Source organism: Cyrtonyx montezumae, unplaced genomic scaffold (assembly GCF_038088225.1).
Source record: "Cyrtonyx montezumae isolate F1298 unplaced genomic scaffold, pur_monq_1.0 scaffold_0, whole genome shotgun sequence".
Taxonomy (NCBI): Eukaryota; Metazoa; Chordata; class Aves; order Galliformes; family Odontophoridae; genus Cyrtonyx; species Cyrtonyx montezumae.
Genome location: NW_027071824.1, coordinates 48,660,994 through 49,237,709, shown reverse-complemented (window position 1 = coordinate 49,237,709; position 576,716 = coordinate 48,660,994). Strand labels below are relative to the sequence as shown.

At 37.7% G+C, this 576,716-nt stretch overlaps 15 protein-coding genes across 20 annotated transcripts; 8 read left to right on the top strand and 7 right to left on the bottom strand.

Annotated features, from left to right (window-relative positions):
- Positions 1-158,582: 158,582 nt before the first annotated feature.
- FRK (fyn related Src family tyrosine kinase) lies at positions 158,583-205,314 on the bottom strand. The gene is made up of 8 exons (XM_065734673.1): positions 204,249-205,314; positions 185,792-185,913; positions 178,032-178,195; positions 177,322-177,490; positions 167,815-167,973; positions 163,973-164,154; positions 161,810-161,975; positions 158,583-160,007 (listed from the first exon to the last, which is right to left on the bottom strand). Exons 1-8 carry the CDS (start codon positions 204,677-204,679, stop codon positions 159,799-159,801), a joined length of 1,602 nt encoding a protein of 533 aa, XP_065590745.1. The 5' UTR covers positions 204,680-205,314; the 3' UTR covers positions 158,583-159,798.
- Positions 205,315-220,751: 15,437 nt separating this feature from the next.
- NT5DC1 (5'-nucleotidase domain containing 1) lies at positions 220,752-347,062 on the top strand. The gene is made up of 12 exons (XM_065734685.1): positions 220,752-220,885; positions 222,310-222,401; positions 224,041-224,112; positions 225,541-225,647; positions 227,892-227,971; positions 235,104-235,185; positions 304,705-304,879; positions 310,136-310,233; positions 328,639-328,757; positions 329,971-330,129; positions 335,626-335,794; positions 346,821-347,062. The coding sequence occupies exons 1-12, from the start codon at positions 220,793-220,795 to the stop codon at positions 346,937-346,939; spliced, it is 1,365 nt and encodes a 454-aa protein (XP_065590757.1). The 5' UTR covers positions 220,752-220,792; the 3' UTR covers positions 346,940-347,062.
- COL10A1 (collagen type X alpha 1 chain) lies at positions 240,110-246,319 on the bottom strand. Its single transcript, XM_065736895.1, has 2 exons — positions 246,178-246,319; positions 240,110-242,175 (listed from the first exon to the last, which is right to left on the bottom strand). Exons 1-2 carry the CDS (start codon positions 246,317-246,319, stop codon positions 240,293-240,295), a joined length of 2,025 nt encoding a protein of 674 aa, XP_065592967.1. The 3' UTR covers positions 240,110-240,292.
- A 10,278-nt stretch (positions 347,063-357,340) lies between the features above and the next one.
- On the top strand, positions 357,341-389,068 carry DSE (dermatan sulfate epimerase). Of its 3 annotated transcripts, XM_065734585.1 has the most exons (6): positions 357,341-357,450; positions 368,099-368,567; positions 380,208-380,461; positions 382,926-383,165; positions 384,986-385,193; positions 387,143-389,068. In XM_065734585.1, exons 2-6 carry the CDS (start codon positions 368,152-368,154, stop codon positions 388,902-388,904), a joined length of 2,880 nt encoding a protein of 959 aa, XP_065590657.1. In that variant the 5' UTR covers positions 357,341-357,450; positions 368,099-368,151; the 3' UTR covers positions 388,905-389,068. The 3 variants fall into 3 exon arrangements, with proteins under 3 accessions (XP_065590657.1, XP_065590665.1, XP_065590676.1); XM_065734593.1 differs by lacking the exon at positions 357,341-357,450 and having other exon boundaries at positions 368,095-368,567; XM_065734604.1 differs by lacking the exon at positions 357,341-357,450 and having other exon boundaries at positions 368,476-368,563.
- Positions 389,069-400,668: 11,600 nt separating this feature from the next.
- Positions 400,669-402,938, top strand: CALHM6 (calcium homeostasis modulator family member 6). Its single transcript, XM_065736883.1, has 2 exons — positions 400,669-401,305; positions 402,443-402,938. The coding sequence occupies exons 1-2, from the start codon at positions 400,754-400,756 to the stop codon at positions 402,857-402,859; spliced, it is 969 nt and encodes a 322-aa protein (XP_065592955.1). The 5' UTR covers positions 400,669-400,753; the 3' UTR covers positions 402,860-402,938.
- Positions 402,939-407,444: 4,506 nt separating this feature from the next.
- Positions 407,445-426,824, bottom strand: TRAPPC3L (trafficking protein particle complex subunit 3L). Its single transcript, XM_065734783.1, has 5 exons — positions 426,702-426,824; positions 422,644-422,741; positions 420,020-420,119; positions 409,008-409,193; positions 407,445-407,969 (listed from the first exon to the last, which is right to left on the bottom strand). The coding sequence occupies exons 1-5, from the start codon at positions 426,741-426,743 to the stop codon at positions 407,853-407,855; spliced, it is 543 nt and encodes a 180-aa protein (XP_065590855.1). The 5' UTR covers positions 426,744-426,824; the 3' UTR covers positions 407,445-407,852.
- Positions 409,870-413,744, top strand: CALHM5 (calcium homeostasis modulator family member 5). The gene is made up of 2 exons (XM_065734743.1): positions 409,870-410,476; positions 413,261-413,744. Exons 1-2 carry the CDS (start codon positions 409,937-409,939, stop codon positions 413,648-413,650), a joined length of 930 nt encoding a protein of 309 aa, XP_065590815.1. The 5' UTR covers positions 409,870-409,936; the 3' UTR covers positions 413,651-413,744.
- A 4,993-nt stretch (positions 426,825-431,817) lies between the features above and the next one.
- CALHM4 (calcium homeostasis modulator family member 4) lies at positions 431,818-433,572 on the top strand. Its single transcript, XM_065736867.1, has 2 exons — positions 431,818-432,375; positions 433,174-433,572. The coding sequence occupies exons 1-2, from the start codon at positions 431,818-431,820 to the stop codon at positions 433,570-433,572; spliced, it is 957 nt and encodes a 318-aa protein (XP_065592939.1).
- A 1,904-nt stretch (positions 433,573-435,476) lies between these two features.
- On the top strand, positions 435,477-443,943 carry RWDD1 (RWD domain containing 1). The gene is made up of 7 exons (XM_065734755.1): positions 435,477-435,591; positions 436,504-436,569; positions 438,121-438,251; positions 439,231-439,374; positions 440,341-440,473; positions 442,005-442,067; positions 443,459-443,943. The coding sequence occupies exons 1-7, from the start codon at positions 435,519-435,521 to the stop codon at positions 443,566-443,568; spliced, it is 720 nt and encodes a 239-aa protein (XP_065590827.1). The 5' UTR covers positions 435,477-435,518; the 3' UTR covers positions 443,569-443,943.
- Positions 443,944-448,126: 4,183 nt separating this feature from the next.
- On the bottom strand, positions 448,127-454,224 carry LOC136047575 (amine sulfotransferase-like). Its single transcript, XM_065734795.1, has 7 exons — positions 454,090-454,224; positions 452,029-452,199; positions 450,931-451,139; positions 450,171-450,297; positions 449,448-449,542; positions 449,014-449,194; positions 448,127-448,267 (listed from the first exon to the last, which is right to left on the bottom strand). The coding sequence occupies exons 4-7, from the start codon at positions 450,193-450,195 to the stop codon at positions 448,143-448,145; spliced, it is 426 nt and encodes a 141-aa protein (XP_065590867.1). The 5' UTR covers positions 450,196-450,297; positions 450,931-451,139; positions 452,029-452,199; positions 454,090-454,224; the 3' UTR covers positions 448,127-448,142.
- Positions 454,225-459,493: 5,269 nt separating this feature from the next.
- Positions 459,494-467,191, bottom strand: ZUP1 (zinc finger containing ubiquitin peptidase 1). Of its 4 annotated transcripts, XM_065734533.1 has the most exons (9): positions 466,899-467,191; positions 464,923-465,039; positions 463,929-464,038; positions 463,457-463,625; positions 462,419-462,607; positions 461,926-462,094; positions 461,105-461,256; positions 460,567-460,787; positions 459,494-460,271 (listed from the first exon to the last, which is right to left on the bottom strand). In XM_065734533.1, the coding sequence occupies exons 1-9, from the start codon at positions 467,071-467,073 to the stop codon at positions 460,224-460,226; spliced, it is 1,350 nt and encodes a 449-aa protein (XP_065590605.1). In that variant the 5' UTR covers positions 467,074-467,191; the 3' UTR covers positions 459,494-460,223. The 4 variants fall into 4 exon arrangements, with proteins under 4 accessions (XP_065590605.1, XP_065590626.1, XP_065590614.1 ...); XM_065734554.1 differs by lacking the exon at positions 460,567-460,787; XM_065734542.1 differs by lacking the exon at positions 459,494-460,271 and having other exon boundaries at positions 460,418-460,787; positions 463,457-463,627; positions 463,952-464,038.
- A 17-nt stretch (positions 467,192-467,208) lies between these two features.
- KPNA5 (karyopherin subunit alpha 5) lies at positions 467,209-486,065 on the top strand. The gene is made up of 14 exons (XM_065734520.1): positions 467,209-467,296; positions 468,722-468,855; positions 470,545-470,646; positions 470,725-470,824; positions 471,806-471,900; positions 472,642-472,773; positions 473,757-473,845; positions 474,720-474,819; positions 476,383-476,546; positions 477,598-477,676; positions 479,065-479,190; positions 479,677-479,804; positions 480,709-480,887; positions 482,634-486,065. The coding sequence occupies exons 1-14, from the start codon at positions 467,293-467,295 to the stop codon at positions 482,819-482,821; spliced, it is 1,620 nt and encodes a 539-aa protein (XP_065590592.1). The 5' UTR covers positions 467,209-467,292; the 3' UTR covers positions 482,822-486,065.
- A 1,238-nt stretch (positions 486,066-487,303) lies between these two features.
- FAM162B (family with sequence similarity 162 member B) lies at positions 487,304-490,392 on the bottom strand. Its single transcript, XM_065736854.1, has 4 exons — positions 490,227-490,392; positions 489,729-489,840; positions 487,554-487,662; positions 487,304-487,402 (listed from the first exon to the last, which is right to left on the bottom strand). The coding sequence occupies exons 1-4, from the start codon at positions 490,348-490,350 to the stop codon at positions 487,304-487,306; spliced, it is 444 nt and encodes a 147-aa protein (XP_065592926.1). The 5' UTR covers positions 490,351-490,392.
- Positions 490,393-493,852: 3,460 nt separating this feature from the next.
- GPRC6A (G protein-coupled receptor class C group 6 member A) lies at positions 493,853-505,413 on the bottom strand. The gene is made up of 6 exons (XM_065736845.1): positions 505,220-505,413; positions 503,091-503,394; positions 500,841-501,668; positions 497,839-498,051; positions 496,393-496,516; positions 493,853-495,367 (listed from the first exon to the last, which is right to left on the bottom strand). The coding sequence occupies exons 1-6, from the start codon at positions 505,411-505,413 to the stop codon at positions 494,250-494,252; spliced, it is 2,781 nt and encodes a 926-aa protein (XP_065592917.1). The 3' UTR covers positions 493,853-494,249.
- An 18,946-nt stretch (positions 505,414-524,359) lies between these two features.
- Positions 524,360-559,010, top strand: RFX6 (regulatory factor X6). Its single transcript, XM_065736832.1, has 19 exons — positions 524,360-524,546; positions 524,687-524,843; positions 526,528-526,651; positions 528,041-528,102; positions 534,176-534,253; positions 537,542-537,569; positions 542,232-542,339; positions 544,918-544,995; positions 545,089-545,202; positions 547,157-547,206; positions 548,004-548,163; positions 548,934-549,078; positions 550,206-550,315; positions 552,017-552,134; positions 553,283-553,405; positions 554,739-554,948; positions 555,448-555,957; positions 556,872-557,090; positions 558,284-559,010. The coding sequence occupies exons 1-19, from the start codon at positions 524,360-524,362 to the stop codon at positions 558,448-558,450; spliced, it is 2,748 nt and encodes a 915-aa protein (XP_065592904.1). The 3' UTR covers positions 558,451-559,010.
- Positions 559,011-576,716: the final 17,706 nt, after the last annotated feature.

The window sequence follows — 576,716 nt, the reverse complement described above, 5'->3', positions numbered from 1 at the left end:
ATGTCTTTTCTAACAGAATGCATCTAAACTTTATATAAATAGAGAGTACATTACTAAAACTCAGCCTGTCATTTAGCTCTTTTTGCTAATTTGTGTCGCAACCTAACTTTGCTAAATCATATTTCTTCAGAATAAAGTGCATTGAATTCCCAATTCTTTGTCTGATTCACTCATACTTGATTTTGAAAACTCTAGGCTCTTCTTGTCCACTTCCACTAACCACCATCTTTTTCTAGTTAAACTGGATTAGTATCAGTCAATACCCTGACTTGGTAAAATAAAGCTGTCTTGTTTACAGTGCACTAGATTAAAGATAGAAGAGAACTCTCAGAATTCAATAGTAGCATGTTAGTTACCATCAAAAAGACACAATACTCACATATTTTATAAATGACCTACATCAGTGAAAGCCATTGGTCAAGACTGAGGGAATCACAGTGGCAGAACTGCAATATATTTGACACTGATGCAAAAAATGATACAACATAAAAAAGTAGGTTTATTACAGAAGTCACGTCGTTTATGTGTGTCAGGAGGTAAGGTAAGGTAAGATAAGGGCTCTGTGATAAATAGGTATGATTTTAATAATGCTCTAATATTAGAGCATTACCCTATTGCTCTGAAGAATGAGGTTTTGCATGATTTGCTCAGAGGTCAGGTACTTGACTGTGGAGGTTAATAGCCTTAGTATGACTGTTGTCTAGTAACAAAAATAAAGGATTGTGTTTGATGACCCTGCCAAAATGTGCACAGATTTGTCACTTGTTTTCACTTGAATTGGGAGGAAAAAGACAACTGCAGTCTTTGCTGAGCTGAGGAGGGGGGGGGGGGGGGAAGGGCAAATATCTATTTCCATGACAGCCAGAATCAGATTCTGGATATATGAAGTATTCACCAGGCAGAGCCAGCAATAAAGATCTTTTTAAGAGATTTAATAACAACTAAGTAAGCTTCAGACTCTTGTAAGACACCTAATGATATAGAGTTAGTACACAAAGGAAATCAGACTTTTATACAAACATTGCTGAGAACACCTCAGTAGAGAATATAGGTATTGTTTTTCAGGTTTAAAGTTCCTGAAGGAGTCATTTTCCTTGAGAGATTAAATCTGTAAATTCAGAGGCAGAGTCAGTGGCTGGTTATTCAAAAAACAGATTAAAAATGATTAATGACAGTAAAGGATTTATGCAGAAGGATGTAGCACAATACACACAATCTTTTTCACGTTTCAATTTTGCCTCACTTGTCGACTCTTAGTTAATTGAGTTACCATCATAACAAAGGGAGGAAGGGTATGTAATTTGTTAGCCACAGCCGCATGGGTGCTGGCCCTATTTTTCATCAGTACATCTTATGGTACTTAAGAGACTTACTCTGCACATTTAATAGAAAAACCTAATTGTCTGATATTTTTATATAGTCTCTATACAAGTGTCTTCCAGAGTCTGTATTTTGATTCATAGTATCAAATCACACAATTTGCTACATCCCATGGGCTGGAAGATATGATATCTGGAAGCACCCAGGGGTAACAGACATTTGCCAGCTGCCTCATTGCCACTAGCAAAATCCTAACAAAATCATTCTTTAATTGAAGAAGCGGTGAGATTGAACAGCATGGAGCTGTTACATGCAAAGATACAACGTATTCCCAGCTGAATTCCCTCGTGGGATTTTGCAGAAGCAACTCCCCTGTATTCCATTGAACACTGTATCTGGTCACCCTGCTGTACGCTGCTCAGGTTTCCAAACACTGTGATACTACAGATAAGCAAAGAAGAGGGAGGTGGTGTGGAAATGGCAGTGGATTATTAAATCTGACTTTACTGAAAGGACTGCATTACTGAAATTTCCAAAATGATGAGAATTCCTTCCAGGTGTTGTATGTAATTTTGCATTTCTGGAATCTATGTAAATAATAATCTTTGTTCAAACAAGGCATTGATTTGTATTTTCTTAATGACTGTTAATTAAATTTCCACTGTTGCTATGAAAGGAAGAAGAATAACACCCTTAGTGTCACAACACTGCTAGTATGTTTGGATTGATAAATGTCAAGATTATATTAAATGATAACAAGATTTCTTGCTCTGTTTTTAACTGCAGAATCTGTTGTTGAACTCCTACACCATGAATTTATGCTGTGGGCTCTAGTATTCTCAGTTATGTAATACAATAAAGTACAATAATTAGTGAACTAGAAATGAATAAAAGGAATGGCTGGGCTGAGGTGTTCTGGGGAGGGTTGTTTTTTGTTTGTTTGTTTTTATGCAAATGGTAATTTTTTTCTTTCCTCCTTTTCTTCACTGTTTACCATGTTTTAGTGCTTTTTTTTTTTTTTTTTTTGAGAAATTGAAAAATAAGGTTACCTATTTTGTCTTCTTATTTAAATGGAATGTTAGAGTGGTATTATAAAAGTTTTGTGAAACCTCTTTTTCAGTTGTTACAAACTTAATAAGCATAGTAATATTTAGATACCTCTTCCCAAACTATAATCTCAGCTAGAAAAGCTAAAATGGATGAAAACGTGAAGAGAAATTCTGAAGGCTAACTTTCTAATAGAGAAACTCAGAAGTGAATAATCACATGTATAAGATAGCATTGGAACACACACTAATATATGTTGGATGGGATCAAAGTACGTAAGCTGCTGCACAAACAGCTTAGATGAAATTTTTCTAGCCCATGAACAGCTGAGTTTTGAATACTTACAAGAGTGCAATGAATAAATACACAGGAATACAAATGAATCTTCATCATGATAGTATTTTGAGATCCTATTGTTCCTTAGCTTTCTGGTGCAATAGCTAAGTGTCAATTGTTTATGGGCTGGTTTGGCTGGGTTCTGTGATTAATGGGGTGGGGGACCCACAGACCCACAAGACAGAAAAGGGAGAAGGGAGAAAAGGGAAAGTGTAGTGAGATGGGCCTAAAAGCAAAACAGCAGCAATGATCTGAGGAGGAAAACTAATTTACTAAGTAAGATATCAGAATGCAAAATAACACCATATAATACAGTATAATTGGAATTGAAGCTAATAAAGCAAATAAAGTGAGAGAGAGTCCAAAACTGAAGGCCTTACTCTAATGCTAAAGGTGAGATGGCTAAGGAGCACCTACTGCTGAGATGAACAGCAAAGAAAGAGGCAGTCTCAGGACTTGCAGTTTTATCTTCCCCTCTGAGGAGAAGATGGGAACAAAAAGTCCTCTAAGGTATGTAGTTCCCTTCTGAGAACCAGGTACCTGGAAATTCGGCAGTCCATGGAACTGGAATATTAATTCTTTCTATTAAAACTTTCAGTGCCTTACATGATGTTATGATGTGGAATACTGAAAACAAAAATCATAAAACCATGACACTAGGTATGTCATGTCTCATTTACCAGGTACAGTTAATAGCTGCAAACTTACCTAACTCTTTTTTACTCCTGCCATATCCTTCAACACAGAGAATAAAACAAGATAAGGTTCTTAGATACTACTGGTGTGAAGTCAGCGTAAATGCCGATGTAAGGTACAAGGCAAATGAACAAACACAAAATCATAATGACTATTCTGTCAGATGCAGATTTGTTAACAAGTCTAATGGTCTGTGGTAATGGCACATTACACTTTCTCCAGGCAGTTTCTACCTGACTACAGAGACCTACAAGGTGAAGAATCAGATAGATGCTGTGATATGGAGAACATCCAATGCACACGGGCTTGCCTCACTCCATCCCATGACTTAAAATTAGTGGTGAACTGGGACATTCTTAATGACTTCTATCTGTTTGTTTATGTCAGAACATTTTTTATAGCAAACTGTAGATCTCTATCAACCCACGGCCTCACTTCTCATGGAAAGGTTTGGAAAAATAAAAAGATACAAACAAAGACAAATTAGACTTATGGATCTATGTCAAATGATAACCCTCAAAATCTTCCATCCACATATGAAAAAAGAACTCTGTAACATAGCAGCATAAAACAGTACATGACTAGTATTTTAACATGTGCATATTTCCTTTATGCCTACCAAAAGCAAAAGCATCTGTTTCTTTACATTTAAAAACTAAAATATTTTGAATCAGAAGTACAGACAGATTTTGTTTTTAGCAAATCTAAACAACCTACTTAGAATTTTGTTGTTCTATGAAAAAAAGATTATCCATTTGTGGAAAATAGATTAATGAGATAATCATTATTCAATATTTACCTTTAAAAAAACTTGGAAAAAATATTAAAATATTAAAATGTAATATTTAACAGTATGGAAAATGAATTTAAAAACTTTGATACTTCATAATATCATAGAAATATTTTTGAAAGGGACATCTAGAGGTAATTTAGCCCAATATTTCATTCAAAACAGTGCTATCACCAACGCTGCTCTGGCTCACCTGGAGTTTTGTTTGTATCTCAGCCCTGCACACATTCAAGAACAGAGACTGGCAATATGTGCTTGCAGCCCAGAAGTCCAACTGTGTTCTGGGTTGCATCAAGAGAAAACATTCCTTGTCTTTAGGGAGAAGTGGGTACCTGCGTTTCAGTCTGAGTTCCAGGTAACCAAAATAATAATAATAATAATAATAACTGAAAGAAGAGGCAATGGGTTAGACTACCTCTGAGTTACAGATGTTGAGGAGATGTTGTCAGTGGGTTAGAGATAATGTTTCTAAGAAACTTTATGGCACTACCAAGAATGGTTTGATATTTCCATTTTCAGCTCCCCTTCCTGGTATTGAAGCTAACTACTATTTAGTTTCCTCTTCATCAGACTAAACTCACATCTCGAAGATTCTGGCAATGGATGCGGCCCTAATCACTGATCTGAGAGTCCCTGTCTGAATTCTGGGAGGTCTACCACTGGGCATTATTAGTTATGCAGCTCAGAATCCTGTTGTAAATCAGTGGAACTTATTAGCAATGTCCATAGATGTCCATAACACCCAGTTTTTATCAGTATGACCGGTAATCAAGCCATTTATGTTCCATCCACTACTAAAAAATATACATATATATTCTTGGAAATAACAGTCAAGGATTTGAGTATAAAACTTTTTCTTCATCTATGCATTTCAGTAATTAACTTCACACAGGGTTTTTTGTTTGTTTGCTTATTGTTTTTGTTGTTGCTCTTGTTTTTGATGTATGTGTTTTTGTGGATTTTTTTTTAAGACCACTGAATAAATTTTTGATTCAAGAAGGTCCATCTATTTTATTTTCTAAATTGGACTGAAAGCCATATTTCAATAGCCTTGATGTTTACTGTGAAAGAGAATGATGTCTTCAATAGTCTTCTATAAACTAAGGATTGAAGAAGCAATTAAACAAAAATATTAGAATAGCTGAACAGATTTTGGTCATCAAAATCACTTTCTCCACTACAGTGCTGTGTAGTTGATCCTTGATCATAGATGTTACTGTTTTTGTGAAAGATAAGTTCAATGCCTGTGCTGGTCAGCCTTGGCTAGATAACAAGCACATAGGTAGTAAACCGCTTTCCACAGATTGAGATAAAGAATTCTTAAATTTATCTCAACTTCAATATCACACTCAAGAGAATTAGAAAAGAAGTGTAGTAACTATATTTTTCCCAGTATGTGTTTATACTGCTTATAATAATCACATATGAGGGCTGCTCTGAAAATAATGCCTCCCATCCTGGGTTTCATCAAGAGAAGTGCAACCAGCAGGTGGAGGGAGTTGATTCTGCCCTCTACTCTGCCCTCGTGAGACTCCACCTGGAGTATTGTGTTCAGCTCTGGGGACCCCAACACAAGAAAGTCATGAAGCTGTTGGAAAGGGTCCACAGGAGGGCTATGAAAATGATCAGAGGGCTAGTGCACATCCCCTCTGAGGAAAGGCTGAAAAAGCCGTAGCTCTTGAGCCTGTAGAAGAGAAGGCTCCAAGGGGACCTTACAGTGTCTTCCATACTTGAAAGGGTCCTACAAGAAAGCTGAGGAGGGTCATTTTATAAGGACAGGTAGCAACAGTATGAGAGGAAATAGTTTTAAACAGGAAGAGGGTAGATTTAGACTAGATATTAGGAAGAAATACTTCAATGTGAGGGTGGTGAGACACCAGAACAGGTTGCCCAGTGAGGTTGTGAATACCCCCTTCCTGTAAGCATTCAAGTCCAGGCTGGGTGGAGTTTTGAGCAACCTGGTCTAAAGGGAGGTGTCCCTGCCCATAACAGGGGGGTTGGAACTAGATGATCTTAATAGCCCCTTCCAACTCAAACCATTCTATGATTCTATGACTATAATCTATTTCATTATGTTGACCTACAAGGTCAAGGATAGAGTTTGGTGGTATGGCAGTCATTTATAAACCTTCCCATCAACATTCCATTACTTTTTTTTTTACAGTGTGACAGATGACAGCAGAGGAGCAGTCTGACAAAATGTCATCTGTTATGGAAGCACGCATGAAGCAAAGGTATGTCACTAAATTCCTCCATGTGGAAAAAATGACACCCATTGGTATTCACTGATGCTTGCTGAATGTTTATGAAGACCACGCAGTAGGTGTGAAGACAGTGAGATGGTGGGCAGTATATTTCAACAGTGGCAACAGCGTAGTGAAAGACAAGCCGCAGACGGACTGTGGAACCTGGACGGGCAGCCATACAGATTCTGAAGAGAACAGTAAGCAGGCTCTTGTTCATCAATAGTGAAATTGCATAGCTAATAGCAAGTATGTTGAAAAACTTTTGTAGCTGAGAATTTGTTCCATCAAATAGTGTTGCTATTATTATTCTTCATATCTGTTGTAGTTCCCATGGGTATAAATAGGCATTATTTTTGGAGCAAAAAAAACATCAGATCTTTTTTTATACATCAAATTCCAGTGAAGAGTTCCCTAACTTGGTCTAATGCCTTTATTTTTCCAACAAGAATGTATAAAATTATGAAATGTAGAAGAAATCAAGTTTTCTTCAAAACAGAATTCATTTCAAATAAGAAGTTTAAATGAGAAGTCTTTTTTCAGTGACTTGAAAGTTACATTGAATGAAAACAGGGATGTAGTACAGTTTAACATTTAGATTTCTTTCAAGTTTGGAGAATAAATTTAGAATGATGTTGCTCTAACTGAAGGGTCTGAATTCAGTTCAGAACTATCACCTGAATTTAAGTGTATAAATGAAAGTACCTGCAAGTTCATTAGATGTGTAAGGCCCTTGTATGATCTGCAGAGGTCTCATCAGTTTTGCCAATGGAGCGGTGTAGGGTGAATGCCCTGAAAGAATAGTAACCCCCCAAAAAATAATGAAGGTATATTTTTGTATGGCTTATCCAGATGGTATAAAGACAACTGGCAAATTAGGAAGGGCTCACCTGTCACTGATGGTCAAGCCTTGCCTCGAACTCCACAGGTGAGGGATCTCCAACAAGAGATCCTTCCTTAGTGGTGGTCAGCCCTTAATGGGGTTTGGGAGATGTGGAGCCAGACTCCACCCCTTCTGGTCACACAGATCCATTGCCTCCACCTGTGCTCCCACATCTGTCTCAGCGCTCGCCTCAGGTGATCAATAAGTGGTTCAGGCTGTGATTCAATAGTTCCCATACAAGCTGCAATTCAACTTAAGCTACTAAAAACCCATGGCAGGATTCCTTTCCATAAGTAATATTTGAGTTGCTTGATATATCTAATAGTGCCATGCAGGGCTGGAAAATCTATATACTTTTGGAGAAAGTGCTGGAAGCTAGGACATTCCTATGTAACCTAAAGCATCTGAAACAATTTTCTTCTTTGCTTTGAAGTGAATGCATTGTCCATGTGTATAAGACAAAGTTGTCACATGTTTAATGCTGTTAGAAAAGCTTCTGAATCCTCAGAAAGCTGTAGAAGCACCAGAGTTCCAAGGCAGATCTATGACATGTATTTTTAATACTGAAAATACCTCGAAGAGCAATGTTCAAATCTACATGGGAACAAAGTTTTTCTATAGATTTCAGCAGCTTCATAGGAACGCATGTATAGCCATATATCCAAAGCTGAACTTCATTCTTGGGACATGATTTTTTTTTTCATATTTCAAGCAAATTTTCAAGCTCTTTTAAGAAGAGACCCATCTTCCAGTTTCAGAATGTGTACTAAAAATCACAGTGGGGAAGGAGTCATTTCTTATGGTTGACAATGCATTATGTAGGGGAAGCAACTTGCTTCATGAAGATGTTAATTAGCATGAAGAAAAAAATAGTAAAATACAATTTAAATCAGATTAATACTTTTTTTAATTACCCAGATACACTTCCCTAGGTGGTTATATTTCACATTGAAAAATAATAATAATAATAATTTATTAGTTAAAAATCACATATTCTAATGAATTCAAGTTCTTAAAAGTTTATTGGATGCATTTTTCTCATATCTTACATAGCAAAATTCAAACAGAGACATAGTTTACAAATTATCTGGTTTCCAACAGAGCCATTGAATTTTCTGCTGATACAACTTTGTATATTTTGGTAATTGCTTTGGAAGAGCTTTGTGTTTGAGGTGAATAATCAATGAGATCCTCTTCTAATCTGAAGATAACAGCAGTTTCTTTCCTCCAGATGTGGCCTCACAGGGGCAGAGGAGAAGAGGAGGATCACCTCCCTTGACCTGCTGGCCACACTGTTTTCAGTACACCCTAGGATACTACAAGAAGGCCACAAGGGCACACAGATGGCTCATGGCCACTGTTGCCCGCCAGGAAACCCAAGTGCATCTCCAAAGAGCTCCTTTCTATCAGGCCAGCCCCTCACCTGGAACGATGTGTGTCATTTTTCCTCCCCAAGTGCTCCTCTCCACACTGTCTCACTGAACAGCAGCACAGCATTTGAGTGTGTCAGCTACTCCTCCCACCTTTTTATCATCAGCAAATTTGCTGAGGATACATTCTATCTTTTCATCCAGGTCACTGATGAAGATGCTAACCAGACCCACTACTTATCCCTGGGGATCAGTGCCACCAAAATGCCTCCAACTAGACTCTATGTCTGTGGACACAACCCTCTGAGCTCTGTCAGTCAGCCAGTTAGTCCACCCTACTGTCTACTCATCTAGCTCAGAGTTACTAAGCTTACTCACAAGGATATTATGGGAGACAGTACTAAAGCCTTGCTAAAATCAAAGTAGACAACTTGAATTGCTCTTCCCTTATCTACCCAGCCAGTCATGACATTGTGGAAGATTAACAGGCAGGTCAAACATGATTTTCCCTTAGCAAACCCATGTTAACTACTCCTGATAACCTTCCTTTCCTCTACTTGCTTTTAGATGACACCCAGAATACATTGGTCCATTACATTCCTAGGTACAAAAGTCACAGCTTTGTGTCATTCATACTTACATGAAGGAGCAACAGCGGATAATAGTCCACGCTCCTGCCAAGCTATGGTACCTTCCTGGCAGTGCCTCAGATCTTAACTTCTAGGACGCAGCATAAATATCAGGACTTCCTGTCAGAGAAGCAGAGGCGATCCTCAGTATCTTTTAACAAGGAATCACTCATGACAGGCACACAACATTTCTTTTTACAATATCCTCTGCAAGCTGCCAGAATAGTTTCTTCTTGCAGATGTGGGTTGTGGGAATCATGGATGTCTCTAGCTGTAATTGCTTCATATCTGTTTTTGTGATAGCTGGAGAGTGAGGACTAGACCCCCATTTTCACATGCCAACTTTACCATGTAGATAATAACTTTGCAAAATATGGCTAACAAGAATAGTAACAAGAATTGTTTTTTTATTGTAAGTATCATCCTGTGCAAGTTTCTAGCATCGTATCTGTAGAACTATTAGGCCATGGCTTGAACTAGAGATTGATTACCTGGTGAAGGGGTGTGACTAGCCCAGGGAGCACAAATCCTTTACACCAGTTCTCCCTATGTGACCAAAAGGGGTGGACCCAGGGTGGAAAAAAATCTCATAATAGCTATGAAACGTATTTAGAAGCAATTTCAGAATATTATTGGAAAATATATGTACAGGAGTGTAAGATGTTGTTTGTCAGCTGTGAGCTTTATCTGGTTTTGTATGATATATTAAATAGTTCTCAAAGGATAATCAAGTGATTTTTTTACTGAAAAGCTGTTTGCACTAGTCAAGAAACTGTTCTGTAGCATTCTTGCTAGGGTAAAATGGTCTTTCTCTTCCTTTTCCTCTTGATATAAGCAGAATAATTCCGTGGGAAAAAAAAAAAGTTAAAGTTTAAAAATGTGACTTCTAGAATATTAAAAGCAAAACATCACTAGTCTAGCATAATTTAAAATATAATTTTGTGAATTATTAGAATATTATCCTTTTCCCATAGTAAGTAGAACATAATGTTATGTCTATGATAAAAAAAATTGAATTTGGAGGTAATGCTGCTTACCTCTGTTTTCCACAAACAATAAATGTTGCTAAGAAAAAAAAAATCCAAGACTTTCATGCGTTTGTATGTGTATTAACAGGTTTATGAATTTATAATATTTTTGTCCAAATTAATAATAAAGGGGATATAATTTTAAATGTGTTATGCCAATAAAATAATATAATCAAGGTCAGAAATTTTGTCTGAAATCCTTCTTAGAAAAATTGATAGTCACTACTAAGACAAATCTGAATTACTGTGCTTTCTTTACTTCTGATTTCTTCATGGTGCTTAATATTGAGAACAGTACTAATACCAATAGGATTTGGATTTAATATTTTAATGTGGAAGATGCACAAATAGCATTGTTTACTATTCATAAACATTGCTGAGTTCTTCTAACAGCTTTTTTTTCAAAACCTGTCTTTATAATGTATATATTTATTTTTTTAATTCTTGATTTGAATTGTAGTAGGTAAGTACTTTGTTCTTAATTCTTAGAAAACAAAATTATATATATTGCTAACTGGTATTTATTATGTACTCTTACCTAAGTTAAGCAGGCTATTATGAAATTACTTGTGTTCCCACTGCACCCTAATATCATTTACAGGCTTCCTGATTTCTCAAGGAAATATAACAAGCTTGTCTAGAAATGATGGAAGAGAATCATGGTACAATTTCCTTTTGGTAATCAAAATTATTAATGTTTGCTGTACTATAACATGACACAAGCAATAAATATATTGTTTAAGATACCATTTTGGCTTGAGAATGTTACCTGATGAAATAATCCATCTAATATTCATTTCTAATGCATATATGAAGATAATAATCCATAAACTGTGGATTTACGTAAGAAATGTAAAACACATTTCCCCATAGAAAGTAATTCTTAAAGTATTCATATTTGAAAGCATAAAAGTCCTGCTATGTTTGAGTAATCCAGCAGATGAAAAATGATTCTGATAATCACAGCTGCTCCCTGCTATAAGAGTAATGTAAGGCAATAACTTACATAATAAGTACACCTCTGGACATCTCTTAATTTTAGATGGAGATTATTGCCACAAGTCCATGGAGCCAGATGGGATCCATCTGAGGGAGCTGAGGGAGCTGGCGAAGGTGATTGCCAAGCCACTTTCCTCTATTTATCAAAGTTCCTGGCCAACTGGAGACGTCCCAGAAAATTAGAGGCTTGCCAATGTGACTTCCATCCACAAGAAGTGTTGTAAAGAGGATCCAAAGAACTACAAGCCCATCAACATGACCTTGGTGCCAGGGAAGGCTCATCTTTAGTGAGATCACATGACATGATGACATGTGCAGGACAACTTGGGGATCAGGCCCAGTCATGGGCATGGGTTCATGAAAGTCAGGTCCTGCTTCTACAACCTCCATCTGTGACCAAGTAACCTGCCTGGTGGATGTGGGAAAGACTGTTGATGTAGTCTACCTAGAGTTAGCAAGGTCTATAACCCTGTTTCCCACAGCATTCTCCAGAAGAAAGTACTGTGCTTACTTTTGGTCCCCTCACTACAAAAAAGACATCAAGTCACTGGATCATGTCCAGAGAAGGGCAGTAAAACTGCTGAGGGGTCTAGAGCACAAGTCTTATGAGGAGTTGCTGAGCGAACTGGAATTATTTAGTCTGGAGAAGGGGAGGCTCAGGGGAGATATTATTGTTCTCTACAGCTACCTGAAAGGAGGTTGTAGAGAAGTGGTGCTCAGCCTCTTATCCCGTATAACTAGTGATAGGACTCAAGTCACTCCAGGGAAAGTTCAGGTTGGATATTCTGAAAATTTGAAAAAATTATGAATATTTTTTACACCAAAAGAGTGGTCAGTCACAGCAATGGGCTTCCCAGGGTGGTGGTTGGGTCACCATCCCTGGAAGTGTTCAAGAAACATTTAGATGTTGTACAAAGGACATGGTTTAGAGGGGAAATAATGGTGGTAGGTGGATGGCTGATTATCTTGGTGGTCATTTCCAATCTTGCTGGTTCTATGATTCTATTCTTATGATTCTGTGTTGAAGAAATTAAAATATTTCATATACCTTCTTATTCTTAATGTTTGCAGCATAAGGCATTGGAACACGTTTTCTAAATTATGTGCCTTATGTAGGACGTTTCTAGTTGAAATATCACAAAATCTTTAGAAAAGAATAGCATAAATTATTTGGATCTGTAAGCACAGAATAATCATAACTCTCATTCAGATCAGAGGATATAGAAAGATTGTATTCATAGCAGTCTATAATGATAATTTTCCATAGGGAAATATGAAAATTGTGCAGAGGTATGCAGTCATTACTTTATCTTTTTCATTTAAAGAAACTGCATTAACAATAACACTCAGCCAGTTATTTATTTCCATAATTAAGAAAATAAATTTTTTAGTCAGAACTCATAACTGCAAAATTATCATAGCTAAACGGTTGCATCTGACATTGCAGTGTGGAGTTGGAAGAGCTTTAAAGGCAGTCATAAGACTCTACAAATGAGATCTTCTGCAGCTACAGGTGTGTCCAGGTTGTTCCGGAGATACTGGTATTGAATCAGTATTTCTTATAAACACCAAAATTTGATGGGATCACACCCGTAACAGTCACTGGAGAAAAATAAAATCTGGTGACAAGAAACATATTTCACAAACTTTGTGTTTTCTTTGGATGACCTTCCTCCAAGTTCACATGCAATAAGCATAAGAGGACAAGTCTTTATACCAAGAACTAAAACACATGATCACAAGATGACCGGCATTCCATATTTTTTCATATTTTATTGTCAGGGATGTAATAAATCTGGGTAAGAATAATAGTCTTAAGTTATGGAGCAATGTTGCGTGAAACCATACTTAGTAACAGAAACCAAGACGACTGGACCAAAACGGCTGGATCTGATTTCAATGGAACTGGACATTATCTGAGGAACTGAATGTTGTGAGAGAACTGAATGTTATGGAAACCTAATCTAAGGAATTGGATGTTATAGAAACTACTAAACAATGTAAACCGTGTGATTATTAATCACTATAGCTTTTATGTAAGCTTGCTTTAACCAATCACGTAGCTAAAAGATTGTGTGCTGTAAACCTAATCTTAGCAACCGAATAACTATATAAGCAGATATGTAACCAACAATAAATCGAAGCTTGTTCACATTGAACATGTGTATGCTTCCCCACGACACTCTGGGTTAACCCTGGGACAACTGCTGCAAACCTAGTTTGCAACATTTTATAAAGTAATCTTGTTTACTGTTCTGATTTATTTATTTAGCTAGTTAGTTATTGATATTTTCTATTGCAAAACCTTTCAAGACAAAAAACATTGTTCATTAGACATAGTAACATTTCACATGGATTGTTGTTAGGACTGGGTCACTCATTTCAAGAGAACTGACTAAAATATTCACTGAATATTCCAGTGGGTTACGTTTCTCTGCTTAGTGTTTATATATAAAGTTGTCTGTTATATACCTGCTAGAGAGCTATTTCCTAGAAATCTTCTGGATGCTGGAAGCAATTGATGGAGAAAGAAAATATCGTTTGTGCCTTGATGCAGATTTTGTTCACTCTCACCCAATTGTTACTGAGCAACTCTTTAAGTGAATAAAAAACAAAGAGCATTTTTTTTTCTTAGAAAGACCATTCCTGGTAATGGCAGACAAGGCAATATATTGTATGAGCTTACAGAATAAGCATTCATGAAGTGACCTTAAAATCCTAAATCCTACAGAAATATTCACTCTATTCAATATGTATTGTTTATTTTTTGTTTGTTTGTTTTGTTTTGTAAAATAAGGAATTCATCTATTTTGTTCACTAGAGTAAATTGCAAATCTCCCAGTGACTCTAATGAGACATGAATAAAGTCTCCAGTTAGAATTTTCACAGGTATGCACACCTTCACAGTTCTTAATACTAATATTCTTCCTTAGCATTTGCAACTAAGAATGTAAATGTTGCTGCTAATAGGTATTTCAAGCTGGATTTGTTTTATGCAAATGGTCTATAAATGTGGACATAAAAATTATTACAGTCTAGACTAGAGTAAGTGAAAATTGTAATAAAAATTGCCTCAGCCACACTAGTAACACATAGAAATTCATGCTGTATTCATGCTGAAAGTATTCATTTATTCAACTTACAAGGTTTCATTGTATATCTATAATAATATTTTTAGAACACTTATGATAAAGTTTCTTGCAAAATTCCACATCCTCTAATCAATGTACTTTTTTTCCTATTACTTCCTTCATTTGTCCATAAAGATTATGAGAGTAGCTCTTGTTTTTTTGGTAATCCAATTCTTGTCTGGGTTCATTAAATCTTAATATATTCTAGCTAAAGAAAATCAAGCAAAACCCTAATCTGCATAAAACATGAGGCTGCATAAGGCAGACTTATTCTGAAGGGGATTCAGACATCTATTATTGACTTTTGCAACTTAAATTTTTCTGGTGTGATAGGAAATGCTTTACCAGTTCAAACATAAAAGGTAAGAAGAAGCACAGTGTTGGAAATGGCAAATGAATTTCTTATTTCTAAGCACTACAGAAATCAGATATTCCTTTGGATTTGCAGGCACTGTATGTGTCTTTTAAAAATCAGTGACTGTGCAAGCATAGGCAAGGATCAGAATTTGGTTTTGCCTTTAGTAGCTTTATTTAGTAGCCAAGAGGCAATTTACAGAGCAATAAATTAAACATTAGCTATTCACAAAGTCCAAGTATATGAGAATAATTTGAAATATTCTACAATTTAGCTAAAACGTATCACATCTGTTACAGCTGGATGTGAATCCCAAATTCGCAACTTACAATAAAATATAGCAGATCTAATATTTTTACTTGGACTACCACTTGGCGTGGTGTTATTTTCTTTTTTCCAGAATAAAGAAATCAAGAACATAATGTAATCTGAATGCCTAGTGTTTGTATTATTTAATTTATTTTGAATTTCCTATGCAAAGTAACTTCAGAGCAACCGTAATTCCCTCCCAGAAAATAAATTTGAAATTCTGCTTTTAGTGTAATGGATGACACATCATAGAGGTTACTCAATAAATTGTGAGATTGTAAAGCCTGAGATTTTATATGTTTGAACAAAAATGGGGGAATCTGATAGGACAAAACATGACAATTGATTCAAAGAATGCGAATCACTATTTATTCTTTGTCTAAGTCCTAAATTTGGAGCCATGCAGTAATCCTGAATGTTGACATATTTCAAAGTGATAAAAATCGGTATTTTTTTTTACAGAACCATAATTAACTTCTCCCATCCAGGCGTAATAACAGTTTCACTTTAGAATGATTGCAGAGATTGAAGATATATGTGCATAACATACACATTTGTTATCAGACCATAACGAATATATTGTATGGAGGTAAGCCACTCATTATTGGCTCTGGACAGGTTCTTTATGGTTTTTTGTTTGTTTGTTTGTTTGTTTGTTTGTTTTTAATATATCTAGCTCAGATCACGGGTTCCTACACTTGCTGAGTTCAAAAATATTGCATTCAGCAGATGAGATTTCATTTGTCACATTTAATGAAAAGAATAGGTTCTGATTTCACAAACCTTTGAGCCAACGTATCTAATATTACTAAATTCAGCAAGCCATTGATTAGACCAAATCACTGGAAATATGGAGATGAAGAAAGAAAAGGAGCACAGATGTAATCTGGGGAGCTGAGAAGTTGATACCCTTTTTAAATCTCATTAAAAAAACAACAACTCTAAGGCATATGTAAATTTGAGATAACACAACTCCCTAGTCAAAGTACCTTGAAGGCATTAACTTCAGTAATTCATATCTAACTCCATAATTATTAAGCTAAATGGAATATTTTCAGCATTTGATATTACAAGTGCCTAGGTGTTTTCAAAGTAATCTTCAGTTTTGTATATCAAAAATATAGCCTTGATTAAAATCTCTTTGTGTGTTTCCTATTCTTTTTAGAGATAACTTGATTGGGTGTTTTTTTCTTTTAGCATATCAGTACTTCTGGCCACCTGTCATCCAATCAAAATTAAAAACAGAGCCTGATCAAATGACACTCTATGGTGCTGTTCAGGCAGCTTCATTAGTGCTTCAGTTTATGGCAACTCAGTGAGCCACGCTGCTGTAATTTCTGGCAGTTTATCGAAGCCACTTTGGAGGTACAGGACGTGGGGTACAAAATTTTGCACAGTTGCAAAGTTTTGACTGCATGAATTATACATGAAGTTTATTTCTGTTGATGTTCACTGCTGCTAGTAGAACCATGATTGTACAAAACAGCTTTTTATTTGAAACAAGTAAAACCCAACCCACCAAGTACTAAAAGCAGTATCATGGAAGAAAATACAAAAATTTAATAACACAAACAAATAAGCAAAAAATGCATAATGTTTATTTTTCTACCTAACAAAAGCAGCTGAGAGCTTTCCAGCTCATTTTGAAGGCTTTCTGGTATTGAGAACAAAAATTACAGGAAGGGGAAAGGTGATATATAGAGAAAGAAACCTTCGAGTCTATGGCTTCGATTACTGCACACATCAAGGGTTTCTCCAGCATGAACACAGCAAGAATTTCTGAAAGCTTTCAATGTCACTTTGCCAAAGATGTCTGTTCTCCTCACTAGCTGTCTGTCTGCTCTGTCACATGTAACACTTTTATTAAAGCTTTGGAGCTTTTTCTTTCTTTCTTTCTTTCTTTTTTTTTTTTTTTTTTTTTTTTTTGCCTTTTCTCTCTGTCTTTCTGCCTCTTCAGATGACAGGAAAGAAATTTCAAAGACAAAAACATGAGAGGTAACATAGAAGGAGATCTGATTTTCAGTATTTCCACTTTTCTCAGGTGACTGGTGACTTGATAACTCTTTTTTCCTTTTTTTCCTACTAAAAGGAAACATGTTGATGTTAATTGTTCTGAAAACACTGCTTGGTGCAGTTCTCCATAGAAATTTTTAATCCTAAGCAAGTTAATTTATCTATGGGAGATACCTGCACAGTTGAAACTCCCATTGACTTCACAAATTACATCCATACAAACTCCTGAAGGGTGAAACTTGTATAAAAAAATAATAAAGCTGATCAGGACATGAAATCATGGCCAAGCTTCGCACAGAGTGAACATGTATTTCCACTTACTTTATCACTAGTGCATAGTGAAGTAGCAGCAAGTAAAGCTGCACCTGTCATACTCTGGGCCATATTCATTCTTGCTTCCACTGTAAATTAAATTAGTCAAAAATGTGAAGGATTCTGATTACTCATTCCATATGCCTAACTTGCCTTTTCTATCAGTGCTAGAAGGAATGCACTGCTCATAACTATTGATTGTAATGTCTTAGCAAGACTACCAGAGCCTCAATATGACAAAAAAAACTAATGCTCACTGGGTGATATTTGTACCTTAAAACACCTGCAATAGTAATAAAAAACGTAGTGTGAGGCAATTGCATATCTCAGACATTGAATCACTGCCTTTTTTAGTATGCTCATTTCTTTGAACACTCCTTGCATGCTATGTTAGACCAATCTCCACAGCTTTGTCAACAAAATGTTTTACATCATGTCATTGTGCACAGAATGTATTATGGAACTTCTGAATTTATTTAGCTCTGGACTTTTCACAAGGATACTGATTCCTATTCACTGGAACCACTTTCACACTACAAATGATTCCAGACCTGAATCTGAGAAATTACATAACAAATGTGCAGTAAAGCTAGTGCGCTTCCACAGTTGCCACAACCAGACCACTACACTATTGCATGACAGAATTAACTTATTTCAGAAGTAGGTACACAATCACATTTCTACGGAATTAGTTAGAATATGATGCAGATTCTCTCTTAGATTACTCTGGCATTATGATTTTACTCCTGTTTTACATCACTTGCATTTTTCAGAGAATGTTTAGTTTGACACAATTAGAAAAGTGTGGAGATACAATTACTGACCCAGAAAAAAAAAAAAAGCCAGAGTAAATAGGCCCACTAAACCTTACTGAATAAAGATGAAAAAGAAATTCAGGCTTGTCTTGCTCTGTAGCAGCACTTCTCTTCATCTTTCCAACCTCACACTAAGAGACTTATACCTATATTTATCATTTATCTACACACATTTTTCTACACAGTGGTCTGAGAATGTTTGTAAGCACAGAAGTATATATTAAATATTCTAGAAATTGTGACAACAAAGACCTTCTTTAAGAAACCTCAATCTATATCTTCTCACACCAGGCAAGGAAACTTACCTCATTTTAAGGCATTCTTACCCTTTTTCTCTACCCATTCAGCAATAAGGACACTATTACTTTGATAGTGGGATTTATACCAGAATAAAGTGTTGTGGGAAATTATACATAACTGTAAAGAAACTTATAGAATCTACTGCAACACATGATCCTCCTTGATTACAATGCAGTTATCTGCAGATAGCTCAGTAAAATGCAGAAGCAAATGTGCTTATTCTGCAGTGAGTGACAGGGTGTGAAACATGCACTTCTTGGGGGCTAATAACTTATTTTATGTGATGAACAGATGACCAACCTTTCTGTAAATTAATCCTATGGTTGACATTTGTTTTACAGTAGACTGGACTATCATGAGATCAATCACAACAAATCCATTTCAGTGTGACTGCATTAAACCACAATCATATTTCTGTTGGAAATCCGTCCAGAATCAGTTGTTGATTTGTTGAGGACATTGATGACATTGAGTTCCCTTGGCTTTCCTTCTCTTCCCTTCCTCCCCTCTACTCTTTTTATCCTGGATATGATCAGATTCTACTTTACCCTTCAGAGAAAACAATCTGTATCAAAACTTGTCTCTGCTGCAGATGCAAAGCTGCTTACAAGGAAGCAGAGTGTGTGATATCCTTCATGTACTGAGCTAATGACCTGTATTTTTCTCACAGCTGTAAAAATGTCTCAACTGCAAGAAACGTAGGAGCAAATGAATTAGAAGAGTCCTTCATCCAAGGTGAAAACCACCATCCAGATTATAACTTCTACTTTTAAGGCTTGGAACAGTATAATTTAGAGATGACTTGTTGAGAGTTTGGTTTTAAATATGTTCTGTGTGTGAACAGGAAACTTACACTAATCTCTCTCTCTGATCACAGAAATCTGCCTTCCACAGAAACCCAGGCTGAAATGGAGCTTTGACATTTTTGTTAACCTGGAGATCTGAGAAAGAGAGCTGCCTCCATTTCTCAGTACAGGCAACTTCATTATTTACTAGGTTGTCCTTTAGGCACAAAGAAGAAATGTCTCCTTAATCTGAGATGAATTCCATTTAAGATTTCTTCCAGATGTTGTTTGGTTCTACACTACCTGCTTCTGTTCTTCTGCCTTCAGGACAAGAAAGTCAACCTTCAGCAACTGGAAGAAGCCAGACATAACCAGTAGCATTGTCACTGTCTGTGTACTGACCAGATTTACTGTGCTAACATTATGGTGAAAGAATGTGACTGTGCTTTTGTCTGTCTTTTTTCTAAAGTATATGAGGTATAGGAGAAAGTAAAAAGACTTCTTTCAGTAGGAAAATTGTCATTAGAAAACTGGTTTCACCTACATATGTTCTATTAACCATTTTTATTTGTATAAAAGCACTAATATTTCTTTTAACGCCATGGGATTTCTTTTAATGTCCATGCATAAGTGATGGGACAAAATAAAAATTCCTTCTAAGCAGTAACACTGTAAAAAATTCTACAAAACATCTATGCAGTGGCTACAGTTCATGTAGATAAATGTAGGACTTCCCATTACCTAGGAACTGTTGGGAGTTTGGCTGTGGCAAGATTTGTTGAGAACTATCTTGGCTGCACATGCTGAGCTCTGAGCTACTGTAGCTGTTCAAGTTGAGCCAAGCTAGCCTGGGCATGCTTAGGGGAACTGCAGCCACTGTAATTCATTTCACCCTTGAATAGCTGTAGATGAAGCTCACATCACTGACATCATTATGATGAGGTGTCTAGCAGATTACATTATGGATTTTTTAATTATTTTTTTTTCAGTGTGGAAACACTCATTAAAAATGAGATCACATCAACGCTTCAAGACATTTAAAATTTTAAGTAAAAATAGTTGCAGATATTGAGGATGATGTAAGCATAAGACAAGAAGGCCAGCAAAACAGTGAATCAGATAATCAAACCAATATCTTCAGTCTATAAATCTCACTAAATAGAAAATCTCTAATTTTTTCAAGTGTGATCTTAACTCGGGGAAAGAAGTAGAAGGACTCCCGCACAATGCTGTATAAAAATAGTTTTCACACCTCTACTGAGCATGAAGCAATTACTGAAGCAAATATTTTGATTTGAAAAAAGCCTGAAGAAGCAACGTGAAAGCAATCTATAGGTCACTGCATCCTCTGTCTTGCTTTTCTATGTTTCTGTCTATGTAATACACTCATAGACAAGGAGAGATTTCATGGAAAGATGAACTGACAGAGATACATATATGTTTGCATACTTCATATGTAAGTACAAACGACAGATGGTATTTTTTATTTCAGGCCATTTTAACACAAGTAATTAAATCAAACAATTTATTTTATCTGCTTTCTACAAATCTGGTTGATTATATACAATACAGTCACATATTATTCAGTTTATTTTAAATGAACTCTAAAAACCAATTCCTCCACGAGTCACAGGTTTAGGAGCTGGTTCGTAGTTCTTCTGTTGTGGCTCTAATTGGATTTTACTTAATCAGTGGCCTATACTGGCATCTTTAAAACATACACTACTTTAGGTCTGCAAGAACAAACTTTCATTTCCTTCTTTCTCTTTTCTTCTTTTCTTCTTTTTTCCTTCTGGGTGCAGAGGCTGAATGCAGTCTCCTAGATATGGTATAAAAAATGTCTAGGAAACAAAAAATTGCATATCCAATCTATCAGTTACATTCATGTTAATACAGCACAGACTTGTTAAACTACTTAGCTGCCCATGACCATTATCTGGCACTTGCTTAGTTTGCTGATCTAAATCTGTAGGTCCATTCCCTGGAGCTACTGTTTCTGAATTCCACCATTGTAGCATGTCCTTGTTTTAATATCCTTTGTAGGTCTGTTTTGATATGCAGCTCAATTATGAATATGCCTCTTTATTCTTCAGTTTCCTGAAAGGTCTGCCTGTTTTCCTGAGTACAAGCATGAATCATTTCTGTGCTTGGAGGAAGTTGTTGCTAGAGATCTGCAAGTTCTCTTGAGCTCTTCTGCTGTCCACAGATGCTTCTCACATTATCCTATCCACCATTTCCTGGCAAGCCAAAGCCTGCTATAGGAAAGCTCAGTCTCTGTATTCTGCTACTGTTTTCTTCACTTCTTTCAGGATTTCTCTCTCTCCTATTTAATATTAACTATATTACCAGAAACAAAGAGAGAATTAGGAAAGTAGAGCACTACTTTGTGGAGTTGCCTGCTTTATACTCATTTTGCAAAAATGTTAATATAATTTAGTAAAGAAGGTGAATAAACCTTGACTAGTTAATGCTTAATTTAACTGTACTGTGACAAAAACTTTGACACAAGGGTTGCTTTCCTTGGTGTATCTAGAGTAAGCATCTATGGATCATTACTGAAGGATAAACTGTTGAAAAGATGACTCATTAGTGAAAACGACAGTGTGATCCCTTTTTCATAATATTCTTTTAATCATTGCTCATGTCTTGTGCTTAAATGTCATTTTGTCTGTTAATCTAAAATTTATTAGAAATATTCAGGTCACTTAATCATCATTTCTTGTGAGGATTATTGAACTTAACCTTATAGGAATTTCCTTCCTTTGAAGCGTGATCATAGATACATAATGGTATTAACCAATTATACTTGAAAGGTGCATATGAGATCATTGGGAGTGTCAATACTGACTTTACTCCAAGCTGTTAAGAATGAGTTATTCTACTTGATCTAATGATTTTTATCACAATTCTAACCAGCACATTAATAAGAAGTGCCCAAATTAAAATGCCAGACAGATCTAACCTTTCCAGATTAAGTATATGTATTGTTAACTTAATCACAAAAAGTTTTCTTCAAACTGCTACCAGTGTTGAAAGAAATAATGGATAACAAATAAGAATATTTTCTCACCTTATTTACCAAAATGATAGAAAAAAATAAGGAAAATGAATTAATTCAAAGTACTAACAACTAAGCATTACTTTGGCATAGCAATTAGATTTGTTTTTCTTCTTCACAGTAGAGTCTTAAAGGCTCTACTGTGAAGTTCAGTTCACCCTAAGGAATATTCTTTTGCTTATGTTTAGCTGTGTAGCATCATTTGAAATGTTCCTGGATATTCAAGATATCCACAAAAAGTCTGAGTGGCATGACAGAAGAGCCATGGTAGAGCATTTTCCTTCTAGAGCAGCATCTAAAGTGAGTGGGACATATCCAAGTATCCCAAGTGACAGTAAACATTTATTTTCTGCCAACCATAATGACTCCAGACATGTTTAAGATGTGCTCCATAACAACAAGTAGTTAGAGCATTTCCTGTCACTAACTTGATTCCTTACAACCGTAATTACTCTTTGACAACTGATGTCATGATCTAACGATTAAAACAGTACAGAAACCATTGCAGTAGACATTTTGAAGATTATGATAGAGGAAACAGCTGACATAAACACATGCTAGTCTCTGTTGCCATTAGTGCCCAGAATCTATCCATGCAGATTTAACTTGTTAATATGAATTGTGTATTAGAGGTTTCTTATCAGAAGAGAGGAGCTTTGAATGTATTGGATATTCCTCTGTAGAATACAATCAAATCTTAGACATCTGCTCCTTGCATTGACACTTCCATGTAGACACTTCAATTTATATGTGTTGGTCTGAACACTGGCTCCTGAAGTCCTTCAGTCCTTCTTCATGACAAAGTTTAAACAGATTTCTAAGAATAGGTGTAGTAAAGGCACTCTCACTGACCCACACTTTTTCTTTGACATTTCTTGTGAGTTAACTCTGTTAAGCTACCAAGCCATTCACTCCTCCCTCTCCACCCTACTTTCAATAGGACAGAGGAAATGAAAGAAAGAGTAAAAATGAAGGGAAGAAATATTTGTGGATAAATATTATTTGATAAGTGAACTAGAAACAAGCAAACAAACAAACAAACAAACAAATAAAAAACAAAAACAAAACACAAGTGATACAAAGCTATCACAATTTGACCAAGACACAGGTGGTTCCTGAGCAAAAAGAGAAGTAACTCCTAAATTAGTCCCTTTCCCTTTTTATTTCTGAACATGATGCTATATGGAATAGTTCTTTGGTTAGTTTGGGTCATCTGCCTGGTTGGATCCCCTTCCAACTCCTGCATACCATCCCGAGGTAGACAAACAGTAGACCTTGATGCTGTGCCAAAACTGTTCAGTTATAGCTGAAGCATCAGTGTGTTGCTACTCTGGGTCAAAAATATAAAACATGTCACCAGAAAAAAATGTTATGAAGATAATTAACACAATCTCAGCCAGATCCAGTACCAAAATTTATGAAAAAGGTAATATACTGATACACTCCTTTTCATGAACAGCCATGTCAGATACATGGCTGTGTGATCAGGTAGCTACCTTCATATAGAAGATGCTTACACACTTGAAAATTGAATGCTCAAATCAGCCATGTTATGGCAATTTACTCTTTACTTCCAAATGATTATGAATTTTTTACTTCCCATACATTTTCCCAGCTGTTAGATGACAATATTGAACATCAATTACTGATTTGTTAGATTTCATTGGTGAAATAAGGTATTCATATCTTTGCACGCTAATCAGATAAACCTGTTTTATCATCTGAATAAGTTTCAATCTCTCTTCTTCATTTTCACTAGTCAACAAATACAAACAAGAAACAAACCCACAAGAACAAGTTTTGCTTTGTAGTGAACTTGTAGCATTGTTCTTTGTACTCTGTGAAATCTGGCAAGTAAAGCACAGTTACATCCATGAAGTTACTGGATCTGTGCAAAACTCAGATTATAAACATTGTTTAAACATTATTAAACATTGTTAATCACCTTAAAATTCAGCAATGAGGAGGTAGTGAACCATTCTTATCATCTGTTGTGAGAAGTGTTTATGTGCTAATTATGAGACATAATAACACTGCTATCTAAATCAGAAGTCCATAATACTAATGAAAAATCCCAGAAGATATGAGCAATAATTAGAAATTGAGTTCATAATACAATGTGCCTATTAATATTATTCATGTCTGTAATAATTTTAAAGATTTAAAGCTTACATATATCATTGCTGTAGTAGATGTCAAACATTCAGCTAAAAAATAGAGCCATTCAAAAAGTTATTTGAAATGTATGGAATGTTGCCATTTTGTTTTGTTGCTTTATTGTTTGTTCTAAATAGAATTCTGAAATGAAATATTTAGAAATGAATTTCTAGGGTTAGCGTTTTGGTATTATTTGTGAAAACCAAATGCCTCAAGTCTAATCAGCAATTTAATTGTTTACATTTAATAAAAAAGAAGCGATATGATGGATAATGCACTGGAAAAAGATACTTGAGTATCATGTTTTAGTTATATGCAATATAACTAAAACCCCTCTGAGGGCCATCTAGTCTAAATCCCCTGCAATGAACAGGGATATCACAGCTAGATCAGGATCCCCAGTACCTGATCCATCTTTGTCTTGAAAGTCTCTGTACATCAACCACATCAGTAGTAATCCTGTTCCAGTAGCTCACCACCCTTACTATAAAAAATTTTTTTCCTTATATCTAACATAAATGAACACTTATATATTAATACTCAATCATCCTGAACTTAACACAACCATATCTTACTTTCAATTTAATTTCAATTTCAAACACATTTATAAATCACTTCTAATTAGTCCTGTTCTTCTAAATATAATCTGCAATTATAAGATAAACCTACCCATTGAGATTCATTTAACCTTAGAATGTTTTAACTGCAACTTTAATGATCTTCATTTAAGTGGTCCCCTACAACCACTGACATTATTTTCTGCCCAGATTCTCAAGTCTGCTCAGAACATTCTGATAGGGCAATTCAACATGGGAATAACTGGGGACTTAATTCTGGCACTCTGGTTATCCTCCCTTGTCTCTTAGCTTCTATAAAAAACATACATACATGAACTGCTTGCTCAATCTTCTGCATTTACATTGGAAATCTAAGTGATGTTGGAGTTACACATGCCATTTCAAAGGTTCAGACCTTAGTGCAAATACATAGCCTGTGAGGCACCCCTACCCTGTTGGATTTAGTGTGTAATGATTGGTACCTCTGCATGCTGTTCACCACTACACAGTACCATAAGTTATTATGGTATGCAGCAAAAATATACAATGGAAGGCACTTCAAGAGGTCAGCTAGTCAATCCCCCACTCAAAGACATGCCAAATTGCACCATGTCACCATGTCATGTGGCACCAGGGCCACATCAAGTGTAGCTCTGAGTACATCAAAGTAAATATATAAAAATATGTAGAGAGGTTCTGCAGCCTCGCAGGCAACAAATTTATTATTATCTTATCTATACCTCACTAATCTGGATACAAAAAGAAATATTGGGCACCCTATCAAAGACCTTGTCAGAGTCAATTGACAAAATCCACTGATTTCCTGTGGTTCACAAATAGAAAGCAGTCAGATTGGTAATGCACAGCTTGCCCTCAGTGAATCTGTATTCAGTCATTTCTTTGTCTTTTTAGTATTTTGAAATAAGTCCTCTCAATCTGAGTCTGTTCCTGGAACACAAATGGTGACATCTGTTCTCAACATCAGTTTGAACTGTGGTTTCTCCTTTATAGGAACATTTCACATCATTTGTCAGGTGAAAGGGCAATGCCCTGCTTTACAAACTGAGCTTTACATGAGAGTTTAATTCAGGCACTACTCACAGATTTAAGGAGAATAAAAAAACTTAAAGAGTCAGTAAGGTTACTGAATGGTTACGTAGAAAATAAATTAGAATTCATCTACCAGCCTCAAAGACAGTAATCCACTCTGGAGCAACGATTGTGGATGGTATTGTCTCAGTGATTAGGAATTATAATATCTGTTAATCCTTCCATTATAAGTTCTTTAGTATTTTCCATACACATTTTCAAGTAAACTTGGAAGAGGAGATTATCACTGGGGGGGTGAGTTGTAGAGTTTGTCCTAAACTGTCCTATTGTAGTTAAACATGAAGTGCCTGATTAAGCTTTGGAATGAAGAGGCGAAGTCTGGAAAACTGGAAAACGGTGGAAATTTAAAAAAATAAAACAATAATAAAAGTTGTTCTCCTTCAGAGAGTGACCTTGTTTTAATGTTCTCCATGCCATTCACCCTCCATAGCTGATCAGCCAATTCCATTTATCATTATAATTAGGCAGCATCTTGCCAGTTCAATCAGGCTCAATTACTTTAGGCCTCATTAGTGACTGACACACTATAACAAGTGCATCTTAGAATGAGCAAGGTCAGATAAAGAAAGTACAGTATGCAGCCAGCAAACACATTTAAAGACCATGACAATACAATGCTTTGGACATTGAATACCTTTGCATTCTGCCTTTTTCAGAAGGTATGAAGATAATGAAGCTAAAAGTAACCTTGCTGAGCTTGCATTATTGCAGCTTCTGTAAGTTTCTACCAACTCTACAGCTGAACAGCAGCAATAAGAGGAAAAGTGTCAAATGGATCAGGAAACAGTTTGAAGATGTTAGCAACACCTTAGTTTAAGTTTACTGCTTTTACTGTAATATGTACTTATCTAGAATTTTAGAGTGATGAAAATCAGAAGAAGATATTATATTCTAATACTTAATATATTCTTATATATTTGGATATACACAAATGGCATTATATTAAAGGGAAAAAGAGACATACATGAACCGGAAACCAGAGCTTTTTTCACACAAGGAAGTTTAGAGTTAGTCTAGAACTTTCTTCAAATATGAATAGTGGGGAAATAATCCACATTATTTAAAGATGATATTTGAAATATTTTTAAATTTTTTGTTCACATTGTATTTATGGAGTAGGAAATATTAATCATGAGTCTTGTGGTGTAATGTAGCTGTATATCTTTTTACATATGACCAAAAGTTCTTATTCTCCATTGGATGTGACAGAACTGTTCTGTAACTAGGCACTGCTACAAATGCAGACGTAGTTTTATTAACCAAAACTAGAGATTGTTTCTTGTTGTTGTTGTTTTTTGTTTGTTTATTTTGTTTTATATTGTTTGGTTTTTAATTTACTGCATTGACATCTATAGTTTACTCATTTGGCTATCCCTCTTCTGTAGCAGAAATTTTTATTCAAAATTTTTGGAACATCTTACATTATGTGAGCCCAAAAATACTGATAAAGAATACAAGCACCAAGATTTATGGGATATCAATTTAAAATCTTTCAAATTTTGGTAAACATTGTTTCAAAGGTTACCTATATTTTTAGGTTATAGTTCTGAATTTTAGATAAATGTATCAAGTAATTGTCCAGTCATAATATTTAAAATATTTATGCAAAATACCCCAAATACACATATTATGTTGAAATATATTATACAACAGATAAATGAAATAACATCTACACTGGTGTGACCAGCATACATCCAAAACTACAGAATCTGATTCTCTTAACAGATATGTTCTGGGTCATTATATCTGGTTCTTTTTTATTCTCTTAAGTTCATAAGTTCATAAGGTTGGAAAGGACCTATAAGATCATCTAGTCCAACCATCCTCCTATCACTATCTCTACCCAACTACTAAATTAAGTCCTTTAGCACCTCATCTAAACGCTTCTTGAACAGCACCAGGGATGGTGCCTCAACCACCTCCCTAGGCAGGCCATTCCAGTGCCTGACCACTCTTTCAGAAAAGAAATGCTTCCTCAGGTCTAATCTAAATCTTCCCCGGAGCAACTTGTGGCCATTCCCTCTCGTCCTGTCGTTATTTATCAGGGAGAAGAGGCCCTCCCCCTCCTCACCACAACCCCCCTTCAGGAAGTGGTAGAGTGCAATAAGGTCTCCTCTGAGCCTCCTCTTCTCCAGATTAAACAATCCCAGCTCCCTCAGCCGCTCCTCATAAGACTTGTGCTCCAGACCCCTCACCAGTTTTGTTGCCCTTCTCTGAACACGCTCCAGGGCCTCAATGTCCTTCTTGTAGTGAGGGGCCCAAAACTGAACACAGTACTCGAGGTGTGGCCGTACCAGAGCTGAGTACAGGGGGATGATCACCTCCCTGCTCCTGCTGGCTACACTATTTCTAATACAGGCCAGGATGCTGTTGGCCTTCTTGGCCACCTGGGCACACTGCCGGCTCATGTTGAGCCGAGCATCAACCAACACCCCCAGGTCCTTTTCCTCTCTACATTCTTCAAGCCATTCTGCCCCAAGCCTATAGCATTGCATGGGATTATTGTGGCCAAAGTGCAGGACCCGGCACTTGGTCTTATTGAACCTCATCCCATTGAGCTCAGCCCAGCTGTTCAGCCTATCCAAATCCCTCTGAAGGGCCTCCCTACCCTCAGGCAGTTTGACACATCCTCCCAACTTTGTGTCATCTGCAAACTTACTGAGGGTACACTCAATTCCCTCGTCTAGGTCATCAATAAAGATATTAAACAAGATGGGCCCCAAAACTGACCCTTGGGGGACACCACTCGTTACAGGACGCCAGCTGGACTTAACTCCATTAACCACTACCCTCTGGGCACGGCCCTCCAGCCAGTTCTCCACCCAGAGAAGAGTGAACCTGTCCACACCACGGGCTGCCAGTTTCCTTAGGAGAATACTGTGGGAGACCGTGTCAAAGGCCTTGCTGAAGTCCAGGTAGACTACATCAACAGCCTTTCCCTCATCTACCTGTCTGGTCACCCAGTCATAGAAGGAGATGAGGTTGGACAAGCACGACCTGCCCCTGGTGAACCCGTGCTGGCTGGGTCTGATCCCTTTATTGCCATGCACGTGTCGTGAGATCTCCCTCAAGATCATCTGTTCCATAACTTTCTCTGATACCGAGGTCAGGCTGACAGGCCTGTAGTTCCCCGGGTCTTCCTTACGGCCTTTCTTGTAGATGGGAGTCACATCGGCAAGCCTCCAATCTTGTGGGACCTCTCCAGATAACCAGGAATGCTGATAGATGGCAGAAAGTGGCTCGGCAATCACCTCTGCTAGCTCCCTCAGAACCCTTGGGTGGATCCCATCTGGCCCCATGGACTTGTGGCAGTTCAGATGGAGGAGTAGATCTCTGACCACCTCTGCTTGAATCACAGGGGGTGCATTATGCACCCCGTCCCGGACTTCCAGGTCAGGGCAAGTACCATGTGGATAACTGTCCTGTCTATTAAAGACAGATGTGAAGAAGGCATTGAGAACCTCAGCCTTTTCCTTATCATCTGTGGTTATATTGCCTGCCTCGTTGAGTAAAGGAGGGAAATTTTCCTTAGCTTTTCTCCTGCTGTTAATATATTTGTAAAAGGGTTTCCTGTTCTCCTTTACAGCAGTAGCCAGCCTAATTTCAAGCTGGGCTTTAGCATTTCTAATTTTCTGCCTGCAGATCTTGGCCAGTTCTCTGTAGTCACCCCAAGTAGCCTGACCCATCTTCCAGAGGACATAGACTCTCTTTTTCTCTCGGAGTCTCAACAAAAGATCCCGGTTCATCCACACTGGACTGCCTGCTCCTGTGCCTTTAAGATTTCCATCTTGAGGAGCATCCAGAATATCTGGATTTTAAATAATATCTGGATTTTAAATCCAGAATATCTGGATATTAAAGAATATCTGTGTATATTGCACCTACAAGTGTTTAATTTCATAAGCTAGCAGTGTGCTATGTGAAGTGTTTCTTTCATTTATTCTTATTTAATCTATATATTTATTTATTTATTCTCCTTGGCAACTATCAGCTTAAGAAGATGAGTATAAATAAATAGAAACAACATCCTACTCTTCCTTTCTTCCCTTTCTGAACATGAAACAGCAGAGCTGTTTTGTATGTTCATAAAAACTTCAATGACTGAAATGGAATCAAAGGGGTGAGTTTTCTAAGTAAATCAGAAAGTGACTCTGACTGTGTTTATTCTCATCTCTTGAAGCAATGTGTTCCCCAGCCCAGGCTGACCTTTTATTAAATTTCTACCTCAGATATTCATGAGATTATCTATAGTGATCAAAATATGCATAACCTCGGTGGACCAGAGCTGTTGCTGACATTCAGATTTGCCACTGTCAGAAATGCTCCATGTAATTACTTCCATACAAAGTAGGTCAGGAGGCTAGAAAATGGTCTTACACCTCCAGCCAGTATCACGGCACTACTCTGAAGTAGTGGGCCATTAACCTGTATCTGCAATGGCTAGAAAACTGAAGCCATTTATACTCTGACTGTTTTCTTTTACCACTTTCTTCAAAAGGGGGCATCACAGAAGCGCCTAGTTCCAACCCCCAGGCCATGTGCAAGAACATCATCCACTAGATTGGGCAGTGCCAAATTCCCATCCAAACTGGCCTGAAAGACTTCCACGGATGGGCATTCACTTCTCTGTGCAACTTATTCAAGTGCCTCATACCTTCATAGTAAATAATTTCTTCCTATTATCTAATCAAAATCTATCTTTTTTTCAGTTGAAAATGATCACCCCTTGTCCTATCACTGCACTTGCTAATAAAGAGTCCCTCTCCAGCTCTCCATAGAGCCTTCTCCAGGTTGAGCAACTTCAACTCAGCCTCTCTTTAGGAGGTGTTTATTCATATGTATAGACTTATGTAAAAACCGGAGAAAAAAAAAAGAGAGAAAAAATAAAACTGCCACCAAAATCTTTAGAAAACAAAATATTCCTCTATATTCCTCTATCATGGGAAAGAGAATTAGAAACAAACTTGTGGAAAGCATTAATTTTCACTATACCAACTCTGGGGAAAGTTTTCTCTGTAACATGTTCCACTCCCAAAACTCTCAAGACTTTCATGATTTACAAATAATACTGGTTACTTCTGCTTTCTTTAATTTTTTTTTATATATATATTATTGACTATATTATATGAAAAAAAAATTTTAAAAAGGAGAGTATATCTTCCATGGCTAGCAATAGGGTTGCTAGAGGAGGAAAAGGTTCTTATAAACTAATCCTGCTAATTTGATAATAATTTATGAACATGTGGATGGAAAAGTAAGACTTGGATAACACTGAGGAAAATCACAGAGCAACAGAATACAAATGAGATAAGTGTATCTTTCAAATTGTGAAAAAAACATTAGATTTTATACAGGAAGTTCAACATTTAAAATTGACAGATAATAGCCCCTATTCATCTATTACATATTACCACTTTAGGGGCATAGTTAACTCGCTTTTTCAAATGTGAATAATATATCTCTTCAGGAATTCACAGCTTTCTGGAACTGTGGAAGTTTAATTTATAGGGATTAACACATTCATGTCTCCAAACTCTTGCTGAGATCATTAACTTGCCCTTATCAAAGCAGTCACAAAGAATTTATGTTTGGAAGGTTTTTGCAGGTCTGTTATTTTCTCTAATTACTCACATAAAGCAAACGACAAAGTCATAGGTTCTGAACTCTTGCTATCAATGATTCTGTTCACCTGGTGTAAATATTCTAGAAACTGGATATTTGATATATCCTCCATTTAATGAAATTAAAGGTCATAGCCACATATAGGTGAATTGCTTTATGAAAAAATTCATAGTTCTTTACAGTAAGGGATGCTTTGTTCTTGTAGAAGCAATCTTGGTTTACAAAGCAATTTATGTCTCAGAAAAATTGTGGGAGGTGCAACCTTTACATTTACTTGCCATTATTTCTGTTGTATTTTCCTTTCCTATCACTGCCTACTCACAGTTTAATTCTACATCAAGACTAACTGAATATGTTTGTACCTCTTTATTTTATAATTGCCCATTGATTTTTCTCTCCTACATGCTGCATGCTATACATAGAGTCCTAGATAAAATTTGAGAGCCTAAGTGAAATGGATTCAGTAGTTTTAGCTCAATCTCCAACTACCAGTAGATAAAAACATATGCAACATTGCTCAGTTGACACAGTTTCTTTCATCTGTGCTGAGGAAATGCACTGGAACACATCCAGTACTGACACTAAATTGATTTGCACTCTCAAGATGCTGGCTACTCCTGTCAGAATTGAGTTTGTTGACAGATGGCAGGCAGCGTGAAGAAACTTTCTGTGGAATTGGTTATATGTTACCCAGAAAAGGGTAAAAAATCAAATAGGGATATGATAGAAGGAGGGCCGAACAACCTAGTATATTACAGCCTCAAGTTTCTTCTGTTTCTAAGAAAGTCTCTGATAGTCCCATTAAAAATATACATATATCTAACACTTTTTTGAGATCTTTCTTATTTTGCTCTTTTTAACATCATTTTTAGAGAGATAAATATCTGACATACAGAAATGAAAATGTGCATTTGGGAGATAATTAGTATTTCATACTATTTTGTCTAAATGCAACTAGGGCCAATATATTTTACATAGTTACTAATGATAGACTGAAGACATTACAGATTTCTCTATTGCCTTTGTCATTAATGCCATGTATTACACTCACAAACAAATTCTATAACTCAAGAGTTAACCCCAAAAGTGTCAAGGGCAAAATTATTCTCAGAGTTGCTGTTATAATTTTTGCTGTTAAAAGTAAGAAAAGCTAACAGACAGATTCATCTCCCAGTAGTGACACAGATTGTGATGTCAAGTCCTGAAAACTTATTAAACTTATTTTAAATTTCAGCTAGGGAAATGACATACTAAAAGCAAGGTGTTAAGTAACAAGAGAATTTGACAATAGTGACGAGGGGCTAAGACATATTCTAATAATACTTTGGAGAAAGACCATGAATTGTTATCTGGCTTAATTTTGTTTATACCAATGATTAGTGGAGCTGTAGAAAGAAACATATAGACCTCACCCATTTAGTTCCTAAATGTATTATGAGGTTTGAAAAGTGTTGGAACAAACTCAAAGGCTACAGGAGGGGAGAATCTAGTTATTCAAGATAAAGTAAAAAGGTAAAGAAGAGAGAGAAAAAGAATGAAGGAATAGTGAGGTGAGACTGCTACAAGAGAATCTTGTCCTCAATACAAGAGAATCTTAGGCGCATTATAATGACAAAACTTTTCAAATAATGGACTAGATCAGCATTAAGATCTATATTTAATGAAGGAGTAAGACAGAAACTTTTGAATTAGCGATCATGACATTTATAAAAAAATATGCATCCATTATTTATTTTTTGTAATGCTGATGGAAATCATACAGGAAAACAGGCAGGCCAGATTGACTACTCTCCCTCGTGGGCAACTTTCCTGACAGCTAGCTGCCCGATAAATGGAGCATCAATCTTTCCAGGACATCTGATATTTCAACTGTTTACCTGGTGAGCTGCTGGCCTCCCAAACTTTCCAACTTGCTTCTCCTTAAACTCTCCAGCTGGGATCAGGGTTACCTGGCATCACAGAAAGCAAGCCCTCAGACAGAGGTCTGCACTGGCTGGGATCCAGTTATCATAGAAACTCTGAAAAGTTCCCAGTGTTTCAGTATCTTGGACAATATCAATTCTTCACCACTGCTGAACCAGAATAAGACAATGTTAGCAGTGTGACAATGTGAATTATACGGTTATACTTCATTGTTGTTGATGTTTGCATGGTTTCTTTTGTTTGTAGGAAGTTTGTTTTTGCTGATGTTGCTTTTGCTTCTGCCACATTGTTCTTCCTTTAAAAAGTGCTTCAATCTCAAATCAGAATAAATAAAAGGAAAAATATCCTTGATTTTTTATCCAAGAAACCATTTTCTTACCAGATGAGTAATAATGAGGTCATCTTGGTTAAAAAAAAAAAAAACCTGAAAAAATCAGAAGCAAGAGGACCTTCTACATAAGAATTTTAGTTTTAACAGTTCAGTTTTTAACAGTTTTTATTTCTGAGATTTTTTTTTTAATTTTCTCCTCAATTAAAAAAATCATTTTATTAAATATAATTAGCTTTGAAAGGCCTAAAAATTGTGTGTTTAGAGGAAAGAGGTGAAAAATTGTTCTTGCAGAACATTATTTAAACCTATTCTCAAGCATATGATGAGGAAAGCAGTTGTTTTTGTAAAGGTAGCTATTAGTGTTTCAGGTCATTTGCTATTTTGAATCAGTGTCTGACTCTGTCTGAGAGTTGCCAAAATTGCTCCGAACAAACTTGGAGGGGGTGAGATCACTAAATGCAGAATTAGCTCACATTTTCTGAAGAATTTGAAGGTCTGCATAGACATTAAACTCAGAGTGATAGTTGATATTGATTTCTGACTAGAAAGGGCAGCTGCAAATGAGAAAAAGCACTACTGCTCCTTTTAAGCGTTATTCTTTCAACACAAACACAAATTAATGTGTGATTTTCTAGCTTCTCTTTTCTCACTTTTTCAGTATAAAAAAAATGAAGGGGAAAGTACTTGCCATTTTCAAATTATTTAATTATCTGGTATTTTTAAACTGGAAATACATTTTTGTAGTAACTTTTTTATGCCAGGTATCATACTTACATACACACAGACAGAAGATTCTTCAGAATTCATGGCAACAGTTTATTGAACTTATATTTTAAAAAGAAAAAAACCAAGAATTAAGTTTTCAAATATGGGCATACAGAGACATACTAAAGCCTCCAGGGAAGTAGCTGAACAGATTTATCTAGGTATGTTCGCATGCAATAAGAATTAACTGAACGGCAGGCAGGGCTCTCTCTCAAAAAGTAATAGATACCTACATATATTTAGGCAATTTAATTCTATTAAAATTCAATTGATAAAAAATTGTAGCAGAAATATTTTCTTCTTGTAGATTGTGTGAATCTACCTAAAGTGTAGAAATATGGTAGGAGGTTTATGGTCGTCAAGTCAGAAATGTAGTCTTGTAGAAATGTGCTTCCTCTTATAAAACTCTGATAACAATATCTTATGGCCCTATATGCCTCCTAAATCATCTACAGAATTTAAACCGCATATTCCCATAAGAAATTGTAAATCAATAAACATAAAAGTGGCAACTAGCAAGGCATTGAGAAAGGAATGGGAATCTTCATTATACCTGCAATTAAGTTTACCTTTTGCTGTGGTAATAAACAATGCAAATTACATATTAACTTCTGGAATTCCCTTCCTTGTGAAAAACAGACATTTCCCAGTGAAATGAGGCCCTCAACTAGTACAGAGGTAAATATTTGTATATTGATACATGGTACGGAAACACTAGCATACCAAGGCATGAAATCCTCACCATCAAATGAAGCCTAGGAAGTTAAAGTTATTATATGAACAAAAAAATTGAGCAAAAAAAGCAAGTCCACATTCAGCAGCCTTAAGATAGGACAGCCCTCACTGAAGAAAAGCTTCTGTCATATTAATGCTATGTTTTGTAAGGAATTCATATGAAGGCTCCTGGTTTGTATCATTCTGTGTGTTTCAGAATGTTGGGAAGAATGCTTGCACAAAAGAATAAAGGCTATCCTTATAAATAAAGCAGTTTTCCTCTCTCACTACAATGCAGAAGACTGGAGTGCTTTATAAGAACACAACATGTAGTCATGTAGGAGCACAGAACCGGGAATGATTGTTTGTGATTGCAGTTTTTTATATAGTGCAGCTGCTCTAAGGTATTTTAGAGTATATGGAATGATTGAATTGATAGTTTTAAAAATACTGTATTTAAATCTTGACTGCTTTCTGAACTTAAAAATAATTTGATATCTGCAAGGATAGAAAATGGTTTGCACTTAGTGAACACAGACACTAAGGTGAAGTAATTATGAGTTAAGAAGGTGAGTGGCTCAGGAATCTGACTGTGAAGAGGCACTTTGCTGAAGAGTCCTTTGAAATGACAGAAAATTGTCTCAGTCTTATTTTTTTCCTGAATAAAAATAACTTTTCTCATTTTCTTCATGAATATACATGCAAGCTTCATTTTAATAACATGCCTCCCAGAGTACTTGGGAAGAATTTTTTTTATTACAAATTCCAAGCTTTCAAGTCCTGAGTTGAAAAAGCAACAGACAGAAGAATTTCCTCTATCAAAATTTACATTTAAATTCATTTACAAAAAAAAAAAGCCTTTGTATGTGCAAGAGGTTTCAGTAATTGATGACATTCTGTTGTACAAGAACACACAGCAAGTAACTGCCTCGTGATATCTAAGCTGAATCGTAGGCGAATGGTTATGAATATTCATTAACTCCTTTCCTATATTTTAAAATACATTTTGTAAGGGACTAAGCAGTTGCAGTACCTACCAAAGTCCTACAAAGTTGATAAGAGCAAGCACTCTGCTGAGCTGGGAAACATGAATATCAGTATTAAAAGCAGGATAATATACAGCACAATATTACATCCCTTTACCCAATTGTGAAAAAAGGACTTCTATTAGAGCTGGTAAGAGTCTGGGACATTGACAGCACTAGAAGACCTGAAGGTATTTCAGCTTCTCTTGTCCTTTATTTTTCTAGTCACAGAATTGAAAGACATGTAATTACTACTTTATTACATTATTAACATATTTTAATATGTTAATCAAAATGTATTTGTATTTTGTTCTACATGAGTGTTTTCCATTTCTATATCTCTGCCAATGACTTCTGTTATGACAGATCTTGTGTGTGCTTGTGTCTATTTTTCTATCTGTATTACTTTGTTTTTAACAATTAAAAATAGGCCAGAGGGGAGAGCTATGGAGTTGACTGTGCTTGTGGAAGAGAAGAACCAGGAGGGACAGCCAAGAAATAAGTGAAAATGGAATGCAACTACAGAAAATTTGACTTTGGTGGGAGCTGCTGAGGCAGACGCCAGTGTCCTTATGTATACTGACTATGTTTGAGGGACTTTGGATATTGCTAAGGAAAGTAAGAACACGAAGGAGTGCCAGATGGAAGTCAGAAAGAAAGCAAGGGAAAGAAAACGCATAAAACATCAAGAAAAATAAGAAAAAGAGTTGGTAGAAAGCCAATATAGCCTTGAGGAACAGAAGGAATTTTGTTGAAGTTGTTTGGGTACTGACACTAAGACAAGGCCTTTTATCTGCATGTCAGACATCAATGGTATACACTAACACTGTAATGCTCACTTTTCATTTACTTTTGCCATTCACTCTTAATGTTTGCATCTTTTTCCATTTCTAACAGTCAGTCATAATTCTTTCTGTGTATTTCATCATTCTCTGTCCCCATTCTCTCCAGCTCCTTCTCTGTTATTGTTAAGGATGATCAGTAGAATTGAGAAGGAGCTATTCTTGCAATAGTAGATTATGAAGACTTCCCTGAGCTAGTCGTTCACTCTGTTGGTCATTCCACAGTTAATATTTTAATATTCTCATTCTCCTTCGCAAATTCTCACTGATGATCTCAACTTGAAGTTTTCAATTGGAAAAGTTATAGCATCCACAAGTTACTACGTTGCATACAGATAAAGAAATAAGTTTGTGAATATCGGGCTTACATGATCATTATGTGCATACTGAATAGCTAGATACATACAAATAGAAATGAAAGACTCCCAGTCACCATAATAAGCTAGGCTCTGAGATGACAATCTACCTGAATAATGTGTTTCATTCCTTCAGAAAAATGATTATTTTTAAAAAAACATGGAAGAATTAAGGGGAGGTTTCTATTGCTATGTAGAAAGTATCTCACAAGTCTGAGAGAAAATATTCAGTTTGGCATGAAGGTGCCTACTTCAAAACATAATGCGTAGGCAAAATTATCTGTCTTACTGATCAGAGAAATGTCTTAAAATTTTTGCAATTGATAAGTAAACCTACTGAAATAATTATGATAATATGATAATATGATTATATGAATACTATCATAAATACTTGTTCAAATGATTGTAAGATAAAATGATGTGTTAGGTAGGCCCCAAATGGCACAAATACAACAAAACTGGATTTGCATAAACAAAGGATACAGCCATTTAATATAGAATAAAATGTTTTTTTTCATTTTGCTACTTTTTATATATCTATTCACACAAGATAAATATATATATGTGTGTGTGTGTACACATATATGTGTATATCTTTATACATGCCGAAATAAAATATAATATATATGGTGTAGGGGCACATATGAAGAGATAATAATGGTGATATTTATACATTTCTCCTTGATGTTGGCAAAAGCTGCACCTGAACATAGAATTCAGCTAGAATTTCCCTATCACTTCGCAGTCCCATATTCCACAGGAACACAGTTCTTCTAAACATCATAATCATACATTCTAATATATATGTATATATATTACTCCATACATAAAATTCTGAAAAATATAGTATATGATTTATTTACATTTATTTGGGAATGTTTTTCACACTACAGCAGTCACAAGGTCCCAATTACATATTTTTACTGCATATCTAGATTTCTATGTCTGCATATATAATTTACAGACTGTACCGAGTACTAAACAGAATTGTACCCCAAAATAACAATTTTAGCTTTATCAAAGAGGACACCTTGTTTGTTTGCTTTTATTTTCTTTGATTATTGGATTCTTGTTCCATCTTGTCATTGATTCTTGTTCATTGAATTCTTGTTCATGAAAAAATATTCTCTGCATGACAATTGAAGCTGTCTCTATTAAATGTTTTAGTTAAAGAACAGAAAAAGAAGAGTCTGGGGGAACTGCTTGGAGGGCCACAACTCTAAGTCCTAAAGTTATGGGTATAAGGAATAATATATTTTGCTGAATTACAAATATTCTTTTCCATTAGGTCAATTTTATCTTTTTTAAATTAGTCAATCTGTATTAAATGATGCTAACTTGAAAGTCTTTTGATGACATACCTCAGGAAACGAGTATCTCCAAAATGAATACTTAAATATATAGCATGCATATGAGACTGTATCAAGAAGTTTTTGTCCTATTTTTACATGACAGCAAGCTACATATTCTAAAGTGAAAATCTGAAGTGAAGCAGAATTGCATGCAGGCATTAGGCCAAAACTAAACTGTGAAAATTTAAACTCTTGTGTAGGCTACAAAATTACTTGCTTCCCTTGATGATGTGATTGTAAGACTTCATGTTTACCCCTCACTTTTAGTGCTATCTTTATTTCAAGAGACCATTAATTCATTAAGATAGCAGCTGCTCTAACATTCTTATCGTTACAAATAATTTCTGGTGTTAATTGAATACCACCTAGCAACATTAATCTGCTGAGAGTTTAGTTCTACCTTAACTTTTTCATATGTTTTCATCTTCTATAATTTTCTTTCCTTTTGCTCAGGGAGACACTGTTAGATGTCAACTTTTAGCCACATGCATATAACAGAGATGAAAATTTAAATATACTGACTATGCTAGAAGCCCTAAAAGACAGAAAACTTTCATAATATTGATCTGAAAATAACCATATGTTGGTCACTCTGAAAATAATGCTTCTTATTCATTTCCATGGAACCTACAACAGATATGAAGAGCATAATAAAAATGTTGGATAGACGCTCAGCTATAAAACATTGTTTTTCAACAAAGCCACCACCATTAGCTAAGCATTTTTGCCAGTGGTGAACAAGTGTGCATGCTGTGCTCATACATATTTGCACCAGTGGAAATAACCCACTGTTGCTCTCACCACTGCTGAAGCGTACCAATGCCTCACTGTGCTCACATCCACTGTTTGATCTTCATCAACATTCAGCAAGCATCAATGAATGTCAATGGGTACCGTCTTTTGTGCATTTTTGAGGATTTTGCAGAAAACAAACAAATGAACAAACAAACAAATAAATAAAAGCCCTGATTTTCTATTCTTTTCCCTTCCTTTCCCATTCCAATCTTTTTTTGTTGTTGTTTTGTTTTTTTTCTTAGCATGAATTACTATTTCACTCCAAAGGGTTTTTTTTTTTATGCAAGCTATATATTTAGGGTCATATATGGACTTGTTAGACACCTCACTGATTCTTTATTTTATTGTTGATAGACTTAATTAAAATGCAGTGAGTCAATTCTGTGTGCAAAGTAAAGACAACACAGTTTCTGCAACTCTGTACCATGAACAAAGGGGAATTATTTCAAAGAAAATATCAAAAACTCGTATTCAATCTTGCCCTTTTTCAGTGGCTAAATGAAGGGCAGCACCATGGGCAAAGAAATTATTTCCTGTCCTGCTGTGTACGAGTGTCAGGTGCTACAAAAAGGTGTTATGACTGACAAACAGAATAACTAGGGCTATTCCAGAAAAAAAACACAGCAAAATATTCATGAGCACTTAGTCCTCTTACAGTGGTTATCTGCCTTGTAGACACTTAAGGTTGTTCACTCTTTACTGAGCATTACCAGAATACAGAAACCTTTACTGAACAGCATAATTTTCCTGATTGCCTGCAAGGGCTTGCTCTCTTCTTTCCTGATATCATTCTCCTTATCTCTTCTTTATTTTTGAAAAACAAAGGACTCAGGCAGAACTGGACCACGAACAATAATAAATGTAGAAAATGACTTCATTTTGTGTGCATACTACCTCTAATTTTTTTTTCATAGTTTATCTTCCCTTCTGTAGTTTCTCAGTTTGACACTTCACAAATGGAATGACCATGTTTCACAAGGAGACCGAGGCATCAAATGTATTAGCTAGGAGTCCTTAGAAGTAAAAAATGAATGAGCCCTATATTAGTTATTATAGCCCTATATTAGTTATTATATTATATTATTTCAAAATTATGATATAAGCATAGCAGTAATATGTCTGGTTTGAGTGGGCTGTCAACTAATCAGAACATGTATTGTCATATGATATGATGCCTCTTGCTCAAATGGTAATCAGAAACCTTAAGGAGAAACTGAAATTTTTGCAAGGGGGTTGGTGAATCCAAAAATATGCTGTCTGGAACATCTATAAGGAAACTCAGGGAAAGTGGGAGTTATAATGAGTAAAGTAAATGAGGATATATGAGGGATTGGGGAGGACAAGCCTATGCAATCCATGATTCTTCACTGCAACTGCTTGCAATGGAATTTCTCCAGAAATCTTAAGAAAATGATAAACTCCGCAGGAAGAAGAAAGTGGAGAACTTGAAAATCTGAATCTGATTCTTGAGTCTTTGGCACCATGCAGTGAAATGACTGCACTTGCTTCCAAATATAAGCATTCATTTGGAGATTATAAAGGAAAACTTTTGAGATAGTTTTCAGCTTTTCCAAATGTCAAACTGATAAATTAGCAAAGATACCCAGATCTAGAAGCACAATGACTAAGTGCTCATAGGTAAGTTATGAAGAGATCAAGAGACAAGCAGAGGTAAACTTTCAGGAAAGTCTTCAGCAAGAAAATACTCTGTTGCTGCAAGAGGAACCAGGTTATCAGAACTCCATCTGTTCCATGGCACAGAGTATGTGACATCTGCTCAGGCATGCTGAACCCTCCAGTCTGCCCGTACTGTCAAGGAAGGGCATCAACAAGGTAAATGTAGGAAAATAAAATCAATGCAGTACGTTAAGATGATGAATACTTCCATGAAACTTTACAATGAAAAACATTCAATAATGACATCCTGTCAAGAACTTCAATTTCATAAAGGTCTTCTGTGGTGTAAATTTAAAAATATATATAATCATCAGACATTTTGAAACCCCAAAGACATTCTGATTCACAGGAATGTCAGTGTCCTCCACTTTACAGTCCCCTAAGTAGATTAGTCAGTTTATCGTTAATTACACCGATGAAGTTAGCTGTATAGACCTATGCCTACTCACTTCAACACCCGCTCTTCTATGGAAGTACTCCACACTCTCAACATAGGTATAAACAGGAGGGAAGAGCATGGTGTCTACCTCCAACTCAATCTGTAAAGATGGCAGGAGAAGAAGAGAGCAGTATACAAGCTCCTAATCTGGAACCAGGCTGCTTTTAGTCCAACATGACCTGAAGTCATGTTTCAGAGGCAGAGTTTTTGAGAGTCTCACTTAGGTATAAAGTAATTAATAAGACAGATATTACTTCAGTCCTACTAGCACTGCAAGCAGGTTCCTCATGGTGCCAGATAGGCAAGAGAGTTTCCACTGTAACATCCCAAATCTCTAATTCATACAAGTTGATCTATATCAGGCACAGTATCATGGTGCTGTTAAGGCACAGAAGCAGTTTGTATAAGATATCCAAAAGCAAGTTCAGGTAAACTCCAAAAGCAGGTTTATCTGCTTAATATGGATTTCTATATTAAGTTTTTCCAATATTTATTAGCTTAGAGAAAATGGAATTGATTTACTGTTGCCTTAAAAAACAGAATTGATTATGTTCTTCTGCAGATGTGTTTAAATGACTTCAGTGACTCATCAAGATAATGCTTTAGCACTCCCACAAAACAAGTCTTGATGACTACACAACATAAATACATTTTGCATCCTTAGTACCTTATGCTGAGAGTTTAGTAGGAAGAAACTGGAAATCTTATCTCTCAAAAAGTGAAAAGAAGAGCTGAATATATTCCAATATGAAACAAAAGATTATCAAGCTCTTATTTACCTATGATTATTGATTTGCTGGAGTATTCATACTGACATTCATGATGGATACAGTTAATTTTTGCTATTTTGGATTTATATTGCATGTCATTATTCCTATCATTAAACATAAACATAATTGTCATAAAAACAGAAATGTGTTTTCCCTGACATTTCATTCTAAAATATAATTATCCAGACTCCCAGCTGTTAATGGCATAGAATTCTAATTACTTCAAAATGAACCTATTATTCATAAACTCCAGGTTTCTAACACATGTTTACAGTAGATGGAAATTATTACAGAATTTATCACTTATTTGCCATAGGCTTATTTAACTACTCTGTTCATTAGTACAGCTTTTGTCCTCATCCACTAAGGAATCATAAAGTAATAAAGCCCCCCCCCTTAATTAGAAAGATGAGTAAAAATTCTCCTTCAGTGATAACGGACACTCAAATTTTCCGCCTGTGAATAAACTACATCCATGCTGTCCTGTTATAGAGTCCCTAAGATTTGGAAATCATATCAATTTAGTTGGAAATGACTGATTCTGAACAAGGCAATCCTCACATATTCTCTTCATACAAAATATGTATGAAGAATAAAAAAAAGTATAGGGTAATGCAAATATATTCATGGGAAATTAAGATAAAAATATCAAATTGAGTAATTATTTTCAAAAATTTCCAGGATAAATTATAAAAGGAAGGCATTTCATGCATGGTCTGCTTTCAAAGAACAAGCCTTGAATGTGAAGAACAAATAAAGTTATCAGAATGTGGAAATGGTAGTTTTATTGTCATAGGAAACTATCCTCTAATATATCCATAAATCTTGAACAACTGCTGCTGTCTTCAAAGATTGTATCCAAGAACAGGATACCTGTGATAGATAAGAACTGAACATAGAAAAAAAGGAAATGATGAGTTAAAGAGAGACAAAGTAAAAGAAAACAGAATACTCAGAAATACAAATATGAAAAACTGTAAGACTGAGGAGCAAGAAAGGGGAAAAAAATAAAAATAAGAATAAAAATAAAAATAATAATAAAAATAAATAAGAGAGAGAGAAGTAGAACATATCAAGATTTCAAATTTAGGTATTATTCCACACTATTTAATATAATTGTTTAGAGAACGAAACAATGAAAGAAAAGTATCAATAAGATGTTCATGAACAGATAACAAAAGAAAATACAGTCAGTACATCAAGTCTCGAATAAAATGGAAAAACAGGAAACTAATATATCTTGACTATCTTTTGGAATCCAAACCTCACACTATAACTCTTTTCTGAGAAAGCATATTATTGTTATAAATTACAAAGCCTTCTGTAATATCTTCTTAAATGTTTTGTAGCATGGTAAATATTTTGAAGATACATTAATTCTCAGCTGATACAAATGTAGATTAATTCTCCACTCACAATGAGCTTATATAGTGGATGTAAAGAATACATGTATATGGTTTTATCATTCTGTTTATGAAAAAAAAATGAAAATGATAAGTAAATTAAAACTGAAGTTCCTGGTAAGTGTACAAGGATGGAAGTTCAGGGAAATATGTGAAACAGCAAGCACAAAAAAAGTAAGTTTCCAGAAAATTCTTAGATAAAAAAAGAAAAGGGAAAAAAAGAAAAAAAAAAGAAAAAAGAAAAAAAGAGGAAGAAAAATAGACAAGATAACCAAAGATAATAGTGGTACACTGGATAGAAAATAACATGCCAGAGTTTTCTATGTTTCTAAGCACTGTTAAATACTCTTATGTTTATTTCCCTATTTTATTAATGGGGAACAGAGGGGAGCTATAAATTGATGAGTCAGTGAAGAGATTCTTGTGGAGCCTTAGCCAGACCTGGTAAGAAATGGGAAGCAAGGCATCACAGATAAGTGCAAACTGACTTGGAGATACCTGAGAAAATCTTAGGATTAGGTATAACTTAAGGCTATTTTAAGGAGTCTTACAGAGTGTCCAAAATGTAGTATCAGATATTTAGGGAAAGGATAATTAGTGGGGAAAGATATTGAGGTGGATCTGGATCTTCGGTGCTTGCATTTATTGCTGCCTATTAGGGAGTAAACAAATCAGGGAGAATAAATCCTTATTTCTTAAAGTCCACTGGATCTGGGTCCCCTTAATATCAAGTATGGAAGAATAGTACTTTAGAGGCTTGAGTTGCTGTTTTAAAACTCAAACAAACTCCTTTCAAGAATGGTAGATGATGAAGGTGTACTCCTTTCAAGATGATGAATGATGTCCCAGACAATTACTTTTCTACCTAATGCATATATCAAAGCAGGTCACAATAGTTAATGGATTCTTCATGAGATCATTGGAAGGACATTAAAATTCTTAATCCTAATCTTAGAAAAGAAGATCAGAAGGCACAAAGTTGGAAGATTATCTTACACATACCATAGGAGAGTAAGTAGAGCTCTTGGGCCCATTTTTGGTGTCCACCAGAGAATGAAATTAATTTTCAGGGAGCATAAGTAGTTCACTACTTCCCATCTTCTAGACATCATTAAGTTCTTCCTCAATTATACCTTTCAAAAGGCACACTTTCTTGATGAAACCAAGACCTCTGCATTTTTTTAACACAATCTACTGACTTCATTTTTCCAAATCTATACTAAACTATAAATTACATATTTTTTTGGCTTAACACTTACTCCAACTTATTACTTAGCCAAAGCCCTCCTAACTAGGAAAAAAACGCTTCTGTAAATGTTATACTACTGATCTTTTATAATTTGTGACATTTATTTCACTGATTTTGTTTCCAGTATCTGTAGTTTCCAGTATCTGTGAATTTTTAATTTTGCAGCTTCAAATTAATAGCGTATACCTAACTCCTAAGTTGACAGTCTAAAAAATGTTCAGCTGTATAGATATCCTTTGTGCTGTTCTTATTCTGCACTTGTCTTTGTTCCTCTTCAAATAGTTGAATCTGTTTTTCCAAAACCCCTTAGTTTTTGCCTCCTTTCACATATTCTGATTCTCTATGTGGTTTACAGAGATACTTTCTGACACACTTTCGTTATTAGCCCTGTCTTCTTACTTTAATGAAAATGTTATAATAACGAATGTTTTGAAAATAGTTGTTACACTGTATCATGCTTTTCTCCATAATTAGATGGTTTAACTGATCCATCTCAGCAGCACAGGTTGATGATTACAGGGCACGGTTGAGCCCATTTTAACCAAGCCATTTAAGGTTGAAGGGGTCAATCACTTTCTAAAAGTGTTAATTATTATGTAAACAACCGTTGAGAAAGTCTAAATGAATTGACAAGGCACCTAATTTAAAACACAGAGGAGAATGCTACACAAACTGTCATTGTGGGATACTAGCTTACTTTAGCTATCAATGTATCAAAACATCTCACTCAGTGCCTGTGTCTCAATACCAAAACAGCCTGAGATGTTTCCTCCTCTTCTTGTATTCTTAGCTTGTTCATCTTTTAGAAAGAAAAATGTTTCCGATGAACAGTAATGTAAATGTCTGTAAAATGCTGTCTATTCACGCATTGCTCTAGATGAGGAAGAATGAGTAAATACCAAGCAAAAAAAAAAACTGTGAAGAAAGGAATGGAATCCTCACTTTGTATCTTGTTCTTGGTGCCTTCGGGGTTTATTCTGCAGAATTTAATTTATAGATAATGGAGAATTTATTGTTGCATGAAGCTTACTAAAAGACGAAGTGCACAGCTATATCCTATTATACCCAAGAAGCGTTCTCTCTCCACCTATATTACTGTTATGGGAAAACTTTACATGTGTAAAAGTACTGATTTAAAGGAAAATATGCACTTTTCACTGTCTTTAAGTGAGCTGTCTACAACACTTTCTGAAACATCATCATAGTAAATGCCAGATCTTATTTAAGCTTTTGAGCATTAAATAAGTCATATCTATAAACATGTAGAGAGATTGTGGGAATACAAGAAGGTATATTCAGAGCAGAAGCTGTGGAGCAAGATAAGCAACATGAGAAAGGAAGGCTGAGAACCAAGGACACTCCAGAAGAAGAGGAAAAATAGTTCAAGTAAGCTGCATAATGGCAGACCATGATTGGATAAGCACCTGCATGCGCAGTTAAGGAGTGTTTGGGAAGTATTTTACTGACATGTAAAAGCTGGTGGGAAAGCTGAAAGAGAAAACTTGTGAATGTTTATAAAGGATGTTAGAACCTGTAATGAACGATCTGGATCTTCCATATCTGAGTCTGTGCCTCAGCCGCTGCAAGAGATATCATGCAGTTGAAAAGTTTTTTTAAGTGGTTTTGTATTAGATGTTTGAGTAACTGTGAGCATCAGGAATGTTTAGGAAGCATCAGGTTTAGAAAGACTGAAGTAAATGGTACAGATAGAAAGATACAAAATGCAACAGAAAAAGAAAAAAAGCAACAACATTTTCAGAGTAAGCCAGCATACAGCTTGGGCTATGCTTGAACTTCAAGTTAGTTCACGTTGCTTATATAGAAAATTATTTTGAAAGATATTTGACTTTCTATTTCCTCAACTATATTTTCCAGTAATTCTTTTGTTCATACTTCAGATTTTAAAAGAAATTACTATCATACAGAGGTGTCGATGGATTTATTTATTTTTCCTTAAAGGTTTATATATTCAGAGCTCAGAAATGTATCACAGCTTTTATTGTAAATATGACATAATCACAAGTTGTTCATCAAGATATTGAGGTAGGCACTTTTTTGAATATCTAAATCTAAAGAACTCAGTTTTGAAATTTCAATTTCTTTTACAGAAACAGTGCAAAATGTCAGTGGAAGCCCATTCACTTGGATTGCATGGTGGGTCCAGCAGCATTGTCTTAACATTTAATTTTCAGACTAATATGTTCTAAAAACATTTCTGCAATAAGACAAACTGTTAGATATGAAAATCTCCTTTCAATTGGTTTACATTTCCGTAAGTTCTACTCCTGTGAGCCATGTCTGAGAGCACGGGTCCCAGTCAGTTTATATTTAAAGGTCTAAGCCTCACAGGAGACTGTTCATAAAAATACTTCCAGGGCTGGAAGGAAAAGCATAGCTGCAGTAGGGATAGGGGCCTTAGCAGGTGAGAATCATCTATCTTTTAAATATTTTGAGTAAAATTTTCTAACTCTCCTGAACCTGAAGATGTCTTGACTAAAAACGTTCAAATGTTCTGTTTTCAAGTTTTAGGTCATTACTCCTTGTCTTATCACTGCACACCACTGAGAAGAGCCTGGCCTCATCCATTTCCCTCCCACCTCTCTAGGTATTTATAAACATTTATCAACTTTATAAACAGCATTTTTTTAAGTTTTAACTAGAACAAGGATCAGAAAATGTGTTTGCTGAATCACAAATTCATTTTATGATTGAAATAAGACTTTTCATATCACTTCACTTGTAACTATTAGATTTTAGGTGCTTGAAGTAATTTTCAAGGTAACTAATAGCATCCGAATATGGACTTAACCAGGATATCAGGAAAGTATAGCAGTGCCTTCAGTCTGTTGCTGAGTAAAATGAAATGGCCAGTATCTCTTTCAGAGATCTTTATGAAGCTGTCATTTCTGAGACTTCTTCATTCAAAATTAGTCAATGAAGGAATTCCTGAGTTGATTAACAATTTTGGGACTATAAGAAGCTTTATTTCTAGCTAAGAATCTTCTAACTAAAAACATTCTGAAACACACTATTGTGTTCTACACAGTTACTATCTCTACGTGACCCTTAGCATTTTGTATACCTAACTTTCATTTACAATACTGTATGTCATTCTTGTTAGTATCATAAGCAGCCTGATAATCACTGTTTATGTAAACCATTTAATTTATTATTAGTACTTATCTGACTCTTCAGTAAAAATCAGATGAAAAGCCAGCTCCCAATGCCTATGAAGTCTCTTTTCAATTAAATCAGAAGATGCTTAAGAAGAATATTTAAAGAAAGCTGACGCAGTTTTGAGATCAAGCTACCTGAACCACTGAGTATGGTTAATTTTGCTCCTGTTAATATAGACAAGCTTTCATAAATGCAGGATAATACAGGAAAAGAAAGACTAAGACCTTCTTAATGTCTTTCTATTCTTGAACCTGGGTGTTTATTCCAATCTTCTTCTTGCTTCTGTACTCAAAAATAACTCAAAACAACTTTCATTTTCCTGCATTTGTGTATTATGTTGTCTATATTTTCATTATTCTCTCTTGAAAACTATGCATTCTCAGCACATGCTAGGACAAGATCATTCTCTTTGCTGCACTAGAGTTTGGCCTTTTCATCCCAGATGAGGATCACCCCTCAAATTTGTAAGCTTAATTGTAAATGATCTGGTATTTGTATATACAAACATTTTCAGTCTTTTCCACAATTACATAAATCCAAGTAATTTAAAAAAAATAGGCATATCATCCACTAGAATACAGGAGGTACTACGTAGTGCCTCAGCTTTACATTTTCCAGGACAAAAAATAATTCAAATTTGATAAAATTAAGTACATAAACTACAGTATACCTTTGCACAAGCACAAAAACAGGGAAGATACTTTCTGAAATATTCAGATTATACCTGAGAATAAAAAGGCTTAGGGGAACATTAATGCTGCTTACATGAATATGGAGCTTAGATATTAAAATTCATGAGGACCTGTCAACTGAACTGGTGCAAACTCTACTTTCCAGAAATACGTGATGACTTTGCAAGCTGGCAAAGAAAGCTCATCCTAGCGCTATTTCGTCCCTCAGCATATCAAACAGGCTGTCTTTCACCAATATGGAGCTATATGCAAAGTATAATTCTACACTATTCAGTGAAGGTTTTCTCCTGAGCACAGGGAATATGCCTCTTTCCCTTCTTCCCAGACACCAGAAGGCCTAGGATTTGGAATGACAGTAAGCTGCCAACCAAACTCTGTGTTTACTCAAACATACGTTGTCTTCTCTTCCAGATGACTTGTAGCGAAATTTAACAGGCGTTATCCATATGTTCACATTCGTATTCCATAAAATACTTGCATGGAATATCATCAGGCCCCTTTCAGAAAGCTCTAAATGGCTTCCCTAACAAGGCAGACATTATTAATACAATATAGAAATTAACCAGCAGAGTCACCAGCCTGTTAATCAGACTTTGTCAGCCAGGGATTAAATGTAAGGACCTAATGAAATATGGCTGCAGTGATGAGTGATTAAAACTGTCGGCCATGTAGAGTTTATACTTTATTGAGTAAGCTGCTTTGAAAAAAAATATTTAAAGCCTACAACTTTGTTACTAAGAAATTTCTTAAAAAAAAACAATGAATCACTGTTCTCTTCTGCAGCAAATCCTGTGCATAACACAATAAATAAAATGCAAACATCTAGTATATCTGAAATCACAGATGGTAAAAATAGTGGACTAGAAAACCTGAAATATTTTTAATATAAGTTTTATTATGTTAAAGTATTACTTCTCACATCTTGAGATTTTGCTCTTTTTTCCCACATACAAGAATCATTACTTTTCCATCTCTGTCTAAGTTTTCAGCTAAATTGAGAACGTCAGACAGCCCATCCCATGTCATCAACAGACTGGATTACCACTGTTCCTGTGGTCAACAATCACAGTTGAATTTTATGGCCAGTGAAATAGAGAGCTACAGTGCTTAGCCATGTACTGAAAATGTCCATGAAACTTGATGGCCTCAAAATGCAAGAGAAAGTTCTGAATTTAAAAGAGATATTTTAAGTGGCAGAATAATGACAAACAAGGAGAGAATACCTGATTTGACCAAGGGTCAGAAAAAAAAGACATCGAGCCTCTTCTATGACATTTTTCTGGGAAAAAAGTCTAGTCATACCAAATAATTTTCATCATTTCCATCTCTCAGTGAATAAACACCTAGGAAAAATAACTGTTACTGGATTTGTCCATCTTAGACGTGCAAAGTTCAAAAATCCTAGAAATAAATAATTGACATATGAAAATTCGAAAAAAAAGCTTTACTGGCCACGACCCTTACTCCAAAAATGTAAACTTTTATTCTCACTTTTTGAATGAGAGGGATTGATGTTCTCAGATTATTCTCATCCTTCTAAGTTTAAACTTAAATGTTTGTAACTGTTTGTAAAAAGTGTGTGTTACGGCTTACAACAACCAAAGTCCGCTTGGAACAAACTTTCACATGGCATCATAAGGAAAATAAATTTGCCAATATTAACAACATCCCATAAAAGCATTTATTTCAGGTGTGATGTGAATGAGGTAGGCTGTATTTACTCACAAAGAATCAGTGTGAAAAAATAAGTAGCTGAACAGAATGATTTGACATGCACCTGAAATACAGTAAGCTAATGAATAAATAATATGGTCAGTATTGCAAAACTTGATTTGGTATGTGTTCTGTAGTATTCCAACTTAGTGTAGAGAGGATATAGGCAGTATGCAAAGATAGTCACAGTTCTTAAATGTTAGCAGCTTGGATTGCAGACAACTTGAATGTGATCAGCAAAGAGTGATGAGGAGACAAGAACTTTAGCTTGTCAGTGCTCAGATGCTGCCTTGTCACATCCAGATAATTTGTATAGAAACAGATGCACACACACTATCACTCCTGTTAAAACATTTAGTTTATATTTCCTGTTCCTACGATCAGAGCTTTAATCTTCAAATATTGCCTATATTTTCTAAATGCAAATGCCAAATAACACAACAACTAGCAAAGTACGTATCTTTGTTTCTCTGTAGTTTATTCAGTGTGATTTCTCTAGTACTTTCTTTTAAAGTAAAAACCCTGCATAGCAAGCCAGCAGCTCACTGCTGGGATGGCACACCAACACACAGAAAGGAATTCCTGAGTTTCTTCATCGAAAGCGTGAATATCCAAATTAGTAACAAAATGTACTGAGATGCTTATTTTTCTAACATAGAACACTGTTCACTGGACTTCCTTTACAAACAGTGCAGAAAAGGGGAATGAACAGAGAGGAGGAAGAAGCAGTGTGTTAATAATCAGTCCTTACCAGAAATACCAGATTCAGCTAGCAGTTCTATTGTATCTTAGTCCTTGGATAGAAAAATGATCAATAAGAGGGAGAAAGAGCAGAAAGATAAGTGCAAAAACATGATCTGGCTAATCACAAGTGAATGGTCATATTTTGATATATTCTGGATGAAATGCTATAAAAACATATATGTCTAAAAATGCAAACATACAAATATGAGCTTGTAATAGATATATACATAACTTATATGTTATACATATACATGTTATATATAACATGTATACAGACATACATAAACTATTTTTTTTTATTTCTGCAGGAAATGCAGTATCACCCTTCTGAAAAGCAGAAGGAAAAGTCATACTCTTCTACAAGGAAAATGGCAACTAGTCTTAAATGCAATGAATACTAATACTATTATTAAATTTTCTGTTATTTATAACGTGATACATCCTACAGGTTTGACCCAAACTGGTTTCAACGGTACTAGGCATTATAAAAATATTTCATTCAAAACTGTCTTCACCAATTCAACCAGTTCAACAATTACTAGGTATTGGCTACAGCTAAATTTATTAACAAAACCCACTTAGAGAAAAAAAAAAAAAAAACAACAACAAAAAACACACTGATTTGCTATAAGAAAATATACATTCCTCCTGCAAAAATCTTGCCTTAAGGAACATAATTCCTGGTACAACAAGTGTGAAATGTTTGAACGTCCATGTAATGACTTGAGTATGAACCCATCTCTAATGAAGGACCTGGTACTTTCAAGGTTCTGGTTCTCTGCTAGTGAATTCTGCAGTAACCAGGCCACACTAGGATCTTGGATGATGATCAGTTGAAAGAATACAGAATATTGAAGACTGCCTACAACATTACATACAGACTTATTCCATTTCTAGACATCTACACTTGAGGAATATACAAACTGTTGGTCTTCCTTGAAAATGTGATGATATTTGATGAGCAGCATTGTACATAAACATTGTTTATGGTAATGTAAAATTCAATGTGATTGGTGTGTAACATTAAATTTGATGGCTTAGTTTATCAGTATCTTCAGATGACCTGAAATTTTTGTGTGATATGATTCAGCCAAGAATTCTCACGAACTGCTATTACAGATATGTTCTTAAACTAAATTAACCATAACTGCTTTACATTCAATAAAGGCTGTTGCAGTACTGAGAGGATTTATGCATTTAATATGACTAATGCTGCTGGGGGGTCATCCTTTTAAATCTCCTGCAAAGGAGCAGAAGAAATCCAGTATTAGTTTTAATCAGCCTTCAGTATAACAAAATACATCTTTGATTTAAATACATTCTCTAATAGATTATCAATTCTTGGCTTTAGTAGTACTGAGAATGAGTACAATAATCACTCTGTTTCCATGCAGATATTTAATATTTTAAAACATTATTTACTGGCAAGATTATGTTCACTGGTCTACACTAAAGAAAATTTAATCTAAAGCTTAAAAAAAAATCTGTTTTATTATTGATGTAAGGAAACAGAATGAATGTTTTCCAGACAAAAACATAGTAATAATAAAAGTGGTTATTTGCATTAACACCTGACAACAATCCAGGAACACTTCTACAGTGCCTCCACCATGTATTTCCACCATCAACTGCCCAGGAAATGCTAGGATCTAAAAGAGACACAGAACAAAGGGAAGTATGAAAGATTATGGTACATGAATAATATGAGCTTTGGAAAATTCTCTACTGTATTTCAGCTGTCTTGCAATCTGAGTTATGGAAAAGTTGATGTTTTTAATCACTTCATGAACCCAGGAAACAGCAAGAAGTTAGGAAAGTGAGAAAGACAGCTTATTTCAGACATAAAACAGATAGTAGGCGGAGACAGTGAGCAGTCAGGTGGTAAGACCATAAGCAATCTGCAATAGGGGAAAGAGATTCTATGGTACTGAGAAGACAATGTAAGAAAATTGTGTAATATCATTATCAGAATTTTAAGTTTGGACACAAAAAAAGAATATAAGTAATGTGACTGTCAGATATATGGTGGTATTAGAGTCTTTTCTTCCTTTTAATGCACCTCTTTTTTAGTAATTAGAATAATAAATGCAGTTAAATGTACTTATATTCTTATGTAAGGAAACAGATAACATTTTCTTCATGAAACAGTACTAAAATTCTAAGCCAAGATATCCAAGTGAATATGAAGCGGTAGAATGCTGAAACAGAAGATGCCTATAGGTATCTGACGTGCTGTATCCCCATTGTTTAATGACAAAAATAATACTGACTATGGAAGATTAGGATAGCTATGAGATCAGTTAGGAAAATATGTATTTTTAAAAAGCAGTTAATTTTTCCAAAGTGCCTTCATATAGACATCTAAACAAAAGATGCAGCATTTTGAGATGTCTTCAGTAAGGTAAATTCTGCAGTCACCACAGTCAGCAAAGGATCCCAATTTTTCAAACACTGAATAGCTAATTTTATTGCCTAAAATGATGAAAATTCACTTTAGGAAACTCCAAGTGAGAAAATCTAAATGAAGAGCATCTTTGCTGAACTTTGCCATATATTACATGATGTGTAATATACATAGTACACAGAAGAAGATAAAATAGTAAAAGCGAAATTAATTATGGGATTGTTATTAAACAGAAAAGTAGTACTTTTCAAACAGCCTAGAATTATGGATGAGCCTCTAGTTCCCCATTCTTTTTCTCCTATTAAATTCCTGCTTGTGAAAACATCACAAACTGTGAACTACTTTAGTACTTAAGTAGATATTAGAAAGTGTCTACGCTGTAAAAGAAATTATGAGTGAAAAGAGAAGAAAGTGTGAATGAATAACAAATAGCTATTTTTATTAAAAGTCCTAGGGAGAGTTTTTCTCTCAGACTGGACAGAATGTGAGATTAAGTCATGGATTAAAGTGATCCAGCCAGCACTAGGACAGTCTATCCAATGCTAGCAGTTGGAGCAGGAATATACAGAAGATCATGACATCAGTGTGAGGCTAATGTTCCATTCCAGAGATTTCGGAGTAAAATCACCATCAGCAGGCATATCAAAATCTTTTGTGTCACCAAAGAAAATACCCAGCTTGGCAAAGTAGGTAGTGAATTCTACTTCCGTCACCAACTTCCCACAGGCTGAGTTAGAATGAAGGTATTTCTTATGGGAGTTCAGAGTCTTTGATTTTAATAAACTTTTCTTTATTCTTCCTGGAAGTGGAGAATAGAAGTTTTTGTAATGTACTTGCAAAAGTACTGCATTCCAAAGAAAAAAAAAAACACAGTTTTTTCCACAGTGGTTTCCTATATACTCGTTTCCTCAATAATTTCATAGAAATCTTGTTTCTTAAGATAGCATGAGAGCAGTAATAAATTATTCTGAATTCTTTTTTTTCTGAGCACAAGTATATTCTGCTCAAATATATGTACTCAATTTGTGGTTAACCCACCAAAAGTGCCAATGAGGACAACAGAAGGACTGCAGAGCTGGTTCTTTAAAAGCTTCTATGGACAGTTACCATTTTTTATTAGCAATAATCAATACCAGTAAAACATAAAGCCTCCCCTCTCATGCATGACAGTTGAACTATTTTTCAGGTGCACTATTTCTATATTTCTAGTGATGGTGAAGAGAAATAGTTTGAATTTCAGATCTCAGTGGGATACTTAGTAGAACTAGCAATTAGGAAAAAGGGAGCAGATCTCCTGTGAAATAACCGAGAGTTTTTGAACATGGATCCCCATGGTGCTCTTCTTACTGTCACTTTTCTAAGCTGAACTGCAGTTTAATGAGACCAAGTTTAATTTTTAAGCATTTAATCTGAATCAGGTAACTGATAAAGAAGTCTATGTCATATCTTTCCTGTGTCCCATTTGGGAAGCCAATCAATCAATTACTGTTAAACGGCACATGTTGCAAAGATTTGAGATCGTCTCTTAAACTTACTGAAGTAACACTTAACAGCATCTCACATATTTATTGGCATTTCTGAGGTTCTTACATTGCTTACTTGTTTGCTTCATACAGATTCCCACAAAAATAAATTTTTCATAACTGCAAAATGAAAATCAATTAACAGGAACAGAGAAGTGAACTACATTAATATATGTATCTATGTTTAATAGCTATGATACAAGGTATTCTAGCTAAGTACATGATTATAAACCAGAATCTTCCTCTGCACAATGGAGAAAGATGATCTATTCCATGACACATCTCTAGTTAAAATTTTGAAACATTTTGTTAAGCTGCAGTAAAAGCTCAGTAGTTTAAGACATGAAGTAGATTGTTGAGATCATTCTTAATTTGTATTTTAGTTGTTTTTAATGTAGCTAACCATGACACAAATGTGCTTCTGATGACATGCAAGGGTAGGTGCAAGTAGTATTAAATGATCTGCAGCAATTCAGATTTTTTTTTGTATGAGTCTCTCATAAAGACCACAGAGACTTATATCTGGTAAAGAAAAGGATCTCCAAAACAAAACAAAAAAAATCATTATTCCCACTTTTTTTTTTCTGAGCTTCTCTGCCTCTGCAGTTCTGTGTGTACATGCACAGGAATTCTCTTACCATAAAGCATGGGATTCTTTGGGAGTAGAACTGCTCTAGTAATTTACTGGAATTGTTCCCATCTCAGACACTATAGAGGTTTTTATATGAAAAAAACAAAAAACATTTGCTTTACAATAGCAAAGACTTTCTGTCATATTTATTATACCAGTAAGAAAGGAAAATCCTGTTTTTCATTAGAGAGGGTTGATAAGGACTGTTGTGCTGCTAAACACATGAAAAACAAACATATCTTTCAGATTAATATAAACATTAAAAATATTGTTGAAACTAAATGAGATCTTTGTACTTCAAGCACAGAATATAATACATCAGTATCATACAAATGATGTGTCAGAGCACAGTAGTGGAATTAGTAATAGTTTTCCTTTAATACACTGATGTAACCCTAGTAAAATAACACTTATTAATGAACTGCAGTACTTTTCAGTACTGTGATTGGTGAATGCCAGTATTTCCCCACAAAATCAGTCCTGCAACATCTAAGCTGATAATTTAAGTCATTCTTCTTAGAAGGACATGATGAAACCTTGACATATACAAGTAAGGAAATGCATCTTTTTGATTATTTCCTCATATTAAAATTCAGAGATGTAATATTGGAAAAATTCAGTTTACAAGGTGAAATTTAAAGCCAGTTTCTTGGACCTTCATTAAGTTAGAAAAAGTGCAAATCATTCTGAACCCTCTGTTTCCAGATGCTCGATAATAACTTTTTTATTAGCTGTATTACATTTATCAATATGCCTGCTTCCAGCACAGTGGAGAGCTCGCACATGATGTCTACATTCACAGTATCAAGCTTCTCAACCCTGCAGCAGATTGTGACCACACAGACTGGTTATTGATAACAGTCTGTGGACTTTGCTAATTCCATAATGCTGTGCAGGGATTTCTTGTGGGAGTTCTAGCTACTGAAGCCAAAAACTAAATCATTCTAATAATTTAATCATGTAGAATGTAATTTCAGTGGCCATTAACATCCCTAAATACTGTTTCTTTTGGTAGCGCAGACAAAGGTTGCACTGAATATCATGTTTGCTTATGTACTGTGCTGTAAAAGGATGGAGGTGAGGTTTAAGTATGACTCCCATTCTGAGATTCAAATTAATTTATTACAAAGGCAGAAATATCAAATACACTTTCTATGCCAAAGAATTTATTATTCTGTGACTCCATTATGCATTCCTTTGTCCTTCTGTTTGAGCCTGGAAAACTCAGAACTAGGGTTTCCTTGCAGTCAAGCACTAAAAAAGAATATTGTGTCTGGATGTGTCATGAACACCCTAAAATATCTTAACTAAAGACATAAGGACATAAGGAACTGAGTATGATAGAGAAATTACCATTAACATTTCTATGTCTGTTTTTAACAAGTTTATTTCCATACCAACTCTTGCTTTTTCATCACTCTCCAAAAGAAAAGAAAAGAAAAGAAAAGAAAAGAAAAGAAAAGAAAAGAAAAGAAAAGAAAAGAAAAGAAAAGAAAAGAAAAGAAAAGAAAAGAAAAGAAAAGAAAAGAAAAGAAAAGAAAAGAAAAGAAAAGAAAAGAAAAGAAAAGAAAAGAAAAGAAAAGAAAAGAAAAGAAAAGAAAAGAAAAGAAAAGAAAAGAGAAGAAAAGAGAAGAAAAGAGAAGAAAAGAGAAGAAAAGAAAAGAAAAGAAAAGAAAAGAAAAGAAAAGAAAAGAAAAGAAAAGAAAAGAAAAGAAAAGAAGGAAGGAAGGAAGGAAGGAAGGAAGGAAGGAAGGAAGGAAGGAAGGAAGGAAGGAAGGAAGGAAGGAAGGAAGGAAGGAAGGAAGGAAGGAAGGAAGGAAGGAAGGAAGGAAGGAAGGAAGGAAGGAAGGAAGGAAGGAAGGAAGGAAGGAAGGAAGGAAGGAAGGAAGGAAGGAAGGAAGGAAGGAAGGAAGGAAGGAAGGAAGGAAGGAAGGAAGGAAGGAAGGAAGGAAGGAAGGAAGGAAGGAAGGAAGGAAGGAAGGAAGGAAGGAAGGAAGGAAGGAAGGAAGGAAGGAAGGAAGGAAGGAAGGAAGGAAGGAAGGAAGGAAGGAAGGAAGGAAGGAAGGAAGGAAGGAAGGAAGGAAGGAAGGAAGGAAGGAAGGAAGAAGAAAGAAAGAAAGAAAGAAAGAAAGAAAGAAAGAAAGAAAGAAAGAAAGAAAGAAAGAAAGAAAGAAAGAAAGAAAGAAAGAAAGAAAGAAAGAAAGAAAGAAAGAAAGAAAGAAAGAAAGAAAGAAAGAAAGAGATGCACAAAAGGAAAAAACAAACAAACAAAGATTGTAAACGTTAACATTAAAAAGTAGTGATGGATTTACCTTGCCTGCCTGTAAATTTACTGAGTAATGTTCCACATTACTACTACCTTTCCTCACCAGCTGGAATGCTTCCATTTCCTTGAGCTTCTAAAAAGTGATGAAAACTAGCAAAGTTCAGGTGGATTACTCACCATTTGAAGCACAAGGAAAAACATCTTTAAAAATATAATGGGCCCCCTTGTTAAAGAAAGTAATTCTGCAATTTTTCATTCCTCACACTGTAAAGACTTTCAGGTTATTTTTTTATTTTTCATTAGCCTTGGTCCAGCAATAATGTTCTTTACTCTGAAGGAGGCTTTCCATAGTTTCCCAAACTTGCTGTCTGAAAGCTAAAGTAGAATGAAAAATGTACAGTAACTCATGTCTGTATTAAGCTTTGACACTGTATCATTGTTAAGAGTCCTCATTAAATGTAATTCATTGACACCATGTGTAGAAGCAAAATTTCCTCCAGAAGAATTTCTGTAAAAGCCTTTTACAAATGTTGTAGAAACAAATATAAAGTTGGAAGAATCATGCTTAAGCTAACATCAAAGAAAGAAGTTTGAATGAGATTCAAACTGATAAACAAAGCTCTGTGAACAAATAGGCTTACTACTTTTTATCTATTCAACTGAATAGTTATTCATTCAATGAATGAATCTAAAAACTATTATTGATCCATTGGGCAACAGCAAGTCAGCTGAAATGTGTCAGAACACCATGAATTGGGGGAATTTAAATCAGTTAGAAATTACCCCAAATATGAAGAATGTCTTGCAGATGTCACGTATACGCATAGTGGAATTCAAGTTGGAACAATAATATTTCATGTATCATATTTCTTCTCCAGTATACAGTGCACAAAGTATGAAGGTCACAATGGTTTTCCAGGCTGAGCTGTACTTAGTCATGAGAACCTATTAAAAGCTCCTTATCCTCTCCTCGAACTGCTCACTGTACATAGATATTAGTATTTTGTTGCAGCTAAACCAGACAATTTGGAAACCAGAATTCTTTTTGTATAACAACAGAGAGCAAAATCTTTCGTGATTTTTATATCATGAATTAGTAGAAGTTCCACCCTTATCATTTCCGTGCCCAGAGACAACCATAGAATCATAAAACCATAGAGTATTTTGGGTTGAAAAGGACCTTAAATATCATCTAGCTCCAAAGTTCCTGATGATCATGTACATTTCACAATTTGCTTGTCAATATGTAATTGCTAGATACTCTGGAAAGTCGTTATTTAGATGTTTCAAGAAGGACATACAAAATAAATAGGTGCCTTGAACTGTTCCAGTTCTGCCAAGGAATTCTCTGGCATAGAACCAACTTCAATTGATTTTATTGTGCTATTATAAGATAGACTCTTTAATGTCTAAGAAAGGTTGAGATATCTTGTATTCTGTTGAAAGCACAATTAATCCATCCAGGAAGAGATTAATACTTCTAAATTGAATAGATTAGAATTTACACGAACAACTTTACACTACAGTAAAAAAAGTATTGATTTCACTAGTTAATTGATTCAGTCTTATTAAAAAACAAACAAACAAACAAACAGCAACATTGTAAAACTCTAGTGTAAATTGTATGCCCAAGACAGCAGATGACCATTTCAAGTGTAAATTTATCACATTCTAACTTTTGGGGGATTAACTTTGCAGTGTTAACACACGTCACAGTTGTATTTATCTGGACAAACAATAATGATTTCTCCAAATGTCTATCAAAGCATCCTGCACAAAGATGAACGGATGCATTAGTATTTAGTTCAGTAGTATGTGGGAAAAAAATGAAAATCTGTCAGATTGTACTGAAAGAAATAAAGAAAAGTATCAGTAAGATATGGAAAGAAAAAACCCACGCAAAGTGAGTGGAGAAATTCATAATGTTAAAGAGAATTGACCAAAAACAAGCAAACCTCTACAAACTACTACAAACTACTACAAGCAAATTAAATACTACAAAGGCTGCTCTAAAGGTAGTGCCTCCTATTTTATTATGTTGGCCCATGATGCCGGAGGCGGATGTTAGTATGGCAGTAAAGGTTGAACCTTCACACCAATATTCTGTTACAAGTTGTTGCTGTGTGACAGATGGCAGCAGAGAGGCAGTCTGACAAAATGGTATCTGTTGTGAGTGTGGATATGTAGCACAGATGTGTCACTCAATTCCTCCATGTGGAAACAGTGTCAGCCACTGACGCTTATCAACATTTGCTGAATGTTGATGGAGACCAAACAATGCATGTTAGCACAGTGAAGCAGTGGGTGGTGCACTTCAACACTGCCAACAGCAATGTGAATGAAAAGCCATGTTCTTTTTGGCCATTCCTAGCTGTCACACTTATTATTAAACAAGGAGTGTCTACATCAGCTCATCCAAACAAATTGACAGATTATAACCAGAGAACTGTGTACAGAGCTGAATATCAGCTTCACTGCTTTGGAAGCAATGATGATAATGTTGGAAGATCACAAAGTTTGCATCAAGTGGGTTCCACAAGTGCTCACCCGGGAACAGACAAAATACCATATGCAAGTTTGAACCAATAAAATGCTGAAGGAGACAGTTTCCTTTATCACATCATTACCAGTGATCAGATGTTCAGTTGCCACTATGAGCTGGAGTCATAATGGTGGTCCATGGAATGGGGACATGTGAATAACCACTGAAGAAAAAGCTCAATTCTCAGCCTTCAGTAGATAAAGTGACATGCACTGTCTTTTGGGACAGGAGAAGGGTCATCCTTTCAGATTTCTTGGAACCCAGGAAAGTCTCCAACTTCCAGAGTCAGGCCAGAGAAGACAGTCTTTCTTTTGGAGCAAAACGATACCAGACCCCATACCAGTTTAAAGACCATAGTGCATCCAGTGCAGATCTTTACAAGCATGGCATGCAGGCTCTTGTTTGTCACTGGAAAAGATGCACATCTGATGGTGGTGACCATCACTGCTGAAAAAAATAGTGTTTTATAGCAGAGAATTCACTCTATCTAACTGTTCTATTTGTATCTGCTATAAGTTCTATGGAAATAAATAGGGGGAATTAGTTTCAGAGTGACCTACTTATCTCCATATACTTATCTCCATATCCAAAAACTTATGTCAAATAATATTTTTCTATTACCATTTCCAATTATCAGTTGGATTCTTTTCCACCTTTGCTGTTAAGAGAGGGAGAAAGTTCCCAGAGATTACATGCCTATGAAAGAGAAGAAGCTGATCCATCCATGACTCTTATAAAGCCTGGGTTTGCATTTTGGCCTCTCTCAAATTGCTTTCAGTGCACTGACCAATACAAAAATTTTAATTTTAGTTATTTAATGGATTTTTCAGATCCAAGTCTGGAAAACAAGAAAATAGCCCTGTTGATTACCTAAGCATTAGCATCACATTCTCTGATCTTCAAATGAGTTTTTAAAGTTCAAGTTATCATAAACTAATATTACTGTTAGAATTGGTTTACTGGTTTAAATAAATAAATAAGATTTTTACAAAAGAAAGAAAAAGAAAACAAAAAAATCCCTTTCTTCCTTCTCTCCCCAGGTACAACAGACATCCTGAAATTTGTAAGCTCGTTAGTCTTGCAGAGTTGGCACAGCACCACCAGTACTCTGCAGTCATCCAGATGCAAAATCCATGGGCAATTGCACTTGTGGTTGTTAATTGTCCTTAGAGTTTGTTACACAACTATAACATCTTCTAAGGGTTTGCAAGGTGGAATTTAACAAGCGCTGCAGGCCTTGCAATACAAAATTTGTAGAGATGTTGAAGCACATTTCTTTTCTGAGTCAAATATAAAAATACAACAGAAAGGATATCTCTATGGGACCAAAGCTTCCAAAGTATTTTCAATTCAATTTACTTTCAGTAACCAATTTCAGGCAGACTAATACAGAGAATAATAGACAGTGCACCCAGAAATCAGTTTCTAATCTGCCTGAGTTTCTAGCAGTGAATTTGCTCAAATGGAGTGGTTCTTTTTCCTTAGCTGCAGTTAACTGTGTAACCCCTTGCCCCAATGCCACTGACAACCCATGGTAAACATGGAGAACAGCTGCTTTTTTGTAGTGCTGCCAGTATGTTCTGTGGTGGAAGAACCCCGTATAACAGTAAAAAAATACAAGGAATAAGCAAGAACTTTTCTGGAAACAATTGCTGAATTGAAAAAGACCTGCTATTGATCATTTAAAGCTTTCCCTTTACCCAGAATTAAATTGAATTTATCAAGTGAAGAGGGAGAAAATTCTTTCATTGATGAATTGGTCTGAATAATTATCATGTGGATATTCCCATAATATCACACTCGTTTAGTTCCAGAGGTATTTACATAGTATCTGAATAGTAACAAGTAGTTGAATATGAGAAAACACAACAAAAACTTATCTGCATGCATTCATTGGCAAACTAACCTTACTTAAAATTTATCTTGAAGTTTGAAGAAATTCGAACAAAGATATGGTTTCTATGTATTCTAGAGATACAACAAATAAAAGCTTTGTATCTGTTTTGTTAAACAAGAGATGGTATTTTCCTACTGTGTCAAATTTTCGTGTCTCACACTCACATTCAAGGCCGAACTGGGACAATATCCTCAAAAATCAAATGCTGTTTCATATTTCAGTTTTCGCTAAGCCCCTCTTTAAAACTCATGGAATTTCACAACATACATAATGTTCCAGGTGGTAATATTTCCATAAAAGTTGTGAAAACAATTATTCCTGCTGTCTAAAAAAGTTGAAGAATAAAACACATTGGAGCACGTCCAAAGAAAGAAATGAAGAAAGAAGGAAAAAGAGATTACCCTAGGACCCAGTCTAAGCTCATGTGGATCATCTGTTTGTAGGATCATTTGTTTGTATGCATGTTTTTAAGTATGTGGTAGAAGCTCATGTAATATATGTGTCTCTCTCCAAAAGTAATGTCACCTATTCATTTCCATATCTACAACAGATGCAAATAATACTAGTTAGTGAAGAAAAATCTCCGCTACAAAACAGTGCTTTTCAAAATAGTCACCACCATTAGCTATACATTTTCATCAACTATAAACAAGTGCCTTCATGCTGCACTTGTAAAAATGTGCGCCAGCAGAGGTGATCCACTGTTACTGTTACCATTGCTGAAACACACCAGCCACTGTCTCACATCCACTGTTTAGTCTCCAGTTCAGCATCAGTGAATGTCAGTGGGTGCCATTTTTTCTGCATGGAGAAATTCAGTGACACAACTTTGCTCCATACAAATCACACAAACACAGAATTGTAGGGGTTGGAAGGGTCTTCCAGAGATCATGTAGTCCAACCCCCCCTTCCACAGCAGCTCCCTAGCCCAGGTTGCACAGGTAGGTGTCCAGGCGGGTCTGGAACGTCTCCAGAGAAGGAGATTCCACCACCTCTCTGTGCAGCTGTGCCAGTGTTCTGTCACATTTGTGTGGAACTTCCTATGCTTCAGTTTGTGACCATTTCCCCTCATCCTATCACCACACACTGCTGAGAAGAGTCCAGCTTCAACCCTTTGCCTCCCACTCCCTAGATATTTATAGATGTGGATCAGATCCCCTCTGAGTCTTCTTCTTGGTCACCAGGGCACAATGCTGGCTTGTGGCCAACCTGTCATCCACCAGGACACCCAGGTCCCTCTCCTCAGAGCTACTCTCCAACCTGTACCAGTGCACATGGTTATTTTTCCCTAGGTGCAGTTCCATTTCGTCAGAATGTCCCTCTGCTGCTATCTAACACATAGCAACAAGATCTAACAGTATACTGATGGGAAGATTCAATCTCCTGAGGTGCCATACCACCTCAACATTCACCTCCAATATAATGAGACAAGGTAATAAAAGAGGAGTCATTACTTTTGGAGCAGCCCTGATACATATATATGTGTGTGTGTGTATTTACATAGGAGATTTATCTACGTATTTTTTCAACTGCATTTTAGAAACTTTAGTTCTGTTAAATGTTGTTATACTATCGTTCTCAGCAAAACCAGACAAGGTACTGTGACCTGGATTATGAAAAGGATGCAAATAAAGACAAATGCTATGTAAGTAACATAATATATATGTGAAAGTACTGCTAAAACATCCTTGAAAATATTTTCCAGAAATAGTTTGGCTCCTGGTATCATCTAAGATCATTTTGATTATTACTGTTTAAATCTGGGCAAATCCTCTGATATTGCATGTTGACTTGAATGTAGTATTGTCAGAATTATGGTATTAATTCACAATAATAGTAAAGAATAAGGTTTTAAATCTTGCAAACAATTAATAGTATATTCCCAGTTTTCTCATCAGTGAATATGCTGTGGTATATCACTTAAGATTAAAGTACTACATACTGGTTAATATACCATATTTATTTTTACTGCAAATCTACATTAATATTCAAATATACTCAAGATGCACATTACAATGCTGTTGCTACAATTTTAATAACAATATATCAAATTATTTATTATTTCCCTTTTCCTGTAAACAACTCTGCATCCCTGAATACTGCATTTGTTTCCTGGCCAGTAAAATCTTACACATGTATCGTGTCTAGAATTAAAAAAGTAATGCCAAAAATTAGGATTATCAGCTGAGATCTTATTAGAAGAAATTTTTTCAAGAAAAAGCAAATGTGAAATAGTTGACATCTTCCCAGAAGTTCGTATTGTAAATCATATTTTTAAAAAGGAAAAAATAAGGTTACTATAAATTTTCAGGATGTCACAGAATTTTCTTCCAGTGTGCCCTATTCTTCTTAACTATTCTGCCTGTAGCCAATAAAAATAGTGAAAATGTAATGTTGACAAATCACTGGTCATCTTTAAAGTCCCTTGGTCTACTTTGGATTACTCCTCTAAAGTGGAGTAAGAAATAGAATAACAGTGCTGATAATGAAACTTAATGAAAGCAACATTTTTGCTTCTGATTGGTACCTGAGAGATAATATATGGGTCAAACTGACTGTGGTGAATAGTAAAGGCACAAGGTAAATTATTCACTGTATTCACTGAGGAGTGACTAACCTACTATTTATATTCTTTCTGAAGAGATCATTGCATCTCAGGCACAATTTACTAGGTACTATTTGCATTTAGTGGACTCCAGAGTATATATTCTGCTCATCTAAAAAGTCTGATAACTGAAATTACTGGGTTATGGAGTGGGGAATAACCAAAGATGACTTAACTAACAGGGTTACCTTAGTCACAAGCAGATGTACTTAGGTTACATATTTGTATTCAACAGGCAAATGCAAAATATTCAGACCTATCAATACTCAGCAAATGGAGGGATGAATTCACTTTATTGAATGTGCAGAAAATATAAAATAAGGAGACCAGACACGAATAACAAGACATCTTTCATCTATTTAATTATTTTAAATCCATTCCCTTGAGGAAAAAATAAGCAACAGAAAAAAAAAAAAGAAAAAAAAACCAACACTACCATCAACAAAAAAGAAAGCATAAATGTATGTGGCTCAAATTTTTCAGCATTTTCAGAAAAAGAAATTGAATCTGAAGGATGCACACACACCTCGTTAGAGAACGCTTGTTAGTTTTTAGTGAAGAAATCAAGATGTTTTGCCAGTTTTTCCAGTTCTACTGTTATTCTGATTGCATGGAGAATGCTTCCTGGAATATAAAACCTCAGCTATAGAATTTAAACATCTATTTTACTTATTTTGATATTTTAAAAGTATTTAGAAATGAAATATGCTGTAATGATAGTTTTGGCTCTATTACCAGTTGTACTCAAGTTCAGCTTCGCAGTTTTATTCACTCCCTTGAATCCAATAGGAATGCTTGTGAATCCAGTTGAAATATAATATGAAGAGTTCATCATTCCTAAAGTTAGTATGAAAAATTTAGGAGTTGAAGTATTCTACTTTTTGATTTTCAGTGTGCCTCTTTCTGGATAGAGATAAGCAAACAAAAAAATCATTGGATAATTTCAGATACCTCTTTTACTTAATTTGGAGTCTGAAAAACTGTTACAAGACTGATGTTACAAGCAGTCTGATGGTCTTCCCTTATCATGCTACTTGGGCTAAGTTCCTTGAAAATCTCCAAGCACTTTAATCAGAGGCAAGTTACTAAGATCTTAATAACAAGGTAAGGACCTTCCCCAGCTCCTGGATCAGTCAGTCCCTTCTCTGTCACTCAATCCCACTATGCTTGAGCTCTGAACATGGCAGGACTGAGTCTTTTTACTGCTGGGAAAGTTTGGAAGCCAGTCAAAAATCAAGAGGCACTTGCTACACTCAAGGAGTTCATTTTCTTTGATCTCGCCTGATGTTTCCAGATCAGAGAGAGGCAAAGAATGTATTCCTAAAAAAGAGTCCTTGGTATTGTGTCAGACATCTGCGCAGTTCTTAGCGTGTAACTACAGAAAGAAGTGTCTAATTCAGTACCTATGATAATCTAGGAAATTATAATCCTAACAACAGTATGGGGTATGGCATTAGACAAATATGTTGGGTGACTTCTACTAAAAGGCACATAAAAAAACTTGCTTTTTTGCACACTGATTCCTATATGTGCTTCATTTGTACTTCAAAATGTTGAATATGGATTAGATTCATAGGCAAAAATACATTTTTCTAAGAAAGACAGTCAATGAATAATCCTCTTTTTTTTTTTTTAACCTAATAACATTTTCTAATCTTATTTAAATGTTTCAGAAGCTAAATCACAATGATCTGGAAATACTCTATCAGTAGCTACTGCCCTTTTCATCTTAATATGAAACTTATGAATGCTCTTCATAATCCAGTCAATATCCTATACATTTTCCATGAACTATCCTTAAAATAGCAGTTGAATTCCTAAATACAGCTTTTTAAAAACCTTATTGCAGGCGAGGACTTCAAGAAAGACTGCGTGTTCCTCAGTATTTCATTAACACCAGGCAGTGTTGTGCATGATGTTGCTTTATGTAAAGTAACAGAGTATTCCTAGTGTTCAACTGCTTCTGGCCTGGCTTACACAAAACTACTTTCTTCATCAAAGCTAGATACCTGTCCCTAGCTGGAATAATTGCTAATAGACACTGCATCCTTACAAATTGAAGATGTTCTAATACTGATCTGATATTTTATTCCTATTCAAGAGCATTGTACAGAGTGTCACAGACAATGCAGTTGTTTTCAGCAAAACAAATAACTAAAACAACAACAAAGCAAAAAAAAAAAAAAAAAAAAAACAACAACCAACCATATATTTGATATACAAGTTATTCACTTATGTTGTAAGTTTTGGATGTACAGAAGTGCTTTTCTTTCTGATTATACAGCTTATATCACTATATCTTCATGTATTCAATCAGACTTCGAATAAATCTTGCAGATTTAATAAGAAATAGTTTCAACAGCTTGGTTTCATCAGCAAACTTGCTGAGGATATATTCAATCCCACTGTTTGTCATTAAGATGTTGAAGAATGCCAGTTCCAAGATGGACCACTGGGGGACGCTACTAGTGACCGGTGCCATATGGACACAGACAATGACCACCAAATTACCTTTAGTTATGCTTAGAAAAATAAAAATAAGACAATAGGCATATCTTTTAGCAAAATTCTTAATTAAAATGGAGAAAATGCTAGCAACTGATATGAATTGTGTGAAGAGAGATCTTCCTGGGAGTTAAAGATTTCTGTAGTTCTGATGAGCTTCAGCTCTTGTTTCAGCTCTGTTGTCTTCTTTATGACTACAGTTATATTTCCATTAGGGAAGTGGCTCCTTAAAGGCTGAGTATTCACTTGTTTATATTTATTCCTTTGTCATTGTTCCTCTGTTGCTGTTTTCTCATTAAAAAAAATAGGCTCAGTCTAAGAAATACACAAACAAACCAACCAAATTGGACAAAATGAAATAGTAAGAAGTAAGGCAAAGAGCAGAAGGGCATCATTTTATTTTTTGCTTCTTCTGTTTCTTTGAAATGGTTTTCCAAAATGGCTTTCCTGAAGTAATTTTTTTCTTTATAGCTATAACTGAGGGCACTTTGTCAGCTTCCCCTATCTTTTGTGCAGGTTTATATTTTTTCATAAGCAGAGTTCTAAAAGCAGGTACAGCAAAATGTCAGAGCTGCAGTTATTGTGTAACTCTGGCAAGTTGCCAGATTATTTACTAGTAACTCTGTTTATTCGCTCACATGGGAAAATACATCACACCATGTCTTTGAAATTGTATATACCTGGAATAAATATATATAAACAATGAAAGTAATAATATTTAGCAATTACTGTTAAATATATATATATATATATATATAACTGATTTTTTCAGGTGGTATTTTTTTTCAAGACATTCTATAAGCATTCAAAATATGTCACTAAAATTCCATTATTCAGTTGTGTTTTCTGTTAAAGATAACAAATGAAAGATTATCCCTGCACATTAGAACACACTGTTTGTATTGATGTAAATGATGCTGCAAACCAGAGCATTGCAGAGTGATGTAATAACATCACTTGTATCTGACACCAGATAAATATCACATATATCTCACTAACCAGTGTGAAAGAACAGAGCTGTTATATTCTGAACCAAAGATTTCCCAGTTCAGGCACTGGATCACTAACATCTCTGTGACAGCTAATAAATGCTTTAAAGCAGCAATTCATATCATATGAACAATAATTACTTGCACAGTATCCCTGCTCAGGACAAAAGGACTTAATCAGGAAGACTGAGTATACTGGTGTGCAGATCAGTAAAAGCAGTTAACTGTAAACTCCTTTTAGCAGAAAAATAAATTAGATATCTTTCAAGTAAATAACACGTATTTCAAGATCATTGGATACTATGTTAATGTATGATTAAGTGCTGAGGTGGTAAACAATTTTTTCTCTCTGTCTGAACAGGGAAAAATGAACTCAAGCCAAAGGCTCTATCTGAAAACAACCTGTTCTTCAGTATATAAAATTCACCATGTCTGTTGTGAGCACAAATACCTCAACAAGCTGAAGTATGAAATAAGCATCTCACAAATTCTTAACTGAAATAGTAAGCTAAAATCCATTATAAAAATGATGCTATTACAGTGATGTCATTGTACATTGCTAATGTCACAGTTATACCTTAATATCCAAGGTATTATAAAGCTTAATTGTACAATCACTACACAAAATAGCATTGTGCAGTGATTAGCTCAGTTCTGCCTCAGCACAAGCAGAGCTACGTTTAAGCAATCGTTTTTCTCAGCACATTTCCTCCTATTTACAACTGCTAGTAACACCTACCTGAGATAATTCCAAAACATTTGAGGAAAAATGAGAATTATAGTGATAAACTAGTGCAAACCAGAACATCAGCCTAAAGATAATGTATTATTCAAGTTCGGCCCTGAGTAACTGGAATGAAAAGACAGAGACAAAATGGATACCCTATTATTAGAAGTTCTTTCATTTGAGCAGCAAATGTATATTTGTGCCTGCATGGCCTCACTGCTGTTTTGGTGAGGAAGCAGCTCAGAAAGGAACAGTCACAGCCCCCCGCAAGAAGGCTGCTCATGTGCTAGGCTCAGGCCCACTCTGTACCTGCTCCAGTTCAGCTCATTTGCTTAGGCCTGTTTTGATTCTGCCTTTGCTCTAAGCTGTAGGTCTGCTGCTTGTTCCTCCCTAGCTTCACGCTCAGTCCCAGTTCTACAGCTACGAAAATCTCCATTCAGGGCTAACAGACACTGAAGCTTAAATATTACTTTTTCAGGCATCTCAAGGTTTTTCTGTGGTTAACAAAAGTGCTGAGGCCTAAGAGTTGCTGCTGTAATCAGGTCATTCCCCAAGACTTAATGCTGCTAAATCACAGTCAACATCCCTTTTGCCAAAACTTTTTTGCTGACAGCAGATGCCAGAGAAAGAAATATGTTTATTTGTATTCCAGCTTCTTCCCTTATATGTAATGAACACAAACAGCACTCCATTATTTGCCTGCTAATCCTTCTCTGGAAGTTAAGCAAGACCAATCCAGAAGCAGTTAAATGTGTCTAAAATGAAGTTTTCCTTCTGCATGGATGACTACCTGTTTTTCCTATTATATCAACTTTTACAACTACAGTTCTACAAGTTTTTGAAACATAAGGTTCTCAGTCCATTACTTACTTTCTTTGTCTGTTCCTTGGGCCAGCCTTTTCTCTCAGTTAGTAATGTCTGGAACTGCACTGACACACTGAGAACTGAGGAAACAACATTAGAACCCAAACAGAATCCTTTTATTTCTTTGAACTTTCATGTCAGAGACAATTTTCTTAAAATCATTTAAATATTACAATTACTCAAATTGTCAGAAGAGTAAAAGAACGGTCTCTCATTCATTGTGTCAATGTGATTGTTTTCTTCTTTTTTTTCTTTTGTTATAGCAATTACATACAGAAAGAAATTAATACATGAAGAAACTGTTAACAGATTGTTTTTGACTAGTCAAGGATCATAAAATCATAGGATGGCCTGGGTTGAAAAGAACCTCAAAGATCATCTAGCTTCAACCCCCCTGCCTTGGGCAGGGTCTCCAACTACTAGACCAGGCTGTCCAGAGCCAAGTCCAGCCTTCCTCCAGAGATGGTGCATCCACAGTCTCTATGGTCAACCTGTTACAGTGAATCACTACTCCGAGTGAAAAACTTCCTCCTAACATCTAATATAACTGTCCCCTGTCTTAGTTTAAAACCATTCCCCCTTGTCCTATCACTATCAACCCATGTAAACAGCACATTATTGTATCTATACACAGCATTTCTCTGCCAAAATAACCGAGTTCATTTTTCTTCAAAATAGATTTTACATTCAAGCACAAACAGTACAATAAAAACTGCAGCTACTACTGAACAAATAACCAGAATCAAAGTGACAGCAGCATACTACTTTGAGTAGATCAAGTCTCTTCAGAAAAATAAACCTTAGAAAGGTTTGTCATTAAGTTAAGCAGCTATACCTGGGAGACTGTAATGAAAGTATAAAAGCTAAAATAGGAAAACATAAATATACTAGAGTGTTTAGGTTTTCCCAAAACTTGTCAGGCAATTGAATCCCTCAGCACATCTAAAAAGATACTACATTCTGTATGTAATTGCTCTAACAAAAGAAAAAAAAATGAAGAAAACAAGCACATTGACAGCTTACAATGAATGAGAGACCGTTCTTTTACTCTTCTGACAATTTGAGTAATTGTAATATTTAAATGATTTTAAGAAAATTGTCTCTGACTTGAAAGTTCAAAGAAATGACAGGATTCTAACTGTTTGGGTTCTAATGTTGTTTCCTCAGTTCTACATATATAAATGGAATAGACCAAGGAACATTCCTGTCTTTTCTTATTATCTATTAAATTATCAGTTCAAGATACCAACTTAGATACTTCTGTGCTTTGAAGAGGGGGAAAATAGGATTTGTAAGGAAAAAAACCACCACAATCAATGTTTCCCAATTAAAGACTTTTCTGGCAATACTACAAATAACACTTTAGTTGTTACACATATCTAATTTAGTCAAGGGGGATCTGATACTTTGGTACAGCAACATTTGGCACCACTGATGCAGTCAAGGTCAAGACACTACCAGTATATGGCCTTTAACAGATAGATATAATCATTTTGTTTTTATTTTTTCTTTTACAAATTGAATTTAGTGCTGCTTAATGAAGACTACATGTCATTCTGGATATGAAAAGGCTTGATCTACAGCCTGTAGGGAGTCTTTCCATCAAGCTTACTTCATTTTGGGGGGGGATCAGGCCCTAGGTCTTTTGTTTACTTTTAGCCAAAAGCAGAATATTAGTAAGCAGTCCAATCAATACACAACAGATTTGTCCTCTGAAGATCACCTCTAGGGAGTGGCCATTGTTTTCTGGCTTTTGCTGAGATTGACAATTTTTATGTCCTTTTCAGGGACAGTGCACACATCCATAGGGAATTTAATATCCCTTGGAAGCTCACAGTTCTCGGCTTAGTGATAAGTTTCAGATGCCTGCATCCAAAGGAAACGTCCCCATTCTGAGGAAAAAAATAAGTGTTTTCAAAACAAGACAATTTATTAATTGCATACTGCGTAGTAGTATTAAATAGAAACAAGAAAATGAAGTTTTTCTATATTTCTTTACTGTCTTGTCTGTTCATCTCTCACTTCCAAATGTACCACACAGGATCATCTCTCATTACCTACAACCAAAGTATTTAATGTCTGGTCTTGTGACATTTATTCTCACCATTTCAATGCCTTCTTAATTTACATTGTACCTACAAGAAAATTTAATTGATACTTTGTACACATTGTAGAGGCTATTCACACCTGTACCTATTGTCATGTCCTGCCTGTCAAGGGAGGGAGAAGTGAACAGATTTGCAAATCCCCCTAGTTAGATTAAGTTGAAACCACAATCAAGGTCTGTACATAAGAGGAAAAACATCAGCTTCAAAAAATTTCTATAAAACAGTTAAACAGTTTTTCTATAAGTGTTGGCATTCCACAATTATATCTACTGTGCAGTTTTATGGGAAAATCAAGTGACGCTTGTGTTAATTTTAATAAAGATAAAAAAAAGAAAGGCCTTGTTCAAGGCCTGTCAACAGATATGCTCCACACAGTGAAGAAACCAACAGCAGTAGCAGTGAAAAGAGTGTAGGCCAGGACCCCAGCCTCTTTTTATAATTAAAAAAAAAAAAAAAGAAAGTCTTGTCCTAGTCCTATTATTTGGAATTGTAGTTGGCTCCAGTCCCAGGATTGGTTGAGACACCAAACACTAGCCAAACCACAAAGGTGATACCAGACCTCCTCCCTTGTTTTCCTGTTTCTCAGGCACTGTTGTGGCATTTCAGGCATTTCAGAAGTGATTGAAACATTTCCTGCGACATTGCCTGGGCTTGTCCCTTACACCTATATCAGTCACATGATCATTTTCTCTCCTGAGAAAAATCATGTGTTTCATGTACACAGGTTAAAAAACACAACTAAGGAAATTGAATCGATTTTCCAGTGGTTAGCAGAAAAAGAAAGAAATGAAAAAAGAAATGATGAAAGAAAGGGAGAAAGAGAGAAAGACAGAGAGAGAAAAAGAAAGAAAGAAAGAGAAAATGAAAAAAAAGCCAACATTGTCTGCAAGGACTGAAACTGAAACTTTATACCTACATTTTTTAAATAAGCATGGCTTTGGAAGTGGGGTGCTGTCTACAAATCTGCTCCAGTGTACCAAAGACACTGGCGTTAAAGGCTAGGACACACTTCATTTCTAAGAGTGCAGCGGAGCTCAAAGAGTTTTGCAGCACTGTTTTTTGCTCAGTGCCTATTTGATGTGATACATGGGGGAGAACACATACCTTGTAGTGACAGTAGCAGATGCTCCACAAGGGTGTAAGATCATCAAATGCAAGGGCAATTGGTCATGCCACAGAGAAAGCATCATCTGTGCCAGATATAAAGCTTTGTTAGACCGTATCTCTTTTGAATCAGTGAGCTCACTGCTATATACCAGCCCAAAAAGAAAAAAAAAAAAAAAAAGACCTACTACTGAAAATTGAATTGATAATAGCATATGTCATTAACGATAGCAGTTTCAAGATTTGCAGATATATAACCACAAATAAGAAAGTGAATGATGTGGAGATTTTTCCATCTTTTTATTTTACATCAGAAATAGCTCTGGAAATGACTTCTGTAGAAAGGAAAGCTTTCTTTGAATGATAGTATATAAAAATTCAACACCTCATTATTGAAGCAATGATATTATCTTAGCCACATTTATGGTAATTAATCTTAACCAACATAGTTATTCTGCATTAAATAAAGAAAATATTCCTTGTGCAACATTTTTAAGTACTTATTTAAAGTATTTGTTGAAAATATTATATGTTGTTTAAAGATGAGAAACATAAATTCAGTTTTAACAAGTAAATAGCAACAGATGCTTGGAATGGAAATTAAAATCTTAGCAGCTACATTCTAACCAAAAGTTACTGTCAATTCTTTTTATATCATTTTATTCCCCACTGTAGTGTTATCACTGATATTGTGTATTCTATATGTAATAAAGCCTTTGATTTCTAATTTTTATCTCTTTACAGGCTTTTGAAATGAAAGTTTGGGCTTCTTTTTTGCCAGTTCTGTGCTGTGCATACAAAAACAGAATTGTCAATGTAGATCACTCTGAAAAAGTAATCTGCCAGTACAGTCAGCCTATAGGCTATTCAGACTGGAATGCCAGGGGTTTTGTTTTGAGGTACTTCCCTGCCATGTATGCTCACTACAATGAAAATGAGTAAGATGAGAATTTGAAAAAAAATGACAACTAATACATGGATTTCTTCTTTTGCATGGACTTTCCAAGGCATCTAGTGACAGCTGTATAGATTCAAGTTATTTTTCAGTTACATGAATAATGAAGGATATGAAGGAAGAACTACTGCAAACCACAGAATTTAGGGAGCTTCGAGAAGCAAATCACACAAAATTCACAATCTTAATTTGTAAGCTTATTGGTATTCCCTCAGTAGGGGCACTCTTTATAGCAGTCAAGGCCTTTTGAACAATGTGATACATTAGAGCTAAATTATGCACTAACACTGATTTATGGGAAGGAGCTGCACTAAATTAAGTAGAAATTCTAAATTAAGGAGAAAATCGGAAATTAAAAGGAAAGGCTAATTTATTAGGGAATCATTTACTAACCTCCAGCATTATGGAAATAATTCTAAAAGTAAAGCCTCAATGGAAAAATATATAGCAAATGCATGCAATCTTTAAATACATGAACTCCTGGAAAGTTTAACAACTCTCCAGAGCAGTTGTGCTTCCCCATCCCCACACATTAGATAATGAAGTTCAGTATCTCCAACTAAGAGTTTTAAAGAGATGAAAGAGGAGATCTCTGGAAGCTATTCTTAATTCTCAATAAATCTTGGAGAACTGAGGAAATTCCAGAGTGGAAGAATTCTAATTTTATCCCAATATTTTGAAAGGTTACATAGTCACTCAAGTAATTATGACCCTGTCATCATAGCATCAGTTATAGGCAAAAGGATGGAACAATTAATAAGAATCTCATTTAATTAAAAATCTGAAGTAGGATCATAATTTAATTGATATCAATCAGTTATTGTCAAAATAACGTAGAATGAGATTTTAGATTTGGAAGTGGCTGATAAAAGCACTAGTTTTGATTTAATATGCCGCAGTAACTATGTAATTTTACTTGCAACACAGAATTAATATAATATAAAATCAATGGGGTATAGATTAAATGTCAAATGAATTAAAAACAGGCCATCTCATCTCTAAAAATAAATGTAAAGGAAAAAAAGTATATGGCTTTTAATGAAAGATTAGTCAGCCCTACTTTTTCGCCAACCATCTCTGAGAAACTATACAACTGTTTGCATTCAAGTTGGCAAATAATAATAATAACAATAATAATAATTTTGTTGGTAAATAAGGGTTATTTATGTGTTTGTGCTGGAAATTGAAAAGATGTTTCTCAGCTTGCAAAATATTCTCTGCCATCACAGGAAAAAATAAAAGTTAAAGATGAATATTCTAACACGTTACAAAAAGAAAATGAAGATTAGGTTGGCAGCAATACAAATCAGAGCAAAGATGATTTGCTAAATTGTTATTTTAATTTCTAGGAAATAGTATTCTGAGTTCACATATTAGTTCACAGATTTGCAAACAGAAGCAATCCTCTAAGAATGGGTTCTTCCTCCCTGAAGAAAGAAAGAACTCACCTCCAAAGATACAACAAACTGCTAGCCAAGCACTTTATACTGCAGTGTCGAAGATGTCTAAGGACTTACCAGAATGCCTGCAGCATTTTCTTGTAGCAATGAGAAAGCTCATTTGAGTAGTGATACAGCTTCAACATGGAACAAGGGAGCAAACTCAGCCACAAGATGTGAAATCAATTTGTAATGAATTTCCTAGAGAAATAGGCAATTTACTAAAGGGCACAAAACACTAACTTGTTAAGAGGTGCATGTGAAAAATCCAAAGAGGATCGTTCCTCTCCATTCTGTGGGAAATTACATGTAGTACAATAATGCCAGGAGGCAGGGGAAGAGCAAGCAGCCAGCATGTTGAAGTAGTTTGCCTATTCTGAGTATAAGGAAACAAAATCTGAAGTTGGCAGAAGATGATAAAGAGAAGGCTTTTTGCATTTTTTTATTGCTATGATCATTGTCAGATGAGGTCTTTATCTTCTGTGAATGATGGCAACCTGGCCTATAAAAAGTCAATTTCATTAGGGGACTGGATGGACTGCATTTAATGGCATCACTCACCTGTTGATTTTCCACATTCCCTGAGGTACAGACTACATAAATCAGTAATATCCCTGAATTGAGGCAGAATATTTGCTAGTTATTTAAAAATAAGACTTTATTATGCGAGGAGTTATTTTATGTATGCTCATAAGGGGAACCTTAAACACAGGAATTTGTTTCTGAGTTGATGATGGCTTAATTTGTGGTCAGTCAGATGCTACTCAGAGATGCAATCAAGGGGTTTTTCAGGGAGTGTAAAGCAATGGTACCACTGAAAGATAAGATCTGTGTAACATCTGTATGGAGCCGTATAAATAACTGCATCTGAAATTGAACTTTCCATGGGAATCAAAGTGTCTGTTGAGATTAAAATCAGACCCAGTGTTTCTAGCTTTTCACTGCAAAATTTTAGTCATTTTGATAATGTCAATTTTCCTACAGGTTTAAGTACAGGGTAGTATGACGTATTAAATTTTAAAAAACAAGAATGAGAGTGCTTCCCAAAAAGATTTTACAAAATGAGCTATATGTTCCAGTGTAATCGTAAACACACTCAAAGTCATTGTAGCACATAGAAGCATTCTCTATTGCCTGTACTGGAAGATGGGCATGATTTTGCTGATTTACAATAATCTGCTTTATAGCTTTATATCTTTGAAATTCTGCTTACTTTCCTTTTAGTGTAGGCTAGTTATATATAGAAAAAGAAATTTGCTAACTGCATTGGTTAATTTTGAATTGTGTTTGCTAAATTTTGAGACAAAATAAGTGTAGACCACTGTATATTTTTCACATAAGTCTTCCAAAAAAATTTGTATTCCAGTGAAAAGATGTAGAAATTTACATTACTTTAGGGTTTCTGTTTCAGAAACTCTAATTACAATTCAAGAATGTCTTTAATATCCTCTCTAAATAATGAAGAGTACTACTTCTTAATCACTGCTGAATGGATTACAATCAGCATGTCTAGACAATGTAAGTTCATGTTTATCTCCTAGGAAAACTAGCAAGCAACAATTATTCAGCTCGTTCATTTATCCATTTTTGTAAGCATTTATTTATTAATTTAACAGGGAATGCTTTGAAGGCTCAAAAGATTACAGAACTCAAATTGCTCAGATTACAAATGCATCGATAATACGATACATTGAGTTGCTTTAAGGTATTCTGGAGAGGAAAAATATCAAGCAATGAGGCAATTAGTTGGAATTTTTCTTCTTTATGTTGCATTTGTTTATCTTATTAAAATCTGTCATGTGTACGGAAAATAGAAATATTTCCATATTTCCTGATCTTGTGTATTCGTTAGATTTTTATCTATGGTGTCCTAACATTTTTCTATAAAGGCGTGAGGCAGGGCCTAGTATAAATTCCAGTTATATTTTATTGATTGCTCTCCACAAAACAGCTTTGCACAGGGAAATAAATTGAGTTAAATATACTGTAATCTAATACAAAGTTCATTTTTGAAGTTAAATAGCTTCTTTTAAAGGTTATGACAAAGAATCAGAAGCAAAGCCTCTTGCAGTTAGTCATACAGCCAGCTTTTACTAACTATTCCATTTTGTACAACTTGGATCACTTACTCCTTATTGAACCTCATAAGTACTAGTGTTGAGAAAAAAAAATAGAAGAAAGAAAAGAAAAAATATTAAGGTTCTATAGCTAAATTTTTGTACCCAATTTTTTGGGGTAAAATCTATGAGCATTCTTTTTCACTTTTCATTGTTCTGTGGTGTGATTTTCTCTCCTTACTTGAGAATATGACATAGATGCACAGAAATCATTTCAAAAACAAACAAAAAAATGAGTACCAGAATATGAAGTGTTGTTTACCTTAAGACTACTGTAACAATTTGTTATGTCTGTTCTATCTATTATAACAGAGATATTACAGAGAGAGCAGAGTAAAGAATAGCAAGTTATATGACCTTTTTATAATCCTAGAACAACTTCTGTATAGCCTATATCATCATCATTTTGCTGGTAATTCCTCTTTTTCACTCAACTAATTCATAGGTCTTTTCAGCTCCATACTTTACTGGTGTATTGGCTCAGTAAACATGATTTGACACTACATTAACACATTTATCAGTTCAGTTCTGAAACATAATGTGTCCTTTCTGTTTCTTTCCTTTGGCATGATTATCCCTTTGGTCTCTTTCAGTCAGCTGTTCAAGCTGTATACGCTCCTAACTTTTTGACCACTCTCGTCCTAGTCACTTTTGGGATCCTGGAGTAAAAGTAACAGCCCTGACCTCGTGAAAGTACTGTTCAGCAACAAAGTAATGGCACCTTATCACTGGAGTTCCAGCACAGGCACTAGGCAGTCTAAGTGAAAAAACATCCTCCGTTAGAGAATAAAAGAAGTAATTAAGTACAGCACCAACAATAAAGTGAAGAGCATGAGTACTTCTTGGCATCTGGCATGGCTATACTTCCGTTATAGCAAAGGATGATACTGTGCCCCCATGTAGCTCTCTCTGCTTTGATTGGTTTTGCCTTGAGGCTCACGCAAGCAATTTCACGGGAAAATGAAGGTGTTTTATTTGCGTCACACCAATAGGCAGCAGTATTTCATAAGGCAAATGAAAGATTGCCTGTGATATCTGCAGTTTAAGTATATACCTAAGGACCGGTCACAACACTACTTGTTACAAAAAGTAGAGATAACTGATCCAATATCTCAGGTACTAGCAGCAATTTCACAGCAAAAACAGGGGTGTCATGTGTGCACAGATCCCATAATAACTTAACAGTCTCCTTCCGAGAATAGTGCCTCCTTAGGCACGGTGATGGACGCAATTTTTTTTATCCCCAAGGTAAAACTTAACTGAACCTTATAAATCCCTCATAGTAGTGCCAGACATACATGAAACCATGAATCCCTGAATCCCTGAAAAACTGATATTAGAAAGGACTTGTGATCATCTATTATAACCTCCTATGTTCAGACAGAATAAACCACACACAGTTGTCTAGTGCTATCCAGTCAAGTCTTGAGTAAATTTACAGTTGGATACTCCACATCATCTCTGGATAACCTCCACTGTTGGACCATTCAGAGTAAAGAAGTGCCTTTGTATGTTCAGATGGAGTTTCTTGTTTTTGATTTGTTTTGCTTGTTTTTTGTTTTTTGTTTTCTAATTAGGTCAGTGGTATCAGTGGGCACCACTAAGAAAAGTCTGACTCCCTCTGCTTCATTCCTTCCCATCCTTCTCAGCATTTATTTTTATGCTTCCCTCAATGTCTTCTCACTAGGCTGAACAGTTCCAGTTCTGTCTACCCCCTAGTCCTTTAAGAAGAAGGGAAATGAAGGAGATTGTAGTATTAGTCACATAAGAGCCAGAGGTTGTCTATAATATTTTGCTTTAAGATGGTTGTTGATAAGTCTTTTACTTTCCAGTACTGTGGAATAAGGAATCCAAATGAACCTCTAAATGACAATTTGTGCATCCTGCTCTACATTTTTTCTCTGTCCATGTTCATGCTCCTAGTAAATGATTAACATTTTCAACAAAATATAAAGTGTATTTGTGTGTGTGTGTGTGTGTGTGGTGTGTGTGTGCTTTTTTAAGAGATCTGAATCATTTTTGCTATACTTCTGGCAAACTTCATTCACTTCATCTTCCTGGCATTTCATTATATTTTACGATTACAAAATCAACTCTCCAGCAACAAAGCGAAACATGGCTCTTTGAAATAAATGTTGTCATTAACAAGCTATGCCAGGCACAGTGACAGATTTGCAGCTGTAACGAATAACATTTCCCACAAAGTTCTCCTGTCTGACAGAAAATCTGTGACATTACTGCAGGCAACAGTATTGGAAGCTAAAAGATTGATTGATGAAAGAGGATAATTGAAACCTCAGTACTGTCACATGCATGTCAACCTAACAACCAAGCTACCACTCTAAGATAACCTTTATCATGAAACAACTTTTCCATGAATAATTTCCCCCAACACACACTGAAAACATGGAATATTTCTAGGTGACCATGAGTTTTTTAATGCTAATTTATCCTAACTGATAAATTCAGTCTGGGTTTCCAAAACAAAAATTTGTTTTGTTACTTCTGGTAACTCAAGTTCCTGGAATCAGTTTGAAGTTGTTAGCAGAATTTAAGAATGTTTGTATCTAAATTATTAGATGACAATTTTATTACTGATTTCAATATTAACTTCTGATCACGCTTAAATTTGGTGCCATTTTTAAAATTAGATATCCAAACTGTATGTGTATATATATATAAACCTAATATTTTTATGTCAGAAACTGAAATTAATTTTCTCAAATGTGGCATGAAAAAGTACTTCTGATCAGTTGTTTACATTTTACACTCATGCTAAACTTAATATATTTTCCATTTATTATAATTCTATCATTTATTTACCATTATTCTACTTATAAATCTGACAGGAACAGGCCTTACCAACAGGCTGAACTGTCAGACTCTGTTGACAAACTTGTCTGTCTCTTCCTATTTTTGTCTGTTGATGATTTTCTCTCTAGATACATCTTTCCTCAAGTTTCCCTCAGGTCTTTTTCAGTCTTTATAAGATTTTTCTTTCTCTTCTCTCGTTTCAATTGTTCTTACAATCTGTGGACTGATTCCTGCAGTTCCTAAGCATTCATCTTATTCTCCAAAGCCGCTTTGACTTCAGTAGGGGCAACACAGTTTCACCCCATAGTTATGGACTTTTTCCCATGTCTATTTTCTGTTTTACTTCATTGACTGGAAATTTGATTCCTTTTTTTCCCCTGCATTTGATTAGCTTTTTCATTCTGCTGCCTTTATTCTTTGCTGTTTTTCTATCTCTGACAGAATAGGAGAAGTAAATTATGAAGCAGTCCTCTGTTTGGGTAGGGCCTCTAAGAGCCTAAGACAAATACTGAATGTATTCAGAAAAGTATTAGAAGCAGTAGAGAAATTTATTTAAATGTAATTTTCCTACTTTCTAACATCAAAAACAAGCCACCCATTAAAATATGCATTAAATTTTAGATAGTGCTTTTTATTATTTTTTGGGGGGGTATTTTTAAATTTCTTTGCTTTTTTTTTTTTTCCTTAATATCTTATGTTTCAATCTGTAGTCACCGAATCACAAGACTGTAGATGAAGGAAAGGACCTCTGGAGATCATCTAGTTTAACCTTCTGCTAAAGCCTGTTTCCTAGAGTGGATTGTACACAAAAATGTCCAGGCAGGTTTGGTTATCTGCAGAGGAGGAGACTTCTCTAAGCAGCTTGTTCCAGCACTCTGTCACCCACACAGCAAAGAAGTTCTTTCTCATGTTCATATGAAACTTCCTGTGTTCCAGTTTGTGACTGTTACCTCTTATTCTGTCACTGTGCATTACCAAAAACAGCCCGGCCCCATCCTCCTGACACCCACCATTTAGATATTTGTAAGTGCTGATGAGATCTCCTCTGAGCCTTCTCCAGACCAAACAATCCCAGTTCAGAACACTTTCCTCATAAGGGAGTTAGTTTCTCCAGGCTCCTAATCATTTTTGCTGCCCTCCACTGGACTCTCTGTAGGAGTTCCCTGTCTTTCTTGAGCTGGGAAGTCACTGGACACAGTACTCCAGACACAGTACTCACCAAGGCAGAGTAGAGGAGGATCTGCTGACCTGCTGCCCACATTCTTTTTAATGCACCCCCTTCTTGGCCACAAGATCACACTGTTGTCTCATGGCCACTGTTGTCCACCAGGACACCCAGTTCTTTTTCCAAAGAGCTCCTTTATAGCAGGCCAGCCCCTAACCTGTACAGATGTGTGTTGTTTTAACTCCCCAGGTGGAAGACTCTACCCTTGCTCTTGTTGAACCTCATCAGCTTCCTTTCCACCCAACTCTCCAGCCTGTCTAGATCTCACTGGATGGCAGCAGAGCCTTTTGGTATGTCAGATTTCTATCATCAGCAAATTTGCTGAGGATGCATTCTATCCTTCCATCCAGGTCATTGATAAAGATGGTAAACACCAGACCTGGTACCCACCCCTGGGGAACAATGCTACCTCCAGATAGACTCTGCACCGCTGACCACAGCTCTCTGAGCAATGCTGATTAGCTATTTCACTGTCCACCCATCTAGCCCACACTAAGCTTACCCAAGAGCATGTTATAGGAGACAGTGTCAAAAGTCTTGCCGAAGTCCAATGAGACAATATCACTCTCCCCTCATCTACCCAGCTGGTTATGGCATCATCTTGACCAGATTAGTCAAGCAGGATTCTCCTTTATGAGAATATTGGATGAGAAGGTTATTAGGACTAGTTCTAATAACCTTCTCATCCAATTGCTTGGTGTTGACATCCAGAATAAGTTGTTCCAACATCTTCCAAGGGACAGAGGTGAGGATAACTGATTCATTTTGACTGTATAGATTTCATTTTATTCAGTACATTTTTTGTTCATATACAGGTAAAAACCTTCCTAAATTTAAACAAAAATTTAATTTATCTAAATTGAAAGGTGACAATAGAAATGTAAAAAAGAAAGATTACTTTTTAGAGCAAATATAAATTCAGTAATTTTACACTCCTATAAATTTTTGTAATGTTTCTATATTTCAGAAGATTGTCTGAATATTTTTTTTAGAATAATCTACATTAGTAAACTCAGAATAAATCTTAACAAGATTAAAGTGCTGATGCATGGCTCAGTCTCATCTGGCTTGTGTTACTGGACATTGTCTCCTAATATCTCAGCTGAACCAATTCTAATGTTGCAAATCTGCAGGTGGAGCAGAAGGCATCCTCCTATGGCCACCAGTCCCCAGCACAGGCTCACACCCTAAAAGTCTCCATTTACCAACCAGACAGAAGCAAACTATTTTATTCTCCTTTGGTACTACTTACGGTTCAAACTTTTGAATCTGCAGCATCTCCAAGAAGATCCAGTGGCTCTCTTTATTGCCATTATTATGTAACTCTGATGTTACACATTGTGCTCAGCTCTTCACTAAGATCCTTTGCCTAGTGACACAAATCCTCCATCTGAGAAGTACTCAGCCACACAGCTCTCCAGAGAATGTAAGGTAGATAGCACAACAGGCAAAGCAGGAAATTCATGTCTTTCCTTGCAGAGGATAAAGAGCCTTCCTTGAATTCTACTCTTCTCTCCAGTGACTTGTTATATGGACCAGTAGAATCTTCTAGGGAATATCTCGTTTCTGTGAGTGAATTTTAATTATTCAATTTCTCCACAAAATGGTTTCCAAATTACAATAATACATGAAACTGAAAGTATACTTGGAGATTTGTAATTTAAAGTAGGAGACTGCATGTGAAAAACTGTAATTCTACGCAATTGCTATGAGAAAACATACATGCCATGTTTTTCCACAATATAGCTGACTACGTAGTAGAATAATCCTTAGAAAACTTCATTTTATGATGTGTTCCTATCAAAAAGGAAAAACTCTGAAAAGGGGAGTGAATGAGACTTTCCCCATTGCCTTCCTACTAAGAGTCTTGTTCAACCCCATTCTCTATATTCCCCTTACAGTTCAAGTGATTATCCAAATCTTATGCCATCTGCTCTTTGCTAGCCCTCAAACAGGTAAAAAAAAACAGGCAGCTTTCTTAGAACTAAAATATGAAATCTAAATGCTATAAGAGACATAGTGTTCCTCTACAAAAACTGTAAGTTATGTAAGAAGAAAAGTAACGCAATAAATAAATAAATAATATTTGACTCTGCCAGAAATTAACTCTTAATGCCATTATTGTAATTTAGCATAAGGTCAAAGGAATGAAATAGAGATTTTAAATTAGTATTTTTACTGCAGTGATAGAACCACTGCTGTGACCCCTAATCTGCTCACACTGACAGACCCATTATCTGCAATTATTCTTTATTCAAGTGTAAACTAGCATTATGCATAGAGCTGTTGCTATTGTAATAAAATTCTAAAAAGCACTGTTCTGTAAGAAGCAGCTGACTTCACCAAGCTACAGAGTCCTACTGTAAAAAATGTTTCCTTCCATAAATTCTATCCTTTTCAAGAAATAAAAGTCACTTGAGGTCTCTCTTTGAATTTAATTGAATAATAAAAGAAATAGAAGGAGAAAATGAAAGAAAAAGAGAAAAAGGCAGATGGCTTTAGAACTCAGGAAAGATCTACTCCGCTGTTAGCACATCTCCTTCTAAGCCTTCTCCCCAGAAGTACCACATATGTAAGTGAACTTACTGCTGACAGCTGAGGAACAAGCTCTTTCATTTCTGCAGATCAATAGTATGGTAGTGACATCACTGATGAATTTGCCTGTATTGTTATCAAGAAAACTGAAGCTTTGGATTGCTTTTTTATGTGGTGTCTGTGTCAGGGTTGTTATTCATAGACAGAAAGATTTTGATGACAGCGTGTACGGACATTAAAAAATAAATAGATTATTTTCAAAAAATCTATCAAAATCTGACAAACATACTGACAGTAAAAACAAGTCATTGAGAAAATCCATACAGAACAGAATCTACAGCATGGGAGCAATGTTTAGGAGTAAATCCATTTGTAGTCATCCTGCTGTTGTATTCTCTCCTCAAGAGTGGCCTTCTAGTCAATGTTAGTAGAATGACTCACCACACTGCTCATACAAACTAGCTTTGCAGCCAGTGTCCCCATTAAAAAGCGTTTAGAAATAGCTGGAATATTTCTTCTGGAATATATCCACAGGTGTAACAAGCCAAGAGTTTGTTTAATGGGTTTAATTTCTGCTTTGCTGATGCATGTTATCATGCATTTTCCAGCTCTATGTGGTCACAGGCTCTCAGCTAGTGCCTGATGGGTGCAACACATCCTCTTCCACCATGCCAGGAGAAGGGTTCACTGGTGAATGTTCCTCTCCTAAGTACACTAGTGGATTCCTGGAGCTTCTTAACATTTTTTGCAGCTTACATTAACTATTTTATCTTTGACTTAGTTCCTGTGAAACACAGAGATAAGCACTAATAAGAACATTAAGGAAGAATAAACATCACCCCAATGTAGAATTGTTCACTAGAAGTAGATATAGTCTTGATTATTGAAAATAAAAGTCATATATGTTCCAAGGTATAAGACAGACAGAAATATAGAGAAGTGCAAATAATGTCAGAAAAAAACTCTTTCATATAGCATGCAGCTTCTGATCTTATGAGGCCCACTCTACCTTGGTTTTAATATTCCTTTTCTGTCACAGCAACATTACTGCATTTTTAAATATGAACCTAAACCATATAATAATCATTTAGACATAGACTTCCTCCCTGATATCAGAGCAATCCTGTCTGAGCAGAAGTTGAGCTTGTATCATAGGTATTTTGTTAATATATGTTGCATTAAAAATAATGCAGGTAAAAAGATTATAAGCAAGCTCTGTAAAAATTAATAAATTGAAGAATTAAGGTTGCTATTTGCCCTGTTCTAATTCAAGCTTTATAGAGACTGTTTTTAAATTCACACTCTGAAGACACAGCTTTTTCCTGATTTTAGCCTTAGTGATCCCGTGGGAAAGGTGAAGATACAAAGGGGGAGCCCACCTCCTCACCCACACTGCTGTCAGCAGTGGCAGTGAGACCCTTCCAGCCGTGGAAAGGCCTTGAGACACCACTGTTGGGAGAAAGGCACTCGCATGCACACAGAGCTTGTTCCTTGGGAAACAGTGCAGAAATGATGTAGGCTTCATGAAGGTGTTGGCTCTGAAGAGACTGAATTATCAGCGCTAATAAGCCTCATCCAAGTAGCTTATAACTCAACTACTCACTTATTTGCACCAGGTCAGCAGATAACGCATATAAGATCTCAAATGTCAAATTCAAACACACTGGATGCACTAAAAATTTTCAGTGAAATAGAAGTAATGTATTTAATGAGGGAAGCAACATATTTGTGGAATGGCTTTCAAAAATTCCTGCTCTGAACTAACTCTTGTCACAGAGGATTTCAACCCAGATTTCACTTCAAGGTTAGTAGTGCTGATATAAACTAAACATGATTTTACACCAAAAAGCATCAAGCAGCATACAAAGGTTGAATCTGTCAATAACATGCTATCAAGGTAAGAAAACACATGTAGAAAACAAGGGGAATTAGGGATCCTAGTGAATTCTCAGGTTTTCTTTTCTAGAATATAAGGCCCTGAACATGACAGAAACGTTTGGACTTTAGTGTAACATACATCCTACAATTATTAATGTCATCTACTTTAATTTATTCATCCAACAAGGGTAATGGACAGTGAAAATTGGCAAGATATCGATAGAACATTCAGCATGCTGTTTTTAAATGTCTACCAGAACAAACACGATTCCTATTTAATTAATGTAGAGCTGAATCTATCACACCCATCACCCAAGCACCTTTGCTGATAAGCAATTTGTTTGCACTGCCTTCTCACAGGAGAAAAGCTATAGATAAAGTAGCCATGCTGATACGTGATATCATTTTAAAGGGAAATAGCTCATACTGCAGAGGCACTCTGAATTGTTCCATTTCATTTTTCTTGCATTTTCAGATGATAAAGGCATTTTTGGGTACGTTAAATACAAACCATTCACATAAAGGAATATGAAATTCAATCTTCCTTTGGGATAATATGATATGATTTCACAATTCTTTAAGTAATGCCTAAAAGGTCAAGCAAGTGTGAAAATTGTAAAGGCAACTCATCAGAAATGGGATGAACAGCAGTAGCCAAATGGAAAAACAGAAAAAAGGTATAAAAGATGCACTGAATAATTTTTATGATAGGTGTAATTTCTAGTAGATTAACTGAGTAATTTATACATGAACCTCTGTGAAAATAAAGAATAATCTTTCTGTGAACTTCAACATTATTAGTGCTTGCTATGGTGGCAAGGACAGTCTCTGAAGGGAGCCTAATGCAGTCTTCACAGCTCTGTTTGTAAAGCAGGGAGTATAGAACAGCGCAAAACTGAAGCAATGACAGATCTGATTATAAGTGTGATATCTATTTTTATAATTATTTTTCATAAATATTTTCTCTCTTCCATTACCACTTTCATTTACCATCACCATTTTCATTCACATTCACCATTAAAATAAAGATGCAAAAAATCATTTGCTTGACCTTTTAGGCATTGCTTAAAGAATTGTGAAATCATATTGCATTATCCAAAAGGAAAATTGAATTTCATAGTCCTTCATGTGAATGGTATACATTTAATACATCAAAAAATAACTTCAAATGAAAAGATTAATCAAATCTTTTCCATTGACTTTGTTTTAGACTCTTTCTTTTTTTATATTTTCCTTGTATTGTTATTTCATCTTCCATCCTAAAAAACAATCATGTTAACCCGTACCACCTGGTATTAGATTTGCCTCAAATATACTGGAAGAAAAAAGGAAATATAAACTCATATTTCAAGGACTTATTACCTGACTGATTTTACTCAAAAATAATTAATATAAATATATTATTTATATGATATATATATATATCAAAATCTTAAAGATCTGATTGTTCAGAATAGCAGTTTATTTACACCTTTAATTTTTAGTGTCTTCTTATATCCATTGTGCTTTTGTTACAATTCTTTTCTTCAAAAAGCTCAACAGAGCAGGGTGGATTTCTGAAAAAGTCACCTGCAGAAGCTGAGAGATCAAACTGACCAAGATATTTTCCTAATTACTGGAAATGACGTAGATGCAATTTTAAAGATAGAGGCTATTGAGGATGCTAAATGTGTGATTTGTCTGTTACAGGAGTTGGGTGAATGAGGCCTTAAAAGGTGTTTTGTTGCACAGTTAAAAGAATATAATGTCTGGTCTTCTCTACTCAGCCATTGCATAATCTGGAAGCCCTTGGGCTCTGGGTGTCTGTAGGAAAAGCTCTCCAACGACCACTGCTACATGTCCAGATGCTTCAGTGGCTGTTAACCTTCAGCTTTCCTTCACCTCCCCCCTCACCCCATCTATGTACCTTGTCCAAACTTTGAAGGATGAGCAGTATGCTGTAAGCATTCTCCTAAATATCTTACTGTTCAAGGAACACAGACTATCACAGCCTCTCCTCTGTATAAAGGGATTGAGTCCAAACTGAACCATACATCATCTTCCCTAGGAAAATGGCAAAACTGCTGAAATAAAGACACTTATTTTTATGCCAATGGGCCAGAATATCTGACAGCCACAGAAAAGGTTAATGTAACAGAATCATTCCTGAATAGCTGAAAACTGTTCCTTTTTCAAACACCGAACAGCAACATGAGAAACATTTACTTACTGACATTGCATGACAGGACAAGAAAATCATTTCATATCACTGTTGTGTCCCAGGGGACTGCTCTGAAATCAATGATTCTGGCAGCCTTCATACTTTTGGTGCTCATCCAACTTAACCTTAATTATACATTTTAGCTATGCAGCTTAGTGTCTAAAAGTTATAAATCTTGTGAAACAACACAAAAGAGTACAATTATGTGAACTAAATACTGCTTGGAAAATATATGATTGACTGATATTTATCCTCCAGCTGGGATCTGATAGCTTCTTTGAAGGAAGACAAAGTCACTCAGTATGGCACCCTTATTCCCTTCTCTACTTCCATGCCAGTTGTTTCCACCAGCTGAAGGACTGGAAGTTACAACACAGCTGCTTATTGCACAGAACAAAACAAAACAAAAAAATCATTTAAAATTTTCTTTGTCCTCTTTCCTCATGAGGAAAAAGAGATTTCCTGCAAGTCCTACAGGTAACTTCTTTTGAACCAATAGAGGCAGGAGAAAAAGGAACATCCAATATGATAGAAAAGCACATTGTAAATAGAAAGCAAGCAATACGTATATCAAACAGCATATATCTTGTAAAATATACAGTTCAATATTAAAATCCTTGCAATAGTCTTTTAAAATGTTGTGTTCTTCCCTAGAAGAGAAGTTCTAAGTCCTAAGTTCTCCCTTACACTTAGGAAAAACCCAAGAACAGAAAATTGGGAATGTAGATGTTGCAGAAGAACTGGTTGATGGTCTTATAATCTGAAAAGTAACTATTCAATCAAGTGATACCCTTTTCATGTGGTAAAATTCTTATAATTGCTATTCCTAATAACACAATTGGACAGGAGGAGTGATTGTCTCACAGAGGGCTTTAAGTACAGCTTTTAATAAATACTATGTACAAACTGTTAAAACTATAAATCATTGTGATTTCCCTACTGATCTGGTAAAAAGAGATTTTCTAACAGAGATTTATTTCTAAATCTTTATTCTTTTGTTCACTTTCTCTCCCCAAGGACTGGTTTGGGGGGTTGGACTAAATGATCTCTAGATATCCCTTTCAATCCCCACAATTCTGTGATTCTGTTACTAACAAAAAAAATACAATGAGCAATATTAATGCTGACATTTTTTCTAAGTAAATAGAGCTATAAAGAATAAAGACTACTAGCTGCTCTGAAGCAAAGGTGGAACTCTTAAAGGCTGAAGGATTCATACAGATGCCACAAAATCAGTGTCATGCAAGAGGGGTGTGAATAAGAAAGGCTTTCCATTGTCATCACATTTTTTTGAAGTCAGTTATATGGATATTTGGAACAGTTTTTAGTTACTTTTGGTTACTCTGGAAACTGAACTGTGGACCCTGTTTTATGCACTATCTACACCATTTGTCTTTACTGCTCTACAGTACCCTCAGTTCCTCATCTCTGGGGTGGTTTTGAGTTCTGGAAAAGCAGAACTTGGCAGAAGCACCTGCCCCAGGATTTCCCCTTAGGTTAGACAGGGCTCTGATTGTTATAAATAAAATAAAATAATCACTATTTTTTGTTTTGATTTACATTTTTTGAATAATAATATTATATTTAACAGCTGGCTGGTATTCAATAGAGCCAAGGGCAATAAAGCAGTGGGGGATCTGTGTACTATATTTAAAGGTTTTTTAAAGTTGTGTGAGCCTTGCTCAATAAATTGGAAAAGACATATAAGATCATCCAGTCCAAACATCCAACTATCACCAATAGTTCTCACTAAACCATGTTCCTCAGCACAACATCTAAATGTCCCTTGAATACATTCCTTGGAGTTGGTGACTTCACTGCCCCTCTGAGCAGCCCATTCCAGCACATGATAACTGAGAAGAGAGAAGTATTTAACATATTTAACATACCCTAACATCCAGCCTGAATTTCCCCTGGGGCAACTTGAAGCCATTCCATCTAGACCTATTACTAGTTACAAGAGAGTCCTGTGAGGCCAGGATAAACTGTTTCAGTCTCAAAGATGGGCAATTGAGACATAGGAAAAGACTACATAGTGGTTTGCCAAATATTATGTTTCCTTCTATGTTCATTACGTTAGTAATCCATTCCCCTCTTTTCTGCCCAGTAAAGTAAGAAAAGCCTTCATTTTATACCTTATGCACCTTATGCACCTTAATAGTTCTTTATTCTTCAGCTGAGATCATGAGTTATTTGTTCAAATATTCCACATCACAACATAAATTTGTAGCAGATTATCAGTGATCAGTGGTTAGTGGCTTGTTCGCCTAGGTACCCTGCAAATCACCAGATGGCTAACTACAGAAGCATAAAGATGCAATTTTGTTTCAGTTCTTCAGCAACTACAATTTTAAAATGTTTGCAAGTGGTGGCACTCAATATTTGCATGTAGTAGAGTTTCAAAAATAACTATTTCAGATTCAGATTTGTCAGAAATTCTAAAGACAAAGCTCTGCTCTCTCAAAGCCATTAAAGTTGCATTGCACCCTCTCTTTTAATAAAATCTTTAGGTGATCCTACAAACTTTTAAGATTCCTCCCAAATGCCACATTTCAAGGAATTCCATTTTAATGTTAAGGGATTTTAATAAAGGCTTAATTTTTACTATCAGCTTCCATTTAAAACAACAATCTTTGTTTCTTTCTCTTCGCTGATGTTTCTTAATATTTTATGACACATAGCAGTAGAAGGTTGTAGATTCTAAGTTGTTTTTTCCATCTTAGTTATATTCATCTGTTACTTATTTCATTTCAATACTGACATTGTAAGCACTTCAAAAAAATTTGGCTTGGCCAACATCTTTCATCTCTTTACTCTTTTGCTGATCTGCTGTGTTTGTTTTCTTTTTCTGAAACGAAGTATGTTCTTCCAGCTGTTGCCACAAAAGACAGAGGAAGTACAAACCATGTTTCTCTTTGTTGGCCCCAAAAGTCAAAAGTATCTAGAACTGCCGTTGAACTTTCAAGCAGATAGTGCTATTAAGCCTAAAAACCTTATATACATTGTATATTATTTCATTTCTTTAATAATTATCTCTTTCCTCTCTAATTAAATAACTGTTGAGAAAAATCTTGAGGCTTGCAGATTGCCTTCATTGCTAAGGTCACTGTAACACCAGCTTCAAAGTTACTGTGGGTATCCAAAACTGTAAATCTTGTCTGTTTTTCTATGTAACCTTTCCAAGTCACTGTGGGATTATATTTTAAACATCCTTCTAAACTCTTATCAGGATATTTTATAGTGTCATTTAGAAACAAAGTTTTATGTCAAGGAGCACCATCTATCCATTATCTTGTTGTTATCGTTGCTAAGTCATAAAAACTTTTAAAATGTCAATACACTCTAAATTTGGTAGGTTGTTAGAACTGAGATGAACTGTAATCTTTCTGTTATAAAATTCAGTAAGTGGACAGATGTGAGGCTGCCACAGCTCCATACTGCCATGTTCATCCAGTAACAAGGCTGAGCATATACTCCCAATAGACGCTGAGTTCTATTATTGCCTAATACATGCAATAACTAATACAAATTCAAATGGCAGCCATTCACAAAAAGAAGGAAAAGAAAGAAAAGAAAGGGAAAGAGGAAGGAAGGGAGGGAGGGAGGGAGAATGTTCTAAGTTGCCACTCTTTAAGACCTTCTGCTTCTCCTCTTCCTCTTGAAGGTGATAATTTCCAGTGTAGTTCACTAGTAATAGCTAATATGCACTTTCAGTGCATTAACTCATCTTCTTTGAAAAGAAATGTACACCATGTTTTTCAATCCCATCTATTACTCACTCAGCATTTTCACAGGAACCAATCACCTTGCTGCCAGAGCAGAGGTATGTGGAGGAACTATTTTCCTCTTCTGCCTCCCCTCCATCTGAAGATTATCTCAGTCTAAATCTAGCTTTCAATAAACTGAAAATTCTACCAACTTTGTTTTTAGATCATGTTGGATAAATTGCAAGCTATCAAGAAAGAACAGTGTTAAAAGCTATTTTTCTGTCACCTGGGTATTATTATAGTCCTTCAATGAAATACAAGAGCTAGCCTTACACTTAGTGTAAACAGCATATACTGCTGAGTGCACTGCAATGTGCAATAAGCAAGTTAAGCTATAGATGCCACTGACAGTGAAGTAGTTCATGTAAAATTCTTGTTTTAAGTAAGCATTCTGGAATCATTAAAACTATCATCATATCCCTTAATAATTTCAATTGATTTGTAAGGAAATTCTTTTTCTTTCTGTAATCAGTCTCATTCAGTATCAGCTCTGCACCATATTCTGCTCGGTGGTTTCATAACAAATGCATGACAATAATGCATCAGTAGAAATGCTTTAGTCTGATGGACATATAATCCATGAAAAAATATATCTGAGTTATCATTGTCTTGGAAAAGTTAGATATTAATGGCACCAAGGGAGTTATTATGATCCAGTTTGCTAAAAAAGAGTATTCAGATTAGTTAGATTCAGGGCCATTCTACTCTAAAGGCTGACTGACTCTTCATCTAATATGATAATCTAAATCCCTTCATATAAGGTTAATTTGAAATATTATGGAGGCTTATTAACAGTTTTTAGGTATATAAGTGTGCTGAAAATGGCTAGATATTTTGCAAATTTTAGTTAAAATCACAAATGCCAGGATGAAGTCTGATACGAACCATTTCTGATTTTATTTCGTTACTATTTTAATTCTTTTTTCTTATTATTTTAAAACATGGTCTGAGAAGAATTTAAAATTTTATAAAAACTATTATAGATAAAAAATATAGTGTATTTAATAACTGATTTGCAAACAATCTAATACATACTTTCTACAAAACCCCTTGCGTACCATTGACTGTGCAAGAGGCTGATTTCTGGAAAAGGGCTATAAAACTCTGCAATTATAATCAGGTTATGAATGATGTTCTCACTTAATTACAAATCCTGATTAGGGTCTTCAGTGTTAGGTTCTTTTCAATATTAAGATTAAATAATGAGCTCCATAAAAGCTATCCAGTTTGCCTGACCTTTATCTAACACTGGAACAGTGTAAGTGTGCCTTTTATGAGTCTGTTAGCTCAATCTATGTGTCGACTGCATTTGAATTCCATTAAAATATCTGCTGCCAGAATACAGTCTAATAAAATAAGAGATGGGCACAGACTGGCAAAAAAGGCTATTTTCACTGTCTTGTGACCTAGAAAAGTATCCTAAGGGAAGACAGCTAAGTAAATTAGGGAATTTTCCGACATATATCTAGGATTTCTAGTCAGAGATGCTTGAATCTAACAACAAGTAAGGAGGCAGTGCAGAAAGTTATAATTATTCATCTATAATAATCCTCCTTATAATTAAAATCTATTTTTAATCTGATTAAATTCGTTGGTTTAATTTTCAGATTCATAAATTCACACATTTTATGAAACTCACAAATTTAATACTGTAATCTGTCTACTAGAAAAAGTGTCCTTGAGTTTTTTATGAGAATTCATAGAATACTAAAAAAAAAAAAAAAATCTATCAGGAAAGGCATTTAATCCAGTTCTGCTGTTTTCCACAACCAATTCTACAATAAAACTTAGCTTGCAAGAACTTCGCGGAAAATGAACTATGGGGTCACAAGCAGGTAAGTACTGCCAACAAAGCTTAAACATGCTCAAATGGTATCCGCTTCAGAAATGATACAATTTCATCACAAATATTACCAATATTACCAACAGTGAATATAGAAATAATTCTGCAGAAAATGTAATGTAAAGTAAGTGCAGAGTTCCAAATCTCAAATAGTTATTTTCAAATGCTACTATCAGTTTTTCTGAGGATTAGGATTAAAGGTTCTCTTAAGGTTTGTTAAGTTTCACTGGTCCTGACTTCCCTCTTGGTTGAAAAGTAGCAGTGAATATGACATCTGTCAAACTGCAAAGTCTGGCCAGCAAAAAAAGGAAGAAGAGCAGCACAAATCAGTTGGATTTTTCATTGTGTATTGCTCAGGTGTGTCCAAAACTGAGATTTTTTATTTTTTATTTTTTGCATTTTCCTTTCCAATGCAACTGAAAACATTTTATTTAAATGTGCTTAATGTTTCAACAACAATAAAAATAAAATAACTTTATATTTTTTCATGATAGTTGGAATTTTAAAAGCAAAAATCAAATAATCTATTTTGGTGAGGAAGTATAAGCCAGCCATAGCACAAAAAAAGATGATCAAGGTCATGTTTTAGAAAGTGAGAGAAACAAAATAATGCTCTTAATGTACCTAGCAGTAAGCAGAAAATGGTTTACCCTGCCAAATAAGAACTTGTAAAATCATTTTTGATAGAAAGGTTGGCACTAGGCAACAGAAAACAGTTTTACCCATTAATTTAATTGGTTCAGACCACTAAAATATGAAAAATTATTGTGTTTTCCTCATGACAACCTGTGCCAGCTCTTTGCTTAGGCACAAAATATTCATTGTATCTAAGCCTTTTATTTCAAAACATATTTGTGGTTGTAAAACTTTGCAGTGCCTTGCAATTGCAAAACTTGCAATTTTATCCTGTAGTTCTCAAGATTTATAGTCAGATGTTATGTCTTAGCTAAGATGTGCGCTGGAAAGCAGATCCTGCCATAAAATTCAGGAGAAAAAAAAAGATTGTATAAACACACCTCACACTTGTGTGGATAGCAATGCTAATAATGAGTTAACTTCTGACATATTTACACTTTCTGAGACAGTTGTACTTTAAATTAATCTCTGACATGTTCACACAATAACAAATTTGCTTTAATTATGAATTGTGATTTCTCTTGAATAATCTTCTACCTGGGAATGCATAATCATACTGATTCAGTTGACTAGCAGGCTTTAAGATATATTTAACACTCCACCAGCCCCAGTAAAACTTAGACAATCTTGAAGATATTCAACAGTTTAAGAAGATCCATAGGTAGACTTAGTGTTATCATGGTACTATTTTCAGTTTCTACCTGAAGGACTCCAAGTATTGCCTGCTGTAAGGGAAGATCAGATTCAAGACTATCTAAAGAACATGAAGGTGCACAAAACCATGGGACTCAATGAGATTCATCCTCGGGTTCTGAGGGAACTGGAAGATGAAGTGGACAAGCCACAATCCATCACATTTGAAAGGTCATGGCATTCTGGTAAACTCCCCACTGATCAGAAAAGGAGAAACATAACCCCTATATTCAAGAAGGGAAAAAAAGAAGATCCAAGGAACTACAGACCAGTCATTCTCACCTCTTTGCCTGGCAAGATCATGGAGCATATCCTCCTGAAGGCCCTACTAAGGCACATGGAAAATAAAGATGAGATTAGTGGTAACTGACATAGCTTCACCAAGGGCAAGTCATGCCTGACAAATTTGGCGGCCTTTTATGATGGAGTTACAGCATAAGTGGATAAAAGAAAAGCAACTGATGTCATCTACTTGGACTCCTGCAAAGTATTTGGCATTGTCCCACTTGACATCCTGGTTGCCAATTAGGAGGAAAATGGATTTGATGGATGGACCACTCGCTGGACGAGGAATTGGCTGGATGGTTGTACTCAAAGAGCTGCAGTCCACTGCTCAGTGTCCAAGTGAAGACCAGTGACATCCCTCAGGGATTGGTGTTGGGAATGGTGTTATTTATCATCTTTGTAGGCAACGTGGACAATGGGATCAAGTGCTCCCTCAGTAAGTGTTGACTCCAAGAACAGAGACGACTTCAAGCTGAGTGGTGCAGTTTACGTGCTAGTGGGAAGGGTTGCTATCAAGAGGGATCTGAACAGGTTTGAGAGGTGGGTCCATGCCAACCTCATGAAGTTCAACAAGGCCCAGTGCAAGGTCCTGCACCTGCATGAGGGTAATCCCAAGTACAGAAACAGGTTGAGAGTAGAATGGCTTGAGAGCAGCCAAGAGGAGAAGGATTTGGGAGGTTCATAGGTTCATAAGGTTGGAAAGGACCTACAAGATCATCTAGTCCAACCATCCTCCTATCACTATCCCTACCCAACTACTAAATCAAATCCTTTAGCACCTCATCTAAACGCTTCTTGAACAGCGCTAGGGACGGTGCCTCAACCACCTCCCTAGGCAGGCCATTCCAGTGCCTGACCACTCTTTCAGAAAAGAAATGCTTCCTCAGGTCTAATCTAAATCTTCCCCGGCGCAACTTGTGGCCATTCCCTCTCATCCTGTCATTATTTATCAGGGAGAAGAGGCCCACCCCCTCCTCACCACAACCCCCCTTCAGGAAGTGGTAGAGTGCAATAAAGTCTCCTCTGAGCCTCCTTTTCTCCAGACTAAACAATCCCAGCTCCCTCAGCCGCTCCTCATAAGACTTATGCTCCAGACCCCTCACCAGTTTTATTGCCCTTCTCTGAACACGCTCCAGGGCCTCAATGTCCTTCTTGTAGTGAGGGGCCCAAAACTGAACACAGTACTCAAGGTGCGGCCGTACCAGAGCTGAGTACAGGGGGATGATCACCTCCCTGCTCCTGCTGGCTACACTATTTCTAATACAGGCCAGAGTGTTGGTTGATGAAAGATTCAACATGAACTGGTAATGTGTGCTTGCATCCCAGTAGGCCAACTGTATCCTGGGTTGCATAAAGAGAAGTGTGATCAGTAGGTCGAGGGAGGTGATTCTGCCCCTTCGCTCTGCCCTTAGGAGACCCAACCTCAGGCACTGCATCCAGTTCTGGAGCTTTAACACAAGAAGGACATCGAGCTGTTGGAGCAGGTCCAAAGGAGGGTCAAGAAGATGATGAGAAGGCTGAAGCACTTCTCCTGTAAGGACAGGCTGAGTGAGCTGGAGCTCTTCAGTGGAAAAGAGAAGGCTCCAGGGTACCTTACAGTGGCCTCCCAGTACGTGAAGGGGGTGCCTACAGGAAAGCTGGGGAGAAACATTTTATAAAGGCAGGTAGCAATAGTACGAGGGGAAATGGCTTTTAACTGGAAGAAGGTAGATATAGACAAGATATTAGGAAGAAATTCTTTAATGTGAGGGTGGTGAGACACTGGAATATGTTGCCCAGAGAGGTTGTGGATTCCCCCTTCCTGGAAGCATCAAGGTTGGGCTGGATGGGACTCTGAGCACCCTGGTCTTGTGAGAGGTGGCCCTGACTATAGCAGGGGCCTGGAACTAGATCTCAAGGGACCCTTCCAACCCAAACCATTCAAGGATTCTATGATTCTAAGAGTGCAACATATAAAAGAAAAAAATGGTCAAGATGTCAACATGTACAAGAGCTCTGCTAATATTATAAAGATACTTCATGGCTGCCAGCATTGCTCTAATTCTATATAGAACAAGTCTAACATCCTAGTAACCTATGATCAAGGAAACAGAAAAGTAAAGCCACCTTAAAGGTTGGCTCCGGTATATCTGTGCTGATGAAGCATGCTTATGATTATGAAGATGGAGAAAAGGCTATTACAAAGAAGTAAGTCATTTGGGATACCTTTTCCTCACTTTTGACCCCTATGACTTTCAGGGAAACTGAAGAATTCTTTTCTTTACTGTTTGCAATTTTCCTATCATGGAATCAAACGTGAACAACATTGAATTATGAAGTTGAATGTACATATGCTTTAGTTCCAGTCTTTGTCCTGCTCTTACTCATGTATAGACCATGTGATATAGCATAAGTAGGTCAGTCCAGACACAGTCCCACTGCCTCCCAGTGAGTATGAGTGTCTTCTGAAAAAGGAGGGGAAGCAGTGGGAGAGACCTGTTTTCAAATGATGTAGTCTTCAAGACATCACTGTTCTTTTCATAAGTGAAGATGATGAAAAGTAATACTCCCTGAAGGCCAGAATATTGTCATAACATCTTCCTAGAAAACTTCCTAGTAAAAAGAGATCTTTAAAACTCCAAAGGGGTCAACTTCCTCTCTTAGTGAATTGATAAAGTACGTATCTTACTGTGACAAAAACTTGTCATGAACTTTGAACACAAATGAAAGGAAATATCTAGATAATCTGTGAAAACCTAAATACCATGGAAAATACATTTTCATGACTGCAAATAAAATGAACACATTCTTTATAATTAGCAATCACAGTGGCACCAGTATCAAGTACAAAAGCAGAAGAATGACTATTTGTTTTAAAACAACCTTGCTTAATCATCCTGTGGTTGCTCAAAGAGTGATGAGACCTTTTATAAAATCATTAGCAGAGCTGCCTTGGTCAGCACTTTAATGAGAGCTTCTATGAACTTGGGAATTTCAGTAAAGGTAACATTTGCATCAAAGGATTTTCTCTTTTGTTTACTGTATGATCATTTAAGAGAATACAGATCACTTACACTGGCATTAAAAGCTTTTCATTCTCCTTCAGGTTACAGGTATCATTCATGCAAATTAATTCATACTGCCATTAAAAAGCCTATTAATCTCTTTAACATCCAAGAGCCTAGTAAGTTAATCATTCTTAGCTTTTGCTATGTTAGAAGAAATTGCTGGTTTGGTTTTTCTTGCTAGTAGCCTACCTATTTTATGACTGAATTGAGGTAATGCATGATTCCAGAGAAAAAGGCAAGAGTGATACAGATAAGTTAAATTGTTTCCTTCTTAATTTATTGATCTTTAATTTGAGGTTTACTTAAGTTCCAACATTCTTTTTTCTTTTTGGTTGTAAATGCCATTTCTGTCATTGCACCATAATGTAACTGAGTTATAAGAGGTTTACTTAAGAAAAATTCCAAGCATTACAAAAGAATGTAATAGAATAGAAACATTATCTTCGGTAGAAATATATTTACTTCTCCGTGTGCTCCAATTAAAGAAATTGTTATTTGATGTGAATAATGATGTAAAGGAAAAGATGCCCAGCAAGGACAAATTCTATTTGAAGAGGAACGTTAGACAGAGAAGGCAACAAAAAGAAATTCTAAAAGACAGCCGTAATCTTAGTTTTTTTCTGACTTGTCTTTGCTAAATTAAGCACTTCCATAAGAGTAACATACTACTCCATATATGAGAACAGTACAGTTCTGTTGCATAGAAGAGATTATTAGTGTCTCATTAAATAAAGTCTCATTTTCATATGTATTTAAATATACATAGTTTATTTAATGATGGTGACTACGTTGAACAATAGTGGTTTTTACATGAGAATTTTCTCTTATCAAATAGTGATATTGTGCTCTTTATATCTGTTGTAGTTTCCATGGAAATAAATAGAAGGCATTACTTTCAGAGCAACCTATGTACCATAGTATGAGCTTGAAGAAATTATCTTTATTGTCATAGGAAGACTAATTTAAAATAGTGTTCTGTGCTGCTTCTTCTATGTTTTTCATAAAACAGCTTTCATAAAAGGTACAGAAAACAGATAAACCTACTGCTAGTGACCCATATGGAACATACTTTTCCTGTCCTCAGAGTTGCTTACCAAAGCCATCAAAACCCTGCAGTTTCTAGTAGGATTTTGGTTAAAGATACCCAGCCAAGCTGTTTTAACATAGCAATGATGAGTGATTCATAATACTACAGGTTGCCCCACTCAAATGAAATAACAGGAAGACAACTGAACGTGTTATTGGCATTAGAAGGACAAAGACAAAATCATTCCATGAAGTGAAAAAAAAAGGGGGGGGGGGGGGTTGGGAGGAAGAGAGGAAGAAGGTTACTTCCATTCCATACTTCCATCCATTGTTGTCACTACTAAATGTTTATCCTCAAAATCTCTCTTTGCTTCTTTCCTCTTCCTTGCCCTCTCTCTCTCTCTCTCAAGGCATATAGCCATTTGGCAGCTTGAAAAAATGGAAACACAGAGGCAGAGCAACTTGCCAAAGGTCAAATAGAATACCTGTGGTGAAACAAAGAATCATAGCCAGGTCTCCTTGGTGTCAGATTAATGAAATAAACACTGAGACAATCTCTCTCAACCTAAGCTGTTCTAGGTAAAGTTTCAAGCAACTTACTTTCAGTGCTGGAATCATTGTGGCATAGAAATTAAAAAAGATTCAGCACCAGCAGTCTTACTAAGATATCTGATAATAATCTATATAAAAGAAAATGAATATACATACAAAGTTATATGAATATACATTTTTATGTTCACAGGTTTGTGCACAAACAAAAGGTAAAGAAGTTAAAAATAGTGCTAAATAGGGAAGTGAATACTGATTCTGTGACAGTAATCCAAAGAAATATACTGCGTATCATCACATTAGGAAATATCGATACATTTCATATAAGTTGATATAAGTCCTTTTGAAACTTGAATAAGAACATTTAATTTATTTTAAATAATCAGTGAAATAATTTATTTATATGAAATCTCTTTCAATCCAACAGCACAAAAATCTTAATTATTTTATTCTCAGCTTTAGTGTGAACCAAACTTTCAATGGGCAATTACTTTCTTACATTCCACTAACTATAAAAATGTTTATGGTGTATTTGATCTAACTGAATGTGACAGAGACAAACATTCTGATTTACAGCAGCTCCAAGGCTGCCAACCTGTTCAGCATAATAATAGAGATTTATTGAAGGAAAAATAAATAAATAAACAAATGATAGAAAGAACAAGTAGTAATCCAGAAAATAAAAGAACAGTAAAGAAAAGAAAGGTAAAAGCTAAAATTCTCTGTGTAGTAAAGATCTTCCATGAAATATTGCCCAAGCCACTGAAGTGTCATGTCTGATTAAATAAATGGTACGTTATTTTTAATGTTTCTTTTCCAAAAGATCCTAAGATTGCAGTCAGACCATTACCTAACCTACTCCATTAGGCTTCTTTAATCATAGACTAAGAATATGACTTAGAGCCTTTGAAAACTATAAAAAGAATACAAGTGACTCCTTTGGCCTATAGATCTAGGCAAGGATATTATTTCTAACATTGATTCCACTCCATAGTTGGTGACCACTGATGCTGGTAATTTCCACGTATCTTCATACCTCTTGTCAAATTTGCTATAACTCATTGAAATACCTGTATCATGGTAGATGCACTTGTACAGAAACTAGGCGTGAATGTTACCTTTTTGGTTCTCACTATTACACTAACAATAAGCCCTTAAGATATACAGAGAAACAAAGGAAAACTTGAACTTTCTCATCAGCTTTTTTTCCTACAATTCAAGAGAGAAAAATGTCACCACAGTTAATAGCATAAAGTCTCTGAGTGGCCTGAAGCAAGTCTCTGAAGCAAAAGCACCTGTCAAAACTGCAATCACAGAAAGGGTCACCAGAAGGACAAACACTGTATATAATGGTATAGCAGTTCTTTGAAAATCGAGTTTAAATATGCTGCAATTCCACTACTATACACATGTAAAGCCAAGGATATATTTTTTTTATTTTTTAAGCATGGAAATAAAGAATATCTCTATGGATATGAAGTCTGTGTGACTTGAATTGAAACCCATTACACAGTCAGCAAGTTACATTACTGAATACCCAGTTGCAGTATTGAATTTGTGATTAAACATGAGTTAAACTGAAGAAAAAATGCTTGTGGAATTTTAAACTCACATGGAAAAGAATTCGATTCTTTTCCTTCATGTTAAGGCCAACCTGCCTACTGGATTTTCTCACCTCTACTGTGAAATCAGAAAGAGTCAAAGTGAATCTGTTTTCAGCAATAAAAAAAAATCTGCTGCATTTCCACAAGAATTCTTCTTTAGTTGTCTGTGAACAAAGGATGCACACAAACACTCTGATGGAGATTCCCACCCAGCAAAAGCTTAGAAAGGAATTTGGAGTAAAGAGAGGATAGACAGCGCTGGTCAGGCACCAATACATGGCCAGACAGGAATACCAGCAATTATCTCCTCACCCTTCTGTTTTCCCACACTTGTGTCTCCCCTTGTCACCTAAATCTGTCCTGCCTTAGGCCAGGAAGAAGCTGGGTCAGAGTTACCAGGAGACTGGGACATCTGTTCTGCTATGAACAGACTCACCTGAGGCACAAATCCCAGGTCCTCAGAATCTGCTGGCAGATTGAGAACTGAAAAAAAATGGATCAGTTTTGTCAACAAAGTACTTCTAGTACTTTCTTTTTCTTTCTCATGGAGAATTGTTGATGTATTTGGCTATAGCAATGGGGAAATCAGGAACCAGCTATTGTGACAACACTGAAAAACTCTGTAGACCAGAACTGAATAAAGATTAATGTGAGGTTTTTTGCTTGCTTCTGTTCTTCATAGACAGAGAATTTGAGAACATTTTCACAAACTTATAATGCAAATATTAACTAAATCTATAAAAAAGTTATTTAAAAAATAACCTCAGTGCTTGGTCTAAAATGAATTTATTCTACAGGAAATAGTAATACATATTAAAAAAATAATGTGGCCAACTCAATAAAAGATAAACTAAGTAATAATCATAAAAACAAAAAAAAAAACATTGTGTGATTGCAAGTTTACACTTAAAATCAAGTTCTGAGGAGAAAATTTTCAGTAAGAATAAATCTGCTTTGCTATATGAGGATACCAAGAGCAAGATAAGAGCCTGCTGTTTCCTTTCCCTGGGGCCCTTCAGCCATGTGGTGTAATCTCTGGCTGCTGGGAAAGAGCCATGGGAACAGTCATTAAATCACAAGGTTGGAAAGGACCTACAAGATCATCTAGTCCAAACGTCCACCCATTACCATTGCTACCACAAGCTACTAAACCATATCTCGTAGCTCCTCATTCAGATGCCTCTTGAACACTGCCAGGGACGGCGACTCCACCACCGCCCTGGGCAGGCCATTCCAGTGCCTGACCACTTGCTGAGAGAAGTTTTTCCTTATGTCCAATCTAAACCTCCTCTGGTACAACTTGTGTCCATTTCCTCAGGTCCTGTTTGTTGCCTGGGAGAAGAGGCCATAGTTTTAAACTGGAAGAGAATAAATTTAGACTAGATATTATGAAGAAATTCTTTAGCGTGAGGGTGGTGAGACACGGGAACAGGTCGCCCAGGGAGGTTGTGGATTCCCCATCTCTGGAAGCATTCAAGGCCAGGCTGGATGGGGCTTTAAGCACCCTGGTCTCATTGGAGGTTTCCCTGGCTATAGCATGGGGGTTGGAACTAGATGATCTTAAGGGTCCCTTCCAACACAAACCATTCTATGATTCTGTGATATAAAAAATTGTTTCCATTTTATTTTTTCTCATCTACATATTTCAATATTAATATGGCATGTTATATGAATTACACATATTTGTTATATTAAAATCCATTATTTACTTTCACAATTTATTTGTTCTCAGTAATAGGCTGATAAATCTCACCACTATCCAAATTAGCAAATCAATGTTAATAAGAACAGAAATTCCAATCCAGCTCATTATCCTCAAAAATAGAATCTTCAAATAGTTAACATATCATTTTAGAAGTACTTTCTAAAAGGGCAGCAGGCATAGGTTACATAACACTACCACTGAACACTCTGAAAATGATAGATTAGCTAATACCAGAAAACAGCAGTCGCAATGTTTTGTTTTTTTTTTCTTCTGAAATAGTCTGAATTTGCAGCCCCTAGAGAAGACATTAAAGTAACTTAGTGGTGAAGCACATAGATAGCAGTGGTGAGGCACATGTGTAAGAGGGAACATTAACATTTTCTAACCAAATGTAACAGACACTTTTGGCCGTAGACGTTACCTCTGGAGCCAGGAAGCCCCTGCTTTACAGTGCCCAGTTGCACTGTGTCAGATTTGGCAATCACATTTTCTAGTTAGAGAGTTGCCAGTACTGATTGTTTTTTCCAGACAGGTGACAAAGTAAGATTATCTCCAGTTTCCCTGGACTGTAGAGGAACTAAATATTTCAGTGTGAAATAACATTCCCCAGGAATGTTATTCCCAGGTGTGAAATAACTCTCCCAGGAAGATGTAGCGATAGGGACACTCTGTAACAACCATAGATCTCCTTCTTAATGAAATATAGTTGCATTTAAAAGTCAATATGCAGCTGGCAGAATCCATGAAATGGAGGCACTTTATCAACATCCCAAAGAGAAGGCCAATGATTGCTATGGGAACAATGGGTTTTCTATTGCATGAGTAGATTTAAATCCTGAGAGAACAGTCCAAACAAGATAAAAGTTTCATAAATCATCACACTTTGGCAGTTCTCAGTCAATGTTTGAGTTCTGTCTACATATCATATTGGAATCTGTTTTTAGTGGTAAGTTCAGATGGAGACTCCTACCTTCTTATATAGAGGCCGTGATAAACATACTCAGCTTTATTAACAGTGCATTACTATTTGCTTCCTGTTAGTAGGGGTAGAAAAAATCTTTATCACATTTATTGTGCTGTTGGCTGACAGTTGGCTGCCAGGCACTTTCTGTGTGAGTCAGGGGTCAAGAAGGCAGTCAACTCCTTTCAGTGTGATGTTGTGAACTGAATCTGATCTTGAGTACTTCTTTTAAAGGTGAATGACATAGACCAGACACACAAGGAATAGATCCACAGGTGGCAGCTCCCCTGATTGTGAACTGCACTTTACAATCTAACAGACTCCTTTCCAATGTGAACAGTGACTGAAAATGAGCAAAATCAACCACTTTTGAGCAAACAGCTTCTTAACAACCTATGCAAAAGAATGTAACATACCATAAAAGAAGTATAATCTATTTGTAAATTTTTCTTTTCCTAAAAGCCACTCTTTTACTTAATATATAATACTTAATAAATAAGCCCACTTATTTCCAGCTTTTGACTGCAAGAAGCAGATTGCACTGTCATTTCCCTCCAGACCCTTCTGTTAGTTACTCTAGTACTGTCTTCCTTTCAATTTGTGACTTTATGGAGTATGGCTTGGTTCTTTTATTTCAGTATTTAATCCTTGGCTAAATAGATCTTAAAGGTTTCTACATATCTTATATCAAAAATTAATACAACTATTTTAATGAATATAACTATGCACCTTAAAACATATTTATTCAAAACTAGTTTGTATGTTTTCCTATTATCTTTAGCTTTAGTTGTTGCTTGTTTGAGGTATTTTGTGGCAGTACAAGAAAACATATGTATAAGCAATATTTTAGGATACAGTATATGCAATATTTTAGGATACAAGCATGTAGTTATAAAGTCCTCTGAGATCTCTGTCAATAACAGCTAACTCAGTTAGTTCTGTAAATCTTTCTCATTCCATAATAAAAGCACCTCTTCACATACTCCCCTTGTATTTTTGTTTACATTACTCAATTTCTGTTTAAGAGGCACGATTAAATCCAGATTAGTTCAAAAAACTACTATCAAAAAAATACACTCACAACTATTTTTTTCCAAATCCAACATCATCTTAAATTACTTTACCCAGAGTGGATTAGTGGGTATAGTGACTCAGCTGCCTTTTCTGTTTCTCCATTCTGTATTATTGTCACACTCCCCTGTGAGAGGGTCTCATCACACATGCTGGGTTTATTAAGTGGATCTTGTCAAGTGAGTTTCAGTCATGCCTAAAGCTCAGAATCTTATGGCAGTCAGCATTCCCCTGGATTGCCCTGTCAGCACAAGAGGGAATAAAATCTCCAACTTATATTTTGGATCTGGGGCATTGGATAACTCTGAAATACCAACCTGATGCTCAAATTCTGTACATTCTAAAATGGAAATGTTATTTTTGCTAGTTTGTCTTTCACCTTACATATACAAATGCCACTCTGAAAGCAATGTCTATTTTATTATGTTGTCCTATGTCGTCCTATGTCCTATGTGGATATTGGTGGTATGACAGTATAGGCTAAACCCTCCCAACAATATTCCATTATATTTTGTTGCCATGTGACATATGGCAGCAGAGGGGCAGTCTGACAAAATGGCATCTGACATGGAAGTGGATATGAAGGTGCATCAACGAATTCCTCTATGCGGAAAAAATAGCACCCATTGACATTCATTAACTCTTGCTAAATATCTACGGATAGTGAACAGTGGTTGTAAGCACAAAGAGGCAATGGATGGTGCATTTCAGCAATGGTGACAATTATGGTCATCTCCACTGGTGCAGATTTTTATGAGTACAGCATGCAGGATCTTATTCATTGGTGAAAATTCATAGGTAATAGGTGAATATATTTTAAAAACAGCATTTATTAGCTGAGAATTTGCTCTATCAAAGTGTGTTATTGCACTCTTTGTATCTGTTCTAATTTTGTTGGGAAAAGTCATGCTAGGAAAACTAAACATTCCTTTTTTAGAGTTTGCAGTTAGTGTATCAAGTTGATTATTTCAGAGGTAGCCAGTGCCTCAGATTCAAAATATAAGTGGGAGCTTTCATTCAGTTTCTCATCACTTTTGCTATGACTTCTATTTTAAGATGAAGAGAAAAAATAACAAGGAATATCTCATCCCGGATTTGTTTCAGTTAGAGAGAGAAAGAGTAGAATCTATTTCATTTTGTTTTACTTTCAGGTTAAATTCAAAATAGAACTATCTACTAAAATGTTTGACTAAACACTTGCTTTAAAGTAAATATAGAGTTAGTAGTGATTTTGCCAATTAAATACTTCCAGCTACTGCTTGAAGAGTTTGAAAAATATTCTGAAGATAATTTAACGTACAGTAGGCCTCAGATTCTCTAATTGGAATTGTTTCCTTTAGACTACTCAGAAGCCAGAAAGCTCTTCTGGACCCAGTCCTTCATTTCTCACTCCATCTATGCTCTGTTACACATGTCAAAAGTCCTAGAGCATGGAGAATTTATTCCTGTCCTTTCTGCCTAATCTCCAGTGGTTTATATGACTCAAAGCAAGCAGCAGAAGAAACTGATTCTAAATATAAATAGCTTCCTAAATCCTTAGCTTCCATTTTTGTGCACAGACACAACACAAAAGGTCTGTCTCCAGATATTTACTGTTTCTTCCACAGTTTTATGTAGACAAGTTCATTTGCATAAAAACTTGAGCTTTAATTTTTTAAAAAATATTTTACTCCTGCATATTTCTTTCTGAAATGTTCCTATTCAATTATGACAAATTTATGAGAATATAAACAGAAGAGTATTTTATTGAGTTAATTAATGTTCTTGATAGAGAAAAAAATGTAATTAAAGACTTTGAGATGCATTCTGTACTATTCCTAATAAAAGTTTGCACCCCTGTTGACTGAATTAGGACCAAGTTTCAAGAAGTTGCACTAACAAAAGGACATGATGGGAGAGAGTTAGACTCCAAAAATCTATTGTAAAAGTTCTAAGCAAAAGCTTTAATTTTAACTCACTAATAAAGAAAAACAATTGTAAAAATATATTTAATAATAATAATATCAAGTCTTCACACAGAAAACCTGACTCTCTAAGTGTTTCATGTGAACAGACATAGAAACATCACCTACCTTGCTAGTCTGAATAACACTCCAAATGAACTCTTCATAAATGACATAAACTCCCTATATAAGTTTATTGCCAGTCAGAATCTGAATAATTAATATTTTGTTTCTCTTTATGGCCCACTAACACAGCACAGGCATACTCACAAACACATGCGCACAGTCATAATGTGTATCTGTGAGTATGTGTGTATATAAATGTGTATGAATCCCTTACTGAATTATACCATTGCAATGGATAAAGCTTGAGTTTTACACTTCAGCTTCTGATTCTAAGTTTTATGAAAATTGAGGAAGAATGGAATGGCAGGCAGAGAGTGGATGAAGGCATTCAAGTACAAGACCAGTTAATTCACTCCTTAGATACAGTTCCATTGTGCTAGGAAAGTTCATGCTATTTTAGATGAAACTATGACCAGTTTCCAGATGATCTGGCACAAACATTTTTGTAACATCACATCTACCTATCTATGCTGTCCCTTCTCCCTCCAAGTCAAACTACTCATTGTTGCCTTTTCCCTTAGCTGCTGTTGTTGCTATTTATTCCAGACCCATGTGGCCCTTGAAGGACTTAGAAGACAGCTTTCCCCCTTCATTCATTGAGTCTCCTGTGAGGCTTGGAGCAGAAAAGCACTATTCATTCCCTTCCAGTAACTCAACAATGTCTTTATGGGTCTTGGTTACACCATCAGATTAGAGGCAATAGCAGGACAGAAATTCCCTGCAACTGTTTGAAAAGGCTGGAAAATATTTTACTGGAGAACATTCTAGGTATAGAGGAAAATAAACCTCTGGATAACTGTTAATAACTATAACAGTTTTTATTCTAGAAAATGCATCATATTACATGAATTACATGAAATAAATATTAATATCTTTATGGTTGCCTCACTCTCTTTTTCAATTTTTGACTTAATAAAATGTGGTAAAAATGAGAATACAGAAGTTAATTACTACAATTACAATTGCTTTTGTGTCTACTGTGGCTTGGACAGGTATCCCCTAGGGGTTGGTATTTGGATCCATCCTGTTTTATATATTTATTGATGGTCTGAATGAGGGGATTGAGTACATCCTCAGTAAGTCTGCATAGGACATCTAGCTAGGAGGAAATGTCAATCTGCCTGAAGGTATAAAGGGCCTACTGAGGGATCTGGACAGGCTGATCCCTTCTAGCCTGAGCCCAAAAAGATCAAGTGCCTGGTCCTGTATTTTAGTCACATCAACCCCATGCAATGCTAGAGGCTTGGGGTAGAGTGCAGAGGAGAAGTACCTGAGGGTGTTGGTTGATGCTTGGCTGAGCATGAGCTAGCAGCATGTCCAGGTGTCCAAGAAGATGAATGGCATCCTGGCTTGAATCAGAAATAGTATTGCCAGCTCCAAAAGGGAGGTGATTGTCCCCCTTTACTCAGCACTAGTGAGTACTGTGTTCAATTTTGGGCTCCTCCCTACAAGAAAGACACTGATGCACTGGAGCATGTCCAGAGAAGGGCAATGAAGCTGGTGAGGTGTTTGGAGCACAAGTCATATGAGGAGAAGATGAGGGAACTGGAATTGTTTACTCAGGAAAAGAGGACACTCAGGGGAGACCTTATCACCCTCTACAGCTACCAGAAAGGCGGTTGTGGCAAGGTAACTAGGTGTAACTAGCAATAGTTGAGGGCATGGCCTTGAATTGTGCCAGAAGAGGTTCAGGTTGGATATTAGGAAAAACTCAGAAAGAGTGGTCAGGAACTGGAATGGAGGTGATTGAGTCACCTTATGAACTTATGAACCATCTCTGGAAGTGTTCACAACAGATGCAGATGTGATACTAAGGGGCATGCTTTACTGGGAAAATATTGATGGTAGCTGGAAAGTTGGACTAAATGATCTTAAAGGTCTTTCACAAACTTAATGATTCTATGGTGCTTTGACAATGTGAACTCAGGCTCAGCTTCATACAAGCTTATTTCTAGCTGTAACAGAAGTGTATCTGGTCCTTCATAGAGCTGTGCAGAGAGGCACTTCTAGATACTGGGAGATGGCTACAATAAGAAAACATACAATATTTAATGTTTCTTGGAAACATCACCAACACAGGAATATATTGTTACTCAGTGACATTTAAGCTTCGTGCTTTGAAGATGATCAAGATAAATAGCCAACACCATGTTAATCTTCAAAAAGAACCTGTTCTCATATAATGAAAAATTCTTGCTTTCAAGTGATGAAGTTTATCCTGTAAATTAAATCTCTAAAGTAATAGAAGATGTAACCTGTGACACTGGTGGGGGAAATTAAATTAGAGCCACTAATAGCAGGTCAACACTGTCTGAGGAGAGGTAATGGAAGTGACCACATGAATGATAAGCAAGCCTTCACTAGACTGTGACATCTATCTCACAGAGACTGTGTCAAATATTCATCTGAGTGGCAAGCAATTCACAATTCAGGCACTAACATGTCTATAGTGTAGCCTGACACTGGTAGAGCCAGGGCATGCCAGTCTTCCTCAGTAAAATGTGCTAACTCTATAACTAAGACCATTAAGACAAGTAAAAATCCTTACCTTCAGCCTTGAATCTCTCATCAGATCAATCTGCCACTGTTTTGGATAATCTTTTTATTTTGTTTATTTTTTGAGCTGGATAATATTTTCTGAACTAGTTCAGCTCCCATTCCTCCCAGTATTGCTAATTTACTGTCATTCTACCCTGCAACAGTAAAATACAAAGGATATAAGGTAAGAAAACAAAAACGATAGGTTCTGTTTCAGAATTGGAAAGCTCCAGAGTATGTGGTGTTTGTGGCTTTTTCCTAAACAATTTAATATCACTACAATAGCCATTGGCAAAATAGCAGGGTAAGATGCTTATCTGAAATTGAATCTTGTATGTCATACCAAGCTCCTCTATCTCAAGGGCCAATTTATTTCCTAATACCAGAGCATCATCACTGATTTTTAGGAGTGAATGTAACAATGTAGTGAATATAGTAAGGCCAGAGAAAACACATGGACTAAAGGACAAGTTCATATTCTGCCACCTCTTTTCTCTGTTTTAAAAAAACGAACAAATAAACAAAATAAACAACATGGTAACACACACACATCCCTTTATTTTCAAATATTTTCAGTAGGAATTAAGAATAAAGACTTTAGGCAAGGAGTAGAATGACAAACAGCAAAGTGCTTATCAAAGTAAGTGTGTAAATAAATAAATAAATAAAACTTTCATCATACAAGTCAGTCCTGTCAAAATAAGAAACAAGGCTGAAGGAAATGTCTGATTACATTATCCATAGGATATATGTGATCTTAACATTTTAGTCAATATATTAAAACAAACAGCATATTAAAATGAAAATTTCCCCAGAGTTACTTATTTGCAAAGTGAAATAATGAACTTCATATTCTCCTCTTGCTCACACTACTTGTTTCCATTTAAAAGGCAATTAGGCTTACTCGGTATGAATGATCATTTGGAAATATTATTATGTGGCTTAAAAATCCAGAGGTATAACTAGAGCGATAAACTGCTATTAAAAACTACAGGCAGAATTCTCTGGTGCTGCAGTAGACATAAGTACTCAGAGTCTGACATTTCCAAACAACATCCTGGCACAACAGTCAGCCTTCAGAGGCAGGACATTGATCTCCTCAGGTCTGCAACACCCTTCCTCACATCTGAAACCTTCCACTTGTGGACACACCACAACTCTCTGAGCACACTGCGGTCTCTTTGGAATAGATTAAATATTGGCATCAGATCCAAAAACCTCTGATAGTAACAGAAATGCTGGAGAAATTACATGTTGAAGATGAAAAAGATGAAAATAAGACATACAGTGTGGGGCAAAGGGTTGGACAAAACCAACAACCAAACTAACAAATAAAACTTAATTAAAATCCCCCCAAGTGTTACATTCTGTTTTGTCTATAAGCTGGATTTCAGAGCTTGATGATATAACAGTTCTTTTAATTTCATTTTTTCAAGTTTTAAGTATCCAGAAGTTGTAAACTTCATGTGCAGTGTTTTCAGAGGGGGAAAAAGAAAGGTCTTACATCTAGTAAAATAAACCAAATAAAAAAATTATCCAAACATCTATAATAAAAAATTCAGAAATGAATGACTAAAGACAGAAAAACTGAAGCATTAGTTTATTTTGGAAAATTCTAGGCATCTGAACTGAAAGAGTATCACCCTAAGGGGGAAAAAATGAGAGCTGGAAACCTTCTCAAATCTTATAGGAATGTATGTTCTAAAGGCACCTTTAACCTAACTCAGCTCTGACTGCAATCAAGTCATCTGCAACCACAAAGACACTTCACTAAACGTCACAAAAACTTATTGTGGAAAGAACTTTCATTGCTTCTCAAACATTTCAATGAATTTTAAGGTGTATTTAGATAGTCACTCACTCTTCACTCGAAAAATATCCTGGCTACATTGTAGTTGTATTTGGCTGCCAGTAAACTTACTGACTCATCTCAGACATAGGCACAAGTAAGAAGCCTGGCAATACATATACAGTCTTGCCAGACACAAGTCAGAGTCATGACAAAAATGAACTTAACATGGAAAAGCTCTGAACAGGCCATCTATTCCTGCCCTTTCCTCTGGGGCTCCACAGCCCTTCCCAGAACTCCACATCAATTGCTGAAACCATCAGCCATGTTCCAGCTGAGCCAGTCGCATGCTCTTTACAGCCATGGCCCCACTCAGGACTATCTATGAGCCCACAGGCCAGCTTGGTCTCAGACCTGGCAGCTATACATAGTGATGATCCTCAGTGCTTGATTCTGAGGAGCTACCAGTCTGCAGCCTCTCCAGACTCTGAACAGGTTTTTAACTGCAAAAGTCCTTATCAGATAGCCTTTCCCTAGACTCAAGAAACACTTTGCTGCTGCTGCTTCCCAGAAGTTTAGAGCTTGTTCCATGCTTCATTCCCTTCATCAGATAAAGAAAGCAGGGCTCACCCTTCTCTGTTAAAAATGTTAGGAAAAAGTACTTTTCCGTTAGAAGCCTGTAGTAGAAGATAGAATTAAATTGGAAATTGGATCCCAGAGAGCTTTCTTTAAATTCTTTTTTCATTTTTTTCTTAATGTTTTGAACTTTTTACTGATTGTAATATTCAGTACCTGAAATTGTGCTGGAGCTTGCACCTATTCCACAGTACTCCACCTACATGGTTTGATAGTGATAGGACAAGGGGAAATGTCCTATGGACTAAAGGACTTAAACTATTTAAGTTAAGACATGGAGGATTTAGGTTGGATGTCAAGAGGAAGTTTTACCCTCAGGTGGTGGTGACACACTGGAACAGGTTGCCCAGAGAGGCTGCAGATGCCCCAACCCTGGAGGCATTCAAGGATGTGGCTCTGGGCAGCCTGCTCCAGCGTTTGATGAGCCTGCCCACAGCAGGGGGATTGAAACTAGATGATCTCTGAGGTCCTTTTCAACCCAGGCCTTTCTGTGACTCTGATGGCCCTTGTCTGCCAGGAGCCTGTATGAAAGCAACTCATTGCAGGCCAGAAGAGTTTGAGTAATATTTTACAGGAGTCAATTTGGAACAGACAAATTGTTGGATACAGAGAAGAAAAAGGGATGAATATTAGATTGTTTATTCTCAAAACAAAATAAAGGTTATCTGGAAAGACAGGCTATGTACGCAGACTCCCATACATCTAACCTGCTTTATTGATGAACAGAAATGATCACAAAAAACAAATATTTAATCTAATTTATATTCATTTCTCATTAATCCCAAAAGATTCACCTAGGATACTCAGTCAAAGCAGACATGATTCTAGTCTGTAGTCAAGTAAAGCTTTTCATTAAAACCCACTGGCTGAGTAGAGATTAGTAAGTCATAAAGGTCGTGTCCTTCTCTCCCTTGAGCTGGAAAAGTTTGGTGTACAGATATAAAAATGTTCCAAATTCCAAGGCTATTTGTTTCACAAAAATAAAAGCTTTGATCACAAATCAACCTACTGGGAGATGGTAAAGAAAAAATACATCACACAAATTAAAAGAAATTGAAAATAGTTTTCCATGCCTCCTTTATCACCTATATCCAAATTTAAACTAGAAACTGAGCAACAAGGAAAATGATTCTGACATCCCTTATATCATATCTAGTTACTTGAGTATGTTTACGCTTATGAGATCATACTCATTTTTAGTGAAATTTAGGTAAGATTTCAGTTAAAAATTAAGTTAATTCAGTAAGTATGAGAATGTTTAAGGATTCCCTCTTCTTATCATGTTGGGCAAACTACATTGAAAGAATCTGAACACAATGTGACAAGGACCATGACAGTCACCATGTGGAGGAGACTCAGTGGTGAAAGCGTGTGGCTAGGTGCACATGAGGCAGGATTCCTCTGTTCACTGTGAATGTGGCCCTAGGTGAGTATGCTATTCATATCCACATCCTCAGAACAGTGTAGTTCCAGAGAAGTTAGTAGTGATGCAGATGGCATCGGCTAGCCTAGAATCCGATTCATACCTATACATGTTTGTGTTTAAGCACATTTGTATGTATGTCTGCAGATATTCATGGTCTGACACAGGTTTGTCTGTATAGGCTTATAAATATATACTTGTACATATGTAAACAAATCAGATACAAGATATACACAGACATTACATATGCCTGAAAGCCTGCTCTCCTGCACTAACACCAGACTATTCCCAGTACTACTTTTATTTGCAGCAGTTCTCTCAACTCCTAAAGACAATTAGGGAGGAAAAAGTTGCACATTAAGTGGTGCCATTATGAATTCATTTGCTAGGGTTCTTTTTTTTTTATTAGCACAAAGGATGATGGATTAATCTGGTATTGAAGTAACTCTCATCTCTGCCTCCAATAAGAGTTCCCTCATGACGCACCATTAGTTAAATGCACTATCACAATAAAAATCTAACCAAAAAGGACCCCTTATTTTATTTTAAATAATGAGCCCTCAGAGAAGCTGAATTAGAACTATAAATTAAGAAATGTTGCATTATGGTAAGAATATATTATTTAGTTATCACTGGTTCACTACAGCAACAGCCAAGCTCAGTCATTCTGTCTCCTAATTTGATTGTATTAATAAAATAAAATAAAATAAAAATAATAAAAAAAGCCTTCTGTAGCCCACGTGTCCTTTCCCATGTATCCCAGATGGATAGAAGGAAAAATCAGCATCAGAAGAATAAATGCCAGCCTCCTACTTCTGTGTCACTAGCAAGTATCATTAATAAACACCTGTCTGTGTGCCGAAGACTTTAATAGACATATTATGTAAGACAACTATGAAGAACATTTGTAATATATCCAGCCATTAATTCTCCTTTCAACATAACCAATTGAATCTCTCTCCTTCAGCTTGCTTTCTGACCATCTGACAATCCATATGCAAATCACACTTCTACCCTTTTAACTGACACTTTCCTCTTAAGCATCATAAAAAATGTTTTAATTCAGAGAGATTCGATTTACTATGCAAACTTCCAGTATAACAAAAATGTTCTCAGGAGTTCTCACAATTTGTGGTAAACACACAAATACTGTAGAAATTCAAATTGCAATTTCTCTGACTCATGAGTCAAACTCTTCAGTTTTGGGGTTTTTTTTTTGCTCTTCTTGATCCTTCTATTTTTCATGCTTTACTAATATATGTATTAATTTATTTTGAGAGAAAACAAGCCATTGACACTGAATTTTTTCCCCTAAATTTGTCAGTTGGTAGATATGAAAAGTGAATATTTGTCCCAACCCACTCTGATTCCGATAGTTTTTCAATAGAAAAATTATCTAGTTCAGCAAAGAGATTAAATGAGACTATGAATTTCTACTTCAACCCACAACTGCTCTCCCACAAACTTCTGTAAATATGTTATCTAGTAACTAATACTGACAACAAGATCATAGATTACATCTATGCAAGTGAATTGAAAATGTAGCTATGGGTTCCATTCTTAAGTTTTCCATACTGCTAAATGCCTACTGCACTGTGAAATACGAGTGTAGTATTCTCTTTACATCCAGGATATTTCTAGATAGTGAATCACTGTTAACAATTATGTCTACTCTGGAAAGGAATAAGAGAACTTAGCTGAGTGAATGCAAACTCTGCAATGTCAGGCAGCATCAGACCCATCAAATGATCTTAAGCCCATTTGATTTATTTTCTGATTGCAAATGTAACTAAAGAATTACAGCAGTGGTATACATCTTCTCAGGAATTGAATATTCAGGAATTTCCAGTAACATGATTTTTAAGTGCTTTAAAAAGCAGTGGTACTTAAAAACCAAGATACATTGGTGGAACATTCCTATCAGTTTCAGGAAATCTAATCAAAATTAGAGATAAAAAAGACATAAGCCACTAGAAAGACCAACAGTACAGCTTATAGACATGAAATAATGAAGTTCAGGTCCCTATTTTGAACCATTTTTTTGTGTCTTTCAGTAATTCATACTGTAGAGCTATTTTGAAGTAGTAGCTATTCTGAGACAAAGCAGTGTTAGTCTTTCACTTGTTTATTGTTTGTTTTGTTTTTTTAACCTGAAAGTTTAGGCTTCAGTCCACAGAGAAGGGATTTTTTTTAAATATTTCCTTCACAGTTATAACCATAAGTAATGATATTTTATCCATTCTATTCTTTGACATCTGCTAAATACCAACTCAATCATTTGTTATTCTTTTATAAATACTCAGGGATTAAGATCTCCTTCATCAACACACAATTTTGATCTTTTATTGATTTTACAAGAGCTAAGTATAGCTATAATTAGAGGCCACTGATGAACATGGCATATAACACAAAAAAGCAAACAAAACATAAAAACACTTAAAATGTAAGCTATATCCAGTTTCTTGAGGAAATCAGAAAGGGCGTTTTAACTTTAAAAAGATGAACAAAGAGTGTATGACGGATCTGAGCTGCAAAAGGACTCTAAGCCAGGTATAAAGTAAACAAAGGCGGTGACAGAGCCTTTACTGGAGATACAGGTGCTACAGAACAAGATACTAGAGAAGGGAATGAACTCACCCCTCCCGTTTGGGGGTGAGGAATGCAGTCGCCTCTCATTTGAACTATGGCTGCCGGAAGGAAGAGAGCAAGGGAGGAGGGGACCAACCTGCGCGGGCTCTGAGCATATCTGCACTCCCGGAAGCACCGGCGAAAGGGAGGGAGGGAGAGGACTGGTGGATCTGGGCTCCTCCGTTCGGGTCACTCAGGTGCTCATTTACTGTTTCAGGCTGTGACCAGGCAGTCCCGTTGCAGCAGGTCATTGGTAAAATCTGTAAAAGTATGGACCATTCCGAGGGAATTTAAAGGTCAGGTTGGATGGGACTCTGAGCAACCTGGTCTAGTTGTAAATGTTCCTGCTAATTGTAGGGAAGCTAGGCTAGATAATCCTTAAAGGTCTCTTCCAACTCAAGCAGACCCTATGGTTCTCCGATTCTATGAATGTTTTGCTCCAAACAGATGCTGTTTCAGTTGTCTTGGGATCCAGGGTACAGGCAGATGGCTTCAACTTTTCAGGCACAGCCAAATTTATATAATTCAACATACACAAAAATACACACCATTGAAATGATGGACATGCTCTGGTGAGGTTGTGTGATGACTTGTACTGCAATACAACTAACATTTCTAAATTTATAATGTAACAGGAGTGCTGAAGAGTGTAAAATGCACAAGTTTGTGTAGCAAATTATTATTACTAAGGTGTCAGCCTATTGCACTCTTTTAGACTCTTCTTTCTACCAGAATCTATAGTTGTCTAACCTCTCCCTTATTGGAAGTTTTAGATATGGCTTTTGTAATTGAACTGACTTCAGCTGAGGTCCATGCTGTTGCAGCATCTTCACACTCATTCTGAGCTTATGGCTGTTGATAATTACAATATTTTCTAGATATTCTCATGCTATTGTATCGTCCTTCTGTTATACAGCAGATTAAGAGGTTTTTTTTCGTAGGTCAAATTTTCACAACATTTGATACCTCACCATTACCTTTGATCAAGTGTCAGAAGATTCCTGCTCCATTTGCCAGAATATGAGGCCATGAAATATGGATGAAGGCAGGAATTTTTACTACTTGGCATGTGCATGTTTCTTCCTTCTCTGTGCAATTTTTTTCTTTTTTTTTTCCTTTTTTTTTCTAGCAGAAATGAAAGAAGTTCAGATCTGTTCTTTTTGTTCTCTTGGTTTGATGCTCTGAACAGAAAAAATGAAAAGACTCAATTTAATACTTCTGTACTAGATTTAGCACGGTTTTCAGCTTGTCACTGAACTGATGAAAGGCAGCACAACTACACACTGTTCTCAACTGAGCTCAGATAGGTTTGTTCACTGGAGTTCAAATCTCCTGCCAGCAACTCACTGCAATTGCAAATTATTCTCCTTCCATATTCAGTTTCTATGTGTAGATTAGCCCATGCCCCTTCTTCTGGGCTGTAAATTTGCCAGTTTTAAGGATTTAATAGTGAGGTTGTGGCAGTGACAGCTCTATTTGTGGCACACTTCTGCTCCCACACTTGATAGAGTTTTGGTGCTCAGCCATAAAGTTCAACTCTCTAACACCTTATCAATCAGCGTCTGTGTGTAATCCACTTCAGGAAAGATTTAAAGGACATAGTGCAGGTTCTTCACAGTGAATATAATAATTGGAAGAAAGAGCGGGCTTTATATTGTTCCTCTAATACATCAATTCTTTCAAAGGAATGTTAGCTTTTTACATTAATTCACATATGGTACAAAAGATTTTCTTTCTGTCGCTGTTGGTACAGTCCCATAAGCATGTGTAATTCAGTTTAATTCAGCCTGGCTGGCTGAGATCTGTTTTTTGATTCCAAGCAACTATAGTGTCAAGGAATGGTAATAAGAGCATTCTTAATCTCCAAATCATAAAGAGAAGACTGGGCTGAAGTGTTTGCAAAAGGTGGTAAAATCATCTTCCATGATACCAACTTTCAGACATACCAAATACTGAGCAATTCCTATTGCTCAAGAATACATAGCTATGTGTTGTAACAAAGGATACATGACAAAACTGCCAATGCTAGGGAGCAGCCCTCATAAACTGGAGCTGTAGCTTGAAGAAACATACAGAATTTCAATCAAAACCTCTTTACTGACTGTTCCTTCAATTTTTGTGCTTTTCACAGTCCTTATTAGTCAAGGTTATATAACTCCAGATTTAAGGGAAGCAAGGCAATCAATTCTGCAGTTAAAATGACTGAAAGACAGAAAAAAGTCTGAGAAGAAAACAAGACAATAAAGCAAGCTAGAGAATGAACACAGAGTTTTTTACATTACAGACTAAGCTCAGACAATTTAACTCCCTGTTTTGCCTATTTTATGTTTCTGCTTGACCAGGTCTGCCACAGTTAGAACCTTTGGTGAAATCCCCGTGTATTGCTGTGCATTCTTCTCTGTTTTTTGTTGTTGTTTGGTTTGATGTTTTTTTCTTGTTTTTCTTTGTTTTGCAGGGCTGTTTTTTCTTTGCTTGAATACAGCTTCTTTAATATCCTTAAATCTTTAACACCATTTAGAAAAATCTAAAATTTTGTTCTTGTGAATAAGCATCCGCATTGGAAGAAGAAAGAGTCAATGTCATGTCCCATAAACTTTTAAAGGGTAAGAGCAAGGTATACATAGATAAGTAAGGGCATAAATTCAGAAGCAGCTATGGAATCTTGAGAGAGATACGGAACAAAGAATCTGAGAGCAACTAAGTTACAGATCAGCTATTTGTCTGAACAGCCACAATTTGAGACCCCACAGTGGAGATTCAAACACTATTTCAAAAGAGTTAGAGTGTGGTATCATAAATAAGTCACTGATATCCCAGGTATTTTTCCCAGCTATTGCATTCCTGCAGTAGGGTTTCACTAATTTCCAGTGAGAAATACAGTGCTAATCTAGAAAAGTTAACTTATGAAGAATATGAAATATTAAAGACGCAAAGACACAGTGTGAGACACAGAGGCCCACAGGAGAAATCCTTAGCACATCTTGAGTAGATTGACCACAACTCTGTTTCATGTTGATAAATCCCATTCTTGAGGAATATCAGCCCATTAAATCTATTAAGATTGAGATCATCAGTGGCTATTTCACATTTTCATTTTTCTTATTAAAAAAAACCCCACATAAAACAGTTAACTTGTGCCTTATGCACATGTCCATGTAGCACTTTGGTGATGCTGTGCAGAAAGGAGTGTGGCCCATTGGTAATTTGAACTATATCTTCACTGTAGCATTTCTCTATTGCGCTCTGGTTGTTCCCTCGGATGCAAGTATAAACCATGCATTTGAAATTTTAAATCAGTATTATTTTACACACTTCAGTGAAAAATGTGGAGTTTAGTGTGCGAGTGATGGAGCAGCAATCAAAGTAATTTCTATAGTGAAGATCATAGAGTAAATTTTTACATAATTGTGTCAACTCATTATTTTTTACAATAAAATTGGTTATATTAGTCTTTGCTTTATTTTCTGTGTTTTTTAATATTCCTGTTCCCCTCCCATAAAGTAATCCTCACCAACACTGTCTGCCTACTATGGGCAAAAGGGAGATTTAGAAATAGAAAATACAACTTATTTGTACATTTTAGCTCTGACCTGAGAGAAACATCGCTTAAATCAAAACAAACCTTTTCCTGTTAACAGCACCCCAAGTGATACCTCACATCAACAACTCAGATGAAGAGAAGAAAAATTGTAAGCTCTGAGTGATGCCTTCCTGAATAGAGGCTCACTAACATCAAGCAATTAATCAGTTTTCTCCTCATTGTTATGCGCTTTGTGTTTATGAACTGTTCAGTCCTTCAAACAACTCAGAGATAGTGAATGTATTAATAATCAATCATCAGAAGTCCCTCATCTCTGCAGTTCTCCTTCAATGCATTCTGACACCTTCACCTTGTCTCCCTGTCTCCATGAATCAATTGTGGTGGCAGTTTGCAGACTTCACCCAGGTGACACAGCTACTTGAGGTTCTCAACAGAATGGAAAAGAAAAATGTTTAGAAAAGTCAGATTGAAAGAGATTGAACAGAAAGCTCTGGGTTTTTATTAAAAGGAATTGAAATTCAAAATAAAACAGAGTTGTGCAGTTGCTCTGGCTGCTTTCATAGTAGAAGAATTCTAAACATAAGACACAATTTTTCCTTGTTAGATAACAGAGGATAAACAAGATTCTGGAAGAATGCAATCCATGAGGCTCAATGCATCTTTTCATCTTTTCTTTATTTGAACCCAGCAACAACAGCTCTTTCTAGATACTTATGGATACTTAGGATGTCTTTTACATTGTCACACTCATTTCTTCTCTTTTGTTATTATACTTTCCTCTATTTTGAATCAATAGCATTGGATGTGTTGATGTTGGAAAACCTCTTCAAGAATTTAATTTCCCTTCCATATATGGCTATATTTTTAATATAGTAGAAATACACAGATACACTTGAGGAGGAATCTATCTTCATTTTCTTAGGTATTAAAGACTCACATTTCAGCTTCTCTAAATATCATGTCATTTATTATACTATAGGTCCTAGTGCAGTTCTGTAAGATGCTCATTCTCTCCATCATTACACAGTTCTTTTGTTTTTGTTTTGTTTTTCTTCTTTCCTTGCTATTTCATTTTTTAACAATACATTGTCAATTTAACTTAGCCTTTTCTTTTGACATTCTTAGTAAAGAAATGTTCATATATTTTTATCACTCTTTCCAAGTCTCTCACTATAATGTTCTCTCTTCTGCTCAGGCTGAACAGAGCCACTGGTGATCTGCTATCATTTACACACATAAGTACAAATTCATTTGTTCAAGTATGATGCAATCATGAGTATGTGCTACAAGTCCAAATTTGCAGTGCACTGTGGCTGATATGACTTTGCTGCTTCTGCTGCAAAGCTTTTGTGATTAGTTAGCAGCTCCTAATGCATAGTATCTCTGTATGTGGCTCAGTGCACTTCCAAATAAGTTTCTCTCCTTGTGGTATTCTCTCTTCTTTTTTTTTTTTTTTTTCCAGAAAATGTCCTTAACATTTTAACTGTGTGTTACACTCAAAACCTGAGGAATTTTTCCAGAATGTAAACATTCCTCTGTATGGATAAATCTAACATAAAAATAGATAAGTCACTATAGTTAACATATCCTTAGAGCTCTGGTTCAGTCACATGCTGTCAGCCAGAAGCTTCATGAGTCCTGTAAGTAATAGTAGGAAAAACACCCTCATCTCAGGGAATTTGTACTTATTTGTACTATTTTTTTTTCCCAGTGAACTTGTAATTACTAGCAGAGTTATTAAGAAAAAGGAAAATTAAAAAGTAAACTCTTAGAGAAACATCTTCTCAAGACTGAAGCCAAGCACTTTTCCTTGTTCTTTCCTCATCTCACCATCCATTGTTTTTGCTACATATTACAATGATTCCCTCCCAGCTTCTTCAGCACAGAAATTTTGGGTGGTGTATAATGGCTTCTTCTGCTTTTCAGTTTCTATGCTGTTTTTCTTTTTTTTTTTTTTTTTGTTCTGATTCCTCCATGCTCTTTTATTGTTTTTTTTTCTTCTGATCTGTGCTTCTCAATGTCAATCCATGGGTTCTCAGTCCTTTGGGGTGTCCCTTCACCTGTGAGGGTTATACAGTGTGGGCCACAGTGAAATGGCTTGAAGTGCCTTCAGTGGCTCCTTTGAAGGGCATACCCCTAGCCACATGCTTCACCAGCAGTCCCTCCCCTCCATGTCCCCAAGAGAGTCTTGTCACATTTCTCCCAGTGCCTCTCTTTGAATATTTTCTCCTATGCCTCCTCAACCCTGCAGCTGCTGCCCTTTCTTAAGTATGCTTGAGCAGATTCCCCACATGCTTTGCTGGTTGGCTGAGTTTCTGGCACATGATGTGTTGTGTTATATGAATTGTTATATTTCTGAAATATATAATATCATAGAGGCATTTCACATCTCCTTTTTTTCTTTAATTTGCTGAGATAAAACTGCAGAAAGTCTCCAGCAATAAAAGTAATATTATGTGAATTAGCCTTCAGAGATTGCTTAAAGCATGATGCTGAGTATACCCCTGTTTACAAATCGCAGGCTTTAACATTCATTTCACAGGTATTTTAGATCCTAGCCTTCTCATGAAGTCTACATTTAGATCACACCAATCAACATTTTCTGTGAAGATACACTTTTTTGATGTGAATAAGTATTTCTTTAGTTCTATGTCACTTTAAATATTCTTTACTTAAATTTATTGAAAAAAAAGAAAAAAGAGGGAAAAAATAAACATCCTAATTATAACCTAGTAAGTTATGCAAGGGAAAAAAAAGTTCAGTGATGAACTTTCTTTTCCAAGCTTCATCTCTAATAGTCATTATTGGCTGTTTTCATACAGACTGCTCAGAATGAAGCCCAAATCACATCCCATGGCACTTACAGAGGCAAGTCTGCTATCCATCACTACTGCAGTCAGAGCTGTAAACTCAGGAATGTCAAATTCACACAAAATATGTTCAACATCTCTCATCAGTCACAGTGTTTGAAGGACAGATGCAACAACGGCCACCTGGTCAAAGTAGTTAAGATGCATAGGAAATAAAATTAGTTTCAAGTTTCTTACTTTTCACGTTCTCTATTATGAGAGATTTTTATGTTCGTAAGATAGGCTTTTTGTGTCTTGTATTGACTTTTGAAAGTAAGGATCAAAAGAGGATTACATTCAGATACCCATTGCTTTTTTGCTAATGTCTTAAAAGGAAAGGGAGGGGGTGAATCAGCTCTAGCTCCTTCTCCAAATCTCTTTGAATAACTGGATGGAAATCCATGCTGAGAAAGCCAGTGGACAATTTCTATTTTACATTAGTAAAAATATTATCTGTCATCCTTTATCATACTGGGATGATCATTAAGCCAAGTAGGCAGGCTGTTAATGTTTACAGTGTGTAATGTTCTCCAACAAGATACACAGAGTAATAGGAGAAAAACAAATTTAATCCTGTCCTAGTGCCAATGTAGATTAATTTCATTCAAATAAATGTGTTTACGAAAATAAAGAAAAATTGCTTCTGCAAACAGCTGGTTCAATTTGACTTTTTTTAATTCATCCAAAAAGAACAATTAAACTGGGCGCAGTAATTGTTCTTCTCCTCTTGCTGATGTTTTACTAATTGCTAATGTTGGTGTGTAAATACCAATTAAAACTGTTCTGATTTACTCTTTTTAGCTAGTGTTTAGATTTTAAGGGGAAAAATGGCTTTTTAAATTTACATAGACAATGTGTGTCCTTTGTGATTTTCACAGCCTGTTTCAGTTAACAACAAATGGAAATAAATACTAAGCAAAATCTTCTTGTCATTTCTATAGAACCAACAGCCCTATTTACAAGGTGTTTCCAAATACCTGGTATTTCAATGTCTTCTTTTTAAATATTTATCTGTTATCCATTTGCTTCTAATCTTCTTGCCTGTTTGGTCACTTGCTTGTGACTTCCCTTGTATCAGTCTCAGAATAGTGACAGTAACATGGGAAGCGCTGTCTCACCATTTTACCACAATGTTAATTACCAGTGATTTGTGTGAAGCATGACAGTAATTACAAAAGGGGTGACAAAGAAGACTGTAATTCAAGTGGGTCTAAAGAAAGTATAAAAATACCTCCTTGGGTTTTATGTGTTTTACTTGACCCAAGCAAGCATCATTCCTGTAAGTCATCATACCAAATTGTTTTCTTTTGACATTCAGAAGATAATTTAGCAAGTTAGTTTGATGAGGATGATTGACTACAGGTATAGTACCAAGTAGACCAAACCAAAGGTGAAATAAAAGAAATAAGAAGTGGGAAAAATAAGACAACATAATTGCATTAAAGTCTCAGATTAAATACTAGATTACAAATAAAAGCTGTATATGACACATTTAGACTTAACTACAAGGTGAAAGCTAGAGAGAACTTCTCTTCTGATTTACTCTTTCTCTCTTCTGATTGTTGTATTAAGTTTACAGCAGTGAAGCTTCATCACAGTACATTCCTGGCCTGCAGGGCTTAGCATGCCATGAGCTGCCATGAGCTGCACAGAGATTGCAGGCTCAACCATCTCTGTGACAACCTGCTGCCTCTGTATAGGGCATCAATGGGAATTGGTAGATAGCAGCAGAATGAAGCAATAGAATCCCAGCAGCTCATTTCATGCTGATTTCCTCACAGCTATCTGACTGAATTCTTTTGACTGGTTCCGTAGGTCAGGGTCATTTCCAAACTCCAGTCATCCATTGGGGTTACAGCTGTGCAAGCATGGTCTGTGCATTATAGCTATGCTCAGTGTAGCTCTTTAACCAGAATGGAAAATAGAAAGAGATAAAAGATGTATTAGATGCCTCTGTTCACAGGAAAAAGACAGAACTCTCATGTTTCTGTCAGGGGCTAAGCAGAGCATTTGCTCCAACTTACATTTTTACAGTTCACTTCTAATGCAGCCTTCTTGATGCACTTTTTACTAGCATTATGATAACTCAAGAATAACCCCACTGAAGTTTTGATTTTCAGTTTTGCTACCCCTATGAAATATACCTTTTGGAAGAGGAGGTCTTACATAGTGACCTTACAGATACTGATAGTAAGCTTGTTCCTTTTTGTTATTTTCAATGAAGAAGAGAATATACTTTGGAGCAGAACTTGAGATTCTTTTTTCATAGTTTGGACACCTAGGTAAAAAAAGTTGTTGATTTCCATATTAGGATCTCCATATATAAAAATATCTATATATAGCAAATCATTAGGAACTAATTCCCAAGCTAGCTAGAAATTCATATCGTTTTAGGTAGCTGGAGCTGATAAGGCTCTTCACCTAAAGTATGGACAATATTATACTGCAGATTTTCCCAACATTTTGTGAAATCCAATGTTAGCAGCACAATGTATTCAATGTTTTGAGATTATTCTTGTCCAAATTAGAAAGTTACAAGTATTTGAATAAGGAAATTTCAATTATAATAAACATTCCATAAATCTTTTGGTGTCATATGTGGAGATGGAAAGTTGTAGCAATGATAAAATAAAAGATATGATTGCTGGGTACAGTGAGAGACTTACCACTGAATCTCATTCAACAGAGCTGATTTATTTCTTTCTATCTTCTCTGCCCTAAAATCTGTTTTAGCTTGGAGAAAGGCTGGCAATGATGGTGAGAGCATGGTTCAAAGTGATCTATTACCCTAGAACATCAAAATATCTTACAGGACTGTCTAGCCAAATCTCCAAATCAAAGTCTGTATTTTCTTTCCTGCAGGTTATTCATGTTTCTTCGTAGTAAAAATGTGTCTCTTTATTCTATTTCTTCTGGTTTTTTTTCAAATAAGAAACAATCAAATATTTTGGTAGTCCTTAGCCAAGTACATCAGTGATTCCTCAAAATCATGTTTGTAAAGCTGGAAGTAATGCTATATATTTATTAGGTCTTCTTTCTGTCTACACTTGCATGTCTTTCTCCATCTGGCCTTCCATTTGCAGCATGTGAGAAATGTAACACAAAGCCTCCAGGATTCTTTCTTTCCTCTTTTGTGTTTCACCATCACAAACATTTCTGTACAAATGTAGAAATCCAAATGTTTTCTGCCACCGTGTAATTGCTTCTTCTCCTCACATGATAATTTTGTGTCTTTTTAGTATGTTTTATTATGAGGTGCAATGTATTTTTTTGGACACTCCTGTGTCATAGTGGACTGGAATCCACTTGCTATAACCTCATTTTATATTTCACCTTGACAAATGCAACCAGAGGACATTCTGTGGACATCATGACCCAGAATAATCTTGGTTGAAAACATATGATAGTGTAGTCACTGGTAATTTAAAGGAAGTGCATAAATGATGCTGTGAATTGGGCCATTTTTTAAACTTGATTTTTTTTAAATGAATTTAATACAAATCTGCATGGAGGGTTCCATTTAATTCTCAGGCATGCCTCAGGCAGGCCTGCCACCCATGTCTAGAGTTACAGAAACTGCATATGAAATAAAATTTTAACTAGGGGAAATCAGCATCACATCATATCACTGTTCTCTTCCTCGAATTTTTGCCATCTTTTTCACTCATTGGTGAGGAAGGTTAATATTAAACATTCTGTTAATGGTTGTCAAATCAATCATGGTTTTCATTGAGTTATGCTAGAAAGAAGCAACACACTTTATAAGAAATCAGAGAAGGGTTGAATGAGATAATGTAAAATCACTTATACAGCAGCTCTGGAGATAGAACCCCATTTAAAATTTAATGCAGTCATTAACCTGAGTGCGGGAGGAAGAGGGTAATGGATGGTCTATTGCTTTTACCTACAGGACAACTTTCTGAAGTGAACTATCTCCCCTGGGGCAACAATCACAAATGCCGAAAATCTGTAAAGAGGGTCACAGATGAAAGGACTTTGTGCAGGCTGAAAATTCCCATGAGAGCATCATGAGCACCATAGAAATGGCACAGTGTAAAACTTGCCAAGCTGTGCACAGCCATGGGCTATTGCTATCCAAATGCTCAATTAGTTTATTATGGCAACAGACACACCATGCTGGTAAAATAACCAACACATCTGCAGAAACTACAGAAAATAATCAATTATTGAAGAAAACTATCTACAAGTAACATTACTCTTGCCTTTATTGTTTTTTTTCTTCTTTTTTTCATCCTTTCTAGAGGACCAGATGTTAGAGAATACCCTTGAGAGTCAGAAATCCATGAACTAATTTTAACTATGAGAAACACAGGGATGTTTTTGTTGTTGTTTGTTGGGCTGCTGCTGTTTTTGTTTTTTTGTTGTTGTTGTTTTTCTTTTATAAAAAGAATCACAAGCACATTAAATATTTAAAAGTGACCTTCTAAATACTGAAGATATTTCCTGTGTGGTTACAGCACAGGATACAGTAAGTTTTTGTGCAGAGCAGAAGAGCTATATACTAACCATTAGAATTTAGAATAATTGAGTCAGGGCACCTGCCCCACTACCTCTGTTACAAGGACAGTTCACACCGCATGTGAATTTACCCTGAAGGCTAAATGGTTTGCAGTGCAATAATAGTTTACTCACCAATACCACATAGCCTATTACCCACCCTCCCCATCATGTGGGCCACCCTAATCCTTTTCCCAAAAAGAACTGGTTATCCAGCCTTGAATTGCACTTCCCTGCCTTCATGATAATTAGAAAAGATAAGTCTTCTCATCTCCCTTGATATGTCAGTTCCTGAGCACACTTATGATGTGGGGAACTTCTGACATGCTTTGCCATCTTTTCACAGGTAAAAAGAGCAGTTAGATGATCTCATATAAAGAGGGAGCATGAAGCCTGATTTGTATAGGTTTCCTCAGTGTTGCTCTGAGCTGCTTTTCCAGTTTATACACAGTTGCAAGTCAGCACAGACAAAGCATATATCTGGCCTAAGAGAGGGTGATAAAACTGAACATTCAGAAGAAACTATACAGAGATACAAGATTTTTTTGCTCTTTTCCTTTGTGATCCCACATTTATAGCACTTAGAGTATACATAGCAAAGCACCTTTTTTATTATTTATTTATTTATTTAGTGAAGAAAGGCCTCTTCTTGAAGATTTTCTTCCTCGGATTCCACAACATGTATTTTGAAGTTTCTTCATTCTTTTTAAGTCTAGATTTATTTATTTATTTTTTTACTTTGCTATTTGCAGATGTCATTGCATTGTTAAGCTTTCACAATAACCAGTAAATCAATTTCTGATATTGCTGAGAATTCATACAAATCAAAAAAAGCTGAAGTTGGATCCATTCATTATTTCAGATCTGAAATCTGGTCTGCAGGCATCTCTAGATGTTTCTAGGATTTTCCCTCACAAAGGTTTCACTCTATTTTTCATTCACAACTCATGCTGGATTCGATCAAAAAAAATATTAAAAGCAAATTCACACTAGTAGGAACATAGCAACTTCAGATCATAACTGAAGTACCTTTGTCTTGTGAACAGAAATGTGCTGTTTTTCTTTAATGTTGCACCATGATTTATCTATCACGTGTATCATAGATGAATGTTAAGACTTTCCATGTAAATAAAAAGACAGTATACTTGCTACAGGGAAATTATGATCTGAATCAAGTCTGTGAATGAAAATCAGCCGTGTAATTCAGAGATAGAAAGAAGCAAAAGACAAGCAATATTGTTCTCCAGGGAGAGTCCATTATTAGGGATGAGTAAATCATTACTGCATACTTACCTTTAGCTCAATTAATTTATGTTTATTAAGCTAACAACAACATTATGGATAATATAGCAAGTTAGGTGACAAAGCATAAATACTTATGGCTGAGAGATCATAGCAGAAAGCCAGTAGCCTTCTCTAGTTCTTGATTTTTGTTTTGTAAGTATTCTGGAGCCTATGAAATTTTGCCTTTGCCGGTATGGTGACACAGATGAGTCACTACTGTGCTCTTCTGATGGTGAGCATTGTTTTCATGGGTGAACAGGTACCGGCTGTCTACTGAAACGACTACTGTTATTGTGTGATGCTCAGAGTCAGTGTAAATCTTGTGTATTTATGTCTACAGCTGTAGCCCTAACACTAGGCACCTCAGACACTTTGGGCATGTATCTGTGCAGGAGAGGAGAATCCTTCTGCAGATGTGACTACTGGGTTGATTTGTAAAGAGAGCATCTTGCTGATGGCTCTATCTCTGTTGGACCCAGATCTCTGCAACAGAGAATGCTGATGAGTTCAGACAGTTTTCATTCATCTCACAGTTGAAAGATGAGCATCTGAGCAAATTCATCACACAGCTGCTTTGATCTCCTGATACTACACTATAGAGTCACCAATTAGTGATGAAAATTCTGTCTTTCTTACATTTGACATTTTTGTCTCTGATCTTTCAGATTTTGTTCTTGCCGAACTGCACTATTTACCATTTTGGGTATTAAGAATAGCACATTGAGCCACAGCAATATAAAAACTATAAATCATTTGAAAACATTAGGATATGTGAATGAACTCATATATTTTTATAATGGCTTAGTGATTCTAGAGTGCAAAATAGCTATATTTCTGTACCTTTAATTTTTGACCATGTTTGAAGTATTCTAAAAGAGACTGAATTCAGAGCCACTGGGAAAGTAGCCTTCCCCGTGAAAGATTTTTCTATACTAGTAATTAAAATATATATTGAATCACTAAAACAGGCTGTTGGATCACAACATTGAAGAAATCTTCTAGTAGGTTCAGCTGCATTATCCATACTTCTGGTAAGCAATGAGGACATTGAGATGAAAAACTGAACTCTTAGTAGCTAGCAGGAGAAGAAAAAGCGTGGCAACCAAAGCAGACTGTTTTATATGTTGTTTTTGTGGGTGATGTTTTTTTTTTGTGTGTGCGCACATTGGTTGTTCTTTTTTTTTTTAGCCATACTTGAAATTGATTATATCTTCTAATGCTGATAAAGCGGGAAAACTTTTTTATTTTTTGCTGCTCTCACTTCGTTTCTCAGTTCTCAGTTTTGTCTGCGTAAATATGAAGTGCAAGAAAGCTTTTAATGCATAGGGATAGAAACAATAACAAGAGTGCTTAAAATAAGACTGATAGAAGATGGTTATTTTTACATTTGATTTTAAAACTAAAAGGAGTTGATAAAAGGACAGGTAGGTAATGTTTATAGGGATTTGGGGGGCCCTGCATGCTTATGAAAAATCTGAAGGGGATTGGTAATTGCTGGCATAGATTCACAAAGGAAAAGTAATGCTTTGCCAACCTGATAACCTGATATGATGAGATGATGCTTGGTCATCTCATCATATGATGCTTGGTAGATGAGAGAACATCCATGTAGTGTATACAGCACAGCTTGACATCCCATGCCCATAACATGCCCATAAAGAAGCTGATGAATGTGATCTGGATGAACAATTAGTAAAGTTGATTGAAAACTGGATTAACTGTCCAGACCTAGAGCATGTTGATCAGTGACATGAGGTCCATCTGGAGGCCAGTAACCCAAGGCTCAATACTGAGTTCAGTATCATTCAACATCTTCATTAATGATCTGGGTGATGGGGCAGAATGTACTCTCACAGAACACACTGTAAGCAAATTTAGTAATGAAACAAAACTGACAGGAGTGGCTGACAAAAGAGGGTCACGCTGCCATCCAGAGGGATCTCAACAAGCTGGAGAAATGAGCAAAAAGGAATTTCCAGAAGTTCATCAGAGGAAAGTGAGAAGTCCTATGCCTGAGAAGTAACAATCTCATGCATCAAGACACACTGGGGATCACCCAGCTAAAAGGTAGCTCTGAGGAAAATGTCCTGGGTATCCTGGTGATAACCCAAGATGAGCATGAGCCAGCAGCTTTCCCTGCCACAAAGAAGGCTAATGCCAGGGTTTCATTAGGCTAAGTATCACCAGCAGGATGAGAGAGATGATACGTTGCCTTTAATCAGCCACTGGTGAGTCTGTACCTGGAACATCTTGGAATATTATGCCCAGTTCTAGGTTTCCTATTATGCAGTATGGAATTCTTGCCATAATTTTCAAAGCAAGCAGTCCTAGTGATTAAATTCTTGAATTACAGCTCCTATTGTATATAGCAAAGACAAAGATAGACATACTAATCAAAAATATGCTGCTTGAAAATGGATTGTGCTAATAGTAGCCCTTCTATTTTGTTAATAATTAAGAGCATAGAATACAACCTCAAGAGGAAAAAAAGGATATGATTGAAATAAAATCGTTATTTTATCATCGACTAAAAAATCAATAGCAGTATATCATTTTTAATAACAGCAAAGTTTCACTGATATTGCATTGGTTTTATCAACAGAAATATATGCCATTATTATCTCTTACATACAAGAAAGAATCGATCTGATCAATTTATGCTAGGATATGAGTATTAGCTATTTTAATTGCTTGAATTTTTACAGCAATACAAGTTCCACAGATTATTCACATAAATAAAAACACATTATCTTTCAGAAATAGAACTTGGCCTTAGACAAACATCATTGCATCCTTTTTTTGGCCAATGCTAGTAATAAATTAAATGTGATACATTCAATATAAAGAAAAATGGAAGTGCTCATAGAATGGATGTTAAGTGATGCATATATATTCAAAAATAAGTATTGTGGTAAAAAACCTTACACTACTAACTGATTTTTTTTCAAGGGAATAGTTAAACAACATTTCCAATAAATTATGTATCATGCTAACTTTTTAACATGTATTTGCATCAAATTTGCGAAAGAATATAAAAACTTGAGTAAATGCTTTATTATTACTGTTTTTAATGAGGCCTTTTAAACAGGTGTTCACATCTTGAATAGTGTAATTAAACAAAAAAGAATCACAGAATCACAGAATCACAGAATTGCAGGGGTTGGAAGAGACCTCCAGAGATCATGGAGTCCAACCCCCTGCCACAGCAGCTCCCTAGCCCAGGTTGCACAGGTAGGCGTCCAGGCGGGTCTGGAACGTCTCCAGAGAAGGAGACTCCACCACCTCTCTGTGCAGCTGTGCCACTGCTCCGTCACTGCACAGGGAAGAAGTTCCCTGTCCCATTTGTGCAGCACTTCCTATGCTTCAGTTTGTGGCCATTTCCCCTCGTCCTATCACCACACACTGCTGAGAAGAGTCCAGCTTCATCCCTTTGCCTCCAGCTCCTTAGATATTTACAGATGTGGATCAGATCCCCGCTGAGCCTTCTTTTTTCAAGGCTGAAAAGACCTCTAGGTCTCTCAGCCTTTCCTTATAAGGAAGGTGTTCCATGCTCTTTACTATCTTTAAAATATTTTAGTGATGCCCAGACAAAACCAATGGAATAATGAGAAGAAATAAGAATTACAGGAAGGATAATAAACACTATTCTGAGGATGATCTTAGTAAAACAAATTTTGAACTCATATTTTGTATGTGATAGGAAAGAGCTTAAGGCCTTGATAGACTAAATGTTTGAGCACCTTTCTAATTCCTTTGAAACCAGCAGGATTTGAATACACAAATCTTTAAAGCAAAACAGGTATGTGATGCATTTTGTCAAGTTAGAGCATGTATAGATAGATTCTTCTTGATTTCTTAGAACACTCTTGAGAAGTTGTAGTATATTGGAGCAGTTTTCTGCATTTACAAGGTTGCTCTTGGGTCATCATGTATAGCTCCTGTAGGGGATCTGTTTTGTCACAGCCTGAACAGATTAAGCACCAGGTGAAGAGGGTAGCTAGCAATTCAGCTGTGCTCCCCACTGGGCCAGAAGAGGTGGGCCCAGGTTTCATCCCTCCTCTCCCCACCCTCTACCCTCAAGCTCATTTAAGGGTGAGCCTCCAAAGGGAATGTGTCTTCTGGATGAGGGCTACCTCTTGAGAAGGGGGGGTGTTCTGTAGCTGGATGCCCTATTGTCAGCTGGGTAAGTCAACTTTTTTGTACCTGTGATAACTGATGTTCTTAATGATGTTTTGCCTATCATTGTAAAGAGCTTATAAGAAGCAGTTTTACTGTTTCAAATTACCATCATCTCTGTTAGAGGATCTGTATGCACAGATAAGAGATTTGGTGGATATTGCTTGTTTCCCAAGACCAAGTGCATGATAGACATGTATCTAATTCAGTACATCAGGAATTGTCTTTGTCATACTGTATTTTGTGCACCCTTCATTGTACGAGGAGCCCATTGCACTCTATTTCCCATCCTACTGTAATTAAGCTTAGCCAAGCGATATTAACATTGTAGAGTAAGCATATGACACGTAGTTCAAGTCCCAGTGGAGGAATAAGCAAGTAGCTAGTTTCCATACAATCATATGGAGCTCTAAGACAATACCTTGTGCTGAGTACATTAATCTGTATTTCCACAGGATGGCAAAATCACAGCACTCCAGTCTATTATATTTCAACAACTTCAAACTTACTGCTCTACCAGTCATATTTCTAGATCTAAATTCAGTTCAGAAATGAGCAGGCACCAGCTTTTGGAAGACATTTATACCAGATGTGTACAGAGTCTGTGGAGTAACTGTTGTATCAGCAAGTCCATCTGCTGTTTGGTCTACTTCTGTTTGTCATATGTGGCATCCTGAACATCAGCACAGCCTTCAGTCAGGGAAGTCAACTGTGCCAGAGTGCTCTTCAGGTATTCTGGCCCAGCAACTGCAAGGGAGGTCTGAAAATCATAAAGTGCAATTAAAGAATAACTTACTTGATCCTAAAGAATCATATTACAAAAGCTTTATGCACAGTTAGACTGGCTTTAGAAGCTCTTGAAGAAATACTCTCAGGTTTCAGAGTTCTTATCCATCTTTTTCTGTACTACCTTTGCATTACAATGCATGTATTTAGGTAATGTAAGGAAGACAGCATGCTTCATCTTGTTGGCTGGAGGAAGGGCCTGCTTGACCATGAAAATTAATTTCTTCACCTACACTGGAAACACTTCTAACCGCAACATGCATCCAATTCTAATTCAAGAAAAACATAGGTATCTGAGAAGTATACATCAAAGAAATTTCCTCTTCTACCATCACTTTTCAATAATTCCTATTCAAGACAGCTCTGCCTCACCTCTTCCTTGTGGAAAGGAGGAAAGACAACACAAAGTCCACACAATAACTGCTTCTTATGCATTTTGTTGTACACTCTGCCATTAGCGTATTTCACAAAAGAACAGCTCTACTGTGACCAAAAATAAAACCAAAAACCCTCCAAAAAAAAAAAAAAAGAAAAAAGAAAAACTGCTTCCACAATGCTATTTATGAAAACAATGAAAATAACAATTTTATTTTCCAGGCCTAGATCGTTTTGGGCATCTAAGGCACATTTATACTTTTCTTCTTTAGCACGCAATTTGGATGTCTCTCTAACCTTTAGGTAACAAAAGTTAAAGAAGATGGAGAAAGTCCTCAGTGCTGCAGTCAAAATTCCCTAACGAAACTCTTATTAGATGAAGCATACATCCAGAGGATTGCACAACTTTAATATTATGCTGGTTACTCTGGAGCATTGGCTTGGAGTACACCAGAAAAAAACCCAAAAAACTAGTCAAATAAAAGGGCAAGGGAACATTCTAACCCAACTCAATTTGAACTTAACTATTAAGTTTCATTTCTCCTGGGGCCCATTCCAATCTGTTCCAGTTATTCCATTTACATCAACCTCTGCTGTGTCTGCTGAGACTTATGGTTTAAGGATACCATTAATTATGTAGCAATCTGTCTTAAACCCTTACAGACAAAACTGCTATTCCAAGGTTCCTTAGCAGTTTAAAATATGGAATACAGCCCACAATCAAGAGCATTATGGAATACAACAGAGACATGGTGTGTGTCAAAAAGACATATTTTAAACACTGAAAAATATGCTATTTCAACAATGTTTCTGCTATTACACCAAAAAAAGTTAGTGTGGATAGTAAGAGTTTGGAAAAAAAAATACCAATCTTTTTTAAATAGTCTTTTGTTAGATAAGTTAATTAAGATAAAGAAATGCAAAATATTAATTATATTCTTTCTTTTTTTGATATGACGAAAAAATGCTGAGCAAGTCAAATTCTTTTTAGCAGACACACAGACTAAACTTGAGCCCTGCCTGATGAATTAAGTGTCATATTGAAATACATATAGGGAATGTAAGTTGGAAAGTCTGCAAGCACACCACTAATACTGTTCAAAATAGATCGGTTGACCATGCTATATAGCAAATCTATCTAACATGCTAGAACAGTGCAATAATTAACTACAATTTAATGGTCAGTAAAGAATTAGGCACACAATAAGCTAACTTCTCAGCTACGCAATTTGGCACAAATGTAGGACCTCGCCTGATCTATTCCTCATAATTCATTGCAATTATAACAATTTGATGAGAAATCAACATCCAAAGGTTGTTTCATTTAACCCCTACCAAAGGCAGGATCATCTGTACCAATGTCATACTTAACAAAAGCTTGTCCAATTTATTTTCAAAATTGTTCTGAAATATGAATTCAGAATTGCAAAATGGTTAAGGTTGGAAGGAAAGCTATCTGATCCAAACTCCTGCTCAAGCAGGTACACTTAGAGTAGGGAGTCCAGGACTAGATCTAGGTAGCTTTTGAAGATCAGCAAGGAGGAGACTCCACAGCCTCTTTGGGCAACCTGTGCCTGCCATTGTTGCATCACTCATGCAGTAAAGTATCTCCTGATATTTAGATGGAATCTCTTGTATTCTAATTTGTGTACATTGCATCTTGGTGATGGGCTTCACTTACAAGAGACTAGTTCCATCCTCTTTGCACCTTCAGATATTTCTAGACAATGATGAGATCCCCCTTGAGCCTCTTTTCTAGCCTGTATTGTCCTAACTCTATCTCAGCTTCTCCTCATAGGATAGGTGTCCCAGCCCCGTCACCATGTTGGTGGCCGTATGTTGAGCTGTTTCTTGTATGTACATGTCTCTTTTACACTGGGAGCACAGAACTGAACACAGTGCTCAAGGTTTGGCATCACCAATGCTGAGTAGAGAGCCTATCTTGACCTTGCCTAATTTGCCAAATAATACCATCAACCTTCTTAGATACAAGAATATGTTGCTGGTTCATGATCAACCTGGTGTCTAACAGGATTCCTAGGTCCTTTTCTGCAGAGCTGCTTTGCAGACATAGGTTGCCCCAGGAGCAGAACTCTGCACTTTTCCTGTTAAGGACCTTCTGCATGGCAACATGGCTATTTGTTAAAATACTCCCTCCTGTTTACTGTCTTCTGCAAATTTACTGAGGATGCACTCTGCCCCATCATCCAAATTATTAATGAAGATGTTAAACAGCTCAAAATCAATGTTGTATATTGACCCAATAATTGTCAAACCCCAGCAGCTGCCTTATTTTTAAACCAGAATTTTTCTTTTCTAGAAGTCTAAGTCTTAAATGCTGAATTGAGATCCTCCTTTCCTACAGACATGGGTCAAGGAAAAGAGATTGTAGGGTTTTTTTTGTTCTGTTTTTTTTTATTATTATTATTATTATTATTATTTTTATTTTTTAGTCATATTCTCCTTTTCAGTCTTACTGATCCAAACCATCCCTGATATTTCTTCCTTTTTGCATCAGCTAGAGTTTATCTGTCTTTTTATTCTCTCTTTCAAACTTTCTCACTAAATTTTACTCATAGTGAAGAATTACTATGATTGCTGAATGCATAGATAATTCTGTATAGCAAAGTCTGAGATCTCTAAAGATATGGAGATTTGGTTTACTAAATCAAGCTGTTTGACTGAGAAGATTCTCTTACATTTTGATCTGAAATAAGCAAATAAATCTGAGTACCTGTGCTTAGGCATCTTTCAATAGAAAATATAATTGCACCTGATATATTGCTATTTTAGAAGGGTGAAATACATTCAAGAATGTCTAATCAATCTCAATACATGTGGGAATTTAAATATGAGAGTGTGGATAAAACGACATCATTCTGATTTTTCCCAAAATAGAGTAGAAGTCCTATTATTCTTTACAATGTTCTGATGTGATTTGATACTGAGCATCTTCTGATGCAGTTAGTTTTCTTATTAGAGATTTCAAAATCCTTTCAGATAACACACCATTGCATGCTGAACCTGGTGATAAATTTCAACAGAGTGAATTTCATCTTGGAACAACAGACAATGAAATTTTCATCGAGGCTATGTAATAGGAAAGCATAGTCTATTATATTTTATCATCTGAATCTGTCTTTGAATGTAGAAACAGGGAAATTAAAATAACTTACTAAGCATACTTATTCAACAGTGCAGTTCTAAACTTTTGTCTTTGCAGTGTCACTGCCACACTTCAATCCCTCCTTTCCATCAGAAATGGAATTTAGGAATTGATCAACTGAATTTTCATGTTGCTGGGCATAACTACTTATTCTCAATGATTGTTTTTACATTGCCAAATATGATTTAATTCCTTTCTGCTTTAAGCAAATTGAACAAGAGTACTGTTTTGTTAACTTTGCTGATCACAGAAATATACCTTGATAGCCATGTTTTGCTTTTGTTAACAAGTCAACTGTGGAGGTGTTTGGAGTGAAGGATTGAATATCCTGGCAGTGTCGCTCATGGGATCTTTACTTCACAAACACAGTTTATTGAAGGAGGATTTTTTGATCCGATCTTCACTCTAACTTTCTGCTATTGTTCATTTAATTGCAAAATTTTCACTTCTGTTATCACACAGCTACATGTATCTTGAGATACCTTTAATAACTCCCATCAATCTCTCTGTATTCATCCAAGTTACTTACAATATCACCCTAACCTCCAGCTATTAAAGCTAGAGTGAATATTTCAAAAGCAGTATCTTTCTCTTGGTCCCTAAGCTAGCTCTGACTGTACCGGTCATCCTCAAGAGTACTGCAGAGCTTCAGGTTCTCAGTAATATTAATTCCAGCCCTAAAGACAGTGAACATTTACTCAGCTTCGGTGCTGTGTTTATTCGATTTTCATTTCAGACAAAGACAGTGCAATGCCATCTCCACATGAAGCCCACTAAGTGCTGTAGATATGCTCTGGTTTATTTCTCTTTAACCACAGTAGTATCCCTAAAATTCAGATTCAGTTAGTGAACACTGTGAATCCACATTCTTCTTGCAGTTCCCAGGTTCAGATAGAATAAATTCCAAACACAGTTCTTCCTATGTCTGTGCCACGATTCTCTTGGAAAAGAAACCTGAAAGGTATTCCAATTGGTAAGAAAAGTGCCCAGGGTAAAAGTCAACCACTACATGCCTTTAGATTTTCCAGGCTGAACAGGGAGGTATGGGGCTGCAGGAGAAGTTGTCTCATAAGCATAACTTATTCCTATGTTCCTTGGTATACTTGTACTTTCCACGCACCTCTTAATTAAGAACTTCTCTCACTGTAAACACCGTAGCACTTATCTGCACATGTCAGTGCCTTATTTTCCTGTCTTTCCTTGAAACATTTTGCGTATTCATCTTATCAACAATAGTTGTTGCAGCCATAAAAAAACAGAGGGAGAGAAAGGATAAAAAGAACTCTACATCTTAGGCTCTTAAACTTCAGTATGGTTTCTTTCTGTTTCTATTTTCTTTCTCCTTCTTTTCAGGCAAAAGGAACAGTAACATTAGACTAGTATGATCTGCAGTCCATAAAGTTGGATATTATTGTCTTAAAAGCTATAGCTTTATTTAAGCTTCAACGTTTTGTTCCAAATATATATTCTCAACTTGAAAATCACTAATGAGAGAGAGTCATTGTTTTTGTAATTTATTCAAAAGGGTTTTTAACCTTCCAATTCTTCTGCTTGAATTTCCATGTCTAGAGATGAAGTGGAAGTTTTCTTCTGTCATTCAACTCTGAGATCTTTGTGTAATAACATTTAAAACATTTTTTTTTAATCTTTTTGTGGCAAATACAGAATGCTTTTATGGATTCACTGTGGTGGAAAATCCAAAATGGAAAGTAGCACCTAAAGCTGTAAACAAGTGAGAACTGACAGAGGCAAAGCGCAGCTGAACTACTTCTAGTAACCATGCAAACCAGTAGCTTACCTATGTGCTTGAGGGGAGGAGAATAAAGGGTTAAAGGTCTATTTCAGTCAAAAGCTGATTTGGTTCTACATCTGATTTGTTTCGTGTTACTATAAGCACTGAGGAATTCCAAGCACCTGAGAAAGAGAGGAGAAAAATTTCACAAGTTCTCCAGTTACTATTATAATTTCCTAGAGGAACAATCCTAGTCCTTGTCTCCTCACTTGACACGTCAATGTTGTTAAAATTTCTGCAAGTTATTTCCATTAAAGCCTCATGAAGCAAGTATTTAAAAGATTCAAAATGTTTATTGAAGAGAAATCTGGATTTTGGGGACATAGGATTAAATCCAGCTTCCTTGCAACTGGGTCTTTACATGATTGAAAGAACAGAAAAAGCAGGAATGGTCTGGGATCTTGTCAGGCAAGTTCATTTGACACAGTATCTTAAAAATATATTCACCTTCCCTAGTGTATCTATCTCTGCCAAAGAAATGTACCTAAACATGAGACTGTCTAATACTCTTCAGGTGCATTCTGTTTCCTGAGTGGGCTTAAGGAGATTCACTAATGGTCACTGATGACAAAGTACTTCTGCACCTCTGTCAAAATCTGCGTGACTTATCTGGTTCTCACTACAGATCACCTGCAGCAGGAAACTAATATTTGTGAACTTAATGGCTCCATCATGTGTCCTCCAGACGACACTGCAAGGACATAACTCAGATTTGTCATTTTTCTTCATTTTAGAGACATATCTCTTTTAGGAAAATGTACTTTGAAATACAAAAAACTGCAGTACTTCTGATGACTGTACCTGCACTGCCTAGATAGAACACCTGTTCTTTGTGATAAAAAAATTGAACAGAGTAAATAGAATATATTTTTTGCTATGCATTCAAAGCTGAACTAGATCTTTTTATAATTTGCCAGTGTTTTAGAATAATGATGATTACAGTTAACAAAGAGATGGCTGCTACATTCAGCATCAATCCTTATTCTGGTTCTTTTTCATTATCTTGCTATGCTGTTGTGCAAGTCACATAATTTTATGCCTCAGTTTGTCTACAGTTAGCAGTTTGCTACAAAATAATTAAGTTTGAAGATATATTCATACAAGTCATTATACAGATTTGCAAGATTTCTAAAGAGTTCACTACATACAGTCACAGTGCTCCCCAATAAATCATCTAGATAGTATCTGTAGACAGTGTTCTTTAAGTACTATGTACTCGTTAAATAACGTTAATTGATATTTCTTGCAGATTTTAATGCAAGAGAAGTAGAATCATTGATTACTTTGTGATGCATCTTTCTGCACTATGTGCTTTAACAAGTGAAAGAGTACAATAGGCAATTACAGCTCATAGGAAATGTTCAGGAAGTACATTAGTTGCCATTTTTGTCTGGCAGAACATGGTTAATGTTATATTCTACAGGCAGAGCATTTAGTAATTAATGTGTAACTGCAACTAATTAAGTGTGGGACTCACCTGAAGGAACACATATGTCAACAAATGCAGAAATAGAAACCCAAGATAGTCTCACTGGAGTCTTTTGTGGTCATAGGAAAGATGGCATATTTAGGGTGTGATCCATCCAAACCAGTCAAACTTCACCAAAAAAAGTGCAATTTAAAGATTCCTTCCCTTCTATCTATGGTAACGCCAAAAAGAGTGGCAATGACAAGCTGAAAAACAGACATTGAGACTACAGTTAGCTAAGAGCAGGTGAGCTGAAATCTCCATCTGAACTGAGTGTATACACATACAAATTTGATTAATGGTTCTTCCAGAGAAGTACTGAGTGATCTTCAATAATTTATGCACTCTGTGCTGCTGTTTCTTCATTTGCACTGAGATTATCGTGAGATTTATTCAATATGAAGACCTTTACACTACACAAGTGAGGGGAAATATTTAATCTCATGCAATAATGTTACAAGTCACCAATGTGAATGCAATGTTCATTTCTTGTTTAAAAATGTCTGATTTGGTTTCAGACAGGGAGATGACAAAGATAAAATGCTAACTGTATTTATTTTTTATTAGATTGACTTTCCTCACTGAACATTTATAGTCCAATCACAACAAATAAATTTTCTCTAGAAATATTAAAATACATTAATATTAATGCCATAATATTATTTTGATTCTCCATCACTACTTTTCTATACTAAGTAAGTCTTGTTTTTTCATAGTACGTCTCCTTTCAATATGCCACAGGTTTAAAATAAAAGACTGGATCTGAAGGCAATCTATAAATGTTAATGGTGGTGTTGTGTCATTTTTATCCCCTTCCAACAAAATCTCTTAATTACATATTCACCCAGTGACATAATGAAGTATAGCAATAATTGGAGATAGGGATGTAGTCTCTTACTTGGCCTAGAGCCAGGCCTACAGCCATACTGAGATCTAAGTGTGGAAAGCAAAGCATGCACTTTAGAATATGTAGTAGTCAGAGCAGCGATTTGAATGCCAGTAATTAGTTTGTCATTGCTAAACATAAGTTTAAGAGGATACTTAAATAAGCATAATATAATTTTAAATTATAAAAAGTTTATAGAACTTTATTAGAATTCATTGTAATTGCAGTAAGTGCTCCTGCTTCTGACTATTCAGATTCTATGACTGGCTAACAGTGAACAGCATTACTCATTCCAAGTTGTATAAACTACTACATAAAATCTGGAACTGGCAGTGTCTGAGAGGTGTGAGACTCAGAATACTTTGGCAACAGGAATGTCTTTGAAGATATATTATCTGAACGTTGAACTTCACTGACGAGCAACAGTGTCATTCTTAAGTCCACAAGAAGAGTTGCTAATAATTTACAAACCTGTAGAGCATCCAGTTATAAGACCTTAGCTTACAGGGAAGATAGGTCAATTTTCTGCTAATAAACAAGCCTATAGGAGAAATATCAAAAATTGTAATGTCTTGGGGAGATGGATTAGTGTGTAAGGAAGAAAAGAGATCACACTGATCCAGATGGAAACTACAATGACTAGAGAAGTCCGGACTGCAGTGGATAGGAAATTTCTAACCTCATTTTTTTCATTAACTGATTTGTGCTAAAAAACTAGTAATTGTGATAGATCCTGGGATACGAAGGCACTGTATTGCAGTGGGGAACATATATGTCTCTCTTTCACAATTAGATATCATTCTGATAGTATTGCTTTCTGTCACAGATTGTTTAGTGGTGACTTTTCAAATGTGTTGCACTGACAGCCATGTCTCTTCCCAGGGCAATTTCTAGCCTTAACCTAGTGGTCAAGAACATTTAAAGAACAATCTTTTTGTCACTGTATGGGATCCCTCAGCCTCGTGTGTTTTCAACTTTCATACGAACACTTTTACTTTCCTAGCTTGCAATTAAAATGATTGTCATTAACATAAAATAATTTCATTGCATTATACTGTGACAAAAATTTTATTTAAAATCCTTAATGCAGTGTGATTTTGAACAGGCATCGCTATCATTTATTGCTTGCCATTGGTAATGGGGTGAGTTTCTTCCTTTTTGCATAGAACTAAAATATGTATTTTGGGTCGTAAGTGAAACTTCATGAGGAAAAATCTTTCTGGGTAATGTAGAAGAGGGAAAGTAACTTTTCTTCCTGATGTGAAATAATGGGAAAATCATTTTTTAGAATGTATCTGTCTGACATCATTGAATGGTGAGTCTTTTTCCTTGTTTCCACAGTTACCTTTTTAAATTTCTCTTCAGGAATGTCAAAATAATATGCAGACTTACATAAATCTGTTTATGATTGTTATTTTTATTGAAAAAAATTTACTTGTGCTCACACAATAAATAAAAACTAGATCTTCATCACCGAGTTAAAAATACAGTAAAGTGAAGTTGGAAAATAGTCACACTTCAACTAGGCATAGAAACAGCATTCTACGCTCCTCTGAGAGCCCTTCATCATGTCTATGCTTACGTACTCTGGTTTCCATTAGATGTTTCTGGAGATGTGCAACACATCTGTGTGTAAAAGGCCATTAAAGCATTAAGAGCAATAAGGGGCTAACCAGGCAGTAGCAGAACACAAATAGCTTGCGTATTACAGAAATGAAATGGTGTGTATGGTCTAAATTTAAGCACTGGGAGCTCTGAATCTGTTCTTTCGCCTTTGATGAATTTTATGACTTTTAAATAATAAGTCCAGTTCAAATTAGTTCACCTAGTTGAGATAGCTGTGCAATGAATGTACAGTAGCCTACAGGAGTTGACATTTCTTCCATAATGAACAGCTCTGTGCCTTACTGTCAAAGATGCATTAAGAGAGATAGTCCCCAAAGAAAGTAATGATATTTTATTTAGAGCTTTGGAGAAGATTTGGACAATTTACAATATGTATCAATGGAAGCAGAAAGAATGTCACTGCCTTCAGCCTGGTCACTGAGTTGAGTCCTCTGGAAGGGAAACAGAAGAGACAAACCTTTCAATCTCTTGCCTTTTTGCCACCTTCTTTTGCATACCGTGCCCTTGATAAGAGATCTTGTACTTGCAGAGCTGTGCACTCTGTGTGTTCAGCTAGCATCTGAACTGCAAAGCCTAGGGTGGGTTCTAAACAAGTAAATGAGAAGCTATTTAGTATTTAAGCCTAGAGTTGAGGATTGTATGTGACATGTAATGTTTCTCTAAAGAATTTTGGTTGTTTAGTGCTAGCCTAGCAGTAGTGTTTGATCAGTTGGGAACAGATAGTGTTGAGACATAGGCAAGTAAAGGTTTATTAATACAGCACTTACATTACCGTAGTTTTAAAAAATAGACAAAGCAAAGAAACTTTCTCAAGCCATTACCTGGTCTCTATATCCAAACTATTTTTCCCAGCATAATATCTGACATAAAAATTACATTCATAGATTCTAGGACCACTTTGCTTATGTACTTAGATCTAAATCTAACAGCAAAACCCCAAAACAATGTACATATTTATATCATTGTAAAGCTACTAGAACAAAAATCAGTTCTCTCAGGGCCTCAAAATCAAACACCTAAGCAGGTGCTAAATTTACTACTAGAAGCATATTGTTGCTAAAACACAAAAGCTAGAGAAATTAATTTTAGTTTCCATCACGACACACATGTATTACTACAAACAACTTACAAAGAGTGAATTCTCCTTCCAAATTGGATGAGCAACTAAGGATTTGCAGAAGTCCAAACAATCTCCTCTGGCTGAAAAGTAAGGAATAAAATATGAACAAATACTCTGTAGTATTTGTTCATATTTTATATAACATATACTCTCTAGTATTTTGTAAAAAGAAATAATTTTGTGGGAAAAAAAATTATTTTGTAAAAAGAAAAAAGAATAAAGAAAAAAACACCACCACCAAAATAAATAAATAAATAAATGAAACAAATTATGATTAGAAATTAATGCATTTCATGCTTCCACTCAAAAATCATTTTTCACGTGTATTTGTTACCCATTTCCTCATTCTTATATTGATTTCAGTATTTTTTTCTTTTTCAGACTTTAAAGGCTTGAATAGGACATATTTTGTCTTGAGATAAATATAACACTGCACTTAGATTGATTTTACTTAAATGAAATTTTCAACAAGTCCTTAGTTCAAGTTAATGTGGAATTAATCCATCATTATTGCTATTTTTTTATGTTAACTATCCTGCTTCATGCACAGTTTCTTAATTTGTAATCATAGCTCTAATGGAATCACTTTTTAAAAAGGGATTTCATTTTAAAAAGTAAAATTAATTAGAATTCCATCTTTAGCCTATAAATCTAGAGATTATTTGTGGATTAATATAACATTCAGTATTTCAGAGATTTTATAGATAGAAATAATTCATTTGAATTCAGTATCAAGAAGCACTTGGATTTTAGTAATATCAAATAATGGTATTTAAGTGTTGAAATATTATCTTCTCTATTCTTGTTTCTTTAGGTTAGTGACAAATCCTTGTAGAGACTAGCTGTGTGAAGTTCCTTAAAAGAAAATGATATTCTCCTTCTATAGAGATTTTAATATTTTCCAGTTGTAGTAATTCCAATTACATTGCAATAGTTGTAATGAGAGGAAGTTCTTTCTTTGCTCAGAAGCAAATTTCAAACTCTTTGACATGCTTTGAATCTGCTTTGGCAGGGGGGTTGGACTCGATGATCTCTTGAGGTCCCTTCCAACCCCTATGATTCTATGATATAAAAAGAATTTAAATTAATTTCTCTTTCAAGTGAAAGTAAGCATCTTAACATATGAAGGTAATTTAGATTCAGTATTTCACCATACTATTATCAAAGCATATTGACATTTGAGGATAGAATATTTTTGTTTTGATGGATGTTTTAAAAATTCTGATTCTTGAAATGAAAAAAATGAAAAATATCAGAATTAACATTTCTGATTTCTGCTATGTAATACCTTATTATCCTCTTTAGCCAAATATATTTGCTGAAAAATTGCATAGATCGCTTCTTATACAGAAAATGTACTCTAGGCTTAATACTGGATAAATAAATATTTTAAATATTGTTGGCATTGTAGGTTTGTCACCTGGAGGAAAGAGGAGAAATTCTCAGCTGGAGACATCCAAGCTCTTTGGGCTTATCTATGACTCACTCTTCAAACTTGCACCTAAAATAAAAGAAAAAAAATGTTATTTATGTTTATTCAAGGGCACTGTGAAGGGCAGCATACTGCACAGCCAGTTGAGTAAATCCAACAACATTAAAGAGACGAGAAATGAGAAGCAATCATTTCCCTCAGCATGTTTCTTCTTTATATGCCAAGCACTTGCACTGAATGCAAAAGAGCTTAGAGATGATCCTTCAGTACAGATACCAAAAGTTGTAAATCTTCTGATTAGAAAAATCAAAATTAAGTGCTTCAATTAAGTACTTCCATTGCCTCAAATGTGTGGCCTTCTGTTTATGTTTATTTTTAAGGGCTATTCTATTTGTTGAATTGAAAATGAGTTACAACACTAATAGTTTCTCGGAAAATCGTTTTTTATCAAAATGTAGCTCATATAAAATGCTCCCAAGAAAATTAGATGCAAAAGTTGTGGATCTGAATTATTTTTATAAACTGAATGACAACATACAATTGTATCTTTAAACCATAACAAAAATTGCATTTGAATGTAATAAAAAATAGTAAGCAGTAAAATGAGTGTTTGAAATGAAAGATTGAGTTAAAAATAAGAAATACCTAAAGATTTATGGAAAGATTAAAAACAAAAAATTAATTCCCAGTGCAATATGTGAAGGCAAACTAAGTAATAGTAGCTATCTACTGAACTCAGTGAATAACAAGTGTAATCATTACAGAGACTGAGATTTCTTTAACGTATAGAAAACACCATTAAAATTGTCCTTATTCTTTCAGCTATTTGTTCATAGGTTACAAAGTAAGAAAAAATTAAAAATCTTTGGCTAAAATGATCAAAACTATATTTTTCTATTATCATACAATATTATATAGATACTATATAAATCCTGCACCCAGAACTGAAGCAACTGACCTCATATTTTCAATGATATCATGCTTTTTACTCGTATTTATTTCTGTGAATAGAGTTAAAAGATCATTTCTCCTTTTTTTCTACCCAGAACTGCAGTGGAAATTCTAAACACAGATCAATTTCAGTGTTTTTGAATCATGAAGGTGCTGTGTTACTGCTAACTCTCCGCAGTTTTCTTCAATATTACATCATTAAGAAATACTTTTTTTTGTCTTAGTATGTTTTAAAACAATTTCCCAGTAATTTGCTTCACACAGCAACATGAGTATCACCCTTCTGTTGTGTTTCTTGGCACATTATCATTGAACCACGTAGCAAAATTTTTGTCTAACAGTTTCTTTTCTTATGTATCCTATTAAGAGCTTTGTGTTTTTTCTGGGCTACAAAAAGTGAAGGCAGTTATTACTATTATTCCTGCTACAAATGAAGTATTTGTATTCTTCTGCATTCATTAGTGAAAGCTGTTTGAAAAATCTCATGTTTATATCAGAGCACACCTCTACTTTTCTGTTTCTACTTGACTTTGTGCTACAACAACCCATTTGTTTCTGAACCTTGCATTAAGTCACAAGCGCAGAATCACACTGGGCACAAAGGACAAGATAATCTGACTGTCATTTAAACTGCAGCAGCTGACAGCACTTCTGTGCTAAATTAATGCACTTTACAGTGATGCATCAAGCAGATCCAAGGGCAGAATACAGCCCTGAGGAAGCAACAGTTTTGAGAAATGCAAGATGCCATCTGCAATTTCTTCCTTGTCCTAGAGACAGAAAGACACATTATTTTTCCTTTCAGTCTCCGCAGTTCCCCTGCACTTTCTATTTTTACAAAAACTATCATCATGAGATATATCAAACTCCATTCACTCCATGCACCCTTTGCTTCTTTTCCCAGCCGCCAACCTGACATGCTGGAGAAAGACTGCCAATTCATCCTGTTCAATAGCCATCTCTGTGAGTCGTAACACAGGAACTCCAGATGGAAGACAGGGCAAACATCTCCCTCCAAAGTTAGCATCATTTCAGTTCCCATCAGTCAACCAGCAGCTGGGAGTGAAGAATCATTTCATTGCTTTCCCTCTTGTCAAAGACTCAGCACATTTTCCTTTGCATCCAGTCCTTGGGGAAGGAAAAGCCTGAAGCCTCTCACAGATTTCCCACATGGTTTTCAGCCAAACTTGCTTTATGAAGAGAATTTTGTCTTAGCACTCTGACTTGGCATTTTTAATCTGGAGAATGAAACCTTCTGGCTTGTTAATCCAAGCATGTGGAGTGCAGGTGAGATCTCATCAGGCTTGCCTCCATCCAATAGACAGAGGAGCATTGCATGCATTATTCTAGCAGCAGAGTAGCAAGTGGTTGGCAAGCCAAAGGCACGTCTGGGTTAGCATGTGGGAAGCAAGCACACTGAATAAATGTGATTGCTCATTCCCATTCTGCAGTTGGTAGTAGTCACAGGAGTTGGCTGGTGAGCTGTGACAATGGTGAGAATGGAGTTTCTGCTCTGTAGCAGCAGACATGGCAGGAGGTGGCTGTTCCTTGAGCCAAGATGAAAATTGAGAGTGAACAGTTGGAGCATGCTGGCAGCAGAGTTTTGGCGTGAATATGGTTATATGGTGCCAGCATGACCTGCTGGATGGTGCACTTAGCCATCACCTGCATGTGAGCATGGCTGCAGCAGCCAGTACCTTGAAAGATACGAAAGAAACCACTGTATAGCATGCATGATGTCTTCTAAACAGTTAAAAGTACCAGCAGTAAACACCAGGGAACACTTCCAACTTCACTGCTCAGAATTACAAGGACTGGCAGATACAGACCTTCATTTCCCTTGAATAAAGGACTCTCACCCCCAAATAAGGATGATTTCTCCTACAGGAGATCATGGACCTGCCTCATTGGGGATAGGGATGTGGTCTGAAGGCGAACAATGAGTACAGTTCTCAGGAATTACCTTCATTGCCCAAAATTTGCATCTTTCTGCTGTGACCAGACCTGGAAGCCTGAAGTCTCATTTTGGAGCATTTTTTTTTAAGCTTTAACCCAGGCATTTTTGCTGCAGATTCAGTAACAAAATGGAGATAAAACAGATCTACAGCACACATGGCATTTCTATTTCAGGGGCCTCCAATGAAAACTCAATCAAATGTATTGTTCTGATTGTTACCCTTGGCTTGCTATGTAGTGGTGTTATTTTCTGTGTTACCTGGGGAAGAGTGGGCATGATCACTTTACGCCATTTCAAATGTACTCATCTGTTAAAAATCTCACTCAAAGACAATTGGCATTGTAGCTCCGGGGAGAAAGAAACAGTGAGAAGGCTGAAGAAAGCCATAAGCTGCAGAACAGAGAGGAGCAAAAATCAGCCCAAGAGAGAAAAAGCAGTAAAGACAAATTCAGCAGGGAAATGAAATAGCACTATGCACAAATTATATATAGAAACAGAGAAAAAGGAAATCTGACTCTGTAGGCTAGCCTTTTGTGAACATTACTTTTATCCCTAGCTTCTATATAGGTAGAAGACCTTGGTTTTGCAGAAAACCATGCATTAGGAAAAGAGAAATAACCTATGGGGAAAAAAGAAAGGCCATAGGGCTAAATCATAGGAGTCAAGGATTTGAAAATCTGAACTAAAGGTACAAAGCCAAAAAATACAGTGACAAATTCATAAATTATACATAGTTGCTTCATTCAACATAAGACATTGTTCACTGTCTCTAGTCCTAGGAGATGTTTTATTCACCTAAAAATCTATCTTCAGTCTGTTCAAAATAATATTTTACTTCTGAGATACAGGGATGTCATTAAATAAAGGGCATCTGACATTGCTGTAGGGCTTCCCAGTTGAAAAAATGCTCTATTGACTGAGAGAATTTGGCACCCTTGTATTGTTACTGTCATCTAAAGTAAAATATATATACCTTTTTTTGCACCTTTTATACTTAGAAGTCTCCAGGGAAATCAGGTAGATCACAACTGAGCTAAGATTCCAAATTGTCAATCAGAAGCAAGAGTTTTCAATATTTTAAGTAGGTGAAGCAGATCACTCCCAGTTTTGACTGAAGAAGTGGAAGTGGAAGGAAATCCAGCCAAATTACAGCTCCTACTCCTCTGATTTCACATCGCAGCCCTGGACAGATAACTTACAGCATATTGAAAAGATTCTCTAAGATTGTTATAATGCCTCCTCCACCACAATCTCCCTTTTTTCCAAATTCAAAATCACCAGAGGCCCCCGTGCAACCAAGTGATAGAGCAGGCTTGTTTATAGCTGATATTCTTCTGTTTTGTTGGAAGATGTTCTGCTCATTTTTTAACTTTCTTCTCCCAGCCCACCTGTCACAATTGTCATGTTAATGTTTCATAGGCAGACTATTCCTAGCCTCTGCTTAGAAACAGCAGCATCCTTGAATAATTGATGCCAGTGTGTTTCTGCTCTAGTTTTTTCTGAGCTCCAGTAAGCTCCACAAAGGAGAGGGAGGAGGAATCAAATAAGAAAATGCTAGTAAGTATCTGCCTCTGTGCCCAGTGTTCACTTCCTTCTTTGGAAAGACAGGAAGGGAAATTCTCTCAAAAACGCTAAAGGCCAAATAGAAGTCAGAAACTAGAGGGCTTTCCACCAACAGCTGAAAGGATCACTGCAGGTAAAGCCAGATTGAGCAAGCAAGTGCTTGTCAATATTGTGCTTAGCAGCATGACTGAAATATATTTGGGTGAAACATGGGGCAAAGGGGGAATTTGATCTTATCAGAGTCGAACATCCAGGATCTTAGTTTACTTCACAAGTTGTTCTGTAATTCAAATCACTTAAGCCTTCTCTGAAGCAAATTAAAGTAGATATATGGGTAAATAGATGGATGGATGGATGGATGGATGGATGGATGGATGGATGGATGGATGGATGGATGGATAGATAGATAGATAGATAGATAGATAGATAGATAGATAGATAGATAGATAGATAGATAGATAGATAGATGACAGATAGATAGATAAATCTATAATAAATACAGTCCACGAAGGCTGCAGGACTTCTGCAGTCTCCTTTCTTTGACACAGAACACAAGAGTGGGACAGAGGGGAGACCAAGTGGTAGAGGTCTGGCTGGAAGCTCCCTAGCAACATCCCAAGACAGCAGATACCTGATGGCAGCCAGGTTCCCCCATCAGCAGCCTCATGCCACCAGCCTGCTCCCTGGATTGAAGCAGGTATTACAGACAATGCTGGCAAATGCTGTGTGTGCTTCACTGCAAGCACCAAGATTCATGGTGATTGTCCCACTGATGCCCTCCATTCCTGCAGGGTTGCCATCTGTGTGAAGAGAATATGAATCAGCAGAGCTTATCATTTTAGGATTATACTCCAAAAGACTGAGCTTCTCATTGGCATTTCCTAAGTATAGATATAAAAATGTTGATTATTTTGTAGCTTCCAGCTTGCCACATGTCATGGTTTTATGATTTTTTGTTATCAAGGAGATACTGTGTTTTCACCTCACTGTCTTGGAAACATCTAGAGGACATGAGGACACGTAGAGGAACCTGTCATGCATTCATTACTTCGGTGCTGGCTTTTGAGCAGAACACTTTATCTCAATGTGTATTCTCTCTTTTTGTCTTTTTATCTCACCTTCGTTGACTTAAGACAGATAATTATTTTCAATGTTTTACACTGCAAGTCACACACAATCCTGCAGCAGACCATTCCTAATGTATTAACTGAACCCAGTAACTGTGTATCTGCAGTAATATGGTGATAGCTTTTCAGCTGAATGTTTGTAGTGTATCAAAATTTTGAGTAACCTGTGCTAAGTAAGGAATTTGAATGCTATTTTTAAGCTAGCCCAAAACACTGCTCAGGAGGCTATTTATTTAAGTTTCATCCTTCTCTTTTGAAACAAAGATAGCGAACTTGGAAGTGTGGCTCTGTTAGCCTTGTCATTGCCAATTGCTCAAAAATATCTTTAAAGTGCAGATAATGTATCTTCCTTGCACTTGTTGATACTTATGCTAGCCTACTTGATATAGCTCTCCAGCTTAGCAGGAGTTGCTAACAGTGTAGCCAAACATTAAAAAAACCTGCAAAAACAGACTCTGTGATACATTGCTTCACTTTTCTGTGGTAATGAACTGTTAATGGATCATAGTTTGCTACAGCTATATGTAACCAGAGTTATCTTGTAATGTAATGCCTCTTGTGTTGTACGCCCAGCCCAAAACTATATATTTGCCTGACTAACAATCATGCAAAAATAGAAAGCTGCAGTTTCCTAGTTTTGAAAAGCCTATCTGAAGCACTGGGAGGTTTCTTAACTGCCTTCATAGCCAGAGAAATTTTTTAATGTTGAGAAAGTGCAACTGTAAATTTTAATTTTAGGAGGAGAGAATGTTAGGTTTATTCATGAAATATAAAAGATAATAAACAGATCAGACTTTTTAGCCTTAAGAAATAGCACCATTATAATTTATGTATAAGCCATATGGTAACTCCAAATTAACATTTGAGACTTGTATTGTATTTAAATTCCATTGCTCTAAAGTATACTTGGAATTCAACGTTGAGATTACAGTTATTCCGCAGATCAGGATAACAAAGGGCTAAAGTAATAAACAATTTATAACTTTAAATATGTTTCCCTTAGTAATGATCCAGAGTCCATCCAAAATAAATCTTAATATCTCATTAAAACTCATAATTTAGCTGTATGAAGAATTATATAATTAACTCATGGTTATTCTCTAATACTCTGCATGTTTTATCTCTGCCCTTAAGAATCATTTCATGTTGTAATTGATGGCTGGAGCCACTACTCTTATCTCAAGGATGATAAAGAAAAACTTCACAAAATCATCTTAGAGCTTTGGGAACTGTAAGAAGTTGTGATATGAACTTATCAGGCCTCCAGAAACCACAATATAGATAACTCTCTAATCATTGTATGAGATAGGAGCTAGCAAACACCCTTCCTCTGTTATTGCAACAATTTATTAGAGGAAAATCACAGCTACATTGAATGCAAGTAAAGTGGAGTCTGTAAGTGTTTTCAGAAGTCAGACGTGCAACGACATGAACACTTGTAACTTTGGTGTCAGGTTGGGACATCAGAGATCATAGAATCATAGCATCATCAAGGATGGAAGGGACCTCAAGAGATCATTGAGTCCAACCCCATGCTATCAAAATTTCTTCAAGTTGTTTCATCCTATAGCAATCTATAGCATTATTGGGCTATACAGAACTACAGTGCAAGTACAGTGAGAGATGAGCTTAATACAGAAATGCTTCCAGCTTTTGGCTAATATAGCCATTTGAATACATCTACTCTGCTGGATAGGGTATTTGAACAGGTCTACAAACAATACATAATTTAAATTTTGAACTATCAACATTGCATGCTGCTTTGCAGTAGTATGTAAAAAGAGGTTTTCTTAAATGTCACCAAGAGTAACGAAGTTCCATCTCAGTTTTGTTGTCATGCTATTCCATCAAGGAATTTCTTTTCCCACCACCCTTTCTTACAGTATAGATCTCTTGTTCCTTCTTCAGAGAAGACTGCTATGAGTTTTGAAATGTAGCAACTCTCATGCCTCCTCATCTCTTCTAAATTCCAGTACAGTATAAATCAGACTATAGTACTATTCATTGCTCATTATTTAGGGGGGGTCCCAAAGACGTTTATTCAGCCATTTCTCATTAACAGAAGGAAGTCTGTCAACTACAGTGGCAGTGTAGTTTATTATCCTAATTTATTGTATGAGCATGTATTCGGGTAATAAAAAAATGGAAGAATGGCTTTCCAGAGCTGACCTGAATTCTAGTGGAAATTGATGTATGGACAAAAGGCAGTTTGTTAAGGGAACAGGCAGTCTTGATGGTGGGACAATGAGAAGATTGTTAATATACAACTGTTAAGATAATAGTGTGATTTCAAGCAACACTGCTGACTTCTGAGAGCTAGTGGCTTGTACTGGTTTCAGCTGGGGCAGAGCTAATTTTCTCCATAGTGTCTGCTATGATTCTGTTTTGGCTGAAGGGGAAAAACAATGTCAATAAAACACCCATGTTTTGGTTGTTGCTGAGCAGTACTGTACAGAGCCCAAGGGATAGTGCATACTATAAGACATAATGTGAAAAAACTACAAAACTGGGGAGAATTGGCTGCAGAGAAACCAAGAGTATGATGTGGAACTATCACTCATGTCAGTTCCAAATCCAGGACTACTGAACAAATGAAGTTTTTGTAAGGTAAAATTACAAGGAAAATTTTCTTACACTATAGAACCTATGATCACGTAAGGAATGTTATGGTCCAAAGCCAGCCTAACAGTGGCTAATAGCCCCTGCTACATTTCTGCATGGTGTGGTTGGCTGTTTAACAGGTGCATAGCTAATAGTACCTGTGAAATTTTTGAAACTTTTCACCTTGCTGGAAGATAATTCAGTTCTAGAGTTCTGGGAGTTCTAGAGAAGCTTTAAAGTTAAGTTTTTCTTCATCTGAATTCTGAGATAAATGTGGAACTGATATTCTGGTAATTGCTTAGAACAGATGGATATTTGTTTCTAAGAAGCTATCTAGAGGAATGAAAAAGCTGAATGCATTGCATTCTATTTCTGGTCATTTTTAATCATTGACTGTGTGCTTTGGAATATGAACAGGTTTTGTCGTTTAGAAGAGAAAATTAATTGTAGTGAAAAATCACCTGAGTGAAACTTCTAAAATGGTAATAAATAAATAAATAAATAGATAGATTAACAGAGTAAAAGTTATAAGGAAAAAAACAAACATGACCAGTGAAAAAATCTTATTGTGCTTCTAAGCAGAGAGAGTTACCTAGCTATACAGAGAGACAGCAAACAAGAATAAAAACATTTTGGTATTTCTATGTATATATATTTGCATTCTATAGCACATTAAAAGACAGAATCCAGTCAGTATATTTAAATACTTATACCAAAATAATTACAGAAAAGAATATGATGCAACAGTTTTCTTTCCTTTGATAGTGTAAATAGTACAACCAGGTTATCTGAGGAGTCTAAATTCAGCACCAACTTGGCTCTGAAATAATTTTCCCACGTATTTTTCTGAAGATCTGAATGTGACTGTATGATTAACTTCCTACATTTCTTTTTTCTTCGTCATTGTTCTTTCTCATTTTATTTCCTTCTCTCTTTCTTTCTTTCTTTCTCTCTCACTCATTTTCTTTATTTCTTTTTGGTTGGCTGAATTTATTAGTTTTATTGTTTCTTTTGAAAGACAGTTTTGAGGAAAGTGTTCAGGGCTTAACTTTTTATTTCTTTTTTTTTTTTTTTTTAATAAAAGAAAAATTCTCAGCATAAGTAAGAAGTCCTTTTGCTCTGCGGGTGTTCTAATCTTCCTATAATAACACTGATAAAGAACTGGCAGGAGTGTGCAAAGGGGGAGCTGTGTGTAACAAACAAATACGTTGCTATGCACCTCTCGTCTCATAAATCAGCCTAATTTTAATAGTATTTACTTTGTTGAAAATACTGATGGGAAGCAAGGTACAATTTTTATAACATTCTTCAGTTACAGTGTTACGTAGAAGCAAATTGGCTAGAATTCATTTCTAGGATGCTGAATTCTTCAACTACGTATTTTAGTGTCCTCTGCAACTTCATAAAGGAGTGAATTGTTCAGTACAACATGGCTATGAAGGTTAAAATGCCTAAGTACTTTTCAATGATTTCTCTATCTTGCTTATATATGTCATTTCTCATATTTATGTATTTATTTCTTTGTCTGTTTGTCATTCCTGAAAAGCATGAAACTGAAAAATACATTACGTGGATCTGCTAATAGTAAGCATGGATAGAAGTCATCTTCATCATTCAGTATTTTGTTCAAGTGTTTGCAGAGCTCTTTTGAGCAAAATTTCTGGCAAATAACTGAGGCAGAGGTCAGTCAGAGGCTGAACATCAGCCCAGATGTTAACAGGCAGAACAGAAGCCAACCCAGCTTTCTTACAGATTTACCAAAATCTCTTAGGAAAAGTTGTACAGCATTTTTACCTGCTCCAAGATCCATACACTGCAAATAGCTGAAAAATGAGTTGCAGTGGCCGTGGGAACACAAGGTGGGCAGGAGTCTACACCACTTTAAATGACTAAAATATTAGCACACAGAAGAGTATTAAGGAGGAAATCATTTAAAGGAGTCATGCGCCATTTTGATGCACAGATAGTTTACTGAGTCTGCACCACAGTGAAGTGTTGAGCTCTGTTGGACCAGTTCCTTTCATAGTATAAGTTACAAATCCACACAAAGTGAATTGCAGCTTGCAGTCAAACTATTCAGGAGGACAAGTATGAGATATGAGTGATGGAAGGGTTCCTGTTGTTGTGTTTTGTATATCTGCGTATGTTCCAGAATACAAATAAGGCAAGAAAATGTTTTCCAGTAGGAGTCAGAATTAAAAACCAGAAAGTCCTCAATATTTAGAGATCAAAATGCAACTGCAAGGCTCCATATCTTGTTGAAAAGTTGAGCTTTGAAAAAAAAAATAGATATTCTTATTTTGTGGTTGGAAATGTATAAGTTGTCTTCAATAAAACCATATAAAACGATTTAGTTCCCAAAGAATAAATGAATTACATAAATAAAACAATACATAAAGATGTTTCAGTTCAACTTAAGTGAAGTGAATATCTCAAGAACTGGTCTATTGTAGAAAATCCAACTTATCTCTTCCTGATCCTTTTATGCTATCTAAACATAGGAATTTGTCAGCTCAAAAAAAAAAAAAAAAATTAACCTTACTTGTTGAGGGCAGCAAAGTGGCTCTAGCAGGGCTCACTCTCTCTCAAGGCAACTTAAAGGAGAAAAATAAATATTCTGGCCCCATCACTTATACATCTTCCTGCCTTTCCCTGATTTCCACTTCTGCTAAGAAAAAGAAGAGTTGGCTGGTCACTGGCCACACCAGTGAGGTATTAATGATGGTTAGGCTTAGAAGACAAATTTCACCTTTCACTCCTTCACCTACTTTATGTCAAATGAAGAAGCAAAATATTGCTTCTGTGCTGAAAACAAATGATTTTCTTTGATGTGATGTATATAATGAGACTCATCAAAGTGAATCCACATCCTGCTTTCAGCTAACATTGTTACAAGACCCTTCTTACTCCCACCTGAAGACAGGAGCCAGCACAGAACATCTGACAAGTTGGTAAAATTTGAAATTCTGAAAGCTTTTCTGTTTCCCCATTGCTGCTGCAGCTCGTTTGTTTGTTTCCTGACAAATTATCTTTGAAAAAAAAAAAGAAAAAAAGACTCCTCTGAAATGCAATCATCTAGCACTTTAAGGCTTCTGTTTCTTTTATCAGCTTTTTTTGTTTGGTGTGGAAAAACTTTTCTTTTTGCAATATTCTTAATATTCCCAGTCTGGGAAAAAAAAAAAAAAGGAACTTGAACATCAGGACTCCAAGTATTATGCAGAGGTCTTTCTTAATAACTGTGTTCCTACTCTTACTATATGGAACTTCCATGTGGGATTTGCTAACTTCATATTGTAACAGGGCCAAACACAGATCCTGGCTAGAAGAGGAAAACAAAGATTGATGGAGATTTTATATCATAAATGATATCTTGCTTGGGCCAGGATCCAGAGTTAACATAAGTCCAGAGACAAACGCGGACGTTATTACTGCACATGACTTTGCCTGTGTCTCCTCAGAAAATGCAACACCAACTCTTATCAGGATGGATTTTTCAAAGCCATTTAACTTCTTTCTGAGTGGCAATGACTTTCAAAAATCATATGAATGTCGGGACTGCTAAGTAATAACTGTTGAATTCTTTACAAATGTAATTAGTATATAGAGAGATACTAGGAGAAACACTATGAACAGAAATGGAGGAGAATGGACAACACTAGAAAATATACAAGTGTAAGAAAGACAGAGGAAAACATAAATAAGGAAAGGTGTTCTGAATAGAAAGTACATGAGAGATGTGTATGGAAAGGAAAAAAAAAAACAAAAGAGTTCTGTCTTCCAAAAGCAGAGGAGAGGAATAGGAAATGAAGAATTGGAAGCAAAGCACTGAGATGAATGGGTTTGAAATATAAAATGAAGAAAGGAGATGATAAAGAAAAGAGGTAATAAAAGACATACCACTTTAAGGTAATTCATCTTTTATTTATACCCTTTCTTGATATTAGAGGAAAAATGGTAACACACTTGTACTAAGCTCAAAGTATGTTAACACTTTACAGCTCTTAATTCCTGGATTATGTTGTTAAATAATTAACTGATAAATCATAAGTAAATAATTAAAAATTGGTTCTCTAAACCTCGCAACTGAGAATATAAAAATGTCATAGTGATATTAAATTTTAGGAGAACTGATATTGAAGTTAATTAGAAAATCTGGAAAAAAAAACTTCTGAAATCCGTAGCTGTAGACATTGCTAGCAGAAACATCTGGGTTCTATTTCCCCATAGAACAAAATAAAATAGATCATCAATTATTTAAATCTCCTGTATTAAACTTACATCTGGAGAAGATGGAAACATGAATTGCTAGTTCTTCTGCAAATACCTAAATCTGCTGTGGGCTTTGTCCTTTTGGAAAAGATTGTTATAGGTGAAGTATCACTTTAAAATGCTAAGGCAGTCATGATTTCATTTTAAAATATTTTTTTCCAACTTTTCCAGACTTTAGAACTAAAAAACAAGTCCCTACACTTCAGTAGACAATAGTAACTCAAATACTAACATTTAAAACAAACAGCTTCAGGAATCTACTAATAATTGTGTTTATTATTGTAAAAGAACAGTATACAAACTAGTAAAAAATCACTATTTCCCATCCAATTATGAAAATAGTCTCCTCCCATAAACATCTCTTTTATTTTCTCATACAGCAAAAGCAAGAGTACCTCAAGTCTAAGCAAGGCAACTAATCTAGATCCCACCATCATGAAAGTCACTGAATTTCTATATTATTTTTGTACGAGCGAACATTCAAAGCACAGATCCTGCTGTGCAGAGCAATCAAACATCTTCACAAGGACAAACTAGGAGGGATCAAAAATCTAAGAAACAGTAAATACGTAATTATTCCAATAAGGAAATTATAAAATGTGACGGTTTTACTGAACAAGACTCATTTCATTTATTCATTCTTTTGAGCTGTTATTCAAAAAATAAATAGAAGGTAGTTTATATTTTAAGATCCCCCACCCTTCCTGCTTCCTGATGCTAAGTCTTGCAAAACATTTGCCACCAGTAAAATCATGAGGTGTCTTCATGTGCCAGCACAGGCATGAAAATGTACCAGCTCTCCTTCTCTTCTCATTCAGCACCCCATCTGGGGTTAAATGGATTTTCCTTCAGTCACATTCACTCAGTTCCTGCCTTGTAGTTCACTTGATGGTGGCATGGGTGTCCATATAGGAGTCATTGTCAAAGTAGTCCTCCAGCTGGCAGTACAAGGCCTCAAATGTGGGCCTCTCACTGGGCTCTGTACTCCAGCATTTCAGCATCAGTTCATATAGTGCCTTTGGGCAGGTCTCAGGCTGAGGGAGTCTGTATCCCTTGTCCAGCATCTGGATCACCTGGTGTCCTGTCATGCCTGCCAAAATTTCAAGGCAGAAAGAGTTAATGAGATTACCTGTGTGTACCTGTCTCCCACTGAGACAAGACAGCAAACCACACTCCCCACCTTCAGGACCTGTAATGGCAGAGTTGGGAGCAGTCAGGCCCTGTGCAATGGTAAAAGGCCACAAAAACCACTGGAGGTGCCCAAACTGCAGTTAAAAAGCACATCCATCGCATTCCAGGCCCTTCATTTCTAACTGCTGGTACCCATCTGAGGCATTTCAAATGGGTTTGTCTGGGTGGGAGGCTTCTGCTCTGTTACCAGCTTTTGTCTGAATTATTATGACACCAATTTAATTTCAGCTAAAGCTAAATCCCTCTGCTCTCAGCAGCTCCAAAACCTCCCAAGAAAACCTGTCCTACTTTTGAGTTTTCCTCATATTTGGAAAGTTTTCAATAACATCAGTCCTAATTTTCCTGTGGAGCAGATGTCCCATGGTATTCTGCGCTGTCACCATGGGTCATGGAGAAGCAGCAATTCCCCCTTATCTTTGCTATATCTTTTTTTGTATTAAGGCTATTGTCCCATTCCCTTTCAATTTTCTACTCTTTAAACTAAATCCTCAGTTGTGTAGTCTTTACTTCTTTTTCTTAGATCTCTGAATTGTATTTCCTCTATACATTACCCATTGCCACCATGGTTCAACATAACTTATCTCTTAACTGATTACCAAGGATGAACTCCTGAAAGTAATATCAAGAATGCAAATAACTATTTTTACTGTGAAGTTAAAGGCAAACTATGCCTTTCACATGGCATTCTTTGTGTGCTTTGCTAAGCATATTTTCAGATAATGCTGAGAATCATGGTGTTACATATCCTTTATACTTTAATTTGTTTACATTTATGTGTGCACATGCAATTTATATGAGAATGAGTTGAGGATTTGATGCTTCGGTTTTGTGGGTATTTTTTTTTCCTTTTCCCAACATGCCTTCACAGGAAATGAAGCTGGGAGTCAAAAAGAGGAATAAACTTTTCTTTTTATGGTAAATACCACTTATAGGACCCTACGAAATGTATTTTATGGTGACTGCATCAGCTCATAGGCCTGTCAGGTTGTGGCCTAACTATTTTTTGCTTCAATCTTCCCCTTGCATTCTCCTCACCAGCACAAAATGCATCAGTCAGTCATTTCACTAATATCTAGTGTTACTGGAGCCATTTTTCCTTGAGCATTCCACAGACTGCTAGGTATACTAGCTGGTCTCACACCTTTTGAATCTACTTTTGTGTTTGGTGAAATTTTATTCCTAGTTCTTGTGATTCATTTATTTACAAAGACTTTCCACTGCAATAGTCAAATATGAAGGAAGGGAGGAAAATCACCTATTCATTGTCTGATGGCTTCTTCCTGAAGTACCTGTGCAGTATTTCACCTATAATAGTCTATTCTTTCATGTGACATTCACAGAACAAGAAAAGCAAGGGTGCAGGTAGGTGGTGGCAATAATTTTTCCCCTTTTCCACGTTACATCATTTTTGAGGTGGTGCTGGATGAAAATAAGCAATTGACTTCTGTGTCTGTGAAATGCAGGTTGACTCAGCTGAGAGGAGGTTTGAATGGCTGCTAATTACTGCCCTTGGAAAGCTTCCAGAGAGCATGGGGCAGCCAGGTCTGGCACACTGAATGGGCCTCGTCTGAACAACCTTTCTGTATTTACAGAAAAGTTCAAGCCCTTCAACCTAGTTGTAGTACAAGCATTACACTATTTTATGTCATCCTTTAAGCAAGAAAGCAACTAGAAATCATTCTGTAGGTAAAAAATACTTACCAGCATATGGCATCTTCCCATATGTGATTATTTCAAAGACAAGTATTCCAAACGACCACACATCTGACTTAACACTGAATTTGCTATAGCGGATTGCCTCAGGGGCTGTCCACTTCACTGGGAGTTTTGTTTCAGGCCTAGCTTCATATATGTTTTCGTTTTCTACCTGTCATGGGTAAAACAAAGAAGCCTGATTTAGGAGCAAAGCACTTAAGCACCTGACCAAGCTAACCTTATGTTTAAACTTATCAAATGTTTGCCTTTCATGGTATTAAAGCATGCACTTACAGAAGTCTTTTGTTGAATAGGGCTTTACAGTTTGCTGCTGCTGTTCACTGGAGGTCTTTCTAAATCATTTATAATTTCAAGCAAGCACGCAGCACTGGAGTAGTTTGTGATTAATTATAACCCGCTACTGTGAGTTCTGGATCTGGCATGTAAGATTTCAGAAGTCTGTCAGAAGTGGCAGTGTATGGATCTTGCTGACACAAGAGACCAAATGTCTCTGTGTCTGTCACCAGTAAAGAGAGAAGGGAAGAGCAAGAGCTAATGAATTTTGGAACCTTTGTTCTTTGATTTACTGCGGTGTTGAAGGGCCATTATCTTTGAAAACAATCACTTAAGCAGGTTTCAAGACCAAAGAACAATCTCTGAGTGATTCAAATGAGCGTTAGCTTACAATGTCTGCAATTAATTCATGCAAAATAGAGAAGAAATACATATAGAAAAAGGAAAACTATTTGCTGGTAAATGTGAGTTAATTTTACTTGGTAGTAGAATCATTTGTATAAAGTTTTATAGCATGGACATCTAGGCTTTGTGAACATTTATCCTCTTTTTAATTTTAAAGTGCAGTTTAACATACATCGGCCACATTCAAGTCTCCATTAAGTTTTTTGCATATAAATTCAGGCAAATTTATACACTAATTTTGGGGGCTGGTTTTTTTTTTTTTTTTAATATAGTGTCTTTATCAGCTCCAATACCCTAAAGCATTAAACAAATGGTTGTTGTCTCTTGTGTCTATGTACTGATACACTCGGCATTCTGGCTTAAGAGACAGCATATTCCTAAGTCTGCCAAGGTGATTCTATGACAGAGTATTTTAGTGAATATATTATTCTAACAAGGAAAGTCAACCACTGTAAAATATTACCTATAGTCAGCACTTTTCATTTAAAAACATATATTTGTCATGATAAAAAATGTGCAATTTGATTTTATGCACAACTAGAAAAAAATAAAATTAAGCAAAAAGTACTTTCAAAATCCTTTGATGCTGTTATCAAGAAATTATTTTACAGTTCAGAATGTAATAAATATGAACTTAATTTTCTTCTGCTTGAATAGAAAAAAAATAGAAGCAGAGGGTTTTTTTATTTTTATTCTGTCTTTTATTCTTAGTGGAAGAACATAAAACAGTAAAAGCAATAATAAGATTTCAGAAAATATGGGCTACATATTGAAATCCATAAAATACTGGAAATCAGGACTTCCCATCTCAAATCCTTTTCAGAAGATAAAAGTCTCAGTTATCAACTACAGCTCTTTCTTAAGATGCTCCTCATCAGCATTACTTGGTATTCCACATCCTCAAATGGTAAAGAGAAAAAAAAAAAGTAGAACATAATGGAATAGAACTTGAAACTGCGTCAGATTTAAATTTCTGAGACACATTACAAAATTCACAGTTAGTTGTGCAGATTAATAAGATCCGTTTATGACTGTTACCTGCACTCCCAAGCATCATAAAGGCAGTGGGGGACTAAAAACAGAGAAAATAACTGTGAATATATTTTTATGTGTCTTCCCTTACAGGCTCAGGAGTATAATTTCTACAGTCCCTCATCATATGCCAGACACTAGTGTTGTGTGTGAAGGCTGTGCAGCAAAAGGTATTGCCTGCCAAGCTCCTTCCTAGGTGGTTGGGAGACACATACCAGGATGCCATCTTCAGAATGACAGAATGGCATATGCTAGATTTTAACCTTTCATGGAATAATGCAATTAGAAAATACAAGAGGAGACATTAGGAATCCTTTTCTCTCTGGACATGCTTTTTTACCTCAATCCAATAATTTAGAATCTACTGTACATCCCTTAGTTGACTCCTAACTTTCCTCCAGAGGTCAAGTAGAGACAGTTCACTCTCTCAAGACTCACCTTAAAAACTCTTGCAAGTCCAAAATCTGCCACTTTGTAAACACTGTGTTCACCAACGAGAACATTCCTGGCTGCCAAATCTCGATGGATGTAGTTCTGAGATTCAAGATAAGCCATACCAGAAGCCACCTGAGCAGCCATGTCTATTTGTTGTGGCAAGGAGATTTGGGAGCCTGCATCATCTGTTTTAAAAGAGACAGACAAGCATAATATTTGTGGTATTCAGATATAAATAACAGTTTACAGGTTCGAATAGCCAAGACAAATCAAGATAAACATGTAGCGCAATAGCCACATGACAGATAATAGTGAATGGCACTATTTTAAGTCATACAGCTAGTTTCATGGTAGTAACAAGGCTGTCCTATCTTGTCTGAAAGAGTAGATACAAAATACCTAGTTGTTCTAAGCTGACAAGGAGCTAGTGACAAAGAAAAAGACATCTGCTGATAGCAATGCAGATGTTTGTCTTTCTGAAAAGTGCCCAACCCATCCCAAAATGCAAGTATGAGTTAATGTCAGTACACACTGGGTGTAGCCAGAGCTGACTGAAGAGTGAAAAGCACAAAAATAGCCTTTCTGAATGTTCTCCAATGACTTTTACTAGCAAATACACCATCTGCTGTCAAGCGTAACTCTCATTTTCACTTTCCAGTCCACTTAACTGCTTCATGCTGTTATCACTGTTGCTGCTACTCAACAGTAGGACTCTTCACGCTGCTTTCAAGCTGCCTATTTCTCTGCTAGAACTTTCTGAAGCAATGTGCATGCCACGCTACCATTGTAAAATCAACAAGTCCCAGAAATAGAGATTTGCAATTAAAGATTGGCTGTTCAAACATAGTAGCAAAAGAAACTTGTTTCCACAAATGAAGAAGGAGTCTTTGGGGAGAGGAAAAATGGCAGCCATAAATACTAAGAAAGGTAACAAAAAGATGTCACTGCAGTGTAACACTTTAAAATCCAACTGTGGCATTTTGAAAAAAGATGAACTCATCATAACAAATAATTTGCACCCAAGGTAATCTAGCTAAGCCAAATCAGTATTTTATTGAGGCATGACTGACACTCAAACCCAAAGCCTGCAGCACTGAAACATGACTGCCTACTACTGTAGCAATACTCAAAGCAGCTTCAACTTTCTGTTTCAGAATCTGAATAACCAAAACAAAATAGGTGTTCTCTGCTACATACATTGTCAGTTCCCATTTTTCATTGAAGATGGTGACTTTTCCTTACTGCCACAGTGTTAGAGAAATAAAACATTTATCAATTATACTTTGAATTGACTCGTAGCAGAAGTGTCTTGGTATTGTTTTGCATAGCTTCCTCCAGTTCTGGCATTTTACCTGACCTAACCTTCCAATCACTTCTTATGAAGAGTGTGAAATACTACTGTTTACTAATCTATTTCAAGATCTCCAGGTCTTGAATTTCTGCTCACCCAAATGTTCAGAGATAAATGGGTAAAAGGAATGAATTTTAAATGATTTTATTTGCTCTGCATGTTTATCTTTCCTTTCTGAGTCTAAACTCACTGTCATTATAATCTTCCACTGAGATTATTTACTTTTACTGTTGACTCAAATTCTTTTCCTTTCTCACATGTATGCTGCTCTGACCTTTAGAAGAGAGAGAAATACCAGGCTCTGTAAAAATCTATGGCTTGACCATCAAGAAAACATATAATCAGGACACAGAGTAATGTAGCACTCTGAAGTTTTGCAGTTCTGATAATTGACAGACATCAATACTCATATCTCTGTACAAAGATAAATCCACAAATGAATCTTAAGTTGTATTTAATCAGACAGGAGCTAAAGATGTACCAGTACCTGCTTGGGTACCTGGGTTTTGGAAACTAGCTTATGCGAGATGATTTTAAAACTCTCTTTCTATGTTCCCTTTCACACCGTTCCTTCATCTGCTCAGACTGCAATATTACTCCTGGCGAAAGCAGACTAAGACACAGACAGATCTGAACACAGGTTTGCCCTTGCTCTGCTGATGCCCCAGGCTGGCCTGACACAAGTCTGCTCTAATACAGAGAGCATAGGAATGTTATGGCAGAGAACAACTTCTCATGTTTAACGAGCTGCTTCCATGCAGAACAGGAGTCAGAGCTGCTAAATCCTCTCTGTGTTTTGTTTTGTTTTTCCCTCTAGGACATACAGGTGCAGCGTGTTAAAGGGCAGATCCACCTTTATATGTGGAATTGCTGATGGAAGACTTCTATTGGGTACTTTCAGGGATTCCAGGCCAGGTGGATCCCCGTAGTAGCTTTCAGCATGTGAAATGGAGTGAAAGAGGCTGCAGGTTCCCTGTTACCCTCACTGCAGTATTGCTACAGAAGTTTCCAGACCAGAGCCAGCTTCCATCTATGAGACTGGGAGCAGGTTGGAGGAGTTTACAGCTGTATTCATAAATAAAATGTAATATTTCTACATTCCTTCCTACTAATATTTTTGACACTACTATCTCTCATATATGAAATGTTTACTAGAGAAAATATCAGACAGCTCAGGGTCTGTACCTCATTCTAAGCAATCAATCACAATACCTCATTTAGGAAAGACAGGTAAATATTCTCATTGACAGAATCTTAGCAATAAATATATAAATGCACAACTATTTGCCCAGTTGAGAATATTTCATTGGTAATAATTCACCAAATTTCAGACAATGTCTCTGCCAGAAAAAGCCCAAGGGCTATGAGAATTGACAGGCACATTCATATATTTATGACAATTTCATTCACATTCAATAACGATAATGAAAATTTTCAATTGCATTTTTCTCATACTGGTGGCAGCTCAATAATCCTGCATAGCAGTGTTCATCAAAAAGTATTGCAAAGTACATTCACAGGGTGTGCAGGGAATTCACATGCCTATGGTTATTAGTGTCATTAGTCATTAGAGTGGAACGTGATAGCCACCATGCAAGTAATACCAAGGTTCTTTAAAACTGGGAAAGCGTATCTAGCATCTGAATTTTAACCAGAAAAACCATCTCCGGGCTGTTCCTTTCTTTGACTTTTTTTTTTTTTAATCAATGAAGTACATAGAAACATCAGTCTTTTGGAAATGTTTTCCTGGTTCTTGAAGTGGCAGTGCGTCACCTTAAATAGTGTCTACAGTAGTTCCTAGGTCTCTACCTTATGAGCTAGAGACAAAGAGATTTATCAAGATCTTGAAGATCTGTCTTCAAGAGATCATCACAGCCTTAGAGACATTTAACATTCAGTCATCAGGTAATTAAAATGAGGAACAGCACTGGGATCAGGCATTTCTCAGTAGCTGGGGTGAACTTACAGAGCAATCAATTTGTTAGTCTGTTCCAGACTGTAGAACTTCATTTGTAATTATTATTTGCCTTCAGAAGAGCACACTGAAGTGCTACTAATAAAAGACTTGATAACATTAGTAAGGGACAAACTCACAAGGGAAGAGTATCCCTGCTTGATAGTAGATTCCAGAGATGTTAAGTACAGTTTGTGGAAATGCTTCAATTTTGCATCAAGTATGATGGCCTTTCTTTTGCCTTGCTTATCTTTTTATTCTGTCGATGGATATTTCCCATCTACTTGTAGAACTGGTGAAAAAAACGTATCTTGGGTGATAAGAATCAATTTTGAATTTCATTTGAACTTTTGAACTTCTCAAATACTCAGCATGTCAAAAATTCATAAACCTTTTCCTCTTTTCTCATCTCCAAATATAACAAATAATGCTGTTTTTCATGTTAATTCAAGTGTTGTACTTCTATCTTTCATATTAGTGTTATTTACCCAAGTGAAAGCTGTGAAACCCCTTGAAATGAGTTTATAGTCATACACTTACTTTGAAGGTATTCTATAAGACTTCCATGTTTCATCAGTTCTGTAACAATATAAATTGGATCCTCCAAAGTGCAAACAGCATAAAGTTGTATAAGCTTTGGGTGTCTCAAGTTCTTCATTATTTGTGCTTCCCTCAGAAAATCCTTTGGATCCATTGAACCTAAAACAACACATAACAAAACATTAGCTAAGGTTATAAAGACATTCCTACCATCCTGGCAGTCTTGAGGGTATAACCAGAATTGTTTTCTTGAAGTACATTAGCGTCTCAAGTCTTCACAGTTTCCAGAGATAACAGACAGCTAATCAACAGTTAATGAGTGAAATATGCCAGTTGCACAGGAACAGAAAACATATGTGTTCTGGCCCCCAGGAATAGAAAGGCTAAGATCAACCTCCCACAGGCAGAAAAAGGTGAGGGTAGAATGTTTAATGATGCAATTAAAACAAATAATTATGTTACAGCTTGTAAACGAAATGCCCAGAAACTGAGGTAATAGTGATGAACACAGGACTTCTGAAAGAAAAACAGGGATGCAGTAAGAATCTGCTGCACTATTTTGATCAGCTACAGCAACCAAACAATGAAAGCACTGAAAGCCCTCTATTATATACGGGACAGATCTGTGCAATTTATATACATACATGCAAATGACTACTTATAATGTTGACATAATATATAAGTATATAAATAAATATGTATATTTTCTTAGTGAATGTGTAAAATTAATTGTATACTACCTTTAATGTCTAGTTATCTTAATTGCTAACGATCCTAAACTTTTAAGTATTACATAAGGTCATACTACCTTTGGTTCTATTCATGTATGCACTGGATCCATTTATAAACTAAGTTGAGGAAAGAATATAGAAATGGCTCAGGGAATGAATGTAAGTGGCAAAGCTAGGCTTAGATTTTGTACGTCCTGAGTGGGGGATGGATTAGGAAGAGAGATGCATAAATGTTATGTTTATGGATTATCCAGTAGTGATTAGGTATTGTCAAAGGTTTGAGGAAGATGGTAAATAACACCTTCTTCATCATTCTTGTAAAAACAAATGTGAAATTATCCAGCCACTCAAATGTTTTCTTCTTACTAAATCAAAATATACTCAATAAGAAGAGACTGAGGTAAAGGAATTGAAAAATAAAATAACAGCTATCTAAACTTAGTCTGTTCTATGTCTTGTTTAAAAACAGTTTTCTTAGTAATACCAAGGTATTTTAAAACTGGGAAGCAAACCAGGCATAAAAGAGTATGAATCTTTATTTTATTTTCTTTAACATTAATATTAGGTAACTGACAAGGTTCATTTTGGAGCTCGGCTCTGCTACAAACATGGATGTTTAAATGGAGTGAAATGCTGTGAAGATGCTAAATGGCTCAGCCATAAAACTCCACCAGAAAATCTGTTCTACAGAATAACTGGTATATCAGCCTGGGTCACTTCACCCAATACATACCTCGAATGCTGCCACCTGAGCAGTTCTTCAACCTATTTCCCAAGAGATAACAGTGATGTGTGGTTTCACATCCTTGCATCAATGCAACAGAAATGACTGAAAAATGCTGCTGATAGACATTGTGAAAAAAAAGCCACTTGACACTGCAACCTGCGAGAGCAAAGGCTGTTGCAAGGAATAAGTGGTTCTCTTCCCTGGTGTTCTCATACTTTGCTAGGCAATCTCACATGCCCCAGTTTGACAATATTTTATAGGATGTCATTAGAAGAGGGTGGTGAAAGGCAATGGATTTCCATGCCATCAATAAGTGGATGGCAGCCAGTAATAGATCTCTTTTGCTGGTACAGGCTATACCCATTTCTTTTTGTCATTATCAGAGGAAAATAGGAAACAGGATGAACAGTAGATTACTGATGGATGTTCTCTATAAAGAAGAGATTAAGAGAATCAGGTGGAAAAAAATTAATATCTGAAATGCTACACTGTATTTTTTTTTCTATTTACAGCAGCACAGTCTTTATTTGAATTTACCACAGATCCTAGATCTCCAGTCAATAAAAACAAACAACAAAAAAGAGGTAGAGTTCTTTTTATAGGGCTTTTGCTCACTTTGACATTTCTTTTAATGCTGTAATGCATGAGCTTTCACTTTTCAAACAGCATGAGTTTATCATGGAAATCAATCTAAAACCAAAAGAGAAGTTATGTGACAGCATGCTTCTCCTGCCACACCCCTCTTCTTCCCCCAGCTTCCTACTTCAGTCTGGCCTGGAACAAGAAGACAATATGGAACAGTACTGTCAGTAAGCAAAGGAGAACTGAATGTACTAATAACAGACACCTGATTCAACAGCTGAGAAACAACTGAGCTCACACCTAAAAAGCAACCTGTGACTATGAGTCAATCATCTTATTCCACAAATAACTTGAGTAGTAATGCATTACAAGGTTATGCCTCCTTAGGGATTTTTTATATGGAGATGCCTTGATGATACAGTTCCTGAGTAAGTGATTAATAGTTTTGGTTTAGGCTTTGTTAACTTTGAGGGGATTATATCTTAGATTATGCACAGGTGATTCCTCAAAAATTACTGTTTATCAAGTCTGGGCCTAGAAGAAGCTTCTGCTATTGCTAGGATCTTTGTTACTGCAGTTCAAGGAGTTTAGAAAGCAATGGGTCCATTCTGAACCTTATGACTAAGTGGGAAGGTATCTTGTGTGTGGTTTAAATCTATATTCTGCAGTGGATAATCAAATGTATGTATCCATCCTGAATCTTGTTAGGTTGCTCTTAAATCACTATGCTTTATCTGTATTATGCCAATAAATATGTTCCTGCTTATTTTTCCAAGTGAAGTATATGGTGCAGTTGTTTTCATTCCTGACGAACTTGTGAGGTATTCTGTCTCTAAAGGTGTATGCATAAGCCTGAGAAATGACTTAGTGTCAGTGCTAATATTTGGTGTGTTTATCCTTAAAAGAATGAAGTATGGCTAACTGGGGGTCTATGAAATCACTTGTCTGTGATGGATCATTATAAGTGATTCTTCACATTATAAAAAATAATAGCCTGATTTGTTTCTGATGTAAAACTTTGCCTGCAAGTTATCCCTCAGTATTAAACTTCTGTACACTCTATGCTAACTTCTATACTATAAACTTCTTCCTACAAATTCAGACAAAGCAACATGTTTTTCATATATGGCAAACTCCAATAATGTGATCAAAAGGGAAGAATTCTGCTATCTTAATAACAGTAAATCCTTTTCACCCTGTTCATTAATATTCATAATAATATAAATTATAGTATTAAAGAGACAAGTTCAGTATTTCCTGCATATTCTAAGGACTGCATGTAACCTTCATTTTTCTTATCTAGTATCTCTAAATAGCGACCGATAGCTCTATAGCTAGATAATGAATGGTTTGAGTGCCAGCTACAAAAAACAAGCCTGTTATAGTAGAGACAAGAACAGTACATTTCTTTGAAGATGTTTGTGGAAATGAAACGTATAAAATATAAAAGTCAAATGGAGTTTCAAATGATTGTGTTTTTTTTAAATCTGTAGTTGAGTTACATGTCTCTAAAGTGGTATCCATTTTTGCCCATAATTGGCAAACATACTATGAAGAGCAAAGTACTGTAGGTAGAAGCCACTTGATCAGAAAGCAGCTAGTTAATGTCTTTTCATAAGACAAATTTGAAAGTACTACTTGAAGAAAGTATGCATTAGATAATTCTTTTTTGTTTTGAATGAGAAACTCGTGGGTAAACACCGAAGTCCTTCTTAGAAGCAAATGTTAGCATGTATTTATTTGATGTACAGTCTAATGTGTTTCTGTGCCAGAAATCTCATCTAATTTAAGCCCACTTAAAGCAGGTATATCAGTATTAATTATTTGTTCTAGAGTTGAGGAAGCTTCATATTATAAGACAGACATTGATTACTTGAAAATAAGATGGAAGTAACTGACCTTTCCCTCTATCTAGTTTCCACTGGCCTAAAAGTAAGTGGTCCTTAAATATTTGATAAGCCCTTCTGGACAGACTTTGCAACTTCTGTTAATCCTTCAAAAATGACTTCAAAGTAACCTTGTACTTCAGAGCAATGTTATCTTCTGTATGTTTACAAACAGTGATCTTGTGTAGAGTTTACACCGAGCATTATTGTCATCTGCTGAATTAGTTTATGTATAATAAATAACACTTAAAACTACAAGTTCTTAATTACATGAGAGAACAATGACAGCAGAAGACAGGCATCCAGCAACCCCTCAGGTAGTGTTCTCAACATACACAAGAGAAGTTATAAGGTAATGTAAGGGTATGTACTAAAATAAATAGAAAAAATAGTATATTTGTTCAGGGGAACAAAAAATTTCCTGCATGTAAAAAATTTTTACATTGTATATGCATAAAATATATTGCATAGTAAAGAACTGAGAATATTACTAAAGCCTCTCATAAGATTGAAAACACAGAGACTATTTTGAGAATGCTTCCTAAACAAACTCTGCTTGGGAAGCTTCCATGAGAAGAAACTTGGGAGATGTTTTACAATATGATAGTGACAAATGTATCTGTCAACTTGAGCAGGCATAAGGAACTTTCTCAGATATGATTAACTGGTGATGATAGATGTCTGCTTTACGTGCTGACAGTTGGAGAAGCAAGCTAAGCCCATGCAATAAGTTCTAGAGAATCCATCATGCTTAGCATGGGATGAAGTGCAAACCCCTGCTGCAATATTTTCCACTTAAATAGAAAAAAAAAACAACAATGTCACAGTGAGGAAATAAAAGCAAAAATGTGAAATGACATGCACGGGGGCCTGTAGCATGACAATGTTTTGCAGAGCCAAGAACAGAAGTAACTGCTGGCTTGTAGACCATTTTTATATCTCCAGTCTCTATACATCCTTGATTGTTGGTCAGCAACTCAGAAGTCAGAGAAGATGTTGCTTAAAACAAAGACGTTCTTATTTTCTCTTTGTGCTTTTTCATTTATAAATCTACCACTTTTTTTGCATGATAAAATGTTACACGTACAGCCAAAGTGAATGAACTGAACACCAGACAACTATCTGAGTGCAGGCATCACGTTACTACTGCTTTTTCTTATGGCCCCAGTGTCAAAGATCTATTAATTCTACGCCTTTTAGATAGAAGCCACATATTTTAGTCATTGCAGCCTACAAAAACTAATGTTTCCAACTTAGTCCCAGCTGAATTTTGTGTGTTTAGAGGGCTGCTGAAACACTTGAGCAACTTGCTTCTGGAAGCACAAAGGAGGCTTACAAAATATAATTCTTCACTCACTGTGGAAAAGTTGTTCTCCATAGTGCAGTGGATGCAGAAAAAAACCTACACTGCTGATTCTTTTATTTTTATTTTCTTTTTTAGCTGAAGCTTTATGTAATTGGATCCTCAGTCATGCACCTGCAAAATTTGCAGCTTGTACTGCTTCTCATTTTAGGTTTACTGCTAAGAGTGTTTGTAGACATCTGAAGATATATTCATGGAAATCTCCTCTGAAAGTAATTGCTTTCCATGAGCCAGCAATGCGTCTAAATTGCCAAGAAGACCAAAGATATCCTAATCTGCATTAGGAATACTGTTGGCAGCAGGTCAAGGAAACCCTCCCCCTTTACTTAGCCCTGGTGACACTGTACCTGCAGTGCTCTGTCCATTTCTGGGCTCCCAAATACAGAAGACATCGACATACAGGACAAAGTCCAGAGAAGGCCCATGAAAATGGCTGAGGAACTGGAGCATCTGTTTTATGAGGAAAGGCTGGGAGAGCTGGGACTGTTTAGGCTGGAGAAGACTGGGAGGGGTTCTTACCAATGAATACAAATACTTTAAGGGAGGGTGTCAAGAGAATAGTGCCAGACTCTTTTAAGTAGTACCCAGCATCACAGTATAATGTGCATGAACTGAAATACAAATAGTTCCATCTGGATATGGGAAAAAACTTATTTGCTGTGATGCTGACAAAGCAATAAAACAGGTTGTCCACAGAGGCTGCGACATCTCCTTTTCTGGAGATCTTCCAAACCTGCCTTGATGCTTTCTTGTGCAGTGTGCTATGTAGGACCTTGCTTGAGCAAAGATGACCTCCAGAAGTCACTTGCAACTTCATTCGATGTCTGTGTATATACTTATTTGTGACACATACAGGAAAGTGATAAAGCATTATTTTTGTGTAATCGATCAGAGGGCAAGTGGACAAGAAATCCCATCACAGGCCTTCTGAGGGAGCACCAAAAAGACAAAGAAAACCAGGAACTCTTCTGTTTCTTTCCACCACGCACCTGGAGAAATACCCTGAACAATGTGTTCAACTCTCCTCAGCAGAAATCTCATTAAATAGTAAGTAAATAACTTCCTACTCCACTGAAAGATTTTTTCTTATCAGGACCAGGTCCTAGTTTGGAGATGAAAGAGACCACTATATGGAAAATTGTGCAGATCAAAGGAGGGAGAAGATCAAATCATTGTCTATTTAAGAAATGATTGCTGCTACATCCTGGCTTGTAACTACCTTACTGGTGTCTCCTATTTCTATGCCATTCTCCACTTTATGTTTAGTGAAGTAAGGCTAAAGCTGTGGCTAAAATTGCCAAAAACAATGAGGGAATCAATGACTACTGCTTATGGAATTGTAGAAAATATCTGCATCAGTTCCTCCTGCAGCCTCATGAAGACAGAAGAGTTTTAAGCACATCCTTTCATGTATCCAAACCTCTCATCTAGGTAGGACTTGTCTGCCCTAGTTCAATGTAACCCATTCTGAAATCAATGAGATTGCTACTGTTGGTCTTAACAGGAAGCAGACTAGAGGGAAAAAAAAAAAGATGGAAAAGATGTTGATTAATCAAGTCATTTTACCCAGCTAAACTATCATAATACAGAGAGTATCACTATTGAAGGGGCTTCTTCATTTGTAATATGCTAGACTATGAGTAAACAATTTGGCAGATAATATGTTTACTCTAGTGTAAAATCTTAATATTTAGATAACAAATCTATCATTTTTATTATCTTACAATCTTTGGTGAATTAGAATTCTAGAGAACATATTTTTGTAGAAATAACATGTTCTCTCTATTCTTTATCAGTAAGACATATAATGGGTAGTGAATTGATTAACAAAGAATGGATCTCCAAAGTTCAGTTTGGCTTTAAACATATTAAAATCTGCTTCAGTTTGTTAACCTTATGGTTTTATTTCTCTAGTTTTTTTTCTTTTTCTTCACATGGCGTATTAGTAGCAGTTCTTCATCTTATTAATGTAAAAAAGCTAAAAGACAAAAAAAGAAAAATGTAATCAAATTGCAGCTGTAACTTGGCAGTAGTGTCCCATTCAAGTTTCATGCATTTCTGGGGAGTCTCATCAGTTCTGATTGAGTGCACTTGTAAAACAGGAGTTTGTTTTGCAGAGAACTGAAAATATGTGCTGTTCCCATTATACAGAAGGAGAAGATGAAGTAGAGTTTTGAAACGAGTTATTGAGAAGATGAAATGATTAGTTTAGCTTTGCAATTTGCATATGCAATACTAGGTAAATGTCAGCTGCACTTTCCTCATAGAGAAAATAAGTAGAAATGTATGAACTGCAATTTGTGCAAAATCTTATTTTGTTTAACAAGAAATAAATCCTTTCCTAGAACGCTAATTGCCTCATATTTTCTTGAAGAGGGAAGAAAATCTCCGAAAGAAATCTTAATGTCACCAGAACTTTAGATTAGTCTTGTTCATTCCAGTTTAGTTAATTTCCTTTCTTAAATACTATTTACAAGATTTCATGCTTTAGAAAGAACCCTTCAGTCTTTTGCAATAAAACAAACTTGTCCATATGTTTCATTAAGTCTTTAAAAGAAAGTAAACTAACATGAACAAATTAGTTTGCCTTAAGGAGAAGAAAAGCAAGAATTACAGTGGACTATTAAACAGATAGCTAGCATGTAACAAATGTGAAGATATTCCTTGTCTTTACACAGCTGGAATTGTTCTTTCTTTTGGCATCATACCTAGATGAAACAAATCGTTAACAGACAGAAAAGGCCCAGTGAAGATGGTCTTAAAAAAATACTCGAGCTACTTGAAAAATTCTGCTAGTATTGCAGGATGAAAGACACTGGTCAGAATCAAGGAGAAACAGCCTGGGTTCAGACTTCTTGTTTCAGATGGATCCCTGCCACAGAATGGCTTAGCACTGGGAATGTCTTAGGACAGGGAAATGAACAGAGATTTCAAGACAGTTTCTGTGTTTACTAGATCAGCAGGGATATACATCAGCTCACTGAAAAAGTATGCTGTTCTTTACACTAATTTTAGAAGGTCTTTAATATGAACATTTTTTCTGCTTTAAAAGAAAATAAAAGGTTCTTACATGCTTTCAATTTGCAAGTCCAAAGTTAATCAACATATAATATAAGATGGTCCTAAAATGCACTTTTAGATTCTTCCCTTTTCAGGAAATCATTCAAGTCAAGTAGGGCTCAAGAATATATAGTTGTTCTTCTGAACCAAGGATCTTAATCTATTTTGCTTCCTGAAACAGGGTCATTAACTCACAACAAGAGCTTTTTCAGTTTATGAAAGCAAATTTTAATGTTATCTTTTTAAAAATGTAAATGCCACTCATGCTACCTTTCTTCTCTATGGGATTCTTGCCATCTGCTGGCTGATGTTTTATGTTGTCAATTTAAAATGCATAAATTACTTTAAGGTAATGAAAAATAATAAAGAATAAATGTTAAAAGCTGTCTTAATCACAAGGTTATGTTATATTCAAATATTTATTTATTTATTGTGTCAAAACCTGAGAAAATGCATTCAGTCATTATTAATTCTGAATTACTTCTTAAATACGATGAGCTTAACACAGTTAATATTCCATATCACCAAAGGAAGCTTTATATACTAGGAAAAATTCTAGTGATGACAAGCTAGAAGAAAATGGATTGCTTTCCCTACAGATCATATGTTGTCACTTAATTCTATACCAGCAATATGATATAATACCACCAAAGGTATATGGTCTTGCTGCATTGTTTTTTTTATGTAATATAAGAATTTTTATGTAATGTAAGAATTTTTGTAGCTCACACAGAAACAGAAAACTATATTAAGTTATCATTCCAAGCTATAGAATCATAGAATGGCTTGGATTGGAAGGAACCCCAAGGATCATCAAGTTCCAATTCCCCTGCAACAGGCAGGGCCAGCAACCTCCAGATCTGGTACAAAACCAGGTTGCCCAAGGCCCCATCCAACCTAGTCTTGAACACCTCCAGGGACAGAGCATCCACAGCCTCTCCGAGCAGCCAGTTCCAGCACCTCACCACTCTCTCTGTCCCCCTGACATCTGAATACCAAACACAATCTGGACACTGACATTTATTAGCCTATATGTTTAAGTGCAATGATTTTAAAAAGGCTACACAAAGGGATAGGATCTATTTTCAGTAACAGTGAAAAAATTAAGAAGCAGATTTAGCAACATTACACATTAACATTTAAGATCAATTCACATACCTGGTTTTAATGTTTTGATTGCCACTGGGGTGGTATTATTCCACAGTCCTTCCCATACCTCACCAAATTGACCAGATCCTAACTTTTTCAAGAATTTCAGAGATTTTCTGTCTATCTCCCACTGATCAACAGTTTTATATGACAAATCAAAAGTAGTAGGAATTTGTACCTGGTAAAAATAAATAATACATTTAGATTTTGGGATTTTTTCAACAGAATATATCATTTTTCTAACAATGTCATGTTAAGTTGAAACAGACATGTGTGTTTCCTTACAGCACATGTGCAGTAAGTTGAGAACATAAAATAAAGTTGGTGTTTTTAGCCAGAAATAAAGAATATTCTAAAGAAAATACTGACATTGAAAGTAAAAATTAGAAGTCATCACCTAGTGAGCTTACTGAACAATCATGTAATTCTTGCCAGAACCATGTGGTTTCGACTCAGTAATTACTTACAGAAAGCTAGAGTTATGAATCTGTAGATTTCATCACCATATACATCTATTAATAAATGAATTTTGAACCTGTACAAAATTGCATGGTATTAACACTGCCACATCAAGAATGAAATGATACTGCTAGCTAAACTTTCTGAAAATAAACACATCAACACCATTCCAGTTATGGAAGCAGATATGGGACTAGTACTTTCTAAACTATACTGATGACTTAGCTTACGAAAAAATGTGTAGACATATTCTCTCTTACCTTTGGACATGGCTTTCCAAGCATCACACAGAGGCCATCACTGCTCTTACTGTAATAGTCAACAAATTCATTCAGAGTTTTAAAAGTTTTCAATCTACTCAAGAAAAAGCCTTCTCCATTCAATCTTCTGATCCTGTAGTGCTTCACAGATACACCATCAAAAACTAAGAAGATTTAAATATATTAAGTTTTCAGGTATTAAAATAGTAATACAGTATAGTTTATGACTAAATTAGCATAAGGGACATTAGTTTCCAACGGTTGTAGTGAAGAAATTAAAATAAATTATTTTAGTTTCAAGCATGGCAATGGTACAAACTCTCTTCCAAACCACAGTTCACTATTTAGATAACTTAGCATATCCAGTCTGACAGTCTAACTATTCAGATTTGGAGGTTCTTGTTACCTCTCTCTGATGTGACGCAAAAATATGTGAAGACATAATATTGAGGCAGTTAATGTTTTCCATCTTTTAGAACAACAAATATTTCAAGAGAATCTAATTCAAAGTAACCATTTGATCAATTTTTAATATTTCCTTTAACAGTATTAGCATTCCAAATAGCATCTTCTGGATAGGCAGGCATTTTTAGAGAAAGAAAAACATATGAACCATGCTCCATGATTTTCTAGAAAGCACTCATATTTTCTACGGGGTTTACTGAGTTTTGTGTGTGGTTGGAATATGTAAAAATAAGACCAATAATGCTCTGCTTTGAGTTGCTGATAACTACCCTTACCATTTAAATGTGGTTTACTCTCATACATTTCTGTAAACAAGACGGCCTTTATCTTACTTAGGTGCCTCTCCTGATGCTCAAAGTGTCCTTTCCTGGGATTATCACAGCAGACTTCGTCAATACCAAAAGGAGGGCTAGGTTTCTCCAGGGTGGGTCTAGTGAGAGGGAGGAGCAGCAGTAGACCAGAGATGGAGAAAAATGCACTCAGCTCATGCATTGGGTAGGATAGTTGGTTTAACTCCTATCAGTGCCATAGCTGTTATCTCTAATCTAAACAGTGCTCTAAAATGAACCTAGCTGGTAATGAGAAGTTCTGACTATATAATGCATAATTTAACAGGGAAGATGTTTAAGCACTAGGATATATATTTTTTTGCATTTCAAGTGGAGGAGACATGCATCAGGAGAAGGTTTCCTGATTTCAGGAAATCAGGGGAGTTTCAGGTGGAAAAAGGAACTGAGCTCAAGGCGTTACCGAGGTTCAGTGACATTAAGAAACAAGTATTTGAAGTGTGGATGGGGTTTTCTTCTCTTTTTTTCCACTGGTTAGTGCTTGTGATGGGACACTGGATGCCCAAATTAGAACAGGGATTACAAGATTAAGAAGCAAGACAAAATGTAAAATATCTAGTGAGTTTGGGGAACGACAAAGAGGAGAAATATTGGATCAGGACTAAAAGTGAAACATCACATTTTGGAAAGAAACAGAAACAGGTAAGAACATGAGAAGAATCAGAGGCTTATCATTCTCTTCCATTCATGAAACATGGTACTTTTATATGGTGATTAGGAGAGTGTTCTAAAGGAAAGGAGGACATTCCATTTGCTGCACCAGTCCTCATCACCCAACACAACTGTTTTTCCATAGGTTGGGTGGAATGGTTGAGATATTGTATGTCCATAATCCCCTACCACACCCATTGGTACCATTGTTGTCCTATTCTCAGGGCCCTCACACAAGATGAAACTGAAAAGGAAAGGAAAGTACAGGGAAAAGATCTGCTGTTTACGTCTATATTTGAGAATTTAATTTTTAATCACATTAGTAAAAGCGTACACAGCTACATATTGCACATAGAAATAAATATTTTATATTACTGGTTGTTTTCAATTAACAAAGGTGCTATAAAGTATATTTATCTCACAGTTTCTTTGATTAAATAATAATAAAAAAAATTCTCCTACTGTAATTACTGTCGTGTATAATGATTTTTCTACTTTACTCTGCAGTTGTCAGGCCCGGCCACCAGAGGGCATTTAGGAGCTGTTAAATGTGTTAGGGGATTTAATATCTGCCACAGGTAATATTTTCAGAGATTAATTACCAGTTTACAATTCTGCATAAGGACCATAAAATAGAACATTAGTAAATAAAGCTCATGAGAATAAAGATAATTACATCGGCATTTTTATATGGCTTTTTTTTTCTTTTTCTTAGTTCGACACATGTAATTACTGTTCACTCAACTATAAAATGTATGTACATTTTTGTAGTGTATGATTTGAAAATCGTGCTAAAGGAAATTCAGTAAAAACAGACTGAAAATGTATTGAATTTTTCAAAAAGTAATGTGAAGTTAAACTGGCCAAATAAATTGCTATTTGTGATTCACTGAATAAAAAGCCAGCAGGATGATTGTTAATCCAGTCCTAGTAGTACAAAAGTGATATTACATAGCTGACTATCCGTTTTATTTATTAGCAGTATTGTATTTATTACTTGCAAAGCATCTAATATTAATGTAAAAGTTGGTTTGAAATGTGTGCTCTATTATTTTTTAAAGGGAACTTGTATGAAACTTTACGGCTACCCATATAGAGGTCAGACCACACCAGTGCAAACTTCTGACTTTATGTTTTCTAAGTCTGTGAGTAATGGTTACTGGACAAGAACCAGTTTATACTAGATTGTGTAGATTGCAAGTGCTTTGACATGGTTAGTGATATTTTGCTACTACTCAGATTGTATTCCTCAAGGTCACATCAAATCATGACTCACTGAAGTCTGCTCTTAATATCAAATTGAAATAAAACAGTGTTTGCCAACAAGTAGGTCTAACCTTCTTACTTCAACAAAGGAGTGGGATCTGAACACGGAAATAACGAGAAATAGTATTCTATGCATAGCATTTATAAATGACCAAAGAGAAAGTTTCTTTAAGGGTGTGAAGAAAAATTGAGTTAGCCTACTGTATAATATTTGATTGTCTTCATATTCTTGTAAAGTTGCTGGTCTATGGTAATTTCATAGTTCTTTTTATTTTCTCTGGGTGAAGTTGCAACGTGTGTGGATAATTCAGAGAAAAATTCTGGGCTGACAGACTTTTCTTGTGATAAGCAGCTGAAGGGAAGGCTGGTGCAGTGCTTGAGAGAGGATTGTTCACTGGTATCCCAGGGCTGAAGCTGGCTGTGTGAGTCCTGCACATCACACTGGCAGAGCAGCAGCATAGCACAGCTTCTCTGCTCACACATGATAGAAAGCACATGGAACTCTGGGAAGAGGCAGCCATAACCCCTTCACGCTTTCATTCTTCCTTAGGCACAAACCAGACTTAAACAGGGTGGGACTGTGACTTCAGCTTCAAACAGCTTGACAGTAAGTAGGTTTGAAGGCTGCAGAGAATTTCTCATCAATTTCCTTGCCCTTTCTGAGATAATTAAGGCTCTCTTTAGATTTCTTCATGGTTTTGGCTTAAAAAAAAACATTCTCCTCTCCCTCCTTCCCATCTACATAATTTTAAGCAGAAATACATTTTGCAGCCCCAAGGAAGATAATAAAATAATTTACTGCCCAAGGTAGCAGAACTAAATTTTATGGTGATATCAGCAATGTCCATAGCCTCACCAAATGAGTAATTGGGACACTAAGACATTATTACTGCTAACATCCCAACAGTTCTCCCTGAGCACACATAGTAAAGAGTAACCAGCAGGAAGGGAGAGTGGGAACTGAACCAAACTGGGGACTACAGACCTTACTTCTCTCCTATCCTTCCCCAGAAGGAGAAGGCATTTTAACAACAGGAACATGGCTGGGAGCTTACTGTTGTGCCCCAGGTGAGGCTGAGAGGAAGGTGGCTGCTTGGATCACTCCCACCAGGACAGAGAGGGTACACTGACTGCTTCAATAGCATTCTGCTACAGCCATGGTTTTACCACTGCAATCAATTTTCTCCCTTAAATTATTATGGTTGTGTTGTTGTTGTTGTTATTTGTTTGTTTCTTAGGCCTAAAGGCAATCTGGACTAGTGGATACCATACAACCTTTTTTTAGGAGCCAGAAGAGAAAAAATGCATTGTCATTTAATGCAGTCAGTCTCTTAGATACCATTATTCAGTAAGGGATGAAATAGAGAACCTCCTGCTATCATTGGCAATGACACTCAATTAAACTGAGCACATCTAAATTATGGCTTTTAATTAAAAAGAGGCAATGTATAAGATGGCACCAACATGTTTAAAATTTAATATATTTCACACCAGATGCTGGAGTCATCAACATAAAAATCTGTCTATAACGTGCATTTTTAAAATGTGAAAACCTATTTTTAAAATGTCAACCACTTTAAAATGATAGCAACACAGTGCCCTATCTAGTTTGATATGCTTTCCATTTAACTATTCACAGCTAAGAAAAAGATTTATGAACATCACTTTTTGTTATTACTTTAAATAGTCATTTATAATTAAAATATTTTACAAAATGTGAGTTATCCCATTAAGACAAACTAGAAGTGAAAAGTGTCCTTTCAATGAAAGGCAAGGTTCACAGTTTGTTTGTTTGGGATTTTTTATTTCCTGTTTTGTTTGTTTGTTTTCTAAAGGTATACATTTATTTCTCTTATTAGCATTAGTTCTCTTATAGTTTGCCATATGTGTACAATATCAGACACAAATATCATGAAATCAGTGTTTGGAAGAATCTCTTCCTTTTCTGTTCCCTTTCTGTTTTAGATTTATTATATTTAAATGTAAGACTGGACACAGAGAAAAAACTTTCTGATTGACTTCAGTTCTGAAAGATAGGTTATCACTTTTTAACCGTTATCACCACATTCTGTGGAGTGAAATCAAAGCAGCAATAGCAAGAAGAGCAAAGTCAATCAATCCTACAGAAGATGGTATCTTGGGTTGGTTTTTTTGTTTGTTTGTTCATTTGTTTTTTGTTTGTTTGTTTATTTGTTCTGTACAGAAAAAAAAATAGATAGTAGAGATATATTCCGAAATACCAGGTTGTGATTTCTCCCTGATCTGTATAACAGCTACCACAGAGATAGAAGTTACCAGAGACCTCCCTATTCCTCATTAAAACATTGTTATGGTGCTTCAGATTTGAGGATTTAGTAACTTCTGATGGAATAAATAAGAGAGATTCAGAAAAGCTGCTTATTTTTTAGTATCTGGGGAACTAAACAACTTTCCATCCAATTTGCTTTTCCCATAGTACAGTTCAAATATTTACTTTTGGGAGATCCTGTATTAGATCTCTCAAAGTAGAAGTAAGTAATGAGATTATGGACATACAATATCTCAACCATTATGTGTATTATTATACTGGAAGAAAACAACTAGCACAACACAAATCAGGAACCACTTAGCCAGGCCTGTTCAGTAAGCAGTCAATAATATTTAACTTCTTCATGATGAAGCAGCGTTTTGAGGCTAAACTACATCCCAGTCTGGGAAGATGCTAAAAGGTCTAGCAGCAGTAGTAAATTGTTTCATTAATACTCACTGTCTAAAGACTGTGACAAAGATAATTTTCTTTCTATGCCTAAAAGACCACGAGTATTTAATAAATCTGAGATGGCACTTGCATACATACTCAGAGAACAACCCACATTTGTGCTCGAAGGAGGGCTGCCTGCTGTAGCTGGAGCCTTGCCTCCACATACATAATGTTCTTCAGTTCTTCTTACATCTAACAAACCAGCATGGAAGAAATCCAAATCGATGGTTTCATATCTTTCTGTTATAAGCCATTATCAAAACTGCTCCCAAAGAGGCTTACACAGAAAACTTGAAAAAAATCTGCTAAAAGCTTACTTAGTTGAATCAAAAATAAAAATCAAATACCTCATAATACCTTTCCAGGGAAAAGAATGAACAGCAGTATCAAAGGATGGTTTCATCCATCACAAATTCTGGACTAATATCTATTTTCATTCTCTTTGATTTTGCACTGTGATACTTCCTTTGTAAATAAGGGACTGCTGCCTTCATCTTGAAGAATTATCTGGGAAGCATGCTAAGGTATTAAGATTTTGAATCTTTTCTAGCAGGCTACAGTTGTAGAATAATAATAATAAATAAATAGAAATACCATTTCCATCCTCTAGATGCAAAAGCACAAGATTTTTTACTGATGTTTAGTAAGGTGTCATGTATTCAAATGCCAGCATCAAGCAGATAAAACAAGCATAGCTATCTCTCCCTTCCTAACCATACTATTAAAGGTCTAGCTCAGTCCTTGGATTAAGTCAGTTCGCTGGAAGCTAAAACCATGTAAGATAAGGAAAAGTTAGCACAATAGAGAGAAAGCATTTTGAACAGTCTGTGGCTATAATACAATCTTTGGATAAAAGGGTGTGCGTACATTGAGTCAGTTCTTTCACAGTTTGGAGGCAACCTAATTCCTTGTTTATGTTAGTTTTCATATCAGTGCTTCTTAGCAAGAGCAAACTTCCTTGAGGGCCAGCTGAAAAATGTGGAAGGAGTTCTCCCAGAACAGAAAGTATCATATTTATTTCATGAACCTCTCTCTATTGCAATCCATGAGCAACATATATTTCCTTGTCTTTTGCAATAAAAAGTAACCTTCCCATACTACCACAAGACAGTGCAGCTATACACACTTTCTTAGTGATGCAGAAAGAGAAACAAAGACTATGTCAAAAGTTCATTAAGCTGCTCAATGCATTTTTAGTTATGCTTAGAAGGTGACTAGCATAAACATTCAGGTGGAAGAGAAGTAAATGTGAAAGCATCTGCTTATACAAGAGGCCTCTCCTTTTACTGACGTAATTCTTCATAGAATCATCATGAAATCATTTGTGTTGAAAGGGATTTTTAAAGGTCATCTAGTTCAAATTGTCTGCAATGAACAAGGGCACCTACAACTAGGTAATTTTTTCAGAGCCTCGTCCAGCCTAACCTTGAATGTCTACAAAGATGAGGCATCCACAATTTACTCAGGGACATCAAGATTCTGTACTATCTTATAGAAAAGAAAAACGTAGAGCACATCAGAAAGTTTGAGTGTAGAAGTTTGTTGTCTGAAGGACAAGTTTAAACTCTTGATGCACACTAATAAGATAGGTTTGATAAAAAATATCCATAGAAAATAACCAATTTTAATCATTTCCTCTATGACAACAAATATATATTGCACACAAAAAAAAAAGATGGAATGTGTATGTATGCAAGAAAATAAAAAAAAATAATATTTTTATTTGAAAGTCTTTTGGATCAAAATAACAGATGGAACATATTATTGTCCTTTTAAATCATTATAAATCTAATTTATTACCAATCCTTACAGGCAACTTTTCAATGAAACATAACTGATTCTGAAGTACAGCTTTGAAAATCTTTCTATCATTTTGCCTCTGAAAACAAGCAAGCATGACCCTAAGGTAGCAAAATCTTATTCTCTTAAAGAGCAGACATTTGCTATGATATGCTTAATTTTTATTTTGCATACCAGTCAACTCTACCATGGTGTAGAGTAATAAGGCATTTTTGACATTTTTAACTATGAAAACAACTTCAAGGCAACTGAAGCATTGGAAGTACTAAGCAAGTTATTTTTTGCTCTGAACTAATTAATAAAGAAGACCTATAAAAGTTAGTAAAACCCCAACTGACTCTTGCCAAGTTTCCTTTATATATTTTCTGTGAAATAAATATTATCACATATTTTGATTTCATTTAAAACTATATTGTTTAACAAAAAAGCTAAAGTCCAAATGACCTCAGAAAATTTTAAACCATAGCTTAAGATGTAAAGCTGAAATATACCTGAAAGTGAGTATTCGCCTTTTAGACTTTCACTTTCTCGGATTAGGAAGGCTCCTGCCCGGTTTCCAGGATATAACAGTTGTCTCTCAGCATCTGCTCTTTTGATTGGGCCAAAAAACCATCTAAACAAATAAAAACAATTAATTTTACCAGTCAGTGAAACATACTAGAAATACAATTTAGGTTTTATGAACTTGCTGTGTGTTTACTAGAGGTTAATGTGTGGTATGCTGATTAGAATTCCAATTCTAAGAGTGAAAGATTACAGGAAAGACTATAAACCACATACAAATTTCTTGTTAGAAAATAATGCTTCAGCATATGAGTAAAATTTGGATTCTGCAGCTGATGAAAAATACTACTGATTTCAAGAAAAAGAAAATTCAAATGTGACAGACTGGCGTTGTCTCAAGAAAAAATCATCAAGAAATATTTCCAATGTTATCATAACAGAAAGTGATGCCAAGTCAGCTGATGCCATTCGAACAATGTAGAGAATCAAGTAAGCACCTAATCCTGACATTTTAAAAATCAAGATTCCCCAAAGCTGCAGTAAAGTTCCTAGCAGCCACCCATACTAGGACCCCCGCTATCCCACTTCCCTGTTGATATCTCAGATGAGTTATTGATGGCAATATGATGGCAATTTTTCAGCTCTGATGCTGTTCAACCACAGCAACAACAAAAAACACTCTCAAGTCACAGCAAACATCAGAGCATCTATATTCTGTGAAAATTATTCCTCTCTACTCCTTTCAAAGTTGCAAGACTTTTCCTCTATCACTAACACTTGTAGTTTCCACAGTTCTGTGCAAGCAACAGGAAAGTAGTTAGCACTCTTGCTGTGTGGTGCTGAGTGTAAATTAAACTGAAATAACAATGAGTCAGCATTTTCAACTGGGACAGCACTCAGCTTCCATCCAACAAGCATACAAACTACTTCCCAAGATTAACTCTGCCCCTTATTTGAAGTAAATGGTGATATATAATTATCAGAATTATGCCACACACTCACAGGCAAGCTCCTTTTAAATTAATCAGAGATAAACCTATTATGCAAACTTTAAAGATAAATCAGTGTATCACATGACGCATAAGTTGCCTACTCAGCTACTTGATTTGTCAGTTGCTAGTGAAAAGTACTGGAAGAGTCATCAACAAATTAGCTTAGTATATGTAATGCTTCCAATCACCAAGAGAAATGAAGGAAATAAATCATAACATTGGGTGAAACCTTGGCTGAGTAGGCATGATGAATTATAAATGGTTTTGTATGAATATAGAAGAAATAAAAAGAGGTAAAACAGACGGTGCTAACCTATGCCAAGTGTGCTTTGTTAACAAAAGAAAATGAAACATGGATACTTTAGACTTCATTCCTGTCTTCTGACTTGAAGCTGATTTGGATAGCATAGGCCTTAATACATATTTGGCAAGAAAAGGAACCTAATTAAAAAGCTAGAATGCTTTAGTAACCATTTTAATTAGTAAACGTACAAATTCAATTAGTTTAATTAATTCATTAATTATACCTTAGAAAACTAAGTAATCAATACATGTTCAAATCCTTGACTAATGTTCACATCAAAGCACTGAGAAGACAGAGCACAAATTTGACACCACCAAATCCTGAAGAAAATTTATCTGCTCTAAAAACTAGAAGTTAGAATCTCTCTGAAATTTCTAAATACACATTCTCAAGAATAGCAGCCAAAAACTATGAAACCATATTATTTTAAAGAATTTGAATTGATACAGAGTTTTGAGTGCAGGGGGATGATCACTTCCTTCTGAATATGATATTCTTAGTTCAAAGTCACTGAGTTTATAACAATAATCCAGTACCAAAAGCAGTTCTGTTTGTATAAAAATAACTCCTTAAACCTAAAGAAAATAAATTAATTTGCTATTCACTTCTTTAACAAAAGTACTCCAAATTTAAAGTCTATTTTCATTATAAATTGAAGTTTAAGTTCCTTTTAAAAAGGTTTAGGGGCTTATTTCTATTGATTGAGCTTATGCTTCAAAAGGCTTAACATTTTACTTTATCTAAAAGCATGTATTTCAGAGGAAAAAGTACTCTAAGGGAAATAACAAATCGAAGTATTTGCTCAAGAGATTATTCTCTGGAATGGGAAAGTCAGACCAAAACAATACCCTATTCTTAGTAAATCTATTCGTTTTTTATAGCTCAAAATTAGATGAAGGTTTTGAAATAGAACTCTTGGAAAAACATAACTGAAACAGCAAGCACCATCCGCTACTCAGGTTACTTGACCAGCACATTCTCTGACATCTGTGTATCTCCACTGACACTAGGCAGTTATGAATTAGCAATTCATACATAGTTTCATTCTGAATATTCAGTCATAATTTGAATTAAGAATACATGAAACAAATCTGTTTGCAGCCTCCACCACAACTAGCTAATCCATATCAAACCACTTTTCTTGCCCCATTCCAATTAATGCCCTAGGATTTGTCTCTTTCCTAATTCTAATTCAAGATGTGGGCCAAGCCTTAGCCAAAGATACCATCATGGGCCAGATAATATGTCCTGAGAGGACACATCTTTCTACAGCCTCCACTTTCTTTGAGTAGCTACTGTGCCACCTTTCTCCAACTCTAGTACTTGTCTCTCTCCTAATTCTACCATTTGCTTTTGCATGGGAGGAACCACAGCCAAAGACCCCTCCAATCATGGTTGAAGTGAATTTTTTTTTTAATTTGAGAAATGTTTTGGAAGCATACCCTTTCTCTGGGCATCCCCTTTGCAAACTCACACCAACAGAAACTCTAAGCTAATAAAAATAGAGCGCCATCTCCACTTGAGAAGTGACCAAGATCTTTTGAATTAACAGTTGCCATCCTTCACTTTGGAAATTTCACATCTCTCACTTCTCTTTGTTAGCCACACTGAAGACCAGCATATAAAATGTGATGTGGAAGTTCAGACTATGGCTCTTATTATCAGCAGGGCTTACTAGAGTACAGCTCCCCAGCTCTCTGCCTTCACCCAAGTTACACAGGAGCAAAGCAAAAATCAGCTCCACAGCATCATATTGAAGGGGCTGTATTTGTTTTAATAACTAGCTGTTTGGGGGATAAAAATGGATTGTTTGTTTTTTATTCAAGGACTGGAAGTAAAATAAAGCCAAAGGCAGAGGTCCATAACACATTCTGAATTTTATGAATGGTCAACTAAAAAGGAAAATTCTGAGGGCTGAATCAGCAGTTAAGTAGAGAAGGGCTACGTGGCAAGACCATTCAAAGTGTGGAGGCATAACAGAAAAAATAGCAGGAAATCAGTCACATGAAATTGGTTTTTAAAAGCACTAAATATGCTAAAATTGACATCATGATCCTATCCTTGGTTAGTACTTTGTGGCATAAGAGCATCTCACTTTTCATTTCTCTTAAGTGTTGGAAACTGGAATTTACACTCTCATGTAAGGGTAAATCTCATGATACCACTAAATCTCAGCAACTTGGAGGGTTTGTTTTCATTCCTGTCATTCCTTCTCAGAAGTCTCTATTACAGAAGAGGATAAACAGGATAGCTGGCGGCTTTCCAGCACACTAAATAATATGTTAACTGTATTGATAGTGCTAAGCTATGAGGAGATTTCTGAGACTAAGAACAAAGAATTGGTGTTATTAGAACAGAAGAATTGGATGAAAATAGAGAAAAATAGATTATGTTATATATAGTAAAAACAAATATATCCCAGTTTCTTGTGGAATGCAGAAAGCTAATGCAATATCTAACACCAACTGCGGTGGTCTCTAAATTATACATTTTAAATGCCTCCGCATATATATTCATAGAAAGTTGTGTACACAAAATAAAGAATTCTGTAGTAAGAAGATGGTAGTTTTCATCTTGCTTTCCTGGCTCTGACTCAGCCATTTTCAGGATGATGCAATATATCACTGTTTAATTACATCCACTGCTTCTCATAGTTTAAATCTGAGTGCTGCTCACTGAATAGTTCTATCCTTTATTTTGTTTAGTCAGTGTATAGAGTTCACTTACTGTAAATTTTAATCTCTGCTTTCAATAAAAGTAATAAAACCACACAAATGGCTAATTTCCTAGAAGCCTCTGTTATAGTGCTCATGATTATAATATTTGCACATTTTACAAATATTCATTTATTTATTTTGTGGCACTTTTGTTTGAAAACTACTATTTATAGTGGAGAAAAACCATGGAAGGGGACAAAGGCAATAGGACATTATCATAAACCCTTTCTACTGATTTTGTACATCCAATTTGAAATGTCTAGGGCCTACTTTTCAGAGAATTCAGCATTGTACTTTATGTAACAGTTTGTCCAGAGACAAATATTTGTTAACTTCAGGAATTGTTTCACATGAGAAAAGGAGAGATGTGTAGAAAGCAAGAGAGGGAGATCTGCTGGGTTCTTATTTAATTCCTTTCATCATATGACCATCCTGTGATCGCTGCCCTTACTCAGCACACAGAAACCTGAACAGGCTTGCATGTGCCACTCTACACTGCTGTTATCTGAGCAAGACAAAGAGTACAGCTGAGACAGCTTTTAATCCATGCCAGGTTTGCAGTCTGCTGTGGGTAAACATTCAGTGCAGAAGCTGGGACAGAAGTTTGCTAAGGGAGCCCCCAGCATGTCCTCTCTGCTGAGAAGAAGGCTCATTAGAATTTGACAATTGTTATCTGTTTGGTTATTTCAATATATGCAATTTTATTTCCAAATGCTTAGTTAGTTTGAAGCACAATTTTCTTTGAGAGCAAAAAGCATATACTTTTAATATAGAATAGCATAGCATAATGTAGCTTAGCATAGCATAGAACAGCATAATTCGGTTGGAAGGGATCTTCAAAGATCATCCAGTCCAAGTGTCTGACCACTTCAGGACTAAACGTAAGTTACTGAGGATACTGTCCAAACACCTCTTGAATACTGACATGCACAGGACATCAAACACCTCTCTAGGAAACCTATTGCAGTGTTTGACCACCCTCACTGTCATAACTTTTTTTTCTAATCACCAATCTTAGCCTCCTCTTATTCAGTTTGTCCCATTCCCATGTGTTCTGTCATTGGATGCCACGAGGGAGCAGACAACATAACCTCCTGCTTCTCCTCCCCAAGGAGATGCATAGACTAGTGAGGTCTCCTCTCAGCCTTCTCTTCTCCAGAATGGACAAAGTGTTCTCAGCCTCTCCTCACAGTACAAGTTTTCCAGCCTTTTGATTAAGCAGAAGCTGAAAAATCTAAAATTAAGTTTAAATTCTTTTATACACCAAACCCTGATTCCTTGCTACCTTCCACAGGCCTTCCTGGGATTATTTTTAATACCATGTATCTCTCATTGCCATTCATTATCAGATACTGAAGGGTGCATGGCACAAATATAAGAGAATGGAATTTAAAAGTGTTGGTAAAGGAATGCATAGAGCGATGTATGAGAGATGGAGGAAACAGGATATTAAAAACTGAAAGTAGAGAGAACCATAAGTTATCATCAAGGAGATGGAGGAAAAGAAGGGAGAAACTCAGAGCTAACAGAAGATGAAGAGAAAATAAAGACATGACAAAGCTGAGGATTTTGTTTAATGCTCAGGATCTATAATCTGCTGCTGCCTAAGCTGCTCAGGAAATGTTGGTCTCCAGCTTATCCTGCTCCTATTTGGGGAAGCAGTTTCACAGACTAACTCCCACTGTAAGTGTTGCTCTTTACAGATCGTTTCCCTTTTGCTTTCTTAGCTTCATCTCATCACTCACTTTTTTACTTGCTAAGAGAATACTTTACTATTCACTTTAGTCATGTGTTGACTAAAGCTCAATGTTAAATGGATTGCTTTAAATCTTCCCGAAGTACTGTCATCAACCAATGAGTCAGAATAAGACTTTAAAAATGTTTGTAACAACAGCTTTCTACAGTCTACATATGGAAATGGATTAAAATCTTAGCATACTGCATAAACTTTCTTAGACAATAATTAAAATAAAAATATGTGTAAAATGTACCTCTGCAGTGACACAGCTCAGTTCTGATTACTTATTTACAAAACTCAGAAAGTAATTTCCTCCAAGGGAAACTAGAAATTCAGGTTTTCAGGGACACTTAGGTAGGGCAGCACTTTTTAATCTTACGCAACCACAATGCGTTTTCTTCACACGTAAAGATCTGAGTCATGTATATTGCTCAGATCTTTGTTGCTGAGTAGCTTATCAGAAGTGAAATGAAGACTATCCGTATGTACTTTGTGATGGACAGGAAGCTTCTGAGTCTTTTAAATACAACAGTGGGTGGAGTAAGTTGGATTTTCATTCCATATGGAAAAACACAGAATACATGAATATTTCTGAAAACAAACAAACAAACAAACAAAAAAACAGAGGCACATTTCCATGTTATCTAAATGGAAGAGCTCTATCAAAACCAACAGCGTAGAATTATTTCATTGCACAAGTGTATAGAAGTCTGCCTGTACTTTTGAAAGTGACATTTTGTGAGGCAATGCATATTAATTCCCATTTTACTTTCCACACTTTGAGATCAGAATTATAAGTGCTCTTAAAATAATGATTACAAAGAAGAATACACAGTTTTGGAAAATAATGGATTACATTTTTTTCTTGGCTTTTGGGTAACTTTAGGCTAATGTTCTCGTCAATAGGTTATTGCTGATGGATTGACATCTTTTCATAAATACTATATTTATTGTAGACTTGCTTTAAATTGGTGAGATGAAAAATGTAAGAGCTGATAACTCAAGATGGAAGGAACTTGGAAGGAAGGAACTTGGAAGGAAGGAACTCGGAAGGAAGGAAGGAACTCGGAAGGAAGGAAGGAACTCGGAAGGAAGGAAGGAAGGAAGGAACTCGGAAGGAAGGAACTCGGAAGGAAGGAACTAGGAAGGAAGGAAGGAAGGAAGGAAGGAAGGAAGGAAGGAAGGAAGGAAGGAAGGAAGGAAGGAAGAAGGAAGGAAGAAAAACAAAGAAAAACAAAGAAAGAAAAAAGAAAGAAAGAAAGAAAGAAAGAAAGAAAGAAAGAAAGAAAGAAAGAAAGAAAGAAAGAAAGAAAGAAAGAAAGAAAGAAAGAAAGAAAGAAAGAAAGAAAGAAAGAAAGAAAGAAAGAAAGAAAGAAAGAAAGAAAGAAAGAAAGAAAGAAAGAAAGAAAGAAAGAAAGAAAGAAAGAAGAAAGAAAGAAAGAAAGAAAGGAAATAAAGTTAAACTTTCCTGTGCTTTCCTAAACAGAACACTATAGTTCATTTTTGAAGGTACTCAAATGGAATAATTTTCAGATCCAAAGTTTTTTATTTCTGCTCTGAAATGGAAATGAAGTTTCTACTGAAACAAAAACTGTTTTTCTTTTCTTTCTTTCTTTTTTTTTCCCAGAAATAATTACATTATCTGAAAAGAAGTACAGCCAAACTACATTCTCCATTCACTTTCAAGCCATGAGAAGAAGGCAGCAGGGGTATCAAAAAAGTATTCTAGGTACCTGAAGTCTGTTATGGTCTAAGAAACTGCTTTGCTTTGTCATTGTTTTTGTTGGAAATAATAAGCTGTGCCTGAAAGAGCACGTCTGTCAGAGCTGTAGGGACTTTTACAGTAAGGAACTGCGTGGGATTGTTTGGATAAGGTAATGTTCAACAGTGTGCAGTAAAATCCTCCACAGAGATTGGCGTTTCCTCTTACAGTCTAGAACAAACTTATTGTCTTGTAAACATAAATACAAAGATTAGTCAGATGTGATTTTATAAAGGTCCACAACACATGGGTTATGCATCAGTTTCGTAAGTACTGCAGTAGGACATAACTACACTAGTGTGTACTTCTGTTAAAAGAGATTATGTATCACGTTATGTTAATTTTTCACTTCTCAAAAATAACAGTCGATTGTGCAGCAAATGTGTTTCTGAATTTGCTCTGACACCTGCTTTAGGGAGCAAATCAAAGCAGGGACTGGAGCAGAGAGGTCATGCCTCCTACAGGAAAGCATGTAGGAAATGAAAAGTCTTCCTTAGGGCAGCAGAATAAGGAGAGATGAGAAATGTTTCTCAAACTCTATGAATGTAGTATGTGCTCCAGGTTTTCCTGTGTTTTAATAGCTGATGGATCCCAGCTGCCCTGTCAATTGCTCTGTGGCAAACCCTGTTTGTGAATTAGATATCTCTAGGCATCATCCTGGCTGAAATCTTCAACTTTTCACAGTAGTTTTTATCCTCACCCCTCAGCATGCCTCCGTATCAACAAATTGTGTGAACACTTGGGAGACATCCCTCAAACTCAGGGTAACAAGGAAGGGGTGAAGTTGTGCACCTACTCTGCCCCACATTGGAGTCCATTCCAACTTCTGAAATGGACACCAACACATTCACAGAATCACAGAATGGCTGAGATTGGAAGATACCTCTGGTACAACCCTCTGCTCAAGCAGGGATGACTAGAACATGTTGCACCAAATTACATCTTTGTGACTTTTGAATATATCCATGAAGGAGACTCCACAACTTCTGTAAGCACCTTGTTCCAATGCTCTGTCACCCTCACAGTGCTTCCTCATGTTCAGAGGGAGTCTCGCAAGTTTCAGTTTCTACCTGTTGCTTCTTATCTTGGCACCACTGATAAGAGTCTGGCCACATCCTTTTGACAGCTTACCTTCATTTACTTATACATACTGATCAGATCCCCCCAAGCCTTCTCTTTTCCAGGCTCACCCACTCCATGCTCACAGCCCTCCCTTTTTTCCCCAAAGATTTCCACTGGCCCCTCCAGGCATTGAGAAAGGTGTCTCTTAGGGGAAAGTATGGCTGCTGCAAAAGCAATCATTGTGCCTTCAGGTCAGCAAACCATCACATCTTTAGCTCAATAATGATGGGAAAGTGACTATTGTGTAGCAATAGTACTACAAGGCCATATTCATGGTGTCTGCAAATAAGCATAGCTCAACCAAGTCATTGAACAATAAGATCAAAATAAAAAACAATGACCAAATAATAGTCCAATTGAATTAACGTTAACCTCCATAAATAAATCTTATCCTGAGATTACTGAGTAATTAATTTCAACACTCTAATGCATTCTTTGTAATATTGGTCATCTGCCTTCAGTCTGCTCTGAAGTTCTGCTATATGAAGAAATTAATGGTAGATAAAAGTGATATATTACTTCTTTTCCATGTTTTAGTTATAAAACTTACTGGGATTTTTTCAATGTAAGTTGCTAAAGTCAATTACTGTATTGAAGTTTGTTCCCAGTAATGTTTTTGTTCCTGGATAAGGGAACATTTTCATTTAAAACTTGTTCTAAAACACTTGTCTTTGGAATAAATGAAAGGCTACTGTTGGCTATAATGGACATTGGTTTAGGCTTTTTGTGTGAAATATGGCCACATAATTACTTAAAAAAAATCAACAACACCCAAATAGACAAAAAAAAAATGTATTCCTCAGTTCCTATTTTCAAGATAGCATTGTAAAACCTTGCATCAATGCTAGTATCTCTACACACTTGTTAATATATACCTGAATACAAGTACTGATATACTGTTATATTCTCTAAATTTACCAATACCTCTGCTTTTCATAACAACTTTGAAACAAAGCTGAAACCATGAGGTAGTCTTAATGTTAAAGTGGTACAGAGAACACTAATAGCATCTATTGATTTAACATTAAGGGAAACTCGAAAGCACAAGAAAATTTTCCATCATACATTCACTTAAAACATTATTGCCTTCAAAGCCACTGAATTGATTTTCTTCAGAAAATAACTCTTGAAAAATTATTTTCTCTTCAAACAAGGAAAATCATTGCAGCACAGAAATAAAAGAGAAGCCTTCAGAAACAAAAAGACCCCTCTGGCTGTTAAAGATCATGATGTTAATCTGTCCACAGATTTTGTGCAGAGCTCTCTCTTGAGCATTCGCACAGGCACATACTTCCATACCCTGTTGCCAGTAGCATGCTTCTGTGTTCTTTTAGTTCAGTTTACAGTGGAGAGAGATCAGGTTACTCTGTTTTCAAGGAAAATCAGAAAAGAACTGTGCAGTCTGGCACTCAAGATGATCCCAAGCCAAGGAACATGGAACGACAGAATGGTCTGAGTTGGAAGAAACCTTAAAAATCACCTGGTTCCAATGCTCCTGACATGAGCAGGAACACCTTCCAATAGACCAGGTCACCCAAAGCTGCATGCAGCCTGGCCTTGAACACCTCCAGGGATGGGGCATCCACTGCATCCCTAGGAAGACTGTTTCAGTGTCTAACCTCTCAGTAAAGAATTTAATCCTCATATCTACTCTAAATTTGCTCTCTTTTAGTGTAATACTGTTACCCTGATATAATATCTCTTACATGTGGATGACAAGTTTATTAACAAACTATTCTACTTGGTTTAGGGTAATTTTTCAAGGTTGAGAGATAAGGACTGTACCATTTTAAAGATACCTCTGACTTTCAGAAGAAAAGCTAGCATATCCAACTCCATATCAGTGTGACATCTGCAGTGTGACATCTGCATATATGGCCCAAGATGCATAAATATGGTTTATTTCATAAGAGAGCACAAGACTACGTCAGAAAGCTATTTCATTCCTAGGTGACTTTTTAATCATTTTTACTCTGAAATTAGAGCAAGACTGAAGTTGATCTTTTCTTTTTTACTGGAATACAGAGAACTAGTAACTATCTACATGGTGAATAGGGATGTGGCCAATCACACAGATGGTCACAGAGAAAGCACTACCGTCAACAGGTCCCATGTGCAGGACTCACACAGAAGATAAATGCAAGCAGCCTCATCACCTCCACTTCCTGGGCTGGCAGACACTGGGTCACTGACGCTGGTGCACAGGACAGCATTCCCCAGGTTCACCACCACACGTTACTCATAGCAGACCTTTTTACACCCCTTCCCACCACTTCCTACCTTTCCACCTCCCCAACATCCTTCCCCTGCACAGTGCCTCGCTGGTTGGCACAGTCCCACCAAACTCTCTCCAATCTCCTGGACCCCCAAGTTTGTATCTCATCACTTGCAAAGTCCCAGCTTGCCTGTTTCTCGGTGGCCCATCAATTAGTACAACTGATGCCACGTACCGTTATCAATTAGCGCCACCAACCAGATTTATTCTCCTCACCACCTCCCTTATCATGTGTTGTCTTGGCTGCTTTGACCAGATACAGTCAGAACAGCAGAGACTCCTTCTGCATACTTCACAGAGACTTTGCTAATTAAAATGACTGATACTTTCCAAAAGGAGGTTGAGTTTGGGGAGTTCTCATCATTTCTTATATTTGCAGTATACGTCAATTCCTAAATGTAAGCCTTTACAATTTTTCTTTTTCTTCTTTTGTGCTGAAGCTTGAAAAGTTGCTGAAAAAATGGCTTGCGCTATAAATACAAAAATAATCTTTTTTTTTTTTTTCAGGAAACTAGCAATATATCTGCTTAAATGTGAGAATGCTAATGAAAGTGCTTACCAATGTTATTGCAGATACATACATCTATAATGTAAGAAATGACAGATTAGAGAGTAATCTGCATAGAAGCAAAGAAAATGTCAATTAGTGCAATCCTTTCTGGATCCATCTCGTATTATTGAACACATTGCTCTATTTTTCCATTTTCATTGATTAACATAAGTTTACAAAATATATTTTTGTCTTGTTTAAGTGATAACAAGAAATTTATTCATGATCAGTATTTTTTTTTATTTTCTGAATTAAAAAACAAAACAACAAAAAAACAACAACAACAACAAAAAACACCTGTTTCCAGACGAATCCTCAGCATATCTGGAGAACTGAAAACTACAAAGGTGTCAATTTCGATTCTAATTTCTTACTTTAATGGCTTTCATATGCAGTTTCAGGGTGTAAACCTAAATGTCAACATTTAAGAACTCCCATGAAGAATAAGTTTCTTAACTAAGGAGCTTAGTGGCTTATTTTTCAAGTTTGAATGCAAGATGTCCTTACACATGCATCATAAAATATTATTTGAGCAACACTGCATTTTGTTGTTTTTTTTCTCTTACACATAGTAGTAAACTTGTAATAATATTTTGTCTTATTTTAGTATCACCTAATAAATTATTTCTTTGCTATGTGGACTTTACTTGCCTGACTTGAAAAGAAGCAAAATATTATATTACAGAAAAATGTATTAAACATGAGCAATCATACTTTTCCACTAATCTATTGTAAAGAAAATGCACAGGTAAATTTTGTATTATCTAACTCAGGCTACTGGAAGGCTGCGTCTTCATTATAATGTTCGCAAGAGCCTTCTCTGCTAAACTTTTATGTTAGAGGATGCCAACTATTAGATGACACATTCTGGTCTAACTTCCGTTATATTCAGTAGGATCTAAGATGAACTTAACAGTAAATTTCTCATAGTAAAGTAAGTGACGTCTGCAGCACAGGTTGACTCACAAGCGTTGTGATAAACAGAGAAAGGCAGGTGTGGCTTACAAAGGAATGGGCAGGTAAACCTCCCAGCACTGCTACTTCCTCTCATGCCTCATAAGTTTTGAGAGCATGTTGGTGGTTTTTTTTGAGGCATTCCACACTAAAAAAATTACCAGATGGGAAAGAAAAATAATTAGGCATGGCAATGATATACCCCCTAACATGGCTTATAAAACATTTCCAAACTCTGCTGAAGTACGAAGGCAACAGATCACAGAAAGTAGACAGGATTGTGCACTTTTTGTAAGATCCTTTCCAAAACAGAATAACTGGGATAGAGGGGCCACTCGTTGGACATCTTGTATGCTTTTATGATTTAATCTGTTCAGTACAGTTCCCACACATCTAAGAAAAGCTCCAATCTTCTATAACCAACAGTGCTTTTCACTTGTTACAAAACAATTCTTCACAGAGATAAGTGACCTAGATAGTTTAAAACAGTACAGGTTTAGGATTTATCCTGGCTTAGCTTCTGCTTACTGTTTTTCCCTCCTAAACCCATTCAGAGATCAGGGAGCTCCGCACAGTTACGTGCTTTGTTACTCAGACAATCACCAAAGACAACTACAGAGAAAACTAACCACTGTATACTACCTGAAGAATGTTTTTGCTAACAGCTTCACTCAAAATCTACTGATCTAGGCTAGAACATGTTAACAACTATTTCTACTGAGACTGAAGGAAAAAAAAAACAGCATCAAAGAAGACTGTTAAGTTCCTCTGACTGGGATATTGTCTATGCTTTTCAAAGGCATAATACAAGGGCTATGTGGGTTTCATTGTGCCATAAAAAAACAAACTGGCTATTTTTTCAGTTTTTAAGGATATTGTTTCAGGTCTCAACATCATTCACTGTCAAATCTTTCACAACATGGCCACAGAAACTACTATATTCTGATATATAAAGTACACAGTAATTTCAAATAAAGATGAAGTAGGAATGGATTTATTCATTTCTCCATTTAAACAGACCATGTTATATATTTAGAATACCATACTGACACAAAATAGGTGGCCTAAAATGGACAAATTTGTATAAACTGCTCATCTCCAATGCCAGAATCCCTTTGATCTTTTTAAGCAATGATAACATCTTTTATGGATTACACACAGGTGTTTAAATATCGCTGATACTTGATAAAATCTGACATGTTGCATACTTCTATAAGCAGTTTCCTTTAGGTTATCATTGTATATTTAAGAAAAAAAAAACAGAGCTGAAGAAAATGATAGGCTTGAAGACTGCATGGCAACTTTGAGACAAGACCAATGAAATTAATTGATTAAATTCAGGATCTTGTTCCGATATTAAACTAAGTAAGTTCAAGAACTTGAAATTCTGGGTACGTATTTCAGATGCTATGAACACATGGTGAAAAAAGATCAAAAGCATGATCTGGCTTTGCTGTATATAGCCTGTATCAGCCAGCTGTTTTTCATGGTCTTGAGAGCATCAGCCTTTAAGCTTTCTGCACATGTGCACACAAAAGCACATACATTTGAAGTATGCTCAAGGAAATACCTGGAGTACATTAATTGAAAGAGAAGTCTGCATTCTTCATGAATAACAAGCATTTATGTTATTTACAATAAATATATATTTTGGTAATAAATAATCTTTTTAGATTTTATACATAATGTGATACCTTCTGAGAACATGAGAAATATAACACTGTCATGCATGTTAATGAACATATAATCACAGAATTGGAATCATTAAGGTTGAATCACCTAATTTTTGAATCACTTCAAAAACAGACTCTAGACATTGTAGCTCTAAACACTACTTTGAAAAATGACCCACATGAATGAAAAGAACCCCACAAGCCTGAATTTGCAGAAAGTTTGAATCAGGTCAGCACAGTGAATGATTTCCTGTTCATGTACAGTAATTCAAACTCTGTCAATGTATGAAATAGAAAAAGTCAAGTCACAGAAAGGAAGGAATTACAGAGACACTGATAAAAATAACCTATAAGTCACTTCTGCTTTCAAAGGGTAGTATAGAAAGCTCATTGTGGAATTGACTAGCAAGGTTCTGTTGATTATGTCAAGGGCCCAGTTCCCCACCTCTCTTAAGGGATGAATGATTCTGAAACAAGTAAACGTTAAAAGTAATTGCTGTGCTCTTATTTGACCTAATCGACTAGGAATTTGCATGAATTTACTTCCCTCAGCGCAGCAGTATTATGTCAATTACATTGGGTGAACATATGGAACAAAGTTGACTTTCAATAAGCAGTCATCAAGTCCATCAGGATAGCAGGTAAGAAAAAGCCCCCTTTAAGTACACTCTACCTTTCTTCCAGAAAAGAAGAATTCACATCACCCCAACAGTTTTCTTTACTTCTTTTGATTATTATTTTTTCTTCATTAAAATTAACTGTCCAGCTGGACTGTATTTGCTGCAAGTAACTATTGGCACTATGTTTTTTTCTTGTTTAGTTAAAACAAGTGGCAGTAATAAAATAAGGGCAGGTGAATGTGTTACTATGGCTCCTGTTTATAGAACAAAATAACAGAAGGAACACAGAGAAAGTAATGTCACACTCCTTGCCAAGGAAAAATTCCCAGACATTTCATTAAGGACACAAAATGGTCTGCGTTTGCAGGGAACAAGCAATCATCCATCATTAACTTCTACCCGGATGGACATCACAAAATCAAATGTATTTACAAATCCCTAACTAGCTCTGCTATACAGATCATGACAAAATGTTAATCAAAAAGGACTAGACATACTTCTATGTTAGTAAGCTTGATGTCTACAAGCAAAATTGAAATTATTAGGAAAAGAAATGTAAATGTTCTGTTTGAGAATATATACTGACTAAACATACGTAGTGACTCTGACAATTCTGTTATTCCATATTTTATAGAATATTTCATGTCCTTATATTCCTTTATTTGAGTTTATGGGGGGTATCTGTGCAATACACACATTGAGAATCAATGTTTCATGAACATTCATATAAAATCAACCTGAAATCAGCTGCTAAACAACGTGGTCAGTTTGTTTTATTTCCCAGTTTTCCAAGAACTCGCATCATGAAACAGAGATTGTGTTTATAGTAGGTGCCTTTCAAGAGAACATATTTTATAAGCCAGGTTCACTTGCTAAAGAAAATACATAAATCTCTGATTTATAAACATAAAGAAAATGCAAAATGACAGTATAAATGTCTTTGAGCAGAATGATCTGTGTGCCTATCAAGAAATTATGAGACTACCTCAATATATCCACGGGAAAAAAAAGATTAAAAGCTACTTTTCCCTCTACTATTGAAGATGTGCAAGTCATGTTGAGTAAATTTTGTATCTTTATACTGAGCTGTCAGTAATGATATAACAAATTACATATTTTAGTTTGTTCTTTTTTGAAAGATCATCCCTTCCTGAGTTCTAGAAGCTCATCATCTATTGTCATCAAATCAACACTTGTTATTGTCTGCAAATGTGCATCTTTCCCTAGCTTACTTACAGACATTAATTTACAAAGTGGAGACTCAGAAACTCCACTGATTTCTAATCAGAAACTAAACTAATTTCATAAATCCCTCAATTTGCACCAGACATTAAGCTAGGCAATTTTTGTAATGATTAAATCTCTTTCCCTTAACAAGATAGTCAGTTTTTCGTGATCTAGTAAGTTGGCACTATACTTGAAAAATAAACTAAAATGTCTGTTCTCTGCAGACATTCAGCTAAATGCTGCTAGAAATTTGCCTTTTCTACATGATAGAGATTGTAAATCTTCCATTCTATATCAATTCTGAGCTGTGACCAAAAAGAACTATACAAAGGATGGAAAGATGGAATTGAAACTTTCTGTTTCAACAGATGTCTATGTCATGGCTGTAAGCAATTGGCCAGTACTAAAAGAGAGAGAGAATTAAAATTTTAATGAAAAGGTGAAAGAAGTTAAATTTTGGGCAGAGAATGAAATTAAACATTGAATTTTAAATAAAGAGACGTTATAATAACATTTTCATCATTTTTGTACTTTAAGCAAGGGTTAACCCTTAAAAACACCATCACTACTCTTGCTCTTATTATTTCAATAGGATAACAGAGGTGTGAAATACACGGGGTGGGTGAAATGGAGGTCTTAGAGGGAACTGTACCAAGAAATATTCCAACTAGATACAAGTCTAAAAATCATCACCATGAAGGTAAAAAGCTTGACAGGAAATAGCTCTAACCGAACAGGTCTAACTTTATCTTTGCCTTGTTTGAGCTGGGGTGACTGATTCAAATGTCCAGATCAGAGCCTCTTTACAAACTGAGTTAGACTATGATTATAGGAAAATAGTATTGCTTGACAGAATGCAGTGTTGCATATTTATTTTTGTTGAAGGTTGCTGCAACCAACTGACTTAGAAGGAAATTTGAGAAAAGACAGAAGATTTAGCCGGAATTGTTTTGTTATGAAATTAAAAACTTTTTAAATACTTTGGAGGAATGACTTCATCTGACAGCTGTAAAAGCTCTCCATTTCCTCCTGTCTGCCATTCTAAAGGTGTATAAAAAGAGTAGAAGAAAATAAAATTGAGTCTATGCACAGGAAAAAAGAAAGCAAACAGGGTTATGCAGTAGTGCACTTTACCTTAGTTAACACTACATACGATACTGAAGATATAGAAAGATAAGAGGAAGCCTAAGAGCTGAGACTTTGTTGTATAACTGAGGAAAATGACTTTTGAATTACTAACTGCAAGTGGCAATCTTAGATGAGTTGTAATAAAACTACTTGGAAGAGAGCAAAGTGCAAGGTGAGTTGAATCAGAGCCTACCGCCATTTCTCTAGTGGTTCAGAAAATGTCTTCCCTGCAGATTAATTTCTGAAATTGGAAGACTTTTGAACATGACCACTGAAAGTGTTGTCTGCCTGAATACAGAAATAGCAACAGCTGGTCATACTCAGGAAATTAAGGTCTTCAGGTATGGGAGGAATCATACAGTTGCCCTAAGGTTCCTCTACCACAAATCCTACAGTGGATAAAAAACTGGCATAATCATATGTGAACCAATTTTCCTAGCCATTGGAAGTACAATGGGCAGATCAGATTGGAGATGATATTTCGGGTCCAGAAGAGATTTAACTGAAAAGCTGCAATATGATTTCTTTAAAGTAAAAATGAATTATAATGCCACTTCTGTTGTCTTTTTCCAAACCAGTAATTTTTTGCCAAAACACACCTCTTGTGTGGCATTCAGTGTTATTTCATGCTGCCTCTGATTGCAGAATACAAAAGTGATTCTGCACCGCAGACTAACATAGATCCTACTCATCTTCACTAGAGAGCTGAATAACTGATTTCATGTATTCTTTCTTTTGTTATTCTTTTGAATAGTAAATAAGATCAGACTAGTTTTGAAGGAACAGAACATAGGCTGCATAGTTAAACTCTGTGGACCTTTAAGAAATGCAGTCAGTTCCTTTGCTTAATCCAGTTTTTTCCATTTCCTGTACTTTATTTAACCTTGTCCGGAGAGTGATTTGTTTACAGAGAAGAAACAAACCATAAAAAACTTGTATGTTAGAGACTCACCTAACATTTGCAACAAGATTTAAAGTGGAGCTTCCTTAAACTGTAACTAAATGTTAACTCCACAACTGGTTAGGTTGAGGGCTGTTTGAGCCAAGGGTCATATCTTGAAAGCAGCTGATCCACAATCAGTGTTGCATGAATAACAATATGAGCCATTACAGTGGTAAACCAGACTGAATATTGCCAAATGCTTCTTCATTGGGATATACATTATTTAAAACACTACAAATCCCTCTACACTCTGCCTTTTTAAATTCATTTTCTTTCAACCACAGTATATTTTCCTCATACACATGGATCTGTACTCTTGCTGACCACTGGACATTCATTGCTGCAAGGTACTACTCAGAAAAATAGCCCAACTGACTGCTCCAAACCCACTTCACCTTACAGAAAATATGCTGTGGTGCGTGTTACATGGGTTACTCACGGCTCAGCTTCAATGCTCTGTACAGCAGCTATGTAGTTGGCAGGGATGTAGCCCTGGAGCTTGCGGCCAGGACAGACTGACCCTTCTGGCAGGAGGAGCCTAGCATACCACCAGCCCTCATGGGATGCATCCAGCACTTCAAGCTTATCCCCAGCTTGGAAGCTCAAGTCATCCTCTGTGCGAGCGTTGTAGTTGAAGAGTGCCACAAAATTGCAAGTGTTTACCAGATGCTGGCCAGGCAGTGGAGGTAAGGGCTTCCCTTTTGTCTTATTCACTTTGTCCTTCTCTCCTGCCTGTGAGTCAATCCTTACCACAGCAGGGTTGGCAAAGACCTGGCCAACATCTGCATCCCTCTCATCTTCATTCCCTGAGAATAAGCAAGGGATATATGGCTCCAAACAGGTGCAGTACTTCTGACAAAGGTTTCCCATTCTGTTTCCTTGTGCCTTCCTGCTGCTCCTTTCAGTTTTCACAGCTGCAATATCCTTAAAGCAATGTTTGCCCCATCAACATTTTAGCATTTCGCAGGATTTCTTTCCCTCTTCCTCCTTTGGCACAAGATGATACAGTTCGTGGGACAGCTGGAAGCTCCTCTCTGAGCACTGCTGAGAACTCATTCAGGCAGCTCCTGATTCAGAAGTGAAACCTGAGAATTCAAGCGCAAGAGCAGATGTGGAGGGAATTTCTGACTTCCTCATCGGAACAGGAAAGCAACACACGAGCTGCCTTTGGGCTGAACTCTTGGAACAGCAGAACATGGATCCTCCTCTGACACAGCAAAAATACATTCAGAAAATCTAGTCTGTTCTGGGGAGTCTTCTCAGCTCTTTATGCTTGTGATGGGGCTTTCTTATCTCTTATCTCTTTGGTAATGATTAACTGAGCTGACCTGCCTGTCTCCTCAGCCTCCAACACGGGCAGCCCGATTATTTCTTTTTGCTTCCTGGTCTGTGCTGGCTTCTGCTCACACAGCAGCCTTATGCCCGCCCAGAGACCTCACCTGGAGCACACCTGCTGCTTCTGCGCTCTTACACACCCACTCTTATTCTTTTTTTTTTTTTTTTTTAATCTGTGTTTGGAACTTCTTATGAGGGAAAAAAAAAAAAGGTGATTTTACTACATTCTTTATTCTGCATTTTGAGGAAACAAAGTGACGAGACAATTGCTGTAGATGGCTAGGTAAATTATACTAACAACATATAAAAATAATGTGTTTCCAGCCAGTGAGCAAGCCAGCAGAAACTAAGTTAACCAGTATGTTTCCCTTCCTAAACCACCTGTAAACTGTCAGACAGAGTGTCTGGTTGCTGCTGTGGCAAAGCAGACTGGGGAGCAATCAGTCACATTTTAACCATGCATCCCAGGCTTTACAGCGGCTGGAAATCAACAGCCAGCAGTACATGTACAGCTTGTAGAGAGGGAATGAAGCAGAGAGGACAGCCTGGTTATAACACACACTGGCATTTCAGTATGAGGTCAAACAAAACCCACTCACTTACTCATAGTTTCCTGGTGATAAAGAAACTCGCTTCATCAAATCTTTTTTAGTTTGGTCAGGAAGCATAGAATCATAGAACAGCTTACGTTGGAGGAAACCTCAATGTTCATCTAGTTCCAACTCCTAGTCATGGGCAGGGATGCCAAACAGCAGAACAAACTGTCCAGTATCCCATCCAACCTGGCCTTGAATGTCTCCAGAAATGGGGCATCCACAACCTTTCTGGGCAAACTGTAGTAGCATTTCACCATTCTCTTCGTAAAATGGACCTTTCTAACATCTAACCTAAATCTACCCTCTTTTAGTTTAAAATAATCCCCCCTTGTCCTATCACTATCTACTCATGTAAAAAAGTCGGTCTTTCTCCTGCTTGTAAATTTCTTTTCTGAAATCTCCTGCTTGTAAATTTCTTTTCTGAAAGAGTGGTCAGGCACTGGAATGGCCTGCCTAGGGAGGTGGTTGAGGCACCGTCCCTGGCGCTGTTCAAGAAGCGTTTAGATGAGGTGCTAAAGGACTTAATTTAGTAGTTGGGTAGAGATAGTGATAGGAGGATGGTTGGACTAGATGATCTTATAGGTCCTTTCCAACCTTATGAACTTATGAACTTATGAACTTGTAAGCTCCCTTCAAGTACTGGAAGGCTGTGATGAGGTCTTGCCAGCTTACTCTTCTCCAAACTTTTTTCACAGGAGAGGTGCTCCAGTCCTCTGATCATCTTTGTGGCCCTCTTCTGGACCTGCTCCAAAAGCTCTACATCCTTCCTGTACTGGGGACCCCAGGCCTGGATGCAGTACTCTAGATGGAGCCTCAGGAGGGCAGAACAGAGGGGGACAATTGCCTCTGCTGCCCTGCTGGCCACCCCTCTTTTGATGCAGTCCAAGATACTGTTGTTTAGAAATCAGACAAAATAGAAATGATGAATTAAATAATCTCTGTTTCTCTGGTTTGCATGTTAGACAGATATTTTTTCCTGTAACATTTTGTGGTTCTTGCAACATGGGCTTTAATCTGTACTTACTGGACTGAACCCTTTCATAATACCAAGGGAGCCACCTGCATTGTACAGAATCAAGTTCATGTGCACCACTTTCCAGGAGCAAGACCCATCTTTACTCAAGTACCAATACACATTCACATTCAAAATCATACTGCATTCACTGAGACCACCCATATAAATAAAAACAACCATAGCTAGAACGGGGTTTAAGCCTACAAACATTTGTGTATATGAGTATTTTATCCCAAATAATCTCTAGCATTAAATTAATCTCACCCAGTTTCTGGCCTTTCATAAACCAGGCAAACTTTTGCTAAAAGGGATCAATAATTATAAATTAGATTACTTTCTTCCTCACACAGAATCACAGAATTGTAGGGGATGGAAGGGACCTCCAGAGATCATGGAGTCCAACCCCCTGCCACAGCAGCTCCCTAGCCCAGGTTGCACAGGTAGGCGTCCAGGCGGGTCCTGAATGTCTCCAGAGAAGGAGAGTCCACCACCTCTCTGTGCAGCTGTGCCACTGCTCCGTCACTGCACAGGGAAGAAGTTCCCACACACATTTGTGCAGAACTTCCTATGCTTCAGTTTGTGGCCATTTCCCCTCGTCCTATCACCACACACTGCTGAGAAGTGTCTGGTCTCATCCCTTTTCCTCCCGCTCCTTAGATATTTATAGATGTGGATCATATCCCCTCTGAATCTTCGTTTTTCAAGGCTGAACAGATTCAGGTCTCTCAGCCTTTCCTCATAAGGGAGGTGTTCCATGTCCTTCATCATATTTGTAGCCCTCTGCTGGACTCTTTCGAGGAGGTTCCTGTCTTCAGGATTAGTTCTATTCATGAAACACCTAGATTTTAATAAATATTAATGGGATTCATTAATAAGGTTAACAACTCCAGAAGAAGAGAGCAAGAGAGAATAACAGAACTGTTGAGAACTGCTGAGCAGATCACAGAGCACATGTGGGGCAGCATTGTGCTGTTCCATACTGGCTGAGCTATGGTGGCCACAATGGAGTGTTGCCTTTGTTCCCATCCCAGTGATTTTATTAAGAATTCTCTGCATTTCTGAAAATAAAGAAACACTCTTCATGTTTTAAAAACAATATAATTTTATCACAAGTGAGAAAAAAAGGGAACATCTAATAAAAATGTTCTTGCTGGTTTTACTGAAAAAAATAAAATCTGATAAGCCTCATAATCTTAATTTTCATGCTCACAGATTTGGAACAAATGAGGATAATACATGATTATCCTCAGCTTTTCGATATAAACTATTGTCTGAGTCCTGTGCACTGGTATTACTATAATATAACAAGATAATCTTCGAGACACCTATTTGAGGGTCAAACCAATCTGTATTACTTTCTGGTCCTCTGAATATTTACTTAATCCATTTTAGAGGCTGACTGTCAAACCAGAAATTGTCTAAATAAACCAGCTACTGGCTGTGAATTTACCGTGAAAGACTTAACCAATTATGTTGATTATTGACAGGAATGTTTTGAGAAGAACACAAGATTTTCATCTCATTCTTATAGCCTACAGTAACTATAGAGAAAGCTGAATAAAATGGCACACTTACAGTCTGGGTACTCCAATTTAGTATTCTGCTCCCTATACTAATATGTTTTAAAAGCTCGTTAATATAATAAGTATTTTCTTGAAATATGCAACACCTTAAAAAAAAGATGGGTCATTTATAATCTGCATATGACAGGACTATACAAACTTCAGTCAAGTAGTACATTTCTCTGCCAAACTGCCCTACTGCCCAGTGAGGTTGTGGAATCCTCTTCTATGAAGATTTTCAAGACCTGTCTGGAAGCCTACCTATGTGATCTATTGTATGGTACCTACTTTAGCAGAAAGGCTGAACTTGATTTCTTGAGGTTCCTTCCAATCCCTGCAATTCTGTAGTTCTGTAAATTATGTAATTCCCCATTAAAATAGATCTCATTGTTCCACAAAGAAAAAAGCCAATTCTGATGCTATAATTTTGAGGATGACAGATATCTGAAATTACTTTTTATATCCTGTAAGTCTCTTACAAAGCCCTAGGTAACTAAGACTCTTGCAAGGGGCCTCACTCCTGCATAAAGGATTAATTTGCAGACCTCTGAATACATTAAATCAAATTCTAATTAACTTTGATCAATATTCTTTAGGCCTTGTTTATTCTACAAAACAATCATGTTTAAACACAGTAGTGAAACATATTTCTCTTGGTCGCCTGAATAGATAGAAAAATAATGTGCTAATATGATGTATTTTAGTAAGCCTAGTGCAAACTTAACCTGAACCACATTAATTGAAGTGCTCTTGGAATGAGATAGTGCTCTGCATGAATTAAGGCATCAGACAGAGTTGCATTAAAAAGTGTACAAATAAAACCTGAACCCATGGTATTTCAAAAGACTTGTTTTAATAGAATTTTTATTTGTACATAATGCCTTCAAAAGCTATTTTGTATTAGTATTCATTACAGATATTTCCTACTCTTATTGAACTCACAGAATCACAGAATTGTACATTCTCTGCATGGAACTATTGGTATAATTACATAATACCTTGAAGATTGAGGAAAAAAATGAACTCTCCTGTATCTCATAAACACACAGCTCTATACTTCAGGAGGGAACCTCACTGGGTACTAGGCTTTGGCATCAATGATACATGCTATTTAAAATTATTCTCCTATGCCATGCAGAGAAGAATTACAGCCAGATCTGTACTCTCTGCTGGGGAAAATGAATATTCACTATGTCAACCAAAAATTTTGTTCAGAAATACAAGTCAGTTCAATCAGGAAATTGAAAAAGATAGCTTTTTGTCCTGTTAATAACATGAAGTCACAAAAGAAGCAAATATTTTCATCTTAAATTGTTTTAAATTTTTGTATAAACAAACAAACACACTCCACATTGAAAACTGAAGAATAAAGATATGAAATACAGAATTTGTAATTAAATAGTGTATAGCACTATTGCCCACAGCATTATTTTTTATGTTACATAACCTTATTCTAGTCACTATTTATGCTGTTGCATTAATAGGTGTATAATCTAAATATTTGTCACAATATAACTGTTATAGAAAAAAACCTTATTCACAATGATAAAGCAAGTTGAATACTCCAGCAAAGTGAAATACTCAAATAATGTGATATTTAAAGATATCAAAAGAAAAGCTATTAAGTACTGCTCTGAAAACTACAACTTTGGAAATAATTTAAGTGATTAAACATTTTAAAGTGGTACATTTTTTTTAAAGACACTGATAGGAATAAATCACAGTGATTTTTTCATTACAGCTGCCTTTTCAGCAACATTTCTTTCCATTTCCACATTAGGATGGAACACATTACCACCACTTCATAGTTTTTTTTTATAATCCTTTTAATCGGCACTTCCATTTTGTTTCTGTAATTTGCAAAATGCCATTCTTTTTAATGAAAATAAATTATGTGAACAATCTTACTCTTGACAAAATTGTTTACTCTTGATGATTAATCATGTTCCTGATTTGTGTATTATCTCAAACCATAGATCTATGAAGAGTTATATTTAATTCCGTATTTTCCAACCTTAAATCTTTTGCATCTGTAATGAGAAAATTCTAGCTGTATATTTTCATTAGGCTGATCCAGTAATCCATCTCTACTCTGCAAACCATTAAAAGTACATTTTCAAGTGCTCTGTTGATGTGAGTTGCTTGTTTGTTAGCAGAATGGGGGCCTAAAACAGGCTATGTCTGACAACAAATAAAAACAGAGGAATAAGATTCTGTCAAAGAGTGACAGAATAGAGACTTTTTCTATTTATTCAATCAGATCTCGCTCTGCTTAAATGCAATATGAGTTGTACCATTATCCTAAATGGAACTAGACCTGACCCATTATTTTTTTGTTTGTTCCACAGTATTCTAAATGATATATAGCATATCATGTTAAAAATTTAAGTTCATTTACTTTCTACAAAACAGTCTTTCTGAATAAAATCAGTCTGTAGCTTTCTTAGGCACAGAAAAGAATACTAATGAAATCTATCTCTAAGTGGGAAAAAGTACTGAGTAAATGACAAAGAATTATCAGTAAATATGACTTAAACATTATTTCAAGAAAATGTATTCCAAAACTGATCTTGCTATGGTCTATAAATTTAAAAAATGTATACATTTATTGAGGTTTTTATCATGGGTCTAGCTCATCTCTCACATAACTTTGTATTCAGTGCTATGGATGACTTGACTTACCATCTTCATCTTCAGAAACTAGAGTTGCGTCAAGAAGCAGAGAAGTCTGAAAAGGAAGAGATAGAAAGCGATAGTGTATCAAAGTATTACACACATAATTTCACTTGTAAATGAGATGAGTTTTCAAAAATAAAATCAACAGCCTCTCCTGACCACTTCAAGTGGGAAAGAGCACCTTATGAAGAGCTAAAAAAGTGCAATTAGAAAATACTGATATACTCCATAAAGAAGCACAACTTGTAAATTACTTTAAATTACTGAAATGTTACATATAAGCATATATGAATGAAAATAATGAACCCTGTACACTGTTCATTCACCATTCATATTAGATCAAAGTACCTTATAGCAACCTCAGGGTGTGCAGTTACATGTTTTTCATATGAAAAAGAAAGTGCAAGCAACACAATCCTGGTGTTTACTTCAAATCTATATTGGGAAGCAGCAGACAGGGAAATGGTTACATTCAGGAAACAATCGTAGACATCATAACCTAGTCATGGCCAAAGGTACAATCTATTTAGAAGGAGTTATCTTGAATATCTATCTTCAGAAGCACAGGTACAATCTGAGGCTGTATAACACCAAGATTTAGGTGATTAATTTCACAGAATCACAGAATTGTAGGGGATGGAAGGGACCTCCAGAAATCATTGAGTCCAAGCCCCCCGCCCATGCAGGCTCCCTAGCCCAGGTTGCACAGGTAGGCATCCAGGTGGGTCTTGAACATCTCCAGAGAAGGAGACTCCACCACCTCTCTGTGCAGCTGTGCCACTGCTCCGTCACTGCACTGGGAAGAATTCTATATTTGATTTTATGTAAAAGGGCTCAAAATTGATGTAATGTCCTTCATTCTTTCTTACTCTGAAGTCAGTGGCTATATTCTCACTGTTTCTTTCATTCTTAGTTCATGCATCACCATTATTTTTGTATGAAGTTTTGACATACAAGAGGGATGCTCCGAAAGTAATGCCTCCTGTTTCATTATGTTGGCCCATTACAACAGAGGCAGATGTTGGTAGAATGGCAGTAGAGATTGAAACTTTCCTCCAATATTCCATTACATTTTGTTGCCTTCTTGCAAATGGCAACAGAGGAGCAGTCTGACAAAATAGTGTCTGACATGGAAGCATGTATGAAGCAACGGTGTGCCACTGAATCCCTCCATGCAGAAAAAATGTACCCACTGACATTCATCAACATTTGCTGATTGTTTATGGAGACCAAAGAATGTATGTGAACACAGTAAGTCAGTGAGTGGTGTGTTTCAGCAGTGACAACAGTGACATGAAAGACAAGCTATGTCCAGATGGCCATGCACATCTGTCATACCATGAAATGAAGACTATCTCAACCTGCTCATTCATGTGATTTGAAGGATTGTGACCAAGAACCTGTGTATGGAACTGAATATCAGCTTCCATGCACTGGAAATGATGGTGGCAAAACTGGAATATCACAAAATTTGTGCCAGATGGGTTGTATGAATGCTTACAGAGGAACAGAAAGAACATGAATATGAAGCTGAAGGTGACAGTTTCCTGGATTGCATCATTGCCAGTGATGACATATGGTATCATTGATATGGGCCAGACCCAAAACAGCAGTTCATGAAGTGGTGATATGTGAATTCCTCATAAAAAAAAAGTTCAAGATTCAGCCCTCAGACAGTAAAGGGATGTGAAATATCTTTTAGGATAGGAAATGTGTGATCCTTCTGGATTTCTTTGAACCCATCCAAACCTTCAACTCTTGAATGCTACATCATGACAATAAGCAAAAGTTTGTTCTTCCAGAGTCAGATCAGAGAAGAGACAACCTTTCTCCAGCAACATGATAATGCCAGACTCCATACTGATTTGAAGACACTGCCAGTCCTGGCTGAACTGTCCTACCATACCCACCCTATAGTCTGGATTTGGCACCTTCTGACTTCCATCTGCTCAGGCCAATGAAAGATATCACAGCAGCTGTGAAAGTGGGTCACCTCTGCTGAAGCAGATTTTTGAGCATGGCATGCAGAGTTTTGTTCATTGCTGGTGAAAAAGCATAGCTTATGGTGACAATGTCAAAATATAGGATTTTGTAGCTGATAATTTGCTCTAATGAACAGTGCTATTGTGCTCCTTGTATCTGTTGTAGTTTCTATGGAAATAATAGGAAGCATTACTTTTGGAGTGATATATGTGTTTAGAAATATTCTTTCTGTAATACACTATGTATTTTTTTACTATGTTTACATTGCTGTAGTCTCAGTTTGCTCAAAATATAAAGTTTTACAAATGAAACTGAAGCAATGTGAAAATATATATTCTCACTCCTTTACTTTTGTTTCCATACTCTTTTCTACCTCTCATCTTATACCTTCTTTTCTCTCTTCAGTGTTCTTTCTTTCTCAGATGTCTACTAAGATGCTATACCAGTAATAAACAGCATGGAAGACATGGTCTTTTTTAGTCTAAGCTAAAGGGCTAGGAAGTAAGCAACATTAGTGATGCTCACTTATAATAAGCACTTGTAACAGATATTTCTGTTGCTGTAGATATAACAGTATAACCTCCTTCTTTGACAGAACTTCCCTAAATTAATATTCCTCTCTTTAAACAATATCAGAAATCCTCCTTTCTCTGAGAATAGCGGAAAGCTCAACATAATATAGGTAAATGTGGATATTGTTTTCCAAAACAAAAAACAAACAAACAAAAAAAAAAAACAAGAAGAGATGACTGACCTTCTCAGACTTGTGATAGATAAGCAAATAAGTAAATAAATAAATAAATAACAGACTGAAAAATCTTTTAAAAGTTACATAAAAATGATAGAATCTTCTGAGGCTTAGTGTATATTTAAAATTTTAGAATATACTCTTCTAGATCCTTTTCTTCTCCTTGCTATCAAAATCCAATATACCTTTTTTACCCCTTTATCAGATAATTACTAGACACATTCTAGTGGCAGATGTAGATCAGTAAATATCAAATGCAATTTATATTCAAAATATGTTCTTACATTTGAGATTTTTAAGTGTTGCTATCAGCATTTTATTACTGTCGCTCTGAAGAACGTCACTCTATGTGTCCAGTACACTCAGTAATGAACACATACAGAAGAAAATCTTTCTTAAATAAAACATTAATCACTCCTTAAGAAAGATGATTTTTTTAAAACATGAATAAAAAAATATATCCCCACTCATTACAGTAATAGTTTGGAATTTGATCTTGAAAAGCTTAATGTGGTGATGATTGTAATGAATTATGTAGCTCATGTATTATTTTACACAGATTGCTGTGTTAAATTAATTTGGGTTTGTTACAGCTCATATTGAGATATGTGTTTAGTTTTTTATGTTGTGTTTCAGGAAAAAGAAGTAGCAATTTGATAATGAATGAATATCATCCACTTTGAGAATGAAAGATACAGGGTTCAAAATAAGTCATCTTTTAAGGAAGGATCTTAAAGAACTAGACAAAAACAAAAAGATTGTGGGAGAGCAAAGAGTGACAGCTTTCAGATAGGTAGAAAGCTGATGCACACAGATGCAGTTCCTACATCTCTAGGAATACAACCAGGTGTAATAAAAAAAAGATGCTTTACAGCAATAGGAACTTAGTTTTGACAGTCGAAACTAAATGGGAAGAAACCTCACAATATTTTGTGTGTAGGAGTTGCTAAACACTAGAAGAAACTGTCTCAATGGCTCTTTGCTCTTTTTTAAGAAGAGGTCAGGCATTTGACTATTAGGAATGTTTGTAGACTGACTGATCTTACCGCAGGGCAAGAAGATGATTGTCTTTAGGTCTTTCATAGTTCTATTATCTTTAAATCTGTAGTTTTATGATTGTGGCATTTTCCACTAGCTGTACACACAATGATGTATCTCAGACTTGTCTTTTAAGAAATCTTTAGGAAAAGTGTCAGGCTTGAAACACATGCCTGTAATGTACTCAAATGATGCAAGAATCCTGGTCTGAACCAGATTTATTCCAATTTCACAGATGAAGAAAATGAAACCAAAAGAGACTAAGTTGTACATGCACATGAATACACTGTGAATCAATAGCAGACAGAGAAGTTAAAAATCTTACTCTGAATTTTATGCTTAAAATTGCAAAAATAAAATAAAGGCATGTTGAAAAGGAAAATACAGAAGAAATTTAAAAAAGTCCCATAGATCATAGGAGCTGCATACTTCTCTAGTCATAAAATACATACTTTGGAAGTATAGTGTGGCATAGTTTCTAAAAAGTGCATATTTTCATTACAATTTCTTTTGACTAAATGAAGTATCCATCCAGTTCGAAAGGAAAAAAAAACTGCCTAAGTACTGCTAGACAGCTGTTCAGAGTCTTTTAATATATAATTTCTAAGAGTTTAGCAATCAGCTGTGGCTATTAATCACCCTGACAAAATCACTGATTTTAATTTCCTTCTTTCAAGTTGCATGGAACAGTCTGAGTTAAATTACAAGAACTGAGAAGGCCAAAAAGCACAATAAACACACCTTAGAGGACCTTCTAGTCCTTGAGATATGAAAAAAGACTCTGAGCATCTGGAGAACTACTGCCTTTTTAACTTTTAATTAACTTATTATTATAGCTTTTGGGAACTTAAACAGCTTCGTGAAAGTAAAACTGAAGTCTGAGGGAAGGAAGTAAAGCAGAGTGGTCTGAGTAAGGATCATTGGCAAATGAGGCCAGGGAGGTCCTCACTGCACTGTACTGCTGCCCCCTTTCGGACAAAGAACACGAAGACTATGAGGAGGCTGCTCAGAAGCCTAAAAACTCTATGAGACGAGTAAGGTTTAACTGTAGAGTTTTGACAGGATTCTTTTGCCTTTTGTATGTCACTGGACTCGACTTGTTTCTTTCATACTCTCAGACACAAAATCATTAAGGTTGGAAAAGACCACTAAGATCATCCAGTCCATCCCAAACCATCCAGACCATACCCACAAACCATGTCCCTCAGTGCCACATCTTCCCAGTTCTTAAGACACCTCCAGGGACAGTGACTCCACTGTGTCCATGTGCAGCCCATGACAATGCCTGAACACCCTATTGGAGAAGAAATTTTGCCTAATATCCAACCTTGACCTTAGGGCCTTTCTCTCTTTTCCTATCACTGTTACATGGGAAAAAAGGCTGACTCCTGTCTCTCTACAGTCTCCTTTCAGGTAATTGTAGAAGGCAATAACACCTTCCCTGAGCCTTTTCTTTTCCAGTTTAAAAAATCCTAACTCCCTCAGACACTTCTCATAAGACTTGTGCTCCAGACCCCTAATAGCTTCATTGCTCTTCACTGGACACAATCCAGGGCCTCATGTCCTTCTTGTAGTGAGGGACCCAACACTGAACACAGTACTCGAGGTGTGGTCTCACCAGAACTGACTACAGGGGGATGATCCCCTCTGTGCTCCTGCTGGCTCTGTTTTATCTGATACAAGCCAGGATGTCACTGGCCTTCTTGGCCATTGAGGCACACTGCTAACTCATGATCAGCTGGACATTGACTAACACACCAAGAACCTTACCTCCATGTAGCTTTCCAGCCACTCTACCCCAAGTCTGTATTGTTGCCTGGGGTTGTTATGGCCCAAGTGAAGGACCTGACATGCGCTCTTGTTGAACTTCATCCCAGTGGCCTCAGATCAGCTATCCAGCCTGTTCAGATACCTCTGCAGGGCATTCCTACCCTCAGCCAGATCAACACTTTCTCTCAACTTGGTGTTGCCTGAAATCTTATTGAGGGTGAACTCAATCCCTTGTTCAGAAACACATTATTAACCCTGCTCTCTGAACATACAAAGTGGTGGGAGCCGGACCTGTGCTGAGGCACAAAGAAAGGCAAAATCACAGAATCAGGGTTTGGAAGGGACCTCAAGGATCATCAAGTTCAAATGCCCTGCAAATCTGTAGGTACCTTACAATGGGTAGGGTAGGTGTCCAGGTGAGTCTTGAATATCTCCATAGAAGGCAGATCCACAACCACTTATCTAAGGGATGAAACACCTCCCCTATGAGGAAAGGCTGAAAGAGCTTCAGCTGCCCAGCCTGAAGAAGAGAAGGCTCTGAGGTGACCTGACAGCAGCCTTTCAATATCTATAGCGGAGAATCTATATTCCCACAGTATTCTCCTAAGGAAACTGGCAGCCCGTGGTGTGGACAGGTTCACTCTTCTCTGGGTGGAGAACTGGCTGGAGGGCCGTGCCCAGAGGGTAGTGGTTAATGGAGTTAAGTCCAGCTGGCGTCCTGTTACGAGTGGTGTCCCCCAAGGGTCAGTTTTGGGGCCCATCTTGTTTAATATCTTTATTGATGACCTAGATGAGGGAATTGAGTGTACCCTCAGTAAGTTTGCAGATGACACAAAGTTGGGAGGATGTGTCAAACTGCCTGAGGGTAGGGAGGCCCTTCAGAGGGATTTGGATAGGCTGAACAGCTGGGCTGAGCTTAATGGGATGAGGTTCAATAAGACCAAGTGCCGGGTCCTGCACTTTGGCCACAATAACCCCATGCAATGCTATAGGCTTGGGGCAGAATGGCTTGAAGAATGTAGAGAGGAAAAGGACCTGGGGGTGTTGGTTGATGCTCGGCTCAACATGAGCCGGCAGTGTGCCCAGGTGGCCAAGAAGGCCAACGGCATCCTGGCCTGTATTAGAAATAGTGTAGCCAGCAGGAGCAGGGAGGTGATCATCCCCCTATACTCAGCTCTGGTACGGCCGCACCTCGAGTACTGTGTTCAGTTTTGGGCCCCTCACTACAAGAAGGACATTGAGGCCCTGGAGCGTGTTCAGAGAAGGGCAACAAAACTGGTGAGGGGTCTGGAGCACAAGTCTTATGAGGAGCGGCTGAGGGAGCTGGGATTGTTTAGTCTGGAGAAGAGGAGGCTCAGAGGAGACCTTATTGCACTCTACCACTTCCTGAAGGGGGGTTGTGGTGAGGAGGGGGTGGGCCTCTTCTCCCTGATAAATAACGACAGGACGAGAGGGAATGGCCACAAGTTGCGCCGGGGAAGATTTAGATTAGACCTGAGGAAGCATTTCTTTTCTGAAAGAGTGGTCAGGCACTGGAATGGCCTGCCTAGGGAGTTGGTTGAGGCACCATCCCTAGCGCTGTTCAAGAAGCGTTTAGATGAGGTGCTAAAGGATTTAATTTAGTAGTTGGGTAGAGATAGTGATAGGAGGATGGTTGGACTAGATGATCTTACAGGTCCTTTCCAACCTTATGAACTTATGAACTTATGAACTTATGGAGCTACAGGAAAGAAGGGGACAGATTCTTCAGCAGGGTCTATGGTGATAGAACAAGGGGAAAAGGCATCAAGCTCAAAGAGGGTAGATTTAGGTTGGGTATAAGGAAATAAATCTTATACAGTGAAGGTGGTGAGGCACTGGAACAGTTATGTGTGCATCCTTGATCTGGCCATGGTACCATCAGACTTTAAGCACTGAGCTGAAAAAGTAATTTGAAAGGATGTTGTTAACAGATTAAGATGGGTCAAATATTATGAGGGATTTCAATCAAACACTTCATTGTTCTGAGAAAGGTGCTAGTGTGGGCTGTCAGGACATTTGAAGGACTCATCTGAAAGCAAGAAATTGTGAGACAATACAAAGCTTTTCACACAAAAGAGAAAGAAACAAACCTTGGGGTTGTGGGTCAAAGTAAACTATTAAGAGCTTCCTTTTATCAGGATGGTGCTGAGATACTGAAGATGAAGGTGATATTCTTTCATTTGTCTTCTCCTTTCCCAGAAATGAAAACCTATCCTCTTAATCAACATTTCCTATTTTTTCTTTTGTCACAGTTCTAATTTAACCTTCAGCCTCATATACCTGAAATTTAACTCGATGAGTTGCTCCATTGCTTAAATGACTGAAAGGCACTTTAAAATTAAAGTGCTTTTGTGCTGTAAATTGTGAGATAGCTTCTCATTACTGCAACTATTATCGTGCACTACTCACAAAATCTGAATGTTCGTGATTGCTTTTGATAGTGAGTAGAGATCACTCCAGCTGTTCCAATACAATAGTGTGTTAAATTGGTTTTGTAGTGAGCTTGCATAAACATAAAATGTTTAACATGCATGGAAAGCAACACTATAAATTTAAAATGCTATGATATAAGCAACATTTGGTAAGCTTCATCAGGCCTTTTTGGGGAAAACAAAACAAACAAGCAAAGAAAAACCACCTACTGGAACAAGAGAATTCCCGAAGTGGGATGTATTGCTACAAGTCTTCAAGTCAGACAGACTGCATTAATGTGAGGTTAGCATTAGCACTTGAACCTACTGAAGTCAATAGAAATTTGTCACCACTGACTTCAGTGAGGCAGGAATTTGCTCCATGTTTCCTAAGAGGGCAGCTCTGGGTAGAAAAATGACCTCATGCTCAGAGTTCCCTCATCCTGACGGCTGTGACCACTGCTGTGTGCAAGATCCTAGATGAATATCTCCTCTACATGCTCACATTTTACACCTGTTCCTTTGGAAAACACACGTAAATATACACATATTTTTATGTATTTGAGCATATATATCTGAAATATATGCGTGTGCCACTATGTAGAAGGGCTGCTCCGAAAGTAATGCCTCATATTTTATGATGTTGGCTCACTATGTCAGAGGTGTTGGTAGTACACCAGTAGAGGTTGAACCTTCCCACCAATATTCTTACATTTTGTTTCCCCATGACAGCTGGCAGCAGAGAGGCAGTCTGACAGAATGTCAGCATCCACTGAAGCTTGCTGACTGATTGTGTATGGAGACCAAGCAGTGTACATGAGCACAGCAGGACACTGGGCGATGCAGTTCAGCAGTGGTGACAACGGATCACCTTTACCAGTGTAGTTTTTTATGAGTGTGGCATACAGGCTCTTGCTCATCACTGACAAAAGTGCACAGCTGATGGTGGTTAGCTCTGTTTAAAAAACAGCATTTTGTAGCTGAGAATCTGCTCTATCAGATAGTGTTATTGCACTCCTTGTATTGTAGTTGCCACAGAAATAAATAGGAGGCATTACTTTCAGGGCAGCCTACGGATAGATAGATAGAACTGTATACATACAACATACGGAGAATTTGTAATATCTAGTGTATATGTATATTAGAATGGATATTAATGTCCATAGGATATTCTGAAATCCTTTGAAAGAAGCTGCAATAGCATGGTTGAAGGTAACATCACACAAACCAAGTCTTTCTTGCTCTGACACTATACGATTAGCATTAGCATACTAGTATTTTCTTGTATTTTGATGATATCACTGTATCTAGACAGTGAAATGAATTCTAGGGAGGAATGCAGAAGACCTGTGTGCAAGTGTTCAAGAGCAGCTACTTAATCACCCCACGCCTTGGCCTAGAATAGGCAGTACATGCAGGTTCAACCACAGGGAACAGAATTAACTCATTGCAGCTCTCATCGGTTTTTTTCCAAACGCAGCATTTCCTCACTCACAGCGTACCGCCCTCGGGACGCTCACTGCGTGCAAAGCCCTCCACCAGCCGCAGCTACCTTAGCGCTCAGCGGGATCCCCGCCGTTCTCAAACGCATGAGCGAGAAAGGCTTTGTGTAAACTTCAGCGGCCGAACTCAGAGCCGCCATCCCTCCGCCTTCAGCCGGGCCCCGCGCAGGTGAGGGCGGGCTCAGCGCGGCGGGGCGGAGCCGGGGCGGGGCGGGGCGGAGGAACTGCGGCCGCGCTGCCCCGCGCCGCAGGAAGCACCGCCCGTGCGCCTTCCTCCTTCTCTTCCTCCTCCGCCCGCCTCCCGCGGCGGCGGCGGCGGCGCGGCCATGCAGCAGTACTTCTCCCTGTCCGACTGCGAGGTGATGGGCTTCGATCTGGATCACACGCTGTGCCGCTACCACCTTCCGCAGACCGCCACGGTGAGCGCGGGCACAGCGCGACCGCCCGAGCGGATGGGAGGGTGGGGTTGCGCGGGGCCGGGGGGAGTCCGGGGTGCGGGGACAGCCCCGCGGAGGGGCGGAGAGCCGCCGGGAAACGTGAGCAGAGGGGGGAAGCGGGAGCGTGTCGCTTTGCCCCCGCGACAGGCCTCAGCCCGAGCCGTGAGCCCTGCGGTGGCTTTGCCTTGGAAACTGCGCCTCCGGCGAGCTCTCCTGCCTGGAGCGGTGCTGGGGAAGGCGGAGTCTCCCCGCCTGATCGCGAGGAGTTGCAGGCAGTTAGAAATGCTTTGCGCGAACTTTCTCGTGCTTAGAACAGCGAGCGTAAGGGCGTTCAGCATCTGCCTCTGTGCTGCTGTCCGGCAGAGCCGGAGCCTGCTGGTGTGAGCTGTGACTTCTGCCTCAGCGCTGCCTGGCCCCTTTCAGCACTTTAAAATCACAGAATTGTAGGGGTTGGAGGGGACCTGCAGAGATCATGTAGTCCAACCCCCTGCCAAAGCAGCTCCCTAGCCCAGGTTGCACAGGTAGGCGTCCAGGTGTGTCTTGAACATCTCCAGACAAGGAGACTCCACTATCTCTCTGTGCAGCCTGTGCCAGTGCTCCGTCACTGCACTGAGAAGAAGTTCTCACACACATTTGTATGGAACTTCCAATGCATCAGATGCTGGCAAGGAGCATCAGAAGATGCAGCTCTTACTGTTTGTCTTTCTCACTATTCATAGTCATTCCAAGAGCAGCTTTTGGAGATCAGCTTTAATGAAGGATCTATGAGAAAAAGAAAATGATTGCTATTTTTTTTGTTTCTGTTTTTTTGTATTTCACTTAAAGACCAGGCATCAGCTGTGTAAATCTACTTGTGCAACTTTACCAGCACATTACAGTAAGAAATGGCTGAATGTTGTACTACACTTTAACAATATTCTTTCTGGCCTCATGAATAGTTTACTTAGTACTTGTTGCTTTCTTCAGAATATGTTTTATCAGGGATGTTTAAAATGTCTGCTGTCCGTTTATTGACAGGTTCAGATGCCACTTGTTGAATCAGGGTGACCGTGAAATAAATAAAAAGAAGACTTGGAAAGGGAAAGTACTGACTGGCCTTGGGTGCTTGCAGTCTTTGTTTACTAGCTGTCTTGAAGCATTGTGACAGTAGGGTAGTGTGCTGTACAGTTGGCTATGGTAGAAAAATGGCCCCAGAACTCTTGCATGAGCTTCTTGAGCTGTTTTCCAGCCAGCCAGGAATAACCTCAGGCACTACTGGGAAGATGTTGTAGGGCAGGATCCCCAGGTTCCTTGTTTGCCTCTTCTTAGGTGGTACTAAGGTTCACACCTTTCCAGGGGAACACTGTCCTTAGGTACCTTAATCAATGTAATAATGCCTTTTTAATTTTTTTTTTCCCCATCTATAGCTAATATATGATAGTTTTGCTCAGTATCTGGTAACGGAGAAGGGTTATGACAAAGACTTGCTGACTCTAAATCCAGAAAGCTTAGACTTTTGGTAAGTATGCTGAAAGTAACATACACTTTCTTCGTAACTTCCTTTATTTATACTGTACTTTTACGAGGCATGGAATACAGCCTCTTAGACAATTATTAAGTCTGTCAAACCAAATAGGTCATTTCAGGATTTTTCCAACAAGTATTTAAAGCTACAAATATTTTTCATGAGATACTTCTAACGTGTTTTGAAGTGACAACTGAGTATTCAAGCTTGCTTTGTGCTTCCTATTAATTCCCAACTGTGGTTTAACTTGCTGAGATACACCTTTTTCTTCTATAGCTCAATTGGTAAATACAGTGACAATCAGAATTTAGTCATACCTCCACGTTTCTCCTTACAGATGTGGTTTTTCTTTGTGTAAGGCAGAATAATCCCAACATTCTTCTCAGGATCTGAGGAAAGGCGACGTGCCAAGAAGTAGCCCTTGAGTGATGCTTTAGGCACAAAGCTGTAATGTCAGAGGCTAAAATGCAAGTTTCTGGTCTGAATTCAGTGGTAACTGAGGTGGAACTTTGATGTGAATCACTGATGTTCTGTAGGTTATTATCTGTGGCAGGAGTGTGAGGGTCAGGTTGAAGGTCAGGTTACTGCTGTTGGTTTTCGTTTTCTTTTTCCTTAAGAGAAGCACAGGTGTTTTGTTTTCAAGTTGTTTTACAGCTCATTTTTTGAGTGGTGAATTTCCACACGTGTCTGATTCCAAATCTCACCTGGTAATCAGAGTACCTGTATTTCTCATATTTTGATATCTCTGAGGCATGAAATCCATCGTTAAGATCTAGATATACCCACCTTGGTTCCATCCTGGAGCTGGGGGTGCCTAAGTATGGATCTGCAAGCCCACGGTGCTCATAGCATCCCACTGGTGCTACTCACCCAGGTGTCATCTGTAAAAGGATACAGACTGCTTGATGTGTTCGTGGCATGTTGTCTTTCCTTTGGGTACCATGTAACACGTAATGAAGAAAGCATTACTTTTTTCTTTTCCAATATTATTTTGGATACTGAACTCTGATCTCATTTTTCAAACAACCTAAGTTAATGTGAATTCATTTTTCTGAAAGGTGTGAATTTGCTAGATGAGTTAGGAACTACAATGGCACATCTATTCTACACAGCGTAGCTAGCCTTCACCCTGTGAGTGCACACTAGCCTGACAGTGCCTCTGCTTCACACACTCTTTAGGTATTCTGTTGTCTCGTTGACATTTTATCTGTCTCTTTCTTAATATTGGTGTTACTGTCAAGGGAGTAAGGAAGGGTGGTACAATCAAAATGCGTATTTAATTTTCTTTAATAGAAATAGTGGTTTAAACGTCATGTTTCTTAGTTGTATATGTACAGACCTTAATCTTCCAACCCTATCTATATGAATAATCACTGTGAACTCACAGAACAATGGAACTGGATTTATTTAGTAGGAATTTGCTATGTAAGTGAAATCCAGCCCTCACTGTAATGATATGTATTTGCATACGTTACTTTAAAACATGGGAGTGCTTGAGGGGTTGTGACTTGCTGCTTTTAAGTGGCATTGTTATATAGCTTTTGTAACAGCATTTCACTGTTCTGATACTGAGAAGCGTTCTTCTGAAAACATTTTTCTTGTTTCTTCCTCTAAAAAAACCAATTATTTTTAGTTGTAAAGGCTTGGCGTTGGACCTTGAAGATGGAAACTTCCTGAAGCTTGCAGAAGATGGAACAGTTCTGAGGTAGTACTGACTATATGTTTATTATTAAACAAACAAACATTTTTATCTTCTTTTTGAAAGTCATCTCAGTTTTATTAAACATTTAAATACTGGTTTCAGTATATATTTATATAAAAAATTAAATACTCTTGGGTAACCTAGTGTTCAGTACCTCTTAATGTTATAGACCTAGTATTTTCATAATATTTCCATATTAGCTTCTAGGAAGAATATATAATTTTTGATAAACATCTACGATTGAGTGCATACTGATCTTGAAACTAAATTCACTTTTTTCAGTGGCTACCAATGTACTCTGTCCAATTCTGCTAAGATCCAGGGTAAGGTTTTTCTTTGAATTCTGAGTAACTTGACTCAATCAGTGCTAATGACTAATGTTAATGACAGAGCAATTGTCTTTGTACCATACATATTCAAAATTCTTGCAGATGTGCTACGTGTAACTTAAATAGCCTGAGGTAGATTAAACACAGAAACTGACACACTCTCTTGGAAAGGTTTGTCTTTTTTTCCTCTTAAAAGTTAAATTTTCCCTTGAGTCATAATTTTAGTACATCTTTACTTCCTCCTTCCATTTATTTATTTATTTTTAACATGAGATTGAAAATGCTAGGGAAAATCAGATCTTTGGAAGGTGTCCCTGCCTGTGGCAGGGCAGGTAGGAACTAAGTGATCTATAAAGGTCCCTTCCAACACAAATTGTTCTGTGATTCTATTAAATAAGGAAAAAAATATCTGCAAGTCTTTGTTAGACTCAGAAATTCAGTTAGTATTGTGAATTTCAAAGAGCTACGCATAGAATTCAAGATGTGATGATATATTAATGTAAAGGGAGGAGTGTTACAGGATTAGTTATCCTGGCATTTCCTGTGTTTCCTTCAAAACTGTGATGTGTATGTTCTTTTAGAGCGTAGTTTGAGTGTCAAGTTAGTAGATTTTTAATTCCTGAAAAGCCTTGTATGCATTTCTGTATTACGTAGCCGCTTTGAGGGTTTAAACTAGAATTCTACTACAGCTCTGCCCTGCATTCTGTGAATGTTATGAGGCTTCATAATGGTGTATAGGCTTTTTGCTCTGTGTTTTATTGTGCAGTGTATATTGATAGTTCAAGTATAATGTCCTCATACAATTGAGAACATTCGAGCAACACAGAGTGATTGTGTTAGGAGGTGAGGCACAGTAGCCATGCCCTCAGACAACCAGACCTTTTTGAAGTAGAACTTATATTGGGGATTGTAGTGTATAAGTATAGTGATAAAAGCTTAAATCCTAGGAAACTTCTAATTGGTAACTCGTTAGTTCTGATGTGAAGATAAACTTGCATGCACTTCAGTGTTCAATAGTAATTTATTATATTGTTTCTTAATACTGTATAGAAGTAGTCCGAATCTTTTTAACTTTTTTTTTTTTTCATAATGTATCAAACAGGGCAAGTCATGGCACTAGGAGTATGACATCTGAAGAGATCCTGCAGATTTATGGAAGGAGAGAATGGAAGCATTTTAGTACAGTCAGTGGAATGCTTTCCCGCTCAGGTAGCTATAACTCAGAATGTACTGGTCTGTGAAATTGCTTTGGCCCTTTTGGTGCTTATTGTAGTGTTAGTTCATCCTATAATTATTAATAAATAAATAAATACTTGAGCTGAGAATTACTGGAATAGGTGAATGTTTGGGGCAAGGGTTGTTTTTATATTTTTAACTTCTAAAATTTCAGTTGCCAATTATAAAGCAAATAATGGACAAGCTAACATGTTCTGGTTATAGGGATGAGTGTGTTGCTTCTTGATGAAGTAGTTGATAGTCTCAATCTCATTTAGGATAAGTTTAGAAAATTTGAGGTTCTTTCTTAATTGCTGACTCATTGCTGTCAGTATTCTTACTGGAGGCCAAGCTGGAAGTGCAATGAAAAGAATAGGTATGGAAACAGCTACTCATCTTGTGATGACAATTTCTTAATTTTAAGATGAGGTCATGTTGTGAAGGCACTGCGATTAAGTTTTCATTTTTACTTGCCACCTTGAACTTCCTATTGAATTTTCTTTAAGGTTACTAAATGTGAATGATGCACAGAAAGGTAAAATCCTCATTGTTTGTTGCATTGTCCTGCGTAACAGATTTTTTTTTTGTCATTTTGCTGTCAGAAATTCATTTATCATCCTTATGCTAAACTACAGGTAATCTTATGCAGTTGGGTAGAAAAGTACATCAGCTATATAAGCGAAAGTAAACCTTTTGTATTTGTTATTCAGTTGTCTCTTTTGTGAATATTAATCTTTATTTTGTTTATTTGTGTAATATACATAAGAGACGGCACAGGTGAGATAATGAATTAAAAAAAACAACATCACCTGTTAAGTCATTTTACTCCCTGAAAAGAAGTGCTCAATGTGACCTAAGTCTGGGAGGATTATTTGCACACTTCGACTATTTTGTTCTGTTTTGGGGCCTCAGAATAATGTGAGCATGCTTCCTGTTAGGCTAATATTCTGTCTTTATAATCGTGTCCTTAGAAAACACATCCTAAGGAAGTCATTCCAGCCTCTGTATTAGGTGGTTCATCTCAAATGCCGAAGCACGTCTTGAGGGTGAAATTAGTCCACAGGGGATCCTGTCTCTTTGCCCAGACACTTGAGATGAGAGTGTCAGGAATTTCCTTGGAAATTCCAATTTAAACAATGAAACAAAGACAAAATCCCATGTTAATCAGTTATGAGACACTCCTACAGTGTGCCACTTGTAGACAAATGTAAGATCTGAGTAGCAAGGAAGTTTAGGTAAGCTCTACAGCTAGAGCAGCAGTTTTGTTGAAATCTGGAAATCCTGGAAAGCATTGTTGAGAAACACTGAAACAGGTTGCTTCTATTTTCCTGTTTTGTTTCAGTAATGTTTAAATAATCCTTTTTGGTAAATAAAATGCATCTGTCTAATTAATTGTTTTGATTCATTCAGCTTTGATTTGTATTTTACAAGATGCTGCTTTCAAAAACAGTTTATTCTTTACATTTTATTTCACTTTATGACAAATTATATTGTTGTGAGATTTTCAAAATAAAATTGCTCTGCATCACCAAAGTGAAGCAATTCAACAGTCTCATGACAGACCAGGTCAGCGTTATCAAAAGGAAATAATTAGTATGTAAGATCAGCTAGGGGAACATAGTGCAATTCTTGGTAGCTCAGAAGAGGTGGGAAAAGAATTTTGAAAACTAAACTACCAAATGGCTTCAATTCCCATTAATACTCCAAATTCAGAAGTTATTTAAGAAGGGCTGTAGTCAGTAAGAGTTGATCTCTTTCCTACCTGCAAGTTTGATGAGTTGATGGTTGAACTGGATGACCTTAGTAGACCTTTCCAACCTTAATGATTATATGATTCTATGTAAGACCTGTCAAATATTTGCTGAAACAACTTTCCAAACTCATTGTATTTCTTACTGTTGGAGAAATCGATATTTTGGAAGAGTTGAACAACACTGCCTTGACTTTTAAGACTCATTGTTCTCTTCCATCTCTTTCACTGTAACTTACAGAGTTTTAAAATGTTTACCTAAAATCTTACTGCTTTGGTGCAAGTTAACCATTGTCAATTGCCAATCATGAGAATCAGAAGTAGAAATAAAAGCTAACAAATGTGCTAAGTTGGGAAACAGAGAATGTTTTTTATCACTAAAATTCAAGTAGCCTTTTATAATATTTTGTAAATGTACTTTTTATTTATGATGAAACCATACAATATGTATTTAAAAAGTAGAGTATTTGTGTTTTGTTTTTTTCCAGCCAAATACTATTTGTATGATAATTATTTTGACCTACCAGGAGCCCTCCTGTGTGCAAGGGTTGTGGACAGTTTAGATCAGGTAAGAACTGAACTTTTTGAAACTAGATGCTCCTTTATCTTTCTGCTTCACGTGCTGTGTGAATTTAATAATGCATGCAAGTAATACATTCAGTGAGGTTCAGGTCTTTAGCTCTTCTTTCTAGTTTGGAATTTTTCATGCCAGACTTAGCAGTGTATTAAAGCTTCTCCCAAGTTACTTGTGATCTACTTGGCATGGTCAGAGTAAAGGCACTTCCACCAGAGGGCACAAATAGCTAGGATATGTTCTTCTCTTAGAAGTTTGTTCTGTGATACATAGAATATTGCTCTTCAAAATCTTTAATCGTACTTGATGGTATGTGAATTAAATCTAAAGGATAATTTGGTTTGCTAGTTTGCAAGAAATGCTAAGTAGTTGAAACCCTATTTCCAGCCTTTCTTCTTAAACTTGTTTTGTGTCCCAAGTGTGATGATCAGTGTACGAAGGCATAAATAAATCTATGGAATATTGTGATTTTTCCAGTTGTTTTTTTTCTTTAAGCAATAAATTAAATTTCAAGGTGGTAAATGGAGTTGCTTCAACTTTATTTTCAATGCTTCTTAGATATACAATGTAGCTTAAATAGTATCTGTGATGTTTGATGTCATTTGATTCATTTGGGTCAAAGAAGAGTTGAAACTTGAGGGTAGCTGTAAAAGAGGGCTTTTTTCATTAAATAAAACACCTTGATGTTGATGAGATACGGATATGATCTTCTGTCTGAAGATATTATAGGAAAGCAGCACTAGAAATTGGAGACACCAAACTTTGTCTGCGCACTGGAATTCAGAATTATGAGATGGGTATCTGCAGTCCCTTTGACTATCACTTAACTTGATGATTTAGGCTTAGCTCCAAAGTAGCATGCTGAGCAGATTGCTGCTTAAGTCCAACTACTGCATGAATAATTACCTAAAACTAGCTTATTGGTAAACAACGAGGACAGGTATGTCATAAGAGTTTTAATTTCATGCCTGATTAATCTTATTCCCTCTCCATTCCCAGCTTGGAATCCCCTCTCAGATGTCACATTTGTATTGTGCTGCTTAATTTTACAGTTAGTTTTTACTTGGTACAAGTCACTTGATGTTGAGGGAGAAAGGATTGTGCTAAAATGTGGCTCAACAGTGCCCCCAGATACCCCTAAGCAATAGATTTGCAGCATTGGAAGTTGAAGAGGTGATAAGGGGTGAAGTGCAGGAAGATTCCCGCAGGAGGTCACCAATGGCAAGGCAGTCACCTCCGTGCATTGAGACTGCTGCTACTAAGAAAGAAAGGAAGGTGATCGTAGTGGGTGGCTCACTTCTAAAGGGAACTGAGGGCCCCATTTGCAGACCAGACCCAAACCGCAGGGAAGTGTGCTGTCTCCCTGGGGCTCGAATCAGGGACATTACTAGAAGACTCCCGGACTTGATACGCCCCACTGACTACTACCCATTACTAGTAGTTCAGGCAGACTGCAATGAAATATCTCAGAGAAGTCTGCGAACTATGAAAAGAGATTTTAGGGGATTAGGGCGATTAGTTCAAGGGGTGGGAGCACAAGTGGTGTTTGCTTCCATACCTTCTGGGGCGGTGAAGGACACAGAATGGGCTAGGAAAACACAAGTGATGAATAACTGGCTGAGAGGTTGGTGTAGAGATAGGCACTTTGGGTTTTTTGACCATGGGACAGTTTACTCGGCTCCTGGCTTGTTATCTGTTGATGGGACACACCTATCCCAAAGGGGGAAACGAATCCTAGCACAGGAGCTAGCCGGACTCATTGAGAGAGCTTTAAACTAGCTGTGACGGGGGAAGGGGATAAAACAGGGCTCTCCAGTAAAGAGCCTAAGGAGGCTGTGCTGAAAAAAGGGGTGAGGCAGATATCTCAGCTGAAGTGCATCTATACCAATGCACGCAGCATGGGCAATAAACAAGAAGAGCTTGAAGCCATTGTGAGGCAGGCTAACTATGACCTTGTAGCTATTACAGAAACATGGTGGGACCTCTCCCATGACTGGAATACTGGGATTGATGGCTACAAGCTCTTCAGAAGGGATAGACAGGGAAGAAAGGGTGGTGGCATAGCTCTCTATATCAAAGAGTGTTTTGATGTTGAAGAACTAGTGGTTGGAAATGACAAAGTAGAGTGTCTATGGATAAGGATCAGGGGGATAGTCCTTAGGAGTGACATCGTGGTGGGGGTCTGTTACAGACCACCTAGTCAGGATGAAGAAATAGATGAGATGTTCTATAAACAACTCGTAGATGTTGCACGATGGCCAGCACTCGTTCTCATGGGGGACTTCAACTTCCCTGATATATGCTGGAAATACAATACTGCGCAGAGGAAGCAGTCCTTGAGATTTCTAGAATGTGTGGATGATTGCTTCCTGACTCAGCTGGTGCAAGAGCCTACCAGGGGAGATGCCTTGCTTGACCTACTTTTCACTAACAGGGAAGGACTAGTAGGGGATGTGAAGGTTGGAGATTGTCTTGGCCAGAGTGACCATGAAATGGTGGAGTTTGCTATTCTGGGTGCCGTCAAGAGGGTGACTAGCAAAACTATTACCTTGGACTTCCGGAGGGCAGACTTTGACCTGTTCAGGACACTTGTTGCAAGGGTCCCTTGGGACTTGCTCCTGAAGGGTAAAGGGGTCCAGGAAGCCTGGATGCTCTTCAAGATGGAAATCTTAAAGGCACAGGAGCAGGCAGTCCCGGAGTCCTGTAAGTCAAGCCGGAGGAGCAAAAGACCAGTGTGGATGAACCGGGATCTTTTGTTGAGACTCCGAGAGAAAAGGAGAGTCTATGTCCTCTGGAAGATGGGTCAGGCTACTTGGGGTGACTACAGAGAACTGGCCAAGATCTGCAGGCAGAAAATTAGAAATGCTAAAGCCCAGCTTGAAATTAGGCTGGCTACTGCTGTAAAGGAGAACAGGAAACCCTTTTACAAATATATTAACAGCAGGAGAAAAACTAAGGAAAATTTCCCTCCTTTACTCAACGAGGCAGGCAATATAACCACAGATGATAAGGAAAAGGCTGAGGTTCTCAATGCCTTCTTCACATCTGTCTTTAATAGACAGGACAGTTGTCCACATGGTACTTGCCCTGACCTGGAAGTCCGGGACGGGGTGCATAATGCACCCCCTGTGATTCAAGCAGAGACGGTCAGAGATCTTCTCCTCCATCTGAACTGCCACAAGTCCATGGGGCCAGATGGGATCCACCCAAGGGTGCTGAGGGAGCTAGCAGAGGTGATTGCCGAGCCACTTTCTGCCATCTATCAGCATTCCTGGTTATCTGGAGAGGTCCCACAAGATTGGAGGCTTGCCGATGTGACTCCCATCTTCAAGAAAGGCCGTAAGGAAGACCCGGGGAACTACAGGCCTGTCAGCCTGACCTCGGTATCAGGGAAAGTTATGGAACAGATGATGTTGAGGGAGATCACACGACATGTGCATGGCAATAAAGGGATTAGACCCAGCCAGCATGGGTTCACCAGGGGCAGGTCGTGCTTGTCCAACCTCATCTCCTTCTATGACTGGGTGACCAGACAGGTAGATGAGGGAAAGGCTGTTGATGTAGTCTACCTGGACTTCAGCAAGGCCTTTGACACGGTCTCCCACAGTATTCTCCTAAGGAAACTGGCAGCCCGTGGTGTGGACAGGTTCACTCTTCTCTGGGTGGAGAACTGGCTGGAGGGCCGTGCCCAGAGGGTAGTGGTTAATGGAGTTAAGTCCAGCTGGCGTCCTGTAACGAGTGGTGTCCCCCAAGGGTCAGTTTTGGGGCCCATCTTGTTTAATATCTTTATTGATGACCTAGATGAGGGAATTGAGTGTACCCTCAGTAAGTTTGCAGATGACACAAAGCTGGGAGGATGTGTCAAACTGCCTGAGGGTAGGGAGGCCCTTCAGAGGGATTTGGATAGGCTGAACAGCTGGGCTGAGCAAAATGGGATGAGGTTCAATAAGACCAAGTGCCGGGTCCTGCACTTTGGCCACAATAACCCCATGCAATGCTATAGGCTTGGGGCAGAATGGCTTGAAGAATGTAGAGAGGAAAAGGACCTGGGGGTGTTGGTTGATGCTCGGCTCAACATGAGCCGGCAGTGTGCCCAGGTGGCTAAGAAGGCCAACAGCATCCTGGCCTGTATTAGAAATAGTGTAGCCAGCAGGAGCAGGGAGGTGATCATCCCCCTGTACTCAGCTCTGGTGCGGCCGCACCTCGAGTACTGTGTTCAGTTTTGGGCCCCTCACTACAAGAAGGACATTGAGGCCCTGGAGCGTGTTCAGAGAAGGGCAACAAAACTGGTGAGGGGCCTGGAGCACAAGTCTTATGAGGAGCGGCTGAGGGAGCTGGGATTGTTTAGTCTGGAGAAGAGGAGGCTCAGAGGAGACCTTATTGCACTCTACCACTTCCTGAAGGGGGGTTGTGGTGAGGAGGGGGTAGGCCTCTTCTCCCTGATAAGTAATGACAGGACGAGAGGGAATGGCCACAAGTTGCGCCAGGGAAGATTTAGATTAGACCTCAGGAAGCATTTCTTTTCTGAAAGAGTGGTCAGGCACTGGAATGGCCTGCCTAGGGAGGTGGTTGAGGCACCATCCCTAGCGCTGTTCAAGAAGCGTTTAGATGAGGTGCTTAAGGACTTAATTTAGTAGTTGGGTAGAGATAGTGATAGGAGGATGGTTGGACTAGATGATCTTATAGGTCCTTTCCAATCTTATGAACTTATGAACATACGTGTAGTGTGCTTGCACATTCAGTTCACAAGCTGAGGCACTGTCCCTGGATCAGTGCTGTTTTAATCCAGAGAGAAACCCATGCTGTTTTTCAACAGAGATGCTAGAAATGGGTCAAACATCCCTTTTGTCAGTTTCTTGAATATTTAACTGCAAATTGGCTCAGTTTCAGTATAGGTACTACATCAATTTCGTGAGATGTTACCATCAGCCAGGTGATGAAGATACAAGGCAGGATGTTGTAGGCTTCTCCAGCACTTGTGCTCTGGACAAGCCCTGCAGTTGTTAAGCTATTTTCATACGGTATCAAAATCATCCACATTTTAATTTCTTCACGCTCCTAAACAGAAGTGGAGGCTTCTATTCCCTCTTCTGGCAACTTGTATTCGTAAAGACTACTTTTCCTTAAAATGTCCAGATCCTGGAATGCTTTCTGGAAAGTTTCCTATTGGAAATAGAGTGCTAGGTTCCAGTTCAAAATGGTTTTTGACAAGAGTTGGATGCTGTACTGCTCTACTCCGTTAAGGATATGCATACATTTGATATGCCCACTGACAGAATTTATGTATGTTTTCAGGCAAATGAGAGGAACTTCTCAACATTTTGCACCTTTACATTTAAGCTCTACACAAAATACTCTTTTGTCTGATACTTCAGCTAATGAAATCTGTATAGGCATGCTCACAGTTACCTCTCTGCTTCCAGGGAGTTCGTCAGTTTTCTTGTATTTGCAGTAGACTAGTTTTATGGTCATTTTGGTCTTCTGTGAAAACAATTGTTTAGAGGGAAGCATAATACTTTTAAATTTGTATCCACTTGTCTTCAGAAGGACACTCTTAGGGAACTGTTAGCTTGTTGCACTGATTTTTAGAAGAAACAAACAAACAAAGCAGTGAAATGAAGAACAAGGCATGAATTGGCAACTTGGAGTGTATGTGGAACTGTCAGATGAATCTAAGGGCTGGTGGTAGTGTAGGTTACTGCTGTCACCACCATACAGGCATTCCCTGACATCTCATGAATTCAGCTTTGAATAATGACCGTGGTTAGCAGCTATCCAAACTAACATACATAGTACCTTTTGTACCAATCCTTTTTATTTATTTCTGTAGTAGTTTACTAGAAGAATGGATTTGGGAATGGAGGGGGGAAGCAATAACACCATCATTCCTGCTCTTAATCTCTAAAGCTGGTGGATCATAAGTAGACTACCGATAGTGCTTGTCAATCACACATGAAAGGCCTTGTTAGTGCTACTTGATGGAGGTGAAATTAAGGGCAGGCCTTTCTTCTTGAAGTCTCTGTGTCGGATTAGGCCTGAAATAGCAATTCACTACAAATAAACTGCATTTCTTTAGACATTCTATGTTCATTTTCAGTTTCCAATTACGTCCTTCTCTAAAAAAATGCCTTCTGTTTGCAAAAGAAGATATTATTTAGCTATTAGTGCAGGAGTGGGCTGAAAGGTTTAGGACACAGGACAAAGCTGTGAAATCTATCAACAGTTGCATCAAAACTGAAGCTAAACTAGGTGTGCAAAGCCTGGAACAGCACTACAAAAATATTTTCTCTGGTGTAGAAACTGATGTGCTTTATTGCTGCCCTGTACTTTGTAACTGAGCACCTCTTACAGGCTCAGTAACTAATTCTCTGCTCTATAACGTGACTGGCTGCATAATTACACCTGTGTTTAACTCAACATTTTTTTTGTGTTTGTAGTGTTTAAGTCCCAAAGCACTTTGAGCTGTTTCAGAAGCTGTTTTTCTCTTTTAATGAGACACTGGGAGGGCAACTGAGGTCAGCAGAAGTGCTTCTGCACCTGGACAGCTTTCTAGGAAAAGTGAGAAACTGATCATGTTGCAGATTTTTTTTCCATCTCCTTCCCCCAGAGCAGGGGTTTGGCAGCCTACAAAGTACAATGCAGTGTAGTGCTGCTCAGCCTGGCTTCTGCCTAAGTATTTTATGTGGTGTTTTGGGTGGAGCTGTTGGCAGAAGAACTTTGCCACTAGATTATAGTGAAGGTTTTTCGAGTTGAAATGGTGCAAGGTGATATGAGTGCCAGGCTGCGGTTAATGTCAGCCTGCTAGATTAGTGCAATATCTGTAGCTCTAAGCATTAATTTTTTCCAGAAGTCATCAGAATAGCTTATTCATTAAGTTTCTGTTCTATCTAATGCCTCTCTTTGCTGTAAGGTTTTAGACTTCTTATAAATATGAGAAATTCAAAAGCTGTTATTCAGAGTTCACAGCCAAGTTGAGTTCTTAGTCCTGATTCTTATTATCTAGGAATGCTCTACTCCATTTTCAAAATACTTTTATTTATTAATGGCATTCCTGCCATTGTTTCAGTATGAAAGCTTGAAATGGCTGATACTTGATATAGTGACTAGATTCCTTTGACAATTACAGCACGATGGTCAGAAAAAATATGACTTCTGGAAGGACATGGTGGCTGCTATCCAGCATAATTATAAAATATCAGCTTTTAAAGGTAAGTAGGTTCACTGAAAGCTTACTATAATAGACAGAAATATTACATGCACTTGCCATACATTTGCAAGTACACTGTAGATTAATTTCAACACAGCTTTTTAATTTTCAGGCTTCTAAGATATTATATTTACACACTTATTGTGTTATGATTAGTATTATTTTGTTCAGCTCGAGTTGTTTTGATACTTTTAATAACACTTTTGTTGTATTACTTAACTGACTTTAGAGGAAAAATAATGGATTGATACATTAATGTCAGCATCCTTGACTGTAATTGATTCTATTCTTGGTTTTCTTGTATTTATGGGTAAAATTAGAAATAAACTGAAATAAAAAGGAACTAATATTTGATAGATTTGTTTATAGATTTTTCTTTATCCCTTTAGTTTTGATTAGAATTCATTGTGTTGCAGTTCTATTTTTTATATAATTCTGAAGTTTGTTTTAAAATATGGATCATGCATAGTTAGTTTACTTTTATAAAAATAATTTTTACAATATATTGTTATTTGGGAACATAATTTAAGGCCTAAGCTTCAAAATGGTATAAATAGTTAATTTTATGAATGTAGGAGTGTCTGCTTCTGTGTACATGAATACATTAAAGTATATACCTACACACTGTACCTATTTGTATATGTAAGGATGTATTGCTCATACAGGTTTGTGATGTGACTTATTTCTTTTAAACTGCTATCAGACCAGGCACGTAATTTAATACACACAGTTCTCTGTCATAAAGGTTATGAGGCCATGCATTGCAGCAGTAAAATGTGAGAAGGTATTAAATGATAAGCATGTTTTTTCTGGGATGGAATGGAGATAGGTGGGGCTTTGTAAAATCAAAAGTAACACAATACAAATGATACACAGTACAGTGAATGAAAGTGCTAAGCTCTGTCATGCATCATTTTGAAAGGCCTTGCAGTGGTTTTATTTTCAATTTAATAATGTGATCCAGTGGATGAAGCACTGAACAGGGAGTTGAAAGTATTGGATATTATTTCTTGTTTGACTTTGCTTCAGGTGAATATCTCAGCTTTGTCTTTTTCATAAGGTCCCTCCTCTGTGAAATGGGAATAATGGTACTAATCTTCTGTGACAAGTTAATGCCAAAGCCTTTTTTTCCTCTGGTGCAATCTTAATGTTACTTTCTGAGGAAAATTAAAGCTGGCTCTATCCCAATTTCTATATACCAGGAAGCCCCATGCTCCTTCTTAGCCCAGAGCCTGGCCTAAAAAGCACAGTGTCTTGACTCAACTCTATACCTTCAGTGCCCTGAAAAGTTTAACCCTTTAGAGAAAAGCAGCGCTCGTTTACTGTAGTCAAAGTAAATTTTCTAAAGCAAGCTTATTAAATGGTCAGCTAAGGAGACGTCAAGTTCCCATGTTAAAATAGCATCTTTCTGGTGCCACTGTTGGTGATGGAGCAGAACGACTAACAATTTTATTTATTTGAAAGTCGTGTTTGCATGTCACTTTGTCTCTGGTTTGTTGTCAGTACGCCCTTGTTTATCTTTGTCCCTTCTCTTTACCACATGATTTCTTTGATCGTTAGTCAGGTGTCTGGTGGATTTTGTTTCTCATTGTCTTAGCCATGGTGATTGCCTTAGATAATGGCCCAACTATAAATATTTTTGGATGGCTATTTTAGATAGCCATGATTGTCATGACTCAGCTTATGAAGGATATCAACTCACTCTGCTACTTATTCTTAAAGAAGTGAAGAACTGAGGCTTGCAGAAGAAGCCTAAGAAAGTTCAAAGTCGTTTTGAATTTTGTTTGAATTTTGCTTTCCAAACTCCAAAAATTTCAAGTGGTCTATTAAAAAATAAAATTAGTTTAAAATGTGATGTCAGAGAGCAATGAACACAGGCATTTTTATTTTCAAATAGTCTACTTTTTATTTAACAATACTTGCAAGAATGCTCTCTGAAATTGAGTAATTTAAGCCTGTCTCAATTAACAATCTTTTTGCCAGTCACAATTGCTGGAATATTTTCCATCTTTAATATTTTATTTTTTTTGTCCACTTAGTTTCTATTCTAGTCTCATTATGGACATTTTTAAAGAGCAATTTAAAGGAACTGTCACATGGAAATTCTAATTTACATTATGTGAATAAGTAAAAAAAAAATCAGACTTGGTGATTTTGATAGAAAAATTGATAGTATCTGCAAGAGGAAGTTACCTGTTATAACTTCTTAGAGCATAATTTTATAAAATGTCTTCTCATAAAGAATACTATCTCTTGCATGATTCTTTCCCCAGCATTTCCCAAACACTACTAGTAACTGTAGCATCTATGATTATATAGGGCGAATGATACACTTATATAGTCTTACAAACTGATTGAAAATGTTACATTTCGTTGTGGAAGTAGAAGAGTGGTGCCTGATATAGCAGCTAAAACTTTATAAATTGCCCATTCAGAGTCTTGGTGGGATATGCTGTCAGCTCTCAAGGGTACATATAAGAAAATTCTTTGTTTTAAAAGGTGTACAGCAGAGAAAGTGCTAGATTTAAAAACCTGTTAATAATAACTTGCATTTTGAGTTTTGTTGTCTGTTTTTTTTAGGAAATTGATCAGTATTCTGATGTGGCATGCTTCTATACTGAGTGTGTTACTTCAGGGAGGAGAGCTTTTTGGATCTTTATGAAATACTTCATTCTCTCCATGAAATGTGCATACGGAGAGGTTTTTGATCACAAGTTTATGATATAACTCTTTTGTCTAGGCAGAAGATAATTGAATAGTCAGTGATATCTGCATAATGTCTTTTATATGCAACTTCAGAAACAACAAATAGGAAAGCTCCTTTATGATCAGAAAGGCCTAAATCTTCAAAAAAGACTGTAACATTAGGATTTCTAATGTTGATGTAGTCCAGTGAAGAGAGATTACTATTTTTAATTGTGAAAATGGCGGCAAGGATATAAGCTAGTAAATTTGTTAAACGTATGTACTGGGATTTCCAGGTATAACATGTATACATTTTCCATGTATAACATTTATAATGGCACTACCTACTTGCCTGTTTGGCTGCCAAAATAGGATGATCTCATATTACTCTCCCTCTTTAAGCATTTAAAAATATAGTCTAAGCCATTGGCATCCTTATCCAGTAGCACCTAATAAAAGGAGCAGAACCAATTCTGCGGAGTTACATTCTTAGAAGTTCTTTACAGTTTCCAGAGTATTTAGTTTTGCTTATGATATATCAGCCTAAAGGTGCTCTCACTGTTTTTATTCATCCCAGTTGTTTCCAAGTACTTAAACTGCTGTTTTCAAATGTGCACGGTGTAACAAGCCTCAGGTTTTTCTTTCATGAAGAAATGATGATATCACAAAAAAGAAAAATCGAACATAGGCCTATTCACTTTCAGTGCATGTGATTAAAAATGACCGTTATTAATGAAAAAAATAAAAATAATAGTTTGAGTTGATAAGCTTTGGATATATGTACCAGTTAAAGCATATCAGTGGTAACTTGTCATTGGAGAAATGTGTGATTGAACTATTCCTTTTTGATAATGTGTCAGCACTTTTATTAAGATAGCTTCCGTTATACCATTAACTTTTTATTGTGCTGTAACAGACTAATATACTATATAGTATTTGAGAGACATTAATGTATGTAGGCATGGTAAGCAAATAGTAGTATGTCTTCTAACAAATTCACAGTGATCATAAGATACTTTAACCATGTAAGTAAAATATATTTCCAAGACTATTGTGTTTTAAAGACGTACAGTATTTGGAGATAAAAACAGCTTAGGAGCAAAGTTTGTTTCCAGTTCAGGAGTGGTAAAGCTGTTCTGATTTTTGTATCAGCATGCATGGATGTGAAGATGTGTTCTCCTGAATTTGGTGGCAGTTTTACTTACTTCAATTATCGTAACTTTACAGAACGTTAATTAGAACTTAAAAAAGCCATTGAACTAGTTTTTTTTACTGTAGTTTACAACGTGTCAAACAATGCTGAGGTGGAAACCTGAAGGGAGGGTGCAAAGATAGAATCAGGCTTTTTACATTGGTGCCCAGTGCCAGGACAAGAGGTAGTGGGCACAAAATGGATCACTCAGGATGTACCATCTGTGTTTCAGGAAACACCTCTTTACTATGCCATGCTGTGAATGTTGGAGAGCTGGAAAAGATTGCTGAGTGAGGTTGTGGAATCTCCTTCCTTGGGAGATCTTCAAAAGCTATATGGGCATGATCCTGAGCAACCTGCTGTGGATGTCCCTGCTTGAGCAGTGGGGTTGGACCAGATGACCTCCAGAGGTCCCTCCTGACTTTAACCTTTCTGTGATTTGTACCCTTCAAGTCAGGTTGCTTTTTTCTATTGTGGAAGTCTTAGATCTTCAGTAAGAGGTTATAATTTATAAATCTACCTTTCTCCAAGGGTAACTTTTCCCTAATAGGGAAAGCTGAACTGACTTAAAACTGGCCTATTATGCATTGTAGTCAGGTTTTATTTTCTTGACTCTTGTTTTTCAGCTTAAAGATGAAGCTAGTTGATAGAAGACTAATGGTGAAGAAGTATATTAACTGGTTATTATGATGACCATGTTGCGTCTGAAACAGTTTACTTTTGAATTAACTAAAGGTATTATTCAGTGTACACTAGTGTGGTCTAGAGTCTTGGAACGGCTACTTAGAATCACAGAATCATAGGGGTTGGAAGGGACCTCAAGAGATCATCGAGTCCAACCCCCCTGCCAAAGCAGGTTCCCTACACCAGGTGTACTGCAAAGAGGTGTACTTTACATGTTAGTGAGAAATGACAGTTAAAAATTCAAATTTATTCCCCCCCCTTTTTTTTTTTAAGGAAGATAGACAGGTGTATTATATTAATTCATAAAATTTTAATGTTGCATTCAATTGGACAATTGATCATTGTTCAAAACAAATTTCCCATGACAAGTTTCTAAAAACATACAGTATTTTTCTACTAGTTTTGAACCAATCTCTTTACCTTCTCACTCTCTCTTCAGTTTCTATTGCAAAATTAAGTTACGTGACCAGGTAAGGACATATCAGATCAGTGCCCAGTTAAAATGTCCTGAAGTAGAATATGTCAGGACATTGTAAGTGGGATATTGTTAGATTTGAGCAAATAGGAAACCTGAGAATGAAGAATGAACATACTCAGAGGAATAGAGACCATTGGATTCTGAATTTGGCAGCTGGAGCCACACTTGATCATTCTCCATGAGATCAATGACAGCACTGCCAGAGGCCTGGTCAAGATATCCTTTCTGGTATTCATCATAAGTGTACATGACTGGGGAACCATTTTTATAGAGTGCAACCCAAACATTTGTTCCTTTTGCATGTACATGGTAGGAGAAATAGTACAGTCCAGGGATCCTGCAGGTGAAGATTCCTGTCCTGGGATCGTAGTGTTGCTGTCTATTGTACAAGATTTTGTCAAATTTGATAGGGACTGTTGCTCCAGGGTAGGCTTTCGAGAGAATGGCAGTGAAGGCAGACACTGGCATTCCTGTGAGAGCTTGATTTACTCCTGCTTTCATGAAAGACATTCCTGATAGTTCTCGAGACTCTCCTTTAACATAGCCTTTTGGGGTTGCAGATTGGCCAGGGGGACCAGGAGGACCTGGGGGACCTGGCAAGCCAGGCTCTCCACTATTGCCTTTAGGCCCAGGGGGTCCAGGTGGTCCCATGGGTCCTCTTAAGCCTTTTGTAGCAATACCTGCTGGGCCTGGCTGTCCTGGTGCTCCTGGCTCACCTTTTACACCAGGGGTTCCTGGCATGCCAGGGGGCCCAATGGGGCCTCTGATCCCAGGTATTCCTGATGGTCCTCTTGGGCCTGGTTCACCATTAATACCTGGCACTCCCTTAACTCCCTGTGGGCCAATTGGACCAGGCAAGCCAGGTAAGCCCGCATGGCCAGTGTCTCCTTTTTGTCCAGGGAGACCTGGATGTCCCTTAGGACCAGCAAGACCCTGCTCGCCTGGGTGTCCTGGTTTTCCATCTAATCCTGGTAGACCTCTTTCACCCTTGGCTCCTGGGAATCCTGTAGGGCCTGCAGGGCCCATGTCACCTTTGGGTCCGGGTAGGCCATTCTCACCAGGCAAGCCTTTGTGTCCTTGAGGGCCCATATTTCCTGGTTGTCCGGCAGGACCTGGTTCTCCCGGCACACCAGCTGGGCCTTGGTCTCCTTTAGGTCCTGGAAAGCCAGGAGGTCCTTCAGGTCCTCTGTGTCCCTTCATCCCTGGCAATCCTGGCTTTCCAAATCCTGGAAGACCTGGGGATCCAGGCAAGCCTGCAGGTCCAGGGAATCCTTTGGCTCCAGGGATGCCTGCTGGTCCTGGTGGTCCCATTGGCCCAGGCTTGCCAATGCCAACTTCTCCAGGTTCTCCTGGTGGACCCTGGGGGCCAGGGATACCAGCTGGTCCATGTGCCCCTGGTAGACCTCTGTCACCTTTCATACCTGGCTGACCTGGAAGACCATTTTCTCCAGGCTTCCCTATCCCAGCAGGGCCAGGAGGGCCTTGGGGTCCCTGTGGGCCTGGAAGACCCCTGTTACCTGGGCGGCCTGGAACGCCAAATCCCATTTCTCCTTTTTGTCCATTTATACCAGGAATACCTGGCTCTCCTTTCTCACCAGGGAGGCCTCTTGGCCCTTGAGCTCCTGGAGGGCCTTGTGGTCCTGGCTTTCCTGGGACAGACAGTCCTGAGGGGCCAGGATTGCCGGGGGGTCCTTGTGGCCCTCTTGCTCCTGGGGGCCCAACAGGTCCAGCTTCTCCTTTTTCACCATTTAATCCTCTTTCTCCTGGCTTCCCTGGTAGACCCGGCATGCCTGGTTTTCCAACAGTAGAGAATCCAGGTGGTCCTGGAGGACCAGGAGGACCTTGGGGACCAGGGCTTCCAAACCCTGGTTTTCCTGCAGGACCTGGTTGTCCTCTTGGTCCAATAGGGCCTGGGGGACCAGGGGGTCCTTGTTCACCCCTTATCGGCACACCTGCATGAGAAAAAACAAAGTCGTCCATAATGTTTTGTAGAATCTTCTAAATTGTAAAAGTCCTTGCAGATTTGCACATTTATTTCATGGTGAAAAATCAGCTTCATTTGGATTTCACAGAAATCAAGTTTTTTAACATCAGTGTTGTTGACTCAGAACTTGAGCTGACTTTCACAACAGAAGTGACCTAAGAGTCTCATATGAATACATAACAGGTGCAAATATGTTGGGAGTTGTAATGTGTGCCTTTTTTCTAAAACTACTTTGTGCCTTTTGTCTTTACCTTCCACAGTGAGCCATCACTCTGGTGTTGTGTTGTTTATGTTTGTTTTATCCTTTTGTAAATAAATGAAATATTTTGAAGTATTGTTATCTTAAAGATTTTGTTGGCTGTAATAATTTCACATGGTGACAAGATAACTGATATTTCACTGTAGTGTAGTCAGAATCTTTTTTGTCTTAGCTGTTAACAGCAGGTGGAGCCACTTAGCCAAATGTTACAAATAAACATGCTCAAAACTGTTTACTCTGTACTTTAGGACATTTTGTTGCTTCCTGTTGGATTTAGGATGATGATTTTAAGATGTTATGGAGAAAATTAACATAGATATTGTGAGCCTATTTCACTTTTTTGGAGCAGCTGGTATCACTGTAGAAAAAAAAATACAGTAGTTATTTGTTATGTAACCTGTGGCTAGTTTTGAACGAAAAAACAAGATGGAAGTAGAAATAATATTTTTGTTTGTTTTTTGAAAGAATAATAATAATAAAAGCTTTGTATATGAAACACATTTGATTTGACATTGGACCTGCAAGGTTTCTCTCTTCCTGTATTACTAAGGAAATTGTTATTACCTATCAACTTCGGATAGTACATTTTCTTTTTTGCTGATGCATAAAGGCAGAACAAATGCATACTGTTCTGTTTTGCATACATTCCTATCTCATCTGTCTTAAGTCAGAGTTAAGAAAATATGGGCAAATTAAAGCTTTCATGGAAACACCTAAATAAGTACTGAGCTTGTCAATAGCATGAATTCTACTTTACTGAATTCAAAACCCAGCATTTATGCATACAGTTTGCTGGAAGACAACAGTGACCCCAGCCAGATGTACTTTTTTATAACTCAGGGAACTATGTTCACACCTACCAAGTATATTCTGTTCTTTAGGAGACAGAGTGAGTTGAATTTCTGCAGTGAAATAACATTCGTGTTATTCAGCGATGTTCAAGTGACATGCTGTTTTTACACTTCCCCTAACTGGTGGAAATGAGGAAGCAATTGCTTCAGGCATTGGTTTTGGAATGCTTCTCTTTACTGCTTTTTAGTATGTTTTAGGTGCAATTTTGTCAGTCCTAGATTTGTAAAGTGATGTGTGCTGCCTTAGGCAAAAGCTTCAGTGTCTTTTGCAAGTGTTAGCATGGAGGTTTTCTATTAGGAGCTGAACTATTTCAAAAGTGTACTGGTTTCAGATTTAAATATCTGGTGATTGTCCTTTCTAGAGATAGCAGAAGAGAAGTAATTGTTTTAATGTGGTATAGGTTTTACCAAGAAAATTGAAGCAGTGGTTGACGACTCATTTATGTGTCTTGGATGTATAAATCAAGTTACATCAGGAATGTCTGTCAAGTGCAGTGAAACCCTATTTTTAAACAGAATTAAGTTTCAAGGCTTCATAACCTGCAGTGAAGGGCTATTAGTTTAAGCACTGCTGAATGGCCAGGTTTAGTTCTATGATTATTCTCAGCCAGGACTTTTCACAAGGAGTTCAGAGCAATGTGCAAGTTATAAAGCTTTCTACCATTTCTTCAATTTGTATAAAACTTCATTAGATTTCAGTTGCTAAGATAAGCATATTCTGGAATTTTGTCCAATGTTATTTTTTTTGCTAATCTAAAATTAAAGAAAATACTATTTGGTTTTTTTGGGGATCTAGTAGGTGCTTATACAAGAATGTCTTTTACAGAGCTGTCATTTTTAATCAAGTGGTGGGAAATCTTATGCTTGGAATTTTTCTATGTTTTAAAGTAAATGCAGAGAGTATAGAAATATTACATCCTAGTTCTGTGTTTATGCTATGTAAGTACTGAGTGCTGATATAGAAGTGGGAGCATGCAAATAAACTGAGGCAGTTTCAAATTCAGAAAATTTTTCCCTGCTATTGACTACCCGTGTCTCCCTCCATGATTTGTCTTTCCTGTAGATTCTGCTGTGGCTGTAGTAAAGATAAATCTCTCAGTCCTTACATTTGTTGCACAGCAGGCCCTCACACATGCAGTGAGCCAGGTTCTGTACTGAATCTGTATACAGAAGTTGCTTGAGCCTAGCAGAAAAACAACTCTATGAGCTTTACAAAGGCAGTTTTAGTTTACTGTTCAGGCAGGTCTGCTAGAATGTGAACTTGGCACCTACAGAAATGAGCATAGCTTCTGTTAGGTGCTAGTGACTACCTGTCCTGGGTCACTAGTTTAGGCCCAGACTGAAATTTTGATTCTGGGCTGCTTTTTGACAGTGCTATACGAAACAAAAAGAGCACTTGGGTCACTAAATCACTGGAAGATGAGTGTGGTGAACAAATAGGAGAAGTAAGCTATATTCAGTATCTTTACATTTGCTACTTGCATCAGGAACAACTCACTAGATAATATAGTCAGAGGTATTAATTTGTTTTTATAGTCTCTTGTTTAATTCTTCAATGACTCTCTTGGATTGTAACCAGTGATTCTGTAACACAGTGAGCCCTCTAACGTTTTTCTGTAGGATGCTTGTTTTCCAGACTGAAAAACAGCAGTTTATTGTCTAGCCTTTCATTTTGCTACTTAGTCACCAAGATGAAGATTTGTCAAGTGACTTTGTATGACTGAAATCCTAAGTCTGTAAAATTGTAGGCTATTGCTGCTTTTGAGGTCTGCTGTATAATCTTTGCTCTCTTTCCTAAATGGATAGCATCTTACAATTATCACAGGTCTGTATAATCATTATTTAGATTAAGAGGCTTCACACAGATAAAATTCTCTGTTAGTGTAATATGGAAGTTTAATTCAGGGCTGTTTCTTTCCCATTCCCTTTTACCTCGTTTTCTATCTAATTTAAGCCTTTCTTTTTGTCTGAATTTGATATTTTATTTCTCCCCCCTCCTTTCCTAGAGTTTAAAAAAAAAAGAAAAAAATGTTGCCTTCAGAAGAATAGAAATAACTGAAGTATGGTCGAAGATAATAAAGTACACAGTATGCTTCACATGAAAAAGAATATAGTAGTGAATAAAATCATGGGAAAATGCTATGTGCAGGTGCTGGGAAGAGAAAGTGAAACTTTAACCTTGTGGAAACTCCAGCTATTAAGTCATAGCAGTAGCTGTTCATGTACCTAAATTCAGTCTGGAGTGCTGGTAGGATTCCAGAAATTCCATGTGCTGAAGTCAAGGGATAAAGCTGTACTAGTGTTTTGGTACAGCCCAGAAGAGCATTTTCAGTGGGTAAATTTCCCAGCCATGCTACTTTCACTTGTTTCTAACTGCAGAGCATTTTTTGAAAACGTCATCTGGAGGCAGTTTGGGTGATACCAGAGCAGTATCTTTGAATTCGCTGTGTGCTGCTCTTGTGTATCCAGTCCATAGGATTTGGCTAGAGCTACTCTGAAATGAAACCTCATAAGTGAGGGTAATGTGAATGCTATGTCCTGAGCAGCTACTCTTCTGCTCTCCAGGTCTGTTTATGTTTTCTAATGCAGACTAAAAACGTTCCTTTTCTAATGAGGTGTTTCTGTTCAGTGTCCCTCCAGCAGTTATTGTGTAACAAAAAGTTTATGCAAGTGTGCATTTTTTTCAGTGGAAGGCAACTTCCTGTGCCACTGCCAGTTCTTTCTTCAGTGATGAACTTATTTTAATAAGCCTGAATTATTAACTAAATGCCAATTGTACAAACAGTAAAATTCTGTTCATGTGTTGACCCACTAGAACTTATTTTATGTTAATTTATTATAAAAAAATTAGTAAACTTACCTTGACTCTTTACATTGAATGGTAGAAAGTGTGGTGGCCCCTTGATGCTGGACTGTTTCTGGTATCGCTCAGAAAAGTATCCATCGCTTCCATGGACAATGTTTAGACAAAACAGCAGCAGTAAGGATATTTGTAAATGCATGTTTCCAAATCCGTCCTCTGCTAGAAAGGGGAGAAAACATTATTTTAATTAGAAATTGATCAGTGCCTTTTACATAAATGAGTTTTCTTAAGCTATTAGTATTAAAAGTTTCAATATTTTGTGCTTAGTTTTTCCTGCTTTTATTGTCTGTGAAAAGTGCTATAAGGAGAGTGGAATCAGCATTGCTAACTAAAGATTTTGAGTTCTTGTATGTCTAAGATATATGTAAGAGATGGCTTAGAGGCAGGAATCTCACTTTTAGAAAAATAATCATTTTAAATAGGTGGCAGCCTACTTAAAACCACTAATTTCAGAAGTGGTAGTAATTTTCCTAATTACACCGGGGCCCAAAAACTAAGTTCAGGAGTCACATATATCAGAGCTCCTGGAGTGAAGAAAATGTTTCATTGGTAATACATAGGCAGTATACAGTGATGTTATTGCCCCTGTCTAACACTATAGTAAATTCCATGAAATGAAGTCCTGGCTCCTTAAACATCCATGGCAGAAATCTCACATTGCCTTCTTTGAAACCAAGTTTTTGTTTGCAGCCTTTGGATTGAATAACCTCAGTGACTGTAAAGATATTGTCACTGGCCGTTAAATGTCAACTCTCTTGCAACCCCAACCAGCAAAAAAATATCCTATAGACTTTAGCATTAAAACCACATAGAAGGAAACGAAATGATAACATACCAAAATGTTGTGGAGCTCCAATGCAAGGCAGTAGAGTGGCAAGTCCCCTTCTAGTGAGGAGTTCTTCTGCCACTGGTGAGTGAGCAGAAGCTGATGATTTCGAGTGTCACCCTTGAGTATTTATACGATTTTCACCCCAGTTTGGTGACTGCTGGCCATGAGCTCCTCCCCAAGAATCAGTAAGCAGTAATTATCTGTGTGTGTATGTGTGTTTTTTCGGGGTGGGGGGAGCTATTTTGGGTAGGGATTCTAGGTCCTGTTAAGCCTTTTTTTATTTCTTCTCATGGATTTCTTGTTGTTGATGAAATTGTATTGCCTGTAGTTCGTATTTTCTAAAATTTTGCATCCTTTCTGGTTTTAGAAATGAGAAAGGTAACATTGGAAAAGCTTGTAAGTAAGGTTTATGATTTTAGGTGCTTCATTTTGGTTTTTCGGTAAAGGTTTTAAGTAAAGAATTATGTATTTTGAACTTTGAGGCGTTACATTCAGGATTAAATCCTCTGAAGTTTAGAGATTAATTATGTGAGTAGTTGTTCACCAAGGTACCAAATTGAGAGCTTGAATCAGTTAAGATGTTAATTTGAGAGTTGTGCATGAATCTGAAGATTATTTTTAACCAGTTATTGTATTCAGATATTGTCTTCAAATTGTATTTCTAAGCTTCTAACTGTTTTGATACTGAAAGTACGATATTACCTGTTTTATGTATGCTGCAACTAATGTTTCTGACATTTAAGCTTACATTACGCTATGAAAACTATTATATTCAGTTGTAATAAATGTACTGAAATCTCCACTGCTGAAATATGCAAGCTTATCCAAGCTTATGCTTGAGTCTGATGGGACTTTTTTGATCCTTTCTGTTGTCAGTAATTATATATATTTTGATTTTAGAACGTGCTCGGTCAGCTGTAGCTACTGCTTTATTTTGACCAGGTGCATTTTGTTCCTGTTAAATTACTTCAGTTTAGTAAACTTGAGCTATTGCTGTTTTAGTGTTGGTGGCTCAATCTTGATTACAGCTTTTGGGTTATAGTTTGATTCTAGCCATTAAGAAGTTTGTTAAACTGGTATTACTTAATAGACTGTATTCAGACTTTGTGATTTCTTTCTGAATAAATAATGGAAACTGACAGTGCTTTAGTATCATCCTTAATTTTCAGTATTGAACAGTCAGCAGTTTTTAGTTTTGATTTGTTTGTGAAAACAACATTTAAGAATGGAAATGAGAGAATGAACAAACCTTTCTTGTATAGGACGAAACCATGCAACTAAATATATACTACATTTTTTTGTTGTTTTTATCAAATATTCTCAGCAAAAAGTACCCACATTTAAGCTGTGTTAAAATTTCTTTTCAACTGAAATTTTATTTTAAACATTGTTACATCACGTTCAGTCTTAGCTTCTCTTGCACTGAAGATTGGTAGGGGGAAAAAGGGAGCTGTTTTTACTAGAGTTAACTGGGCATGTGCTACAAGTTGCTATGATGAAGCTTACTTGTAAAGTTGTATTTATTTTATCATTTGTGGAAGCCATCTGGAGATTAATATCTATACAGAAGAATACATATGCACCTATGTGCTAATACCAATGGGAGAAATATTTTAATTATGTAAAGGATGCTATATAGACTACATACTATAAATACTACAGGGATATATTTCACCTTAGGAATACTAGCAAATAAACTGTGTAACCGTGAGTTCTCATGCATGGTAGGTACAGAAGGGACACCTGTTACCTTTCCAGGCAGTAGACTGAGCTGGTGGCCCTGAACTGTGCAGCTATCTTGTAGAATGACAGGTTAACGTGGGCTGAATTTTACCTGCTTTGTGTCTTTGTTTAATTCCACACTCTACCAGTGACAACTGTTTTGGCTTTTATGTATTGTGGCAAATATCCTAGAACACAAGTTACTGTACTGAAAGAGACCAATGGACCATCAAGTCTATTCTACTTAGAGTTGTGCTAATACATTTGTTTATTGGAGGACTGTATTAAAGTTGTATTTAAGGACTGCTGCAATATTCAAAGTATTATCAGACAGTTCTTTTCTTCTGTTTTTCTTCCTAGCTATCCTCTAAACAACGGTATGTTCCATTTTTGTAAATAAACCCATTCCTCTGAAGAGATCTTCAGACTGTTTTCCCCATTAAGCTTGTGTGCCCAATCCATGGTTTTCAGAGAATATTTGTATGAATGAGATGACATTTCTATTCTCTGTGTGCATGTAGTTGCTTTTATTGTTTTGAAGAAGGAAACCTTGTCTGCAAGTTGTTTGTGTAACATCTTAAGCTGTGTCATTTAAATATGGGTCTCTAAAAATTCAAGTGAGAATCCAGACATTTATGTTTGACAGAAGCAGCAAATATATGGTCTTAGAGTTCATTTCATCCTTGCAGAAAAGCAACTTCAGTCTCTTCTATTTTTTTTTTTTGGTTCACATAAATCCAAAAATAACTTTTGATTTTAAAACATTTAAATATATAGCCCTCAGTGGGAAGTGTGGTTGTTGCTAATTTGACAGTATTTGGTTAAGTTAGGAACAACAGGCAACAGTTCTGTGCACACACCAGTTCATGCTAATTTCTAGCCTAATTCATAAATACCCCCAAGGCAGACACACTTATGCTACAAAGGCACCAATAACGTACACTCCTATTTGTTCAGCAGTCTCACTTCCTGCCTTGTCTCCTCTTGGGGTGTGAGGTGAATAATCTGTGTCTTTGTGTAAATAGGGATGATTATGGGGTCAAAAGGTACATACAGGCAAAACTGTTGTCCTTTAACATTGAGCTCCACCCTATTGTACTATCTTGTGCTTCTACTTGGGTTTGAGGTTTTTTTTTATTGTGGTTGTGGGAAATAGAGGTGGAATTGGAATATGCTTCTTTTGTATGTATTCCTTGTTGCTATGGGTGTTTCCTGTTGGTAGAACACTAATATGCATTTAGCTCTTAAGTATGCCTTCAAAGGTTGGCTTTTTTTGTGTATATTTGCACGTGCAAAAATATGTATAGTAGACACACTCATATATGCTTATTTACAGTAACTGGACATTTTTTTTTAAAGGTTATTTTCATACCTCTGGTCAAGGTATAACCATGCAGACATTTTTGTTCTGTAGCTATGCACTTTCCTTTCTAGTGTAGGTGTCTTCACTCCCTCCTCCTCCCTCTGTCCCTCTACTGTAACAGTCAGGAATAACAGTGGGACACCTTTAACCATTTTGCCATTCTAGGACTTGCTTTTAATTTGGTATTGGCCTCTTCCTTCCATGTGAATGTAGCCATTGTAGTATTTCTTCAAGATTAGTCTTTAACTATGGCGTTGCTGAATTTAACTGCAAAAAGACTCAAAATAGAATTTCTGTGGACTGTATGCAGTAGTAACTGAAATCATGGAGTCCTTACTGCTGTTTAGTCATGTTTGCTGGCTAAGTGTTGCCTGTTCATCAGCAAGCACATATGCTTTCCAAAAACCCGTTTCTTTCTCCCACGGAGTCAGCAGAAACACGTCATAAAGTTTTATGGGAATGGCACTATGCTTCAGGAAGTGGGTACTGACTTTCACTGCAATCCTGCAAGTTATTCAAAAGGTTACACAGTGTGCAACATCGTACAAAGAAGTAGAGTGGAACATTGTAATTAAGCATAAACTGGAATAAAACAACCACATAGACATGCAGATGCACAGAAGCACATGAAGGGGGGAAAAATAAAAAATAAAAAAAATCAAGACACAGAGAAATGCTAGTCCAGGTTTTAAAAGTAGGAATTGGCAAAATATGTTCCTTATGCTGAACATTTTCAGTGTGATTACGTTTATTGTTTTGACTTAAAGATACTGAGCTACAAACTAGTGCTTTCTGTTGTAAGTCAGTTCCAATGTTGTTATCCACCTGAACTGAACTTAGAAAAATCTGCCATAGTCTGTGGTGAATTTTTCTGTATAGAAGTGTTCTACCAAAAACTTGTGTAAGCTTTAGTGGCCTCTAAGTAAGTTGTCTCTGGGGAAAAAAATCTTCAGCTTCCAATTTAAATTCTATTAACACAGGCAGTCAGGGATTTCTAGAAGAAATTTGAAAGCCTGCCATGAAAAAGAGAAGCAATTGATTTTCTGGTTTGCGCTTCACTTATGATGCTGTGGATACTCTGAAGTCATCTCTGCTTCGTGGGTTAAAACTGTACAGCTGTCCTTTTCCATCACAGAATCCTGATCAGTCTTCACACATTCATGCAGTAATGGCCAGGTGAGCTGTAAATGGATGTGCAGAGGAACAAAATGTTCTATTGTACCTTATTAAGTGGAGAGCACCAATACAGAACTTTTTCTTCTCCTTATTGTTCACAGTCAAGCACACTGAAAGAAATAAGAACAGGATTGTTTTTTAATTTGATAGGTGTTGGAAGTCTGGGTGGTTCTTCTTTGTTGTTGTTTGTTTTAAATGTGTAGCTTTAATTTGTTTAATTTCTGTAATCATGGTTTCACTTCATCATTGCTGCTACTTTGTATTTATACAGAGGCTACTTTATATTCCAACATTAGCTGTTTGAACTGAGTAAGGTAGAAAGCAACTTGGTGAAGAAATTATTTACCTCTCCAGTTGCAAGGCGAGTAGAATTTCATACCTCACTATATTTGTGGTTCCATTTCATTGTGCTTGTATAAAAATAAAATAATTTTCAACCATCTTATTAGAGAACTTATGATATTTGAATAAAAAGTACTAAAAAGAAATACTGCGTTAGGTTAGGTGTTTCCAGTTCCTCATATATGCTGCTGGCCTGACCTGAGTTTTTATTCATTTTCCCCCTCTTTTTGAAAGTAAAAACAACAAATGTTTATCAATTGAATGCATTAAATTAAAACTCATACCAGCATACCAGGTATGAGCTTTAAATAAGAACTGATTAGTTTTTAGATACTGAAAGCAGAAAGCTGTTTATATATGTTGATACTCATACTTTTTCTCACAAATGTATTTCTGATTGAGTACATTACATTCAGGAAATGGCAAGAGTTTCATCTTTCTGACAGTGCAGTAGAGCAGAAAGAAAAATCCACTTAACATTGTGCATAGTTTTAGGGAAAAAAATCAAAGGGTCTGAATGCTGAGTGATCTAAGCAAATAAGAGAATTTGGCTTTGGATTTTGTGGAAAGGGCACTACAAAACTATTTCTGATGCTGTTTAAACAAAGCCATTTAAATAAATTTCCTGTTGCTTTTTACTCATGAATGCTCATTTTCAGCTTCTTCTGTGATGCTGACTGCAGTCTTGGTGTATTAATATGAAGCTTTTCTGTAAGCTGAATTAATAAAATTGATTTTGAGTAAAATGCAATCAAACTTTACTGGGAATGCTGGAAGGAGGGAAGTTTGTTCTTCTATAAGTCCAGATCACTTCATAGGACGTGTTAAGTGATGTAAAGCACCTGAAGTGCATACTTGAAGTAGTGTAAGTGTTCTTTTTTGTTTGGTTGGTTTTGGTAAGTTTTTGATGAGCTTGATGTTTTACTTTAGTTTTTCAGCCCGTTGCCAACAACCTGATGTGTGACAGCAGAAAGAACATCCAGTTAAAACATACAAAATTGCTAAGTAGTCACAGTGTTGTTGTTTTTTCCTTTTTATGGGGGGAGGGGAGGAAGGAGGGATGACACTGTAGGGAGATCATTTATTTTATTTTAATTTATGCTTTGCCTTTCTCTGATTTTTTATTAGTATTAGTATTTCACTCTACCTCAGTAACTGTTGGGCTCAAAGTTTCTTTAAAGTAAGGTAAAGTAGAAGGACTGGCAAAAGAAGGGTGAGAACCACTCTTACTTTCCCAAAGGTGAACAAATTCAAGCAGCTTCCTCTAAAGTAGGGGAATCTTCCAAATAGTGAAAAATAACTGAGCTACTTTTTTAAGCATGCCCACTGGAGCAGACTGCTGAATAATCCTATTCATTGACCTTACCACCTGCTGTGGTTTGGACAATTGGCATAGAGTTGTTTTTAAGCCTTCATGTTAAAAACAGGTACCAAAGATGGGGAAAAAAAATCCAGACTTCTGGAGGCAGAACAAATAGAAGTTGTCTGACTTTACTATAAAAATAAGAGATTTGTTTATTTTGTTAACAATGTTAGGCATTTTAAGTATTGCTGTTTCCCTTTCATTTATTTGAATTGAAACATGGGGTAGTTCAGTTTGTGGGTGTACACAAATTTTATAGAATACTTTGTTTATACAAAAAATAAAAATAAAAACACAGTCTGAGTGTATGGAACCTAATTATTCATTATGATTATAAACAGGACTGGTTTTAGTTTGACTAACCTGTGATAGGATTTGTAAAAGCACTGCATTGTCATCAAGGACAGTCATAATTATCTGCTTATAATGAAGGGTTGGTAAAGTGGTTGCTTTGAATGTTACAGAAGATGCATTAGGGCTGCAGTTTTATAGGTGACACTGTATTACCTCATTAAGTCTCAAATTTTCAATTTTTCTTTTATAGGAGAAAAGTAAAAGTGTGAAGATTTTTTTCAAGTAATTTAGCCAGTAGGACTCTCACATTCAAAAATTGGTGGACTGAATTATGATTTTGTAAAAGTGGCTCTTATTTAGAGGTAAGGAGCATATAGATACTTCACAAACTAGCTAAATTGATCCAGATACCAGGGATGGATAGAGACTCCGAAGCTCAGGATAGGTGTCCTGGACAAAATGCAGACTTGTTTCCAATGGTGATGCTTTCTGACAATGCTGTTGCTGTGGTAAGTGGTGTGGAAAAAAATCCATAAAGATTGAACTCTTGCTGGAGGTGGCATTAAATGACATCAGTACCTTTGGATGGTGAGGCATAAGCAAGTAATGGTTGTTTGAATTATATGTGTTTGATGTGCTCCAGTGTGAATGTGCTTGAGCATTAATGAATTACTGAAGATCAGAGAAGTGAGAAGCAGGGAACTGAATTCATAAATCTCAGGTCACCTTCCAGGTTGTTAACTTATGAGCCATTTTCATCTGTGTGGTCTATAATAGCCAGTTTTTGTTCCTGAAATAGTTTATTTGGCAATAGCTTAGTAGGGGATGTTAGTGAAGGTAAATTTACTGGGGCTCAGTTGAGCAGCTTATGGAGCATAAGCAAGGAGTAGGCTGCTCTGCTGTCAGTAGCTGCTTCCAATGTCATGTGCTACTGCAGAAGACTGATGCTCAGTTTCAGGGAAGGTTTTCTAATGTGCTAGCACTGCTGCAAGTCTGGATTGGAAGATGTTTTCCACCAACCAGCAGTAACCAGGTTAAAATCAGGACACGGTAACTGGGGTAGTCACAGAGGATAGGAGGGGAAAGGAAGGAGTAATTTATCTGTTCATAAGAGTATTGGAGTCTGAAGTAGGTGATTATCTCACGCAACAGCTTTCTTAAGGAATACTTGTAGAACCTGTGGATTTCTTGAATAACAAGCTGTAAGTGGATAGAGGACACTGCAGCTCCTGATACAATAGCATTTACATAGACATCATTTTGTCTGTTTACTTCTAGCTGTGGATATCCTATTCATTGCACAGGAGTTGGACTATATGGCTTTCAGAGGTCCAAGTCTAAAGATTCTATGATTTTTTGAAATAGTGAAGATTTCTGTGTATTTCACCATCCTAGGTAAATATGTAGGTGAATCTATGTGGTGCGTGCATTCAAGAAAAACAAATGCAGCTGTAGTTGAAGTGTAACTGAGCTGGAAATTAAACCACCTTAAGCGTAGGCTCCTTAAATGGGCACAACTCCCAGCCTATCTGGCTATATACAGGCTGTTGGACCTTAGTGCTGGAAAGCTGAAGTAGTTTTACTCTGCTTAGCAGCCTGTCTGCAACCTGGATTGAGTTGCTACAAAACCAGTTAGAAAGGCAAGGCTTTGTGGTCAGCTTGTAGTCAGCTCTGAGCTGCTGTGGGCTTGAGCAATCTCTGTCTATGAGTATTATAGTTTCATTTCATTTTATTATACCTACTGAATGAATGTAGTATGACTTTGCAGTTCTTGAAAGTCAACTTTAGAAAAAAAATCTTTAGCAAAGGAATTCTGTTACTGAGGTTGTATTCTACTTTTCTTATTAGAGCTTAAAAAAGATTTAACTGTTGCAGCTATAGCACTGAAATTGTAGGCTCATAGAATGGTTTGGGTTGGAAGGGATCTTTAAAATCATCGAGTTCCAACCACCCCTGCTGGAGGCAGGGACACCTCCCTCTAGATCAGGTTGCTCAAAGCCCAATCCAGCCTGGCCTTGAATGCTTCCAGGGAGGGGGCATTCACAACCTCCCTGGGCAACCTGTTCCAGTGTCTCATCGCCGTCACAGTAAAGAATTTCTTCCTTATGTTTAGTCTAAATCTACCCTCATCCTGTTACTACGTGTTACATCCTGTTACTACTACATAAAACATCCCTCCCTAGTTTTCCTGTAGGCCCCCTTCAGGCACTAGAAGGCTGCTAGGAGGTCCCCATGGAGCCTCCTTTTCTCCATGCTGAAGAACCCCAGCTCTCTCAGCCTGTCCCCATGCTCCAGCCCTCTGATCATCTTCCTCTGAATTGTAAGAGAATGAGATAATCTAGATCATCCTGAAGATGATGTAAATTTCTGAGTGTGCTCTAGGAATCCTCTTACTGTAGTGAGCTTCAAGTATCGTGGTGTTCTTTGCAGATTCACCTTAGCCACTTCAACAAGCAGCTGTCTTCCCTTGCACTTATTTTAGACTGTCCAGATGATGCGGTAGATTCCAGTTAGAAAGCTAGTACTATTACATATTTGCAGAGAAAGAAAATGAAATGTGATGATCAGGAAGGATATTTAAGATGTATAGAAAATAAGAGGATATACAAGGGCTGCTCTGAAAATTATGCCTCCTACTTTTTGCTGTTGGCCCACAATGCTAGAGGCAGACATTGGTGGTATGACAGTACAGACTGAACCTTCCCAGCACTATTCCATTACATTTTGTTGTCACGTGACAAATAGCAGCAGTGGGGCAATCTGACAAAATGCTGTCTGACATGGAAGTGCATATGAAGCTAAGATATGTCACTGAAATCCTCAGCATGGGGAAAAAATGGCACCTATTGACCTTCACTGACACTTGCTGAAAGTTTACAGAAACCAAACAGTAGATATAAGCACAGTGAAGTGGTATGTGATGTGTTTCAGCAGTGGTGACAGCAATAGTGTGTTGCCTCTGCAGCAGATATTTATGAGCACAAGAGCAGGCTCTTGTTCATCACTGACGAAAATGCATAGCTGATGGTGGTGACTATGTTGAAAAAGTGTTTTGTAGCTGAGAATTTTCTCTGCCAAGTAGTATTCTTGTTTTCTTTGTATATCCTGTATTTTCCATAGAAATTAATACAAGGCATTACTTTCAGAGTGAGCTTAGTATATTAACTCTGAGGGTTCTGAGGCATCTGTGCTAGTCTGTATTATTTTTCAACAAAAATAATATAATTGAAGAAGAAAAGGAGTACAATGCGAAATCTGGGAAGCTAGGTATAAAATGAATGCTAGTATTTACTTCTTGCTTTTGTTACACTATATTCATGCTACTTTCATCTTGTCATTTATCATTAAACCTGATTAAACAATTAAGCATTACCTTCTTGACAGTGCATGGCTTTATTGGGTTATTTGGTTCTATACTAGTAGCAATGTAAAATTCTGTCTTTACACTTCCAATCTCATCCTGTATATGAAATGTTTAGAAAATATTTTTCATATTTTTATGTAACTGAGAAATAAATATTTCATTTGGCTGTAAAATCAAAAAGGATCCTTATTTACAGGAGATCCATCTGCCAATTTAGTAGGAAGTTACAGGAACGAGATTTGGAATTTGGTTTTTACACTGAACTCTTCCATTTACCAAGTTGAAGTATTTATATACAAAGCTGAATACCTTTAAACTCTCTCTGTTTGGTTGGGTTTTTTTTCAGAACGTAAATATAACACTGTTTGCCAGTTTAAATTTTAGGTCACCAAGAATGCATTTTAGGACATTGAGAGAGTGTATTGTTTCAGAAAACAAATGTCCTGTGTAACCTATGGTGGGAATGTATTTGCTTACATAAGTATTAGTAAGTAAATTAAAATTAGTAGCTTTTTTTTTTTCTTAGTTCCTTTTTATACTTTTCTAAATCAAGAGCTTTTTTTGGAATGCCCTATGTGCACAAATTGTATTGGGTTTTTAAGTGGGATTCCACCTTGGGCTGTGTTGAGGACCGCAGGATGTTTATGTGGACTTTACTAAGTTTCTGGCAGACTTCTTTCTTCCAGACCTTCATTGCAGTACTTTACCCCTGAGGCACTCTCGTCACTTAGAACTGTCTTTTTTGTTTGTTTGTTTGTGCACCAATAGTTTGCAGGTACTTCAGGGGAAATATATTTAGGCAAGTCATGCAGTGAATGTCAACTCTGCTGAGAAACTGGGAGCTGGCAGAAGCATGAGAAGAATTTCTTTGAAATGTGAAATAATCCCTGGACAACCAAAAGACTATTTAATATTACCATACAACAGTTGTAATAACTTTTCCAATTTCTGGGAATCAGGAGTGCTAAGAAAAGATCAGAAAAAAATAGCATTGACAAAGAAATGTTAATTTTACAGATGTAATGGGAGTAATGGACATAATTCTGTCATGTTCTCTCTAGAATTGCTTTGGAATGTTTGTATTTATACTGGATCATCTTCTGGAAGTAGAAAGGAAGACCTCACTGTGAAGATTGTTTTCTTAGGTAACACAAATCTGTGGTTTGTAGAGAACTTGATTAGAAGCTGTTGCAGTGGTCTTATCTTTCAGTCAGTCGCTTAGAAATAATTGATTTTTGAAACTCAGGGTCTTATTCAACCGGAGTCAGAAAGTCATCCAGTAAAGGATCTGAATACCTACCCTCAGAGAAGCCTCTCTCCTGAGCTGTTAACAGCTGTCCATAGGGCTGTTCATCTTTACATTAACTGTAGGAGCAGGGTGATGATGCTTCGAGTGTCTTGGTGCACTGTCTAGTATCTGTGGGCAGTTAAATTTGAATACTTAAATGTGTACAGCTGCAAAAACCCTGATGATTATAAGATGATATCTGCTGAAAACAAAATGTTTTTTGCTTTCTGTTATAGTTCTGTTCAGGAATGGATCATAGTATGCCAACTCTCAACAAACCTGGCACCTATTGAAATTTAATTGTTCAGTGGCTAGTAAATACCCATTTTTCTGGAAGTGGGGTCTACAGAGATCTATTCCAACACTGATCAGCCCTCTGATGTTTTTTTTTGAATGATATTTATGGCCTGAATCTGTATTTAACATAAGTTAATTTTTAGGTTGTGTAAGATATCAGTCCTTAGTTTCTGCAGTCAAGCTGATGGTCTGTCCAAACCTTCCCAGCTCCCTGTTCCTCTTCAGCACAGCACTTACATCTGCTTAGGCATTTACATCATGTGCCTGCCCTCTTTGGTTGTATATGGAAGGCACATGAGTATATCTTTTGTTCATCATCTCTGCTTTCACTGTCTTTAATTTTGCCATCCTCTGAGAAATTAAACTAGTGCTTTGGAGAAGTTTTAATTTACAAGCACAGCTGCTTCCAGCTTGCTGTATTTTCCCCACATGATTTCTTCTTTTTCAGCCCAATCAATTACAAATTTTGCATCTACAGAATTTTTTGAAGGTAAGTATTACGATGTTCCCAGCACCTTTTGAAAAACATGGTTTTACCTTTGAAATGCAAAAGCAATGGCAAAGATAGTAAGAATTTCTTTTTTAATTTCTGTTTTCACAAGATCTGGCATTTGTCTTATTTAGTCTGTGACAAAATATTTGCTCTGTATTTTGGTTACTGTCCTTCAACACTATGTCTTAGAATTGTTCATATACTCTGTAATTTGAAGCTGAGTGGACTGTTGATTTTGTACACTTCTATATACATTTCAGAATAATCTTTAAAGTACTAAATTGGTTGCAGGTATCAATGCCTCTATGGGGCATCTGTATGAGGAGGAAAAAATTTCAGTGATGTTTTTGGGATCTAATTATTACAGCATTTAACTATAGAGAAAGGATCAGACTTTTAAGGCTGTTCAGATATGACTCTTACTCCTTACATAATCAGAATTAGACATCTTTTTATAGGGGTAGGTATCCTTTTTTATAGACATCCTTTTTCTGTTCTTTTTTTTTTCTTTTTTTTTTTCTGCCCTTTGTTTCCTCATGGATATTGTCATTAGGCAGATATTAATGATTTTCACACGTACATCCTTCTAGCTTTTCTTTGTGCCTTCATGCTGGGAATCTTGGCTACCAATGTAATTTATTTGAACACTGCTGTTTTAATAGTAGTAAATCAAATGGTAAGTAAAAGTAAAGGTGATCATATGTCAGTAGATGGAGTAGATAGTTACCTTTTCACTAGAAAAGTAAGTGTTACATATTTCATGCCCAGAGCATTTAAGCAACGTATTTTAGAAATGAATTTTTTTTTCTGCCTCTCAGTTATTTTTTCTGTGCATTTCTTTCCATCTTCCACTCCTTTGGTCTTGCAGTCCTCTGTGCATTTGATGCTTCCTTGTACTGTTTGCTGTGTTCTATCAATGGCATTTAGTATGGCATGAACAAAAGAACTTGCTGCTGTACCGTCTGTCAGCTCTTCAAACTTCAGGAGCTCTTTTGAGACAGGCAACATGAGTAGAGTGACAGTCTTTTTCTGAAAAAACAGGCCTGAGCTGAGTAGGTGATAAATTTTCAAAGTTTTCTGGTTGGAAAAGAGACTTCAAATACTGAGTAACTGCTGCATTGTGTGGTATACTCTTGCTGTGAATGGTCTGCGCCCATTGACCTTTGCTCCTTTTAAATAGAATAATTTAACTAGCACATGGTTTAGAACTTATTTTAGTCTATTTAAGCACCCATTCAAAAACAGTATATCCAAAATTCAGTATTTAGCATCGTACCACAGAAGAGGCTGGTCTGTCTGATGAGTCACTTTAGAATGTGTTCCTATGAAATTGCAGCCTGAGTCATGAGGATGATTAGAGACCTGGGGCACTTGTACAAAGAACAGCTGCTGGAACTGTGTTCATTCAGCCTGGAGAAGGCTTCAGGGAGACCTCATTACAACCTTTCAGTACTTAAAGGGAGTTTATGATCAGGAGCACAGCCAATTTTTTCTGCAGTCTGATAGGGTAGAGGGAAATGGTTTTAAACTAAAGAGATTTTGGTTGGATGTAAGGAAAGAATTTTTCACTTAGAGGGTGGTGAGGCACTGAAATACATTGCCTAGAGAAGCTATGCCCTATTCCTGGAGGTGTCCAAGGCCAGGTTGGATGTGGCCCTGGGCGGCCTGGTCTAGTGGATGGCAGCCCTGCCCACAGCAGTGGTGTCAGAAGTGAATGGGCTCTAAGGTCCCTTCCAAACGAAGCTTTCTACAATTCTATGAAATGCCAACAATCTCAAAATGAAAGAAAGAATCACTACCTACTTAAGGTGAAAACTTTTGATTTTCTAAATTTGTTACTATAATATCCTCCCGTGGTGCAAACAGAATTTTCGGACTTAGTCTTAGAAGAGTATCTTTCTCATTAAGAGCAGAATTTCATTTTGAGTTTGAGTACTAGTCTGGATGGTGTATGGTGTAAAAATCAAATTTTATATTTCTCACTCCTCCTTCCTGTGCACACAAAAGAGAAGAAAACCTGCCTTCTTGTCTCTGGGGTCTGAGAAGCTGCAGAGTGACTCATGCTTCAGGTGAAATGTTTGTGTTGTGGTGACAGCACAAAAATGCCATTTGTTCATCAGATCAGCTTTAGAATTCAGGGCATTTTTCTTTTATGTCCCTGAACTTGACAGGAGGTTCTTCCAGTAGGAAAAACATGTGGATGTTATTGTATGCCTCTTGTTTGAGGTTTCTTCTTGCAGTTCCTCAGTCACTTGTTTTGTTTTAGATTCAGACTTGGTGAGAGTGAGGACACTTCTTGCTATCTGAGAAATCACTATCACTACCAGGTTTCGCAGTAATTCTCTAGATCTCAGCATGTGTCTCCAGCTTATTCTCCCTTGAACAAAACATTATTTTTAGTATTCTTATGGATGATGTCAGATTGAGTCATTACAATAATCCATTTTGACTCTTGTAACACAAGCCACAGAAGCTTGTCCAATAGCTTTTTTTTCAGCTTGAAGCTTGTTTTTTAAATGAGAATATATGTTTAAAGGCATAACATCCTAGCCATTGTATAGCTATGTATTGCTCTGGTTTCTTCACAGACCGCTCTTGATTCTCAAGAGGAGAAATCCTACGCCACATTGCACAGGAGAGCTACTTTTAGATTATTTGTCATCACATCTTTCGAATGTTTGACATGTTTGTTTTTTTCTTTTAAATTTGAATTTGGTAATACAGTTTTGTGTAATATCACTATAGTATGTTATTTTAGCAAAATTAATTACACTGTCTTCTTTTGAATTGGGAGACTCCTAAGCTAAGCTACAGGAGCTTAATTTAGAAGGTTTATCATCACGTTTCAAAATCTTTCTGCACTCTGAAAAGCAGTGGAGATCCAAAAAATTATTGAAGTGGTTTTCTTTGTCTGTTTTTTGTTTGTTTTTCCAACTTTTACAACTCAAGCAAAGCTAATATTATCAGTCTGTCATTCCTATCTCTTTCCTTTCAGCTAACAATGGACAAGTAGTGGTAGGAACCTCAAAGCGTGCAGTGTGAAGAGAAGACCTTGAGCTGGGAGCTCTTCCCCAAACCACCTCATGTGGACTGGTCAGTCTGCACCTTCCAGTGTACATACTAGAACTGCTGTTTCTCCCACCCCTCAGCTTCCATGCTGCCAAGACCCCTATCCAGCTGTAGCCTTTGGGTACCTTACTTGTACCTAAATTTGCTGTCCCACTGCAGGCTGGTATGAGGTCAGTGTACACACCCATCCCAGAATAACGTCACACCACAGCTCCATTTGGAAAGGAGAATTTGCACCTCCACAATTAACAAACCACTTTCCTCCATACACATATTCCAGGAGTTAGTTGGACTCCTAAAAACTTGTCAGTTTAATTCCTTGGTCTCTAATGAGAGCTTCCCAGGAGATGTCACCTTAAATAACTTGAAGTTTGCACTCCTGAAGTTCAGGGTCCTCACTGCTTTTTGCCAAGCCCATCCTCCGAATCCCAAACTGGCAGATCATGGTCATCACAGATGGGAGTGCCTCCAGTCTTGACCTCTTTAACACTCACCTCTGCATTGGTGAGCACCAGGTCCAGAAATACTTCTCGATTGATTGATTTGTCTAATACCTGGACCAGAAAGTTATCCTCAACAGACTTCAGGAGTCTCCTGGATTGCTTGCAGTCTGCTGTGTTGCTTTCCCAGCAGATATCCAGGAGGCTGAATTTCCACCACTAGGATGAGAGCCTGAAAGCATGATGCCTCATGCAGCTGGAACATGATCAGAAACATGATCACCCTTGATCAGGTGGCCCATAGTGGATCCTGGTAACCAAGTGTCCTTTGTCCATTTCATCCTTAATTTTTACCCAGAAGCTCTTGACCTGATTATGACTGTTTCTCATAGGGAGCTCTTTGCAGTCTATCAACTTAACATAGATGGTAACTTCCCTACTTCTCCTTCCCTGCCTGTTTCTTCTAAAAATCTTGTAGCTCTCAGTTGTAGGTATCTATTGTGTGATTTGTCCCACCATGTATCCACTATAGCAGTTGTGTCAGTTTTTCCAATTGCACTATGGATTCCTACTCCTCCTGCTTATTTTCCACGCTGTGCGCATTGGTGTAGAGGCACTTCATCTGGGCTGTTGACAGTGTTACCTTCTTTGAGAAGCCCTTCTGAATTTCTCTGAATCTGAGTGTAGTCCTTAAATTTTTTCTGTCCTCAAATATTTGTTGCCATTTTTTGTCTTATATGCTTATATTTCAGGCTTGTTGATAAATGCACACACACAAAATCATGTTATCCTTTGTTAATTATAATACAATTCAGCTGAACATGAATTTCAACCTTTATTGCCAGTCAGAATAAGCAATGTTTAGGAGTGAGATTTCAGAGAAATTTAGTGACAATAGCACAGTGTGCTCTCCCTGAAAATGTACTATGCTTGTAAAGTTGAAGCTTTTTTCTCCCTTTCTGTGTATAGGGTCGTATTATAAATATGTGCACAGTTTGATCTTTTAGACTTCAGTGTAATTAAATATTTTTTTTCTGTTCCAATTTCCACTCCTCCATTGTCAGTTTTTTAAATAGCAGCAAATCAGTTTGGTCTTTCCCCCATGATACTTCTTGCCCTCACACAGCCCTTTGTCTGTATGGCTAACCTGTTAAAATTGGTTTGTACCTTTACAAGTAACTTGAATTTTGTTGGATTAGCTGACTGAGACATTTAAATCTGTAAAAACAGAAGAAATGCCCACTGGAGCTGAGCTCCTTTTAGCTCACTATTCTGTCTCTGACATCAAGACCAAATGTATTTCAGGAAACCACGTGAGCTGGAAACATCATGTGCAGACCCTTTCATTCACATGTCCTAACATTGTTTGTAACAATCCCATTCCCATGTGTTCTGCATGGGTACTTGGTTACTTAAAAATCTTCTTCTGACAATCCTTAGTCATGAAATGATGTTGTCACTATTAAAAAGTCTAGAACTTAATGCTTTGAATTATATTTCTTCTGTGTGCATCAAAAATAAAGTGTAGAAATACAAGTCATCTAAGTTTACCATCAGAAAGAGTTGAATTGGAGAGGAAAATAAGCTCTTAAGGTAAAATGTAAAACTGTTCTATTGATTACTGATGGACTTGGGTAAAGTTCAACTCACTGAATCAGACTTGAAATTTTGTGTTTAAACAATTGTATCTCCTTTCACTTCTCCCACCACTGTCAGTTAAGAGAATATAAGAGAAACTAATTGCTTGATGGCATCCTAAACTGTACTGTTGCACAGTGTCATTTGTGGTTTAGTTGACATATTCATGCTTTCAGCTTTAGAAATGCCGGCACCTCATCACTTGGTTGAAAATAGCCTTTTAAAGTTTGAAGTCTAAACTCTGAAATCTCATATTATTTCTCAAATGAAGCATCAGGTAGATTATTATATGGGATGGATTAATGAATGCATATTTTTCTAGTGTCTGTTCTTTGCTGCTTTTTCTAATGTCCATCTTTTCTTATCCAGTCCCCTTCCTTCACCCTGCTGCTGCTACATTCTTCCCTCCTGTTTTATCTTCTGAAGCTGCCCCTCAGTCTCAGATCCTTTCTGAAATCTTTTTCTTATTTTTTCCATCTAATTGTCCCTCTTGATTTCTGTTGTTTAGAAGTCTTCCCTCTCTCTTGTGCTGGTGTTCAATTGGAAGTTCCCACCCCCAAATAAGAATTTGCTTATACATGGAGTGTAGCTTTCATTATGTATCTCATTGTGCTTCTGAACAACTTCATGTTCTGTGCTTTAGTCAAGTGTCCTCATGGTCTGATGTCTGAATGTTCCATATAGGATGAACATAGTTGTCTGATAAATTGCAGTGATGGGGCAGGTCTTGAACAGTTCTTGAGCCTTTACTCTCAGATATGACTAAGTCTGCATTTTCAGTTATTTCCTTCACTCTCACCAGGAGGAAAAAATAAATAAATACGTGATGGATAACGACAGCTTTATAAAAAGACAAAATGTTCTCAGAAAGTGTCCTTGCAGGACATTTTGCTTAATAATGTGTTTGGTCCATTATTAGAAAATGGACTAAAACAGTTTTGAGCAATGTAATCATGTTTGAGTATTCTTAAATAATGCTCTTATGTACAGATCTCAATCAGCTCATTTGTTTTGCCTCTAAGGAGGATTCTGCTTGAAAGCAAAATTAGAAGTAGTTTCAAAATTATTTCACTAAAACTCATGTACAAGTAGTGGAAAGCAAAGTGACAAACTGTACTGCGCACTAGAAAAGATGTCTAGACTGGTCCTGTGCATTTGTGAGTAGTTTGTTGGATCCTGACTTTGTCCATGTTTACAAAAGTCCTGCCCATGTCAAAGGCTTTCTATTAGAAATTCTGCCAAAATAGTCTGAAGTGTTTCTTTCAAGATGGAAAATAAATTTAAACAGGAAGGACTAAGGTAGAAATAAAGCTGTGGTAGTAAATATGAGTCAACAGAGGAATGCTGTGAAGACTGTCAGGTCCAAAGCCTACATGACCTGCGTGAGGTATTTCACTGTTGCTTGACTGAACTTGCATCTGGCAGGTTCTGGGAGTCACCAAAACAACTCTTCTATTTCCGCCAGAAGAGTGAATATAAAGCCCTTTCTTTGACTTGCCAAACACACAAAAATTGATTTCTATTTCAGACTGCGGTTGTATGTTGTACTTTTCCTTTGAGTGTCACTGTTAACTCTTTATGAGTGCATCTTCCTGTATAAATTTCCAGTTAGCTTCTGCAGGCTTGCTAGGCTTCCGTGTGAATTAACAGGAGGTTGCCACTTCAGCAGCTGCAGATTTATGGGAGAACGTGCAGCAGCATATTTCATGTCTCTGGCTAGCTGCACAAAACAAAACCTGCCTTGTGATATTTGGGCCTCAGAGGATACTGAACATATTTATGCATCTGGCAACAGAAAAACAGTCCTTGTCTGGTAGCTGCAGGAGTGGTGTGCATTGCAGTGATACATGTATTAGCTGGGGGACATCCATGCTAGTGCAGATGAACTGCTTCGAGACTGCCACTGCTGAGCGTGCAGCCAGCTCAGGCTGGACACAGGGTCTGCTTGCACCTGCCTGGGTAGCTATTTCTGCTGTGTTCAAGCCCTTGTGTAGAACTGCCAGTTCTGGTCACCTAAAAATAAATTATCAAACTACAGCAAAATGAAATAGTGATGCTGTTTTAGAAGAAAGGAAGAGTGGAAAAAGAATGCTGCTGGAAAAGGAAAAAACTTTTGCACTGAAGTATTTCCATCAAAATGCCAGAGCATGCAAATCAGAATTGGCAAGAACCTCCTTCATGCAGAAGTTGTCATTTGAATGCTTAGTGGAAAGCAGCTTTGGACCTGGATAAGTGAGGTGGCTGGAAATCCTATTGTATGTACTTAGAATTTTGAACAGTAGATGTTCTTAATGCTGAACTGAGAAACGTGGTAGTTTGTATGTGGCAAATACTAATGTTTGAAGCAAGTATGCATAATCTATTAAGTAGTAGGCTATGAAGCACTGAATCTGGAGAGGACAGTCTTGGTGTTTGTTACACTGTGTTCCTAGAACTTCTCTTGGTGATTGGGGGATTTTAAAGAAAGTAAAAGATAAATATTTCCACACCCATTGGAAAAGCAGATGTTTTCCTTCAAGCAAAGAACATCTGCTGTAGTTAAACTTCTATATGTAACACTGGCTTCTGAGAAATCAGAGCTATTATTTTTACAAACAGTGAAGGCTGAAAAGAGGTAGAGAGTCCTTATGAATACTAGCTGCTTCCTTTATATCAAGTGATTTTACTATAGCCTCTACAGATGTTAAAAAAAAAACAAAACAAACAAATAAATTAAAAACAGGTTAATCAATAAGAAAAATGCTAGATCTGTTTTATTTCCTCATTTTAAATAGATGCTGTTTGTTCTGGAAATGTTAGTATATCAAAAGCTGTGCTCACTGCACACTAGACAATGTGAACAGCTAAATATTTGTGTAAGTGACATTAGGTAGCATTACTCTTTGTCTCCCAAAAAAGCTAGTTCAGATAATAGTGTAAGAGCCACCTTCTTTAGCTCAAAAGTTGACTCATGCTTTTATTTACTGATTCAGCTGAACACGTTCTGTTTACAGCACACAGCAGGCAACCCCATGTAATCACACAGACCATTCACGTGATTCAGAGAACAATTATCTTTTTGGTTAGTGTATGATCATGTTTGGGTTTTTTCCCCTCTGTAAAGAAGCTTGAGTCATGAAAAGCTGCTTGTTTTATCTTCTAAAAATGTTTGATGCTGTAATGATGAAAGCAATATTGTGGGAATCATGTAATACAGTAGGAGCCTTCTCATGTGAGCTAGGAGTATTAGCTACTGTTGCTTCAGCCAACATTATAAGGTAAAAATTTGTGAACTCAAAAGTGGATTTAATTAAAAAAAAATCCAAGCTAGTCAGTCTTGACAGCTTTATTTTTAATTGTTCTGACTATTCCAGTTCGATAAATAGGCACAGATGTACATTTTAACAGTGACTGATCAAGTAATACCTTTCACCATGCAAGCTTTCCTACTTGCAACACTTGCTAAGACTACGTTGGGTTTTTTTTGTTTGTTTTTGTTTTTATATACTAGTCTGACTCAACTGTAGGCATTCATTTAAAAGTAAATAAATAAAAAGATGTCCAGATTGAGTTGTAGCAGCACTGATCAATACCTAGTTCTAAATATTAGTACTAAGTATTTTTTTTTTCTGAGAAAATTCAGTTCAGGTATGCATAGTTTTTACTTTGTCAAGGATCAGTTAAAACTTCCAAAACAGCATCATTTTCAGTGCTAGTAAGGTTAAGTTAACAATTACATTTTCGAATTACATTCATCAGTAACTATGTTTCTTCTTTCCTCCCCAAGTGGAAGGAAATCTTTATAACATTTTGAGATAATTCAAAAAATATTTTGTTGGGAAAACTTTTTAATATCTCTGTCTCTAAAACCCTGCTTTGTCTAAATATCATTATGAAAGACCAGCAATGTTGTGTCTCAGTTTCATCATGTTTCATATGTTATTTGCCCTTTCTGAAAGCAAATTGAATGTTATGTGTGTGTGACATACATACACAGAGAGAGAAATAAAGGTCAACCTTCAATCTGCAAAAGATGATGAAAATAACAAATATTTTGCCATCACTAATTTACCCTTTCCAACTTTGTTATTTATGATCAGCTTGTTAACCTCTTTCAAAACTGGCCTTTTCTCATGAAATGCATACAGCCTTCCACCTGGGAAGGAATAGCCAAACGGATCAGTACAGGTAGGGGATGATCTGCTGGAGATGAGCTCTGCAGAGCAGGACCTGAGTATCCTTGTGAACAACAGGTTGGCCATGAGCCAGCAGTGTGCCCTTGTAGTCAAGAAGGTCAGTGATATCCTGGGGTGCATTAAAAAGAACATGGTCAGCAGGTCAAGGGAGTTTATCCTTCCCATTTCTACTCTGCCCTGGTTGAGTCCACATTTAGACTACTGCACCCAGTTCTGAGCTCCCCAGTTCAAAAAAGACAAGGATCTCCTAGAAGGAGTCTAGGAGAGGGCCACAAAGATTATTAAGGGCCTGGAGCACCTCTGATACAAAGAAAGACTGAGTAACCTGGGTATATTCAGCCTGGGAAAAAGAAGGCTGAAGGGGGGATGTGATTAATGTTTATAGATATCTAAAGGGAGGTGGGAGTCTAATGGATGAGGCCAGGATGAGGAACATTGGCCTGAAACTTGATCATACTAACATGTAGGAGAACTTTATTAGTAAGGGTGACGGAGTGCTAGAATGTGTTACCCGGGGAGGTTGTGGACTCCCACTCTATGGAGATATTCAAGACTCATCTGGATGCCTATTGGTGCAGCCTATTGTAGGGTGCTTGCTTTAGCAGGGATGTTGAACTCAATGATCTCTAGAGGACCCTTACAAACCATGCAATTCTGTAGAATTGTCTGGAGTGCTGGACCTGGAAAATGGTGGTTAATGGAATTAAGCTAGCTCATTACGAGTGATGTTCCAGGAGCCTGTCCTGTTTAATGTCTTTATGACTTGGACGAGGGGATTGAGTGCACTTTCAGTAAGTTTGCACTTCAGTAAGTTTGCACTCGATCTTTTGAGGTCTGTTCCAACCCCTGTGATTCTGTACCCCCTGAGTTGGACCCCTGACGTTTCTGCAAGATAGGTGCTTTTTTGTTACTCAGTAAACTTTGTTCCAGTGTCATCAGAATTTATTTCCAGGGGAAGATACTTAGAGTTTCATACTTTATAAGTAATGTGTGGCAATGCAGTCTGCTAATTCACAGTAACTCAGAGTCAGAATGATAAGCAGCTAGGATTGATGCAGCATCCAAAAAACAATTCTATTTATATACCACTATTTCTGTGCTTTAACTTTGGGACACGCAATGTAATGAATTACTTTGCAGCAAAACAGTAATGAGTGAATGTGTGCTTAGTAGCCTGTGGCAAATGTGAAATTATGTGAGAAACTAAATATAACATCTATGAAACACAATTTGTAGCTTTATTTTTCACTGCTGAGCCTATCAAATAGGCTGCTTCCACCACCGGATCTTCTTTTCACTCTCTCTTTTGTCTTTTCCTCACCCTATACTCTTCTTCCCCATGCCACGTTTAGTTACTGTCAGATTCTTTTTAGCTTAAACTGAGATGGTTAGTTTTAACTGTCTGAGTTAAAGCTGTGTTATGGTTTTATGATTTTTTCTTCATTCACTAGTTTTGTTTTCTCTCATTTTGGACAATTTAAGAGAATTACACGATTTCATCAGCACTAGATGGAAGGAGCGAGGAAAGGAACAGGTTTTTGTCACATATGCCATGTTTCATAACCATTATTTTTTATTGAAGTATTAGGCTCTGGCTGTGACCACAATAGATAGTTGCTATGATTTATCTGATAGGTGTGTCTTTTGTTGTTTTGGTCTTTTTTAAACCCATTTCTTGCATGTGAAATAGAGCCGTTTGTGCCTTTACATAGTAAGAAGTGAATAGAGGTCCTGAAAATGAGTGCTGGTGCAATTTATCTGCTGTAACTTTAAAAGATTGATAGTGACAGTGCTGTCTAGGTATTGGAAGTCATTTCAGATTGTTTCATGGTTTGAGGCATATCAAATTAAGATGTGTTGCTGTGAAGTATATCAGATGAGTCTAGGTTCAGAGCTGTGATGGCCGGTAAGTTCAGATTGGTTCATACTGGAAAACACGGCACTGGAGAGAAATGTATGTTGGGAGAAGGGGTTGAATGCTTGGCTGGTGCAGCTCCTCTTTTCTCCTGTACGTCTGTGAGTACATACAGCCACCGTAGCAGCATCTGGACAAATCCAGTACCCAGCTCTATACTGCAGACGTGTATTCCAGGATGTAGCCACCCTCCTTCCTAGAGCTAGCTGCAGGCAGCAGCAGCCAGACAATGCTGGTGGGTGACACTGGATGTGACACCGCATGGGTTCCTCTTGTGTGTGGCTCATGCTGCAGCAAGGGAGGACAACAAGCTGTGGCATTATCCTGCACTGGACTACAGAAGTTGCAAACTTCGCAAATGTTGAAGGATGTGTTTTTGCTAGTTAAGTCATTTTTCTGAACTTATAGTGAGAACCAGTCAGTATGAAGTTGACTGTGGGTGGAACCAGAAACTTCCATCTTGACCAACCTCTGTACACTTATTTTTTCAATGTAAATGAAAGTTGACAGCATATGGTACTTTTGCCCAGAGGCATCGTCTGTGAAATTGCTTCTTTTCTGCAGTGTGGGGGGTGAACTGTGTCATAACTGATGTGGACCAGTCATGCAACCCAGGCTGCAGAGTAGCAGCAGGTAGAAGCATAACTGTGAGGTACTACTGCAGTATTTCCAGGTTCAATTATTTTTGCTTTCACTAAACATTTTCCAGGTTCTGATTGATTTTTCAATAACATAATTTTTCGTACCTCTACACAATCAAGGCACTCAAAAAGTACTCTAAAAAGAATGTTTAAAATGATGCTCTGTCATTCAGAGAGATGGTACTTATAACAAGGTTCATAAGTAACCATTCCCTGATTTGTGTTGTGAATGAACATTAAAGTAGACTTTTCAAATGAAAATGGAATTTTGGAGAAGAATAATTAAACTGTTGCAAGTGATGGGGAGGATAAGAAAATGGGTACGTTCAGAGTATTAAAAATTGAAGAAAAATCACTGATAAGTCAGTGGGGAAAGCAGTGAATCTGAATGACTTACCCTAATTGGCTTAGTAAGCAACTAGCCTTTTTCTCATCAATCCTTAACCTTCAAATTTATCAGAAGACAAAATTCTCAAATCTTTAATAACGTTGGGGCAGAATTATGAAATACATTCATGCTTAGAACTTGACTCAGAAAATGAAAAGTCATTTAGCTCTAATACTACTAGCATAAATAGTTGTAATGCTATTTTTTAGAAAGTACTAAAATTGGAAATGAAGCACTTGGAACCACTGGTGTGATTGGTAATAAATAATGTGCTGTCATGTGAGAATTGGGCATGAGGAGTTGATACATGATTATGATCAGGTGGAGTCCACTGAAAAATGATCATAATGGGGAGAAGGCAAGTTTGCAGAAAATCACTGAGCTTGAAAAGAAGCTGAAAAGTGATGCTGGTACTAGAGGAATCAGGAATATCTTCCTTTGTTGTCAGGGTTACTTGACTTAAGCTCCGTGAAAGTTCATGCTGTCATGAATGGCAGTGTACTTTTTAGGAAAGACAGACCAGCAAGGCAAGGTGTTGTAGTTCCTGTACAACAGGAACTGTCCTGTTGTAGTTCTGTGAGTGAACAACTGGAATGTATCAAGCCCTGTCTAGGGATGAATGATAAGCAAGTGGAGAGTTTATGGGTGAGAATTAAGGAGCAAGCTACTATGGGTGACAGTGATGTGGGTATTTACTACAGACTGCCTGATAAGGAGGAGGAATTGTATGAGGCCTTCTGCAGACATCTGGAAATAGCCTCACCATCACAGGCACTGGCTCTCCTAGGGGATTTCAGTCATCTTGAAATTTGCTGGAAAAGCAGCACTGCTGGGCACTCACAGTCAAGGAGGTTCCCACAGTGCATGGAATATTTCTGACACAGATGATTGCAGAACCAACAGGGAGATGTGATCCAATGATTCTGTGATTTAGGCTGTCTGTGGTGCAAGATTTGCTTACCACATCAGGCATTCCAGAGCAGAGCATAACGTGCTCATGATCTATGACACTAATTTCAGTAAAACAGCGATGTTAGTTCGATATTGCTAATTCTTTTATGCTGTAGGTGATCTGCAATTTAATTTACACTTTTGAAAAGTCATTGATACTGTAACTGTAGGTTATAACTGTATTAGTAAATTGACAAGGCCCAGGTTCAGACCTCAGAAGTCTACTGTCTACTTTGTAACTTGTACTCTCCTTATCATGCTTTCGGTCCAAATGGATGGCCATGCTCCCTTAGAATCCTGAAATGCACTTAGGGAGTTGAGGAATTTCCTAGGATAGCAAATTTTCACAGCAGGCATTTCAATGGAGGATTTTAACTTCTCTTTTCTTTTTTTTACTTTTTTGTATTTACTAGTGTGACTATGAACAGTCTGTGCCAGTTTGTCTCAAGGTCAGAAGGAAGCAAGTGGTACTTCAAAGGGCAGGGAATACCTCTCTTACTGGGAAAGGCTGAGAGACCTGGGTCTCTTCAGCTTTGGAAAAAGAAGACTGGATCTTATCCATGTCTATAAAGTGGGAAGCAAAGGGACAAGGCTGGACTCTTTACAGTGTGTGGTGATAGGATGAGGGGAAGTAGTCACAAAATGATGCATAGGAAGTTCTGCTCAAATGTGCACGGAAACTCCTTCCCAGTGCAGTGACGAAGCACTGGCACAGCTGCACAGAGAGGTGGTGGAGTCTCCTTCTCTGGAGACGTTCCAGACCCGCCTGGACGCCTACCTGTGCAACCTGGGCTAGGGAGCTGCTGTGGCAGGGGGCTGGACTCGATTTTCTCTACAGTTCCCTTCCAGCCCCTACAATTCTGTGATTCTGTGATTCAGTACTAGCTATAGAAATAGAAAGGGAATTACCAAAACTTAACAACGTGTTACGGAACCTGTGAAAAATATATGCCCACCAAACACCAATTGTAATGAACATCAACATAATGAAAAATGTTTTGTAAAAAAGAAAAAAAAAAGTCTTCAAGGATAGACCATATTTCATGCAAGTATTGTAATGTGGTGATTATTTAACTAAGATCCTTCTAAGATATATTTTATTGTGTCAACTTATCCTATGGGGTAATATCTTAAATAACAATAATATGTCACTGGGTAACAGACTGGAGTAAATGATACTGCACAGCCAATAAGCTGTGGCAAAATTGAAAGATAAATAAAAAATGTAAAGTTTAACTGGTACATGCTCTCGTACAGATCGGAGATCTTTTAGGCTGCAACTTAAAGATATGTTGAACCTTTCAAAATTACATTCAGTAATTGTCTATTAGGGGAAACTGAAGCTCAATAACCAATAGCTACGTTCAGGAGACACAATATTGTTTGGTACATTTCTCTTTTTTTTTCTGAAATTATTAAGGATATTCTACTTTGATCCATACAACATAATTTAGGCCAAGATTATTAAAACTCATGTTTTTCTTTCTCCAAGCTGCTTTTAAAAGGCAAAATCATTGATTTCCATGGCAAACCATGCTGAACTTCTACCAACCATAAAGTCTTGAGTCTTTAATTTTAGGAAGGCTGCATGCTGTATCAAAGAGAAATTTCTGGTGCATCCATTTTAATTGTCAGATTCCTTCCTGTCCAATTCCTGTGATATTTGGAATATGGCGAGGGAACTTTAGAGGCATGGTTTCCTATGCAACACAATTGCCTTGTAGAATTATTTGCCCCGGGAAACTGCTGAGGCAAAGAAGCTGCCAAAAGGAGAAAAAAAAAAATAAAAAAAGCCACAAAGAGGCCTAGTGGATGCAACCACCACCACTAGAGATATAACATGGTATTAAATAATAATATAAAGTAATGTAATGATGAAAATAATAGTATTTTAGTCTATGTGTTGATTAAGTGTGAAGTATTTTTGATGATTTTGAATGGTCTGTTCTTTTAAATCATCACCATGTGTAACTTCAAGTATGAAGGCAAAGATGAATCTATATTAGCATTTTATGGTATGAACTGGAAGACAAGCTGTGAAGATAAGGTAGTAGAAAAAGTGTTGGTGGCTTCCTAAGCCAACTTTGGGCTCTCTTGTGGAAAGTTATAACATGAAAACACCCCAATAAAGATTATTTTTGAATTTTTCTTTGATAATATTACAAATCTGTCTGTGTTCACAGAGTGAAGCAGTAGCAGTTGGTGTGATGAGGATCATCTGGAATCTGCATTTACAGTTTATTTTTGTCCATTCACAAGACAGTATTGAAATGTTACCTGTTTTTTGGTTTAATGGAGTCAATAATGCAGTAATACAGTTAGTGAAGTTCGAAGTAGAACTGTGCCATTTGTTCATTAAAAATTACTCAATTTTCATGGACTAAATAAATATCTGAAGAACTAAAAAAGTGTTCTCTTCTTTTTTGTCCTAAAAATAACCAAATCAATTTAGAAAAAATTCTAGAGAATGGGGAAAAAAATAATAATAAAAAAAACCCAGAAACTTTTATGCCAGCTATTAATTCAAACTGTTTTACTGTTTTTAAAGTAAAAAATAAAAAGTACAGTTTTCTATGTAGCAGCCTTAATTTTAATGCTGTGATGAGCTGTGTCCAGAAAACAGTCGTTTTTGTAATCCTATTCTTAGACCTCTTCATGTAGCTGCATTTCTGAAAAAAAATTAAGTATTTGTTTTCAACCTAATTTTTCAACATTTGAGCAGTACACGTTTTTGTTAAGCTCAAGCAGTTTTGCAAACTGCTGTTGTTTTACAAGGCTGCTCTGAAATATTTTAAATGAGACTTTTAAACACACAGAAAATATTCATTGTTACCAACCTTTTTAATTATCAAGCTAATAAAAATATAATGTATAATTAGTTTGGGAGACAACTAATACTTCATTGAGAGGGCTTAACAATTGAGACAGAGCTTCCTATTTAAATATTAATATGTAAATTTTTGAAATTAGCTAATTAGTGCAGAAGTAGTTTTCTGATTGCATACATTACCTGAAGGAATATTAAAAACATTTGAAGGCATAGCTAAATCATTCTGCAGTTCCAGAGTCGAATTTAACACAAGTGGAATACTTAGTGCTATTTTAACATTTTATACCATTTCCTGAGACTTGAATGGAATGTCTTTTTCCAACTTGCAGGAATGTTTATTGCTCAGTCTTTTCAGTGTATGCTATAATAATCATAAAATCTGATAAAAAAACATATTTTATAATGCATCTTGTTTTATGTGCTTAGATATGTTTCTCTTTAGAAAATACTGTATTGGATTACCTCCTTTAAAAACAATATTCCTGAAGGAGGGTGGTAATTGCTGTGTATTTTAATCATGGATCTAATACCTTTACATTGTCTAGCTACAGGAATACATGTTTTCCTACCTTCTAGTTGAATGAAGGCTGTCCCTTGATAGAGGGAGTGTCTGCTTGCCAGCTGTCACTGAAAGTCAATGCCTTCTTAACTCAGAGGTGCTCCTCTTGTAGCAGGCATGGTTCACTGGAGTGCTCAGCAGGCATTTCAGAGGAGTTTAAATGATTCAGGCTTCTTGATTCAAAAGGCTTTTTTGGTTGCTTTTGTTCTTTCTCACTTTTTGAAATGCTCAGTTGAATCATATACTGGCTACTGAATGACGGGTCTGCCTTCTGATTCAGTTCCAGGAGAGAGTAATTTTTTGTTTTCCAGAAAAAAATGGCTCTATATGAGACGTGGAAGGGGGCTGTGAATTCTTGCTTGATATAATCCCTGGCTTCTTGTTTATTTGTATTAAAGAGGAGTGTGAAATTTATTTGGCGTGTCTTTTTAGAATCATAGACTTCTTAGAAGGTATAAAAAATATATTTTCTGTAATTAATAATAATAAAAAGCTTCTTAGGACAAGAAGTTAGGGCATTTTCCCATGTGTGTTACTATATTCACATTGTAGCAAAACTCAGATTTCAGAATGGGGCTGTAGTCTTAGAAATACTTTCATGTCTGTTACCCATTTTTCCACTTATTGAATATCCTCTGCACTTACTAGCAATATATAGCATCTATGATTGTTCTTCCCCATTAAGTAAGGAATTATACGTAGGTCCAAAGGATTAGTGTTTTGTCTGGAATCCAAAGGAATATTTTCAAATTAAGATCTCTTCTTCTTTCCTCCTTTCTGTTACCACTCCTTCAAGTGTCTGATTTAGATGACTTGAGTATTTCATCTTGTAAATGCTTCTTTCATTGCTGTGCATCACAGAATCGCAATTTTATCTTGTTTTCTTGTTTTTTTCTTATTGACAAAACATCTCTCTTGTATGATCCTTACATCCAGCACAAACTTCTTGTCTATAACTGGAAGGAAACTACATGGTTTGGATTATTTTCAGTCCCTGCAACAGCCCTAGAAGAAAGAAACAAAGATTAGAAAATTAAGTCTAAATCTTTAAGATGAGTGTAGATGGTGTAAATTATCATATCCCTTGGTTGAAGCAGTTTAGTCTTTTGCAGTCACTGTTTTGACATATCTGTGATGTGCCACTTTCATCTACAGCCTCTTGAGTGTTTTTTACACACCATTATAGTTATAGTATATGGAGTGCTTTATCATCTTTCTCAGTGACCTAGGCAGTGGGATTGAGTATACCCTTAGAAAGTTTGCTGATGACACCAAGCTGAGTGATGGAGTTGGTACAGCAGAAGAAAGGGATGCCATCCAAAAGAACCTGGACAGATGTGAGAAGCTCAACAAGACCACATGCAAGGTCTTGCACTTGGGTCATGGAATTCCAGATATGAGATGAATTAATTTATTTGAATGCATTTTCCTTGACTTTTCATGTGTTTCTCTTAATTTGTTTGGCACCAGGGTGGAATAAATTATAGTTCTGCAGTTGATCTTTTCTTTCTTTTTACCTCCTTTTCATATTCCCATGGTCTTATGTTCCCATGTCTGTTTCTTTGCAAATTCCATCCTCCCAGTGCTCTTCAAGACTGATCATTTCTGGGATTTTCTTCCCCTCTGGATTACCAGAGTAACTGAGAACTGAGCCTTTCAGCTACGGATGTGGCATGATGCTGCTTTTCTTCTAGGGGGAAGGAATTGCAGGCAAGGTTCTGCTCAGGCTAAGGAGACTTGGAATAGGGTGTGTAGAGTTTCTGCACAGGAATAATGAATTAGTCCAGCTGGCACAGAATTGCTGTGTGGGAATAGAAGAGTCACAGGAAAGATGGAATCTTGGGAGAACGCAACTGCCGAAATCCATAATGCAAATTTCAGAAGCATGTATTTTAGATTGTTACTGAAACATAAAACACTTTAACACTAAGAGACAGCCTGTTTCATTACAGAAATTTTAAGGATCTATACTGTATATCACTTTTGAAAAAAGTAGTTTCTTCTTATTACTGCGCTTGCATAGAACAACATTTTTTGCGTTCTTTGCATGTGTGGTAGTGGTTAGGCCATTTTCCTGAAACACTTTAAAAAGAAAAATGGCTTGAAAATGAATTGATCAGGATAGAACTATCTGGCCTAGAAAATCCTGACTGGATAGCATAAGCCTAGCAGTCACTCAGTTTAGAATTCTGAAGCAGAAATGCCACCCCAACCTAGCTATAGGTGTAATGATTTAGCTTTAGATTCACCTTTTGTTCCATCTTCATGGCAAAAAATATGCCTGAAGCATAAATGTTTTTTTAAAAGCTTGTATAAAAATCTTCTTCTGAATGTATGCCATTTAGTTTGTTGTCTTAAATTACCCATCGTTGCAATATCTGTAATATTAGAAAAAAAAACCAAATCAGTGATACAAACTGATTAATTGCAGTAAATCTTGCATGCAGAGAATGTATTTTAGCTATCATAATTTTATAACATTTTAAATGGGCTTTTATTTATCGTATATCAAATCCTATCAATATGAACACTGTATTGACATATCTCCTATTTTTCTCAATCCATACTTGACGTTTAACCATATGTTTTCTTTCCCATATAATAAGACCTTTTGATCAATGTGAAATCAGTGCCACAAAATGAGTACAAGTAGTTGCTGTTAAATTTTAGTTGAACATCACTTCTTTACTATGAGTACCTCAATACAAACAGTATTATAGTGAATTTAATGGGTGTTTTGTTTCCATTAGAGCTCTAGGGAGAACACCACTACTTGTTGAAGAATTCAGGATATTAACTTAGTCATGTACATCATGTGAAATATGAGCTTTTCATTTAAAGTGACATTTTCATTTGATTATCACACTGATAGATATTTCTGTACGTTTGTTCAGAATTTATTTCTGTAATTCATTCATTTAGACAGGAATGCAGAACACAAAATTCCACAAAAATTTATATGGCATTATGAAGAATTTCTATTTACTTTTGAGGTGTTCTGTTACTAGATACATTGCGTGATTCCTTCAGTAAATAAACCAAGCGTATGCCTTTAGCATATCAGTTATGTTCACAAGTTAAAGGTAAGGTCTGACACTTTATTTGTGACTTTCCCTTTTCCCTCTTCCTCCCCCCAGAGAGAAGTTCTGCAGAGAGCAGAAAACAAGCAGAACTTCTGATCCTGGCTAGAGGGTGGTCCATTTTTCTGCTCCTCTAATCTACTTGTGCTGAGGAACACCTCATGAAGTTCACAGATGGAATAGTATATATATATGTATATATTTAATATAATATTATATATATATAATACAAAATCTGCTACTCGTATTTTCAACAGATAATAACAGTAGTGCAAGTATCTAGCATTTCTATATGAAGAAACAGTTTTAGAATGGACTGGTGATAATTAAGAGATTCTGGATTGCAAGAACTTATTTTTGCTGGAAAAATAAAAAACCCTTAGGGATAATCAAGAATCAAGTTCAGTTTGCTAAGTCAGCAGTTATTTTGTGAAATAAGATAACTGTGTGGGAATCGATATGGGATTATCGTAAAAGTCCTAGGAGTCCTGATTACTATGAGTTGCTGTAGGCTAGGATGGACTACGTGTAACTAGGTATTAATGCATGTAATATTCTTCTTCTCATGAGGATGGGAAAACATCCTCCAGAAAATATTGTTCACAGTAGTGTAGGTTTCAGGTATAAGGGGATACAATTTTAACATGTTAAGTACCATGAAGTGCAGAATTAGATTTGAAATTGTATCTGTTCTCCTGTTCTCACTTTTCTTCCTTGAAATGTTTTAGTTGAATATTGCATACACCACACATCTTATACATGAACCTGATTTGGAGATTGATTTTCAACATCAAATTTGGAATTTTCTTCTTTTGGATTGTACTGGAGTCTTTATGTTGGCTAGTCTTAGGTATTTTCCAGTTTGCAGATTTAAAAAAAAAAAATAAAAAATTAGTGATTTATAGTTTTCTGATTTTTATGGTTTTTAAAAAAGCTCACTGAGTTTTTTTCTGAGTGATGAAGTTACAAAACTTAGGAATTATCTGTCTTAAAATTCTAGAACAATACTGTTCCTTGTGAACAGCTATGCATATATGCTGAAATTATCATTTTGATGTTTTATGTTATTTTATGTTACTCTACTTGTAAAACATTTAAATAATGCAAATTGAATAAACTTTCTCCCTTGTGGGGACATCTAATGACATTCATGTAGTTTTTGGTCTTGCAATGGTTGGATTTTTTGTTTTTTGGTTTTTTTTTTCAAAGTTGTTTGCATGGAGTCGTAGAATGACATGGGTTGGAAGGAACCCTTTAAGATGATGAGCTGGGATACCTTCCACTAGGCGCCAAGTTGCCTAAAGCCTGGCCTTGATCACCCCCTGGAGATGGGGCATCGACGGCATCTCAGAACAACTTGTTCTAGTGCTCCACCAACCTCATAATAAAAAAATCCTTTTTTATATCCAACTTTTTTCAGTTTAAATTCATCATTAAAGGGCCTTGCTAAAATATCTTTTTCTGCCATTTTCGTAAGCAAGATCTTATAGGGCCTTATCTTATTTGAGCTTAACAACTCCAACTCTCTCAACCTTTCTTCATAGAGGTATTCTAATCCTCTAATGATTTTCACAGTATTCAACAGAATAGAGGATGAGAATCACCTGCTGACTAGCTAATCTTTTGACTTGCTGTCCTAGCCTGTGCTTACATTTTTCTGTTGTATACACTGAGCCTCAACAGGTACAAAGATATCAAGTTTTTTAGGTGGGTTGCATGACGTGAATCCCATTTTGCCAGCAAGTTCCTGTACTTTATCCTGTTAATTTTTTTCCTACCGCTTACTGTTTCAATGCATTTTTCCCTTCATGTGGTACTCTTCCTCCTTTATATTGGCAAAGCCCACCTTTTCTATTCAAATTCTTGCATTAATTTCTATTTAGGGCTGAAATCACAAAGTTAAAATAGTTAACAGGATGAATGCCAAGACCAATCCATGAGGAAAACTGTTGGAGTAATTTGTTTTCATTTTGTTCATAACTTTAGTTAGCATCCTTGGGCTCTTTTTCTAATCTTCTCTCCAGTCTTCCTAGTAATCTCCGTTGTGACACCTTATCAAATGTTCTGCTGAAGTTCAGATAAAATCTAATCTACCTGTGCAGTTCTTTTGTCTGGAAAATAAGGTATCCTATCAAACGAAAAAATCAGGCTAGTCTGACCTTTACTGAAGCCATTTTACATTTTATTCTATTGTCTGTTTACCTCTAAGCTGTTACTTATTCTTTCCTTCAAATTTTATCTTAATACAAAACCTGAGGTGTGATAAAAATAAGAGTTTGCAGTCATTTTTTATTTTCTGATGGGGGTCCAAATCCTGTTACTATTTGAACTTATTTTGTTCTCTAACAAAGTAACATCTTCATTAAAAAAATTCTTTCCAATTTATCTGTTATGGGATGGCTGTTTCTCAGAGTTCTGAGAGGAAAATAGAGTTGTAAGTAGACTCAACTGTGTTAATACGTTTAAGCTTTGCTTATGATCGTTTATGCTTATGCATTGTCTATGATTATAGATACGTTCTTATCTTGAGACCTGAAGGTATTCATTTACTTTGGGGATCACACATTAATTTGCACTGTTGTATTTCTAATTTTTTCGTAGTTTTTCTGGTGTAATTGTCTGTTTGGATCTGGAGACTTTGTATAAAAGAATTTTTCTTTCCTTGAGGTGCAAGTTCCAATTAGTATGAGAAGATTTGTAATAAAGAAATTCAGGAGTCCTCTGCAGACCTGTTGGTCTCCTTAGCAATTTTTTGCCTGAGAGGACTAATATTTTGAAATATGTCTTGAGGAACAAGGGGATAAAAGAAATACCACAACTGAATATTTTTGTATTAAATCAAAACATCTTTCTTTACCTGGCTACAGTTTAGGAAATTTTATTTATTTACTTATTTGTTTATTGTATTCAGTGAAGAGTAAGAGGATTTTTTAGCAAATTGTCTATTCAAATGTTTAGTCAGTGAGGTTTTGGAAAGTTGGTAATAAAATAAAGGTCAGCGTTCTCCTTTGGAGACACCAGAGAAGGCTATTACTGTCATTATCAGGAATACTCTGTGCTATATGCTGAATGCAAAAAGGCTTTGCTTGACAATCAGAGATCACTGAGACTCTTTTGAAAAATGTCCATGTTACCAGCTTCTTAAACCAAATTACTGAATGACGGAGAAACACCTGTTATTATCCCTTGGATATTGATCCAGTACTCTGATATTTAGGATTGGCATCAGCCAGTTACTCTGATTTTTATTTTTTTTCCATTCAACTTCATTTCAAATTTTTACAAGAAGAGTTATTGCAAGTAAATGGAATAAAACCCCACATATAATTGTTTAGCTTTCTCCAGTCTGTGCCCTCTCCCACAGTTTGTATTCAAAATAAAGTCTCTTATTTTCCCAAATTCTGGATATTTTCAGAAGGCAGTTGAGATTTCAGGGTGTCAGTGAATGGTCAAAAATTTACATGGTCAAAAATTAACTGTTGATGAATGAAATGAGAATGGAAAAGGCGATTGCATACAGTTTTATGGCTTTAGTCATTTGGTGTTCATTAATCCAGTTTATTCCTTCCTAACCATTTTTTACTGTCTCCTGTTTAGACATGCTTGTGTTTAATTTACACTACTTAGCAAATCTCGTATGACCAGACAGAGTTTCGTGTGGCTCTTCACTGGATATTAACAATTAGGCATCTGTTGTCTTAGATTCCTTTTTTAAGTAAAGGGAAGAAGCAGGCATTTGTAGTGTGTGACTCACATAATCTATTTTAGACATCTGTGTACTCTGGGATGGGAGGAACAGTGATCTAGAAACACCCGTCAGTCTTCATCAGCTGTAAAAGAAGTCTTGCCATACTGCACGGGTTTAGAGATCATCAAGCTCTGGAGTTAAGTGGGGTGACTGGCATTTGCATAATGACTGTTATTGCATTAGGCTAGGTTTAAAAAAAAAATACTCTTCCCTTCTCACTGAGATGGTAAATTTCCATGTCTCAGAGAGAAAGTTACCATTCTCTCTGTTTGCCACACAATTGCAGTGTCACCTAGCTGAGATTGTATGTGCTTCTCATGGGAGAGCTTTTATGTAGGACTTGTCACAGAAGGAGCTCATCAGTACTGGCACTGAGTGCTTTGGGACCTTCTGACTCTTCTTCACACTGTGATGAAGGCAATGGAAATCTGCTTAGGAAGAACTGGCAATCAAACAAGAGCTCCCAGCTCTGCTCTTGACTGTATTCTCATGTATTTTTAGGATTTTGCCAACATTCTTCTTGCACCTGCATATGTTTCTGTAGCAGACTAAGTTAGTCAATGTGGAAGTGCAAAGAAAGCAAAGCTTTCTCTGAGTCTGTATTTTTAGCAAGTAGAAATCACCTTAACTGTTACAAAACTGGTGTAATTATATGCAAGAATAAAGGATGTATTTTGGAAAAATCCTTAGTGTCTGAACATCTTCAAGCACTTCCTTCTAAATATTGAACTTGAATGTGTGCTCTTAGGTTCAGTGATGAACTGAAACTGGTTTAATGCTCCTAATGCCTGATCCAGAGCTCCAGATGACATAAAGTGCTGGTGCTAATTCACTGTGCTGATAAAATGTGTATCTAGAAATACTGTCACATTAACTTTGTCCTGCCAAACTTTCTACAAAGATTCTGACACTCAAACTTTATGAAGGATGAGGTATTTGATCTGCCTCTAGAATGAAACCAGCACAAAGTCATAATGCTGGGATAAAGTACTTGTATTTTGTATTATGTATTATGCTAAAGCACAAATCTGATGTAACTGTCTGTGGAGCTTAGGTTTTATCCTGTGTCACTTCGTAAGTCTATCAGCTTATTCTAAGGAGAATGAAGAAAAGAGGTTGGTGCTAGAACAGAGAAACCACCTGGTGAGGGTATTAAAAAGACAAATGTGGTTGTATTGCAACTGCATTCGTTTTTTGATTTTCTGACTGAGTGAATATTGTTCTAATTCCCAGGAAAAATGGCATAATGGAACATTCTTAGAACATCAAAAATGGGAAGAAAAAACATACATTTTAGTAAGACAACACCATTGCTGCTTGTTTTATTCATTTTTAGGTCTAGATTTCCTGTCAGCAAAAAAGAATAAAAAGGTAAGGATGCTGAGCTCTTATTTGTACTTGTTTTTGTTGTTTCAAATTTTGTTAGCTTTAGATTTTATTAATTAAAAAACAAAATTATTATCAATTTCCTAGTTGTTCCTCTGCATTACAAAGCATGCTCGGTCTTTGGTGTTGAAAGCTAAAATATAGCAGGCTGTTAATAGAGTTTTATATTTGTGCCCCCAAGATATTTAAATGAAATCCTGAGGGTAGCCACAGTCCCTGGCTAGAAACCTCTTTCCTATTAAAGATGACCTCGACAGGACTTGCTCTCACACCACTTTTAAATTGTCTAGTGAAAAGGATCTCTGCAGAAGACATCACACGTTGTTCTTGTCTCCCTGCCTCTGACCAACTTAGCAGAGTTGCTGCACCTTAGTCATTAGAAGTGAGAGAAGGAAACCAATACTTCCCAGTTCTGGAAAAGAAAATGGTTCAAGAAAAAGTACTGGATTCCACAGGGCAATAAAAGGTCTGTTTGATTGCCAACAACTTAACTCCTGACCTCATGAACTGGAAAAAAAAACATATGTCCTCCTTGAGTAAGTCCTATAAATTAATTGTTTCAGGATTTCTTGGTATAAGTGAAATATTAAAAAGTTATTTGCTTGAAATTTTTTAATAAGTATATTTGAATTTATTTGGTGTTTTTCGTGTTCCTAATTAACTAGCCTAAGCAGAAGCAGATAGTTGGTAGCTAAGCACTATCAGTTAACTTTCTGTGATATTCCCTCTACAGATTTAGCACCTGTGTTATTGTTCTAAATCACCACTTTGAGCTGTTTCAGTCTTTGTATTAATAAATAAGGAAAATCAATTTTGGAAAGCTGAACAATATAAACATTTCCCCTCCTAAAATAGTAAATGTTAGTTACATATATTTTTATATCAAGTAGGTATTTTAAGGTACTTTTTTGTGTGTTTATATAGTTCTAAGTTAGGAAAACCGCTTTACAAGCCCAAAGCAGGGATGTACTAAATATAAATTTTCTTGCTAATGTGAAGCTGGACTGAATTTTTATTGTCAAATATGTAAAGCTCTTCAAAACTAGATGTGTAGTGTTGGTGAAGCACAGCCTTGTGACAGGGTGAAAAATTAAAGAGTATTTGTGCAATATAGGATCTAACTCTGATAAGGGAATTGACTGAGACATTTATATTTTTCTGTGCTATGCCAGCTACATTATAACTGTTATTAAAAATTAAGGCAAGAGACATGCTTCTTAATAAGCATATGAATCAGAAGTAAACTGAAAAACATAGTTTCAAATATTCTTCCTCTAAAAACAGATAAGTACAAGCTAAATATTTTCTGACAAAACTCAAAAGAAAAAAAATGACGCATGTTCTTATACTATTTTGCAGAATTACAAGAATAATTTTAAGAAAATAGATCATTAAATGAGATAACTACTTCAACACAAAATTTTCACTCTGGTAGCTTACATCAGTCTTTAGAAAGTTAGTTGAGTTGTGTTGCCGGTAAATTCAGACACTTTGTGAGGTATGTCCAGTCACTTGGGATATGGCACGTATACTCTTTCCAGCATGGAAGCCAATATATAACATTAATGTGTATTTCAGAGGAAAGCAATCTGGCTGGAGAGCAAGAACAGGAGAAATAAAAGCCAAGAGAATGAATGCCACTGCTGAAATCCTTTAGGTCTTCTCTACCTTTGTAACATCTATTTGCTGTACAGAGCCCAGGACAAAACCAAACAGGGAAGATTTTAGGCTTGCTGGACTGCCAAGTATTTAGTGGTCTCTGCATGGCTGACAGTTGAACTGCAAGACCTGTGTGGTATATGAGACTGCTGGAAAAAGGGCTGTTTGGGAAGGGAGCAGTGACGGTACTGCTGGAGCTAACATGCATGTGTAGGTGCCAGGCAGTCTCTTCTGTAGGGTTCAAAAAGGGCAAATGAAGTGATCCAACATAAAATCAGTTTACCCAGTAAGGTTAGGTGAAATACAAACTCCCTCATTACAGTGGCCTCTCTGCCTCTCGCAAGGAGGGGAAAGAAGCTTTGTGGTATTTAAGAAATACTTTTTTTTAAATGCGATCTCAACCCCTTAAAAGTTCCCTCTTCTGCAGTCTCTGCAAACCAGTCTTGTGATGGAGTCTTGGTCGTTGTAAACTATAACAGCAAAATTATCTACCAAAGGAAAAGATGCATGAGAAAAAGCTTTGTTGGCAGTCTTTCCTACTCAGAGGTCATTGTGGTGTTTGTGGCCTTTTGTTGGGTTAGGGTTGCTGAAAAGAAGCTGGCTCTGAGCCTTCTTAGCCCAAAATGCCTCTGTATCCAATATGTGAGCAAACATAAAAGCTCTAATTGTACAAAGTAATCAATAATACAAAGAAAAAGAACATAAGTGGCTTCCCATCTAAACTGCTAAACTTCTAGAACCCCCTGAGTTCCTGCGAACACTAGAGCTTGGTACTCCAGGCGAGAAGATGTGTCTAGGATAAAAGAATATCATACCAGTTGTGGGAGCTGAAACACTGCAGATACTTGTCAGAAACAGCCATGAACTGTAGGTTTTACATGCTACAAAGCAAAACTCAGCATTTCAAACTAATCATAAGGGCAATTCTGTAAGGAATTCTGTGCATTTCAAATCACAGTATGACCTCAACAACAGCCCTTCAAGTCACAAAATAATTGTGAAGGAGGCAGAAGGATGTACTTTATGGACGGAGTCAAGGAAACTGTGACTTATATTCACTCTGAATTACTTAAAATTGCGCTTCAGGACCTCTGTGGTTTTTAAACAATTGCAGGAGCAACACAGTAATTAGTTATGATGAACAGAGAGATATGATGCAGCCTTGAGATATGTATGTAGGATTTTGGAGAACAAATCATATATGTCATGCCACACGGGTGGAGATCACTGTCACGGAGGTCAAGTTACTTGGCGAGGTGTGACGTTTTCCATGTATGTGTTCATCTCCTGTACTAGCACAGTTATGAGGCTCTGCTTGCTTGCATCAGCAGCTCTCACATTGCCAGATAATGGGACAGTTTCCCTTTTTCAGCCTGTACTTTGGAAATAGGAAAACCCTTTGATTTCAGATATTAGAAATCTTACTGATGCTACCTAAAGGTGGTTAGGGACAATAAGGAAGTGTCTGTTTTATTTATTATTATTATTAGATGGATTTTCAAGTAGCTTAAACATACCTATACAGACAGCATCCTTCAGAGTATTGTCTTTTAGTCATCCTTTATGCTTGGTTCTTGTACACTGTTCTTTCCATAAGGACGATGATCAAGTCTCTAGGATGATCAGTGGCTTTCTCCCATGTGATCATAATGTATTTGGAGACAGTGAAATATGAGTCTCTTTACTACTGTAATACAAAATTGATCAGCTCCAAAAAATATGCCATGACTTTTGCTTTATGCTATTTTTGCTGCTCCCTTATCAGAATTACTCACTCCGGAAGTAGTTCTTTTTCCCTTCTTCCTTTCCTTCCCAGACTTTGCCCTGTAGCTTCCTCTTACTCTTTTCTGAACCAATTGTTCTTAGGTTGAAAGCAGACATCAAGAATTGTTTACTTCTGTACCAGGTATTGTTCATCAGGTGGAGCAGAGAGGAATAAGATGATGTGTGCATCAATCCTTTGGTCCTGCCAGAGTGTAAAGGCACGAGAGTAATTTTTCTTCACATACTTCTGGTTTACTTAAATGTGTAAAATTATATAAAAGTTTTACTTTGATGTGAAAAAAGAGACAGTGTTTTAAGAATTTAAATATAATAATGGTCAGTAGCAATTTGTCAACATTGACCATGCCTCAGTCTGCTGCACTTTGTGAAATGTTTTATTTCTCAAATCATCTAATTTCAGTACCTCATGTTATTCAATGCCATTTGATTTCCTGAAAGTATATATTACTTCAAGCCTATCCTTAGCTAAAAATTTATTGTGTATACTATTTGGTACATGCTGATGATGGAGCATGCATAAAAATTTTTCCATTAATTCCTCTAAAAAGACTCCTTTGAGTATGTTAGTTTAGATAGATAGTTAAAGTTGATGAGTTGGCGAATACTATGTCTTTAGGAATCTCCACTGGATTGTGTCAGATTATAACATCTGCAAAGTAGGTTTTGGGAAACATTGTGGGACTGTTTTTATTCACACTAGTAAAGTGGAATCCTTAAAGTAGAAATAATAATGTACGACATCTTTAATTGACTGAAGATTAATTGATGGTAAGTTAGTTTTTAGTACTACTTCAGTATAGAAACAACAAAATTCAAAATGTGCTCTTCTGCCCCTCAGAGGCTTCCCTCTCTGAGGCCTCTGAGCCTTAATTAATCCTGATGTGATTTAATATTTAAAAAGTCTCATTTTTAGATTTTGTTAGGTGGTTTAGTTGGTCTCAAACACCTGATTAAACTTCAGCTGTCTTTGATGATGGTAATAATAATGTAATCAGTCCTTGCTGCATTTGTGAGTACAGTACCTAATGGATGCACTGTTCTGGCATCATGCAATTAGTACATTACTCTCAGAGATGAAGGTTGTTCCCGAAAGAGCAAAGTAGTTCCTGATGAGCACTGTTCATCTTTCTCTCCAGACACAGTATCAGTGCTGAAATAGCTGTCCTGTGAGTCCCTGTAATCTGCTTCCAAGGGAGCATTTCCCTATGTTATCTATTTGAAAACTTCTGAAAGATTTTAATCATATGTCAGGACTCTAGGGGAAATGCCAGCAGGTGGTGTGAGAGGCTGTATAAAATGCCATCAAGCTTTAATTTTTAGACATCTGTATGACTCAGTCAATTAAGCAGATGAATAATCTTTTCTGTACAGCAACAATCATATCTGTCCTCTGTGGATACTAGATACTCATAACGATCAGCTCTTGGACATCTAATCCCATCAAATATTATTTTCTGTATTATGTATAAACCTGTTTCTCTGTGCCTATAAATGAACTCTGATGAAAATTGAACTTTTTTTTTTTTTTTTGTAAATATGGAATGGAATTTAATTATTGTTGTTTCAGAGAGAGCTATAGTTTAGCATCTATAATAAATTTCAGGATGGAAATGAATTAAAATGAAAATAATGCATTGAAAAAAAAGGAAAAAAACCACACCAAAACAAATGACCATGAGTACTCTGAACAGTTTTGCACTGATGGTAATGGTGATGGGAGGATTGCACCTGATTTCAGAGATCTTTGGGTCATTCAGAAGCAGAACCTCAGCAGCAAAAGAAGAGCAGGAATTATGGCAGTCCCTTAAAGCAGGACCTCAGAATGTAGAGTATGGCAACATATTTTGGCCAAATTGGGGGTAGTGGAATATGAAGATTGCAATTTTGGATTCTGGTTCCTGAGAAATAAGATCATCTCTGTTTCTAGTTCAGGTTCTGAACTTGAATCATTAGAAGGACAGTGGATTTGAGGGCTGCTTCTTTTGGGTCTTTTCTAGGTTTCAACTCTAAATGGATGACTGGAGAATGTTGTTTTTTCCTCCAAAGTAACGTAATCCATTGTGTTTGACTTTGCTCATTTCTCCAGCTTTTTGTCATTCATTTCTTAAGAGTGGTGTGACAACTGAATGCATAACTTTGTGCAGTGAAGGAACGGTCTGAGTTGATTTTTAACAGCCTGTTTTATACTAAAGTAATCTTTTTTTAGATGAATACAAGGTTACTAGTTTTTCATCCCATACTCAGTAACAGGATTTTTAAACTGTACAAAAGTCCATCTGTGCAACTGAAGTACATCCTTACTTCTTGTGCTGTTTCATATCTTATTATTACATATATCCTCACAAGTTGAAGAGCTTAGCTTCACTGGAGTATCCTTGGCTACTCCAGGTAATCTGACTCTAATCTGACACCCTTCTGAATGATGAAATACTGTTAGTGGTCGGGAGACACCAGCAAAACATTCTCATCTCTGTGAAACTTGCTCCCTCTGGTGGTTTCGAAAGGACAGTTCTTGGAGAAAAGTTTCTCATGGAGAAAATTGTGTATACAGGTTTATATTCACATCCTGTTAATGAGGCTTTTTTCTTTTCTTTATGAAATTTGTAAAACTATAGTAAAATCTTATGATAAAATAAAATTTTGTTCAGTCAGTATTTTCATGGAAACACTCAGATGTCACTGCAGTGGATACAGAAAGCAATGCATATACCTTCCCATGAAACACTGAGGTCTCCGAGAAGTCAGTCTCATCTTCCTTTTAAGTAATCCTTCTATTCATTATATTATTATATTGTATTTCCAAGATGTTTGCTTATGGAATTGAATTGAAATATATATATATATATACACACACGCAAGGACTGCTCTGAAAGTAATGCCTATTTCATTATGTTGGCCCACAACATAAGAGGTGTATGTTGGTGATGTGGCAGTAGAGATTGAACTTCCTCTCCGATACTCCAGTACATTTTGTTGCCTTTTGGCAGATGGTAGCATAGGGGCAGTCTGACAAAATGGCGTCTGACATGGAAGTGCGTATGAAGCAATGGTGTGCTATTGAATTCCTTGTGGAAAAAAAAGTGGTATCCATCGACATTCATTGACACTTACTGAACATTTACGGAGACCAAACAGTGAATGTGAGCACAGGGAAGCAATGGGTGGTGCATTTCAGCAGTGGTGACAGCAGCAGTGTGCTGTCTTCACTGGTGCAGATTTTTACAAGCATGGGAGGCAGGCTTTTGCTCATCACTGGCAAAAAAGGCACAGCTAATGGTGATGACTATGTTGAAGATAGTATTCTGTAGCAGAGAATTTACTCTATCAAATAGTGTTATTGTGCTGTTTGTAGCTGTTTAGTTTATATGGAACAAAATATGAGGCATTACTTTTGGAGTAATCTGCTTGTTTCTCATATAGCAGGTTATGTAGATTATTGTACACACTAAATACTGTCTGAGTTCAAAAAGATGTCCTTACTGACAACACTATTGATGTGAATCCAAGTTGAAATTTCTCTGTAACTTTGCATTTTTGGCATAATATAGAACATGATTATCAGAATACATACATTTTATGGAAAAATCTTGCTTCACTTTATCAACGCCAAACGTGTTATGGACCAGTTCTTACTTAGTACACAAGGACCTGATATTTCACATTATGACATTTTGAAAGGACAAAACATTCTCTACCCTGAACATGGCAGAAGACTTTGAATAAGCTAATTTTATTTTCTGGTTATGAGCTGTAGTGAAGGAGTTCTGCAGTGTTAGAGCTGAGATACAAGCTTACAACTCAAATATAGTTGACTCAGGAACATACGAGACACACTGTATAGACTAATTTGAATGTACTAATTAAAATGTTTCTTGCATGCCCAAGGTTGTAACTCACTCAAACAAGCTGCTTATGGTGCTGTGGGGAAATGCTGTAATCTCTTTGGTTTTAGTTCTCTGCACTTCATAATCCAGAGTGCTTTACCCAGTCTTGGAGTCCCGCAGTCATCTCTGTATCCGTTTTATTTTGTTTTGTTTCGTAAAGGACATTTAAAGAAGCTGGAAAGAAAGAGTTTAAACTTCCCAGATGGGCACTCTGAAAGGTGTTTTTGGATTGGCGTTTTATATGACACACATTCCTGACCTTGCAAATGGCATTGAAAGTTACTGCCTGTCAGATGAGATGAAGTGACTGATTCTGTATGTGCACGTCCCCACTGTGAAATAAAACATCAGCCTAAACAAGGAAGGAAAGAAAGCAGATGTGCAGGTGTAAGTTTGCAGCTGCCAGATGGCAACTGATGAGATTGGTAACAAATTTGATTACTTGAAACAACCTGCAAAATTCCCTTAGAAAGTAAAATGAAGGCAGGAGTATGAACAAAATCAGCTTGTATTGATTGAATGTGTGAAACTTCAGTAACTTATGTTCAGACTCATCATGTCTGGTAGGATAAAATATTTCAGGACTCTTATCCTGTGTAAATTATGCCATGGCAATATAAACAAATGCTTAAAAGGCATGCTTCTATTGATCTATGAAATATCTTCTGGTAGTATACTGTTAACTGTGTTCAAGTGTCAGTGGATACACAGCTATCAAAGTATATATGACTAGAAAGTATCAGAAGTTACTTAACCTACTAGGTGATAGTTTTTGTTTCTATATAGCAGTTCTGCTCTTTAGGCAAAAATATTTGTGCAAGAATGCAAGGACTTCTGTTAACTCAATGATTGTGGTGAGATAATCATGAAAGAGGACAAAATTAAATACAAATCCCAATAAAATTTATATTGCATTCTTTCTATATTCTTCCATTCATAAGAGTGTGATACTGTACTCGTATTTTCTAGCAGTGCATTTCTGTAAATAATTATAAATTATATTTTACAATTGCAGTCACATTACTGATGTCATGAGCAGTGCTGTAATTGCACTGAGCATTCATATTTAGCACCTGAATAACAGCCAACATCCAGGCAGCTCAAAAAGCAACACATTTTTCAGTCATATTGCAATTAACCTGAATATTGACTGTTATTCCAGTCTTGCCTGTACCAAAATTGTCTGAAGCAGATTGTTTTTGAATGGATTTCATTTGTCCTCGCTTATGAGATTATATTTTATTCCTCTATTCTGTCATGTATTTTTCCATTCGGGTTATCTTGTAATTGCTAACAGTCTATAAAATCTTCATTGTCTGCTCAGTTATTCAGGACAACAATACCATTGCATTACCACAGTTTGAGCTTCTGTAAAAGGCAAGTTTAAGTTCTAACAACTGAATTCAAGTAGTGTGTTCTTCCTATCTTTGACACTTTATATTCAATTATTTCAGTGCAGAAAACTACCTGCAAAAACACTTATTTTTTTATTTATTAGAAATCTTCTTTCTTGCATGCAGCAAGTATTGAAAATGAGCACTAAGAGCATTAAATTGGATTATCAGGCTTAACCCAGGATACTGACATAAACAGTAGATTAAAAAAATATGCATTTTCAGAAAAAATAGCATCACTTTTTGCTACCACAGATAATATGGCTGTAACCATGGGAAGAATATGAAGGCAAAAACACAAATCCAAAGACAATTTCGTATGTCTTTTTATACCTTTTCACTGCAGGAAAAGGCAAGTGTTTTCCTATATGTCACAAAAGTATATTTCTATAAAAAATGATATCACAGATTACATATTAACAAGCAACTGTATAATCACAATTTACACACCTAACTTCAGTGATTGAATACTTCATACTACTGAAGAACCATACAACTTAACTCATGATTTTCACAGAATCATAGAATGGCTGAGACTAGAAGGGACTTCTGGAGGGTATCTGGTCCAACTCCTGCTCAAGCGGGGATACCCAGTGCAGGTTGCCCAGGATCACATCCAGAGGACTTCTGAAGATCTCTAAGTAATTTTTGTAATGTAGAGTCATACAACAGATTGGGTTGGAAGCAACCTCAAAGATTGTCTATTTCCGACTCCCCTGCCACAGTCAGGGTTGCCAAAAGCTATATCAAGCAATAGTTCAGGCTACCCAGGGCCCTATCCAACCTGGCCTTGCACACATCCAGGAATGGGACATCTGCAGCATCATTGGGCAGCCTGTTCTAACAGGCTTACATACTTGCAGCATTCCAAAATGCAATTCTTATCTCCTCATCTGACACTCTGTGTTCTAAGCTGTCCATCTCATGGCAGAGTATTCTTAAATGTCTCTCATATGTCCTATTTGGGTATCCTTCGATGCCTTTTGTTATAGTAACTCTTTGTTGCCTATGGGGCCTTGAAATCTCCTGCAGCAAGTTTTCTATATGACAGTTGTCTTTATTTACAGCTAAATATAGTAAACATATTTTTGTCTCCAAGATTCTGTTTTCTGTCTTCCTTTTCTTTATTAGTGGTAACAATACTTTTTCTTGGAAATTTACATATGAAAAGTCTGTAAGTGTCGAGAAATTACATGAGAACATAAGAATTCATAGTCATTTCTCTAAAGATTGCTAAAATTGTTATGTATACAAAAGCCTAACTTGCAATTTCTTTGAGTTAGCAATTTAGTTTACACTAGCACATAAACTTGTAGTTACAATGATATGATGACATTTTCCTTAGAAGTATATTTATCTCTCTGTGCAAATTGATCTTACGCTTACACAGGAAACGTGCACAGACAGATTTTGCTATGTAACAGCCTTTATCAGTGAGTACACTCAGGGCTAATTTCCTGAAAGATGTGCATATAAGGATAGCTGATGCAGTATTATTAGACAGAGTTATATATTTGATGCTCAAATGTTTTTTGATGCTTGAAAATTTCCACAGTTTTAAAGGCAAAATAAAACCTTATTTTTGCTTATATTTCTTATTGTTTTTCCCAAGTTCTTATGCACTAGGAAAATCTCTTTTAAAAAGCAATTACAACAGAGCTACTAGTGCTGATATAATCTGAGATTTATCCTGATTGAAGTGTTATAACAATAAGACGGCTGTACGTTGTACTCCATTTTTACTGTAGTGATTTCTTCCATGCTTAGTTCATATCTTCTAGTAGAAATGAGGTATTAAAATAAGGACCTTATAGTACATGATATAAACAGAAGAAAGTGACAGTAATGTTCAACTGACAGTCAAACAATAAGGGAAGAAGGATGAAAAATGCTAACTCTAATTATTGGAGAAGGCATAGAGTTGAAAGCAAACAGTGCTGTTCACATGTCTTTGCCTTCATCATGAACAGGGATTTAAATCTGGAAGCTGAAACAGCAGGCATTACGTGTCTGTTTTCTTGGGATTTAGTATTCAGTCCTACGCTCTGGAAAACAAGAGCTGTTCTGCATCACAGGAGGTTCCGCATGAATGTATGCAAGAACTTCTTCGCGGTGAGGGTGATGGAGCACTGGCACAGCTGCACAGGGGGGCTGTGAAATCTTCTTCTCTGGAGATATTCAAGACCCATCTGGACGCCTACCTGTGCGACCTGGTGTAGGGAACCTGCTTTGGCAGGGGGGTTGGACTTGATGATCTCTAGAGGTCCCTTCCAACCCCTACGATTCTGTGATTCTGTTTGTGTGGCATCCTTTTTTTTCCCAGTATTCAGGGAAGAGTTCTTTGCTCTGTGGAAACTGCATCTACCAAATACTTCGAGCATGCCACATTTGTGAATGTGTATTTCTACCACTCTTTCTCTTCCATAAATCCCAGGTCCCGTAGGCAAAGCCCTGTGCCCATGGGATATGAGAAGCAGTACTGTTTTCCTTCCTAGAGGTGGCAGGGCTGTTGGTAAAGGCCCATGGCAATTCCATCTACAGTTCACCTGCCAAGAGCACATCAGGAAGATGCCAAGGAGGACACTGCTGTAGTGAGTGTAGTGCTGTGTGAGCCACCCATGGTTCGGCAATGCAGGGGCTGAGCTTTAAGACATTGTCACCATGTGCTGAAGGAGAGCTCAACCAGCTGTTGTTTGCTGGTCTGGGGACACTATACATTCTGCGATGCTTTTAAAGCTCTCCAATTAATATACATATTTTCAAAATATGTATGTTAGTTCACATCCTTTGTAATTGACATTAGCAGAGGTAAACAGTTTGGGATTGTTGGCTTGCAAGAGAGAATCATTTCCAACAACAAAATATATTTTGTATGCTGTTGCAGCTGATGAACCACAAGCAGATACATTTCTGAAATGAATAAAGACATGGATTTTCACTTGATAAGAAGTTAATATATGACTTGAAGAGACCAGAGAGATTGAGCGCTGTAAAATTTGTGTTAACAGGAGCAGCGACAGTACTGTACTTTAAGAGAAATTCTATAGTAACTTACATATTTTTATCAAGAATATAGATTGCCTTGAATTTCCAGATCTTCCTTCTACTAGTTGTAAAAATTCATACAGACATTGCCTCAGATAGCCAAGATTTCCCACTTGCTAGAGCCTGTTGATGGCCTGAAATAACAGAGGTCTGTCCCAATACATGAACTATCTCAAGTATGTTACCATCCACTTCCTGCAAGATGTCTCTTTTAGAGCCAGAGTGCCCTTGGACACAGTTCCAAAAGTTTGAATTTCAGTATCCTAGTTGCAAATGTAGCTACTTTAATGCTTGTTTCTTGATGTTTGCATGCTAGATTGCTGTTAACTTGAATTACTCATGCTAGAATCTCTTCAACTCTTACAGGAACAAAACCTGAATAAAAATTGAGATATTTCTTAGAAGTATATGGCAGTAGAACTTACTTTGAGAGTGCATGATTTCACATTAACAATTCATTTCCAATCAAAATAACAGAAAAGGAGCGATTAAACAGCAAGTATCCTTCAGGCATTTATGGGGCATGAATTCTCATGATAACTTTTTTTGCCAGATTTAGGTAGTAATTTTGGTCTAACTGAGATTTCCAGTGGATGAGCTTGAAATACAGAACCAAAGACTAATTCCAGGTTTGATGATTAGGGTGCCTGTATGCAGAGGTATTGTAAAGTTTGAGTCTCTGTTGCTATATGAAGTGGCGAGGGTCAGATAAATGAGATTAAAGCACAAAAACAAAATCATGTCAGCACCAGGATTCAGCAGACTGGAACCATGTTCCAGCAAGGCAGAGACAGTGCTTCTGCCTGGCTTGCAAAATAGGCTTATGCACTGTAAGCGACTGCCAGTTTGTGCGCACATGAATGTTTCTCCTTTATTTCTTTTTGTTTCAAGGGCTTGTAAGTTATCCTGTTGTAGAATGAGGAAAAATCTGGAATACTAGGGAAACTTAGCTAAAAATAAGATTCCTTAACGATTCTGCTTATAAAATCCCTTTTCCTCCTCATGTTCATTCTTGGAATTAATTTCAGCTAGCCACTGCGCACTGGGGACCTGTTTTACATTAAGTGATGTTTACAACTTTACTTTTCATCTTTTGGCCCTTGTTTAGATAATATTAGAAGAGAAAATTTAAGCTAGGAGAATAATGAAAGCAGGATCACAGGTGAAGCACGTGGAAGATTTTTTTAACTTACTTTTTCATATAGATTTCCCTTGGCTCTAACCTCCAGAATGCTTGTAGACAGGCATCATCCTTTCCAATAGTGATTTAGGTATAATTTTAAATGATTTCTAGTTTTCCATTCTCCTTACAGGGGATGAACTCAACACAAACTTTTTGGATGTACTCTGCACAAAATTAGTTAACTGTGTTTTGTAATTTTTATAAACATTTTTATGGAGACTTTGCCACTTTTTAAATTTCTAGAAAGTGAGTGTGTTTTTGTTTTTTTACCCTTAAGCTGATAGCACTATAAAAGAATAAACAGGTCTTTATGCTTCAAAGAGGACATTTGAAACTCAGTGTTTCTCCTACTTCCTGCTATGGCAGATTGGCTGCCACCAGTGGGACAGAGGCTGTCAGCAATGGAAATAATGTGAAATCTCTGTGTGTATCTCTCTTTTTTTGATAAATTCACCAGCATGGCTCCTTAGTTTGTGCAGTGGTCAGTTGGGTGAAAACTATGTTATTAATAGCAAGAAGTCAAAAGCTATATTGCTGCTTCTCTCTGCATTCATTTTCTTCACCGATCTACAAGCAAATGTTGTATCTGACATAATCACAGGCATCAATACCCAGACCTGAGGTGGATAAGTATGAACTCTAGTGCCACTCATTAAATTAAAGAATGGGTGGAGAATGGGTTGCACATTCATCTGTAATATGTAATCAAAGTACTTTAACTATAGAAGTTATCTTGCTTTTGCCTCACCACTGCTAAAGGGATGGGTTAGGTACTCTCTTCGTAGCAGGTAGTCGTCCAGTGTCTTTTTAAAAACCTGCACTTATGAACATCATGAAACCTGTGAGGCAACTTTTCCAGTGCATCAGTACTCTTAAATTTAGAACATTTCTTGTCTTGCTTTTGGAGGCATAAGTTCAGTGCTTCTTGACTCATTGACTTAGGTATCAGGGGACAGATTATTCCCTTTTTCTTTTTTTACTTCTCCAAGCAGCTTTTTAAGTGCTTGAAGACTGGCGTTATTTCTTGTTCAGCTTTATCTTTAAGCTGTCAAATCATCTAGTCTTTTCCAGATGGCCAGGAGCTGAGCCTTCTGCACACATGTGGCGTGGCTTCTGGCAGCTGCTGGTTGTGGATCGTTGCTTCTGGGTGGGATTGGCCTCCAGACATCCCTGTATATCATTATGGCAGCAGAGGGGCTGCCTTACTTTTAGGGGAGGTGCAACCCACCCAGCAGCCCTCCTACACCCCTTGGTCGGGTGAGTTCCTCCTGGTGGGTGGTGTCCCCTGTCGCTAGATGGCGTCAGCTGCACACCGGACATGAGAAATAATGCCTCAAGGGATGAGTTTTTAGCCAGAAAAGCTGGTCTCTCCAGTAGCATATGGATTAACTGTTTGTATGATAAACAATTGAGTACAGATGTACTTTTCTTCTTGCTGCTGTGCAAGCTTCTTAGAGACTCTAAATTACTACTACTACTGTCCACTAAACTGCTCCTCCTACTACTGCTGCTTCCTGTAAACTGCTACTACTTCCAGTAAACTCCTATTACTTCCACTAAAAATATTTATGAGAAATTTAACCCAATTCTTACTGTAGTAAATGCCTCTGAGTACCTGTCAGTTCTTCTCTGGAGCCCTTTTCAGTTGGGACCTACAGAAAAGAGTAACCTGTAATGTCTTCTTGGTGGAGCAGGACTGCTGAGTAGGACTTCTAGTTTCTTAGATTTGTCAGCAACCTATGCTTTTATTACAAAATACACATGGTGTGTACTTTATTTCATTATTATGCATTTCACAACATCAAGTGTAACATCATGTTTCAGCCAAGCCAATGCACTCAAGTAAGCCTCATCAGCTGTATAAATAAAAATGTACTCTAAACGACTTCCTGTCAAATTAGGTGTCAGCATTTCTTTATGACCACAGCAACATCCATTTCTCACCTTCTTCACTGTATTCTCTTGTACAGTTGAAAAAACTATTTCCTCCTTCTGTCCTAAATTGTTTTGTTGTTGTTGTTGTTTTTTATGAAGGAACATATTTTAATTGTGTGAGTTTACTTGAGATATAGCCTAACAGGCATCAAATATGTACCAGCCTTTCTATCTGCCCAAGAGTAACAGCAGCTGGTTTTGGCTTCCTTCAGAGAATTTCTAAGTATTCAGCCTTCTTTTAGTTTGAAACCTATCTTCAGATCCCAGAGCATTAAAATTTTTGCAGCCAGTTTCTCATAGGCCACAGGAGTAGAAAACAAGAAGAAAAGGAAGTGACCATTAAATGTTTGAAGAGATGGTGTTTTGCTCAGTATATTAAATATTTATATAGCCTTTCAGTCACTATTAATCCAAATAGTCATGTTTTCTCTAGCCTTCCACAGAATTCTACCTTATAGTCACCCCCTCAAAATTAATCAAGGTGAACATATGGAGTTGTCACCACTGGAAAATAGTCATTTATTTTATCAAATAAAGTACTTTAGCAATTCTGTTTCTACCTGACCAGAGCTGAATGTTGCCAGAAATATTGAGAACATTAATATTACATGAGCTGTAAACATTTGGTTTTGCAGCTACACAGATAAAAGAGTCACATGAAGGATCAATCAGACCATCCTGTATTTCCACTGGTAATATAAGATTTCTTCAAAACTGAAGTGTTACATCCAAAGAGTTCATTTTGTGATCTTAAAAATAGTTACTTTTCTGAGAATATCAGAAGAGTTTTCTATTTAGTTTCACATAATATGCTGATAGAGGTTTTTGGAAACATGTTATTAATAAACTAAAACTTATCATTCTTCATACTGGTCTACTTTTCATTTATCTTCCTATTTCCTATATCCTCTTTTCTGTCTGATGTGTGCCATTTTTTCCCATCTCTTTGCCTTTCTGTTCCACATTCAAGAGTCATTTGAAAGATAACTTTTTTAGGCAGCCAGTCATATATCCAGGTACACAGTTCTTAGCTTTGACAAGTAGAGGTTCATTGAGACCTGTAGTCAGCGGTGTTCCTCAGGGAGACGTTCAAGACCCACCTGGACGCCTACCTGTGCAGCCTGGTCTAGGGAGCCTACTTTGGCAGGAGGGTTGGACTCGATGAACTGTAGAGGTCCCTTCCAACCCCCTACAAGTCTGTGATTCTATGATCACACTCCAAGTTCAGTCTCATGATGGGCAGTGACCCACCTGGGTGTCATTTGGAATTTGTGATCTCTGATGGCCAGCCTAGACATACTCCTTTTTCCCCCTACTGTCCTTGAAACATTTTGTCTCTCTTTTTCTCAGTTGTAAAACAGATTTGGTAATATCTCCATTACATCTCAACTCAATACCATCTTTTCTTGTCTGCTTCTAGCTAACTAAGCTAATACTAGCTAGTAAATCACTAGTATTCTTCCTAGGCCAGGGTGTTTAAACCTTTGGTCTTTTAAGGAACTGCACAGTCTCAGCCAAGGAACTGAAGCAATTGCAGGAAACATAATATTTTATGTCTATTTCTTTTTTTTTTGCTCTTATGCCATTTTCCTCTTTATAACCTCCTTTCTTGCATCCTTTCTGTTTTTAAACATCTCTGTCTCCTGGGGGAAAGAGAAGGATGATTTACTGCTTCCTACTGTTCTCTGTTCCTGATACCTGCCTGAGGCCAGACCTCCAGAATGTAACATTTTACCCCATCATTCCTGCTTTGCACTTCACTCTTCTTTGTTATCCGGCTTTATGCTGACATTTCCTCCTCTCTGCCTCTCATTTTGTTTCTGCTACTCCTTCTACTCCATCTTAAAGGAAAGGAGATGAAGATGACTTGTCTAATGCAAATTTAGCCAACATTCTCCTCTACTTGTTTTCATTAGCAGGAAACTATCTTGCAAGTTATTTTGTAATGAGGTTAGTTCTCTTGTGCAACTGTTCAGTGTTCATTTTAGATATTGGAAATGTTTAGAAGGGAAAAGAAGCCAATATCAATAGTGAAAAAAGTGTCACTAAAAACTTGATGGGCTATAAGACACTGGAAAAGCAGTGCACAATATAGTTTAAAGCAGTATACAATGAGCATAGTTATCTGCATCATCATTTATATATAGTAAGAATTTACTTCAACTCCTCTCTGTTTATCACATAAATGACTTTTACGTACAAGCCTGCATTCACACTAAAATTAGGAAAGAGGTATGAATTCTTACTCATTTCAGGGCCACAGAGAATCTAGCTATAGATATTGATAGCTAAGCAATCAAATTGCCTTTGAATTTAGAACAGAATAAAGTCACATACCAAATACTACTTTCTTTGTAAGAACAGTTAGTTATAAAGCCACTAAATACAAGCTACAAATTGGCAGCTGAAAGTTTATTTTTCTTGGCTGAATTCTAAGGATTTTTTCATCCTCATACCTCTCCACTTAGCTAAGCCATATAAATAATGGTTAAATTCTTTTATGTTCAATCAAGTAGCTGCCCCTTAGAATTAGTAACAATCCTGAAAAATGTACCATAGTTCTTTGTTTTAGTTCTGGACTGAAACCTTGCCAGAATTGTACCTCTTCAACATTTGCCTCTTTTATAACCCAAATAACAGTTAAGAGTGAAAACTGCATTGGCCCAGCAATACAAATTGCAGACTTTGAGCCCAAAGGAATCTAGAACCAGTGGGGTGTAAACTGACCCTGACAAAGAAAAGTGCTATAGTGAAGAGAAAGTACGAACTGTGTTTCCCCACATAAAGGTATTGTATTGGAATATCAGATAGTGTATCTGAATATAACTTCGTGACTGCATTAGAAGAGGGTGATTGGATGAAAGCCTGCATTGTTGTAAGGGCTTCTGCCAGTCCCTGCAAGCACTGTGCAAGCTCTTTCTGATTTTGGTCTTAGGGTTTCACATTCCAGCTATATACAATTCCCATCTCACTTATTAACACAGCTGTATTACAAGAAGTTAATATAAATGGCAAGAAATGCAAAGGACATCTTGATCAATCATCAAGATCAGATTAGACAAGAAAAAAACAAACCCCAAGCTAGACATTAAAGGAACTTCTGATAATATATATAGAGAAAATCATATTAGTTAGAAAACATGACATGAAATAGATCTGATAAGAAGGTCTGAAGCAGTTTCTGGCAGCATTTTATTATGTGGCAGTTTCAGACAACCTTTTAATTGGTTATATTTCTATCTTCTGCTTAAAAATGAAATAATTTTTTCTGAAAAGATATTTAATGAACTGCAAAGACAATTACTATTTTTGAAAGGTATTTGAAAGATGATTATATATCCTTGCAGAGGTTAATTGCTAATGTGTTATCCTAAGCAGTAATTCTCTGTATTTCAGAGAATTCACAAAGGTGTTTAGAAACAAGGATGGAAATTGAAAAACTGCATTTTTTCCCTGGTAATGCAGAGCAACAGCAATAAATTACAAAGTTGTGCATGAAATGCACAGAGGTTTGCTTCCTGCTCCATATCATTGAAATATGTTCTTTTATTAAGTTATATGAGGGTAAATATATTGATTTATAAGTTGATAATTACAGTCCTTTTGTTTCCACTTTTATTTTTTAATTTTTTTTTTTACATTTTGAGAAGGTGTTCACACTGCCAAAGAGCCAGAGGTTATTAGTGTGGGCTTTGGCATGAATACAAATATCTGCAAGCTAGATGGATACATTTGAGTTAAAAAGTGTTTTCCTTTCACTGATTTGTGCATACGTATTAATATGTGTCAGTATCCATGCTTCTACATGTTCAGTTATATCTATAAAATGGATAAAATTGTGGAGACTTTATTATATCATTAGTCCTCCTTTATGATAGTGAATTTGAGAGCCACCAAAGCTTCTCTGAAGGGTACTCATATTTCCATTTTTAAGAGAATTTTGAAATTTTTTGTGCTCTTTAAGAGTTACTGCAGGCTAAACACATCGCTTATTTCTCAAGAATGGTGCTTGTCTGATAATTACCTTTCTGCTTTTCAGGAAGAGAGTTGTATGACAGTAGCACAAAACGGTTTACTACAATTAGCTTTCTTTCTCCTCTCCTGCATTAGCACCAATAAAATTAATTATTTTCTGATAGCTTACTGACTCTTTGTTCAGTAGAGTTTTATTATTTTTTTTACATTTTTAAGGTGTTTCTAAAGAAAAACAAAGTGCAGCATGTGATACAGTAATAACAAGTAATCAGAAAAAAATGCTTCATTTCTCACCATCAAATCATTCCATTTGATTGTAAAAACTTAACATGATGCTGATTTCTCCATCACATAGTTAAACGTTCTCAACTCTGCCAGCAAGGTGTCTCTGGCTCTGGTGTCTTCCTCAGCCCTTGCACTACCCTCAGGGTAAAAAGAACACTGTGTATTTAAATGAACTTTACCATCTTTCTTTGATTATTTGAACCCATGAGAGATAGTGCCAAAACTGCTTTGTTTGTGTCCCCATTCATTCTTGTCTAATGTGTATTTTCCATTAAAAAAAAAAAGGAAGGAAAGAAAAATACTTGCCATAGCGTAGTTCATGAAATACAGCTATTAATGATTATTCTGAAGAGGAAAGGCATCTTCTGCTACTAAAAGCATTATTGCTGATCCCAAACAGTATGTTCCAGGAAAGAGGGGGTAAAAACATTTTCCACAGGAAACCTTCCTCTGTAGATCTGCTTTGTTTAATCGAAAAAAGCCAATGCTCTTGGCTAGCTCTCAAGACAAACATTGTGGTATCCCATGGAGCTAGCTGCAGGAGCATGCTTATATTCCCCTGACTGTTACATGTCTTGACCTAAATATTATGGAGTAAAGTAGTGGCTTGGTTAGAACTTGATAGATTTTGTTTTAAGGGATATTCCTGAGATGTAGCAGTCCAATCTGTAGCTTTTGAAAGGGAATCTGTCGAGTCACAGTACAGATTAAGACATTTTTGTCTCCTGTCTAGCTACAGGGATGACATCCAATTTGAAACTCCTTATGTGGGAGACTTTTTTTCCTGCCATCTGTAGATGCTTGAATGTGTTAACTCACAAAATGGTATTATGTTTAGCACGCAGTATATATCTTTCAGCCTTTCTTTGATACTGCTGTTTCAACTGTATATGTTCTCTCTCATTAAATAGCTAAAGTTCAAGTGGTTTAAATCTTATTTTTTCTTACTTGAAAATAGCATTATTCACATACCAGAAAGCTAAGTAATGTCTGGGATTTATTAAGTCATTCAGCAAAGTTGACCACAGACAGTTGCATATAGAACAAATGCTGAAAGAAAAATAATCACGTTGGCAATGTTCATAAGACTACAATACACACAGACAGAGAACCAAACACTTGGTATTGTTTCTGTTTATGCATTGCTATATTTCCCTTTAGACCTTTAGCTGGCTGGACATTTTTGGTCATAGAGGGTTTGATCAGAGTAGAAAGCTCAAGTCATGGGGATAATGCAAAAAATTTAACTTTCATATTACTTCGACATCTTGGTACAGTAGCTATGGGTTATACCAAGGTACATCTTTGTTTTCTTAATATGATATTAATGAATAGACAATTTTTACTGCTAACTTTGTGTTATTCTACGCTTTTTAAAATCTTGCATTTCAGGTGTATTTACAAAATTCTGTTGCTGCAGTGTTCAGCAAAAACAGTATTCTTGATGCTGGAAATTCTGTTGGTTTTCTTCTCTTTGTATCTGTTCCTAGTATTCCACATACCTGTGAGCTTTGCCACCTTATTTGATCAGCTCTTCACAGATAAAATGCTAGTTGTGAAGCAGCAGTAATATTAACATGAGTGTTATTCATCAGACAGTACTAACATAAGAAGTAACTGAACAATGTTCTTGTGAATTTCATATTCTTATGATTTTCTGAACATTACTCATTTGTAAATCGCAAACAGTATCCAAAATTTGAGCAAAGGGAATGGAAATCATTATTTGTTGTGTAAGACTGTAACCTGTAACATGTGCATTATTTACTCTTATGATTAAAAGAACATCAAAATCCAATAACTGAACGTTCTTTAATAGAGAAATCATTACAATCTTATTTCTGCTACAAAACATCCTTTTCGTTTCATTGTTTTTTGTTTATATTGAGTTACAACCCAGGGAAATCTTTAAAATTTGCTTTGCCTTTTTAAAGTTCTGTTGTTTGCACATGAAAGGATATTTGCTGTACGGATTAAGTGGTTTGTGTCCAGAGTTGGCTAATATATTATTTTGTTTTAATTTTTTAGAGGACTGTGGGACATATTTCCCAGAAGTGAAAAATCATCCAGAAAAATACTTACAAAGATGTCCCAATTCTGTAAAAAAGTGGCTGAAACGACTGAAGAGTGCTGGGAAGATTCTGCTACTAATTACCAGTTCTCACAGTGACTATTGCAGGCTCCTGTGTGAATATATTCTTGGGTAAGTGCAATGTCCATTTCAAATTATGTTTGCCAGATGTCAGTTGGAGATAAGCCTGAGCTTTAGGAACGTTAAATTTCCTTTCTTTGTGTGGTATAAATCGTTTGGATCTTAAGTTTCTGGCGGGTCTGTCTCTAATAGCAAGGTATTCAAGACAAAGTAGTTTATCTGTTAGCTTGTGAGCTTCATGTGACCCACAGCACACATATCCTACATCTTTTCTAGGCATCATGATGTGTTTAAAGACATCAAGAAATGTAGTAGTAATATTTCTCTTCTTTTTGCATTAAATCTATACAAAAAACCTTACAAATACTTCTTCCTCATGACGGCTTCCACAAGGTTGTTGTGCATGAGGAATGTGCACTTGCAGGTCACAGCAGAAAAGATAAAACAGGTAGTTGATTGCACTTGGCAGCTGGTTGAGATTGGCAGCTGCTGACAACAGCTACTTTTCACCTGTACTTTTATGAACATGACTGGTCAAGTCATATTCAGTGAAATGCAGTAAAACTTACACCTCCAGAAAGGAATTAATCCGTGATGCTAATGGTTAGGTGGGTGATATGGTGAAGCTATTCAGTAAGTGAATCGAAGAAACAAAAGTAGTGCAATGTGAGCCAACCTTGACTATCTGGATGTGTAAGGAAGCAGCAAAGTGAATACAGCAGCACTGTAAGAAAACCACAGGTGAGCTGGAAACCAGAGCAACCTCCCAAAACCAGTTCCACTTATATCACCTGTATTTTCTGCTCTAATTCTAAACGCTAAACAAAGCATCAGCTGTTAACAGTTCTTACCACCTTGCATGAATATTGGACATTGTCATTTGAGGGATAAACCTACTTCCCGACAAAAAACAATTCTATTGAGTGAAATGTCTTGAGAATGAACTTTTAAAGGTAGATCAGTCTGGTGGTTTTCTGAATGAAAATTTGATATAAAACTAAAATCATTAGCCCCCCTCCTTCCTGCCCCACCACTAAAGCAGATTCCCTATGGTAGGTTTCACAGGAAAGCATCCAGGCAGGTTTTACATATCTCCAGAGAAGAATGCTCTACAGCCTCCCTGGACAGCCTGTACCAGTGCTCTGATGGCAGCAGTAGAGATCCTGCTTGAAAGATGACTGAGAAGACTGAAGTGTTTTCTTTTGCCTCTCAAAAGACAGAAGAGATGCTCTGCTAAAAGATTATCAAATCACTTTGTCTCTTCTCATGAGTATATTCGATGTTCTAAAATAGTGTTTTCCAGTGACTTATCCAAACTGGCTTCGAAGACATCTTCTGAAGTAACAAGTACTCCACTGTCCATGAGATCTTATTGATCTAATAAGTAATTTGTTTTGTCCTGAAAGTAATTCTAAGCACTTTGTTACTCTTATTTACTCCATTCCTCTTGTATCAAACGATGAATCTCTACTTTCCCTGGCTGCTTTTTGTACTACTAGAATACAGTCTAGGTTCATACATATTACCTCTTCTCTTAACCTTCATTTTTTCAGGTTAATTGCATTTTATTTTTTTATATCAACTCTTGTGAATTGCTTCTTTTTCCTTCTTATAATGTTTATTTCAATCAATCATTATGAAAATAATGCATAAAAAAATAAAGGATAAAGATGAAAAGTGGAGATATGTGTGAAATTTTTACCTCTTAAAAATAATATGCTTATCTTGGAACTGTTAACTTATTTGCAGTTTCTTGAAAAGCTTCCCCTTTAGCAAAGAAATTGCTGTCCACCTAAAGTCAGCATTGAGATATATGTGCTTAAGTGTATGATTTATTATTTAAAGTGCAAAATATCCCAATTGCTTTCACCTGACCAACTTGTCCTTTAGGCTGAATGCCATTTTGGTAAGGACAGAGTAAATGTAAGAGAAAATCTGGTTTTATAATAAAATGAGAACTTGTCTCCTCGCCAGATCACATGCATGCCACTGGAGTCATTGTATAAGGCATGTAAGCCTATTGAAACAAGTGGAGGTTCATTAGCAAATAGCAATGTAATCGTGTGACTTTTCAGGCTTACCTACAAGTAAAATGTTGGTCAACTTAGCTGAATGTTAAAGTGTTGTTAGGAACAGACCTAAATGCAAGTATGTTGTCATGCAGTCACCAAAAGTTCACCTTTTCATCAGTGTTAGCCGCTTAAAAGCTAGAAATGTTTGAAGGTGGTCATTTTGATTCCCTTTGAGATTTATGGAGTGAAAATTTGGGGGATCATCCTTGGCAATTAATTCTTTACCATAAAATAATGTCTGAAGTAAGTGGGATGAAATGTCTAAGCATGTGGATATTTTTCCTTTAGCTCTGTCTGCGGTATAGACTACTATCTGTGAATTCATCATGCAACTTTTAGATGGCTATAGTTAGCTGAGATAGGTCCTACTCTGTTTCCTAGACATTCACTGTAACCATAGACCACCATGCCAAGCACAAGCAGAAACTGGAACAAATTTTATCATGAATGTTATCTAGTAGTAGGAAAGTATGCTTAGGTGCTCATAAAATAAGTAGCTTTGCAAAAGAAATTTTTAATGATTCTAAAAAACCCACATCTTCTTCTACAACAAATCAAGATAAAGTTACTTGAATCTTATGAAATACTATCACTATGTTTTGAATTTTTTACATAAAGAACAAGTCATTGTTCTCACAAGTCTTTGTCATGCTCCTGAAGCATTCACTTTCAGAATAAAGTTCAAGTTTAGCTTACCCATGGAAGCACTCTTTGCACTGTATGTCAATACCAGAAGCTTACCTTTGTTAATACTTATCACCTAAGAACTGATGATGCATGCTTTTGTTCAGCGTCTGGAATCTTCCAAACAATTTTGTACTGTTTATCTTTGAAAGGTTTACATATGGTCGCAAGTTGAATAAAACAAGCAATACTTAACTGGAGGAAGGAAAATTAAAGGCGTTCGGTTTTAAGGCCAGAATGTAATTTGGAACACAAAAATTTGAAGGTAACCTCATAGGAAGAGCATTCATATTTTTTGTTAAGTTATCTCAGTCTTCTGGAAAACTGTAGATTATTTGAAAATGGGACACTTAGCTAGTTTTCTTCCAATAAGCTTCTTCTACCAGTGATAGTACTTTAGTGCCTCTATTTATCTTGGACTTGCCATTCATGACTTCAACATTCTTGCAGAAGTATCTCTCATTCTTCAGATCTTATAGGTAATACAATCATCCAAACAAAGAAACATTCCTACTAAAATAAAATACATGTCATAGGTGGGGAATGTTTACACTTTCCAATAATAAAAAATAATCACTCTCTAAGCAACGTTTGTCTATTTTTATGTTTTAGTAACTGCAGAACATGTAGGTAGCCATTACTGTTATTATTTCTTGCTGTAGCTCTCAGCTGTTGTAATAAGTGAGGTCAAAGAGAATCCTTAAAATAAAGGAGACCCTTCCTACAGTAGGAATCACAGGCACTGCCAGAAGTTCATCTCATGGTAGGATAGGCGGCATGAATGTTCCCCAAGGTTACCTATTTTTTTCATATTGGCTTTGTAGTATTACTGGCTTGTGTAAGCTTTCATATATACTGTGCTGAAATGTTCAAACCCATTTGAATTGATGGATTTCTTACACTTCAGATATTAATCTGTGTTTGACAGGCCTTATTTACTTTGAAAAATCTGAATTTAATGATGGGATTCAGCTGGGAGATTGAGAATCATATTTGTTGGTCTTTGTGAGCCACATGTGAAGTGGGGATTTAGTCAGAGCAGTCAGTGGAGTCTGAAGAAAATGTTCAGCTGACAGAACAGCAGTTCAGACTCAGGGTATATGAAATCACCCTTCACTAACTTTGTCAATTAGATCAGTTAACTACAGTGTCATCCTAGATACCTGTTAAGCCAGCGCATACATATAAAATAGATACCAACAATATGGACATTTTCATTTAAGTATCTTTAGTTTTCAGTTACTTTCAGAAGCCAGTAAGATTTTATAAGGCATGTATAATCTCTAAAGTAGAAAACAAATACAGTCAGTATGTAGACTCTTAGTAGGATAAGTAGGGGGAAAAAAGTCCTATTTTGTCTGAGCTTCATTTGGTTTAACTGCTGGATTTGTTTTCTTCTCCAGTCTGTTTTCCTAAACAAATGAAGCGCATGTGATCAGTCTCTGTTTCTTTGTTTGTCAAAACTTTCACAACTCTTGGATCCGCTCACTGCTTGGACTAAATATGACACAAGGATTTTAGTGGCCTCTAAGTTATGAACTTGACATGGAGTGGCTTGAGTTGGAAGGGACTTCAAGGTTCATCAGGTTCCAAACAAACCCTCTGCTACAGGCAGCAATGACAACCACTAGGTCAAGTGCTAGATCAAATTGCCCAGGGCCTCATCCAACCTGGCCTTAAACTTGTGTCCAGGATAAACCTTTTGTATCAGTCTTGAGGGCTGTGAGCTTTAGCTTCTTCCCACTATCTCCCCAGACCAAGGGAATAAGAAGAAGGCAGAAGAAGGTAAAGTTTGTCCCGTTCTTTTCAACAGGACGTGAGTGATGATCTTTGGCTCCTGGTGGCTTCAGTGAACCTCAGAATTGAAATGTGGAGTTTTTATCAGCTTTGTCGCAAAACTAGCATAATAAGGATTAGACTCCAGAAACTTAAAGTCATCACAGTTTCCTCTGGGGGAATGTTTTAATAAGGCAGATGAGCAAGAAGGCATGGTTGCACTGTGAATGAAAGTTGGAAGCCATGTTGGAGATGATATTCCATGCAAAAAATGCTAGATGAAAGATGCCAGGATCATATCACCTATGGCCCAGTACACTTATCCAAGCTATTCCTGCTGTAATTAGCTACGATTGCTACAGTTTCATTATTCCAGAGGTCCACAAAAAAGAACTGAGAAAATCTTAGACTAAATGCTATTTCCACTACAAATGACTACTTACAATTTAAAAATTGTTTTTCCCTCCAACAGTGGTTAGAAAACTCTAGGACACTTTAAGAAATAAAAAGAGAAGACATAAATGATGTAATTAATATGTTTCTGAGTATATGGATCTGATTTCCTAAATCCAGATTTAGGAAAATAAATTTCTAAGAAATTCCATTTGTGATTAAATCACTTGACTTCATGTATTCCTGCTGTTTAAAGAAAGCACCTCAACTGCACTTGTCAATACAGGAAAAAAAAATGGAAGAGGATGCTTTAGTGTTGTGCTAGTTTCGTAAATCCTAAAGTGTGGGAACCTTAGTGAATTTGATTTCCTTTGCTTTCCAGAAACGATTTTGAAGAGTATTTTGATGTTGTGGTCACAAATGCTTTGAAACCTGGTTTTTTTTCCCATACTCCAAACCAAAGACCTTTCCGAACTCTTGGTAAGTTGCAGGCATGACTTCCTTCTCATCTTCTTACATCCATTAAAAGCAAAAATAAAAATAAAAACATGAGGGAACAGATCCAAACTAATAGCCAGAACAATATATTTTGAAAATTTAGCTGTGAGAATTAAAATGGATTGTACACAAGACTCCTAAAGATATTAGTAAAAAATTCTCTTAAGACTGAGTAGCACTGAGAAATTAAGATTTAGAATGAAAAGGAAAAGCTGTGACAGTAATTAAAAATTGTATTGATCTGCAGATCAGTAATAAAGAACTAAGAATCTTATTCTTTGCTGAGCTGACACAGTAAAAAAAAACATAGCAGAAACACTTAAAGAATTTAAAGAATGGTGCAAATAAAATTGCAAGGTATGAGGAAATTATTTATGATGGAAATCTGGCAGAATTAAATGCGTTTACTTTGGATAAATCACAACAGAGTAGGCAAATGGAAATGCCACTGTACTCCATTCAGTCAAAGCATTCTGAAACGTTTGGCATTTCTGACAACCTAATTAATTACCATTAGGTAATTAAGGTTGTAAGAAAAGCTGTTTACAAGAACAATGTTTGTCAAACTGCAAATAAAAACAAGAAACATGGCTGAAGCCAGTTAATTTTTCCATATTCTCATAAACGTCGTAATGATTAAGAGCTGCTTAAAAATTAACCTTTGTGTCCAAAATACATTAGCATGCATTGAACTCTATTTTAGCATTTTATGACAGGAAAATCAGCTGTTGCAGACCAAAAGAAAAGTTGACTGTGGAACTTTTATGGTGAAACTAAAATTAGCAATGGAAATATATGTTGAAAGTGCATTTTAATGTTTCTTCTATCTATATAGGAAAGTAAATAATAAAAATGTTAAATGTAACCTTGAAGGATTAATAAAACTAGGAAATTGCAAGTTGACGATTCAAGAAAAAATATACTTAGAAAAATATTACTTTGAAATGGGGAAAATAAGAAAAAATATAAAGGGTAGAAAAGGTTCAGTTCTGTAAATATATTATTTAGCTTCATATATTGCAAACTGAAAATAAAACATAATCCACTTCAGATATTTTAAACAACCTTATTAGCCTCATTTCCTAAGGAAATCCTGCTGTGTCTCTGGTAATCCAGCTAGCAATGTATGAACCTGCTGGTCAGTTTCAGTAAATTCAACGGACAGGCAAAAATTTTTCTGTGCAAGAAGGTCAAAAGAGAGGAAAAAGACTTTAGATTACTGTCTCCTTTGAGAAATACTGCATAGAATTAACTTAATCACATTATGTGATTGTAAGTAGTAATTTTTGTGAAGCTATTTCTTTCTTCTGCATTCAAACAGAAATAGCATTCCCTGGAGCCTTCTTGCTTACTCACTGGTTTTCATTCACTATATTCTGGCATTGCAAAGATGCTCAAGTGAAGGTTGGTCACTCATTAAAATGTTGTATCTGGAGACCTTACTATACAATAGTATAGTACTACAAGTGGCGCAAAGATGTATAAAGCCATGAGATAAATAATAGGCTCAAATTACTAACTTGTGAGTGGACTGCTTTTTAATAAATTTTTATTTTATAGACAGTAAATGGTTTCTTCTGAAAAACCAAAGTGAGCATTAAAAGCAAGGAATTATGCTTTAGAAAAAGCTGTTGGAGACACAGTTTGAAATAGCAGAGTGATCATTTATGAGTATGTGAAGTTTAGTGAGTAGGAATAATTATGTGAGAAAATGTCCAAAATAATAATACTCTTTTATAACGTATCTTTTGCTGCCCTCATTTTGTGTTCTTTACAATAAACATACAGCTCCAGGATAGGCACTGATAATTTCACCCCTTTGATTTGCCCATCTATTACAGTGTCAAATGTTAAGGCACAAAATATGGAATATGTTTTTAATTTAAGACACCTCAAGTGTCGCATTGTGAAATGAATTTCATTCATCAATAAAAGGATTTTTTGCTGCGGATTTACTAAGAGGAAGTCTTTGAAGCTTACAGAAGAGAATCACTTCTTTTCAGTGAATGATTTCAAAAAGGTGACTGTGTTCAGTAAACATTTGGAGGACAAGAAGGAGGACAAGAAGCAGGACAATGTGACAAAGAAGTCATTGTCTAGAAATGTGAGATCGGATAACTTGCACAAAATGGTTTTTTGTTCAGTTGGCAAATAATTTTGAAACCAGTCCATTTAGAACAATGAAGAATCATCTTAACAGTGCAATTAAAAATGCATCACTACTTCATTTGAGGTTCAAGACATGCATCATTTAAAGAAACTGAAACACAGTTTGAAGTCTTAAAAGAACCGTGTGACTGCTTTTTTCAATCTGAGGCACTGGATAAGCACAGTATTTCATTATTTATTTTGCATAGTTATCTTGCAAAATACCATTCTGTTAAATGAAGAAACAGTTAATACATGTCTTCTTAGCTTTCCTAACAGCCACATTTGGTTTTATCTGGCCAAACAGTTTTAATATTTAGGTGTAGCTTATGTAGCAAAGCACATAGTTTGTGAGAATGGTGTTACTCAATAAAAAATATATACTCCCATAATACAAATACCCCATAATTTATCTCAGGTACTTGCTATTCAGAAGGTTACTTTTTCTTCTACAGAGAAAAATTCTTTAATTGAGTCATGAAAGTACTAATAACATATCGAGCTATTAGATCTAAGGGTCTGGTTGATAATGTTTGTTGACAAAAAAATGCCACATTGAGAGTGCAGGACTTTCTACCTTTACTTTCAATTACTACATCTGGCTCAAAAGGAATGTAAAATTCCATGGTGGGCATGAAGGAATACAAGTAGCAAATATAGCTGATAAACTGCAAAACACCAAGATTTCTGTAACATTTGGCAGCAGAGCTGTTCACTTATTGCATCTCTTGCTAATGAATGTTGAATTACTGTCCTAATGGCCAGTTCTGATTATTGCCAGATATATTTTTTAGAAAGCAGAGTTAAAATGGAAATACTAAAGATAGTCCTATATTCCCTGAAAACCTTCTTTAAGTCTGTAAGTACAGGGTGTTCTCACTTGGTTCTGAATAGTACATTTATATTCTTTATTTCCAGTTCTGCAACAGTTTTTGTCTAGTTTGGTCAGGTTTTTTATCAGCTATGATTGTGTTGCTGATCGTTACATGTTCAGTGTTTGAATGTAGAATGCGTATTTTAGAGTGTGTTTGAAGATATATCTTCATGTATATGTGCACAAATATGCATAGACAAAAAAGATCCTGCATATGGAGTAGCAGTGGGTACAGTATTTTTTGAGGATGTGTGCCTTTGTCCAGTGCCCAGAGAAACAAACCCACTCTCCTCATTCCTGCAGGAAGTCTTAGGTTTTCATGGCCTACTTTCAGTTACTATTCCAACCTGGCTGCATTATTCCTGCAGTTGTATTCCTGTCTTACTTATGTTCCCTCCCCTTACTGATGAAGCCCCCAAGTTAGCAAAGTCTTTTAGTCATCCAGTTTTTTCCCATTCTCTTGTTTGTAACTGCCATTTTAACAAATCAACTGCCTAAGCATTTTCATCCCTCAGTAATTCTTCTCAATCCTAAAAATATAGGAAAATGCTAAGAACTGAAAAGATCAATTTGAAAAATAAAATAAAATTGGGGGCAAGATATAAAGTGACAAACTTGTAGGGTGAAGACACTCTAATTATTATATCCTGCAAGGATATCCTAACTTCATAAGAAAGAGATGGCTCTATGTCTGCGTTTTAAGTTTTCTTCTGCAACATCTGGGCTTGATTACTGCCAAAGATGGGATACAGAAGTGGGTGGAGAGTCAGGGTTGAGCCTATACAGCTATTTTTATGTGTTTATGTTCCAAGGCATTTCAGGCCCAAGTAGTGGGATCTGAAAGGAAGTGGCTTAATTTCCCTTAATTAAATGTGTAAGTCATATAATTTTTAGGTCATTCTTTTTATTTGAGACTTCTTTCTTTAAAGGCAAAAGAATAGCAGAATTCTACACTATACTACTATACTACAGTATTTTTCAATACTTTTTGTAGAACTGTAGAATATCTGTTAAAAAATTGGAAATTTTGAAACAGATGGGATTGCACCTTTATAACAGAACTTTCAGATATTCTTTCATTGTTCACTTATTTGAAGAACTCATATGCCATCTCTAGAAAATGATGAAATTGGTTTGTGTATACAGTATGGCTTAGTTCACACAGTTCCTGTGTAGTAGGTATCTCAATTGCTTCCTCTACAAGGAAGGCTTCCTTTATAACAAAAAAACATTTTTTCTTTCTTTTTACATCAGCCTGAGATGTTAAACTCAAGAAAGCCTTCTGATTATGCTAATTATTCCAGTCATCTCTCTTCACCAGTCTTAGAATCATAGATTCACTTAGGCTGGAAAAGACTTCAAGCTTATCAAGTCCGACTATCTCCTAACAAGTCCACCACTAAACCATGTCCCTAAGCACCACATCCACACTTCTCTCAAATACCTCCAGGAACGAGGACTCTACCACTTCCCTGGGCACCCTATTCCAATCCCTAACAACCCTTTCTGTGAAAGAATCTTCTTGATATACACTGTAAATGTCCCCTGGTGCAACCTGAGTCAATTTCCTTGTGTTCTGCCACTGTGACCAGACAAAATGAACAAAAACTTGGGCCTTGGTGACATCACTTGTGATCAGCTAGTGTCCAGTCAGTTTCTACAGCAAAATACTGTAGAGATCCTGGCTTGTATCAGAAGTAGTGTTGCCAGCAAGAGCAGGGAAGTGATCATCCCTCTATATTCAGCCCTGATGAGGCCATACCTCGAGTACTGTGTTCAGTTTTGGGCCCCTCACTGCGAGAAAGACACTGAGGCACTGGAGTGTGTTCAGAGAAATGCGGCAAAGCTGGTGAGAGGTCTAGAGCACAAGGCTTATGAAGAACAGCTGAGGGTGCTGGGATTGTTTAGTCTGGAGAAAGGGAGGTTGAGGGGTGACCTTATCACTCTCAACAGCTACCTGAAAGGAGGTTGAAGTGAAGTGGGAGTTGGCCAGTTCTCCTGTGTAACTAGCAAGGTGACTAGAGGGAATGGCCTCAAGTTTCATGGGGGGAGATTCAGGTTGGACATTAGAAAATACTTCTTTTCTGACAGAGTGGTCAGCCACTGGAATGGGCTGCCCAGGGACGTGGTGGAGTCACTGTTCCTGGAGGTGTTCAAGAAATGTTTAGATGTTGTGCTAAGGGACATGGTTTAGTGGGAAATACTGGTGATAGGTGGACACTTGGACTGGATGATCTTAGAGGTCATTTCTAGCCTTGGTGATTCTGTGGTCCCATAATAATGCATATCTGCTGATTTTTTTTATTATTTTTTTATACATTTGCTAAATATTATCTTTTCTTGTGACAGAATGGCATATAAAAGTTGTACTAGATTAGGGCTGTATTATTTAGGATTTTTTCCCTTGTGTCTTTTAAAATGAATGTATTTATATTATAACATTCCACAGTGCCATATTGTCTGTGAAAGTAATGTAATTCTTTTCATGGAGATCACATTTAGCAATTCTATGTAGTGTGTTGCCACTGTTTATCACAAATTTTCTGGCTATTCTGTAAAGGAAAAGGACACTTCTAAGTTACGCATAATCTATGTTTATAATCTAGTTTTCAAATTTAGATCTTTTAATACGTTTTGACGACATTGAGATTGAAGCTCGCTTACTTCTATAATACGAGAAAACACATCCTGTATTTTGCTGTGATTAGCAGGTCCACTATTGTAAGAGATGAAGTATCTGGTTCTAAACCTGAGACACCAGTGAGAAGTAATTTCCTACTTTTTTTTTTTTTTTTTACTGGAGATTTTTGTTTTATCCATCATCTCTATAGAAAGGAAAATTCGCTTTTTGGCAACTAATTTATATAGGTGGTGAATGGCTTTAAATAATGAGATCTTCATAACCAGTTATAGATTCTGAACATTCTTGGGTTTTGTTCTGAAAACCAGAAAAGGCTGTTGAGGTGCTTCATAAAGATGATTCCTTCAGTTGTCACCCTCTGGCAGCTTGATCAATGCCTGACTGTATTTTCTTGAAAGCAACCTAGAGTTGGTCAGGACGGCTAGTAACAAAAGCAGCTTTCTTCCCTGCCATAAGCCTTCATTAGTTCTGATAGTTTCAAAGTTTTGATGATAACTGCCTCATAAGAGCAAGTGTTTAGAACATTTTGATTCCATTATAGAGTTATTAGGTTAGTGGGAAATTGAGGAAGTAATTTTTATTACTACTTGGAATTATATAATAGAATCATAGAATAACTCAAGTTGGAATGGATCAGCTAGAATGGACAAGGATCACTGCATCCAAATCCTATGGACTCCTGTCATTTTAGCAGCATTATAAAATGATGCAAAGGGCAGTGCTGCAGTTTGCATTGGTTGTATAAGTAACCACTTTTACAATGACGTAAGTTAAACCTGTGTAATTCCTATAAAACGCCATTGTGTAGTAGTACACAGTAGCCAAAGAACAAATAAGCCTAACTTTCCATGACAATACACCTTCTTATGGTAATCTGAGCCACTCCATTCTGCTGAGGGAAGGAATGGAGGGATTTGGTTTTATTTTTTTCTGGGAATAGGCTTTACTGGAATTTGCTTCGGAAGTGGTGGGAGGCGAGATTCTCATTGAGCCATTTATATGTACTTGCCAATCAGAAGCTGGAGGTTTTGTATCCAGGTTCAGTTTCTGTTTCTAAAAGAACAGGACTTTGCTGCCCTAACTAAAGCAGTTTGCTGTAAATTTGGAGCATAGGGTTAGTCATACATGGCCATCAGCTGACTCAACTGCTGAAGAGGGGCTGGATGCTGTCTCTCATTTTTGGCTGATATCCCCACCATATGATCCAGAAATGCTACCAGGCTAATTCTTCAAATTTAGTATGTTTTCCTAAGACTGCAACTTATGCAATCCCATGGCATGTGTCAGCAGGAATTTCTACCCAAACTCTTCTGCAGAACTCTGTCAAGAATGCAATTTCTACCACATTTGAATATGGCTTAGTATTCTCAAGGGTATATGCTGGACATATAGTATTCTCAGACACGATAGAAAAGAAAGGAAAAAATTGGTCAGTCAGACCTAGCTCAGGGAAAGTATAAAATTATTCCTTATTAGACAGCAGAGTGGTCACACAGGAGAGCCTGGCTACAGATGACCCATCTACTGGGAAAGGATCCATGATATGTTGGACCCTATTGGCATTCAGTGAATCCAACTGCAAAACATAATTTCAGACAAAACTAGTCCCCATTATTTCCACCACTGTTCACAAACAACTCCCTGTTTAGTTTAAATAGTCTTAGAAATAAAGCATCTGTTTGTTTCTGAGTATGAAGATGAATGCTGAACTGTAAATACCTTCTCCAGTGTCTGTCCTTCTTTAAAAGAAAAAATAAAGTTAATGTGTCAAGCCAAATTCTTTATATGTTTGTAGAGTCTTCAAAGTAGCTCAGAAGATAAAAGGAATAAAGTTATTCATCCAAAAATCAAAACACTGAAAAAATGCAAAGTGTTTCTGAGACAGCAGGGGCTGCTTCAGCTGATTACCTTTGATAATAAATACTAAGTTTGGCACTAAACTGATAAGAATATTACTGAAAGCTATTTCAAAGAAAGCTAAAGCTCCTGTGTTCAAAATCTGGTTATAAACAATATTCCTTTTGTTAAAACTGGAAAACAAGTTTAGCATAATTGCCAAGTACTCAAAAAACAGAACTCTTTGTCTTTGAAATTTGTGTTTTCATTTTTCAGAAGGAGCTGCAGTGATTAACACTACTGCAAAATCCTAGTTATTGATTATATTGCATTATATTCCAGGCCTGAATAAAACTCAGAATCCTGTTAAGGTATTGTGCAAACACCCGATAAGAGTCAGTCTCTGTCGTCGAGGAGTCCACAGGCAGGCCAGATAAACAGATGGCTGAAAAACAGAAGTACAAGCTTTTCCGTACAATGAACTGAAACACAAAAAGATTGAATGACTTATCCATAATCATATCGCTGACAGATCTGCATATCTAATGTCCCATTCCAGAAGCACTGAAGAACTGTACATTGTTTGCATAAGGACTCCTAAGAGTCCTGACTGTGAAAATCCTTTTAGCTCTTTCCAAGATTCAGAATGGTGAAAGTAGGATAATAGAATTGCAATTAATTCTGCCGGATTTACTTTTTATGGATCAATGGTGTATCTTTTATAAATTTAAGGGATTGGAACTACTAACTATGTGTGTTCTGCACTGATGTTTTCAAACAATGCAATAATTATTCAGTAATTATTTCAAGTTATTGTAAGCAGTAGGCTAGAGTACCTTTTTGTTTTGGAACAGTTCCAAACCACTGAGTTCTTAAAACTGGCTATTGGTTATCAAGTCATATTTAATGTTAGTGGAATTAACTTAGTAGTTTCTCTACTACATGTCAACTCTCCACCTGATTTTCTGAATTAAGACTCCCAAGCCTGTATGTTTAGGAAAGTTTACCAGACTTCTGGGAATTATCCTGAAAAATCTTTAACTTACGATTCTTTAAATGTGATTGATAAAGAAGTGACATCAGCATTTAAAAGGAACAGCTGTTCTAACAATAACATTCAGTGACAACATAAACTACAAATACAATTAGATATAGTGTATATATATATGCATATATATAATGATATTTCAATATATAAAATGTGCTAGGAAGGTTATTAGAAATCAGAATCAGTAGAAAATTCTCAATCATATTTTAAACTCACTTTCTGTTTTATTTCAGAATTTTAGCAGTGAATGGAATTGTGATACAGTCCTATCTGGACTGTACCTGCATTATTAGGGAGATAAGGTACAAAAGTTCCCATGCATAGGAAACCCAATTATAAAAAAAAAATAATTCAAGACATTTTTTACAGTAAGATGAGCTACTGAGGGGACTGTCAGGCCTGTTCTCTCTAGGTATTGAATCCCCACAGAACTTGAATTGTCATAACCTGGTCTGAATTTTGAATATGTATTCCCTTCTGATCTGTTTTGTGCATTTCCAATAAGATGGTTAACAGAAGTGTTCCATTTTGTCCATAGAATAGAAAAAGTCCAAGTGGAAAGCTTATTAACTCACACAGACTCTACTTCTGTTTACAAATTGAATGTTACACCCTTGATGTCTTTGTTGGCTTCATTTCTTGCCAATCATGTATCAGAGAGATGGTTAGTTTTTAGAATTTTTTGTCATTCAGTTGCAAGCCACTTCCATAAGCAAAAATTGTCAGACAACCACATTGTAACAGTCATTCCCTGCCCTAAAAATCTTTCCTATGGGGAGGAAAGACCAAACAAATCAATAAATACCAAGAGTGGATATAGAAACCAGTATATACAGAAACTAACCTAGCTATCTATCAATTTTTTATATAACTCAACTTGACAATGAAGAGCTAACCAACACAGTCAGTGGAAAGCTGTACAGTTGCCCAAATGGAAATTCCCAGACTTGCCCAAATGGGATTCCAACACTGTACTCTATAGGGTACGTTAGCCCCACTGACTTAATGGTGCAATCTGCAGTGGCTGTGCTTCCTATCGTGGACCCTTACTGCTGTGTTTCTGCATCTGGAGCTGAATCCCAGGTTCGGTGCATTTGTGTCCTGAGCATAGGCCCCCAGGGCTGATTGAGAGACCCAAGGAACCCAAACACAAGTCTTACAGAAGTGGCACAGGGCATATGGAAGAACCATGCCTTCTCAGCTTGCAACTGGATTAAGGTGTTAGGGCTCCATGAATCATAAAAAAATCCCACCAGACACCGGTATTTTAGCAACTGAATTGAATCAGAGAGTTCTAAAAACTGAATAGAAAGCTGTGATCTGTGCAAGTCTACTCTCATGCCTACAGAAGCCAAAGTCTTTCTGTATGCAGAATGGATTAATACAAGATTGTAAAATTTACCTTTGCTCTAAGAGGAAACCTGTGTGAGTTTGGTTGGTGGAGATTTAGGTTAAACTTACTATAATAGTCTTTAAACCACTGGAATTCCACAATGAATGCTTGGAAGATTCCCTTCATCATGGGTAGATTGACCAATATGACTTCACAGAGGAAAATAATTATTTGGCATAGATTACACATGTGTAAGACATAAGAGATGAAAGTGGTTTTATATTATTATTTTTTTCTCTCTTTAATTGTTTTCTTCTTAGACAGAGAACTTTGAAGTTACCTCATGGTTTGATTTTTTGTCATTTTGGAAATTGGGATTGGAACAGTTAAGTAGAGCAAAAACAGAGGGTTGTGTATGGTACATTCCTGGCAGACAGAGACTGGCAACCACTGCAGAACGCTTCTTTTCAGCATATTTTCCATGAATCTGTATGTGCTGGTTTTCATTAAGAAGCTTTAGAGTTCTCTTGTGTGTTCTTCCAAAATTTCAAGCTTTTATTAAGATTAGTTTGTAGGATTGTTTTTCACAGAAAGCACATGTTGCTTTATGTACTGCAGACATCAGATCTGCTACTGGGAGCAAGTAGTTGGTTAGAAGACCTGGAATTTTGCTGAGAACACTAGGGTGAGTCATGAGGAAAGCCTAGGCTGAGATCTGGCCTGCTTTGGTATCATAGAATCATGGAGTAGGTGTGTTGGAAGATACAAAGTAGTAAGAACTGCAATAAATAGCAGATGTGGACTTACTGTACACTGCAGGAAATTTAGGTGGGTAGAGAACTGACTGTCTCTGTAGCAGCTCTACTTCTCCCACCTCTGTCAAAGCATTAATTTTATAGCCAGAGAAATAATAGAATATCAGAGAACTCAGAGCTGAAAGCTCAGGAAAAGTTAAAAGTGGTGTACCACATTCTTCACTCTCTTCACTCATCAGTCTTTCTCTGTTGTTCATGTAGGAGTCAGATGTCTTAAACTAACATATGTATACTGAATGTCTTTCTAGGTAGGGTTAGCAATCCCAGGACTTTTCATCGGTAAGATGAAGATAATTCTGAACTGATTCTTATCTGCTACAAAAGGAATTTATATATTATTACTGTCCACAGATCCCAGGTGTCTCTGTGATACTGCAGACTAATGCTGAGCATTCCAAGATTATTATTTTTTCTGGAATAATAGTAGCGAGAGATTTTATCTGTGAAATTCCTGCATATGGAGATCTGGCACAGTGCTCTTGATTCTCAGAAACAAGGTAAATTGCATGTTCATATAGACACAGAGTGGTTTTGCAAACCACACAAAGTGCATAGATAAGGAGATATAGAATTATAGGAAGTGCCATGGGGATCATTTCACTTTTACATCTTCAAAAAAAAAAAAAAACATTACTACAATTTTTGTCATGTCAGTCTTCCTATTAGAGTGCCTAAACTTATTTTGCCAGGAATTAGTAGTTTCCTTTCTTCCTTGTCATCTCCAGCCCTGTTTATGTTGTTCTGAGATTTACAGTGACTGACACCTAAAAGTTTGTCTTTCTTAAAACATCAGTTTCCTAATGTGTTGGGTTTTGTGTTTTTTTTTTTCATTTAGTTGATTAAATATAAAGTTACAGTGTATTTCCTTCAATTTAATACAGTTTTTAGGAACAGAGTTTCTCACTGTTTATCATTCTGATGTTCCCCAATGCCAAAGATACACATCTGGCCCTGCAGCAGGCCTTAACAAGCATTTGAAATCTCTGTCAGTTGTTCTAATGTTGCCACCTTTTTTTGCCTCTCTTGTGAATTCGTCCAGTCACGTATGTCCACAAGGCCATAACGTTGTCCCCAGACCTCAGGACTGACCTTGCTGTCTGTCACATCCTGCCCTTAAAAGCGCAGGAAGGTCGTTGCTGTTGGCTGCTGTCCTTGACAGCCATGGGGGAAACTGCCATGGGCTTGGGTGTGGTTGCTTTCTTGTAATTGCTGAGGCAGAGGGACAGCCTGAATCTGTTCTAATAACCACTATCAGGAGCTATTGTATGCTTGGGCAGCTATTAACATGCAGATTTATTTATTTCAAGATCTATCAACTGTTTTGCTTTTTGCCTACAGTCTATGACTTCTAGGTAAGCAGTTCAGCAGAGAAAAAAATGACTTAGTATAAGTAATATGTTTTCACAAAAGCAGGGGCAATAGAGAATGACTGACAAGGAATTTGCCTTCATTTTCTGTATGTCAGTTATATACTTCCTTCCATGTTTCCCACTTTGTACAGATTTAGTTATCTGTTCACATTGAAATAAGCTGTACAGGCACAGGATATGTCTGCAGGTCTTCCTTCCAACTTCATTAGCTACTTGGAGTGCAAGCTAAAGAACGTGATAGCATGTGTCCCATCTGCTCCTCTTTTCTACACATACTTACGTGTAAATAACAGCATTTAATTTATGTATAGCTGCTCAACAATTACTATTCTCTTTGCAGCAGTCTGTATATTGCTGTATGCTGTATTCAGATTTGCTTCTTCAGAATCAAACTGTCTCTTCACTTTACATAATACAGTTTATACCTGAAATAGTAAGACACAGGAAAAAAATATTGTTTATGCTGAAGTTGAGGATTAAAGAACTGCTGGTCTTTTTATTTCTCCTCCTTCTTTTAATGTCACTGGTGCAAATAAATGAAGGGCAGGAAGCTTTTCCTTACCACACTGCAGTGTCAGTTTTTAGTGCAGAATGTATGCTCCAAAATCAAATCCCAGCATGCCATATTTCAGTAGATGCTGCTAGAGAAACTTACAGTGTTATGATAGACTCCATGACTGCAATCTACACAGTCCAAGGAAAATACATTGTGTGTGATTGCAGATTAGATCAGAAATCAGGCTGTTGGGCCTCATCTTGTCATTGGTGCTACCCTAAAAACTGAGCTTTCCCATATTGCCAAAATCTAATACTGTCTGCCACAACATCAGCCTGAGAGGAATGGTGATTCTCCACAGCCACACAGCTTCATCCAAAATAGCCCAAATCAGTTTCCTAACAATGCTCTGATTAAGTCACTCTGGTTTAGATTAACATGGTTTCAAAAGTAAAGAACTTCTTTTGAAAATATCCACAATGCACCTCTTAGCAGGTCTGAACAGGACGGGCCAAGGGATCCTTTGTCTCCCCTCTTCTTTGTGCCTGCAGCATCCCTGGAGCAGCCCATCCTCGGAGGGCAATACAGCCTGCAAATTCTCCATGGCTGGAGCAGATTCTTTCTGAACATAAACATGGTAGAAAATGAGTTTTACTTTTGAAATCCTATTTCTGAGAATTAATTTAGTTCATATGAATTGTAACGCCGACACCCAGTATTTCAGTAAAAGAAAGAACATTTTGCAAATGACTAATATGGGGTTGTTTTGGGTTTTTTTGGAAAATAATGCCAATTTTTGGGGTAAAGTACTTGTGAGAAGGATTTTAGTCAGTTGCTAGAACTAAACTATATGTTCTATAAATCATTGTGTGCTTTGTTCTGTTTTGTTTTGTTTTGTTTTGTTTTCGTAATTGCCATATCTCTCCTGGCTTACTTGATTCTGAAATACTTCCTGGAAAAGCATGTGTCCATAATTATGTAGGGATCTCCAGGAGAACTACAATATTAATATTGATAGGGAGATTTGGGGACATTTGTCTGGATATTGAGAGTTCCAAGATCCTCGTGTATGAAACTCTGGAATCTTCTTACAAAACTAAGGAGGTCTAGAATTTCAGAATACAACAGTCCTGGGGTGGAAATTTATTTTTCATCTTGCCATTTGGCACCTCTCAAAAAATCCCTATTTAATTTAATTTAAATAAAAAAGAATAATCTTGCTGAATACATAGAAGAAGAAATGAAATTCTGCATTTATATCTCTCTTATCTTTCCACAATAGAAGTTCTCTGCGTTATAAACACAATTAATGAAATTATGAAAAGGCTTCAGCAAATCTCTGCATGAACTATAGTTAGAAATGAACTTGCAGATGAATCACTTTCCAAAAATAAGGAAAAAAGGCCTTGCTTGTACTTTATCATATCAACATTCTAAATAGAAATGCTTTATTCATTAGCCAGACTATTTCTAGCTGTAAAATTAATGCTTTGACAGATTTGAAAAGAAATCGCTAAATCTGTAGTGATAAGTTTTCAGTTTCTGTAGCACAATAATCATTCTTTTCAAAAAGAAACTTACTTGCTATAAAGGAAATACTGATTTTCTTACAAACAAGGAAAACTTTGTATCCTAATGTTTAGCACAATTCATCTTTAGCAGCAGTACAGATTTCAATCAAAAAATAAAAATATTTTCTTGAAACTGGTGATGTAAAACATTTTATAAATGTATTTCATTTCTGTATGAAGCCCGTGGTTCTTAAATGCCCAGAACAATTTCAAAGTACACTTTATCTTTTACTTTCATCTTATCCGACCATATTATTGGATCCTTAGCAGGTTTGGTAAGGATTGCTCTGGTGCTGTTGCACATCATTCATCATGCATAGTGTCCCCAGGGGATGAAGTTTTGTGCCCTTCCAGCCTCTGAGTACCAGCTTTCTTCATGGAGGATGTGGGCTACAGGGAAAGTCTACAGCTTATCTCATCCCATCTCATTGCATTTAGAACTGGAAGAAGCCATCATAGGGATTTTGCTTAGCCATGCCTTATCTATGAAGTGATGTGGTTTTTTGCCCTAAGTTACCTGCTGAAAAGGAGGCCTTGTACTTCGTAAGCAAACTCAAAATGCCATCCAGAATCAGACCGTGCCAGGAAGCCAGGCTAGAACGTAACAAGGCTCTTATATTTATATCCTTGGGGCCCAAAATGACACAGTTTTAACTTGCAGAAAGGCATGTGACAGTGGTGGGTCATGATAAGTATTTGTTTTACAGTTGTCCCTTGAAGTTGTAACCAAAGCCTCAGCAAAGACATCTGTGCTAAGTGCCTGTGTGTAGTGAGAGCCTGTGAGAGCTGACCCTTATTAGAGGGAGGCAGGACAATCATATACGTGACTGGCAACAGAGTTGACCAGTGTTTTCATTCCATTGCACAGTTCAAAGGAACAAAAAATATCAGTACCCCTAATGAGCCTAAAAAGGGTTGTGCAGAAACTCCCATTTCTGAGTACCAGGAAAAAGACAGGAAGGCAAAGGAACAGACTGCCAGAGAGCTGCACACACCCTACAGTTACACCACAGCACACCTGAGTGTGGCATCACGAGCCAGAGTGCAAGTGTCCTCAGGCTCCCTGGCAACTCACTGGGAGGTTCTCATCTGGCTGTGACTGACATGTGTGGTCTCCAGCACAAACAGCAGTGTGGAATTGGCCCTTTAGGTGAGCTGGTGGTGTAACCACCTCAGCGCAGGCCCCAACCAAGTTCACATTCACCGTGGACATAAACTCAAGACCTCATGTGTTCAGGCACACACCTATGCAGGTAGGGCCGATAAACAGAGAGCATGCTGCAGGGAGCAAGCTTGTGCAGTCTTTCCGAGGAAGCTGTTCCAAGCCAAAGGAAATTACCAACAGTTGTCATTTAAGTGGGAATAAGCTTTGGTGATTACTTTTTGCATATTTGTTTAGAATGGAACCAGATGCTTTTCAGCCTGTTATAAACTTGCAACGTGTGTTTAAGAAAATTAGAAAAGTAGTTCACTGAGTCATGTTAGTGAGTTGGTGTATCTGAAGAACTGTGTGTGCTTATGGTGACTGAGTTACACTTCTGAATCGAAATATATTTCACGAGGTTAGACCCAGCAATATTCAAATTGCCATTCCTGCCATTTTAATATAGCCCCAGCATGAGTCAAGCTTTTTTTGCTGTTGTTAAAAAGGAACATTATCTGCCCTTCAGGAAAATTGCTCTGAATCACTGTTGAAGCTTGGGCGAATGTGTTACTAGAATCATTTTCTGGTTTTAATAATTTTAATTTTACCTGTTTGATGCTTTTGCATTTCTTGTTGTGGCATGCTTTTAGTCTGCAGCCAGGAATCCAGGCTGCAGTGATATATTAGACTTCAGAAGGAAGCAAGTTGCTTTATCTTAATCATCTAAGAAATTCTTTTTGGTTATCCAGTCTGTTTGAAATTGTCAGGACATCTCCCTTTCCTCCCAACTTCTAAGACCCGAAGCATTAGCATCTCCGCCTATGTATGTGTGGCTTCCTGTTACGGTAATATTCATAGCAGTTCTGACCTTCAAACGAACTTTTAAGAATCAATAACAGCAAGATGGAAGGAAGGTCAGCAGCAGATTTCCTCTTGTCTGAGTGCAGCCAAAGTTAACGCTTGGAATATCTAAGATATATAAATATGGAGCTATCATGATCACGTTTATGCAGCACTTTTGCAGGAAGTATATAAACTTCTTGAGCACTGTCTTGGAGCTGCTGTTGCAAGGAACTAATACAATGCTGGAGTCAATTGTATCATTAATGGTTTCTAAGCTGTTGTGTATTTATTTTCACATGGCAAAACTACCACAAGAGACCTTACCAGACAGTGCTGAAGAATAATTTTCCTGACTCTATTTTGCCGCAGGGAAGGTGGAACTGGATTAGAAACCCTTCTCATTAATGACTTGCTGACACTGAAACACCATTAAAGTGTGCATTTCTTCCCCCTTTAGATTACAGAAATACAATTGCCAGCGTTGCCACATATTTAAGCTGGCTGTATGGGCACAAGCAGGCATTGTTCAAGACGCAAGGTTTGCCTGTTCAGATCCATTGTAGTAATTCCTCAGCTTTCTGAAGCTCCTTCCAAAATAAAGATGTTCCTGTAACACAGATGCTTCTTTGCTGCCTCCACATACTGAGAAAACCAAGCCTTGAAATTTCCCCTAATTTCACTACCTAAAAGCGAAGTTGTAGCTTAATTAAGCATTTTACCTCCACAGAGCTGGCACTTCTAGAAAGTGCTTATTGCACTCTTTTGCCTACCAAGGAAGCCTGGCCAACTAGTTCTAATTGTAACTATAAATTAAAATCTGACTACAGGATGCATCAAGTTAAGTGAGATGAATCCCATACCTAAAGGTGACAGTAGTGGGTCTCACAGTGAGAGTTCTACCTTGTAATTAGAGTGATTTTTTTCAGCCAGGGCTGCCCTTGTCTGTAGAGTCAGTAAAGTGGAGCCTTTTTCCAGAGCCACCTGGTACTGCTGTAATTTGTTATAACTGCAACAGCAGTGTGGCAAACAGGTATTCTAAAAAGTCCACATTAATATCTCTGTTTTTCTCTTCTGTTTTCATGACTGACCAATTGGAGAGATCATTGTTGTAGACAGTGATAGCTATAGAAACCTTTGGTAGCAGCTCAAAAGAGTTGCTTTGAGAAATGTTCTTTTTCTACATCCACTTTGTTTGAAAATTATGTCTACTCATTCAGCCAGCCTAACAAAATATCTGAAAATGCATAGAAAGGAAAGCAAATTTGATGGAGTTTGACAGCTTCCATTTGATGAAAAGTTGTTTGGTCAAATGTAATTTAAAAAACAGGAAATGTAAAAGGAAGAATTTTTAATGGTGGTTGTTTTACTTATCGTCATAATTTTCTGAACAAGAACAAAGGGAAAGACATTTCTACACATGTTCTACATGAATTGTTAGTGTCAACATTGAATTTCCTTGTTTCTTCCTACTTTATAAGGCATCCTTAATATAGAATTGTTGTCTGAGAATAAATCTTGTATTTATTCAAATTCATAGATGTGTAATATTAAAAAATGTTTCCTGACTTTCTCTGTATATCTCTTCTTTTTTTTCCTTCTTTTTTTTTCCTCTTTCAAAAGGAGCAATGATGTTTGCCATGTACATCTTTAGTGCTCTTAAACATAAAGCCATCTTGTAATTTCTGCAAAACTGGATCATAGTTGAAACTGTTCATTGCATGTGCTGATCTAAGGCTGGCTGATGCCTGAAAGAGCTACCTCAGCCTGTTTCATTGCATTTATGTCAGTGTTTGAAAGTGGTGGCTAATTCTGGGAGAGGTACATGCTCTCACTTATAGTCTGCCCTCTTTCAGAGTTTCGCCTTAGATCTGTAGCATCTCCATCAGTCTGCAGTGTGATTTTCTTTGCTTTCCTTAGGAGGCAAAAGCTTTGATTCCTTAGGAACTCTGTAGCCCTTGCAGATCAGGCTCAGCTGCTTCTTTCCTCACAGATGTCTGCCTACTCCGATTCCTTTTTATTTCCTGCTTGTTGAAGAGAGTGTGCAAAGTCACTTCTTAACTGACACTTCATGTCCAAGCTACCAAAGATCCTGACTGAACCCACGGTCAGTACCAGGGCTGGAACCTCTTGCCAGACCCTGCTATTGTTTTCATGTCATACTAGACCACATCCTCTAAGCAGTGCACAGGCACCTTCTCACAAATCTCACAAATATAGGAGCCTGTGCTGCTCTTACTAACAGCAGGCAATTTTGCTTGGTGGTTCCAGAAAATGACGAGGAGCAAGAGGCTCTGTTATCACTGGATAAGCCGGGCTGGTATTCCCAAGGCAATGCTGTCCATCTTTATGAACTACTGAAGAAGATGACTGGCAAGTTGGACCCCAAGGTATGTTAAAAGTGGGATTAAATCTTTGTAAAAGTATCATTTTTCCATATAAATATCACCAGATGAGCTTACAGTCGATGATGTGATAAATCACTAATTTTTTGTTCTGCACACACTGCTTTGGGGTTGAGCAGTTCCATTACGTGTCAAAGCTGACTATTGCGTCCGGATTCGTTGCTGATGTTTACTGAAATGACCTGTCAGTGCACAAAGCGACAGACTCACCTTTGTTAGCTTACTCCACACCTTCTCCAGTGCATAATATTTCTGAACTTGCTCTTGGTGAAAAGGTCTCTGCACACTCCCTGCATTAAAAGGAAGGCAGGGCATGCAGTTGCTGCTTCCTTGGATGCATGACAAAAGCTGCATCAGGAGTGACAAAATACAGCTAAAGTTGCCTGCTTCTTCACGGTCTTCCAGTAACCAACTGTTTATCATTTCTTTAGCAATGATAGGTCTGTTCTAGAGTCTAAAATGTTATACTATTCCTGATGAATACAAGTTTAAAAAACTGCAGTCCAGAACTGGAAAGAGTGTATATGTCTTTTTGTTGTTAGAATATGTAAACTTTCTAGGTAAGATGTTTTTATTCTGGGTGCTTGGTTATGCATTTCTGCAGTTTCATGTAGAGTTCAATTATCATCAGAAAATCAATCTCTCTGAGAAAATAGATCAAATAGATGAAAGGGTGACATCAGTGAAAATTAGCGTCGCTTTATTTTAATGACAACTCTGCATGGATGAAAAGGCTACTTGTAGGTGGGAGTGTTTTTCTGTAGTGGGTTGACTACCACCTGGGTACAGAAGAGTTCTGAATCCTCAAGATGCTGTTTTCCCATTTCCAAAGTTGTCCAGAATGCATCCCAGTTGGTCTGTGCATTTTCTTTTAAGTCTTTTCCACTGCTTCCTGGCAAACTGTTTCCGTCAGTCACAGATCTCTGCGCCATCATGTGTGCCAGTCCTACATGGGCATTCCCAGGCAGTGCCCCCAGAGGATCAGAGCGAGGAGATGTGGAGTCAGCCTTTTCCTTACTGAACTGTTTGAAGATAAAAGCCCAAACATTAATAAGATCTGTGTGTGTTGTGGCCAACTGTAAATACAGAGGAATTTTTATTAGGTTGTTTTAAAGCTCTTTTTCTCTCTCTGCAAAATACAGTTTGCTTGTGTTTTCCTCCAATACAAAGAACTTTTAATTCACTGCTTCCTTCGTAGGTTGTTTATTTTGGTGACAGCATGCACTCAGATATTTTCCCAGCTCATCACTATAGCAACTGGGAAACTGTCTTCATCTTGGAGGAGCTTCTAGGGGACAAATTTATGGTGCCTACAGAGTCTGAGTCTGAGCCATTGGAGAAGAAAGGAAAATATGAGGTAAGGGATCCTTGCAGATATTTCCTCAATGAGGAGAAAGTAAGCTGCATAAAGGCCTCCCGCCACCTGTGCTGAGCATGGACCCACCTATCTCACCAGGTTGCTGGCCCCATCCCTCACAGACATACCCTCTTGGTGACATCAAGACCACACCATCCTGTCCCAGCTTGGCATTGTGTAGGCATCACAGAGCCTTCATTACCCTGAGATAACTCAGAAAAAGAGCCATGCAATATATATATATATATTATAACAGTTCTCCTTTCTAGTAATGAGAACCTGCTCTCTGTCCTGCAAGAAGTTTCACAGAAGCTTATCAGGTCCAGCACCTGAGTTCCACCGAGTTCATGACACTTCCCTTCATGTCATGGCCATAGTTTTTATGAGGTTGTTTTAAAGTTCTTTTTTTCTCTCTGAAATACACTTTCCTTGTGTTTTCCTTATATCAGAGAAATTATCATTTACTGCTTCCTGCAGAGGCTGTTTATTTTGATGACAGTGACACTCAGATAGAACTAACTGTTCCTAACAGTGGTCACATGCGTACTACTGATTGTTACCTCATATAAATAGTAAAATTTTAATGTTGATCACAGTTGGGAAGCAAGCCCTTAACATTAGTACCACTCTAATTGCTCCTAAGGGTGAAATTTTACTACAGTTTCTTTCTCTCCACTGCTGAAGAACTAAGTAGGTAAGGAACAGCACTTAGATGATAGAGTTGTACCTCCAGTGTGCCATGCTGAGGAACTAGAGTCCATTTTCTGCAAACTTGACACCAGGTAACAGGAAGGATATTCATCCTCTTAGTAATTCTTTGCTTTTTTAATATACCTATTTAATGTTTTCCCCCATTGTTCTGATTTGAAACTAAGGTCAGATAAGGACATTTCACTCAGTGAAATAAAGAAGGACGTGCAGCCATTAGTGTTTAGACTCTTTCCTGAAGTGCAGGGAAAAAAAAAATAGGGGCAAACAAAGTGCAGCCTCCTATCCAGATGTGTTCCTCAGTAAAAACGAAAAAGAAAAAAGGAAATGTGAGGAGTAGTGCTACAAGGGTTAATAAAATTTAATGTAATTAACTGATGCTGTAAAAATAACCGATTATCCTCCACAAATCCTTTGTCTCTGACTGGAGACTCCTTGCCACTTTGAACACACAACTCCCCAAGCTTCTTTCTTTAAACTCAACCATTGGTTCTGAAGCATGCTCAATACATGCTTCTGAAGCAGGCATATTTAAAAAAGTAGCCAGAACGTGTTTCTTTTCCTGGAAGTACAAAAGTAGAGCTACTGAGTGATGTGTTTCTAAGCCCTTGATGATGATTTATTTTTTTATCTTTTTGCAGTACCTCTGGTTGAGATCCATCTTCTCTATCACTGCAGTTATCAAGCAGGAAAGAGAAACTTTTAGACAGGTGTCTGACATTCCACTAAAGCTGTAGCAGTCATGATAGACAGCAGCATATCAGGGAGATAACACCTCTGCCACAGAAAACCCCTGTTCAGTTTGCATACGCTACCAGTGACAGCAAGTAAGCAAGGGAGAAATGAATTGTGTTGATTAAAGGAATCAGAACCAAGGGGGCCGTGTAGGTCAGTGGTGTTATTTCATTACCATGCTGCTCACTGGAGTCTGAACAACAGGTCACATCCATATCTCTGCAGTTGACTGGACACCACTGACTTAACAGGACTAATTCAAAGAGATTCCCTTTACAAGCCCATGGAAGTTTTCTTTTTATTCCCCTAATCAACTTCTCCCATTAATCCTCTGGCTAAGAACGGAGGAAAGCCACCTCAGAGGATTGCACAAAGTCAGGCACTATTGCTAGTAGTTTTAGTATTATTCATTGGCCTTCCCATTCATTCATCTCCCACAAATACACAATTGCAGACTTTGTATTCCATGCTGTGTGTGCAAAGAGGGACTGAAAATCTGATTCAAGACACAATCCTCCCTTCTATCAATCTTCACTAAACAATATTAAATAAATGAAATATTGCCTCTAATTTGCAATTGCATCTTTCAGAAATAACAAAAACTGTTTTCAGTTGCATGACTGGTATTTCATCACTAACAAGGAGAGGGAAGGAAAACCTTCTCACACACAAACTGGAAGTAATTTCCATTTTCATTAACAGTTTTTGTCTTTTCCACTTCACTTGAATGCCTGATATAAGCCAGACACACAGAACTGTGAAATTATGGAAACAACTGCAGTTCTTTTGAGTATGTGAGTCATAACCAAATGAGCAAGAGAATAACAAACTAAAAACTATTTATGTAATTGCTTGGCTTTTAAGTGAATGGCAGCATACAAGGAAAAGAAAAGAAGAAGAAAAAAAAAAAGCAAGCATTGTGTTGAAACTAGATTCCCCTCAGATTTGGGGGTTTCTTTGCTTGGCCGGAGGGTTTGGTTTTTTTCTTCTGTTCTTTAAATATGTGATCAATTTCATCAATGAAAACTCTAAGAGCTGGATTTAGTCCCAGGATTTCAAGGGAAATCATTACAGAGGAGCTAGTCAGCATATAAAAAAACAGGGTTGTAGGAGTGAATGGGGTAAAAAGGGAAGAAGCTGTTGGCAGACGTAGACAGTATTTCTGCAGTTAGAAGGAAAACCTGATTTTCACAGTATTGCTTAGTGGCTATTAAGGAGATCAAGCCCTTGAGGCCTGTGTTTCCAGGACTCCTCTGAGTGACGTCAGCCAAGGGCTGATGGCTTCAGGCCTCTTGGCTCTGTTTATCTCTTTATTCCTGTTTATCTTGAACACAAATCTAAAGGTACCTCCAGGAACAACCTGAGAGGGATATCCTTAAAGCAATATCCTTAACATGGCATGGCTGTTTATTCAGGTACATGAATTCGTTGTGACCTTTACCAGCACCGTTCTGCTGATAGAAGCACCTCAGAATCCTGCTGTTACACAGGCAAAACTGTATTCTGGTTTTGCTAGCACTCAGTGGTGGTTTTAATACTTTGGCACAAGGCATACAGCCCTCAGTATCACAGGATACAGTATACATGGAAGTAATTGTAGTAACCCCTGCTCAGTATAAAGACAACAGCTTAGATGGCAAATCCCCATTTCATTAATGCCTTTAAAAAATGTACATTGCTTTACAGATTTACTTTTCCCTTCAGTCTCCCTTTTGTCATGTTTTCTTTCTCCTGTTTACCAAATAGGGTAGAACTTCAGAGCTCAGGTTCCTGTTATTCAGTTTTCTACAAGCAATTTGTAAGCTGGCAAATCATTGTTGCCCAAGAGTCCCATTAACTAAACCTGTCTGGTCTGTTAGCTGGCCCTATTTGTCTGCAGTTAATAAAGTAAGGGTGTTAATAAGCATCCCAGGTGCTTTAATTTAGGGGGAAGCCTTGAATGTTGGAGAGCAGTTGTACCATCATTACTCTCTGATGTCTAGACATAATCTTTGAGACCCTGTGCCCTGGTCTCACAGTCAACATTTAACCTCCTCCTGCTGTCTGACTGGTATGCCTGAGAGCAAGCCCACACCTCGAGGGCTTTGGGGGCACCCCAAAGAAGGGGGTGGATACAACTTGGTAGGATTTGTAGCCATGCAAGGAGAGGTTACTACTAGGGTTGGTGGGGGACCTCGCAGAGCTCGCATGTTAAACATGTGTCTCTGGTTATGTGGGAAGCAGAGGTGTCACCAGGGAACTTAGACTTGATCTGCAAATGTGTAGGCTTTGTGGTCTTACCTTCACTGTGGGCTACGTATGGTTCAGGTGAGATACAGACGTTCTAAACAGCATTTGGGAATGACACACATAGTGATAACAGATACCTTGTAAGTATATGGGCAACATTTTATAGCTTTTTTTTCATATTTGGAATAAGGATGTAGCCTGCTAGAAAATGAACTCATGATGTGGAGGTAAGCCAGCAGCAAAACATCAGTTCACCTCCAGATGAGATTATGACAATATTTATGCCTGAGTTTGGTTTTATTAAAGGCTTGGACTATAAATCTTGCATTTATCTTCCTCCTCCTTAACAAGTAAGAAGTTCCCACCACATCAGATCTCTGAGTCAGATCTCTGAAAAAAAAGCAAAACAACTCCTCTGACTGCAAGGACGCATCTTAAAAAGCACAAGCTTCAGATTTGTTTCATTTGTCAATAAACAGGGCCTTGTCTTTGTTCAAACATTTATGTGGGCCAGTACTTTTTATGGAATTTTTTTATTAATCACCTGAACAGCTGGAATGGCCCTAAGAGTTTTCTGCATTCAGCTGGCAAATGGAGTTGAATTCAGCACAGTATCTATATTTAATTAAAAATGATGTGAAGTCCCAGAATTTGCATGGAAAGACAAAAAAGGCTAAGATGTCATCCCAATGTGAGAGGAAAAAAAAATGCAGCTCCTGAGTGGCAGCCAAACTGCTATTTTTTTGGTACTAAAGGTACGTTTTTTTCCAACCTGTTTACATCAGAAGACAAAAACCTGTGTCTGTATTTGCCCAAATCGGTCCTGCCCCTTCCCCCATCTGCGCTCGGAGAAAGAACTGTACTCAGAAATACTGAAACAATTGCTCTGTATTTACTGATGGGGTTTGTTTGGCTGGATCGGCAGCTTTGTTGTGGTCAGAAGCCATGCATCTCTGTCATAAAAATAAATTATTTTGGCTCTTTCTCAAAACTATTAAGAAAGGGGTTAAATGGAAAATAAAGTACGAAAGTTTACAGATCAGGAGGCACCCTCTTAAATGTCTGTTCCGTGCTTTGTTAGTCTGAAAATGTACTTTGCACAAAAATGACTTTAACAGATTTTCTGCTGTTTAGTTTGCAATTTTGGTTTACATTTTTTAATCTTTCTGTAGAGGCCTCGTGGAGCTTTTTCTGGCTGCTCGAGGCAATATATAGCAGATTTCAAGATGAACTGTAGAAAAAAAAAGGTCATTTTTCCCAATATTGCTGCTTTAGTGAGTCTGTATGTTGTTGACTGAAAAATGTACACAGGAAAAATCTATTTGTCATAATTTGTTAGGCAGCTGAGCAGCTCACTGTGGTTTCCATGATTCTCTGTCCATTCATCAGCTGAGAAGCAGATAAAGTAGCACAGGTGAAACACTGCATCCTGCAAAGCTCAGCAGCTGGGGGAGTTTCTCCTTTCTGGTAGGAAGGGCTCCTGGTTGCATTGTGCTGGCTCAGATACTGTGTCAGAGAAAGTCAGCAAGCTGGTCCTGCTATCTGCTTAAAAAAAAAATAAAAAAAACATTTCTGTGGGAAAAGAGATTTAAAGGCAACTTTTACAGCCGAGGGAAATTGTTTAGACCAAAGTTAGTTACTTATCAGAGTATGATTGTTATTCTTTTTCACGGTATTTTTAAGTCACATTTTGTTCCTGAGATGAAATACATTTTTCCCAGAAAATAAGAGAAATACTACAGACTTCTTAAACTAATGCTTGTGGTTGCATAGAGCGTGAAGATATTTTCTGTGAGCTTACATGTTTACTCATTTTTATTTCAGGGATATCAGCCCAAAATTCCCTACTCTGCATCTAAGCAGTGGGGCTCTTTCTTCGTGGACAGACTACCAGGTCTGGAAAATGCAGAGGAAACCTTAGTTCGCACGTGGTCCTGTAAATGCATTAGCACTTACAGCACTATTGCAATCCCTAGTCTTGAAGCAATTGCAGGTAAGGAAGACTTTTTTTTCCCCTCATGAACGTGTAGTACTCACAGTAACTTTGTCATAGCACAGATTTATTTTTGAGATTGCATGTATCCAAAATACATTTTAATGTATTCTGTTCCTATCACACAGTATCTTATGTTTATGCTTTTAGTAATGTCTGCTGCACTAGTTTCTTTTTTGTGTCTGCAAGATTAAGAGCTTTGTTTGCCCCATGTGAGAAACGGGATGAGACATTATATAGATTATATATTAGTTCTTGAATTTAGATTTCAGGAATTCAGGACTTCCCCACAGTATCTTTCTGCTTTCTGCTTTTAGTGGTGAGTTATGTTAGGAAACAAATACATGCAAGATTACTTAAACTTTTTTAAGACTTCAAAATGTGTTTCCCTTTGATCTAGCTCATTATCTTCTCAGTTCACTTATGCCATTACAGTAGAAGTGAAAACAAGAATGTAATGAAGCCAAGAATGCCTAGGACTGTGCTTCTCTCTTTTTCTCTCTCTCATTTCTTTTGAAACTGCATCATCATGAACATAAATTGAGCCTAAAATTTACTCCTTATCTGGGAGAAAATAGCCATCACAAGCAATGTCTTATTTCCAAAAATTCATCCAAATGAGAAATTATTCAGGCTTTCTACCTTTTCTCCATCAGGGCTGTGCCAGACGTGCAATCATGACTGATCTTCTTTTCATTTAACTAGTGTTTATCCCTGGAGGGATCATGCTTTAGTTTGTAGCAATAGCTGTAGCAGTGATACTGCAAAAGCTTTGAAGCTGGAGTACATATCAGTTAACTATGCAGTGGTGGTGAAGATCCTCTGTCTGTCTGGTCTCAATTTGTCATTTTTCCTTACTGAACTAGGATGCACCATATCTTAACGAATAAGGAAATTATTAAATGAATGATGTCTTTAGCTCTATGAAGACCCCAGCAATTCATTACTAACCCTTCTGTTCAGCATTTGTAGCCTACTTCATGTGGAAGTTCTTCTGAGAGGTATTTCAGATATGTCAAACAGTTATTTCTTTGACAGAACACATTGTAATCTGCTCTTTGCAACCAAATTCTACTAATTGATGTATACGATAAGGATATCTTAGAGTAGAAAACTGATACAGCACCAGAGTTTGTTTATGCTTCCTATATTTACTGTGTTGCAGTCTGTAGTTCAGCCTAGAAGTACAGGGCCCAAGTATAACAAGTGAAATTGCCAGGACAGAGATAACTTCTGTAAAATTCCTCCAGAGTCATTCTGTGGTTTGCTTTGAAAGTGTTGGCCTAGAGGCTGACAGGGTCAGTCATGTTCTGTGAACATCTTCCTTCCCACCAGCTCCCCAGACCACAACTTGATCTGCACAGCTAGCAAATGCTGTAGACCACAAACTTATCAAGAATTTTCCAGCTGCAGATGAAGGGGTGAAAACGTTCAAGTCATGTGTGCATAAATTATTGCTCGACGTGCAGGACCAGTATAGCTGTCTGTTCCTTCTCAGTTTATCAGCTGTGGAGCTCTTGCAAAGCCTGTGCCTCCATCAGGAAGGATATTGTGTGCATCCCCACACAGCTGAAGGACAGCAAGTGGAGAACTAACATTTTTAATTTGCAGCTGTGTGCCTCAAAGCTGAAAGTACAACTGTGGTTTCGTATAGAAAGAGGTGTTTCTTGTTTGTTTGTGCTGAACAGATGTTCATTATTATGGACTCCTCTAGAATACCTTGTTTAATTCCTGTCACATCAAGCAGTGTGAGCCCCAACTTTGCTAAGCCCTAGAGTTTTTGGCTGCAGTTTGAAGCCATAGCTTAAATAGCTTAATAGCTGCGGCTGTTTTGGTATAACTGACTAGAAGAGATTCAAACAGGTTATGTGAGTTTGATGCACTCCAGCTTTTCCTTTTCCATTCATGCATTTTAATCACCAGCAGAGGACTTCCCTCTGCCAAGCTGCACAAGCACAGACTCTTCCTCGAGCTCCTGGGAGCCCAAATGTGCAGCTGCACTGCGCTGACCATATGACAAGTTCTCTGTGAGCAGCTGCAATGTTCCTGGAGATGTTGGGCAACCTTGTTCAAGCTCTGGACTCAGCACCACTGTTAGCCATGTCTAGCTTCAGCTTAGGATGTCCACGTGAGCAATAGGCAGTACCATGTACAAACAAATGCCCTAACAGATTGTGATCTGCAAGAGTCTTTGGTGAGAGCCAAACAACTGCTGCTATGCTAATTTTAAATACACTTGACACTTCTTGTTTGGCTGTAAAATGTGCATGATGAGCAGCTTGATTTACTTCTCCAGACTCAATTTGCACTGAAAAATATTCAAAAAAATTATTCAATGTGAGCCAAAATAAGTAAATACTAGTGGTGCTTTACTTTCTGTAAAGCTTTCTGCACTGATTTTTAGGCAAAGTTCATATGAGAATTGTTATGAAAGAGTTATCAGAAATATTGGGGGGTTAATAAAAGTCTCTGAGCTCCTTTCTGTTTTTTTAAATGCATGAAATGTGTTTTAAAGAAATAATGAAGGCCTTAGCTCTGGATTGAGAGGTTGGAATAGAAACAACTTTGACAGTTCTTTTTTTTCAGCAACCTCTTGTGGGTTTGGTACAGATGCCTTCTAGTGGTTTCACTTAAAGAATTTATACATGTACCTAAAGGGAACGACTTGATACTCACCAAAGGGCATTGTAGGAAAGGGCTTCACAGGGAGTGCTGCTGTTGCAATTTTTCTCCATTCAAAGTATAAAATAACAGAGCATATACACAAACTGTACGGGTAATTAGCGAAATCACAGCTTGGTGAAAACATAGTCCAGTTCATTTTTCGTTAGCTTTCTGTGCTGAATGAATGTCGTTGTTCTGTGCTTTTGTCCCCATCTTCAGCTGAAAGTTCAGTATCTGACCCAAAAAGGTTTTGCATGAGAAATTTTGAATTCTAATCACATCTCTAGCAAACAAAGTATTAGTGAGATTGTAGATTACTGCACCACAGCTTGTCATCTCAATTCCCCTGACAGTCTCTTAAGAGGAATTAACATTTTCCTTGGGCATTAAAAAGAACATCTTTATCACTGAAATCGGCCAAAGGACAGAAAGGGTCTTCTCTTATAAATTCTATGTACTTTCCTCTGGAGAGGAAATGACAGAGGGGTAAAAATAAAACTCTTCATTTAAGATATTATCACTTTGACATTAAGATGATATTTTAAAAGTTTAACCGAAAAGTAGCAGTAAGTATCTCTGTAATATTAAGAGGAAATGTCTTAAGCTGAAAGTTTCCTAAACAGTTCATAGTTCACTTACGAGGTAGTTTTCCTCTCCCCTTTCACTGAGCAGGAAGGCTTTTCTCAAGAATTTGAAAGCTGAGGATCTCACAGTTAGACTGACAATACATGGTTAATAAAATATTGGAAGCCAACACTCCTACTCCTGTTCTCAATGCCTCACTCACAAGTCCATCTGTTTCTCCGCTTTCCTGCTATTAAATCTCTCTCCTCATTTACAGCTCCCTCACAGTTCTTGACCGTTTTCAAACACAATGATATTTTAAGCCAAATTTTACAAACCAGGATTCATTATCATGGGAATGTTACACTCTAGCTCACACGTGGAAATTAAAAGGTGTAGGGATCGGTCTGAAAAAAAGGCATTTTGCATAAACCACAGTGTCTGTTATATGGTTCTCAATTTGAGAAAGTTGATTTGAGCCAAGTATAGGCAGATGTGCTTATCTATTTACCTGCATAACCTGAATGGTACCATCAAGTAGTCAACTGCTAAACTCATGTTGCTCATGAGGTCATGTGTTTCTTTAAAGCTTGTGAACCATATGAAATCTTACCATGCTTTGCCCATAAGAGTACATAAGTTTTTCTTCATGCCTTATTGCTATTTCAGTTGACTAATAGAAGAGAAAAATCTGTTATAATTTGCCAAAGCTGTCTCTTTAAGAGAGCCAAGGTCCCATATCCTGCCTCTTTCTGCAGGAGTTTTGAGTCGTCGATCTGCTTGCTGTATAAATATAATGCTGAAATTGCCAGTGAACCAGAGCAAAGGAGTTCATGTTTCTGCTTAGAGTAGCAAATTGTCTGCACAATGGAAAGCAGAAGGCAGCTGTGGCTGGGACACTGGAGCTGGCAAAGTGTGTGTCGCAGATACACGAGTCTGCCCACTGCACAGTGGCTGCAAATTGCATTCAGCATTGTTTTAAAGGTGAATATTGTGAGGAATTTAATATTACTGTGGAAGTCATGAATTTAACTGAGCATGTAGCCACATATAATTTCTATATCCTGAGTGTTATCATGTGTAATTATAACTAGAGTGAAACAGAAAAAAAATAATCACCATATTGTTATACATTTTTTCTGTGCTTTTTCATTGAAATTGCGTAGTATATACTCAAATCTAGCTCCTATTAAAATTAAGATTAGACTTTCCTGTAATCAGAGAGATAACAGCAAACTCTTACTTATTCAAATAATATAATAATGATATAAAAAACATATAGAAGTATATATATTATAAATTACTTTTTAATTAGCAGTAAACTTTAATATCTAATGCTTTACAACCATGCTTTTTTTTAACACTTTCAAGTAAGAATGTATCTACACAGTGTCCTAGGGACTTCAGTTTAACAAAATGCTTTGAGGATTCTGACTTCCTTCTGGGCTTAGCTGCTATAAAAGAGCATTTGCTGTTAAAAGACCCAAGAGATCGTTTTTATAACAAACCTTTTTTTGAAAGAAATGCATTTTTAGTGTTATAGATATATATCACAACATAGTTTCTGAGTCTTTCTGGTTCTGCTGTTTTTATTTTGTTACAAAAAAATCTGGCAGCAAAGATAGTTTACTGGAGATGTGGTCAGGTTGTGTTAGCAGCATCTTGCTCTGACTATGTGTAAATTGGAAAGTGTTAGATAATATAATCTGATTTAACTGTTCCAGGAAATGAGTTTCAGTGCTCTGAATTTGAGAGACAGAACAATACACTCAACAGACAAATATAACATATTTACTTTTTCAGCTGCAAAATACAACTGAAACTGACAATAAATTGCATCTCAACCATAAAAAAATCTTATTCACTGCTAATAGTCGTAAACAGCCTTCAGGACCCTGGTATTCACCAAAGGGTCCGTCTTTTCAAGGATTTAGTCATTTCTTGTCAGTGATTTTAGTCCATGGAATGAACCATTCACAGTGTTCCAGTTTGGCTTGCTTTTCACTGCTCCTCCAGAAAGGTGTATTGACTTGTGCCCCCGAAGGCCATGTCAAGTCATGCAGAACCCAAAAAATTACTTCCTAGCCAATAACTGACAGAAATGTTCCTGCAATCCCCATTCTACTCTGTGAAATGTCAAAGCACAGCCACCTCTAAAAGATTAAAGGGAGAACTCATGAGCAGCTCATTAAGAAAGGTGGAACCAATCGGTCATTTCTGCTTTAAAGTTATCCTTCAACTCAAGCAGCATAATTTCATTTGCAGGCTGCAATTAAAGCTATAATTGGGTTTTGACTAGATCACATGCTTATGAGATGGGTTTAAGTTTCTTCTTTGAAAACTCTGATGATAACAAGTTGATAATTTCTGAGTGTGAAAAGCAGTACAAGTAGGTAAAACATCAAGTATTGGAAATACTTCTTTAACTAGATCAAATTTTACATAACCTGCAATCTTTTATACACATTAAAAAAAAAAAAAAGTTGCTGATACTGTAATGTAGCCTGGTGTCTACTATATTCCCTCTGGATTAAGATGGTAACAACACATGAAAAAACAATATAGGCTTTGTCTTCACTGCTTAAAAAGCTTAACACGTATGGCTTTCTGCCCTTAGTTAAGCAGTTTGTCACCCATCATGAAAAAAAAGAATAGGAAAGGAAAAGAAGACATTTATTTTACAGGGGAGAGGAATGTTATTTCAAGTTTGGAGAGTAATGCTGATTGCAGAGAATTTGCTTCAAAAAGAAAATTGACTTGTAATCACTGCATTTTATCTTAGTATGGCTCTCATGCCTTCACTGTCTGAATTAACAACTTGGTTCTTTTCTTTGCTCGGAATTACCTGTAATCTCAATTGCATGTTTTCAGGCTCCTTTAGCGTAGCCCTCAGAAGCCCTTCCCACCTGCCTCACACCCGTGATGAATCAGTGAAATAGATTAAGTGATCCCTAAAAGACTAATGCATGCCATTAGAATCTTGTCTTAGAATTTTTTTTAGATTGTCTTAAATATTTGAGAGTATTATAGCATAGTAGTTCGATTGCTTGCAGAACAGCAACTGGGAATGGCTAGGTAGTTCTTCTGGCTGGAGGCTTGATACAAATAATCCTTTCCTAGAGACATCCAGGGTCAGGCTGGATGGAGCTCTGAGCAAGCTGATCTAACTGTCAGCGTTCCTGTTCATTGCAGAGTTGGAGTAGATGGCCCTTAAAGATCCCTTCTAACTCTACGACTCTATGTTCTCCAAACAGTGCACCTGCAATAGGAAAAGCTGTTAAAGGGCTACTATTAAAGCAGAAATTCTGCAGTTTCGCCAAAAGCAATATTTGTCTTTATTTGTGCATGCATAAACTGCACTGGCTCACAGAGTGCTTTGTGAGTGCCAGCTACTTCCAAGTTCAGAAGCTTTAGCACCTTCCTTCTCTAGTGTACCTCACTGATGTTGAGCCTCCCATCTCCCACAAACGCCTACACAGATGTGCATCCTCCTCCTCTCTCACTGTTGAGCAGCAGAGCCTACAAACAGGAGCTTTGACTTTCATGTAATTGGCAGAAGGAATGCTAACTTCAGTATTTCAGGAGCTTTGGGTTAATACAGAAAACATCTGATCTCCTGTTTAGGAAAATCTGCCTGAGATGTCTCGCTAAAAATAACTGCTATCAGATAAATCTAATTGTGGCCTTGGCATTTTTTGTTGTTGTTACTAGTGCATTCCTTCACGTTCCCAGCTCTTGGTACAAGAGCTGTTGTGATTATTATAAAATAGAATTATCTCAGAAGATAAAAATAGTTAATATTTCCAAAAACACATTCAGTACTGTTTACCTGTAGGTGACAGCCTACAGAGTAGTCCTCTTGGCGGTGCAGCCAAAAGCATGCTTACTCTTCTGTTCAGAAATAATTTTAGCAATTGTTACTGTTAATAAATCAAAACTTTCCATTTTCTTCTACATCAACTTTGCAATATAAGCGAAGCTCTATGGCAGAGCTCCTAAGCTAGAGTAAACTACTGGAATTCCTGTAAAAACAAGAGAATTAAAACTGGCTGATAATTGCCCCTATAGCTGTACTACCTGCGTGCTGAGCCACATGATAGATTGTCTGTGGTGTTTTGATATTTGCTACAATTAAGCAGTTTGAAGATTCTCAAAGTTAAAACTCAGGTATTGCTGAAGAGCTTTTTGCTTCCACCCCCCACCCCTCCCCCATTTGTCCCTTGATAGCAATCAGAAGCTTGTGGGTTCTGTGTGGGTTCAGTCAGTCCTGCTGTTCTGTTTACTACAAGGTTTCAGCAGCCCTGCTGCGTCCTGGAGTGGAAACTCCTTCTTCTGTGGGCTTCTCATGCATCACCGGTGTGTTGCTGTGCTGTCACTGCAAAAGAATGTTGTTCTCCTTTCGGTGGTCATTATTGCAGAATTCTTTGTGATATTTCTTCTGTGTGTTTTGAGAGAAATCTGCTTTAGGCTTGGACTATGTTTTTGACAGTAGAAATATCTTCCACCTAAAGACCTCAGTTAAGATTGTAATTGTTCCATATATTGATTTGTTCAAGGAAATCTCAGAGAAGGATTAAATAGGAGTATTAAGTTTATCAAGCAAGGCTATGTCAGGATTAGATTATAACTGACTTCCATTCAGTTACTCAAATATTTTCCTGATTACTCATCTCAAATACTACGTTTTCCCTTCTTCTTGTGGTTTCCCCTTCTTACCCTGTGGCTACAACACTTGTGGTTGTTTTTTTTCCAATAAAAGATTTTGGCTTTCATTTATTGGCTTATACTAACTGAGCAGTGACTGAGACATAGTCAAGTTAATATGTACAAAATAAATCCATCTTTATCCCTTAACAAAATGTATGAATATGGATACATCAAAGCATCAGAGCATGACGTTATAATTTATGTCACTTAACAGCTGGATCTTACTAACTGGAACGCAGCATCTTAGTGACTGGAATAAGCCTGGCAGTGGTTACTGTTCAGACATCACCATCGCCATTTTATTTAAACAAGGGCTGCTGGAGCCCTGTAAGTGAGGTTGGGCTTGGCAGGCTCTCCCAGGGACCTTCTGTGATCAGCAGCATGCAGCCCTGAGCACAGGCTGAGCCATTGGGAAGCATCAGCAACCCTGCCTGCACAGCTGCTGCAAAGGGAGCCGGTACTCATCACCCACTGGCACTCAGGTCCGGTTTTGGAGCAAGGAAATTCCAGAGGCTACATCTAGTAACTAGAATTCTTGTAGATCTAGCAAGGGTTATAGATGGTGAGATCCTCCGTGTTTGACTCCTAGGAGTCTGAGCTCCAAAAGTGAACGCTGTTATTTTATTTCCTAGCTGAGTGGCAGCATGAGATCAGGTTTGTGCTGAATCCATTGTCAGCATAGGCTAGCACTAATCGGAGTCCCCACTGTATGTAAGAGAGAGCTGAATATGTGCCCCCTTCTAATTTACAGCTCTGCACCAGGGCTGGATGAGAAGGCAGTGCCCAGATGTGAAGTTCTGCCAAGACAGCAGCAGCTGTGAACGTGCACAGTAGCAGAGCCTGAAGATATTTATTGGCAAAAATACTAGGAAACAATCGTTTTGGAAATAAGCACCCATTTATTTCCTAACTGAGGCTTGCTTCATTATCAAATTCTGCATCCTTTATTATTACTATTCCCTTTTTTTCTTTTAAACAAGCAGTGCTCATTTCTCCTGTATGCAAACAGTGATAGTAGGAAATAAGACCTGGTCAAAAGTAATTGCTGCTGTGTTCAGGAGGCAAACTCAAGACCTTCACCATGGTTCTTTGCTGGCTCACTGTTGGTACCATGGCTGGCACCACTGCCATTTGCATCCAGAGAAGTTGGACTGAGCTTTGGTGTATGGTTCACATGAACTCTTTGCTATCCAAAGCAACTGCACTTTGTGTGAAGTTTCAGAGTTTTCAGAAGTGCTAAGCTTAAAAGGACTTACAGCACACTTCGTCTCTGACATTTTCTGGATTTCCAGTTTTTCATGATTTTATATTCCCCCTCATTTTTCTTTCTTTGGCTAATTACCCTTTGTCTTCACTCTGATTATATGCGGATACCTCCTGTTCATCTTGCAGTCAACTTGCTCAGACAAAAGCAATATTTAAATGAGCAGATGGGGTTTTGAATATGTAAAATTGATTATTCTCTGTTGGAGTCCTGTGCATTGTATTCAGAATGGGTTTGGTATTTAAGCTGATTGTTTAAAGCTAGTTTACCATGAAATATCAACAAAATTGCCATTTTAATGCATTTACATTTGCACAGTTCTTCAAGATAGGACTGCAAGTCTGCACTGCTGCTTTTTGGTTAAACTGCTCTTGGGAGACTCCAAACTGCTAGAAGAAAAAATGAATTAAAAGCTTTTAGATAAAAGTAATGGTACAGCATCTAAATTTTATATTTTATAAAGATATTCAGAGTCCTTGCTTCTTTGCTCAGTAGACTAGAAAACATCTGCCTGCTCTGATATACTCTGAAAGAGCCCTAGAGAATCCCTTGGCTGAGATGGAATGAGAAAATATGCTTCTTTGACAAGTTGAAGTAATCCACTTAATAGAGCATAATTCACTTGCAATCGAGTACCCTCACATTATTTCTTTACTACAGCCAGTATCTGATTTCTCTGGATCTAGATACTGATTTGTTTGCTTCAGCTGTGTTTTATATGGTCTTAAATCTGCAGGCCTGGATGTCTGCATAAGTGTTACTGCTGAGATAGAACTGAACTTCCTGTTGTTTGATCTGAAACTGCTAAGACTGTGTTTTTCTGTTTCACTAAAGGAGCTGAGTGCAGAAAAAATTATAGCCTGTAGTATCTAGATGTCAGCCCAAATGTACTTCAAACCCTTCCCCCCCCACAACCCCCCCCCCCCCAAAAAAAAAAAAAACATATGAGTTCAGTATATGTTTTTTTTTTGCTTTGGTTCTAAACAGAAAACTAGGTAGGATCTCAGCTTTTCCCCCCTCCCTGCCCCCATTAACTAGAAGGATAATTGTTGAATATAATTTTATTTGTGTGGAGGTTTTTTTTTGTTGTTGTTTTTTTATTATTATTTGATTTCTTAAACTTTGAATAAGAAGTAAGTATGAGAAGTATCAGTTTCCTGGCTTTAGGAGGTGGCACTGCTGGCAGTAAAGACTTCTAAAAGAATGAAAGAAAAGAAAGCTCTGACTGTTCATAACTATTTAAATGTATTCAGTCTTCTACATATAGTGGATGTGATGGGTATGCCAAGTTAAGAGCACAAATTTCTAAGAAAGCTTCATACAAAATGATGGCATTAACACTGTACTTCAGCAAAGTCCAAGAGTGAGTGCTTTTTGGAAATCTTGCTACAGTCATCACAAAATAAATAAATAAATAAGTAAAGGACTTATTTGTTTTTAATGGGGCCCTCATCAGCTTATTCCTGAGACAAAAGAGAAGAGTGTCGGCTTGAAGAACCTTAAACTGTTGTAGTGGGAAAATTCCATCTAGGCTAGATGATTTTTGTTTGTTTTATAAGCACTCATCTAATCATTTTCTGTGACTAGCATTATTTCAGCAATCAAGGAACTGAATATCCTTTACTGCAGTTGAGTAAACTCTGAAAGTCAATTCCTTGGACAGTTGAAGATGTCAAATAAATATGTAATCGTGCAATCCGATTGAGTTCTAATGCCAGCAAGCAAACAGCTTAAGGGCTTAAGAAGTGCTGCTATTCACCACAGGCTTATTTTTTATGTGATATGGACTGTGCTGCTAATCAGATGTGGTATATTTCTGTCTTTCAGATTTACCGCTGGATTATAGATTTACACGATTTTCCTCAAATAGCTCAGCAACTGCTGGGTACTACCCAAGCCCTCCAAGAGCACTGCTGCCAAGTGAAGAATCAGTGACTATGAAATAGGTTTTTGGCTTTTCCTTCAGTAACCCTGTGATCCTTTCTTAACTGCTGTTAAATGCTAATTTGTGAAAATGCTGTTTGATGCTTCATAAAATAGAATGATGAATTAAAGCAGATTCCTGTGTAGGTCTGTGTTTCCTTTGTTTCTCTAGTCCAGCTGGGACAGGTGAGCAATGCATACTTCGTAAATTCCTTTTATCATCACTGCCTTTCACACAGTTACTGGCTTTTCCCATGCACTGTCTGAATACTGTAAGAGAAATGTAGTGTTAATAATTGTAAGCACCAGGAAAGATATGAAACTCTTATTCCATTAAGAGCTACCTTGGCAGCCTAGGTAATCACGGTAGATCAGTGTTTTGCAAGCCATGAGGGAGTTATTCTCTCACTATCTAAACAAACGGGAGACATACTGCAACTCTTCTTGAAGAAACAGAAATACTGAGGCCCAAAGAGAAAGATGCATCGTAGCCAAAAAGACATGTGGATGAAGTTTAGGCAGCAAAATGCAGAATTATAGTGCTGGGAGCCTTGACTACATGCTCTGTATTCCTGCCAGTGTCTAACCAATGGTAAAATTCTCATGGTGATTCCTCTTTTAGTCCACAGTACCTGTGTCAGAGCTCTTCTGCAGAATGTAGGAAACCAGAGTAACAGTACCCGCCCTCTTCAGCACAAGTGGAATCAAACTCACATTTTCCACTTTGCTGGAAAATCCCTCCAAGAGCAGGAAGGATATACCACCAAGGTGCATCCATCCACATGCACTAAGTGCAGCCTAAGCCCAGAAGAGAAGCAAGACTCAAGGCGTAAACTGAATATCTGTGTTCTTATCAGCTCATCTAAGCAAACAGGTTTCCTGTTTTCTATGGGTTCACTCCAAAGCTCTGGTTCTGCCACACCATAAGCAGGGCTGCTTTCAGCACCTAACAGAGGACAACTGCTGCAAGAATGTGTCTGAGACTTTTGCCACATTAAAAATTATGTCCTGGCAAACTAAGGTGGCACTATTTTGAATAAATTTCCCTCCAAGTTTAAAGAACATTACACATTTTTTTGTTTCAAAGAAATTCCACAATAAGAAGTTACTTTCTTGGGCTGAGACAATTCTCAGAATGGATTTGACCTGTGGCAATTCCTTACACCGTAGCTCATCATTTTTGCAGTTTCACCAATGCTGTATTTTATATCAGAAGCAGAGGCAAATGCCATTCCACCTCATTTCAGAGATACCAGTCTTTAATTGATACTTTTTCCTACCTTTATTTTATTCACATAGTGAAGGTATTTTAAAATTCTCACATACTTAAAAGTGATTTGCAAGTTTTCCAGTTTAGTATGAAGCATGGAAGAGGAAAAGAAAAAAAAGAAGTATTGAGCAAATTTTACTTAAAACAAAGTGGATGAAGAAGGAAAATGAAAGTACCATTTTCTTCCTCATAAGGCATAGGCTGAAAATATTTTACTTATGGCAACAAGGAGTAAAATACTCATGTTTAGTAGAAATATACATTTGAAATGTATAGATTAGCATCAACATCTTGGGCTGCAAATCTGGCTCAAGATAAGGGTATGATCTGTGCTACGTAGAGAAGTACGCAAATTAAAGACTCAGATCTATGATTACTGCCTCATTTGAAATTCTGACCTTAAAATTTGAAAATAATTTCTAACTTGATTCTGATCCAAACTGATACTATGTACTCTCATGCCTTTGTTTTTCTCAATTTGATTTTTTCATACTTGAAGGCGTTTTCTTGGTTTTGTTCAGTTTTGTTTTTAAAGAAAATTAAAATACAGTGCCTGTTGACAATGAAGTCTTCTAAGACCCTGATTCCTAATATCAGCGTCTTTTTTTAAATGGAAAGGTGACAAATTCTAAGGATGGTCTGGCCACAAATGCTACTGGAAGTGTGACTCCCCATGTCTGTGGCTGCAGGAAGATGCTGGAAAAACAGTTGAAGCATTTGCAAAATAATTAAAAACAGAGTTACTATGAAATCAGTATGTAAAGATTCTTATAGTGACTATTCTTATATAAGAACCTCTGGAGATATTACAAGTACATTTAAGCAATCAACTTTTAAAACAAAATATTCTTCTTTTGTACACTTGCTTTGTGGCAGATTTCATCCGATCTAGAAGGGAAAGCACTTGGCTAACCTATAGAAACTTTACCTCTGCAGAATACTAGCTGTAATGGTACAGTGGTGATAATGATGCCCCCACACAAGATGTGTGTTAACTGACCAAGAACCACCCCCAACCAGTTGGCACAAAGCCTCCTGGAAAAGGCTCAGTCCCATAATGAGCCCCATCTCCTGTAACTGTGTTTGTTCACTTCTGAGTGAGTGGAACATCAAACCTCCTCAGAGAGTCACAAGAGAGAAAAAATTGTACAAAAAAAAATGGAGGTTGTTTTTAGAAAGATTTCATTTTAAGGAACAGATCTTGCTTTTCTGTAAGCACTATAAATAGAAATGCCGACTTGAAAACTGAGCATGGATTAAGGCCAAAATAAAATGGAATCCAGGAAGTTAAACAGACTTGGGAATGTTTGCCAACAACTCTACAGGGCAAAATGGGGATTCCTTTGTGCAGACCAATGGAATAGTGCTGTGGTCAGGGTGAGTGGTCGTTTTCCTGAATGTAAGACAGAGACCTAAGGAAAATCTTTCAGGCTGTGCTGAATGCCCACAGCAGCTCTCTAATAGCATGGCAAGACCACAGCAGGTTTGCTGCTGACCAGATGTCCGAGTTCATGGAAGGGTGAACATCTGAAGCACCGCATCCAGCTTCTGCCCCCACCAGCGCTAACCTGATTTAATCGGAACTGCTAAAATCCCTGTGTATTTCTCACTTGCACTGTTGAGGCCCACACAGCAGTCTCTCAGACACGGTTATAACAGCTTTTAAATACTTGCACTGGGGAGATAAACCATCTTAGCAACTTTAAAACCATATTATGGCTTCCATCCTCCTGCAAATTAGAGGCTGCGAGTCACAAAATGACAGTGGCACAAGTGAATCATAGAATCATCGAATGTTTTAGGTTGGAAGGGACCTCAAAGACCATCAAGACCCAGCCCCCTGCTGCTGCTACCCACCAGATCAGCCTCCCCAAGGCTCCATCCAACCTGGCCTTGAGTGCATCCAGGGATGGGGCATCCACAGCAGTCTGTGCCAGTGTCTCACCATCCTCTCATTGAAAAATTTCCTCCAGACATCTACTCTCAATCTCCTCTCTTTTAGTTTAAAACCATTCCCCCTTGTCCCATCACTATCGGACCACATAAAAAGTTGTTTCCCCTCATGTTTATAAGCTCACTTTTAAATACTGAAAGGCTACAGGGAGGTCTTCCTCAAGCCTTGTTCTCTCCAAGCTGAACAAGTCCATCTGACTGAGCATTTCTTCATTGGAGGGGTGCTCCAACCCTCTGATCATTTTCATGGCCCTCCTCTGGACCAGCTCTTAACAACTCCACATCCTCTTGTGCTGAGCACCCCAGGCCTGGACACAGTGCTTCGATGGGACCACACAAGGCCAGCATGGAACCACTCATCACCAGCCATGGATAAGAGCCAGATCTTTTCCTCTTGGAAGTCTGAAGAACTTGTGTTCTTTTTAAGAGTGAAAAAACAATCGTAAGATATCTTAAACTCTGTACAAGGGACAAACAAAAGTAAGATTTTCTTGACCAAAACATAGAAGAGTGTTATTTTGAGGATATATTTTAGGAAAACAAGTCCATTAAAATTTGGTCTTGTTTTGTCACAACTCAAATGGAACTCTGAAAACTGGGCCTAATAAAATTCTATTAGATTATTAACTTTTAAAGGCTCTACCAACCCTGAAGAATAAAAGTGTCTAAGTAAATGACTATTCACTTGCCTTATCTCAAAACCTGGGAATTGTGGTTTTCCTGCAATGCCATCCCCTGGGACCTCAGGCTTACTCTAGGAATTTCAGTGGGTGCCCCTAACTGCTGAGCAATCTGCAAATTGTGATAATCCCAAAAAAGGAGATGGTACTTGAAACTTTCTGAAAAGGAACACTATGTTGAGGAATTGAGATACAGGAATTCTTTATCTTACACCAACAGAACGCTTCTGAAACAACTACTGGAGGGCTGTGCTGGAGCATGGAGAGTGATGGCAGCAGTGACTTTTCATCTGTTTCCTCCATCAAAGCTGCCCAGAGGTAAGGTAGTAATGCCCACCGATATATGCACATAAACTGGCAGCAATTGAGTACGAGGATCCCATGACCTGAGAATACAGAGGCTGAGAGAATGAGAGAATGATCTGCATTTCATAAGAAGTTAGTTTTGTGGGGAGGGTTGTTTTTATTTTCCTGTCAAGCAGGAAGCAGAACTTCTAGGTCAGCAGCAGCAAGAAAAAAAAGTAACCAGAAGACAACTGTATGAATTTAGATTTAGAAGAAAATAGATTTGATAGCTACCATTAATATGACAATAGTTAGGTATATATTAAATTTGCTGTTTATAGCATTTGTATATATGCATGTATATGTATTTGAACATAGATTGTTGATGGGCTCTGTTGCTTCAGAATCAAGTGTGTAGAACTGATCATTGTGGTATCCCATGATGCTACTTATGCAAGTGTTATTGTTACACAAAAATGAGTCTCCAATGCCTGTGCCTGTGTGATTGAAAGTCCCACCTTTGAGTCTCAGCTGCAACTGGAGCACAGCAAATCAGGGGAAAAGAGATCTGAAGGGAAACACAGCAACATGCCCAAAGGCAGTCTCTGAGCCACACCTTTTGCACTGACATATCCCTAGCATAAGGAGGAGAGAGAAGTGGGAGCATGAAATACAAGTACTGAGGGGGAAGGGGTGTAAGTTTAAACATTTTCACAAATTCCAGCAGTTGTTAGTTGTCTGCCTGGCTTTCCACATATCGAGTGACTCCATAAAATAGGTGGATTCTATTCATTGAAAACAGCGTGTTACAAATGGAAAACATTATTGCGACATATCTGGCATCCAGAGAGGGAGAACGTGGCAGGCGGCTGTGAGGCAGCGCTGATGGGGCCCATCTGAAGGCTTCTCTGGGAATGAGCGCTGATGCTTTGTTCTCCTGGGGACAGTGCTTGGTTTGTAACACTGCAGAAATTAGGGAGGAGAGATGCTGACATGATGAGACACACATCTGAGAACATGAAGTAACAGCAAGTTCTGCTGGAGGGAAAGCCACGTGATGCTTGGACCCCAACCTGCTTCGATTACCCTCAGACAGGGGTGAGCACTGAAGGAGCTGGTAGCAGGGCAGAGGTACACCTAAACACAGCCCCTGTCTACAGAGATGCAAAAACTATAACCATACTGTCCTTCTACTTAATAATGGGCCCTGCTGCTGGAAGGCAGAGACCAGAGAATATGTGGCATTTTTTATCAGAGCCAGGTCTGTTCCCGCCTTATGGCTGCTGCCCTCCCAAGGTGTCTGAGGAGCATGAGTGTTCCCACTCACAGTGGCTGGCCTATGCTTGCTGAGGTTCCTGTCACAGTTCTTCACTCACAGTGAAAACTGCAGGAATTTCTTCTGGTCTGACTTCGTCTGCTGGCCTCAGGCTAAACCAGACTGAACACGTGGTGAGAGGGAAAGAAAGGAAATGTAAAGCAGAGAAAGATGTTTCATTTACATATAAAGAAGTACTGTTTAGGAAACACAGCTGGTTCCTTCCCCTTCCAGCTGCCTACCAGTGTTTTGGCTATGAAGGAGTAAAAGACAGATGTGTAGATGTAGCAGAAGACAAAGGGAAGAGAAGCCTTTGTTGCACTAAGGCATTGTGCCAGTCCATAAATGTGCTGGGCACCTGACAGACCCATAGGAACATCAGGCTGAGAGAGAAATTGCTCTTTGCCACACTGTGTGTGCCAGATCCTGGAAGGTATCTGAGGTAGTTAGGAAAGAGTTCCAGATCTTCAGTTCCTTCTGATTCTCAGGGCTGTTTTCAGCCACTCCTTCAATTATTTGGCTTTGGAGCTGTGTCTGTTTCTGCCCATTGCCTGTGCTGCAAGCCAGAGCCCAAAATCCCTAAGTAGTAAATGGTATGAATCATGCAATACTCTCATAAACTTGAAGGACATAGCAGTAACAACCGAGTTAGGACACTGTCTGGTCCACACCCTGCCTGGAAAAGAGGCCATGTCCAACATTCCCCCACATGGAATTAGAATAAATTGTGAAAATTAAAGCTTCCTTCATGCGACACTAATGCAGCAATGACAGAACCACCAGACAGAGCAGCCTGGAGCGAGGAGGGCAGGGTGAGCGTTCTCCAAGGATGTGGATCTGTGACTCTGCCACTCAGTGACAAGAGGAGGCTGCCCCAGTGCCCTTGTCTTTAGGATTTCAGCTCGCAGAGCTAAGATCAGAAATCATCACAGCTGGACACAAGAGATAAAGGGAAAACAAGGATTACAGTCATAAGGAAATCAATTGTTTTGGAGAATTAGTGAAAGAATCTGAAGAATTTGGTACTTTTCTCTCTCTTTGTTTGAAGAGTTGTGTTACTTAATGGGAAAAGTAGAAGTGGCCCTACATGGAAATTAGAAACTGAACACATCACACAGAATAGGTCTTCAGTGAGAGGGTGAGGCTTGAAAGAAAATCACAGAGGAAAAATAAAGGGAGACAAATTACTGTTACATTGACTTGGGAGGAAGAAAGACAAAAATGACCAAGGCTGCATGTGTGAAACAGAAGGAATGACATTCAGCTTCTCTCTGCAAGCTAGCATCTCCAGACCTTAATAAATGAATCTTTCCCACATTTCCACAGCAACTTAAGAACTAAGAGCTTTAAAATGTATGAAGCGTGAGCAGGCATCTTGTGTCTCCTGCAGAAATTATGAGCCCTACCTCACTGCCTTCATTGCCCATTGTGTCTAAAGCAGTGACTCCTTTGTGCACACAAAAACCTGCCATTGTCGTACATTTCTCTTAGTCACAAAGGCAGCGGGATTTTCGTGTTACTGCTAATACTGTCATTACCAGAAAGGACAAGGAAAAAATAAAGAGCATGTGACATATGAGTTGAACAGTTTCTGACCTGAGTAGTTTTCAGACAATTTCCATGGAACATGCTCTTCACAATGGCCAAGCCAATGGTCTTCAGCTCCAGTAGGTAAATTTAATTCCACTCCTCAGTCTGTTCTGAGCAATGCCATCCAAAAGATCAATGTGCTTTATGTTTCAGTGTTGAATGAGGTAACTTAAGGAAATTATATCTGCAATATTTACTAATCCCAGTGGGAGTTTCCAGTAAAATAAAAGGAACAAATAAAAAGGGCTTATGATTCTTGGGAGCAGAGAGGGAGTGAAAGACATCAGGGACAGAGGCACCATGGCAGTGGAAATCGTACAGTGACACATTAGTCATTTAAACCAGTCCTGGTGTTGCAAGGACGGCTCCAGGGCATGATTCAACACCTCCTAAAGAAATGTCTGAAACTGGTCAGATGAATTCTGTTCTGAAAGTACTTAGACTTCTCTGCATTTTTGAAAGGACTCTAATGTGACCGGATCAGAAGAGGTATGGCAAACCACACTTGGAACATAACCATACAAAAGAGGACTGGAAAGGACCTGGACAGGTTGTGTGGCCATGAGCAGGGTTCCCCTGGCTCTATGGGCAAGTGCCGTCAGACTTTCTGAACTGTTTCTGGTAAAAGCATGCTTAACTATTCTTAAAAGCCTTCAGGGACAGAGATGCCATTTACTCCTGCTAGTTTATTTACCCCTAAAGATACCTTTCTTCCTACTTAGCTTAAAATTCTCTTACTGCAACTTGCCAGCTGCTCCCAGAGGATGTGGATAAGAAGTTATTCTCTTTTTCTCAGCAGCTTTTATGTAGCTGAAGGCTGTTGTCATATCTTCCTCCAATCTTCTCTTTCTTGGGATATTTTTTTCCATCTCCCCACCCACATAATGTCTGCTAGACCCAGGCTCTTTCCCATTTCTCTCTTCTCAAATGATGTGGTGGTTGAAGCAGGGCACAGCAGTCTGAGGCCTTGTTTGCTTAGGGTAGAAGGAAAAGAAAAAGAAAATAAGTAGTCATAAAGCTGAAATCAAACTAGAATGGAAATTTCTTGCCTGCTGGGTTTCTCTTTATGACTATATAAATTTCATTGTATTTATTTAGCCTGACAAGCACCTTATGGGATAATGAGCAGTAAAATGAGCCCCATTTTATACAAGAAGACATAAGGCAGAGGGGCTTTGTGGCTCTCCACCACTGTACAGTTCCACATCAGAGCAAGACCCAAGCACATCCCAACTCATCCTCTGAGAAAGGAACCAGAGTGCACAGCCTGAATGGGAACACAGCATGCCTTGCCCAGGTATTCAAATGTGACAAAGCAGTGTAGTGCAGTTTATCTGAAATACAGATAGGTACTACTAAGAACTGAGGTTTTGAGTTATGCTGTTCAGAAGTGCAAGTTAACAGTGCTGTGTTACTTAGATTCAATACATTTAAATACCTAATTATTTGATGCTAACATATGACTAGTATGTGAATACCCCCTGCTCATCACTTTAGGCATCCCAACAGTTCTGGGAATTCCTGTACAATTTCCCTCTGATCCATGTCTGGCTGGTGGTGGACATAGCTTTCCTCATGCTCATTCATTTTACAACACCAATATTTTACAACCACGTTATCAGTACAGTATGGCACAATACTATTCAAATATAGGTGTTTAAAAACACATCTTCTAATGCTTAATCTCGTGTTTGCATGACTGAAACTGGAGCACTCTGTTCTTGTCAGCACGTCACTACGGGTACAAAGCAAAGCTTCCTTCCAGGCTCTGGCACTACTCTGAGTTTGCAGTAACTGCTGGTGGATCCCAATAAGGCTGTCAATAATCAGGGAAATCCCTCAGAAGGGAAGGATTAAAAATAAATGTATAGTTTCTAGTTTTGCCTAGTTTCTACAAGTTTATTAGTCTTCCTAGAACAGCAGGAAAGCATACTGCCATAAACCATGAGGCTTGTTTTAAACTATCCTCAGAAAATCAGTTTTGTACTGTATGAGCACCTACAGCCCAGGCAGTGATTCAGTAACATCACTGAGGTGATGTTTTGAGAAATCTAAACTCCAGGAGGCTGTTCAGCATCCTGATCTATTGCATGTGCATGTGTTTGTTTGGATCCCAGCCCGCACTCTGAAGTCAATGAAACGTTCTCAGCTTTGTGTACCCAACAAACATTTGAAAATCTTCATTTTGTACTTTTTCCTGGTAACTAGTGACAAAGACAACTGTTTCCAAGGATCAGTTATGTTGTTCCATTTTCCATTACTTTCCCACGTGCCTTCATTTGAGTGGCTGCATAAAGTCAGGATGATTGGCGGGGATGCTGTTGGTGTTTCACATTTTTGCTTGTATAAGATTAAATACAGTTACATCACGTTTCAAAGAGCAGATGGGCAAATTGCTGTTTTGTTTCATTCTGAGGAAAAAGAACTCTGAGGGGACTTGTTTGGATGAGGTGTTCTGTTGGGCCCTTCACTGCAAGAAAGACATGGAGGCCCCGGAGCGTGTCCAGAGAAGGGCAACAGCTCTGTGAAGTGTTTGGGCATGGTTCTTATGGGAAGCGGCCGAGGGAACTGGGGTTGTCTGATCTGGAGAAGAGGAGGCTCAAGGGAAACCTTACTGCTCTCTTTAACTACTGAAAGGGGGCTGTGGAGAGGGGGAAGTAGGCCTCTTCTGCGTAACCAGTGATAGGATGGGAGGTAATAGCCTCGAGTTGCCTAAAGGGCAATGGCCTAAGGGGGTATACTAGGGATAGTATATGGATATAGGGAAGATTTATTCTCAGAAGAATGGTCGGGCTGAAACGGGCTGCCCGGCGAGGTGGTGGAGCCACCGTCCCTGGAAGCGTTCAAGAAACGCTTAGAGACGACACCGAGGGACGTGGTTAGTGGATACGGTGGTGATGGGTCGACAGTCAGAGTCCACGATCCTTATGGTTCCCTTCCAACTCGGGATATCCTGTAATCCTATGATTACGCAGCACTGTGGGATGGACACAGAGCCGTGCAGAACCCGCAGCTCCGACCGTCGGGGTCGGGCGCTCATTTACATGTTTTGCGGCTCCCGAAGAAGCGCACCTCTCTCTCTACCAGGGGCGGCCCGCGGGCGGCGGGCGGAGAGGGGCCGCCTCCATGGCGTGAAGGGCCGGGGGGAGGAGGAGGAGGGAGGAGGACGGGGAGAGGTAAGGAAGGAGGGCGGGGAGGAGGGGGTGGAGCGGGAGGGGGCAGCCGCTTTCTTCCTGAGTAGAAAAACTCCCCTCCCCGCTCCGTGCCCCGGGGCTGCTCAGCAGAAACTCGCGGGCGGAGCTGGGGCCCCCGCCCCGTCCCGTTTCTCCGCTGGGCGCCGCGGGCTCGGGGGCTCCGCTTAGATCTGTACCCCCCCACACGCACACAGCAGAGCCGTCCGCAGGCGCCGAGTGAAGCCTCTCAGACGTGCCCGCGGGAGAGGTAAGTGGGAGCATCCTCAATCGCGCGCCTAGGGGAGGCAGGAAAAGGGGAGATCCGGCCGATGCAACTTCCTGCCGCTTTGCTTTTTGGTGGTGGTTGCTGGAAAAGTCGGAGCGAGCGGTGAGCTCGGCTGCGAGCCCCGCACCGCCGCGCTGTGCTCTCCTGCCCGCCCCAAGAGCACGGCCCGACGGCACCGCGAGCGGCCGCTCCGCGTCTCCCTGTGACATCCCTTCTCGGAACAACCTACTGCTCCCCAGGCTGCCCTTTCGGACAGTGGCAACAGCTGGGAATGAAACGCAAGAATTATTGCTGCGGGATTTGCTCGCTCCGAGGAGATCAATCGCAGTTTCAGTAACGCTCAAGTTTTAAACGCAGCCCAAACAAAGAGGGAGCGAACGTCGGCTGAGCGTTGCCACGCGGTGGTTATCACGCCAACGATGGTCATAACTCAGCGCGGGGTTTGGGGGGAGAGAACAATACAGCAGTGGTAATCAATAACTCAGATCTGTTCGCTGCTCTGAAAGTCTCTCGCTGGGCAGCCCCGGGCACACCACCCCTCATAAAGCAGATAAATGCGCCCGCTGCCTCGCGGAGGTGCTGAGAGCCCTAATTAATTAATTGAGTTTATAACTGCTCGGAGATCCCCGGGTGCATTTTTCAACGGAAGCGCTAAGTGCTACTCCAGCTGGGGGTTCTTGCATTGTGTAGCGCTGCTCGTACGGGTTTATTTTGTGACTTAGGTTAGCTAAGTTTTTAACGGGAAGCAAATAAGTGTTAGTTCTGCGCTGGAACTTTCTTGACTGTAAATTTTGCTGGAAAGCAAATGTACAATATACTACTCAAAGGCACTTTTGCTGGGGAAGAACTGCTAGTGCTTTAACAAAAATGTTTGCCTTTATTTTTGGAAGTATTTGGATACTTAGTATTCAGCGGTATTGCCATAAAAAAAAAAAACAAAAAAAAACAAAAAAAAACATGGTGCTATGTAATGTAAGAACAAGATATGTTTATAAATGTATCTGCATCAGTGGCTCTGTCGCTCTGTATCCCTGTGAGGTCACTTCTAACCCCAGGACTAGGTGGTAAAGTGTATGTGCTGCAAAGGAAGAGCTACGCCAATTGGTTTCCTATGGTAACAGCTGATAGTTTCTAATCACCCAAACGAGCTCAAGTGTCATCACTGTGTATTTTAATTGTTCTAATGAGGTATTTAGTAAATTTCTCCATCACAGTAGAGAGAGAAATGCATTTAATTACCTGGCTAAATGTTAGATGTTCTTTCCGTAGTTTTCATACAGTTATAATAAAGTTGAAGGCAGCTTTTGGCTACTCCTTTATGAGCAGTGACTCAGTTTTGGTACTTTTTCTTTTGGCACTTTTTCAAAAGGGAAAAAAAAAAAGTCTGAATCAGTGGTGGTAGGAGATCATTCCCTCCAACAGGCAGCTGGTGGGTTGCAGAAGAGCATTACCATCTTATTTTCAGGTGAAGAAATGGTCCCATCCGTCAGTGCCTGTCAGCATGAGCCATGTGAGTGGGGTGAAGCAAGGCTTTAAGCGAGGCCATGCAGCAGCAGTGTCTGCACAGGACTGTGACTCAGTTCACACTAAATGCAATCACAGAAGTTTAGTTAGAAGTGAGTCACATTCCTACGGCTGTGTTTGGAAACTTGAACATCTGGCACCCCCATCATACTCCAGCAATGAGCAGAAAGTGATTCAGTTACTACTGCTATTGTTCCTGGATATTTTGCAAGAAATAAGGTTTGTTTGCCCATTTTTTTTTTCTGTAGAGATTAAAAGTATAAACAAGGAAGGAACTTTCTATAACTCTTGTTTCCTAGTTTAGACTTGGCAATCCAAGTGTGAGGATAGTAGAAGATGCTGTTTCTCTTAATTGGCAAATAGGATATCTCAGCAGCAAGCTCATCCTGCCAGTTTGCACTTTCATTCAGCTTGTTCAGATAAACGAGCTTGGTTCCAGTGTTGTAGTCCCAAAGGTGCTACAACACAGTGCCAGTTAGTGTTCACAGCTGTAGCTGTGTCTTTTTTTATGCCTAGGCTTAATATTTATTTGAAAGCCCACCCCTTGAACTGTTCCCTGTTTGGGTGGGTGTGCTCTGTGTCAAAGCATGGAGCGTGACCCAGGGATGATGTTCCAGATATGCACAAGGTGCAGCTCTTCTTCACTGCAATCCAGATCACCTTATACAGACGTCAGGATTCTTTTACTCCATTGATTTAACATTTTCATATGCAAGAACCATGTTACATGTCTGTTAGCACAGTTAATCATGGTGGGAGTATGATGAAGTGTGACAACTTCATTAGCGATACCCCCAGACCCTCATGTGCTGTGCTTTTTCTGGACTCAGTTATTTGCTCAGAGTGGGAATGGAGCAGGGGAGGGGATTAAAGCCTGCCAGGAAATAGGAACTTTTGTTGGTGTGATGTGGGTCCTTTCTCACAAATGCTTGGCCAGCAGAAGATAAGCAGAATCAAGGTGTTGGTAACATGGACCTGACCTATGAGGTCTGTTCATTTTGGGAGTCGCATGAAGGACAGGACACTGGGAATAGCTTCTCGCAGCAGACGTTGACATCACTTTTTCACTGCTGTTGGGATGCAGTCAGGTGTTAAAGCTCAGTCACAGTGAGGCTATTATTTTTACATGGTCTGAAATTACCTTTGTTTGTTCTTCCTTTCTTTTAATTCTCCTCGCTCAGACTCAGAGAGTACCATTGGGACTGGCAATACCCTTGTTTAGAGCAGACAGAGAACTGTAAGGGTTCTGGTCAGTTTTCTCAGATAGGTATTGTGTTTCAGTAGCAGATAAACTCAATTCTAATTGGAGTTCTTTTAGTTCTTGTTTATTTTTTTCATTCATTTTTATCAAACATAGCAAGTATGGAGAATTTTTTATAGGAACCGTGTATGCCATCATAAGTTTTCAATGAAATATTTGCTATAGACATCAAAGTATTTCAAAAATTGTCCAAGAACGTTTCTGTGGATGCCAAGTCACTTTAAAGCGTTTTGTTCAGATCACTGTAACTGTGGTACCTCGCATGTTTTGCTGAAGTGGTACGTAATGTTTTGGTTGACCTGCGAGAGCTATGCCTGCACAGCTGAAGGTCAGAAAAATTAGACTTTATAATCCTAAATTTAAAGATTAACCTGTAATTTAATGGCAGTGTTGAAGCCTACTCAAGAAAACTGGTTACACTAAACACGAGCAGCTAAACTTTGCAGGAGTAGAGAAATTGTGATCTGTATCTGTATTGAAGACTTCTTTCCATGGAAATATAACTGGCACTTCTTATTGTGGCTGCTCTCAGCAATGGTGAAGATAACAGTAATCTCAAAGGAGCTACAGAGCAATATGTTTTATGTTCTCTCCAAGTCTGTACCCTGAAAAACACTGGGTGCATCTGGTGATATTATATATTATAAACTGTATGCTCACTATTTATACATCTGTGTGTCTAGAAACTGAGGATGTAAATGCAATGAAAGATTACTGTAGTAGAGGTAAAACCAGAGTTGTACCAATGATTATGAACAGTACATTGAGTTGAGGTGAGAAGGGGCTGCCAGGTGAGGTGGTGCAGTTGAGGTCCGCAAACACAGAGGTGTTTGTATTTTAGCAAATGAAAGAGTAGTTCTATGTGAATATACATGCCTGAAGAGTAGATATAAATAATATAAAACCAAGTGTTGATTTAAGTCAGATTGTAATCTTTTTAGATTCATTAATTGACTAGCACGTATAACTTTGGTTTTTACCAGTGTTCTTTACATGTCAGTATAACATAAGTCAAGTTGTAGTATAGCTTTGTATGCAAGAATGGATCATTAACAGGATATGGAGACAGTTAAAATGCACTTTGATCCCATAGCAAGCACAGGATGTGATTGCATTCCCACCTGTTGATATGACATTCTATGAAAATGCATAACAAATACAAATACTTGATATCTTCAACTGCTGATGTCTGTGAATAGGTGCAGATGCACTGAGAGAAGGAACTGTGCTTGTAGAACTCCAGCTGTGACATTCACCTCCATTCATCTTGAAGGGCAATTAAAGCAATAAGCAGGAAAGTTTAAAGCTGTCACTTATATGCAGTAGAGGTGAAAAACCAGCCAGTGGACTTGAAACATTTACAGATAGGAGGAGGAGTAAAGAAGGTGACTAATAAAGAGATAGTAGTAGGAGAAGAGAGTAGAAACTAAAGTGAGAGATGGAAAGAGCAGTGTCAGAAGTTTATGATAACTGGCCATCTGAAGCAGCAAGGGAAGCTCCACGGTATGCAGCAGTCTGAGTAGGCTGGATTAAGCACAAGGAGGATTTTTGTTTCGACAGCAATAAAATTGCCTTTCCCCTTTTACACGTATGATTAATTCTTTCTGCCCTCTATTTTTGCCTCCTGGGCATTGCAATCACACAATGTTTTGCAGCTTTTCCTGCGCACTGTGCTTCTGCTGCTTGATCCACACTCAGACTGTGTTCTGGGTAACCTCAAATAATCTCTTCCTTTGCTTACTTCCCATGGTGAGACGCTGTTTCACTTCTGGCTTGTAGGCTGCTTTCACAGGAAACCTTGTGTGGTTCCTGATGCCCCAAACCCGAGTGTTCACACGCTTCCAGACCTGCTGAATGGGGCAGAAAGAGCTGTGCTTCTTGGAAGCTGCTGAAATAATATTCTTTCATGACCCAACTGTTACAGGCTCCTTTGTCCAGAGTTTCTGCACTGTTATGATGATAGTTCTAGTCCCAGAAAACCTCCTACGTGTTAGAATGGTGTAATGGATGGACAAGTGCTTTGCAGATTGACTTCTGGGACATCAGTGGAACAGGCAAAAGCAGATAATACGTCCTACTTGCTTCCATTAGTGCTAGCTTCTGTGAAAAATAATGATTTCTAATTATTCAAATGGCCTTTAAAAATTATTTCAGCTTAGGGTAAAATAAAAAATGCTGGTGCTTTCTGTAAGATTTTTCTGTGGAGGTTCATAGTTTTATAGTCCTTGATGGTAGAAGTGACTGAGCTTTCATTCACTGAATGCCTTAGCAGGCATGTCCAAACTGGTTGCATGTTAGTGTCTTTGCAATGCTGTATATCAGAACTATTTTCCTATTCATTCTAGACAGTAAAGGATGGAATAATGGATCCAAATAAGAGTTAAGAATAGTAATGTTAGTACAACTGAGAAATCGAGAAAGCATTTGTGTATTAAAATGCATTATAAAATAGAAGAAAATTCTAAAATTCCAGGCTGTGGTTTGGGCATGCAAAAAATTTAAATCCTGTTTTTGCTTGAGGGAGAGAAAAGGTTATGCATTGTGTGTGTGTAATCTGTGTTAATTTCTATATATGGTGGTAAAAAAAGATAAATAAGATTTTAAATAAAAGGGCTAAGCAGACAGAGCTTCCGTGGCTGATAATTTGCATGTTCTATAGTGATCTTACAAACATACTTTGCAGTTGCAGTTCTGTCTGCAGTATGGTACAGAATGAGTGCAACCCGTCATGGTACTCATACAGCTGCACGCTGTGCTAAATAGAGCCATTGAATTTTGTACATAGATCAAAGGGCAGGCACAACTTTAGATCTTGACTGTTGACATGATGTCATGGGCTGATAATTAGTTTAGGAACTGCTTCCTTCTGGTTGCCTTCATGGGTTTCAGAGTTACAGCAATTGCTCAGACATGCAAGTTGATGCAAAGTCTCTTTTAAGGTTATTTTAGATCGTATTAGTACAAGTGCAAAGCAAGCACAGAGGTACCTGAGCTATACTTTCTTTATTGCAGATTGAATTCTGAGCTGTCCTGCATTTCAAGATTTAAGTTTTTAAATACTTTTCAGACTATATTGTTATGGTGTGGCAGTTTTCTTACAGTGGAAAAATAAGAGAGGAAGAAACAAAGCAATGTCCCCTGGTGGTTAAAGTTGTAGTAGGTATTTCTCAAGTTGTAAGCAGTGGTTCTCCACCTTCCCAGTATTGTCACTGGAGGGACAGGTTCTATCTGACTGCCCAGAAGGAGCTTGGAGGAAGGACTTCTAGCTGCATGCCAGTCTCCTGCACTGTTTTCCAGCCCTGCAGCTCTGAAAGGGACTCAGTAATACCTGCTGATGTGGGAACTAATAGCTTGGGAGTTAGGACACTGGATTTGTTGTGATCACTACAGCATGCAGATAAGTTTATACTTGATTCCCACCATGCTGTCTGATTTTGCCCACAGATAGGTCTGTAAGTGCAGATTGTGTTCCCATTCTCATTTGCAAAATACTCGGATAAAAACTTGGCGGTAAAACTGATGTTGTTCTACCAAATAACTTTCCAGTTGATACACTCATGGTTTTAAAACATCACTATTTCCAGCTGATAAAATTAATTTTATAGGTGCTGATCCTCCACTGTGAGGATCTAGCTTCAGCAAGTGTAGGCAAGAGCTGTGTGCTGAGACGGTCACTCCTAGCGGAACTGAGTGGGCAGTACTGGTTTGTGTGTGCCCCAACTGTGGACACTGGGGAGGCTTTTGTTCAGTAACCTGAAGAATCCGTATGTAAGCTTTAATCACCAGAAATCCTAAGTGCCAGCTTTGCTGGTCCTGGTTATACATGCTGATGAGATATCATGTCAGAGGTGAGACATGGATGAGTCTTGGGAGATGCTACCAGAGACACTCATGATTCCTTTTATCTAGGACAAGAGCTGTCCCAGTAAAAATCATCCACAAAGTAGAGTGCCACTTCAGAACTGAGATCACAGTTCTCTAAATGTTTTATCTTTTTAAATAATCCACAGTGACAGGGTGCTTCATGGATTGTTGGTCCAACCAGTTCTGTCTTTTGTCCACTGCTCTCCACCCCCTTTCCTGCTCCTTTGCTCTCTCTGCTGGAGCTGTCTTTCGGTGCACAAGCAGCTGGAGTAAACAAGGCCTCTGTTTTCCTTTAGACAGTGTTTATTTGGTGAACCTACTGTGTGTAACAATGTCCAATTCAGTTAGTGGCATCAGTTTCACAATATTTTTTTTTCCCAGTAGAATATCCAGTCATTAGTGTGGATGCAGAGAATGGAAATAGTTAAGATTTAGGGTGGGTTTTTTTGGTTTTGTTTGGGTTTTGGTTTTTTTCCTAGAATAAATGGTGTTCTCTACTATTTTGTTTCTGCTGGCAATGGAGTGGAAATCATGGCAAATGCTTTTTCAGTCTAGGACTGAGTGACAACCCTTCACGGCATATGATATATTAACTTCCGTGGGTATGCATCCTTCACTCTCCTTATTTTTAATACTTTATCAAGTTGTGATTTCCAAACTGAAATAAAAAAAAACCTGCCTTCAAAAGAGGTTGAGTTGCATGATAAACTTGTTCTTGGAAGATGTGTTCAGTAATGATGTAGTGTAATATGAGAGTAAGGAGTTCTTTTTACTTTAAAAAGTAGTATTGTGAGTATTGTGAGTGAGATTTAAGCGATCGGAAGGCCTAAGCTCCCTTTCATTTCAGTTCTGCGTATTGAACAAACTTGTTGCAGGTTCACCCACAACTGGTGAGTTGGGGTTTATGTGGCCAATTATCTGTTCATGTTTGGCTTCATCTGAGCTATGGAGATAATTGTTTTTCAGATACATTTCCAGTAGTCCAATATGCTTCTTTAGGTTTCAGTAGGTAGCTAAGTTCACTAAGGAAACATCAAAATATGGAGTTCAACACATAAACCACTGAAGCAGAATGTGTAAGCTTTATGGTTGTCCTCCCTTTTACCCTTAGGACATTCGTACAGTTGTAATGAATTTTAAATAGTCTCTAAGCATTATTATTCTGGGGCAGGTTCTCCTGTCAAAAATGCATCAGGTTCTTCTGGGGTCTGTAGCATCTCCCACCCGATAGTTTTTGAAGTGGTTTTGTAGATATCTTACAAACCAGTTTAGTTTCTAACCAGTGGCAGTGAGGAAGAGCCACGACACCTCAGAGCCCTGTGGAATTACAGGGAGAAATCAGTAAATCAGTATGGCGTGTGGTCAAGCCTACCCTAGTTTGGGGAAGACCTCAATTTTGCATGTGGTTCAGGGCAGCTCAGTTGCTTGAAGTTGCTGCGGAGCTGGTTTATCAAGGCTCTATCTGTAACCACCTGGTCTGTATTACCCTACTGGCTGGGTTGCCATGCCTGTGAGCCTTTTCATTTTCCATTTTATTAGTCCTGCTTTTAAAGACATTGCAGCTAAGATAACTCAAAACACCTTTCTCTCCTCCTTCTGTGGTGTCACTTGGGCCATACTCACGCTGTCCTGGGCCCTCTCTGTGTTTGTGGCTGGGGCCTCTGCAGAGATGCATGTGGAGAGGAAGGTCGCTCTGTGCTCATGCAATTTGAGCATGAATAAGTGACTTTGTAGTCCTGCTTTTGTCACTGCCTATTGACTTTCTTCCAAACCCTCATTCTGTCTATGCCAGCTATGAATATACTACATATCTGTTTTCCAGTTATCCTATTTCTAGGCCAAACAGTGTAGTATACTGGTTACCTCTGATATACAAGGTAAAATAGGGTTTACTTTCTTTATTAAATGCATACGTGTGTCAGGGGAGAAGACGGGGGGGTGGGGAGGGGAGATTATTGAATTCATAAATACAGACTATGGATTTTGACAACACTGGAGGTGCTTGTTGATGGTGTAGTGCTGGGAAATGTGTGTCCAAATTTACAAAGAAGGATGTCATGGGAAACTTTGCAGTATATACCCTGGTCAGAAAAAAAATCCCCCTGATTTAGGAAGATTTTAAAATCATCCCTAAATTCAGGTATGTGTTTAATTTCTCACTGATGTGTGAGAATCCTTACAGGAGTCTAACCAAGGCAAGGAATGCACTAAGTCCTTTCTATTATGTGGGATTTAAAATTGTTTTTTTTTTTTCTTGCCACTTCTAAAGTGTCATAAAGGTTGCTTTTTATTTATTTATTTTTTAAAGAAATGTGGTGGGGTTTTTTGGTCATGATAAAACAGTTCTGTATTTGTTATTCATAGATGAGGATACCAACAGAATTGAGTCTGTTTGGATAAAGTATGGTGCATTTCTTTGTGTATGTGGTGAGTGAATGTGTAGACACAGTACAAGTATTAACAACTAAACCACTCTTTGATCTGTGTAATGCGTCCTGTAGTTATTGGTTTATGTCCCAAAAAGGGCAGAAACTTACCTGCAAAATATATTAGCATAGTATGAAAATGTCATCTTCCATTACTCTCTGTTAAAGCAATTATGTTATACACTGTAATGCATAAATGTAGAGTTACAATGTTATTTTTACCCTAAGGAGGAATGCAAAAGAGGAGATGTACTTCTTGGCCAAAATTACTTTCTCATAAACTGACTTTAAGAGCTGAACACAAATGATGGGGAGAAGGGGGGTGTACCCAGTAGTTGTTGAGAGACCCAGTCCAATAAGGCTGCCTCTTTGTGCATACAGTAATGACACTGCAGAATCAGGGTGTGGGTCTCTAAATAAGGTTTTAGCAGCCTAAGTTTCTGTTAGGAAATGTTGGCGTCTATACGTAGGGAGCTGTGGGGAGAAGTAAAAGGTTGCTTTGTACTTCAACTTCTTACAAGTTTTATTACTGAATCCTATGAAACAGGTTTTCCATGGAAAAAAAGATTTCATATTTGTTTTTAGGTTTTCTTTCTTCCTGTCTATTTCTTTTTTTCAATAATTGAAAACTACTGTTCATTATTTACATAAAGCTGTCTCTCTTGAGTCTGCTTTCTGTAACCTTTCCCCTGTGAAGAATTTGAGGAATTTGTTGGCTTTCCTCAGGGGGATCCTGGCCATGTTTTATCTGAGACTTCAGGCGAGATAGTTGGTGTTTTCTATGAAGTAGCTTACTATGTTTAAATACTTGCATTTAACCTCAGTATAGATTTGTCATTTGGGCACATTTTGAGAAGTTGTGTATGTAGGAAAATATGTACTTTACTTTAACCTTCAGCCTTCTTGGGTAGCTGGCAGTAAATCTCCAAATGCAAAATGGAGAGCTGCTTAGGAGAAAAAAAAAAGATACAAAATACCCAGCCTTTAGGGCATTCAGGTTTTTCAGCTACCTATCTAAGGCTCTGCCTCTTCCTTGTTCTCTTTTTTTCCCCTTTTTCTTTTTGAAAATGAGGACGTGTCAGAGCACAGTATAAAATGACCCCTACGCAAACTCCAGCATTCCACATCCTTCATTCTCCAGCTGTTAACATCAGCCAATGCAGCACGCAGGCTTGGCTGCCGCTAGCACCGTGACTGTCCCTACTCCTCCTTCCTTCCCTCTCCCTCCCTCTTCTACTTGCCAGTACAGTCAGCAGTGCTTTGAATTAGGCACTATTTCAATTACTTGAAATTTCTGTGAGTCCCAAATACCAGAACTCAGTGTGTTCATTCACCTCATAGCAGCTTCTGATAGCAGTATACACATTTCAAAGCAGATAGATTTTTCTTTAAGATGAGTTGCTCAGTAGGTATTTTGTCCGAATGATTCGTAGAGAAATGATCTGAAAGCCATGTGGTTTTTTCAAGTCTGGTTGGAGAGATATTTCCTCAAAAGCATCCTTAATTATACTGCCTCACAAATTATTTTTCTCTCTTTCACATCCATCTGCCATAGGATATTTCAAAGATGATTTGGCTCCCACTGGGACTTGGAGATCTGATGCCACAATGAGGACTCACACCCGGGGAGCCCCAAGTGTGTTTTTCATACACGTGATGTGCTTCGCCTTTGCTTGTGGTACCAGGGAGGACGCGGATGCCATGGTTCCTTTTGTCAATGCCAACTACGACAGCTATCCCATGCTCTACTTTTCCAAGGGGGATGTGGAGGGTCTGCGTCTCCAGGCAGCAACCACACACCGGCACATCGCAGCTCGGCTGATGGAGGCAGTTCAGACAATGCTGTCAAACCCCCTGGAGTACCTCCCACCCTGGGAACCGAAGGAGTTCAGCGCTCGGTGGAATGAGATTTATGGCAACAACCTGGGAGCATTGGCAATGTTCTGTGTTCTCTACCCCGACAACACTGAAGCCATTGGCATGGCCAAGGATTACATGGAAAGGATGGCGGCTCAGCCTAGTTGGTAGATTTTTATCTTTTTTTTTGTTATTATTGTATAAACTGCCTCAGTTGGAAAAGTGAGTTGTTACATTAGTAAATTATTTGAATTGTTTCAGTTGCTTTAACATTTACTTGGACAGTAAATGATTTGCCAAATGAGTTTACCCTCATCTGGACCACCACATAGCTTTTTACCTCACTGTATCTACCCTGTTGTAAATTAATGCAGAAAGAAGAGGTAGGACCCTTTGTATGCCATCCCAATGTCTCTAAAGTAAATAAATAAAACCCCAAACCCCCACACATCAGAAGCCAGGGTTTCCCATCTGATTTGTAGAGAGAATACAGTGTTAATTTTTTCCTCTCTTTTTTTCCAGACTTGTACATTTCCTTTGGGTAATGTTTCCTTAGGAAGAATTCAGGAAAGACTGCCCTTTGAAAAGATGTAATTAGGATCAGGTACAAGTGACACTCAGAGTTTCCTCTAACAAGTGTTTTATGATTGCTGTAACCTCTGTCTGAGCATTAGTTCAGGTTTGTAGCTCTACTTCGCTGTGCAGTTCCTAAGCTTTCCCTAAAGATATTCTAAGTCATGAAAGAAATAGTTGTTGTTCTAAGTGTTTTACTACAACTTGGATTATCCAGCATGTTGATGACATGCATTAACTTCATCTGAATATGAGTTGTCATACACATTATTCTGTCCTCACTGTGCCACACTGTTTTTATAGGGGCAGAAGTTAATGTTTTCACTGTTGAGTGAATCTGTTGATTGAAACCTTAAGATCTCCTTCTCCTGACCTTTGTTTTTCATACCTGATTATTCCCATTTTTTTTCCTCAGACAACTGCATTTCCCCTACCCACTAGTAGCAGTTGCTATTTGGTGCACCCCTCTGACTATGCCCCAGGATTGCTGCCATTATGAAGAGTACAGAGGATGAAAATGTGCTCTGTGCCAGGACAGTCACTTCTGCCCACTGAGTAAAACAGTAGCTGCAGAGGGACAATGTTTCTATCTATTGCAACTTCTGTCCTGCAGCTCTGTGGTGACTGCAGCTCACCAGATGCCCAAGTCAGGTTTCAGGTCTTCATAGGGGGAAGCATTAGCTGTTCAAACCACTATTCCCTACCTTCTCTGGGGAAAGACCAACTAGTGATGTCCTATAAATGGCGTGGACCTTCATGGGATATGTGCTGGATTGAGTTAGTATAAGTTAGGATCCTTATCTTCCCAATGGGCATGATTTAAAAGGCATGACAGAGTTGGGGTTCCCCTATACTAAGTATTAAGGTGTTGAATGTCCCAGAAATACAAGAATTGGAATAAAATAAGTTGTTGGAGAGAGAAGGGTCACAGTAGGCTTAAATTTCTAGTATGTCAAGGAAGAGAGAACATACTGGAGTGTAGAAGGAAAGTAGTAGCACAAAAGGATGGTGTTTAGTTCAGAGTTATTCCATTGATGCATAATAATACAGACCATCAGTCTTACTCACTTGATCTCACTGTATGGCCTGAGAGGACATCTGAAGAACAGTCTTACCTAGATATGCTGGCAGACTGACAGCTGTACAGAGATTAATCTCAAGATGTGTGACCTGTACTGTATCCAGGCCTGGGGCCCCCAGCACAAGAAAGATGTGGAGCTCTTGGAATGGGTCCAGAGGAGGGCCACTAAGGTGATCAGAGTGCTAGAGCACCTCTCCTGTGAGGAAAGGTTGGGGGCACTGGGCTTGTTTAGCGTGGAGAAGAAAAGGCTCTGGGGAGACCTCATTGTGGCCTCAATGGAGCCTCTAGTAGCTTCAAAGGGAACATATAAACAAGAGGGGGAATGACCATTTACATGGGTTGATAGTGATAGGACAAGGGGGAATGGTTTTAAACTAAGACAGGAGAGATCTAGGTTAGATGTTAGGAAGTTTTTCACTCAGAGAGTGGTGATGCATTGGAACAGGTTGCCTAGAGAGGTTGTGTAAGCCCTATCCTTGGACACATTCAAGGCAAGGTTGGATGTGGCTCTGGGCAGCCTGCTCTAGTGCTTGGTGACTCTGCCCATGGCAGGGGGGTTGAAACTAGGTGATCTTTGAGGTCCTTTTCAACCCAGGCCATTCTATGATCTCTAGCAGCACCTACAGACTGCTCCAAACACAACTCTTTTCTCCTTTATCTAATTTTTCACACTCACTTTGTGTAGTGGAAGTACATGGCCAGCTGTTAGTGCTTTAATTGAGTAAAGAAGAGAAGCAAGTAGTTTTGTGATCAGTGGAACTTCTTCGTATGTGTCTTTCTCAGCTACCTACATCTCACTGTTACAATAACCTCATTTCAGTTCCCCGTTTCACATGGTTCCTGCCCTGGAAATAACTGCAGTTGCCAGGAGTGGCCATGAAGTCTCCTCTGTGGAGATCTTCATTTAAAAGCTCTCTGAATATGGTCCTGAACAACCTGCTTTGGCTGGCCCTGCTTCAGTAGGGAACAAGATGACCTCCAGAAGTTTCTTCCAATTTCAGCTATCCTGTGGTTCCTCTGTTTCTTTGTCCCAGCTGACCAGACAAGAATCAGAACTGATCGGATAATCTATTCCTAGTTGGCTTTGATAATATTTACTTTCCCAAAACTATTTTTCTCAAGCAGGTATCTCTGTGAAAGCAAAGCCATGCTTTTCCTGTCTTTCGCAGTAGATAAGCTCTTCAGCAAGCAAAGTTTAATCAAAGTTTTCTGCTTTACGAAAAAAAAAGTGTTTGAGGTAAGGGTTAATCCCCTTAATAAAGAAAGTACAGAAAGAGGAAACTGGAAGCATAGGAACTGACAAGACTGGGATTACAAGTTATACAAAGCTTCCAAGAATATATATAGTGGTCAACTTTTCGAATGTTGTAACAAAAAAAAGAGACCTGGTTTTCATTTATGCTTTTCCACAAAGAACTTAGAGCTGAAAATGCTTTCAATGTGAAGTTAGCACTGTAGCTCTATCAGTTCTCTCCCTCATGTGGCAGTGGTTTTCTGAAAGGCTATAGCAGTCTAACATCCCAGGGGCATGTATTGCTGCATCTGACTTTGCTCGAATAGGTCAACATGTTCACTCCTTCAGCTTCTGTACAGGCAGATTTCATAGATCTGAGAAATACATTTTAAAAGTACGAGCAAGACATGTTATTGCATACACTTCTTCACTTAGGATTAGGAGAACAAAGATGGTGGGTGAAACAGTTCTTGTCTGATTGCTGCTGGCAGGTAGTTAGGTGTTCTGGAGATAAGCCTTAAATAAGACTGGTTATGAGCCATTCTTGCAATGTCACAGTAATTAAACTATTAAAAAACAATAGCGTTCAGTTTATTTAATCATGTTTAGTTCCCATCAGACTTTGAGGAAAATATTATTCTGGCTCATAAATGTATCCTTATTAAATAATTTGAGGGTAGACATGTTCTTCTCATGAAAATGGGAAGAAAAAAGGATTTTGATGGTATCCAGACTTAGACCCTTGAATGCTGTCTTATGTGTCAAAACTGCTTATGTCAGAGTAAAGAGGGCTTGTACAAAGAGGTATCAGTAAGTAAAGCAGATCTGGGGAAACTTCTCTCCTTAAACTTATTCTCTAATATAAGTACCTAGACTGCCATATAAATTGCCCTAAAATGTCTTTTTATCTCTGGTGGGTAGTCAACACGTATTGGCAAGTTAGACCTTGCTGTCATGTACATTACTTTTTGGCAGCTGAATTCTTTCAAAAGTGTAATCAGGATTTCTTGTGACTCTCACTTAAATGGCATTGTCTGTAAAGTAACTCTAGAGTTAAAATAACAACTTGAGTTGGGTTTTCTCTAATTTTTGTTGTGACTGTAAGTAAAAGTGTATTTTGGTAGTGTAGGCCATAGTTGAATAGAATAAATCAACTTTCCAGCGTCACTGATTATTTGTTACAGAATGATAAGAGCTTAAGGAGACTGACATTTTAAAAATTCATCCTTATGCTAGTGAGAATCCTCTATAGTCCAAATATAGTTCCATATATCAAGGCACAGTTACGATAAAGTCTTCTGATAATTGATACATGCTTGGAAATGGCATGAAATTAAGCACTTACGTTTTTTCTCAGCTATTAGAATAGTCATTTTGTATCACATAATAAGAAGCACCCTTAATTGAATCCCCGTTTGTGTAGGCTAACACAGCTTGAGCTGTTTGTCATAACAACCGCTCCTGAGAGGCATGCTGCTCATAAGAGAGCATCTGTAATTGCTACATCCTGGAGTAGGTTTACTTTTAGATTAAACAAAGGGTCAACGGCTAATAGCTAGCTATAATCATCACCAAAATAATATGGGAATCAACAATGTTTTGGAGGCTAACAGGAGCAGGGGAATGTAGTGCATTAATGTTTTCATAAAAATAGATGAACTTCTACTGTTTTGCCTGTAAAAATTAAAAGCAGTTGTTAAATAACTTGCTTGATCTTCCTAGAATTCAGTTTACACTGCCTTAAAACATAGGGGAAGTTTGTGCTTATTTAAGACGTCTTATCTTATATTACAGAGGGTGGAGGATATAGATCAGTTTTCTGGCATTTTATCTCCAAGTCACCTCGTGCACTCCCTTACCAGACATGTGTTGTTGGCAGAAGGATCTGCACTGGTGATTCTTTCCATATGCTGCCTCAGCCTCTTCCAGCAGTGAGTGAAGTGATGTAATTAAGAGTCAAACACCATACAGAAATAAGAGCCCAGTCAGATTTTGTATTTGGACAAAACAGTTGAAGAAGGTTTTTCTTTACAATGTCTTTTGTACAAATACCTTAGCAGTTCACAAATTCTGCACTCTTCACAGTGCCAGATGAGGGATTTCTATACTTTTTTTTTTTTTACATATAATTCATGCACTATTTTTGAATAGAAATATGTTACCAATGTATAATGAGGTGTAGGATTTGACAGCAATCCTGATCTCATGGTTTCACTTTGGAGATAATTGCTGTCAAGTACATGCGAACATTCCAAGGAAATAGCAGCAAGTAAGTAGAAACAGGAGTCTTCAACATAGTATCTGTGACCCTCTTGTTATCCAGCATTTCCATAGTCTTCTGTTTGCCTGTGCTTACTGACACTATTGGAGTTCTGGTGAAGACTGTTGCTGTTAGTGACCAGATAGTGCTTGACGTTGAACAACATGAGTTGCACACTAAAAATGCATGAATTCAAATACTTAAATGTAGAAATAAAAGAAGTTCATATGTTGACAACACGTATTTGGCATTTACTTTTGACTCCCAGAAATCAACTATCAGGCATGTTCAAAGAGTTCTGAGGAGGATTTTATAAGACTGTTGCATTGTTGCAAATGTCACATTAGTATGTAAGAAGCTTGGAGGATGCTGTTGGGATAGCCTCCTAGACAAAGAAAGAAAAAGAGGGGTGGGAAGATGAATCCAGTATCTGGGATATGTATTATGTTAGTAAGTGGAATATCAAACCCTCACGTTCTTATCATTTTCATATGTAGTGTTTAAAAATAGACATTTTGCATGACTCTGAAATGAAACAGCTAACCAAGGTGTGAAGAGTTTATTTTATATCTTGAATTTTCAAGTACAATTCCAGCCTGGTTTTCTGGCAATTCCAGCCTGGTTTTCTGGAAGATAAATCTATGCTGAAGTTCAGTGATGACTGCAGGGAGCTTACCTTCCTAGTCTAAAAGTTTGCTATAACCTAGAGCTTATAGTAAAGAACTAGAATTAACATAGCTGTGTTTCTTTGCCCCCTTTATATGGCATTGAGAGTTAGTAAAACAGATTTGATTTTTATTAATATGTCAGTGTAGAAGGATCATGATTAAAATTAAGAAACAGAAAAGTTTGAAAAGGGCTCTCTTATGATCAAAGACAAAACTGAGAGAAAAGGATATGAAAGCAATTGGAGAATCAGTAGAATGATGGTTACAAGCCCATTGGGAAAGGGGAGAAAGCGAGAACAGAAAGTAGCTAGAAGTTTCCAAAGGAGTAAATCTTCAGTTGTCTCCTCAGCAAATGAAAAGTACGTTGTCTCTGTGTTGTCTTTTTTTCTGCTATGACTTTAGCCTTGTGCATTTAAGCACTCCTTTGTCTCTCTTCTTATGAACTGAGCTGAAATGGGCATGAGTGACATTTGATAAAGAAAACACAATTGAGTGACATTTGATGTTGAAAAACACAATTGATAAAGGAATAGGAGCAGACTTGTATAGTTTTACCTTAGACACCAGAAATACAAATGATCAGTTTTTCAAGGTCTTAAAAAAAAATTTCCAACGTATTTATTTTTGCAAAAGGCTGTGAGTACTTGGTTTTTGCAGATTATGGGATTTTTGCTTTAGTGGCAACCAGAAAAATGTTGGAAGGGTCAAAGCTGGGAGATTGTTTTGGAATTAATGGAGCTTTTCAAGGATTTTCTTTATTCAAAACAAAAATTGGAAGATACTGTTCCATCAGTGAACAATGCATTCTATTTGAGCACAAGTAAATATTTTGTTTTGGAGACACTGTAAGAAAAATATTGGGCACTGGATCCAGATTATAAAATAAATGCTGGTGGTCTCATTTCCCTTGATGTGCATATTTCCTCTTGGTATGTGTGCTCCCTCCGCTCAGGGGGAATATTTCTCTCCTTTCTCTGATGAGGAGTTGAAAGCTGTATCTCCTGCTCCCAGAACAATAGCAAGGATATCTTAAGAGTGCTAGGCAATGGCATTGTCATTGGCAGGTCTGTGCAATTACTCAGTTGGACACAGGACTAAGAGTCACATTTGGCATTTAACAGACTTTAAGCTTAACCATGCTGTTACCTAGCTACCATGTCTAAGATGGATTGCAGCTAAATGCACCGAGACAGTGTCCTTGGACTAATTTCTTGCTGAAAGTTTTCTGAATAGAGCCCTGATTCATTGTATTTGCATCAACCTAATGCAAATGAGAGATTCACTACTGAGGTCTGATTTCTGCCATGCTTCCTGCAATCATCAGCCAAACATGCCCTCAGCCTCTAAGTTACTCTTCAGTTAGCAATTTGTCATGAGGGGGTTTGGAGCATTAAGGTTCAGAATGTGGTCTATGTGTATAATGCATGTGTCAGGGCATGTTTAATACTTTGCTTTTTTTTTTATTTTTATTTTTTTAATATGATGCCATATTATTTTTTGATACAGAGGTTGGAAATCAGATATCACACTGCCCAAAAGGGTATTCTGTTCCTTAAGTTAGTGTGTTATGTTCCTATTTGCTTCAATTTATTGTTAAGAATTGAGTGAAGTGGAGGAAGGGAGTTTCTAAACATCCCATGGGCCATGATCAGGGATCTCACTTAAGCAAGAGAGTTTTACTTCATACAAATTCTGCCTTGAACTGGGTAGACAGTGATTTTTTCTCCTGGCTTTCATCTCTTAGAAAAATGATAATGGTTTTGATAAGGTAGAATTAATTAGTAAAGAGAAGAAATGAGGGAAAAATACATTAACAGCTCCTGAGAGAAGGGACATAAGCAATATTAGTAGTGTTGCCAAGAAGTGGGAGCTTGGGGAATTCTTTCAATTTTTCTTGATTTTGTTTTTAGAGCTTGGGATCCCATCTGGTGAAGGCAGCGTGTACACCATTAGTCTGGGACAGTGCAGTGCCTGCATGATGGTTCTTGGCATCATAAGCTGATGTCTACAGAGTTGAGCTGTAACCCCTTCCACGTTCATTGTTCATTACAGAAGGTGGCAAGTCTAAAATGGAAACCACATTGCACTACACTAAAGTTCTCAAAGCATGTAGGAAAAATACAGTACTTACATAAATGTTATCCACAATCCCTTTATTTCTCTGCAGTTTCCTTATGAAGGATTTATGTCAGTGTTTAAAATAAAGTAACAAAAAGTATTTGAAGCAGCAAAGATGAAGAGAATCTAAAAGAGCATCTCAGGCATGTGTCTTTGCTTGGAAGTAGTTGTTCTGTACTGAGGAATCCATTGTAGACATACGTATTTACTCTGGATTCTTTTATGTAGCATCTGATACCTTTGAAAGACAGGAGAAGCTACTACAGCACTAAAATGAAAGTTATTTGCTGCCTTCAAACACAGCTGCTAAGCTGAGGTTCATACTGTCTGATGTTTTACCCCTGGAAGAATTAGAAAATAGCTGTTCTCCAGCATGTTTTTACCCATCCTTATTTGAATAAATACAAACTTTAATCTTATATTTTAGAGCAAAGTAGTTTATAATAGCCTTGAAAACTCTTTATTCACAGACCATGGTAAGTGCAGGCCTGTGGTCCCATACTTTCCCACGCCTTATCAGCCAGGCTGTTTACCACATCTGACGCTGGAGATCTATTTGGAAAATGAGAGCGCAATTTAGATACAAAAAGCATTTAATGCTTTCTACTTGACCATTCTTCTTGTGGATCATTTTACACATTGTTTGGTGCGTTTACTTGATTCCACTGAGATTCATTTAATGGAGACACACTGATTTATATCAGCTAAATAGTTACTTCTTAGAAGGAAAGTTAATTTTGAGAACAAATGTTGGCTGTGATTTTTGCATGTTTAGAAATAAGGGTCTTTAGATGGTCATCCTTGTGTTGCTTTTTTTGTTTGTTTGTTTTTTGTTAGTTGTGTGAATCTCTTCTGTTAAATCCTGTATAAGACCTACTATGCAGAATTGCTATTTGAGGGAAATAATTACAGACCTACCTTGTCTAAACAGAAGGAGTTGCCTACAGCAATGTGTAGGCTTGGGAAGCCTAACACAAAGTTTTTTAAATGAAAAGCTTTTATATTAATTTTTTTTTTCTAAATAAATCAGCTTAAATATAGTCATGACTGATCAGCTTAGCACTTCCTGGGTAGAAGAGTTTCCTATTTTATCAGAAATGGTGCCACAGAGATTCATGTCTTTTGTTATAATTAATAGTCTTTTGCTGTGGAGTTTGATACTGTGTTGCTCTTGAAACCAAATTCGAATTTAGCTAATATCAACCCAAATAGCTTAACAAAGAAATTTTCATTACATTGGTTCCATTGTCAAATTCCACTTAAGATGGAATCAGATAAAGAATATTAAATAGTTTTTAACACATTCTGATTAGAAATTTGTACACCATTATAAGGATACTGAAATTTGAATTAAATGTTTTAAATTAATTCCTTACATTTAATTCTTCCATTATTCTTTCTCCCTCACTAATGTATAACTTACCCTCAAGCACTTGTTAATTGTTCCTGACTAAAGTCTTTAAAGTGATATTTCTTGTCCCCATATGAACTCTGATCTTTGAATGGACAAAGATTTGGCAAAAAATCAAATTGACAAAGTGTTGGAAATTTGGGTTCATGATGTAGCTTATCAAAGGTATGCATGTTCCAAGGGATTCCTGGCAGCAAGCAAAGCACCAGGGTGTTCCATACAACCAGTGTAGAGTGCAGCTTTATTTTTACATATATGGCCAATTAAAAATTCAAAGTTTTTCCAGTGCAAACCAAAGATATAAAAGCAGAAATAGAAATGTGAAAAATGAATTGAAATTGACAAACGACCAGTCCTCTCAGATTTTCAGTGTTTCTGGCTCAGTGACACAGTATAAATATATCTAGAGACTGGGAAGTGTTGCTTGCCTAGTTAAGTTACATTTTCTTATACTTATCTGGAATAATAAGCTCCTAAGTAAAGCATTTAAATATTTTGGCCTACAGATATATAACTTTTCCCACATCAGTTAACACAAGCCTAAGTAAGAAATTGTACTGTATCTGACCAGAAACTTTTGCTGATGAGTTTGAACCTGAAACAAAAGGACAAAGAAATGTCCCAAACAGTGGCCACCAAGAAGTCTCATAAAGATAAAGAGAAAACAAGTTGTACATTTTGAGAACTTTCATTTCTGATGCTTTAGCTGTTATTTGTTACCAAACTTTTAGCTTTCTGTCCTAATATTAATCACAGCTTTTTTTGGTCAATGCCTACATTTTGACCAAGAAAGAAGTAACAATTTACAAACAAAATAATCTAGCCCAATAAAAACCCCAGTTCAAAACAAGGTTCAATTGTTTGTTGAATACATCCTTGTATTTAATTTAACGTCCTTGAAGAAATGATTTTGTTTAAGAAAACTAAAAATAATTTATAACTTCACTCAGGATAAGATGGAATTAAAGTCAGGAGAAAGTAGGTGCTTAAACTGTTGGAAATTCAGTTAATCGAAAAGCCCTCAGAGGCTTTCCTTACATACAGGTATTAATGCGTCAAGGTAATTAGAGTTCTTCCAGTGATGTTAGATGTACTGAAATAGGAACTGAACATAATTTTCCTTGCTTGCAAACCTTATTTTTTAGCATAATTGCACTGCTCTGGTCTGATAGTCTTAATTTCTCAGTGTTTCATTCATGCATTTTGAATGCAAATATACGCTCCTAAAGCAGAAGGAATATATATATATATATATATATATATATATATAATCTTGTTCATTTCATATATTTTTATCATCTTCTCACATTACTACTTATACAAATTGAAGTTGAAGATGAAATTGTATTTACAGAATCACAGAATAGTTGAGCATAAAAGTGCACATCTTCAGAGGCACAGCACAAATCTCACTGATTACAGTAGTATACTATCGTAACAATCTAAAATTCATTTCAATAGTCTTGCAAAGTGAGTGAATGAATAGAATAACTATGAAAGCAACTAATGACTGTAGCCTTTTAAAATCACAGAATCACAGGATTGTAGGGGTTGGAAGGGACCTCCAGAGATCATGGAGTCCAACCCCCCGCCACAGCGGCTCCCTAGCCCAGGTTGCACAGGTAGGCGTCCAGGCGGGTCTGGAACGTCTCCAGAGAAGGAGACTCCACCACCTCTCTGTGCAGCTGTGCCACTGCTCCGTCACTGCACTGGGAAGGAGTTCCCACACACATTTGTGCAGAACTTCCTATGCTTCAGTTTGTGGCCATTTCCCCTTGTCCTGTCACCACACACAAGATTTTTTCTACTGTGTTTTCCTTTGTATTTCCTTTCTTTTAGGACTGTGACCTGAAAATATATTCACTACAGCAAAACTGAGTATTAGGCAATATTTGCTTGATTTAAGGGAAATATTTGTTCTGTGCTATCTCCACCTCCATTATGAACTTTCTCGGTTCATCTTTACTATGTTACCAATAATTATTTTGCTTTAAAGACAGCTTCAATCTCATTGCCACCATTAGGAACTTATTAACATGTGACTGATTTGGAGAAGAAAAGATTCTTTCTTTTTTTTTTTTTTTTTGAAGAGTGTAAACTACAAGGTATCACTTTCTTAGAAAAATGCTTTAAATCTTCCTTCAGACAAATACATTATTTTTCTGTACAATCAATGTTCTGCTTATATCTGTTTCTCCTAGCAAAACCTAGAATATCACACGGTTGTAATACTTAAGGACTTAATCTGTCTAGTAAAATTAATGAGATTTGAAGGTTAGTATTATTCATATTTAGAACAGAATGCTCTCAAAGACTTGGTAAGTATCTTACTACCATGTTAAATTCAGCATGTGTTGTCTAACTTTGGAGGTGTTAAGTCATACACGCCTTTTAAATATATTTATAATAGAGAAAAATGAGAAGGTGAACCTCAATTAATTAGCATCTTTCTTTATTGACAGGCTAGTGAAGGATGCCCCATGGGATGAGGTCCCACTTGCCCACTCCTTAGTTGGCTTTGCCACAGCTTATGACTTCTTGTACAGCTATCTTAGCAAGACTCAACAGGAGAGATTTCTTGAGGTAATTGCCAATGCTTCGGGATATATGTACGAAACATCATACAGACGAGGATGGGGTTTCCAGTACCTCCATAACCACCAGCCTACCAACTGTGTGGCCCTGCTGGCTGGAAGCCTGGTTCTGATGAATCAAGGTATGTGCTAAACCGTAGGAATGCTTTTCTACAGCATATCAGCTCAATTGGCCATTTATGGAATAACGTGCAGGAACTGATACACGTTTTTTCTGTGGTTTTCCACATTTAGTTTTCTGCCTATATGGCAGACAGCTGCAAAGGTGTTCTGCTTTGTGTTTTGAGAGCTCCATTACATTGGGTCTTATGTTGCCTAGAAAAATATATTGATTGAATAGAACAATAATCTGTGGGCAGATGTAGAGAAGATGATATATATGCATTATATCTATAAATATAAAAGTAGATACCTAACTGGTTTTGTATTCCTTACCTCCCCATTGCTAAAAAGTTAACACGTCCTTCATGTGTATTGTTACCTGTTCAGATTTGCAGGCAGTCTTTTAGGGTAGGTTATCAATTCGAAGCTTGTTCTAATGCCTGCAGACAGTCCAGCATTGATCTGCATTGAGGTCAGTGGTCAGAAACACCCTGTGCCCCAAGCTTTGAGCTGGGGTATAGCACTTCAGTCTTGTTTCCCTCAGAGGACTTCCAAGCTGGAACTCGATCCACCCATGGTCCACAGCTCAGGACCTACCTTTTCAGCATCTTTTGCTAAGGAAATGAGCAAAGCTTTACCTTTTTCCCTATGCCCATTCTGAAGGAGAGTGCAAGTCATGGAAAGAACAGGTGAAGAAATCCTGGCATTAAATCCCTATGGTACTTAGGCTGAGAAGTAGAAGTCATGGAGCGAGCTCTAGCTTATAAAAATATGTCAGTACTTTATCAAGATTTTATTTAAAATGAGCTGGGCATATTTTGAAAATACAGTGCCTGATGTAGGTACTTGCTGCAAGTCAAAGAAGTTTCTGGATGCTTATAGTGCTGCTAAGCTGTTTAGCCCTTCCAGGCAAGGACACATCTGCACATAGTCAGAGCTTTCAGACACCCCAGGAATATGTGCCAGAAAAATGTGATGCCTACTGTGTTTGGGGATCAGTTTTTTGTTAAGAGCTTGTCATAGCAAGTGCATTCACTAATGTGCATATGCTAAAAACCAACAAGGGTATACATGGAAGTTATTCCCTTTCCTTGTACTATGCTTTCCACAAATTGAAGACTAAGACCATGTTTATTCAGTGGGTTTTGCTAAATTCATCGTAATTCCATCCTTCCCTGATCCTCTGTTGTTGCAGAAAGCTGTCGGTTTGCAAGAGGACTCTGCTTTTCATTAGGGTATAGACCAGAAGTATGCTTTGTGCCAAACAATGGTAACATCACAGATACAGTTGGATAATAATTCTTTCATCACACTTCATATATTTTTGTGGGAAAAAAAAAAGAAAAAAAAAGGAAAAAAAAACAACGAATTCAATAACACTTAAGCAAGTACTGTGAATATTTCAAATGAAAATGGGTCAAAATAGGTCAGTACATCCAGACTGTGTACTTCTAAATGAAAATTGAGTTTTTCTCAATACAAAGTGATTTTATAATAAATAAATAGATTCCATTTTGATCTAAAATGATTTAAAAAAAAATCCAAGTTTCTTAAAAATTCTTACTCTGGCCTTAAAGATTTTTTTCTTAAGGAAAAAACAGTTTTCTTACCTTCCTTCTGCAGTATATACAGACACTGCCAAGAATCTCATGCCCGTGGTTGCTCCATGGTAAAAGCAACTAAGTCCTGAGAAGGGCTTCAGGCAACCTCTTCCCAACTTGTGGTTTGTGTGGAGCAGACCAAAATAGTAAAACCTCTAGAAGCCTTTTCCTTAGAAGAAATATAACTGTTTAAAGTTTATATATGTGAAGGCCACAGCTTATCTTAGTTGGAAGTTAGGGAACTGAAGAATCAGCATCTGTAATTAGCCATGCAAATCTTTTCTGAAATAACTTCTATTTTAGATAACATTTTGGACAGTACAACATTGAAAATGCAAGTGAAATATAGCAGATCTTAAAATTAAGCATATTGTAGTAGAATATCAGTTAACTGTAGTTCAAGTGTCACCTTTATAAACTGTGAGAATCTTTTATCACGCTGGTGATTGTACTAGTAAAAAATGACTGATTAGAATACTTGCTTTACTGAGCCATCTAGTGGGGGCCGTCAGATTGTTCTCATACTGTTTTAATCTGAAATGCAATCAATAGTGTTGTTGTGACTCTTCTGTTTTTATATGCCCTGAATGCATTAATTAACTTTCCCTTTAGGATGGAATACATAATCCCACAAAAGCAAAAAGGTGTCTTGATATTTTTCTCTCCACTCAGGTGACCTTGCTCCTACTGTCTTTAAGCATAGAGTTTTATCTTTTACCCTGGACCCACAGAGATGCTGCAGTGATGGGTCGTGTTTTTTAGAGCTCTGGCAGCTTTCCTTGTGGATTTATTGCTATGAAGGATCCCACTGTGTGAATATAAGCAATGTCATCTATGATCTATGGTGTTGTGACCAGGTTTTCTAACACCTCTTTTCTTTCAGGTTACCTTCAGGAAGCTTACTTATGGACCAAGCAAGTACTGGCAATCATGGAGAAGTCAGTAGTCCTGCTGCAGGAGGTCACAGATGGCTCTCTCTATGAAGGGGTGGCTTATGGCAGTTACACAACCAGGTCACTGTTTCAGTACATGTTCCTTGTCCAAAGGCACTTTGATATCAATCACTTCAACCACCCTTGGCTCAAGCAGCACTTTGCATTTATGTACAGGACTATCCTGCCAGGTAGGTCATTTGGTCTAATGAAAATCAATCTTCCAGTTTTTGAAGCAGTTTCATACTTGAAGTAGGCCATTTTTAAATAACCTCATATTCGGACATTTGAAGTAACCTTTTTCTCTGACTTTTACTTTCATCATCCACGGAAGCAGTGATATCATTGTTTATCACTGCTTATTAAACACTGTTGTTTATTTAACTCTTTTTTAAAACCAAATAAAAAACAATAATGTCACTTGAAAGAAAAAGCAGCGCTTTAGAATTTGATCTCTGGTTTTCAGAGTTTGACACAGAGCTGATTTTGGGGCTTTTTGTTTGAGAAATAATATTCTTTGAGATTCTTACTAATTTTTTCTTTACCAAAAGGAAAAGCAATCACACAAAAATATTCGATGAAAGGAATAGCAGATAGTGAAACCAAGGTGAAAGTATCAAGGATGTGCAAGGAAGTTTTACTTAGAATCATAGAATCCTTAGAGCTGGAAGAGACCTTTAAATGTCTTCTAGTTCAACTCCCTGGCAATGAACAGGGACAGCTACAGCTAGATGAGGTTCCTCAGAGCCTGGTCCAGCCTGACCTTGAATGTCTCCAGGTACAGGGCATCCACCACATCTCTGGGTATCATGTTCCAGAGCCTCACCACCCTCACTGTAAAAGAATTGTTCCTTATATTTGGTCAAAATGTATCCTTTTTTAGTTCGAAATAATTCCCTTTTGTCCTGTCCCAAGACCCTGCTAAATGGTCTCTCCCCTTCTTTCCCGTAGCTCTCCTTTAGTTACTGAAAGGCCACAGTTTCCCACAAAACATTGAAATCTGTTTTTATAACCTTATTTTATTTTATTTTTTCAAAATCTTTTTCATACATAAAATGTAATTGACTCAATTGGTGGATTTCTCAGAGCAGTCCTGAGATGCATGAACCCATGGGTTCATTCATTTTCTTCGGTCACTGTGAGAACTAAACAGAAATACTGGGCACCTCTAGTGGGTCAGTTTTGCAGACTGTTTCTGTTTTCATGCTGAATCTCTCCATTGTCACACAGTGTGTTCAGCATCTCTGATGTGAAATCCTAGTTTTGACTAAAAGATGGAGATCTATAAATATGAAAACTGCGTAAGATAATAAATATTGCCAGCTCCTTGTAACTTTCAGATAAGATTCAGTTTCAGGTATCCTTGAAAGTTTTCAGTGGTGATTTTGTGCTGCTTGTTCATAGAGCAATTCATTGGGAACTTACATTGTTTAAACTCTTCTTTAAAAAGTTATTACGATAACTTAAGGTATATTAAAAACCCTGTATTTAGCTCTGTGTATGAGGGCAATGAGTGCAGCTTTTTGGCATGCCAGCACAGATGTGTAAGGAGCTGCACTGAATCCAGGTCGTACCTCAGACATGTACTGGGGAGAGGTTGCTAAAGAGCAAAGTGAACTCATTTTAGCTATTTCAGAATGAAAGCTGGATTGGGGGTTTTGTTTTGTTGTGTCGTTTCTTGAGAGGACCTTTCTTTTGTTGCTTTGGAGAGTTTGGATTGACATAGGAGGAGTGAAAGCTGCAAGATCTGAGTGAAGAAGAGAACTGGATGGGACATTGTTGTTGCACTTTGACTGGTTGTATAGCCCATAGCCAAAGAAGAAAGGTGACTATTCAGATTAGAGAGAAACAAACAGCTCCTGTGTAACCTATGGCTCATTTATGAGTATAAACATGTGAGAAGGCTGCTCCTGTTTGTGCCTGTTTGTACCGCTTGGCTTCATCTTCATGCTCTACAAACATATCTGTGTTTATTTGTTCTTTCTCACATTCCTTTTAACTTTTTCCCAAGGGTTTCAGAGGACTGTGGCCATTGCAGACTCCAACTACAACTGGTTCTATGGGCCAGAGAGCCAGCTGGTGTTTCTTGACAAATTCGTCATGCGCAATGGCAGTGGGAACTGGTTGGCAGACCAGATCAGAAAGAACCGGGTGGTGGAGGGCCCAGGGACTCCATCCAAAGGGCAGAGGTGGTGCACTCTCCACACTGAATTTCTCTGGTATGAAAGGGAATGAGCGGGCTCAAAAAGTTCTGGACAGCTGCTTGCCATTTGTGATAACCTGTTATCTTTAGATTTGTACTGCAGAGGCAGAGATTATGCTGCTGGCCATGAACTCCTTAACTTAGCATAGATGTCCAGTATGAGTTGCTACAGGTTATAAAGGGAGACATTTCTGCATATATTCTTCGGTTTATCTGTTCTGTTCTGTGATGTTTAATCCTCTTATGTTCTTTAAAAATTAATTAGGCAGATATTTAAAGTGTAGTTTTGTTTTAAAAGCTGTAAGTCCTAATATAAGTGTTCTTTGAAAAGCTTAACTAATGTGAAAGATAGTGTTATTAATTGTGTGAGCATACTAATTTGCAGGCCAAATTTAGAAAAAAATATGATAAATGACTAGATCCATATCTTCTATGTTATTTACACCTCTTCTAACTTCTATGCTAGTCTACAAAAGCTAATAAGTAAGACCCAAGGTGTACATATAAATGTGTGTGTGAATTCCTTCAGTTTGTAGAGAACACATTTCTAAGGAGTCAGTATAGTTCTATTTCTCTCTATTAGAAGAGGAATACTATTGAACATATTGGTTTGTGTTTATTTTACACACATTAAAATGTTTTCTAAGCTCATAGCGCACTTCAGCTTGTTATTTGCATCTTTCCTTTTGATTGCTGTCATACATTATCTTTTCTTGTTTGTCCATGGAAATCTTGGCAATTTATACTTAGAATTTCCTCCTGATGCTAAAGGGAAAGAAATTTTAAGAGCATGTTGGCCAAAACAAAACAAATGAAACAAACAAACAAAGCAAACAATAAAACACACACACACACACACACACAAAGCACATGCTAAAATAGCTCTGAATATTCCAACAACTGCCTTTTTTTGTGCTGCAGAGTTGCTCCTTCGATGAGCACATCCACTTGCATTGGAGTCTTAGGAAAAGGTCTTCTGTTAGGAGTATCTCTATATAAAGACCTTAACTCTACAGTGAAGCCTTTGCCAGACATGAGCTGAGGTTAGCCAAAGGCTTGCTGGGCTTCCCTGTTAGCTATAGAAAATAGAAAAATTCTGATGAGGAACCATCTAACAAAAGCACTATTGAGTTGAATGATTGTTTTACTTACTTAAAAATAATGTTGGGCTTATTTTTTATTTTTATTTTTTTTACTTTTTTGGGGGTGAGTTGTTTTAATTCCTGTGAATCAAACAAAACATTGTGATTTTTTTCCAAAATTAAGACCTCATTTTAAACCAGATAACTTATGTCTTGTAATTTATACAAGAAAGCTGTAAATTTCTTTTTCAGCATAGCTGGAAAAGGAAACTAATATAATTATGTAAATTAAATGTTATAAATCATATAAATAAATGTATCATTTAAAATGCTTTTTCATTAATTTTTAGTTTATTGCCAGTTCTGTTTGGGGACTACAGACTTCCTATTATCATCAGTTTGGGAGAAACAGACGCTCTTTTTGCCTCTTTTGGTTAGGTAGTGAGCAAATAGATGCAAATGCTGATGTCCAGAGCAAAACAGTGTCTACAACCTGCTCCTAATGTGCCTTTTAAAGTACTTATATTGCAGTCAGTAGCTTTTTGATATAAAACAAAATGTGCCTCGTTTGAGAGATAGTTGACCCTACTCTTGTTTTTGGACTGCAAAAGGATTGCCTGTTATAAGTGTGGAGTAGATGCTTTCAGTTATTATTCTATAAAAAGCATACAATGTTAATTTGACTCCTTCAGATTTACATAGGGATTTGTATCACAAATATCATTAGAACTATAGGCTTTTGCTCAGGAAAGACATTGGTGGGCTTTATATTGATAGGTTTTTCTTTGATATGAGTAATGAATTGGTTTTTGAATTTTATATAAGTGTTGGCAGTGGAATTAGTCAAGTGATTTTTCAACTGTTCTCCTCATCATTTTGGCAGGTATGATGCAAGTTTGCGCTCCATCCCTCCTCCAGACTTTGGAGTTCCAAAGCTACATTACTTTGAGGACTGGGGAGTGGTAACCTATGGAAGTGCTTTGCCGGCTGAAATCAACAGGCCTTTCCTTTCCTTCAAGTCAGGAAAGCTGGGAGGACGTGCAATATATGATATTGTTCATAAGAACAAGTACAAAGAGTGGATCAAAGGATGGAGGAACTTTAATGCTGGCCATGAACACCCAGACCAGAACTCCTTTACTTTTGCTCCCAATGGTGTACCTTTCATTACAGAAGCTCTGTATGGGCCAAAATACACTTTTTTTAATAATGTCCTGATGTTTTCCCCAGCTGTGTCCAAGAGCTGCTTCTCCCCATGGGAAGGGCAGATTACAGAAGACTGTTCTTCAAAATGGCTTAAATATAAACATGACTTGGCTGGTGACTGTCAAGGACGAGTGGTTGCTGCCATGGAAAGAAGCGGGATTGTTTTTATCAGGGGAGAAGGAATGGGGGCATACAATCCTAAACTGAAGTTGAGAAAATTGCAAAGAAACCTCATACTTCTTCATCCTCAACTTTTGTTGCTGGTGGACCAAATCCACCTAGAGGATGACAGCCCTCTGGAGGCAGCGACCAGTTTCTTCCACAATGTGGATGTGCCTTTTGAAGAAACAGTTGTTGATGAGATCCATGGGGCATTCATTAGACATCGTGATGGGATATATAAGATGTACTGGATGGACGACACTGGCCACAGTGAGAAAGCTACCATTGCCTCAAGGATGTATCCCCGGGGCTACCCTTACAATGGAACAAATTATGTGAATGTAACGACCCTCCTGAGGCACCCCGTCACCAGAGCCATTTACTTGTTCATTGGGCCCTCCATTGACGTGCAGAGCTTCACTGTCCGCGCAGACTCTCGGCAGCTGGATGTTTTTGTCACCACGAATGAGCACTCCTATGCAGTTTACCTGTGGACTGTGGAGGACGGGCCTCGTCCCGCCTTTGCACAAGTTACTACAGGCCGTCAGAAAATTGTCTTCGACCGAACATCTGCCATTAAGAACTCTGCAGTGCCAGAAGTGAAGGACTACATCGGGATCGTGGAGAGGAACCTGCAGCATTTTAAGCCTGTTTTCCAGCAGCTTGAGAAGCAGATCTTGTCTCGTGTACGAAACACTGCTAGCTTTAGGAAGACCGCTGAACGCCTGTTGAGGTTTTCAGATAAGAGACAGACAGAGGAGGCCATCGATAGAATATTTGCTATCTCACAGAGGCAGCAGCAGCAGCGTGGAAGAGCAAAGAAAAATAGAAAAGTAGCCAAAGGCTACAAATTTGTTGATGCTGTTCCTGACATTTTTGCACAAATTGAGGTAAATGAAAGAAAAGTGCGACAGAAGGCACAGACTCAAGCACAGAAAGAGTTGCCTGTAGATGAAGATGAGGAAATGAAAGATCTTTTGGATTTTGCAGATATCACTTATGTGAAGCACAAACCTGGAGTGTCAATCAAGGACCGATCAGGGCTGGCACAGATGGTGGCAGCCACTCGAAGTAGTGCCCCATCAATATCAGCCTCTTATACACGGCTCTTTCTAATTCTCAACATTGCTATTTTTTTTGTCATGTTAGCAATGCAGCTCACATACTTTCAGAAGGCCAAGAGACTGCATGGCCAAAGATGTCTGTATGCAATACTTTTAGTAGATAGCTGTATATTATTGTGGCTGTATTCTTCCTGTTCGCAGTCACAATGTTAGCAGAAGACCTCTACTAGTTGACCAGTTTATGGTCATATATGTCTATGCAAAAGCATTAACCCTAATAGGGCCAAAGTTTATGTTCTTTTCTTTCTGAAACATTCCAAAAACAGCTGGGGAAATATTGTTTTCAGACCAGAAAGGACAGGCAGGCAATGAATTTCTCTGAATTTCTCCAAGTTCAGCCTCACATCTGAAGGAACATTATGCTTTGTTCTTCAGGGTTTGGTAATGCAAAACTGTAATGAAATTTCTGATGAGAAGAGCCCTCTTAAGATATATGTTTCTAAGGGCTTTTTTTTTTTTAATATGGAATTGGATTTGCATTTAGTGACTTTTTATTTCCAGGCTGCTGTGGACGTTTGTGGATGTTCTCTTAAGCAAAGGATATGCAATCACAGGTATGCAGGGCAGATCTTAGCAGCAGATGCCATTTCTCTCTGACAAACCAAAGAGTATTTAATTGTGGGACACTCCTGTATAATAATTTCAGACACTTTCATCGTATCATCTCTTCTATGCTTTACAGTCTGGCATGGTTGGAGATGGCAATCCTATCAGTACTTACCAATGAGCAGCACAATGTTTAGTAGACAGCAACAGAAGGGGGAGAATAAGTAGCTAGTTCAAAGTACAAAGGAAGGTAATTCTCAGGAAATAAAAACTTTTTTCAGTCAAGAGTGGACTGTGGAAAGATGAATGTTGTGGGGTCTGTTCTCGATTTTTTTCAAGACAGGGTTTCACAAAAGTTTTCCATAGTTTGAAGTGCATCTTAGTAGAGCAATAATGTTCTTCTGCATGCGCTTGTAAAAATACAAAAACCAAAGCAATCCTGTGGTAACCTCAACAATTACCAGTAGGGAAAAAGAGGTATTACAGAAGTATTCAGTGTCTTTTTCTTTGTTGTTGTTGTTCTGTTCAAATGGCTAGAAACAGAGGACTGTTAAAATTATATGAACAATCTGTTCTCTATAAAGCACCAGGGAGGGATCTACAAGCTCGTGGTGGCCCCTGTGTCAATTATTTGGGGATTAGTGGTAAATGGAATCTTGTGGTTTACAGCAAAAATAAGTTTGACATCTCCACATATCTCCCCTTCTGTTCATTAAACTGATTTTAAGAAATCATAACTATTTGAGAGGATGGAAAATCTATGGAATTGGGATATATCTGTTTGTCTTTACAGGAAAATATTTTTCCCAGTCCTTTTGTTAAATAAAAATATTATAATTTTCTCTGTGGAAAAAAAAATGTTTCTCTTTGATTAAAATATTTTTCCTGTTAATTACAGTAATAATGTTCATTGGCACTTTGTTCAAAAGGTAAAACCTTTTTCCTTTCCCTTACACCCATTTAGGTATGTTATCTATGTCGCTATTTTTAAACCTTCTGGAAATTATGCTTTGAAATACACTGAGCTTTTCTTGTCTAAACATTTTCAGTGAATTATCAGAATATTTTCATTACATTCTAGATACTGAGCCATATCAGCACTGCATTCATGTACAAAAGCCCTGCTACAATCTTCAGTGCCTGGATTTAGCCAGCAAAATTTAACACATGTAGTCTAGGCAAAATTATAAGATCTCAGTTAATTTCTGCTTCATCTCTTGGCAATGAAGCAAGAGCCTTCAGATAGCTGAAACGCCTTCAGAGAGAACCACCTTCAAGACATACCTTTCCATGCTAACTGAAAAAGATGCATAGGGTTGTTAATCACCTGTTTCACATCACTCAGTTAATTCCTGAAGGAAGTTAAGGGTGAAGGAAGCTGGCTGGTTGCATGTTGTTACTTACAGTGTAAGTATGTCTAGGTTGTGAGAGGCTGTGTGTCACTTGACATTTCCTTTCTGCCTTTGTGTAATGATAATAGAAAGCTACATGGAAATAGCTGTTGATTGTTTTTTTTAGTATTAGATACTTGTGTATCTTTATTCTCTTTGGAGATGATAGAACCTTTAGAAAACAGAAGAGCAGTGATGACTGTGAGCCTTTACTAGACTAACATAATCAGCATTTATACAAATCTTTCACTGCAATTGGCAGTTGTATGTTTGCCCCATATCAGTTTGCCATTGCTTTGTTGGACAGTCAGCTACAAAAAGCTAAACTCTAGTTGTTCTAGTGCAGAAAGCTTTCGAGAAGTACCTGTATTTCTTGGTTGGCTGTGTACAGCATGCCATCCAAATTCTAGCATTGGATTAGTGCATGTGTGCAATGAAACTGCAGAATTATGGAAAGTAAGATATAGTTGTGGACATTAGCTCCTGGTAACGTGAAGCTTCTCTGCACCACTGTAGCAATGTGAAGATGAAAAGGTGAGTACAAGAGATCACTGTGCTCAGAGCCAAATCTTACAGCAGCTTGTAAAGCAGACCAGCATTTAAATGCTGGTCTGGAGTGTACATGCAATGATGGAGTGAAGGGAAATGAAAATAACCTCATGTACTTCATTACTTACTACTTTCTACACTGAAGCCTTTTACTAGTTCTTACATAATGCTTGTTTAAGTTTTGTTTCAAATTTTTGCTTCCATTCTTCTTCCCAATTGTTCTGTCTCTCATTCCTTAGTGAAACTCTTCATCTTTTCTAATGGAATCTGAAGCAAATGGAACAAAGAGCAAACATATCCTTGATGTCTGAAATTAGTGCTGTGGGTCGGAAGTGTCTGTTTTACAGGCCAGGAAGAAACAACTCAAGCCTTCAGCAACATCCTCTGGAAAATCTGCTTGGGCTTTACTAGGAAGTATAGTGAGGAGGAGCGAGAGTTTGGCATCAGCCCAGCTAGCCCTGGTGGCTGGTTGGAGTCCTTAATGCCTGTTGGTATGAGAGAGGATGTTATCCTTGCCTTTGGGTCATTAGTTCAAAATAAAAAAGAACAGTAATCACAATACCTTGTGTGTGTCTATGGCAGCACACACAGCGCCAGTTCTGTCTGGTCTGGGTACACTGAGCAACAAAGTGTCATTGTATGGTATCCAGTAGCAAAGTTATTTTTTGCTTCCTATTTCAGAGAGAGTCAAACTACAAAGTGTTTCTAGCATAACCTCTGCTCCCATTCTTAGGCTGCCTCTTTTTGCTTTCTGAAAATGTTCATGTTCTGCATCCCTGTCCACAGGGAAACATGGCTATTCTGCAAATGACTTCTCCCAATTTCTGTTCAGTACTTGATTTTTCTTCATGCAGATTTATTTTCGGGTTGCAGTCTAAATTTAACTGAACTTAGTTCATTGCATTCTGAGTGGAGTCAGTGGGAATTCAGCTCACTGGAAGCTGTGTAAATGTTTGAGGGTGGAATCTGGTTCTTAGAATTGTAAGTGATTTTTTGAGATTATGTAAGAAATGAGTGTGTGTGTTATATACATTATTGTGACTAAAGGAAGCAAAGGGAATGGAGCACATTACCTCATTTCTTAAATCTTTGAAGATTAAAGTTAATTCTGAAGTATTGTATGTCTGAAATGTATCAAATTCTTCCATTACCTATGTATTTTCCAGTGAGTCTTTTTATTTTATTTTATTTTTATTTTTATTTTTTGTAGACCTTGAAAGTATATATTGTTTGGAAAATAGATGTATTTCTGCACCAGGCTGTTACAAGCACATTTATTAGGTCTGTGAAAGTCTTGCTATGGGTTAAGTATACTTTTGTCTAACTTGAATTCTTTTGCTCTGGCTACTCTGTTAGAATTCAGAAGGATGGCTTTAGTTAGTAAGTCAGACTCAGCTAATGGAGGCCAGATTTTATTTTCTGTCTTTTCTTGACTGCTGACTCCAGGAGAACTCTGCAGCAGGAGGTCTATGTGATCCAGTGCTGGATGTATCCCTGTGGTCCTCAGCACTCAACCTGTTCAACCTTGAAACAAAGCACTTCAAGGAATATAAAAACTAGCATCAGTTTTTCTCCTGATAGTAGCTAATAAAGATGAGTGATTAATTTAACTTCACACTTGCCTGGTTCGCTACTCTAGTAAACAGCAAAACAATTAACTTCATGGGAATTCAGATTTCCTCTTCAGTTTTCAGTGAAACTGAACATAACTGCAGTAGCCACGAGATACTAAGGAGTGCATGAATCCATATATACAAGACCATATCCTTTCTGCTTTAATTCACATTAATGAAAGCATCAAGGAAGCAGTGTAAAATCAACCGGGTTTCGTGGTAATGCAGATAATTTTTATAGACGTGTCCACTCACATCTTCAAAAAGCAGTAAAAAAGAAACCAGGAAGAGATTCTGTTATTGTACATGTATCTTTTCCCTCTTTTCTGGGAACCTCTTTGACAGGTGTACAGGCAACAGTGTATTTATATCCATTGTTTGACAGGAAAGAGCCCAGTACAGATATCTAAGACAGGTAGTATGTCCCACGGCAGTAGTTAAGTTGGGCATTGCTGACTAAGCAGAGTCTAATTACTTTTTCTTCATGTATCTGTTGTAGGCAATGAACTGTGGCATGAACATATGATTCTGTAAAGACAGAAGGTACCAAACAACGATTTCACTGTTTTGATTCCTGCCTGACCCTGAAACAATGAAGAGGAAGGCTGCCCCTGCCCTGACCCCAAAGGCCGAATCCTCTTGTTCTGTTTTAGAGGTAGCTGTAGGGAGATGACCTTCCCCTTATCGTGCTCTCTTGAGGGTGCACACTTCCCTTAAATGCCTGTCTCCTGTGATGGTGTAAGAGTTCTCCCAGCAGATGGCATTGCCAACTAGAAAAGCTGCGATTAAGAGCATTACCTTGGTTCAAGTTCTGAAAGAAAAAAACAATGTGTAAGTCAGGAGGAGTCTGTTAGCTGAAGAAGTCCAAAAGGACCCGCAGCTGCTCTTCCCCTTTACACCCCACCTCAAGCTCTCTGTCCCACCAGCAGAGATGTGTTTGCTAAATGAGTTATTATTCATCACTCCAACATTGCATCAGCCTCTTCATTTTTGCTGTCCCAGGAGGCAATCTGAACTGAAGCACTAAAACCAGTTTATGTGGTAACAAACCAAGCTTGTTGCTGTGAGGACCAGAAAAACAATTTTGAAAATTATGCCCTAGCTATTCTGCGGTCTTTGTAGTTCAGAGAATCAAAATGGAGCAAGAGAGAAATATGAGGAAGAGAGAAATATATGCAAGAATGAGGTATGCTGCAGTTAAGCAAGAAGCCTTGTCAAGTAAAGTAGTTTTGAACCGTGCTTACTCCTGCCTCCTAATGGAAGTCATTCAGCTCTGTATTTCAGAGCTTGCTCTCTTTGCTCTCTAATTCTTCCCTAGAAAGGAAAACACAAATCTTCCACAGAACTATAGTTTCTCAGATGTGATTTCCCCACATGATTGTCAATTTCTTTCGTATGTCTTGTATGCATATGCCTCTGGCAAGCTCTCCACAGCAGAAATGCAAATGAAACCTCCTTTCCAAGGAAAGCTAGGAAGGGATTTACTGTTGATGGCAGGGATTTTATTGATATACCAGGACTTTTATCTCCTATTTGTCTCCTATATCAGGTCCTAATTGGTTCTAAAACAAATGTTAAAGAAACTGAGTATCATTGGCTGGTTCACAATGTGTAAGAGCTTTCTATCAGTTTCTTCCATATGAATAGTTGGTTTGCTAGTAGTCTGAACTTACTAAGAAATTACTTGCTTCCCTTAACAAGAACAAATGCTCCTTATAGGAGCAGAGGTTGTAGTTGCTCTGTCTATTCGAAAGACCAGCTGAGTCTGTCAAACACTTGTTTTCTGCCTTATGAGAGATGTGTAATGATTTCTCAAGCAACCCAAAATGTAAAATACATGTTGCTTTTCAGATGAGTGAAAAACTACCTCTTCATCCAAAAATAGCTATTTAACACTAAGCTAATAATAATTTTCTCATGATTAATTCACAGTCCTGAATTTCCACATGTCATTCAAAAGTGTTATTCTTTCAGGTTTGCCCAGTATTCACTCCAGAAAAGTGCTATAAATTTCCCAGAACTCCCCTGTTGCTGAGAGGTAGATTTATGTAGATGCTTCTAGACCATGAGGTTTAAGTCTGCTTAGAATAGAGATGCCATTGGAGTGAAGCAGTATAATCACAGAAGAAAAGAAAACAAACTAGTCTGACTCCTTGCATTGCTTTTTTTGTTCCCCCTTTGACCATGGATTTCTGTTTATGGAAACAATGGATACTTTTTTACCAGAGTTCAAAGAAGTTGAAATGTTTTAATTCAGACTACTGGAAAACTTCAGAAAACTGGACTATATTTCCTTTGGGAACAAAGCCACTCATTTGTCCACAAATTTGTCACACTTAAGCCAGAGATCTTTTAATACCCAAATCCACTTTAATTGCAGGGCAGTCACTCCTCTCATTTCCAAAAGCAAAAAATTCCAAGGCTTGATTCCTGTGGTCCCTGGTGTGTGCACACAGCAATCTTAAACAAATGCATGGCTACAGGTCGCATCACCTGTACCATTTCTGCTATCCTTGCAACTTCTCATGGCTGCAAGAATTTTGGAAATTTAGAGATAACGCAGACCCACAGACTTTCTCTTGTGCCTGAAATTCAGATCTGTGCAGAGAGACAGAAGTGGTGCAATTTTTAAATTTTTAGTTCTGTGTTGAATCCACAGAACTGAAATAGTTGAAAAATAAGTTGCCTGTAGACCAAGGGGAATTTATTGTTTCTTTTTTTATTCATAACTTCCTCACTTGATGGCATGCAGAGAAGTCACTGAACTGTGATATAAGTAATGACTAAGATAGACAGATACATGTTGAAAATGCTGCATTCCTGTTAGAAAAAAATAAATCTCCCTAAGAATCAAATTTCAGACACCTAAGGAGCCCAGGACTGGAAACTGTAAAGAGTGGAAAAGTGGTATATCACCACGTACTGACGACTCGACTAATTAAACCAGATAAAATCGTTAATTAGTTCAAGTTTTAAAAAGTGGAGAAGAATTTATGGAGTGAAAAAGTACGGAAAGTATTTTGTAGCATATAAACAGAAAGCATTAGGACACAGGTGTGGGAGGATAGCATGAAATCTCAGCTATTTGACAGTATCAAGACAGCAAGATGTGATGTCTTGATGTGAAGACAGCCACATTCTTCTGTATTCCCATATATAGAAGATATATAGAATATAGAAGCCATCGCACCAGCTTTCTCTAGCTGTTAGTCCCTGCTGCTGCCTTTCACACCAGTGTTTCACAGAGGCTCATTTCTGAATAGAGGGCTTTCTGTAATCAAATGGCCTACAGCTGTCTGGGGGCTTTACTGCTTAACCTATGCTCATCTGTAATCTATATGTGCTGTAAGGAAGTCTCCATGATTCTTTAAGCACTGGCAGTGATCTGTAGCATATTTGCAGAGCTTATAAGAAAATATGTGATATTTTGGTAGGGTTAGGAAGGTACAAGATTGGCAGGTTTTATGAAGAAATCAAGAGGCCCTGGTGAGGCATAGTACAGAATTAACTCATCTGTAGTCAGGTAGTTCACCCTGAGCAGCCAACTAGTCAATTCCAAGAAAGCAAAACTCAGTCTTTTTCCTTTAGTATACAAAATGATATGGCATAAAACTTCTTTTGCAATTATGAACACATTAAATCCAAAACATTTCTGTAGTGTCATACTGAGCATCAGATCTCACCCTCAGGGCCTCCCTCAGAGCTGTGCTTTGTTTTGCTGTCCTGCTGTTCCTTCCTACTCACTAAAACTTTTTTTCAGTCTAAACCTGCTAAAAAATACAATGTCTTAAAATGCCAGAATAATGTATCCCAGTACTTGTAGGCTGTACATGCACAGCCACAGTGCTATTTCTCCGCCTGCTGCTCCACTAAGTATTAGTGTTACTAATGATTTATGTGGTGTTACTGGGCTGTGTGACACTTCACAAACATGTAGGGCTGGTTCAATAATAAAGCCAGAATAACTTCCTTAGTTTAACAAACTGAGGCAATGGGCCTCTAGGGGAGGTCCGTCCACCTGGAGAGAAGGTGTGGGGCTGTGTGCAGACAAGGCTCCCACTACTGTAGCTTTAATTTCACCTGGAAGGAGACAAAAAGCATTACAAGAATTTTCCTAGAACAGAAAGACTTTTCTCTCTGTCTTTCTTAGTTGGGCACTGAGAATAAAGCTTACAACACTTTCACTTGAAGAATCAAGTCCAGTTGTTACAGAAATAAAACCCATTGGCAGCACTGTGGTGCTCAAGCTCCGTTCTACCCATGGCTTTTGTGTTAATAAAGTGAAGCTGAGCTTGAGACTAATGACAGAAATTTAAGACACAACAAACTTCCATAGGAACAGATAGAAAAAGAATGAATTGCAAAAAATAAGGTAAAATAAAACAAGATCCTCTCAATATTTACTGACAAATCCTGCAGTGAACATACACATATTGCATTCAAAAACAGTATCACACATTTAGAATAACAGTAGAACTAGTTGACTACAGTTCTTTCTACCCAGAAAATGTGAGATTCACTCAGCTGCAAGAGATAGAATTTAAAACATCGAAGAGAAACTTGATGAAATTTTGAACGCTGATTTGTTGAGGCGATTTCTTCATTTTAATAAAGAATACTTCAAAATGACAGGATATTTCACATAACAAGTGACTTAAAAAAACATATACCTCTGTTTTCACTGTGGCATTGTTTTTATCCCACTTGGTAGGCATGAAATTTAATACGAATCAATGCAAAAGCACTCATTAAATTGCAGCTATGGGTTCTTAAAGAGAGAACTGTTTTCCTGAATGCTTCCAGTTAATGTTTTATAGCTATTGCGGAGAGATAAGAGTTAATTCAATTGGCAGGAAATAGCTGTCCTCAGAGAACAGTGTGCAAAGTCAACAGCACCTTTGCCATGTGACCCTGCAATTCCTCTGCCTCTCCATCTCCAGCCCTCTTGTTCCTCAAGGCTGCCCAATGTTCTCCCCATGGCACGACCATTGCTGCCCCTCAGCCTGACTCATGGTACAGGCATTCTCTTCCCTCCAGCCTGGGTGTCTCCTCTTCCTCACCCACACCTCAGTAGTATTTACTGGAAATTTGTTTGTTCAGAGGGGAAGGTTAACCCTTTTTCACACAGAGATTTCTTCCCTTCTTTCATGAAGCCTGTTCCTGAAATCATGTATTTTATTACAGAGAAATAAAAGAATTCTAAAAGTAGACTCAGGTGAATCACAGAATTGTGTGGGTTGGAGAATTGCAGGGGACCTTGAGATCATCAAGTCCAACCTCCTGCTAAAGCAGTTTCTGTAGTTTCTGTGGAGTAGGTTGCAAAGGAAAGCATCCAGATGGGACTTGAATACCTCCAGAGAAGGAGACTCCACAATCTCTCTGAGCAGATTGTTTCGGTGCTCTGTCACCTTCACAGTAAAGAAGTTTCTTCTCATACTTGTGTGGAATTTCCTGCATTCCAGTTTGTGCCCATTGCCCATGCCAGCAAGGCTCACATAATAACTTCTATATCTTTCCAATCTGGATCTTGAGTTTTAGTTATCATTTCAAAAGCATTAGCTACTCATTTGGGATCATCTGGATAGCTGCCAGCAGCTGATTTCCAATTGTTTAAAGCTTGATTGAATAAATAAGAATGATTATCTTAACTACAACTAGACTGCTATTTCCAACTGCCTGCCTCAGCAGGGATTGCAGCACAAGCCTATGTTGGTTTCAGGTCTTCTCTCTCACCAATATAGTTCCCATATATATGTATATATTTGGACCAAACTGATCCCAAACTTCTGCCATTCAGGATGTTGCCTCAACATGAAGAGCATATTAGCATATAACACCTCAATATATTTGTTTTTCTTCTTTCGTTATCTGACATCACCTGCAAATCATTATCTTAGCTAGCTATCCTATCTGACTCCTACTGGCCTATGCTCCTACTGTTCCACAATCTGTCACTGCTGCTGGATCCTTGCATCTGCCTGTAAGGTATCCACCATACTTTAAATCCATTGACTTAAAACACAGCCCAAACATGATTTTTTTCAAAATTCCCTCACTCCTAGATGATCCAGTGCCTGTTTTAACAATGCACATGGGTGAGTACAATAACTACACAAATAAACAGCCTACCACAACAGCAGAAACAAACAATGAACAATCAAAGAAGCCCACCAGGTGACAGTTACCATGGTTATGTTTAACGTTTACCTCTGGGGGAGAGAGGGACTCTAACCCCCTTTACACAGATCCTCAGCCCTACTCTGCATAACTTTTGTTATGTCTGATGGGCAGGCAACCTAAAATACAGGAGGACTCTAACCTCCCAGGGGAACCCCTTTACCTTCTTAGCCTTACCCTGCACAATGTTCATTAGGTCTGACGGGCAGGCAACCAAAATAAACCAAAATAGAGAGGGACTCTAACCTCCCCAAGGGATGCTTTAACCACTTTACCTGGATCCTTAGCGCTATCTTGCAAAACTTCCATTGTATCTGATGGGCTGGCAACAAAAATAATAAAAAAGAATGCCTTGATACTCATTAGCTAGTGATCTTCACTCAAGTGCTCTTCAGTTCAGAGATCAGGGTACTCTGGTGCCAGCTGAGGTTCCATGATAGTGATCACTACATCTTGTGTCACTCAAGGCAATGCTGTAGCAGACTGTCCTTGTAAACACTGAAGAACTACTGCAGGTGGTTGTACATATATTTTAGGGAATTCAGTTCACTATCCTGTATGATATGTCATTTACAGAAGTCTTTTGAGTCTTCAGGAGATACATACGGTGATCATCAATGTTAATCTCATCCTAGAGGATAACAGAGAAAATATATAACAGAATCACAGAATGATAGATTATCTCAAGTTGGAAGGGATTTGTCTGGTGGGCTTTTTCAGCCTGAAGAAGAGAAGGTTCGGGGAGGCCACTTTGTGGCCTTTCAGTACTTAAAGGGAGTTTATATTCAGGAGAAAGATGGACTTTTTACATCATCTGGCAGTGATAGAATAAGAGGGAATTATTTTAAACGAAAAGAGGGGGAATTTAGAGTAGATGTTAGGGTAAAATTTTTCAGTGAGAGGGTGTTGAGGCACTGGAACTGATTGCACAGAGAAGTTGTGAATGTCTCATCTCTGGGCCAGGCTGTATGGGGACCTGTTCAGCCTGATCTTGTGGGTAGAAGCCCTTCCCTCTGCTGGTTAGAGATGATCTTTTCTGGGCTATGGAGCTGCCGCTATCTGCTTTGGAGGAGGGAGCCCACAGTCTGATTCCTAGCAAGTGGCACTCTGGTAGCCAGAGCTTCAGTAGAAACCACTCAGTGAGTAATCCTGGATCACTGCTAGGCATGAGTTGAATAGTTTGCTCTAAGTACTTTAAAACAATTAATTGGTTAACATGAAAACTTAACATGATTATAGCTGAATTTTTTTTCAGTGAGCAATAAGCCATACCGTATTGCTAGTAAGACTGGATGAAAAAAATACGCCAATTGTGGGTGGTAAAATATGAACACAATTGTAGGTGGTTTCCTCAGATTTTGTTCACAATTTGAGTCTGATGCTTCACACAAAAGCTTCCCTGAGAGGACTGTGAGGTTTAAGCCATTGCTAGTTATAATGGACAAATATATGCTATTTTTACAGAGAAAAAGACATATCTGTGCTGTTTTGGTGCTGATAACTACTGTGGTGAATTTTCACTTGACTGTCACATAATGCAGTGAGTTCATGAACTTCTATGCTTCCCGTAAGGAGCTGCTCCAAAAATGCTAACAGAAAGTGAAAGCTTTGTGAAAGCTTTTATAAGCTGTGGGACTTTGAGGAACTGCTCTTTCTCTTTTCTTTTACTTCTCATGACTGCACTGTCCTCAAGACACAGAGAGGCCACTGGAACCTGCAGCAGAAAATGGAAAAATTGCGCACAGCGATGAACTTTTGTATCCGCTACCAAAAGACCCTGGGTTACAGCATCGTGTCCCTGCTGACGATTGCCAGTGAGCAAATCTTCTCCTCTGTGGCCTTCAGGTGTCCCTGCAACTCTTGGAACACTCTGTATGGCTGTGTCTTCCTCCTAGTGCCTGCCTTCCTCCTCTTCCTGCTTGGCTACATGGTGAATGCCAGGACTTGGATCCTGTTTATGAGCAGCTGCCCTCAGGGGAAGAAACGCTGCTGTGGCTTTTGGGAAAAGGGTTGCCTCTCCCTGAAAGTGCTGGTGCCAGTGACAGCCAGCATTTTGGTGGCCCCCCTCACCTGGATTGCAGTGGCCCTGCTCAGTGCCAACTTCTACGAGTGCGCAGCCAGCGGGAGCAGCCTCATCAGGCACCGTGTGTGCAGAGACATGGACCAGCAGTGCTGGGAGCTGCTGCAGAAAATACCCTGTGAAGAGAATGTTGTCAGAGAACTGCTGAAGTGGAATTCAACTGAAGCTGGACTTGTCAGCTTTCGAGCCCAGTCTCAGGTAAAAGCTTTCTGCTCTGCTCTTTCTCCAGAGACTCCAGCTCTGCCTGCTTCACACACACACTGGTATCTGCTAGCAAAAGCACGTGGTTAGCAAAAATTCTTTGGTCAAAAAATACTAACACAGAAAAGCAACAAGTGCTATTTTGTGCTAACTTCTGTTTGCATAGTAGTTTCTTGGCACTGGCACTGGTAAAGCATTTGTCAGAACCAGCAGTAAATCAGGCCAGATATTAGCACTTACCAATGCATCTTTTTTTCTTGTTTAGATTACGCCTGGCACAAGCTTGTCCCTTCTACCCTTCCAGATATCTCAAACTTTCATAAGAATGCATTAGCTGAGAGGAAGCTGAAGTCAGTAACAGAGGGGAAGCCAACACCTCACTGCAACCAGGCGAGCTAATCAGTGAAACAAAGAAGGTCAGCTTGTTTGACCACGAACCTAAAAGCTTGACTCTATTATTAATTTCACACTGATAGTCTAGGTGAAGAGTTAGAATATGTAAGCATCTTGCTACAGTTTTCTTGTGCTGAAGGCAAACTGCAGAATGATTTTAAAAAAATAACTCTTCTGAGAAGACAGGAAAAAACTTTTTGGAGTGAAATAAAATCAAAGAGATTTGGTCGCACTCCAGTTTTGTTTCTGTGCTTGTTCCCCTTGACTCCAGGACTTCAGGACAACATTAATGTTGATTAGTGTAATTAGGTTTATAGGAAATTAGAATTACACACACAAAGTGTTTAGATATGTTAGATATTTAGCATGTGGCTCCTTCAAGAAAAGGCTGAAAAAGGGCAGGTTCTATAAACTGAATTCTGATAGAGTAAGAAAGGAGCAAAATTGAGGAAGACTGTTACTGATACTTCAATGAAATCTAAAAGAAACTGACCAGACAAACAATGTATGAGATCACTGTTATGTACTTCATTTTTTGTACTGGACCTACTTTCTGTAAAATTAGGAGCCAAAAAGAGGTGTGAATGACAATGTTCTATACAAAATAGGAATGATTCCTGTATTTGACAGCCAAATCCTTGTTCTGCCTACATAGCTTCCATGTCTGATTCAATGTTTTATCCTATACTCTCACGCAGGACCATGTGAAAACGCTACTAACTCATCTATTTATTTTTCAAGGTCATAGGATGGTTGCTGATAGTTGTCATCATTACTGTGGCACTCATTTCAACATGCATCAGCCGCTGTTTCTCCCCAGTTAGCTATTTTCAGCTGAAGTTCTGGAAAATGTATTTGGAAAAGGAACGAGAGCACTTCGAAATCAAGGCTAAAGAACATGCAGCTAAGCTGGCCGAAAGAAACATAAATTGCTTTTTTGAAGCCACCAACCCAACACCATTTCAGACTCCCAGCAATGAAGACTGGCAGAAGATTTCATTCCCCTATACCTTCAATAAGAACAATCAGTACTACAGCTTGATACACAAATACATTAATGAGAACAGAGGCCAAGTCAGGGCATTAAGTGAAGGAGATCAGATTCCCACTGTTTTAGGGTTTGTGGATGAAGCACATGCAAGTGAGCAAGGGTTTTAGTAAAACAGTTTGTAACACTGGCAGTCTTTTAACCTTACTGATCTAAAAAAGCTTTATTCTGTGCTCTTAATGAAATCAATGCTAATCATTAAAAGGGTGGTACTGTAAATCCCAGGAGCTTTCTTTAAATAAACTTTATACTTTTGTTTAAGTCCATTTAAATAAATCCATGGTTCACAATGGGAATTTTTTGTTTTTGTCTGTGATCATTAAGAAAAAGTCAAATGTAAAGCAGTAAGCATCCACAGAAAAGATATGAGCCAGTACTACATCAGATTATTACCAAGCATCTTAAAGGCATTTGGCAGCTGGAGTGATGAAACCAAACTTTTATGCCTCAGTAATGGAGGCAAAAAGGAATGGAAATTCTGATCAGAAATTTGGCTTAGTTGATTAGCTATCATTTGACTCAACGCTATTTTTCAGTGGAGCCTAGAGCAAGCAAATCTAAGATATTTACCGTCAGACAGTTAGTTTCTCAAGGCAAGGATGATGCCTTTTGAGATCCAGGATTCAGTCAGCATCTTGGAGCTACCTGCACACAGACTGGAAATGCAAAGAATGACTTCAGCTGGTCATCAGCTGGAATAAGTGAGCAAAACAATTCCAGCAATTTACTCCTATGTCTCCAGCTGCTTCAGGTAATAACAGTGCAACTGTGAAAACTTCAGCTGCTGTGAATTTTCTTTACCACTGTCTGGTCTTGATCACTTTTTGCAACAGGACTTTTAAATTAGCTTTGTTGCTCATTTCCTGTTACTCTAAAACTCTACCAAGGAAAAAAAGGAGGGATTTGAATGTAATGAAACATTCAAGTTCCATGTTACAGTCCATTTATATTGATTTCTATATTATCTGACATATATATATTTACTACTTATGTAATACTACATGTGGAGTTCTGGTTGTTGTCAGTACCTAAGCTTTCCCTGGATGTATCCACCACATAGACTGTTTAACTTGATCCAGAATGGAGTTGAAGTGAAAATTAGCATTAGGCTTATGGATACCATGGTAGCATACATGAACAGATTTTTACAGAACAGCTGTAGGAATGTTATAAATCTGCAATCCCTATTAGGCATCAGCAATGCTTTTATTGAAGAACCTCAAATGGTAAGAAGCTGATACTAGTTTTGAATGAGGGATGATAGAGTTAAGGATCTTTTTAAGAGCGTTTCATTCACAAGAAATGAGTCAGTCTGCTTGATGCAGGCTGTCCTTTCACACCTCCCTGAAATCCTGTCTTTACAGATAGCAAACTATTACTTGGAAATTTAGTGGGGGAGGGAGATGTCTCCCAAACTATGCCTGCATGCCAAAGATGGCCAATCAGCAGCCGGGAGAAGAGTGAAACCCCTTGGAACCTTCAACCCACTAACTCATTTTCCAAATATTCTAAATCTTGAACTTTTCTTGCACAGAGATAAAGCTGTAACTCAATTACAATGTTACAGGGGGGCTGATGACCACTTGAGACCCCAGACTCATTTCTGGGGCATTCTGAAGAAGTACTGGACATGCTCAACTAGTGACTGAGTTCCCCCTTAGTAAGTGGAGAAGGGGACACAATCACATAGAAGGCAGAAGGCTGACAAGTTTGGGTTCATAGGTTCATAAGGTTGGAAAGGACCTACAAGATCATCTAGTCCAACCATCCTCCTATCACTATCCCTACCCAACTACTAAATCAAATCCCTTAGCACCTCATCTAAACACTTCTTTAACAGCACTAGGGATGGTGCCTCAACCACCTCCCTAGGCAGGCCATTCCAGTGCCTGACCACTCTTTCAGAGAAAAAATGTTTCCTCAGGTCTAATCTAAATCTTCCCCGGCGCAACTTGTGGCCATTCTCTCTCGTCCTGTCATTATTTATCAGGGAGAAGAGCACAACCCCCCCTTCAGGAAGTGGTAGAGTGCAATAAGGTCTCCTCTGAGCCTCCTCTTCTCCAGACTAAACAATCCCAGCTCCCTCAGCCGCTCCTCATAAGACTTGTGCTCCAGACCCCTCACCAGTTTTGTTGCCCTTCTCTGAACACACTCCAGGGCCTCAATGTCCTTCTTGTAGTGAGGGGCCCAAAACTGAACACAGTACTCGAGGTGCGGCCGTACCAGAGCTGAGTACAGGGGGATGATCACCTCCCTGCTCCTGCTGGCTACACTATTTCTAATACAGGCCAGGATGCTGTTGGCCTTCTTGGCCACCTGGGCACACTGCCAGCTCATGTTGAGCCGAGCATCAACCAACACCCCCAGGTCCTTTTCCTCTCTACATTCTTCAAGCCATTCTGCCCCAAGCCTATAGCATTGCATGGGGTTATTGTGGCCAAAGTTCAGGACCCGGCACTTGTTCTTATTGAACCTCATCCCATTGAGCTCAGCCCAGCTGTTCAGCCTATCCAGATCCCTCTGAAGGGCCTCCCTACCCTCAGGCAGTTTGACACATCCTCCCAACTTGGTGTCATCCGCAAACTTACTGAGGGTACACTCAATTCCCTCATCTAGGTCATCAATAAAGATATTAAACAAGATGGGCCCCAAAACTGACCCTTGGGGGACACCACTCGTAACAGGACGCCAGCTGGACTTAACTCCATTAACCACAAACTTGGGTTTGTGCCAAACTGGAGGAATCACCCTGACTATTGAGAGACTGCTGGATCCAAGGGTGGTGATATCTCTGTATCTTTCCCTTTCTCTTTCTTTGTCTCTTTTCAAGTCATACTAGAATGCTACATAAGCCATATCATCCTATTTAATTGCATATATCCTAGTTTATTGCTGATATGGTAAAGGTATATAAATCTAAGTTCATAGTAGGGTGCAAATAAACATTTAACTGATTGTTTGGTGTCATTTCACCTTAATTTACCCTGAAGAAATCTCAAACCTTGCAACATCTGTATGTTTCTCAGGGTTGTTAGGAGTTTGGTCATGACAGTAACTACTATCCAATTTGTTATTTGTGCCTGCAGGAAGCACAGTTATGCTTAAAATGTTTCAGTTCACCTCTCCTACTAAAGAATTCAATTGTTCACTGACATCTAGGAGGTAATAAATATCCTCTGGAATGTTGTAAGGTGGAAGGAAGGAAGGAAGGAATGGCCCCTGAAATCAGCAGCAAGATGTTCCTTGGCTCAGTGGGCCCAGGATTTACCATAGAGACATAGGAAAATTGTTCAGGATAGACTGAAAGTATCTGAGAAAAAGTTATGCCTTACTTGTATCCCTGATGAAAAGGTCCAGTGAAAATGCTGTCTGAATTTGTGTTCATCCTCTCAGTTGTACCAGGGTGGGCTTTCACCATTTTCTACTGTTTTTCTGTTTCCAAACACAACTTCCAGAGTCCTATTACCAAAGCTGCCCACAGGACACATGGAGACAATACTCCTCAGTAAAATGAAAGAAAAGTCCTGAAAAGGTGCTGCAAGGCACATTTTTAAGTTTGCTGGTGAGAACAGCAGTTTATTTCACAGAGAGCTAGCAAAATGCTGTATGTGGACAGCTCAGATAGTATCTGCAACTAATAGTAGCATAGTATGTATCACTACTTTTTCTATTACTTGTCACTGTTTTTCTAAGAATGTTTCCCTTCTCTTCTCCCTCTTCTGTGGGCATTGCATCATCACCTTCTTGATCATTTCCTTACTCTTCAGCAGCAACCTTCTGACCTTCCCCACATCTGTAGGGATGTCTAAAAGCTGTAGCCATGAGACTGCACCTACCTGTCAATCAAAGGAAAATCTGACACTGATATCTCAGAGCTCACTTGAGCATTTGGCACCCTCACAAGGCAGCTCAGCTCAGCCCTCACTACCAACATAATCTGGGGGATGAAAAGACTGAGTGCAGCCTTTCTAAAAAGAAATGAGGGTACTAGTGGATGGCAAGCTGGACACGAGCCAGCAATGTGCCCTTGCAGCCCAGAAAGTCAACCATATCCTGGGCTGCATCAAAAGAACCATGGGCAGCAGGATGAGGGAGGTGATCCTGCCCTTCTACTCTGCACTGGTGAGGCCTCATCTGGAGTACCGCATCCAGACGTGGAGTCCTCGGTACAGATGAGACATGGATTTGTTGGAGTGTGTCCAGAGGAGGGACACAAATATGATCCAAGGGATGAAACACTTCTCCTATGAGGACAGACTGAAAGAGCTGGAGCTGTTCAGCATGGAGAAGGCCACAGATTAACCTGATAGAGGCCTGACAGTATCTAAAGGGAGCTACAGGGCAGAAGGGGACAGACTTTTTAGCAAGCTCAAAGAAGGTAGATTTAGGTTGGATAAAAGGAAAAAGATTTTTACCGTGAAGGTGGTGAGGCACTGAAACAGGTTATCCAGGGAGACTTTCAAGGCAAGGCTGGACCAAGCCCTGGGCAACCAGATCTAGCTGTGCATGTCCCTGTACATTGCAGGCGAGTTGTGCCCCTTCCACCTCTAAGGATTCTATGATTCTATGGTTCTATGACTCAGTGAAAGGCAGCAGGATGCTGAGTGTAAAGGACAGTGAGTGGCAAACCATTGCATACCAAAGCAGGCGCCTCACAGTGAGAAACTGCATATTGTATGATTTATTATTCTTAACCACAGTCAGACATGAAAGTAAAGCATATCTTACCAAACATGCTTGTAAACATCACCAGAAAACAAAATGGAAAAACCAAGTCGTGTAGTCATGTTCAACTGAAAACTTTGGGGTGTCTGAATGAATATTTTGCACCCAGCATGCACTGAATACTGAGAAAAAGCTTCCATTGAGCTCAAGATTATGGTTATGTGAAAAAGAAGAGCAAAGGCATTTTGATCTCTTGTATTGATATCTGTGCCATAAGAATTAAGAATTTTTGCTCTGACCTCATCTTTGTTTTCCAGATCTCTTCCAACATCTGAGTAGTGCAGATGACTCAAAACATTTCTACCCCACATTTCCTCTTCAAAAACAAAAGGTCTGAAATATCCCTTTAACAAAGGTTTATCTCAATATTTCTTTCATTTATTTCTTTTTTGCTTTCTTGTCTTCAGCCTTCCTTAAAAATGTAATTCCTATTTCTGTAACAGCATCACCCTTCAGCCTGTCCTGCAGGAAGGTCACTTCTGCTGCCAGGTGAACCTAGGAAGAAGCAAAGAAGCACTCAGTTTGTCTCCTTCCTCCAGTGTAACAGTCTTTTTTTCTCTCTCTTACCACAAGGGGACCCTCTTTTACAGGTTCTGTAAAAAACACATCTCTAGATTTTAAAAAATATCTTTTAATACTAAATTAATAGAAAGGAATCCTATGTACACTAGAATTAGCATATGTTAATCATCTTTCGAGTGTTTTATTTTGCTCTGAAAACAAAAGTTATGTACTCTATAGTTTTGGGATCACAAGATTTCCTGATCATATCCTTTAGTTACTAATACTTCTGTTAATTGGTTAGATATGATATATATATATATCATATACTGTAACTCTGAGACTGGTTTACAGTAGTAATACTTACACAACTTTCACTTTCTTGAAACATAAGACATATGACAAAACAGATATTAATTGATAGAAACACAATGCAGCTCAAATGTTGCCTTCCAGAAAATGACACCGAGACTCTAAAGCTCAGTGACATCCGGATTATGGCCTTCATGTATTCCTTTGTAAAAGCCATTGATGATTTGAAAATTCACCCAGTATACTTCTGATTATTTGTTTTTTTATGTTCTCTTCATCCACATTCTGTTCTCTCTTTCACCCGATGCTGCAGTGGCATTGCTGTGACGTGAGAAAGTTTTATTGATCCTAGTATATCAAGGATGGAAAGAATCAAGGATGTTTTTTTACTAATAATAACTATGCAGGAAAATGAAATAGGATTAAGGAGCAGATGACAAGTCCAGCACAGCAACACAGACACACCCCCATTTTTGTTATCTGTCTCCTTGGCCCACCAGCCCTCAAAGGAGCCCAGCTGAGACTGTGCTCAGTGTGACAGCCTGTGTGCTTCTTTACCTCGGGATCAGCCTGAGCCTTTCAGTTTCAGTTTAGATGTTAAATCTGAGAAAGAACTGTAATACTACTAAGCTTCCATCACTTATCTGAATGAGAGGTATAGCATTTCTGAACATCTGCTTATTAATAAAGAATGAAGAAAATGGATTTGTGCTTCCTTACCATCTCTAAGGCACCTCGAATCACCCCGCAGAGGAGGTTGCAATAGCAAAGGGATGCTCGCTCTGCTGGCAGCTCCTCCACAAAGTCCACTAATGGGTTTTTGTCCAGGATTAAGGAGAATTCATTTCCTGCAGCACTACTGCAGCTCACAGTGGGGGTGACCCCCAGGTACATCTTGAAAGCCACCTGCAAAAGGAGGATACTCAGCCACTTGAATCTGATGGGCACATACCAGAGGAGAAACTTTAGAAGGCAACATCCTGCAGACAGTTTTGCTCCAGAAAAATAGGGATAGGGAGCAGGTAAGCTTGATATCATACTAGATATGTCTCTTCTGTGTTCCATTTTAATCACAAATCCGGAGCTATGCGATAATCCAGAGAAGCACACCTCAAGGCTGCTGATTCTCTCTTTGATGTTCCCGCATTTACAGCCCCATAAGAAACAGTTGTATTGTTATCACTCGTGCTTTCACGGCGCCGTTACGCCCTCCTGGGGCCATTAGCTCTATACTGGGCTCTGTGTTGCCCTGAATTGCCAGCAACTCTGTTAATCACAGCTCAGGAACTCTTTGTAACTGGTGAGTGCGTTTACTCAGTTCTCCAAGTGCAGCCAAAATAAATAAATAGATAAATAAAAGAACAACCGAAACAAAAGAAAGACAAAAAAGAGTCAAACTACCGGGATGAATTTGATAACAGGGTGGCGTTTGCTTCTCCGCCTCTACTGGTTAGTATCACTATAAATATGCAACATGTGCTCTGCTGGTGGAGAGGTTCCATATGCATGCATGTTTAGTGAGATCACTGCGTCACCCAGGCGGTGCTGAAGCTCCAGGTTCACAGCAGCTGTTCTGCCCATGGAGAGCCACAGGCTGCTTCAGTTGAAGATAAGTGTTTTGTTTTTCACCTCTTCAGTGAGTATCGGACATGGATGGTTTCCGAACAATCCTCAAATTCTTTATGAACCGGAGAACTGCTATTGGCTACAGCGTTATGGCTCTGCTGACACTGGGAAGTGAACGTGCATTTTCTCTTGTTGCTTTCAGATGCCCCTGCAGCAATGAAAACTTCAAGTATGGTTTGGTCTTTCTCTTCTCCCCAGCTTTTATTTTGCTTGTTTTTGGATATTTCTTGAACACCACGACCTGGAAGCTCTTCACTGGCTGCTGGGTGAACCCCAGAAAAATATTCCCCAAAGGGAATATCTGCCATTTCTTCATCATCTTTGGAAAAATCACTTTAAATGCTCTGGTAGCACCAGTGATGTGGCTTTCTGTTGCTTTGCTCAATGGGACTTTTTATGAATGTGCCATGAGTGGCTTGAGAAATCCTGCCTACCTAGATGCTGTTTGCCACAACAAATCCGTGAAGTGCTTTGAGGAGCTGTACATGGTGTCCTGTGACAAAAGCACCATGCCCTTTTCAGAGAGTGAGGAACTCAAGCTAACGCTGCAGGCACAGTCCCAGGTAAGATAAACAACTTAAGAGGATATTGCAATTTGCACTGCTGCTGTGATCCATCTGTGGAATATGTTAAAATAAAGCCACTGGCTTCACATTAAGTTTTGTTATGATGCAGCCCTGCCAAATTCGGAAATAGATATTTTATTTTAGTTTGAACCATGACATGTCTCTGGGAGTGGGGGGGGGAGGTCCTCCTGTAGTAAGGATCAGTAAAATCAGATAGTTTAAAGCTGTCTTTCTGGAAGAAGAGAGCTCTGAACAACAAAGAAAAAAACAACACTGGACTGTTTAGGAGGCCAAATCAACCGGTGTCACCCTATCTGAAGGCTTTGTTACACTACTAAATCCGTATCACAATCATCTCTTTACTTCTATATCATTATACATACCATAAAAAAATCTTAGATCATGAGCAGTAGGAAAATACTGAAAAATCAGATTTGTGACTCACTGTTTTGATAACTTGTTTCTGATTGCATTTCTCAAGTTTATGATGCCAGATGAAAGCATCTTTTTTTCCTGCTTGGAAAAAGAAAGAAACACAAAAATAAAACCAGAGAATGCAAGGCTGAGATTACAGTGTGCTATGCTTGTGCATTACAGTTGTTTTCATTGTCTTGTAATGTAAATAAACTTAGAGACGAAAAGCCAAAACAAAGGAAAGGAGAAAAAAGTGCTATAGAAAATGATGGAAAGACAACTGTCAGCATATGTCAGGAAGAAGATTCTCTGGACCCAGTAAGTCTTTGTTAGATGATTACATTCATCTGGAATGGTTTCCTATCCAAGAGCTGCTTTTATTTTCATTCCTCATAGGACTGGAATGCAGACAGAGACTGCAGTGCAGGCGAAGTAATTTAATTGAGAGTTTTAGAAAGAAATAACAATTAGTTCTTAAGACTTGAAGTTGTATACACCACGGGAAGTAGTGAAAGACCAATGACTCAGGGTATAACATGGGAATAGATAGATTCATTCAAACTGCAGAAGAGTGAAGGGCATCTGAAAACAACAATATTTCAAAAATCCGTGGATATAATTAGTTATTACAAAGTGAGCAGAAAATGCATAAAATAATTCAAAATCATTCTTCCATAATAGTCCCTTAAAATAATTGTTAGTCAGACTTCCCAATTTCCCCGAGGAAAATTTCTATGTTCCCACTGGCTAAGTACAAATATTTACCAGGAGTTATTATTTCAGCATCCTTTCAAGAGTTCACATGAGGCAGATTGCAGCTCTTTGTGTCCTCCCTATTAAGACAGAGCATGGGAAATCAGTTCCAATTCATATGGGTCTCTAAAAATTATAAGATTTATTCTACACTGGAATTTTTTCCTTCATTTGGAAACAAGTTTCAAATGTTACACATCACAGTGGAATAGGTGTGTGAAGCTATTGTCAAGGACAGAGGCATTAGGCATGAAAAACCTGCATCCACATCTCTGCTCTCCTTAAGGGAGTCATCCCACAAAAACAATTGCTCGCATATTTTTCTAACCTCAGTCCTTGCTGTAACCATGGAAGTTGCTCTTCCCCTTAAAAAATACTTAAATTCTTTGGTCAAACTCAGAAGTAGCTACAAAGAACTTGAGGGATGCTGGAAAAACTTGAGAGATCTCTGAAACTATGGCAACAATTCCTAATCAGTGTGTAGAAGAGCTGTGCCCTGTTTCAGTGCCAAGGCAGACCTGCTGATGGACCTGTAATTTCCTTTTTCTCTTGCCCTCTCCCGTTGCAGAACTGAACAAGAAGATGATTTAAAACAGTTTTGGAATTAAAAATGTTTCTCCTCTACAAAGGGCTGGTTCATCAAAGCAAAAAAAGTTCACAGGAATGGATTGGATTTCAGTGAATATCCTACAAAATGAAATTGAAGGGGACAGAAAGAATATGTGACAAGATTTTAATTTTAAGATATATACTCCTGTTAACTAAATTATGTTAACACAGTGAGGTTGTTTTGTTTTTAATGAAAGGATGTCTGAAAACAACACATTTAAAAATATTCATGGTTTGAAAGATTGATTAATGTGGGACAAAAGTTACTTACCCATTGTGTTTTATAGTTAGTCACAATTCAGAACTATATCTTAATTCTAATTTGTGATGAGTGATTCCATTTAACGTTTTCAGGAGACAGAAACCCATCTACCATCCAATAGATGGTAGATGCCAGATCATTATATTTTGCAATAAATTCACATCAAAATCCTCCTTACATTGTCCAGACACTATTCCTTGCTTTCAGGTCCAATCCGTTTACTGAATAACACTATTCAGCTGGAGCATTATTTGATCAATCATTTAGACTTAGATTTTTCTTGTGTCTTGTCTTATAGCTGAGGCAGATTTGAGCTCATCTGCTCCCAAATTTGCCATTGCATTTGCACTGGCCTTTTCAGCTGTTGTTATCCAAGTTCCCTTTGTCATAAAATGGGGCCCCTTAAAATTGAGGCTCTCCTTGCAGGCAGAGAGTCTCTAGTATAAGCCAAGTGTTTTTAAGTGTTTTATCTAAAAGAACAACCTTCATTCACTTTCCTGAGAAAGTGGCATCAAAGTGAACACTACAGAGAAGCCTTGGTCCTGGTTTCTGCTTCCTTTTTGTTCAGATGTGGCAGCCCCATTAACATTAATTCCAGTCAACAAATGAAAACTGGGAAGAGATGTCTGTGGTAGTTTCCCTAGTGGGTAGCAGACCCCCTATACAAAGCACAGTCACTCTATCAGACATTCTTATATAATGTTTTCACTTTAACCCGAGGCTTGTTTCTTTTGTTTTCCCAGATTTTAGGCTGGTGTGTGATAGTGGCTTTGACTCTTTTCTCCCTGCTAACCACTTGCTGTGCCAGCTGCCAGTCGAAAGTCAGCCATCTCCAGTTGATGTTCTGGAAGGTGTATGCTGAGAAGGAGAAGGAGCAACTGGAGCAGACCTTCCAGCTGTATGCCACCAAGCTGAGCGAGCAAAACCTGAGGTGCTTTTTTGAGAACAGGAAGCCAGAAGTTATTCCCCTCCCAACTTTTCAGGCATGGGAAGATGCTTCCCAGCTCCACTCTTTCAGCAATAGTGAGCAGCATTATAGCACTATTCACAGACTAGTTGAAGAAGGTCAGAAAGAAGACAGTGAGGAAAGAGGGACAACATATGACTTTGTAGACAGAAGGGAAATACCATAGGTCACATATCTTCAGTCTTTCTCTGTTTTGCTAATGTAGCATACTTCTGCCTTCATTCATCTATATCTATTTTTTTCACAGTGGACCTTTTCTTCATGATTACATTCCCTCCCAGTTTCATAATTGAATTTTTTTTGATGAAATGAAATTACTTCTCTACAACAGTGAAAAGACTGCAGTCCTCACTGGCAATTCAGGCTCATGCCATGCTGATGTCATTGGTTCCACATCAAAAGACAACAGCAAAAAGGATTGATTGAATAATGACTTGTGAGAGGGTTTGGACAATATCCTATGTTAAAGGTGTAATAGCACACCTGTCCTATATAAATCAAAAGGCTATCACAATGCAATGTGATTTGCAACGGGTGTATACAATAACAGAAGTGTGTGGCTTTCTGACAGTTCACATAAAGTAAAGGTTTTGCTGACAGCTCGTTTCCACTTACAGGAGGTTTTGAGGCACAGAGATGTTTGGCCATTCAGGGCATCTCGGTGTCTTTGGTCTCCTGTTGCACCTAGAACACCACAGATAGTCTCATTGATAACCCATCCTCCTTATCCCTTGGATGTCTGTGGGGGCACAGAGCAGTGACTTCACTTAACAGTGAGATGCCGGGTAATTGCTGAGACAAATCTTAACCGTCAAGATTTTAGGTACCAACAGTTTTGAAGGGTGTTTCTGACGCTGCATAGAACCATCAAGCAACACTAGGCCTGCAGCCAGCATATCACAGAAGGCTTGGAAGAAAATTCCATGCTTAAAGATGAGAAAATACTTTTGCAGAGGGCAGAATTTCATATTTTTTACATCATAAGAAATGTAGAATGTGTCTGGAGCCAGAGATGCGAGCAGGCCATGAAGGTGGGGCACAGTCCCTGCTGGGAAGAAGGCCTGTCACTCCACAGACTTTTGCTTCAACTCACACACTTGGAATGTACAACATGGCTCTCATATAGGGTGCCTGAGCCTTTGCAAATGCTGTATAAAAGAAGTATCACATTTCTGCCAAGATTCTCTCCCTGGAACGACTTGACAGGTTTTTATGCACAATTTTACTACTAGTCTCTCTGAGTCTGCAAAGAACCACAGATTTGCACAGCTCTAATCAGGCTCTTTTCAACAAAACAACACTATCCTGATCCTCCCATACTCACTGTGTTTCTTAAGAAGAAAAAAATAATCTATCTGCATTTACAGGCCATTGCTATTTTAATGTAGCTAATTCCACTATCTGCTTAGAATTTTTTCCTGCCTATTTAGATTCGTGGTCTTTGATTAAATGTTATACTGTTGTTTTGTTTTGTTTTGTTATGTTTTGTTCTGTTTTGTCCCAGCTGCCTCACTTTGCAGCAGATTTAGGCCATGATACACGCCTCAATGTACATACTGCAGCTAAGAGCCTAGAGGCAACTCTGCCAAAATGAAAGTCCCAATAGGAGGCATGCCTGACAACAGTACGACAGACTTGCAGGTTTGTCACTGAACCACAGCCTTTAACTTCACTAAATTCATGGTAGCAAACAATCGGACCATAGGTGAAGCTCTGAGTATGTAATGGAATGTGTGATTAAAATGGACTGGAAGGACTGCTGTTTTTAAAAGCCCATATCAGAGGTCTTCTGATCTCAGAAAACTGTTCAAAAACTAAGCTTTGTTCATGGAAAATCAGGGCAGTTGGAACTTTAAGATCCCTTCTAACCCAATCCATTCTATGTTTCTACGATTCCCTTTGATTTGTTCTCTTTATTTATTTTCTTCTGACACTTATACAATCAGTCTCCTATTGATCTTGTACTGATCTCAGATTCTGTGTCCTGCCAAAGATGAATATCTTTATAATATGCAGTTTAAAAGGAAGGACTAAACTCCTCTCAGTCCTTCCAAAAGAATCAAATGCAGGCTTTTACTTCAGGCCTACTGAAAGAAAAAACTTGCTACTGCTCTGCTAAACTTCCTTTTACCAAAGCTCTCTGTTTACCCCATCAACACCACAGAAAACCACAGCAAGCAAGGATGAAACAGGGAGGGCACTAAGTAGGTTAATGAGCTGATCTGTAAATGTGAGGAGCAAGTTGGGCTGACATAAGGATAAGTTCTTTACTGCTCAGTAAGAGCTGGTACACAGAGGTTAAAGCATATGTGGCAGAGGAGGGAAAGGTGGGAGGACCAAGGGGTCCCACCTCCAGTTTGGACAATCTTTTCTTCCATGGGAGAAAGCTCAAAGTTCTGCACAGAAATATCTGAAGTGTGTGGCCCACTCATTTTTCACAGAAGGACAGAACTGAGGTGCACACTTCCTTTGCTGCATGCTGTAAGCGATTGGTATTGAGAGTGTGAGGAGATGCTGGCTGCGACGATCAGCCCTCTATCCTGGCCTGCTGAGAGACAGTCTGTAGTTAACAGTGCTGTAGCACAAAATATCTGGTGGTTTTGGCCAGCCAGCTGCAGTGGGCTGCTTCTTCTACATTCCCTTTTCCCTGTGCCTGGTAGCATGGTCTCCACCATGAAGTTCAGCTGCTGAATGCTCAGCGCTACAACATGTGCCTGATTAGTCTCAGTACCTCACTAAACTTTGTTCCCAGGACTGTGTTATTCTAACTGTTGTATTTCCAGAACGTCTGTGATTTAATACAATTGCAATGTGGTTCTTGGAATACTTCTATCAAAACAGACAAAAACAAAATCCAGTTCGGCCTATTTTTTCCAGCTAGAATCTGATTTTGGCAAATTTAACTCTATTCCTCAAGCAGCTATCAAGAAAGATGTTTTGTATCAACATTGTCACTGAATTCAAGTTCAGCAGCCATCACAGAAGATCATTTTCAATACTGTCAAAAACAAAGTGACCAAAAAAAAAAAAGCGGAATTGACATTTTCTCTCAGAAAACTTAGATTTTGCATTACCTCTGATGCCTGTCAAATATTAGTTCACAAATAAACAGGAAGAATCTGGACGTTTGCTACTCTGCATTCTGTACCTCAATATAATCACTTCTTCCCCTCAGTGAGAACCCACTTTTCTCAATTAATTTATCTTAGCTTTTTTTTCTGCTATATTACACACTTGCTGCTCAAACTTCAAGTTTGAGATACAAACACAGTAACTTGTTAAATGTGCCATGCCCTCATATGGTTTTGATTTAGTTTCAGCTGGGCTTTGTATTATGGTATGACAAATCTTTCAAAATTCAATTGTTAAAATTCCTAGTGCAAAATACAACTGGCATGGAAATTATGCAAAACCAGTGTCTGGTTTGCAGTGCAATAGAGCACTGATACAGACTCTGAATTCTGAATCCAGTGTTAGATGTTACTTCGTCAGCTGAGCTTTTCTCTTGGTACTGTTCCACAGCTGGTTTCAATTTTCTTATGCCAGTTTGCCAGTGAGCATAAAGACTGGCTTTAGGTGGCCTGTTTAGTCTATGCAAAGTCACAGCATCAATACAAGAAGCCAATGAGCACCATGTGAACTCAGTGTGGAAGGACTTAGTTTGGCTGATCACCAGCCCGTGTTGGCCTTCCTCCAGTCCAGTATAAAATAACAGTAAATCCCAGGCTCTGCAGTCTGAATCACTGTACGAAGTTTTAAGGCCCTAATCACAAAGAAAGACTGCGTAGGTATACCTCTCCTCCACTATTTATTTATTAGTATGGCAAGCTGGCTATGTACTCCTCACTATACACTTTGTCTTTTTCTTCATCTCTTTGCATCTACTTTCTGCAGTAAACACCCGTGGCGTGATATTACAGATTTCTTTGTTCTTCAAAGGACTGCGGGATAACAGCTATGTTTACAGACGTTTGGTTTTGAGTACTTTTAATTGCTTAACTGCCTTCCTTCAACCTTTTAACTATTTTTACTCTATGCATTCATCCTCAAGAATTAGTGGAGTTAAATATTTCAGCATTTTTTTCCTTGCTTACAACACTGTTATCAAAGAGTTAAAGAGAACATGTAAAAAGCTGTTCAACTTTGAACCAGCAACTTTAACAGTTATTTTCTGTGTCATTTGCACGTTTTGTTGGTATGTGTGTCAGACAAATGCATTTTAATGTTGTTTCAAAAATGTTTTGCCAAAGAAGTGTGTTAATATTTTCCAACTCATGTTTTGCTTTGAAAAGGATATACTCTTTCCACAGAACTCCTCTTCTAGTTTGCTAAAAATAAATTTTCAAGAGACTTTGCACTTTAAAGTTTGTTCCAATCTTTCCGAGTAAAGTTTTCTCTCATTAACTGTCCTTTGAAGTACATCCTATACCAAAAGGTTAACAGTAAATTTTTCCTTGATTTCTCACTGTATTTTGTTTCTGAATCTCCTGTACTGGGCAATGATGGTTCAGTTGTACTACAACAATTTACATAAGGAAACAACAAGGAAATGCAAGAATCTGCAAATCTGTCATGCATATGAGCATGCAGAGAGAACATACACCAGATGAACAACATAAAAGTGAACCAAAAGGCGATTTTGCAGGCTGGCATCATTCTTCTAATGAGATGTTTTAATACAGTGATTGAAATGTTGCTTCCCTTACACTGTTCATTCAGCTTCCCTCAGCACCTCCAATGGATCCTCTACTCTGGCTCAGCTTTGCCTAAGAATGAACTGCAAAGAACGTCCTATCTATTTCTGTGATAGCTGTCAGTTCCCATGCAAAAAGCATTTTGGAATTATAATACAAATTCTGTCCCTCCATTACAGTCAGAGCTAACTTAGGTATTTCTGACATGGTGTGACATGGTTTCACATGGATGAGAGCAGGATCACACACCATCTGGTACTACCCAGATGCTCTTTGATGTAAGAAATGCCTACACTATTAGCATGAACATGTTCACTGGATAAAAATCCTGGTACTTCACAGCTCTGTAGTCAACATCACATGGTAATCCTTAAATTATTCTCAAAAAGTATGCCAGACATATTTCCATCTCCCAAAACAAGTCCATAAAAATGAATCTTAGTTCAATTAGTTCATGCCCTCATCTCTCCACTTCAGCAAACGACCACTTAGCTAACAGTTTTTTGTTATAAAGTGTGATTAATTTTTCCAACTGGGAAAGCTCAGGCATATCTTCCCTGACAACACTGGAAATCATTGAAGATAAAAGAAATCATGTGCAATGATCTGAGTGCATTTAGGTCTGAGCCAACTCCATATCTGTGAACTACCATCTCCTTTACAGTGACCCAGCAGTCTAGGAGGGCAAAACTTCCTACGGATTACTCTTCAAGCTTCCCCAAAACTTACACTTCTGTCAAAGCCGTATCAAACCTCCATATTGTTATTCAATTTCCTCTTAGATCTTCTTGTCTACTAGTAGTGTGAAAGATTACTCAATAAGAGGAAATTTCCAACAAAGAGGGTAGAAGTACCTTCCCTGATTTCTTTATTTATTTATCTTTAGATCTGTGAGACTCCTGCCTTTGAGTCTTCATTTTGCAGAAAATTCATCAGCTTCTTCATAGTATTAACATTCCACAGTTAAAAAACATCTGAGAAAACTATGGATAGGCTGCAGAGTTCATACAGCAGAAATAACAAATTTTAGGAATTACAAATTATTTAACCTAGAAAATAAAAATTGAGGGCATATACAATTTGAAGCTTAGGAAAACTGATTGTTTTTGTTGCTGTTCATCAGATTCTCTGGAAAGAGCAGAAGAAATCAGCTTAAGTAGTAGTAAACAAAAATAAACATTTAACTCTTCTAATAGCAGAACACCTGACAGGCTAGTAGAAAAGACTGGATTCATAGAAAAACTTAATATTAGCTTATAAACTTATATTATAATTTCAATTATAATTAATAATACAATTAATTATAATTCATATAATATAATTATATAATTATATAAATTATATTGCAACTTATATTATAAGCTTATATTAAGCAATTGCTTAATGAATGACTTTAAGGTCAATGTAGGACAGGGGTCAGCAACCTCTCACAACTTGTATCCTAGTCACTGATACCAAAGACTTAGACAATTTAGTTGGTACGTAAAGAACAGGAAGGATCAGTTCTGTGGTTCTGATGACCCAGTAGCAAAGTTACAGTTGTGGGTTTACCATAATCAGCTCTAAAATTCTTATCTCACTAAGCATCACAATTTTCGTGATATGTTTTGGTGCTTTAGGAATCTTCTCTCAAGAAGAAACTCTGTGATCTGCTATCTGAAGTGAAATTGTAGATAAATGCTATATTGCACACAAGTTTAGCATTGGCATGATTGCAGAGATAAGACAATTCTCATATAGTAAAAAATGTAAGTAACATTGTTCTGGAGTAAACTGATAGTGAAGGAAAAGCTAAGACAATTGAGGATAACAAAGCTCTAAGGAACATAAATCTTAATTACCTGTGCAATCATATCTGCAGTTTCAGAATAACTGCGACAACGTTTCACATCTGAATGAGCTAAAAAGTCATCTATTAGTCTTATGCCAATGCTGTATCCCCTAGAAGGAGAACAAAGAGAGTTAACATTCAAAAAAGGGATAGATTTCCCACCTACCATCCTCTCAATCTGTTTTGTGTGCTTCCTTAATTAAAAACAAACAAACAAAAAAGCATGTTTCTAGATGGATGGCTTTAAGGACACCAGATTTTGGTAGTCTAGATTCTTTCTGCCATATTTTACAGCACAGTAGGATGTAGTTCATGTAGTTGTACGGGGAACTATACTCCTTTAAGCATGATATCCCCAGCAAGTGTAATATTTTCTACATACACATGCATATATGTGTATTTACTTATATGAGAAATTATATATATGAATATAATATATATAAATAATATACAAATAAAGGCTGATTAACACTGTTTTATCACTAAAGGACAACATATGACAGGATTTTCTCCATTCCTGTGTGATCCCCAGCGTTCATCTCACACCACCTCTGTCAAGAAGAACTGTCCCCTTCAGTCACAGTACTCATGCCTGCATTGGAAGGACTTCAGCAAATATCTATTTCCTTTATTCTCTTATCCTTTCATCTCTGTCTTTCTTCTTCCTTCACAGTCCCCTCTTTTTCTCTAACATGTTTTCTCCCTTTATCTAATAGTTGCAAAATGAATCCAGAAGTGGGCAGTTTAGACAGTTTCAGTACAGCACTACCTTTACTTTGTATTTACAATATTAGAAGTTCAGAGAAATTAAGTAAAAAAAGACAGAAGTTAATGGAATTTTTCATTAAACAAATATTAATTCCTAACTTTTAAGTAAGTGTTAACAGAAGTTGGCAGCTACACAGAGTGCGTAATAAATATTATCACTTTAAGAATTTTTTGGAAAGTTCATGTAGTTCACAGGAATGTTAAAAAAAAAAAAAAAATGGAACAAAGTCAGAAACCATCTTCTGGATTTTCACATGTTCATATATTTGGATACTTTTAGATCCTTCCTGTAAGGCAAAGACCTTATACCTTCAACAAAGCAGGTTGCAATCAATGGAGCTTCTTATCGGTTTTGTAATACAGCTTTGACAAGAAGCTGAAGAGTCATCTGATATGCAATGCTGTGATGAGACAGAATGTGGTTTTGGCAGCATGAGGTTCAAAACTGAAGTATATTATGCATCAAAAAATGATGAAATTTTTATCACTTCAGTATCAGTATCAATAAAGTTGGTAAATAAGTAATCAGCAGTTAGCAAGGCGTGCATTAGTGATGCACAAGACTGTTTTCAAATTTCATGCATTAGGTTTGCAAAGATAAAAGAATAATAAATGTGGGAGTGTTTCTATTGTCACAGTACTAAAACTGTTCATACTGCAGCAATGAAACCTGTCACGATTTTATCATGTGTTTCTATTTACAGAGAAAAACAAAAAGATTTTATAGAAACAGGTATAAAAACAAAACAACGAGCAAAATATATATCCACACCACATCTTTCAAAAAATACCCTTTGCTAATTTCTATCATAGTATCAGAAAAAAGTCTGTTGTTTTTTTTTCTTTTTGTATGGTTCTGTTTGTTTGTTTACTTTTTTCTTAATGTGTGGTTTATTCTAGAGCTGAATGATGGATTAAAATAAAATAGCCATTTGAGGGATGTTGCCTCTTCAGTTTGTGAATAAATTACTTTTCTTTATCAGATGAATGATTTTTTACCAACTTCCATGGACAACTATTGGACTATAGCCTCGTTGTAAGCTTTTAGACTAAGAGTAAAGCATTCAGAAGACAACAGAATACCCAGGTGAGAGATCTGAATTATACCCTCAAGGAAGGGTGTTGACCATAGAAGGAGGCTGTCTATTGACTGGTTCACCAAATCAAATTCCCACGACTTTGCAATACGACTACTTTTTAGTGTCCAAGTCAGAAAATCACAGTAGGTGAGGGAAGGACACATGAAAAGTGAATACATAAATGCATTGTTTAACAGGCTACCAGAGAACTTGTGGATGCCATGTCCCTGGTTGCATTCAAGGCCAGGTTGGATGGGGCCCTGGGCAATCTCATTTGGTGCCTGATTTAGTATCTGACAACCCTGCCATCAGCAAGGGGATAGAAACTAAATGATCTTTGAGATTTCTCCCAACTCAAGCCATTCTAGGATTCCATGTTAACATGGAAACAACAGTGAAAAGTAAAAAGTTTGAGTAGTTTTAAGTGACATGGATGTTAAGGAGTGGAAAAGAAGAGTTAATATGAAAGTTGAAAATTAGTACATGGAAATAGATGAAACTTAGAAGTCTGTATTATGACTAGCTTATCACAGGGTTAACAAAGAACAAATGTAAACAATCAAAAAAAAATCTGATACTTTTCTTCTGAAACTTAAAGATTAATTGCTCATCATAATTCACAAATTAATGTTATTTCTAATAACAGAATATTTAACCTTACCCCCATGTTATCTGTAATCCTTGACAGTGCTGGAAACTATAAATCAGGAGACACAAAGCTGAATGCTAGTGTAGAGGTAGTCAAATTGCATTATCAAGGAAGCTGAATATTTAATGCAGTACTTACATTTTGTCTAAACAGCTGTTGACGTCTTCATCTTTTTCATAGTCCTTACACAGCTGGGCTACCAAAGCCCCATATGTGAGCACAAAAAGTTCTCTGCTCTGCAAGATAAAGTTAGAAATTGAAAACTAAACAAAAATTATAAATGATAATCAATTTTTTTGAGCTGCTACTATATTAAAGATGAACAAAAATACCATCTACATTAATAAAGAAGCTTCTGTCCATAGATGCGTAATCAGTGAAATCCATGATTTAAATGTGACAGAGCTTGACTTGGTCATCACTTAAGTCTGCACAGGGGTTTTGTTTGTCAAAAAAAAAACATTTGTTGGGATATAGCTAATTTCATCAGATACATTCCTGCATCCTGCAAGCGCACATAAATGTTGGATGGATAAATCTTGTCAAAATGCCATTAAAACATAATTTAATAGCAGGAAGAATACATGAAGAATTGAGCTATTCGTCATTTTACAACAAAAAAACTGTGCAGTGCATTCCAGTTCCTTCACAAAAGTATGATTGATCTGATTATCAGCTGCTTTCCTTCCAAAAAAATGAGTAAATCCAAAACAAAATAGCTCAGAATAATGGAAAATTTCTGTAATTCAGCACAGGTATAAAGGATAACAATGAACAAAGAAGAAAAGATTCAGTACTACCGACATTTCATCTTTACAAGTCTTTACAAGTAATCACAGAACACCCTGAGTTGGAAGGAATCCAAAAGCATCGCAGAGTTCTACTCCTGACTCCACACAGAAGCACCACAACTTAAATTACTGTCAATACCAGCCTTCCAAATACCCAGAAAGACTCACTGTGATAGTATTTTCACCACACATGAGCAAGCAAATAGGCATCACTGCTAATATGGCCTGAGGGTAAAAGCCTATACTTTCTGAAAAATACTTGATTATGCAGATTTGAAAACACTGGTTTGTTTTAGAGAATTTATCTGTGTTAGTTATCTAACATCAAAGCTAAGTTAATTTCATCCCATACTTCATACAGATACAGATTTGTTTTCCCCTTCATTTAGTGAGTCTACCTTTTCCAATATAGGCTTAGGTAATCTTTTCTGACCCAGACTTACAGCCATCACTTGTCTGTACAGTTTATCTGTGGGCAAGTATGGTTAGCAGGGGTGTGCTGAATGGTCTAAGTGACTCAGCATAGTGTCACCAAAATTATCTGAATTGTTTCCAACACATTGCTGGACAATACTAAAAGTTGAGGTTAACAGCAGAATAACCAACTGCTCCATCACTCAGTTGCTACCAGAAAATGGTGACCAAATAAAATCTTCTATATGGCACATGGTGCTGGATGTGGTCTCTGACACAAAAATGATTTTACTTGATTGACATGACTGAGAAGATATACTCACTTGTGATTTGAGGAATATAGACAACTGTATAGGTCTATATGAAAATGTTTATTATTTTCTGTAATATAATAAAAGCGCATTAGGTTTTCTTTCATTCATTAGAAGAATAAGAGGATTTTCTCCTGATAAAAAAAAATATTTATATATATATATAAAAGTTATATATACATGTGAGTATATATAAAAAGAAAATATTTATTTCTAAATTCTTAGTATACCATGTGAACTGCTGAGAAAGTGGATGAATTGCTATGTAAATGTTAGTACTACAATAATTAAAGGAGTATAGGGGAATAAACAGCAAAGGTTCATGCAATTTTTATTTTTTTTTTAATGAACAGCAAAATGAAGGAAAGATGATGTGATGCACTGAAATGTAAATTTAAAGGAAAATACAAATCACATTGGCAGGAATGAGCTTCACAGCCAAATCAGATGAAATACTGGCCTATGGCTCGCTTTCCTCAGGGCTGCCATATCAAATATTCTCTTTTTGTCATACTTCAGCTTTAGGTTTTCCATGCGGGCATCACAGTTCTGTCACTATTGGGATGAAATACCACCTCTTCTAATATTAGCCCTCTGAAAGCTAGAAATCTGGTGGTGCAGAAGGAATGAAGTGGCTCCAAAGGGTAACTGAGTATACTTGATTGACATCTGGTTTACCCAGCTCCTCACAACATTCCTCTCCTTAATTTGTAATGAAATGATAGGCAATTGAAAGTAGCCACCTATAATTTAGGTGGCTAACATTAAACAAAATGAATCCTGTGCTTGGTGTGAATGATTTAGGAAGATTGGCTGAAGCACAGGTAACCATTATGAAGAGACAGTGTTTGAGTTTCTCTGTACAGAAGATGTAGTTGGTGCACCTTTTTCTGATGAGAGAGACCGTAGAGATGGGCAAGGATTACAGCCACCTGTCAAAGGAGTATAGAAAGCTTTGGAAACACTGGGATCCTTAGCTGTTCACTGATCTGGAGTAAAGTAATTTTCCCTTCTCCCCTTGAAGTCGTGATCATACTGGTTCACACGTATGGCACTGCTGAACTGGCTGTATCTAGTAGGAGTTGCAGCTGATCTGTAGGCCTGAGAGACTAGGTTGACTTTCATTAAATACTTGGACAGAAATTAATCCACAGAAGTGCCTCTGGCATGTGGGCATATTAGAAGTGCTTTTTATTTATAGTCAGTGGAAAAATAATAGTAAATGCCAATGAAAACAATGGAACAGGAAGAATGGCTTGGCAGAAAAACCTTTTCCTGCTCCCACTGCATCAACAGCTTGAAGTTTAATAAATGTTTCCATTTTAATGTCACTTGACAAAATGTTAAGTAGTGAGGAACCATATCTTAAATTCACCTTGGTGATAACTCCTGTTTACAATGTCATTACACACTTTGCCAAATTCTTATGAACAAATTTTTAATGCATTAAGTGGACATTATACAGATCCTGTATTGTTCTAGTCTCAACAGGTCAGAGTTGCAATAAGACAAATGCCTTAGAGAAACATAAGCGCAGTGTATATAATAATATATAATATTTCTCCTATTGGAGAAATAACCTATTCATTTGACTTTTTTTCCATGAACTGATGTATGTAAGCTAAAATTAATTAATTAATTTTTCCCATGAAGACCTTTGTCATCCAGTAATGCTTTTCAGGAATAGCTACAATAATGTCTTGGAGTCTTCTGGAACTTTCCCATTGCCCAAACACATCAAAACTCGCCATTAACCACCTGGAAAGCCCTGAGGTCTAAGTTCCCTGAAGAAAGATGTGGGTAGAATTGAACGTCCAAACACAAAACAGATTTCATTTTGCATTTAATTCAGTGGCTGCATAAACACAGAGGCACATAAACTTATCTGACATTTCTATTTTGGACCCTAAAGTTCTCTGAAGCACTTAGTCTTCTGCTTCTGAATGCACTCCAGACTCAGAAACTTTGTGCCCACATCTTTCTAACCCTATTTAGATCTTCAGAATTATGGATAATGGTTTTTGTTGATGCTGGTTTTGTTTGGGGGGGTGAATGGTGGGGGGGATTATTTGTGGTAAAATATTCCTAAAGAGTTATACATTTTCAACAATAGAAATTCTATGGAGACTTAATGTTAGCAGTGTTTAACAACCACAAGCCCTAAAGTTCTCCAAAAGAATGATTTTTTCCACTACACACTCTCCTAGCACCTAGGATTTCCTAACTGACTCCTGATATCTAGCAAAAGCAAATGTACCTCACCTTATGTAATATCTGTTATAACGAATCCACAGAACATTTAGACTAACTGTTCCTGGTGTGGAGACACATTCTGAATGTAATCTAAGGCGTAGAAATCCTGATCTGGAGAGCTCAGAGTATTGGCTCACTCTTGCCAAGTGCTGTGGCTAGAAGCAAGCCAGAACAGGAGTGATGTCTGGCAGGGACTCCTGAGACTTACTGCCTCCAGTTGGGTACAAAAGGACCACTCTTCTGATCCCAACAACAAGCACAGTCCCTTGTGCTCTGGCAGCAAGCCTTTGCTCTAATACTGGCAAACTCATCCTCATCCTTTCTGTCAAGCTGTTCACAAATACATCTGTACGAAACACATCAGTACAATAATAGCTCATTCCTTCTCCATGCACAATTTCAGTGGCACATAACAAAAATATCTTACTATTTTGTGGCTGTCCTGCTTTCTTCCCGGAGGCCGTGACATGTTGCTCGTGTAAAGCCTGATGTGCGTGTCAGGTTATACTGCTTCTTCCTCACACAGCATTCTCTTGTTCCATCTCCTAAATGTCTCACTTCTCTTCTGCCTTTTGCATGAGATGTGCTCACTGCAGTCTGTCGTGCTGCTGATGCTCCTCCTATTCTCTACGTGTACAGAGCCCTTTGGGAGGAATGTGACTGGCAGACCCTGTACACAATAAAAACTGATCCGTCTGTGAGAATGGATTATCATCAAGTACACAGCAAACATCTATGGGAAGCCAAACTTGTCAGACCCAAGAGATTTGTAGATCTTATTTTTTTAGGTTACAGTTCATCCTGCTGCTCGTGTCAGGTTTTGGTGTTTGGAGAGTTAAAAAACATTTCCTCTTTGAAAAGTAAAATCACAATTACATTATAATGATAAACAAGGTAATTAAAAATTCATCATTTTCAACTTCAAGGAACAATAGTCCTCTACCAGCTGTGACAACTTTAGTCTAGTGAGCCAACGTCTGCCTAGGCAGGAATAGCACAGGTTACAAGTGCTATTGTCACTGTGGCTTTGGGGATGCAAAACTGGTGATACAGAACTAGAGCACCCACATTCCCAAAGGAGTAAGCTGAGGACATGCTACAGCTGCCAGCTTTGCCAAGTAGCACTTTCATTACCAATGTTTCTAGTGGATTTTACATCAGCCTTAGCCTGCTACTACTTCTACTTGTAAATATCCCCGTTACAAGCATCCAAGAAGCTTTAGCTTTCTTTTCCTGTTTTCACCTAAGGTAAATTTAGCCTTTTTCTGTTAGTTTGAGTTTGGTACAGATCTAGTTTACTGTCACTACTGAATTTAGAAATTAATCTAGTAGCTGTTTTTCATTATTGGACTTATCTCCATATACATTCCCAGTAGAACAAGTAAAAATATGTAGCCTGATCTGAATGTCATGCAGTTACGATATTCTAATTAATTTGTAAATTTAGAGATAGAGTAAAATTACAGGTGTATATTACTCCAGACTCACAGAAAACTCATGTGGAATAAACACTATTAATTCCTTTTTTTTTTTTTTTTAATGATAATTTAAAAATGCACTTTTTTTTTTTTTCTAGGCACTTTTCTAATCCTGTAAAAGCTGACTCCATTTCCTAAGTGAAAATATTGTAGGTACTTTCCATATCTAATTGTAGGGAAATTAGAAAAGTCAGCATTAAAATTCTCTAGATAGTCACTTGCATTTCTAAATGGAGTCTGAGATGGATCTGTTTCCCAGATTGTCTCCAACTGGCCACAAGTGCCAAGTATGTCTCTTATTGCAAGAGACATCCCATATTCTGTAGGAAAATGTACTGCATAGCACTTTAAAAAACAGCTCTAAAAGATTATCATTAGCATTAATTATCTGCAGTGAAACCATCACAAAGCACTTAAGGCTGCCCATAAGTGAACACCATTTTATTTATCCAGTTCTGAGTATAAGGATGAACTATTTTAGCCTGCATTATTAATACTAAAATCATGAAAGAACACTGCAGAGCAGAAGGTGCAATGTGTGATAAGTGCATACAGGTATATATGTAACTTCTCATAGATAATATGATGTATTAGAGAGTATATGCTATGTTTTGAAAGGTTGTGTATGTTACAGAAAATGAAGATCAATGCTGTGTCCAAATAAACTCAACACTGAATGATTTCAGAGAGTGTCAAGCCAATGGTGGATTGAAACCATCTCTTCAGGATCAGGACAAAACCACCTCAGTTTTTAGCTACTCTCTGATTTTGCATCCCCATGTAAAGTGTAGAGGCTGGCGCATACCTGGCAGCTGTTTTTTTAAGCCTTAGCATAGACTCACCAGAATATATCCAAGGTAATTTGAATAGTGAGGAAGTATGCATGATCTTCCACTTCCCTTTCTTTTGTCAGGAGAGGATTTTTGCCTTCAGCCTCAAGAACTTGGTGTGGGGCACATTGTTTGAGCATCACAACATTTCCCTCCCTTCCCATTAAACAGAAAATAAATATACACAAAATATCTTCCTAAGTTCAAAAGAATGCATAAACATGTGCATCAGCCCCCTGCCTCTTATGGTAGACCAGCTGTCTGTAGTCTAGTGTCTTTTTCCCAGATAGAAATATTACAGAGTGCAGAGCAATATAAAGGTCACTAATGCATTTAGTATCTTAAAATGTTTTTAGAACCAAAGTAAGAATACATTTCCCACCAAAGGCTGGTCCAAATGTGTGCAATATAGGACTGGGCTTTTGTTTGCTTTTTGTCTTCAACTTGATAGATGTTGTGTAAAATATCTTGCACAAAAAATTGAATTTTTTCAAAATTTGAGAAGGTAGGTGATGTTGCATTTGGAGCTACTTAAAAGCAAACAAATGAACAAGTGAACAAGAGCACATCTCCCTCATCACAAGTGAGTGCTCTTTCTCAAATCCCAGAGTGGCTGCTGTTTTGGCCATGTTTCAGAAGAAAGCAATGCCACTGCTGCCATTTTTCCTGTAGTGCCCTATCTGGGAAGAATTTTGAGCATAAGTTGCCAGAAACTGCTTGGTTAGGCTACTCCAAGAGCAGTTTTCATGTCCTCAGAAGAAGCACTCGTTGTTTGAGATTCTCGGCAGTGAATTCTAGCTGACAGAGAGTCCTGCAAAACAACAAGCAAGAACATGACAAAGTTTTGCCCATGTATTGCTACTTACCTCAGACATCAGCTACAAGCATTTCTTGCTCAGAGGTGAGCTGGCCGTCACCCCAAGTTGTGGTATCTTGAACTGCATTCAGTCCTAACTCCTCCTGCGAATCAGATAGAGACTAGGTGTCTACTCAAGACACCAGGTTCCTCTGCAAAGATGACTACTCAGAGGTTTTGATGTGCTGCCCAAACTCTTAATTGCATCCAACACTGTAATTCATTCCACAATAGGATGACCCAGCAGGGCTTTTTCCAGCACAACATGAAAGAAAATGTAAAAAAAGTAAAAAGAGGTTCTATAAAGTTGTTTAATTGATTATATAAATTGCATCACTCAACAGCCTTAGGCTGACTATGAATATTTCAGTATTATACACCTCTTCAGTTTCACATCTAATGTTCTTTTGGAGTAAACAAGTGTTGTGTGGGAAAGTCTGCCTCCCTAGTAAATAGAAAGTGTTCCAAAAGAAAGCTCAGTAGCAATCAATTGAAAATTTTAAAATGAACTGATGTATAATTAAAGAATCTTCTAAAACACATTTTCAAAATAATTCTGCAAGATCCACATGGGTTTGTTCTACTGGACCTGAAAGGTACGAATTTTGTCAAAATACAAGATCACTAGTTATATTTATATGTATATATTGAAAAAACTTTGTTTCTGAAAGAAATTCAGAAAATACTGGAATCTGTCATGGTGCTACACTGCCCAAACCACCAAGAAAGTATTAACAGAGATGAGAAAAGCAGTAGCAAAGTGCTGCTAAATGTTTAATCACATAGCTCTATTACTTCTAGTTTTGTGTAATAGTCACATAGTTTTGTGAACAAGGGCCTCATTCGTATATTAGATAAGCAGATGTCCATCCTAAAAATGCACTGAAGGAATAGGGTCTTGTCTTGTAAACAGGAAATCCATCACTGCAGCAACAAGGGTGTTTCCATTACCCAAGCAAATACCGTGGGTGCTAAAACTACTTTTTATGCTGGATGTTATTATTAGCAACCCCTCAACAAGGGGAGAGAGGAGGCTGTCAGACTCTATTATATCACGCTGCCAAGCAAAATAAAGCTATATATGGCCATCTGTACAATTTTCCTCATAGCCTGCATTTGCAAGTATTTGCTTATTCACAACCAAATTGGACTGGAGCGTGCAATGGACAGAACTACCAGACAGCAGGACTCTAGGCAAAGTGCAACCTGAAGAAAATCATCAAGAGTGACTTGCTTCAAATGAACCTCCATAGAGGTTGATCTGTAAGAGGCTTGATTTGTAAGAGGCACTGAGAGCCCAGATCATGCATTTCACTACTCAGAAAACATGTGAAAATGCCTGACTTCTATCTACCTCAGTCCATAGCATGGGATTGATGATACATACATAAATCCAAAAAATCCAAATTGTGAACGTGCTATATAAATGCCAGCTACTACCACAAGCATGTCTGAAGATCACTTGACACAGTGTGAACAGCAGACTACATACTGCCAAAGAAAATTTTTCTGAAGGAGACAGCAAAAAGGTTTGGTACTGCCAGTAAATTAGGCATGCTAGCTTCTTGCCTCTGCAAGTGAAACAATAAAACTCTCACAGCAGCTAAACACATCTCCTGTGCTGGGAAAGCAAATTGAACCAGAATGGTCATTAAATGTGAACAAAATCGGGATTCCAATCTTTGTGCAGTTTCTGCAATATTTTCCATTTTTGTTTTAATGTTGAAACATTTTAAAATATCTCTGCTGCTTCATTTTTTATCATCAGGTTTTGTGTTTTATTTTATTTTTGGTGGGGTTTTTTTTTGTGTGTGTGTTGTTGTTTTTTTAATGAAGAATAGTTGAAAACAATCCCCTTTGCTCTTTTTTTCAGTATTTCTTTTTCCTAACCTCATGCCATGCTTCTGCTAATTACCATTGATTGGACAACAGCTGACTAATTAACCCTAGCCGTGTAGTAATTAGTTTGCTAGCAGTGCCTGTCATCCACCAGGCAGAGAGAACTGATTGGTAGTTCAGACAATTAGCAAGAAGCTGGAGGAGCTCACAGTTCCCTAAATGCTGAATGTCCCTGAACCACTGCGAGGAATTATTGGATCAATTAAAACACATGACTGAATATCTTCAAGTAGATAAAAGCTAGTAAACAGGGCAATAGCTGTTATTGAGCAGAATCAGAAACTAGTTGGAGGAGAAGGACTAGTAGACTTTCTATTGTTGTTGCATTAGAGGGTTTTTTTTGGTTGTTGCTTTGTGTTGTAAATTATTGGGATTGTTGTGTTTCTGTTCTAGTCTACCACTAGTATCAGTTAAGCTATAATTAAAAGATAGTAGTGACTTTATGCAAGAGTTTCTATTTGGTAAATAGTGAGATCTAAAATGGCTTTCCTTCCAAAGTGGCTAACCTTTCTGAAAGGCAAAGAGGTTGTTATTGCTAATGCTATAATTGCAATACTGACAATTGGTGGGCAGCAACTCTTCTCCTTCTTTACGTTCAGTTGTCCCTGTCATGTGGGGCAGAACCTCATCTATGGGTTGGCCTTCCTAGGCGTTCCTGCACTGATCCTTCTGATCATTGGCTATGCTCTGAACAATCAGACCTGGAGGCTCGTTACAGGCAAGAGGTCTCCTCTCCTGGTGGAGAGCACATGGAATCAGCTACTGCAGTGCAAGCTGACCTGCTTTGTATTGTGCAGCATCACTGGGAGAGCGCTGGTTGCTCCAGTGACATGGCTAGCAGTCACTCTGATAAATGGATCCTACTATGTGTGTGCTGTGAGTGAGTATGTCTCCGTGTACTACTATGCAGCTATTCCTAACGTTACTATTAGTGAACGCCGGAGGATTTTGGCTGCATTTCCTTGTAGTCAGCTAGTTCCACCAGAGCTGAGCAGGGCAAGAGATGAAGTGATCCTCCTGCTCCGGTACCAGTCACAGGTGAGTAACCAACATTTTTTCTTCTGTGAAAGCTGCTGCCTGCAGATCTAACAATGGCACTAGAGTTTATTCCTCAGGCAATGTATGAGGATAAAACAGGATCAGTATCTTCTGCCTTGATTGCCAAATTTCTTGTGTGCTTTGTGAAGTCTGCTTTGTTCCTGTAGGTGGAATTGAACATTCGGTAGCTAAGTTATTACTTCTGACCCTCCAGTTTGTTACTCGCTACTGTAAGATGTGTTATTCTGTCTTGAGAAGTGCCATCAAGGAAGACGAACAAAGTCCAAGAGACACTGAAGGGCAGGAAGCTTCTTAAACACAAGCACAAGAAATGTGATTAATGGGTTCAGACTGTGAGAGCTCCACATGAAAAATATCACTGAAGCATGTCCTATTTGGTTTGGGTTTAGATTTTTGTTTTAGATCAGACTTGATTCTAGGATCTAATATTCCCCCTAGCATCTTGCTGGTATATTAAGATTATTACTTCAAGGAAAATCGATCCTTAACACGGCATAAGGTAACTTGAGCTAGGAATTAGATAATAGCTGCAGGGGCAACATCCTTAAACTATTCATCAGGGCTTCCTTAAACTTGATCAGAAGAAATGTATTTATTACAAGGCTGTCTCTAGTACTCAAGGACTGGGTCTGATGGCAATGGATACAAGCCATGTTAATCCTCTGGTAATCTTATTCAGGAAAAGCAAGTAAAGATTCTATTAGATTATTTTTTTATGCCCAGAAAGTACAACTGTGGGTACTTTCAGAAGTGACAGTGTTTGTTTGCTTTTGGAAGGTGGCTGGATGGCTTCTGATTGCTGTGGTTGTCATCACTGTCTTCCTGTCCTACTGCCTGGCAAGCTGCTTCTCCCCACTCAGCTTCCTGCACTTCAGGTACTGGACCAGCTATGTCCATAATGAGCAGGAGCTCTTTGATGAAGCAACAGACCAGCACTCCAAGCTCTATGCCATGAAGCATGTAAAGAAGTTCTTCGGCTTTGTCCCAGGAAATGAAAATATAAATGAAATCCGTATCCCATCACTCAGAGAGTGGCAAGCCATCTCTGGACTGGCCTTTCTAAAACTAGTGGATGAGGAGCATTATGACTACAGCCTCCTCCATGACTGGGCACTCAAGGACTCAGCAGACAGAAAATACCTGAAGCTTGATGATGATCCTGTGACTGTAACTTAGCTGTGAGGTTCTGTGCCCCTGCCAACAACTCGTGGTAAAAGCAGAAGTGTCCAGATCCACTTTGGACCTGAACTGCTGTGGATACCTTGTTACATAAATGACACGGATAAGTACTTCGTTAATGTAGTCCTTCAGATGCTTATACACTGCTCCTGATGGCATCTGACTAGAAGCAGGAGCAAGGTCAGTTTCCTATTCCTTTTGCATGTACCTCAAAAGGTATCAGTTTTTACAAGTAAGCTAGCCTACTACATGGGGAAATATTCCTCTGAAGTTAGGTTTGCTCTGCCTGTGAAAACACTGAGTCATACTATTGTGCCCACAAATGTTACTGTCACTTAAAAACTACTGAAATTCAATGAAGGGAGGGTTTGGGGGGGGGTATCTAAACAGGCAATTCAGTGTTTTTCTAATGTTTCCTGAATTGTCTATTTGCCTGTAAAGTGTGTAATACGAAGCTCTACTGGGATTTTGTTTCAGTTTATAGTTTTATTAAAAAAATATATTAAAATATAAAAATACATTTAACAGTTCCCCTTACAAAATGCAGGAGTTGAGAGGGTGCTAAAAAGCAAATCTTAAGTGTTTGCTCTTCCTTTGAGAAGCTTTTAAACATAAAAGAAAAAGAAAAAAATAACTGAAATAATGCATATTTTATGTCACTGAAAATTTTACAGATCTCACATGTTTCACTCGACTCCTATGTATGTAGGTATCCTAGGTATGTATGATTAGCTCAGGAAGCAAAGTATCTGTTAGTGAACACAAGCCCTAAATTCACTTCATTGGTGTTTGGTTGTGTTTTTTGATTATTTTTAATATGGAACACTATGCACATGCTGGGAAACATATAGCTGCTTTATGTGTATGAACATATTTACTGCCTTTCTGATTGGAATGACAAGAACTATTTGCTGCCTTTATTGTGTTTTTTTTTCCTACTTTGTACCTTGTTTTACAGTACCACTATGAAATGATGTAATATTTACGAGAATTAGTTACAAGAAAGCTGTCAGCCTCTTGCCTGTAGTGAAACTGTAATTTTAAAATGAATGTTCATGTTCTCTAGGTTTGTCCCAATTGCTGTTTTTCCTTTTTTTAATAAACTCTAAAATAAAAATAAAGAAACACCTGAATAATGGACTTTATCTGTCATTCTGAATTCAGCCTGCCAGTATGCATAGTGTTGCTTTGTTGGGACTTATTAATCTGCAGTATTAAATATAGCTGGATAATGATGCATTTCCCTGAAATATGTCATGGGTTGGTGACAAAATAAGGCACAGCCTCCTAAAGAATTTGTGATTACTGAAAAATCCAGAAGGCATTGAGCAGTCTGTGTCTGCTAAAACTGGTGTCACCTTACCTGGAATCGATGTAGAATTGCATTTTGCTCACTCAGACTGCAAATGATTTTATTTCTATAGCAAATGCTCTAACTCTAGGGTTGTAGGAAGGTGATGGAGAACTGCTGGTGGTAAATCCAGAAAGTGGATGTACCTTAAACAGTGTGATGCAAGAAGCACCAATTGGTGTGTGGTGTTTGTTAACCCTTAAACCCATCCTCGTAGGGTTGGTTTTAGGAGCACACGCTGAGGGACAGTGTACCAGCCTGCATGACTTCTGCTCTGTGCTCACGGAGTCATGCCATCTATGTGGTGTAATGCCATCTATGCCCTTCACCCTGCTGCCCTCTCTACAGGTTTCCAATAGAAGACTGATGCCAGCCTAACAGAACCGTGCCTTTCCACAGCAACTCTGCAGCAGGGCTCTCCTCAGGTAGATCCCGTAGGTAAATCTGAACCCACCCTCATCCCAAAACCGTACAGAGCCGAGCGAGTCGCGCATGCGTGCGCACCACGCCCTGCCGGCCGCTGGAGGCGGGTGGTGCGCATGCGCGGGGCGGGGCTGCGGCCGGTGCGTGCGACCCATGGCCTTTGGCGGCGATGACGGACTACAGCGAGGAGCAGCGCAACGAGTTGGAGGCCCTGGAGTCCATCTACCCGGACTCATTCACGGGTGAGCCGCGGCACGCATCCTGCTCCGCCCCACGGCCGCGGGGAGGCGGTGGAGGTCCGGCCGGGAGCTGCGTGGCTCCTCGGGGTGAAGGCTGAGCGAAGCGTGGGGCGTTCGGGGTCCTTAAGCTTGCTGTGCCGGTTAGATCACAAAGCCTAGATTAGTTATAGGTTGCAACAGTGGTGCAGAACGGTCCCTAATCGGAGATTTCACCTGCAGCTCGTGCTTGGGCGTGAGGTGTCCGTGACATCTAGTCCATGACAGCAGAACGTAGAGTTTACCCTTTTTTTGATCTGTTAACATCCACTGTCTTGTCTTTCAGCTCCCTCCTTCACAGGCAGTAAGCAGGACCTAACTTTAGTTTTGCAGGCGAGCATGGTTGCTCATGGATTTAATTTTTTTGTACTGACAATTTAAAATTCCCCCCTTTTCTAAGTTATTCCCAGACCTGCACTCTTGAAGGAAAGCATTTTCCATCTCATGATTGTTTTTTTCACTTTAAGTGGTCAAAAATATGGTAACTGGAAGAGATGTGCTGTAATGACAGCCTAGGGTCAGAAATGAACTGGATACCCATTGTACATGTCTAGCACAATAGAACGAACTGCCTTTGGGACCTTGCTGCTTGTATTTGGTTTACTAGTTCAAGCCACTTAGAGGTAGGTAAATCTGTACTCTTGATTGAGGAACATCTTGGTTTTTTGATGTTATCTGCTGTCATTCAAAGAGCACTTCAAACATCACATCACATGGAAAACAGTAATTAACTGGAAAACACCCTTTAATGAATTTTAAAGGCTCTTAACACTGTATTGAGAAACTTCTCTGCCTTACTAGTCCTAGGGAAATTCAGGTTTAATTATGTAGCTTTCTGATTTAAAGGTTTTTTTTTTGTTTTGTTTTGTTTTTTAACAGTGTTGTCAGAAAAGCCAACGACTTTCACTATTACTGTGACATCAGAAGCAGGTGAAAATGATGAAAGTAAGTTCATTATGTCTTACAACAACGTAGTCTCCCCTCCTATATATTAATTTCCAAGTTATATATAACTGTTATATTTATCATATATATATATAAAACTGTATTTTCCAAAGTTTACCTCCACTTTTAAGTATTTTACACTTATGAAGTTGCTGTAGGAAACCTTGATGCTGTCTTGCAAGAGGTAGGTAAGAATAAAGGTCTTTCTCTCAAGTATAAGGAAGCTGTGGGAGTCGATTATGATATTTTCTGTTCATGGAGTGTTAGAAACCTGCCTGAATTGTTCATATTAGCTCCAGAATGGTTGGTGTCTTCCTTGCTTGCTGCAATAAAATGTTGATTTGGTTATAATAACTACTTAGGACTGACAGCCTTAACAATTTGCTGAATTCCAAAGCTCCTTGCAGTGAAGTTCAGAGCAGTGGTTTATTCAGTGGAAGATTTATTTGGAAGAAGGAATAGGGATGTCTTTTTAAGATGGAGAAAAACATACTCTGAACTACTTTAAAGTAAGGTGCTGCATATGCAGAAAGCTCTTCAACGTTATCATCCAGTGAAGTATCTGTCCAAAATACCTTCTCATTATGTTATGGAAGGGCTGACTGTAATTTCTTGCATTCTTAAAATGTTACTTAAGGGGCCATTGGCATCTGGTGCCCTGCTGGTATGAAAAGGCTGTATGATGCTCTGAAGTACTTTGACCCTCTGGCATGTCCAAGAATGCTGTAGCTCTTTTGGTATCAGTGCTGTCATGAATTTGTTTTAAGCAAATTTCATTCCAGATATGTTTGAAAGGTGTTACTTTGTGTTACTGAGTTAGAGGGAAGAAATTACTTGTATCTCTTTCAGTTTTAAAAGAGTAAGCCCTGTGCAGGGTAAATATGTGTTAAAGGGAGAACTGGGCTGCCAGAACTGTGAGTCTTAAACTGAAGGAAGGTTCCTCCCTGGTTCTCTCAGGATGTATGAAAGGAGGAATATAATTCTCTCTGGCCTTATTTAATTGCTAGGCTAGCTCTAAGTGACATCAGTTTGAGTGTGTGCTCCTTAGGCAGTTTTTCTCTTTGGTTATTAACTTCTAATGGACATTTATGTTCTTGTCATATGCTGTATGTGGAGCTGTTACCTACCACAGTGGTTGATGCTCCAGCCAGGTGTGCAGAATTTAAAGTGTTAATATGCTGAGATTCTCTCTATGTCTGGTTGTTAGGAATGTCGCCTCATTCTCTCCAGCATTATGTGGGATGTCAGGGAAAAGAAGTTGCCACGCTCGTACCCACTGTACTACAGAAAGTCTTCCAGTTTTTCTAAAGTCTTTTCAGACATAAATAGCCTGGAATAGTTTATGTTTGGGTAAACTTCAGTCTTAGTTATTTACCATTCTTGCATATATTTACATCTGTTCGTGTAGATGTAAAATGTGTAAAATGACTGTTCCTTTAAGTCAAGGTTTTTTTTCCTATCTTAAAATATTTAGGCTGTTGATTTGATAGAAAAATGTACAATTATACATTATAGTGATTATCTTACAGAATTCTATTTTTTGTCTTGTAGCTGTCCAAACAACCCTTAAGTTTACCTACAGAGAAAAATACCCTGATGAAACTCCCATTTATGAAATAGTCTCTCAGGAGAATCTTGAGGATAATGATGTCACAGGCATAATAAACCTGTTGGAACAACAGGTAAGGAAAATGGAGTATCTTAATTTATCTTGGCATCACTTGATTTAGTCAGAATTTGTCCCTCAGTTCAGCTGTTTTCTGAGGGATGACCTAGTGATTTGAAACACGTTCCATACTGTAAGGGCTGACTTTGAGACTGGAATTTGATAAGTGGCATTAGTGATGTAAATGACGTTAACAACGTAAAATACAGAGCTATAATAAATACAGTGTGCACATCTAAAATAAGGAAATGGAAATGGCTCCAGGGCTTCCCCTCTTAGCATTTCTATCTCAATATGAATTAATTTAACTGTGTTTATGTAGTATTTGTGGAGCCAAGTCAGTGTAATCTCATTTGAGAGCAAACAAACAAAGAGCTACACTTCAATATCATAGCTATTTTGGGTCAAGAAAAATAACTCTTTGACCCTTGTTATCAGTGACAGTGCATTGTGAAGGTATGAAGAGGAAACACTCTTTTTGACTTAGATAAGATTTGTCAAGGAATATTTGCTTTAAAATAGCTGTCAAGTGTTCTTCAGTCATTCTCTTTTTGGTTTACATTATACACCTTCCTTCCTGGTGATTTTTGATTTTGTCTCACCTGAAAGGAACTTGTGGAAGGGAATAAGGAATAAGGGGGAACATCGTTTCAGAGTGTCTGTTGTTTCTTAAGGTTTATAAAATTCAGGTTTTGAACTTGCTTTTCTACTGAAGACTTTTTTTATTAATGAAAAAGCTCCTTTGGTGACTGGAATACATTGATAATCTGAACACAGGTTATCACTGATGTTTGGCTGCTCACCCATTCATTTGAGAGTGACTTTAACTTGATTAACTGACCGATTGACTTGGATTTTACAGTGAACTTTAAAATGGATGTAGAGTGTCTCAGCTGTGTTGTCTGTACGCAATTCTTCTTTCTGAATAGATACATGCATTAAGCTCCTGAAGGTATGAAGTTCTTCTATTTGAGGTTGCCTTCTTTGTGTTGTAGGCAGAAGAAAATTTAGGAATGGTAATGATCTTTACTCTAGTGTCTGCAGTACAGGAGAAATTAAACGAGATAGTGGATCAAATAAAAACACGAAGAGAAGAGGAAAAGAAACAGAAAGAAAGAGAAGCAGAAGAAGAAGAGAAAGTAAGTAAAAATACTGTTTTTAACTGAAGATTTAACTTTTCTTGATGTATGGGCTGTATGCGAGAGCAGCTCTGAGCTGTACGGGGAGAGGAACATTTAGCCCAAAGTTGATGTAGTTAATTCTTAGGGGTTAGAATTGCACTTCAAAGATTTCTATTTATTTTTCCTCTCACTTCCTAAAGCAATTTTTTCAGAGATGTGTTGTGTATTCACAACCCCCTCCAGCAGTACTTCCTGAGACTGGGGCAGGATTTTTTCCCAAGTAAAACAAAGTCACTGTAGATAGTTTATTGTTAGAGGTGGGAAGCAAAATAAAGAACAGAATACGTAGTGCTGTGCATAGACTGCTTGTATTCTGAAGAAGCACCTCTTCCTTGGTGGAGTAGAAGCAGTAAGGACCAGTCTTCAGGACATGGTTTGTCCTCCCTGCACACATACTTTACATCAATTACTGTGGAATATTTTTTCTACCTGTGGGATGTGCTGAGTATTTGCTTTCTTCAGTAGCTAGTGGGTAATGGAACATGAAAGATTTGGTATTTCTGAAATAGTAGGAAAAAAATCCATGCCAACCTTTTCTCTCTTTCAGTGAGTGAGAACAGTTCATGTTTTTATAGAAAGTTTCAGTCTTAATTGCATCTAGGAGTTAGTTAATATTAGGAGTTAGCCTTCTTAAGCATAACCTTATTACTGATGTTACAAGCTTTTACACTATAGGTCCGCATGTATTACTTGGTGTTTTTCTGTAATTTCCACCTCTGTGCAGCTCTCTGAAGGGAGAGACCCATGGAGAGAATAGAAACAAGCAAGAATGTGTTCTTTGTATGTGCTTGGGGTTAGAATTAATTTATGAGAATGCTTAACAGCAAGCAAATGCTTCTGGGTTGAATTCTGGGAGAACGTTCATCTTAACTCCTAGTTTTGCTACCTGTCTGTATTTGCAGCCTTGTTTTCTGTTCTTTTCAGCAACGCTTTCATGGCACTCCTGTTACAATTGAGAATTTTCTGAACTGGAAAGCAAAGTTTGATGCAGAGCTCTTAGAAATAAAAAGAAGAAAGATGAAAGAGGAAGAACAAGCGGGCAAAAATAAATTAAGCGGTATGATTTAAAACTGTACCTGAGTCTTTCGTAATATTCTCAGACTATCATGATAAGCCTTAAAAATAATTCTTACACTGACATATGATAGTAGTAAACCAATTTTAAGTGCAGTATTAAATTACTGTTGTTCCTGTTTCTTCAAGTCTTCTTGAGTGCTTTAGTGGGCTAAATAGAAAGCCTATTGGGTCAAGATTTCTACTGAAGTCATTAAAGTTCCTGAACTGTGTATTCAAGCATTTTTTGATTATATGTCAGGCAATATACTGCTGATGAGCATTGCTCTGGCAGAAATAGCTGGGGACTGTCTAACAGCAAAAAGAATTTCGAAAGAATTGAGCAGGATGGTATTTGTATTCGATCATACCATGAATTAAAATTACTCAAAGGCATGTAGGGGTTTAGGATGTTGTTGGTGGACTGAAGCAGCATAGAGGCTAGTCCAGTGAATGCAACAAGCTTACAATGCCTAGTGAGAATGGTATTCCGCTGTAATATTTTGGAGGAGAGCTGTCATAATGATAGCTTAAGGAAGTGTCATCTGTAGATCCCAATCCAGCAGAATCCAAACTCTATCCACTAGAAAAAATGCAGAAGAAATTACTTTCTTTAAGAGAGCCTGTATACAAAAATAAGTCTTAAAGAGCATTCTCCAGACTCACCAGAGCTTAACTTTTAACTTTTGTTCTCCTGTGATGATATATCCACTTTTTAACCTGATTACATCAGAAAACAAAACGGATGTGATTTTGTGGTATTGCTGTATGGCAAAAGAAGGCTGTGACAGTGCCTTCTAATGGGATACAAGCACTACAGAGCAATAGCAGGTAACAGAAAATGAAAATTGGCTCGCCTCTTCCTGCAATCATTGATGACTCAAGAGGAGTGCAGTCCTTATCCAGTGAGATGCTGCTCACTTGGCTGCTAATGAGGGTTGGATCCAGGCTGCATTCCTTCTCTCAGGTGTGTTGCTTGCACCTGAGCTCCCTGGGTTAGCCATGACTTCTCACCTGGTGCTCAGCCATTGATTCAGGCTGTGATCTGGAAATTCCAGTACACTCTGCTGTTATCTCCCTCTTGTAAAAGCTTTTGAAACCCCAGTAGGAGAAAAAAGTGTCTTTAAGTGTTTTACCCTAAGTATCAAACAAACAGTCTTTTTGATAGAAGATTAAAAAAGCAATGCAAATGTAGATGGAAAGGCTTGGACTTTTCTTTCCCCACCTCCCAATTAGAAAGGCTTTGCCTTATGTGGGGGCTCCTTCATAGCAGGAGCTGGTGTCTGGTTTGTACATCCAACTTGATTTTCAGATGAAGGAGGTAACTTAATCTGCTGTCCAGTTCCCAAAGATTTATTGTAGAATGCAAGATGAGGACTGAATAAGGACTATGGGACCAACAGTGTGGAGTTTCCCAGCCACATTTCAAATTGTTTAATTTGTAAAGCCTAAAATAGTGTGCTAACTATTGCTGCCTTAGGTTGGTAGTTACATAACCAAGCAGAGTTTTGTAATATGTACTTTTAAACTCATAGGGAAACAGCTGTTTGAAATGGATCACAACCTTGATACATCTGACATCCAGTTCCTGGAGGAAGGTAAATTTGTTTTGTTTCTGCACCTGAAAGGCGTCGGCTTAAAATATGAAAAAAATTCCTAAGCAAAGTCTGTATTGTAATTCTCACTAAAATGTTACATCGGTGTCACTTTTAACTGGAAAAAAATTCTGCAAGCTACCATATTGAAAATTGAACAAAATCAATTTTAATCTCTTCTTCCCTTCCCGGAAAAAAATTTCAATATTCTCTTCCCTTCCCATTTTGATCACACCTTTTGAAGTTCTTTTTTCTTCTCCCTGAAGATCAACATCAGTAACAAACATTTTGCACATCAAATTTTACTTGCCTTTGTGCAGCACAGTTCCTTTTTATAGTTTTGTGCAGGTTAGTCTATTAACTGAAAAAATTCCCTCATCCCAACTGAAAATTTTGTAAGCCTGTGCCAAAAGCTGTTAAACATAAGCCTGTTGGAGATAAATAAATCCACTCACAGTCACATATTCTCGATTTCATTTCTGTACCTCCTTTTTTTTGTCCCAGTTCAAAAAACTGATTGTGAGTTAAGGTAGTTCTTTACTGTAGCAACAGTATCATTCAGTATTGCAAAAACATGCAGAATTATTATGAAGTTCTGAACATCAGTGAGCATAAACTTGAATTGAGTCATAAAGTTGTTTCTTCTAGCTAGAGGACATGCTTGACTTTGCCTTCCTCTGAAAAAATCTTAAAGTGAAGATGGGTTATTGATAGAATGTTTTTTTCTGCCTCAAGAGAAGAGTAGATTCCACACCTATATTTGGGCTCTGTTCCCAAGTTATGGGAATGTAATTTTTAATGTTAACTTCTAATCTTGTTGCTGTTCATTATTTAAAAGTTCCTGCACAGATCAGTGTTGTAATTTCACATTTAAGTTATTAATAAATAACAGTAATTTTTGCATCTGCTGCAGTGCAATTGTGTTTTCTAGATGGAAGTTGTTAAAAGAAAAAAAGGCTCCTTCAAAGCTAATGAAAAACAACCTTATTCAGAGGCCAGAAGGTGTCGCTATTGATACATACAAATAACGTAGTAACGGTTCTGAAGTTTTGCTCTTAAGTGTTGTCTATTTCAGAAGAAAGTGTGAAAGCATAGAAAGCTGTAGCATCCCTTTAAAATTTAAACCCCAGATATTTTTTTCTTACTTATCAGTGCCTGTCCAAAAAAAGTAGTTGTCTGCCTTTGAAATTTTCTAATGGAGAAAATTTACAGGATAATTCTGTTCTAACGTTTCTTATTGCAGGTATGTGTCATACTCATATATATGTATATAATGTGCATGTACACACTTTGTGCTCTTTGTATTCAGAGACTGTATTTTGTTGTTCAGGTACTGCTTTTCTCTTTGTGTAAACTTTTTTTTCTTTTTTTTTTTTTTTTTTTTTTTTTTGTAGCTGGAAACAGCGTGGAGGTTGATGAATCTTTATTCCAAGAAATGGATGATTTAGAGCTGGAGGATGAAGATGACCCTGACTACAACCCTGTTAACTTAGATAGTGATTAGACTATATTTGAACTGGCTCTGTTATCAGTGTGGACTTATATAAGGAGATAGAGGCAGGCAGAAAAACCACAGTATCTGTGGTTGTAGTAATGTGTATTGTTTTTCCTTTTTTTCAAAGAAAAAAAAACTATTTTACATCTTGGGGAATAGTCTCCTGATGACTGTCATAAATAAATTGACTAATATTTCAGATGAAAAACTTGAGGCATACTCTTCCGATTTTTTTTTCCTCCACTTCTTTAAGAGTCCTGTGAAGAGAACTGACAACAAGCAAGAAGGATAGATGGCACAGTGATTGTTAAACACACCTGCACACGGAAGCTGGGTTCTGCTATCCTTTGTAGTATATGCGTGGGAAATTGTATTGAACAGAATGGTTTACATGCTATGCAGGATTTTTTCTTTGAAATTTTATAACACAGTAAATTATGGTCTTTTCTGATCCCACAAATAACTAGCTGAACAGCACTAGTCATTTTTTTAATAAGAAATAGCCTTTTTAAAGTTAAATGGAAACCACTTACATGTTAGAGTGAAATTTCACTGCCATGGTTGAGGATAATAGTTTCAGAATGAAATGGTTGATTTCAAAATGATTGATTTGTTTAGGAAGCTCCTTCTTATGAATCAGTGAACTTCCATGACAGAAAAAATAATTTGTTTTTGGCAACAGTGTGTGTGAGAACGCTATCAGAGTACAGAATGCAGTAACAGTATTTTATGGAGTGCTTACATTTGAACTTACTGAGAGTATTTTAGAAGTAGATTGTTGACGTTCTGTGAAAGTCTTAATGTTCAGAAGAGTTAACATCCGTGAGTTGCTGGGTAGCCTGTTAACCCATCTAAAGAGTTCCTTATGGAGCTACTAGCTTTATGTTAGACTCCATCCCCCTTCAAGCCTCTGAAAAGAAGAAACATGTAAAGTGTTTGGATCTGTGTCAGGTCGAAGGACAGTGTAGATGAAGGTTTCAAGAAGCAGCTCTCTGAACAGAGAACTGTCAGGCACCTTGATAATTAGAAGCTGTGTGCTGGATTTTAGAACACTTCTGGTAGATTGCCTTAACTGCTCCAGCTTCAGCCTTTTAAAAGAGGATTGCACTAAAGTATCAATACGTAGAAGAATAATGGATTTATGGACTTTATTTGGTAATTTCTTGCTCAAGATAAGAAATTTCATTCCAGAAATAATTTAATGATGTGTAAAATTCTCTGCTCATGCCATTTGCGAACATCTGCTTAGCATGATCTTATATAACATGTTTCAGTGGTCTTCTCTTTTTGTATTCAAGATGAATAAATATGAGTTCCCAGTAGATAGAAATAAATGTTCGAGTACCCTGTAAATGGTCTTATAAATGAACCATGTGCCTTTGCTCCTACTATCTTTTATTTGATGTTTTTAATTTTGGCACGTAAGAATTCAAGACAAGCATCCGAGTTTAAATTATAACGCTGTGTATTTCAAAGCAATAAGGAAGATCTGTGTTCCAGCAGGTATTACCAAATATATTTAAAAACTTATAAGCTAATGTGATATTTAAAGTCTGACTTTTCCAAAGATGCCGTTGGATTGAAAGGTTTGTAATAACTGTAATTGCTAGTAAACTTTTAAATGCTGTTCGGCACAGAGCTTAATTTTTGTTTATGTCTCATCAGTTATATAAAAGCCTCTCAAGGTTGCTTTCAGTTGTCACTTGTTTGTCTAAAATGAGCGTATTTTTCATAAAAGTAATGAATAAATTCTCTTCAGATCAGGACTGAGTCCAAGAGTACTGTATGGTCTGTGCAAAATGTGATAACCTGAGAAAGTTTTTGAAGTGGGTCACTGATGACAAGTACCAAGTAAATGTGAAGAAGTTTCTTAATTTCTTGTTTACTGGGGTTTTCTATTTTGTTTTCACACTTATGTGTTTATTGTTTTTTTTTTATGCAGAGAATTTTTAGCTTTAAAAAGTTATAACTGTCAAGTTAAAATGTAAAAATTTATTTTCATTGCTGCTTACTTTTTTTTTTAATCAAAGCAGAGTAAATAAGGATTGAAGTGACAACAAAATATTTCTTCAAGTCCTTGAAACAAGTTTCAGTGGCTTTGATTTATCTTTATTAGCAATTAGCATTTGTGAAATAAATTGTAATTGTACTGAGAGGACTTGGCTGCATCTGTGTGACTTAGTTACCAGAGATGGAGGTAGGGGTGTTTTTCGTTTTTTCTTTTTTGTTATTTTTAGATGAAGAAGTTCAGATTAATTCAGTCTAATCTGAATTAGACTGCAGTTGAATCCATGTCAGTCTAATGAAATTCCATCAGTTAACTTTGGATGGATTTTAGTAATTCCAAGTTGTCGTACTGAGAACGGCACTGACACTCCTGCCTGTACACTGGTCACTCTGAAAGTAATGCCTCCTCTTTATTTTTGTAGAAACTGCAACAGATAAGAAGAGCACAGTAATGCTATTTTGTAGCTGAGAATTTGCTCTATCAAACACTTCTTCAATATAACTGAAACACGCCAGTGATGAGCAAAAACCTGCATGCATGCTTATGTAAACCTACACCATCAGGGGAGACCCACGGCCTCCACTGCTGAAATGCAACACCCACTGCCTCACTTCAGTCTTTCTAACTAGGAAGCCTTTAACCATCAGGCTGTGACGTGTCCTAAGTATCTTCAATTTTAACTGTGTGGTTGCTGGAGCAAAATCATAGTCTGGACGAGACCAGAAGAGTACACCTATATCCAATGTGCTGATATCCTCCATTTTGAGAGAAACAGCTGTCAGGCAAGTTGCAGAATCTGATTTTTCATTTCTATATTTTTTTCCAAATCAGCCCTTCAGTGCGTTGCAACTTGGCTCCAATTTGGAGAGAGATTTTCAGTTCTTCGGTGTCATTGCATTTATTGCAAGGAACTTGATTTTCATTTCTGTACTGAATGCTAGTGAAATCTGCAGCTGCTAGAGTTAACCGCTATCAGTAGGCTGTGGCATGAGGGTTAGGTGGATTTTTATTACCGTGATGGGTCTTGGTTTAGTCTACCATTGGGGAAAAAAAAGAATAGAAAATCAAGGTCCCAGTTGTAATTGGTTTTATTTGTACTCAAGGCAAACTCAACAAAAGGCCTGAATTATTATTCTGACTTTGAACTAGTTTTATGTTCTCTGTGGCCAGGGTAAATATGTACAGGTGGAAAAGAACAACAGTCCCCTTGTCTGAAGTTTAGGCTCATATGTCAGGGATGTGGTGGTTACATAAATCACGGGTGTGTAACTTACTTTCTCGATATCTAGGATATGAAGTTCTAGAAGGAAAGATTATCTGGCTGTACTGTTCGGGGTATAAAAAGCCCATTCTCATTGCAGGCTAATGATATGGTTGTCTTTGTCTAAATACAGCAGCCTGCAGTATCTTCTGGATGAAGTACTTGGGTCCAGCAAACAGCAAGTAGAACCCATCAGAAGGTGAAAATAGCTGGATTGAAAAATGAAAAGAAAAAGCTGATCTTTGGGACAGGCAAAGGAACAAAACAAAAAGTGGTTTTTTTTTTTTTTTTTTTTTTGTTTGTTTGTTTAAAGCAATTTGTGGGAAAGCTAAGTTAGATACTGTTTGTCAAGCTAAACTGATGCTTTGGAATGTTTCTGTGCTTAAAAGTTATATCCTGCTGTGCCTTGTTATTGGGATGTTGATTTGGATGCTACTGAAAGCAGTCGTCATAGTTTGATTGTGTCAGTATTATAACAGGGAGAGTAAATGAGGGTTCAAAGCCCTTAGTGAGTGCAGATAGTGTCTGAGAAAATGTTGGAAATAAATATTTCCTTCTTACATCAGGATCTGCCATCTTCAGTGAGGCTGTACAGAAGGGAGCAGAAGATTATTAGAAGAAAAAAATGCTAGAGACATGTCAGAGAGATGTCAGTGTGTATGTGGGGAGAATTCCAGTTTTAGTTTGATGTGACAGAGATGCATATAGTTGAGAAATGTGGAAGAGTTGGACTTCCCTTTGTACATCTCCTTGGGCATCTTCTTACTCTTACCTACAGACCCAGAGTGGAGAGGTTTGGTTGGAGGTGTGGGGGCACTGTTATTTTACTCTTTCTGGCATCTGAGACAAGACATGGAACCCAGCAGGCAGACAGACACTCTTCTACCAGTTTCTATGGTGTGTGTCATGGGGCTAACGGTCAAATAATACCTGAAGAGCTGCAACAGACAGTGCAGTGAAGTGTTTCAGTCAGTAGGCAATATCAGAAAGTACAACGTTATGGTTAGTTCACTTGATCGTGTTTAACTGGGATGTTATTAAAGCTAGTGAATGCAAATGCAAGCAGGAAGACAAGGACTCGTGGTTTACTGTGCAAATTAACAGGAATAATTTGTAAAATTACAAACAGGAAACTGATGGAATTGAATAGCTCCCTCCAATAACACTTTTGGAATGAGTTCTTCCATTTACTATTTCTGCAATGTAACTGAAAACTGTCACATTTTGTTCTCCCAGAATTTCAGGCATGTTGTTGCAGGATAAACTTAGCAGACAAATATTTTGTCATTTTAGGTGACAAAACTGAAAGCCACGCTACATTTCACTGTCCATATCCCAGGTGAATTTGATAGGCAGGGTCTGCATTTTTTCTTTCAGAACTTCATCAAACCTTTCACTCTGCGCCACTGTCATCATGTTTTTCCAGTCTCCAACAGTGCCTGAGGAAAGAGGCAGCAAAGGGAGGTGAGAAGAGGAGCAGGCACCTACCTGAAGCTTGTCTCCCACCAGGGAGATTTACTCTCAGGGAGCTGTTCCAGGCTTCCTCAGCATCTGTTTGCTGGACTTCCAGGTAGGGCTTTGAGTGCTGCTGGAGGATGCTTTTCCAGATCTGGTACACCTCCCTCTTTAATCCCTAGCAATCTCCTCCTGCACTGCTCTTCAGGGCACTTTAGCAATGCCAAGGAGTGCAGGAGTAACATGTATTGACCTTCAGGATAGCTGGCTGAGAAGGCCTGTGCTCACACAATGAAGATCTGCTGTCGTGACCTGATAGAAGTCCCTTGGCGGCCCAGAAATGTTGTCATCTTCTCTTTGCGAGAAGCTTTTCTCCTCAGTGAAAGCCTTCAATCTAGTGAGCCAATTGCTCATAACCATTTTGATTCCTCAACAATAAAGTGGTACCTTACACCTGGCTCAGTACAACCTTCAAGATCTTCTGCCTGCAATATCAGGCAGGCTGTATGCTGCTTGCGTTACGGTCAGTGAGACATTACTTTTGTTATCTTTAGGGAAATGTGGTAAAACCAGCAACACAAGGGCAATTCAACAACTCTTACAGGGTCAATTCCAGTCTGAGCTCCCCTTTTGAGACTGGGGAAATCCAGATAAATTTAGAAAGCCTATGTTCACTTTGCACCAAGAGGAGGAGTTAAGTAGTTGTCACAGTGGACTGCTTCTGTTTTACCTTTCCGGAGAAATCTGCCCTTCCCTTTGACCGCAATGTCATCTGGCATGTTCTCGTAGTTAGCCCTGGGGTCTTTTTGCATGTTCTCAAATGTAGCCTGTCTCACAACACTTTCTGTTTCCTCTTCACTCAGCTTCTTGCCTATGAAGTTGCAGATTTTCAGCACAGCACTTCTGAGATCCTGCAATAATGTAACCTTGAAACATCTTGATGATGTAAAGTACCAAATGCATAGAGCAGGAGAACAGAGGATCATAAAAGACATCAGTTTGGTGTCCAACATTTTCATGATATCACAGTCTGGCTTTTAGAAGTCTCTGTTCCCCATGACCACTGAGCATACTCCATAATAAAGGATAACTTTGAAGACCCATCTGAGAATGCATTCAGTATGGGAAGAAAATATCGGAATATAGTGATTCAAAGGTCCTCACCTTTTTCATCTCTTCGTAGGTGAGGAAGAGTATGTTGAAATCGTTTGCGTGGTTGTACCAGCCTGAAACGTGATCGAACCAAGCGCTGCAAAGCACTTATCAAGGTAAAACATATAATAAAAAAATAGTGAGAGAAAGAACTACTATTTACAGCCATCAGAAGAGTAAAACAATAAAATGTTCAGCCGTGCTTTGGCACTTCTACTACTTTCGAGGACAGGAGTGTAGAGTTCCCTCTCTTCTGTTTCTGTTTTTCCCTGAGGCTCAGACAGGGCCTGTGCCCAGAGAGCCCCAATTTGTTTGGTGTGTGCAGGCAGTGGATGGACACATCTGGTCACAGCCTCTGTGTGACACTTCTTAATGCTATAGGGCAAAGCCCCCATGGTTTTACGTAATCTGCACTAATGCTGCCAGAAGCAAAAGCCTCCTTCTCTAGTCTTTGTTTTGCTTTTTTTCCTGAACCAGCACACACTTCATAGTGAATCAGAAGCTTGCATATTGCTAGAGAGCAGCAAACCTTGAGTGTGTTACCTCCTATGGACCAGCTTTAGTCCAAAAGCTTTAGTCCAGCTCAGTCAGCCACTCCAGCTCTGGTTGCAGGTTAATTGAGGATAGTTGAGGATGCTGGGTGGCTGATATTTATTGCTGTAATGAATCCTCATTCCATCTGAGGTCATGGAGTAGGATTTAGGCTCCTTAGTAAGAGGGATATCGATATCCTACCTTTTCCAGCTAAAAATCTCTCCATGAAAATATTAAAATCTTGTATCTTCTCTAGTGTTAGGATGAATTTTGAGAAGTGAAAATAAGAAACCAACACGTCCTTAGGATTCCTGGTAATGTAAATAACCTGCAATACAACAAGAAGACAGCTCTCAGACAGATAAGAGGGCTCCATTACCATGATCATAATGCCCACAACATGAAGTGAATTCTGTATACCAAGTCACTGATGTTTTGTTTATAGGTAGCTGTATTCCCCTTGTGGATGTTCAGTGCCCACTGATATCTCTTCTTGGGGTCTGTATTACCATCTACACTGATACCATTCAGCAGTGCAAGGCAGACAGGTGGAAACAACAGCCCTACAAAATCATTTTAGCTTCCTTGTTGATTCAGCACTGTGTTTCTGTAGTGCTGGTGAGGAAATCTACAACCATTTCTGAGAAGCCCCAGATCAGGCACGGTGTTGGTGGTGTCAGCTCTCTGTGAGCTCAGCTGCTGGCCTTTGCAGATGTGGTGTTGTTTTCTGCATGTGAACATTTCTGCACCCCTGCACCCCATTTTTCTTGCATCTAGGGCTGCAAGATTTATCAGCAGGAAATAAGTGATTTCCAGGACTCCCCACTTATATGAAACTGATGATATTTGTATGAAGACAAAGTGGAGAACTAAAGGAACTAAAAAGCAGGATTTGGATCAAATCATTGAGGCAAATTGTTGGGATCGGTTTTAACTACATGGTAAAAATAACAGCACTTACACGTCCCTTCTTGTTTCTCAAGTCTCCTGGAGTTAAGTAGTAAGGCAGGTGAGTGACAAAAACTCGAGGCAGAGGAAGACTTGCAAAGTCCACATTTTTTATGTTGTATTCCACCCAGGGGATTCTGTCTGAGGTCTCAATATGTTCTGTTCCATTGCGGTGGCCTTCATGAAGTATTAAGCTCAAAATATTCTGAGTCCACACAGTTCCTGAGGAGAAAATCTTATAATCTGACCTTTGATTTTTTTGTTACAATTACTATTAAAATTGATGGCAGGGAAGATCTGACTTCTGGGCTTCTTTTCCGCTCTCTGCTCTTTTCCAGGAAAGATGGACACCTGAGAGAATTCAGGTCAGTGCAGATGGGCATCACACTGTTACAGCTAGCTAACCTGTACAAGCACAGGGAAAGGAAGGCATCTGGAACTGAACCTAGTTCTTAAGACCTCACGTGGGAAGGAAGCCTTTGGTTCTGGAGATTAGACTGTATGCGTGTTATAGATTTAAATCCACAGAACAAGGTAAAGAAATCATTTTCAGAAACAGCAGGGCAGTAACTTGGCAAGTGTCCCTCCCTCATAATTTTCCAGCTCTCCTGTTCTGCATGGCATCATCAACCTGGAGCATTTTGCAAAGAGATGGAGCGTTACTCTAGATAAATGGTAAGGAGGTAAGAGCAGAACAGAGGGAAGGATGTCAATGGGGAAAACATGACATTCTGCACAATTGATAACTCAAAATCATCTTCCACCCCCTTCCTGCCCTTGGACCGCCCACCCCATTTCAACCCAAAACTTCAGTTTCCAAAATGTGTTCATCTCAGTGCCTTAGTATTTTGACCCCTTAAATTTTGCCTTCCTCTTAGCACACCTGCCAGACAGAATACAAGAGCTAAATAGATCAGCTCAACAGGGCAGAGGCAGGAGCCTTGTGTCTGCTTGTTAGGGCCTTGGCCATGCAGGATATGTACTTCATGCTGCGCTGCGTATATTCTGCATCGGTTCAGATCTAAAAGCAAAGCTAATAACTTCTGGCATGTGATGAGATTAGTGACTAAAAGCACATTTATTTCCCCATTAGAATCAATTCAATTCTTACCTGATTTTGGATATGTCGCTGTAAATATGTCACTGTCTTTGATTTCAAAATTCTCCAGGGAAGCTACTTGCTCAGCTGTAGTTTGTAAAGTAAAGTAAAACCCTTTGTAATTGAATACAAATTCTTTTCATGGCTCCATTGTTGATCTGTTGTCACTTATGGGTGAACTAGCTGCAATAAGAACATATAAAATTATATTCTCTTGTTTTGCTGTTATCTGATAGAAAAACAAGAACAACAACAAAGAAAATATCAGGAAGAACTGCCTTGCCGTAAGAAAAACAAGCAACCAAAAAGTAAAAGCCCCAAAATGAAGGAGTAATTTGAATTAGCAATCCCAGTGCTGGTCAATTTTTTGAAAAATGCGTTTTACTACAAAAGTGCGCTTAAATTTACCTTTTAAATTTTCATGAAAAATTTCCACGTTGTAGAAGGAAAAACAAATATATATGTGCACATTTGTTAGAAAAATATATTCATCATGAATGTTTGGTATGAGAGGAAAGAGCAAAATGTAAGTTTTAGGACTTCAGTATCACAGGTGTTATTTTATTGGGATTAAAGTACATTTTGAAAAGGAGACCTTTCTGTCTGGTGCTTTGCCCAGGTTTCTCTTTCCTGCCTTCTTCCATACAAAGTGTAGGTGACTCTTGGACTTCAGTGTTTGCTGTTGCTTCATCACCCCTCCGTAACTGCTGCTTAGATTTGCCAAATCACCTGCTTATACCACCACCCAGCCAAATGACCCAAGTTCAGCTCAGCAGACAGTTCTTGGAAAGGAGGTGCCTGATCCCCACCTTATCACTCTCCAGTTTAGGCTTTCCTTCCCCTTTGCCTTCCCGCCCCATTGGCCAGTAGTGCCTTTTTTTGGATGGGGAGGGGATGTGGCATCATCAAGGATGGGCCATGACCTGGTGCCTTTGGATGTACCCACAGGCTGCCAGGGGTACATCCAGCTGCATGAGGCATGTGTATGTGGACACTGCCAGTGGGGCCTGTGCTGTCTTCAGCCCATGCATTGCTGTCCCAACACGAGGCAGCATCAAAACGGGGCAAAACTGGCCCTGCACACAGCTCACCCGGGCAGCCTCCTGCCCTGGCTTGGCCACAGGACACACAGGCATCCCTCAGGCTTCCTCTGAGTCTGGGCTGGGCCTGCAGCTCCAGACACACGTTTGCTCACAGCCACCTTGTTTTAACAGCCAGGCAAGAAGGTTCAGGAACGGATTCTTTTTATACGGTTGTAGTTCACTGAAAGAGCTAGATTAAATAACTGGGGAGTCGCTAAACACCCCCAACACTGGTAGCTGTGACCCCACTCAGAAAACCAAGAACAGATTTGAAGTCAAACTGTAATAAGAAAACTGGCGACACAAAGGAAAGAAAGATATGGGGAACAAGTGAATGTTTTTATGGTTACGGGGGAAGAACGGAGAGTGTGCAAGAAACAAGGAGAGAGCACATTAAATGCACAGTAACAGAAATCCTTTTTGATCTGAATCTGTCAAAAACCTGAGCTTCCACATCCCTTTGAGACAAAGGTTACTGCACTGGTTCTTTCTAACATACGTGGTACACGACACAGCAGGAAAGAAAAGCCTTGCCACACTGGCTGGGAAAAATACTCAGTCTAGTGAGTCTGATGGGAGAAGAAATAAACGTTCCAATATGCTCTAATTATCTGGAAATGCATTGGAAAGATGCATCTAAAAATCTACCTCCGTTTGCAGATGCAAGGATGGCTGCCAGTTCATCTCCTACACCTGTGGGGATCCGACCCTTCTGCTTTGCTCTGGGAGCTGCCTTGCAGCCAGGACTCCAACCCCTTGCTGCTCAGTACAGAAAAATGAGTGTAAATCTCAGCTTCCGATACTAGCATTCAGAGCCCCACTCTGCATGGCCTTCCTCCCCTTGGCACACACTCTACTTCTCTGGCTGCACTTCTCAGAATATATGGCAAAAGAGCTCCATGCATGGTTCTACTCATCTTACCAGAGGGCAATCAAGTTAGCATTGCATGACTAACCAACCCACAGCTCCAATACTGTTAGGCACGCTTACCTTCTGTGTTCTCCTCCAGGGCCCACAGAGATGTATGATACTCCTTCTGTGAATGTGAATAGTTTGAGAGAGGTGTGAGCAGTCATGTTTCCTTTTAAGCCGTCCTGTTTGGCTGTCATTCAGTATTTGCTTATCTGTAACACAGATAGGGATAAGAGAACTGACATAACCCTTTAAAAGGTTAAAGCACTCCAGAGAGATTGAGGAAATTGTTTTATTGCAAATTGTAATTTTTGTTCCTCCGTCAATCAACAGCATTGTTGAGAAGGGCTAAGAGTGAAAAAGAGCAGAAGTGACCAAAAGATTCCTTTTCCTTTCTTTATTTTTTATCCTTTACCCAAGCTATATGTGACAGTAATCTGAAAGAACTGTCTGAGTCAGTCACCCTACCACAGTGGAGTGAAACGAGGCTGATGTGGCCTCAGCCAAGAGCTTCTAGGAGTGAGCTCTTTGGTTCAACATACATGTATGTGCTCATGTTAAGTTATTCTGTGACTACCTTATAAGTGAAACAAAATCTTGCCTGTGACCCTTTTCACTGAAGTTTGAACACTAACCACGTTACGCAAAAAAATAATAATATTTTGTCCACCAGTCTTATGCCTTGTTTTTTGTGTAGAGTTACTTTTTAACCTAGATCAGTTCCACAGGTAGTCCCCAAACTTGCACAACAGGTCCATTGGGTAGGACAGCAAGGGGACAAGCCAAAAGTCTTTGGGCTAAACTCTTTCTTTCTCACAACAGAGGATAGCTTTAAGCCCAAAGATTAAGACTGCACTGCTTTGCTTTCTGTTCTGGTCAGGCATGCCCACTGTTTTGTAACTGCAGTTTCTAGTCAAAGAGTTTAGTAAAAATGGAAGGCAAGAGGTATTGATCCTAAATTGAGTCATGGAGATGAGGTGTTCCACAGGAGTTTTGAAGAGGCCCGAAGAACAACATCTGCGGTCTGTCACCAGCTCTGTGGTCTAGCTGGAGTGCCAAAAGCTGTGACATAGGACACATAAGGTGTAGTGTAAGGCTTCTTGGCCTTTGACAGATGCTGAATTGGCAAAACATCCAAATCTCAACGATAATGTAAAATGGCAGCATCAAAAAGTTATAAGCTGTCCCTGCTGTAGTAGGGACTGTCAGTAGTGTTGTGTTACAGTTTATCAGCAGTTGATTGAACACAATTTCCGTGCATTCAACTCTATTGCCTGTTTTGGGACAAATAGTCCTTTACATTATTAATAATTAACAGTATTAATTTACAATATTAATAATTAACCTCAAGATCCAAATATCTAACATATACTTAAATCGTAGCTGAAGTTGCACAAAGTTCAGTTTGAGACTGTATTTGTGGTTTGTTGTATGGCTTAAAACAAAAGTTTCCAGTGCTGTGAATTTCTACCCCTCCAGTTCTTCCCTTGTTGCTTCCTTTGGTGCCTTCACTCAACACATTTCCATTCATACAAACCACATCTTTCCTTTCAGAAGTTCTTACTGCATTGGTAAATTGAGGGTTCTTGAGATAAGCCTCCACGTTCACTGGACAGACAACTGTCAAACACATGCTTCCTTTGTATCTACATTGTGAAATTAAAGAGAAAACTAAATGCCTTAGTTAGGCTCATGGAATCTCTAAGCAGGTTCCTTCTATTAGTACAAAATACATTCAACATGTCATAGCAAAGAGGCCAAAACAACTTCAACAACCTTGGCCCTCATTTTCGGTATGCACCTAGGAGCAGATAGTTGCACCACTAACTGTGAAAAAAAATTTGCAATACATTCCTTCCCTTTAAACATTTCTCTCTTACACACCATTAACATCTGGTAGTGTCTGTTATTGCACAAAATTCATGTCAAAGATATATGATGCCTGAGTTACTAGGAACATTTCTCAGTAGCTATTTATCAGTATTACCTAAGGGCACGAGCCAGTGGAGGTTAAGTATCTGCTCATCCCTCTGGGATTTCTGTCACTTATCTCTCAGTGCCACTTCAAACATGGTTAAGTGTTCTTTTCAAATAAGGAACTCTCAGTGCCTCTGTATTAGAACAAAATAATGCAACACCAAAGCAAACCAACAAAAAACATTAATGAAATGGATTTGCTTATTCTGTCAGCTTTTAGATTATTCTTCTCAAACTGAGACAGACAGGCAGCCACAGACTACGGGATGTGTGGCTGAGAGGGGGCACCGTGGAAAGGGACCTATGTTTGGTGGTGACTGTAGCTCAGCAGAAGCCAGCAGTTTGCCCTGACATATAAGAAAGCATATATGCAAAGCACTTGCCTTTTACAGCTCTGCTTTTCTCTATTTCATAGGTTCATAGGTTCATAAGGTTGGAAAGGACCTACAAGATCATCTAGTCCAACCATCCTCCTATCACTATCCCTACCCACTGAACTACTAAATCAAATCCCTTAGCACCTCATCTAAATGCTTCTTGAACAGCACTAGGGATGGTGCCTCAACCACCTCCCTAGGCAGGCCATTCCAGTGCCTGACCACTCTTTCAGAGAAAAAATGTTTCCTCAGGTCTAATCTAAATCTTCCCCGGCGCAACTTGTGGCCATTCCCTCTCGTCCTTATTTATCACGATTCAGGTTCTGTTTGAATACCTTGACGCTCCTATTTGCCTTTTGAGTAAGAACTTTTCTTCTTCCACCTCATCATTTGTCTCAGGACTGCTTTTCACATCTTCAGACTTAACCTGTTGCCACCTCAGCTGTGGTTCATCTTTAATACAGCTTTTTTTTTTTTTTCAGGGTTGGTTTTCTGTACATCATCTCTGAGACTCTGCAAAAGAGGAATTAACGGGGGGAAGCAGTATTCCATTCCATCCATTGGAATTCCCCATCCTTGGTGGTGTCCAGGAGCCATCTGTATAATGCTCTCCATGACATAATGTAACTTTTGGTTAACCCTGGAGTGGTCAGTGAGACTTGGTGATCTTTGCAGGTCCCTTCCAATTCTCCTCTCCCTCTCCTTTCCCTGAACATTTAGGAATGAGTACAAACAAGTCTCTGCGTTTCTGACTGATATGTGCTGCACACTGTGATCCCATTTCACAGTGTAATTTGTTGTACATTATCAAATTACCTATAGTTCAAGTTAAAGTTGCAGCTCATTGACTATATCACACTGTAAACTTGAGTTCAAAGGTGAAGAAAGAGACTGTAGTGTAAATATGGTCTGCAATTATATCCCTAGGAGGAAAATAATTGCCTAGATAGCACATAGAAAGGAGAACTTCAAACTGCAGAAGAGAATTCACCTCATTCTCCTGCCTCCAAGATCAGCACAAATAAGCTAGTTCTTATGGTGCTGCAACAGGAGTGGTTTTGTAGCTCCAAGGTGTCTGTGAGAGAGCAGAGGCAAAATAGAAGCCTTTGCTGGTAACTCTTTGTTAGCTGGAGGGGTAATAACAGCGATGTCTCTGATATACCACTCACACACAGGTTGGAGGCGTGTCATTTGGCGTCATAAAATAAATGAATTAAGTTAATGACCTACTAATAGCCCACAATACAATTTACAGTAATATGTTTTCTAATGACAGAATGTTCAGGAGGTTACCTGAAATTTTCATTAAAAGGCAAGCAAAAATGTTCAACCTTTGTAAGCCCCCAAATACTGGTTTCAAAGTCCCTCATTCCTCAGTACAGATGACCTGACAGCACAACAACTTGGCATTTCCCTATGAGACCATTACCTCCTGCAGGGGATGGGTTAGATCACAAAGAAGGAAATGATCAAGGCTGTACCTACAGACTCCAACTAATGGTAGTTGAAGAAAGGTGTTCAGTGAATAAGGCAGAATGTTTGAGTTTAAGTGCTTCAAGCACAGAGCTGTCATTGGACCTTGAAAGGTGAAACAGTTTCTGCTTCAAATAAAGTGTTTCTGCCTTGGGCACAGTGACCCTAGATAGTGCTGGTCCAGTCCCTCCAGCCAGCATTGCCACAGCTGTTCACTAACAAGATGGTGTTTATTTTCAGAATGGTCGGTGCAAAATGCTTAAAAAAAAAAAACCTGCTGAAATCCCAAGAAACTTGTTGGCAGGTAAAATTGATTAGAACTGCACTTTTGAACTTCTAATTAAGAAATACTACACATTTTTACATACCAGAACTTGACTTTAAGGCATCAAAGATTACAGCTGTAATTCACAGACTTGGAGCTATGGGATGTTTTAGTGGGACTGGGAGGTAAACAACAGTTCACATTTTCCTGCTAGAATATTAATACATCACCTAAAAAATGAGAAGAGGTTCCAAGACTGCAAAGTTGTATCCAAAGTAATAGGGAGCTGCCCCTTCCAGACTAATTCATTTATAGTCAAAGCCATAAGGTACGTTGTATCAATGTACCTCTCTTAATGCATAAGGTACTGCCACCTTTATTAGGCTATTAGGCTGGAGTGCATCAGAGTTGTTAATTTTAATGGGAAATACTACCACTCTATCTCCCCTGTTTTACTATGCTTGATGCTGTGCCAGCAGCAGAAATGAGTTGAATGGGAACTTCCTCCTTTCTCAGCCTTAGGAGAGGCAGCTCCAGCCTTGTCCTTGAAGTGAGCAGAAGGAAAGCAGAATCTGGCCACCATTAGGGAGGACAGGCGTCTCTGAAGAGTGATAGCAGCTGCAATGTGATTACAGACTCTGTGCTTCCATGAAACAAAATATTTGTATTCCCTGATGCTGCTGACAGTTGTTAGATTTGCTCTTTTAGCCCTCAGATTTTACAGTTGTTTATTTCACTCCTCCAAAAGATGAGGGGAAAAAAATATAATTTTGGGTAGAACACCATTTCTTTTCTTCCACAGGGGCTCCATCAACTGTTTACAGGCTGGCCCAGCCCTGTTCTGTGACTAATGGGTACAGAAGCAAGACAGATGGCATGAACTGGGCAAAGGCAAGTCCCTCCTTCCCCTCCTGCCAGGAGATGTTGATGGGAAATAGTGAACGAATTCCTTGTCTTGTTTTGCTTGTGCATGCAGCTTTTGCTATGTCTAGTAAACTGTTTTTTATCTAAAACCATGAGTTTTCCCACTTTTAACCTTTCCAATTCCTTCCCCAGGCCTGCTGTGAGGGGAGGGAGCAGGAGTAGCTCTGAGGTGCTCAATTGCCTGCCAGAGATAAACCACAACACTACTAAGCAACACTGAGAAAGACAAATCTTTTTTTCCTTTCTTAACAAGCATGTGAGTCCATGCCTGATGGTAGAGACTTGCAAGGAGTTTCCAAAGGGCCACGTAGGCTGGACTCATAGCATCCTTTTGGCTTTGTACATTGCTAAAGCTGCAGGCAGGTACAGAGCAAAACCAAATCTGACAGGACAGAAGATGCCCTGGAAGCATGATTTTTACAAACACTGTCAGAACAACATATTAATTAAAAAATCAAGATTTATTTATTCACAGTATGAAAGAAGATTCTTTCCACACCATAATGGCTTGTCTTGTACACACCCCTGGAGCAAACAACCCTCACTTTGTACATCACTGCCTCCTCATGCCCCACACTAACAATGACCCACCTCATATGCACATCTGCGTTAGCACGAGGTGCAGTAAGAGAAGGCAGCCAATTAAAAAGAAATGCAGTAGTAAATGAATGAATCCCTGCTGGAACAGATCATGCCAGGTGAAAAGAATGAACCGCTTCTGCACTTTACAGATAGTTGCTGGAGAAGTTGCTGAGATACAAAAAATACTTGTTGATCAAATTTTACAAGAGATGGAACATTAGACATAGAGCAGGTATAAGTGTCTTTACAGAGACCAGGCACTCCAAAAAAAAGCAGTTTCACAGTATCTTTACCCACTGCTTATTAACAATAAGCTATAGTGCATAGCTTGCTACAGGACAGTGGGTGTTACTTTGTAATTAAAGCAAGTAAGAAAATACCCAATTTTCTGCTAACCTAAGAAGTTAATACTGAAGAGTTATACTTCACCAGGAAGGACGTGTTTAGACTGAAGATTAAAATTACAGGTTTATGTCCAAAGTTGTGCTTCTCCAAGCTCCTAGACACAGCTCTACTCGTAACTCAAGTCCAGAAAATGTTAAGTTAGAGTCACAGTCCAGTAGTTCAATGTTCAGCATTCAGGAGATTTCAGAGAGAGGTAGTGAAGACATCCTTTAGGGAATCTTCTCTGATGTTAAGACCTGAGAAGCCAGACAGCGAGCCTAAAAAGTGGGGGTAGGAGAGTGAGAAGGAGAGTGAATAGCTTAACAAACGCTTTCAATCACTGATTTGGAAAACACACTTAATGAGGGGTTCTATTCCATCCCAAATGTGACCTCTCGAGATAATACTCTAAAAGAATTAATATTTTAAAATATAAATAAAATCTTTGAAAAGAAGGAAAAATCAATGTTCTCCTCCCTCAGAAAACACACTTCTTCAGCTACTGTGTCCTGAATTTTAACACACACTCTTATAAATTTTTCTTACACAGAAACTATTTCCTAAAATACTTACAGTTTTCTCTTCCAACGTGAGGATGCCATCTACAGCAACTATCTGGTACTGCTTGTCTTTTAAGTTACCCATAAACTTCCGAAGTAGTCTGAGACTAGTGCCATCACTGCTTAATTTGAGCAGTTTCTGCATTTCTTGAGAAGAACATCCAGGATCAAGCAGCAGCAAACATAAGGTTTTATTCTTCTTCTCTTCTATGCCTACAATAGTACGGCTATGACCTAATTTCAAACAGATTTTCAGTATTTTAGAAAAACAAAATCCCATTTACATGCTTGTAGCATACTACTTATTGTTAAATCAAGGAAAATATTAGTTGAAATTTAACATAGTGATTTTAATTAAAAAGCTGTTATTCCGTTCACACATTTCTATCCAATAAAAATACAAAAGTTTTTGTTACATTTTTAAACAAAAGTTTAACAATAAATAGGTCCTCAATTAAATGAAGAACGTGAGACTGCTCTGAATCATAGCACACATAGAGAAAGATAGAGAGAGAGTGAACAGCAACAAATCAGTACATTGTGATCCTGACCTTGATGTTGCAAGTAGATAGGTGGCCTGGAAGTGCACACTACCTTTGCAGCACCTTCACTATCTGTAGAATAGTAACGTAAAATCCACTCAAATAAGCGAGGGTGTGTACCCATGGGACCAGTTGGTTTGTGAAAGTCAATAATTTGGCACCTACAGAACATTTAAAATGAAAACAAGCAATTAAAATTGAAGTGCTTCTTTTATTTTTTTTTAACAATTTTTTCACCTCTCAGACCCTCCCTCCTGCAGGAAGAACGCTTCATAAACAGCACATCCAGGCACTAGGTGATCATTCACACTATTTTTGTTGCCTCGCTTTTTTTTTGTTTGTTTTTTTAAAAACAGGCATAGAAGACAGGTTAACTACAAAGGAATGCAGAAGGTACTGTTCAAAACCACAATATTTACTCTGTGGCAAATAAATCCTCCACTCTGTTCAGCCTAACCAGAGCTTAGAAAGTTTGCAAAAATCAAAATATTAGATTTTTGTAGAAATACACCAGAAGGCAAAATTAACAGCTTTCAGAATATGTAAGTGACTAGCTGAAATTCAGATTTTTCTTGAGAAAATAAGTCTTTAAATTAATACTTGATTTTATGCACATATGGCACAATACGTCACCAAGTCTCAATGCTGTTTGCTTATTTGCCTAAGTAGTTACACAGCATTACGATACACTGACTACATCATAACCACTTACAGGCTGGTTGAACTTAAAGCCACTATGATGGAAGGTTTGCCTTCATAGTTGACAATTTGACCCTTAAAAGGTACATGCTTAATTATCACTTAAAAATAATAAATGAAAAAAGTAATACTTTATCCTGAGACTGGTTAACAGCGAATAAATTTCACATGCTCCTATCCACGCCTTGGAACCATGTAATCGGCTGTTGAAGTGAGATGCCCCGTGAGGATCAAAGCCTTCCTTCCAAGCATCTTCAATCATGGACTGAATCTTCGGTATGCTAGGAATTAGTGCAGTATCTGAAACACAGAAGCTTTTGAATTGTGGCTACAGTTATTGAAATAATCTATTAAGAACATCCAGCTTCTTTCATAAGAGGTAACTGATGTTACAAAAATACACCACCCCAAAAAACCCAAAAACTAAAGCTTCAACCACATCATGCCTTACCAATATTCACCACCCTTCTGATTCTTTTCAAAATATCATCTAGAGTTACAACAAACATTTAGTAGCTATAATTGGCATTGATAAGCTTTGCTGTATAACAAAAAGATAAAACATCGATCAACAGTTCATCATCTGAGGTATGTAAAACAAATAGGAAGTACTTTGATTACTACCTCTCAAGCAGTCATTATACAAGCTGTTTCGCAACAGTGAGGAAAGGAGCATTTGGAAATTCCTGTAACCACAACCCCAGCCTTTGTCACCCAAAGATGAGTGGAAGTGATCTACTCCTGCTGAAAGCCATACACGCCTCACATCTTTGTTTTCATGCTGGTAGTACTTGCACAATACCTCAATGATTCCTAGAAGAACAGATACAAAATTTATCTGTAGAGTGAATTACCATGTGCTAGAAATAGATTACAATTAACTGTAGCACAATACAAAAAGCTACTATAAGTTTTAATAGCTATACTACAGCACTAGGTACTAACAACCATACAAAGATGATAAAGGGTGTGGAACACCTCCCTTATGAGGAAAGGCTGAGAGACCTGGGTCTGTTCAGCCTTGAGAAAAGAAGACTCAGGAGATCTGATCCAGAGCTATAAATACCTAAGGTGTGGAAGGCAAAGGGACGAGGACAGACTCTTTTCAGCAGTGTGTGGTGATAGGACGAGGGGAAATGGCCACAAACTGAAGAGTAGGAAGTTCTGCACAAACATGCGTGGGAACTTCTTCCCAGTGCAGTGACGGAGCAGTGGCACAGCTGCACAGAGAGGTGGTGGAGTCTCCTTCTCTGGAGACGTTCCAGACCCGCCTGGACGCCTACCTGTGCAGCCTGGGCTAGGGAGCTGCTGTGGCAGGGGGTTGGACTCAGTGATCACAAGAGGTCCCTTCCAACCCTTACAATTCTGTGATTCTGTGAATCTCTCAAAGACAATCCATAATGCAACAGGAGATTTCCATCTTATGATACAAATTGGATTTTAGATTTTAACCACTCAATGTGATTTTAAAGTTTCACCCTCCCCTGGACCACCCATTTCAAAAGAAAAAAAAATAGAAGGACATTACAGACATGTTACGGATTAGTATTATTTACATCCTAATACCAATCTTAAGTGTCAAAATGTTTTGTTAAAAACACCTTCGTTCACCACAAGCTATGCCTAGAAGTTACACATTTTATTCCTGAAATGCTCCTTTACCTGAGGTTTTTGTTTTCCCATCATCTATACCAAAAGCCAAAGATTCCATCATGTCAGCTTTTCTCTTGTGATATTCAAAGGGCTGCATCCTTCCTCTATTAACTTCTCTTTCCATGTTATTTAGGAATTGCTGCTTGTAGCCTCCAGAACTATCCAAACCATACTGTCTCTGTTAGGGATACAGTGTGTATAATTTAAATGACATTTTTAAAATTCTTTTTCAATGATTGAAGAAGCAGCATGCACAATCAGCAACATTGAAAAAGTAGTGAACAGTAAGACACAAAACCTTTGTTATTTATGGCATGAGCCGCTCATGCCATCAACTCTTCACTACAGCCTACCTGACTGCACAGGTCTGACCTAGTACGACTGCTCTCAATTTTCATGTAATACAGGAAACAGTTTCAATATCATCAGCTTCCAATGGCACAACTCTTCAAAATTTTACCATTTACAAACATTACTGTACCTGTAGCTTTTTAAACTCTTCCTTCTCTCGCTTCTCTTCTTCAAGCCTCTGCTGTTTATCTTCCTCAGTTTGAAGCTGTTGAGCCAGTTCTAGATCTCCACTGCTTCTGTCTATTCAGGAATAACATTCAAAAACCAGAGAACTTTACCAGAAGGTTAACAGTGCTTTTACTGATTGTATACCTGAAGATTCTTTTCCAATTAACACTGCTAGGTGTCACTATTCACCAGAGATCCCACACTATGTTGAGGCATTAGCAAGGAGTACTAAACAGCACTAACGGCACTCCATCTACTAAGACTCAAATTCCTCACTTGGACAACATGTATGCACTCACAGATACAACTGCTTCACAAATAATGCAAGTACAGCTCTACTATTAAGCAAACACACTATGGTTACTACACTTAATTATTAGCAGGAAATCCTTATTTTTTGAATAACACATACCAATGAGTTACTCAGATCCCAGCTAGCAATCTCAGAGTGATGAAAAGAAACTTGAAATCAGAGAGCTGGATAGAAAACCTCCAGTATTTTATTAGTCATGCAAATGAAGCAAACTCATTTTGATCGCTTTATACTGTCATTATGTCCATGAGCATTTAGAGAAAAGAACTGAGGGGAAAAAAAAAAGTTTTCAAAAGACTATTTCAAACTCCTCAGATGGCAGTGTGCTACTACAATGTGAATGTAATTCTTCTATAGAACTAGAAGAATATGTAATACAGCTATCTTCTACATATTTTTAATTCTAGGTATTAGTTTTACCTAACATTTATCTAACAAACATGCATAGAAAGACAATTCTCATAGCACACATAATTAAGCTGAGCACTGCGGCAAGCAACAGGACTTACTTCTAACTTCATTAAGAGTGTATTCAGTTCTCCTCTTAAATAGAAAAAATATTTAGTTTAAATTTTGTATGAGATTCTATGCTGTAACATGCAAGCATTTTCAAAGACTATCAAGCTTGTATCCTTTCAAGTACCTTCTGGAAAGCTGCGCTCCTCTAAGTGTAAATCCACATGTTCTTCAAGAACCTGAATATCTGTACAGGTAAGACCACATATTGGACATTCATACAGCTGTTCAACATTCTCTGTGTCTGGAAAAGAAATACAGTTTTTTGCTTAATGCAATTCCTGTTTCGCTCTTTTCTGCTGCTTATTTTTGTAAGAATCATCCCCCAGCAGTCTAAGATAAATAGAATTCTGTTGATATTGAAATTCCCCAGCAGAAGGCAGCATATGTTGACAGCTATTGCTCCCTAAACCATTCATGAATTCATATTCAAATCCCTGACAAGTCTGAAAATATATTTTCCCACTCCAGCAATTTTTTTCCTTTTTAACTTACCACAACTTGCTATAACATTTTTATTAAGGAAGGCCTACAAAATGACAATCAAATATCAAACCTTTAATGAAAACATCTGTCCTGCTGACGGAACACTTGCTTACAAAAACTTAATGCCAGCAGTGTCAGACTCTCTCCTGGAAACTCTCCCTTTTGGACTGGAGACTCTCTCGCTCAGCCTGGAGATTGTGTTTCTCAGTTAGAAGACTATCTTTCTGAATCTGAAGATTCTCCCTCTCAGCTCAGAGTCTGTCTTGTTGAGACTGCAGGGCGTCTCTCTCAGATTGGAGGACGTCTCACTCAGACTGGAGAGCATCCAAGTTGGATTGGAGGGTGTCTCACTTGTTCTGGAGATTCTGTTTCTGGATCTGGAGACTCTCTCGCTCTATTTCAGAGACTCTATGCCTCTCTGGGATAGTATTGAATAAGGCCTGGTAAGCATAAGCCAGACCCCAAATAATTTGGGCCTCCTCAGATCTGTCTGAGCCGCAACATCCCTGTCTCAAATGTCTGCTTAGGTTCCCCGGATCTTGCAGGTGTTCAGGAGAAAAGTCCCATGACACCACTGATGCCCATTTCTCTAAAGTCTCTCCCAGGTCCCTCTAAACTCCCTGTCGGTCAGTATTCTCTGGCTTTGGGGAAGGCTTTCAGAAAGTATTAGAAATACAGACACTGATGAGGAGTACATTCAGGGAGACTGACACCACGATCATTATGATCATTGAATGAGCATTCAAAAGATGCATAAAGGATTCAAAGGAGAGACCGGGAGATGTTTAAAAATCAGAAGTTCTGTGGAATTAGCAACTCCCTCCTTCAATTGGAATTGAAGCTAATAAATCAAATAAAACGAGAGAGTGTCCAAGAACTGAAGGCCTTATGCTAAATGCTGACGGCAAGATGGCAGCGAGCACCCGCTGCTGAGTTGATCCAAAAGGGAAGAGCCTGTGTCTCGTGACACACAGTTTTTATCTTCCCCTCTGAGCAGAAAATGGAAAAATGCAAACCAATGCAAAGTCTTCTGGGGTACTAGTTCCTCTCCTCTGAGACAGATGTACCTGGTGCTATTGATGATCCATGGAGCTGGAGTATTAACTCTTTAATTCTCAATGCATTACATGATGTTAAGATGTGGAATAGCAATGCAAAAAATCATAAAACCACGACAAGCAGTCAGCAGATAGAAACGACAATGCTGTCATTCTTGATTAATCTTCCCACATTTCCTTAGATTTTCTTCTGTTTCTTTTGTTGTTAAGAGTAGCGTACAACAACTAAGTTTCAGAAGATCGCCAGGCCCCCAAGCCAAATAGGCTCAGGTTCATCACTCAGGGTCTTCTCCAGTCACTTTTCTGAGGATGGAAACTCCCACCAACCTTCTCATTCTAGTGTTTGGCGAGTCTCACAGTAACAGTTTTCTTCCGTTTCAGTGGGTGTTCCATATTTCACTTGCAGCCCGCAATCCAGGCACTGCCCACTACAAAGACAAACCCAACTTCACCTTCACTGATTTCCCCTTGAGTCACCTACCCCAAGAATCCAACCATTCTGAGTTGGAAGGCGCCTTTAAAAGCTACCTAGCCTAACTGCCGCAGGGGACCCACCCACCTGCGCCCAGCAGCCGCCCGTGCTGCGCCCTGACGTGCGCCTCCAGCTGCCGCCCCGCCGCCTCCCCACAGAAGGGGCACTCGAGCTCGGGACGGAGCGCGCTGGGTGGCGGCTCAGGCTCTGGGTGGGCCGCTTCCGAGCGCGGCAGCTGTCCGCAGATACCGCGCGCCGACATGGCTGCCCGACGGCCTGCTCGAATGCTCCGTCCCCTTCCCGAGGCGGCGGAGCCTATGCCCGCCCTTCGCCGCCGCGCGGGGCCTGCTGGGAGCGCCGGAGCCCGCCCGTGGGCAGTGCGGCGCGCGGCGGGGCGGCGGCCGCCATCTTGCGCTGGAAGTAGAGCGGCGCGCGGTTCGTCTCGCCTCGGGGGTGGCAGGCGCGGCGCCTCCCCGCTGCGATGGGTAAGGAGTGGTGGGATGGGGGCGTCGCGCTGGGATGCCGCGTGGCCCGGCTCCTGCCTGCCCCGGCGGCGGTACGGAGCTGGGACTGTCCCGCAGCGCCGGGACGGAGCCTCGCAGTCAGGGGCCGCTTTTTTCCCGCCGCCGAGAGGGGCGCAGGCGAGAAGCGTCGTTAAGACGGGCCAGATGTGCTCCAGGCGGGCGGCTGGCGAGCGGGATCGGATCCGCGTGGGGGAGGCGATGCAGCAGGCGTAGCTGTGCGCGGGAGGAGTGTGGTCTGCATGCAGTCGTGATGCCTGTGCGCATAAAAGGCTGCTTGGCTCTGCCCTTCTGCTTCCTGTACCCTCGCGGGACAGGGGGGGGTGAAGTTGCTGGACGAAATGCTCTTGTTAAATTGCACTTAAGGAGTTCCATAAGTTAGAAGACAGTGGCATCTTACACAGCTCCACATCCAGAAGTGGCAGTAGCTTATAAAGGTTCTCATGAAACAGCTGTTTGAGTGAAACAGGGTGCTGAGCCCTCAGGCTGTCACGCTGGTGCCAGCCTAACGGTGTGCGCTGCTTGCCTCTTACAGCCCGTGTTTGTCGCTCAGCAGGCCTTCATACTGCTGATATTAAACAAAATTAAGAAATCTCAGCGTGGTGGTTGGCAAAGAACTGTGACCACGGTTCAGATGAGTTCGCTTGCAGTCTTGAATCGCGGTTATGACAGTTATTTCTCAAATGAAGGCTACAGCTGTAGCTTTGAATGTTGTGAGCAGCCCAGCGCTAATCTTTTCCATTCAGTTTGATCATTTCAGTAGCAGAATCATGTTGGATCGCTTTTATCTTTCCACAGCTGATATACCTGAAATGACACACAGATTCTAATCCTTGTACATCGAAAGAGCCGTTAATTAAGGATGAGTCAATTTTTTATTTTTTTTTTAATTTACTTTTGTGAAGGTATACTTGTCTGGATGCTATCAGCCCTTATTTTTTTATTTATTTTTTAATGTGGAGTTTTTCTGTGTACAGATTAAAAGGAAGTTTAACCTCTAGGTCCTGTTTTGTGTTTTTGTGGTAGGTATTAAAAAATAATGAAGAAATCGTGCAGTGAGGCATTAAATGAAATAGTAATTACAGCAGGTTTTCTTCTAGGATTTGTTTCTGAGAGAAGGAACCGTATTCCTGTACTTGCTGACACTGACAGATAATTATTCTTTCTAGGTCACAGTTTAGCAACTTAGTTGTTCCATTTTTATTGTCTTGTCAGTCTGCAATTCAGAAATGCCTGTGTAGGCAAAGATTTTTCTGTGATTTGCTCTGTTGGAGGTCTGTGTTTATGAACAGGTTATTGCCAACAGCTACGGGAGTATATAGCTGTTACTTTAAATACTCTTTTAGTATGAGAGATGGCCTTTTGGAGTAATTTTTTTTTCTTTAATAGACAGCATGTCAAGCCCAGGGAAAGATAACTTCAGAATGAAAAGCTACAAAAATAATGCACTTAATCCTCAAGAAATGCGCAGACGAAGAGAAGAGGAAGGAATCCAGCTTCGGAAACAGAAAAGGGAAGAACAAGTAAGCATCTTGATGTGCTGTTAACTGTTTTGTGCTCATGAAGTTAAATTCAGATATGTGAAAGCACTTGAGCAGATTCTTCCTTTGAAGTAAAAGCCAGAGCACCAAATTAAGTCTGTTTTCTGTGCAGTCTTGTGGAACACTCGGCACCTCTCAGTAGGATTATAAATCAAAAAGGTGAACAGAAGGCCTATATGTCACTGTGGCATTTGAAGTACAGACTCGTCTTAAATCTAATCCTTAGTCTAGTGGGTGAAGACTAAGCTGAAAGGCTAATGTGATTTCTGGTAAGAATGGGAAAACTTGCATTCTCATCTAGAGTTTGGGCCAAGGATGTACTGTTAGAAGTGGTAGGAGTGTTTTTCATCTTTGAAACTTCCAAGTTGCCCAAAAGTTCTTGTACCATAGCCTAGTGAATTGGCCAACAGATAGTTTTCTGTAAACATGAGTTTTCAGATATTTTAGTAATATGATAGTTGAATCTTAGATTTTTTTTTTAATATTTATTTTTAGCTATAGAATACATAGGGCATTGTTTAACTTCATAGTTGGTGGTAATTCCTTTCCCCGAAATATTCAGTAGTTCATTGCCTGGAAAATGAAGAATATAGTTTGTTCTTCTGCTTGCTCTGAAGTGGCTGACTTTGGTCTCCAACCACCTATAGCGTCCCAGGCACTGATATACTGTCCCCTCTGAGTAGGGAGTGCTTAACCTTCTCCTGGGAGAGTGGTGCTACTGCATGGAAAAAGAATTTATATTAGTTGGGCCAGAGAGATAAGAGTAAGAAATAGTATGCTGCCAGAGCATTTTCCTGTGATTGAGTTCATCTGAATTGCAGTTCCTGCTGAAAGTTTTGGTTTTTGTAGTAATTGCTCCGTAGGTAAGTAATTTATTAAAATAAACAGAAAAATATTGTTTCCCATGATGAATGTTGTAGTAGTTGAGAATACCATGATCATAATGGTTGGACTGGTGTTTTCAGCACCTTTTGTACTGGTAGGAATATGTTTGTGCAGGGAAATAAGACTGCTTTTGCTCCAAGATAAATCATGAATTGTAGATAGAGTGTCTTCCTAGACAGAAATGGTTTACAACTGTCAACCAAGATCCTGTAAGTCATTACTGAGTGGTAGGAAGAATGGCTGATTTTCTAGAAGAGGAATATTGATTCTTCTTCCTTTTGTGGGTTTAAATGGAATTAAAGCTTTTGTGTTCATCTTCCAACTATTTTGGAAGTGTCTCTCTTAATTTTCTTATGTCTTTATACTAAATGTAGGTACTGTTCAATTGGCATGCAAAGAAAGTGGAGTGATTTTAAACTTTCCTTTGAAGTGTGGAATGCAGTGTGCTGAAGCACAGACTTCGGCTTTATGTTGATGACTTTTGTCTCAAAATTAAGGAAGAATACTGTTTCCCTCTTAAACATAAATGCTAAAGTTTGACATATAAATCAATGAAAATAAAAAGACCTGTATTGTCATAATCTTTCATCTGAAAAAATATAGGCATCTTTTCTTTGCTCAAAAACTGAAGTTTTTTAGTTTTTGCCTGAAGTATTGCAACACTTTATCACGTTGCTGATACATAGTAGTGAGTGCTTGAAACACTTTGAGTGCTGGTAAAAGACACTGTCTTTGTGTAAGTCATCAATACCCATTCTGTGGTAAATTTCCCCCACGTTTCTTTAGCTGTTTAAACGCCGAAATGTTTCTCTCCCGGGAAATGAAGAATCTATGGTGGAAAGTCCAATTCAGGATCCTGATGTCAGCTCTACTGTACCTATTCCAGAGGTAATTGCTCTAGAATGTTTATAATATCACGTTTTTGTGTTTATACTAGTCCTACAAAGTTCCCCTTTTCATTTTTAGGAAGAAGTTATTACAGTAGATATGGTACAGATGATTTTCTCGGATGATCCTGATCAGCAACTCACAGCAACTCAGAAGTTCAGAAAATTGCTATCTAAAGGTGTGCTACCATTGCTTTTGTTTTCTTTTAAGTTATTATTGATAATTTTAGTCAAATAATGTCATTTTATTTTGCTTTACTTTAAAGCAGAGCTTGCTGAAGCTTCTTGATTTGTTTGTGACAAAAACAGTACCAAATCTATTCTAACCTAATCACTAAATCTTTATTATGTTAAGTCTTCTGGATAAAATAACGAAAAAAGGATACGTTAACTGGAGCATCCAGGGTGCAGTAATTAACAACAGCACAGGAAGATTACTTAAAGTACTTGTTGCAGTAATCGATTTTCTGATTCTGTGTTTAAGGGGATAAAAATGATGTGACTTGCCATAGAATTGGTGTAATTTTCTTGTTCGTGTTCTTGTTGGGATAGTAATACAGTCTTTGAAAATACAGATGGTATTTGTGTACCAGACAAGAATATGCTTGATTGTTTAGAATTGTATGTAACAGTAGTTTTTTTCTACTGACTGGGGGAAGAGAGTTGTGCTATCATGCTATTAGCTAATTGTATGTGTTGTTGCACAGAATAGAGTGATCACTAAATTACAACATTATGAGATTGTCCAACAATCTTCTAAAGGAAAAACATGTCTGAATGCTAAAAATTTAAGTTTTCTGGGAATCATTCATGTTTTGTGTTCATACATATTCCGGGGAAGATTTAGATTAGATTTGAGGAAACATTTTTTTCTCTGAAAGAGTGGTCAGGCACTGGAATGGCCTGCCTAGGGAGGTGGTTGAGGCACCGTCCCTTGCGCTGTTCAAGAAGCGTTTAGATGAGGTGCTAAGGGATTTGATTTAGTAGTTCAGTAGGTAGGGTTGGTGATAGGAGGATGGTTGGACTAGATGATCTTGTAGGTCCTTTCCAACCTAATGTATCTATGAATCTGTACTGAAATGGTGATTTCATTGGTCTTTTTTGTTAGTCTTAAGCAAATGAATTGTGTTATTTTTTGTTTTGTTCCTTTTATCCCCCAGAGCCTAACCCACCCATAGATGAAGTCATCCAGAAGCCAGGAGTAGTACAGAGATTTGTGAAATTTCTAGAGAGGAGCGAGAATTACACACTACAAGTGAGTTGGACTGGTACTTGTTTAGGGTTTGGAATGGGATTAGAAATCTTGAGAACAGCTTTGCAAAGTGTGGGTTTTTTAATTTTATTTCTTAATAGGGAAATCTAATTATACCTATCAAAGCTGTAAGCTTTATCCAAAGTTTTTAACAATTGCCATTGGAATTGTAACTCAGCTCCTGTGAATTTCACAGTAGACTTTAGGATGATGTATTCAACTGGTTGTGTATTTGGATATGGAAAGCAGACTTTCTTCAAGGCAATTTCCTGAGTGCTGTCTTGAAAGTATCAGTGTAGGTATGTGAGCAGAATCTGAGTGTTATGGTTTGGTTTTTTTTTGTTTTTTTTCCTTGGGAATAGTGTAGTCTTCTACAGTTGAAAGCTTACAAAAGAAATAAAAATACCTGAAAACTTAAAAGCTAGAACTCTTGGAAAGAAATCTTGGAAAAATAATGAACAGTGAGTTACTGGTAACTGTCTGCCTTGGGTAGCCAATGGACCTTGTGCACTTTTGCGTTAAGATATAAGCATAGCATAGAAGGATTTGTACCAGATAGTAGAGATAATCTTACTGTGCAGAAGTTTAAGTACTTCTGTACTGAAGTACGGTTGCATTTCAGTGGAAAGGAAAGGGAAGTTGGAAAATGAACCTCTGGAACTCTGGTGTCGAACTGCTTTCAACAATTCTTATTTTTTAACTGCTGAGTGTTTAACATGATTTTTTTTTCCTGCTCCTCAACAGTTTGAAGCAGCTTGGGCTCTAACGAACATAGCATCTGGAACTTTTCTACACACCAAAGTTGTAATTGAAACTGGAGCTGTACCAATTTTTATTAAATTGCTTAGTTCAGAACATGAAGATGTACAGGAGCAGGTAACTGTTTTCTTGCAGTGGTTTATTATAAAATTAGTTTAGGAATATCTTCCCTCCATTTTTTGGAGTCTTAAGAGTTAAAGAGGTCTTAAGTCCCATTGAACTATTATACCATTGACTTGTGTCCAGGAGAACAGAAATTTGGCTTTTATTATTTATTTCCCTTATGATTTCCCTCCCCATCTCTGTCCCATTTCTTTCAAAGTCCTCATGAGCCTGTTATTTTTTTTATGTTACTAAATAATTTGAGGAAGACACCTCATTTCTTTTGTACTATGTACAGAAGAATCTAAAATGGTATAACAGAAGAATCTAAAATGGTATAACAGAAGAATCTAAAATGGTATAACAGAAGAATCTAAAATGGTATATACAGGACAATCTAAAATGGTATAACAGAAGATAGTGGAAATAGTGAATTTTTTTCTAAATTACAGTGCAGCTTTATATCTTAGGTCTTTCTGTTCACTGTAGTCTACATCAATGTCTTGAATGTTTTTTTGTTAGTTTTTCTTTTATTTTCCTCTTTAGGAGAGGCTGTAGCTTACAGCCTTTTACTTAGTATGTGTAGTATGTTTGAAAATGTGAATAAGTTAGTAATGTTTTTATTCTTTGGACATTGCTCGCATCTTTTATCCAGTGTTACTGCATCAATTAATGCATGGTGAGAAAATGCAACTATTGCAAAGAGTTTGTGTGTGGGTTTTTGTTAATGAGGAGTATATAAGCTAACGTGTTTTCTTGATGGGAAACTTTTATTTCCTTAGAAGTGTGGCTTTAAATGTAGGTGACTGACTTTATGCAAGTTCACAGAAAATGCAAAATATAAATCAATAGCCTTCTAAAATGTTGTATTCAGAATTATGCTCTACTCTTTTGATTCCATAGCATTTCCTATAAAATGGGTAAATGACCTGTACAGATATGTAGATTGTCTGATTTGCAGGCATGTATAAATTCATTTGGATGCTTTCATTTTTAAGGCAGTATGGGCTCTTGGTAACATTGCTGGTGATAACGCAGAATGCAGAGACTTCGTTTTAAACTGCGGAATATTACCACCCCTCTTGGAGTAAGTATTAGAAACTGTTACTGGCATAGGGTGGGAAAGATATGTATGTCATACATTTGTGTGATTCCAACTGGTTGGCTTCCCTGCCTTTTTTGTCCAGTATCTCCAAGCTCCAGTCTTGCATTTGGCTGTTGGTATGTGCCAGCAGACTAGTCATTACACAAGCTGTGTTCCACCAGCAAACTTCTCTTTGCTGGGAATGTAATTCCACTTTTTACTGTACTTTTATAGTGGGCTATAAAGTAGCTCAATCACAGGGGAAAAAACTACTTGACATGAGCAGTGCTCACTTTATTCTAACATAAAATACAAAGCTGACTTAAAATATTTATGAAATAGTAACGTCATGTTACTTTAGGCTGCTTTCCTTGAGGATTTCAAGGCTAAAGGGTGTGATAAATTTTGATATGTATCTGAATGTGAACCTGATTTTTCAGGTATGCGGTTTTTCCCAGTCTATTCTGTTAAAAACAGTTAGACCTTAGAGATTTTTTTTTTAATGTTTAATATTTTATGCAGCCTTTATTAAAATCTTAACATTGATGCCTTAATTTGTAAGACACAATTAGCTCAAGGGTCAACTGCATTTTCTAATTCCTTTGGAAAGGATTAGTCAAGGGATTTTTTTCATATGAGCAGTGGCTTACTTTGTATGCATATATGTTTGTTTTAGGAATGTGATGTTTGTGGCAAGTAACAGTCTCTTCTAAGAAAATACTGTGTCATGTAAGCTATAAAGAGAAATAATGTAAAACTAGTGCCCAGTAATAAGGTTGAGAGTTTTTTACTTGTCTGATAAGACATTGGTGATAATGATGAGAAAAATATGTAACCTTTTCAATATATAAATCTATTTTAATTATCTCTTTGATAGGTTGTTAACGAATTCAAATCGTCTTACTACAACTAGAAATGCAGTCTGGGCTCTATCAAATCTCTGTAGAGGAAAGAATCCACCTCCAGACTTCAGTAAGGTACAATGAAGCACTCATTTCAAGAAATTAGAAAGCTGTGAGGAGACTTGTATTGTTAGTATGTTATAACACACAGTCTGAATCTGAAGATACTCAATTTTGTGTTTTTAATGGGATCTCACAGTCCTGTCTCTGTTGTATCTGCACAATGTTTTTGACTTTGACCTGTTAGCAATAAGATTAAGTAATTGAATGACAAGTTTGAGAAGTTATTCAATCAGATGTGGGTAGTCATTCACTGAAACAATGGTGAGCAAGGTGTACTTTTAGCACCAAAGCCCTGCGGTCTGTATTTTCTGCAGGCATGTTTGGGAGGATGTGATTTATGATTTAAGCTTTTATTTCTTACTCTCATTTTTTTTTGATGTTACAAATACTTAAAAAAAAAAAATGCTGCATGAATAAAATTTTCCTTGGTGTTCCAAAAAAATTCAGTTAATTCAGACTACCATGACAGAGGTGATTTGCCTATGTACTCTCATTCACTTTCTCTCTGCTTTTAGAGACAGGGAAACTAGTCTCTAGTTAGAACAGTTAGCTTTTTATTTTCAGTATGAAGGTTCTGATAATTGTAATAACAGTAGAAGATGGAATAGAACGTTGAGTATTCTGCCTGATGTTGATCACTGAGTATAATTTGGTGTCAAGTTGCATATCTTGAAACTTCACTCACAGAGTAGGGAGTTGCTACTTGTTAATCTCTCTCCAAGAATTACTAAAAAAGCAATTTCTGATGTCAGTTAATCAATCACCTGACAGTTGCTCTAGCGAAATTATACCTTCCAGTAGTGTTTTGTTCTGGCAGGAAAAAAAAAAGGTCCTTGCTGCTTAAGCCATTTTCTCTTTGGTGGAAGAGGATACTCTGTAGGCAGATGATAATAAGAATAGCTCCTCTTCTTGTTCTTAGCAATAGTACTAACTGGACATGAAAAGGAGGCTGAATTGTATAGCTAACACCAGGTTAAAGGATTAAGTTCTACAAAGAATGTGAAATTCTCAATCTGTTTTTGTTATAACTTGTCAGGTTTCAACTGGTGGCAAGGTAAATGTAGCTCACTTCACTCCATCTGTTTGTGTGGAGCCTAAAAGGTATGAGGGCCAGAGCTTATAGTTGAAATGAGGTTAGCCACAGATTGTTTGATTTGGTACAGTGTATGTGGTTCTTACTCTGAGAGACTTTGTCTTAAAGTGACTGTAAATTGATTATTACAAATAACCTCTTGTATTTCTGTATAAAAAACCAATTATTCTTTTGAGTGACTCGGGAAAGAATCAGTAATTCCTGATCATCTCATTATCTCCAGAAGAAGATAGTTCTTGTTAAAACTGAGCAACTATATACCTAATGTAGTATCTACAAGTAAGTAGGCTGTTAATTTGAAATTTAGCCAATTCACTGATTTGAATTGGATATCTAGTTTAATATTTCACCTAGGTCCTGTTTCATTAATGAACTCATACTTTGGCATTAAATAGTTTTGTACTTCTTTGCCTTTGCAGAATGTTTTCTGAAACACAAAACACACAAAACACTTAATTTTGCAACATTTTTCTTTAACCTAGGTTGCTCCTTGCTTAAATGTTTTGTCAAGACTGTTGTTTAGCAGTGATCCGGATGTATTAGCAGATGCTTGCTGGGCCCTCTCTTACCTTTCAGATGGACCCAATGATAAAATCCAAGCTGTTATTGATTCTGGTGTGTGCCGAAGATTGGTAGAGTTGCTTATGTAAGTTATCTCTTCACCATTAACTGTGTTTTAATATAGTTAAACACAACTCAGTTTGTATTAATTATTTTCACCTCAAGTCTGAACTTATTCCATGAAACAGTGAGAATGATACCAGTCTGACAGCTTTTCAGCTATTTGCTAGCTTACTTGGCTCTTGGGATTTTTTCCAGCAAGAAATGCTTTCTCTAAAATACTCCTTGATATTAAATTAAAAAAAAAGTAAGATTTCATTTACATGGAAGAATAAAAAGGCGATGACTGAAGATAAACTTTTAATTTTAAATCAGTCTTTCAGCTTGAAAACATAAGTTTTCATGTGTTGTTTTCCTTACCTTTCTAGGAGATGTAGTTGAAATACAGGTTTGTGTTTTCTTTTTGAACTCATGAAGTCTGGAGGCAGGCTTGTGCTGCTTTTTGAACCGTTACAGAATGCTTATGTTATGGTTTGTTATCCTCCTAGAATAGGAGACTTAAATCCCTGTGTGCTCGTATGGGGACTGCAACATAGGTCAGATGGTAGTTCCCAATACTTACAACATAGTACAGGTCCCTGTGCAAAGCTTGTTCATATACTTGTCAGGAGAGGGCAAGATTGCTTCTTCTTCTGTAGGTGCTTTAGGACAGCTGAGATTTCTTTCACTCACACCCCAGGTAGCTGAATATGGAGGTGTGGGCTTGAGATACTTGCTTCTAGGATTACTGATTTAAAAGACAAAAGAGTTCCCTTGCACTAAGTTTTTGTACACAACTAATAAAACCCCTTTTGATTCTGTGGCTATTGGATGATGTGGTTTCCAATATAGTATTCAGTAATATTTCAGCTGCATGTGATGAATGTGCTTGAAGTTACATTATTGCTCTGAGATGTCCTTTCTTCGAAACAGCATTTGGTTGCATTTGTCCAACTCATTAAAAATAGCAGGAAAATAGGGCGAAGTAATGGTGTGTTCTCTATAAATATAATTACTGCCTAAAACAAATCCATGTTAACTGAAAATTCAAAATTATACTGTGCTGTATGGTAACACCAAGCACTGTTTGTCTCCAGGCATAATGATTACAAGGTGGTATCCCCTGCATTGAGAGCAGTAGGAAATATTGTTACTGGTGATGATATCCAAACACAGGTAAGACTTGTTGATTTAAGAAAAGTGAATTGACTGGAAGAAAAGTACCATAATAAGTTACAATAGAGTGCATGTCTAATACAGGTGTCTGTAAGTATAGGCCACATATATTAGGGCCCCAGAAATGCTGCAGGAGTTGAAACACCTCTCCTATGAGTACAGGCTGAAGGAGTTTGGGCTGTTCAACCTGGAGAACAGAACGCTCCAGGGAGAACTGACAGTGGCCTTCCTGTGTCTAGAGCTGGGCTGTAAGAAGTAATGGTGAAGACTCTTAGCAGAGTTTGCTGAGACAGGACAAGGGGGAAATGTTTTCAAACTAAAAGGCAGGAGATTTAGATTGGACATAAGATTTTTTTTTTTCAGTAGGGATGTGAGGCTCTGGAACAAGGTTGCTCAGAGAGGTGGCGGAAGCCCCATGTCCCTGGAGACATTCAAGGTCAGGCTGGATGGGGCTCTGAGCACCTTGATCGAGCTGTAAATGTCCTTGCTCACTGCAGGGCAGTTGGACTAATGGCCTTTAAGGGTCCTTTCCAACTCATAGAATCACAGAATCTTTTGACATGAAAGTGAAGCTCCGCAAATCCGTACTGCTCATTTGACAAAAAGCTCATCTGGTATTTTAATCACAAAATTCTTCTAAGAATAAATATTGTATTGCTGCACTGTATGTAGTGCATCGCTTCATTCTTGTATGGTATTTCAAAAGCTGCTTTCCATTAATAATGTAATTAATTGTTTCCCTTAGTGGGGGGTTCAGTTGAATTATAGTTATGTACTTAAAGCCTTCAAATGCGAAGTTCTCATTGTTCTAAGCAGTGCCTAGATTTGTTTTGTCCATAAATTTGTATATGATAGTCTGACTGGTACATTTTGCTACAGAATTATTTTTAATTTTGGAAAGTAGAATTGAATTAGAAGTAATACTGGAAAGCTAACAAGGTCCTGCTTTGAAGAAAACTGTATGCCTAAAAGGCCTACAGTATTAGTGTAAAGCGAAAATAGTGAAATCAGATAATTGCCTAATTTATTATGAGCTCTATTGAAGCAATTTTAATTAAGGAATTAGAAAATATCTGTTTCTTTAAAAACTAATGAACAAGTTATGTTTACACTTCTCAGCCATGTAAAAATACATGCTTTGGCATTAGGCAGTCTTGGTGTCTCTAGTCTTCTGATGTGAACTTAGCTGACAATAGTTTCTTTCAAATTGTATAGACAGTTGGATTTTCTATTTAGACACTACAGCATTGAGTGACTGCTGGATGTTAGTTATCATACTTTGAGTAATATAACTGTTGCAAAATACTCTTCTTTTGAAGTTACCTCTACTGTGATTTGTCTGTGCATATACATGCAAAAATCAGTCTTCAATTCTCCAACTATTTTAGGTGATTCTGAATTGCTCTGCGTTACCCTGTCTCTTGCATTTGCTTAGTAGTCCTAAGGAATCTATTCGAAAAGAAGCATGCTGGACTGTTTCTAATATTACTGCAGGAAACAGAGCTCAAATTCAGGTACAAGCTATATGTAGTAATTTGGGTGGGTTTGTTTTCATTTTACTAGTTAACTTGATTTTCATTCACAAGGGTGAAATAAGATGCGACATTGACTGTATTACTTGTTATAGTCCTAACAAACCCGAATTTTATATAAGTTTTGAATATTTTGAATAAAATGGCCAAAGTGAAGTTTTGTTGAGATCACGTGAGGCTTGATTTCCAGTTCAAAATTTCAGATTCTCTGCTTATGTCACATAGTTTTTCAGTAGATCTATCCTGTAAGATGTATTCTAATCATCAGAGAGAAATGGACTAATTGCAGTGTTGGAATAGTTCTAAATTTTTGTTCTAGCATTTGTAGTTAGTGCAATGCTTTCTAATAAAACTTTGTTTCCTTTGATATGATCAGGCATTGCTCAGCACTACAGTGAGGGTATTAATCTTTTTGTCCTTTGTATGTTAACCTTCTTCAATTATCATTATCCTCTTCTTGTCTCTTAGGCAGTTATTGATGCAAATATTTTTCCAATATTGATTGAAATTCTTCAGAAAGCTGAATTTCGTACCAGAAAGGAGGCAGCATGGGCCATAACTAATGCAACGTCAGGAGGAACCCCTGAACAGATTAGGTAAGCCTATGTGTATTGCTATTTTCTCTGCCTAAATACCTTTTTAAGACATTTTCTTCCTCACATTGAATCCTTACAAACAGAGCAACAAAAAACTAAACATAACTGTAATTTTTTTAGGTTCTGTATTTGTGCTGAGTGAAACACATAGAAGCTCAGAAAAAAGTATAATATATGCAGTAGAACTAATAAATTAACTGAATTAATTTGGTTTTGGGGTATTAGTCCTAAGCCTTTCACAGCACTATTTTGCAGAGTTGCTATTATGCTGTCAAACTCTGTCCGTTTTATGTAAGTGAACAGTTGGAGTGTTTTGAAAATGGAAAACTTTAGGACAGTTGTTTAGAAAGCTTGTGCAATATGATTGCATCTTTCTGGAGAAGGACTTTAGTACATGGGGGAAAAAAACCCTCTAAAATTCCTAAACTCACTAACAGTAGTACTTTATGCCAGTATCTAACTTTCTTCAAAATGAGAGTTGATTAAAAATCTACTTAGCAACTATTGAAATACTACAAAGAGTGGATCTGTTGAATAACTAGAATAAAATGCTCTCTGATTTCTCAGAATGCCTTAAACATGCAAATCAATTTTAATCAATAGTTGATAAATGGAATTTAAAATGACAGTGTAAAGTATTAAACATTTGAAAGCCTGAGCATGCAAACTCCACCAGCATGTTCAGGAGGTTTGCTATAATGGTTGCTTCTAATCACAAAGTACAGAGATGCTATTGCTGTCATGAAATTTTAGCCCTTCTGAGATCCTTAAGGTACTACAGTCCAGCTGCAGGATAATTTAAAACCTTAATATACATTTAAAACAATGTCATATAAGAATAAATGTGCTGGTTTATCGGTTCTTCTTTTTCACCCTAACTTCTGATTTCTCTGCTGTCCTAAAGGTATTTGGTAGCGCTAGGTTGTACCAAGCCTCTGTGTGACCTCCTGACTGTGATGGATTCAAAAATAGTACAGGTGGCTTTGAATGGACTTGAAAATATTCTGCGTCTTGGAGAACAAGAATCTAAGCAAAATGGAATGGGCATTAATCCTTATTGTGCCCTTATAGAAGAAGCATACGGTAAGAGTTTACTTCCTGTAAAGCTACATACCAGTTCCAGAGAAATGTAAAAGCTGCAGTGAGCTATTCTGGTGAGTGTAGTGTAAGAATTTTTAATTTAAGCCTAAGGAGACATTAAGTCATTACAAATTAAGTAATGCAGCACGGTGGGAAAAGCGGCTAAATGCAGAAAGCTTTTGGGTGTTCTTGTCTGTGTTCATGAACACTCTCAGAAATGTTTAAGAAACAGGTATTCTCATCCGTTGGAACCATGGTTTGCATAAACTTATCACCTAAACCTGAAATATACTATAGCACTTTAGTATATAATTCTGTCTGGTACAGTTTTGTTACAGTATAGGGATGAAAGATCAGAGTTAGTTTTGTTTATTCTTAAAGTCAGTCACTTTCTAACATAGTAAGTCTATCAGTAATAGCAAGAATCTGCTTCAGGTGATAAAAGTTTATTTGGTTATTTGTAGAAGTATTTTGCTTCTTCTCTTATGATTTGTGGGATTAAACTGCATTCTAAAAGCAGTTTAAACTACCAAAACTAAAATTACATTTGTAGAATTTGATGGCTAGATTCTTCTAACTTAATCTATGTTTAAATTGTATCTTGAGTTAGGCATAATTTTGGGAGGCTTGTCTTTTTGTAGTTTCTGACAGCAAAAAAATGGCAGATGTCTTGTTTCAGTGATTGCTATTAACAGTTCTGGATGACTGTTACATCTGCCTCGATGGTACTAACTTTTCTGCAAAGTAGGCAGTAAATCTTAATCCTTCGTTAAAGAGGTGCATTTCTAAAACCTACAACCCACAGGACCTTCCTTGTAGCCTAACACGTAAATTGAATAAAATTATTTAGGTGGTTTAATGAAATTTATTCTGGTCCAAATCCCCAGACTGTTCAAAATTTTTCTTACAAATAGAGAACCTAGTCATTCAGTTTGCTAGTTGAGTAGGCTGTTCAAGCTGTAGAGTAAGGGGAAGTTCAGTAGGGAAAATAGCTGATGGCATCATAGTTATTTCTTCAGCCTCTATTGTCACCAGAAGAATTTCTTATTAGTCCCTCCTCATCTGATGTGAATTGAAACTGAAATGTCTTAAACAGCTAAAAATGAGTTCTGAATCCTAATGTAACTGACCTCCAGGTGCAGGTTATTTCCTGCAGTTTGCACATAATAAGCCTTTGGAAACAAAGCATCATCAAATAACAGACTAAATCTGAAAAAAAAGCAATACTAGGCTGAAAAATGCGATGATAGAATTGAGCATTTTGGAAGACTGCAAGAGTGGGGAAAAAAAGAAATGAGGATATTGGAAATTGCTATGGCAAGCAGTTTTATACTATCCTGATTTCACACTTATTTGCTTTCTGTGAGCATACAAATTGTTTCCTTGTAGATATAATAGTCTTCCTCTGTAGATTGATTTACATTCTTTTAGTACAAAAAAATAGTTTAGACAGCAGAATATGTTGTGGAAAATGAAAACTGGAAATACATGGGTTAAGAAATTCAGTAACGTATCCATTAGGAGCATTTGGCATGGAAGAAAAGGCAAAAAAAGAATAGGGAGGGAGGGGGAAAAAGCCACACAACCACCCCATTGTATGTGGAAATCAGGTACATGAAATGAAATGCAACCTCAAACCATCTCAGTTCATCTAAGTACCACCACAAAGTTTGATCATTCTTAGAACAAGTTTCCCTTTAAATTCTTCTGAAGAAACCAGATTATAAAAATGTTTTGTTTTGAACTTAGGACTTGATAAAATTGAATTTCTTCAGAGACATGAAAACCAAGAGATCTACCAAAAGGCTTTTGAACTCATAGAGCACTACTTCGGTGTTGAAGAAGAGGATTCCAGTATTGCACCTCAGGTGGATGAAAGTCAGCAGCAGTTTGTTTTCCAGCAGCAGGAGGCTCCAATGGAGGGGTTTCAGTTGTAAACTATTAAGTGAGGAGTATAAAATGTATACACTTGTAGAGCTTTTGTTTGTTTTCCACAGGTCTTTTCTTTATGGCCAAAGGTAGAGGGAAGTTTGAATATGTTTTACAGATATAGATGAAGAAGCAACTCATGCACTTTTATATATTGTTAGATACAACTGTTCTTTGTTCTGTATTTGTTTTGTTTTTTTTTCTGTTTTCATGTATACAGAAAACAAACTTGAGTAATCATGTCTAAAGTAAAGCATTACGTGTGATTTAACAGGAACTGCTAAGCTAAGACTTGATAGGATTTTAGGCAGTGGTTCTGAATGTTTCACGTTGTCTCAAACTGCATATCAGCAATACAGTTACTGACAGTTGCATTTTTGGCAGTAGGCTTGACTTGCCCAGTCTATCAAATCTACCTCTTGTATCGAAGCATTGAACATTGCTTCAGAACTAAGGCATGAAATAAAGATGAGCTTGTTAGAAGCTGAATTGGAATGTGAAAAATATTTATTTAAATTATGAAACTTCATGCATTACTTACTTTACCATACACTGTTGGAATTTATTTATAAAATGTATTTAAAGACGTAATAGATATATATAATGATAATTACGCAATGTAATACTGAGTACCTGAGAAAGCTTTTACACAATTATGTGGGAAGTCTGTTTCAGAGGTTTTCAAATTGGAATGAGCAGTGAGCTTCCTGGTTGTTTGATGCTTGCTCTGTAATTAAAGCTGCTAAATGGCATTTAAAGTCAGCCACGAGTACAGTACCTTGCTGTGGAAGTGGTTGCTGTAGCTACCACAAGAACGCTGTTATTATGGGTGACAGAGATGGTCATTTGTACAGTTGGAAATAGGAAACAGATGGTTTACAGCTGTCTCCTGCCAAAATGTAGTAACACCACTTCAGCTGGAGAAACATTGCAGTGTTGTTCTTTCTAGCAACAGTAGATTCTTAAAGGTTGAGAAAGAAGGTGTTACATTTTTGACCAAATATGTCAGCGCTTGAATTGTTCTCTAAGTTAGCTAACTCAGTTCTCTTCTGGTAAGACAATGGAAATGCTGCAGTGAGGAATGAATAGAGAATCACTCCTTTCCAGCTAATTGATAATTTGTTATACTGTAAATACACATTAAGTACGTGGACACCAAAACTAGCTAGAAGTTGCTGTATTCTAAGTATTTAGCCTCTAAGGAACATGGTGTCTGCTGTTCAAACGCTAACAGGAACAGAATTCTCATATTTATCTTAACAGTTTTGAGTACAGAAAAATGTGTGCTGTGCTTGGACTTGCGTTTATGTAGTGTTTCTGGAATATCAGTAGTATGTTTCATTTGGGGAAACTAACACTTTGGATTAACAGAAGTATGATCTATTTTTTTTAACCTGTAATTAATATATTATCTTCAAATTCCTAGGTTAAGTGAGTTGACAAATGACAGCATTTCACACTTCATAAGAAGCTGCAATTTAAACATGAAATTACTTATCCCATGGCACTGTGCACAATATTGTAATGCACTGAAAAATACAGATTAAAGGTGATATCATTTACAGTACCATTTTATACTTAGAATTTTTTTATGTGCAAGTTTGGATTCTAAGATGTTTCGCTTCGATGTTGCAGCAATATATAATGCATTGTAATTGAATGTGGGACTTGAAGTGGTTTTTTTTTTCTAAGATTAATGGTCAGTTTTGACTCAGATTGTAACTGGGAGGAATGAAATCTCTTTTTGAAGTCTTTTTACTGGAATTTAGAGGTGTAAGAAGCATGTATATAGGAGTGCTGTTACTTTATGAACTCGAGTAATGAGATTTTATCAAATGACACTTTAAACCTAGATTTGTACAGCATACAGTGGTTTTGAATAGCGTGATCATCTGCGTACAGCTGCCAAATTTTCATATGATGTTAGATGATTGTATTTGTGCCCTTTTTACTCTCACGGTTTTCAGTTTGCATATGCTGACCTTCCTTCCCCCATCTGCTCAAAGTACAGGGTAGTGATCATGGAAATCTACCAGGATTGCTAGGAAATGCTGAATTTTGATGTTCTTCTAGCATAGAAATAAAGAATTCAGGTAACAGGGTATTCCATTATTTCGAAGAAACTTGCTTTGATAATGTTACATAACCAGTCGTGCCTGCTTTTTATTTGGAGGACCTTACAAACACTGCATTTATAAGCCTCTAACTTAAACCAAATCTGAACTATAAAAATCTGGATTAGAAGACTTGAAAATGAAACAAGGGGGCTTACAAAGCATTATACTTGTTTTGAAAGAATGTCTTCAGTTTTGTTGGGTATATTGTCTGAACAGTTAGTGATTGCACTTTATGCATTTAGGTAAATGTATTTCATGTCTGATGTATTTAGGTGTAATAGTTTAAAAGGGAGCTAAAAGTGATGGACTTTGACTAATGACATATTTAAACTCAACACCTGGTTTACCCTGATGTTGTTCCAAAAATATATCTTTGTAAGTGTAAAAGATGGTCCTTCCTGTTATGTCATTGGACTCATTGCACATTTGGTTATAAGCACATTAACGAACAGTGTAAAAGCAGAGATGGTGTCTTGCAGTCAGCTCTGCTGTAGTCATCTGTTGTAGAGGTGTGAGCATGGCAGTGGTGCCTAAACAGATGAAACCAGCAAGGGGAGAAACAAATGAAAAAAGCATTTTGGTGTTCATATGATCCACTGATGTGCCCCAATCAGTTGTGAAGTCTGTTTCAAAATCTACTTTTTTTTTGGGGGGGGGTATTAACTAAAAGGGTACCATTTGTTTTGCTTAAATGTGAGTACCAGCTCGCTAATCTATGCAACTATGCAAAACATAAAAATTATTTTTCAGTTCCCTGCTCTTGACACACTGAGTCATATCTGATTTCTTCATGGTTGCACTTTTGTCTGAGGACTGGTTCATACAGCTTTTTAATTTTATAGGATTTGCTTTAGAAACTGTTGCTAGCAGCAATCAAAAAAATAGTAATAATGTTGGCCTAGAAATCAGTTGGAGGGAGGAGTTTGCAACTGGAAAGTTTTCATTGTCAATTCTGTCTTTAAGAAGAAATGAGGATGCACTATTGTCTTTCCTTTGTGGCCAGTTCTCAGTTGGTTTAAACGGATGAAATTGTACGACTGAGGATTTCTGTCGTTGGTTTGCCAGCTGATTAAAAAGTTCAACTGTGACCTCAAGAGTTCACTGAAATCTGCAGTGAGAAATTTCAGTTACTGCACGAGATTGTATTGTCTTCAGATAGCAATAGTGCATCTTTACATCCAGGCCAAAGGCCCTTTACTGTAACACAACACATATGAGTAGTATGCAATATTATGGAATGTTAAATCTCCAAATACCATATGGAAACCAATAAAAACCTATTTTGCAGAACTGTGCTGTATTTAGTGTTTTCATTAGTGTGGCTTCTTAAGCTAGAAAACACAAACACCATTTGGAATACAACACTGAGGAAAATGACTTCGGAAAGGCTGGTTTGTGCATTGTGAAGCTATTAGCTGTCCCCAGACAGAGCACCTCTTGTTTGGTCAGATGCTTACAAAGTATATCTAAAAATATATAGTTGTATGATAGTCAGGTGCAGAACGGGCTGCTTGTTTGGGGAGTTCTTATGAAGGTTTTAAGTACTGGAGAATTTGGGAGATGAACTGGTAATTACCTTGCCTTCCTTTTCCCATACCTTCTCTCTTTGTGTAAAAGTTTGAAGTATTCTCACTGATTAGCTAGTTATGTGCTTAGAATTGCAAAAATTAATTTCATGTCTCCTTATTTTTGTGGCTTCAGTATTTTCAATTCAGTAGTGTTTTTGTCTTTGCTGTACTTATCCTTTCATCGAGGAAAATGCAGCTAGTTTTTCAGTAAGGAATTCTGACCTTTTCAGTAGACTTAATGTCAAGCCTGAGCCTCCTTACCAGAGGAGGTTTAGATTGGACATAAGGAAAAACTTCTCTCAGCGAGTGGTCAGGCACTGGAATGGCCTGCCCAGGGTGGTGGTGGAGTTGCTGTCCCTGGCAGTGTTCAAGAGGTGTCTGGATGAGGAGCTACGTTTATGAGGAGTACGATGAGGAGCTATGGTTTAGTAGCTTGTGCTAATAATGGTAATAGGTGGATGGTTGGACTACATGATCTTGTAGGTACTTTCCAACTTTGTGATTCTATAATTCTGAAAGAAGGGATTTAAGTCAGATTGTGGACGCAATTTACCTTTCATTCTTGGGCACCTGCCTGATCTTTGCAATTATTGGCTTTAAGCATGTGCAGTGTGGTCTGATTTTAATCAGATGCAAGAAGTGTACATGCTATCTTTAGTAAATAGCTCTTTCTTTGTGATCTCAGAACCACCGCTGTTAGCTCCAGCTGGTGCCATGCTACAGTTGTCCATTTGGTGGTGACATTTCACTAACCACTCTTGACTGTTGACTCTGGTCCAATGAGGATGTGGGCCACTTCACAAAGTTACTTCAGCTTTGACTCTGCTGACAGTGCGGCCTCTTTCCTCCACTTCTCCTTCTTTGCCAAGTTCCAGCTTGTGAGGGACTCGTGCCGTGCTGCGGCCTGCAGAAGGAAAACCCTCGAGAGTAACATTGTGAGTCACTGTCAATTTGGAGAAATGGGCCTAGTCTCAGGAACCACCAATGCAATGCTTTGTTTCAAAGCCACAGGAGCATGTTAACTTCCCACAGAAGCTAGCCAGCAGTATACTCACCTTTTTTGCTGAAGCAATCACTGCAAAACAGGCAACAACTGAAAGGCCGATCATGATGTAACAAGCTTTAACACGGGCTTTGTTCCTTGCCCTGTCTAGCATCTCTGGCCTGCAATTAGATTTTTGGAATTTAATCATTAAAAACAAGTGTCTCTGAAGACCTCACAGTCGTAACATCACTACTGCGGAGTGAAAAATAGCTCTGAGAAGAAGTATCTTCCCATTGCTGTAGTGATTGGGTTTGTACCACCCAGGAGCTTTGTATTTTGTGACCCTCATCCTTTTCCAGTGGAAAAAATGGCATTTAACGGATTTAGAAAGATTTTAATCTTAATATAAAAACACCTTTGCAGTTAAATGCTTGGGGTCAATATTCTAGAAATTGTACCTGCAGCTCACGGTGTGATGTAAGGGGATTTCTGAGAAGCAGGACTGCAGGAACCCTCCCTGTCACTACAATCACCACCGGACTTGCAGTGAAGCTGTTAGCTGAGCCAGTCACTGTATGTAGCAAGCACTGTTTCTATGATGTTTGATACAATACTGGCTGTGTGCTGTTCTCCTTCTGCATTTTCTTAAATTGGTTTTATATATATATATAATATGTTTATGAACACAAGTTTCTCAAACGTTTAATGCAAGAGAAAAGGGCAAGTGAGAGGCAGCTCTGCTGCACTTTCCCCTGTCCCCACAGCACACACAAACCCAGATGCAGGGCAGGTTCCTGGCTGGCAGTGGGCAGTGTCACGTTTACAAGGAGCTGCTTTTGCGTTGAACACTGTGTAAAAGCACAATGTCTTTGAAACAAACCACACATAAAACCATTAACCCAGAAGCCATTTGTAAGAACAAAAACAAAGCACTAAATGTTATTGGTCTGGCTTATTAACCTAATTGTATTTCTCATTGCACTAATTGAAACTCTTCAGAAGCAGATTTTCACTTTCTCCTTGCTTTCTGCCTCTGCTTTAAGGAGAACAGACCTTATTATCTCCTCTAATTGCACATTAGGGCCTGTTACTCAATCCTTCATCAAGGTTCTGGCTAAGCCTCTGCCTAAGGCAGTAACAGCTGTTTGCTGTCGTTGATTTGAATGTCTTGACTGAAGGCTGCAGGTTTGACCCTCAATACCACATATCTTCAGCAGCTGGATTTTGTTCACAGGTAGCAAACAGTATCTTGCAATGCTTTGTTAACACTGAAAACTATGATACAGTTCGCCTTTGGTGTCTTTAAACTAACTTCTTGTAGAATGTTATGATTGTTTCTAGCAACATGCTGCTCTCACAGGAAGCAGAAAGTCAGTCCAAGTGGTTTCTATGCACGTGCAGGGATTAGAGGAGGCATTTTACGAACACCTCCCAACGAATTCAGCACTGCAAATGATGCACCTGAGACCTGCCTGAAGCTTCCTGTAAGCAAAGGCAGTGGGGTAAGCACTGAAAAATAGTAGTTGGACCCTCTGGAAGCTGCTGCTCAGCTCCAGAAGCAGCAGCAATGCTGTTGGGAACAAACAGGTGGAGGAAAGGCTGGGGGACACCCTCACTGCTTCATACAGCTCTGTGCTGCAATGCCACAGAGTGCTGTTCTGGAAACACCTTGGGAAGAGTACCTTACAGCAAGATGAGTTAAGCAGAGGGTCAGCCAGGGACTGAGGCTGCATCAAGTACTCAGCTTTCCTGGGATTTGCCTTTGGGGATTTTTTTCTCATAATCTCTTTATCTATTTTTTTCCTCATGTTCTTTAAGCTATAACACAGTTTGGCTGATGTGATCGTTTAGAGGCTCTCAGCTCTCTTAGAACTGTTTGTGGGAGCAGTAAACATCACATGCAGTTTATGATAACATCCTTCTCTGATTGCACATCAGGAATAAACAAAATAAGCAAGGCAGTGTGGACATATACCAAATACATGAGTATATACAATACAGATGATCAGGGTTCTCTGCTCAGAAGGATCCAATTCTTAATTATAGCATATAGGGACTCCAGTAGGGAACATTTTTTCTTCCTAACCTATGAGCAACACGGGAAAGTTCTCTTGCTGCAAGTTCATTTCAAAAAGCTCAGTGCCAAAAGTGCTTTCTGGTTTGAGCTTTGCAGAGCACTGCTGGGCACCCTCTGCCTCGTGCCCTTCATCCCAGTGCTACCCTTGGAATACACCTGAGCACTTACGGGATCCTTGGAGGAATCTCTTCTTCTGTCTTGAAGCGACCGGTCCAGAGGAGGATTTTCTTGTCAAACTTTGAAGGTTTGTAGCTTGCAACCACCTTGTGTGCCTGTTCAGCTGAAGGATTGGAAAGAAACACCCTATAAGTCTGTAATAAGTGGCAGTAATGGTGGAAAGAGCAAATCCCTCTTAGTGCCTTGGTGGTCATTGACGGAATCATATCAGAGAATTATATTTGGGTTGGAAGGGACCTTAAATTCCATCCAAATTCAAACCCTTGCCAAGGGTAAGGCTGCCCCTCACCAGATCATTCTGCCCAGGGCACCACCCATTCTCCCTCCGCACAGCCCCAGGACCACCCCAGCCCTTGTGGAGCATCCTTGTGGCTCTTGTTCAGACATCTCCACCTTACATTTGGGCACCTAAGCCAAAAGGCAAACTAACGAGGCCCAAGATGATCGCGAAGGGGGGGGGGTGCAACCCAAAACCTAGCCTGCCCTTACCGCGTGGGACTGCTGGGCTCCGTCCGGGCCCCTCGCCGGCAGCGGCTCCCCGTAGTGCGGCCGGGCGGAGCAGCGGGGCAACCCTCACCCTCGCGGGGCGGAGACGCAGCGGCAGCGGCAGCATGGGCACGGCCGGGCAGCCCGCTCTGCTCTGCTCTGCTCTGCTCAGTTCTGGGGGGCTCAGAGGAACCGCCCGCCTCGCTTCACCCGCCCACCTTAAAACAATCATATCGAGCTGGTGACAGAAACACACGGGGCGGTCCGTGTTCACTCAGTACTAAAATGTCCTTTGGGAAACAACAAATGACAACAAAAACAAACATTAAAAGGAAGTCCAAAAGACAGTACAGAATGTGTATTCAGCGAGCAGCCTGTGGCAGAGCCGTGCAGGTGGCCTACAGTGTCTCAACCAGAGTGCTCCCAGTGCTCGGAGCAGCAAGTAATGTTACATATCCCAGTCTTGATGGGGCAGGGTTATCAGGAAAAGGTTCTTCACCAGAGGGTGGTCAGTAATGGGCACAGGCTCCTCATGGCCGTGGTCACATCCCTAAGCTGCCAGAGCTTAATCATTTGAATGACAACATTCTCATATGTATGATCTGATTTTTGGGTAGTCCTGTGTGGAGCCAGGAGCTGGATTCTGTGATCCTTATGAACCCCTTCCAAGTCAGGGTGTTCAGTGATTCCATGATTCTGTGATCCAGCCAATGCCAGAACCCCAGGATGCATTGTTGTCTGTTATCACAATGAATGCCATAAAGCCCCCAAAGGAGTACCAGCAAGACAGAAGGAGCCCGGCTCACCAGGGCTGCATCACGAGTTGGCAGCATGAAGACCTGTGCTCAGTGGGAGAATGTGAGGCAGAAGACGTGAATCATTTGTAGCCAAAACTTTATTCCCTGTTCTCAGCTGCACAGCGCTTTCTGACAGCAGATTGTTGAGAAAATGAAAAAAAAAAAAAACCCAGCAAAAATAGATTCTAGCATCCTTGTTGTTCATTTTTAAATAATGCAGCTTGAACATAATTTCATTCAGGAAAAATACTCAAGGAATTCATTTGCTGTTCAGTTGGTAGTCACGTGTTGATGTTTACTTACTTACTTACTTACTTTCACACATAGTTACCATTCTGAAATCATCAAAATAACAAAATGTCCTTATTATTGGTAAAATACCAAAGACATTCCAATTTAACTCCTACCAAATAGGAAAAAAAAAAAAAGTGCTTCTCACACTCAAGATTGGAATACAATTTCCTGCAAATGCGACATTCTTTAAACAAAGCAAGTTTATCTGAACCGTGTGGAAAAACCAGGCACTGGCTTTCTCATGCCCACTAACAGTTATAGGAAGGAAGAACACGCACTGTTCTTCTGTTCTTGACTTCCCTGGACATCGATGCTTGGGGATCGGGGGTCCTTTCTGATGCTTTCAGAGATAAAAACAAAACAAAAAAGAAAAAGAAAAGAAAAAAACCCACTAAAACCAAAACCAAAAACTAAAACAAAAAGAACTGGAGGATGCACACACAAACTAACATTGTGGTAATCTGTGGTGGGATGTTTCCAAAGGAAGAAGGCAGAGCATGCCCTGATTTGGAAAGAAGAACCATCCCCTTTGGCCCTACACAGTCACACCTACACAAATATTTAAGGATTCACAAGTGAGATTGGAATCTCTTTGCCAATTTTATTTTATACTAAGAGTGTTTTCTGCCAACAGTAGCTAGTAAACCTGTTGCATCCCAGGTGTGGCTGATTATGCTCTACACAAGGCAGTGTGAGTTGCTGGAGAGGCTCATGGAGGTCGTGGACAAAGGGGACTTGGCGTCTCCGCTGATGTGGACCAGAGGTGTGTATGCAGTGAGGAGCATGGGATATATTCATTCTTTCATGCTCCTCCCTTGAAACTCTGACGTACGAGATCCCTTTCGCAACGGATCGCGGTGCCGTCTCCGCCCTCTGGAGGCAATTCCCTCTCTGTCCTGTAGGGGGAGCCACCCGACCGCACTCGGCCGCCCACCCGGCGGCCACTACGGGAAGCGCCCCGCCGTGTGGCGGGTGGGAGCAGCACAGGCGGAGCTGCTCGCGGCCAAGCCGACATGCAAGTGAGGAAATGAAGTACAGCCAATTCAGTTTTCAATAAGGACGTAACTTTAATCACCCCTTTGTTCAAGACATGATATGCTCACCGCCTTTGGAAACGATAAATACATGTACAACCTTTTGAGTCGAATTAGCTTTTCTAGCCAGCGCAGCGCTGTAAGTCATGTGATAAAAGCTTTGTGTTCCTCTTTTTGCTGCATTGGCAGCCAAACAGTAGGAGCAGGCAAACCTCATTGCACATAGGTTCATATTCTGAACAGTACTCATAACAGCTGATGCACAAACAGCAGTTATCATACAAATGTCTGTGCATAAACCTGCAGTATTTTCCATCAGCTGCATTTTTGCTCAAATACATGTATAAATTGCACCCTCGCCATCAGAAATTGTGTCCATTGCTGAAATGTGATCTATAGCCATTTTAAGCAAATGAGGTTGCAGCTTATAAATAGAAATGCTAGAAAAATAGATGTATATAACAATAACAAGTCTGCCAAGCTTCATTGTGGCCTGCCACAGCATCCCACCATTCCACGTCTAAACAGAAGCATGGACCAAACTGAAGAGGTCACCACCTTTTCTCAGTCGTGTGCGCAGAATTTAAAGCAGCAAAGCAGGGTCTCTCTGGTCAAGGCCAGGGGCCTCATGAACACATAGAAATGTTCTTCACAAGCCTTCTGCTGCTCAGTGCCTGAAGAAGCTGTTCCCCTTCAGCCCAGCTGTGAGACAGCACCACAGGAAAGCTGTGCCCTGCCCAGCACAAGGCTTGGCCATCCTTTGACTAGAATATGTGGTGCAGCTGTCCCAGCTGACAGAGTCCTCCTTCTTGGAGCATGTCTCTTGCACGGGAGATGCTGTGGAGCCATATCCATGGGGCTGCAGTGCAGAGACTCACAGTGCATCAGACAACAGCTCACTGTGGTGTCATTTTAATGCACTGGAAAGGCGCAGTACCATGATCTTGTGAAAAGTTAGACTTTCTGAACAAGTGTCAATAAAGCCAAAAATCCCAGGGTGCATTCATGCTGATTCTGGCCATTACATTATTTATGCTAATGAGGGAGAACAATTAATGCTTGTAAGCTTTGACAGTGCACAATGTGGAGGAGATTGTTTCCTTGCTTGCACAAAGAGGACACCTGGGGACAGGCATAAAGAGTCCTCTCTCCACATGTGTTGGAGAAGGTGTGTGGGGCAAATCGATGTACTTCTGAGTATGGAAAAAATGGAAATGAACATACGTGAAACTGTAGCACTCCAGGTAAATCCTTCAATTTTTACATTGCCCTTTCTCCAGTTCATAATCACTCTGGTAAATACAAGGAACTTCAAAAGCTGCTGTAGCACTCACATGGAATAAGGCGCACAATTTTGGGGCACATAATTTAAAACAAGCAAACAAACAAAGAACTCATCTGTACTGGGTGAAAGGGTTACTTCTGGATGTTTGAGAGAATAGAAAACCTATCTTAAAAGTGGAGACAATAGAACTAGGCTTCTTTATCCATAGGCTAGAGGGGACTCTGTTTGACATGTAAAACAGATCCAGGTGAGAAGAACAGCTTCTTAAGGAGTTGGGCAGAAAAGACATTAAGAAAAGTATGTGCAAGTCCATGCATTCCTGCCTGCTTGTCTGTGAGAAGTAAGGCCTTTCTGATGCTTCTGTTTGGCTGAGAATAGCAAGGTCCTTGGAGATGCTCTGGAGGCTTGTGTGAATGTAACGGGGATGGGGACAGGAGGGGGATGTTGGAAGTGCCCACAAGAGCAGGGGAAAGCCTTTCAAACCTAGCAGTGAATAACTGCTGGAGTATGGTCTCTATGGTTTACTCTCCTCGGGTGTACCAGAAAGAGAGAGATCTAAAGGAGAAGCGTCTCACTAAAATGGGTTTTCTTTTTCTAGTAATTCAACAATGCCCAGTCATATGCTGGACAGCCTTTTCCTGGACAGAGTCCTTGCTGCACTTTTAGGAACAGCTTTCTCCTTCGCTGTCTGCCCAGGCACTTGAAAATGGCAGTTTCCGTTCAGAGAGCTTTTGTCAGTATTGCATGAGTCTGAGGCAGTGATTCGGGAGCTGGAAGACTTCGAGTCCAAGGAAATCTGGCTGACAGCAATGTTGCCCACACTCTTGGAAGAGTATGTGTAAATCATCTTAAGGAAGGCAGACTTTGTATTTGTTTCTTGCTTGTAAATTATGATATAGCACTTAGGAAAAAAAGTGCAACAGAGAATCCCATAATTGGATATTAATATAACAATGATCTCCACTGCTGGAAGGTATTTGCCAAATGTAGTTACATAGACAGGGATAAATACAATCCATGCTATAAAGTAAATTAGCATGCCAAAGGTTATGAACTTAGCTTCATTGTAGTTCTCTGGTAACTTCCTGCCTTTAAAAGCACATATGAAGCAGATGAAGGCTAGAGCAGCTATGTAGCCCAGCATAATCCCAAAAGCCACAACAGAGCCCTCGTTACACTCCAGAATTATGGCTCTTGGAATAGAGAAATTTTGCTTTACGAAAGGCGTCCTAAATATTAGCCAGAAGGTGCAGATGATAACCTGAATCCCAGTGCAGATGAATACAATGGTTATAGGTTTATAGGCACATTTCAAGAAATTCTGCAACTTGGGGTCAAAACTGAAGGCTAGTAAGATTTTTAGTGATTTTATTAAAATACATGAAATGCAGAGTGCAAAACTTATGCCGAAGAGGGCTTGCCTAGTTCTACATTTGAATTCTGTGGGTTCACCTATGAAGAACACAGTGCTTAAAAAAATGAAGAAGTGGCTGAGGAGGAGAATATAGCAGACAGTTAAACCTCCAGATGCCTTTACAACAGGTGTGCTCAAGTTTTTAGTGAATATTGCACTGATGAACAAAATGAGCACAACCCCAAAGGCAGAGAGGAGGAGCAGGAAAACAGCAAACCAGTCTGTCCAGCTGAGGAAGTGGATTGTTTTTCTGTAGCACGTAGTGCTGTTCATGGGTGCCCAGTAGGTTTTGTTGAGGCACCGGTAGCAATAATCCATATCTGAAAGCAGAAAAAATGGAGGTAACTCAGGAACCCAAAACAAATAAACCACCAAGTGAATGGTGGAGCCTTGTGATACAAGGAGATGGTAAGGGATGTGGGGCAAATAGTGAGGCATGGCCAGCACAGTGGGACAAGCTCTTGCAACTCCCTGGAGTATCCCTCTCCATGGGCACACCATGGACACATCAGAGAGCTTGGGACAGGCAAAACTCCACTGGCAGCACAGTGGTGGCCTGAGATTGAACCAATTTCCCTACAGGGAGTGGAAACTGTGGCTCTTTCATTTAACTAGTTCAAAAAGAAAAAATTCTTTTTTTGTTCAGAAATCTTTTGAAATGCAGCACCAAGAACACACGCTGGTGTAGATTCTGCTTTCAAAGGTTACTCCTCCTGTGAAATTCCAATTGTCCAATGTGGAGAAATTTCACAATTGTTTGACTAATGAAAGGGATAACATGCAATTTATTTTTTTCATACTCTCAAGACTTTAGAAGTATACCGTACCCCAATTTTCTTAATTCTGTCTCTCTTCTCCATATTTAATTCCCTCCTTTTATAAATTTTACTCAAATTGTGAATGAACCAGCAAACGCATCAGATTTGACAGTAATACTACTATACTGACGTATCAAACATCATAGTACTCCTACTTAAGATAAAAAGTATGCCAGCAAGCAAAGTACCCTTGTACTTGCACTGGGTTTTCTGTGCTGCAGAAAGACAGAGAAGCAAGGCTCTTCTGTCATGAGTAAGTGTCTCACTGAAACGTTAGCCAGACTTCCCATCAAACACAGATAACAGTATTCAACCACAGAGGTCTAAGTTTTGTATTCTAAAAAGCATGTAAACATTATTTTCTATGCTGAAGGCTGTTCTTCTCTTTTCTATCTGGAACGCTAAGCACTAACTGTTGTAATCGCATTCCAAAGTTATAGCTACGGTTGCCAAGGTGCATTATTATTCACAAACAAAACAATTCTATTATCTCTAAATAAACCTATGTTTGGATCACAATTCTTTACCTGTTCGATTGCTGTAATGGTTTTCTGGGCAGTAAACGCACTCGTAGCAGCATGTGTGTGGGCTTTCTGTAACCTTTTTCATCTGTCCTGGTCTGCAGTGCTGGGAGCATGTTGATGGAACCTTCTGCAGTGTGCAAAGAATAAAAAAAAATCAGCTCAGGCATTACTGATTACTATGAAGAGTTAAAATAAGCCTTCAATTGTACTATGATTTGAACTCTCTTTTTGTAGCTAGCATATTTTAAGGGAATCTGAAAACGATGTTGAAAAATGTGTTGTAGGCTCTGTGTTTCTTACATTTTCTTCACACTCTCAAGAAGTGTCAGGACAGGACTCAACCATTTTATTATTTGGCCCTAAATCAGTGGGGTTGTCTGTAACTTTAAAATCTGCATCCAAATGTCTCTTGGCTTTGAAAATGGAAGTTAGACTGCTGGGATCCAGATTCAGAGAAAGAACAGAAGGGGTTTCAGGTGTGCCACACCACAAGAGCAGTCCTGACACCCTGCTCAGCAGCTCTGAGTGCAGAGCAGATACTCTGGCTCTATGGACAAGTTTCTGCCATGTCACCCTCACAGCAGCTCACCCCTGGGTCATCAGACACCCCCTCCAGGTGTGTGTGATTGGGGCCTTATCTCAAGAACTGGATTCAGGGCCTTCTTCCACAGATAAACCTTGTAAATGGAGGGACAGTCCTGAGGGACGCTATTTATTCTCCTTCCAGGTTAGGGTTTACAATCTTCCATCCTGGACATCCACAAAGAGCAACGAGACAAGAGGTCTTCTGTCCTTAGCCTCTTCTATCAACTAAGGCTACACAGAAACTACATTCATCCTACTTTGTAAACAGCCTTTCCTCTGATCTGCTAGCACAGAGCCACTCAAAACCATGCACAGATGACATTATCCAGATGGAACTGGCTGGGGCCAACCACTCCTTCTGTCTACTCCGGTGCTGGGGCTCCAGATGGTGCTACCTACCTCATATTCTTGTGTGTGTGTGCTGACCCCAGCTCTAACAGGAGTAAATAATCAACAAGACTTTTTTTTTTCCCTCAAAAGTAAAGTCAGTAGATAGGCATCTACTTGTGAGAAACAAATGGTTGCCTTGTGTATGGCAGGAGACATGTAAAACTAATAATTTTCTAGTCCTAAAGCTCAATTTCACATTCTGAAATAGTATCCTTTGGACGGATGTAACTTCTGATTTACTCATCATAGGAAACCTCTTAGGGGAATTCTGGGGAAATAACTTAAATTCACATCACTGAGATTGTTTGCAGGCTCATATGCTTCTCAGAATGCATAAAAGTAGTTGAATATTTCCTAGATAAGATGCATTAATTTAAAGGGAGAATATGACAGCAAATGAGTGATTTTTTAAGCATGCAAGAAGGACTCATATGAAATAAACTTCAGATGTTATGTCAACAAATTAAAAGTCACCTTTAAATCCAGAAATTCTTTTTTTTTCTCCTCATCTTCAAAGATGAAGTAACCATTTTCTGAGTCATATTCTGCCATAGTGGTGATTTCCATGTGGCCATCAACTTCTTTCCAAAGAAGTACATCATAACCAGTGCTCATATCACCTTTGGAGTCAAACTTGATTTCTTTATCATCATCAATGATTGTAACTTTTTTAAGTTCTTCAAGGAGCTGAACATAAATATAGGAAACAGCGACATCAGTGTCATTTCAGTGTGGTACACTCAATAGTTTAACATCAGTGTTATAGTATCAAATTAAAAAAGAAATGTTTGCTTTTTACAAGTGACATAATTTTAAAAGGAGTCAGTATAAATGTTAATCCTACACAGATTTACATCATTATGACAGTCCTCGCTGATCTTAAAAATCTATTAAGCACAAATAATCATTTCTCAACTATATGCAATGTGTGCACATAACTGTGTATTAGTATTTATATTTTCATCCTTGGACATTTTGGTGGGAAAAAGGAGATTTTAATCGCAGGAAAAATGGCCTTTTAGAACTTCCATTACTGTAAATAATGGCTGTGATTGATCCTCCTGTTATTATACTGTCAATAAAGAGAACCTGGGCAACATCTCCTTCCAGTGTAACCCCACCCAGTGCTGGAAATATCTGACTTAACATTGTTTTCAGCTGTGGCTGATATTGTGCATTTCAAAGTGAGGTTCTGAGTTGTGGAATGAGCAATAAATCAGATAAATTGATATATGGCACAGTGGTGATGGACAAAAAGGCTAAATTTGATGCTTCATAGGAAATTTCATAGCAAGCATACTTTGATAAGACAAGTGTCTAACTTAAGACTTCTTCCTATTCTTTTCAGTAGGATGAAATTTCTCTCACATCACAAACAGTCAGATTTAAAAGTTTCATTATGAACCTAGAAAAGGACAAGCTAAGGTACACAGAACCCTATCTCTATTCATAAGGATGCTACAAGCAGGTTTGCATTAGCTGCCATGACTACAAACTGAAGCAAAGGTTTTATCGCTTTGCAGGCCTAACAGCTTTTGGCAATATGAGTCAATTAGCAATAAAAACAAAACAAAACAAGTTTTCAGTGAATGGCTGAATTTGGCTGTCCCTTGAAAAGCAATCTTACATGGATCCCTGTGTGACAGTTATAGTATTTAAAGAACATGCTGGCAAATGTATTATTTAAAAGGGTCAGTTTTATATATATATGTAAGATGTTTGGCACTTATAACAATTTTTTTCATATATAACATCACTTTTTCACAATTCATATATTCTCACTGCTTGTCTACCAATTTATGAAGAACAAAAACGTGTCTAAGTGACATTTCACTTGGTTTGGACACTGCACGGTCTTGTGGGACTGAACAGGGAATTTTTGGTTTGTATCCTCATGCTAGTTGCATAATCTTCCTCTCCTTCACTTTCCCGATTTCTCTAAAATACAGAAATAACAAAAACTTTTGGAATATATCTTGAGCTTCAAACAGGAGGAGTTAGTAATTAGTAACATCATTATTTAATTTATATTTATTTTTGCAATTGTGTAACAGCAATGAATCTGCTATTTCTTTGTACATTGAGAAGAGTGATATGGATCATTTGCATCCTTATCTTTAAATACACCCATTTTTGGAGGGGCTGCAGTTAATTTAGAAGAAATGTGTTATGAAAACAGCACTGGGAAAATAGCTCTCTCTTTCAGTTTCCTCCAAGAATTCTTAGCCTCTAAACAGGTCTTTAAATTTGGGTAGTTTGGCATTTAATTCAGAAATGATGTAAATGCAGCTCCATAAAATTGCATCCCCTGTAGAACAATCCTGATTTGTCCCATCTGCATTTACAAATCCATGTAAGAGTTTGATTGTTACTGTGATCGGGGTTTTTCTTTGTTTTTTTTTTTTTTTTCCAAGTCCCCTATCTTGGTTTGACCTGTTCTGACCCAGGATAAGAGGTCAGAGCAAGTCAGAGTGGTTCAGTGGGTGTTTGACTTTTAAATGAACTTTTGTTTAATCCTCTGAGTAAAAGTGTGTAAAAGTGAATACTCCTGAGCAGGTTCTTGGGTAAAAGGTCAGGTCAGGTTTACTTGTCTGATTTTTCCTGCTCTTTTCCCACCTTGTAAAGTCTGATAACAAGTACCTCACTCATCTTCAAGACTGTGTCACATTTTCCCTTTGGAGCAAGATCAGACTTAAGAATGCTGTGCTGCATTTTCATATCCAAGAAAAGTTTCATTACAGAGGAATATACCTGAGCTCAGGCAAAATGGAGACAGCAATGAGAGAAAGACAGAGGAATTAAAACTCCGTGGGGAACTGTCCTCTTCTGTGACATCCCTACCTCTCTAGAGCACTCTGCTGAGTATTACAGTGGTTTGCAGAAACAGAACCAATCATTAATCGCAGAATAGCTATGTTAACCAGATTTACTGCATATTTATGTTTTGTCCTGTACAAGTAGCTAATAAGATGTTCCAGCAAGTAGCCTAGAGACTGGAGTCTTCATCTAAGCTGATGCCTTCTTTGAAGATGATTGGGGAAGTGTTAGGTTAGACCATGGGTGTCCAACGTTTTGGCTTGCCTGGGCCATTCTAAGTGAAGAGGAACTATCTTCGGCTGCACAAACATAGTTTTCTCTGAAAGTAATTCCTCCTATTTACTTCCATAGCTATCTGTATAAAAACTGCAATAATACCTCTCTATCTACAGTAGAATACAGCACCTGCAGTTTTTGTGCCCGCATGGGCCAAAGCAAGGGAGGTAAGCTAGAGTCCAGTTCTCATATCTAAATTGCAATTGCTGCTCTGGCAGATAGGTTGTGGTTTCAGTTGGCCCATGCAGTGGTGACGAAAGGCAGAAACAGGAATAAGAAGGCATCTAGTAAAAGAACTAAGCAATCAAATCCAGGAATGTAAGAGGAAAAGTAAGACGGAAGTTATGTAGAGAGAATGAGATCTCAAAGAATTAACACCATACCTCCCAGGGAGTGAAAGCAGAGGGATCCTTGCAGTTTCTGTCTTTGCATTGCCCTTTAATGGCATGGGCAATGGCATAGACTGCAAGTATAGTGCTATGGATAAATCCCGGTTCAATGTTGGCATTCAGAAAATCATCTCTCCAGATCTGATGTTTATTCTCAACATTTTGCATCAAGTCATACTGGGATTGGCTTGAAATACACATTTGAAAATCATAGTTGTCCAGGTGAGCACAGACTGACAAAAGCATAATATATTCACGTAAAAACTTGTTGTTTTCAGTGGGCTTTTCATGAAGATTTCTTAGAAAGTCTTGGAATGTGGATATGTCCTTGTTTTTAAATCCAAATCCCACAACGGTTCCCAGCTTTCTGATGTTGGGCATTGTGCTGATTTTCACTGCAGTTGACCAGTTATCACTTGCAATCCAAATCTTTTTTACATTTCTCTCAATTGCCTTCTTAAATAGTTTGAGCACATGGAATTGTCTCATAAAGACTACAATAACATTTACTCTGGTTTCCTTGACAATCTTTTCGATCGCACGATCAACTTTTATATGAAAGGTGTTATCAGATAGATAGGCAGGCAGCATTTCTTTAAAAGCTATGCAAACGCTGTTTGCCATGGCCTGGACTCCAAAGCTCTCCAGAGCAAAGCGCCCGTTGTCATCATCTGTGGCTATTACTCCAATCCAGTTCCACCCAGACTCCCAGATCAGGTGGGACATTGCTCTTGTCTGATGGAAGTCACTGGGGATAGTTCTCAAGAAAGAAGGAAAACGGATTTTGTCACTGAGGATTTCAGCTGATGATGCAGGACTGACCTAGGAAGAGACAACTATTTAGTTATGAAAGTGGTCTCCTCCAAAGGATGCTGTTAGCCCCCAAACTTCCAGTATTGCTTTTCCATCCCACCTGGCACGTGGCTCCCTCCTGTGACTGAGTGCAAACACAGGGCAGCAGGATTCCTAACCCTGCTGTTGGAATGTAGGCCTGTGCCCAGCACCCTTTCCCTTATTTTCATTCTCGTGCACCTAATTGCTTGATTGGAAGCAGGAAATAAAACCTTGTAAATGGATCTTAGTTATGTTGGTATAAGGATTTTGATTTAACCTGTAGGAATACCATCATCACTGTTCAAATCAACAATGAACACACTGGAAGTACTCAGACGTTGGTGTTGTCATTAGAATTTCTAGTACACCTATGTTTTGCAGTGTTTTTCTAGCACTATGTTAGCATCGTCCACCCACTTACATACTTTCTCTCAAAAATTTAAGTACTGTTCTTTAAAGGGGTCATAAGGTCTGTTAGAAGAGCCTATCAGGAAAGAAAAGCACCCAATACTAAAGAACAGTATAATACTTTTTTCTTATGTAGAAATATAAGCCTTTTTATTGTGAATCTAGCAAGAAAAAAACATTTGAAACAAATATATTTTAAGTGTATTTACCTTTTAACCTTAGTCTTATTTGTTGTTTTTCCTACTGCTATATTTCTTACATTGCTTGGCTGTTCTTAACAAATCTAAACTTTCCAAAACGAGAACCACCTATCTGGAGAAGATGTCAAATCTTAATGTCAGCAGATTGTAGATGCTATTGATGAGAAAAATCTACTAGGTCACCTTTTCCATCTCTGTATCACAATGGAGATTTGTTTTATCATTTGCCTGTTGATTAATTTCAAATGTGGCATTTTAATTTATTTATCAAATGCAGCTCCTATGTTGGAGCTGGAGGTCAGTTATTTCCTCCCAGTGAAGGGGAAATCTTTCAGTTAGAAGTTATACTTATTTCATATTTTAAGTATTTTGCATATTTGAGCTACTTTGCTGTAAGTTAATATATGTCAAATTACCAAAATCATTGTGCAGCACAAGATGATTCTGGTTTGGACCACAGGTTATTTTTTTTGTTTGTTTTTGTTTTTGTTGCTGTTTTTTTTTTTTTTTTTGCAATAGTGAAAGTAATAATGAAAGCACCAGCCTAAGTGCAAGCATGGGACTGTATGAACTAGAACTAGTAATAGAGCAGCTGCAAATAAAGATATTTGGGGAAGGAGTAGTCGTATTCCTTCTCTTCTATAGCTGCTTGAAATACACCAGAACTAAAACAATTTTTGACAGCAACTGTGACTTGCAGTCCCTCCAATTAGAGCCATATATAGCCATGTCTCTAATTGGAGGGACTGCAAGTCACAGTTTTGATCCTCTGTCTCAAATGAAATAATTCCCTCAAACCTACCTGTGGGATTAGTTGCAAAGCCAATAGCCTTGAAACTGCCATTGACACCTCAGAGTAGCTGGCTCCGGTGACTGCCTTAATTCTTGGCACATAGTCTGAATAGTTACACTTGAACTCTACAATATCCTTAGAAGTATTGGATTTGGACAGGAACCTCAAAGCAGATGCCATGGCTTTTGTAACTTCTGCACAGGTATCATAGATTTCATAGCCCAGAGTAACTCCAGATAATAATGTTGAATTGTTGATCATTTCAATAGCATGTATCATTGCCAGAGTCTGAAGAAAAATTTGAATTTCAAAGCTGTCAGGAAACACAGAAGTTTCATTTTAGAAAAAAGTATTTCTGGAATGAGGCTGAATCAAATTCTGTTCACATACTTTAGAAATTGCCAGCTACTGAAAGGAAATGATGCTTGGTGTGATTTGCTTGTGTTTTATAGAATCAGATTTATAGAATATCTCGAGTTGGAAGGGACCCACAAGCATGATCAAATCCATCTCCCAGCTCCACAGAGAGCCACTCAAATTTGAAACTCTATGTCTGGGGGTGTTGTCCAAACACTTCTTGAACTTCAGCAGCGTGGGGCTGTAACCACTACCCTGAGGAGCCTGTTCCAGTGCCTGACCACTCTCTGATGAAGAACCTTTCAATAACACACAACCTGACCCTTCATTGATTCAGATTCATGCTGTTAAAAAATAGAAAATTATATTATTTTCTTTCTCACTTAGATTGTAGAATAATTATAATCAATAATTATAATCAACTTCAGTAATACCTGAATAAAAGTACTTTTCTGAAAAACAGGCACTAAAGCCACAGTTGTCACAGCACATGAAAATTTGCAAGTGAAATCTTCAGGAAGTATCTGTCAGAGTCAGTGGGGCTGTCCTAATTTTTTCCTAATTTGCCCCATTTGGGCCAGCAATTTTTGTTTGGCTGTTTTTGTTTGTTTGTTTGTTTGTTTGTTTCAATATATTTACTTTCACCAAAAGCATTAAACATAGTAAAGGACCAGAAGAAAATATTTCAGAAGTAGATGTCTTCCCATGGTTGCATAGACGTTCCTAACATCCTCTCTAAAGCTGATAAAGTTAACACAGCTATTCTCCTCATCTTCAATAGATATGATAGTTTCTTAATCGGAACTATGCTAATACAGGCTGCCTGCAATGCAACCAACTCTCCTCTTAAGCAAGGGCTTCAAAGTTTACAAATCTTGCAAACTAAAATAAATTTCAAATGGAACCGATACAATTTATGACTGTAGAAAAATAATAAAAGATGGACAAAATGACAAACTTAGACATCATTTTTAATAAACCCATATGGATTCCCCACATTAAAATAAAACTTATGGATTTGTACCTGTATTAAAATGGCAGAAAATGCATACTTGAATTCATATTTTATTGTACTCCTGAATTTAGGAGAACACTATAAAACAGTTACATTTCAGTTCTTTATCAGGCTTTCTTTGCATTTCTTTCAGAAAAATGAATGTTTCATGTAAGTGGGATATAGAGTCAACAAAATAAATATTCAGATGTGAAGTATAAACATGAATGTGTACAAGACATGGCGTCTGTACTGTTTATCCCATCACACAATGGCACAATTATAGTACAAAACATAATATCTAAAGTGATTGCAATGATTACAATATAGTTAGTAGTACAATAGACTACCAGCGTGGGGCATGCTTCTACATGTGCTTAGAGAAAATTGAGCAGGCTGCCTGTGTTCAAAGTATTTAGGTGCATCTTCACAATAAATAATGAACTGCAGGGCAGAGTACTTCAGACACAGAGCAACAAAACAGTATTTACATGATAATTAAATGGTTGCTTAACCCAAACTTCTAAGGCTATTTGATTCAATATGAAGATTGAAATAGGATCAAATAACCATTCCCTTCCTTGGGGAGACTCAGTATTTTCTAAGGTAACTTTGCCATTCCTTGTCATTCCATATTATGTAATGAACCATTTATCTGACGTCCGAAGTCGTCTAAAAAACTTAGAAATGCGAGATAAACAGATTTTGTTGATCAAAATACTAAGCATATTTGCCTGATTTCAGTGATCTCTTTGTTGCTATATGTGTAATTTGCCATGTTACTCACCCAGCACAATTCTGAATGACTGGCTTGATGGGATGCTCTTCTGGATGCAGCATTTCACTGTGAACTGCAAACAAACCTCCTATAACAATGTCTCCTGGAGAACTGGCACCCACAAAGTCATCTGTATTCTGGCAAGCAGAAGCAATGTCAGTGCTGATCACAAAGGGGATCAGCACTAAGCTAAATAATGCCATGCTTCTGCTTCACCTGCTTACTCCCAGCTTTAAGTCCATTAGGCCAGCTGCAGTGCCAGCAAGTGTGCCTATGTCATCTATAAACAGCAGCAAAGGAAGAAGGTTGAGCTCCAAAGTTAGTCACACCTCATAAGGTGCTTGTATTTGCTTCACTGACTCAGGTTACTTTATTGGAGCTCCAAAGCAATGCTGTCACACAAATTATGAGGGTGCAGGGGAGTGAAAGGGAAGGAAAAAGATATATGAATTTAAAAGGAAGTGCCAGACATAAATCTGTTCTGTTGTGTTCAAAAATTATTACACTTAATCTGAAACACTTGGCAAATATTTTTGTATAAATTTGGGCTTGTCCTGGATGCTTTCCAGCTGAATGCAGAGTGGAGAGTTATCATATAATATGGAAGTTATATTACTGCCACAGTAATTTAAGGGTCTGGTCCAAAGAGTACAGAAAAAAAGACACTATTGCTACAGTGGGCTTTATATCAGACTGAGAAAAACAAAAGAAAGCAATGAACAAAACAAAACAATCTACAAGACCAAAAAGTAAGTCTGAATTATTATATTTTGTCCTTTTATTACTCTTTGTAGATAAATTTACACCAGAGATATTAATCACAAAGGTAAATGCTAATCAGCAATTAAGTCACCATTCATCAGCTTCTTTGTTATAATATAGAACCTTGTCTTTCTTTCTCTGTGTCAATCTCACTGGCAGTTCAAGGTATACATTAAACAGCTGTCTATGTTTTCTTTAATGCAACTAATGACATGCACTTACTGGCAGGTTAGGAGACCAGTTTATTCTGCTTTATGCTAACTTGTAAAAATTTAATTTATTCCAAAGATATTCTTTTTTATTTATAGCAGTGTAAACATAGTAAGAACCTGACCCTGAGTAATCCACCTGCAAGAATACACGTACCTATTTCTTTCCACCCAAGTAATGCTCCCTCAAGCCTAATTCTAGACACCCAGCTGTTTAATTTTCCCTGACTTTGCATTTAACTTCTAACCCTGCTGACAAATGATACCTTATGCAGTTAAAGTTTAGGATTGGAAGTAGACAATTTGTTAAGTAAGTCACAAGAAATCTTCAGCCATGTGCCTCTAGTATAAAATATACCACTTAATGAGTTAACGCTAAGTATTGTTTTAAGAATACAATGGTAATAAAATGTCAGTAATCGAAACTTGAAATGCATTATGATTTTTTAATAGAATCAGGAAATAAACTTTCCTCTGGCCAATACCTAAAAAGCTATTAATTTTTGTATGAGGATTTTACCTAGAAACAAAAATCTTTACTTGTTCTCTCTGGAAAGTGGAAGTTGACAAAATAAACATCACATAAAATTGGTGCCCAATTTCTTGTTATTTATAAAAACACCATGATATGTAGTGTGTTTTACATTCAACTACACTGAGTTTGTGTCATAGTGTATTGTAGCATATTTTCACAGGGAGGAGTCTTATATTGTTATTGCCTGGTTTCAAGACCTACACCTCATAATTTTTGCTAGTGGTGAGGAGTACTTTAGCGTTTTACTGAGATAAGTCATCCTACTCTGGTACTGAAGAATTGATTGGAAGTTCTTGTAAATGCTCTTTTTCACTGAGCTTGAGTACCAGTAGAAGTGTATAATACAAAATGTTCTTTGGCTATAATTTAATGATGTATTACTGTAGCACTTTCACAATTGTCTCGGTTGTCTGCATAGGAGTATTTGGGAAAACACAGGAGAAGGTGGTACCTCTGCACATCAGTCATAAGATTCAGGGGAATTCTTGAAGTATCATCATGTCTAAGAAGCATCCTCTAGTAACTGGTGGTAAGGTAGAAAATATGATATACCAAATGCAAAGATAAGATGAGAGGCACAGGTGAATTATGAGTCATTAGAGTATCTGGAAGGAGACAGAGATACTCTGTTAGTGTCACTGTCCAAGAGTGAGATGCTACCATGTCAAGATGACTTTTTACAGTCTTCAGCTTTCTTTTGAGAAGGACCAGAGTAGGTGACTTTAGAAAGATTGCCTTGCCAAATTCAGCATTGATCCTGAAGGGGACTTCTTGTAGATTCACTGTTAATAAGTTTTTGGCAGCACTGCCATATATATTCAAAATCTCCACAATAGACTATGTGCAAGAGAAGCCAGAGATAGCTGAGTATGAGAACAACTGAGTATGAATACAGCAGCAGATACATGTAAATGCACCACCTCCTTCTCCTATTTTTGCAGCCTCAAAAGGTGAACGGGTTATAGTTTTTGTGCAGAAGGAAGTTTTGCAGCTGCCAGTAGCTTGGTCAAGAAAAGAGAGACTATTCTGTGCAGGAAACCAATACTTCAGCTGAGCTTTGTCTCAGATTTTGTTATTTTACAGATAAATCAATGTATTAAATTCTAACAGAAATATTTTATCTCTAAAGCCCACACAGTCAGACAGTGCTAAAGGAGAAAGATGTCTTTCACCACTTAGTATGGAAAACTGTTCAAATTGTACTTTTTGCAATACAACATACAACACAGAGCTAAATCCTCTGCTAGGAGTACAGCAGGAAAGAAGGAAAGGGAGGAAGGGAGGAAGGGAGGAAGGGAAGGAAGGAAAAGAATTTGAATACTTCCAAGGTACAGCCAGTCATTTACAGCCAAGTTTCTGAAAAGCTCCATCTCTCTTTCAGACAAAATAGTTCCTAAATGCCTTGAAACTCTAGACTTAACCTTCTTCTGGTGCATTTAATATCTTCAAGATAAAGAAAAATATTGCCTTTCGATTCAAACCATAAACTCTTCAGAATAACTACTGTTCTTCACTTTTGGTGAACCCTCAGGCAATATGGGGTATTCTGAAACAAGCAATAAATAATGTATCAGTGACAAAGTAAGAGAAAAACAGATAAACTAAGCTGATTCCTAGTATAAATCAGTACTGAAATAGAAAAGACTACCTTACAGAGGTTTCATTGTAAAGAAACTATGTATTTTCAAATGAGCCTCGTACAAGGTGTTTATTTAAAATTAATACTACTTTTCACATGCCTCTAATTGAATTTAATAAGGCTGTAAATATGTTTTATGCATAAGCCTAACCCAGTAGTGAGCTGTTCAGGCTAAATCCCATGACAACTGCTATCACCCTCCTACTCAAGAGATAACATGGTATTACCATATTGTGGCTTTGGGCCACAAGCCATCACTAGTCTGGCCTTTGTTTTGAGGCAGTAAGCAACATGCTTAAAAGGCTCTGGGTCTTTCTGAAGTTCTGTGGGATCAGCTGTGAGCTTGGTTGTGACAAACAAGGGTAACAGGCTGATTGAAGGCCAGCCTACTGAAGAGGAGCAAGAGAGTTAGTGTAAAGTTCAATACATATCAACTATGAGAGGAGTTTGGGTACTCTTCAAAAAATAGAAATACCAAGGATAACATGTGGGATTGTTCTCCAAAATCACCACCAAAAAATTATTTGCAATTGGAAACATTTGCTTCCACAGTGAAGCTGTTACAAATGAGCACACTAACATCTTCCAGGACAGCAAGAAGGAACTGTTCCTTGTGAAGTTGTTTAATTTTCCATGTAAGCAGTTTATGCAGTCAATATCTTTCAATATCATAAACTACATCTATACTAAAAACAATAGTATCAAAATAGTTAGCATTGAAGTCAAAATATTACGAAGAGAAAATATTAGAATTGCCAACTTCACAGACTAATAGAACTGTTGTATTCAACCCAAAGATATTACATTACTCAGTTTCTGTGAAGGAAGTTTGAATTAAAAGAAGCAAGTACTGCATTACTTCACTATCATTATTTAAAAAATATATATTCTACAAACAAGGAACAGTCGTAACTTAACATCAAAAATATTCTACCAACTAGGAACAGTCTTAGCTTACTATTAGATGTTAAAATTAAACATTAGAAAGGAAAATACAATTTTTAAAAATTTATTGCTAATCAAAAACCACTATTAAACGTTCAAAAACAAAAATGAAAAAACAAAAACCAACAACAGAAAAAATAACAAGTGAAATGGAACCTGGATGAAAGCCAAGCAACATTAATTCCTGAGAAACAAACTAACTCAATTTTCAGGTTCACTGGGTTTGTCCTCTAGAGTGTGTCAGCTGAGCTGCATGATGGCGAGGACGAGTCCTTTTTTTCTCCATCAGGTCACAGCATTATAATGCCCCTTGATTTTCGCTGAAAGTTGAATGTCCCCTGGTGCAAATGGCCCTGTTGGAGTACTTCTGGTAGACAACTGAGATGCTGGAATATCTGCCCAGAAAAGGGCTGTGACAGTGCCTTTAGCTTCCTGTCCTAGCTGTCAGGGCAGTGCTGGGCAGTCCTAAAGTAATTCCTTCTTCAAAAAGGTCAATAGTCACTGTTGTGTATGCATTTCTGTTGTTTATGCTACAATAGGCCTATAAGAAACTTAAATACCTCTGGTTCAGCAAAGTTGTGTGTATATAGGAGAGAATTACAGTTTATTTCTACAGTTTTTGAGTTCAGAGCAGAGGTGTTTGTTTCTTTTATTTTCTCTCTAATATCTGAACATACATAAATTAGACTTCAAGTCAAATGTAATATCAAAATGAAAAAATCAAGTGAATTTTACTTTTTCAATATTAAGGAAAAGCATTTTAGTCATTCCAAATTTGAATTTATCTGTAAATGAAAGTACTTATATTGTTGGTTTTGAAGCTTAATGATGTTGTTTCAAAACAATCTAGCAAGATTGTTGCTATCCCACCCAGGCAAGATCATAATCAGCAATGTAGGACAGAAGCAGAACAACTTTTCATAAACATATTATGGCAGCCACCATCCAGATGATCAAAGTGCTATTTCCAGGACTATTTAATAGGTTTCATTTCTTGCCTTTTTTTCCATTGTCTCTCCTCTTATTAGGAAAATAAGTAAAAATGTGATTCACCTATTGATAGTGCAAACATCTGGGCCCAAATTGCAGTACAAGAGCCAACTAGGGTGATGGAAAATCTCTAGTCCAGATATTTGGACTTTCTCCTGAGAGGGTAGGGCCCCGGGATCTAGCCTTTCTGCCAGCAACTACTTGCTGATCAGAGTGAGACCTTTGCTAGATAAAGGAGATGTCTGAGGTCTCTCCACTCCCAGAGCCCCATCCTCACTACAATGACACTGAGGATTTGTTTGAGAAAGGTCTGCTAGCCTGACAGTTAGAAACCATCCTAACAGTGTTAATATGTTTAGAAATGCCCAAGGATGTATTGCTGGTGATGCCTAGTGTATTTGGTGTGTTCTTGAAATGCCTATCTCCGAGAAAGTCAAGCTAGGGATCATCTAACATGAAAATATCAAAGGCAAGTAGGAATGAAGTTGATGCTAAATCTCCTAGTATTATTAACAGTGAACAAATCTTTAAATAGAAAATTAAACTTATTTTGAGTTTAAAAATATAAATGGTTATGTACTTAAGACATCCTCAAAGGAATTGGACATGGGTGACATTTGTTTTGGACGTAGACTTTTCAAAGAACAGCTAGCTTCCTAAATCCAAGTAGTTGTTTTGGTGACCTTGTGCTTGTTGTCACTAAATCACTTTTGCAAATAATACTTTGTGTTTGTTTGTTTTTTAACTCTTACAGTATTTGTCCCACAAAAGGTCCTTTAAAAATATGTGCATTTTTCTTCAGTTATTTTGGAGCTGAAATATATTTGACAGTAGTAAGCAATCATTTTAAGAGAGCTGAAAAAATATTGTTTTGGGAGTACAGATCAGGCAGACCCAACTTTTAAGGGAATGTCTTTGATCCTAAGTGATAATGGGGAAATACTCTCTGGCCAAGTCTTCAGTTATTCAGTGCAAATATCATTATGGGAGAGAACAATAATTCATTTCCTTCCCTTCTTCAGCATAGTTTATCAAGAACTGTTCTGGAAAACAGAACTTGAAATGTTTTCAGATAAAAGAAATAATAGAGACCGTGTCTCCAAAATGCGTTGGCTGACAGTATCTAGTATGGTGCACTGGAGAAATTACAGTTAATTGCTCCAATTTCATGGTAGTCTCCTTCTCGTCACTATTTTGAAAACACATATGTGAGCAAGTAACACTGTATTTACTTTTTCCATGAAGAGCCAGTTCAGTCAGTCATCTTCAAGGAATGATATTCAGGACTGGACTAGATGATTTCCTGAGGTCACTTCCAATCTCAATTATTCTGTGATTCTGTGATAATTCTTCTGCCAACAGTGCTTTCAGGGAGGGGTTGGTGTCCATTGGTGACAAATTGTAGAAGATCTGAGTGGGTTTTAGGCTTGTCTCAGACATTTTTATTTACAGTATATTTATTAATGACTACTGTAGGCAGTCCTGACATCAGCTGTCTAATCTTGGGGGACCCTGCTTTTGGGAAACTGAATCTCCTTCACTTCGTATAGGTGACCAAAGTCTTGAACTGAGCTGTAAGGAGCTCTAATGTAAAGGCCAAAATTATTTAAGGTATGTGTTCTATGTCTTTGGTTAATAAGTTTCATGCTTAAACACATTTCAAACTGACTCTAAAACTTTTTTACTCCAGGATATAAACAAGCTCTCAACTAATTTTGCTAATTTTTTTGAGAATTGATTCAAGGTTGTCATCACCATCCTTATTTTTGACTTTTAGAAATTATTTTGTCTTTTGATATCTGAAAAGATCTTAGCTTACCTTACAAGACTTAACAACTTGTGTTGAAAAAGTAAACATACATCTGCAAAGAGAGTACAGACAGAACAGGTGGCACTCATAAAAATTCCTTTCAGATAAGGAAAAGAACCCCAAACAGCAAACTTGCAGGAGTCAGTCTGGATATTAACTTCAATCTACAGAGTTAAAGACTAAGAAGAAAAAAATTATTTCACACTGAGAATGGCTTCTGGTAAAAGTTCAATCTGAAAATCAAATTGAGTGGCACTCAACACATTTCCTACAGAACATTTTGCACTGTCAGTTAAGAAGACTCACAAAAATAATTCACTACTAACTGACTAATGAGAAAATTGAAAAAATATTTCACTTTAAACCATTTCTCCTCTTTGACAAGAAACTGTCTTTGAGTATATAACACAAGAATGGACAAAGTCATTAATCTAAAGTTATACCCCTGAACTATTATCTTTAAGAAATAAAGTACAGAGTGGTTAACAGCATATGAAACATGACTGATTTTAATTTTGGTGTCAACTTTTTGCAGTCATCCATTATTTGAAGCTTGGGGTTGTAGGACAATTATTATTTATCTTCATCAACTGGAAGAAGAAATAACTTATGACAGCTGCAAGTCAAAAGACTGAAAGAATTTATTAAAATCTATCAAGGGTGGGGAAAAAAGACATTTGAAGAATATCCATGGAAATATTATGTTTTTCTATTTTTCATGTCTCCAGAGTAGATTTCCAGGCACTCCATTTCCTGCAATTTTCTGGTATTTCCATTGTCATCTATGTTGACAAAATCATTATTTTCACAGAATTTGCATAACTTCATAGAAAATCAGTAGTAGTCTTTTTTTTTTTTTTTTTAATTTTTGATTTTCCTAGAGAGATATTTTATAAATCTTGCTTCTTTCACTAGAGTTTTGTGTTTTGTATTAAGTTGACCCACTTTAAAATTTGAGGGGTTGAGCATGAGATGTTTTACTATGAGATACTTCAAAATCTTCACATATTTCAATAGCAAGCTTTATAATTCTATGATATAGAAAGAGAAAAGCACAGCAAGTGTTTGAGGCCAGTTCATGTAGATATTTCCCTTCTGTTTTCAGTGTGGTTTTCTTTTCATACATCTTTTTTTTTTTTTTTAACTTAGATTTACATCATTCACTGAAGAAGTCCTGCTTTCACTTGCTTCTAGTGACAAGAAAAGTCACGTTTGTGAGGGACCTTAGAAAAACATTAGCTTCAAAACATTAACTTAAAAAAGTCTCTTGATTTAAAAGAAAATACAGCTGTGATTTTGTAACTAATGGTTGCCTAACTTCTACTGTGAACTAATAATAACTTTCATATTCAAGGTGGTAAAAATCCTTCATCTACCTCAAACAAACAAACAAACAAACAATCAAAAGAGTTTAGCAGTCTCTGAGAACTATGTAGTTCCTGTTTACATGTATGTAAAATTCTTTAGTATATATTTATCTCAAAAGCCGTATGTGGGCAACACATTCTGGAGACCATGTTTTATGTTTACAAGGTAATTTCATTATTTTTTTTTTTTCACTACAAAAATGGAATGATGATGACAATGATAGTGGTTGTGGGTAGCATTTCCATCAGTTCTCGGGCATCTAAATCATTAGAGTCTGTGAATGTATTTTCAGGTTAATGAAAGGTGATTCATTACTACAAGATTCATAGAAGTGAGGTAGTAGGAAAGGTCTCTCCACAGGCACAAAATCTAGTCCTGTCTCATTAGTGAGAAATTAGGAAACAGAAAACTGAATTCTGTCATGATTCACACCAGAGCAATTCACAGCTTGATTCTACAGAGGTGTCTTGGATAACTAGACTGCTCTGTGCACTCCAGAACTGAACCATGTCAGACCTTCTACAGACTTAATGTGACACTATCAAAGTTAGAAATGCACCAACATATCTTCAAATTAAAAACTCAGTACAATCTTTTATCTACCAAGGTTTTTGAAGGGAGAATTTTTAACATATAGCAGTACAACAGATACATTGTATTACTAAAATCTAAATGTTAATGGTAAAATGAAAGAAAATAAATGGAAATGGAAATAACTCATCATCAAGAAGTGCAAACTTTGTATATTTGCCCAAGTGGCAAGTGAAACAGCATTTAGAACCAGGAAAACTACTGCAGATTTATTTTTCCATGAGTGCAACTTTATAATAGTGTTCTGACACATCATTCAGTATATGTACATCAAACAGTTCTCCTCCCATCTGCTAAATGAAGGGTGGCACAAAAAAGAGGTGGATAATCACATAAACACAATCTTACTTTTTCCTAGTCACCCAATATGATACTTGACATCCCTGAGCCAGACAATTGTGCTTGTACAGACAATGCTATTCTACCTCTTTTACCAAAAACAGCAGAACTCCTTTAAAGAGGGATAACAAAATGTAGAACACATGCTTACCTTATGCTTGAAGTACAGCTGTTTGAAGACTAAGTTAGGCATACAAATTTAAAAGTAATTCTTCAAATTGTCTTTTCAGTACAAATTTAATAGAGGTTTTGAGGCAGTTAATGTTGTTTCAGTTGCCATCAATGTGCCTACTATATGCCACACAAAATGCATTTTTAATGTGTAAAAGTAGGTGTTCAGCAAAAACATCATATGTGAATCTTAGAGTCAGAGCTGTTTATTCTCATAAATCCAACACAAAATATTTGAAGAACTTAATCTCTGGATTAGGTCAGATCTCATCACAAATTTCATTATTCCCATGTGAGCTTTCTCATCATGTCTAGCCCTAATTTAGCCTGTTTTGTTTATGCTCTTTCCTATTTGTAAACAGTGCATGTCCAAATGCCTTGCTTTTAATGAAGTGTAGCAACAGCATTTGATTGGAATTTAGATAAAGGAGCAGATAAATCAGTTTTCTTTAAGTTTATATGCATATGTATGAGAAATTTAAAAAGTAGTTTGATAAGGACAACAAAGGCTGATCTTTGTTAGCATGTCTTATTACACTGAACCCAAAATAGAAGGGATCAACAAAGTCCCTTATGAGATTCCCCTCAGTTTTAAAATTTGAATGTTATGAGATAATCCACTGTTGAATCCTCATAAAGAATAAGAGGAGGGTTGCATGGAAACGTAAGAAAAATTTATAACTACAAAAAATAAAGAACTTCTTTGTCCTGTGAAGGATAATTGTAATAGTCCTTTTCATAGATACCAGCACACACTATTACTTGTAGTATTCCTGTAGTCTGAGACTGGGGTTTAGGCCAGAGCAGCCTCTGTACCACACATAAGAAAACACAATTCTTCCCCTTAAAGATTTACGAGCTAACTGAATTCCAGGAACCATTTAATTTTATTTTACAGATAGAGCAGGTGACTTTTCCAAGGGCAAATCAGACATGCTGAAAGCAAGTTACAAAGCCTCTTTTATATCACCCTTTGCTGAATACCATCATAATAATTCAACCTTTCCTGTCAACCAACAAAAGTATGCCTGACAAAGATTTGACAGATAAAAGTTTAGATGAACCTCTGCTCAGATGATGTAAAACTACTGTAATGTTGTCCAGCTTCAAGATGCAAATCAAAACATAGAAAAGTGCACCACAGTCACTCAAGAGCTGAGGTATAATCAACCTCTTCTATGATGTGAGTGCTGAAATGGGAATAGAAAAATACTTAAAACTACAGTGACACTTTGGTATACCATGAATTAGAGTACCCAGTCATTTGTTTTGCAATGGGATGCACTGCTAAATCCTGCACATTTGTCCTGTTCAGTTATTCTGTTGATAAGAGACACAGTCAAGTCCTATCCAGTGTTTTCACAACACTTAACTGGTTCAGCAGGTGCTGGCAAAGCAGTCCTAGGAAAAGGAAGGTACTAGCTGAGGCTGGCTGGTGCTGAGGCTCCCTTGGCTTCTGTGCCAAGGGAGAAGAAATAAGCAAGATTATCAGCATATTGGTATGTGTCTTGGCCACCAGCAACCTGACTGTTACTGAGCATATCTGTCTGGTATCCCTCTACCTAACAGCTCACACCACCTCAGATCTCTGTCCTATGTTGCTTGTGAGGCTCCGCATAGCTCCCTCCCTGGGACACTTGCTTTTCTGGCCACTTCTCATCTATCACGAGGATCTTGTCTTCTGCTAGCATTTATGTCTAGCAAGTCTGTAAGCATGGCAGCCTCTTCATGTTTAGAGATACAAAACCTTTTACAATAAACATTGCTGTCCTGACATGGTTATCAGAGCCCATTTTCTTCCCTAAAAGGTTCCAGAACCTGTCACTGGCAATAACTTGTGATTTTACTTTAAGCTCAAAACTTCCACGTTTGTGTCTATGGGAAAAATTGAACTTTTTTCTACTGTTTGCTTAGCAAATAAGTACCCAATTAGGAGCCCATTGGGGTCAGTGGGTAGAGTACTATTGCTTTTGTATCATGTACTGAATTACTATGAAAGTATATGTCACCAAATATATCTAGTATAACAAATGCTTTTAAGGTATTGTCCAAAGATACCATGCAGAAATGCATCATATTTTCTCCATCTGTCCCATGTAAGAGTAGCTGGCTACAATACATCAATTTCTGGCAAGTGCCATTGTGTATGTGACAACCAGAGGCAGATAACTGCAAGCAGTTGGTCCTAACCTTACAGAAGTCCTGCTGCAATTATCACAACTCAGATATCAGCTACTGAACGAATCTCTCCTCCTAGGAAACAGATTCAGTGCTTCACTCCTGCACCAGAACACAAATCATAAGCACAATGACAGGCAGTGATCTGGTTTCCAGGCTGATTGAAGCTCCCAAGTGAAGGCATTGTCTGTCCTTGAGACTTTCTGTGGCTAACCAATACAAAGAAAAAAAGAAAAAAGATTTTGTAGAAAATAAATAAAATAAATGAAAAATAAATTTAAAGAAAGAGAGCACCCAGCTCAACTCAGATATATCCAGTAATTCTGCTTAGAACATTCCAAGTGCAGAAGGCCTCTGATTATGCCTAGTGGGAAGAGCACTGATCATATTCTATAATAATGGAAAGTCAAGTCCTAGTATTAGAATAAAATATAAAAATGAAAAGGTCGGTTAATTATTTGCAGAACAGTATCAGGATGAGATCATTTTTTCAAAGAATTCCACATAATCTTGAAAGCATATTTTGCCAGATGCACATCACTATTGCAGCCACGAGCAGGTCTGTGGCTCCATGTGCAGTTCAGCAGATCTGACAGCTTAATGCTGCAGAAGGCAGGAGATCTCGCTTTCCCTTCATTTGCACTCAACCTCTCCCTGATCTGGCCTAGCCAGTCCGCCTTCCCTTTCCCAGATGCACAGGCCTACACATTTCCTACCTACCACTCACAGCATGCATTGCTGATATCACTCACTGAAATATTAGAAAGCTGGTCCTGTTTTTGTTTTGTTTTGTTTTCCCGCTCTTGTCTTCAGTGAGTGTCAGTGTATTAGAGCCATCTCACAGAAGTGTCTGACAAGTGCTGAAGCTGGCACAAAGCTAGCAGCAGGGGCTTGTGGCCAAGAATAGGGAGAAAAGCGAGACACTGAGAGGGAGAACAGCCTGCTGGCAGCAAGTGCTGAGCTGCCTATGAATGCAGCGTGCTATGGAGTTGCACTCACCTGCAGGACCAGGTCCTTTAGGACCTGGCTTTTCATAAAAAGAATAGTCCCTTGACTTCAGTGGTTTGCTTCTTATTAACACTTATTTAGCAATTCTCAGCTAGATATACAAAAACAAGTGCTGCTAACAAAGCTGTTGGCCAGGGCCACTTCTTCAAGGGTGAACATATTCTGTATCCTCAGCTCTATTCTTGGACCATTCCCAGTGAAACCAGAGATGTTCATATAGCTGCCTAGATTAAAACTCAGCTGGTCTCCCTACTTTTCTTCCCAGGGATGCTGTCCACAGTGCAAATACGTGGATAGTGAAGTGGCTGTTCAGTCTGCAAGCTTGTAGAAGCATGTACTTGTATGAATATAAACATTTTCTTGCCATTTGGCAATAGAAAAAAAATACATTACCTCTGAAAAACGTGTGTTAAAACTAAGATAAGTAACTTGAGACAGCTGTCTAACAAACTCTTGAGAGCTGAGCACAAGCAACTCTTTCATCTGTGTAACTACATGAGATTAGGCTATGAAGCTGCAATTTGCCTCAATCACTACAGAACATAGAATCTCCTTGGCTTTGTAGAGGATGGAGACATACCAGCTGTGAAGGGATTATTGAAATACAAATGTATAATGACAGTTTATTTATGTTGACTTTATTTATTTGTACAAATGTATAATGATAGTTCATTTATTCTGACTTCGGGGAGATAAACAATAGAGTCCACTTCTGTACAAAAAAGAATGGTTTTCAGTTTAGAAATTGTAAGAACAAGAAATAAGTAAAATACTCAAATATAAAGAGGCAGACATATCTGGCTGCATCAGCTGGATTCAGAGCAGGAAATACATTATTAAACATCACCATCTACTGGATGCTAGTGTTTATTCCTTGCAAAAGGATCCCTAAGCTGCTACAGTGAATTAACTCGTCAGACAAGATCCTGTTTTCCTAGATCTGGCATTGCTCACATGGCTCTTAACAGGCCAACATCTCTGGACCTTTTCAGTGCCAGAATGGGGAAAGAGTTTCAGCATCTCAAATATAAATACAAAAAATTCTGCGCTAAACCATGCAAACTGGAAGTGTTGATAAGCCATAATGGCAACTTAAAAAACTGTTGGATAGTTAAGTATTGGGACCTGATAGAACGCTCCCTCCCTTTCTGCTGAGGACAGAAGCCTTTAGCCCCGTAAGTGTTCATGGCACTTCCTCGCTTGATGTCCCTCCTCCACTTCTGTCTCCACCAGCTTTTTTTCTTCAGGCTCCAGAGAACCCATAGTGCTGTGTGGCAGCATGAGATGTGAATACCCACCTCTGCAGCAGAAGGCAGATGTTACAGTGAAGCTGTGATGGCCCTTCTCCTTCTCCTCTGCTTTTCCTAGAATTTCTTCCTCCTTTCTCCTCCTTTCTCACCACTTTTTTTTTTTTTTTTTACTTTCTTTCTTTTAGAACCAGGGGATGTTCAGGTTGGATATTACAAAAATAATAATACATTGACACAGGCTGCCCAGGGAGGTGGTAGAGTCACCATCCCCAGGGGTGTTCAAGAAATGTGGAGATATGGTACTGAGGGACATGGTTAGTGGGCATGACGGGGATGAGATAATGGTTGGACTAGATGGTCTTAAGGGGACTTTTCCTACCTTAATGATTCAATGATTCCATGATTCTAAGCTATATTTTGTTGCATTTAAACAGCCAGTCCGGCAGACCATCAGAATGTTCATACATCCTTCAGAAAAAAAAGTGACTGAGATGAAAGAACCTTGGGAAGGGTTTGGGAAAAAAGGCTACAATAATTGTGCAAGGGCAAATAAATTTGTATGAGTAACAGTGTAAACCCAGCACTATTCTTACCAAAGGGAGTGTTTGGATAACTATTGAAAACAATAGAGTTACGATCACAGAAGATGCTTCAATGCTTCAACCCATCAATACATAAATAGATACTTCCCTAAATAAACTTCTGTGATTAATAACCTTCCTCCTGGATTCATTCCATCAGAAGGCATTGGCAGTGACAGGGCTGAATGTAGAGGGGCTTTTTGATTCGTGTAGATTTTTCTTGCCAAGAGCAAAACACTCCTGAAAAAGTTAACACCAAACAGTGTCAAGGACAAAAAATAAATAAAACAGTAAAAAGAGGGAAGGGGTCTTATTTGTACTGTTGGACATTAAAAATGCTCAGTGTAATGAATAATAGGAAATCAGAAATGGAGTTCAGGAGAGAACTAGATTCATGATATATGAAGGCGAGGAGAATAAATATTGAAGTTAACAAGAAATTACTTTATTTCCTGGTAGAATACTGGTCAATGCTAGTAGGTACTGTACTGTACTTTAACTGTGCTGTAAGCATACCTGGAAAGAAATAAGTGTTAGTGTACATCAAGTAGTCCTGACACTTTATCAGAGCTCCTATGTAGTTCATTCCACTGAGGAGGACATGATGTGAAACAGTTTCCAGCACTTACACAAACATGAGGTTAGACAGGAACAAATCAATAGTGAATTCACTATTGTATTTCTATTGCTTCATTTGTATTTTCATTCAACACACAGAATCCCTCATGTTATTTCTGGCAAGTCACATACAAATAAATAAAGCTGAAAACATTTTGCTTCTATGTGCTCTGTTGTCAACAATAAAAAGAAACACTGCAGCAAAATGAAGTAGTGCAATACCTGGGTGCAAGCATGAAAGGTGTTTGATATGAAAATTATGAACATTTCTATTGTGCTGCAGATCACAACGTGTCTGAGCATTTTATCCAGGTTACATAACAAAACTTATCGAACATTGGAGGAATTACACCGACATAAAATTCACTTAGAACTGATCAAGACTTCCTTGGCACATACATGGTAGAGAAATTAATTTGTGAGAGGAAGATTTCTTCCAAGGAGTAGTGTGCCTTGTATGATTTGTTCCCAGGAGGCACTGTTTTTCTCCACTATGGAGGGAGATGGTGGTGACCAGAATAGACTTGGAAAACTAATGCTGAAACAAAGTTAGACAAGATACATTAAATGCTTCATTACAATTATTGCAATTAAAACAAACAAACAAAAAGTGCAGTTTTGGAATAGGAAATTAGTAAAGAAACAGATTCTGGTTTAGTCTGTAACTTAGCTTTCATTCAGTAATGAGCAGCACTGTTAGCATCACAATCCTCAATGTACCCAACACAAAATAACATCTAAATTCCTAGTCAGTTGCAGTGCTGTATTGTGCATGTTATTATCTCATACGCCCCCAGCTAGCTCAATTCCACATTTACCCCCTCCCTTCTATCTTCTGAAGGCAGAAACCATAAATGTTGAGTGGATTGCCCATGGGAGACATAGGGGGTTCAAATGGGGGAAGGGGATTGCTCAGCTACCTCAGCTTTATGTGCTCCTCCTTTGTTCCAGCAGAGATGGGACACAAATTGCTGCTGCTTAGAAACTGCAAAGAATAAAGTTACCAAGAGCTCAGATGTAGAAGGTAATAATGAGAAAAAGAAAATTACCTTCTAGCCCAACACAAACCACTGGAACCTCCCTGGGCTCATCTCCAGCTTAGCAGTGCACAGTGCTTTTTGATTCTACAGTCAGAAAATGCTGAAGCAGTGTTCTCCATCCTTACCTCTATGGTATAAACCAACCTCCTGACTGATATGGGATGGGAGCTGTGTTCCCATCATTCCGTGAAATTTAAAACCCACCTCTCTGAAGCTGGAGCAGCAAAGGAGTTTTGGAACACAGATGAAAATCTGACAGCTTCTGGGAAAGGGTTTTCTTTCTTATGGCATTACTAGATTACATATCTATTAACTTTTTGGCAAAACATGAAATATCATGCTATGAAATTACTGCTTCTTTGCTTTCTGAGACACTAATAGGACATCTGTAGTCAACAGAGATATGGGAATATTTTCCCTATCTGCTGCATTATTTCTTAGATGCTGCTGTGCTCAGACCTGTGCACATTGCACTGAAAATAAGCTGTCCCTGCATCAGGAAGGTTAGTCCAGGAGTCTATTCCACTACACACGTTAAAGTTGTGGATGGGTAATAGCTTAAAACTGGAGTATACACCATGCTAGTTATTTTGCAAGACCTTTTCAGTTCCCTTAAATCAACACCTTCAATAAGCAGGTGTGGCAACTTCTCAAATTTAAGATCCATTAAACTTAAGATGGAGCTCTGATATTTTGCTTATGGTGCAATAAGTGCTTCAGAATGATTTACTGAGGCAAAAACTTTAGGGCAGTTAGACAGATAAACATAACTGAGGGCAAAATTGTTCCTGAAGGCAGATTTGAAGCAAGAGACCTCCAGCTTACCACACTGGTGGAAATGAAAATTGAAAGGAAGTGGAAATGAAGTAGAGAGTTGAAATAAGTAAAATAAAAGGTGAAGACTAAAGCAAGAGCTATTACTTTAGTTACCAAAGAGTGAGAAGATATAACAATTCTGGGGGAAGTTACAAAGAAAATTGCAAAGTGGCAAAGAAAGTTACTTGCAGACTGCAAACCTGTGGACAATTCCCTGGTCTTTTTGATTGGGTTTGGCGAGCCATGTCAGGAGTTCCATAGTGTCACAAAAATACAAAGATGTACCAGGTGGGCTTTGGAGACATCACATTAAAAACTACCCTGAGAACTCCCTGTCTACAAATCACAACATGACTACTGAGAAGGTAACCTCTGAGGGAAAGAAATCTTCCATGGTGATAAGAAATCTTCCATTGTTGCTGAGCAGCAGTCCCTGTGACTTTGCAAACAGACACAGCAGCAACCTTCAACTTCTCATACAGTAGACAATGTGGAGTAAAATCTTTTCCATTTAGCAGAGGGATTTGGCTGCTTTACTGCTTCAGGAGTAAGCAGCTCAAACACCAGAATCTACTTGTGTTTGCTTGAACAAACCTTCTTCTCCTATAAGTTGTTTTCATTATCAATGATTTCATATAGAATAATATAAAAAAAATCTAACAGTTAGATTTTATTAAGGAACACTATCTATTCCTTGTCAGATAAGAATAATTTACATATAACTTTGTTATAACAAAACAAAACAAAAAAACCCTCCTTAATTTCTGTTTATTATAAGATAGATATGTTTGCTCACATATTGGCAGTGGATGATGCACAGCAGACTTTAAACGTGTTTGTTTAGGAGCACTATCCAATCCACTTTTCTTTCTTTACTGCTGCAAACATATGCTCAGTTTCATACTAGTAATCCTGCACAATAGCCATTCACTGGGTTTGGAGGAACAAGTAGAGAGGAGAGTGTTTGTATGAGCCAGAGGAAGTTATTAAATCCAAGCAGAACTTTTATTTACCAAAGTATTTCTTAAATCATCATCAGTTTTAGGTAAATGGGTGACCAGCAGGGTGAGGGAGATGATAGTCCCTCTCTACTCTGCTCTTGTGGAGACCTATCTGGAGTAGTGTGCCCAGACCTAGGGCTCCCAGTACAGAGAGGATGCAGAACTGTTGGAGTGGGTCCAGAGGAGAGCCACAAAGATGATCAGAGGGCTGATCAGAGCACCTCTCCTATGAGGAAAGGTTGAGGGAGTTGAGCTTGTTCAAGCTTGGAGAAGAGAAGGCTCTGGGGAGACCTCATTGTGGCATTCCAGTAATTGAAGGGATGTCTGAATGAGAGTTACAGGGATGCTCCCCAAGGGTTGGAGTGGATCAGGGGCTGTGCAAAAGGAGAAGCTGTGGGTGCCCCATCCCTGGAGGTGTTCAAAGACAGGCTGGATTGGGGTTCTGGGCAGCCCTGCCCATGATGGGGGATTGGAACAAGGTGGGCTCTAAGGTCTCTTCTAATCCAAGCCGTTCTATGATTTTATGATAAAGAGCTCTCAACACTCAGATGCAACAGGAAGTGACTACAAATGTTTGTTGCCCCAGGGTGGGAACTAGCTGGTCTACATTTTAATGATGGCTAGAATTTGCATCAATGAAGATATTCTGAAGTAACAGCAAGGAGAATCCTCCTCTTACACAATGGATACCAAATTAAGCTCCATGTTAACAGGAATATTGTGGCGTGAAGGACTGTGATCATGAGAGATTCATCACAACAGTTGGTAATTGAGAGTTTTTAATCACCCTGTAGAAATACTGATCCTCACGGGCCAGGTGATGAAGCACTCACCTCAGCGGAAAGGGTCAGAGAAGTCAGAGAACGAGAAGAGATTCTACCCTAGCCTCAGAACAGAAGCAGAACTGTCTCTATGCATTGTGCTGAGGACTGACAGAAGTCACACGCGGACACGGCGCTACGGGCAAAGTTGCATATAGCATCACGTCTATAGTAAGGAGAGAGGAGAACGCCGAGACGCTCCTCCCGCACGCAGCCAGCAGTTAATCATTAAGCCCCTCCAGACCCAGGCCCCTAGCTCCGACCACCCCCCCCCCGGGAGCTGCCGTCAGAAGGGAGGGGCACCCCGGGTCCGCCGCCTTCCGAGGCGCACCTGTCCCTCGCTTCGCATCTCCTCTCGTTCCGCAGCCCCGCAAGAGCGGCCCGCATCGCCCCGCGCCCGTCCCGTCGCATCCCGTCCCATCCCGTTCGGCCGCCCATGGGCGCTGCGGCGAGGAGAGGCCGGTGCTGCTGAGCAGCATGGCCAAGGGGCCCGAGCAAGAGGACGCCTTCCTGCACCTCCCGGCCTCGCAGGCGATGTCCGCCGCCTCCGCCGCGCAGGACGAGTGCTACGCGGAGCTGCTGGCGGGCGGCCTGCTGCCCTACGCCGAGGACGGGCTGGGAGCCGGGAGGGGTCTGCCGGAGCTGCCCGCCGCCATCAAGTCGGGTGAGGACCGCGGGGAGAGCCGCGGGGGCGGGTCCGGCCCGTGGGGCAGCGCGGGTTTTAACGGGAGGCATGCGGGGACGGTGCGCTGCCGGTCTAACGCCGACCTCGGGCTGCTTCTCTCTTCGCTCCCTGTCGCGCAGAAGTGCCTTTTAATGGTGAGACTCTCTCCTCGGAAGAAGAGGATGTGGACACTCGCGACGGCAAACTGAGAGCCGCGGACAAGAGCCCGTCCCCGAAGAAGAGCATCACGCAGATGATGAAGGATAAGAAGAAGCAGACGCAGCTCACCCTGCAGTGGTAGGACTCCCAGGGGGATGCTCCCCCGCCTCCGGGCTGAGCAGGCAATGGGAGCGGCACCGTTCCTTGTCCCTAGCTGCGTTCTTGGGTTCCTTGGGTATCTTTCAACTTCTGGCTACGTGCAGACAAGGTCTCCCCCCAGTTCCCGATGTTTTGAATTAGCGGAGGTTTATTTGTTAGCAAAAACCTCTGTCGGGTCCCCCCGTCATGTGGCTGTAAGGTGATGGAAGATCAGATTTATTCAGGGCACAAATCACCGTGGATCAGCTTATTGTACCCGGAGTGTGCAGACACAGGTGTCTAACATGGGATGAAACTGCACTTGCTTAGCTGGTCGTCCTGAATGAACAGGGATACAGTACTAATGCGTATGTAGTCAGTTATGTGTTATTTTGTTTCAGTGATATTACATTCTGTCTTCTTTTCAGGAACATTAAGCCTAAAAGTATTTGAAAAAAAAATAGAAATGAGGAATTATCCAATAATTATATTTGATCTTACTATTCTGCATGACCATGACAGTTTCACTGTCTCACACTGTACTTTTTACTTTCTACCACCCACAGATGCCGTTAACTTCGCTTTATTTAGGTAAAAAATGAACCAAATAAGAGTTCAAATTCTGTAGATTTTAACTGATACAGGTCTTTCCTAAAATACTCTGGAAGTTAGCAAGCAGTACAGTTGAATTAAATGGGAGCTTAGTTACCAAATGCAGACTGTAAATCTGGAGCTTTCCTTCTAACTGAAAAGCAAGAATAATGCAGATATCCCCATTTCTTAGTTTAGTTTACATCTGACTTGGAGCAGACAGTAAACTGCAAGGATTTGAGTCAGAGGAGGATATGCAACATTATTCCTTGTGCAGTGTTTACTGCATGGCATTTTCTTATACACTGGTGTCGTTTGGAGAACAAAACTGTTGCAGATAATTCCAGGAGTAGTGAATGATGGATGTTGACAAAGTAAAGAAACAATCAGGAGTGGAACACCTTGCTGTTACCAAGAGTTCAGCTAAAGGGAAGACAACTGGCTTTTATTCGTTTTTATATTAGACTTCATTGACCATTGTCAGGCACTTGTATTTTACAAACAGATGCACAAAAACGAATTCTCCAGAAAATGTCAGATCTTTGATTCTTATTTATTTATTTATTTATTATTTTTTAAGGTTTGGCCAAGAAACAGCTTCTGGTCCCACATGGAGGATAAAAATCCAAAGTAGGAAAACAAAAACAAAAACCTTAACTTCTGGTGTTAAACATATATTGGGACAGAAGATGCAAGTTGAAGTCCTTGCTCTGTACAGAGGGCAGATTTGAACCCAAATCTTTCACTGCATATTTGGTGCTCATCTTCTCAGAGCAGGGTTGGTTCTGAGGTGGTAGTCATTTAGATCAAAATTGTTTAAATCATATCAAATTGAAGAAGACTCATTAGGAAAAGGGACTTGGCCCCAGGTGTTCCACACTGTTCAGCTACCTTAAGCATCAAGTGCAGTTGGTTGCTGGTGTCTGTCTTGTTCAGTAGAAACTCATCTACGTGCTGTCATGGAAATCCTCAGAAAAATGGGAAAAATTTTCAGTAAAATGGGAAAAGAGCAGTGTCAGAAGAAGGAAAGGGAAATAAAATGGGGAAACATGCTGTGTTGCTTCTTACTCTGTCAGTTTCTTTCTCTGTACAGGCTGGAAGAAAACTACATTGTCTGTGAGGGAGTTTGCTTACCAAGATGCATCCTCTATGCACATTATTTAGACTTCTGCAGAAAAGAGAAGCTAGAACCCGCCTGTGCTGCAACTTTTGGGAAGGTAAAGAGCAAATGTCTTCATTGTTTGTTAGGCTAGTTCTTGATAGGCTTACAATTCGATATACGTGTGTTAAAATGCCTAATAAATTCATGTTTGTTTTTTTTCTGCTGTTAATGTACATAGTCAAACTAACTATGTGATTTCATATGAGATGATTTTACGACAACTGCTTTAGGAGAATCAAAAGGAACTTCAGTTTCTTTTTCTTTGTTTTATTTTCTCTCCAAGAGCTTTCTTTCTTCTTTTTAACAGTGGCACTAATGTGGTCCTTTCCATAATAATAATAAAAAAAAAAAGATATGGAAGACACTTTTAATTATACTAAAGTGCAAAGTGAGAAGTGCCACAATAAGCGATACAAAAAGGGGAATAAAAGTTAATAATGCAAAGAGCTCCTGAATGGGAGGGGGAAAAAGTTGATTTATCCTCTTCTCTGCCTTTCTCTACAATTAATCCTGAAATCATTTTAATGAAAGGTAGACGTGAACTTTCCAAATTAAACTCTGAGTAGTTGGTGAAAAAGGAAACCAAAAATGCTGATCTCTTCATTGTTCATAGATAGCAAAATGCATTAATTTAATTAAATAATAATAATGGATTTTAAATCAAGTTCATTAAATGTTCACTTACTAATTTTTTTCATCCTGAGTGAGATACACTTTCTCAGTGTATATCTAATATTCATTACAGTTTCAACATACATGAGGAAGACATCAGCTTTCCATTTAAACACTGTTTTGACGGAGAACTATTAGCTCTTTCTATTAGTGCTACCTCTATTAGTGAGTTTTATTCTTAATAAATCTTTTCCCTTAAGCCTTGTTCTTTATGGGAAGAGTAGGATATTTTTAGGGCAGTAATCTCAGACTCAGGAGTCCAGTGGCAGAATGTTTTTCTTTATTTGAATTCAATCTCATTGTGTGCCTAACAGAACCTTTTATAGTGTTTCAGTGAGGATAAACATGTTTAAGACAGTGCAGCCTTTTGATAGTGGAGGGCATAGGAATACCTGCAAGGCAAGGAAATATTTTTACCTTAGCCTTCAAGTCACTTTTTCAAATCAAAATTTTATTTTTTGATTAAAAAATCAGTTTATTTCCAGCTGTTCGACTTTGAAAATGGAATGGCAACACTTTCCATTGTAGAAGTGAAAATGGAAAGAAAGAGTAGACGAGGAACTTGGGAAGACTGGAGGTACACAGTGAGACGGATGAGGTTGAAAGGACCTCTGCAGTGTTCAACTTAATTGTTTATGTTGTGTCTTATGTGCCACAAATACTTATTGACAGACTACATTACACTGTGTATTTATCCTTCAGTTTCTTCCATGAACAAATGCCTAGGAAAGTATGCCGTTGTTGGAAATTAATACAATTATTTTCTCTTTAGACCATTCGCCAGAAATTCCCTCTCCTTACCACAAGGCGGCTTGGAACAAGGGGCCATTCCAAGTAAGGCACAGTTATCGATGTATCCGTTTACCAAATACATTCTAGGAATCAAATGCATTTCCATGCCTTCATAATGAGTACTAATTGGTAGTGGAAAGCTGTGAGTGATAACTTGTGATATACGTGATGAAGCTGAAGTAGCATTTAAGTGAAAACGTTACTGCAGGTGTAATTTCTAAAAGTAAACTGATTAAACTTCTAAAGCACAATTATTTTTATAGGTCCATAGACTTGTTGAGAACATACACCAAAATATTATGTATGTGTGTATAGAACATTTTGTAACATATACAATTGTTACAGCTGTTCACCTTTCTATAAATAATGTGCAATTTAACTGTGATTTCATTTTGCCTTCTGTAAACCTGACAACTTTCAAACTGTTCTATCCATAACAACACTGACCGATTTAAAGGCACTGGGAAAAAAACACTGTCTTAAATTTAGAAGAAAGTATATATCTGGATAATTTTTACAAGCTCTGATCAGAACACAGACAGTTGCGTGGTCATTTCATATATAACATATTCATTTGATTTGTATATTTTAACTTCAGAATATTAGAATGTGGAAACAGATTACAGACAATTATGTATCATTACCTGTGGTGAAATGTTTTGTTCGTTCTGGTTCTGGTATTGTTTTCAGTTGTGAAAGAATGAGTGTAAAGCACTGTCAAAGAGTGGTAACAGCATCCTCTACCTCCTCTCTTTCACCTATGTCCTCATGCCAAGACTGCTGAGGGAGTACTGAGGAATTGTCCCCAGACTGATATATTTTTTTAAATTTTAGTAGGGAATGCTCCCTTTTAAAGAAGTGAAAAGGTATTGGTGCATGGAATATAGTGAAGCGATGATCTATAGATGCTGTACAGGGAGTTTTTAAGGAGGTTTACTTTTAGAAAAGCCATGGGAAAAAGGGATTTCATGCAGATGGCATGCATTTTCTGCTGTGCTGTAGTTCAGCTATGGTTACAGGCACAAGCTGCTGCAGATTTGGTCAGCTTTGCAGATGGACATTTGCTGTTGCTGTTGTGTTCAAATTTTTAGGGGATCTGGCAGTCATAGTCTGTGCAGAAATATTTGGCAATCTTCTGATTCATGAATGCCTCTGTTAAGTCTTAATCGTGCTCACAACCCAGCATGTTTGGAGAAATGCTTCCATGTTTTAATGAATGAGAGAATACAAAGTTAAAATACTGCGAAGATGCTCATTGTGTTTTTGATCCAATATCTAATAAACTGATAAACAAGATTCAAATTTCTAAAATAAAACATATATCTGTGTAATTAAAGCACAGTAAATTAGCAGCCATTAAGTAAAAGGGTATGTTTCAAATCTTGTTTTTGACATGGGAATCTAGACATAGACTTAATTATATTACTATAATTCTATTTTCTCTGAGACATTTAACTGTGCTAGCACAGATACTTCATGCACAACATTTCTTCAGCAGATCCAATAGCCCTTCTGACCTTGATGGTATTATGTGCTGTATTTTCATATGGATTAACTGTTCCTGGGCAATTTCCTCAAAGGAGGAGGATGAGGCATCAGCAGGTTCTGTTTGAACATCTGGCGTTTTTTCTCTCTCTCTTTTTTTTTTTTTTTTCCCCTATCAGAGTATCCCCTATCCCCTCTTTAGCAATTAAATTCTGTATTTTAAGCATGGTAGTGGAAGTGACTTGTTTTTTGTTGTTTTTTATTTTAAATAGTTGTTGCTGTTATTATTTGGATATAATTTTAGTAGAAGCAGTAATAGCACTAGCTATTTTTGACAGTGATGTTTGTTGTTGTGGTATTGCCTGGGAAGTAGATGTTGTCCAGGGCTTAGGTGCTGCAAGAGCATGAAAGTGCTCTCCAGTGGAATCGTTATTCTTATACTACAAAGAAAAGCAAACTCTCTAAGAATAAAGAACCCTGCACATACTGCATGCACAGACAGTAACACATTGATAGAGCCTGGCTGCGATCAGAAGAAAGGAAAGAGAATCAATTCTCTCTTCTATCATCTTCAAGGTGACAGAAATTTTCTCCTACACCATATTCATGAACATGAACTGGGTTTTCTAAAACACTTCTTTACTAAGATGCGAGGCACAGGTTCTGCTCTAAGGTGTGAAATATACAGACAAATTTTGGTTTCTCCTCAGGTTCTGAACAGCATTTGTTATCTGAGGTTCCAGGCAAAGGGTGGCCTTAAAAATGGTTGTAATAAATCCTAGAACTTGAATCCTCAGTCAGAGTCTCTCTCTGTTTATATCCAACAATCTATTTGTACAAAAGTGTAAATACTAAAATATTCATTTAAACATTTGACCGAGAAAGTACATTTTTTGACACAGTTTTGTCACTCATCTCTGATGCCCATGCTGATCACACCGAGTTGCTGAATAGCAGGGGGAGATTTCTGTGTCCCAGCTGACTGAAAGAAGGCACAGGACAATTACAAACAAAGGTTGCAAACCCTTCTCCGAGATTAGCATTTCTTAAGCAACAGTTGCCGGCAGAGCAGGTTCCAAAGCCTCCTTTTTTGCGCAGGCATTGTTGACTATACTGTGGCTACTAGTAGAATTTAGTTATGATCTTCATTGTACATGAATTATGTGGAGCAGCTATTCAGGAAAGTGTACGTACAGCTCAAACCATACACACAGAAGGCTGTTCAGCTCAAGTTACAATTTAATTTCTTTGTAGACTTTGACCAATGTTGAATCTTAGCTTTTATCCATCATGTCTGAAAACTATTATCTTATTTATTAGGAGTGATTTAGTGGGTTAATAAAACTGATATGGCAGCTGGCCCCATGATAACAAGTTATTGCAAGTCCCTGAACAGCTTAAGCCTATCATTTCCTTATCAGCTATCATTTGTGTCAGTGTATGCTAAAATCAGGGCTACTAGTTGCATAGGAACATATGTTACAATAAGCCACTGAAATTAAGAGAAAAGCAGTTCAGTTTGTTTTTCAGTGGATTTGTTACAAAAACTGAGAGTAAGTTTCATATGCTATCTGATTTCATTTTATTAATTATATGATAGAACAGTAGAACACACATGTACTATACACATAAACCAATGAATATGCACATAAGGAGGCAGAAAGTTGTAGGGTAAAGATGTTATCAGCATGTCTGGAATAGGTATATTACTATCAACAGTGAGTCAAAAATAAAATATTCAACTAATCACTTTGGGCTGTAAGAGAATAAAAATCTTTATATCTTATTACTCTATGAAACATGCCAGACAGAACTTGAAAAGCACAGATTGTGTATTATTATTATTAATATTACTGCTTCTGTGCCATGACTGGAAAGCTGTAAATTATTTATTAGTAAACACTAAAGGAAATTAGAAGGATAGTTGCTCTGCATTAAGGGCACACTGAATAGATTCTGAAAGCTTCTATTCTTCATGTAATAAAATGTCACAAATGTGAATTCTGGTACCTTGGGGCATTCCAGAACAGGAACAAGTATTCTGGCTACCATTAAAACCTGAGGATACAAATCATACAGTAGTGCCTGTTTCTAGTCAGAATATGTTAATACTGAATTAGATATTGAATAATCTGGATCTCGATTCCTAACTTGTGAAGAACTCTTGCTTTTCTTTGTCCCTCTGGTTTAACAATAGGGAATTCCAAATTTGTGGTGCAAGTGTGAAGTTTTCTTTTTAGAATTTAATAGATGGTGCATAATTGAAACTGAGAAGTTCGGGGTGTCAGAATGGATGCAGGGAACTGCTTGTTTATATGGCCAATGCCATGTACATTACTGTGCCTGTAACATTTTTAAAGAAGTAGTTAGAGCTCTGTTTAGTTTTTCATCTTGTTCAGTGCACAAACTTTGCAATGTCATGACTAAGTATGTGCTGTTCTTTCACAGTATACGTACATTACATTTTCAAAACTACTTTAGTCACATCTAAAATAATTTTCATGAAAGAGAGAAAGATGTTCGTGCCTTTGGCATTTATGTCAGAACTCTTTGAAATATTAGGATTTTTCTGATGTAGTTGTTTAGCCCAAGTCCATCTGTTTAATACCCCTCAACCCAAAGTAATGATTGAAAAGCTTCAGGACTTTGATTCACAATACAGGTGATGCATTAATGTGTCTGAAATAGAGGATAACTGTCAGCATTGTGATGTTTAATGAAAGGTCACTTTTAGTGAAAGGCATTCTACACCACCTTGAAGTGTTGCTCTGATTTGGTCATTCAACTTTGACTTTACCCTAAAAAAAGGGAACTGTAATAAGCACATGAACCTATGTCTGAGCTTCCGAGCATTTAAAGTGCTCTGTTCATCACACTACCATACAGAGAAAAATATTCTTACTGGAAAGGAAAATTAATAGTAAATAAATAGGTGAGAGACATTCGGCCTTTGTAAGGGTCTCGCCATTGATATCTTCCAGTATTATATAGACTATTCAGTTTTAGACAAACAAAAGCCATGATATTTAACAGCAGCCACTTTTTTGCCACAGTTTTTTGGCTATAAAATCTTGAATGCATCCCGTGGAAATAGAAATAGAAATGACTATATCAGCCAAGATTTTCAGAGCCACCCGGGCTAAGCACTTTAATCACTGACAATCATTTTCTTAGTATCTTTTGTATCTAATATATTTAGACATTTATAAATATATAGCATTTAAGTTCTTTATTCCTATCTACCACTATCCCGTGAAAAACTAAACTGTAGAATTGTGATTTTTTTTTTAAACGAGCATCATCAGAAATAGCATAAATGACCTGAAAATCTTCATATGTTCTACGAACTACTTGCTAGAGGGTTTTACTGTGTCCAAGCCTGGTGCGCCCCATACAGGAGGAATGTGGAGCTGTTGGACTAGATCCAGAGGAGGGCCACAAAAATGGTCAGAGGGTTGGAGCATGTCTCCTATGAAAACAGGTTGAGGGAGTTGGGCTTGTTTACTTTGGAGAAGAGAAGGCTCTGGGGAGGCCTCATTGCATCCTTCTAGTGCTTGAATGGAGTTTACAGTCAGAAGGGAGACAGATTTCTTACATGGTACAGTTATGATAGGACAAGGAGAAATTGCTTTAAACTAAAAGGGGGGAGATTTAGGTTAGATGTTAGGAAGAAATCCCTTACTCAGTGAGTGGTGAGACGCTAGAACAGGCTACCCAGAGAAGCTGTGAGTGCCCTGCCCCTGGAGGCATTTGAATCCAGGTAGGATGGAGCCTTGGGCAGACTGAGTTGGGGGATGGCAGCTCTGCCCACGGCAGGGGGTTGCAAGTGGGTGATTGTTACGGTACTTTCCAACTTAAGCCATTCTATGATTGTATCTTAATAGTGAACTTTTGAGAAATTTTTGAGACGTTTCAGAGGAATATGTGCCTATTACTCCTGGTGGATGAACTCAACCAAATTTTTCTATGACTAGAAAAGTTCTGCCCCTATCTTGCTCTCCCACTCTGCTCCTGAAGGTCACTTTTATTTTGTAGGAAAATCAGTGAAAAGTAGTACCTTATATAGATTTCTTAGCATTAAGTTTTTGTATTCAGAACAGCTGAGGATATACAATAAATGTTTCCTTCTTCCATTTCTGTACTGGGAGCAATTATTTCCAGGAGAGCAATGGGGGAGATGAATGGAGATGATAACTGCTTAAGCAGATAAAGCAGAGTCAGTCAGCCTACAACCTGAGAGATGAATGAATGAATAATGCATTAACATTGCTCATCACAGCAGGTTGAACACTAATTTATAGGGAAGAAAAGCAGTAGAGTTACTTTTAACTGAAAAGTGTTCTGTGAAATCCTCTGAATGTAGCAGTAGTAAACCTGATAGATTACATGTGATGGATCAAACCAGCACCTTTGCAAGAAGCTGGAATTAGATGCTAGCCTTGAATTTTTGATCAAATCACAACAATTCTATTTTCTATGAGACCAGATTATTTTTTTTTCCATGACTGTAAAATAAATTAGTAGAAACTGTAAAGGAAAATTTTGCTATAGCATCGAAGATCACTTTGACTATTTGTTTTGACACGTCACACAGAAATAAAGATACTCTTTTTTATTTTTTTCCCCACAGGTATCACTATTATGGAATTGGCATCAAAGAAAGCAGTGCATACTACCACTCCGTGTATTCTGGCAAAGGCTTAACCAGGTACAATAGCATATATCTGAGATATAAAGCTTCTGCCCTTGCTTTAGAAAGATGGTCAGTGGAGGTGCAACTTAAAACTTCCCTAAGGAAGGTATTTATAGGGCACTAATTGCTGTTGATACCAGAACTAATATTGGTGTATCTGTCAATATCTGGCATTCAAAGATTTAGGTAGCAGTTTGCTCCATAGAGACATTGATTTTTGTTTTAACAGCTTGATCTGCATCTTCTAGTCGTATCTTCCAGCATGGCCTCACTGTTGTCAGTACAGAACTACATCAACATATTCCATAAGAGGATTTTTAGCGTAAGGTGGCAAAACACATTTTCCAGAATCACTTTGTTTGTTTGTGCATCATCCTGTGATTTCTTTCCCCAGGACAGCTTCCCATTATGAAACGTCTGGAGAACGGTGTGAAGCTGGCACCTGTGGGTAGGAGGGAGGAGGGGTTAGTGTAGATTAATATTTACAGGTTCTTTAACTGGCTAATATCAGTTTAAACCTAACCCAGGAAGCTCTAATTATATTTATTTAAGGGACAGCTAGCAGGATCAATATGTTACGATAGCTGCCTGTTGGTTTGCCAAAGATTAATAGTTCGTAAAACAAATGTCTGTGTTCACATATGGCTTGAATGATGGCTTTCATTGTCTACAGCAGTATGCCTGTGTAAGTGGGAACTATGAGAAAGGAAAAGAGTAAATGAGCTTATAATCACACACAGAAAGTTCAGCTGCTGTCAAATTCAGGTTACATCCAAAGAGCCTTTTTTCTAAACAACAGCACGAGTATAAAAAAATTGAGGATGATGTCACAGTAATGTTGAAAAGGAGCGTTTTCTCTTCCAAAAGCCTTAAGGTATAATAGGATGGAATATGCCATTTCCTTATCCATTATTTATCCTGAGCTATGAAGGTGTTGCTGGTACAAAGCTAGATGTTTGTGGTGGTTGTTTTTTTTTTTTTTCACAATTTAGTATTATGTTGAACAAACTGCTCATTGAATTGACAGAAAATCCGTTCTTTTCACTTCAAGGAATATGGTTATTCTTAGACCTCAACTCAATGTCAGCCAGTGCCCTTTTCATTGAAAACTCTATCCTCATGCAATCTAATAATGCTAAATGCAAAGAAATGGGAGGTTCTGCAAAATTCCTCAGGGCTGGATTTTCAACCATCTATGCTCACATAAATATGTATGTAGATTTTCATGAGTATTGAACACTTCTGAAAATCATTTTTTTGTACGACTGAGATAGTTGTGCATATTTGACAATTCTAAACTCTACATATCAGAATCTTCAGGCAGATTATGCCAAATACACCAGAAGAATCATGTCTTGAAATTCCTGTAATTAAGGTGGTTTGTTTCCAGAGAGTTTACAGATAACTATAGGCATCCCTGTCTTGAATAGGAAATACGAGAAGAGGGACTAGACTCTCGGCTTGGGATTCACTAGCTAGGAACTTTTTTTTTTGTGTCAGGACTTGTGCTCTCACGTTGGAGTCATTGAATTTTCAGGGTTCAGCAGTCACTAATTGATTTAGAACAGAAGCTCAAATGCTGACTTTGCACAGTCAGGTATATCACTGTTTGGATATGTCTGCATGAGGACAGTGACACAGTAGTCTGGGGTTAATAGCAGACATAGGGAAGAAAACTCAGACCTTGTGGGGATTCAAAATTGGGACTGAATATCCCATTTGCTGGCTGCTCAGTATAATGATCCATTTTTAACCTTTGCCCAATCACTGTTCAAGAAGTAAGCTATAAATTTTTTTTCCTGAATCAATCTCAGAGCAGAAATAGGCAGTGAAAATGTATAACTTGATGATAGCATCAGATCATACCATTCCAACACAAATAAAAGCATTTGTAGGTCTTTACCACAATACATGCTAATTAGATGGCAGCCTATGAAAAGATTAGAAAGGGCCTTGGTTTGGTTGCCTTAATATAGGCCTCTGCTACCATTTCAGATTTAATTGACATTCAGGTATTAATATCTTGGTAATTGAGCTGACTACAATAGTCCTTAAATGTAGGATTGTTGACACTCATACCCTTTAATTCCACTGTTAATTTGACCTCCTAGTTCATTTAAATATCAAATTTTGCCCTGCAAAAGGAGTGTAATTGACACTAAAGTTATTGATAGACACAGTATTCTGAGAAGGATAGCTCTAGCTAGTGATTAAGGCTGTGGAGGAGTAATACTAGCAGGTGCTGCTGTACATTCTGTGTATATTATACTATACATGTGGAAATCCACTGTCCATAACAAAAACATTTTGCTATGAAGTTAATTAGCAGCTCATTGTAGTCAACTGAATTACGCCTTTATTCATGCTCTTCTATCAGTGAACTGGGGAATTTTGTGGGTAGTGTACTGAATCGTCACATGATGGGATCTGTGCCTGGCCCAGGCAGGTGGAATTAGTGACTTTCAGCCTCTGTTTTCAGTCCTGTCAGCATAGCATCTCAAGAACATGGAATGACAGCATTGCTGCTAATAATTATAAGACTTTGTGTTGCCCACAGTATCTTATCAGCTGAAAGAAGAGGAAGTAACAATGATCAAACAAGCTGTGCTATCTTGCACATTTATCATTATACTGATCCTTCAGAGTCTCTATCCTTACACATTCTCTAGTGAAGTAGCTGTAACTTAAAAGGTGTGTTTTCTAATTTCTGCCTCTTAGTCCATTGAATTCGTGGGGAATTTCTGGAATGGACTATTAAAAGCATAGTCACCACACTGCAGAATATTTTTGATAGTTAAGAAATATTTCATCTCAGAAATGATTTTGCTTATATCAGAACAGTACTGTGGTAAAAGAGTGAGAGTTTCCTTCATTTTCCCGAGAAGTGTAAATTCTAGATATATATTTTTTTCTGTTCTGAATTTACTCAGCTGTATAAAAAAACAATTGAGTTTCTTTGACCTCATGGGCTCATGTCTATGCTGTCCTTCTGATATTTGTGAAGCTGCAGAGATCCAAATAAATAAATTGAAATTTTTATACTTTACTTGAATGCCTGAATCTTCATGTTTAAAAGCTGTTTTCAGTAAGTTTCCCTGATATACTTGCAAGCTGATGGAACAAGTTTAGAAAAAAGCATGGGCTTTACTATTATCATATTTGGAGAAACATAAGTCGTTTTTCTAATGGATCTATTTTATATGTTGATACAGGTATGTGAGTATGTGTATATGACAGAATGATAGAATATACATAAAAATATTTTACTTATGAAAAAATAATAAAATACGTTTATTTTCAAAGGTTCTCTGGAAGCAAGTTGAAGAATGAGGTAAGTGCTTTAATTGGTTTCTTTCACTTCTGTAATGATCAAAATAGTGTTTGCGCCCTGTGGATTTCTTCATGCACTTTGAAATTTTCAGCAGTTTTTTGCATTAAAGATTAGTCTGCAGAACACTTTTTCATGTCACTGAGTATTTGCTTCTCTAAATACTTACAGGAAAGTAAGACTGGAAGGCAAATTCTAAGGTTCATGTTCCAACCTAGTTCCCTGCAACTGCAGAGGTTCATAACAGACTCTTCTAAACAGAGACTCAAGGTCCAGCGTTTTAGTTTTTTGCATTTTGCCATTACTTTTGTAGGAAGGTTTTCTCAGAATCATATTGGTCTGATTGGAAACGAATGGATTTTGATAAAAGGGATTTTATACCTCTTCACCAGCATAGTTTTTTTCTATTTTTGGCTCTTTATAACATTTTATTATGATACATCTTGCTGCTTTTATTTACTAGGTGTAACAGACAAACAGCTCTTTAATCAGCTGTGAAAAGCATCACAGCCTTTCACTGTACTTCTTCCAAATTTATTATCTTATTGTATTATTATCTTTATTATAGATAGATAGATAGATAGATAGATAGACAGACAGACAGACAGATAGATATTTTTAACAGTTTTACAAGAGGCATGTCCATAATTTCTGTTGGTAATATCTCTTCAATGAATCCTAGAAATATGTGTTTGGGATGTGACAGTTTCACAAATAGCCTACAGTTTTACTTCTGTACCATCCCTTAGTGTGAAGTAACAGTTGAAGCATAGATGGAAATTGTTGAGAAGAGTTATGTCTGGCATGAACTGAAAAAAATGCCAGGAACCATTCTGAATGATACAGATTCAGTATTGTCTGGGGACATTTCTTGACGCCATTTGATTTACCAGACTAAATATAGTTCCTGTGATGAACTGATAGAAAACTGGTCTTTCTCCTTTTTCATTTCCAGATAAGCAATTCCTAGCTGATAGCTGAAATTCTTCTTGGTCCCTGAGAGTGTAGCTTTACTCTATTGATTTTCAGCCTCCTTATTGCCTTTATCTCAAAGCCATCCAGATATTTCTACATGACCTCTTGGTCTTCCTCTTTACTGATGATTTCATTAGCTCATGTCAGCCAGTTTAATCTACGAAATACTCTGTGACATCAGTCCCAAGTCTGATCTTTGAGAATTTACACTTCAATTCCATTTCAGCCCAGAAATTTCACTGTGCACACAGCTTGTTTAGCTGGAGCCACTTTCTTAAACATTTTACACTCTTCATCTAATCTCTACTCTCACCAGCAGAGCTGATCATTTGCCATGGTAACACTTTATCAATTATTTTAATAAGATTCCAATAGATATGCTGCATTTTCCCCTGTTTAGATAATCAACTATCTTATCAAAAGAAAACAGTGCTATGCCACGGGATAGGAACATATTTGAGGATTCACTAGCAGTACTACAGCATTCATTTTTTCAGAGTTTGGGGATGAAAAATTTCTGGTTCCCTTGGCATATGTGAATATATGCTTTAGTTTCATCTCAGATGTGAAACTCATGTTTCCATAAACCTATCTCGTTTCTGCCCCAGACATAAATACCTTGGTCCTCCCAGAAGAATAATCACAAAGTAGTCAGTGGAAATAACTGAGAAAGAACATGAGTATGAGATCTCTATTTTGTAGCTCTGTGTTGACTGAAATTACTCAGATGGATCTTAAGAGAAAAGCATATTTTTGTAGTCATAACTGAATTTTAATATTCTCAATTTATTGAAAATTTGGCAACATACATTCCATTAAAGTGAATAGTGAAAAGTCCCTATTCAAATGCTTGAAAGTACATGCAATTAGGTATTCCAGAAACATTTACAGTCCTTGCATAAGATGTCTCAATGAGAACATAAAGACACTGAGAAGATGTTAAAGCTCTGATTGTTTAAATATACTGAGTTAATGGCATTTGAATGAACACTTACTAAGTGCCAGAGACACTGTTTACTTCTGGCATGTTTTATCACATTTTCTAGTATTCTCTCTGCAGGGGGAGATATCAGCAAATTCTTTTATCTAAACCAGTTAGTGCACCATTAGAGTCTGTATGGTTAATTAAGCAGATAATATTACTGTCATTATCTTAAAGTTAAATGGCCATTAGAAACAGATGGCATTAAATTGAAAGGGCAAGTGGCAGTGGGTTAAAATATAAAGCCTAGAACTTAGACACAGCCATGTAAGACCATTAGCAACATAAAAAAAACATTGCAAATTATTTTAAGTCAACCACCAACATCACTGCCTTCTTTTACATGAACTAATCCTTTTTAATCAGAATTTTTAATATATTTCATTTGTAATTGCATCTTAAAGTAATCAGGACTACTCCTGTTATAAAAAAAAAACAACAACAGATAAACAAACAAACAAAACCACAACCAGTTTCCAACACTTACAGGCAAAAGTACTGACATAAAGGAATGATAATGTTTAAAAATTTCTATAATTTCTTTGACTTAGAGCTTGCATGTAGTTGGGTAATAAGTAGCAAATGCAAAGTATGTTTACATAATGTAACTTCTACTTTCCAGGTGTTTTGGTAAGGAATTTTGCCCTATAGAAATGGAGGATAGTATATAGGGTGAATAAATCAGATACAGCTACATTTTAGTCAGTATTTCTGATAATTTCACTTGAAACTGTCCTCTAGTTGGTAAGTCAACATTTTTAGGAAATATGTTCTTTTGCTCTTCTTTACACTATATTTTTTCTATAAGCCCACTATACCCACTATAGTGAAATTTGGTAGTATGCAAAGGCCACTTAAAGTGCTATTCAAACATCTAGGGCATGGGCAAAAATTCCATTCATTAGTACAAAAAGAATCTGGAATGGTTTTACCATAGTAATATGCAGAAAGCCTGCTAAAGGCCCTTTGCCAGGCTTTAATGTAAAGACTGGGGAGACTAAAATTTAACAATGAGTTTCAGCCAAATAATCTTCTCTAGATGTGAATAAAGGCCTCTGAGAATAAGCATGATTCAGTAAGGTCAGCTCCATAACACATGTTCTATTGCTTCTCTCGTGGATGAGGATTTCATCTTATATTATTTTAAAGCTTAATAAGCATGGTGTGGTACATGTTATAATGCATATATCTATGCATGGCATAGTAACGTTATATCATTGCAGGATATGACTGTTCTGCTCTGTGGAGAAATAGACTAAACCATACTGTGAGAGCTCTAGGTTAGGAATTTAATTGGGGGTATATTTACTTTATATTTCTTCGTAGTTGGTTTGAGAACTGACGCAGACAAGGCAGCTGTTGTCCACCCAAATTCCTTCTCTCCAAAGGCTCATATCTAATAATTATTCCAGATCTTTTCTCAGTCTGCAACTACTATGAGATGTGTCTGTTATACTTCAGAATTTAAAAGCTAAAGAGACTTGGAGAATTCTAAGAACTGCAAGGAATTCTCAAATCAGTAGAATTTAGTGTAATTCAAGACAAATCTATCTTGCCTCTAGGTTAGTGTTCACAACAGATCAACAAAGAAGCAGGAGAACACAAACCCACAGTAAGGAAATCATCCTTACTAAGACACTAAAACTGAGATTATAATGCTTTTTCATTTTTTATTTCTCTTTCTTGTTGTTAAAGAGTTGGGACTTGGAAAATCATGTATTCATTTCCTCTACAAGATCCCTTGAAACTTTGTTTCCTCTTTCCAGCCTCAGTCTTTGATTCCTGACTGAATATCTGGATGGAGCTGCTGTACAGGATTTTTTCTATTTTGTACATCTATGTCTGTGCTACCCAGAATAATTTTGTTCCATGCTTATAGACAGAAGCAAAATGTTCCAAAAATGTTCACTGGACAAGATGTAGTCTCTCTGAAATGAATGGCCAGACTCAGTCACTTCAACAGACTGGGAGGAAGCCAGCTAAAATCAGTGGCATGACACAGAAAGACACACAGCTCAATCTGTCCTTTTTTTTTAATGTACAAAGCTCTTGGTATGTGAATTTATGTGTGTATGTGTTTCAGTACAGTAGGAGATAGGACTGGGAGATAATTTCTGGGGCTTCATGTCAATTTCGTCACAATTTCTGAGTGATATGTAATAAAAACATGGTTCAGAAGTGTTCCTACATACCATCACACCCATAATACCATTAAATATAATCAACATTTATGGTAAACTAAAATGGTGGTTACTGTAGGAAAGCAGCAGAATTCACTGTTGTGGTGCTATCAGAGCAGGAAGAGCATCAGAGCAGGAAGAGAACAGAGAACCATAGCACCACCAGTGCCCATGCTCCTTGCACAAGAAAGATGCATATTAAATAAAACTTAGTGTGACTTTTAGTGATTTTTTAAACACAAACTAAATTCAAAGCTTGTAGAATTCCATGAAATAATGTGATCAAATGGTCGTATTATTCTGATAACTGTAAGTGGTAGAGTTTAGAGTTAGGTACATATTCAATTATCTTTCTGATCTGAAATACAGGTCTGGATAAGCATCATTATTTTGAAGGCTAATCTGAACATAAAAATTCTAGAATGCTGAGAGACTCTTGAGATAATATACAAGCTTAGCATTAATTGTTCATTTCATTTGGAGCAGCATTAAGTATTTCAATGTTACTGTTTTTCCCTCACATTCCAGGGTGGTTTCACTCGGAAATATTCTCTGAGTTCCAAAACTGGAACTCTCCTCCCAGAGTTTCCAAGTGCTCAACATCTTTTGCTTCAAGGGTGCATTTCTAAAGACAAGGTAAAATACGAGCTACTTCTCTTCTAATTTACAGATCAAAAATTGCCACAATGTTTCTTCATATCTTAGCCTTTGAGGTATTGACATGAAGGAGCCAGAAATGTCCATAATCAAACAGAGGTGACTGATTTATAGAGGGGGCAAACCTTTACTAACACCGATTAACTGGCTCTCCAATGGAAAGATGGTTGAATTATTTACCTATTAACTGACCTAGTATTTTACAGACTGATGGTATGCAAGACGGGGAGAGCAAAACAAACAAACAGAGTTGTATTCATTCCAAATGCCTTTAGATTTAAGGTAAATTTTGTTCTGATTAGATCAGAACAAATAATTCACAGCAAATAATTAGATGAACTTTACAATCATTCATTAATTATTTGAGAAGAGACTGTGTAAAACTGAGTATACAGGTTTTCTGGAAGTTAGTAAAATTTTGTTCCACAAAAAGGTAGACATTTCTGCTTAACCAAAAGGTCAGTTCAAAGTATTGCTGTAGTACGCTTTGTATCTTTGCCTGCTTGCCTTTGTGATATCTGTGTTACATTTCTGTTCGCATTATGAATTGCTGTGTCCCTGAACTGTGCTAGATATCTTTTTGGTACAAATTGTGAACTTAAAATTTTAAGCTCTAGTATAGGTCATGGTAGTGGTTGTCTTGAGATATGTTGCTTTAATACTTTTTGTCTGATGAGCCCTTCCTCTTAAGTTTGCTCCATGTAAGCAGTGAAGACTAGGGCTCCTGTTCTGAAGAGCTAAACAGAAGGAACCATCTGTAGTACAGATGTTAGCTGAAAAGCTCACAGATTCTAAAGAAAAGGAACTGGTGTATTCAGCAGTGTACATCATCCACTGCTATAGACTCTGTTCATGAATCAAAATCTCTCAAACAACATTCTTATAGCATTTACATATGGGGAGCATTTGAGATTCCTTATGGCCTTTAAGCTGGTTACAGCAGCATAAGCAAAACTAGATTTTACCACTCCAACAATGAAACTGTCAGGTGTCATTTTCACTTCATTCTTGGATTGACACCATGTAGTTCCTCTCATGTTGGGACCACATGACAGGAGGGCCCAAGAGGGCTTTTGGGGTGACTCCCTTCTGCGGGCAGGCTCCTGGAGTTATGAAGATGTTATGGGAAGAGAGATGTGTTTGTGTCTCCTCTTTCCCTGTTACTCTTTCTTGTTCTTGGTTTTTTTGTTTGTTTGTTTTTCTGTTTTATCCATTCGTTTGTTTGTTCTTTTGTTTTTATTTAACTATTTAATTTCCTATTTTCTTTTCTCCCTATCTTTCCCTCTTCTCAGCTTTTCTGACCAAGGATTGTTGAGCTTTCTCTAGTAGTCCACACTATTATCCTTCCACTTACCACTCCATCACTCAGTCCCATAAACTAAGATGCATACAAAATGGATCCAACAATTTTTACATCTCAAACTGAGGACAAAAGTGATATGACTTTCCCAAGTCTTTAAAAGCAAAGGAAATGTCTGAATAATCCTTAGATATTTTGTTGAAGAGAGCACATACGTGAATTGTGACTCCCACATTAAACTTTTAAGAGAGTGCATGCCATGGATATTGTTGTAGATTGTACAGCTGTAACAGTACTAAAATAGATGGAAATTTTTTTTCATTACACGTTTCCAAAGAAATATTATCTAAACTTCATATTTCCATCAAAACCTTCAAAAAAATTATCATACTATTCTTGAACCTCAGATTTTGCCCAACTTTTTAAAATATAGGTGGTTACAGAAGCATCTCTGAAAGTCAGCAAGGTTAGTTTCCAAAGAAATCAATTTCCAACCTGTTGGAATAAAAGCTGTTCTAAGTTCATTCAAAACCTGACTTCGATTTTCTGGAGAAGTTCACAAGCTGTTACAAAATTTTCCATGATTCTGTGCAGCAAGAATGCTTTTTTCAACATCCATATTTCTTTCCTGAAAATACGGGATTCTTGTTTTATAATTTATAACAAATTTTTAACATTACTGTAATTTTTTTGCAGACTCTTGTAATAACCCTGTGATGTTCTTAACATAAGAGAATGCTCCACTTAGATAAATTAGCCTGATGAGATGAAAGGGAGTTTTGCTTTTTAAAGTTCAGTTCCTGTAAGGCAGTGATTAAACTTTGACCAAATGACTGGCAGCTATTTTCTCATTTGTCCAACTAGATGATGTTTCAGAACACTCATAGACGCCTATAGTAGCCTAATGATTAACTTGCACTACTCTTTAGGATTAATCTTAGCTTTCAGAAAGGCAAATTTACCATCTGACTGGCTAATCTAGCCATTGCCTTACTTCGATATTCACATTTTCACATTGTATAAGGATTCAAACACTACATTTCTAACAGCAACATTGAAACTTGAAGGTGTTGATAAAAAAATTAAGATTCATGATGTCATTGCTTCTAGATATAAAGACCCTACTTGCAAATATGCATTGTAATACATTTTATATTTTATGTTTAAATTCTAGCTACAGAAAGCAGAAACCTTAATATCAACAGCAATAGGAGAAAGCTAAGAAACTCTGTTTAATTATTCTTTCTTCCAAAATAGGTAGATACCCTTATCATGATGTACAAAACACACTGTCAGTGTGTCCTTGACAATGCAATTAATGGGAACTTTGAAGAGGTAAGGTTGTTCGAATGCATTTTCTTGGTATATATACATAGGGAGATAAGAAAGCATTGTTTATATCCATTATTCTGATTCTTACTCCCTTAGATTCAGCATTTCTTATTACATTTTTGGCAAGGAATGCCTGATCATCTTCTTCCCCTGCTTGAAAATCCCGTCATTATTGACATCTTCTGCGTTTGTGACTCGATTCTGTATAAGGTAGGTTAGGCATTCAGTTGCATGAATAATCTCAGCCAAAAGTGTTATGGATTTTAGCTTTGTAAAACAGTGCCAGAGTTATAACAGCAGGATGCCATGCCTGCTTTCTGCATCTGTCTATGTGAATCAGTGAGGAGCAGAATTCTAAGACAGCAGCTCACTAATGGTGAAATCTTTACCTGCTTTTTTGTATTTATCTAAAAGAATGTTTGTGCACTTCACTGAAAGGCTGAGGAAGTTAAACCTGAATGAAAACTGGAGCCATGTTTTTACATATAATGCTATTGCAATTTCTACCAGCTAAGGCAGACTTCAACAAGGTGGGTCGACTTGTAAACCTGCTACTCACAGACTATATCATAATTTCATGGTACAGAGTAGTAAGGATACTGGATTAAGATGTGATCACTTTTCTTGCCTCATAGCATTCATTTCTGTACCCATACCATTAGATGTATCAGCAAAACTGTTTTTTTGGCTACATTCTGAGCTGCTTCTGGTTTTAAAAAATAGTAGGAAACATTTGTTTTCTGGAATTTTTACACCATATAAGCTCTTAGATCTTTTTCCCAGCATGATCACACAATCACTAGTTGTGCTAGTGAAACTACGGAGCACTGCATGGTCACAATTAAGAATGGACTAGAGCAAAAATAAATTAAGAAAATAATACCACTAGAGTTCCTGTGTTTTTCATTTGTAAATTAGATAATTAATTAATAGGTGTAAAATATTTTAACTATTGTTATAGTTATGAGCCTATTGTTTAATTAGAGAAGTATTGTCATCTTCTCCGTAACACGTTTTGCAATTATATATCAGTGAGAGGAAATAATTAATGGCATAACAGTGAACACTAAGCAGTCAAAGGAAGAGACTTAAGGCTGTTTAGCACTGGGTGTCTAATTGCCACGTATCTGTCATTCTTTACTGCACTTAAATATGAAGAAAAATTTCCAAGGGAAGAAAACATGTATTTCTTAGAAGCATATCAAGCTATAAAGTAAGAGGGTAATTAACAATGAAGATGATAATTACTACCCTGAAAATGAGCCGTTACGCTGAAATTTGTTTGTAGAGGCTATATTGCACATTATGTTGTTTCTGCTTTAAACCTGCTGGTCTAGTATATCCAATACTAACTTTGTTTGTAATAAATATTGAATGTAATGGAAAAATAAATACTTAAGGAGCACTGAATTAGAAATTTGATAAAGAAGAACTGTGCAAAGATCAAGAATTTCTGATTATCCTTGTCCCATCCCTCTGTCTCTCACCATTTCTTTCTTATTGTTAAGCTAGACATTCATGTCAGCACATCAAAGGAGTTCCAATGTGTTGTTATCAAACCATTTGAATTATTAATAGAAATATGTTTGACAATATAGGCGATCGAACAACTTTGCCCTCTGCACTAAGGTGCCCCAAAAGGCATGTCAGCTGGCACAGTTTTTTTGCCAAAACAGTTCCATAATACCACACCTAACTATAAGTGATTTGTCATTAAACCTGAAGAACTTCAATTCCATACACAATATGTAGTAGTAATAGGAAGAGTAAGACAGCTAATAGTATTTAAGGACTTGGGAGATTCTTGAATCTGCTTTATTGGGACTAACAGTGATGCCTGAAAAGTCAAAATTATTAGGCACCTCACTTCTACTGACTGCTCTACTGTAAGGCAGGAGTGATAACACTTTATTATTTTACTAGCATGCTGCAAGAAAGCAGACATTTGGAATGGGAAATATCTAGGTGTATATACATCTCATATACACCTATCTAAGAGTGATGGGAGAAATATGGATATAGCAAGAAATCTGGACAGTAGGTTGAATGGCTTTACACTGTATAAATTCCCTGTCCTTATCATTTTACAATCTAAGCAGACAAGAATGAATAGAATGAAGTCTCCAGTGGAAGTTTGATATCATTTTATGTTACCTTTTTGAAGGTTCTTACAGATGTACTTATCCCTGCAACAATGCAAGAAATGCCAGAAAGGTAGGTATAATAATGATACATTTTAATTGATAGTCACATTCCAGGAATATGTAGAGTAAATAGCAGAAAACTTGTAATCTAGAGATTTTTTCTCACGGTATTTAAACTCATTTTTAGAGAAGTAAAGTAGGTATGGCAAAATACTATCAGCTGTGAGAACAGCTATAGAAGTAGAAGAGCAAACATTAGACAGTATTTTCATGTCTCGTTTTACTGGATTGTTGAATATCTTGAAACATGTTTCTTCTAGACTAAAGCCTTGGAAGACCAAAAAGGAAAGTAATATGCTCTTGTTGTGTGAGGAAAAATAATTGTTATCTTTCTTTTTCAGAATACATTTCAGGTTTGTACCATACATATCCTCATGGTATCAAAGTTTTTTGTTGTTGTTGTTTGTTTTATTTTAACAAGATAATCACAAGAGGATTATTACAAATTACCTCTGAATCTTCTCACTTTTCCTTTCCCTTGGAGGCTGTCATATTTGGGGTTTTATGGCTGTCTAAGACGTTAAGTTTCAGATATCTGTAATGGTTCTTGGATTTCTTATGCTTTATTCTTAAAGATAGTTGTTTTCAAGTGATTTCAATTGGCAGATGGCTCACGACTTTTTCTCAGAGGGGATACAGATCAGTACATAGTCAATTTTAGCCTTTTGTTGATCAATCATTTCCTGTTACCTTTCAGGGATATCTGAAGAGTAATTCACAGATCTGTCCAGGATTCTGTGAATCATTTTTAAACTATTGCAAGAAATCTTTTATTGCTATTTCTCTAAAACACGTTTTTTACTGTAGTTTACTGGCAGATATAAGAAATTTTGCGAAAAACTGGGAACAGTGGGTTGTTTCCTCTTTGGAAAATCTACCAGAAATCCTGATGGATAAGAAACTGCCCATTGCTCGAAGATTTGTTTCCTCTCTGAAACGACAGACATCATTCTTACACCTAGCACAGGTAAACAGAATCATACTTATATATAAAATACTGGCAACTATATTCAGTTCATCTTTCTGGCTTGCAGATGTTAATTCTTTACATTTTAAATATTCAACTTCAGCCATGGAATACTTATGCCTTGTAGTTTTCACTGAATAAGAATGAAGAGGCTACAAATAGATCTTATCTAGACATTTTGAACTTCAAAATTTGTAGCAGAGAGGGAAGACAGTGACTACAGTGAACTACTATCATAGAAACATTTGGTAATCCTATGATAAAGTGCAGTATATGAGAATGTATTTTAGTTCCTTCTTGCCTTGAAAAGGTTCGCTGTCTTGTTCACAGTGTCCTTTACTGAGTTTATTCCTTCAGAATTTTAACAGAAAGGAATATGTGATAGATAGAGGAGTTGAAGGCTCCAAGGCTGAGTTGGCAGGATGCTGGTATCTGCAATTAGGATATGAAGGCTTGGTAGATTGTTGAAAAGAATACATTACCTTTCAGGGTAAGTCATGGGTCAGTCTTTTGAGGGAGTAACTTTCATGAATAATTGTAGATGGACCGTATTTTTTTTACTTAGACTTCTGTTGTGTAAATCTTAAGACAAAAGTAGCATGCGGGTGATGTGAAAATGACCTGGAAAGGAAGTTACAAGAGTATTAGAAGTCTAGTGGAAGGGAAACGTTATTTCATCTAACCTGTGATAAACACAGCTGAGAAGAGACAGCTACTGGTTCTTCTCTGAAGAGAAGCTTCTCAGACTTTTGACTTGCTTTCTCTTACAGATTGCTCGACCGGCACTTTTTGATCAGCATGTGGTAAATTCCATGGTGTCAGATATTGAAAAAGTTGATTTGAATAGTATTGGCTCTCAAGCACTCCTTGCAGTATCAGGGAGCACAGATTCTGATGGGGAGGTCTACAATGAATGTAAGTCAGTGGTGTTATATTTGTAATGTTAAAAGAAATTCACTCTTTGCTGCATGTCATACTACATGGAGATTGGCTGAGAAGAGGCACAGACACTGCATTCTCTGATCTAGCTCAGAATTAACTTTAGCTTAAGAAAACTTTAGCTTAAGTTTGTTGACCTAGCATGTCCTACAGAAATATAAACTTGTGATGGGAAGTCATTCCAGAATGATGATTTTAAATGGTAGTTGAAAAAATAATTTTCAGGTCAGTTGCTAATTGTAATAAAATCCCTTTTGAAATTCCATCATATCCTGTGGGGGTATTAACATGGACTCTTGGAAAATGTCTAAAAAATCCCATGTAATTCAAACCAGCCTTGAATATTCAGGCTGGTTTACATTCTTTGGTTTTGCTTTTTATTTTTGGCCAAAAGTTGATCAGTATTAAATAATAATCATAACTTCATATAAAATATAGCAGCCATTTTAATAAAGAAAATTGAGTGAAATAAGAATGCAGAGGATTATTATTATTTGCAGATAATTTTATATACACTTGCTATTGAAAAAAGATATTTAGCTGTATTATTTTTTAAAAGATAATTCTTGTCATGGATGGGAAGCATGTTGATTGGAGGTTGGAGAACTGAAAGAATGATAGCCAGGTGTTTTCTTGTTCTATTGTTACTTTGATCAGAAAAGTTCTCTCACATAACGAATCAAAATCTTATTCAAGCATTTTCTCAAGAATGGGAAATAGAGAAGTTAGCTTGAAAAATGCAAAGGAAACCAAAAACATTATAGAAGTCTGTTACATTACAGATAAAGCTTTTCTACTAAACTTAGTAATAGGTAGGTAGTCTTGAAGTGAATATAAAACATCCATGGTTTGTTTTGTTTTTTGTTCTTTTTTTTTTTGCTTTTATGTTCTTGTAAAACTATATTTTATCATTTTAATGCTAAAATAAGTAATACATATATATGCATAATAGATGTGTATCTGCTTACTTTGCTAAATAATTTTTAATTTCTTCACCTCTAATTCTTTGCCTTTCCTTTCCATGCTATAATATGGCTGGCGAGTGGGTTTTTCTCATGTTCAGAATAACAAGGAATGATATATTCTCCTTTTTTACATGGTAGATGACTCCATTACAGTGTTCCAAGAATTGAAGGACCTTCTAAAGAAGAATGCCACTGTGGAATCATTTATTGAGTGGTTGGATACTGTGGTTGAGCAAAGGGTTATCAAGGTACTTTTCAAATATTCTACCTAATTCAAGACTAATTAATTAGTTCTAATTAATCATATTGAGTGCTGTTGAATATTTCTACATTTGTGAAAAACTAAGTATCAAGTAAAACTTGATAGTAGCACCATCACAAGCTTGACATAGAAGAAACCCATCCAACTTATCTGTGCATGAAAAATCACAGAGGTATTGCCTAGTGAGTAAGGTGAGCCAAAATTGTACCTTAGAGAAGCAAATCTTTTTTTCACATTACATGGATGGTACTGCATGTAGTATAGGTTAGTGCAGCAGATGCCATTTTATAACTTCACAAGGTGCTAAACTTGGTAACTGAGGCATTTAATGGGATTTTTTTTTTTGCCAGTTTTACAAGATTCTTCATAATTGCAAATATTTTATACATATATTCTTACAAATGATCACAGGACAGTTCAGAACAAAGTAACTGAGTTTTCAGCTGTAGCTCAAGAAAGAGATATTCAACCAATTTGTGACTTAATGTAAGCCATTAGGAAGAAATGTAACACATTATATTGCTTGTTAATACCTTTGAAGACTTGTCTTTTCATCAGGTCCTATGCCTGTCATTATGGGGACCATCTTGATATGAATGGGTGCAAGAGGAGGAGGTAAAGCAGTTAGCTTTGACTTGCAGAAGGGTGCCTCTGCCAATTTACAAAAGTTGGCATGTCGTCGTTACTTTACTTGTTTTCCCAAATTTCAGCGGGCATATTAGTATTTTCTCTGAGTTTACAAATGTTTACTGTCAGCTCTGAGCCATGCAGTAAGCTGCTTTTTATGCAGTCAGGGCTGTAGAGCCTAACTAAATTCCCAGGAGCACTCACCTAGGAACAAAACTCACACTGAAGCTGAGCAATCACAATTTATTTTAGACCTGATTGATTACAGTCTAAAACTGACTCTCAAATTTCAAAATGTGATTCTCAATAAACAAGCCAGGTAGAAACAGTGAAGCACTCTCCTGTTCGTCTTCTATGTAATACTGTATTATTAAATTTAGCAGGTATGTTTCATAGCACTGTTTTCCTGTAGTTAGGAGTAAGAAATACCAGCAAGTCCTGATAAGATTCTAAATCAACTGAGTAGAAGGTGAGCATTTACAGAACATATAACCCTTCCATTTCTGTCTTCTGTTCATGCTGAAGTGTGGTCACTCTCAAACTCACATAACACTTTACTTCTACTTGCTATTTGAGAAAGCAACAGAGCATATTTTTACCACATGAACAAATCAGAGTATGAAGTAAGCAGCATTAAAAGCCTCAGTATAATAAACATTTTATAAGTGAGATTCTGCCAGGTATTATAAAGATTACATTGAGGTACAGAGACTAATTTCCATTCTCTGTTTATATGGAATAACATGGCACCTAGAGTATTAAAACATGAGCTTATTTATATGCCTTCAGGCCACAGCGGAGTCCAAGCAGTAAGCAGTTTACTTCATTGAATGTGGTCAGAGCTCTACTATGACAGCACTGAAAAGAGTGAATGCTGTTTATCACTTTAGGACATACTTTATGAAGACAGTTTAACTTAGGCACCTCAGACCCCTTTGCCACATGAACCTGAGTCAAGAACTCCTTGAACTTTTAAGCATATTCAGTTTCCCTTTCTCCTTTACTGTGTGTAGAAAGCAAGTTAGCATACCTACTGTATTCTGCTACTTCTGTCTTTCAGGCAAGCAAGCAAAATGGGAGGTCACTGAAGAAGAGAGCTCAAGACTTTCTTCTCAAATGGAGCTTTTTTGGTGCTCGAGTGATGCATAACCTCACTCTGAACAATGCCTCAAGTTTTGGTACATGGAGTTTGTAATAAACACTCATATATTTGTATATATGTGCCAATATTTATTCTACTTATGTTACTTTCTCAGCAGAGGAGACTGTCCTAGCCTAAAGATTTTTTTATCAAAGTCAAAAATACTATGTAATGTGCTTTTCAAACTAACATTGCACAGTAAATGATGGTAATAATTTATTGGTGATCCATGTCGCATGTTCATTTTCCAATATATTTTTCATTTAAATTGCTGTTTGTTATTGCTTTGCCCTTGAGAACTAGAAACATTTAGTGTCTAATGTCTAATCTAAACACTAACACTAAACATTTAGTGTAACATGTCTAATCTGACACTGGAGACATAATTAAATATCTTGATAGGAGACAGAAAATTCCAGTCATTTATTTTATATATGGACCAAAAAATACTGTTGTTATTGTGCATAGGTTTGTTTGTTTGTTTGTTTTGTTCTTTTGTAAGAGCAAAAAGAATTTGACAGGTCAGTTTTGTTTTTTAATTCTGAAATGAGCAGACATTCCAGTATTCTGTGGTTTTGAAAATTAAAGTTCACTTGTCTGTCTTCAGAAATGTTTATGTTTTTGAGGACTCTCAGAAATAGTAATTTTTAATATAGAAAATGCTAGAGCAAATGAAATTAACTTTAAATACAGTATATAGCTTCTAAGGTTATCTGTGTTGTTATAGATATATCATTATCTATGATATACAGCTATTTTAAATGGCTGTAAGGACAGACACATTTTTAATGTGATACATCCTTAAAGTAAATTCAAAGACTTCACCAGTTATTGTCTGGTTATTTAGCACAAAGCAAACAGAAATAGAGCAGAGGCATTCTATCAGACTTCAGCCTTATCTAGCTCCATTGTATGCCCTCTTCAAGTATAAAGCATGTCTCACTTTCATCAGTATTTTTCTTTGATGTAATTAGTGGTCAAATAGCCTACAGGACAGTAAACAATTGAGCTAGGTGGGCTAGTGCAAAGAGAGATTAGAGCCAGAAGTTAGGCACTATCCTGTGTTGGTCTTGCCAGGTCATTTAAAGTCCACAATTATTTGTTTGTTTCACCAGCTTCTTGTAGAGTGTTGAGAGATGGTCACAAAGATAACTTGGCTACTCTCCCTCTTTCTCCTCCTTAAAGGTTCTTTTCATTTGATCCGCATGCTGCTAGATGAGTACATCCTGCTTGCCATGGAGACACAGTTCAACAATGACAAAGAACAAGAACTCCAGAATCTATTGGACAAATACATGAAGAATTTAGGTAGCTAGAGCTTGGTTCTTTTGAATGTATTCCTGTATTTTTAGAAAATTGTATATTTGTTCAAACAAAAATAGACTTGCTCTCTTTTCCTGAAGTTGTAGTTTTAGATCACATTGTTAAAACCACCTGAAAAGGTTGTGAACATTAACTCACCAGTTCCCACCATCACGTAATAATGTTTTGTGGGAATGTTACTACAAAGGATGACTGAAATGATCTCAAGTGCGACTAAACTCATTTAGCTGCAACTGAAGGGCCACAAGCTGGTGTGAAAAGAAGTACATCTAGCAGAGAGAGCAGAAATTCCCAATCCAATTTTTCAGTCAAACCTGAAATATGTTGTTACACCTTGAACTAGGAATGTTTGAAATGTTAACAAAATATGAATGTCCCTGCAAGTTTGGAAGACAATGTTGAAGCCCTACCTACCAACTGACTGAAATATTACTGTAGAAGAGAAACAAAAAGAGCTTAAACTAACATCCTTAATATTTTATGGCTACTAGGATTCTTCGGAGTTGGACAGGTCAGGTCTCTTGCTATAAAATGAAATATTAAGAAATGTCATTTGATCCCTAAGACATGGATAACATTCTATATAATCAAGATGATCTTTGAGGTCCTTTTCAACCTAGCCCATTCTATGAAATTCTGGTCCAAGTTAATCCACAAAAATTTAGGGAAATTCCGTTGGATTCTGCTGAATATATGTTGATTAACATTAGCATCTGTGATCATCGTTGAAGTCTTTGGTTATTGTTACTCTTTTCCTGGGATATTTGGGTGAAGCCCTTCAACTCAGATTTCCAGAAAAATAACAAAACTTCCACTGAATTTATCAATAGTATGCAGAAAACTGAAAAACTACTGGTAATAAAAAATGCTTCTTTTTTCAGTATGAAAATAGTCAGTATGAAAATAGATACGTTTCAAGCATCCTAAAACTCTCATTGTTGAATCTTTAAGATGAAGTATTGTGAGTCTTAGTGTAATTTACTTGACTTCATGGCTGACATTTACTTCAAGTGATTCATATCTACACTATGATGATTTCAGTAAGGTGCTGATAATAACACTGACATGATTTATGTAGATATGTAGTCAGGGAATGCAATTTAGACAATATCCATTCAGATCTGGGAAGATTAAGACTAGAACAATATTTATTTTCAACTGCATGCAAGAAAAAGGGGCTTCACTGTGTTTTAAAATAAGCAACCAAGTACGTGAACAAATTAGACAGCTCGTGTACTGTTCAATTGTTGCAACTGTTGAATTTATGTGCACTGAGAACACATAACAGCCACCAACAGTTTTCCACTTACTTTTCCAGATGCAAGCAAAGCCACCTTTACTGCATCACCAAGTTCTTGCTTCCTAGCAAATCGTAACAAAGCTGCTTCTCTGCCCAGTGACACTTCAGTCAAAAATGAGTGTCTAGCAGAGCAAACCTATGTGTCCTTGTCTGTTAGTCAACCTAGCAGTATGCCTTCAGGTCTGAATCCCTTTGCCACTGGAGACAGTCAGAACATGCAGCTGACAGGTATGTAGCACTTCTCTTAGTCCCTCCTCTTGTTTGCTTGTTAGACATTCGGTTCACAATAGCACAGTAAGAGTAAAAATGACCATATGTATTTATGGGAACCCCTAGTAAGAACATTCCAGGAGCTCACCATCTGTGCTGATTCATGGAAGGGGGTAATTGTAGAGACTTGCCAGTACCATCCTCTTGGTGCAATGGTAAAAATATCCATCATGTCATGGCTTGATGAGAGATTCTTGTTAGGCATGAATAAACATAACATCCTGAGCACACACAACTTTTAACTGCTGAAATTTCACACTGAATGTCTGGAAAATGGTATTTGAAAGCCTTCTAGCCCAAAGCCATGGATTAAAAGGTGGGAGCCAATGCATACACTTTGTAAAGGTTTCAGATAGCAACATGCACTTCAACAGAGAGTTAATGTCTTGACAAATCCACTGTATTCAGCAGGACTGCAGTATGAATGCTAAAGATGGCTAATGCTTATTTATTGCAGGTCAAATGGAGCTGCCTCAAAACACCGGTCACCTGATGACTCCACCCATTTCTCCAGCCCTGGTCAGTCGAGGAAGTGTTATCAATCAGGGGCCAATGGCTGTGAGACCTCCAAGTGTAGGCCCAGTGTTATCCACACATTCACAGTGCTCTTCCTACTCAGAACCTCTTTATCAGACTTTGTCAGAGACTAATCAGAACTACTATGGAAACAATTCCAGTTACCAGGCCATGTTCAGAACTCAGGCCCATTCCACTTCAGGAGTTTACCACCACAGAGCAGAGCACAGCCGATTCAGTGCTTTGAGTGAACAGCAGTTCTCCAGGGACTACTTCAACAACAGTTGTGCTGTATCTCCATACAGTGCCAGATCACCTTCCAGCTATTGTCCCTCATCCATGACTCAGGATGCACACAATATGCAGTTTCTGAATACGGGAAGCTTCAATTTCTTGAGCAATTCAGCATCTACTTGCCCAGGAGCAACATATCCCCCTAATCCTTCCAATGGTATAATATATACTAAGAATATATTTTTTCCCCTTTTCTTTCTCTTTCCTTGCTGGAGTGAAATGCTTTCTGTCTGCTTTTTTTTCTTTGGAAGATGTATTTCAGCTCTTAATTACACCTTCATGTTTTTTACTTCTCCGATGACATGTATAGATTGTAAAGCAGCTTTACCAGCTACTTCTGGATTAATTTTCCTCTGGGGAATCCTCACTTGACCTCAAATGACTCTGCTGCACCACTGCCCATCTTCCTCTAGCACCATTGCCATGTCTTGCACAAAGCAAGGAAAAGAAGGATGACTATTCCATTTTAAAATCTCTTGAAAATCCCCCAAAACATTTATTATGAAACTGTTTCCCAGAAAATTCAAGAGTAAAGTTTTTGCCACAGTCTGCTTCAGAGATATAGTCAGAAAAAATACCACTCTCTTCTGGAGGACAAATGCAGTGGAAATATTGCTTGTATATAAGTTTGTATATGACAAGTATGTATTACTGTGAAGCTTTTTTTTTTTTTTCTGTGTGTATTTTCCTTGTTTTTCAGCTTCATAAGGGAGCACTGAACTCCCTTCCACAAGTCCACATGACTGATATGAGTCCATATGGCATCTCTTTTGGCCACTGGTTGCAGGGTGCTGTTTAATTCTGAACTTAGAATGGAGGTGCAATTCTGTACTGAAACCATGACTGAATTAGAGTTTGTTTGCTCTGTTGTTACCCATCCCTCTTTTGTGTCCATCACTGCATGCATTATGAAGGTTACCAGGCCATGTACGTACATAAATAACCTTATTCTCAAGAAATTCAGTCAGTAACAACTACCTTTTGCTCCAACTTACCGCAGGCTCCTACCCTACTGTTTCTCTTCAGTAATGATTTCACTCTACTTTCTTTTTTCCAAACTCCTGTCAATAGGATATTATGGAAACAATATTAATTATCCAGAATCTCACAGACTTGGATCAATGGTGGATCAACATGTTTCTGTAATCAGCAGTGTAAGTAGCATTCGATCATTGCCATCATACAGTGATATACATGATCCACTGAATATCTTGGATGACGGCGGAAGGAAACAAACAGGCTCGTACTACACAGAGTCCTCACCTTCAATTGTCTGTCGAACTGCTATGCGTAAGTATATCCAAGACTGAGAAGCTATAAACTTTTTAGCATCTTAACAAGTTGAGCTGAGAGTTAAACTGTAGCTCATATACATAGCATCTAAGATACAAACAAAATAAAATAGCTAAGTGCCATGGGATTTGTCCTAAGATGTTTCCTAAAAATTTTAGTACAGTGGGTTTAATAACTCTTTGTTCTTTTTAAGAGAACTGTGATTCATTTTCCACAAGGATTGGAATGTACGTCCTGAATTGCAGAAAATTATGTATTAGGAAACACTTTCTAACTATTAAATGAGCTAATACTGATCTGGGCTCCTCTAAGGGCTCTTCAGGATCCTCACTGTCAAGCAGATCAAATGAACCCTGGGTCGGTGATGTCTAGAGATATACTTCCTATATTGTAGTCTGTCCCCTCCCTGTGCTCCAATAACTGTGTGAATTCAGCAGATTTCCTGTTGACAATGAATTATAGGTGAAATCACCTAATCACAGTTTGTTTTGTTATGTACATTAAACAAATGGTAGCTGAGTTTGGTCTTGCATTCCCAAAAGACTCTGAAGTATTGCATGGAAAGTATAAACCAGGACACATTTCTCCACAAGGTTATCTCTTCCTATTACTTACTTGTTAATCATACACAGAAGGCCAGTCCTTACTTGCCTCTTCAAGGCTCTGCAAGAATTTATTAGTCAGTTCTTTTAAGGATGCTAAATAGCAGGAAGGAGGAATCCAGAAACACCAGGCCAGCATTGTGCCCACCATCTCTCTTTGGTATGCTAGGTTATGTGCTGGGTGATGGCAGTGGTACCAGTAATGAATACAGACCTGAATGGTGCAGGATATGAAAAGATGAGTATAACAAATACAAGGAGCTTTGCAGTTGTCATGGAAGATGGCTCATTCTCAGGCCCATAGCTGGATTTTTAGCAGAGTTCACTGCTGCATTAGTTTTGTTCTATTCCCTGATGCTATTCTCTGACAGTGTGAAGAGCCACTGAAGAAAAATTGTAGAAGTATAAGTAAATTTAGTGAAGAACAGAACTATTGAAATGTCAGTTCTTCACATAGTGTACCTGGTAGATTGGGGTTACCAACAGATGAAATTGTATTCCGGTTTTGATCTTTTTGTTTGTTATTTGTTGCTGTTAAATACGGTAGATAGAAAACTTGCAATTATGTTAACCTTTTTTTTCCCACAGCTTCAAACATGCAAAGCACATCTTCTTCACAGTGTATGTATGGAACATCTGGACAGTTCCCTCCTCAGGAAAATCTGGAGTCCCACGAACCACCAAACAGAGACATGATATCATCTTTACCGCCAATTAACACAGTCTTCATGGGAGCAGCTGCTGGGGGAACCTGAACTGGGAGAGACATGTCGCTGTCTAAGCTTACTTTCCTATTTCAGACGTTAAGACTATGATGACAATCCTTTTAGGTTGGTGGAATACAGAAGTATTACATGTAGCTGTAAAATGAAACATTTTCAAGATTTTAGCACTCCTCCAAGCAACAAAGCAGATGTATTCACCGTTTTCCTGCTTGTGAATCACTCAAGATTGTTCTCATTACAACTTTTCAGTCAGAAATTCAGGGTGAACATAAAGAACCAGTGATTCTTGACAGCAAGACTAACTTGTAAAGAAATGATTACATCTTTTCCTAATTTATTAAAAATGCTATTTTAGTCTTTCATGTATCTTTTATATAAAAATGTTTATTTAATGTCTGTGTTGCTCATTATTTATTAGGACAACAGAGTAACTGTTTACTTTCTCTTATTTGACAAATTGTCAAATGTATGTATCCTACCTCCTATGGAAATGTTTACAAGGTCAGTTTTTACTGTTTTAAATGAAACTAAGCAAAATCTGATTATTTTTTTTTTACTGATATGCTCTGGAAAGTTAATTTCAAATGTCTAGTGCCTACCTGTGTAAGTGAAAGTCCTCAGGAAATAAATTAAACATTGTGGGTTTTTTTTTCTGTTAAAGTGAACTGCTTTCTCTTACAACCAACAAAACATGCAAATATCATTATCTAACCAATGTCAATAACGTGTTGCTGTAAGTGGATAACTGAAACAACTGAAACTATAGCACAAAGTGTCATGAGATTTCAACATTGCTTGGTTTGAGTCCAAATTTTCTACAGGTGGAAATCCACAAAAAAATGTCCGTTATATTTCATGAGTTCAGGAAAGCTGTGTATGTTCAGCTCAAGGGTAGTAAAGATCATAGAATCACCAAGATTGGAAAGAACCTCCAAGATCATCCAGTCCAAGCATCCACCCACCAACAGTATTTCCCATAACTTGGCACTGTTGGCATTTTTTGATGATCATATATGTTGCAGCTCTCCAGATCAGCTGTTTTAATAAAGAACTATTTTACAAGTGCCATGATATTCTGTATACAAATATACATTCAGCAGTTTTTCTGAAGAAGCAAGGTAAAGAATATTAATGTTATTATAGAGGATGAAGAAAAGAATACACTTATAAAACAAGCTTCTTACTATGCATTCATGAAATAGCAATTGTTTATCTTATAATCATTTGGACCCAACATCAGATTCAAATTTGAATTTAAGTCCAGACTTCCTAATTGTTTAAGGCTGTTTGATGTCCATTTTCCTTCAGTGTTTTCTTTAATAAAATTCTGTCTGTGGAACAAAAAAACAAAACAACAACAAAAAAACCAGCATTGACAGGAATAGCTCATGAATAATTCCTGATTGGAAATATTTTATGCATATTTGAGATCTCATAGTTCAGTAGTCAGCAAGTGAATGAAGTACTGCAAAATACTTATTTCTTCATATTTCTTTAGAACTCGATGTATTTTTTTCCTAATATTGATGCTCTAAAAGTCAGGATCCTCATCTGATCAACACAACTTTCAGCTGCAGTCAATGTAAAGAGATCCCTCCCATTCCAAGTCGTATAAGATGGGGAAGGGGAGTATGAAGGGAAGAGAGATGCCACTTTCCTGAAATGCTTGGCTCCCTCCTCTGACAAATGACACAGCTTATACTTTAAACTGGAAACTTCTAGATGATTGAATTTATGTGAGTAAATATGTATAATTGAGAGGAAGTAGGCAGTGACTAGCCAACAGGGTCTTAGTCCATCAAGTCCTACATAAAAAGCACAGTTGATGGTACATAGTGACTCATATATAATTTATACGCATCATTTCCAGTCATTTTCTTTTTTTATGTGAGCCATTTCACATTGTTGTTTTTTTTTTTTTCTTATTATTTTGGGAGACATAAACTAACTTATCTGTATTCCATCTGAGATAAAAAAAGAATAGTCCACGATTAAATGTGCAGATTCTCATGATGGCTGCAAAACTCATAGTAGCATGAAGTATCATGCTATTGCAAAGTGCAGGAAAAAAGAAACAAAATAGCTACCCTATTATTCAAAGAAAAATCTCTCATAGCATTTCATAGCATAACAAAACAAACAAACAAACAAAAGTGATAGTTGTATCTAGCAGGACCAAATGAGAAACTGTCATCTTATGACTCTATGACCAGTAAAATATCTAGTTTGATGAATTCAAGAATTCATGAATTCCATAGGAAATAAAATTTCTCAGTTCTTGGGAATAACTCATGGGAAGATTCTTACTTTAGGCTGTTTAGCAACATCATGGTAGATAACATTGAGAAAGCAGTGGAGACAGGAAGTTGACTCAGTAATCCCTATGGATCCCTTCCAGCTAAGAATAGTCTAATGATTTTGTGAGTGGCCACTTGGTGTTCTTGGTGTGTGATCACATTTTTATGCATGCATAAATCCATTGTTTCTAATATATACGTCAGAAAATCTGAGATCAAAAAATAGTAGATATTGAGTACAAAACACAACAAATGCATATGACTCAAAAGTGTTCTTTGTGCATTTTTGTTTTTCTGTGAGAAGAGAAAAAGAAAAATGAAATCTTTCTGATCTATTTATCAGTACTGGTGAATTTGAACTGGTTCTAGAAGAGGTGAAATGGAAGAACAAGTCAAATCTGCTGTCACTTCCAATGTAAAACTGTTCCTAATACAAATTAGATCAAGTAAGAAGAAGCAGTATTAGAGAACTTACTGACTTGTGTAACATGACTCCGTGCTATCAGAGTAGTGAAAAAGTTTACATATTTTGTTCTGGAAGCGAAGTGCATTCTTCTCAAAAGACGTGGGAATTTCCCTCTGGACTCAAATGTTACTTTACCTTCAAATGTGTAGAGAATGCACAGTGAAATTATTCATACTTTCAGAGGACTAAAATGGAAAGAAATGACACTGAGTGACTGGTTTAGCACAATTTGTTCCTGATTTATGCTTCGCAATGGACCTGTGCATCTCATTATGTCATGGTTATCTCAAGATCATTCTGTGTCCATGACAGGGGACAGCAGGCCCACAAGCCCACCAACCGACCCCAGCCCTCCCCCACCCCCCCACCAAAAAAAAGGGGTGGTGGGGTGGGGGAAGAAAAGGGTAAAGGGAACAAAGAGGGAATGAAAAAAGAAAAAAGAAAAAAAACAGCAGCAACAATCTGAGGAGGAAAATTAATTCACTATTTATAATAGTGGAAATACAAGTTAATTGGGATTGAAGCTAATAAATCAAATAAATGAGAGAGTTTCTGAAAACTGATGTTCTTACTCTGATCCGCCAGGGAGCAAAAAAAATGACTTCCAGACATTTTTGTCTTTCCCACTAACTGGAAAAAAGAAATGAAATAGCAAAGGTTTCTGGGAGCTGTAGTACATCTCTTCTGAGACTCCCAGTACACTACATGATGTGATGATGTGGAGTACAGTTAACAAAAATCATAAAACCACAACACACTGCCATTCCACAAACCGCATGCATCTCACTTGTTTGGTCAGCATTCTGCCAACTGCCTCCATCCAGTGCTTCAGTGGCCACAAAGAGGAAGAGGGCAGAGGTGAGCCATTTAGCAGAACCTTTTATTTAAAGCAGACTGTCAGAAGATCCCTGCCTAATTGCAGGTATGTCATAATGAGAAATGATATTTTATACGACACAGTGCAGTGCTGTTTCCCTCAGTGTGGGATCAGGACTGAGCTGGCTTGAAGAGCAATGGATACACAGCAGGAATAAATTAAAAAATGAAAACCCACTCTATATGAGGTTTAAAGAAAAACTGAAGAAATGTTATCATTCTCAGAAGAGCGGTAGATATTTAATGCTAAAAAAACTAAACATTAGGAACAGAAGCAATGAGATAGAGAAACACAACCGTCAGTAGAAACAAGTCATTGTTGCATATTTGGGCAAATAGACCCTGATACATGCAGGGAAACCCACAGCAGTAAATACTGGTGCGTTAGTCTAAAGGAGCCATTGAGCTAAATTTGAAATTGGTGAGGTTGCCTGCAATAGATTAGATCTAGGTAATAAAAGAGGTCTAGTCAGGGTGGAGTTAAAGGCTGAGTTAGATTTGGCATTAAGGGTAATTTCAGGGGTTGGGTTAATGTGAAGCTGAGATCATGAATGCATATTATAACTACAAACATCCATTAAACTCAAAACATCCATTAAAATCAACTTGATGTTTCCACATACAGAGACTTAAAAATGTGCTTAGTTCTAAATGAAACAAAATATAGGCTAATATAGACTAGTATTAAAGTCAGAATTAAGATTTACTTGAGCCAGAGTGGGTTGCTTCTGCATTTAGTGAGGGCTATTGAGCTTTTGTGAAACTTATTGCCAGACTACCTGATTTAGTTATGATTCCTTCAGGATCTAGTCTTGGGAGCAGATTCAAAATTGAAGTTTTCATTTGGAGATAGAAGAAGGCAAGGTTGGAATCAGGTTTAGAAGGAGCTTTCAAAGTGAGAATAATTTGAAATTCTACACCCTATTGTCGATTAGATGTCTGAGGCTGGCACCAGGGAATGCCTAGTCATGGCTAGGGTTCAGGTCAACATAAACTGATGAATCTGAACTAATTATAGATTTAAGACATTTAAGGATCTATACTCATTCTTAAAATTAGTAAAAATCACTAACATAATCAATAGCTTCAGGTAAGAATTGAAACAAAGGCTAGGACTAGATCAGTAATAGAGTGAACCAGAATTAATGTGAAGTATAGGAGGAACTGCAGAAAAGAGCGGGTAGCTTCTAAAATGGGAGTCTCAGAGTAGTTCCTAATGTTATTACTGGGCATGTGCCTAACCTTATGCCTAGGTAGGCTTAAGTTTAGGGTTGTTGTGTTTTAGGTTGCTTTAGCTTCGTTAATCCAAAATACTTGCAAGTCTGAAAGAAGTCATCAAGGCAGGATAAGGATCATTGTCAATTGACTATGTCATGTGAGGTTTTGTTTTAGAATCAGGTGTTGCTAGATTTTGGACAGATGGGACAGACAATATAGATTAAGGAACTCAATTTATTCCTGTAGCTGGAAGATTTCAAATTAGTTTCAAGTCTATTTTATTTAAACACTTAAATAAGGGAATCACCTAAGTATTTTAAAGGATAATGCTGTCACTAGATACAGTTATTAAATTCAAGTTTGGCATTAAGGATTGCATCTAATGCCAGTCTGGAATTGTAATTTAGTACTGGGTCTTGAAGAGGCTGCTGAGCTAAATTTAAATTGTTCTGGAAATCACATTTCTGCCTATACTGAGTCCTAGGTCTGTCCAGAGTCAGTAGCTGAGGGTTTAGCTTTACCCAGAATGGGTGAACTTGCTTTACTGAAGTGATCAGGGATATTTGGGGATGTTGATGGGAGGCTCACCTGATTACTTCATTTGAATGTGAATGCAAGATCTGTGCTGGGTACAAACTAGAAATCTAATTATAAGAACAACCACAGCACTTAGGTTGTGATAAAGGTATCAATAGGTTCATGTTACAAACAGAAAAATGTGTAAGTATCTAAGTATAATATCAGGAAGAGTAAATGGATGAAAAAAAATGTTAGAAGAAGAGGAGAGGGTGACACTGGAAAGTGTGATAAGCAGTATTCCTGGGGAGTTAAAGCAGAGGTCCAGAGAACAAGAAGATAATTTAAGTATTTTTTAGAAGATTATAATAACCATGAAGAATTAAATGACCAAAGGAAGTATCATACTTGTTTGTAACACATGAGCGATGGATGCTAGAGGCTGACTTTTTTTCACATTTTTTTTCTTGATTTCAAGGCCCTAAACATAAGGCCCTAAAGTGTTTGTTAAAAAGACAAAGGTTGTTAATTGTGTTGGCCAGAGCTCTCTCCATTCAAACACTCTTGAACTCAAATGACTACAGGTATCTATAGCCTCTAGAGAGATGCTGCAGCATTGCTAATGATAAGACATCAGATCATTGACATTAATAGGATGATGAAAGCAGATCTTGCCATGAACTATGCTGCTTCCATGGTCACCAGACATTTGCAGAGATTTCAAGACTCAGCAAAATCAATTCTCACCAGGACTTGAGCCTGCCAACAGAGACATGAACAGGAAAGTAGGAAAAAAGCAAGGCCAGGATCTGAAATGGAGGAACGTGGGACTTCATGCTCATTTCATAATTAGTGACACTAGATACTCTTTCTCCATATTCTGGATTCCTCATTATTTGCACAGTTTTCTTCCCATTTAACAATGCTGCACGTAGCAATGGTTACACGATTGGAAACACGTAGATTATATTAGCGTCTGAAATAGGAAAATCTACTTCCCCTCCTTTTTGCTTAGTTGATTATTATCCTTGATCAAACAAAGGGCCACATGTTCATATTGCCCTTGTGCCCTTGTTGCTACAGTAGGAGGAGACATACAGTGAAATTCTACACTGAGAGTTTGATATTATACTGCTTTTTTATTCTTGCCTTATTTAATTCTTGTATCATTCTGTTCAGAAGATGACTTTATAACTTAGTAATCAAGATACCTGGAAATCACTCAAAATTTAATTGATGTGTTTCAGAATATCTACACTACAGTAAAAATATCAAGTCTATATAATACTCAGATGGAAGATAAACAGCCCTTCCTTTGTCTCTAATAGGGTATTTACCAAGCTTCATATTCAGCATGATCAGCCTTCAAAGGCTAGACCCAATGCACTGTAACCTCCAACAGCATCCTTATTTTGACTCAACACACTTTTTTGACAAGCAGGTGTACCATCAACTTCATAATAAACTGAACTGATCCTTTACACGCAGTGGGTACCTGACAGTCCCCAGCCTTCAGCTCTTGGTAACTACAGTAATTTTAGAGATCACATAGCGCATATCCAGACATGCTTATGACAGAAGCTATCCAGACTCTGGCTGTTGAAACAGAACTGATGTGTCCCAAGTGCTCCAAGTTCTCTTTCAATTCCATTTTGGAAATATTTTTAAACTATAAATTTTTACTATAATATTCATTGTTGTACAAAAAAAAATCATATGGATAATTTTAAAATAAATTTAGAATATAGAAAATTACCAATGTTAATAACTTACTTCTGAATTAGAAATATGAACTTTGTTTTAAACAATGGATTAGTGGAACACTAATTAAAAAAAAAAAAGTAAAATATTAAGGATGAGTCTGAAACGGAATCATTTCATTGTACCAGAGATACAGCACTTCAGATTAAATAACTAAATATGAATTGAGACAGATTAAGTTTGATATTGAGCCATTACAACTGATCACTTGGAAGAAATTCAGATCTCTGGTCTTGTTCAAATTAAAGTTTACATGAAGAGGAACAGTACCAGCAGAAGAAACTAAAGATACTGGTATTGTCAGATTGGTTTGTCTTCCTGCTTTGCAGAATGGTCTTTATATCTTTGTCATACAGTCCATCCTATATGATGAGTATGTCTTGGCTTCATCTTGGAGCCACGCATTTCCCTCTGCAAGAAAACTGTACTGATCAAACATTCATCCTCTACAAGGTTCACATCTGGTCTGCATTGTTGATGTGAGCAAGGAGTTACTTCCTAACCCTGTAGTTTTCCAAGGGCATCCTCATAGGTTTCCTGATCTATTCAAGGATGTGGGAATGAGGGGGAAACTACCTCTTTCAGCAGTCAGGCCATGATTTATCATCAGTGCTATGGCTCTGAGCCCTAGAGAACTTGGAAACAAGCATGTTAATTCTGGAACTATGGCCCTCTCTCTTCTACCTCTCAGGTTTTGTTAGAAAGCTGTGCCTGAATGACACTTCTGCTCAGTAAATAACTTGGCTTAACATCTGTTGCTCACACAGATTCTTAGTTGCAACTGATAGGATTTCCATGTGAAACACAAGCTTCTCTATGCACCACATAGGGACCCTAGACCCCTCAGCTGAAGTTGACAAGTCTGGCTGGAAACAGAATATATGGTTATTATACATAGATAGGGGACATGGCAATCTTTCTTCCCCCAGTGCCTGTGGGTCCCAGGAAGTATCGGTGCAGTTGGAGAGGTCAGAGTGAGACATATGGCCATCTGCTTGGGCCATGAAGGATTTGGACTCCATGATCTTTATAAGCCCTTCTTACCAGAGATATTCTATGATTCTATGATGCAAACCTTAGGCCAACTGGAGCCCTGCAACAGCGCAATCAAGCATAACAACCTCTAATAAATATGCAGTCTTTTAGCAGGGAAGGTTGAACTGGGCATCACCCAGCTCCTGAGCTGAAATGGATCATGTCCGGACAGTGTGTACTGGAGAAGATGTGCTTTGTCAACATCTGTCAAAATGTCACAGGTCCTGGGGCCTAAACTGGAAGGATATGAGATGGATCTCCAAAAAAAAAAAAAGAAGAATTTTTGAAAATAGACTTTGGAGTCTAAATAAAAGTTAATAAAATTATATTAACACAGATGAGCTTTCAATACATATAAGAACTTTAATCCTGTAAGTAATAGAAGATACCCTCTAAAAATGTTGAGCTAATTTATAGAAAATTTCTTTCTGTAGTATTACTTACCCAACCATCTTAAAAGAAACAGATCTTCACCCTTGCAATGCTGAGCATAGCAGCAAGCTAAAACATGTAATTAAAACCCACACAGCTGGAGGTCCAAAGCCTAAAAATGCTAGCTATGGTTCTTTTAGCTTATTGACAATTAGAATGGTGACTTAAGGTTTCTATATCTGCATTTAGTTTCTCAATTAAGCAAACAGTTTTTCTAAAGTGTTGCACACTCAGCAGTTTCTGCTTACTGGCATTAATGAAATGACTTTACCAGAAAAGGAGGTTTAAGAGCCATAGAGATACAGATAGAATTCACAGAATGGGGGTGGGTGGGTTGCGCAGTTTTTGCTTCATGTCACTGGCGTAAAGTACCATTGGTTCAACAATTGTGCTTTTTGAGAAACAATTGCAGCATGATACAAGGCTCCTTGCTTTGAAAATGAAATAAATAGAAACGTGTTGTTTCTTTCCAAAGTGAAAATAAATTGGTGAAACCCAGTGTCATCAGTTCCAATCTCATTAGGGCACACGTAAAGGGTGTTCAGCTGGCTTATAAGGAAAAGTAGCTACTGGAGAACCCACAGTGGCTATTGATGTCACAGAGGATTAAAGGAGACAGAATCTCACATAGACTAATTTCATTCAGCTTCAGGAACTTTTAGGAGGAAGTTTTACAAAGCAAATTGGTGGGGCTGGCCATGCAAGACACACCAAAGAGTGGCCAGCCCTCTGTCTGCACATGCAAATAAATCCCTAGTGTGTTCACACTGCTTAACAGCAAAAATCAGTCTCTCTTGAGCACTGTTGTATCCACTGTCCTCCAGAAGATCTTCAGAAGCCCTAATGCCAAACAAACTTGGGCTGAGATCAAAGCCCAAGGTCTACACAATGTATGTGGCTGGCATGATATGTAAGAGAACAGCTGGACTCATATATTCAGGCATGTAGGGCATTTGTCATCTGATTTTAGTACTTTTCTCTGTTCTAGCAGAAATTTATTTGGCAAACTAGAAGATGAGGAAAAAATTTAATTATATTTGGTACAGCTGGAAACAACCACCACCACTTGCATCTCTCCCTCTCTTGCTCTTTATCAAAATGTTTTAAGCTTATATGACAAAAAGTGAGCGTATATTTTTCTCATTCACTGATCAGAGGAGGTCTACCAGAAAGACTGCCAATAGGTAAATGCAAGATGAAGCAAAATGAAAAGTCATTTTTACTTAATGCATGCAAAAAGATCTCTAATCTGTTAACTTAAATTCAGAGCAGTAAACCAGGAATCAAGAATCCAGATATCTGTCTATCCTCGCATTTGCAAAACTGCAAACCCCTTGTTTTTTCTCTGTACACATTCAATAGTCATTTAGTTCTGTTGAAAATGCAGAGCAAACTAACATGGTGAAACAAACAAACAAACAACCATATAAGTGGGGAAAAGGAAGAGATACTGTTAATTTGTTTTACAGATGCAGAGAAAGACAGCCCATGTTTTAATACCTCTCAGTATTCCTGTCAGAACTCATAGAATCATTAAGGTTGGAAAAGACCACTAAGATAGTCACCCTACCCCCACCATGCCCACTAACCACGTGCCTCTGTGCCACACCTACACAGTTCTCGAACACCTTCAGGGGATGCCAACTCAACCACTTCTGGGCAGCCTGTGCCAACTGTTTTAATTAAGATCATCTTTTCTGCAATGACTTTGTTATACTTTTGTCAGTGGTGTTGACAGGTGCTAGTACCAGTCCAGCTTCTCTGGCAATGTCAGATTGTTGCAATAGGTTTGCTGTACCTTCCCCACACCGACATAGTGCAATCTGCAGATTACAGCAAACAATTAGTGATTCACTCAGATGAATACAGGCAGTGATACTACTGTTTGGATAGCACCAAGAACTTCAGAAATAAGGTACTGGATGTCCTGGTCAGCAGTGAAGATTCCCAACAGACACAGGCATCACCACAAAGCTTGCTGTTGCTGTGCCTCCTTGTTCTACCACCAAAATCCCTCAGCTCAAGGGTTTTCTGTGTGCTCTGTTTGAGTGAGAGGCAGGTGGGGCTCAGCCAGGAGAGGAGGTGCACTGCTGAGGATTCATCTCCTCTCTGCTCCCAGAGCAGGGGCAGGAGAAGCCAACAGTGGAAGTCCTACGTGCACATCCCCTCGCAACAACTGGAAGTTCTGTGAGTTTTTGCACATTGTCTTAGAAAAAGGAAATTACCCTTATTTTCCCCTGCTATCCCCATCGTAAGAGAGGCTGTGAAGCCTGCTGCTTTGCAATTAAAAACACGATGGTGTTTTGTGCTCAGAGAGAAGGGGTGGGGGTGGGGAAATCACCCATGCACCACAGCAGATGGTTTAAGTACAGTGATTACAAAATCCTGAAGTTAAAATAGTTTAATTACAAAGTCAATACTGCCTCCAACCTCTGCTAAGCCTTTAGTGTAAAAACAACAGACGGCATAGTGCAAACGGTGGGACAATATTTAACCAGAACTTTGCATTAGCTACTGCAGTACAGCTCTCCATCAGGCTTTCAGTAAACGGAAGATCAACTGATTTTCCCAGCTTGTATTTGTTAACCATCTCTGCTTTAGTATCAATGGGTGGCTGCAAGAGTCACAAACAAACCTAAGGAAACAAACTGCAATACTATACTGCAAGTTGAGGCTCAGTGAGAGTGTGTCATGTCCAATATTGCAATCACACAGCAGAGACAAATATTAGCACCCGACTAGGAATTAATTAATATAGAGTAAGAAATAAATGAAAAAAAAAGAAGAAGGATGAGCAAGTAGATAAAGTTATTTGTACATAAAATGAAAATATAATTTGGTGAAATAAGCAATATGTTATTTGAGACTATGTAAAAAAAAAGGAAGAGAATATGGGACAGAATATGAGTAGGAAGGATGGGGAACAATGGCACAAATTTGGCCAACATTCTCAATTAGAAACAATGCCACAAACATCAAAAATTTGACCTTTCACATGGAGGGAAGGCAGCAACCCTATACAGAAAATGCTAGGAAAGTTTCACTAAGCTGTACTTCTGCAGCTGAGACTTGGTCTCTACTGAGTCTGTAGATCTTCTCTGTATTCTTTAGTAGTTACAAACCTCCCTCTGTTGGCTTGTGTCCCTTATAAAGGGTATCTCAAAAACAGGGCTGGAAGAATCAGAGGAAACCTGATTCTGCTTTATTAGCAACAAGCTAAAGTCTTGTCCCATCTGCTTCCATCATGACTCATCGTAAGATAATCAGTACTCAAGATATGTACAAAGCACTGTGAGACACTGCAGTGTTACCACCCTAGATTGATAAACCAGGGTCTAACATGCTGACAACAAGACATAAGGACTCATAAAATAAAAGCAAAAATGGATAACTGAGATCATTTTCAAGACCCCTTCTCACTGACATCAAACCAAAATCAGAACCTAAAGTAAAAGAGGAAATGGGCTTTGAGAGTTACACTGCAGTTCTTACAAGTTCCCACAGTTGTGCTACAGCTTTCTCATTTTTTATTTTTTTAGTAGAGTTTGGGAGATGAAGAGAGTCCTTGGATGTCTGAGATCATACTTTCTAAGTTAAATAAGAGTTTCTAGTAGAGTACCTCTTTCCTTCAGGTTATTAATAGGGGTTAGAGAGCTGCACAGGCTAAAATGTGGTGCAGGAAGTACCCTTGTGAATCTAAAGTAAAATCCCCTTTAATCACTAAGAGGAAGGAGGAAACATTCCTAAAGCCTGGTCCTGCAAATGGTTACATATTCCAGTCTCATTTTTATTAAATTAACTTTGCATACATGAGTAGCACCACTGACCTTCAATTAAGACAATGTGCAGGGTGTTTCATTTCATTAGAGGGGAACGGATTCTAATAGCAGAAAAAAAGAAGGAAAAACAAAAAACCAAATATTTAGTTGAAAATCATACCATGAATTTGGCATAGCATGGACAACAGAAAGTAATTTGAACTGCTACTATTTCTTTATGAATGGTTTTTTACTATATCTAATAATAAATAGTCCTTCAGAACATATTGTAGAGGCCTTCTGAATTTCTAGACTTCTATTTGTGGACTAACATCTCTCTTTTACCCTAAGCATGTATTTAGTAACTAGGGTCTCAATGAAAAGTAATTAGGCACAGTCACAGCATTTTTAAAAAGCTGAGCCCAAAGCAGAATCCACAAGTTTGTGCTAGATCTTAGTCTCTTTTCACAGTGCATGCAGGATATGGTTGCCATTTCTGCTCCCAAATTGCTTCTCTGCTTATGCAAATCACTCTTCAATAACTGCTCTAACACAGAATGACCATGGCCTAAACCTTAGTGCACAATACTGGAAGCAGAAATCTTCCTGACCAGGAGAAAAATCTGATTATAGGCCTACCCTTGCCTGGGAAAGCTCTACTTCCTTCTGAACTAACAAAGAAAAAAGTGAAGGCTGCCTTTTATAGCGAGCCAGTTCCTATCAGTGTATGTTATATAGATTACATTCCTAAATAGGGGAATTTCAATACCTAAATTCTAGCTGGGGGTTGGTACTACATGCTCATCATCCTCATCTCACCTGAACTGACACTTTACAACTGATTCTGTCTTTTTAGCCCCAGTATCACATGCAGTGCCCGCTGTTTGGAATGGGTGCTGTATCCTGAGCAGGATATGAGAAAATACATTGATTTTAGTGATTTAGCTTAGAGTGGATACTGCTAACAAGAAGCATGCTGTGAATACTGAAGTAAGGCTGGGAATTCTGGCTATTATCATTACCCAATAAGGACACTGTTGGGATAACTATGCTAACAAAGTAGTTACAATGTTATTCAACAAGCAGCTCTTTGGAAGCAAGTATTCCTGATGATGCCAGTAAGTCAGGATACCAGACAGTGGTCATTTCTCATGAAATATACACAGTAGAACTTTCATGGTCCAGCTACAAACTATGTCTCTGAACTTCGCCTTTGTCTGACACACCAATTCTTGATTTTAATTAGGATTTTGTAATTAGACCAGATAGAATTTTATTCTATTTACAGGAGTGTTGGCTTCACACACTTACACATGAAACTACTGTGATATTCATTCTTCATGGGAGCTCTGCACTCTGAAAACAGCTGATCTCACTCCAAATTCATTGGGAAGGCCTTGAATGCATACTGACCACACAAGTGCTATTGGTGCTGCTACCACTGTTATCTGTGCTCCCAAAGTACTTATGATGCAGCATGGGATGACAGCTGTGTGGTGCTGACACACGGAGGAAGAAAGCCCCTTCCCAAGACCATGGCCTGAAAGTTTGGTGATGAAATGTTAGTATGAGCTTCTTGAGGGTTTTCAGAAAAGCAGGGGAACTGAATGTAGCCCGACACACACTTTTGCATCAGAGCACAACATACATTTTTCGATAGATAGAGTGAAAAATCATAAAATCATAGACCAAAAATCATAAAACCATGACATAGAGGAAGCTATTTCATTTAGGAAAGCTAAGTGGTAGAAAACATGTTCTAGGGCTGGCCCTGTTTTTCCTCCAGCAAACATTTGCCCAGGACTCTGCGACTTTTGTAATCCATTAGAAAGTAATACTGTTGCATGACATAATCAAATGGCCAACGCAGCAGAAAGGCTATATCTGTATCTAAAAAGCCTTTGTCAAAGCCTTTCACTAATGCTGGCAACAAAATTATTGCGATCTATAATAAGCCGGTCTCCTGTCAAAAAAGCCCTCTTATGAGCAGTATTAAACTTTATATCTGCTTTTAAATTAAACACTTTGGGTTTATTAATGTTTCCTTTCCTCTCCAAATTTCTTTGTTGGGAAGAGGTGCAAGAGGAAACATACTAGCAACAGTAGGATGTGAAGTATAGTTTAGAATACATTAGACATATGTTGATGGAGCCATTAGCAGAGTTTATAGATACCACCACCTGTCTTTTATTCCACTTGCCATTACTTTAGTGACTGAAAACATACTGCAAGAGAGGTGGTATGCTGCCATTAAGTCTTTACTACTGTGTTAGAAAGAACCTGAGAGCAAATTCATGCCTTATTGCTAAAAGATTTTCCAATAATGGCTCGCTTATTGAGGTAAATAAACCTGAATAAATAAGAGCAGTGGGGCAGAGGCAAAATTATAAATATTACTCCGGTTTTCATGTATTTGCAAGGGAAACAGTCATTCTTATATAATTACAACAGGGCAGGCAGTGTTTTACATTAGTTCTTTTCAAAATAGCAAACGAATTCCTTAAATTTTTACAGGTATCTACCAGGGGAAAGGAAATAAATGTGTTCCTGAAAAGCAATTAAAATAATAATAATAATAATAATAATAATAATAATAATAATAATAGTAGTAGTAGTAGTAGTAGTAGTATGGTGACGTTTCTTTAGATCACTCCAGCATACACATGTAATGAAACAGCCCAGTGAGTTTGGCAGACCTCCTTATCCTCACAACGCCCCGGAGAAGGGCTAAACCGGCATGTAGGACGGTTGTAGCATAGGATAGTTACCCCCACCGCTAAGGACGGGGCAGGGGAGGGGAAAGGCCCCGAAGCAGGACGAAGGTCTTCCAGGGGAGCCCCAGCACGGCCCTTCTGGCGGCGGCGGTTCGGCGAGCAGCGCTGGCCGCCATTATGGCGCCCTCTGGCGGGCGGCTGCGGGCAGCGGGAGGAGGGGGAGGTGATGCGCGCGGTGCGGAGGCGGGGAAGAGGGATGGGGGGAAGGTGGGCAACCAGTGAACACAACCGAAAAGGTGGGTTTGGGTGTTTCAAAAGCACTCCTGAAATCTAAGTTGAATTTCCTGAAAGTTTTAATTTCGAAAACTTTCCTCGTTTTCCCAGAAAGCATCCACCCTGCCACTCCTATAGCCGTGGTGGAGGGGCAGCCGAATAAGCGCGCAGTGCTCACTCCGTAAAAACACTCGTGCCAAGCATACACAGCAAGTGAGTGAGGTGGGCAGCGCTTCCTTGCAGGCAGGGCTGGACGTCAGAGGCCGTTGCTTGGCCTTTTTAGGGAAGAACAACCCGCGTTCTCGCCTCCGTCCCGCTCGGGGCTCAGCTTCGACGCGCCGGCTTTCATCGGGAGGTGGCAGCACAGCCCTGGAGAGCTGGGGGACCTCCACTCACCCGCTCCCTGCTAGCAAACCGCAGGACGTTCACAGATGCAAACAAAGCGTGCCCACTGGGAGAAGAATTGGGAAGGTAAAAGAGTGCACGTGTCTGGTGTTTGAGCTGAATTGTAAAGAATCCCATTAAAGATAAAAAGATGAAGTTGCTCCTGGCCATCATGATTCAAACATGATACTGGCAGCACATCCATCCCTAGAACTTGCCACAAAAGACCAAAAATGTCCATTGAGAGAAGACAGGATGAGAAATCATTGCTGCTACTAGTTTACATGGCAGCATGCACCGATAGAGCCACAAAACTTCCTAACAGAAAGACAAATCTTTGACATTTCTCTTCCCTGTTTCCCAGTATTTGTTTTAAATGAGTGAAAAAGATGATCAAAAATCTGACAATGTGATAAGCAGAACTCTGTGTCTGACTCTCAAAGAATCTGCTGCGTGGCGCACAGAGAGCTGATATAGCATTGCCATGATATTTGCTGCTCTAATTTCAAAAGAAAATAAATAAAAACTGAACTTATACAAACATCACATACCCATCGGAAGTCTGTTGCTAAGTCAGATGAGTCTGATCCAACCTACAGCTGCTACAGACAGGATGTTTCTCACTTATTCCTGGGTGAGATTTTAGAGTGGAGCTGCAGGCAGAGGTATCATTTCCAAGCCATGTATTTTGCCTCAGACTCCAGGCTCCGTCCATACGTGACTGAGGAATTCCCACAGCCCTGCAGGTGTTGCCAGGAAAAAGCCTTGCAATTCATGAGGTGGTGCTGAAACGCCTTGCTGGAAGCACTGGCATGTTGACCCTGTCAGTGTTTTCTAGACTTGGTGCACCTGAGACCTTAATGAAGGGAGATGCTATTTGAAAAGCTGCTTGGAGTTAGTTTGGCATGAGGTCTGGCACCCTGGCCAGGTTCAAGAGCTCTTGGTATTCAATGAATATACAAATCAGACCATGTAATTTTTCTTTTTGCTCTCCAACCTATCCATAGATCCTTCTCAATTTTGACACTTTATTTAGTATCGGAAATATTCAAAGAGTGTAACAAATGGAAATTTAGGATTTAGCCAGATTGTATCAGTTGTTGGTATTGGAACATCAGTGAAGCTTGAACAAGTTTCACTTGGCAGGACAAATGCACAAAAGCATTTGATGTTGAATCACAAGCTATTTCCAAGGTTTGTGCACACAAAAGCGTTCAAATACAAGCAAATTAGAGCCTGGGTATTAACAAAATATGTTCTTGTTCCCTTTCTGCTTGCCAACTATTTAACCTGGTCAGGAGATGAATTCACATGGGATTAACTCTGTTTAGCCTACCTCAGATTCCTCCTGGGTTTCCTTGAAATGAGGTATCCTTCGCTTCCTATCCTGCACAGTTTTGTAATGCAGCTGCACATTGTTGAAAAACTGCCACAATTCATGGCAGGGTGGCTGCAATTCAGCAATGAGAGAAGTTATTTGGAATACATACATCTATATTTGCACGCCTGTGAAAGTTATGTGTCTGGCTTGTTAAACACTAGGAAGCACCCTTCTTGATGGACAATGCCATGATGCACAACAGGTGGCAATTAAGCCATTAACATGGCTAAAGAGAGGTTGATCCTCAGCCCTGAGACCTCCAAAAGAAATCTGAAGTACACTTGTAATTCAAAAAAGGTGAAGCAGAAGAACTTGTAGAGGGTGAGGTAGGGGCAAACAATGGTCTACAAACGCAGAGAAGACAGACAGTGTCTCCTGCTTGGTGATCTGGGGATCACTCCTTAGGTTTGGGGGGGTGAGTGTTTCTCCACACCATGACATGAAAACATCAGTGGGCAGACCCACATGGGCTCAGGGGTCCTTCTCTCCTCACATAGAGACATTGTGAATGGAGCAGTGTCAAAACACACTCCTGTGCGGAGCAGGGTAAGAGAAGGGAAGAAACAGACGTTGTGTCTGTTATGTCAGCCCTTTGGCCTTTCCAAGGAACACAACCCATTCCTGCGCTGTACAGCAAACAGCAAAAAGGAAATGTAGTCCTTCCTCAGGAGAAACCCACGAAGAAAGGTGAAGAGGGATTTGTCCTATGACAGACCAGAGAAGACACCTCGGGTCTGCAAAGGGCCCAACACAGACTGAATGATTTTATTCCTCTGCAAAAAGATGTCATGTTTGGGAGAGGGCAGCTGGGGCATACTGGGTCAGGTGAACACCTGCACTACAAACCTCACTCGCAGGTGCTGGGCATGGCCCAGTTAGTTGCTCTTTTGGATCTGCCACTGGGGTGTCCCCAGACCAATGGAGCCCCACTCACCATCAGCACAGAAGCTGGGAATGGAAAACAATTTCAACATTCACAGCCTGGAGTCCTGCCCTTCACAAACACATTTGATGTTCATACATGGTCTCTTGGCTGCTGCTGCTGGGGACCATCTGTTGAGATGGCTTCGTGCCTGATCAAATGGTGGTATGCCAGTTTTACTGGGACATGGAATGGGTGCCAAACAAAACGCGTCTGGTTTTACTTCTATTACTCTGAATTCAAAGCACATGCTAATACTAATC

Coding starts and splice junctions, on each gene's coding strand:
- GPRC6A (XM_065736845.1), bottom strand. CDS start 505,413: ATGGCATTATTTAGCTTAGTGCTGATCCCCTTTGTGATCAGCACTGAC. Junction 503,395..505,219: donor GTCATTCAGAATTGTGCTGG/GTGAGTAACATG, acceptor GTTTCCTGACAG/CTTTGAAATTCAAATTTTTC. Junction 496,517..497,838: donor AAGAATTTCTGGATTTAAAG/GTGACTTTTAAT, acceptor TGCACACTGCAG/AAGGTTCCATCAACATGCTC.
- CALHM5 (XM_065734743.1), top strand. CDS start 409,937: ATGGATGGTTTCCGAACAATCCTCAAATTCTTTATGAACCGGAGAACT. Junction 410,477..413,260: donor CGCTGCAGGCACAGTCCCAG/GTAAGATAAACA, acceptor TTGTTTTCCCAG/ATTTTAGGCTGGTGTGTGAT.
- KPNA5 (XM_065734520.1), top strand. Junction 474,820..476,382: donor CACCTCCAGACTTCAGTAAG/GTACAATGAAGC, acceptor TCTTTAACCTAG/GTTGCTCCTTGCTTAAATGT. Junction 480,888..482,633: donor CCTTATAGAAGAAGCATACG/GTAAGAGTTTAC, acceptor TTTTGAACTTAG/GACTTGATAAAATTGAATTT.
- NT5DC1 (XM_065734685.1), top strand. CDS start 220,793: ATGCAGCAGTACTTCTCCCTGTCCGACTGCGAGGTGATGGGCTTCGAT. Junction 227,972..235,103: donor TTGTGGACAGTTTAGATCAG/GTAAGAACTGAA, acceptor TGACAATTACAG/CACGATGGTCAGAAAAAATA. Junction 304,880..310,135: donor CTGTGTGAATATATTCTTGG/GTAAGTGCAATG, acceptor TTTGCTTTCCAG/AAACGATTTTGAAGAGTATT.
- FRK (XM_065734673.1), bottom strand. CDS start 204,679: ATGGGAAACCTTTGTCAGAAGTACTGCACCTGTTTGGAGCCATATATC. Junction 167,974..177,321: donor AATCAAAACATTAAAACCAG/GTATGTGAATTG, acceptor GTGTTGTTTTAG/GTTCAATGGATCCAAAGGAT. Junction 161,976..163,972: donor GACTTGCAAGAGTTTTTAAG/GTGAGTCTTGAG, acceptor TACCCATGACAG/GTAGAAAACGAAAACATATA.
- RWDD1 (XM_065734755.1), top strand. CDS start 435,519: ATGACGGACTACAGCGAGGAGCAGCGCAACGAGTTGGAGGCCCTGGAG. Junction 439,375..440,340: donor AAGCAGAAGAAGAAGAGAAA/GTAAGTAAAAAT, acceptor TGTTCTTTTCAG/CAACGCTTTCATGGCACTCC. Junction 442,068..443,458: donor CATCCAGTTCCTGGAGGAAG/GTAAATTTGTTT, acceptor TTTTTTTTGTAG/CTGGAAACAGCGTGGAGGTT.
- DSE (XM_065734585.1), top strand. CDS start 368,152: ATGAGGACTCACACCCGGGGAGCCCCAAGTGTGTTTTTCATACACGTG. Junction 368,568..380,207: donor ATGGCGGCTCAGCCTAGTTG/GTAGATTTTTAT, acceptor CTTTATTGACAG/GCTAGTGAAGGATGCCCCAT. Junction 383,166..384,985: donor GTACAGGACTATCCTGCCAG/GTAGGTCATTTG, acceptor CTTTTTCCCAAG/GGTTTCAGAGGACTGTGGCC.
- RFX6 (XM_065736832.1), top strand. CDS start 524,360: ATGGCCAAGGGGCCCGAGCAAGAGGACGCCTTCCTGCACCTCCCGGCC. Junction 524,844..526,527: donor ACGCAGCTCACCCTGCAGTG/GTAGGACTCCCA, acceptor TTCTCTGTACAG/GCTGGAAGAAAACTACATTG. Junction 557,091..558,283: donor TGTCTGTCGAACTGCTATGC/GTAAGTATATCC, acceptor TTTTTCCCACAG/CTTCAAACATGCAAAGCACA.
- LOC136047575 (XM_065734795.1), bottom strand. CDS start 450,195: ATGGAGAGATTTTTAGCTGGAAAAG. Junction 449,195..449,447: donor CCTACGAAGAGATGAAAAAG/GTGAGGACCTTT, acceptor ACATTATTGCAG/GATCTCAGAAGTGCTGTGCT. Junction 448,268..449,013: donor GGGCAGATTTCTCCGGAAAG/GTAAAACAGAAG, acceptor CTCTTTCCTCAG/GCACTGTTGGAGACTGGAAA.
- FAM162B (XM_065736854.1), bottom strand. CDS start 490,350: ATGCTGCCGCTGCCGCTGCGTCTCCGCCCCGCGAGGGTGAGGGTTGCC. Junction 487,663..489,728: donor GAGATTCCTCCAAGGATCCC/GTAAGTGCTCAG, acceptor ATCTAATTGCAG/GCCAGAGATGCTAGACAGGG. Junction 487,403..487,553: donor TGATTGCTTCAGCAAAAAAG/GTGAGTATACTG, acceptor TTCCTTCTGCAG/GCCGCAGCACGGCACGAGTC.
- ZUP1 (XM_065734562.1), bottom strand. CDS start 467,073: ATGTCGGCGCGCGGTATCTGCGGACAGCTGCCGCGCTCGGAAGCGGCC. Junction 464,039..464,922: donor GGAGCGCAGCTTTCCAGAAG/GTACTTGAAAGG, acceptor ATTCCTGAATAG/ACAGAAGCAGTGGAGATCTA. Junction 462,608..463,456: donor TGGGAAAACAAAAACCTCAG/GTAAAGGAGCAT, acceptor CTGTTCTTCTAG/GAATCATTGAGGTATTGTGC.
- CALHM4 (XM_065736867.1), top strand. CDS start 431,818: ATGGCTTTCCTTCCAAAGTGGCTAACCTTTCTGAAAGGCAAAGAGGTT. Junction 432,376..433,173: donor TGCTCCGGTACCAGTCACAG/GTGAGTAACCAA, acceptor TGCTTTTGGAAG/GTGGCTGGATGGCTTCTGAT.
- TRAPPC3L (XM_065734783.1), bottom strand. CDS start 426,743: ATGTCACGGCCTCCGGGAAGAAAGCAGGACAGCCACAAAATA. Junction 420,120..422,643: donor AACAGCTGTTTAGACAAAAT/GTAAGTACTGCA, acceptor TTCTCCTTCTAG/GGGATACAGCATTGGCATAA. Junction 409,194..420,019: donor CTGCAGATATGATTGCACAG/GTAATTAAGATT, acceptor CTCCTTTTGCAG/GTGGCTTTCAAGATGTACCT.
- COL10A1 (XM_065736895.1), bottom strand. CDS start 246,319: ATGCATTTACAAATATCCTTACTGCTGCTGTTTTGTCTAAACATTGTC. Junction 242,176..246,177: donor ATTCAATGTAAAGAGTCAAG/GTAAGTTTACTA, acceptor TTTCTCATGCAG/GTGTGCCGATAAGGGGTGAA.
- CALHM6 (XM_065736883.1), top strand. CDS start 400,754: ATGGAAAAATTGCGCACAGCGATGAACTTTTGTATCCGCTACCAAAAG. Junction 401,306..402,442: donor GCTTTCGAGCCCAGTCTCAG/GTAAAAGCTTTC, acceptor TTATTTTTCAAG/GTCATAGGATGGTTGCTGAT.